This window comes from Misgurnus anguillicaudatus, chromosome 2 (genome assembly GCF_027580225.2).
Source record: "Misgurnus anguillicaudatus chromosome 2, ASM2758022v2, whole genome shotgun sequence".
Lineage (NCBI taxonomy): Eukaryota > Metazoa > Chordata > Actinopteri > Cypriniformes > Cobitidae > Misgurnus > Misgurnus anguillicaudatus.
Genome location: NC_073338.2, coordinates 36,498,655 through 37,047,989, shown reverse-complemented (window position 1 = coordinate 37,047,989; position 549,335 = coordinate 36,498,655). Strand labels below are relative to the sequence as shown.

At 36.9% G+C, this 549,335-nt stretch overlaps 19 protein-coding genes and 2 long non-coding RNA genes across 29 annotated transcripts; 13 read left to right on the top strand and 8 right to left on the bottom strand.

The window, feature by feature from the left end:
- The first annotated feature begins 85,625 nt into the window (after positions 1-85,625).
- aqp1a.1 (aquaporin 1a (Colton blood group), tandem duplicate 1) lies at positions 85,626-88,652 on the top strand. The gene is made up of 4 exons (XM_055203051.2): positions 85,626-86,053; positions 86,760-86,924; positions 87,173-87,253; positions 88,066-88,652. The coding sequence occupies exons 1-4, from the start codon at positions 85,697-85,699 to the stop codon at positions 88,243-88,245; spliced, it is 783 nt and encodes a 260-aa protein (XP_055059026.2). The 5' UTR covers positions 85,626-85,696; the 3' UTR covers positions 88,246-88,652.
- A 6,640-nt stretch (positions 88,653-95,292) lies between these two features.
- Positions 95,293-104,263, top strand: aqp1a.2 (aquaporin 1a (Colton blood group), tandem duplicate 2). Of its 2 annotated transcripts, none has more exons than XM_055203050.2 (5): positions 95,293-95,803; positions 98,151-98,315; positions 98,501-98,581; positions 99,035-99,212; positions 104,076-104,263. In XM_055203050.2, exons 1-5 carry the CDS (start codon positions 95,438-95,440, stop codon positions 104,093-104,095), a joined length of 810 nt encoding a protein of 269 aa, XP_055059025.1. In that variant the 5' UTR covers positions 95,293-95,437; the 3' UTR covers positions 104,096-104,263. The 2 variants fall into 2 exon arrangements, with proteins under 2 accessions (XP_055059025.1, XP_055059024.1); XM_055203049.2 differs by having other exon boundaries at positions 95,294-95,803; positions 99,035-99,247.
- Positions 104,264-105,821: 1,558 nt separating this feature from the next.
- On the top strand, positions 105,822-113,669 carry thoc1 (THO complex 1). The gene is made up of 21 exons (XM_073854778.1): positions 105,822-105,973; positions 106,294-106,367; positions 106,778-106,838; positions 106,979-107,048; positions 107,189-107,307; positions 107,412-107,460; positions 108,686-108,781; positions 108,858-108,940; positions 109,038-109,111; positions 109,197-109,309; positions 109,397-109,527; positions 110,325-110,425; positions 110,522-110,588; positions 110,674-110,724; positions 110,907-110,977; positions 111,052-111,147; positions 112,520-112,585; positions 112,670-112,753; positions 112,840-112,987; positions 113,070-113,154; positions 113,268-113,669. The coding sequence occupies exons 1-21, from the start codon at positions 105,923-105,925 to the stop codon at positions 113,543-113,545; spliced, it is 1,968 nt and encodes a 655-aa protein (XP_073710879.1). The 5' UTR covers positions 105,822-105,922; the 3' UTR covers positions 113,546-113,669.
- Positions 113,670-113,709: 40 nt separating this feature from the next.
- On the bottom strand, positions 113,710-126,785 carry usp14 (ubiquitin specific peptidase 14 (tRNA-guanine transglycosylase)). The gene is made up of 16 exons (XM_073854784.1): positions 126,613-126,785; positions 125,098-125,243; positions 124,987-125,019; positions 122,489-122,593; positions 122,231-122,334; positions 122,074-122,132; positions 121,758-121,888; positions 119,642-119,722; positions 119,454-119,536; positions 119,216-119,330; positions 119,058-119,123; positions 118,884-118,970; positions 118,630-118,767; positions 116,838-116,898; positions 116,648-116,755; positions 113,710-114,522 (listed from the first exon to the last, which is right to left on the bottom strand). The coding sequence occupies exons 1-16, from the start codon at positions 126,626-126,628 to the stop codon at positions 114,386-114,388; spliced, it is 1,470 nt and encodes a 489-aa protein (XP_073710885.1). The 5' UTR covers positions 126,629-126,785; the 3' UTR covers positions 113,710-114,385.
- A 603-nt stretch (positions 126,786-127,388) lies between these two features.
- rock1 (Rho-associated, coiled-coil containing protein kinase 1) lies at positions 127,389-197,582 on the top strand. Of its 4 annotated transcripts, none has more exons than XM_073854768.1 (34): positions 127,389-128,260; positions 161,915-162,001; positions 166,170-166,265; positions 166,538-166,675; positions 166,770-166,945; positions 167,038-167,122; positions 167,200-167,344; positions 169,360-169,498; positions 170,099-170,190; positions 170,286-170,445; positions 171,984-172,050; positions 172,147-172,235; positions 172,504-172,552; positions 172,711-172,846; positions 175,059-175,138; positions 175,438-175,684; positions 175,900-176,006; positions 178,537-178,687; positions 181,671-181,831; positions 181,980-182,164; positions 183,779-183,848; positions 186,230-186,333; positions 186,481-186,646; positions 186,770-186,863; positions 186,954-187,042; positions 187,255-187,446; positions 187,662-187,827; positions 190,564-190,634; positions 190,715-190,803; positions 190,999-191,077; positions 191,297-191,558; positions 193,829-194,036; positions 194,453-194,534; positions 196,195-197,582. In XM_073854768.1, the coding sequence occupies exons 1-33, from the start codon at positions 128,168-128,170 to the stop codon at positions 194,502-194,504; spliced, it is 4,125 nt and encodes a 1,374-aa protein (XP_073710869.1). In that variant the 5' UTR covers positions 127,389-128,167; the 3' UTR covers positions 194,505-194,534; positions 196,195-197,582. The 4 variants fall into 4 exon arrangements, with proteins under 4 accessions (XP_073710869.1, XP_073710867.1, XP_073710866.1 ...); XM_073854766.1 differs by having other exon boundaries at positions 194,453-194,537; XM_073854765.1 differs by having other exon boundaries at positions 194,453-194,543.
- A 4,729-nt stretch (positions 197,583-202,311) lies between these two features.
- LOC129442774 (tripartite motif-containing protein 16-like) lies at positions 202,312-210,739 on the top strand. Of its 2 annotated transcripts, XM_055203048.2 has the most exons (7): positions 202,312-202,929; positions 203,008-203,103; positions 203,253-203,486; positions 203,707-203,866; positions 205,766-205,822; positions 206,841-210,577; positions 210,681-210,739. In XM_055203048.2, exons 1-6 carry the CDS (start codon positions 202,342-202,344, stop codon positions 207,398-207,400), a joined length of 1,695 nt encoding a protein of 564 aa, XP_055059023.2. In that variant the 5' UTR covers positions 202,312-202,341; the 3' UTR covers positions 207,401-210,577; positions 210,681-210,739. The 2 variants fall into 2 exon arrangements, with proteins under 2 accessions (XP_055059023.2, XP_073710859.1); XM_073854758.1 differs by lacking the exons at positions 206,841-210,577; positions 210,681-210,739 and adding an exon at positions 206,255-206,333 and having other exon boundaries at positions 202,335-202,929.
- A 1,828-nt stretch (positions 210,740-212,567) lies between these two features.
- On the top strand, positions 212,568-231,337 carry LOC129442771 (tripartite motif-containing protein 16). 3 transcript variants are annotated; one of them, XM_073854753.1, is made up of 6 exons: positions 212,568-213,398; positions 216,168-216,263; positions 216,401-216,634; positions 218,113-218,263; positions 218,356-218,412; positions 230,376-231,292. In XM_073854753.1, exons 1-6 carry the CDS (start codon positions 212,808-212,810, stop codon positions 230,894-230,896), a joined length of 1,650 nt encoding a protein of 549 aa, XP_073710854.1. In that variant the 5' UTR covers positions 212,568-212,807; the 3' UTR covers positions 230,897-231,292. The 3 variants fall into 3 exon arrangements, with proteins under 3 accessions (XP_073710854.1, XP_055059019.2, XP_073710843.1); XM_055203044.2 differs by lacking the exon at positions 230,376-231,292 and adding an exon at positions 220,005-221,040 and having other exon boundaries at positions 212,569-213,398; XM_073854742.1 differs by lacking the exons at positions 212,568-213,398; positions 216,168-216,263; positions 216,401-216,634; positions 218,113-218,263; positions 218,356-218,412 and adding exons at positions 226,683-227,438; positions 227,630-227,725; positions 227,861-228,094; positions 229,839-229,989; positions 230,081-230,137 and having other exon boundaries at positions 230,376-231,337.
- A 4,065-nt stretch (positions 231,338-235,402) lies between these two features.
- On the top strand, positions 235,403-243,587 carry LOC129442770 (tripartite motif-containing protein 16-like). Its single transcript, XM_073854737.1, has 6 exons — positions 235,403-236,139; positions 239,046-239,141; positions 239,276-239,509; positions 242,025-242,175; positions 242,272-242,328; positions 242,555-243,587. Exons 1-6 carry the CDS (start codon positions 235,534-235,536, stop codon positions 243,073-243,075), a joined length of 1,665 nt encoding a protein of 554 aa, XP_073710838.1. The 5' UTR covers positions 235,403-235,533; the 3' UTR covers positions 243,076-243,587.
- Positions 243,588-253,340: 9,753 nt separating this feature from the next.
- LOC129443406 (tripartite motif-containing protein 16-like) lies at positions 253,341-274,626 on the top strand. Its single transcript, XM_073858293.1, has 7 exons — positions 253,341-253,436; positions 253,536-253,715; positions 253,874-253,969; positions 254,099-254,332; positions 270,036-270,195; positions 272,270-272,329; positions 273,354-274,626. The coding sequence occupies exons 1-7, from the start codon at positions 253,341-253,343 to the stop codon at positions 274,004-274,006; spliced, it is 1,479 nt and encodes a 492-aa protein (XP_073714394.1). The 3' UTR covers positions 274,007-274,626.
- A 4,767-nt stretch (positions 274,627-279,393) lies between these two features.
- Positions 279,394-286,561, top strand: LOC129442766 (tripartite motif-containing protein 16). Its single transcript, XM_055203037.2, has 6 exons — positions 279,394-279,838; positions 279,995-280,090; positions 280,202-280,435; positions 283,424-283,583; positions 283,693-283,752; positions 284,848-286,561. Exons 1-6 carry the CDS (start codon positions 279,509-279,511, stop codon positions 285,531-285,533), a joined length of 1,566 nt encoding a protein of 521 aa, XP_055059012.2. The 5' UTR covers positions 279,394-279,508; the 3' UTR covers positions 285,534-286,561.
- Positions 286,562-288,499: 1,938 nt separating this feature from the next.
- greb1l (GREB1 like retinoic acid receptor coactivator) lies at positions 288,500-349,745 on the top strand. 2 transcript variants are annotated; one of them, XM_055203036.2, is made up of 34 exons: positions 288,500-288,708; positions 317,981-318,095; positions 319,553-319,712; positions 319,901-320,077; positions 320,287-320,463; positions 322,263-322,439; positions 323,473-323,595; positions 324,256-324,372; positions 326,993-327,133; positions 327,218-327,343; positions 327,872-328,012; positions 328,582-328,767; positions 329,385-329,687; positions 330,009-330,137; positions 331,025-331,159; positions 331,643-331,840; positions 331,964-332,144; positions 332,307-332,496; positions 334,640-334,776; positions 335,000-335,339; positions 335,431-335,546; positions 336,303-336,553; positions 337,917-338,449; positions 339,671-339,773; positions 340,258-340,413; positions 340,512-340,657; positions 341,055-341,216; positions 342,695-342,899; positions 343,925-344,093; positions 344,179-344,385; positions 344,490-344,631; positions 346,481-346,681; positions 347,594-347,732; positions 347,820-349,745. In XM_055203036.2, exons 3-34 carry the CDS (start codon positions 319,556-319,558, stop codon positions 347,981-347,983), a joined length of 5,829 nt encoding a protein of 1,942 aa, XP_055059011.2. In that variant the 5' UTR covers positions 288,500-288,708; positions 317,981-318,095; positions 319,553-319,555; the 3' UTR covers positions 347,984-349,745. The 2 variants fall into 2 exon arrangements, with proteins under 2 accessions (XP_055059011.2, XP_055059010.2); XM_055203035.2 differs by lacking the exon at positions 288,500-288,708 and adding an exon at positions 314,511-314,797.
- A 6,364-nt stretch (positions 349,746-356,109) lies between these two features.
- Positions 356,110-379,278, bottom strand: abhd3 (abhydrolase domain containing 3, phospholipase). Its single transcript, XM_073854729.1, has 9 exons — positions 378,748-379,278; positions 377,659-377,822; positions 371,323-371,505; positions 365,928-365,973; positions 365,019-365,131; positions 361,295-361,467; positions 360,377-360,426; positions 360,125-360,290; positions 356,110-359,852 (listed from the first exon to the last, which is right to left on the bottom strand). The coding sequence occupies exons 1-9, from the start codon at positions 378,907-378,909 to the stop codon at positions 359,671-359,673; spliced, it is 1,239 nt and encodes a 412-aa protein (XP_073710830.1). The 5' UTR covers positions 378,910-379,278; the 3' UTR covers positions 356,110-359,670.
- A 3,707-nt stretch (positions 379,279-382,985) lies between these two features.
- ro60 (Ro60, Y RNA binding protein) lies at positions 382,986-390,004 on the top strand. The gene is made up of 9 exons (XM_055203032.2): positions 382,986-383,264; positions 384,311-384,897; positions 385,180-385,400; positions 385,820-385,966; positions 387,935-388,072; positions 388,157-388,273; positions 388,621-388,737; positions 388,829-388,972; positions 389,583-390,004. Exons 2-9 carry the CDS (start codon positions 384,330-384,332, stop codon positions 389,733-389,735), a joined length of 1,605 nt encoding a protein of 534 aa, XP_055059007.2. The 5' UTR covers positions 382,986-383,264; positions 384,311-384,329; the 3' UTR covers positions 389,736-390,004.
- Positions 390,005-392,302: 2,298 nt separating this feature from the next.
- On the top strand, positions 392,303-418,543 carry cdc73 (cell division cycle 73, Paf1/RNA polymerase II complex component, homolog (S. cerevisiae)). The gene is made up of 17 exons (XM_055203030.2): positions 392,303-392,464; positions 393,096-393,201; positions 393,317-393,386; positions 393,487-393,549; positions 393,793-393,845; positions 393,979-394,067; positions 395,803-396,016; positions 400,085-400,183; positions 401,209-401,287; positions 401,651-401,715; positions 412,470-412,527; positions 413,340-413,375; positions 413,511-413,598; positions 416,486-416,647; positions 416,807-416,907; positions 416,996-417,137; positions 418,130-418,543. Exons 1-17 carry the CDS (start codon positions 392,334-392,336, stop codon positions 418,164-418,166), a joined length of 1,593 nt encoding a protein of 530 aa, XP_055059005.1. The 5' UTR covers positions 392,303-392,333; the 3' UTR covers positions 418,167-418,543.
- Positions 403,336-408,704, bottom strand: LOC129442761 (beta-1,3-galactosyltransferase 2). Its single transcript, XM_055203031.2, has 2 exons — positions 408,251-408,704; positions 403,336-404,994 (listed from the first exon to the last, which is right to left on the bottom strand). Exon 2 carries the CDS (start codon positions 404,761-404,763, stop codon positions 403,513-403,515), a length of 1,251 nt encoding a protein of 416 aa, XP_055059006.2. The 5' UTR covers positions 404,764-404,994; positions 408,251-408,704; the 3' UTR covers positions 403,336-403,512.
- A 4,806-nt stretch (positions 418,544-423,349) lies between the features above and the next one.
- Positions 423,350-542,847, top strand: LOC129442755 (uncharacterized). The gene is made up of 6 exons (XR_012358149.1): positions 423,350-423,600; positions 423,680-423,786; positions 499,878-499,967; positions 522,970-523,083; positions 531,267-531,393; positions 541,839-542,847. It is a non-coding gene; the product is annotated as an uncharacterized lncRNA (long non-coding RNA).
- Positions 447,838-450,340, bottom strand: LOC129442758 (macrophage mannose receptor 1-like). The gene is made up of 4 exons (XM_055203029.2): positions 449,809-450,340; positions 449,396-449,719; positions 449,165-449,256; positions 447,838-448,848 (listed from the first exon to the last, which is right to left on the bottom strand). Exons 1-4 carry the CDS (start codon positions 450,185-450,187, stop codon positions 448,783-448,785), a joined length of 861 nt encoding a protein of 286 aa, XP_055059004.2. The 5' UTR covers positions 450,188-450,340; the 3' UTR covers positions 447,838-448,782.
- Positions 460,468-463,931, bottom strand: LOC129442756 (macrophage mannose receptor 1-like). Its single transcript, XM_073854702.1, has 5 exons — positions 463,821-463,931; positions 463,382-463,744; positions 462,971-463,294; positions 462,789-462,880; positions 460,468-460,646 (listed from the first exon to the last, which is right to left on the bottom strand). The coding sequence occupies exons 1-5, from the start codon at positions 463,891-463,893 to the stop codon at positions 460,581-460,583; spliced, it is 918 nt and encodes a 305-aa protein (XP_073710803.1). The 5' UTR covers positions 463,894-463,931; the 3' UTR covers positions 460,468-460,580.
- On the bottom strand, positions 471,600-475,777 carry LOC129442757 (snaclec purpureotin subunit beta-like; the record flags this gene model as incomplete). Its single annotated transcript, XM_055203028.2, has 3 exons — positions 471,600-473,963; positions 475,217-475,308; positions 475,447-475,777. Coding segments are annotated over 3 exons (489 nt in total), but the record flags the coding sequence as incomplete, so codon positions are not given.
- LOC141350166 (uncharacterized) lies at positions 475,855-482,512 on the bottom strand. Its single transcript, XR_012358145.1, has 3 exons — positions 482,396-482,512; positions 477,558-477,649; positions 475,855-476,211 (listed from the first exon to the last, which is right to left on the bottom strand). It is a non-coding gene; the product is annotated as an uncharacterized lncRNA (long non-coding RNA).
- On the bottom strand, positions 513,171-547,740 carry kcnt2a (potassium channel, subfamily T, member 2a). The gene is made up of 29 exons (XM_055203023.2): positions 547,396-547,740; positions 546,078-546,157; positions 545,509-545,605; positions 545,328-545,372; positions 545,182-545,230; positions 542,439-542,498; positions 542,122-542,196; positions 541,824-541,907; positions 541,563-541,657; positions 537,718-537,898; positions 536,279-536,443; positions 534,852-534,988; positions 533,750-533,813; positions 533,468-533,576; positions 533,273-533,381; positions 532,605-532,754; positions 532,187-532,386; positions 531,280-531,490; positions 530,784-530,889; positions 530,390-530,574; positions 528,399-528,470; positions 525,690-525,824; positions 524,938-525,049; positions 523,024-523,125; positions 522,679-522,762; positions 522,454-522,582; positions 520,188-520,428; positions 518,401-518,485; positions 513,171-518,205 (listed from the first exon to the last, which is right to left on the bottom strand). The coding sequence occupies exons 1-29, from the start codon at positions 547,488-547,490 to the stop codon at positions 518,061-518,063; spliced, it is 3,402 nt and encodes a 1,133-aa protein (XP_055058998.2). The 5' UTR covers positions 547,491-547,740; the 3' UTR covers positions 513,171-518,060.
- Positions 547,741-549,335: the final 1,595 nt, after the last annotated feature.

The window sequence follows — 549,335 nt, the reverse complement described above, 5'->3', positions numbered from 1 at the left end:
TTCTGTTTATTTTTTATTTTTCATTATCAGTTTAATTAGTTAATTAGTAATTAATCTGTTTATTAGTTAACAATTATGTTCACCTATTTCTCATTTAGTTACCTTGTTAACACTCATGTTCAAATATCTTGGTTTTGTTCAGGTTGTCAGTCCTAATTGTGATGCGTTTTACATTTTGTAATGTTTTGGAGTTCTTGTTATTAAAAATAAATAAAAAATATAAAAAAAGTTTACCTTCTTTGGGCGTCTCACGACCCATGAAAATATGTTAGATATGTCCATTCAAGAGCAAAAGAGGAATAAAACTAAACATATATCCTGTTAACTGTATATACTGTATGATCACTGAAAAAATGATTCATTCAATTTACTAAATTTTTTTAAGGTAAGTGGTTGCAATCATTTTATTTATTTAAACAAAAGTTTTTTGTTTTGTTTTGCTTTTCTATTTGTTTTGTTTGTTTGTTTAAATGTAGCTTAAATAAAGTGATTGCAACCACTTACCTTAAAAAATGGAGTAAATTGAATGAATCATTTTTTTCAGTGTTGGGTAAAAAGCACTTTATCCTATTATTGGAATGTGGTAATTTTTAGACTTGGATATTTGGACTTAAATGAGTGAAATTAAGCATTCTGTTAAATATTTACCACATGTACATCCTTGTACTTCCTGGTCCCGTATAGCTCAGTAGTAGCTCAGTGAATAAGCAGTGTGAAAGGACATAGGTTCAAACCCAGGGAACACACACATGCTGATAAAAATACATTTAAGTCGCTTTGGAATAAAGCATACATTTTAAAATAAAGCATTAATAATAAGAATTAACAAAAAGTAATAATACATGTTCATAATATCCTTAAAGGAATACTCCACTTTCATAAAAATAATATCCCAATAATTTACTCACCCCCATGTCATCCAAGTTATTGGTCACCCAAACGAGGCATAAGGGTCTTATCTAGCGAAACGATTGTCATTTTCAGCAAGAAAAAAATAAAAAATAATCACTTTTAAACTACAATTTCTTGTCTTGACACGCCAGCGCAACCTTACATATTTGCGTAAGCATTTCGAAAGGTCACGCTCACATATTCAATTCAATTCAATTTTATTTATATAGCGCTTTTCACAATACTCAATTGTTTCAAAGCAGCTTTACATTAATAGAAGCAGTAAAAGCACAGAAAAACGACAGAAAGCATAACATAATACACAATAGCATAAGCAGTCAAATTTGCTGCGGCTATGACGCAACATTATGAGCGAGCATATTACTAATGTAACGTCTAGAAGAAGAAGCTAAGTTAAGCCAAAGCAGGCTACCTTCCCCGGGGTAAAAAACCCCCTAGGAGAAAAAAAACAAAAACCCCGGGTTGTTTAGCCGAGGAAATAAAAATAAAAGTCCTAGGAGGGAAAAACCCTTGAGAGATATACATGTATATACACACATATAAACGGATAAGGAGCTTAAGCGGAGATTAAGCCGAGATTAAGCGGATATTAAGCGGGTCCTGCCGGTGGTCGTTGGTCAGGCATCAGCTGGGCATCACATTGAAGGACGACCAGTAGATCAGAGGTGTGCCGACTTTCACATCTACCGGAACTGGGTCTGTTTGTCCCATTGTCCTCAGGGTCAATGGGACCCAGGGTCGAGACAGGGAGAGAAAAACAAAATCATATTAGCGTAGGGGCCGTTCACATGTAATGCAAGTGTCACACAGTGATGTGGTTTAATCAGCTTAGTTTCAGACAGACTAACTATTGAGGCATAATTGTTTTATCCACAGTTGAGGATTTTGCAAATAAGGGGCCCACTGCGACGGTATATATGGTAACTAAGGGTCACCTTCCGATTTTTAAGAGAAAATGAAACCTGTCAACCCGTTTGACTAAGGCCTGTAACCCCACTGTCGTCGTTAATGCAGGTTCAGTGGCAAACGGGTCTATATTGCATACTATTTACAAGAACACGAGAAAACGCCAACATCGCAACCTGAACATACGTGTCAACCCGTTTGACTAAGGCTGGAGGCCCCACTGTCGTCGTTAATGCAGGTTCAGTGGCAAACGGGTCTGTATGGCATACTATTCACAAGACACAAGAAAGCGCCAAAATCGCAACCCGACCATACGTGCCAACCCGTTTGACTAAGGCTGGAGGCCCCACTGTCGTCGTTAATGCAGGTTCAGTGGCAAACGGGTCTGTATGGCATACTATTCACAAGACACAAGAAAGCGCCAAAATCGCAACCCGACCATACGTGCCAACCCGTTTGACTAAGGCCGGAAGCCCCACTGTCGTCGTTAATGCAGGTTCAGTGGCAAACGGGTATGTATGGCATACTATTCACAAGAACACGAAAGTTCCAAAATCGCAATCCGACTATAGGTTAAGATAAGGTTTTTATTTATTTATTTGGTTGGTCTGTGTTATGACCACGAGTGTTTTGTTCCGTACAGATAACTATTTCGAGTTAAGTACTTTTACTAGACAAATTATGCGAATGCTTTGTTGAAGAGAAAAGTTTTAAGTCTAGATTTAAAATTATCGACTGTGTCTGATTCTCGGACATCGGTTGGTAAATCATTCCAGAGCTTAGGGGCTAAGTAGGAAGATGACCTTCCACTTTTAGACACTTTTGATAGTCTAGGGATAATCAAGAGACCAGAATTTTGCGACCGTAGTGTGCGTGTTGGATTGTATTCTGATAGTAATTCTCTAAGATATGAGGGTGCTAGGCCATTTAAAGCTTTGTAGGTGATTAGTGATATTTTAAATTGTATGCGATATTTAACTGGTAGCCAGTGTAAAGATGCCAGAATTGGGCTTATGTGGTCATACTTTTTAGATCGAGTAAGTACCCTTGCGGAAGCGTTTTGAACTAGCTGAAGCTTGTTTACTTGATTTGCATGGCATCCCCCGAGTAGCGAGTTACAATAGTCTATTCTAGAGGTCATAAAAGCATGGATAAGCTTCTCTGCGTCAGATGTAGACAGTATATGGCGTATTTTCGAGATATTTCTAAGATGGAAGAATGCTGTGCGGCAGACGTTAGCGATATGACTATGTGAAATGCAAATTTGCAGACCATTTTAAACAATAACTGGCACTGAGACAAAGACATTAAGTACGGAATAATTGACGACAGGCCATTGAATTATAAGAAAATAGTGCACACCCAAGGTGATTATGCAGCCGTTACATCGTGGGTGTCTATTTTTTTCAAATAATTCAAAGGACCGGAGACAATTATTCCGCTTATACCACGGTTAGCACAAACATTGCTCTGGTGCCTATTTTTAGGACATTTGAAAAGTTAGGTGTACGGTTATTGAAAAATAATGCACACCCATGGACCATTTCTCAACCAATCAGAATACAGCATTCAACAGACCCGTGGTATAATTAGTATTATTTCACATACAACCACATCTGAACAGTCCTCTTTCTCCACACTTGTAAACACTGGAATGGTAGTTTCGCATACATCATGCGTGACCTTTTAACGTGCTTATGCAACATGTAAGGTCGCGTTGGCGCGTAACACGGCTAGTGCAAGACAAAAAGTTGTGGTTTAAAAATATTTTTTATTTTTCTGGCCGAAAATGAAAATTGCTTTGCTAGATAAGACCCTTATCCAACCGTGTTTTGGGCGTCAAAATCGCGTCTACCGCGCCTAGTTTGCCGCTTGAACACTTTCGCGCGTGTAGAGCGGAGTAGACGCGCGGCAAAAGCACGCATTTGACGCGCGTCAGACTTGCAAGCGAGGTCCTTTTTATTCCTGTCTCCTCTATAGAAATAAAAACTTGTGTCATATAGCTCCGGCGCGTTGGTTGAATGAGAGACTCCGGGCGGGGCTGCTACCACAGTGGCAAGCAGGCTCCTGATTGGTTAACGCGGCGCAAAATTCCGCCAAAGTTCAAATTTTTCAACTCGGCGTCAATTCGTGTGAACCGCAAAATGCACAAAAAGCACATTCGCACGTACCGCGCACAAAGCTCAATTTGCGCCTTTCGCGTGAGCTTTATGCGCGAAAGAAGCGGAAACGCACCTTCCGCGCCGCGGGACCTCCTGACGCGCATCAACGCGCCTTCACATTGACTTAACATTGAAATCACTCGCGATTCACGCCTCTACCGCGGTTGGTGTAAATGCAGCATTAAAGACCCCTTTGAAGCTGTGTTGAAACTGCCATGTTAAACTGCATTGAAAGTGTAAACTGTTGAGGTCCAATAAAGTCTAATAAACTGGGAAAAATCCTGAAATATTTTTCTCAAAAAAAAAAAAAAAAAATCGACTGAACAAAGAAAGACATCAACATATTGGATGACATGGGGTGAGTAAATTATTGGGATTTCTTTTTTATAAAAGTGGAGTATTCCTTTAAGTAAATTTGTGTAACACTCAATATGTGTAATTTGCTTTTTTTAGCGGCTTACACATTTTCTTATATTTTTTATATTACAAAATATGAAAATCTATTGTTATTATATTATACTTCTCACTTAAATTCAGGACTTAATTTATTATGTGAGTTGCTTATTTAACTTTGAAAGGCAGAATGCATAAATACACTTTCGATTTAAAAATAAATCAGAAATCCTAAACTTTAATTTCTAGATTTAAATGTTTCATTGGTAAAGCCATTTCTAAGTAATTATTATGATACTTAGACTTTTTGCCTCAATCCAATTGGGATAAATCCAAGTTGGGATAAAAATATTTATTTAAAAAAATGTTCAAGCATTGGACTGGGAATAATTAAATAAAGCACTTCTGTTCTGCATGAGTCATGTGAGACCGTTTTCCGTTCTCTTTACACAACCTGGACTAGATGAATCCAGACTGATATTAGTCCTTACATCTGTCAATGTGCCAAGGGATCATGTTTAGACACCATTATATAACAATTGGGCATCGGAGACCCTCCTAACTCGAGAAAATCATAAGACTTTAACATTATTAAAAGTTCTCCTTGTCCTTGATGATTTATCAACTAATAAATCTGACAAAGATACTCACTGTGAACAAAACCACACTCATTTTAAACCAGCATCTTATGATTTTAACTATAGATCGTTTTCTCTTTTGTTAATTTTATTTTATGTTATCTCATCAAGTCATTTTTTAGGCATGATCATTTTCGAGTCAGATGACTCAGAGATTTTCCCTGTCTCAGTAGGTGGAAGTTGCATCACAGACCATTAGTTGAAGGTCTGGTTATGTGCCACTATCCAAAGAGAGGTGGGCGAGGCAGAAACAGAGCCAAAGATGCAAACAGTAATGCTGTCTGCATGTTGAAAGGCTGTGGCATTGACCTGTTGAGGTCATTGCCGGTAACACTGTTGGTGTGGGCTGTGTCCTGCCGTGCAGATGTTGGTTAATGAACAGACACTTAGGCACATTTGGCTTACTGAATGCACATTATGGGAATGGGAACTTGCCGATAGTGTGAAAAATTGCTTTTATTAACCAATTATTGGCCGATATTTTAGTGCATCTTTTAGTATATTATTCTGTTGGCCTATCAGCCACCATTGGTTAGTAGTGATGATACTGCATGTCAAAATATAACATTCGCCCATATGAAGTTTATGTGTAACAAAGTTCATGGTTGAGAGAGCTTAGCTGAAGAGAACATAGACTTCCAGATAATGATTAAGCTGGTTATCTGTAAGCCACAGCTATCTGTCATACGATCAGTGTTCTTAGTTATCACCTGGAGTCACCATCTATTTTAGACCACACAGCTCTGTTTGCATCATTCCTCAGAAATCACTTGCCTTTCTGGAAAATTGGTGTTTGCTCGAAGATGTGTTTTCTGCACCAGGCAGGTAGCATCAATAGAAATTGTGTTAGTCATCTTTACTTTACCTAAGGAATAATTGACAAATAATTCTAAGGACCAGAGTCAATAATTCTTCTTATACCACAGTTACCACAGGCAATGGATAGACATTTCTCTGGTGGTTATTTTAAAGAGCACCTATTTCATTGCTAAAAAATTACGTTATTTTGTGTATTTGGTATAATGCAATGTGTTTGCGTGGTTTATGGTTAAAAAAACACATTATTTTCCACATACCGTACATTTTTTAAGCTCCAGATTTCACTCTCCTCCTGAAACGCATGGATTTTGTACAAAACTCATCGATTTGAAAAGCATCATTGTTAACCCGTTTAATCCCACCGGTCAAAATTGTGACCGTGTCTTTTTTCTTATTTCTAAAAGCTCTAAAAGTGATGATGTTGGCTCTGGGCAAGAAATTAAACTTTTAAATGAAAAAATAGATTGTCTTGATTAAAATGTATCATTGTCATGTGACTAGGGTGAAAGGTCACATGACCAGATCAGTTTACTTCCTGCTTGCACATCTAGAAGAAGATGTCTACCTCAGACTACTACAAAAAGAAGTAACATCTTAATTAACAAATATAACTATCAAATTTTGTAGGTGGGGTCAACTACAGATATATTTTGAGGATTTGTGACCGGTAGTATAACACACTATTTCTAATGTAAATATGCATGTCTCATTTAATTAGAATGAAGTCCGACTAGGATGTTTCCCACCGGTCACTATTGTGACCGAGTATAAAACCTAATATTTCACTAACTTAACCAACATAAAATCAAAGAAGGCATAAAGTTTGTGTGTTAGGGAGGTCTAAGGAGTAAATTGCATGTATTGAAATTCCAAGAAAAAATTTGGGATTAATCGGGTTAACTTTGGGGTGTGTACTTTTTGCATATCGTTGACATATACTCATGGGGTCGGAAGCCAACAAAAAGTGGGTGGGTCCCCTCGTAGTCAGTCAACGTCATTTTTTTTGCACGGATGTTTAAAGTAGTTTGGTAAAAAAATAGCCCACAGTACTTAATTTGTCCGCCGTACACTCTCAGAAATAAGGGTACAAAAGTTGTCACTGGGGCGGTAACCTTTCAAAAAGGTACACCTTTGTACCCAAAGAGTACATATTAGTACTTTGAACTGCCAAAATGTACCTTTAAAGGTACATATTTGTACCTAAATGGTACATATTTGGACCTTTTTTAAAGGGTACTGCCCCAGTGACAGCTTCGTACCTTTATTTTTGACAGTGTATATAGCAAGTAGGCCTATATGGTTTTCGTGTAGCCCCTTATGGAACGGCTGAAATTCCACAAGGGGGCGTATTTGTTCCTCAGAAGTTGCACAATAAACGTGACATCCGAATATATTAATTATAAATCGTGAATGAAAAGTGAGATTCGAACGAATGTCCGTTAGTGAACTAATTGTATACACTATTTATATCGTAATTCGGTCAGAAACGTCAAGACTGTGAGATGAACAAATCGTTTTGGGTTAAAAGGCTTGGATATTCCATTTCCTTGGACTTTTGGGGATTTATGAACAATTTGTTTTGGACAATTTCACCGAAGCGGATTAGGGGAAGATTTTGAAGGTAAGTAAATATCCTAAATCGGCGCCGCCTGGTTCAGTTAACTAACAAGTAGATTACAGTTTTATGACTGCTAAAAATCATATTATGCTTTGTGTGTGCGCTTAATGGAATCCCAAAAGTCTAAGATTTACAACGATGTGCCGCATGACCGTTTATTTTGAAGATTTAATGCTTCAAAGTTACAATGACGTAATGCAGCCTCACGTGCAAGAGAGGGGGTGTAACGTGTACGGCACAGTGTTACTTATCAGGTTAAGAATATATTAGATAGAATTTTTACTGATATGACCAATTTAATAAATCTTTCTCCGTTACATCAATGTATCAGTATGTTTTAAAAAACTTCTGCCCGGAGAGCAAGATGTCCTATCATGGTGTTGCCACGATGCACCTTAAAGAGAAAGATTCTAGAAACGAGATCCATTTATTTAATGGTATTTGTCAGGTCGGGAAAAAATCATTAGATAGGGGAACACAGAGTGATGAGATATTTTAAGCGTGAGCGGGTGGTTGCGAAATAGAAAAACAGTCCCCCGCAGACCTCTAGTGCAGCATGGTAAAAAAAAGTCAAAACACAATTTTTTTATATTTGTGTTTTATGTAATTTTTATGAGTTTAATTTATATTGACTCTAAAGCAGAGTCCTGCACGGGTCCATTTTTGGAGACACACTTCCGCCCGTACCCGCAAAGTTCAGCACCAGATCCGACCCGTCACCCGTGATAATATCAAAATTAAATACGCACCCGCCTGGACCCGTTAATATTTTGGACCGTTATCCGGCGCGTACCCGCACACCGTTGCAGGACTCTAAAGTGAGCCAAGTGGGATGGATTTGAGGAAGCAGCAGCGTGGAAGGTCAAGGTTTTAGCTGAAACGTGTAACTGAGTTTAATTTATTAGAGCATTCCTCTAGTTGAATGGATTTGATTGATGGCGCTCTGACAAGTGAACATACATATGCACTTAATTAGAGAAAAAGTGGGTGGGTCCATTACCATTGATCTTAAAAAATGGGTGGGTCTTGTCCCACCCACATATAATGGTTCCGACGCCCATGCATATACTAATACACACTTACACACCAAAGGATGTGTAAAATCATGAATCGGATAATAGGTGCTCTTTAAGACATTTGACAGGTCAGGTGTGCGTATATATCAAAAAATAATGTGGAACATTACACAACCAATCAGAATAAAGCATTCAACTGATAATACTTATCTTAAAAATAAAGGTGCTTAAAATGTTCTTCACAGCGACGCCATCGAATGAACTATTGGTTCCTCAAAGAACCATTCATTCAAAGGTAAACCTAAAAAACCCTATCTCGCTATAAAGAACCATTTGTGAAACAGAAAGGTTCTTCAGATGAAAAGGGTTCTTTATTGAACCATTCAGCTAGAATTGGGTATGGCAATGTGAATCACATTTATTTTTAAGGCTATGTCCACACAAAGCCGGTGCATTCCCTATCCGATTTTTTTTCCTTGCTCTAAAAAATAATCCGTAAACACAAAACCACTGAAACCGACTGAAAGCGGTGTAGTATATATGCCGGACCAGTATGGGGCGCTTTAATTCTGCCACAGATATACACTATACATGGAGAAGAAGACTTTGAGCATGCGCATAACCAACGTATGGTGTTGTCCATTATCGCTTGTTGGTCACCACAATTGCATAGAAGCAATAGATTTTGCTGTAATAAAGCTAGTAGGCTTTAGTAGCTTCTGTAGCACGAACACAATCACGTAGTCCGCCGTTATTGTTGCTGTTACGTGTGACGCTTCCTACACATGACGTGATGACGTTTTCGCTTCACAAAATATACGGATTGGCTGTACAGACGAAACCGCAAGGGTGTCGGTTTCAGATTTATCCACTATAGGACCCGGTTTCAAAAAATAGTTGATTCAGTCTCCCAAAACGGCGGATCCGTGTGGATGAAACGCCCATAAGATATCAAATTTATACGTATACGTAGATACGCGTCTCCGTGTGGACAGCCCCTAAGAGTGTACAGCTGTGTAAGTGTTTTACTAATTCATATAAGCTAAATCCGGATGGATCAGATGTATCAAAGTGTACTAAATAGTGAAACTATGGACAAAAACCCAAGGTCCAAAACTGTTATGGAAACGAGTTTTTCCTGGCAAACTGCAAAACAGTAGATTTGTTTGTTAATTCTTGTTTATTCATGGAGGTTCTCATTACTGTTATTTATTATTTTTAATGTAATTTATAATGTAATTCATCGTCATTCTGTACTACTTAATCAAAAAGAATTAGATTTCTGTTCATAACAATAATAAATTATCATAATTGTTGAAGAGAGGTTTTATGAAACATTACTGTATGCAAATAAACTTCATAAAGGTCGTAAAAATGGGCTCTGTTTTATCTATGTTCTGTTTATTTCTTCTAGTTTCAAAATTTTCTCTTGATTTGTAATGTTCTTGACAGGTGCGATTCACCCTCAGATATGAGGGCACTTCTGACGTCTTGTTTTAGATCAGATCATGAAAACCACTGCTTTTTTCCTTTAAACTTAAAAGGAAATCTGAGTTGAGGAAATAGTACTGCAAACCGGGAGCAGAATCCAGGAACATTTCTCTTCATTACGCCACATGTTTCTGCTCATGTTCGAGTTTAATCAAAAATATTGGACATTAAATGGACATATTCCAGCACCTGTCACTCATAATTTTCAAAAAGCCCCCCAAACGAAAAAAACATTAATTTTCTCTGTTTGACCTTTATTTTTGCTTTCCTGAAAGTTTGAAGACACAGTGTATGCAAGAGAACTATTTACTGGTACTGTCATGACCTTAAAAACATTACATTTTCCACAGGGCTTGTCAGAACGCAATGACATTTCCATGTGATGCGCTCAATTCTTCTTCTTCAACACGCTTTTGTGAATAATCATTTGTTATAAGCTACTTCAGCATCTATTTATGTAGGTCTGTGGACACTTTTTATAGCAGTAGTATACTTATACAAGGAAAGTAATATGAGACCAAAGCAAAGGCATTGTGAAGAATAATGTATGCAAATATAAAACAAATGTCCTCTGGTCTTAATGTACATCAAATTGTTTTTAAAATCTGTTCTTCTGCAGTTTCAACATCATGCAGATAGCTTTTTAATGGATAAATGATTTCATATCTAATATCAAATGCTTCCAATGAACCTGGTACATATAGCCTTTAGACATAGAAATCAGTCGACCCTAGCTTGCAACTAATCTGAAAATACACAGTTATTTCTATACCTCGTCTCTCTGTGCCTCACTGTGCAAATGTTATTAATCTCTGAAATTTACTCAGTGGTTATTTCTTGGAAACCCCAGTATATACAGTACTGTTCAAAAGTCTTAGGCCACCATCACCAGCTTTGTTGTTTTAGCAAAGTTTTAATGTTCATCCATATTTATTTTTCACTCTTTTTTAAGATACAAACAGAAAATAGAAGAAATGTACACAAAATTAAAAATAAAACAAATTTCAGAACTAAATGTCTTCTTCAGGCATCAGTCAGTATTTAGTGTGACCTCTCTTGGCACAAAACACATCTTGAGCTTATTTGAGGAGACTAAAGTCGTGAAGCCTAATTAGAATTAGGATTTAATTTGTTTTAGGTTTAAAGGGGCCATGTCACAAGACTTTTTTAAGATGTCAAATAAATCTTTGGCGTCCGCAGAGCACATAAGTGAAGTTTTAGCTCAAAATACCATATAAAAAAATTTATTATAGCGTGTTAAAATTGCCACTTTGTAGCTGTGTGCAAAAATGTGCCGTTTTGGGTGTGCCCTTTAAAATGCAAATGAGCTGATGAAATGCAAACACTGATCACAATGATGGTGGTTTGTTGCAATTTAAACTCAATTATGCTTTTCTCTGCACTAAATGGCAGTGCTGTGGTTGGATAGTGCAGATTAAGGGATATTATTATAATAAGATCTCCTTATGACATCATAAGGAGAGCCAAATTTCAACGACCTATTTTTTCATGTGCTTGTAGAGAATGGTTTACCAAAACTAAGTTACTGGGTTGATCTTTCTCACATTTTCTAGGTTGATAGAAGCACTGGGGACCCAATCATAGCACTTAAACATGGAAAAAGTAAATTTTTCATGCCATGGCCCCTTTAAGAGATCCTGCAGCTGCCTACTATTGTTCAAGTGGAAGGGGAGTTTACCCTAAATACTTGACACTTCTGCTTATATTTTTAATACTGATTTAAATACTACATACACATTTTCTGTATTTTCTGGTTGTATTCTAATGAAGAGACTGGGGAACAATTACATATGATCACTATACAACTGCAAAAATAACAAATCTAATGGTAGCATGGTGGCCTAAGACTTTTGCAGAGTACTGTATAAGGCATAATATTTACTGTATCCCAAATCCATATTTGTTTTATTGAAGCTTTTGAAGAAACAAGCTTTCAAAATGTTACGTAAAAATGTAATCTCTAAAAAATGGAGATTTAATCTTTAAAATATGAATCTCTAGGGTAGTTGGTATATTTATTTTAAGTTGGAAAATGAAAGTGCTCCAAATGCTAAACAGATTGATTTCAGGAGACTTATGAAAGCTTGACTTATAAAGTGGAATTAATGTTTTTGGTTTAGCATTTAGAGACAGCTGATTTATCTGCCTAAAAGAGCAGTTTTTTTATTTGCCTTATACAAACAATAAATAAATTGAATACATGCAAATGTCATTGTCACAATGGGTGTGTTGTGGGTAGATGCAAGTAGTTGCAAGTCTCTATGATGTTCTGGTCCCTTGAAACAGCTTCATTTGCACCTCACTGCACCACATAAAAATGTTTTTGCCTGTTTTATTGTCCCCAAGGACACAAATCTAATTGTAAATCGTATCACTTCATAAAGTAATAACACCTCTCCTAAACAAACTGCCTGATTTGTTAAAATGCCCCTTTGTGTGAGCAACAGTATGCATTAGCACCAAATACCCCAACATTAACAATTCAATTCTATTTATACAGTATAGTGCTTTTTACAATTGTTAATTGTTTCAAAGCAGCTTTACATTAATAGATGTAGGAAAAGCATAGAAAAGCGAGTGTAGTAATGATGCAACGTAAACAGTAAAGTATTAAGTTAAGCCAATGGTGGCGGACTCTCCAGGGGTTGAAAAAACCCCTAGACGAAAAACCCTCCTAGCTGTAGTCCAGTGGGAAAACTCCTAGGAGGAGAAAAACCCATGAGAGAGATACATATATATATATATATACTATCGAGGTATTTGAACGGGTAAGCGGATTAACACAGGACTTTGGTCCTACAAAATTTTCATAACATTTCATAAAAAGGATGCACATGTCATCACTCTTTGACACAGGGATTTAAACCCAGATCAACATTCATGTTCAGAAATGTCAGCAATATGGACTAAAACAAAGATCAAGGAGCACGTCACTATCTGCGCTGAAGCCAAGATCATTCACCAGCATGACAGAACAGTGCATCACGCACTCTTGACATAAACTATACGTACTTGTGTGGTTCCTCGAGACAAAAATCACAGATAATTAGCAAACTTTAGACCCTGTGGAAATAATACATCACAAGTCTTTACAGGATCGTAACGACATATATTGCAGAGTGGTGGCTATGTAGCGCAAACTTATTTTTCCAAGTCAAACCACTAAATGTTATATTTGGTTCATGTCAGTTGAATTTGGAGGCCAAGGCATAAACAGAAATTTACCAACATGTTCTTTGAACAACTTCAGTGTGGCATTCATGGCGCATTATGCTGTTGGTAATGGCCACCTCTGGCAGGTATTACAGTTGCCATGAATGGGTGCACTTGATCCACAACGATGTTCAGATATCTGACAGCTGTCAGGGATGGTGCGATTGTGAGAACGGTGCCTGAAGTGTCCCAAGAAAACATTGCCCATGTGTCTGTCCAACAGTTCATTCAGGTGCCATGTCCTCTGTTAAGTAAAAATAAGTCCTGAACACACACACATCCGGAGCAATGGGCAGCTATCTAGTAAGACTCGAACTTGGGTTAACTCTCGGGTTACAATTCAGACTCTCTAACCACTAGGCTACAACTGCCCCCATTACCTGTTATCAGCGTATCTGCACTCGACCATCAACGTGATGCTCCAGGATTCTTAAGTCGTCAGACAAGGCCACTTTCCTCCAACTTTTCACGTCCATATAGTTTCAACAACAAATTTTAAATGAAATGTGTAAAATCGTTTGCCAGAAATATCATTGCAGCACGTTAGAGAAAAAAGTGTTCATATTTAATATTTGAATGTACAGCTACAAGGGAAGGAAAAGATAAACATCACATTCCATACAGTATTACAGAAATGACATTTTATTCGGCACATTTGCAGTAACAAGGTTTTACGATTTAGCCAATTTGTTTGAATTGGTAGAAAGTGAAATGTAAAAACACATGGGATTATCATTAACAAAAACAATAATGAAATCCCACCCCAAAACCCAACATCACAGAGAAAAAGCAAATCGTACAAAAACATCTACATTGCCAAGAACTTGATCAAATGACATAAGACATAAAGCCTCACATTTAGGATCTGCAAATGTAGGGCAAATTTAGCAGCTTAATCTTTAAGCTTATCAAGACAAACAGCAGGATGATTGTGCTGGGAATTAAGGGTAAAACCATCATGAAGGGAAAAACTAGTGTGCAAAAAAACTAAACTTTTACTGACCAATATTATGCGGCACCAGACTAATGCATTCTCTGTTGGATACAATAACCTGAGGTGTTTGTGGCACAGAGATTTGGCAGTATTTATGAAGATTAAAATAGTTTAAGATTAAAACAGAAAGCTTTATACATACTGTGGGCATTTTCTTTTTCGAAATGTATGTCGTATTGGTTCACTGTTCAACATTAAATTGCTCTGCAAAAGCAGACGTTTGCTTGACAGCAAATTTCTCTCCTCATTGGCAGCAATATAAAACAAGAGTCGTTTTTGCGAGCTGTTTTGCATATAATCACTGACTGTCAGACGTGATTAAGTGTCGAGTTTTTCCACAGTCACCTTTCAGCCAAATACAGATTTTCAAACACAGCTAGCTCTGCTGCTCAATGGCATTTAGGAAAGTAACATAAAAAAGTATTGGAATTATACTATCACAGGAATTATGCAAGGGTGATAAACTGGGATTGTTAAAACACGTACGTGAAAGAACTTTAGAGAGGGTTTAGAGACACTGTAAAACAAAAATACAACATAAAGTTAAACAACTTAGTTTTCAACCTACTATTTTAAGTTTGGCTTGTCAAATCAAATCAAGACCTCTTAATTTTTTAAGTAAAAAAGGGTTAAAGTTACAATTTCTTTCTTTGTGTAATACATTTGGGTGTTGTTTGGCAAATCTTTGCACACAGGACCATGGTTTCAATGAGGCGTTTTAGGAAGGTGTGGATGAGCCTTCGCTTTTAGAAAGAATATCTCTTTTGGTGAGACTTTAAAGTACACCTATTTCATTGCTAAAAAACAACATCATTTTGTATATTTGGTAAAGCTAATACAATGTGTTCGCGAGGTTTATGGTTAAAAAACACATTATTTTCCACTTACTGTACATTTTTGCAGCTTCGGATATCCTACCTTCTTCAAACGCTTTGATTTTGTACAAAACTCATAGATCTGAAAAGCGCTGCCCCTTATTGGCCAGCTAATCTGTACGTTCTGATTGGTCTCAATACCTCTGACGTCAGCCAGTTGCACTCCTTATCATGTTTGAAAGATTCGCTCACAATGCAATGCTGAAAGGAGTTAACTTACAGGCTGGAGAAATTATGATAATGTCGGTCTTGTCTACATCACCAATCCCAGCCGGTAAATTGTTGCCTACAATTCGTGTGTTTGTTGTAATCCAAGAAAAGAGATTTATGTTGGAAACGATAACTCGCGTCATCATTTACTTTGAGGTTTGTACCTTTCGCATATTGTTAACATGTACAAATACACACATACACACCAAAGGAAATGAAAAATCGTGAATTGGACCATAGTTGCTTTTTAGTCTTTGCGACCTTACGGATCTTCTATATTTTAACACAACAAAGACAATGAAACACATGAAATTGCATCATATGACCCCTTTAACTCTTTCGCCGCCATTGACGAGATATCTCGTCAATCAAGAGAAAACGCTTCCCCGCCAATGACGAGTATTTCCGTCTTTCCGCAATACCGCTATTATCCTCCAGGTGGCCCCCTTCCACAACTTTTTAAACCCGGAAGTATTGCCCTATGGCAAGCAGCTGCATGTCCGTGTCTGTTTTAAAGATCGCTCTGAATGGGATCTCTATGAAAAGTCCATCACAAAAACGGAATTATCTCTGCTTTTTGCTCAAAATGTGGTGTTTTTGCAGAAACCTACCCATATTCAAAAGCTGATTACAAAAGAACTACTGAAGGTAGGATGAAACTTTTTTTTTTTTGAAAGCAGAGGGTCTGTTCTTTCATTTGATATATTGTATGTTTATAAAGAAGAACATTTTCTGGAAGGCATTAAACTTTTGTGAAAATCATGAAAAACGCTGGCGCTGACTGGCAACTTTTTTTAAAAAACGCTGGCGGTGAAAGAGTTAAAATATTTGGCTTTTCCACATGGACATGGTGATGCTTGATGGAGAAGAATATTTTATAAAAAAAACTTATTTTCCTTATGATTTTACATTTCTTTTGGTGTGTAAGTGTGTGTTAATACGTTAACGATCTGCAAAGTTTCTCATCCCAAAGTGTACAATGACGCGAGTCATTGTCTCCAATTGAAATCTCTTTTCTTGGACTTGAATGAACACAAGGATTGTATGCAAGTTGATGTGAACACGACGGACATTATCATAATTCTGCTCGCTTCTGACTCACAGACAGTAAGTACCCTATGTTTTCATGTTTTACCCTATGTTTTAATCTGTTTCTATGACTATGGATAATAATGTTATCAAACTGTGTTTTGATAACACAAGCATCAATATAAAGTCCTTAAATTTAGTGATTTAAACAAACCTTAAACCAGTATTGAAGCTAGGCAATGGGAAAGGTGTGTATTGCTTTTCTATTTGATAGCAACCGTAAAGCAATATCCTGTTTTGGTACCAAGTTCTTTTTTATTAGAACTCAAAATCTATCCGAATGTACTGTTAGATACAGAGATTCATTAAAGCTCAGGCCTTCAGAAGTACAGATACTGCAGGAGAGCATGATGCTAAAAAAACAAGCCACAGCGGACAACATGTACAAACACAACGAGATGGCACATTTGTACGAACGACCTAGAGGATTAATAAACAAATATGTATCAGAGAGGTCTCAGAGGTCTTCAAAAATAGCTCTGAGGACCACCGCTGTCAAAATGACATTAATATGTCCCTGTTTTCAAAGAACGCACAAAAGCAAAGCATCTCTTAGCCAGAGAATCATGTACTTAGTACGTAGAAATGTCAAAACTATATCATATTAGCAGACAATGGGCTCAGAGCCATTTTCACATAAAAAATAAACTAGATTACAATACTTTTATATCTAGTTGTGCACAACTGGATACAGAATATTTTTAATATTTTAAAAGCCCATACGAGTTGATCTTGAATGCTTTTACACAAAGGATTAGTGACTGTGGACAGAGCCGCTCCAACACTACAACTGGATTCTGGCCATTTTAGGAGCAGCGCAAAGCATTGCTTTTACTAAAACTCACAATCACAATGACATTGTATTATTTAATATGCACGCTACATACAGAGCTGGTGTCAATAGGGCGTAATGCTCAGACGGCACACCCACAGACCACCCACAATCTGTTCGAAAACTGATATTAAAGACAGAACTAACTTTCTGGTGAGCAACTTCTGCAAATAAAGTGCATACAGGTTTTATAATGCAACTGTGCGCTATCTTAAACTACATGTGTGACAGAGTGTACATGATAATATTTTTAAAACAACACTTTGAGATTTTGTAAAGACACTGGGATGTTCACGGTTAAATTTCGTCTTGGCATGAACGCAAGTGAAAAGAGTGAACTCGACCTTTGTCAATAAAAATTCATTACTCTTCTGGGAAGATGGTCAAAATGTTCTTTGAGACGGCTATTTTTGCAACTCGTGAGCGATAGTTAAGGAAACACAGACAGTCAGACTGAACAATAATGCCACTGCTAAAGAAAACAACTCAACAGCTAAAGAAAATAAAACTGTTTGCTGTGGACTCACTACAAAATATCTAGAGAGATCTTTGTAAAAAAACTGTGGCAGACCTTCAACAAAACCACACTATTTTTTTAAGTAATAGTAAACCTGAGAGCCCAGTCCATGTCTTTAAGATGATCTGGTGCTGCAATACAACACTTTCTCATACTGGTGAAAAGAGAAAACTTATGTCTGTGATGTTGTTGTTCCTATAGATGTCTCAGGCCCTCAAGAGCCTCTGAAGCTCCAAAGAATGGACCAGGACAAAAGATGCCACTTACATTATATGGTGACATAGATTCGATATCTGAACACTCTTTGGGAATTTTTTACAATTTTGGTAATATTTATATTTGGTACCACTATTAACCTCTAAGGTATAAACTTTTAAGCAAAAAGGTGTAATTTTTGAACGGGTCCCGTTTGCAGTAAAAGCTATAGGGGCCATTTTTGACCATATTTTATTTGTATACCACTGTGTCATGGAAAAATCAATTTGATATTCAGGTGTAGAAAGAGATAATCAAACATTTGCTCACAAAACAATATATAGCTAAATATTGCATTAAGCATCCTTAAAAGTGCCCTTTAATTTAACCAAATATTTAACATTGTTTATTAATATTCATGCAATGTTTCGCTAATTGATATGTCCTTGACTGATATCACTGATAATTGAAATGAGATTAATTTTAAGGAGCTGCAAGATCTTCATTAAACTGGTAATTAAAATTCTTCTGCTTGAAAGATTGCCCAGTGAATAAAAAAGAGAGATCTGTTTCCCGATTGTCCTTTCTGAGGTTGACTTGTTTTGTTTTTGACTCGTACTGTTTTTGCTGACTGCATTCACTTTGAGAGATGACTCCTATGTTATTAAACTTTTTATTAAATGCCTGATGTCATACAGAACAACATATTCTACAAAACAACAAAATAAATTTACATAGCAAAATTTGTTATGTATTATGTATTGTAAAAGTATTGCATATAATTGTGAACAAACAATATTTGAATAGTTTGGTTCCAAAACACAGTAAATAAATTTTGACTAATTTGGGTAAAAATGTGTTTTCTATAGCAAGAAAGTGACCAGATGACACCACTATTTTCTTTTACAAACTTTCACATAGCATCTTTAGGTTATAAAAACATAAAACATTCAAATCTATAATTTGATTTTCAAAGATTTATTATAAAAATTGATATTTTTTCCGCAAAATGCAATAAATCCATGACAAGTTTTTTTAATGCTATAAATCCATTGAATCAATCTATAAATGTGCATTCATCTTTGCCATGTTATATTCATTTACTTGAGAAGTGGTATAGAGACAGAGCGCAGCGCGTCATAACCTGAAAACCACGCCCACCAAGGGGGGAAAGTGATCCAACCGTCTCCATTGACTTTGTATTGCAAGAGGCAGCCTCCTTGTCATTTCTGGCTTATAACAAAAAACTGAATAATGCCTAAAAGCTGCTGTGTGACAATATGTACAGCTAACATATTGTCACACAGCAGCTTTTAGGCATTATTCAGTTTTTTGTTATAAACCAGAAATTACAAGAAGGTGGCCTCTCGCAATACAAAGTCAATGGAGACGGTTGGATTGTTTTCCCCCCGGTGGGCGTGTTTTTCAAATTTGCATAACTGCGCTCTGTCTACCGATTAAAAAAATAAACATTAATGACATTAATCAAAACACTTACTTTGTCATATTAAGAACACTGTCATTGCTGCTGTCATCCTTGGGAGGTCGTCGCTGAACTTTATTGACAGCGATCAGCTGTAAAATGTTTTGGTCCTGATCAATTTTCGTTGACTTTGAGTAAAATAATGGAAAGTTTTTCATAAGATCCTCTGGGGTCAATGTGTTAGCATGACAGAAGCTTGATGCTGTCGTGTGAGAACAAGCAACAGCCGGCATTTTTCCTTTCGCGTAAATTATTCAATTTTGATGGCTTACATTTCTTCGCCGTCACAGAAAACCACCACAGGTTTATCAGTGCCATCAAAAGTATTATTTTGTTTGTTTGCTGATCGCGAAGTACAAAGTAGATGAGGAAAACTAGGATTCTGTGTGTATTCAACACGCCACCATTATTGTTTACAATGCGTAGAATGGTGCGCTGGGATTTGTTGAGCGGATTTATTGCATTCTGCAGAGAAGGAGGACTGCCGTTTATCGCGGTTTGAAAAAAGGGAGAAAAGATGACAGAATAACACAGTGAATATCAGATTTTGCATAAAATTAAGAATTTATTTTTAATACTGACCAATACTGATGGTTACAATAAAAAATGGCATTTATCGCGTTTTGGAACCAACCTCCTCATTTGTTATTTATTATTTAAAAGCATTGCACATAATTGTGAACATGAGGCACTCATGATTCAATGGAAAAAATAAACATTTAAATGCACAAGCTTCGTGACAAATCTTTTTATTGACTGATGCCTTTGAAATCTGAATCGTGCATCTAGTATGCAAAGCAGGAGATCGGGTCAGAGAAGCGAATTAAGACCTAATATGCCACACACTAATTAAAGTATACAATAACAGCTGGATATTTAGTACATACACTCTCTCTGCCCTTCAGCAACAACGTGTCAGTTTTTCTAAGAACAGAAGGTTGAATATCTGATCCGACCCTCGAAAAATTCAATAGCTGTGAGCACTTTTCTTAAGCGTAGTCAAAGATGATTAAAAAGAAAATTACAGAAAGAAGTTAGATAAGAGGATAAAAGAAAGATTAAATGTGGAGGTTTTAGATTTTTCTTAATTATTTTTTATAATACCCCCAATTGGGCTGTTTAGACCTACAGGTTGTAAGGGCTGTGAGCTTGTTTATTTTGAATGTGTTGCATAAGACCGCCTACTCTTTGCCTATTATGTAATGTGTAATGTATCAAGCACAATGTTTTAACATCGGTCATGATTTCTAGCGCGAGCACACAGTGTACCATGTTATCCTTATAGACTTTCATCGATCAAGGTAAAGTGGCTGCTCTCCGCCTTTTTGCATTTTTGTTTCATTTTGCGAGTGTTTGAAAGTTGCGCAAGCTTATTTCATCAATTGCTCTGAAATATCAGAGAATATTCTTGCATATCTACATGAAAGAAACTCTGTGCAACATGTTTACTAACAACCAGTGGCGAACCGTGAGTACTTCAGCTGGGCCTTCAAAATATGCAATGAAGTGCAAATGCCTCTCCATGCGCAATTACGCATGGCGCAATAAATGAAAGTCACAAATTTAATGGATAGGTTCTACTTACTACACCGTTTTAATTCTTAAAAAAAGGAAAATGGAGACAAGTGAGCATGGGGGAAAAAACACCAAAATAAATTGAGAGTAGTTTGTTTTTCATAAATTTTAAAATTCAGAATATAATACTAGGCTATTCGTATTTCGTTAAATCATACAGTGAACATGTAAAAATTCTGAGCACGCAAAGTTAAATTACAGAATAGGCATCGTTTGCCTCTAAATGCAGTTTTAAAGTTTAAAATTACTTTAATCTAACTGATAAACACAAATACAGACTCTGCTGCTCTGCATATTTGCATTTAACAAGCTTAAATTATGTTCTTTAATTTTTTGTTTTTTGTAAATATATATTTAGCTGTAGGATAGCTTGTTAATCTTTTTTCATAAGGGGAAATATAGCACCCTGCGTTCTCAGTGCACCTCCTTGTGGCTTATAACTGTTATAATATAACCAGGGCTCGCAAAATCCCTAGCCCGAGCCCCGGTGAATGTTTTTGCATTCTCTGAGATTTAGTTAGGTAATTATATTGTATGTAATTCGGCGTCGCCTGTCAGTCATTACTATCCTCAAGTGAAACTGTCAGGAAGTGAAAGTATAATTAAACTCATTATTTTTCTCGTGTTCACGTCTGATATGCGCAGCGCAGCTGCACGCGCATCTCTCGGCTGTGCTCTTCACGAGTACCCGCTTAAGTAATTTTGTTTTTACCTCAGCCCTATCAAACTAGCCACAACGTCAATCACGTTTTCTGCCATTTACCTCAACCACTCTCACCGCAGAGATTCGGGCCATTAGACGGTCTATGATTAGGACTTCTTCTTCTTTGGTGTTTTACGGCAGCTCGCATCCAGCTTGTTGCATGATTAGGACTTCATGAAGGCTTACAATGCTTTGTTTTTTACCCGCCCACTTGAAATCAAAGCGCAATTGGTCGATTTGCCCGTCACTCTCCACACCAAAACACATAGCTTGGCCTTCCTTGGGATTCTTGAAGTCCTAACCAATGAATGAGCCAGTTTACCGGGCCTTAATAGAGACAGACGATTCTGATTGGATATGAACCTGACAGTAAGCTTAACGTTAGAACATAGATGAGAGAAAATATATTACATGTATTAAATTAAATTAAATATAAATTTAAACATGTAAAAAAATATTTTTATTGAATACTTTATTATTTATTAGTATTATTATAAAAAATATTTTTATTAATTTTTTTAGGCCTTCTCTGAAGGCGTAGAAGGCCCTGAAGGTTCCCCACTGCTAACAACACAAGCAGCAGACTCTGACATAGGCTGCGTCCGAAAACTCTAAATTGCTGCCTTCTGAGGCAGCTTTCCAAGGCAGGCAGGCATCAAGGCATGTCCGAATGTTTGGTTTACTTCCTGTCTCCTGAGATACCTATGTGTGCAAAGGCGCTCTCTGTTTATATTTCAAACCCGCTGCCTTTGAAGTGTGTCCGAAAGTCTTTCTCTGAGCTGCCTTCATGTCTCCGAAGTCATTCCCTCATGAGGCAGCGAGGCAACGAGTCACTGCCTTGAGTTTTCGGACCCAGCGATAATATTAGTTCGCATCACGTTTAAACGAATGCAGGGGGACTAAACCACAGACCACCCCCTCAGTAATCAGGACAGAAACGATTGAAAGTGGACAAAAGAGACGGCTTAAAACACCAGGTGTAAACGTGAATGTCCACTTGTGATCCGATCGACCAAAACGCATCTTAATACCAGGAATAAACAGCACCTTGATAAAGATTTCTTATAGAACAGTGTGGCTCTGATTAAATCATTAAAAGCAGAGTAAAACAGATAAAGTCAACTTTGCTTTTTTGCTGTGCATAGTGTGTGCTGATGGTACTGTTAACACGTATTTGCCTGCCTGCCAAAGAGAGATGCCTTCCAGCAACAGAGCTAAAGACAATTTCAGGCAAGGAAAATCTCTGCTAAATCTGTGCCACATTTGAATTATGTTAAAAATAAAGACTTTGAAAATGCAATACACACCATGTTAATCCATTTCCACGCATCATTTTCACTGAATTGTCAAATTAGGGCAAAAACAGAGTTATGAGAATCGGTATGTTCTACTTCAGACTTATTGGCCACATCATGATGCATCCAAAATCTGTTTGCTGGTTTCGACTCATTTTATGTTACATTTATATCTTCCTCAGTTGTTTTTGTCTCTTCACAAATTGGATGTCTGCGCTTCATCTCACAAAAGGAAGTCTATATTTTATCTGTCGGATAATGATCTCTATTTTCCAGCAGTGACAGCTTCTGCTTTGATGGGTCTGATCGATGGCATATCCTGAGGGTCCTGTATAGCTGTGAAGAAATGAGCCTATAGTCAAATTCTGAAGATAGACTTTTGTATATTATGAAACGCTGTTGTCCTGCTGGCGCTGTGCTTTAAAGGGATACAATAAAGCAAAATTGTGTGTTCAATATCAATGCTAATAAAAGCTATTCACAACTGAAAACTAAAAAAGTTGGATCACTTGAATTAAATGTTTCCTTATGAAAAAGATTTAGATTTTTTGAGCTGAAAGATTTTCTTTTTGAAGAAGTTTTTTAATAAAGATTAAAAGTATTAAATTAGTTTTGTAGACAAACATATAAGTGTGACAATATAATATTAGTTTTCATTAAAAATAACAAACAAAATGCATTTAAATCAGGAATAACAAAATGTATAGCAAAGTCATTTATAGGGGAGGGCAGGGGTGAACGTACCATTTTTCAGAAAAAAAAATGTAATTTTTTTTTTCTTTTTTTTTGCTTGTCGTGATATAAATTCTTTGTTTTTCCATCAAGGCTAAATCAGGCCACTGAAAACATGATGAGGTCTGCAAACCCCATACTATTAATATCAAATATTCAAAATCCCTGATAAAATTCAGAGTAGTGGATAAGTTTTTTGAAAGAAATAAACTCTGGTGTGTCAGATCACTGGAGATATTTCACTACACTCACCTAAATCACTGACACATAAAAGACAAAAGAAGAATAGGGATCAAACGAAAAAGAAAAAAAATCTAAAGATCAAAAGCCTTTAAGAGTAAAGACCCTTTGTACCAGCAATTTTTGTAACAAAAAGTACATTCATGTATTAAGTATATGTGCAATTTAATCATTTTTATTTTAATCAGACCGATAGAATAGCCTACTTTTATTCAGTAATCATCATCTTTCCAGCTCTCTTCAACTGATGCCACACATCCATGTGTTAGAAGTCTGTGCCCGAGAGAAGTGTAAAAATGAAACAATGCTGGCAGCTCGTGGCACACCTGGTGCTTCTTGAACCATGCCACAGCTGGCATACCATTGTAATTTCTGCACTGAACTCAATTCAGTGAATGCATGCACAAAATGTCCTCGTCGTGTTATGCATTGGCAAGTTGTGTTTAAACAATAAATGTTTGCAACTAAATCTCTGAACATATTTGTGATATTTTACAGATATGTGTCTACTTTGTCAAAAGATAATAGCTGGAAACAGACAGTTTTTTATTTGTTTTGCCCTGTTAGATAAATGTTTAAAAGATTCTCTACAGACTTGGTTACATTACATAAGCTTTCTCTGGTAAACCTTCAAATTACTGTACGCTCTTCTTATTCTAATTATCATTTACCTTTAAAGATGAATGTGACAAAACATGCTAGAGGAAAAACAAAATACCTTAAATTGAAAGCTTTTATTATTGAACAAACTCACTGATAAGCGAAGCGCTAGGGTGTATAGCAGAGGGAGAGATTTTTATTTTCCTAAGAGAAGATGGATTCTTTAAAAAAAAAAAATCATTTTAGTAGTATAAGAGGCAAAATAAATAATTAAAACCTCTGCCATTCACAAACCGTATTCATACTTTTCTAACTGGTGATGCCTAGATCACATTGTGCCTCAACGTACGCTATATAAACTACCGTAAAACTTCAAATAATAGCCGAGTCCCAAATAGACGCCTGTCTCTTTTAGACGCCTGGTGTGACGACAGGTTTGGGTAAATAAACGCCTGTCTCAAATAAAGGCCTGGTCTGTTTTTTAGTTTCGGGTTGTATTTAATCTTCTAAAACCCGTCAGATAGTCTGTTTAAGACAGTTCTATGGTGCAGATTGAACACGCTAAAGTTTTTTTTGCTTACCGGTAGATGTCACGTGGCAGACGCAGTCGTTCCTTTACTCATCACTATGACAACACAACAAGCTTAGTCGCCAGGATTGAGGTGATGATGACAGTAGCGAAGTGGCAATCGGGAGAGTCGGGACTTTTCCGGGTGGGCTGGTAGTGTTTTGGGGCCGCTGATAATAGCCGGGCTTTCAGTCTTTTGTCATGCATGCACTCCCGCCACACATTGTATTTCTCACGCGAAAACACTATTTATCATATTTAATATGCTGCAGCGCCTAAAATGTATCTGGCCGCACTGCTCTCTCTCTCTATCAAGCCCGTCTTTCCTAGAGTTCTAGTCGAGCGAGCCGATACAAAAAAAAAGAAAGAGGCTACACAATAGCCAATCAGAAAATAGCACTGTTGTATCTGGGTAAGATTTCACGCAACAACCAATAAAAAAACATATCATTGTTTGCTTTATTTATACTGCCAATAATTTAAGACTGTTGTTATTACACGAACTAATTTGTTAAACACATTCAAATTAAAAATAAAACGTAATATGTGGTAACCTCCTGCTGTCATGCTGGAACAATTAAATTAAAAGCCTATCTCTTTTAGACACCTGGTGTGATGATAGGTTTGGGAAAATAAAATTATTTGAAGTTTTACGGTAATTCATTCAGCCCTGCCAAACTGCTGCTCTTGGGCAGATAGAGAAAATGGCTCTTATCCCAGTCAAATTCCCCTCAAGATGTTCAGACCACTGTTAACTCCAGCTTTCTGATGAGAAATGTTCTGTGCTTGAGTAAAACAGGAGATAAAAACTGCTTTTCATCAAGGGATGCAACGTATAGGGAAAAATAGCTTTGTACATGTAATCTAGTCTTGAATAAAGTTAAATCAAATATGTCTTAAAATAAATATAATAATTGCAATACTTATGCTATTATGAAAATATAATATATTTATGCAAATTCAGTCACAACTAAATAGGATTATTGGGTGCCACACACTGCAATTTGATTAAGTGCCGTCCTTATGCTATAAAATATATATTTTCTTAATAGCATTAATGTGACCTTTTGTGTGTGATAACCCAGCTAAAGACATTTTTGTGATTTATGGATTTTCTACATAAAGTCATCCTACACTGATAGACTTTTTATTGTATACATGTGGTCTCTCACTAGCAACGTGTAACTGCCCCATTACAGTACCATAACTGTACATGTTTTTTACAGTATGATACCTTTACCGCAGTTCCATTTTACAGTATAATACCCTTACTGTAACCTAGTTTAAAAAAAATATTGTCTTGAAGGGGATTCGAACCCGGGGTCACCCGTGTCAAAGGTCTGTCACAGTGCCACAGAGTCACTTGATGAAAGTTAATTTCTACACTCCCCAAAATCGAAAAAAAAGCGAAATCTTGGCGTCACTGGTGTTTTGAAGTCTTGAGATTAAATTCAAATCTGACGGTCAAGCATTTATCCATAATCCCTTTCTTCACTGTAAAAAAATTCTGTAGAAATTACAATGTTATTGCAGCTGGGTTGCCGGTAATTTACCGTAGATTTACATTTATTTTATTTACTGGCAAGAGTTTGTTCAAAGTTAAATAAATTTTTAATATTAACAAGTCTTTATCCTTACAAAATAAAACTATACAATAACAGCCTCATGCAAAGCATTCTGGGAACCAGAAATCATCATCAACCTTTTTCTGATTTTTGCTTCTGATTTTGTTTCCCAGAATGTTTTGCTTGATGCTGTTTTTTTAGTTTTACTCTGTAAAGACAAAGACTTGTAAATGTTTAATCTTAATTTAACTTTGAACAAAATGTTGCCAGTAAAAAACATATATTTAAATCTACGGTAAGTTACCGGCAACCCAGCTGCAATTTCTACGGAATTTTTTTTACAGTGAATTGTTTCTATCTACAATTCTCAATAAATTATTTACACTGCTGAAAAACAATTCACATTTTGAAATTTGCTTCACTGCTAAAAGCATAACAAATAAAATGTATTTCATTTCATAGATATATTAAATTTTTCCATTTTATATGCTTTTATAACACTATTTTATTCAATTACAGTAGAACTACTGCTGTTGTTTTACAGCAGTCTACCGCAAATTCAAAACATACAGTAAATCACTGTAAATTAAATGTTAATACCCATTATGCAATGCATATTACAGTAATGAACTGGAAAAGAAAATGATGGTATTTTACTGGGCATTTTGTGGTAAGTAACTGTAGAAATTACAGTTAAGTCTAACAGGGTACATAATATTTATTTATTTATCTTCTATCTATCAAATATTTACTATTACTATTGTCATATTGATACTATTGTCATGACGACTTCTATAGGAAACACCATATCTATCTGGTCCACAAGAGACAGCGGAGAGAAATCTAAAGTTAACATAAAGATTTCAATCAAAATCCAAAGCTGCTGTGAACAGCCTCTTTTGATAGACCCGCAACCCAGGTAACGATGTCGGTGAGCAGACACGGCCCTTAATGCTGATTGGCTACAAGTGTGTTTTGGTACTCGGCCCGACTCCCTTTTCCAAAGTGTTTTTTTTTTTATTATGCACCCCGCCTTTAAGCATAAAATGTCATACATTCAGTCATATATGATGTTCTGATGTTGTCTATTTTGACAAAATGGCCACATCAGGGTACTTACAAGCCTTCCGTATGAGGGCATTCTTCTTGCTCAATAATGCAACATCCCGTTACACATTAAACCTGCCAACATATAAAGATAGAAGTCTTTGATCATATTTTGAGTGTCTCTTTTTTCATAAACAGTGTGCAGCAGGCAAAACACGTGATGCACATGGTTTACATGACGCAACAAACACATATTTTAAAAACACAAACAACACACATGACACTCCGAACACTTATTTTGAATTAGCGCCCCTCGGATGAGCAATCACGAGCCGCCACTGATGCTATCACATTCACAACGCGCTTTACAAAAATTAAGTGCACACATTGATAAAAGATAGGTATGTATTAATTTGTCTAAGCTGAGGTAAGAACATAGTAAAATATTGAAAAACTGTGGTGTTTTCCTTTAAGTCAATTGTAATTTCGGCACTTCTAGTGGCACAAAAATGATATGCTACACCGTTTTAAAGATAACAACAACAACAATAATATTGTATAAATCAAAAATAAAGCAGTGGTAGAGGCAGAGATAAAAGATTGTAGGCCTAAACATAATATTAAAGACAGGAAGAATATATGAGTGAGGAAGGAAAGATGAGACAAAACAATGACAACAGACATGTTATTGGAAGAGAAGCTGAGAATTTGTAACACAGTGCTCTGAATGAATATGATTTAAAACATAAATATCACTGTAAAAAATTGCTGTAATTATGCAGCTGGTTGCCAGTAACTTACTGTAGAAGATAAAGATTGAAAATGTTTCATGTTCATTTAACTTTGAACAAACTGTTGCTAGTAAATAACATGAATGTAAAATCTACAGTAAGTTACTGGCAGCTAGTTGCCAGTGATACCCAGTAATACTGTAATTTCTACAGAATTTTTTTTACAGTGAATGTAAAAACAAACAAATTTGTAGATTTTCAGCCCTTTCTATCGTTCTAACAAACTGTGCATAGGTCTGTGGTCAGTGACTGTAGGAGTGAGAGGACAATAATGCTTCCTAGACACCTACAGGGAAGTGTGGGATGTACAGAGTTTCTTTAATATATATATCAAGGTCAAGGTCAAGGTCAAGGTATCTTTATTGGTACCCGAAGGTAAATTTGTTGCGCAGACCAGACATTCAGCAATCCAAACTTAAAAAACAATTCATAAAACAAAGACGTAATAACATACAATAACAATAAAATATTACAATATGTAAAAAGGTCATGACAATTTGCTTCTGCACACACCCTCAGTACCCAACTAAAATATATAAAATAACCATACATATCATCTCCTGCTTTTTTCGTTCAATAGTTTTATAGCAGCAGGTACAAAAGTGTTCCTATATCGTTTAGTTCTCCACCTAGGGGCCACGAACCGACATCCAGAGGGGAGTAGCTGGAACTCATCATGTAAAGGGTGGGACCAATCTTTAATTATAAAACTCGCCTTGCGCTTTAAAAAATTAGAATAAAGGTCTGCTAAATTAAGCTGTGGCTCACCTATGATCTTACTTGCCCACCTAATAATTTGATTTAAAGAGTTTTTGTTCTTCAAAGACAAATTTCCAAACCACGCTACAAGGGAGAACGACAAGATTGATTCAATAAATGCCCTATAAAAAAGGGTCATCATAGTTTTATCAATATGAAATCTGGACAGTTTTCTGAGGCAAAACAGACGCTGATGGCCCTTTTTACATACCATCTCACAGTTCTTTTCAAAAGTCAGTTTAGAATCAATTACTGTGCCCAGATATTTGTAGCTTTCTACACAATCCACAACCTGATCTTTAATAATTGTGGTGTCATGGCGTGAAGCACAAGTTCTAAAATCTATGATCATGTCCTTTGTTTTAGTAATATTTAACTCCAAATAGGATTCATCACACCAGGTGACGAACTCCTCAATAACAGGACCATGGCCAGACTCATTTTCATGTAACAAACTAACAACCACAGTGTCATCAGCAAATTTCAATATTGTCCTGTTTACATGATTACTTTGACACATATTAGTATACAAGATATAAAATAATGGAGAAAGAACACAGCCCTGGGGTGAACCAGTGGACGAACATAATAAATCTGATAAAATGCCATTTACTTTTACCCTCTGGGTTCTATTTGTCAAGAAATCCAGTATCCAACCTACTAAATTCTTTGTCAGCTTAAAATGCTCAATAAGTCTCATAGCTAAAATGTGAGGTTGGATAGTATTAAAAGCTGAGGAAAAGTCAATAAACAAAAGTCTAGCATGAGTATTTTTTCCTTCCAAATGTTTAGACAAAAGATTAAGTAAAGTAATTGTGGCATCCTCGACTCCTCTATGTGCCCTATAGGCAAACTGCATAGGGTCAAGAGCTTGCTCAGTTTGCCTCACAATCTCTGTTTTTACAAGCTTTTCAAATGACTTCATTACAAGAGAAGTGAGGGCAATTGGCCTCAAGTCATTTAAAGCCTTAGGACAGTTATTTTTAGGAGCCGGGATAATGTCAGCCAGCTTCCACATGTTAGGTACATGTTGTAGGTTTAATGACATATTAAAAATATCACAGAAGATATAACTTAATTGCCCTGCACAATATTTCAATACTTTGCCACATATATTGTCTGGACCAGGACTCTTATTTAACTTTAGAGAAAGAAAAGATTTTTCAACTGCTCTCTGGTCTAGGACGAGATGATGATTATCTTTAAATTTACATCTCAATTCCTCAATTTCATTCTCAAAATTAAACTGATCAAATCTCAAGTAAAAATTATTTAGTGCATTAGCGAGTTCACTATTTGACCCATAACCATCTATGGCAATATCAGTTCTATTCACACTTTGCTGTATGCCTATTATAGTTTTCATACCAGACCATGCAGAAGCAATGTTCTTCTCAGCCAATTTATTCTCTACTTTAGTTTTATAAATTTGTTTCGCTTTTAAAATTTCTACTTTAACCTCCTTTTTTGCTGCTTCTCTTTCTAAAATCCCTCCTAGACTATAGGACAGCTTTTTCTTCTGTAAACTACCTTTAACTGCTTTTGACATCCAAGGTTTATTATTAGGGTAAACTTTGATCTTTTTAGTAGTAATAATCATGCTCTCACAGAAAGTAACATAAGAACAGACTACATCAGTGAGTTCATCAATGTCCTTGCTAGAGTCTTTAAACATCTCCCAATCGGTACAATCAAAGCATCCCTGAAGGCAAGCAATGGATTCTTCCGACCAGATTTTAACCTCTTTTGTCTGAATTTTTTCTCTCTTAAGGACAGATTTATACGTAGGAAGAAGCAGAACACAGTTATGATCAGCTGAACCTAAAGCAGGCAAGGGTACTGACTTATATGCTCCCTTGATAGTCCCATAACAGAAATCCAAGGTCTTGTTCTGCCTGGTTGGGCAAGTTACATATTGATAAAAATTTGTCAATGACTTTTTTAGTGACACATGATTAAAATCTCCAAGAATGAGATTGGGTGCTTCAGGTGAAATGTTCTGAAGTTTTTGGACCACATCAAATAAAGTGCTCGTTGCAGAAACATGATTTGCTTTTGGATGTATATACACAGTTGTTATAAATATTTGCGGGAATTCGCGAGGTAGATAAAATGGACGTAGCGACACTGATAACAATTCAATATCAGGCGTACATAGTCTTTCTCTAACAGTCACAGAGGAACAGTAGCGCTTGTTGACATAGAGACACACGCCCCCTCCACGTGATTTACCTGTTACCTCAGCTCTCCGGTCCTGGCGAAATGGAGTACCAAATCCATCGATAAACAGATCGCTGTCCAAATCCTGCTCGGTAAGCCAAGACTCTGTAAATGCCATGACACAACTGTCTCTATATTCTCGAAGGTAACGAACGTTCCCTTGCAGCTCATCAAGTTTATTTCGTAAGGACTGAACATTTCCCATAACCAAGGAGGGCAAGGGAATACGGGAAAGTTGTTGTTTCCTTAGTCGCAGTCTAACTCCTCCTCTTTTCCCACGCTTCCTTTTCTTGACTTTGCCGGGATTTCCTTCAATCGTAGTTTTATTAGAATCCTTTCGTTGAATACACTCGGGATACTGGCGATCCATCTGTAGTCCGATGATAGGAGAGTACGTGCTCCATTGTAACAGCTGATCTCTAGTATATTGTATCCTCGGAGATTGAAGCGTAATCCCGTGACAAACGAAAATTAAGCTGGCCAAGGTCCACAGGGCAGTGATAATTAAAAGCTCCATTGGTTTAGAAAGATGGTGCAATATCTAAAAGCACTTGTTCATGACAATCGTACACAGTTTAACATAAAAACAACGGAGAAACTCGCTAAAAACATAACACACAGGACGCTGAAAATCCAACTGCCGGTCGCCGCACGAGCATGCGCCCAAGTATATATATATATATATATATATAAAGAAACTATATATATACAAGTTCTCTATAATAACAGAAAAAATCAGGATAATATTGATTTTTGTATGAAGCACTCATGTGTCACTTTGCTAAAAGCTGATATGGCGCAGGTTAGCCTTGTAGCGCAAGTTACTTGGCACAAACTAACCCTGAACTTACCTGGCTAGCATACTAGCCAACTAAACCAGCTTCATGATACAGGCCTCTGTCTACGCATATTCAAATGCAGCTTTGTTTTTAACTCCTGACAGCAACATGCAAATGTGACCAATTAGTAAGGTAAGACGCAGTCAAGGTTAAACACAGCTAGATTTCCACTTGACAGGTATTTTTTTTTAACCCTGAGCGCAAGCAGCAAATCTCGTCGATCAGATGACTTGATTCATTTATAACGTCACACTCGTAACCCAATAAAATGTCAACAGATATTCCACGGAACGTAAATGAGTGGGCGTGGCTAACCCACGTGTCCCTTGAGGTTTAAGATATCAGTGAGTACCTGCAGGTCAAATTTTTCTCAGTTTCTATGAAAATTATTAGTTTTTTACAGAATGTTTAATTTGAAGAATCTACAAATGAATAGGCCTATATAAAAACAAAATTGTTGTTTAATTGTTAACCCAATTTGATCATATTTTAAATGTAAACATTAAAATATTAAAGTACTAATACTATGATGATGTAATCAGAATTAAGTTACTAATTCTTAGTGTTTTACCCCATTTAATTTTAGAGGCTGACCTCAAAGTTGCCATTCTCAGTTTTCCCATTGAGCTTAGCATATTTATGTGCTTTTGTATAGTTTTGTATATGTTTGAACCTATAGGACTTCTGTATGTAGTTTATAATAAACCATTTTAGTCTTGTGCCAAAATCCAGTGTTTTAATTGAGGTGAGAGCTTTTGACAGACAAATATCAAAACAAAGTCTGTCCTTAAGAACCTTATTAAATTTAACAGTCCACAGAGATAACCTAAGCAAACACTCATTGTTGCCTGAATTTAATTCTCTTTATTTAGCTATCAAAGGACCAACTACTTCTTGTGTATGTCTCTCTGGACCTAAGGGAATAAACCGAGATGTTGAGAATGAATGTTACTACCATCTGTAAGATCTTTCTTTCTTTGGTAAGTCACTGAAACATCATACAGTACACAAGCTTGTTAGAATGAAACAATTTGTGAAGCTACACTTACAGCATTAAAGAGGGATGAAGCGGTATTTGGTGAAAAATATCAGTGAAAACATTATGAATATGCTACTAGCAATTGTTGTGTTTTGGATGCTGGTCTTGTAAGCTAAATCAGCAACATTTCTTTGGTCACGTGTAGTAGAATAAACATATAGGCTACATGATTTGCAATTTAACAGAATACATTTAGCAATTTGAATAATAGCCCTTCATTCTTTGATATGCGTAAGAGATTTCTTTCATATTTTGGAAACAACTTTTTGGAAACAAATTGTACAAAGTAGGAATCATCTAACAATCATCGATAAACAAGTGTCTTTTTCTTTGTAAAGTAAACTTGAGTGTAGATGAAATTATTTAATTGATATAATTGAATGGGAATTTTAAATTATTTACACTTATTGTTTCTCTTCATTTTCCTTAAAGGGCACTTATGGTCCGATTCACGATTTTACAATTCCTTTGGTGTGTAAGTGTGTATTAGTACATGGTAACAATATGCAAAAGGTACAAACCCCAAAGTAAACAATGACATGAGTTATCGTCTCCAATGTAAATCTCTTTTCTTGGACTACAACAAACACACAGATTGTAGGCAACAGTTTACTTCCTGGGATTGATGATGTAGTAAAGACCGATAATTATAATAATTCCTCCTGCTTCAGACTCAGCCTGTAAGTTAACTCCTGTTAAAGCCAGGATAGGCAGGAATTATCTAAAAAACTTTTTTACTAATTTGTTTAAACTGTCTTTATATACCAATATATAATTAAAATGTAAGTACTCTGAAAAAGAGAGTATAAAACTCGAGTGTCTGTAGACTTCTCACGACTGTTTTAAACACAGCTCATTATTTCCATTCGGGATGAAACAAATGATTGGCTTGCGTGACTATCACTCTCTCTCGCGACCATCCACCCCTGTTGCTATGGGATCTGCCCACACATCCACACACCCGATTGATTTAAACGTGCACGAGGCACTCTAGGAAGAGCAAAAGTATGGCAGAGAAAGAGCATTCAGAACTCACAGTACCTGCATATCCAGTCAGCGAAGGGAAACGAGGCAAAAAAAGGAATAAATGAAGAAATCAAACGAGAGTAAATATTTTTCCTCGAGTCAACGATGCCGTAGCGGTATTGTCTCCGGAGTGTAGTCCTCATCAGAGTCAACAATGCTTTCATCACGGAAACTCTTACATGCAAAACATCGTATATGTTATGAATCTTCCACGAAATTCACCTTCATCACAGTGTAACTGATGGTAATAAAAAAACTTTTATCAATGCAATCTGTTTTTAGCTTTGTCTTATAAATATAACTAGCTCGTTTGTTACCGAATCAAACATAATATATTTTAAACTTTACCAGTATCGATATGCTAGCTTAATAGTGAGTACTAAAAGCCATCCTATTTGTTTATATTCATAGTGATAAAGTTAGGTGTATTATTACATGTGATTGTGACATGATGTTACTACATGCACCGTGATCTTTCCTCTCCGCTCGTCTGAGGTAAATGCTTCTCCCAGCAGAGAGCCAGTCATGTGTTTTAGGGGCGTGGCTTTAGAAGAAACCCAGAAGGAAGGGATGGAGTGAATGGAGGTCGTGAGAGGTCTACAGACACTCGATTTTTATACTCTCTTTTTCAGAGTACTTACATTTTACTTATGTATTGATATATAAAGACAGTTTAAACAAAATTGTAAAAAAGTGTTTTTAGATAATTCCTGCCTTTCCTGCCTTTAACATTGCGACCAAATCTTTCAAACATGGTAAGGAGTGTCACATTTCCGGCTGACATCAGAGGTATTCAGGCCAATCACAACGTACAGATTAGCTGGCCAATCAGCGACTCAGCACTTATCAGATCGATGACTTTTGCACAAAATCAGTGTGTTTCAGGAAGAGAGGGAAAACTGGAGCTACAAAAATTTATGGTATGTGGAAAATAATGTGTTTTTGAACGATTAACCACACGATTACATTGTATTATACCAAATGCACAAAATAACGTTGTTTTTTGGCAATGAAATAGGTGCCCTTTAAATTTGACTAATGTTAACCAGAAAGTTTATCACATTATATTCAACCATGCTTAGAATAGTGTGGAATTTCACTCACATACAGTCTTGTTCAAAATAATAGCAGTACAATGTGACTAACCAGAATAATCAAGGTTTTTAGTATATTTTTTATTGCTACGTGGCAAACAAGTTACCAGTAGGTTCAGTAGATTTTCAGAAAACAAATGAGACCCAGCATTCATGATATGCACGCTCTTAAGGCTGTGCAATTGGGCAATTATTTGAATTAGTTGAAAGGGGTGTGTTCAAAAAAATAGCAGTGTGGCATTCAATCACTGAGGTCAATCACATTTGAAAGCTGAGGAAAATGGGTCGTTCAAGACATTGTTCAGAAGAACAGCGTACTTCGATTAAAAAGTTGATTGGATAGGGGAAAACCTATAAAGAGGTGCAAAAAATGATAGGCTGTTCAGCTAAAATGATCTCCAATGCCTTAAAATGGAGAGCAAAACCAGAGAGACGTGGAAGAAAACGGAAGACAACCATCAAAATGGATAGAAGAATAACCAGAATGGCAAAGGCTCAGCCAATGATCACCTCCAGGATGATCAAAGACAGTCTGGAGTTACCTGTAAGTACTGTGACAGTTAAAAGACGTCTGTGTGAAGCTAATCTATTTTCAAGAATCCCCCGCAAAGTCCCTCTGTTAAAAAAAGGCATGTGCAGAAGAGGTTACAATTTGCCAAAGAACACATCAACTGGCCTAAAGAGAAATGGAGGAACATTTTGTGGACTGATGAGAGTAAAATTGTTCTTTTTGGGTCCAAGGGCCACAGGCAGTTTGTGAGAAGACCCCCAAACTATGAATTCAATCCACACAACACAGTGAAGACAGTGAAGCATGGAGGTGCAAGCAACATGATATGCGCATGTTTCTCCTACTATGGTGTTGGGCCTATTTATCGCCTACCAGGGATCATGGATCAGTTTGCATATGTTAAAATATTTGAAGAGGTCATGTTGCCCTATGCTGAAGAGGACATGCCCTTAAAATGGTTGTTTCAACAAGACAATGACCCAAAACACACTAGTAAATGGGCAAAGTCTTGGTTCCAAACCAACAAAACTAATGTTATGGAGTGGCCAGCCCAATCTCCAGACCTTATTCCAATTGAGAACTTGTGGGGTGATATCAAAAATGCTGTTTCTATAGCAAAACCAAGAAATGTGAATGAATTGTGGAATGTTGTTAAAGAATCATGGAGTGGAATAACAGCTGAGAGGTGCCAGAAGTTGGTTGACTCCATGCCACACAGATGTCAAGCAGTTTTAAAAAACTGTGGTCATACAACTACATATTAGTTTAGTGATTCACAGGATTGCTAAATCCCAGAAAAAAAAAATGTTTGTACAAAATAGTTTTGAGTTTGTGCAGTCAAAGGTAGACAATGCTATTTTTTTGAACACATCCCTTTCAACTAATTGCCCAATTGCACAGCCTTAAGACCGTGCATATCATGAATGCTGGGTCTTGTTTGTTTTCTGAGAATCTACTGAACCTACTGGTAACTTGTTTGCCACGTAGCAAAAAAAAAAATACTAGAAACCTTGATTATTCTGGTTAGTCACATTGTACTGCTATTATTTTGAACAAGACTGTATAAAGGGTACAAAAGCTGTCACTGAAGCACTACCTTTCTAAAAAGCACTGATTTGTACCCAAAGAGTCCATAGTACCTCGAAGACACATAATGGTACCTCGAATATCTGTTCCTAAATGGTACAAATTAGGACCTAATTAAAGGCTACAGTCCCAGTGACAGATTTTGTACATTTTTTCAGAATGTATACATGACACATGACAGATGTGCATGAAGATGTGATGACCGAATAGATTTGAAAGATCAAACCTTTAAAAGCAGCTCATCACTGCCCTCTACTGAATGTTTAACTTAGTTCACCCAAAAATCAATATTCTGTCATGATTTACTCACTCTTAAGTTATTACAAACCTTTTTTATTCTTTTGAAAACTAAGAAATTTGAAGCAATGTTTGTAACCAAACCGATCCAAACAGAAGCCTCAATGACTTCCATAGGAAAAAAGGAAGTCAAATGGGATTCTGATCAGTTTGGTTGCCAACATTCTTAAAAATATCTTCCTTTGTGTTCATCAGAACAAAGAAACGTATACAGGTTTGTAACAATATGAGAGTGAGTAAATGATGAAAGTTTCAAATGATGACAAAAATTTAAATTTTGGGGTATATCCCCCTAACTTATAAGTTGTTGCTTTAGAAGTATTTGCAAAATATAAAATAGCTCAAGAAAGTAAATTATTTGATATTCTCTTTATATAGTTTGGCATGTAGAGTGCATCACAAATCTACATATGTAAAATGTGTGCCATATTTAAATGTTTCAGTAATTTGATTTAGGTTTCTCCACAAGGCTGCACTATAGTGTAGCTTATGGCCCCTACCAGCTTCCTTTTTTGTCTCTATGACCCCTATTGCTGTTCATGAGGGTGCATCTCCTACAGTCATATATAGCACAAGCACGTTATCCTAGAATGTCCGGCAAAGTTTGTTAGGACAGTGGTTTTCAAACTGGGGGCCGCAAGTCGCCAGATGGTGCCAGGGGGGCCCCAGTTTTATGGTATTTTATGAAATACATTAATTTATCATGAATTCTGTGTAATTAAACCTAAAAAAAAATAAGGCTACTAACCAAAAGCACTACTTTTTTGTATAATTAAATTTTCTTGAGTTTTAGGACAGTTTTTTGTCACAAATTTTCTTTGGGGGGCCGCGAAGGAATGCATCGTACACAAGGGGGGCCGCACGCTGAAACATTTTGGGAACCACTGTTAGGATACTATTTAAAAAAAAGAAAAACAGCTCATCATTTTGACAAAAAGTGTTTGGAGAAGGTGTGTTATCCACCACTAGTGGACCATGTTAGCAGTTATTGTGATAAAATACACTAGTCGTTAATTTGCTAGGAGATCTGAAAAATCAGCCTGGCAACAGTCAATGCAGAAAATGCTCAGATAAGTTATTTCTGCAAAAAAAAAAAGGTTTAACATATATTCAGATGTTGCTTGGTTGATGTTTTAGATTCAATTAAGGACATATCCTCCGTTTTAAAGTGTGATATAAGTGTTTAAATGCTTTTTGGGTCTCTATGCAAAGTATTCTGTTGCATTTTGATTTATTAAATGTATCATATAATTAAAAATATTAGTAGCGGAAAGGACTCATTTCTATGGTGAAGCCACCTGCAGTTTAATCATAATCATGATATTTAATCTATTTGCTAATTCATCCCTCCCTAGATGAACAGCTGAACCTCTCCTTCGGAATTCAAAACACTTCTCAGTTTGGAATTCTGATAGATGAATAATGTTTAAATTATTTGTGTTGCTCATTCGGTTCAAAATAAGTGGGACATGTCTCAGTATGATCCATGAACTTAACCGGTTATCTGTTCGTAAAGAGACTTTGATTGAATGAGTGCAGATTTCACAGCATGCAATCAAAGACATTCTCCACTTATGGCGTTGCTCTGTGAATTGTTTTGCTTTAAATCTGGTGAATTTTTCTATCCTCCTTCTGTCTCATGCACTCTAAAAAAACAAACGGTGCTATATAGCACCAAAACTGTTGCTTTGGATCGTAACGATAGAAGAACCATTTTTAGTGCCATATAGCACCGGTGAAGCACCAGTGAAGCACCTGTGTAGAACCATAGGGGCCATATAGCACCACTATAGCACCACATATGGTTCTACATAGCACTATATGGTTCTACACAGGTGCTTCACTGGTGCTTCACTGGTGCTTCACCGGTGCTATATGGCACTAAAAATGGTTCTTCTATCGTTACGATCCAAAGCAACTGTTTTGGTGCTATATAGCACCGTTTGTTTTTTAGATGGGAAGATGGAGCTGGGGTGGAAACATCTTCTTTAGTTAGATAACAATCAGACCTGGTCCGCTCTCCGCTTTGAAATACTATTGGATAGTGCAGAGGACACTGGAGTTAAACTCAGCTATTTCCACTGTGTAGATGTAGTGCTGTGGTAAAAATGCCCCTATTGTCTTTAAACTAAAAAGTCAGACATGGAAGGATTTTGAAGTGTTGACAATTGTAGATGGGACGCAGGGCCTTCTCAATATTTTCACAGCTTTAACAGGGAAGCATTAGCTCTGTTTGTTCACATTAACAGCACGGCCTTCTGACAGTACGTAAACGCTTAGGTTACTCACGTAACCCCGGTTCCCTGAAATAACGGGAACGAAGCATTGCGTCAGTTGCTGACGCTATGGGGGAAAAACTCCCCCATAGCCTCAGCAACTGACGCAATGCGAAGTGAACCATATTGAAAGGGAACGCTTAGGTTACTCACGTAACCCCGGTTCCCTGAAATTACGGGAACGAAGCATTGCGTCAGTTGCTGACGCTATGGGGGAGTTTCCGCCCATAGCAAACTGACGCAATGCGAAGTGAACCATATTGAAAGGGAACATATTATATACATTAATCTAATTGTTTTCTTTACAAGTGTGTCTGAGTGTATCCCATTATCTTCTGGGAAAACAATGAATTTTTTGCTGTCTTTTATTCTTTTCATTCTACTCGTGAAGTGTCAACACTGTTTACATTTTTTTTAATTTAATGAGCAGACGAACGTATCCTAATGATTTTTAAATGAGAATAATGGATGCATAAGTGATTCATCTAAACATCACAGCTGTCATAAATACTACACTACATGTCACACCTAATATTTACTCACTGGATTTATTAAAAGTATTAATATTTGCATTATACAAACGCTAGTATATTTAACCGAAAAAGGAAAATTCAGTCTTGAACTTCTTGCAAGTGTATACCTGTATCATCTATATCACCTGTATACCACATTTATACTCAAGTGTATGGGGACTTGGGTTGTCAACCCCTTTTCGTTTACTCATCGAGTGGTCAGGGGTGTTCACTGATATGCTCACACAAAAATCGCTGCAAAAGATTTAGCATTCGTTGTAAACTTGTGGAACTATTTTTCCAAACGCCTCACACCCGTATATTCTTCCGCTGAGAGCTTGAATAATAGACACTCCAGCCCAGGTGGTGGCGATAACCCACCTCTGCCAATTGCAAGAATACAAACAAGGTTCCCGGCACGGAGTAATACCGTACCTCACAGCACATCTAATACAAGTCAATGGAGTTGGTAAAAACTATGATAAAACCTGTTGGAATGGGTATTTTGCAGCGATTTTTGTGTGAGCATATCAGTGAACACCCCTGACCACTCGGTGAGTTTCACGTCTTTGTAAACAAAAGTTTAATGCATTTTAGGAAGGATTGTTTCAGTGCACCTATGCAGCCATTGTAGAGGTGAGAGGTGAAACAACAAACACCCGAAAATTCTCGGGGCGGCCGCAGATGTCGAGATTTCGGTCAGGGCCGTTCTATTTCATCGTGAACGGTCTGAAAACAGGGCTTTGGGTGTGGAGTACCGAACTTGTCCTTTAAGTTAGTGTCTTGCGAGTATTTTGTGAACGTGAGCGTTTCTTTTATCATTAACAGTTTCGACATATGTTCAGCAGGCACTTATTTTGACAAGACATGTGATGCACATGGTTCACATTACACAACAAAGACATATTTTGAAAACACGAGCAACACACATGACACTCCGAACACATATTTAAGGGTGTTTTCACACCTAGTTCGTTTGAGCCCTCCAAACGCTCTCAGAGCAGTTCAGGGTGTATATGTAAACAAACCAAGTGATCTCAGACCCCCCTAAACGAACCCAAAAGCGAACCGAACTCAGACCACTTCTGGAGGTGGTCTGAGTACGGTTCGCTTTTGGGTTCTTTTGTGGTTCGATTTCTTTTTGATATGTGAAATCAATGAGGTCCCAGTCCGTTTCGTGTGTGGTTTTGACATTGTATCAAAATAAACTGCTGCACAAAAAGCTGGGGTCTGAGTTCTTATGAAGTTGTGATTTGAACAAGAAAGGGTCTGAGATCACTTCAGTTCTGAAGAGGACCAAAAAAAGAACTGGGTCCTCTTTTGAATTCACTATATTGTGAACACCAAAAGGACTGAGGTCACATTCGGCTAGTCCCTTTTCTGGTTCACTTTAAGTGAACTGGGTTTGGTTCTTTTAAAATGAACTATATGTGAAAACACCCTAATAGATTCTCCATTAAATGAAACGTATGGAATGTTAGCAAATGGAAATATGAGCTGTACTCTAAGAGATTCTTAGTATCTTAAAAGCATATATACTTCAAGCTGCTCTCATAATCAGCTGATAAGATATGATATATATTTTCATCTAATTGCCGGTGAGACCCTATATGCAGAATTTTAAGAGGCCCACGTGTCCTCGTGGTGAAAGCTAAGAGGTCATAGAGACAATCACTTATCAGGTGGTGAACAGAAGCATTTCTTTAGCACTATGCTCAGCTCTTGAAAATCCCATTAAAGCCATAAATATCTCACATATTTGGATAAGTGGGCAGCAGCTTGATGGTCCCTGCCCGTGGTTTCATTCTTACAATGCCAGGATATGGGGTTAGGGCAACATCCATGTTTTCTACACCTCCCCTCAACCTTTTTTTAGTAATGCTAAAAGCATCACTGATTTCTGTGGCTGAAATGTGGTCAATACAACATTTCCTTTTCTTCAAGACCATTTCCTGTTTTATTAAATTATGCCAAGTTTTGAAGCTACATTTGGGTCTGTATAAATTATTTAGTCTGTAATGATGTAACATTGTTTTGTGAAGGCCATTTCTGCTATATTAAGTAATGAGGTATATACAAATGAATGAGGCTGTGATAGACATATGACTTCACTAAGAGATAGCAATAATGGCAGGTGTGTTTACTGGTGCTTTATGGATGTTAAGTTTCACAAAAGCTTTTCTTAATTGAAACCATTTTGTTTCAAATTGTTTGCAGCAGAAGATAGACATAATGCATTCTGCTGATTACAATAAAGACAATGTGCTAAATCACAAGTGTAAAACTCGAAACAGGCCTTGAAACGGCCTCCTACTTTAAACTTGAAAGGCTCGTTGATGACTATTGATGAGCAAAACACCTCTATAAAACGTCATAGCAAAATAAACAAGTTTTATAGAAAGCATGATTGCTGGGGATGACAGACTCAGAAACCTGCATGTTTTCCAAAGTCCTCTATATTTCTAAATCTTAACTATACTACATTTTCAAACACTGACAATGAATATTGCTAAAACATTGGCCTGAATGATGGCAAAGTGTTCGGTATTCAAATCACAATAATAAATAAATTAGACAAACATAGGACTAAACAAAAAATAGGTTTGAATGCAGTTATATTATTTGAAAGAATTAGCTTTTACAAAAAATAAATTTTTCTAAACACTTTTCCTCCCCTGCACACCTTTTCTTTATATGTTATTTATAGAGCTTGCATGCAGCAAATTGAGACTTTCTTACTTGTACCGCCTACAAAAAATCCACAACTGTTTCCTGTCTGGCCCTGTACTCAAGCGCTGTTGCTTTACCCTGCAGAGTCAGATTTGTTAAAAAACAGTACTATTGATTCTGGTATTATTTATCAGGTCTATATCTGGAAAACTAGTTTTAGTGTCAAACTTTTGGGCCCATCAATTCCACCCAAAAACACTAGTGATGCGTGGGTCGGGATTTTTTCCAATTCGCGGGTCCAGCTTTTATGAAAAATTTGGCCCGCCCCAATACGCTCCGTATCCATGGCCGTAGTCAGGGTTTGAAAATGAGAGAGGTCCAGGGTTAACATATGCTATCCCAGGAGAAAAAAAGTGCACTAAAATACACTTTTAGTAAATGTACTATTTTGTGCACCAATTTTGTAGTTAATATACTAAAATTGTATTTTTACCAAGATCTTATGTATTCTGTCTGAACCTTTTTGCCATTTTACACTTTGGATACACACTCTATCTATATGTTTTTGGGGTGGGCATTGTTATTTATATTTATATTATTTATTAGATAACAATTTGTTATTACTTTATTGTTAGGGTGGATAATTTCTATATAAATCATTTTAATATAAACAAGAACTTTGTTTAGTGCTCATATGTTTTAGCATGACTTTGTTAAATGCTAACTCCTAATCTGAATGAAATAACTTAGCCGTCTTCACGGCCATTGTTTAAATATTTGGCATATTTCATTTAAACCCAACTGTTGGACATCTTTCTGTGTTATTTTCTGATTTGTAGTGTTGAAAGCATTTCTTAGATACATAATCATGATGATTATTGCGTGTGTCTTACCTAAAGTTTCGTCTCAGCAATAACCTGCATGATGCGCCATTTGATTACTGTTTAAGTGCTGGTCACCCCATGTTGCCAGATATTAGTACGAAAACAAACAAAATAGGCCATAAAGAAAGAAATAAGTTAAGGCCTTGTCTTTCAGATATATTTTTACTTCATAAATTTCCCAAAGTGTCACATTAATTGCTAAAACATTAAACACAACGTCTAAAGAGGATTTTTCACAATGGGATCTGGCAACACTGCAAATCCTGCAGCCACCAGCGTCTCATAGCTGCTTAAACCAATCTCCATCATTTTACACAAAACAAAACAGTCCAAACTTAATTATATACGAGGATAATGTGAGTCGTCTAAAAGTATTATTCAGAAAAATTTGAAATTCATTTTTTTATATGAAAACATACTGAGGTCTGGACCTCGGTGACCTCATAGCTGGCTGCAGGCATGCCCGCACCACTGTTTCTATTTTTGCAACCCGCCCATCACCCGTGACCATTAAAATAGACATAGGCATTTGTAATGTAAATAAAAAGAGACGTTATTTCAGCCTAAAAGTGCTTGGAAACAACCATTAGATTACATCGCCCTGTAAACTGGCCACAACATACGCTTATGAACCAGCATGGTCATATTAATATAGATATAGGATAATGATTACATTTTTTACTATTTACAAAGCAGCATTTGTATTATATATTCACAAATTCCTGACCTTAATTTCTCCCGCACCTCGTCTTTCATCTTCTTTTATTTCTTCGTTTGGTTTGTTTTGGTGTTGTGGCTGGCATTGCTAGCTGCTTGGTTGCTTTCTTGACGTGAGGCCAAAGGCCTTGGGAGACACAACATTTAAAAGATTTAAAAATTGCATCAAATTGCAACAAAATGTTTTATTCATGTTACTTAGGGATAAATACAGGAAACATGCACATTTAACAAGTGTTATATACATTATTTTCACTGTGCAATAAAAAATGAAAATTACTTTTACCACAGCATGGTAAAATGTAAAAAGTGTAAAAAAAAAGATGATGCTACATGGTGCTAATATAAATGGTATATTAATTTTTTATAACTGCTTATGAGAAAAAAATGTTTTTAAAGCTCTTAAAGGAATTTATGGCGTAATAGCACTTTTGGGAGTACTTCGACTCGGCGCAGTAACACCCTTCCTCTCCCATTATGAGAGTGAGAAGGGGAGCGGACTTTTCAGGCGAGTCGAAGTACTCCCAAAAGTGCTATTACGTCATAAAATATAGTTCCTCTTTTAAATCCGCTTAGAAAAGCGCTACGTTTTATTTTGTACCACCAAACTTGCTCGTATAACTACTCGTCTTAAATTGGAAAAACGTTGATGTGTTTGGTCACTTCTAACTTTATCTCTAAATGGTACCATTGAATGAATGGGGCTAAGCTAAATGCTATCGAAGCGTCGCAGCGCGCTCCAGCGCTTACGTGCACACACACAGATGATAGAGGGATGTATCAACAATTCTTAGTTAAGGTAATAACATATTTTAATATTGAAAATGAGTAGAGTATTCCTTTAATAACTGACACATGCACTCTAAAAAATGGTGAGTTGTTAAACTCGTGGTTTGGGTCAAATGTGGACAAATCCAATCATTTGGTTATAAATAAACCTTGTTGTTACCCAACCATGATTTGAAACAAGCCAGCATTTGAGTTGAAACAATCCAGCATTTATAACCCAACAGTTGTGTTTGTCCATATTTGACCCGACCATGGGTTAAAACAACAAGTCATAATTGCCTAAAGTGAAGGTATGTGTTTTTCACTCCGTAATGACAATACATCCAATGTATATGGACGCAACGGGGTGGTTCCTCTACTTTCTAATGACGCAGTCACATGTGAAGGGTACAATGGTTCACAGACAGATGAGGAACATGTTAGTTAAATGCTAGGAATCTGCTTGCATCCTACATCCAGTATCCTTTATGTCAGGAAGCTTCCAGCAGTGGCTCCCGAGAGGATTAATTCAGATTTCTCCTCCACACAATGTGCTCTTAAACAGGATGATGTATAATGTCCTTGGTTCAAACAAAGCTCAGTAAAGAAATAATGTGAGAACAAATGCTATTGTAAAATTAATTAAAAAATCAATAAGTGCAGTTGTTTTTCTGATGTTTTCAGTTGCCCAGGGCTTCTGAATGTTGGGCTTGTTTGTATCTGAGATGCTGGATGTGATTGTTCAGTCGTTGAGATGCATTGATTTCCTTCTGCAGGGGGCCGACCGTGTGCCCCTCACTAAAAGGGATTAAACTCATGGTAGCCTTTTTCAACACGTTCACTCTCACAGTAGCTCTTGTTGTAGAGTAAAAGTGCTATCTGAACACTTACAATAATGTGATACCACTTAGAGGTGTGTCTTTAGACAGCTTACATCCTGCAAAAAAACACTTGGAATGCAAATTAGTTTTTAAAGGGGACAATTTACAAGACTTTTTTAAGATGTAAAATAAATCTTTGGTGTCCCCAGAGTACGTATGTGAAGTTCTATCTCAAAATACCATATAGATAATTTATTATAGCATGTTAAAATTGCCACTTTGTAGGTGTGAGCAAAAATGTGCCGTTTTGGGTGTGTCCTTTTAAATGCAAATGAGAAGATCTTTGCACTAAATGTCAGTGCCGTGATCGGATAGTGCAAATTAAGGGGCGGTATTATCCCCTTCTGACATCACAATGGGAGCCAAATTTCAATGACTTATTTTTACATGCTTGCAGAAATGGTTTACCAAGTTACTGGGTTGATCTTTTTTACATTTTTTATATTGATAGAAGTACTGGTGACCCAATTATAACACTTAAACATGGAAAAAGTCAGATTTTCATAATATGTCCCAAGGGAGTTGAAGCTTACCAACAATACCAATTTAGACATAGGGCCTTCTAGCATTGATTGCTGTATTGTGTTTTAAAATTTTGAGAGGTCTTCAATAGTGACATTGAAATTTTAATTAATATTTTAGTTGATAAGTTTTTCATTGTTTGTAAGGCATAACAATAAGTCGACTTTGTAAATCTTAAAAACTTTAAAGCAATAGGCTTTATTTTAGAGTAGCTACAGTATCTGTAGACCTGAAAACACATATCAAATCACATTTACTGTTATACTCTAACACCATCAGCACTTGTGTAATGCGTGCCTCAGACAGTGCAAAATACAAATAACACATACTAAACAAGAAACATTACACATTATGCACAATATATAAAGAGCTGTGATGCAAAAGCTGCTAAAACCCACCCCCGTCAATAATGAGATAATAATATTGACTGAATGCTCTCGGCATGTAGGCCTATTATATGTTCATCAAATAATTTCGCTTCAAATCCACTCAGGCCATTTAGAAATACCGGTGTGTTGACAGAATCCAACGGCACGTGGATTTTTTTTTGCACGGAAGACAAAGTAGGTGAATGACGGCGAGCGTACGACTGCTTTCAATTATCGAGCTGCAGGAGTTATTTTTTACCTGGTCAAAGAAGATTTAGTGGATATTTAGCCTTTCATGCACTTAGAGGGTTTTGCAGTGAAAGACGAAATGATGTCTGAGAAAATACTGTAGCCTAAAGCATTTCAGTTACTGACTAACTCTTTCCCAACCCGCATTTTTCATGATTTTCACAAAAGTTTAATGCCTCCCAGAAAATGTTCTTAAAATATATAAACATACAATATATCAAATGAAAGAACAGACCCTTTGCTTTAAAAAAAAAAAGGTTCATCCTACCTTCATCAGTTCTCTTTTATTACCCCTCAAATATGGGTAGGTTTCTTCAAAAACATCAAATTTTGAGCAAAAAGCTGAGTAATTCCATTTTAGTAAAGGACTTTTGATATAGATCAGATGCACAGTGATCCTTAAAACTTAGACGGACATAGTTTGCCCTAGGGCGATACTTCCGGGTTTTATAAGTTGCGGAAGTGCAGATTGCCAAGAGAACTCGTTAATGGCGGGGAAAGAGCTAATAACCTTTTCGTTGCTATTGAAGTAAAAATACTAGACCTAAATGTAAGAGCCTGATAAAAAAGGCTACCTGAGATAATGTAGTTAAATTAATGGTTTTCGGCACGTATTATACTTTCATTAAATACTTTCACTTCAAATTAGAGGTCTTCTCGGGTCCAAAGAAATGTCCCCGAACCGAAATGACCCGAATCACTTTATATCCGAAAGGTGCAAAAAAAAAAAATTTTAAAGAAAGACCCGACCCGAGACAAACCAGAGAAAATTAGACCGAGTCCGACCCGAACTAGTGGCAATTTTTTTTTAACCCGACTGGACCCGAATGTAAACGCCACTGATGTGTGTTCATTCTGCAGACTCACACGCAGCAGTCAGACGGACAGAAAGAAACTCCGGTGGCCTCGCAACCAATTTGGCGAGCTGCTTCATTTGTTTTACTTTGTTATCTGACGACGACACCAGGGAAACCGCTAAAATGTACATTTAAAATTGATTGACATGTCTGTCTCAACGAAAATGAACCTACCGCCAGCCACACAATGTCGCAAACATTGACGCACACATGCGAGAGAGTACCGGTCTTCTTGGTCCATTCAGCAAAAACACATTCATTTTAAATTACCCGAGACCTGATGCTGCTATTATTATTACCAGACCCGTGTCCTTGGCCCATGTGAAACTTTTTAGTTTTCGGATCTAAGTGGACTCGTGAAGACCTCTACTTCAAATCTGCTTAATCCTGGCCCCAGGCCATTCAGAAATAATGGTTTGATGGCAGAATCCATTAAGAGAGTTATCAAAATTGCTCATTGACAAGAAAACACATCACACGCACTTTGCTACCATATCTCACAGTAAGTCGTGTTATAGTCACAGAATATTTGATTAATGTTTTCTGGTTATTGACACAATTTTCTGCTGTTTTTCGCGCCACTGGAGCACGAATGTCTTTTTCATGGCGCTCAGCACGAATATCTATAAATAATTTTTTGTGTCTGTGGCACGACTTTGTTTATTGTGTAATTTTATATTTTCTTCCTCATTGTTTTTTCCCATTTTTAAATCATTCTTGTTTGGAGTTGCAGTTAGAGTTAGAGTTTGGGTTAGGATGTCACAGAAAGTAAATCTAACCCCAACCCCAAGCGACAATGGAAAAAATGGCAAAAAACACTGAGAAAACAAAATATAAAATGACACAATAAAGAAAGTCGTGCCACAGACACGAAAAACTATTTATAGAAATTCGTGCTGACTGACACGAAAAAGGCATTTGTGCTCCAGTGGCACGAAAAACAACAGAAAATTGTGTCAATAACACGAAAACATCAATTAAATATTTTGTGACTAACACGAATTTCCGTGAGATTGGGTTGCACTTAGAGGATAGTACAGGTAGACTAGTTGAAGTGATTTTTATAAAATGTTTAAATGTCTTTGCATTAGATTACAAAATATAAAGCTTTTATTTTAGACATTTTAGAAAGCATAAACAAAAAATTTAAGCTAAACAACAAAACGTTCAAAATAGTACAATAATACATTTTCTCTCGATGTTGACATTTTTGTTGGATACGTTGTCTTTTGACTGTATAAAATTTTGGCACTATTCCTACTTTAGATTAGCGTAAATAAATCTTAACTTTTAACATCAATTTGCAGTTGACTGTTACAGTATAGCGGTCATAAAACATATAATGTATATACTGTAAATATCAGCACCTGTATTACATAACATTGAATGGTTTAAATGATGAAAAGGCTGCTTTATAGTTGCAGACCGATGACATTTCAGTGGCTGATGATGGCAAACAGCCTTGGCTTTTATTCGTGCTATGAAAGGCTGTGGTTTGTTGTATCGTGAAAAGCCTGTTAAAAAGCCTGGAGTGCATTCAAAGGTGTTTACTACAAGGTTTCACTGAAAACAACGTCACTGACGCTTCACAGCAACGTGCTTTGACCAGTTCTTCAACTGAAATGAATTTTTACCCCATCCGCTGTCTGCATCTGAGGCACGCTGGGTTTTCCTTTGTGATTTAAGTGTGTAATTCCTGCAAAGACAAGTGCATTTTAAAGACGCATCTCTTTGAAGTTTTGACAAATGGCAGGCAACTGGTCAGTTAACGTCAAGACTGGTTTCCATGTTGATTTGGCACTTCCTGTCTCTGTCTGTTGCCAAGATGAATTGAATAGGCTGAATTTCACTCGTGAGACAATGTCCCATTTATGGCTGTCCATGAACCTGAGATCACCAACACTCCTGAATTTTATTTCACACACAGACAAAAAACAAAAAAGTTAGATTTTATTAAACACATAGTCAGTAATGTTTAAAATACTGAATTTATGCATGGAAGTATTCTGCTTTATTTAAAATTACTTTAAAATAATCAAATAATAGAGATTTAAAATAAAGATACACTTTTAGAAAGGATGTGTTAATTTTTTACACATATTTGTGCATTAAGCTTTTAACACATTGTGTAATTTTAACACATTGTGTCATTTTGTGTTAAAATATAACACAAGTTGTGTTTAAAGTAACACAAAATGTGTTGTTTCAATAATAACACATAGATGGGTGGAATCTGGGACAACGCATTTAGTGTGTTGCCCTAGAATCAACACTAACGTGTTGTTTTTAACACATTCGTTCTAAGTGTAGAATAAAAGTCAATTAAAAATAATTAATTATTAAAGCTCAAGGTCAAGTTTTTCTTTTAACCTCAAGACTTTCTGGTTCTTTTAAACATAAATGTCAGTCATTTTTCTTTCAGATTTTGAGAAGAAAAATTGAGCAATTCTGATTCTTTGAAGAAGTTTTATGTTTATTTTATGTAGCACCTTTCCACAAGCTCAGGGTCACCATTTAGGAAAAGATTGGAAAAATACATGCATAGTGAAAAAACATGGTACAAACAGTAAAATTTTTGGCAATAGATTTCAAAATGTGTGAAAATCGTGCAATAGATATGATACGCCAGTCCTCCCCATTCACTTAAACGGCACATCTTTTTTTGTCGTTTTATTTATTGGTTTCTCAATTTTTTTGCTTTTTTTACCATTGTCGCTTGGGTTTAGGGTTAGAACAACTTTTTGTTACATAAAAATGACATCCTAACCCAAACCCCAATTCTGACCAGGGCTTTGAACCAGAATTTTTTCCCAGTTGGTTCATTCTGAACAGAAACAGTATTTTAACGTTTCCGGTTTTCGGTTTAACCCTGAAGTTGACGTTCCTGAACCGTTTAGAACAAAAAATAAAGTTTCCGAACTGGTTAATAACGTTCCATGTCAGCTGTGGGACATACAAATAAGTAGGCTGATCATTAGGACATTAAACTTAAATTATTAGTCTACATAATTTTCCTTAAGTCTCTATCTTGTCATCAAACATTAAAAAAGGTTACATTATGTAAGCGGCATAACTGTAATTATGACATATCATTTGTTGAATGCACTTAAACACGCACACACACACAGAGACGGAGGATGAATTCCAAACAGCGATTCGGGAAGAAAATGCAGCATAAACAGTCACTCCACATAAAGTGAAAATTACATTGTTTTTCAGTGCTTTATTCGCCCAATTGTATTTTATTCATCAAGAGTTCTGGTGAGTTTGTGCCTCTGTGCGTACAGAAAATTGTTCACTTTATCTCCTTTTTTGCGGTTAAATTGTTTAAAATCACTTAAGTGTTAACATTTGCAAGCCTTTGAAACACGTGCAAATGATCAACTTTCACCCTATTTAAAGCTCCCGTTCTGTCTGTGATTTTGAAGCTTTGATTGTGTTTACAGTGGGCAATATAACATGTGTTCATGTTTCACGTGTAAAAAAACGGTATTTTTCACACAATTTACTTATCTGTATAGCGCTGTTTTTACTGTCCTCAAAACAGGCTGATGTCTTCCTTGTTATGTGAAGTCCCTCCTTCAGAAATACGTATCGAGTTCTGATTGTGTAGTTTGTTTAGTGTGCTGTGATTTGATAACAGCATAGCTTAGCAGAGCCGTTTGAGCCAAAGCTGGTGACTGACATATTCCTGTGGGCGGAGTTTTGTCAACGAACAGTTTTACTGACGTCATTAAAGCAGGAAATAGAGGGTTGTAGTCCAAACCGGCCGCTCGTTGGCTTTTAAAGCAAGACTAAAGAACTCTGGCTCTTTGCTCCCCCTACAGGTTAGAAGCGTAATTGTTCATTACCACTGTCGTAAATACTGCAGCATAGCTGGCTCTGATTGGATTGTAGGTCTGCCGTAAAGCAAGTTTTTGTAGTTTTCACTCGAACTACAGGACCGCTACCCGACGGTTGGAAACTTCTTTAGTGGGGTTTTGTCCAATAGAGGGCTGCAAAGCTAATGTGAAAGTGCCATTCACCCTGTTTTGTGTAGATGAACCACTGAAACTTTTTTGGAAACGTTATTTTAAGGTAAAAAAAACCTCTTTGGTGTTGCTTTAAAGAGGAATTCTGGCAGTGAACTTTGAGCTTTATCATTTTACAGGTATTGTTTATGCTATTATAGCAACATTACACACTAACTAGGGTTTAAAAAATGGTATCCGGAAGAACGTGACCTTTAAATTTGGGTATTAAAGTGAGCCGAACCGTGGGTAGTTATCTGTACGGATCACGGATCAACTGCGATCCGTTACACCACTAATTAGTAAAAAAACAAACATCTTGAGATACTTGGTAACCTACAATATTTACCTCTTATTTGAGCATTAGAGACTTGGGCTTGAGTTGGCTACTTGCTGGTGGCAAGCTTCTCATTTCTTCGATGAGTCAACGATAACCGGGAGTGAACTTCACCGAGTCATATTGCACAGAAATCTTGTCAAAGAATGAAAAAAATAATGGTATTAAACGGTTACCATTATTTTAAATAATCGATTCTGTTCCGGAACATATATTTTTTGAAAGTTTCTTGTTTCGTTACTGTTCCTTGCAAAACATCAAAAGTTTCTGTTTTTCGTTCGTTCCGTGAACCAGTTCAAAGCCTTGATTCTAACCCCCGACTTAAAGCACCCATGGCTTAAAAATAGACAAAAACATGGAGAAACCTGTAAATTAAATAACATCCTTGAGCAAATCTCAAATCTAACCCTAAACCCAAGCGAAAATGGTTAAAAAAAGAAAAAATTGAGAAACCAATAAATAAAACAACAAAAAAAAGAAGAAAGATATTGGAATTTGGTGTATGTATTGCACAATTTTCACACTTCGTGCTATTTATACGCATCTACATGAGACTGGGTAGCGCATAGACAACATAGACTAAACATTACAATCAATTGAAAATACATATCAAACTATATTTTCTAATGTGACTTGAAAATGGATAGTAAAGATATATTACATAGAAAGAATGGTATGATTTCCATTATTTTGGGGGGAAATTCCACCAATGGACAGTCGAAATCTTGGAAATGTATCTTCTTTTCATGACAATTAAATGTTTTCACTGTAAAACAGAATAAAATATGATTGAATATAATATGAATGTTTTATTGATGAAACGAAAAAATTAAGAAAATAATTTTGCGGTGCTCAGTTGATTTGGCTGTAAGTATAATATTAATGGTGCAGTTGAAAAACCTGTAAACTCAAATACGGACTTTTTATCTTTGCCCTTGGCAGAACTTTGGCTTGGCTCTTACTCTTCGCTGCATCTTCTGTTTGCTGAAGAAGAAATATACAATAGAGGGAAGTAGCTTCCAGATTGCTTCCTTCCCATGAAAGCCCTTGATGGCCGCAAAGCAGGAGTATTCACTCTCCCCATGCAGCGAGGGTCTTTGTGAGTGTCTCCTGCTCTTTTTTCAGTTGTCACATCATTGATTCCTCTTCTCACCGAATGAATCGTCTCACCGGTAGTTTCAGAATACTACTGTCTGTTGAATTTATGAACCTTAGGCTGCCATCCAACTGAGACTGACTGAGACGTTCAGGTGGATTGTGTGAATAACACAGTTTTAGAGACTTACTGTACAGAGACCATAATTTTCATGTATTGCAGCAACTATTGGTGGTGGGTCGAAGTTATGTTGAAAGTATAGGCGACAAGAAGACGGTAAGCATTCTTGTTAATCCTCAATTTAACATACAAGATGAATAAAGTAATTATTTAAAACCCCATAAAATCTCGGTTTCCTATCCTTTGTTGACATATTTCCTGTTGAAACAGGTGTTTTGCCAGGGTGGGCTTGTCTCTTTTTTTAATGTCCAGTAGATTTAGGTAGGAAACATGATCTGAAAAGGACCATTCTCAATAGAGAGCGTTTTCAATAATATAGTGCAACATGGGTCATCAGACTTTTTTCACATTTCTGGCAGGATTACTTTAGTAATGTCAGGGGTTTGCAGGAGAGCAGAACCCAAATGCAGACGATGTCAGAGGTGAACAGAAAACACTTTATTAACAGACACAAAACAAAAGACTAAACATTGAACTTCACTAAGACTTTAGACATGAAACTAGACTAACTGGATCTTTACTTGACTAGAACAGTTAACACAAGAACAATACAAAATGAACCTGCACAGAACTAGGACACAATGACATTAAATAAGCAATCCAAATAAGATATTGAGGAGGGAACAGGGGATGGGAATAAGTAATGATTAACAATAAGCAGGAGAACGAGGGGGCGGGAACAAGAGACAAGATACCGGAGGCACATGACCCAATAACCAAGGCCATGAGCCTCTACATAAAGCCTGGGACTGCCAGAACCCTGCCATCATGATTAGATACAAATACAAAACAAAACTTCTTGGCAGGATCCTGACAAGTAAATGATTATTACACCTGAGACTTATTTTACACATCTTTACACAAAATGGACACAACAATTCTGTTATTCTGGGGCTTTTTCTGAAGTTTTTTTAATCTTGTTGTGCTCGGGCTGCTGCAATAAGTTCTTCAGGAACTTCTTATCTAGATGTATTATGTTCTGCTGTATCTGATTCATATAAAGTGACTGATCTGTGTTTTTTCCTGTGGTGCACCTTTATGTTCTGCAGAAAATCGTGAAAAGCGGGTGGGGGTGTCGCTATTGATATTTACGCCACACTTCCTACTTTCACATTTTGCTGAGAGATGTTTTATAGACCTGGCACACCGCAGGGGGTGGTGCAGGCATGGGAAGGGAAGCTATCAGAGACTCTCATCGATTGGTGGCCTCCTATCTTTTTGGACAAGTTCTCTGAGAAATATCCAGAGTCTGTTTGTTCCTTTGAACTTTCTGTTTAGTCTGTCAACACTTGGGAACTGAGCCCTGGCATGGCCATAATGTTCGAATCTTACCGTATAAAATGATGTAATAATTTCTCATATTGCTTTTATATTGGCTTTAATATTTTTTCTAGCATAAAGGTGTGTCATTTCTGCACATATGTATAATTAAATTTTTATTTATATGAATAGTATGTATTTGTATTTGGCCACAAACGTGATTTTGACTGATTGTTTTGAACTAAAAACACACCCAATGAACTTCCTCTGGTCAACATTTATCAAACTTCATGTTTTAATCTGTTAACCTAAGGAAATACTTGAAGTGTGAGATCAGCCTTTGTAAGATCAAAGTTTTACCCCAAAACGATAATAAATCTATTGCATTCCATCATTTTTGTTGTACTGTTTGCTGTTATCGTGTCACATTGTGTTAACAGTGATGAATACCAGGAGAGACATTTTGAGGTGGGTGGTCTGAGGTGAAGTGACGTACAGGCTTACTTTGTCAAAAATGTTCAGTTGTTTGTTGTGGGTGGTTGCAGCTCAACAGTACACATTTCTGGCAAAAATGGCCAAACCACACAGATGTGATTGATGTGTAAGTATGAAGGAGGAATCCAAGAGCCCGATCAGGGATTTTAATGGGATTCTGGGTCAAATGTTCCTTGTTTATGCCCGCTTGTTAAGCATTGAGATTTTCATAACATAAGTGCATAACAAAAACCTTCCTTACATTTTCTGAGAAAAACTCACAACCACAATGCTGAGATGTTGTGGGTGGTTGCTATGCACTTACTCAGATTTGAATGATTTTAACTCATTCCCTGTCAGCATTTTTGTGATTCTCACAAAAGTTTCACAAAATGCCTTCCAGGAAAAAAAAATTCTAAAAATATATAAACATGCAAATATATAAAATGAAAGAACAGACCATCTGCTTTAAAACAAACAATAAACAAACAAACAAACAAACAAAGAAAACATGAAAAAACTTTCATCCTATCTATATTTTTCTCTGCTTATAGAAACTTAAATATAAGCTGAAATAATTGCATTTTTGTGAAGGAATTTTGTTAGAGATCCGATTCAGACGATTATGAAAATATACACTGTAAAAAATAATGCAGCATTTTTGTCAAGTCAACATATATTGTTATGTTACTTTAACTTAACAAGTTTAAAGGGATAGTTCGGCCAAAAACGATATTAAACCCATGATTTACTCACCCCCAAGCTGTCCGAGTTGCATATGTCCATCGTTTTTCAGACAAACACATTTTCGGATATTTTAGAAAATATTTTAGATCTTTCTGTTCATTAAATGTAATGTTACGGGGTCCAGCAATAGTCCACGACCTTCAAGTCCAAAAAAGTGCGTCCATCCTTCACAAATTAAATCCAAACGGCTCCAGGATGATAAACAAAGGTCTTCTGTGGGTAATCCGTGCGGTGTTGTTGTAGAAATATCCATATTTAAAATAATATTAACGTTATAAACTACCTTCCGGTAGCGCCGCCATTTTGGAGTGATGCGCATTCAGGATGAGAGCTTACGCACCGTACAGAGTTTCTCTTCTGCTGCTCTGTGCCCCCGCCCTCCGAATTTGTCATACGTCACTAAGAAAAGTGCGTACACTACGCTAATACTCGCTCCTGAGTCTAAGATGGCGGCGCTACCGGAAGGTAGTTTATAACGTTAATAACATTTTAAATATGGATATTTCTACCACAACACCGCACGGGTTACCCACAGAAGACCTTTGTTTATCATCCTGGAGCCGTTTGGATTTAATTGGTGAAGGATGGACGCACTTTTTTGGACTTGAAGGTCGTGGACTATTGCTGGACCCTGTAACATTACATTTAATGAACAGAAAGATCTAAAATATTTTCTAAAATATCCGAAAATGTGTTTGTCTGAAAAACGATGGACATATGCAACTCGGACAATTGGGGGTGAGTAAATCATGGGTTTAATATCGTTTTTGGCCGAACTATCCTTTTAAGTTAAACAATTTCAACTTGTTTTAATCAATTATGTCAACTTATCACAGGTCAAAACTAAAATAGTAAGTTAAATTGACTTGTAAAACCAATTTGTTTTAACTTCATGCTGCATTTTTTTACAGTGTACACATAGTTTAAAATTAGTAAATAACAGTTTTGCTTCAGTTTTGTAATAAATTGGGTAAGTGCTATCTAGTGGATAATCGCGGTATTGCAGATTAACACATAAATTCATCAGGAACACGTTTTTTTTATGTAAATGTTTTCTCTTAATTGACAAGATAATGCATTTTACCATTTACCATAGTATACCTGTAAAGATACAAAACAGAACCTCAGTGTACTACCTCAGCGACGGAAAAGGTGCAGTTTTGTACCTTTTTTCTAACAGTGTAGATTAATGACTCCATGTGATAGAAAGCATATATGAGATAGAGATGAGAGCTGAGTTTTAGGTGGATAGCATAAAGCAGGCCTTTAAGATTTCAGGGCTTATTTTGGATCCTTCTCAATCGATTATTTCCTGATTGTGAGGATCAACTTCGCTCCTGTCATGTTTCATGCCCTGAGAACTCATTTGACTCATCATGCTTAGCAGACTCATGCAGCAGCAATGACTTTCCCTCAGCTGGCTGGAAAATGTCCACTCACTCTCCCTGACCTCAGGAGAGAGATAAGAATGTGCAGATTGGTGTTTATAAAACACTTTTCTATTGTATTCCTGCTGATATCTGTCATGCTCAAGTTATATAAGCACATTGTTACACGGTCGTCACGCACAGCGGGACACACTGTTAACATCGGGGCATGTGACATGGCTGGTGCTTACACATCCGTACAATCAAGTGTGGTATTGTTTCTGGACCCATAATCTTACACTAGCCTCTTTCACACAGTAATTTTGGTAAATTACCATTCACTTAGCAGAATGACTTTAACACAAAAATGTGCTGTGCACAGACGCAATAACATTACGCCATTTTACCAGTAAGATATCATTCACACATCAGTACCAAAATACAGGTAAACTCTGTCAGAGAGCTAAAGTTTCCTCTAAACCGCCACGTGGTTTATTTTAAAAATACTAGCCTAAACTCACCAGAATTTGTACATATTTTACGAGTTGGCTAATTCGTATAAATTCGTATAAAGTTAATCAGGCAAAACGTACTGTTATCATAAAAAACAATAATGAAACCCCACCCCTAACTCCAACATTACAGGGGTCAAGGCAAATCATACAAAAATGCTATAGATTTGATTTAAAAGTGTTTGATGATTTAAATAACATTGTTTGTCATTTAGTGTTTTTAATTCATTAAAGGGCACCTATTTCATTGTTAAAAAATTACGTTATTTTGTGTATTTGGTATAATTCAATGTGTTCGCGTGGTTTATGGTCAAAAACACATTATTTTCCACATACCAAACATTTTTGTAGCTCCAGATTTCACTCTCTTAATGATAAAATTTGCATCCTAAACTATGACAGCATCACACAAACCCTTGACAGACGTGACAAATATCACATTATTTACTCATCATTTTGCGCGTGTAGATCCAGAAAGGTGTTTTCAACCATGATTAGTAAATTCTTAAAGCGGCTGTTTTTATCTTATAAGGCGCTGTGTTTTTTGTTTCATGTGTTAAGGTTATTTAGTGACTTAACACATACTAAAATTTATATTATTCTAATCTGATTTAATTTCATTTTCATAGTGTTCAAACTGTTGAAATTTTTGTTTTATTCTGAACAATTGAAGTTTGTACTGTTGGTTGCTTTTGAAACATTTGATAAAATTGAAATTTAAAATGAAAATGTAATTTATTTATTTTTTACAAAGATAAATTACAAAATATGTTTCCAGTAACATATTTACGAGGTCATAGTCATATATATTTAATAAAAACAAGTGTAACACAAAAATCTATCTTGTTTTGTTGTATTACTTTTGATCCACCTATGTTACTTTCGTCCCTGCAGGTGGGGTCGAAAGTAACAATTCACTAAAGTGAAATTGTACTGAAGTCGTTTTACTTTTTTTTTATTCCACCTGGTATTGATACATTTGTAAATTACTGACCACAGCAAAAATATATCTCTGTCTATGACATTATCTTTTAAAATTAAGTTTTTCTGAAAAATTGTACTTTCGCCCCCGCTCTCCCCTACTAATACACACATACACACCAGAGGAAATCGGACAATAGGTGCTCTTTAATAAGGCTTTTAATGACATCAGTTTCTAAATCTGATTTAACTATGATTTTAACTAAGGTACTTGTTTATCTACTTGTAATCTGACTTTGTTGTCATTGATTCTTTGCCGTTTTTTTATGTTGTTACTGCTAAAACCGTCTATTCCCTTTCCAAATCACAGATGTGGTGGTGGTGTGGATTTAAAATAAATAAAATATAAGTAAAATATTTTCATTAATATTGTTGTAATATTAAAATGTGTTATATGGATATGTAAGGGTGAGTGTACTTTGTCTTAAATCGTTCTTTAATTTTTTTTTTCCTAAATCTTACAAAGCGTGCATAAAACATAAAAAACTATTTGGCAAAAAAAATATTTATATTTTTACTACACTTGAAAATTTCTCTCTGATTGTGTTGTGTACAAAAATATTGCATTCTTGTGTTTTGCAGGAAACTGAAACTGAAACAGTTAAATCGTGCCATAAAGCCTGGCTCATCAGAAGGTACAGACTCTAAAGCTATTTTTAGTCTGGGAATGTCTCCTGTTTCAATTAAGAGTCCTGTAAACCTGACTGGAGTTCAATGTGGAAAACAGATACACTGTAAGAAAAATATTAAGAACTTGTCAGCAGCTGTATGCACAACACTTCCATCCATTGTGTCCTAATGTATAGCGCCTGAAATAAAAGCTATGTACTTGAGCTATGTACGTAAGACAAAGTTCCAGGATCCAAACACGCATTAGCACATCTACAGTGGTTCACATGCCAGACAGTTGCTCTCCTGGGAGGGTCTGGCATTTGTTTTAGTTGGCTCCTAAATGAAGCATCCTCTTTGGCACGGTGTCAAAATCATGAAGAAAAAAATCTATACAATGAATGAGTGGCTTTAAAATCATTTTTAAAAGACATAAAAATTACCAATAGCAACAATTAAAAACAAAAACATTGGTCTGGGGCTGTAGTACAGAAACACAGAACTCACAGTCTTTTCTGTTTGGTATCCAGAACTTTTTTAACAAACCCTATAGTGTATAGGTTAATAAGCAATTGTTCATAACTTTATGTAAAATAACACAATAAATATTATACTATAGAAAATTACTACAGTCATTTCATCAAAAATGTCATATTTACAAAAGCCTTAGGGCTAGTCAACTGGCGGCCCGCGGGCCAAGTGCGGCCCGCCAATCATCTTTATCCGGCCCGCCGGTCACCTTTGGCCGTTTCTCAATCGGAAGGCTGCAGCCTCCGGAGGTCGCATATGCAGACTGCATACGTCATCAAGATTAAGTTAACTGAGCATTACATTCACAAATCATAAGCATATTACAACAATTTACGATTAACTAAGAATAATAGTCAACTTTATAATTGTTAAAATTCTGAAATAAGACTTAATGACGTATGCCGCCTGGAAATGCGACCTCCGGAGGCTGCAGCCTTATTGAGAAACGACTATAGTCTGATTTAAATTCAGCGTGGTTACTTTTACCTTACCACTGTACAAGACAACACAGAAAGGGGCTGTGTGTGGTGCCAACCATCTGCGGGTGCGTAATTATCTGATCCAATTCGAGCTTTGGATGCATTCAAGAAAATAAACTTATGCGACTACACGCATGTGACGCGGCGACCGGAAGTGATGTATTTCAGTGTGTTCCAATCAAAACTGTGTGCAAAGTTAAAATTATTAATTATTGTTTCTTTTACTTTATAAGTAACACTTAAATACTTTAATTACTGGTAAGTAAATTATTAACTATACATATTTTCGTAGATTAAAGGTTCTCTCCCATGACAGATTTACGATTAAACTGCAATTTCATTACGAACTCCCGACACTTATATCTGTATGTAATGTACAATGGAAAGGCTGTTTAGCATATATCTATAAAATATTAAAAAAGAAAACATGTAGTGCAATTTAGGCATTAGGAGAAGACTGGCTATATGTTGTGAGTAGTTGACATGTAACAATTAATGAAAGTAAACAGTTATAAACAAAATATGTTTAGGAGTGTTGATCTCTTACACTTTTACTATTAACATTTGGATCTTACATGTTAAACTGCAATTGTTTTTAAATATTAATAAAGAAAATATGAGTTTTCAGTAATTAAAAGGCTTTTAAATTAAAATTTTTTTGAAAATGCATGTTTTTAATATGTTTTTTTTTTTCAAATATACTACAACAAAAGTAACAAAAACGACAACACCACACACACATATATGGTAAAAGTAAAAAATATATCAAAAGTAAAAATAGGGTTAAAAGTTTGGCCGCGTCATATTTACAATTTTAAAATCTGGCCCCCGAAGAAAAGTAGTTGAAGACCCCTGCCTTATACTGTTTACTTCAAATATCTGTGTATATATAAATATAGATTAAAAATACTAAATAGGCCTATATGTAAATATATTAATGTGAAACTTAAGCTCTTGAACATCAAACATTTTAAATTGGTATGTTTTAGTTTATTGTCCATTGTATGAACAATTTTTGTTGTTACATTTTAGCTTAACTGTGTCAGTTATCTATTTAAAGGCAATTTATTATGAACTCTCCCACATTTTTTTTCTTGCTTCATGGATTAATATCCACTAATCCTGCGGGTTGTTTTATTTCCAAATCACAGTGTTGTTCCTATTCTCGTAATGAGTAATAGGTGTGTATTGGGTGTAACGTGCAATAAACCAATGAGAGTCCCAGCTCTCATCCCTTTTAAAAGCCAGTTGCACTGGCACCATGCCATTATCTATTTAGATGGCGGAATTTGTAAACTGAAAAACTAGGAAGACCACCAGTTTAAAATTGATGTTAAAAATTGCGTTGATTTCTTTGTATTGAAATTTTAATTTTTTTTGTATTAAAAGTCGTTTTCTTTCAGTCATGAAAGTAAAATTAGCAGGCTTTTAACTGCTGTAAATGTATGGCATGGGCGCAAAATTGTGCACAAATGCATTTGCTATTTAAATAACGTGCTGCTAAACGTGAAAATGATAATTATGCCAGGTTGAAACTAGCAAGAGACAGTCACACATTGCACTGCATTGCGCCGGGTGCATGATAGGGCCCAGTGTTTTGATTAGAACACACTGAAATGCAGAATTTCCAGTCGGCGTGTCACATGCGGTGTAGTGGCCCTTTTTTTTAATGCATTCAAAGCTTAAACTGGATCGCAGATACGCAGCCCCTTTCCGACTCATCCGTTTTTTGTGCAGAATGGAAAAATAAAAGTAACCACGCTGATTTAAAATCGGACCAATGACCGGCGGGGCGGATAAAGATGATTGGCCACCAGTTGACTAGCCCTGTCCTAAAATGCTTTCAACCCATGTTTAAATCAAAAAGGGTCAAACCCAACCATTGGGTTATAAATGAACCTATGCTGGGTTGCTTCAAAAATGTTGGGTTGTTTTCAACCAATTGTTATGTCAAATATATATAAAAAAAATTGGATTCATTTACTCAATGAATGGGTTTGTCAATTTTTGAGCCAACCAAGGGTTAAACAACCCAGCATTTTCCGTGTATATACACGTCTTTGTCTCAGTTTTTGTTGTATTCATTGTAAAAAACTATTTTAAAGAGTTTGAAAGAACCTAGATTCTTTCTAAATCTACTAGGTTTCTTAAGTAAATGTGAATGGTGGTCACCAGCGCATTGCTGTACAGTAGCTGTGTTATCGCCCTTTGCTGTACAGCTGTGTTATGGGTCTTTTCAGGCCCTTACTTTATGGTTGCTAGGGTGTTTTTTGGTCTTTTCTAGTCCCTCCTTCAGTTTAAGTTTGCAACATTATTTGTAATGTGCACTAACTGTATTTTATTGTTTGCTGGGAGATAAAAACATCCCTCATGATTGAAATAGCATTCATGTCCATAGCACAAACAGTGTGTGTCTAGTTACCTGCAGTAGCTAATACTAAAGCTCAGAATATTCTTTAAATATTTATAATCTGCCTCATCCACAAAGCCCCCTTAATTGCACATGTGCTGCAGAAAGGCTTTTTATGATGTTTTACCGTGACGTTTTTCCTGCCTTAATGACCACAACAGCAAAGCCATATGAAATGTGTTCCCATATCAGAACGTAATTCAATGTGCCTAGCAACACGTTTTCCATCAAAGCTTTAGACTGTGAGTTAGCACCAGCATCAGAGGATTCAGATTACATCTTTCATTTTAGAGATGAGAACCTGTTCCTGTGCAAACACTCCTAAGGATTTATCATGCTGAGAGACTGAAACATTTTAAAGGGCACATATTATGCATATTTTTTTTAAATATGTAATATAAGTAATTTTTATAGCATGTCCAAAATGCCCCTATTTGGGTGGGAGCAAAAAAAACTCTCTTTTTATGTCTGTACCTTTAAATGCAAGTACAGCTCCTCGCTGCACTTTCAGTAAAAATAGATCTGATTCTTATGAATAAGACAATAATGTATTTTCCGGACTATAAGTCGCACTTTTTTCATAATTTGGGGGGTCCGGGAACTTCTAGTCAGGTGCGACTTATACGTTAAAATTATTTCATATGAATCAAGAGAAACCATTACCATCTACAGCCGCGAAAGTCCGCTCAATGCTGCTCCTGTATTTATGAAATTCAATGGATTCAGTGATGTGGAAAGACTTTGGGACCTTTTTTAACTTGATTTGGCTTGGTTAATTTAGCATACTCAGCCTCCCAGGCATGTTCTGTATATTGTGTATTGTGTAAATAACTGTTAATGTTACTTTAACATACTGACACCTATTTAGCCTGCTATTCTGTGCTATTGTTTAGTTGAAAAACTTGCCTTTCCAGATTAAATGTCTGTTCTTCGGCTTGGATTTTGTGAAATCATTTTCTAAACAAACTTGGCGTATAGTCCAGTGCCACTCTTCAAAACGCATTTTTGACTGATGCGACTTATATTCCGGAGCGACTTATAGTCTGGAAAACACGGTAGTATATTTAGCCGCATTAGCCCTACAACATGCTAACAAACACATTTAAAAAAGCTTTTGGCTAAAGTTAACCAGTCAGTCAGTAGCTGTGGGCGGGCTTTGTTTGTGTGATGTCACATTAACAAGAGAATCAAAATAGCATGTCTAATGAGACTGATTTGATTTAATGGGGATTAAAGGAGAGGGTGGACCCATACAGCAAAACAATACATTTCTCAGTCCAGATATATATTTTAAATATATTTTGTAGAAAGTAAAGCTCATTTGAATATATTTTAGGAATTTGGAAATATATTTATACATCAACATATATTTCAAAATGTATTTCAAGGGCAAGCAAATACATTTCTTATTTTACAACCTATATGGCAAAAAAATTATTTGCCAATATATGTTAATTTAATGTTAATCATTTATGTTAATAAGTTAATTTTATAAAGTATATTTTTTAAGTTGAAAATATATTTAATTTTATTCTTTTTAAAACCTTAAATCTTTTTTTAATGCTTTAAAATGTATTTATTTTTAAAATATATTTAAAAATATGCAAAAAATATAGGTGAAAAACGTATTTTGTAAACATACTCCAAAATATATTTTTTGGCCATTTTTGTATATATAAAAATACATTAAAAAATATATTAAAAATATATATATTTTTGCCGTATGGGGATTTTTTCATTGTAGGCTTGTTGTGTTCACACACTGCAAACACACTTTTGTGTCCAAACATAACATAAATTGAATAATATGTGCCCTTTAAACCCTGCCAATGTATTGCAACAACTTGAATGCCTGTTTTTTTCTTCAAAGAAATAATCAAGTCATGTTTATGAAGTCTACGGCGTTTGTTTGAGACACTGAGTAGCAAAGTAAACTAGATCATTACTTGGTTTCCCATGTAATATCTGTAAAAATAGTCAGTACTCATAGTCTTATTATTAGGCTATTATTATTATTATTTTTATTATTATTATTTTGATTGAGTCTACACACATTTTCTTTTTTCCCCACCATTTGCCGTCAGTGATATAATCTGGTAACTCTGCTTTCTTATTTAAAATACAATGAAATGTGCTTGGCCACATTGCATGTCAAACTCAAACTTTCTCTTCTTGTCTAAGTGGGCAGTTCTTGACCAGAAATAGCCATTTGGACCTGACCTTAAGAATATACAGACCAAATCAGTAGATAAACAAAGGGGTTGGGAATGAATGGGAATGATAATTCATTAGCTCTCCCTCTATACTATCAGACATTTTCCATAAACTATGCTTAATGATGAAGTACATGTCATGAATAAAGCAATGAGAGTTACGAAGAAACAAATTAAATTATAACTGTTATTTTGCAATTATTTTGTAAGTTTACTCAACACCAGATCTCTTAAATGCACATAGATGATTTATTATAACTGTATGAAGTCAAAACTGTTGCATGATTAATTAATCAAAGTTTCAATATAATTTTGCAGAGATTGCTGCAAAATGAAACCTATATTACTACTGATACCAGAATGTTCCACAACCATTATTTGTTAAGAACGGTAACAGGCGTCAGAGTTTGCCGGGAATTTTCCTCCTACAGAGATAACTCACTTGTTCCTGTAAACCCTTGATGTTGTGCCCCAAGAACATGACGCAATGCTGCTTGACCTGGGTCATGAAAGTCAGTGAGTATAGAGATACGAGAGCATTCAGTCCAGTTGAAAAGACACAAGTTGTCTTAACAGTATGTTTTAAAAAGAGTAAAGAGAAGTTAGTCACCCATAAAACAAAAAAAAATCTACATATTTTCTATCTCACTACATAGATAATGCCAAAATGAACCGCAGGGTTTTAATGCCACTGTTTAATATCAAACTAATATCTACGCATACAAAATTTACTTAGCTAAAAGTTTGGTTTGATAGAGTAAACATTTTCTCAAATGATATAACATGAAAGTCCTTTTTAACAGAATAGTCCTATTTGAATTTTTTTCGTAGAAGTCCTTGCAACTTTCCTATTATAAAGTCTTGTATCTGGAATTATTACACTGCTCTCTTGAATACTTAAATTTGATCGGTCAACTTTATTCTGATTGTTTGAGAAATGTTTCACAGGTATGCACACCTGACCTGTCTCAAAAATAACCACCAGAGAGCAATGTCTTAGCAATGTCTGGTAACAGTAATATAAACGGAATAATTGACTCCAGTTCTTTGAATTATTTGACAATAATACAAAAATAACACGTCATGGCGTTGTGTATTATTATCGAACAATTCAACGACCCATCATCCGTCCATTATTCCTGACATAAACCCCTGCATGCTAATACAAGACTCCAGGCCCGGCGACACGAGGGGGCAAAAGGGGGCAATGCCCCCTCAGATCTGATTTGTGCCCCCTCTGTTTCATTTTTGTATTCATGGTTACAAATAAAATGTTCAACTTTTTGAGTTTAATAATAATTTAACCTTATCCCAATATGGGATTTAGAATGTTCAGTGTCGTGACATTACTGCCAGATTCAAACGTCTTTCGCGTTGGCTGACGCTGAGCCAGACGGACGAGCTCAGCGCTGTCATATATCAACAGTGTTTTCAACCTCATAATGTTTATTTTAAATTTCAGACATTTAAATACACATATGCACTGGTAAAACAATAGCCTACATAATATAATAATCATTTGACGACGTGTGTTTTTATATCAGACAAACACAGTGGAAACAACTATAAAGTTTACTCTATTGTTATCAAGGTTTTAATGATACCTGTTTGAAAAACGAGAACGTGCTCTAAAACAGGAATTAATATATGGAATAATTTGTGCATCTTTGAATAACTGTAATTTCCTTTAAATATAATTTTTGTCATATAAAGTTTTAAGAGATAATAATGTTTTATCCACTTTTATTGCTTATTTAAATTTGCTTATTTAAACAGCGTGTTGTCGCATTTATCCTACCTCAGAGTTTATTTCAGTAATATTGCTGTTTTTCCGGTAATAATAATACAATTTACATGTCAATCCTGCTTCCTTGTCTGTTTATTAATTTCATTATGCTGTTATGTTAAGTTATACGTGGATATTTATTGCCATGTGAGACGTTATATGAATACTCTAATATTCAAATCATATGCAGAATAATGTGTGCATCTTTGGATAAATGTAAGAATACAGTTGCTTTGAAATAATTTTTATCTAAGTTTTGAGAAATAATGTAGTTAGGATATTTATTGCAGACGTTTATTGCTGTTGAATACTCTCGTCTATAATATGGAAATCACATAGAAAATATATAATGTGGTATACTGCACAGTTTCCCGCTAATTTTAATTTATATGTGGAGATAAATAAACCTTTGCAAATCTGCTGATTTAATCCATTCATGTCCTGACCACAGGCTAGAGATTTTAAACATCCTTAATCCACACTTACTAGTCTATCAAATAATATCTCATGATCTATCATCATTTGCTAGTGAGTTTCTGTCTGTGCTGTGCAGTTGCACATGGAGTGTTTTATGGAGCGCTGCATTTAAAAATATGTCTTTCCAAAGCAAGATCTCAGTGTATCATTGATGGTATAAAGTTAAGCCCCCTCAACAATTTCACATGCCCCCTCAGTCATTTCATCCTGCAGCCAGGCCTGCAAGACTCCTTAACTTTATGTTGAGAACTTGATCACTTTGTTAGGGTTTATTTTGCGCTAATGACCTACGTTATCACTTATATATGAAGAGTTTAGTTCTGAAATGCAAAAAATCCATTTTGACTAATTTGGGTAAAAATGTGTTTTCTATAGCAAGAAAGTGACAAGATGAAAACCACTATTTTCTGTTACAAACTTTCACATAGCATATTTAGGTTATAAAAAACATAAAAAACTGAAATCCATATTTTGATTTTCAAAGATTTATTATAAAAACTGATTATTTTTTCAAAATGCTATAAATCTATTGAATCAATATATAAATGTGCATTCATCTTTGTCATGTTATATTTATTTAGTTGACTAGTGGTATACACTGATTAAAAAATAACATTAATGGCATTAATCAAAACACTTACTTTGTCATATTAAGAACACTATCACTGCTGCTATCATCCTTGGGACGTCGTCGCTGAACCTTTTTGACAGCAATCAGCTGTAAAATGATTTGGTCCTTCTCAATTTTCATTGACTTTGAGTAAAATATGGAAAGTTTTTCATAAAATCCCCTGGCCAATGTGTTTGCATGACAGAAGCTTGATGCTGTTGTGAGAAGCAGCAACATCCGACATTTGTTTGTTGATCACAAAGTACAAAGAAAATGAGGAAAACTAGGATTCCGTGTGTATTCAGCACCGCCCTTATTGTTTACAATGCATGGAATGATGCGCTGGGATTTGTTGAGTGGATTTATTGCATTCTGAAGAGAAGGAAGAGTGGCGCTCTTTGCGTTTTGAGAACAAAAGGAGAAAAGATGACAGAATAACATGGTGGATATCGGAATATAAATATATCTACTTGACATCTTCAGATCATTGTGTTTTCATTGTATTTTCTCTCAGAAAATGATGTATACAGACCAACATGATCTCACGAATTTCCGTGGTATAGTCACAGAATATTTTGCTCATTTATCCGTGGCATTGTCTTAACATTGTCGCTTCGGTTTAGGGTTAGATTTACATAAAATGACATCCCTACCCAAACCCAACTCCAACCCTAACGCCAGGCGACAATGGTTAAATAAATCAGAAAAAAAATATTATAAACCAGTTCTTAAAGTGACATCCTAACACAAACACCAAATCTAACCCCAAACTGAAGCGACAATGGTTTAAAAATATAGGAAAAAGCAGTTGAGTAACCAATCTGTGACAATGACACGGAAAAGAAAGTCCGTGGTACGTCCACGGAAAAATTTGCTAAATATTTTGTGACTATACCACAGAACTTTGTGAGTTCATGTTGATACAGACCCAGGCTGGTTCCTCTCAACAGAAAGAAGATTATATACAGTGTTTACACGTGTAACACATTTTACTACGTTGTTTGTTAAGACATTAAGTGACAACCACCCCCCTAAAAACGCTATCTCCTGTTTGTTGGCTAGAGATAGTGCCCATGGCAACAAACTGAGCAAACGAAATACAAAGCAAGGCAATGAGTGACGAAAATAGTAAAAGTACGTCTAATTAATCTTTTTGATTAATCAAATTTTTAACATGTTTCCAGAAGATGGTGCGTTTCCTTTTGTGATGGTATGTTTTCAAACACAGATAACTGGGATGACAGCAGCTGTTCAGTATTTTGTAAATGATACAATATCAGCACAAATATTGCTGAGGAGCAAGTAAGACCGCCCACTACATATAAAAATAGCTCATCAAAGGAGAATCAAAGGATATCCTACTGTAGTGATTACATAAGATAAACAGCGTACAGTAAAGAGGACTAATTACATTAGTGGAAACACATCATTAAAAGAAAGTTTTTTGTGTGTTTCCTGCAGTGTACGACACTAATCTTTTGATCTGTAATATATCAAGGACCTTTCAAATGTGACGTGATGTCTGTTTTGTTTGTTGACCAAAAGAATGCACAGTGAACCATACACAGTACCCTCAAATATAACCAACGCAATCTCATGTTAAAACATTACTTTTAGTAGGTGATGATTTTGTGTGAATCTGTATGATGTGAATCATATAAAACCACATGATTTTTAGGGAAAAATAAAAGAATGAAATTCCCACTCTTACCAAAACATACACATGATATCATACAAATTTATATGCATTAGCTTTAACTTTAACCTGATGCAGTAAGATTTTTAAGTTGCCTCGACAATTGTTTTAACGTGTAGCCAATGTAAATTTATTCATTGTTGCAATGCTTGTTTTTTTTTTTCATTTTGCTAATCAAGTTGATAAGTTCACCCAGTTAAAAATAACAAAAAATATGTTAATAATGTTAATATTTTGTTTAACTTTATGTTATTGGATCATAAAGAAACAGTTTCTAATATTGACAAGATGCATCACTGGTATTAATATGAATGGGAGAAATGCAAAGGTCAGAATGGCCGCTCTAGTCCAGCCTCCCATAAAAAGTTTAAATCACCAACCTTTAATCTTTTTGTCTTGTTTGTAGAGGCGTTGCAAATATGACAGCGCAGTGATACAACTTCCTTTAAATGACTTTGTGTATGCAATTCCACACCAGCAGTATTATTTGACAATCATCAAATATAATTTATTAAAAAACAACTGTACACTGTACATTGAATTAAGTTTTATTAAAATGAATTTTTTTTTAAATATTTGGCATCTCAATAATGGACTTAATTAATGTTAATTTACATTTTAAGAAACCTAATTTAATCATGTGGAAGCGGAATTTTTTTATTGTAAATACAACAGAAAATTAACGGAGGAAACACCAACTACATAAATAAGGCAAAAAAAAACACTGATCTTTTTTTTAATCCTTAATGTAAAATTGTCCAGTGAACCAAAAAAAAATTGTTAGCAACATGTTTAGGCTAATTTTATTCAAACAAAATAATAATTTATTTAAACAAAATAATAAATTGATTCCTTTAAAATAAAAATATTTTTTCAAGATACTTTACTTTTTTTGTTGGGAAAACATTGTGAGATCTGATTTCTGATTTACAGTGTATGAGTTTATGGGGTTTAATCTGTGACAATCTGTGATTCCACCTGTAGCTTAAATTTGATTATTCTGGTTGAGAAATGTCACGGGGATGCATTATTTTTCAATAAACACACACCTAACTTCAAATGTCTTAAATAACCACCAGAGCAATGTCTTAGCAATGTCTGTGGTAACCAAGGCATAAGTGGAATAATTAACCACGGGCCGTTGAATTATAAAAAATAATGCACACCCAAGGTGGTAATGTGGCATGCCGGCGATGTCGCAATATACAGTATAATTGACTTATTGGTGAATTTATACAATAAATACCTATGACTACTTATACTTGCGTGTTGTGCTCTATATACTCTAAAATGGCTGGGTTATTTTTGACCCATAGGTAAATATTGGACAGAACGCATGCTGGGTTAAAAATTACCCCATGCTGGGTTAAAAAAAGACCCAATGTTGGGTTGTTGTTATGCAACCATGGAGTATAATAACCCTGCAGTTGGGTTAAAACAAACCAGCATTAAATACATTTTAACCCAGCAGTGTGTTCTGTCCAATATTTACCCAACATGACTTAAAAGTAACCCAGCCATTTTTTGAGTGTATTGGTATATGGAAGGGGTGGGGTTAAAAATATCTTGAAAACCATAAATGATTATTAAACCATTTCTACTTTTACAAATGCAGATTAATGCATCTAATCTGACACATAAGATGTTACAACCTTAAAACGTAACCACAGGTCGTAATAAAATCCTAGTCGCTAGAGGGCGCTTATCTCTAAAACATAACTGTACGTCATAACAAGCTAAATGGGGCCGTAATTTTTGGAGGATGGCCTAAAAATTTTACATTATTGGCAGAAACAGTATTGCTGAAGCAGACCATAGGAGGTAAGCTGAAAAAACTTTGCTACTACTAACCAACTTTATAATTTTGACTACATCCTAAAAAGCAACACAACAAAACAGTGAAGATAGGTTAGTGGATTAAAACTGAAGCTTTATAATTTCTATAATGCTCTGTGGCATCTGTGACACGCTGTCAGTTTAGGTTACTTTTTCATTTGTGCAATCCGAACGTGTTTGATTTATGCAGAATGAATCTGGCAGTGAGGGTTGCTCCTGGGGTGAGCCAAGTTCAGTGCTCATTAGAGACAGCCATCATGACAGCTATTTGGACTTTAATGCAACCATCATTCTGGCCTGAATGGTACCCTTTGAGAGAGCCGGGGCCCCTGGAGAGACAGGGCCAGCATATTTATTAACACAACAGGTTTCAAGTTGTGGTGAGCCCATTAAAGCATCCAGACATAAAACAATAAGGGGATGAGATTGGTTGGTTGGTTATTTATGGATTGTGTACAGTATACTATATTTTTTGCCAGGAGTGTTTGATTGTCAACTGATTGAATTTAGCCTAACATCAGGCCACATTTACACTACATTTTTGAAGTGACTCAATTCCTATTGTTTTCTCTCATGTGGTCGAATCAGATATGATCCACGAACGTGTAAGCAGGAATAAAGCGCATAGATTTCAATATTCTCATATCGGTTTCAGGCCTCATTCATATGTGGAAATAAATTGCATATAAATTGGATACATGCATGTCTGCAATGTAAGCCAACGGATATTCGTCATATGTCATTGATAAATCGATGTTGGCAAATGACGTCAACTCAGGTTGACACCACCAGCGATCACAAGACTCTTCTTAGCAGTGCAATGGAGGACGGCTCCGCTTAGTGGAATAATGCAAGTTTCATGTCTTGTTACAGAAATAAAGTGGGATAATCTTGTTTTTAATATTGTATAATTATTTTGTCCATTGCAAAGTGCGCCGCAAGTACCTGTGGATATGGTGAGATGAGAACTGTTTTTAAGTAATTATTTTCAAAACACTCACGGTGCTGTCCGAGTCCTGAAAAGTTTTTTGTAAATTCTTTATCTCCTGTGTGTTACAAATAAAGTATTTTTAGAGTACAAACCTTTTCTTCATATTTGTAAATTATTCTTTGAGATAACACTGATTATGTAGGCTATCAATACATTTACAGGAATTAAAAGCCTGCTAATTTTTCTTCCATGACTGAAAGAAGACGACTTTTAAAGAGAACCAAAATAACAATTTCAATGAAAATAAAAAATGCAATTTTTTTAATATCAATCTTAAACTGGCGGTCTTCTTTCTCCGCTTAGTTTTTCAGTTTGCAAAATCCGTCATCTAAATAGGGAATCGGCATGGCACAAGCCCAACTGGCTTTTAAAGGAGATGAGAGATGAGAGTCTCATTGGTTTATTGCACGTTATGCCCAAAATGTCCATTACTTATTACGAGAATAGGAACAACCCTTTTAGACTGTGTGCTAGGCGCACAAACCATTTTTCCATCGTTAGCAAAAGTGGATTCGGACACACTCTTTTAGACTCCACCATGCGCTTTAGACCACACATAGATTATTAAAATAGTGCCCGATGTAAGCGGGTTGTCAAAAAAATTGGGCATCAAGATCTGCAGTGTAAATCCAGCCATAGAGACTTTAGAGTGAGCTGTCGTGACCTGAGCGACAAGAAAACCACATAGATAGACTCTGGTAATCACATAGAACATCCCATATTGTAGTGCATGTATTACATTAGCAAGTACCAATATTTCAATCTTCTTCATTTGATGTTTTTTCATCAAGTCACTTTTTCTCTATGTTTGTCTTGTAATGAAGCATGTGACTGGTGGAAATGTATCAAGCGCTACTGCATCCTCATTTCTCAGATCTGTCCTTTGAAATGCACAAGTTTATTTTTCTCACCCCCTGCTTTCCTCTGGAACCTCCTCTTTTGAAGCTCTCAATAGATTCTTAATTTCCCATGGAAACAATAGCTGTCGTCTTTGTTTGGGCATTCCTCTCTGCCTAGCGCCAATATGAAGCAATTAGCTGCATGTGAGCAATTAGTGAACCGAGTTCTTGTCTGTCACACAGAGTTTTGTGGCTGGTTGGCTCTAAAAAGTCCCATTATTTAGTCTATAGTATTAACAAGAGGCTACATATACAGTACAGAGTGCAGTGATACAAGATCACATTTTAACACTTAAAATTATGAATCTGTTTACATTATATTATATTCTAAAGTTCATACACTCTTAGAAGAGATTGAAGCTTTTCTTCTTCGAGTGTAACACAGGAATCTGAATTTGAGCAGATTATTTATACAGCTAAGCACCTTCTTTATTGCTCATCTTTTGCACTTATCTCATCTGCTACACTGTGTCTTATAGTATCTGTAGGTTTGGTACCAGCTGGTACGTACAGGCTCTATCTTCTATCACTCGCTGAGCTTACATTTGTGGTAGCTTGTGTTGTATGTCAGCATTCCACAGATGGTGTGTGATCCCCACATCACTTGGCACCTGCATTTACGTTTGCATAGTAAGCCCCTTATGATTTTCTCCTGTACGTTCCCTTGTGGTACTTTTCTTATCTTTAAAAAATTCAATTTAACACATACACCATACACGGATAAATAAATATGACAAATAGTTTGTTAAGACCAATATCATGGTAATTTGTAACTATTGCACAAGGTGGCCGAATTCATATGAATTTAGACAATCTCATTCATACACTCTAAAAATGGCTAAAAATAGTTATTTTAACCCATGCTGGGTAAACATTGGACAAAGTACATGCTGGGTTAAAATTACCCAATGTTGGGTTGTTGTAATGCAACAATGGGTTATAACGCAGTTGCGTTAAAATAGCCAAGCATTGGGTCAATTTTAACCCAGCGGTTTGTTCTGTCCAATATTTACTCAGTTTAACCTTATGGGTGGGACTTTAGTAATGTTTACGTATATAATTGTGCGTATTTGTGTGATTAATTTAGCAAGAATTCATATAAAAAATAGCCACAGATTAACGTGAGATCAGGCTGGTTAAAACTTAAGTAAAACAGTAAACTTAAAGAGTTATTAAACCCTAAACCAAATTTTTTAGTTAATGATCTGTAAAGGGTCGACGCGGCGGCGTAGGTTCCGCATCGGTTTTCATTTATACTTTTGCGTCGTCATCTGCGTCGACGTGCAAACACACGCGGAGCAGACTACTGGTAGACAGTATCCACGCGTGTAACCACAGTAGCAGTGCAACCGTCAATGAAGAAGCAGCTTCTTGTTGTGTATGATTTGAGAATACCAGCAGTGGTGTTCACAGTGATTGCCGTCCGCATAGAAATTTTGCGAGGTGCACGTCAGACAACGCAGAGCTACGCACAGGCTACGGATAACCTACGGCTTAGAGCTTACGCACGACTATAAATCGGGCTTAAGAGTTGGGCTTTATTTGTGCTGTTCATTGATTTGAGCAACTTTTTTGACATTTGGGCATTGAGTTTTTCAATGCTACAATATATGGTGTAAAAATGTCTGAATGCTGCCCTCTTCGGGTTAAACAGTGGCTACTGCAGCTGAATTTGGACGTTGTGGTACTACGTGACGTAAGCGGTACGACATGACGTAAGCACGTTCAAGCTTACCACGCCCTTGTTACAATCTCACCACACCCTTGGTACGAGTTCAGTTCGTCCCCTCTATCTCCATTGGGGTCTGCCCACTTTTCTTGCATTTTTCAAATATTGAAAGTGGGTGGAGTCAGGCTCTGACCAGGGGTTTAGTTACTCTTTAAAGTGGTTGAAAAAGTAAATTACATAAAATATATACATAACAAAGTGTGGAATTTCGGTGTCACTAACCTCATAAAATGGTATAACACCTTCCTTATCTATCTTTGGTTGATAAACTAAGTAGTTTCACACTGCTGCCATTAGTTGATTCAATGTTGTTGTGCCAGGCTGGTTGGCATGATCCAAAGCTCTTCACATGCAGATTCCAAAAAATACATGGATAATGTGTCCTAGTGTTTGTCCTGGGATCGTTTGATATTTGGTCAATTCACATTTTCTATACAACAAACAATTCCCGCACACTATCTGCTTGCTGAAAAATTTTATTATAGTTGCGTTGCAATGTTTCGATCAATTGATCTTCATCAGGCAACTTCACATTTTCTGAAATGCGTCTGGAATAAAAAATCCTGTAAAGACACGTGACGTGTATTGTATTTGTAATCATTCACCATATTTTCCGCAGTGTCTTAAAGGGGGGGGTTCAATGGTATTTCATGCTTTCTGACTTATTAACACAGTTATAGAGTTGTTTCCTCATGCTAAACAAATGCAAAGTGTCAAAAAAGCAGTTGGGCATGTTACAGAGTATTTTTGTGCCGAATGCACTTCGCCAGGGTTTGTACAAGTCTCTGAAAGTTTTTTTCGAATACGAGTCCAGCTGACGTTTTAGGAGGAAGCTATAATTATCAGAACCGAGGATGTTTTACAGACATCACTTCATGCGACAGCTTTGTTTTATATCAAGATTCAACAATGACACGAAAGAAGAAGTGTGTTTTTGGATGTAAGGAGAAGAAAGCCAGCATTAAGGAAACAATGGATATAGTTTGTTATCCGGGGTAGCAGCGGAGTTTTGCGTGTGTGCTTATTTAACGCTGCACTGTAAAAAATATTATGCCCCATCTACTCAATAAAATTGTGGCAACAGATTACAAGCAATATCATTAATTACATTCAACAAATAAAAATTTAGTTAGATTTACTCAATAAACTCCTTAATATTAACCTATTTAAAAAGTCAAACTGCAATTTGCAATTAAAACATTTATTAAAATTTAAACAAAAATATTGGGTATACTAGACAAAGAACTAGCACTATACAATAAAAAATATTATGCCATATCTACTCAATAAAAGTGTGGCAATAGATTACAAGCAATATCATTATTTAAATTCAACAAATAAACATTGAGTTAGAATTACTCCATAAACTCCTTAATAGAAACCCATTCATAAAGGTTAACTGTAATTTGCAATTAGAAATTAATTTAAATTAAAACAAAATATTGGGTATACAGGACCAAAATAAAGACCTAGCACTATACAATAAATACTATTCAATTATACTACTTTAATTTAACATCATGATTTAAAATGTATCCATTAATATTATTATTAGTAATGAGTATTATATCTGATTTCAGAATGACAGACAAAGATGAATCAATTTTTATTTTATTGCAGTCAAAAGAGCAGGAAAGCATCTCATTTTTAATAGTGTATTTGTAACAGTGTAAACTTCAAATAGTATTTTACAGTCTTTAAAGAAAACCGTCCACATTTCCCGACTACAAAAGGTTCCATGTTTGTGTTCTGCTACATTGATTCACACCCAGAACATCAGACAGCAGTTTAGACTGTAATCTATTTATAAACTTTGAAGAATCCAGCTCCAAGAAAAGTTTCTGAAACACCTGAAAAGATGCCTGGGATACTTGAGATTCAATGCATAGATCCAATCCAAGGAGGATAAAGCATGCCCTGGGAACACCTTTAAGGCCTCGATAACAATTCCAGCATCCCTTGAGCTGCCACTCCTACAAGATCCATTCTTTACAATTACAGCCATCACAAGCTGCTCAAGTCCCGCCTCTTCATCATTATCCTGCAACATTAAACAGCAATTATGTCTTAAAACCTTTATAAATGTATACAGCTTGAACACATTAAACTTGTATATTAAAATGTTTTAAAGAAAACTGATAATAAATTCTCATTCGAATTACAAATAATATCAAAAAATGTTTGAAAAGATATATAATCTATATAATTAGGGCAAATCTTTTCCCTACATTTTTTCTGTCATATCATAGGATACAGTCACATATTTATTTGTTAACCAAGTTACTCACATGTGTTTCACGTTGTCTGCAGGAAACTGCAGTACAGGCCTTCATGAGCACACAATTTAGATAATAGGTCGCGGAATTAATAATGTTAATTTTACATTATGTAGAAAGCTTAAACATTTTAAAAAGATAACATATACATTTAATATCTTCCTCACCTTTTGTGGAATTAAATGAATAACGTTACATTTCCCTTCAGTTTTGCTTCAAGTTTCGGAGGGCAGCAGACAACTCCAGTAAGACGCCTTTGTCAAACCATTCAGTCAGCCACGCAGGGCTTCGCAATTGAACACACAATTAATTCACAGTGGAGAACAGTTTTACATTAACATTTTAATAGACTACTTTGTGTATATAATTAACACAAAACTAAATAAACCGAAAAAGACTGCAGTAAAGTCACACTTTAAAACACGAACCTCGGAGCGAGCGAGTGGATTAAGAGAACCCACCCATTCAGATGAACAATATGATGGGTCAGTTTTTCTGTCACTTAAAATGAGTTACAACTGGACCACCAATCGCAGGCCGTTTCTTAGTCCGAAGGGTGCAGACTGCGGAGGTCACATACAGACTGCATACGCCATTAAGCCTGGTTTGTTTAAGTTAACTAAGTATTACATTCGCAAGTCATACGCATATTACAACAATTTACGATTAACTAAGAATAAAAGTCAACTTGTTAATATGCTGAAATAAGACAGTCTTAATGACGAATGGATCCTAGAAATGCGACCTCCTAAGGTCCTAAAACTGAAGTTACGTCCAAACCCAGTTCATATTAATCCTTGTTGTAATTAATATTTACGAATTACAAACAAATTATACAAAGAAACACTGCGTATAGACTTATAAGACCAAAAATTGCCCGTTAAATTTACCCTAAATGAATTTTATCCACAGTTTATAAACACTACATTGATGTCTCAGCCAGCGGTGATTTTCAGCAAGACTGGCCGAGGTGAGGCGCCGTTGTCCGGTATATATAAGCGCGGAGCGGCCGCTGATTATCTGGAGCTCCCATCGCCAAAAATTTGAAGGAAATGTTTAAATAGACGATATCTTTATGAACCTACTGCAGATTCATACATTCTCAACTGAAATGCTTTCAAAACTTTGAATTGTGGCACAGTATAATTATTTTTCCTAAATCCGTCTGCTCAGCGCTCACGACCTGCATATCAACCTGAAATGGTTTTTAATTTAAAACAGCTCATTTGTATTACGTTGGATTTATTCGGTATTCGCTATTTTTGCAGATACACCATAAGAATAGTTAAATCCTTCACAAAAACAATAAGTAGTTTTTATTCCAGTAATTTTTAATTTTAACACAAAAAAATACCAAACTATATGAAATCAATTGTATTAAATAAAGTTAACATATTCAATTTCATCAAATCTACAAGCCTACAGAATGACTTTTTACAGTGTGGATTTCATTGAAAAGTCCCAAACGGGTCATGAGTTGCATGCAGTAAGTAAGACTTCTGTGTTATGTTGGAAATAGGCTCATAAGTGCATATTATATAAACGACATGAACATGTAGTGAATCAAAAGTTATCCAGTCAGTGTTGACCATAGACCGTAAAAAAATATGGACGTAGTGTCTGTGACGTCACCCAATGGTTTGTGAAGATCACTTTTGAAGCTTAAAGTAGGCGGTGCCTGCCGTCGCCATCTTGGCCGCGCGTCCCCGCGAATTACTCGTGGAAAACCGAAAATGGGTAAAGAGGCGGGATATGGGTGAAGCTGAGGTGAAACCACGCCCACCTAGCACGAGTCTAGTGACAGCAGTGGCTGTTCATCTGACACTCAAGCGGCAACGCCCTTAATTATGCAGAAGTTTAAGGCTAATTCACCCCCCTCACAGTTGTCATGAATGGCAAAATTAGCTATATAGGCCAAAAACACTTTTTGTACCAGGCTGTAAACATATTATTTTCTACGGTAAAGTTGGCCATTTTTAACATGGGAGTCTATGGGAATTGACTCCCTTTTGGAGCCATCCTCAAGCGGCCAGTCGATGAATTGTAGTTTAAGTCACTTCCGTGTTGGCTTCATTAGAGAGATCGGAAGGTTGCCCCTCGGTGTTGACTCATGACTCGTGACTTGCTCCTCCCACAGTTCGTAACTCCACCTTCTGAATTTTTGTGTACGTTATCGGAAGAATCTGTAAAGCTAATATGTCTTTTATAAATCTGTTAAAACTAAAGACTCTTCGGAAATATAAAGGATGTAATACTACTCCAGATTAACATCAGAAATGCAGAAACAGCGTGTGTTATGGACGCTTTAAGTCTGCTTAAAAGTGATGTCTTTGTGCATTCTTTTTCATAATAGCCCATCGTGTGCCATTCCATTAAGCTGGTGAACCCTCTCAGCTTTTTCACAGATAGTGAGGAGTTTCATTCTAGTTTGCAGATATTCCTTGTCCTAAATATTGACCTGCATTTAACATGACCTGAGTTTAACAGAGCAACGCCCTGATAGAGCCACAGTGTTTACAGTCTTTCTAGGTGCTGTAATCTATTATTGACTTCATCATATTATGTGTAATGCATATCTTCAGTTTCATATTTAAGTGAATAAAAATGTATTGGGTTTGTCTCATATTATTGGAATTCAGTGTACAGGATAATTTAAGTGGATCTGATCAAATAAAGCCCCAGAACATCTTACACTAAGCTTACACTGTTGTGTTCCTGCATGCTTCACATCATAAGAGAGATAAATTGTGTGTTTATTGTGATCTGACAGGCAAAGTGTCTATGTTAATGGAACACAGCCAAGAGGCTCAAGTGTGCCTGATTGCTGGACGAGAGATTTATTAAGAGTAATTTGACTTCTGCCCTGTACAGACCATTATAAACACAACTCCACACCCTATACATCTTTTAGGAGTAAGAACTTAATACATTTGTTCTTTTTAAAGGTGCAATGTGTAATTTTTAGAAGGATCTCTTGACAGAAATGCAAAATAATATACAAAACTATATTATTAGGGGTGTAAAGACCTTTCATAATGAACTGTTATGTTTTTATTAACTTAGAATGAGACGTTTTTATCTACATAACGAGGGTCCCCTTACATGGAAGTCGCCATTTTGTGCCGCCATGTTTCTACAGAAGCCCTTAACAGACACATTTTTTTTACGAAGCTGTCTCCGAAGATGACATGTTTGTCTGGTGGTGACTACCGTAGCTTCTCTATGCGTTTTAAAAGCAAGGGGTGAGCAGTTAACTGAGCCATTGGTTGCAATTCCCAACCTCACCACTAGATGCCACTAAAATTTACACACTGCACCTTTAACTAATTTTACTGATAGGTCTAAAATTATCGTAATTGCCTCTCATCACAGCAATAAGGCATAGTAGATAACTTAATTGAAATGTTTGTTTAAGCTACCTACTTCACACATTCTTCACCTATGAGACCCTATAATCTCACATGTTTCATGAAGTTTCAGATAAGATCTCAAACCTTGTTCCTGGGTTACACAAAAGCAACTTCTTAGCATTTTCCATTGGGATACTTTTGAATATCAAAAAATAAAGCAAATGCTATTATTTCAAATAAAATTATTACTACAAAGCAGTTTTCTGTTCAAGAATTTTGGTTTTGAACATTTAAGTTGACTTTATATAAACCAACAGGTAAGATTTTTGGAATATTTTTCAGTGGTGGCCGGTGACTTCTTTTTTCGAGGGCACTCGATGCGAAGTTCGTCACAACATGTATGTAGCCCGTCATGTGTGTGGTTCCTTTTTTAAAAATTTGTGCGCATCGAGCGATCCTATGTGCATCACATGACTTGTTAAAATAAGTACCTGCTAAAGGGTTTATGTTAAAAGAGACGCTCGCGTTTGCCAGATACTCGCATAATCTTATGCGTAATCAGTGTTTACTGTTAAGGGAGTGTCTTGCGTGTATCTTGTGAACACAAGTGTCTCTTTTATCATAAACGGTTTTGACACGTGTGCAGCAGGCACTTATTTTGACAAAACACGTGATGCACATGGTTCACATGACGCAACAATTACATATTTTGAAAACGCAAGCAACACACATGACACTCCGAAAACATATTTTGAATTAGTGCCCCTCGGATGAGCAGTCACGAGCCGCCACTGATATGTATAATCTGTACTTGACTTCACAAGTTTTTGCTTTAATGATAAACTCTGCTAATGCACTTCATTTCTCAATGTCATGGATTTACTTTAAAAATGGTTAATAAGTGTTGATTGTTTAATGGTGATGTACGCTCCTAGGATAATAACACATGACACCAATGAAATAAGACAGCTTGCTATACACAAAATGCTGTGAGAACTGTGGTGCAAACAGAAAGTTGGCCACGTCATCATATTCAAACACTGCTAAAATGAAGACTTTTATCAGAATGAAAGGCAAAAATGTAAGTTTCGCAGTGTATGAATGTTTGGGTTTAGATAGGAATAGTCCAGCAAATCTCTTATCTGTACCAATAAAACTAACGTTAAACAAATGTCTCTAGTTATTTTATCTCCTATCAGTCTATTGAATCACATGATACTACAGCTTCACCTTAAGCTTCATGTACCTCAAAGAGTGAGTAACATTATCTGCTCCATGTACGTTATCAAAGTTTAATATTTGCTGTTTGATTATCATGATTATTTATTACACGCTAAAATTAGGTCACAATTCATTTTTTATTTAATTCAGCTGTTTTCATACGATTCATAATTATTTAATTTGGGGTTTTGAAAAAAAAAAATGAAAATAGGTCAACAATTGTATTTTGCATAAGACGTTAATCCATAAAACACTGAGTTTAAACACTTTTTAAACTGTTGATTTATAAAAAATATTTTTATTGTCAGATTAAAAGATTGAGAGACATGTAGTTGTCAGTTATATTACTAAAGAAGACCTGATGGCATTGTTTGAGGTTATACGCTGCATTTACAGGTGTTTAATGTGTTTAACTTCAGTTAAAAATGTTTCTTTACATTTAATTTCCTTCTCTGTATCTAAGAAACAAATTGACCATGACTTTGGCTTTGATTCAAAATTGCTCATCTTGTTTTTTGAAATTTATGATGCAATAAAGTGAATTTAATTGGCAATAAAACCACCTATGGACAAGAAGTGCAAGCATCAGGAATAAGCCGAGAAAAGTCCTTAAAAATTATAACGTATATAAGTGCATGTCACTTCATCTTTCTATAGCTATAAATTTATTTACAGCAGATAAAAGTACGTTTGGGATTATCATAATCTGAGGAAGACTATCTATGAATGTATAATACTTTGTGTAGGTGGTTTACTTTGAGATTGCTCACTGCAAAACTGATTTGCAGCCTTAATTTTTTTGTTGAATCAACTCAGATTTACAAGTCATTTCAACTTACTATTATTTATCTTGGCTAGAGATGAGCTGTTATAACTATAGATGAGTTGTTATAACATATTTTATAAGTTATAACAACTCATCTCTTGAAAAGATAAATAATAGTAAGTTGACATGACTTGTAAATCTTGTTTTGTTGATTCAACAAAAAAATTAAGGTAGCAACTTTTTACAGTGTGCAAATATAAATCAATATAAAATATTGATTATTAAATTATACAAAAGTATGGTAAATATGTGGGCCCAAAAAAAGTTTAACAAATCTAAACTTTTTTATAATATAATAGGTCAATAACAAAACAAAGTCCAAAAAAGTATTTTAAAAAAATCTTAATTTAATTTGTTTATTTTAATTTTAATTTTTGTTACAATATTTTTATATCCCCCCAATATTTTTAAATTGTAAAATCATATAAGTTGTACCACCTGATCTATTTACCAGATTAGGTTTAATGCCCTCCCTTCTGATTCTTTGTTTATTTGATAATGCCATTTAAAATTATAATTTTGAATATAGTTTGAAAACAACTTTATCATAAGACATTTGAGAACAATCATTAATTTAAAATTGAATAAAAGTTATAGACAACCTTAGCTTGCTTTTATTAAAACTAAATTATTAGCTAAATTATTAACTTTATTTTAGCTCAAATTAATAATAAAATTATTTAGCTTAATGTTTTTTTTTTTATTTCTAAGGGGCATTTTAACAGTTAACAGTTAATTTACATTTAACAGATTTCTGCTTGGATGCTGGTAAGCTTTTGCCTCTGATATCAAATTCATAAATATACTTTATAAAAACATTTAAAATGTGTTTAATAAAATAGCATTTTTTTTCTTGTTTTACATTGGTTGTACCACCTGACACAGAAAGAGTACCAGTCTACTCATTACATTAATGTGGCAAATTTTTCAGTATTTGAGAGAAATCTACACATTTTTCATTTAGCCATAAAGACACCTGGGGTCGATATCATGTTTACTGTTCATACCTGTTAACTTCTTAATAAAAGGGCCATGATTGTGGTTGTGTTGACATGTGAGAACATATAAATTGTTGGACAAAAGTTTTTCAATTATCTTAGCATCCCAACATTTACTGATATCCATGAAATTTGTTTATATAGAAGATTTTGGACATAAAATAATGTCAAATTATCATATTTTGAATACAGTTGCCTAAAAATTTGCCCCACCTGCCATTTTACAAGTTTGAGATAGCAAAACAAAAATGAGTATTTATTATTAAACAATAATGAAAATGTACCAAATAGGTTTTATAGCATAAAGTGACACATGTCATAAATGTATTTAAGTTATTTACATAGTACATAATGTCCCCAGACACAAAATATGCATGCAAGCCTAGATAACAGTTCTGCGTTGATTAAGCTCATGTGAAACATAAATGGAATGCGTCTAAACATTTGACATGCAGTATAGCGACATGAACAGAGAGACTTTGACTTTGTTTGACTTTGTTCTATTGTCTCAGGAAGGAGGTGGGGGCTTTAGGATACTGTGATTGTTTATGTGTGTGTGTAAATCAGAGAGAAGCTATAGATTTTAAGCTCGCATTTACTGTTATTGTAAAACTTGTGAATTATTTCCTTAACACCCTTGTATGTTTTTTTGTCTTTGTATTGTTTTTCTTTCTTTACTTTTTAACTTTTTTCACCTAAACTGTCATTTAAAAGTTTAGACTACACTGTAAAAAAAATCCGTAGAAATTGCAGCTGGGTTGCCGGTAATTTACCGTAGATTTACATTTATGTTATTTACTGGCAAGAGTTTGCCCAAAGTTAAATGAACATTAAACATTCACAAGTCTTTGTCTTTACAGAGCAAAACCAAAAAAAACAGCATCAAGCAAAACATTCTGGGAAACAAAATCTGAAGCAAAAAACAAAAAAAGGTTGATGATGATTTCTAATTCCCAGAATGCTTTGCATGAGGCTGTTATTGTACAGTTTTATTCTGTAAAGATAAAGACTTGTTAATATTTAAAATGTATTTAACTTTGAACAAACTCTTGCCAGTAAATAACATAAATGTAAATCTACGGTAAATTACCGGCAACCCAGCTGCAATAACATTGAAATTTCTACGGATTTTTTTACAGTGTAGATTTAGATTTATTATGATCTTGAAAATGACTGATGCGTATAATACATTTTTGTAGACAAATGTCACTTCTAATTAATTAATTATTAATATCATTTTTTATGAATGTGTGAATGTGATAGATAAGTCCTTAATCCACCACACAAAGTTGGGTGAGTGAATGCCCAGAGTATACAAATCTATTGAATAACATTTCAAATATAAGATGAACATTTTTGTTTGCTACACATCAAATATTATAGTTTTGAAGACTTTGCTTTTATTTTACACTGAAAAATAGTAATAATAAAGAATGAGAAAGTGTCCACTCTGGATTTAAAATCAGTTGAAGTTATTCACATCTTTAAAATATGTAAAACTGTGGTTGAAATCATAACAAGATGAAAAGGAAAAACTCCACAGGATCTCTGTTTTTACATTCTTCTCACACACTCCCTATTTCTGCCCCCGTCACTTAAACCCGCCCCCTCTTTCATTAGCAGGACCTACCCTATAAATGCTCTCTTTTGGCAGAGAAACATATTTAGTGCCCACAGAAATCTCCACATTACCAGCTGAGAGTGCCCCGAACTGGCAGTCATGAAGGAACTGAAGAGCAAGGCATTCTGGAGGGCCGTTTTGGCCGAGCTGGTGGGCATGACCCTCTTCATCTTCCTTAGCATTACAGCTGCCGTTGGAAACTCCAACAATGACAAACCAGATCAGGAGGTCAAAGTGGCACTGGCTTTCGGCTTGTCCATCGCCACTCTCGCCCAGAGTCTCGGGCACATCAGCGGAGCCCATCTGAACCCGGCCGTGACGTTGGGCTTGCTGGCCAGCTGTCAGATCAGCTTGCTGAAGGCAGTGATGTACATCGTTGCCCAGATGTTGGGTGCAGCGATGGCCAGTGGCATCGTCTATGGCTGCACAAAAGGGGACACCCTGGGACTAAACACTGTAAGTAACTTAATTTAACTTTTTACTAGAAAGTTTTAAGAGGTGTAAAAATTCAATGATTATAATATTTCTTAGAAAATGTACATATTAGTATTTATTTTAATTATATATAATTAAAAAATGGCTCCTGCTATTATGACCTTTCAAAGCATTTGCTGTGCATCAAGATGTTTTTAACAATTATAGCTAAATAAAAAGTGTAAATAAAATAAAGAGGAATAGCATTAAATATATACATCATCTCATATATATCTTTATTAAGTGTATATTGATAAACAGAGTAACTCAGTGTGTCACAGTCGGTGTGAATGGGTGTGTGGTGAGGCACAGGCTGATAATAAACTTATCTGACATGCTCAGAGGTTGTATTTCTCACTATAGTTTATTTAGTTAGGGGCTTACCCTATAAAGTAGGTAGTGCACTTGTAAACAATGCATTAACTTTGCTTTGACTCACTGAGAAATCACATTAAAATTTACTGTACATTATTTTTATTTTTTTGTACTTACTGTACAACAGTGATGCAATTATTTTTCCTGAATAGATGTTTTCTACTCATAGGTTTTAAAAACAACTGTGATCTCTGTGCATGCAAAGAAATTTAGTTTTAACCTCAGTTTTGCAGTCAGTAAAATGTTGTATTATTTAGTTAAGTTGCTCAACCATAACCATATTGCTTTCTTGTAACATCTTGTTTTTCTTTAGATCAACAGCAATATTTCTCCAGGTCAAGGTGTTGGCATTGAACTCCTTGCTACCTTCCAGCTGGTTCTGTGTGTCATAGCAGTCACAGATAAAAGAAGGCGTGACGTGACAGGCTCCGCCCCCTTGGCCATCGGGCTCAGTGTTTGCCTGGGCCACTTGACAGCCGTGAGTAATCAGCCTTTAAAACGTTTCCCTGCTGTCCAGCTATATATACAATTCTTGTTATAGTTATAAATATTACCAGGGTTAGACATTCATATATAGAAATCATGCTAATTAGTTTTGCTTTATTCAACCGAATAAATAAGCCGAACCAAATAAGTGATATTAGTGTTATTATTGTTCAGAAGATGGGCAGCTTATTGCTTTTGCCCGCGGCATTCACACTTCTCTCTATCTCTTTGTATATGTAGATCAGCTTCACTGGATGTGGCATCAATCCTGCCCGATCCTTCGGTCCAGCAGTGATTCTCAAAGACTTTACCAATCACTGGGTAATCTTCACTTTTTGTTTTCTATTTGCAAATTAGTACCTGATATCTGTATGTATGCTCAGCGTCACACACTTGTTAATTTTAAACTCTTCAGAATCTTATCAGAAGACAGAATAAACTAATGTCAAACTTTGATGGTTAATAAATAACAAGGATATTGTTTTAGATGAATGCCTACTGCAGAATAATCTATAGTAAACATATGCTCACGTAGCATTTATTAGTGGGATTGCTAGGGCATGTTTTACCATTACTATTGCTCATACTTTTTCGAAACCTGCAAGTCTTTGTGTTAATCTATGGTGTAGTATAGACAAGTAGGAACATACCAAACACTGACGGTCAAATAATGTCCCAAGCTGTCATTGCACTGAAAAAAATTATTGATTTAATATCCTCAATTTTTAAGGTAAGTGCTTGCAATCAATTTATTTAAGCTACATTAAGCTAAATTTTTTTGTTTAAATGTAGTTTAAATACATTTATTGCGACCACTTGCCTTAAAAATGGAGTAAATTGAATGAATTCATTTTTTTCAGTGTGGGGCAGTATCCTTTAAAAAAGTCCTAATATGTACCATTTAGGTACAGATATGTATACATTTGGTGCAACTTTGAGACACTAACATGAACTCTTCAGGTGCAAAGGTGTACAGGGATCATTTTTTTGACTGTATGGACCCCCTAAAATAATTTCCCCCAAATAAGAGCACTAACCCAAATCTATGTTTTTAAATGGTTTTAATATTGATCCTAAGGACTATTTGTAATTATTATAATAAAACTTATGTTATATTTGTCATTTATTGTTAGGTTTACTGGGTAGGCCCGATGTGTGGGGGTGTGGCAGCCGCCCTGGTCTATGACTTCCTTCTCTACCCGAAATTGGATGACTTCCCTGACCGCATGAGAGTGCTGGTCTCTGGTCCGCCCACTGACTATGATGTCAATGGAACAGACGACCCCCCTGCTGTAGAGATGTCATCAAAGTGATGAAATTATCTGCAAATTTAGTGTATCATACTCTTTAAGAATACAACATATCTGTAAATATATCTTTTGTCCCCACGGGGAAATGACATTGTTTTTAAATGTATTATATGACAGTGTTAAAATTGCAATTGTGAATCTATTTAGCAGGCGTTTTTTGTCTCAGTTCACGTAAGCTTTTTGTTATTTCGTCTCTTTTGTTTAGTGAATCAGTATGTACCTCAGGAAAATTATACAATGTTTTCAAAAATGTCACATATCAGTATTCAAAATGTAGATTCACTTGTTTTTGTAAACATTATTTTTTAAATGAAAGTGTGTTTTATGTCACGTTGTATTGTATTATGTGTACACTATAATATTTGTTTTCTTGACTTTTGTAAGTAAACTTCAGAATGCAAAATCTTAAATCTGTACGTCTGCTGCTTTTCTCTTTACGTTACAAATGAAAACAATACAGATATAGCATATAGTTAGACCTGGAAAAAAAGTTAATTCTGATTATACAGTCCAGTCTCACGAAATTATGTATAGGCATGTAATTTCTTGATTCTTTTTCGTGATACTGTCACAAATTTCCAAGTTTTTTCATGATCGTATCACAAATTTCTGTTTACGTGTCATTGTCACGTATTGGTATTGGAAATGTACTGTTTTTCCATTTCAATGTTTTTGTCTTGTCTGTTATCACTGTGCCTAGCCTGATTCTGTGTCCTGCATTGTTATTGGTTAGTTACTATAGCTTAGAGGTAGGGTGTTGTATTAGCGGTGCGAAAGGTTGTGGGTTTGATCCCAGGGAACACACATAAGGACGGTTTCCCGGACAGGGCTTACCCAATTCCCAGATTAAAATGCATGTTTGAGCTAACTTAATTTAAAAACACCTTGCACTGACATATTATAACCGAGGGGCAACCTTCCGATCTCTCTAATGAAGCCAACACGGAAGTGACTTAAACTGCAATTCATCGACTGGCCGCTTGAGGCTGGCTTCAAAAGGGAGTCAATTCCCATAGACTCCCATGTTAAAAATGGCCAACTTCACAGTAGAAAATAATATGTTTACAGCCTGGTACAAAAAGTGTTTTTGGCCTATATAGCTAATTTTGCCCTTCATGACAACTGTGAGGGGGGTGAATTTTTTTGTAACTCACCCGTTTAGATTATATTAAGCCTTAAACTTCTGCATAATTAAGGGCGTGGCCGCTTGAGTGTCGGTTGAACAGCCATTGCTGTCACTAGACTCGCGCTAGGCGGGCGTGGTTTCACCTCAGCTTCACCCATGTCCCGCCTTTTTTACCCATTTTCGGTTTTCCGCGAGTAATTCGCGGGGACGCGCGGCCAAGATGGCGACGGCAGGCAACGCCTACTTTAAGCTTCAAAAGCGATCTTCACAAACCAATGGGTGACGTCACGGACACTACGTCCATATTTTTTTACGGTCTATGATTATAACATATAGTAATGCCATGTTTTGTCTCAAGATGCACATCAGTATTGTTTTTTTGAAGGTTAGTTTGTAAAAAATACTTAAATATCCTAATATAACCCTTAAGGCCTAGTACTAGATTAACCTTATTCAACCCAGTATCACAAAATTACGCGTGACTCTGACACATTTTTCGGCCTTTTTGCGTGAACATGTCACGCATTTCTGTTTACATGTCACTGTCACGTATTTGTTACTCAACTGTTTTGTCCTATTTTCTTACCATTGTCACCAATCCCAGGCGCGTTTGACCCCCAAAGCCTGGTTTGACTATCTGGGAAACTGCCCCATAGTGTTAAAAAGAATAGGCTACCTTGTAAATAATGCACCGCATGTCACTTTGGATAAAGCATCTGAAGGATACATAAATGCAAATGCTATTCATCTGTTTAGGTTTTATTATTTAGTTTAGTTAACTCGTTTCCTCATCTATAGACTGTATGGCACTTCTGGTTCTTGGATTGCTTTATGTTAGTTCTCAACAAGCTGTTTAGAAGTGTCACACATCCCATAGCCTTATCGTTGGCTAGGCCTGTTTTGTGGTTTGAGTTTTGAGTACTTTATGAAGTTTACACAGGTCAAATCAACTCTTTAAACAGCCAGATAAATGCTGAGCACAATTGTGATGCAAATAGAAAATCCTGCTGTAGGAGAGATAACATAAGCTGTTAAGAGAAATGTTTGACAATGGCGTCTGAAAGCAGGCACATCAGATTATTCAGACAAGTTGATATTTTGAATTCCTGGAGATTTTTTTTACAAGATCGAAGAGATTGTATCTTTAATATTAAATATTTAATATCACAATATCAATATTGTACTAAATAGGTCAATGTTTATCATTGAAGTGCTAACTTTTAAGTTTCATGTCCTAGTTTCACAGTCTGTGATATTGTTTGCTGTTGGTAATGATTTACCATGATGTTCTTTTATATTATTGACTCTGAGATGAGAAAATGAAATATTTTTAACATTTCACGCTCAAAATATTGACTGAAATATGACATGGAGGTGAACAGGCCATGATGCACCTCTGCGAGTGTTTTTTAATGATGTTTAATAGACCGGTAGCTAGAACCCCATGGATAAAGGCATGAAGCCCACCTCCCTCCTTTTGTGCATCTGTATCCTGTTCCACACCCAAGGAATGTTGCATCTTTTCTTATTGTTTTAGAGTTGTGTAGTAATCCAGTGTTCATGAATGACTAGCTCAAAGTAAGAAAATATGTGCATTGACTAATTCCCCTGGTTGCAAAGCATGCTGCATACTACAATACATGCATGATATGTCTACAAAGTTATCAGCAGTTAGATCAGCAGCTTTCTATTCTCAAGACAATCACATTTTAATAAGAAAAGAATCATATTTGGCAGATTTAAATTAAATAATTCCTGTAAATATGTTCCAGATTTTTGCAGGCCGTTTTAGTTGTCTCTTCAGCTGGTATCACATCTTATCAGTGTTATGATGTCAGCAGCTCTGTTTCATTCACCGCCAGTTGATCTGCAGGTCAGTAAAATTACCAGGTGTGCATGAAAGTTGACTTTCTCACCAAATCTTGCATGTTTTTATGGTGTGTGAAAATTGACACCAGACGTTCTAAAAATGCTGGGATGTTTCAACCCATGATTGGGTAAATATGGAGAAACCCAACCATTGGTTTAAATTAAACCACAAGTAAAAAAACAACAAATCATAGGTTTCAGGGCGAACCGTTTTTTCCTTTTACACAACAACGGGCCTGAAATCAAGTTTGGCATTTCAGTTGTTGCATTATCATTCCCACAAGTCTCATGCTTATCATGTGGTATATGCATATTCTTCCCAGTCTAACGGGGTTTCGTGATATAGTCACGTAATTTTTTTATTCTTTTTTCGAGATATTATCACGAATTTCAGCGTTTTTTCATGATCGTATAATGAATTCCTGTTTTCGTGTGATTATCACGTATTGGTTACTCGGCTGCTTTTTCCTATTTTTAAACCATTGTCACTTCGGTTTAGGGTTAGATTTGGTGCTTGCATTAGAAAGTCACTTTATATATTGGTTTATACTATTTTTTCTAATTTATTTTTTTATATGTCGCCTGGCATTAGGGTTAGAGTTGGGTTTGGGTAGGGATGTCCACCAAAGCGACAATGGTAGGAAAATAGGACAAACAGTTGAGTAACCAATAACTGATTATCACACGAAAACAGGAATTTGTTAAACGATCACGAAAAAGCGTGGAAATTCGTGATAAAAAAATAAAAAAAGATGTGACTATATAACGACATTTCGTGAGACTGGGCTATTATATAAGCAAGCTGCAGAATACTGTTAAATTTTCACTGTATTGAAAGAAAATCAGTAAATGGCACTCAACACCAAAGTGCATTAGAACCTGTATGCAAGGCTTTGAACCAGATTTTTTCCCAATTGGTCCGTTCTGAACAGAAACAGTATTTTAACATTTCCGGTTTTTGGTTCAACCCTAAAATTGACGTTCCTGAACCTGTTAGAACAAAAATAAAGTTCCCGAACGGTTAATAACGTTCCATGTCAGCTGTGGGATATACAAATAAGTAGGCTGATCATTAGGACATTAAACTTAAATTATTAGTCCACATAATTTTCCTTAAGTCTATATCTTGTCATCAAACATAAAAAAGGCTACATTACGTAAGCGGCAAAACTGTAATTCTGACATGCCTACATTTGTTGAGTGTACTTAAACACACGCACACACACAGATGGAGAACGAATTCTAAATGTCGCTTCAGGAAGAAGATGCAGCATAAACAGTCCCTCCACATAAAGTGAAAATTACGTTGTTTTTCAGTGCTTTATTCGCCAAATGTATTTTAATGTACAACAGTTTGGGACACAGTAGCGCAACTCTCTCTCAAGTTTATATATCAAGATTTCTGATCTTTGAAGTGCATAGGGATAATCACGTTTGATTGGAGTTGGACCGGACACATTCACACCTCATGTGCATCTGTGCGTATAGAAAATTGCTCACTTTAGCGCCTTTTTGTGGTTAAATTGTTTAAGATCACTTAAGTATTAACATTTGCAAGCCTTTGAAACACATGCAAATGATCAACTTTCACCCTATTTAAATTTGCGTATTAATCCGTGAATCGCATGCGAGCCGAACTGTGAGTCGTGATCTGTACGGATCATGGATCAACTGCGATCCGTTACACCACTAATTAGTATTAAAAAACAAACATCTTAAGATACTTGGTAGCCTATAATTTTTACCTCTTTTGATTGAGCATTAGAGACTTGAGGCTTCAGTAGGCTACTTGCTGGTGGCAAGTTTCTCATTTCTCAGATGAGTCAACGACGACCGGAAGTGAACTTCACATTGCACAGAAATCTTGTCAAAGAACGAAAAAAATAACGGTATTAACCGGTTACTATTATTTAAAAAAAAAAAAGTTCATTTCTGGTTTCGTTTCTGCTTCTTGCAAAACATCAAAAGTTTCTGTTTTTCATTTTGGTTCCATGAACCGGTTCAAAGCCTTGCCTTTATGCTTTATTTGCCCTATTTCTGCATGCTGTCAATCCTACAATCCACCTTGAGCGTATGGTGTTCCTTTTAATAGAAATACATTTTAAAAAGTGCCAAAAACATTTTGAATCGCGTGTGCCACTGTAGCTGTGTAGTTTTAAAACGTCATTGCTCATATTAAAGCATTATGCATGTCAAGGATATCATATTGCATCTCTACCTATACATCTGTGATATACATTTTGATTTCAGTCTGCACCTTTATAGTGTATACATACTGTCTCTCTTTTTATGTATACTTTATGCATATAAAGTATCCTAAAAAAACAAATATTTGAGAAACAATTATCTTTGTATCAGGACTTCATTGCATTGTCTCCTATATGCTGCTTTTACACAATCTCTGGGAAAGCTGGATGGCAAAGGATGCTTCTTTTGTCAACTGCTCTTATCGGTGTCACAATTTGTTTTTTTCCTTTCTCAGGACTATTGAATTGGTTATTTTGTGTGGTAGTCCCTTTATCCTGTCTTCTAAATGTGGAAATTTTCCTGGCCGACTCATGTCCTGGCTTTAAAATCTGACACTTTCACACAACCTTTCTTTAAGTGTGCATGAGGAATTCAGGGAGGCGAACAATGATGAAGAAAAATACTGCCGAGGAAATGTGACGTAACACGGCACGCGTGGCTTTTGCTAGGTAAATAAACAGTTTACGGTTTCCCCTACCAGGGGGTGCACAGCAGATGCAGATCTTTGTATGCAACCTATAAAAACAATTACGGCAACCTGTGTAGCTGATGGTGACAAGCCAATGTAAACTAAGCGTGTAATAAAGTACTTACATTTTTCTTACTTTTAGTTAAATGAAACCAATATCCTGAAACTTGTTACCTAACATTGTTACAATTTCCCAAATCTCATTTTATAGTAAGCAATTTTGAAAAAGTGAAAATTACTTCAATGGGTAGGGTTAGGGTTAGGTGTTAGGGTTAGGGTTAGGTTAGGTTAGGGGTTTTTAAGTGTTAGCCTACCTATTGAAGCAATTTTGAAAAAGTTAAAATTACTTCAATGGGTAGGCTAACACTTAAAAAAATTTTTGTCAACTTACATTTTCTCACCTTAAGTGAGACGTTTTCAACTAACACGCCCGCAACTCGGGCCGCAAAAAATAAAAAATAAATATTGTACTCGACCCATTCTCTGGCCCGCATTTTTTAAAAGTAGTAATTGTTTAAAATAGTTAATTGGCATCTTTATTTGAAACGACCCGAACTCGTAACCGCGGGTGACGTAGGCACCCACTCATTTCGGATCAACCTGCGCATCATCGATGCAAACCATTAAAAATAACTTTTAGTCTTTGTTTCTTAATGCTAAATATTAAATATTTTGTTTGAAATATCTACTAGTTAGCTTCACTGTAAAAAATACTGTATTTATGCAGCAGTTTGCCAGTAACTTACTGTAGATTTATATTTATCTGCAACAGTTTTGTTTATTGGCAACAGTTTGTTCAAAGAAAAATTTATATTAAAGATTAAAAAGTCTTTGTCTTTACAGAATAAAATTACAAAAAAGCCGTCTGAGCCGATGGTGTTGTGGGCAGCGCTCTGACATGTGCTTTCGCACTTCCGGCGACCCAAGTTCGATTCCCGGCTCGTGGTCATTTGCAGGTCCCCTACCCCTGTACTTTCCTGTCCTCTCCGCTATCACTGTTTAAAGGCAAAAATGCCCAAAAAATTATAAAAAGGCCTCTTTCAAAGCATTCTAGGAACCAGAACTCCTCATCAACCTTTTTTAGTTTTTTTTCTGATTTTGGTTTCTATAAATGCTTTGGGTAGTGTTGTACTTTTTGTAGTTTTTTTCTGTAAAGATAAAATGTTGTTAATGTTTATTTATCTTTGAACTAACTGTTGCCTTGCCAGTGAATAATATTAAATTAAATCTACAGTAAGTTATTGGCAAACTACTGCTTTTGTCTACAGAAAATTTAAACAGTTTTGCATTTGTTAGGTTTGTTATGTTACAGCAGCAGTTGTGACATTTAACCACCTCTAGTTAAATGCTGTTGTCTGGTCTAAATTTGTGGTCACTGTGTTAAAACCAGTTTCCTGACGGCCTCCGTTCAAGTGTTTAAAAGTGCTAGCTTACCCAGCATTTTCATTAACTAGCTAAAAAACCTAAAAGAAAGTATTCTCGTAATGGCACGGGAGTTTAAGAGTTGGTCTTTTTGGCGGGCAGTATTGGCCGAGTTTGTCGGGATGACCCTTTTTATTTTCATCGGTATCGCCTCCGCTATCGGTAACAAGCATAACAAATTTCCTGACCAAGAGGTTAAAGTAGCTTTAGCGTTTGGTCTGGCCATAGCAACACTGGCTCAGAGTTTGGGGCACATCAGTGGAGCCCACCTGAACCCAGCTGTTACCGTTGGACTGTTAGTTAGCTGTCAGATCAGCTTCTTCAGGGCCATCATGTATATTGTTGCTCAGATGTTAGGGGCTGTTGTGGCAAGTGGCATCATGTTCAAAGTTAGCCCGGACCCTGAATCAACACTGGGGCTCAATATGGTAAGTTGCTTCATACAGAATGTTGACTTAAAGTCGCTGTAACATTGATTTGTATTACAGGTCAAAAAAGACAGTGAATTGTTTCAGTAAGAGAACATCAGTCAATGTCACTGAAATTATTTCAGTATAAGTGGTCAAAGGGTCAATTACACAAATTCTTATATTCATAAATTGCACTCTAAAAAATGCTGAGCGTTGGGTTAAAAATGGATTAACACGATCCATTGAGTTGTAATTTAACCTATGCTAGTTTCAACATTTTCTGGGTCAATTTAACCAAGCGGGTTGGATTTTGTCAATTTTTTTACCCAATTATTATATTGTAATTAATTAATTACAATATAATAATTAATTAAATAATTAAAAGAATTCTGCCCCCAATTAAAATGACAGTTTTATCACATTTCTTTAATAGCTGAGCACTTGGTTAAAGCTGTCACATGTAGTTTATAGGTTTTGCTGCACTGTGCTTAGCAAAAAAAACGTTGTTTGCTATTTCGCTATGTTACCCTGGCCATTTTTTGCTACAAACTATTAAACTATGGAGAACGAAAAATATATATAAATAAAAAGTGAATAAATACATAAATGAATAAATAAATAAATGTATTTCAAAAAATTCTAAATGTATTTATTAATTAATTCGTTTATTTATTGATTAAATTTTTTATTTTGTAATTTATTCATTTCGGAATTTAATTAATTACTTATTAATTTCTGAACGCATGTATTTATTCATTTATTTATTTCTGTATTTCTACATTTATTCATTTATGTATGTATTTATATACATGTAAGTCATTTTTCGTCCTCCACATAAGTGTCATTTACACTGGGGACGCTGGGGACATGGCCCCACCACTTTTTGAAATGGCTGATTTTGTCCCAACCACTTTTTGAAAGCATTTTGTTAAAATGTTCTGAAAAATCAAACAATACCTGTGCCACTTACACTGCAAAAACTTTCTTACTTAATTTTGTCTTGTTTTTCAGTAGAAATATCTAAAAATTCTTAAATTATGATGCTTTTTCTTGATAAGCAAAAATCTAGTTTTTAGACAAAAACTAGACAATTTACGTGAATTTGTGATTAAAACAAACAAAAATATCTGCCAATGGGGTGAGACAAAAATCTAAAAATAAGATTTCTTTTTTCTTAAACACTTAATTTGAGCAAAATTTTCTCACCCCATTGGCAGATATTTTTGCTTGTTTTAAGCACAAATTCACTTAAATTGTATAGTTTTTGTCTAAAAACTAGACTTATTTTCTTACATCATTTTGCTCATCTTGATAAAAGAATTTTTAGATATTTCTACTGAAAACAAGACAAAAATATTAAGTAAGAAAGTCAGATTTTCAAGAAAAAAATTCTTAGTATTTTGGTCTTGTTTTCAGTAAAAATATCTAAAAATTCTTAAATTAAGATGATTTTTCTTGATAAGCAAACATTTTGTTTTTAGACAAAAAATATAAAATTTAAGTGATTTTGTGCATAAAACAAAAATCTGCCAATGGGTTAAGCGATTTTTTTCTTGAATTTAGTGTTTAAGAAAAATTTTCAAGATTTTTTGCTTACCCCATTGGCAGATTTTTGTGCTTGTTTTATGCACAAAATCAGTTACTAAATTTATTTTCGAAGGCCCTTTTGTTCATCAAGAAAAAGCATCTTAATTTAAAAAAAATTAGATATTTTTACTAAAAACAAGACGAAAATACTAAGACATTTTTTTCTTGAAAATAATTTTTTGCAGTGTACGACTGGTTTTGTGGTCCAGGATCACATATGTTGTGTTTCTTTTACATATGTTATGAATTTCATTGTTATCATTGACTTAACATGCTGCTGATTTCTACAGGTGCTTTGGCACTGTTCGACTGAGCTGGTGTTGCAGGGACTGTTACATGTGTGCAGTCGACATTGTTGAGGGTTTTATGCTGAGTATTTTTTTGTTTGTTGGCCGGCCTACAATATTCCCATTTTGATGCGTCGTTATTCAATATTTTTCCCGTCCTGCTGTAATGGTTTTTCATCTGATCTTTTGTCCCACCACTTGTCAACACAAAGTGATCCTCAATATTAAAGATATGAAGATATATGTAAAAAATTTAATGTTGTGTTTGAGTGTGCCAACTTACCATATAGTGCCGTCTGGGTTAACCATGTGTAAGAAGATGAATGTAACATGTCACAGTTTAATTGTGATTCAGGAAATGATGAATACAATATTAAATGATCCACTCTTTCTATTATAATTTAACCATAATGTTATTAAATCATTTTACTGTTAAATCGTGTTTCTTTCGAATCTGCAAATGATTTTCCTTCTTTCTTTCATTCTTATAGGTGAGTCACGGCGTAAAAACAGGTCAGGCGTTTGCCATTGAGCTTTTTGCAACATTTCAGCTGGTCCTCTGTGTGTTGGCCACAACAGATAAGCGTCGAACCGATGTTATGGGCTCTGCACCTCTTGCCATCGGGCTATCGGTTGGTTTGGGACACCTGGTAGCTGTAAGTACATCATATATGCCTTTCACATCCATATCCATATTTGCCTAAATCTAATATTAACGTGAAAGTAAATAAAAGCAATGATGTGGGAAATTAGATCAGTAAACTTCTAAGAAAGCTCAACTGAGGCTCTATCCTACTTTATGGTTGCTTGCTCACCATAAACTCATTTCCATTACATGTAGATCAGTTACACCGGGTGCGGTATCAATCCTGCTCGATCTTTCGGACCAGCTGTTGTTCTTGAAGCATTCAAAAACCAGTGGGTAAGTGATTTCCATATTTTGATATGTCAAGCAACCTTAAACCAACTTTTACGCTATACGGAAACAGTCAGAATTGTTTTAAAATAACAAACATCATGGCACATTGTTGCACTTCCTCTAAAGCAGCGGTCGCACAGTGGGATAAAGTGGGGCGCGCAAAGTTGCTTTGCTGTTGTGGTGAATGACACAAAATGTGTTTAATCCAATTAATGTCAATAAAAAGTACTCAGTTATAAAAGAGATAAAATGTGTGTATTTCTCATATTTCCATTTAAAAATATGTTGGTGGGTCCCTTTAAATTATACCTATTTGAGTGGGTTGCAAAATGAAAAGTTTGGGAACCACTGCTTTTACAGAAAGGAAAATCGTTTGTTATTTAATTTAAGGGATTCCTTTTAGAGCAGGTAGATTTGATGTGTAAACTGACAAAATGTTCTAATTATTTCCTGTAGATATACTGGATTGCGCCCCTGACCGGAGGGGTGGCCGCTGCCCTTGTATACGACTTCTTGCTGTACCCAAAGAAGGAAGGGTTTGGCAGGCGCATGAATGTTCTGAAAAGTGGCGAAGAACCGGAAACCTCTGCGACTGAACCCCTAATCGAACCAAGAACCCCCAGATCTGGTTCTGGTCAGTGGCCCAGGCCATGAGATGTGATGAGTCTTGTAAATTCTCATACACTTCTTTAATATTTGTCACATTTTTTTATGTTATGTACATATTGATAACTATAGAGAAGCAATAAAGGAGCAATAGCATTTAATACATCCTTTACCCAAAGCATTTTTTGTCCGCTATTGTATTTCACCATCTGATGTTTTAGCAATATTACTCATATTGGTTCAGTTATAATTTTAAGTATGAGCAGCTTGTAGCTACAGTACTGTACAAATCTGTAAAATATCGTTAACACTTCTGCAAGACAGTTAACAAGTACCACCAAAGCGAGCTGATGTCAACTTCTGTATCACCTCCAGACTCGAACTGCTACTAAAACTGTCACTTAAGTCAGCACTTGTTGCTTGTCACAAATTTAACAGACAATTCAACAAAGCTGGCTTCTAGCCAGTGTCATGACCCGAATGTTAGCTTTGTAGTATAGGTAAACATATATGAAAATAATGTATCCACTGGCACATTTTGAAAGGAAGGATTTTGTTTCCTTTTTGGCACCATCAAAGGCATTGTATACATGAATCCGCTTGCGTAGATGTTTATCACTTTTAATAGATGCTACTCCAAGTCCCATTAGGTATCCTTTTTGGGGGAGAGCTTTTGCCTCTACAGACATGATCATCATTATATTTAATATCTCTAAAATATTGTGACCCTCCCCAAACATGTCAGAGCATGGGGGTGTAAAGAGTTGAAAGTGCATGCCTAAAATGTTTGGCAAGCATACAAATGATAAAAATGAAACATTTTGGTTCGGCTCCATTAGAATGATGTTCAGTGCATTTATCCTTTTTAATTTGTCTGGTTGAAGTAACAGCGTAGGAGATAAAGATGGCGATTTATTTTAAATGTTAAAACAAATTTCTGATAATAATAATTAGGGAAATACTTAAGTTTACTTTAGAGGAACACATCTGATGGATGTGTGGTTAAAAGCAACCAAATGCAGTTCAGTCCGATTATTTAACCAGCACTGTAAGCAATGACTCCTTTTAAGTACAGGAGTCGGAATTCAATATTGACAGGGCGTTTGATATGTAATATATGAAAACCAGTTGTCTGCGCTCTCAGAAAAAATCATGTACAAAAGCTGTCAATAGGACGGTACCTGCAGACGACTCTGGGCAGGATCCGGCCTTGAGTCATATGCTCTCTTGATAAAAATGTCCTAATCTGTACCATTTAGCTACAGATATTTATACATCAGTGGCGGCTCGTGACTGCTCTTCTGAGGGGCACAAATTTTACACAAATTAAAATAAGTGTTTGGAGTGTCATGTGTTTTGCTTGCATTTTCAAAATATGTGTTTGTTGCATCATGTGAACCATGTGCATTACGTGTTTTGTCAAAATAAGTGCCTGCTGCACAAGTGTTAAAACCGTTGATGATTAAAGAGACGCTCAAGTTCACGAAATACACGCAAGACACTCCCTTAACAGTAAACTCTGATTACGCATGAGATTATGCAAGTATCTGGCAAACGCGGGCGATTTTTTATCATAAACCCTTTTAGACGCCTCTGCAAAAGAGACTTATTTTGACAAGACACGTGATGCACATAGGTTCACTCGACGCGCCAGACAAATATTTTAAAATTATGAACTACACACATGACGGGCTACATGCATGTTGTGACAAACTTTGCATCGTGCACCCTCGAAAAAAGAAGTCAACGGCCGCCAGGTATACATTTTGTCTCAATATGTACCATTGAGGTACTAAAATGCAATCTTTAATTGAAAAGGTGTACTTTTTTGAAAGGGTACACCACCCTAGTGACAACTTTTGTATCATTTTCCTGAGAGAGTGTGTTTCTGGTTATTCTTCGCTGCCAACTATTTATGGTTATCAACCTCAAATTATGCTAAATTATGCTATTATTGATATTGTGTGGGTAGAGAGACAAAACTGTTGAGCGGCAAAGGCAATGCTTAAATAAAATGAATGGGAGAGTTTTGCACCAAAAAGCAGTGGGAGTTCCCCGAATGCTTATATATACTGTAAAAAAAACTTTGCTGCCTTAAAATTTTTTGTTAAATCAACTCAGATTTACAAGTCATGTCAACAGAGATGAGTTGTCACAACTTATAAAATATAGATGAGAAAAGTCAACTTAATTTTATTAGTTATAACAACTCACCTGTAGTTAAAACAACTCATCTATAGTCAAGATAAATAATAGTAAGTTGAAATGACTTGTAAATCCGAGTTAATTCAACAAAAAATTTTAAGGCAGCAACTTATTTTTTACAATGTAGTTTAAAGTACAAAATAAACCCTGTTTGCAATATGGTCTTGATAATGTCATGTATTCAAAGTTATCAAGGGTTAGAGAAACATACAATTTCTAATGCAACTTGATTTGAATTAGAACTCCCAGTTTCAAATATTAAAGGGGCCATGGCATGAAAATCTGACTTTTTCCATGTTTAATTGGGTCCCTATTGCTTTTATCAACCTAGAAAATGTGAAAAGATCAACCCAGTAACTTATTTTTAGTAAACCATTCTCTACAAGCACATGAAAAAATAGGTTGTTGAAATTTGTCTCTCCTTATGATGTCATTAGGAGCTCTTATTATAATAATACCACCCCTTAATCTGCACTATCCAACCACAGCACTGCCATTTAGTGAAGAGAAAAGCCCAATTGAGTTTTAATTGCAACAAACCACCATCATTGTGATCAGTGTTTGAATTTCATCAGCTCATTTGCATTTTAAATGACACGCCCAAAACGGCACATTTTTGCACACACCTACAAAGTGGCACTTTTAGCATGCTATAATTAATTATATATATGGTATTTTGAGCCAAAGATTTATTTGACATCATAAAAAAAGTCTTGTGCCATGGCCCCTTTAAAGGGAACATATAATGAAAATCTGACTTAATCCATGTTTAAGTGCTATAATTTAGTCCCCAGTGCTTTTATCAACCTAGAAAATGTGAAAAAGATAAATCCAGTAACTTAGTTTTGGTAAACCATTCTCTGCAAGTATGTGAAAAAATAGATAATTGAAATTTTACTCCCCCTGTGATGTCAGAAGGGGATAATACCGCACTGCGATTTAGTGCAGAGAACAGCTCATTTGCATTTAAAAGGACACGCCCAAAACCATATTTTTCACAAAGTGGCAATTTTAACATGCTATAATAAATTATCTATATGATATTCTGGGCTAGAACTTTACATAAATACTCTGGGGACACCAAAGATTTATTTGACATCTTAAAAAAACACCTCTGAACACTTCCCCAAGCCTCACGTCTGGGGTTTTAAATGGCAAAGCACTGTTCAAATTTTGAAGTGTATGAATTTCTTTTAAAGTGCTGCTTTGATTATTCTTTATTAGTTATTTTTCCTTGAACTTAATTAATTTCCTCCCATTTATAAATGTATTCATTTGGCAGACTCTTTTATTCAAAGCAAATTACAGCACATACATTTTATCAGTATGCGTGGTCACTGGGAATAGAACCCACAACCTTTGCGCTGCTAACGCAATCCTCTTCCAGTTGAGCTACAGAAACAATTCCCCCATGTAATGCAAAGGAAACCGTCTGAATATGAAGCTGTGTGCAATTTTCCTAATATTCACTATATGATGAGTGATTTAGCGCTCTTATCTGTCTTTCCACCATGACACTTTCACTCCCACTCTGCTTTGCATCACTTCTCAACAGGGATTCAGGTGCCATGATAGTGATGACGGGTATTGCTATGACCGTTTTGAAACTGCTTAAAACTATAACCTATTAGTGAACCAATGTGCACAAGAATGCAAAACAAACACATAAAGAAAAACTTGCTGGCTTAAGAGCTCTTGACTTCCCCTGGCCGTACCGCGCTAACCACACGTAAAGGGAACAGAGCTCGTCTTGATGGCTTTACTGTGGGTGGGGTGACACTTTTGACAGACATTTATCGAGTGACAGAACTGTAACACCCAAAACTTCAGTTATCAGTTTCCTCACATTGTGCTGATGAGGTCAAAACAAACATGCAGATCCTTTTGTAACCTGCATTGCTTCACAGAAACTATTTACAAACCAAATTTAAGGAGCTGGCATTGATAGAACAAGAAAAGACTGCACCACTTAACATTCAACAAACAGTTTCTATATGATAGTCCTATCCTAAGAAATTTGGTTGTATATCATGTTGTAGCTATGGCATGGGAGATGTTAAAATTCATAATGATGAATATTAACTGCCTTTATTTTTTTGTATAATCAAACTGGCTTGATAAAATTAAGTTTTTTAAGCAATTTGAACTTGTTTTTAAAAGAAAAATGCTAACACTTTACTATAAGGTTGTGTTTTTTTTACATATTAAATGCATTAGCTAACATGCACTAACAATGAGCAATATCGTTTTAAAGCATTTATTAATTTTTGTTAATGCTAATACAATTGCTCATGTTAATTCGTTATGCATTAACTAATGTTAACAGTTATATCTTTTGATTTTAAATATGTATTAGTAAATGCTGACATTTACTATGAAGAATCAATGCTGTAGAAGTAATAGTAATACTTCATTTTTAGATTAACTAATATATTAATTAATGTCAACAAATACAACGTCATTGTAAAATGTTACCAAAGGAATAGCACATTTAAAAAATGACTTGTAAAGCCAATTTTAACGTAAACTTTTGAGACAGCTAATAATATTTACAGTGCTAACATGTTCAGTATTTTAGTATTTTACTTTAAAATAAGTTATATTTTGCTTATATAATTATAAAATGTAGCCTGTTTAAGGACATTAAGGCATGTACTGACTGTGTTTGTCTTTTTCTGTGTTGCAGGAGGTCTAGGAGATGAGTGACACATTAATCACAATAATTTGCTCTTAAAATTGGATGTTTAAAGGTAATTGTCATTAAGTCTGTTGTAAGGTAAACATCAGGCCATTGTCTTACAACAAACAAACAAATAAAGGAAGGAAAGGAATTCCAGCTGTGATTTTATCGCACTTACCTGACCTTCAAGCTCATGACTGGATATGCGTCATCCTTTGACAGTCAGGATTTTATGTTATTTTGCCACTCTTGTGACGTTTGCAAGACGTAAGAAGACCACATTTGTAAAATTTAAACACAATCCCAAAAGCAGATGGTGATGCTGAAAACATCTGCTGGCTTTGACATATACAGGCAGCTCATAAATACATCCCAGCACAAAGGTTCATTTCATATATTGATCAAACTGAAATAACTGATGGTCTACATATACAAAAAAGGAAGATTTAAAAAGATTTTTGTATTATTTTGACATTTTGTTTTTATTTTTGTGATTTTAAAGAGTGGGTTTAGACTTTAAATGTGCTTCTGACTTGATTGACCTTGATCTATGTGTGATAACAACCAAATAAATAAATAAATAAATATCAGAAACATGAAGGTCTGGTTCTTTTAGAATTCACTTAATAAGATGCTGCACATACTCTTGTGTATATTTGGTGTGTTTTAACAGTCTTGTCTTTCTTATTTAGTGAACTTAACCTAAATGTGTACACTCTAAAAAAGCTGGGTTATTTTAATTAACCCACATAATGTTTAGATTTGACCCAACAATGAGTTAAAACAACCTAACATTTTGGGTTGAAACAACCAAGCCAAGGTTAAAGTTAAATTACACCCCAACAAGCGGGGCCCGTCCCTTTTGGGGTTGAAAATAAACCCTGATTTACCCCTTGCCCTGCTGAAAAAAAACAGCATGGACCAGCATGGGAATTATGCTGGTCTGCTGGTTTGATCCTGGTTTAGCTGGTGGTCACCAGCATACCAGCACCAAAACACAACATATGCTCGTCTTGCTGGTATGACCAGCATGGGATGCTGGTGCTAATGCTGGTTTAGTGCTGGTTTAGCTGGTGCTAAAGCTGGTTTGGTGCTGGTTTAGCTGGTGCTAATGCTAATGCCAGCACCAAAACACAACATATGCTGGTCTTGCTGGTATGCTTTTTTTTCAGCAGGGTGGTTGGGTAAAATATGGACAACCCTGTTGATTTAAATTAGCATAGAAAATGCCCTTATAAAAATTGTAAAAAAAAAAATGCTGGGATATTTTCGATGTAAACATTTTCTGGGATAGTTTAACCCAACGGCTGGGTTCGTCCCTTTTTGACCAAAAACTTCGTTTAACTCAACCCAGCTTTTTTAAAGTGTTACTAAACCCACTGTAAAAGTCTCATCCAAAACACCTGTTAGACTACTTCTTTTATTGTGAAATTATAAACTTCATTTATACGCAAATAATGAATGTTTTTTTGCTTATTTTACCTGTTTATTTTCTACTTGGCAACACCAAATTATCATAATATGTTGTAACTTCACTGTAGTAATGTCAGTAGTAAGACGATATGGTATTTTGTGGGGAAACTGGGGTTACCATGGTAAAAATATTTTCTTATGTTTATAAAATAAAATAATATTTATAAAAATATATATAATGCATTTTATATATTACAATACATTATTAAATGATCCATTCAATTATCCTTAAAACGGTAAACTGGCGTGTTATTTGATGTTTTGAAACTGAAAAGGCACGTGACTGCCATCTGCTGGCCATTTCGTACAAATGTCACTGACGTTAATGTGAACCGGAAGTAGAAACGATCAGGGGTCAGACGGACAAAGCGCCAGTAAAGATGTCGCCGCCGACACTGTTCAATTTTACTGAAGCTAGAGATAAATTTACGGTAAGCCATTAACTTTAAGTGAAACCGTTAAATTACCAATAGATGTGCTTTGACGTTGACAAAGATTGATGCATGTTTTTAAAGGTAGTTCACTAGTAGTTTATCATATGTCAAGTACTATGTTGGTTTACCTACACACAATGTTGTTATCAAATGGTAATACTATGTAAATATATATATCAAGATACTGAAAGATTACAGTATATGTACAATGGTATATAGTATTTAATGTACAAGTATCTAGTCCAAACGAAAACATGTTCATATGACTTTTTATTGGTGTAGTCTGGATCATAAATGAACCCCTCTCTTTTCTGCAGGGTGCCACCAAAAGTGCTGTGGATATCAAGAATTGTAAACCTCTGACCACAGCTTTTAGTCATCTGCCTGGAAAGTAAGTACTTTGGTTTCTTTTTTCAGTTTTGTAGCATAATATAGATTGTAAAACATTGTTATGTATGCAAGCCATATTGGTTAGGTTTGAATCTACAGCTGTTGAGGTCTGTGTGCTGCGCTATATTTAAGAAAATCTGATAATGCTTATAAAGTTTGTAAAAGTTTTATATATATATATAAAGAGAGAGAGATTTTTATACTTAAAATTATATAACCAAGAAACATATTTCACATTATTTCTGGGAAAAGGAAAGCATCACTTGTCTCGCAGTCCTAAAACTTTGCCTATTTGTAACTTTTTGAAGTATTGAAATCATTGTCTATGGCGGTATGCACTTTTGTGATATTTCAATGATTTTGCTATATACGGCTGCCCTACTTACTGTGATGTCATTTGATTGTTTACAGTGAAACAGAGAAGAAAAGCACTCTGGATCAGGCTCTACGTGGAGTCCTTGAAGAGCAGATAGTGAGTCCACAGCATTCATATCTCATCAAGAATTATTTGTTTCTCTAGATCAACTGGTGGACTATGGCACTTGCAATGCCAAGGTCGGAGATTCAATTTTGTAAAAAAAAACAAAAAAAACTTTTTACATTATTTTCCAGGTGACGCAGAAAGTGAATGTTGAGGATTTCCTTTCTCTGATCTACATAAGTATTGATTGTGTGACTGAAGGTATGTAGACATAAACTGCTACCTCTCATCTGGGATGAAAGTTTACGTCCTGTTTGTGTACTTGTTGTGTGCATAAGAAACCATTTGAAGATCACTCATCATCTGCATTAATTCTCTTCATCATGCTAATATTCATGCAGGCATCTGCTCGGCTACCTCTCCATTTCTTCTGCTGGGAGATGTTCTGGACTGTCTTCCTTTGGATCAGTGTGAAAAGATATTCTCCTTTGTTGAAGAAAATGTTGCTACATGGAAGTCTGTGAGTTTGCAACAGTTTTTAACTTGATGGTTGTTTAACAAATGTAGGTTTGATGGAGTTATAAGGAATACTATTAATAGTCGTTTGCTCTTTCATATTTACAGAATACATTTTACTCTGCTGGAAAAAACTACTTGTTAAGAATGTGCAATGGTAAGTTATGTTTTTATATGCTTAACATTGATGGGATAAGATAGCACTTAAATAAATATTTTGGGCTGTTGTATATCTATACTATGTTTGTCTGTTTGCAACAAAAATGTATTTACACCAGACATCTTATCTATTATCAATTCAGGCATTCAAACATTATTATGTACATTATAAAACAAATAGTTCAGGTACTGGATGCTGATTGGTCAGTCCATCTGTTCAGAAATCTGTTTTAGTGGCATCATCGGTGAGATTGTAAGTTCCACTCCAGTTTTAGACACACACTCGCGAACTTCCCTAAGCACTTCCCCTCGGGGGAATCCCTGTCGCCATTTTGAAGTGCGTTCCACTTCGTCAAGTGGACGAGGGAAGTTTGTATGGACAGACCCTCGCTCCCTCGATTTTGACCGAGGGAGCGAGTCTGCTTCATATGTACACTTCATGCAGCTTCATATCCCACAATGCAACACGATTGTGACGTCACTTCAGCAACTCGCGCTTTGCACATGGAGGGGGCGGTCTCCACTTTCCATGCGATCAAGGGCTTAATGCAATCCATTTGAACCCACTTCAAGTGTTCTAGCAGTAGTGGGCACTCGTACAACGTAAGCAATGACGTACATCCGAGTGAACGAGACTGAGGGAAGTTAGCGAGGGAAGTTCATAAAAAAACGAACTGGAACGCAGGAGGGTCAGTCCACAGCTCAACCTCCCTTTCTAAATGCATAGTGAAGCTATGGTAGCCTCCACAGGACAAACACGTCATCGCCTATGGCAACTTGGTGACAAAACGCGCTCTATAGAACGGTTATATAGCCTGTAGTGTGTGCGGCTCGTCGTGTCAAAATATATGTTCAGCGTGTCATGTGAACAATGTGCATCATGCTTTAAAAAATACGTGCCTGCTGCGGACGTTTCAAAGGGGATTATGATAAAAGAGATGCTCACATTTTCCAGATACTAGCTTAATCTCATGTGTAATTAGAGTTTAGTGTGAATTTGCGCCCCTCAGAAGAGAAGTAAATGTCACACAATGTTCTCTGGGCATTTTAATATTCAAAATGTACCTTATTTCTTTGGCATAAAAGATGAGTTCCATCTGTTGAAATTAGAAACTTATGGGTTCATATTAATAACTACCATATCTCCCTAATGATTAATATTCCTATATTTTCATCATAACATTGAATTATAGTAGCCTGACATATGTACCATCGCCCTACAGATCTCCTCAGAAGGCTCTCTAAAACTCAGAATACAGTGTTTTGTGGACGGATTCAGCTGTTTTTAGCACGTCTCTTTCCTTTGTCAGAAAAATCAGGTACGTTCTTTGAAAATTGTTTTTCCCCACTGCATTGGTATTTCTTTATAACTAAGACGTTATTGTCTGTCATCAGGACTGAACTTACAAAGTCAGTTTAACCTGGATAACATCACAGTGTTCAACAAAAATGAACAGGAGAGCACACTTGGACTGCAGGTAAATATACTGATCAACACACGTAAATTAACCAGGTGAAGACTTGGGTGAACTTAGTCTATAAAAAGCTAAATGGTGCTTGTTTTTGTTCGTCTAGCACTCTGAAGTAAAGGAGGATGGGATGGAGGTAGAGGAAGGGGAGATGGGTGAGGAAGATGCACCTGCACCCTGGTGAGAAATTATACATTATAATTATAGCCATTTTGAATCAAATGTGTAAACAAAGCCATAGTGTTAAAGTTATATATTTTTATAGTACCATTCCCATCGACTACAACCTGTACAGAAAGTTTTGGACACTACAGGACTACTTTAGAAACCCTCTACAATGCTACGACAAATTCTTATGGATGACATTCCTTAAGTATTTATCAGCTTACTGCATTTTGTTATTTATCTTCCCCTTAAAAATCTAACCAACATGAATGTGACTTCTCGATATGTTTTTGCAGTATTCAGATGAGACACTCGCCGTGTTTAAGAGCTATAAACTAGACGACATGCAGGCGTCTAAGAGAAAGCTGGAGGAGATGAGGACCGCTGCAGGAGATCACGTTTACTTCGCCAAGTTTCTCACTAGTGAGAAGGTCGGTGCTTCCAGTCCTTTAAAGAAAAACACCAACGTTTTTTTAATATTTTACTATGTTCTTACCTCAACTTAGACAAATTAATACATGCCTATCTTTTTTCAATGCGTGCAATCTTTGTACAGCGCGTCGTGAATGTGTTAGCATTTAGCCTAGCCCCATTCATTCCTTAGGACCCAAACAGGGATGAATTTTGAAGCCACCAAACACTTTCATGTTTTCCCTTTTTAAAGACTGCTTCATGAGTATTTACAGGAGTAAGTATGGTGGCACAAAAAACGTGGCGGTGACGATTTTTTAATTTCCAGCACTTCGACATCGGGCGCAGTAATATTAACGGAAGTTTAAGCGTGAGGGGTGATGATGTTACTACGCGCCAAGGTCAACATGCTGCAAACTAAGTGCTCTTCCCCCATACAATATAGTTCCCTTAAAATAATCCACTTAAAAATCGCCACATTTTATTTTGTGCCACCGTACTTACTCGTATAACTACTCATGTAACAGTCTTTAAATAGGAAAAACATGGAAGTGTCTGGCGGCTTCCAAACCCATCCCCGCTTGGATCCCAAGGAATGAATGGGGCTAGGCTAAATGCTAACACATTCACAACACGCTGTACAAAGATTAAGTGCACGCTTTGAAAAAAAGATAGGTATGTATTAATTTGTCTAAGTAGAGGTGAAAACATAGTAAAGTATTGAAAAACGGTGGTGTTTTACTTTAATAAAACAAGTTTGTGTAGATTTAATTCGTGTGTGGTTTATGACGACAACACATTCTCATTCTTTGAACAGTTGATGGATCTTCAGTTGAGCGACAGCAACTTCAGACGACACATTCTGCTTCAGTACCTCATTCTCTTCCAGTACCTCAAGGGCCAGGTCAAATTCAAGAGGTCAGATAGGCAGTAAAGGTTTATTCGCTTAATCTTGTGCTGTGAGACTTTAATCCTTTACTAATATTTGTTTTTCTTTCTTTTCAACTCTCACAGTTCCAGTTGTGTTTTGAATGATGATCAGTCTTTGTGGATTGAGGACACAACCAAACTTGTCTATCAGGTTTGTGTCTAAAGCATCATCAGTGTATAGTAGGTGTGTAGGCAAAACTTTGATCACAACTCACCTGTCTCTCTTTCCATTGAAGCTACTAAGAGAAACTCCTCCAGACGGTGACAAGTTTGCATCTATGGTTGAGGTAAATATTCCAATTTGTTTTCTATACACAATATTTAGGTAGTCCAATGTAATAGTTATAAGTGTTTCAAAACAAAACATGCAGTGCACTTTAAATTATTAAAGTCTTGTGACACATTTGTGTCTGAATGTTTGTTGTACCACTTCTGTAGTTCCAATCATTTATGCTTTTATCACCAACAGCACATTCTGAACACAGAAGAAAACTGGAACTCTTGGAAGAATGAGGGCTGCCCAAGTTTTGTTAAAGAAAGGTATTGCCTTTAAAAAAAAAAGCTATTCTTGCTGTTATGACTGTGATATGCAAATATCTGTTTATTTTCCTCAGACCCGCAGAGACCAAACCCATCCGGCCTACCAAAAAGAGACCAGCACCAGAGGACTTCCTGGGAAAAGGCCCTGATCGCAAGATCTTCATGGGAAAGTAAGATATTAACAGTGGCTGCCGTTGACTTTTCTTCTGAGGGGCCCAAATTTAAAATATGTGTTCGGAATGTCGTGTGTTGCTCGTCATGTCAAAATATATGTTAGTTGCATCATGTGAACCTATGTGCATCATGCTTCATGTCCAAATACGTGCCTGTTGAAATGCATCAAAAGGGTTTATGATAAAAGAGACGTTCACAAAATACTCGCAAGACACTAACTTAACCCTTAAAAGATTAGTCCATTTCCTTAAAAAAAATCCAGATAATTTACTTGCCACCATGTCGTCCGGAATGTTGGTGTCTTTCTTTGTTCATTCGAGAAGAAATTGTGTTCTTTGAGGAAAACATTCCAGGATTTTTTTTATTTTAATGGACCCCAACACTTAACAGTTTTAATGCAGTTTAAAATTGCAGTTTTAAAGGACTCTAAACGATCTGAAATGAGGCATAAGGGTCTTATCTAGCGAAACGATTGTCACTGTTGGCAAGAAAAATTAAAAATATGCACTTTTAAACCACAACTTATCATCTTCCTCCGGTCGTGTGATGCGCCAGCGTGACCTCACGTAATACGTCATCACGTCACGGATATAGTATGCGAAACTATGCCCAAGTGTGGAGAAAGACGACCATTCCGATGTTGTTGTATGTCAAATGATAACTAATTAATGTCTTTGTGTCAGTTTATTGTTTAGAATGGTCCGCAAATGTGCGTTTCATATATGTAACACGTGACCTTTAGACATCATTACGCAATTATGTGAGGTTGCGCTGGCGCATACACGGCCGGAGAGGGAGGAGGAGTTGTGGTTTAAGAGTGCATATTTTTCTTGTCAAAAATTACAAACGTTTTGCTAGATAAGACCCTTATGCCTCGTTTGGTATTTTTGGAGTCCTTTGAAGCTGCGTTGAAACTACAATTTTAAACTGCATTAAAACTGTTAAGTGTTGGGGTCCATTAAAATGAGAAAAATCCTGGAATGTTTTCCTCAAAAAACAATTTCTTCTCAACTAAACAAAGACAGACATCAACATTTTGGATAACATTGGTGGTAAGTAATTTAACTTTTTTTTTTTTTTTTAGATTGAGTGAGTATCTGGCAAACGGGAGCGTTTGTTTTATAATAAACCCATTAGAAGTGTCTGGAGCAGTCACGTATTCTGACATGTTCACATGACGCGCCGAACACATATTTTGACATGACATGCCATACACATGACAGGCTAAATACATGTTATGACGAACTTCGTATCGTGCGCCGCCGAAAAAGTCACCGATCGCCACTGGATATTAATATTATTTTTATACCTGAACTATTTTAAACTTCATTTGTTACTGCATACAAATTTGACACTCGCTTTTCACAGTGACGAACTCACAAGGCTTTGGAATCTAAATTCAGACAACATGGAGGCCTGCAAGTCAGACAGCAGGTTTGCCTTTTATAAACACTCGAATTACAGTTTATTCATTTAGTCAGAGCAGTTTTGCATTACTTTTCTTCGTCTTGATTAAAGGGAGTTCATGCCGTCACTGGAGGATTTTTTTGAAGAAGCCATCGTACAGGCCGATCCGACAAACATGGTGGAGGATGCGTACAAGTAAGGACTTTTACAAATCCACAATAAGAACGTCACATTAGACACGAGACCCCAGAATAAATCAACTCTTCCCTGTCTTATCTCAGAGTGGTGCGAAACTCAAACTACGGCTGGCGAGCCCTGCGGCTGCTTTCCAGGAGGAGTCCTCACTTTTTCCAGCCCACCAACCAGCAGTTCAAAAGTCTGGCAGAATATCTGGAAAACATGGTTATTAAACTGGCCAAAGAGCTACCTGTGAGTGGACATCAACCTTATTTTTATAAAATAAAGAGTTGATACATGCTAATATGGCTGTGCTTTTTCCTCTAATTTACAGAAGGACATTCCATCTGAGGAGATAAAAACTGGAGAGGAAGATGATGATGAGAATGGGGATAACTTATTGAAAGAGAGCAATGACAGTGAGTACATGACTCCCGTGACACGTACATGCATGTGCATACATCACTTATGTTGGTAAAAAGTAGTTAATATAAGTATGAATGAATTTAGCTTAATTATGTTCTCCAACCAGGTCCCAGCATTCAGAGCAAGGGAGTGACCAATAGTCAGATGGATGAGATTGCTGCCAAGCTCGGAGACCAGTGGAAGATACTGGGGGACCATCTGGAAATGAGCGAGAAGGAGATTCGCGTGATAGAGTCTGATAGTGAGGATGTGGAGCTGCAGGCGAAGATGCTGCTGGTGGCCTGGCAAGACCGAGAAGGCCCTCAAGCTACGATGGAGAGCCTGGTCACAGCCCTCAACGCAGCTGGCTTCAGCAATATCGCAGATGCCCTCAATGAAACGTAACTCTCTGCTTTTTTTCCCAGCATCTCCTTTGTGTTTTGCAACTTATTGGTCGGTTTTAGTCATTTTTGATGGTATTTGTATGTTTTTGCTGTACCTTTTGAAATAAATGTCAATACCAAATAAATCCAATCTTTTTATGTTTTTTAATCAAACACACATGAGTATTGATTCATTGGCATGTTTATTTTTCACTGTTTATGAAAAGCCAGCAGTCAATAACTTATTACAGAGATGTGTTGAAGTCCTCTTACATGATTGTATTTGGGTATTTTTAGGGCATAGGAGTTTACAGTGGCATTTGTTGCATGGTAGATAGGAGAGCGGTATTTGAACATGAAGACCCATCCTCTCAAAGTGCTTCAAAGTAACAAAATCCACCTTTGATATTCAAACAGGCCTACCATCATACAACGTATCAATGTAAACTTTGTTCTCTTTGGGGTGAGAAACCCAAAATCATACACCCTCATCCTAATGTAAAATAACTACATGGAACAACTTATTTTCAACATATTTCCAGTAAAAACTGCAATGGGTACTGTATAGTGAGCATGAACACCTTTTACAGGCTTAAAAATATACAATGCATATAGAAAACATTTAGAAAAGAACTGCTCCAGGTCCAAACGAGGATCAGGTCCGACAATCGCTTCAAATTTACCATCCGCGGAGGTGGAGCAAACACCCTCATATGACGTGCCGCTTGTGTTGATGCATGAACAGTTCAGAAAATATTAAGGTCAGGTTTTTAAAGACACCAGGATTTATTGCACATCTAATACAGACAGTGCTGTGAAATGGCAATTATGTATGGTTTTGATTTTTATAAGCGAACCGTTGTTACTCAAGTATTTCCAGACGCCGTGGGCCGTACAGGAGGACGTATGCTATATGCCAGTCGCCACCTCCAGATAGCTTCAGGATGTCTTCAGGGGCCACCACACTGACCTTATCATCATCAAACTTCACCCATTCATCTGTTCAGAGATGGCAGAGAATCAATACCAGCTATAAGTTTTCTATAACATTAAAGAGATACTCCAGCCAAATAAAGAGTTTTAGCATTGTGAGTGTTGGTTGCGTACGTTGGGCAGTGAATAGGGTGAGTCAAAAATGGCACCATTAGCAAAAGCTAGTTACTATAGTTTTTACCCACAAAGAGCTTTTTTTAACCCCTTGGAGCTATGTGGATTACTTCTATGAAGGATGAATGCACTCTTTGGGGTTTATAGTCAAAAGTTTTTCCCTGTTTTCTGCCATTATAAAGCTTGGAATAGCAAGGACATTAACTAAAATAACTTGTGTTAAAAATGTGTTTGTCTGAAAGATGATGGACGTATGAACAGGGCTCCCATACCTTAGTTAACTTCAAATTTAAGGACTTTCCAGGTCCAATACCCTCAAATTCAAGGACTAAATGTGGGAAAACATTTCAAGTGAGAGCAAGGTTACATCGTGTTACCTTTAAAGATAAATTGTTACAGTTCCCTTTCGAGGGAACTTGCGCTGCGTCACTGCGATGACACTTTGGGGACGCCTCCAAGGGTAAGTGCGTCTGAATGTGTATATCAAATTCAAGGACATTTAGTCCTTGAATTTAAAGGGTTTTGGACCTGGAAAGTCCTTGAAAGGTTCTTGAATTTGAAGTTAAAGGAATATTCCATTTTCTTGGGGGAAAAATCCAGGTGGTTTGCTCACCACCATGTCATCCGGAGTGTTGATGTCTTTCTTTGTTCAGTCCAGAAGAAATTGTGTTTTTTGAGGAAAACATTGCAGGATTTTTCTAGTTTTGATGGACTTTAATAGAGCCCAACATTTAATACTTAACTCGACACTTGGCGGTTTTTTTTCAGCGGAGTTTCAAAGGACTGTAAACAATCCCAAACGAGGCATAAGGGTCTTATCTAGCAAAACGATTGTCATTTTTGACAAGAAAAAAAAATATATACTTTTAAACCACAACTTTTCGTCAAGGTCCGGTCCAGCGCGAATCGTTTCGCTAGATAAGACCCTTATGCCTTGTTTGGGATTGTTTATAGTCCTTTGAAACTCCGTTGAAAAAACTGTTAAGTGTTGAGTTAAGTATTAAATGTTGGGCTCTATTAAAGTCCATTAAAATTAGAAAAATCCTGCAATGTTTTCCTCAAAAAACATAATTTCTTCTGGACTGAACAAAGAAAGACATCAACATTTTGGATGACATGGTGGTGAGTAAATTATCTGGATTTTTCTTTTAAGAAAATGAACTAATCCTTTAACTAAGGTGTGGGAACCATAGATATGTATATAAAGGCTAGATGGCTCGTCCGCGCTGCTGGCCAATTGAGTGCAACATCCGCATTTTGGCGGCCATCTTACGACAGGACGCTCGCTCACTCGTAGCATTGAGTTTTAATGATGCAGGTACTTTTAAATGACCATAACTTGCTTAATTTTTTACCGATTTTCAAACGGTTTGGTTTGTTATAAACGTCAAAGATGTACCTATGACACTGCATACCTATACTAAAAATAAAAAATAAATTCATGAAACATGTTAAAGCATCCAGAATTATAGCCACGTTAGTAACGTTTGTAAAAACCCAAACCGTTTGAAAATCGGTAGAAAATTGAGCAAGTTATGGTCATTTAAAAGTACCTGCACCATTAAACTTAATGCTACGAGTGAGCGAGCGCCCTGTCGTAAGATGGCCACCAGGTGATGCCGTTAGGGACTCCCCCTTGAGCCATCTAGCCTTTATATACATATCTATGGTGGGAACCCTGTATGTATCTTGGATTGCTTGAGGGCGAGTAAATCAGAGTAATTTTGATATTTGGCTGGAGTATCCCTTTAAAACACTCCATAAATATGTATCGAAAACAATCTATTCACACAAGCAAAACTTTGAAGAGTCTTGCTGAGCAAGTCAGTTAAACTGTTGACACGTTTTATAGCAAGTTTGTTACCAGTTTGGAGAACAACTTCATGCAGTATTTTTCTCCATTGACACCCATTAAAAATAGTTACATGGTGACAAACTAAAAGTAACAAATGCAAACATATTGCTAGGGACTGCTTTTTTGAAGGCCACTAATTAGTGAAAAGAAATTATTTTATACCTTCTTTCCTTTTAACCCAGGCGACATAGTGGCCAGATGAACTGGATCGACCCTGATGTGTCAGAACCGCCTGCAGGTCATAGTAACCGCTGTTGTTGGAGCCCAAGTCTGCAGACAATAAAAAGTAGTCATATAAACCCACTTGAAGAGTAAATGGTGCTGTTAATGTACACAAATCTGGAGTACTTACCGTCGGGAAAGCAGAAAGGATCATATTTTGTTTCTTTTGGTGTCACAGCCTTTTGATTCACCTGATAATACAAAAAGACAAATAATATCAGTAAATTTGCAAATGGGGACCTTTTAAAGGGCACCCATTTAATTGCTAAAAAAACAATGTTATTTTGTGTATTTGGTATGATACAATGTGTTCCAAATGGGTTTATGGTTTAAAAAACATTATTTTCCACATACTGTACATTTTTGTAGCTCCAGATTTCCCTCTCTTCCTGAAACGCACTATTTCATGTACAAAATCCATCGAGTTAAAAAGCGCTGTGTCCCTGATTGGCCAGCTAATCTGTAAGTTGTGATTGGCCTGAATATCTCTCACATCAGCTGGAAATGTGACGTTCCTTACCATATTTAAAAGATTCGGTCACAATGCAATGATAACAGGTGTTAACATACAGTCAAAGCGGGAGGAATTATGATAATGTCGGTCTTGTCTACATCACCAATCCCAGGAAGTAAATTGTTGCCTACAATCCGTGTGTTTGTTGTAGTCCAAGAAAAGAGATTTACGTTGGAGACGATAACTCGTGTCATTGTTTACTTTGGATTTGCATATTGTTAGCACACTAATACACGCTTACTAGGGCTGTCACTTTTGTGAAAAAATCATTTTCGATTTTTAATATATAAGTGTTCATTGAATCGATTGTAAAATCGATTTTCCATGTCTAAAAAAGATGTTTCCATTTAACGCCAAATAACAGACAAATGTAAAGAGAGCGCCTGAAACGCACAAGTCAGCAATATTTCTTATTCATTGTCATTAAGTTTCGTGCAGAATAAAAAACAGCAACAGTAGTGCAACATTCTCTAAAAAAATATGCAGAGTGGACTGCTGCCATAAATGAAAAATATTACTGCAGGTTCAACCGGCTGCTTTTATGATTTAGGCAATTCACAAATTATTTTAAATAATGATTCGATCCATTTCTAACAACTGTTAAAAATGAAACTTTAAATAGACTTACTTGAAGTTGAGAACATGCTGTGTATTTTTTTTATTAAACGTAACCGACACTTAGGCGGCACTAGGCAGGCATAATGAAATGCGCAAAAGACTAGGGCCATTACAAATTATTGGTCAGGAAAACAAGTCGATCAACATTTAAGGGGTCAAGAGCAGAGCGCTTTTCATTCACTATATGTCCATCTGTTGAGAAGACGCACTCCGACCGCACTGATGTCCCAGGGAAACTCGGGTACTTTGTTGCCAGCTGCGTATTTCGTACTGCCAATCTTCCATCTCAAAAGCGGGTCGCTGTCAGCTCGCAAGGGTGGCTCCTTGTCATAACTCATCATCTCCTGTAAGGTCACAATTTCGATGCTGTCTTGTGTTGCACAGGTTTATTGACGTTGTCCTCCATTTTCTTTGCAAAACACTAGATGCAGCGATTGAAAGCGTGAAACTATAGGTGCGTAAAATTGCTGGGTATTTTCTGTCTAGCTTTCGCACACCTACTGCACTTTCGAAATTCTTTATATTCTTTTTCTGCTTGTTTGTGAGTTTTGTTACATCTATATTTTTAACTGTTTAATTCTTTTAAAATTAATAGTGTACATATTTGGTTAAAATCGATTGCCTATTTTCGTTTTCGAAACGTTTTTTGGTTGGTCCGATCGATTGTGCAATCGATTTTCGAACGAAAAGTGACAGCCCTAACGCTTACACACCAAATGAAATGTAAAGTCGTGAATCAGATAATTGGTGCTCTTTAAATGTTTTCATGGTGACATTATAGGACACTTGCTTTTGGCTGCTGCTGCATCTCCAGTTTCTTGTCCTCGACCTCTTTGAACTTGGACCTCACGGAAACCATTTTCTCTTGAAGTTCGGCAGTGCATAATTCATAGACATCTAGCATGAGAGGAAATTTGACATCTTTAAGAGAGCAAAGCAGATATGCAGACATCACAATAAAATTCGAGACATTTTCAGGACAACGTGATTTCGCTTAAAAATGCATATAACATGCAAGACATCTCACACCAGACTCACTTTAAGGACTTTGGCATTAACAGACTCTTTCTCTTTGTAGTAGAACCGGACCATCTGAACTGTCAGGTACGCTGGGAGACGGCTTATTTTAGACTAAAATGGAGAAACATACAAAGTGACTGTTCATTTCACTGTTTGTCTGTTTGACATTCTTCACATCCAGTCAAAATATAATCATACCGATTTGATATAGTGCGCATTTCTTTGTAAAGAAGAGGAGAACTTTGTGATGTCCTCCTGTAGCCTCTAAAAAAAGAATGACAGAAAGGTCAAGCTTAACATGGAGTGTAAGTGTGGGTAGTACTTCCTGTGAGCATTATTGACTGATCTCCACTCACCAATCTGAGTCCAGTGGCGAGATATTTGACTTCCTGGTTGATAAAGCAACTGAGTTGCAGTTGGCTCTCTGTGCCTTTGGTCGGTTCTTCATCCTCGGACTCAGTGCACTTCATACTGCACACATACATGTTAAGGACTTTAACGCACGTTTATATCTACATGACTGACTGGCTAGAATATTATCATCATAAACTGAAGTTTGTAACTAATAGTCTGGATCTAATGAAAAAAGGATACGTGGTGTCAAATTCAACACCAAAATACTGATCAATGAAGTTTTTCAGTTTTGTTGAAGCAGCAGCTGCACTACCACTGTCACTCTGTAAAAGACAAAAGTAGTATAGAAATTGTCATATAATGCCATTGCTTTGGAAATTACGTTAAAAAATCACAAATTATTTGAACGTATAACAAAGCATACTTGCCTCCATTGGGGTTTCTGGTTCTTCAGGTTCTAGTTTCTGCTGAAGGACCCGCATTACCTGGAGCCAGCACTCATTGGCATCCTAGGAAATAAACAGTAATTGAAATATTAATAATAGTAACATTTTTGCAAAACCATCATTGAAGCTATCTAGCATGGTAATATCCTGTTGATCTATCCATATCGCTAAAAATCCTCAGCCTTGGTCTGTCTATATATGCCGCGTTTCCATTGCATAGTACCCCATGTGTTGGGTCAGCTTACTTTGGAGGCTTTTCCACTTGGTGCAATACATAGTACCAGATACTTTTTTAGTACCACCTCAGTTGAGGTTCCAAGCGAGCTAAACCGATTCTAAAATGTGACTGAGAATCGCCACTACCAGTGTCATTCTAACCGCAAGATTAGCTTTTCCTTCATGCTTGTGCTGTCTCAAGCAAACGTGTTGTCGTCTGTGTTTTGTTGTGAGTTCCCCAACTCCCTTTAAGCTGTGAACAACATCCACAGGTTGAGAATCAGGAACACCATACCAGTGTTTTCCAGACTTGTGGTTTGTGGCAGCACATTCGCAACACGACATGCACAGCATTTTTGCAACTTGGCTCAACAGAGCGCGTCGACTTGTACAAAAACTGTCATGTGAGACAGAGGTACAGTGATAAACCCGATGTGCAAACATTTATTTGTGGTGGTCAATTTTGATTTTGTGAGACATAAATGAATGTATGGTGTTGTACAGCATTCCAACGACGCTCTTACTTGTATGATGTCACAGCAGTAGGCAGCACAAATATAACGACATGCCTATAATCCCCCAATTTGCATTAAGCCAGTAATGTTTCTGAATGGTTGTGCATCATTCCCTCAGTTTCCCCTGAGACGGGAGAACTACAGATTTCAGTGTTGCAGTGTTGTAAAAATCGTCAAGTGCTATATCTTTGTCGAGGTTGTTAGACTACAAACACAAATTCCTCTCCAAGGTGGGGGCTATGGGTGGGACCCACTTACGCTACAGACCTATTACAGATCAGTGGGTAAGACTTACGAAAATATACAAATACAGACGGGGAAAAAACAATCAGCCGCCATCTTTATGCTAAGCTAAGCTAACAAACGTTGTGGAGCGAGCCAGACTTCATGTCACAATAATAGCGGAAGGTAATCGATATGATATGGAAGAGGGTGATTTCGCAAGCGTGATGCTCTAATCCGCTGTTCATGGCACCTTTATGAGCCACAATCCAGCAAAGAACTGAGGCAGATGGAGGAACAGAAGCCAGAGGAGTAGGCCGGAGCCCGGGGAAGACGCCGCAACCCTCGGCCTCTGCTGCGTAGAGAAGCCCTGACTGGCTCGAGCTTGGACGGACTAGTAGTGCTGTACTCTCGCTGTGTGCTTTTTGTATATCATTTCTGCATCAGATCAGGATATGGACGTTTGTTTGGTGAATGGTCCCGGGCAAGAGAGGTGTTTATTTCACAGACGTGTTTCGGCTTACGAGCACAAGCTCTGAGCCAACACGTCTGTGGATTATACATATTGTGTGGTGGACGCGTTTGTGTGCAGGATGCGTCATTTTCTTCTTTGGGAATATAGATGTTTGGCCAAGCACTCTCAAAAATAAATCAGAAACTGAATGAAGCTTGCTCCTACCCAAGCTTCGTACCGTATATGGACAGAGGCGTCCTGGATACATATTTTAGAATCCTAAACTGAAAGCTACAGCCAAAGCCTGCAGGGATAAACGGACGTCTGACTATAAAGTGAGTGTTTCTATTTTCTTTGTTATACTAACGTGGCATTTATGTAGACAATAGCATATCTAAGCTGTGTTCTGATTAATGGGAGTGGCTTACAGAGCTGTGCATTGTGGGAGTTGTAATTTTCTATACAAATACGCCCTAAAGTCACGTTCTGTCTTTTCTCGGTCAAATGGGCACAAAATTCTAAATTTATGTTACATTTCGACTACAAATACGACCCACTTTCAATAAAGATTAATGTTTCTACAGGTGAAATGGCTCTTTAAACTCAATGGATAGCTAACTGAGCCAAAGTGACACGACCTGACCTGTGGGGTACTATGCAATGAAAAAGCGCAGTAAGTTTGCACCCTGACCTGCTGGAGGTACTGGCCCTGGTCTCCTTTCTCTGCAAACTGTGGGAAGGCCATGTGCAGGAACTGCAGCAAAATGATGGGTGGAATGCTTGAGGAGGTCTTGTCCATGGACTCGTACAAATCACGCAGAGCTGAACAAAAAATAATTGATCAAATGTATGCAACATGCTGTGTACATTTAGCATGGCTACCTCACTAGATTTGATTCTGTATTAGTCTTGAACAGTTTTGCTTGGAAGGAACTATCACCAAATGTCCGGCAGGGTAAATATTAAAAGATTCAACCATTTGATAATCTCTTAAAGTAATATCTCACCTGCTGTGATGTACTGAGACGGTGCATTAGCACCAGAAGACCGCAAGGCACCAGAGTACCTACAGGTGGAGGCAGAATACCACAAGACAATTGGTACACCAAAAACAATTTTATACTAGATACTAAACTTGATATAAAGGGAGTGTTTGAAACATACCTCCTGAGAGCATTTTTGAGCTCAGGCACTGAACGCAGACACTGCACTGTAGCATTCATGTAACACGTGTTACCCAAATTTGTCAATCCACATGGCAACTCCATCTGAACATTAACAGAAATTAGAGAATTTTTAACAGCTGAATTTCACTTTAAGTTTGAACATGTGGGCTTTCAGGTCCCCTGGTTCTTGAAAACTTAGTGAGCAGATCATTCTGAACCAAGACCTGAGTGCTTATTTAAGTAAAAAAAAACTCACAGCAGATGCAAGCTGCTCCTCTGTCATGTCCTCCACAAACATGGGCCGTACTGCAGGCTCCTCAGGCAGGGCATCAGCAGAGCCCATCATAAGAAGGGTCATCCCCTAAATAAATGAAAAAAGATCCAACTCAAAATCAATTAAAATAATTATGAAACATTACCCACAATCAATTTCATTCAAGTTTACATGTATGCATTACAAGGTAGAAAAAAATTCATAGATACTGTTAGCCTGATATTGGTTATATTACCTTGCATTAACTTCTAAAGATAATATTATTTACTCATATAATAACCGTTTATATTGAACATTAAACAAGCAATGTTTCTTTACATTTTCTATACACAGAGCTCAAATTCATTGCATTTTCCTGTTCTCTTTTGATTGACAGGATTTATCGGTCATGACTATCGGCCGAAAGTGTAGGGCTGTCACGATTATGAAATTTGGCTGACAGTTAATTGCCTAATAAATTGTGATGATTATTGTCTGTTTTATTGCTTTGACATTTAATGAAATAATTTCACACATTGTTGTGATTTTTTTAATTAAATATTTTGCAAGGTTTACCTAGAAGTGAATATTAATACACATAACAGATATTTAAAATTAATTATTTAATGATAATAGTTCATACTGCTTATCAAAGTTTTGCAGCATTTCTTTTAATGCAGTTTTTCCCACTGTATTAAATGGCTTTGCAATGTATCGCATTACACTGTCAGTTAAGGTACACCATCTGATCCTGTCTCGTTTATACAGGCGCTACAGCTCCCCCTTGTGTTTTTTAGAGAGATGTGCAATCATTACGGTGATCTGAAATCATCACAATGAGGTCAAACAATCGTGATGAGACGATAATTTAATCATTGTGACAGCCCTACTAAAGTGTTAAAATTGCTTTTATTAACAGATTATTGGCTGATATATTATTGGTGCATTTTCAGGGCTCGAAATTGCGACCATTTTGGTCGCATATGCGACCGAAATTTAATCTGTGCGACCTTAAAATATATTTGGGAGCATTTGTGCGACTGCCCATTTTGTTCTGACGCGAGTTGATTGTGATCCTGCGTGCTGCCTGGCGCTGTCCCAGGTTCAGTGTTCTCTCCAACGATACATAACCAATCAAATTTTACCATTAAGTTCTTGTGTTTAATGAAGACCGCAGATTGGCTAATATGAGCGTCAGTCATTCCTTGTTGCCGTGAAGCGCGGAAATGTGAAAAGATGAACGCGTCGCGAGCATGACGAGAGCGAGCCGATTACTGCCAAGGTTATTACTGTATTTTTTGACGACGATCCGGATTCAAATGTAACTCCACCACCGGAAAATACGAGTTGACGTTAAACCTTTCAGAGAGAGTTGCTTAAAGATTTCGAGTGTCTCCTCTATGAAAATGTAACTTACTGTGTTTACTGTAAATCCTGTAAAACGGCGTTAATGGCGGAATCAAAACATTTTAAGCGCCAGACGTACCTTGCTTAAACATGGCGAAAGTGCCAAAAACACAAGACGTGTCATGACAAATGTGTTTATTATTGATGGAGACACCGACCTGTCTGTCAAAGTGTGTTTGATGGTGTATGTGCGCATGCGCTGGTGAATGGACATCGTTGTGGTCCATGTTGCTGTGGAATACGACAATGGTGATGGTATGTTTTTGTTGTATTTTTTAAAACATTGCCTATTTAGTAGTAAAAGCATCTTGGTAATGCAGTTATCAATACCAATATATATTAGCCTTCTATATTAGGGTCATTTTTGTAATGTCACAATTAATCAGTGTTTTACGTGTTTGCTAGATTTTCTATGTAATCTTAATCATGTTACCTGTAATTGTTAAATTATTATTGCTGCTTTACTATTTCAACAGCATTTGGGTATTAATTTAGGAATCTATGCAGCAAAAAATAAAATAAAATAAAATAGAAGACCAACTTTTAAATGCTGGCCATAGGATGTGTAAAGCTCGGTGGTGGTGTTTTATTTTTAATAAAATAAATCTATTAACATTTACATTGTAGTTGTGGTGCTTTTTAATTTTTGGATGGATGCGCCTAAATTTTTGCTGGTGCTCCTAAGTCTTTAAAGTTGGGAGCACCAGTGCTACCAAATAAAAAAGTTAATTTTGAGCCCTGATTTTACAGCGCATGTTCCTAGGATCGAACCCATAACCTTTTGAACGGCTTACAAAATTAGCTACATCTGAGCCACAATTAATAATGTGATATAACTGAATAAAATATGGCATTATTTGCTATTTTTATTAATTATTTCTATGATCAACTATTATTTATGCCATTGATTATTGATATATTTGTAGAATGGCTACATTACTTACAACAGTGGCCTTAAACAATATCTAAATAACCATTTGACTATTGAGGAGCATTCATGGATAGCTTGCACAGCCTAAACTTCAGACCAGAAAGTTTCTAAACATCACTGAAATCCCCATAATTGAAAAAGAAACAGATTTAGTTTAACTTACATTTTTCAACTTGATATTTCCCCACTCGTCATCCTGGTAAATGAAAATAAAACAAGTCACACATCTGAAATTACACTGAAAACAACAAACAGAAACCTTCTTGATGATTACCTTCAGCGTTCCTCCTTTCACCATGACTTTCTGTCTGTCTGGCTGAACCCCTGTCAGAGCAAACAGCTGGGCTTTGAACACCATGGGCGGCTCTTCTGTGTTCAACTCCACCGCGTCGAACTTCTCCTTTCCCCATTTCACATTTACTGTAAAGATCGCAACAACAAATAAACACGCAACAATGACATGACAAAATGACTGAATCAATTTCTGAATGCTACTGATACCTACTAACAGAAATGTATCGTTTAAAGTGATAATTCAGCTAGAAGGGACAAGCTGATCAAGATCTAATCATCTCTATGGGACAGTTTCCCAGTTTATTTTAGGACTGGGCCTTAGATACATTAGGACAATTTAAGACGTTTTTACAAACTAACCTTCCAAAAAACAATACTGGTGTGCTCTTGGGACAAAACAATAGTATCATGTTTTTAAAATTAAGGCACCTTAAACATCCATTTTTGCCTCGGAGTCAAATCCGGTCCAGGAAAATTGTCTATCAAGTCTGTATAATTTTCTCTTCTTCTATAACTCAATCTAGCAGAATATCCTTATACTAACATTACATACAAACTTTATGTTTTTTAGTGTGCATGGTAACAAATCATTAAAATGTTTGGAAATTTAAGGTCAAGGATGGAAGGCAATGTCTTTCGGTCCTCTCAAAATCATATAATTTTGCAAGACTTAAATTCAGGACTTGTATCATACAGTGATGCACACTATAATGCACACAAGCCAGGCAAAACACAAGTGACTAAATTTCTGCAATATTTTTTTTTAAATAAAATATTTCAATGTTTTTATCAAATATTGTATAGCTTTGAAAGATCTGTAAACTGTAATTAAATACAATGAAAGTTCTCACACACCTGCTATTTAGCAAGTTAGCTAAAATCATCAGCTGTTTTTCCAAAACAAAACTCAGTGTGTAAGCAAGTTATATAGATCATTATTCTCCACTGTAAACAAGCTCACCTTGAACTTTTAATTCACTTAAATATTCTGTTTGATTCATAAACAAAGTTAATTTGACAGGTTTAGCATGATAGGCTAAACTGCATTTCCTAACTCCTCTGATAATTTTGTAGTTAATATTTGCATCATATATTGTAAAATAATAAACTACTTAACATAAATGGGTTGTGTTAAATTGAATTAAAAGTATCTGGTGATTAAAAACCCTAACGTTATAGTTTTAAAAGACAGTTTAACAAAAGTGCAAGCTTATTAGCCGATGCTAACATGCTGCATCACTGGACTGACACTTAAGAATTCACATTTTAAACGTTCACATTAAAAACATTTATCTCCTAAATAAACGACATGACTAAATATTGCTATAGGATTTCTGTCACTTGTTTAGCAGCTCTTTAATGTATCGTTGTTGTTTTTTTAAATTAACCATTGAGGCCTCGAGCTACTGTCTCGTGCTAACTGCGCAGGCTCTTTTCACACATCTCTTAACTTTTTTTAGACTGTGATTTGGATAAAAATAAATCGTAAACAAACCTGTAAATACGGGCATCTTTCTGTTAGCTTGTCCTTTACAAAGCTCGGCAGTTTCAAAGGCCGGGTGTAAGTCGGGATTTAGAAGATTTGTGTGTCTAACTTCATTCAAACGGTGGCCCACAATGACGCTGCAACTGCATGCTGAACGGATCAACGCGCTCGGTGAGCGACTATGTAAACCTGAGGCGAAGTTACTATGAGGAAGGCTTGGGTCATGAATATTAATGAGGACTTCCAAACGTTGCCTGGTCACCCTCGTACACCAAATCCTTATTTATGAACAAAATTGCGCAGTACAGACGTTTTGTTGACATCAAATATAAAGATCACAGTAAAATGTGTGATGTTAGAATCATGTTACTCCTCTGCTTACATTACGTCCAGACCCCATGAGATATTTATTAGTATTTATGTGTAAAGACATTTTTCCGAGGTCTTGGTTAAGCAGGTACACTCTTGTGAATTGGCATGCGTTCCTTTGTAGATTTGAATTTACGATTCATACTATAATACAGGCGTACCTCATGAATATTAATTAGGTACAATGTCACGTGCATGGGTAAGATCCACTTGATTGGCTATATTTTTTCCGAATTAACGAAACATAGTAATACAGTAAATGGTTGACTTCTGATTATCGAATGCATATTATGTTACAGTACTGAATGCTGCAGGAAAATAAAAATATTGTAGTTACAGTCTGGTTAATATTTATTAGCTCAAGACGTCCCATCGTGATTTTGAATTGCCGTAAGCTCTACGTACGGATGTTTGCGCATGCGCAGTCGGGGACGTTTCGAAGTTGATTCTCCGGGGTGTTTCTACAGGAAGGCGGACATGTTGGTCAGGCTGTGAGAGAATATCGAGCACTCTTTTTTGAAAAATAGCATCGATTAAAGTCTGATTTGTCTTTATTGTTAGAGCCTTGTGGATTACATGCATGTGGAGAAACGTAAAGCCGGCCAGTGGACCAAGAGAGATCAATCGCGGAAGTGCTTATTAAGGATCGTTTTAACCTGGATCGTCTTTTAACTTAATCGAAATTTGAAAGGCGAAGTTTTTTCGCCAGTTCTACTTTGCAGCTGTCAGACTTGTTTGGCCTCACACTCATTTGGACACATATCTGGATAAACTAAGTTAATGTGACCGCATGTTAACTTCGCAACTCTTATTTTATCACTTCTTTTGAGTGAATGTAATGTTTGTGTGTGTTTTTTTTAAAATAGTCGGTTCCACTCGTTTCTCATGAAGCTAAATTAGCTTAGCGCAGTATAATCTGTTGCTGCTACTTTTGTGTTTGTTTGCCAAGTTGTCATGGACTAATTCGTGCGTCCCGTCTTGTTTTTCTTTTCTGAAAATGTGGCTTTTCGTCATTTCTCCGTCTTTCATGGGTTTCAGCGAACGTGATAATAGGGGAGTAAGACATAAAACGTCGCTTTGATCAAACTGCTGCTTATTGTATTGTGAGGGCAGGGGAAGTTAGCGAGCTAACTCGCTAATCTTAGCCAGATAAACTCATATCTCCTGGATTAAACTCATTTGATCGCTTGCAAACATGTCTATTGGAGAAAGTTTGACAGCTCGTTTCGAGAAGATCGATGCCATGCTGAAGGATCCCAAATCAGAGGTCAACACAGACTGCCTGCTGGTAAGTTTATGAGCTTTATTAGTTGATATGACTGCTTTAACGATCATTGTGATTTGGTAAATTGCTGGCAACATTAATACATCCATATGTAAAATAATAAATAATCTTAACACGGTGCACACACATGTCAAAACTGTGATGTGCTGCGATGTATACAAAACAATACAGTAGCAGGGTCATGCTTTTGCTTCATTGATCATGCAATAAATGTCAACATGTAGTCATTATTATTTACTTTAAAGTGCTTTTGGTTACTTTGTCTAGTTTTCTGTATATAAATATATTTGAAGCCGTAACTAAGTTACCCTTTAACATGCTCAGATTTTTGCCATGAACTGATTACCAATGCAAAGTTATCTACATCAGTTTACTGCACACACTATGATCAAGTTAAATGTCTTGTTCATAGACACTAAATGACAGTTTGTGGATTATCCCTTGGAGGGTTTAAACCAGTAACCTTTCAGTAATCAGCTCAGATCTTTAACCACTAGGCCACACCACCACCCAAAACCCAGTGCAATTTTGAAATGCATTCTGTTAATTCTCATTATTTACCTGCTTGAATACTCTGCAATAGTATCTCAATTGACCTTAAATCTTATGTTGCTGTGCTATGATCATTAAATAACAATGTATGTCATCTATGTACTGTCAGACTTTGAGGTTTTCTCACCCAAAGCCTGTGAGTTGGCTGTGTGCAAATATATTTTGTTCACTTTAAATATAAAGTTGCATTAAGAAGATAGAGTATCAAATCATGACATGAAATGCACACTCTTGAACAAAGTATCAAATCATGACATGAAATGCACACTCTTGAACAAAGCTTGAGTTTGACACTGGAAGTGATGCCACTATTAATATGTATTTGTGTCACAGTTTTGACAACCAGAACTATTATTGTGCTAAAGGTCATAGGATTCCTAATTCAGTAAACAACAATGCTTTTATTAAACAGTTGAAGGATGAATCTGACAAGCCTGTCAGGAGCATGTCTGGTTTATATTTTACTCAAAAGATGGATTTTATGAAGCGTTTTTGAGGAACCATGTGATTTTTTTTCTCCAATTGTGACATTATTTGCGTGTGAATGTAACCACATTTGGTCACCTAAAATTCTGATTACCCTAATGCAAAATATGCTGTAATGGTAAAACGTGATATATTGTTAATGAATCAAAAACAGCCAGAGGAAGAAACTTGCTACTTAATAATCTGGTTTCATTTCTTTTTGTTTTATTTTTGGGCTAAAATGTAACCTGGTCATGCTTTTTGTATTCATTGACTAAGGTCTTCATGATGTTTTTGACCGGGAAAGGTTCTACACACTGGTCATTGACCTTTTTTTATTGGGATTTTTTATTAGATGCATTTGACTAGCTGATGTTTTATTCAAATGCTATGTATATCTCATACAAATAATTTTTAATGCATCTCTTGTCTTCTGCTTTCATCTCGCACTTTTGCTGAAATTAATTCGGTTGAAAAGTTTAACTTATTACCAGGAATGGAGAACGTGTCTCTCCAAACATGAACTGAAAGATTATTTAATGATTCAGTCCATACTCCTGGGAATCATGTGACACAAGCGATTATGATACATTTAGTAACCTCACAGTCTTTGTATGCACTGCGCTCAAGAGGAAGGAGTAGAGGTACTTTTGTTTTATTCATCTGAAGCCTCCTCTCACCTCTGGCCTGTTCTTACCTGTTTTTTAAATTTGTATCTGCTCACCTGTCCCTGAATCTGCCTCTGATACTTCCTGTTACTGAGGTAGCTCGAGATATGACTTGTCCATTGAAACTACAGCGTGCAGACTCCAGAACTGCATGTTCCTGAGGGCAAAGGGCCGATCAGATCCACTGTATGCTTGAAAAGCTTGTGACAGTTTCTCGCGGTACAGCGGGGATGACTTTTTCCCCTGGCTGCCTCTGCCACGGGACTGAATCGGACAACCTGCATCAGTATTTCCAGTCTTGTTATATTTTCCTTAGACTTTACGTTCCTGGAGAAATGTGTCAGAAAAGACGATTTTCACACGAATAGTTCTTTCCACACGCTGACCTAATTTGAATTTGGTGACTTGGTGAGAGGAATTTCATTTGAAAGTGTGAAGAAATTAAATGTGCATCTAAGAATTCTCTCTTAGATAAAAGGTATAAAAGCGGTCACTGGTGCGATACCCTTTTAAATAGTACACCTTTGTACCTAAAAAGTGCATCTTAAGATTTATATTGGTACCAAATGTATACATATCTGTACCTAAATGGTTTTGTACAATATATTTTCTGTATTGAGTGTAGAAACATATGTGCTTTAGAAGTACTTTATGTGAAAATGGTAATGCAAACTGCCGGTTCAGGTAGGAAAATGCTTCATTTTATTTGTAGATGAAAGCATATTTTTATGAGTGGTTCAAAAGCCTGTGTTTACACATCAGCTGGATGGTTGGATCAAATCTTATTTAAAGTAATGGATGTGATCCAGACTTTTAAATGACAGCAGAAATAAGTAAATTTGTCTTCTTATTTTAATTTGAGATGGTAAGAAAATAGTTTTATTATAACATAGTAAAATAGGGCTACATAATAGACAGGGTTCCCACGGGTCCTTGAAAGTTTGTGAATCTGGGGGAAATAATTTAAGGCCCTTGGAAGTTGTTGAAAATATACATACGTAGATACAGGTCATTGAAAGTCCTTGAAGCACACTAAACTGTTGGCCTTAAATGCTTATATCTTCTGTATGCGAATGTTGATTCATATCAAAATGCGTTTTTGCATAGTTGTGTTTGACACATGAAAACGTCTCTGGTTACGTATGTAACTGTTGTTCCCTGAGAAGGGAACGAGACGCTGCGTCTCCCTTGCCATACTTCCTACGTCCTTGTAACGCCTTCTTTGGGAATATTTCAAATAGCAATATACTTCCTTAATCCTGCGTCACCCTGTCTTTGTCGTTAAGCCTCATCATTGGTTGAATTTGATATACACATTCAGACGCCTTTACCTCTGGAGGCGTCCCTAAAGTTTCACCGCAGTGATGCAGCACGAGTTCCCTTAAAAGGTAACTCGATGTAACCTTGCTCTCACTTGAAATGTGTCCCCACATTTAGTCCTTGAATTTGAGGGTATTGCATCTGGAAAGTCCTTAAAAGGTCCTTGAATTTGAAGTTAACTAAGGTGTGGGAACCTTGAATAAAGCTGGGCAAAAATCGACTGCGATTCTCATGTGTGTCTCATTAGTAAAGCGATTTTGGTGATTAGTAGTAAATTGCCATCACCTGCTTTCAGATGGAGCGGCATTTACTACACAGAGCCATATTTCACAGAGAAAATCGCATTCATAATCGTGGGAAATCGCAGATTTTGTTTGCGATTTTTCTCTGTGAAATATGGCTCTGTGTAGTAAATGCCGCTTCATCTGAAAGCAGGTGATGGTGATTTACTACTAATCACCGAACTGGCTTTAATGCATAACAATTAATCGCAACTAATCGTTTGCGAAAGAAAAATGTTTTGTTTACATCATATATGTGTGTGTACTGTGTATAATAATTATGTGTTTATACAAATACACACACATGCATGTATATATTTAAAGGGACACCATGAAACTTTTTGGCCACTAGGGGGTGCTAGACATGTATTTTTCACGCCTAGCGCCCCTAGAGGCCACAAGTGCCGCAGCACTGTCGCAAAGGAAAGGAACTGGCCAACCTTAAAACTAAACATTTAAAACGTTAAACGATCAACATTTTGAGACAACAGGGAGAAACGCAGTCATGTTACAACTTTCTGATGAGGAACTCGTCGTGGCAGAAGCCATTTCTCAATCTGAAGGTTGCAGCCTCAGAATGTCGTATTTCTAAGCTGCATACGTCATCAAGACGTCTTATTTCACAATATTAACAATTATAAAGTTGACTATTGTACTTAGTTAATCGTAAATTGTTGCAGTATGCTTATGACTTGCGAATGTAATGCTCAGTTTACCTTAATAAACGAGGCTTGATGACGTATGCAGCCTGCATATTTGACCTCCGGAGGCTGCAGCCTTCCAATTGACAAACGACCTTGCCTTTTTCCAAACAAATATTGTTGCATCGTCTCTCTCTCCCTCGCCACCAGGATTTTCCGCAATGGCGCTCGTTTTTTCTCTCTTTTGTGTGAAAATTGTCGCTCCAAATCCAAGTAAACCGATGTGATCCAAGCAGACTTAAAGTCTGCCGCTTTGTAATACTTCACGCGAGTGACAGCGGAACGCAGCAAATGAGGAAGAGAGAAGAGAGAAACGCTCGGATCTGATTGGTGAATGAGTAGGGTTTGGTTTTACACTGTGAGCAAGTTTGACTGCTGTAGCATCCTGGATTGTAATGTAAATAAATACCATAGACACAGTAAAAGAAAGGTAAATACGTGAACACAGCATCTGAATACAGCGAACGATAAGCAAGATAATCGCCGTCATTTATAAAGAAGATCGCATTTATGTATGAATCAAGATCGTGAGTTTTTATAAAAAATTGCCTTAAAGGGGAATCGAACCCGGGTCGCCCGTGTTATAGGTCCGTGACACTAAAACTGTGCTACGGAGTCACTTGCTGTAAGCTGCTCTCTACACTCCTTAAGTAATCTCCATCAGAATTCACGTTAAAAACAAATTGTGTGGAGGAAGTGACGTATGCCGTAAAGCAGTCGAATTTTGTAGTTTTTTTTGGTGCTCTGGTTACTACCAGAAACCCTAAGTTTTAAAATACGAGTAAAAGTGATACAGACCCCGTCAGGCTATGGTAGACATGTCATTCAACCTATTTAAAGTCGATGTACTACCACAAGGGTCTTGAAAATTTATTATGAAGGTTGAAAAATTACATGGTGTCACTTTAAGAAATATTTACATGTGTATTTATTTTATATTATATATAAATTTGAATACTTAATATTTACAAACATTTTTTCCTTAAAATTATACATGCATGTGTGCATATTAATATATACATGATTATTATACACAGTACACACCCCTATATGATGTACACCAACATTTTTATTCTGCAAACGATTAGTTGTTATGCAGCCCTATGGTAAAGTATTAGAAATAAAATTTTAAATATCTATCAATGTACTTGAGGTCCCAAATGTTGTGGCACTTGCCATTTGATTTGAGTTCTGATAAGTATCTCAGGGTAGGGGGACTTTATTCAAACAGGTTTGTTCAGGAATATAGTAAATAGAAGTCTCTGTTACAGGCTTAATTTCAGAGGTAATGTGAAACACCTGAAAAAAATCTTATTTGAGCAAAAAAGAAGAACTGAGCACATTTGTTTTGTGGTTTGACGGTGTTTGTTGGTTTTCACCTAACAGGCTTATATCTTTTTCCCAGCCCATAAAAATTACATTTGATATCTGCAACGAAATAAATGCACAAATAAGAGTTGTTTTTAAATGCCCATGGTCAAGCTGGTAACCCAGCCCCAAACCCTCACTATTGGTTGACAGGTCAGAAGTTGACAGGTGAGGCCAATCAAATGAACAGAGCAATGTTTTGAAAGTGCCTCAGTGTTTATACTCTTGTGGAAGTCAGACTGCAAATGGCTTATACATTTTTCCTTTGAGTATTTTAATAACAAAGAACTTTTGTTTAATATAAAGCATGAATAAGTGACACACAGGCCTGGAAAGATGACTGATTCATACCTCACTATTCAGGAAATCGCACATCTTTGGAGCTTACCATATAATCGTTTATTTCTAATATAACCACTATACATTCCTGAAGTATACTTCGTACTAAGATGATATATGCCTCCCAGCAGCTTTGTGTCGATGCCACAAAATTAGCACCATAATGTTCCAAAGCTGTTTTGTCTGCTAAGTGTGCTGAACATGGCCCTTACCTAACACGAGCGCTCACGTTGAGGCTGAATAGTAATGATCTGTGGGGACGGGCTACCAGGCCTCTAAACACAAGAGTGTTGTTTTTGCCCTTCAGAAGTCGTCGTTGATCAATGAATGGAGGCCTTTGCTCACTCTTCCCTCCAGCACCCCATGGCCACCCCACCCACCGCTTAATAAAATTCCATGCTAATCAAATAACCTCTTGTCTCGGGCCCACAGGGCGGGGTCAAAGCATGTATATGTTTGTTCCAGTGCCATGCTTAACGGCCCATTTATATTTTGCTGTTTGAGGTACAGATTTACAGTTCAGAACATGAGTGTGAATCACGTAGTTTGGTTCATGAGCACTTGACCCAGATTTTTTTCAGATGTTTTAGCAACTGTTGAGTTTGTTTTACAGTGTGTTACACTAATTAAAACACACCATTAGATGAACCAAACTCCATTTTTGCTTGGACCCGTGATGTTTTGTGAATCCCTAGTTTTGTCATGCTATATAATTTATGTCTAAAAAATTTAAGGACTGTATATTAGTTTGTGGTAAGCATCACCGTTTATCTTTCTCTGATACTTCGGGTTAAGGATTTGAACAAACTTTGCTGTGGAACTCTTTGTACCATTCGCTATTACTTTCTTTTACTAGATTTACATTGAACGTGGGACTCGACTTTACAACATTGGCTCAGTAACCATGTAAAGAAGGCTTTTGGTTTGAGATCAACTTGGATAGCTATGTGTAGCTCAACAAGTGTCTCTCATCACGTTCTAATCCAGATCTGTTGTGATGTGTATACCTGGACTGTGTTAGTGTCCCCATATGTCACCTGTTGAAAAAAGTATGTCTGAGCCTAAAAGCATTATTACTGAACAAATGTAAATAAATAATTAGTTTTTGATATTTAGTTGTATTTGTGAATATTTAAACACTGTACTGAAGCATTAGTACACTATCAGAAAAAAGTAAACATGGACCCTATCTGTCACTGGGGTGATACCATTTCAAAAAGTGCACCTTTGCACAGTTCATCAATTGGTACCAAATAGTGTTAATTTAAAAACAAACAGTGCTAAATGGCACTAAAAGTGAATCACTGACTCGTAATCATAGGAAAACCATTTTAAGTGCCATATAGCACCTATGTAGCACCTGTGTGGAACCATATAGACCTGACCTTTCGCGAGTAGACGTCACAGTAACGTGCACGTGCAATGTGGTGGCAGAAAAACAGGGGAAGTTAATTATACACGAGTGAAACGGGCAATTTATCTAAAAAACAAACGCAACCTGATGAAAACGCTTTAGAAACATTACATAGGAAATATAGGAAAACCAGAGTTTGACAGAACACGGATTTATAAAAATCACAGTTTAACGGTAAAACACTTCACACCGCTATTGCAGAGCTGTCACTTTCTGCCACCAGTTTGGCTCTGCCACAAAAACAAAATGGGCCTCATTTATAAAATGCTGTGTAAAAACTATCCTACATTTGATCTTACGATCATTTATCAAAAATACGTACATGTGATTCATAAACCGAACGTTCGTACAAACGCGCGTACCCCTTTCAAATCTATAAATCGTAAGTGAACTTCAACTTATGCGCAGCCGAGCAGTTTCAAATCTTAATTAATGTCATAGACATATAAAAGAGCAGCAATGTTTAAATCTTTTATGAGCAGCAAGAATGGCTTTTATTTCCAAAAACCTGGAGCAATTGGATAAGCAAAAGTGCGTATGTCTGCTCAGACCCTGACATGGCGCTAAGCACTTTTCCACGTCAAAAACAGTTTTTATAAATATGGACTTTGCCGTGGATTTTTGCGTACGCACACTTTACGATCAAATCTGTGCGTACGCACGCTTTATAAATGAGGCCCAATCTCTGTTTGCAAACACGCAAAAGGTCTATTGTGCCCTGAAGAACCGTAAGTGGTGCTACAGTGGTGATATACCACCCCATATGGTTCTTCATAGGTGCTATAAAGCACTAAAAATGGTTCCCCTATGATTATGAGCTTTTAGTGCTATTTAGTACCATATATACACTCTAAAAAAACAAACGGTGCTATATAGCACCAAAACTGTTGATTTGAATCGTAACCATAGAAGAACCGTTTTTAGTGCCATATAGAACCGGTGAAGCACCGGTGAAGAACCGGTGAAGCACCTGTGTAGAACCATATAGGTGCCATATAGCACCACTATAGCACCACATTTGGTTCTACATAGCACTATATGGTTCTACACAGGTGCTTCACCGTTGCTTCACCAGTGCTATATGGCACTAAAAACGGTTCTTCTATGATTACGAGCAAAGAACCACTTTTGGTGCTATATAGCACCGTTTGTTTTTAGAGTGTATATTAGTGTCTTAAAGGTAGGACTGTAACAATTCCTCGAGTAATTAGAATAAAAAACAAAATCATTGAGGTAAATTATTAGGCTTCGAGGATTCGTTTTGTTTCCCCACAGGACATTATTACTGATGCACCCTTTATCACACACGCAATGCACTGCAGGCGCGTGAGACAAGAGCCATTTTGTTCTCATGTGTGAGAGAGAAGTTATGTTAATCAATGGATCAGCACTATTTCACTTTGTTTTGCTTTTGAATCTTGTTTCCTCACTGCATTGAGTTCATATAATTAAAACATTATCATATTTCCGCAGCGAAATTAAGGCATAAGTCGTTGAAATATGGATTAAAGTCTGCAATGTGTCATCTGCTCGTGCTGCGTGTCTCCTCAGTGTATACGTTTTGTGGTTTATTATACTACACATGTGACACTTGTTGATTTATCATATGGAATGGAAAAGCAGAATGGAAAAACACTATTATTTACTAAATTAAACTATTAAAATCTAGTGTTAAGTAATTGCATACTACTAAATTAAAGAGTTTAAATATTTACATAAATGTAAGTATATTTTAAATAAATAATTAGATTTGAATATGAATTTTATATAATAATAATTTAAATAAGTACTGTATAATATAAATATACTTTATAATATAACACAACACAATACTATAGGAATTTTGTTTAAAAAGTTGTACTATTTTGAACAAAAAAGGTAAACTGATAAAAAAATAAACTGATTTCATAAGGCCATAATATTTTCAACCATATATTACATTGATGTCCTTTGTCAGTTACATGACTCGTCTATTGTAGTACCAGTTCAGTGATTTCTATTAGAGGTCGACCGATTTATCGGCCGGCCGATTAATTGGCCGATTTTTGGCATATTTAAAAAAAATCGGCTTTGGCCGATTACTCAAAACAAAACTGACTCGATGGCCAAAGGTCGGAAGACCAAATCATATCCACCGAGGAAATTTTTTACGTGTTGTTACAGTAACACTTTGTTTACAGTTTTGCGCTGCTCAGCCTGGATTAGAACATAACGCCTCTGATTCGCGAACTAACTCCTTTGAACAGATTCATTTGAGTGAACGGTTGAAACAACAGATCTGTTCCAACACTAAACTCACAAGACGTCACTGTCAGCACAATCAGTCACTTATAGCGCCTCAGAAATGAGAATGTAAATGTGTTTAGAAAGATTTGCCCTAAATAACAGTCTCAACTAAAAACCATAGACATTTACTGTTAACTTAATGATGAATAAATAATTTATCAGGTCTACCAAATAAGGATTTTATCCTACAAAGCAATAAAAGCCATGGTAAAAAACGGATCAAAGATGATGACAGCAGAGTGTCGGGTAATATCTGTGTCTGATAAATGCATGGTGCAGAGGAGGTTGTAAAACTCTTCAGAAAGACCAGTCATAATTTTTTTAAAATACTTTGACTTAAATAGTGACATTTTTACATTTAAAATATCTGCTAATGATGAGAACATTTTGATTATTATGTACATATAGAAAATCAGCCAAACATATCGGCCATCGGCTGCCCTGATTTCTAAATATCGGCATCGGCCAGAGAAAAAGCCATATCGGTCGACCTCTAATTTCTATAGTAAAATGTCTATTAACTGAAAAGATTGGGGTTGTGCTTAACAGTTTAGCAGTCTGTATGCATGACATTTTAGCAATAAAATGTTAATTGTTTAAAAGAATGAAACAAATTGGTTCATTTTAAGTTTTTCCCTCTTGTATATTGAGGATAGTTCTTTATTAAAGGTGCTCTAAGCGAATTCACGCGTTTTAGACCATAAAACATTTTTTGTTACATACAGCAAACATCTCCTCACTATCTGCTTGCTGCCTGTCCGCTGATCAAACTGTAAAAAAACCTGATCTCTGCAGACAGCCCAGGCTCTACAAACTGCAATAAAAACACAGTGGTCAAACCTAGCACCACGAAACAAAACAAAGTGTTCCAGCCAATAAACGACAAGAAGGATTTGGGGGTGGGGGTTGGGTGCGTTCATGAAAGCACGGAAGGGAGGGGGAGGAGTTAGCTACGCTCCATTTGTTTGAAAACAGTTCAAACGTCAACAAAAAGTGACGTCTCACAGATTCGCTTAGAGCGCCTTTAAAGAAATAGTATTTTTATCCGATTATTCGATGGAAAATCAGTAGAATACTCAATTACTAAAATAATTGATAGCTGCAGCCCTTCTTAAAGGTAGATATTAGTACCTCTGAGATATAAAGGTAACAAATGTATACATATCTGTTTGTCAGAAATGGTCCCTAGCTGTTACTGGTGCGATACCCTTTTAAAAAGTTCACCTTTTCACCTCAAAACAAAGTTCATATTCGTACAATAGAGGTACATATTGGTACCAAAGAGTTCGTATTCATACCTCAAAGGTACATATTAGTACCTCAGAGGTGCATATTGTTAACACATAGATACATATCTGTGTGTATTCAATATAAAGTGATAGATATTTTTATTAAAAAAAAAACTTGATGCCATTAAGATAACAAATATAGTACTTTTATTTTTCGATCATCTAATCTTTTAAGTAATGAAATCATTGTTTCAGATTGAAATCAGTAATGTTGGCCCATGGTGTAGCTTCCTTTTACGTCTTTGGTTGGCAGATTAGTTTTCTCACCCTGAGGTTGTGTGTAAACGGAATAAAGACTTCCGGGCTTTCTTATGCTTCATGTCACGTAATTAGAAGAGAAACGCCCTTTTGTGGTTTTGTTGGTTCTTGCTCATATAGCATCTCAGCTGTGATGATCTCAGTAGTACTTGTAAGGGGAACCACTGCTAACATTTAGCTGTGATTTTGTGAATGGATAGATAGATTAAGCATGGTGGTCTTAATCATTACATGTTCTGCCTAATGACTTTCATCTTTTTTGTGAATAAGTTTAATGCTGCACAGGCAGTGAAAATAAGAGCTAATCCCAGCCTATCAAAGCCTATATGATAGCAATCTAGTCCCGATTAGATAACATCCTGTCCTCCTGCATTATTTCACACTGAATAATGTCATTTCATGTTGATCAAAGTAAAGGCTTCTTGCTTTCTAGCTTGGGGATGTAGGATCTCATCTGACATACTATCACAACAATGTTCAGCTTACTTCAACCTTAAACTCCTCTCAGTCTGACTGAATCTCTTTCATTGTGATTCTATGCCTGACTAAAGTTAGATGGTCTTAACATATAACCGCGTTCAGCCTATTTTTATACACCGTTCCTTTCCATCCCAGTGCTTGTGTTCTTATCAAGAGGTTTTGTGAATCGGAGTGCAAACTGTTCCTGACGATTTCTGGAGTTCAGCAGCAAGATTCAAAAGTATTACAGGTGCAACAACGTGACAGGAAAATCAACACGATCAGCCCGAGTGTCATTGTTTGTTTAATAGCATGCCTTGAGCAAAATATGCTGAGAAATATGTTGTTGAAACTTTATCATGTTTGTAATTTCGGTATAGACTATACAGTATAGTAGAGTAGTGCTGTCTATCCCTACATAGAAAACAGCTGCCCACGGGTGTTGTGAAGGTGGCAGCTGAGTGAGCCAACTTGCCTTAAACGTACTTTGGGTGTGGCTTTGTTGTACTTTGTTGTAGTGGGCCTATTATATTATTGTTTTGCTGATCGTGGCTCACCCCTGTCAAACAATGACATGACGTGACTTATTTAGTAGCCTGACGTTTTGTACTCGCATTTACATCTTTTGTAAACTTTGATGAAGATGCGTTAAGAAGCATGTCTGACATATCTGTTAGTGGAAAATGCAATGAGCAATCCATCCAAAGCAGAAGTTGTCACTATGCTTCTGTGATGGACTATTTTGTCAAATTTTTTGACTTATTTTGTTAACCATTGCTATGCACATTGTTGTTCTTAATAAGATTTTCTATACGCTGTCCAGTTTATAATAGGTTATATTTTAAAGTTGCGGTTTCCTGGACAGGACTAGACTAGTCCTAGACTAAAAAAATTAAGAGCTGTCCAAACTGAAAACAACTTGCGCTGACATATCTTAAAATACATCAGTAACCTTTGTTTTGCCCCAAAATGCACACAAGTAATGATTTTAGTGAGGCATGTTTGTTAAAACAGTTATATTTCCTCATCAAACTAAGACCTTGTCCTGGTTTAAGATAATCCTTGTCCTGGAAACTGCCCCATAATGTTTAAGGTATAGATCTAGAACTGTAAAGGTGCCATAGAATAAAAAAAATTATTTACCTAGGCATAGATGAATAATAAGAGCTCTGTACATGGTAATGACATATCAAGAGCCTCAAAGTAACGCAGCTGCTTCCTCATTTTTATGTAAACCTTGTGCATGCAAAAGACAGGCCAATCTCAACATAATACCAACTGTGTACGCTAGAGCTGCACGATTAATCCTTAAAAGATCGTGATCTCGATTCAACCCCCCAAGCGATCTTAATTCAGCATTTCGACGATTCGGGTAATTATATTTTTAAGGAGGAAAGACTCGACAACACACAATCACAGCGGCCGCAATGACGTCTTGACATCTCATTTATTATTGCGCAAGCCAGATGTGCTCGTGCTCGTGTTCGCTCCACTGGTACAGCGGATGCTTTCGCCGAGAAGTTAGATAGAAAGAAACAAAAACTAAAAAGAATGAGTGAGGCAAAGCAATCCGCAGGTACGTCCGACAAGAACCTTGACGTTGTTTTAGTACCAAAAAGAGCATCTTATCCCTTCCGAAAGGGTTTTTAGCACAGGGGGAAACATTAGCTGCATCCGTCCAAATAACCACACTTGCTGTCTTTGCACTTGACTTGACTGCTTAAATTACGTTTTCTTGTATTTGGCCCAAGTGTAGTGGGCGTGAAGATTAAGCGTGCATGTAGATTTATTCACCCGATGGACGCGAGAGCATCAAAAAAACGCTCAAATGCATTCTCTGGAAATCTCTCAAGCGGAGGTTTCCACTAGGGATGCACCGAATATTCGGCCACCGAAAATTTTCGGCCGAAAATGGTCCAAAAGTGGATTTTCGGTTTTCGGCCGAAAGACTTTTATCACCGAAAAAATACGGCCGAAATAATGTGATGACGCAAACAGAAACCGCGACCTGCACGTGCTTGTCTGAAGTAACATATCTGCGGTGTGGACTAGATTTCTCTCAAACCCGAGTCCGACGAATTTCTGACCAGGACCTCCGCAACCTGTGAGTTCCACTCCCGCCCACGACCGTAATGTTTGTGTCCGAACCCGCGGAGTTTCTCTGGGCATTTGTGTACTGTTTTCACAAGCTCCGACTAAACATTCGTTCAGATTAACATCCAGAATAACAGACATTTAACATGATTACTTATAAAATTAGGGATGTGCACGAATGGTCAAATATTCGATCTGCAATAATAATTAGAATGGGGGAAAATGATATTCAAATGTTTTTAATCCGCCACCGCAGCATTACGGCTACTGCTTATTTAATCCTTTTTCACTTCACCTGTACGGTCTTCTACAGACTTTAATATAAAATATACATGAAAATTAATATGTATGTATTTCTGGTTGTTTTGGTAATTCAGATTGCAGACTCATTTAAGTGTTTAGAGTTTTAATGCCGAGTGTTAGACGTGCTTCTCCGCCGCCGCATCAGCGTGCATCATGAGAGATTTGTTAGCTTCCTCGACACGAGACACACATGTAAAGCGAAACGGAGAACATTTATTTTATCTGTGGATATGGTTATAACGAACCCGATAACTGCAAATGCCGTAACAGCAAACAATAGCTCCGTTTTGTGAAGTGTTGTTAAATTAAGCTCGTAACTTTGCACCCTCAGCAATAATGTATCAAGCCAGCTTGCGTTATTTGTAACATAATATTAAATTCAGATATATTTGTTAGATCCGTTTGTTGTTCTCACTGGATAACAACAGAGCAGAGTTTTTTCTGCAGCTGGCATTAATGAGAAAAACGGGTTTCACCGGAGAAAGTAGGCTAAATATGATTTTCTTTCTAAACAAAAACATGTCAGACTAAATAAATAAGATATTCATTTTTGACTGAGCCTTTGATCCATTCGGGGTTTTAACGTGCATTAAAATGCCATCATTTTTTTTATCAGCATTTTGTAACATTAACGTTAAAACAAAACCACAACTAGCACATCTCAGTTTTTAAATGTATACTGCATGGCAAACAAGCACCAAAGGATTAATTAAACAAACAGTTTAACTTTTAACAACCTGATGTGTCACTAGTAGCCTACTCACCAGTTTTTCCAGATGTGAGGCAGATAGCCTAATATAACTGAAGTTGGGTTTATTTATGCCACATGCTGTTTGGCTTAATTTTCTTCTCAAATTGTGTGTGTTGACTCCATTTCTATTACACACAAAAATACCATAAGTGCAATGGTAGTAGTAATAATTGGCATAATTTCTTTCGGTGTTTCGGCTTTCGGTTTTCGGCCTTGGTTTCCTCTTTTTCGGTTTCGGCCAAGAATTTTCATTTCGGTGCATCCCTAGTTTCCACCTTGCGATTGGTTGGCGCCGAATGTTTCCGCCTTGCGAATGGTTGGCACCGAACCGCGTCATAGCTCATTGCCATAAAGTAATGTTAATCCATCTCTACATAAAATGTATATTTTAATTTTTTTCTTTAAATAAAATGAATTCATAATAACTCTACAATTAACATTAACTGAATTTAAAGATTATGTACACTTATCTGAAACTTTCAGAAGCATAATTCTTTGCACCTGTAAAAACTTATGTTCAGGGGTTGTACATCTTTAACATTATCAAAGTTCTTGAGAATCGTGATCTTAATTTTAGGCAAAAGAATCGGGATTCTCATTTTATACAGAATCGTGCAGCTCTAGTGTACGCCCCAACATTAAATTATACATTTCATTGTGTTTGCTTTTTAATACCTGTTATGAACAACTCAGACTTATAATAATTTTAGATTGATAAGGACTTCCTACTGACCAAAACGGCATAGTCACGCACGAGCTGCAATCAAAGGGGCGGGGCGTACTCGTCATGATGAAAATGAAAATATTTGTATTTAAAACACTCAAATAAACATTTTGAAGAAACTACAGAAAATGAAGACATACTAGATTATTAATGAATTAAATGTTTTTAACAGATTCCTCTAACGTGAATAGCTGCGTGATGAAGTGAAACTAAAGGGTTAATAAACACAAACTGAAGCAGATGTTGTAGAACGTCTGGCGAACGATGATAGATAGTGCGAAGATTGTAAAAACAGATTATTTCCCACTATTAACTTGTAGCCAATCAGCATTAAGGGGCATGTCTACTAACCGACATCGTTGCCTGGGTTGCGTATGTGTGGGGCGGGTCTATCAAAAGAAAGTCCAGATTCTTTTGGGGTAGGGGCGTGTTTGTTCAGGTGATTTTAAATATTATCATTGACTTTCAGAGATCGTGTACCCCGCCTTTAATTACTAACTTTCACACGGTTTGCATTTAAACTTATGATAATGTAACGCGCAAACTACTGATTTATTGTTATAGTTGTATTAAAGTAATTATATTTCCTATCTGTGCAAACGATTATCAGCGGGGTTTGTAGATTGATGAGCCATTAAAGGCGTTCTAAGCGAATCGGTGTGTTGTTTTTTGAAATGTGTTTTCAAACAAACTGAGCGTAGTTAACTCCTCCCCCTCCCTTCCGTGCTTTCATGAACGCGCCCAAACCCAACCCCCAAATCCCTCTTGGCGTTTATTGGCTGGAACACTTTGTTTTGTTTTGTGGTGCAGGTTTGGCCACTGTGTTTATTTTGAAGTTTGTAGAGCCTGGGCTGTCTACAGAGATCCATTTTACAGTTTGATCAGCGGACAGGCAGCAAGCAGATAGTGAGGAGATGTTTTCTGTATGTAACAAAAAATGTTTTATGGTCTAAAACGCGTGAATTCGCATAGAGAGCCTTTAAAAGTATTTTCGTTACCAAGGTGTCACACAAGAAACATCTCATGATGGGTAAAAGCAAAGAGCACTCCCAAAACCTTCGCAACCTTGTTGTTGCAAAACATATTGATGGAATTGGATACAGATGTATTTCAAAATTCCAAATCTTCCTGTAAGCACCATTGGGGTGGAAGCAATATCACTCTATCATCAACTGCCATGCACAGGAGCTCCTTGCTAGATTTCTGACCAGGAAGTTAGAAGAATATCCCAATATCATGGACTCTATTCACACTCATTATTGAAGAAAAGTAATGTCAAAGCTCGTTTAAAGTTTGCTACAACTCATTTGGACAAGCCTATGAAATACTGGGAGGATGTAGTCCGTTCAGATAGGAGCAAAATTCAACTTTTTGGCTGTCATGCTACACCCCATGTTTGGAGACGAAATGGCACTGCACATCACCCTATAAACACTATACCAACAGTGAAGTTTGGAGGTGGAAGCATCACGGCATTATTTTTCTTGCATGGTCCTGGCAGACTTAATAACGATGAATGAAGCCCTTTAACAAGAAATTCTTGAAGAATCTGCTTCCATCCACCAGGATGATGAAGATGAGATAATGTGGACCTTCCAGCAGGACAATGATCCAAAGCATACAGCAAAGGAAACTCTCAATTGGTTTCAGAGAAAGAAAATCAAGGTGTTAGAATGGCCCAGATAATTACCTGACTTGAATCCAATTGATCATTTGTATACATTTTATAGCTCATCAATTTACTAACCCAGCTGATAATAATTTGCACAGATAGGTAATATAATTACTTTCTAAATACTTATGAATTTCAGATGGTTTCTTGCCTTGGTGACTAGCTTTTTCTTTTCTGCTGTTGAGCTCTCAAAGTGCTGGATCCGCATTATATGGATCACAGTGCACTGGATTCTGCAAAATATGTTCTTAATTGTTCTATTAATGAAAAATAAACTTGAAGTTAGTTAACGTGTTCTTTTACAGATTACAGTTTTTCTGTAATCTTGTAAGTCTTTTATTTAAATAGCCTACCCTTTGCCATGTCAGTAATTGGGTCAGTGACGCAAACGGTTTGGCAAGATGAGAAATTCAAAAATCTTTTTAAAAAACTTGTTTTGAAAGCATGGATTAGGTTTATTTCAATGCACATAATGTATTTATGTTAATTTATGCAATAAATATGCAATAAAAAATTACATTTGCACCATTTTTATGAAAGTTGAGACTGAATGGACCTCATGGTGGAACCACAGATTGCGACAAAGAATGAGAAATATTAAATATTTAATGCACCTTGATGGCATGCAAGCGTAATCATCAAAACAAACAAAACCTAATTTTAAACTATAATTTTATTAGTTATTTCTAAATAAAAAAAATTATGCGTTTTTGTAATATTTGTCCTGATGCTGAAAACAGCTGTTTTCTAAATAATCTTGGAGAAATTGTGTAAAAATGTATGTAACAAAATCATATTACACTAAACTAGATGATTATATTTTATTCCACATTTTTTTATGAATATATTTATATTTTCATTAAAAAAAATACTAGTTACAACAATTGACACAGACCGGTTACACCACATTGACAGTTTTTGCAATTATCCCCCAAATATTCTTTACAAATGAAATAAAACTAGAAATTCTAGACTTGGTCCTCAAAAAAGAGAATGTATAAAATGCAAGTAATCTGCAAATTAATTTTGAAATGTTAACCCTTTTACATTTAAAGGTGCAATTTGTAAGATATTTGCAGTAAAATCTCCAAAAACCACTAGGCCAGTGTTATATATTTTGTCCAGCTGATTACTATCAATATCTGTAATGTTTTCTACTACTTGTAAATCATGAGAAAATTTCCATTCAAAACATTGACACGGGGCAGTGCAGTCTCCTGTCAATGACGTTAATATCCATGTGACCCTTTGTCACCGCCTTTACTGACGTAACCCACATGAGAACAGTGGTCGAGCTCGAAAAAATAAAATGGCGGCCAAGGAAGCGGCTGGAGCACAAATTTAGTGAAAATAAACGTATATTTTCACTTTTTAAGCATTTTAATTTAATTTCTAGCGAGAAATTAGTATTGTAGTTTTCAAATATGTGATTAGTTATCACAAAGGCGCTCTCTGTTTTTATTTCAAACACGCTGCCTTTGAAGTGCGTCGGAAAGCCTTTCTCTGAGCGGCCTTCAGGCCTCCGAGTCCAAAGTCATGTCCTCATGAGGCAGCGAGGCCACAAGTCCTCACAGTCCTCAATGCCTTGAGTTTTCGGACGCAGCCAGTGTTGTGGACAAATGCGGAACTATGCGCTTGCTTATGGACTTATGGATATCTCTGTACCGTCTGCCGCTGGTTGTGTCAGCTCCTGTAAGCGTACGGGCCAACCAAACGACCCAAGAAGAGTTTGGAACAAAACGAGGGAGGATCAATTTGGTGTTGCATTATATGGATAGAGAGAGCTTCACGACAACATTTAACTAGACCGAGATTCTGATCCTGCTTGTGTTTTACGCGATGGGTGAGTTGTTTTGATTCGTAACCCTTCAAAAAACGTATGCTATTATATTGATGACAACATTACTGTAATCAGCGCGTCTTCCCGCGGACGATATGCACATCAAAGGTATTGTGAGATTCTGATCCTGCTTGTGTTTTACGCGACGGGGTGAGTTGTTTTGATTCGTAACCCTTCAAAAAACATATTCTATTATATTGATCACAACATTAGTGTGTAGACTGTAATCAGCGCGTCTTCCCGCGGACGATATGCACATCAAAAGGTATTGTACAGCAATATAAACGGTCATTTTAAGACACTTCACAATAAGATTTGTACTGTCAATACATTATGTGAAAAATCATTGTAGATTGTAAGTTGAAAACTTAATTCTGAGCTGTGTTTACCATCGAATTTGGACTAATACTGTAATATCAATATGACTAACAATTTCGTTTTGAACATCACATATAAACTTACATAATGAAAAAAACGATGTCATCAAACGCAACATTTATAAGACTTGATTACCTTATCCATCAACGTGATTTCTCGTTCTCGTCTGATTAATGGCTAAAGTTAAAGACTACAAATCCCATAATTCCACGCTGCTTCAGAGCGTCAGTAAACAACATCATTGTTTTTGTTTGATCTGGCGCCATCTTTCGGCACATAAATACAAATTGTATCTTTAATTAAACCATATGGACACCAAATAATTAACGTCATGTCATTGACCCAATTACCAGGCTGCTAGTTTCTGATTTGGGAGTGTTTGTTTTAGAAAATTTTTTAGGCTAACGTAACCTTATTGAAAGTATTGCTCTTAACAGACCTGTGTGTTTTTTATCACTAGTGTGAGGTGCAGCTACTGAAGCTTCGAAGCTTAAAAATGGTATTCGGACCAGCCCTATTGAATTGTTTAAGATAACAGTTTTAATATAACAGTGCAGTCTGTAAGGTTGCTTACCAGACCTTAGATGCTATGGTTTCTCATAGTTGCATAACACTGATCAGATCACTGAACACTGTGTATTTTTTCTCAATATTTCATTGAAATGTTTTGTCAGCACAGGAAGCTCATCGATAGAGATTGGACTTCTGTTTCTCACAGACAGGCCTGTTTGAGAGTTGAAACTCGCATGATTTGCTCAGCAAAGACATATTCACAGGGAAAGAAGTGCTTCATTGTGCCTGGGAGGAGGTATGGGGTGCGTTTGCATCAGGCTTCGACGGCAGCGCCTAAATTTGGTTGCTCTTGAGTGTGAGGTGGTGATAGGAAATGAGAGGCGCTACCCTTAGGGTGCTGGCACTCTGCTGAAAAGACATGATGTGGTTCTGCCTGTGGAAACTTTAATGTTTAGATGGCTGGAAAGTGCTTCCACAGATTTTTCCCTCAAGGTTTAAAAAAATATAATTACCGTGTCAGAAGCTGAAATAAGTGTTTCTGTTCATATCTGAATAGCACAATCCGTGAGCCAATGAGTATGGGAAATGTAAGTTTGCACATCTGCCCTGTGTCAGCAAAAACTTCAGGGTTTCTCATCTAATACATGCATGTTTTATTTTTATAAACTGCTCGCAACACCTGGATAACTTGTGGTAGAGTTAATAGACACGCCAGTAGACTCTCTGGCTCAAAGGTTCATTTAGATCAGTTTAAACCAGGTGACTTAATGCATTTATTCATTACACGTAGAGTGTTACTCTGTATAAGGCTTGTGGGGGATGTTAGTTCATTTACAGATTAAGCTGAACATGTGCAAAGCTAAATTTGGCTTTAGGCTTTGCAATATTGATGTAGCCTAATGAATCTTCCACTGTCTATTATCATAAACTGCTTTCACACATACAGTGTCAGGTAGGGCTGGGCGATAAAACGATTTTGATATGTGCCGTCAAAGCACCTATATCGATAACGATGGGGGGAAACGGTTGATATGATGCCTGTTAATGCATTGCGAAAACTACATTGGACGCACGCGTCAGCGCAGCTTTCAAAGTATACTCACTGCGGCTATGCTCGGATGGCCGTGTTCGACACATACACAATACAAATGATTTCATATTCAAGTTATTACTCTACCAAGCCGTACTGATTTGGCCACATTTACAGTACATTAAAAAATGTATGTGAAGAAAAGTAGCCGATCCACCATTGCAAACAAAGTTTAGAACAAACAACAAGAAACAAAATACAGGAATTGAACATTATGGTGACGAAAATGCTCCAGAGAGGGCATTAATAGAATTTATTTAACACCAATTTAATCTTTATGTAAGATATATATACATTTTTAGCTAAATGAAAATTGTTAATTGTTTGCCTTAATAAAGTGTGTAAATAAAATATACAGTGGTTAAATTAAAACTTGTTTCTACTTGTCATTTTTTAAAAAGCTTAATAAATTGTATCAATAATTATCGCTATCGAATGATATAACACATTATATCAATGATAAACATTTTAGCCCTGGTGTCAGGGCTAGCAAAATCGCTAGACCGACGTCCCGGGGCTATTGTGCCTTCCAGTTGGGCTCCTAAAATATATCTCTGCCCTGCCTGTCGGGCTATTTTATAGGGAGGAAAAATATATTTTAATGCATTTTAGAGCCCGACTGATATGACCGATGGGAGGGGCTGATAAGTGCGCGTCAGATAAAATGAGCCATTTATCCACACACATTTTAACCATTTGCATGTGGACAAATATGAAGAAAGCAATGTAATATAAGGCCGATGTTTCAAATATATGTCGTTATAGTAACTGTCTTTGTAAAACAATGCAAAAACACGACAATTACACAGCCTAAATTTGCTTAGTTATAGGGATGTAGCATCAAAACAGATTCATGTCTTGTCCTCTTCACACAACGCTTTCTTGCTGGGCATCTAGTGACACTAGTTAATGAATAAATAAGTTACTAACAGCAACGCACATATCTGAGAAAGAGCCAGTCATGAGATTTGTCACTGTGTGTGAGGTCAATATGTTTTAAGTTTGTTGTCGCAAGTTACCGCTGGACTGCAGATGTGACACCTAACGTAACTGTTTGAGTGAGACTTTGCTGACTCAGAGTGTTACACACAACACTATGTCATGTCCTTTAGACGCTGGCTGAGTTTTTGACTTTGCACAACGCTGCATGAGCCGGTTGGCGTGTAGCACATGGCTGCTGCGGGAGAGATGTAAAAGCATATGAAGCAGTTCAGGGCTCAAAATGTACTTTTTTATTTGGTAGCACTGGTGCTCCCAACTTTAAAGAGTTAGGAGCACCAGCAAAAATTTAGGCGCATCCATCCAAAAATTAAAAACCACCACAACTACAATGTAAATGTTAATAGATTTATTTTATTAAAAATAAAACAACACCTCCGGGCTTTACACATCCTATGGCCAGCATTTAAAAGTTGGTCTTCTATTTTATTTTATGCTGCATAAATTCCTAAATTAATACCCAAATGCTGTTGAAATAGTATAGCAGCAATAATAATTTAACAATTACAGGTAACATGATTAAGATTACATAGAAAATCTAGCAAACACGTAAAACACTGATTAATTGTGACATTACAAAAGTGACCCTAATATAGAAGGCTAATATATATTGGTATTGATAACTGCATTACCAGGATGCTTTTACTACTAAATAGGCAATGTTTTAAAAAAAACAACAAAAACATACCATCAGCATTGTCGTATTCCACAGCAACATGGACCACAAGGATGTTTGTCGAATGTCCATTCACCAGCGCATGCGCACATACACTATCAAACACTCTTTGACAGACAGGTCGGTGTCTCCATCAATAATAAACACATTTGTCATGGCACGTCTTGTGTTTTTGGCACTTTCGCCATGTTTAAGCAAGGTACGTCTGGCGCTTAAAATGTTTTGATTCCGCCATTAACGCCGTTTTACAGGATTTACAATAAACACAGCAAGTTACATTTTCATAGCGGAGACACTCGAAATCTTTAAGCCACTCTCTCTGAAAGGTTTAACGTCAACTCGTATTTTCCGATGGTGGAGTTACATTTGAATCCGGATCGTCGTCAAAAAATACAGTAATAACCTTGGCTGTAATCGGCTCGCTCTCGTCATGCTCGCGACGCGTTCGTCTTTTCACATTTCCGCGCTTCACAGCAACAAGGAATGACTGACGCTCATATTAGCCAATCTGCGGTCTTCATTAAACGCAAGAACTTAATGGTGACATTTGATTGGTTATGTATCGTTGGAGAGAACACTGAACCTGGGACAGCGCCAGCACGCAGGATCACAATCAACTCGCGTCACAACAAAATGGGCAGTCGCACAAATGCTCCCAAATATATTTTAAGGTCGCACAGATTAAATTTCGGACGCATATGCGATCAAAATGGTCGCAATTTCGAGCCCTGCAGTTGCTCTTGGGTTGGTCTCACGGTGCTTTGGTGTCGTGCACCAATCGGTCTGTGGGTTGCTGGGCTCCATTGTATTTTTTTTAAACACAATGCTAATGCGCTAATGTGACCCAACTGGAGAATCTGTCGGCCAAACGGAAAGATTTATCGGCTGATGTCGATAATAAAAATATTAGCCGATAAATTGGCTTTGGCAATATCGGTTGACCACTACAAACAAATACTTACTTAATTTACAAGCATTTTATCTGTGTTCTTTTATATCAGATTCAGCAGCATATCTGCTGCATCAAGAAATCTATGACAGGCTCATATCGGCCGATAAAATTGGCAAAACGATAAATCAGTCGGGCCCTAATGCTTTTGCATTCTCTCACAGATTTGGGTGGGTAATTATTTTGTATGTAATTCAGGCATCGGGAACACTCTCAGAAATAAAGGTACAAAAGTTATCCCTGGGACAGGTCCCTTTTAAAAAGGTACACCTTTGTACCCAAAAAGTGCATACCGTAGTAGTACTTCAAATGTACATATTGGCAGTTCAAAGATACATGTTTGTACCTAAATGGTACATATTAGGACCTTTTTTAAAGGGTTCTGCCCCAGTGACAGCTTTGTACCTTTATTTTTGACAGTGTATTAAAATTTAGTTTTATAATAGGCACAACTTAACAAAACCAAAATTAATCAAAGTGATGTAACTGTTAACTGATGAGTTTGGCATTATGTATTGTCAGACCTGCATTGTTATGCTGACTTTGAGGCTGATGTCATCACTCATCACTTTTGCCTAATCTTTGAGCCTATATGTGGCTCACTGTGTACTTGATAATACTGTCTTTACCAGCACTCCCACGTAGACCTTCTTGGAAGGTCTTCATATTTGTTTCTGTTGTTGCTATGGCTTATTTAGACCTTTCATCCCCTAAAGGGAACTTAAGGTATGTGTGAAGTCTGTCAAAAATTGCTGAACAATTATTCAAAGTGACTAAAAAAGTTAGTCAGGATCTCCACTAGATGTAGTAAATAAAGTAAAATAGCATTAACTGTTTTGCATTGCAGTCTCTGTCTAAACTCAAAACTGGATGGACTTTCAGGTTCAGGTTATTTGCACAAGTAAGACATGTTTTTAGATCAGCATCCATTGCTGTTCCCAGAACAGCATTTTAATCAATCTATTAGTCCCCTCATTGACTTTGAGTTACTAGTGAAGTTAATAATGTGAGTGTTTAATAATAATGACATTCAAACACTAATAAAGAATGTTAATTCAGGAGCAAGTTCTCTCAGGGAGTCAAGTTCATTGACACAGTTGCTTTCATTTACGTGTAATTTCCTTCACATACCATGTGATCATTGTACACATGACTTCATTTAGCTAATTAAGAAAATGTTGACGTTAGCAGTGTTTACGCTATTTTGTGATTTTTAGCCATTCACAATAACACAGTTATTCGTACGTAATTATTGTTTCACACTGCAGCGGCTGAAGATTGTTTAGTCAAGTTCCAGATGGTATGTTTTTCCAGAGCCTCTCCCACTGATTATGCAGTAGCTGAGGGAAGTTTGAGATCTAAATGAAGGCCCTTGGCTCAAGGTTCTGCTCGGGAGACAGTGTTGTCTGCTTTTATGCCGGAGACAGTCTACGCTTTAAATCGACCCTGATTTCGGTCACATTATTTACGAAGTGCAAATAGTCTCTTACGGAATTGTAGCTTTACCACTGATGTTTTAGTTATTCCTTTGGATGCTTCCCTTTTTATTTTACTTTCACTTTTGTTGATAATTGCAATACATTTAGATTTATGCATTTGGCACGAGTGGCAACCTTCCGATCTCTCAGATTAAGCCAATACGGAAGTGATTTAAACTGCAATTCATCGACTGGCCGCTAGAGGCTGGCTCCAAATCCAATTCCCATAGACCTCCATGTTAAAATGGCCAACATAACAGTAGAAAATAATATGTTTAAGCCTGGTACAAATTTTTTTTTTGGTCTGTATAGCTAATTTTGCCCTTCGTGATAACTGTGACCGTGAGCTTCAACCACGTCCTGCCTCTTTACCCATTTTCGGATATCCGCTAGTGATATGCGGTGATGCGTGGCCAAGATAACTGTAGTGTCCTCCGTTTGGCCAGATAACCTGTACGTTGTGATTAAATACCTGAATACTTCTCACGTCAGCCGGAAATGTGGTGCTCTTTACTGTATTTTGAAGATTAGCTTCCAATGCAATGCTATCAGGAGTTAATATCGCCTTTACTACCTTATCGATACGAGCCGAATCTGATCAAAAAAAATGCAGATGACCAAGCTGATCGATCGAGCAAAACGTAACATATTGGTAAGGTAAGGGTTACTAAAACATTAAAGCCATGTCTGCATTTGTGATCGTAGAAACGACGAACAACAAGTGCTACTCTACATTGCTCAAAACTTGTGTTTGAATCATGGTTTATTCAGTAGTAAATTTTTTAAATATGAAAACATAGACTACTCACAGGCTGTGATACAAAAGCAGGCAGAATTATGATAATGACTGTCATGTCCACGTCAACAGACAGGAAGTAAACAGTTGCCTACAATCCGTGTGTTTGTTGTAGTCCAAGAAAGGAGATTTAAGTTGGAGATGATAACTTGCGTCATTGTTTACTTTGGGTACCTTTTGCATATCGTTAACATCAAGGGCGTAGGTTTGATCCTGGCATTGGTGGGGACATAAATAAAATGGTTGCATTGCAAAAACTGTTTATCACCGTTTACTTGACATAAACAACAGACAACTCAGTATGCACTTTTCTCAGTGACATCTGACTCGCCACCCCCGGTGCCATCCCAAATTGAATGTACTATAATAAACAATTCGTTATGTTCTAGAGCCTAATAAACAGTAACTGTTTAAGTCTTTGTAAAAAAAAAAGAAAATCACTTTGTAACATATATGAATCTATATTTACTTTATAACATTGAAGAATATGCAATTAATATTTAATTCTTAATTTAATTTTGCCAAAAAATCCCAGTGTTGAAGGAGGTATGTATATCATGCTGTTTCCTGAACAACGTTTATTAACGTTTCTGTAGTTCACATTATATCTTCTTTTCACTAACAGACAGTTAATCAGTGTGAAAAAGTTTAAAATGCAACCTTACATTATGTCTACATCTGTGCAAGTAATGACCACAGTGCAGTAATTTAAGTATTCAGCAATCATGACATGAATTCATGTTTTTACCATGTTGGGGTTATTTTCTTTCATGGATTAGGGACCCCCTAAATAACCTTGCCACCCCATAAAAGGTTGACACAAGTTTGCAACTCCTCAGGTTAACATGGGATTGGCGTGTATTGGTGAAAACACTGTCCTTGAATCATTATGTGACACAACTTTTTTTGTGCATGAAACAGTTACAGTGGGTATAATAATACTTTCTTCCTCACTTACCTGTAGCCCGAATAATCATGCGCGTCTTGTTGAGTGAACTTTGGCGCTTTGTACAAAGTGAAACCATCCTATCACACGTAGCGAGTAAAGACAAGCCTTCATAAAGTGAGTTATAGAGGCGGGACTTAAAGAAATGCTAATCCAATCATATTAGCAATGTGAGTTAGAGAGGCGGGACTAAAGAAATGCAAAGCCAATCATATTAGCGATGTGAGTTACGGGGGCGGGCATTGTAGAGAACGAAAGCTGTTAACCGTTTGTGTACCACATAGAGCGTTATTTTTACAGAACGGGATTGCAAAAGATTTCTAAACTCATTTAAATGATTCCTGAAAAAAATATATAATAAGTAAAAAATAGAAAACACAAGAATAAGACGGACATCAGTGGTTATATATAAATACAGATTAATTGTTTGGTCGAAATTATTGCTAGGGACAATTCAGTCTTCCCTGAATATTGCTAAGGACATGTCCCTAGCGTCCCACCCTAAATCTACGCCCATGGTTAACATGTACTAATACACACTTACACACCAAAGGAAATTTAAAATTGTGAATCGGATAATACGTGCTCTTTAAAAGAACTTTGTAATGTAAGTCAATTCAACCTAATATTTTATTATTTTTTTATAGTTGACATTAGGGATGTCAATTTATGCAATTTCCCATATTCGATGATTGTTTAAAGTAACGATCAATAAATAAATCGAATAACCGTTAACTGTAATAGTGCAATAAGCATTTACAGCAGTGGCATATACCCAATGACATAAAAGTGTGTTTAAAAACGCCAGCTTCCTCACGCGAATTAAATATTTTATTTTGTCTAAATAACATGCTAGTGGGATTGTAAAATGACTCAATGTAGTTGGTGTTTTGAGTGTCTTTGCTTTCAGTATCCCAGTATTTGCATTATCTGTATCGGACCCTATCAGATCCACTGCTGATGCCATTTCGTTGCGTTAGCAGCCAGCCTTGACTCGCATGATGTTAAAAAGCCCAGGTGTGTGTTTGGCATCGAGGATCATTGTGATCGTGGCCAGTTTAACTTCTGCGCGCTTCTTTCACTTTTTCACCGGCTGTATGTGCTTGCTTTTCGACAATCGTTAAGTTTTATCGATTTAATTCAATTAATTTTTAACATTCCTAGTTGACATAACTTAAAAAACAAGTTGAAATTGTTTAACATCATTTGTTAAGTTAAAGTAACATAAAAAGATGTGTTAATTTGATATAATTTTTACAGTGAGCTACAGAAACACTTTTATAACTTTTCCTCTTAAAGTTCCAGTATCTTTATTTGCACTTTTGCTTTAACTATTAAGTCACTTGTTTATGAGACCTGATTTAACCAAGAACTAGACTTAGTGGCCACATTTGTGGAGATGTTTGTACATAATTAACGTCAAAGCTGTAATTGCTGAGGTTACTACAGAGGTTAAAAACCGAATGGGAGCCGGGTCTGTTTGCATTCACTCTTTGTTATGTTCTTGGCTTTTGGCCTGTTTTACAAACCGTTCCCAGTCTCCATGCTTCTCTGCTGATATGCTCGTACAAGACAAGAGAACCCTACATGATCCAAACATTTCCGTCCTGTCCCCTTCTCTGACGTTCACAGTTGTGGAGTCTTTACTCAAGGGTGTTAATTACCACAAGGCTCACTTTTTGACTGTGGACTTGGCCGTCTTTTCCCCCCACTTTGTTGAGAGCCTGTTTGGCCACATTCTTAAAATAGCTCTCTGACGTGTACCGTCCTGCTGCGGAATGCGACTGTGGCCGTCCAGAGTTCTCTGTGGCAGGATGTTATGCAAACGTGCATTGCTGAATGGAGAGCTGTGTTATTACCAGCACAAGCTTATGGGATTGGAGCAGAGACTTTGTTGTGAATTGTTTTTATGCAAGACCTGAAGTGATTGCTTGAGTTATTTCACCTTGCAGTATATAAAGTATTCCAGTAGTTTACTATTAAAGCAATGAAAACATGTCATGTACTTACACTTACACTTAGACTATGCTGTCATACCAATAAAATTCATCTGTGCAGTAGTACGTGAAAAAATGCATCCGGGATTCGCTTGATGTTGGAAGATAAGCTTTCACTATTGTTGTTGACTATGCTGAAATTGTTTGTCTATTGTTGTTGCTGATATACTATATCTGTATCATTGTTTGTAGTTTTAGCTTGCAGATATCTGATAAGCCTGATATACTTCAGCCTTACTTGGGAATTGTAAAGAAAACAGTGTTAGGATTGCAAAAACAGATACATGCTCAATTTAGTAAGCAATGTTAGAATTACGTTTCTTGAAACAATCGATTATCTAAATAGTATTTTAGGCCAATGCAAATAAGGTAACTTGGTAATGTATATTGGGATACATTGGACAAAGTAAATGATGATAATAGCTTGTGTACTCCAAACAGAGTCGCAATTAGCTGTTTTATGAAGTGTACAAGTCATCAAAGTAGCAATATGAAGTGTGTTGTGGTTACATTTTGGGAAGTGTTATGCTCAACTTGAAACTTTGTTTCTCATAGTCCTGAGGTAGCTGGATAGACCCAGTCCTACTGTTTAATGTTCATACTTCATTTATTTACAAGAGCCTGAAAAAGTCACATTTGAAAAGAAATACAGAAAACAGCTTTGATTAAAGTAACAAAATAAGCCAAATTGCTATTAAGGTCCCCTTGTGGTGAAAATCAAGTTTTTATTATTGTTTATTATGTGTATGTGGTGTTTTTACTATGCTTTAAGAGTATATTCTCCATATAACTAAAACAACAATGTTGCCCTTCAGAACTGTGTTTGTGCTGCTCAAAATATTGAGTTTATCACTTCTCAAACAAGTTTACAAAATTGTGTCGCTTTATATTCCAGGGTTGCTTTATAGATGGTTTTCAGCAGCAACAACATAAACAAACGGCTTATGTGCACTAAACCAGTTCCGGTAGACTTCCACATTGAATCAATAACAACAAAGTCCTTTAAGAGTAGTTGAATTTATGTTTTTTGAGGAAAAATTGACCTTTTAATGGACCCCAACACTTATTTTAATGCAGTTTAAAATTGCAGTTTCATTGGACTCTAAACGATCCCAAATGAGGCATAAGTGTCTTATCTAGTGAAACGATTGTCATTTTTGACAAGAAAAATAAAAAATATGCACTTTTAAAACACAACTTCTCGTCTATCTCTGGTCATGTGACGCGCCAGCGCGACCTCACGCAATACGTCATCACATTAAGAGGTCACGGAGGACGTATGCGAAACTACACCCCAGTGTTGAAAGTGTGGAGAAAGAGGACCATTCCGACGTTGTTTTATGTCGAATGATACTAATTAATGATGACTTTGTGTCAGTTTATTGTTTAAAATGGTCCGCAAATGTGCATTTCATATATGTAACACGTGACCTTTCCACGGCATTACGCAATTACGTGAGGTCGCGCTGGCGCGTCACAGGACCGGAAATAGACGAGAAATTGTGGTTTAAAAGTGCATATTTTTTATTTTTCTTGTCAAAATGACAATTGTTTCACTAGATAAGACCCTTATGCCTCCTTTGGGATCGTTTAGAGTCCTTTGAAACTGCCATTTTAAAATGCATTAAAACTGTAAAGTGTTGCGGTCCTTTAAAGTCCATTAAAATGAGAAAAATCCTGGAATGTTTTGCTCAAAAAACATAATTTCTTCTCGACTGAACAAAGAAAGACATCAACATTTTGGATGACATGGTGCAAATTATCTGGATTTTTTTTTAAAGAAAATTGACTAATCCTTTAACTATTACACTAAGCTAACATTACTGTATAAAATTAATGTATACAATGTAGGGATGGGCGATAATTTGCATGCGATATCATGCACATCTCGTCAGTGAAGCCGGTTCCTTGATTAGAAGTAAATCGCCATTAGCTGATTTCAGATGGAGCGGCATTTACTACACAAAGCCATAGTTCACTGACGAGCTGGGCCGTATCGCAGTCGATACGTCCCCGATAATAAATGCGAAATTGCTCAGATTGTACGTGAACTATGGCCAAACGACTTAATACCAGGTGTAAAAAAGTCGTGAATACACCGCTTGACTTATCTGTGACAAGCTCATATCGGCCAATAAAATCGGCAAATCGATAAATCTGTGGGGCTCTAAAAAAATACAGACCGTAAGTTGACCTCGGTTCAGGCATGTAACCGCAACACAGCGCGTGTGTCCAATGAAACTGTCTCTAGTCATGTAAAATCTCTACCTGATCGTGTGTCTAAACAAAACTGTTCAATGCGTTTGCGACTTTGAATGTTTGTATTTATCTCTCTGTAGAAAAATGCATATGTGCATGTATTGTTTCTTTACAAAGTCACATTGGCAACTGCTAGCCTGGCACGCATAATGCAGCATTTTTAGTCGTTTCGCAGATCTGTGAAAATGCTGATCTTTTTGACCTCATTGTATGTGAAAATTAAAAAAAAATGCAAAGATAAAACGTTTTTTTGTTTGTTCCTGCATCGTTGTCGTGTAAATGTAGCCTAAATATGACTTGCAGCCCTACCTGATTTTCATTCGACCAGCATATTCTGTTTGTGGTTTGTTAATAAGATCCGTTGTGAGAAACCACTTTGACCATATGTTCTCCTCTGTCTTTTACTGCATGGGGTGCGAGACACTCGTGACTCACACTATAAGGTATTGAGTCATCAAAAGGGTCTTTTGTACTAAGTCAGACCACAGTTTCACTGGGGTCTTCTGCTAACTGAACCTTTTCAGTATTACTAAAGCAGTTTTAAATGCACATATAACAACCTATGTGAAGAACTAACACATGCTAACACACAAGATACTTGATAGGCTTAGTAACTCGCCATACGTTGTTTATGCTACGTTATAAATTATTCAACTTCAAGTCATTCTTTTTGAGTGGTGTGTCACTTTACTAAGTAGTTGTATTATTAAAAGATATTTGATTGGTCAAAATATATTTTGTTTCTATTGGCATTAATATAAGGTATTGATCAGAACTGTATGTTGTTGTCTTATTCTCATTATTCTCTCTCACTTCTCAAGCAGTATTGGCAAATATATATTTTTTTCTTTAGGAACATTATTGGATGTCATAGCTCCAGAAAGTCACACGGAAACGTTCCTTTTGTGTGTTGGGCCTGTCCTACATCTTCAAACAAATTAGATCACATGATTTAGACACTACACTATACATGAGGCCAAGCCTCATTTGAGTGACCACACAGCACGCTTGAACTGCTTCTCAGGAGTGACTGACACATCCAGGATTACAGTAGATTAAGATTTATCCCATTGATGTCACTGCTAACCTGGCTAAATTGTCATTGGTCTTTAAATAGTCCTGTATGCAGATTCATAAGAGTGAATAATTGAGGGGGATGTGTAGATGTAAAGTATATTATTTGTACAATTTTAGAACTCTATTATTATTTATTTATTATAATCATTATTATATTTATTGACCTTTTTATCACCTCTGCTATAATTGGCTAAGCCCTGTGTCATGTAAAATTAGTGATTTTAGATTTTATTTTTCTGTCTGTGCTGACTGTGTATGGACAAAGACTCATGTTCAAGGGATTGACTGTGGGCAAATCCAACCTCTTTGAACTGGAAACATTTCACACCACATTTACACCTGTAATTAGCATCGTCCACTTGTGATTCGGTCGACCAAAACGCATCATAATACCAGGTGTAAACAACATGGCCCGTGTGAGATTGAATTTGTTGCTTTGTAATAAAATAAGAGACCAAAGTAGTAAAAGTTGGAACAACTTAGAAAATGACTTAAATTGGTAACACCTTTTAAATTTTAATTTTATAAACATAAATATTCTCATTTAAAGTTAAAAAGTTAAAAATTACTTTTATTGGTAACACCTTAAATATTTAAACATTTCCAACTAAAATTTGTACTTTTTAAGTTACTTATTAAAGTAATTTTTTTAATTAATCCAACTTTAACTTTTTACAGTAAGTTAGCCATTATCATGTTACATAGATTACTGTTTTTTTCTGTTTCTGGCTGAATGTCAAAGAAATGTTTAATCCGAGCTTGAGAGATGTGACTTAAGACTTTAAAGTCGTTTTTCTAAACATGCCTGACAGGCAGAACACAAATGCCAACAAATGGTAGCTTTTGGTAAAAGGCTCTTTGAGAAAATGACCTTAAAGGTTGGGTGCATGATCTCTGAAAGCCAATGTTGATATTTGAAATCACCTAAACGAACACGCCCCTTACCCAATAGAATCTGAACCGTCTTTTGATAGACCCCAACCCAGGCAACGATTTCGGTTAGTAGACACGCCCCTAACTGGCTAGAAGTTTGTTTTGGTACTCGGCCCGACATCCATTTCCAAAGTGATTTTCAAAAATCACACACCCCGCCTTTATAATAGTTTATCAAAGCGATCAAGACAAGCCAGAGATTTTAGCAAGCCATTGTGGTTACCCAGAGTTCCAGCATAAATCTGATTTGTTTTCGGATAAAAATTGCATTGCTTTACTATTGAAATGTTCAGTGTACTTTTGTCATAAACTTTCTTTACATTTTGTCTGTAGCTCTTGTTTTTTCTCCACTATTGTATTTTTCTCTGGTAATGTAGAATTTGCTAGGGTTTGCTTGTGCATGGATTTTTTAAATATTGCTGTTAACGTCACTTTGAAGTCAAATTATGAATTGCTTGAGTTATGAATTTTTGCACAAAATTGTTTTAACATTAGTTTTGAACATGCCATATTTCCTGAAATCTCAGTTTTATTTATTTATTTCCATACAGGCTGCAGAGCAGCAATTTTTGCCAATTTTTTAAAACTAAATTCCTTGTCTTGCCAGATTTACTAAAAAGTTAAATAAAGCTTCAAAGGTTTTGAATAAACAAGCCAGATCATGACCCGACCTCTGTGCAACAGTGTTAAAATGATCACAGTGCAGTTAGACCATCATAACACACAAAATTAACTAACTAATATTGTCGTCTAACATATATTTATATTTTCTTGTTTTCTAGGACAGTTTGGATGCTCTGGTCTACGACCTTGATTTTCCAGCCTTGAGGAAAAACAAAAGCATTGATAACTTCTTAAACAGATATAAGTATTTTGTCTAGAGTTTTGTCTGGATCTCTCCCGTCTGAAAGTGTCTTTCATGTTCATCAGTTCAGTGATATATCAAAACACTTTCGGCCTGCTTTATTGTGGGTGGAGGTTGTTTTTGGGTCAGTACCCTCAGTCAGGCACCATTTTGTCAGTCCTGGTATTCGCTCAACAAAAGGGCTTTCAGGACTGCATGGTGACCCGCATGTTATATTCCACATGACCCCCCCCCCCTCTCTCCCTCTTTCTCTCTCTTTCTCTGATAGTAATGTTACGTCAGAAGGTGGGAGGGCATTATGTTGTGTGGTTTTGTTTGATTTTCATGCCGTCTATCAGACTTTTTAACTATCTACCACCATTTGTGCATGGGACAGGAATAATACCTCTAATTGTACAGTCTATGAAGAAAGGTGTGCTTTTGTGTGTGTGTGTGATAAAAATGAGCAAATTATTTAAATTGCTTTAATTTGATGAAGGAACGCAAGGTCCCCCTGAAAAAACAAAAAACAAAATAGACTTAAGACTTGTAAAGCCCGGAATACACTGCACGATTTTTGTTCTCTTATAAGATCATTACCTTATCACACTGTGCGACATGGATCGTTTAAACTCGTGTACTAGAGGCATGTAGACTGTACGACGATGACACGGAAGCTTTGGCAGCAGCGTCACACGTTGCGCAACGTCACCAGCATGCGCTCGTGGTAAACAAATACTGGCGCGCAGGTCGTAGCAGCAAACACACTGTGTGGTGATCATGCCGAATTTCTGACACTGTCAGAAAACTATCGTAGGCTATCTTTGCACGCAAGACCTGGAAAACGGCCGTCTTTGAACCTCTCTAACTGTACGACATAGGACCACCGATGGAGAGCCACGATCACAGAAATCGCGACGATAGTTTCACGATGGCAATCTTTCGTCTGGGACAGCCAATAATCGTGCAGTGTATCCCGGGCTTAAGTTAGGTTCTTTTGATTTGGACCAGTATATAAGGAGTTTGGTTCCAAAACGTGATAAACAGTAACGGTGATAAATTTAGTTACAGTACTACAGTATTAAAAAGTAAATTCTTCATTTTGCGCAAAATCCGATATCCGCCGTGTTATTCTGTCATCTTTTCTCCCTTTTTCCCCAAAACACCATTAACGCCAGTCTTCCTACTCTGCAGAATTCAATAAATATGCATAGATGAATGCACATTTATATATTGATTCAATAGATTTATAGCATTAAAAAATATAACTTGTCATGAATTTATTGCATTTTGCAGAACAAAATTATTAATTTTTATAATAAATCTTTGAAAATCAAATTATGGATTTTAATTTTTAATGTTGTTATTATAACGAAAGATGCTATGTGAGAGTTTGTAACAGAAAATAGTGGTTTTCATCTTGTCACTTTCTTGGTATAGAAAACACAAAATTAGTCAAAATTAATTGATTGCGTTTTGGAACCAAACTCTTCATATCTACCACTCAGTACACCTTAGGAAAAGCCTAGCAGACCTTGGCAGCTATATAACTACATAAAATAGACTTTGCATCATGTGTTACAGGGTCTATACTGCATCAATACCTGTTACAAGCTCCTTTTTGTCAGAAAATGCAAAATCTACTTAACCTTGTGTTAAAGATTTTAACCTTCGTTTAATAATAGATGGCTTTGTTTGGGTATCTTTTATGTTTAATGTGTCTATTCTACCACAACTTCACAGTTTATACACATTTGTTGTTTTTTCTGTTTTTTTTATATCGGCACAACCCTAACTGATATTGAATATTGGCACAAAAAGGCTTGAACATTTTTTTTTAACTATATCTTATTTTTATCAAAACTTACCAGCAGTGCCGTTCTCTACCACATTTAATATGACTAAAAGTTTCCATTCCCCCTGAAATGTTTATGTAAATGTAATGTTTTCTCCAAATACCGTTAGAGATCTTTACAGTCTTAGCATCTGAGGTTCTGTTCAGTTATTATCTTCGCTTTATTAATGTAATACTCGGATATTCGTGTTTTAATGATTTCTCCACTGTATTTTTAAATCTGTTGATCTTGGATTTCTCCTATCGCATACATACACACACTTGTGCCAAATTCAACCCATACAAAGAAAAAATACCTATTGCTCAGCAATGACCAAATTTGACTGAATGTTATCCATCCCTGGGGGAAGCTGAGTTGTTATGTTCGATAAAGCCATGAGAGTCCTCTGTGGGTTTTAACAGAGTTTAGCTAAATATATTCTCACAATGTTCTCACTCTCACTCTCTCTATCTTTCTCATTCTCTATCTCTCTCACTCTCTCTATCTTTCACTCTCTCTCATCTATTATGTTTTTAAATGAGATGCAGATGCTTAACTACAGATCTCCCCAGAATTTAATGAAATTTAAACCTTTATCAGAAAATCTTTCAGGTTAATCACAGCTTGTGAGCTAAAAGTTTGATAAAAATGTGCTAAACCAGTGTTCCATTTATGTACTTCACATAGTGTTCTTTTTTTTCTTGATATGAAAATCTTTTGTAATTTATAATTTGTAATTATAATGCCTCTCAAAAATCACCAGAAACACAACGCGTAGGAATTTACTTATCATGGTTGAAAACAGCTTTCCCAACCTAGCAAAACCCTTTTCCTTTTTCCAGCAAAACGGTGAGGAAATAACGTGATATTTGTCAGCTCTGTCAAGGGTTGCATGCTAAAGAAAATCACTTTGTTACTTGCGTCCCGCTTTATTTTCGCCCCAGTTCTCCTCTACTTAAAGAGACACACAAGTTCTGTGTGATGTGCCATTGCACTTTAATGAATCTCCACTCAAGTTCAAGTCCACCTCTGAAATTCAACGGACTATCAAATATAGTTTGTCAGTAACTGATGATGAAGTGCACAGGTGCGTAACTCGCGCTGTACAGACATGGTGCAGGTGCTGATGTCACTGAAGCCCATTTTAAGCTTGTTGACATAACCAGAACAGAGGCTCAGTGTCTTGCCTGTTGTTTTCATCAAAATGATTGTGTATCTTAATTTAACGTAGTATTAACAAGGCTGCTGAGTTGCTGCATTACTATTGTTTTGCATATAATAGTTTTAAATAATTTAGATAAAAATCTGGTAAATTTAATTCTGTTGCATATAAAAAAATGAAGAATATTTATTTTTTAGTTTTATTTATATTTAATTTTGGTGTGTTACTTTCAAAATAAGTTTGTTTATTTTATTGGTTTGTAGTTGTTAGTTTGTCGACCGACTCAGATTCATTAAATTAATTAAATTAAAAAGTCTAATATTAAAGGAACAGTATATAAAAAAAATATATCGATGAATCATAAAATGGCCCTGATATTTCACTAGACATTAAGAAATCATTTTCATTTCAAATATTTATATCACTCACAACAGTGGTCTGGCCAGAATATTGTCATTTAAAAAGTGGAGTTGCAGCCCCCAACTGATGTATGTTGTCATTTTGTGTATTGGCCACCAGTTTGTGATTGCAGTACCAGTTTTAGCCACAAGTTTTGTGATTGCAATACCAGTTTTGGCCACAATCCTACATACTGTTCCTTTAATACAATTATACAAAAACTTTATATTTTTCCGGTTTTGGTTTTCGGCCAAGTGCATCCAGAATTTTCGTTTCTGTTTCGACCCAGAATTTTGGTGCATCACTAATATTTAATTATGAAATACTTATTTAAAATATAAACTGTTTGTGAAGACGAGGTATGCTTAAATTCTTTTTTAAAGGGGACATATCATAAAAATCTGAATTTTTCAATGTTTAAGTGCTGTAATTGGGTCACGTATGTACACATATGTACTCTGGCTACACCAAATATTTATTTTACGTCTTAAAAAATCCCCTTTAAACAAAAATAGTGTTTTAACATATTGTTTTTTTTCTCCTTTAATATTGTTTTCTCCTTTAATAAAAGCATCCCAGGGTGAGACTTCAGTAAATTGGCCCCAAAAGTACATTTTAAACAAGGTTTATTTATAATTGTTAAGGTTGATATGCGTGGGGAAAATATTGTTTTTAGCGATAATGCCATTGTTTTTTTTTGTTTTTTTATCAAAACATGCTCACATTCAGTGAATAAGTGAATTTACCCTCATTCAATGCAGTTGATCACTTTGAATGTGTACTTGCCTTTAGATAAGGACACAATCAGCAAAATTCGACAGCTTCGTATGAAAGCAGATGATTATGAAGTGGTAAAGGTCATAGGCAGAGGGGCATTTGGGGAAGTACAACTGGTGAGTGCTTGTATATTTTATTTAACGTTCTTGTTTTCCGCAATTTTTGGCTTGTTTTTAACGCTTGTTTTCTATCATATCCTACAATTTTTGATGAAAAAATGAAAAAAAGTATGGCTGTTACTGTGAAATAAACAAAGGTGATTCAAGAGGTAGTGAGCGGGATTCGTTGGCACGGATGACCAGATGACTCTATAATCCCTTTAATATTTGCTTTTGTTTACTAATGCTAAGCTTGGCCTAAAGGTCTTCTCTCTTTTTGTGTTTTATAGGTGAGGCACAAAGCCACAAAGAAAGTATACGCCATGAAGCTGCTCAGCAAGTTTGAGATGATCAAGAGGTCGGACTCCGCTTTCTTCTGGGAAGAGAGAGATATTATGGCCTTTGCCAATAGTAATTGGGTAGTACAGGTATGAATACCAGCCACCATCTGTGTTGTCAATGTTGTACCCTATTTGTCTAATTATTATTAATTTATCCATTAATTGTTTTGTGTTTTCCCAGCTGTTTTATGCATTCCAAGATAACCGCTACCTCTACATGGTGATGGAGTATATGCCGGGCGGTGACCTGGTCAACCTCATGAGCAATTATGACGTGCCAGAGAAGTGGGCACGTTTTTACACTGCTGAGGTGGTGCTGGCACTGGACGGCATCCATTCTATGGGCTTTATTCACAGGTCTCCTTCACACATTAACCGTCCCTACATTTCACTTGAAATGATAAAGAAATTGCTTGAAATAAAATATTGCATGCTTATGTTTGTCACAGGGATGTAAAGCCTGACAACATGTTATTAGACAAATCAGGCCACCTGAAGCTGGCTGACTTTGGGACCTGCATGAAAATGAACAAGGTAAGTCAGATTGTACAGTCCGTCGGTTCTGGTTCGCATTCCATTCTGGAGCTGAACTTCTCGTTGTCTCCTTTCAGGATGGTATGGTACGATGTGACACGGCAGTAGGAACTCCAGACTACATTTCTCCAGAGGTACTGAAGTCACAGGGAGGAGATGGTTTATATGGCCGAGAGTGTGACTGGTGGTCTGTGGGGGTTTTCCTGTATGAGATGCTAGTTGGTGAGTTTTTACGTCAGCACCCATTGAAGTTGGAGCAATCCTTTGTATATAATTAGTTTTACTATTATGTTTTGGGGCGGCTCCCTGGCTAGGTCAGGAGGTCTTTCTGTGTTGAATTTGCATGTTCTTCCGTAGGTTTACTTTGGGGTATGCAGGTTTTTTCCCCACAGTCCAAAAACATGCAGGTTAGGTGAATTGGACATGTCAAATTGATTATATAGATTAACCAGTTATTGCCATGAATATGGCCATAGATGCTGAAATGGCGTTAAAAGTAAATAAATAAATAAATATTATTATGTTGATTTAAAGCCAAATTCAGACTGCACGATTTTAGCCCTGATTTTGACTCGCCAACAGGTTTTGAGAAATCACAGACAAGTCCCCGAAATCACAGGCAGATCGGTGCTCGTGCACGCAAGTGACAATCACACAGTGTGAATTATCAAAAACGCGATCTGAGAGAATCACACCCTTGAGATATTTGGCATGCTAGATATCTGGACCTGTCGGCAAATCGAAATCCTGCCGTGTGAAATGTGTGTTGACTGAAAATAACATCGGCGATGACCTACATCCTATGAGAGAGCAACATATAGGGCAGCTGGAAGTTTGGGGATGAGTCTCCCCAACCATTTCCTCCTTCATAATCGTTTTTCTTTTCGCTGTAAATGAGCGCACATGCAATTTGTATGGCAAGCTTCTTGCGGGCTATCATTTTTAATAATAATCCCATTCTCAGGTGAGAACTCCAGTCTTGCACGCGTGACCTCGCGTTGTTTCCTTGTCACATCTCACGTGCGTTTGTATGTGAGACGTAGTTTGCGAACCGGGACAAAGTTTTCAGCGATTCTTTCTATCGTAAAGCAGCAGCGACTAAACGCTATCCCAGATAGTCATGCAGTTTTAACAGATCTGTGACCCAACTACTTTGAAAATCGTCTGAACTCGACATAACTTTGAAACAATTAACTATTGTGAAAAGCGCTATATAAATAAAATTGAACTGAATTTAATTGAATTGAATAACTTAAGCATAACACAGAGCATGGCCCCACTCCCAATACGTTCGCGAGCATTCTTACCGTGGGTTCACACCAGGCGCATTTGAGCCTTCAAATTCGCGTCTAACGCGTCTAGTTTGCCGCTTGAACATTTTGAGTTTACTCGCTTCATTCGTGCGTGAAAGCCGCGCGTGAAATTCTAGTCATCAAGACATTCACAACGAAATTCGCGTCATGGGAGGGGCTTCTGCGACTCCGCTTGCTTCCTGTAATCACGTCACTACTAGAGCAAGCTCCCGATTGGTTAACGCGGCGAGTTTTTCCGCCAAAGTTCAAATGTTTCAACTCAAGCTAGACGCGCGAATGAGGCGGAATCGCATTTACCGCGCTGCGTTAAACGCGTCTTCACATTGACTTAACATTGAAATCCCTCGCGCTTGACGCCTCTACCGCGGCTGGTGTGAACGCAGCATTATAGATTGTAGCAGTATTTGAAAGTTGAGAAAGACGGCAGCTTTTTTGCGTGTGGGCGTGGTTTCAGTGCTGACAATGGACACGCCCCCTGTGTTTGTTTTTCCAAGATTTTGATCTTATTTTATGTATTTGGCTTTTTTATCATTCAAATTTGGCTGAGTGGTTAATAACACGTTTCACAAACTGAGAACACATTTAATTTCGGACTTTAACAAAGAAATATTGCACACTTTTAACCTTTATTTCAAAAGGAAGGCTCACCTTTTCTAGTTGGTGCATATTTTAGCAATGTTTCTTGGTGTAGGAAGTTCTCCAAAAAGTTGACTATTAAAAGCTCACTTCAGTTCCTTATGACCAGGAGAGATTTCCTGGCAGAGGCACAAGAGTAACTGAACATTTAGGTTTTTGATTTAAATTCCTGCACTAAACAAACAGCATGAAGTGGATGAAATTCCTTAGTATGGCTGACTCCTCAATACAGGGAAGAGAGGAAACGTTCAAAAGAATGAACCTTTGTCTTGTTTTATGTGTCCTTAGGTGACACACCGTTCTATGCTGACTCGCTAGTGGGCACCTACAGCAAGATCATGAACCACAAGAACGCCCTGACCTTCCCCGATGACAGCGACATCTCAAAAGATGCAAAGAGCCTTATATGTGCTTTCCTCACAGACAGGTTTGAACTTTTTCAATTGTATTTCTGATTTCAATTTACAAATTGAATTGTACACTTTAAATAATGCTGGGCTATTTTCAACCCAGCGTTGGGTCAAAAAGCGACGAGCCCAGCAACTGGGTTTAAATTTACTCAGAAAATGTTTATATTTGACCCAACAATGGGTTAAAACAAGCCAGCATTTTGTGTTAAAAAACAGGCATGGGTTAAATTATAACCCAGCGGTTCTGGATCGTCCCTTTTTGACCCAATGCTGAGTTAAAAGCCACACTATTTTTCAATTTCTTAACTCCCCATTTAATTCGTTTTAAAGAAGATTAGGCTAATAGCGGCAAAGCTTTGAACTGCTATTACTCGAGAAAATTTATGTTTTTTTGTTCAAAGATATTTTATCCATCTTAATCATTGAGTAACCTGATAAGTTGTTGATTCATCGCATTTCTTTTACTGTAATCTCTCATGAGATTAACGGTTAAAATTGCCCTGGATCAGCTCACAGGACTACATGTTTTCAGTGCTTTTCATTTGCATGAAGGTTTTAACTTCTAGCTCACAGTCTTGTGTTGATTTACCATCATTTTGCTCATCTCCTCTTATAAGGGATGTGCGACTAGGACGCAATGGAGTCGATGAGATCAAGCGACATTCTTTTTTCAAGAACGACCAATGGGCATGGGAGAACATCAGAGAGAGTTAGTTGAACCTGGCCCCTTTTTCGCATTTTCTTTTTTATATATATAATATATTATGATCCCATTTATATAATATCTGCAATTGTTGTGTGCAGCCGCTGCCCCAGTTGTCCCGGAGTTGAGCAGTGACACTGACACAAGTAACTTCGATGACATTGAGGAGGATCGAGGGGAGGAGGAGACATTCCCCATACCTAAAGCATTTGTAGGCAACCAGCTTCCATTTGTAGGGTTCACCTACTACAGCAATAACCAGTAAGTATGGTTACCAAACAGACCCTTCATACTTTAAGCCTATTCGGAGAGTAATTGTTTCTCATTAGGATGTCTGTAAAAATAAATTTGCATGGTTCCTTAGTGATAAAACTTTGGATGAAGATAAATTTACGGTGGATATGTGAGTTTGTAGTTCTAAATATTTTCTTAATTTTAGTTATGAAGTTGTCGATCTTTAAAACGCATGCAAAGAATACAGCTTCTCTGATGCAAATAATTTAAAGCCCGACCGTTACCATAAAGTGCTTCAAACTTAGTCTTAGCGACTCTCCTCCAAAAACTTTTTTAGAGTCTCTCCAAATATAAATGTCTAATTCAACTGATCAGCCCTCTTTTATAAAAGGCTTGCTTGACTTCATGCTGAGCCGCGCAGAATGATCAGCACGTGGCGTCACCGTACTGCAAGAGTGATTTGAAAGCTTACGTAACCCTTAACTCTCAAATCGGTTTTGCGCGCCTGTGATGTCACTCGGCAGTCACACTGCGCAGCGCCGCTGAAGTCGAACAAACCTTTTCCCCTAATTTACACACCGCAAAAAATTACTTTATTACTTAGTATTTTTTGTCTTGTTTTTAGTGCAAATATCAAAAAATTCTTAAATCAAGATGCATTTGACCAAATGACCTAAGAAAATAAGTTTAGTTTTAGACCAAAAATATACAATTTGAGTGAATTTGTGCTTTAAACAAACAAAAAAAATCTGTCAGTGGGGTAAAAACATCACTGCAAAAAATGATTTTCAAGAAAAATATTTCTTAGTATTTTTGTTTTGTTTTCAGTAAAAATATCTAAAAAAAAATTAAATTAAGATGCTTTTTCTTGATGAGGAAAACAACCCAAGAAAACAAGTCTTTTTTTATACCAAAAATGTAAAATTTTAAGTGATTTTGTGCGTAAAACAAGCAAAAAATCTGCAGAGTTGAAAAATGTGAACTTTGGCGGAAAAATGAGCCGCGTTAACCAATCAGGAGCTTGCTCCAGTAGTGACGTGATTACAGAAAGCGAGCGGAGTCGCAGAAGCCCCTCCCATGACGCGAATTTCCGTGTAAATGTATCGATGACTAGAATTTCACGCGTGGCTTTCACACGCGAATGAGGCTAGTAAACTCAAACTGTTCAAGCGGCAAACTAGGCGCGGTAGAAGCGATTTTGACGCCTCAAACGTGGCTGGTGTGAACCCACGGTAAAGGGATGAAGAAATTATTTTTGTTAATTATTTTAGATAATTTTTATTAAACTCCTTTTATACACTCAAATATGTGGATTTGGGTGGCACATAAATTACCACTCAACGTTGGTGTTGGTCAAAAACAGTAGATCCTTCGTCTGGGCAGGAACACACTGACATTCTGGATTCAGATCTATAAATCACTTACTAATACCTGTAAATGTTAAAAAATGCCTTGGGTCCCCATGAGAAACAATTACCGTCTGATTGAGGCTTTAGAGTCCAGACGTTTCTGTTCATTTGGTAAAAAAATGTGACAAAGCTAAGCTTCTTATGGTTCTCTGTCAGGTTTTCTCGGGGAGTAGCCAAAGAGACAAGTAACACACGCAGCTCGATTAAAGAAGATAAGAGTCAAGTAAGAACCTCCAAACAGAGACTTTAATAAAGAGCATCATATTGTTATTACTTGTAGTCTGTGTGAGTATGAGTGACTGTGTTTCTGGTCCCTCAGCTGGAGAATCTTCAGAAGAGGATCTTTCAGCTAGAAGAAAACCTTCACAGCGAGATGCAGCTGAGGGATGAGATGGAGCAGAAGTCCAGGTGTTTATTTATCCAAACACCTTCATAACCACCTTCAACTATCCAGACCAATCAAACACCTTGTCTGTCAAACATGAATCTAATCCAATCAAAGCCTTGTCCATCCATTTCAACCCAATCTCTTCTTTCCATTCCAAATCATCTTCTTCATTCATCCAGTCTTGTATTGATCTTGACCATCTAAAATAATTATTTCTATACAGACACCAAATTTTTCTCATTAAGATCAAGCTTTTGAAATTTGTTCTTTGATTCATTTTCCCCTCAGGGCGTCCAACACAAAACTAGACAAGATAATGAAAGAGTTAGATGAGGAGGTGAGTAAATGATTTCACCTCCAAACCATGAATCTAAATAATTACAGAGACATGTGTTTTGCTCACAAAGCTTCAATAAATATCTGTTCAAAGCGTGACTTATTTTTAGTATTTTAATTCCCTGTTACTTAGCATTTCTTTGTCCTGACATGTTTCAGACTAACCTGAGGAAGAGCGTGGAGGCTAACGTGTCTTTACTGGAGAAAGACAAGCTCATGATCCAGCACAGAGCAACAGAACACCAGAGAAGAGCTGACCAGGAGGCAGAAAAGAGACGAAATCTGGAAAATGAGGGTGAGAATTGGAAATCGGTCTTGTTGTAACATTCGTATTATATTTAAATGCTTAAAGGAACACGCTGACTTTTTGGGACATTAGGTTATTCACCGTATCCCCCAGAGTTAGATAGTCCATTCCATCTCTGTGCATCCCTTAACTCTTTCCCTGCCATTGATGAGTTATCTCGTCAATCTGCAATACCGCTATTATCTCTTCCACAACTTATAAAAACCGGAAGTATTGCCCTAGGGCAAACAGCTGTATGTCCGTGTATGTTTTAAAGATCGCTCTGCATCTGATCTGTATGAAAAGTCCTTCTCAAAAATGGAATTATCTCTGCTTTTTGCTCAAAATTTGGTGTTTTTGATGAAACCTACACATATTTGAGAGGTGGGATGAAGGTAGGATGAAACTGATTTTTTTGTTTGAAAGCAGAGGGTCAGTTCTTTTATTTAATATATTGTATGTTTATATATTTAAAAAGGAGCATTTTCTGGAAGGCATTAAACTTTTGTGAAAATCATGAAAAATGCTGGTGGGGAAAGAGTTAATTCTGTCTGACAGACCCACCGCTAGCCTAGCTTAGTGCTTCGCCTTCTGAGAATCTAGTTCCCATACAGTTCAAAGATTGCTGTGCCTCATATGACCTTGTTATTTGTACAAGCTGTGACTATACAAATCACAACATATAAATACGAAAATGTTGGCGTTATTTTGTCATTTATTGGGAGCAGTATGCTAGCTGGAACCATTTACTTCTTTTCTTAAAGGAATACGAAATTTTCATTAAAAAAATCTAATAATTTACTCGCCCCCATGTCATCAAATATGTTTATGTCATTCTTTGTTCAGTCGAGAATTGAAGATAAGAGCAGGCTTCACTGAATGTGTCTGAAATTAAACTTTAAGAGTGCTGGCCTAAATCATTTAAATACATAAGATATTCAGTCGAGAAGAAATTATTATGGTTTTTAAAGAAAACATTCCAGGATTTTTCTTCATATAGTTGACTTTAGTGGACCTTAACAGTTTACAGTTTCAATGCAGCTTTAAAGAGCTCTAAACGATCCCAACCGGGTTAAAAGTACATATTTTTTGGCAATAATGACTATCTGTCACTGCATAAGACCCTTATGCCTTAGTTGAAATCGTTTGTGTGACGTATGCAAAACTACCACTTCAGTGTTTACATGTGTGGAGAAAGAGGACCGTTCCCGACCGTTGTTGTATATGGAATGATACTAATTAATGTCTTTGTGTCAGTTTATTGTTTAAAATGGTCTGCAAGTGTACAGTTCACTTCTTTGTCAGTAAGGGCGCACTCACACTATCCAAACCGCGCTCGGGTGCGTTTGACCCCCAATGCCTGGTTTGTTTGACTAGTGTGATCGCTCTGTTCAGTGCCCGGGCGCGGATTGGTTAATCGCCCCGCGGCCGGGTTGCAGAGGTGGGCCGGAGCGCCGTTCACTTGGCCTCAGGCGCGGAAGGATGTGGTGTGAAGACATCAGTTGCGCGAACCCATACCCTCATCTGCCTCCGTAAAATCCTTTTGATAAGTGCAGCGGGGTTACGTGCATGTCAGAGCTGCACACGTGACAGATCAACTAAGCAATATGATGATATGTAAGAAGGCTGTCTGTAATCGCGCACCAAACGACTCCGAATAAAAAACATAGACTTATCATTACGGTGGGTTCCAGTGTTAAGAGAGAGCTTTACTTCCTGCTTTTTTCAAAACAATCACATCTTAGTGACGAAAGCGCGCCCAGACTCGGATCCATAAAAAGTACAGTGTAAGTGCGTGCACCTGGGGGAGTAGGGAGGGGTGAAAATCCCGCTGGGGCATGGTTTGGTTTGGTTTCGATGAGTGCGCCCTATCACTGTTGATGTTTGCGCAAAAAAGAAAGTATACGGAGGAACGGACAGTAAAGCACCACCACCTTTTCAATGTCATGTGAGAGAGAGACGCGCGCTGCCGAAGCACTGCACGCAACACGAGAGGGGGGGTGGCGCTGAGCGCTCGCGACATGAATTAAACCGTTTTAAACAGTAAAATATACATGGAAATGGGAATCATGAAAAATCTATTTGTTGCGACCAGTGTTGATTCAAGTTAAGTAAATCAATGTATGGGAAACACTTGTTTATAATATGCCTTTTACTTCAAAGTAAACCCTTTTTAGTGGAAGTTAAATGTTTTGTTCTTTATTGTGACTTTTTTTTCTAGTGTCAACTTTGAAGGAGCAGCTAGAAGACTTAAGGAAAATCAGCCAAAACAATGAGAAGCTCTCCCAGTTGCAGAACCAGGTGAGCTTATGAAGAAGAGCATCACCTGTGGAGTGATGAATTAGAAAAAATATATATTTTAAAGATTATTTTGGCTATTTATTATAACATTTGAAAGTGCACTTTCATTTAAATTCTTTTGTATTTTTGACAAACTTGATTCCACTTTAAAGGATGTCTGTATAAAGCTCAAGATTGTAAAATTACGATTTATGAAAAATGTATGTCTCTGGCCCACATCCTTTCCTCATAGGAATTGTTTACACAAGATAGAAAAAAATATGACTTTTTAACATCTTTCCCATTACTGTGATTGACAGCTGGGGGAGGCCAATGACCTCCTGCGGGCCGAGTCGGACACGGTGGCGCGTCTGAGGAAGAGTCACACGGAGATGGTGAAGTCCATGAGTCAGCTGGAAGATGTGAACCGTGAGCTGCAGGAGAAGAGCCGTGCGGCAGAGAGCGCCAGACAACAGCTGGAGAAAGAGCTGCTGCAGCTTCAGACCACGCTGGACACTGAGAGGAGAATCAGCAGCCAGGGCTCAGAGGAGACCCGAGAACTGCAGGGTAAGAACTGCCCGGTACCTCACCGCATTCGGCTTCTCAATTATTTTGCACAGGATAATTTTAAATACATCAATTATGTTCCTAACTTCACTTGGACACGAAGTGTGTAGCGGAGGGTAAGTTATGTATGGAAATAACATTCACCAGACAAATGAAAGAGATACAAAATGCTTTGTTTGTGTACACAAATACACACGAGTCGTCTTCTGTTGCAGCTCGTATCACGGGTCTGCAGGAGGACAATAAGAACTTGAAGCAGAGCGTTTCTAAAGTGGAGTTGGAGAGGAAACAAATCCAGGAGAGATGTAACGCCCTTGAAAAGGTTTCTTATTATTTTTTTGATCTACTTCACAGTCCTTTTACATTCCCTGTCATCAACAGTAAATCTGTGTGTGTGTTTCTCTTAAACTTAGTTTGTTTATCAAAGGAATGTTCCTGGTTAAAGTTAAGCATCTCAGACAAAATGATGTTTAGAACAGAAAAAAAAACTTTTTGGCTCATCCCTAATATTAGTGTAATAGTTTTATCTATTCTTGTATATAAAAGGTTAATTATGTACAGTACTGCTATTCTCATCAGTAAACCTGGTAACACATGTTGGAAAACGTTGTAAAACTTTTTACATCCAGCTAAAAAAGCTGTTACACAAAAGCATACCTGTCAAGTTTTGGATTTGAAAATAAGGGAAATTTTCCGGCACCCACTGCGAACAGTCCCACCACCAACCCAAACAAGCTCCAGTATTCCTTACATTTTAAGACTGGTGAGGGACGGATAATATTTTTTAAACCAGTGCTGCTGATAATTGTGTTAAAATGAACTAAACAAACTAATTCATTAGCAAGAAAACTAGTGAAACACACAGCTCTGTGAAAACTACATTTCATAAGTCACACTCAAACTGTACATACTATACACACAAATTTGCATCTGTACAAAACCCACTGGCCTTATGTTGAAAAGCCTTATTTTAACTTCTTTTGCATTATACCTTAATGCCAAAATTATTTATAAACCATTCACTTTTCTTTGTAATGAGAACTGTCATTTAGAAAATGAAAATGCTAGATGGGGCAGTGTCCCAAACCAAAAAGGGCACTACGGGGGGTGGTACTATTATTATGGTTTTAATAAAGTATTATAAATAAATGATGTGTTACTATATTATTAGCATCGACATAGACAAGTGATTACAAGTGATTATAATGGGAAAATATAATAACAAGAATTAAAGTGTGACAATAGATATTCAATATGATTTACCTGCTGGCTTGATGGAGCTTTGAATCCATGTTTGCAATGTTGAACTGCCTTTACCAGCCTCCCTTTCCGTTCTCTGTCTTTATTTTGTGAAGCCATTGGTGTTTTTTGCATTTTTTGTCTACAAAGTGTGCCAACAATAGCAAATTTAGTGTTTATGTTAACTTAGATCTGACCGGGAACATTTAATTCATTAGACAAGCATTGTAACAATAATAATGTGGATATTTTGTTGCTGTTTGCTTGCTAACTTGTAAGCACTTTTAGAACACCGACAGCAAATCATTAATCGAAGAAATACATAAACAAACTTACAAATGAGTAATTCTGCGGTTTAACAACTGATATAATGTAATAAATCTACCTGTTGATGCAACAAACTTCAGACAGAAACTGTCGTCTTCGCTCTCCAGGCAGAGAGTGCACACAGAGATGCTGCGGGCGGGTGGGAAAACACGAAGTGGATTAGCGGAATCAGTGGACCTTTAGCGATCTGGGATTGGGAATGTTTTTTTATTACTCCGCCCGGGCATTATTATTTTTGTAATAACGCAGGTTAAAATACGGGAGATTTACGGGAAAATACTAATACGGGAGGACGGCGGGAAAGAAGGGTAAAATACGGGACTTTCCCGGCCAAAACGGGATACTTGACAGGTATGCACAAAAGTATGCCTATTTAATAGGTATGTGCATCTCTATAGTACTGAGTCCAATGCTATTCGCTTCTCGATGCATAGCCTAAGGTACAATACATCAAAGATACATACGAAGCAGTTACCGATGTGATACCATGCACTGCGGTCTGATGTTGATTCGGTTCAACACAATGTCATTCAATGCAGTATGATCCAATGGAAAATATAATGCTATGAAATTTAATATGGTACAGATTGGATTTGTGCATGAGTGTCAGAACCATTATAACATTTTAAGACTACACTGTAAAAAAAAAATGTTTTTGTTATATCAACTCCGAAGTCATTTCAACTAACTATTATTTATCCTGACTAGCGATGAGTTGTTATAAATTATAAAATATATTTAAAAATATGTCAGCTTGATTATAATCATGTGCGCAGACCTACGAGCTTCAAGACCCTGGATAATCCCTGGGAGAAGTAACGTAAGAGGGAACTTGCGCATGAATGAAATCTCTATAAATAAAACAACAGAGAACTAAAACACAATAACAAAATCAGTCTTGTTGTTGGAAACGCACCCCAGGCCGATAATCGGTCGACCCCCATAACAAGAAGGTTCGAATAAGAGGATGACTTAACCTGCTTTAACAAAATATGTTTTTCACGGCATGGTCAATATTATACATCAGTTCAGTTGTCAATTGAACTTAACTAGTCATTTTTTTGTGCAAAAGCTGTAGGACACATAAAATCATTTGTAGATGTTTAAAGTTCCTGTGTTTTATTTTAAACTGCATATTGCCTGCAGCAAGCTCTGCACTATACATCACCCCTGCATCTTATGAAGATATTCAGACTTGCTTTGAACAGTTTCACAGCTGAAGTAACATGTGTTTTAAAGTGACTGTGTATCTTTAACCAGCGTTTTTCTCTGTTCTTTGTCTTCAGGAGAAGAACAGTCTGGAAATCGACTTGAACTACAAGCTGAAGACCCTACAGCAGCGGCTGGATCAGGAACTGACTGAACACCGCGTCACCAGAGCTCAGCTCACCGACAAATACGAATCCATCGAGGAGGCCAAGTCAGCTGCTATGCATGGTATGCTATGTGTGCCAGACGCTCCGCACCCACCCATGCCACCTGCGCCAGTTCCCGCTCTAGGGCGCTTCATTCAGACAGCGTGTTCAGACACCGTACAGCGTCTCATTGAGCTACGTGCCCAGACACTGCCTCAGAGATTTCACACGCACACATGTAGAAGAGCAAAATTCCTCATTATTAACAACAAAGAGTAGCTTTGTTTTCTTTCCCTCTTTTGATTGCTGTACAATTGCTATCAAATGTTTTTTATCCCCAAATAAGCGCACAAAATTTCCCTACGGTGCATTTAGACAATTACAGCTGAGAACTGTGGATAATATCTCTTCAGTAGGATATAATAGGAATCATATGCATGCTCTTAATTTGAAATTTATCAAAGTCTTAAGCATTTTAAATTATGAGCAGTTTTTTTGCAATAAATGTAGATGCTGATTTGATGTTATCAGTTTTAGGAATGCACTGATATTAGATTTTCACCAGTACAGGAATACTATGATTTTTTTTAAGGCTGATGAGTGTGATGGGGTGTTTATTATTATTATTATTATTATTATTATAATTATTATTATTATCATCGTCATTATTATTATTATTATTATAAAGGTATCAATTTAGGGGGAAAATATATATTTCATTTCAAAAGAAGAAAAACAAGTGTTTTCACTAAAACTAGAATTTATGTGCACTATTTTATTAGCAACAATTTAAAGTAAGGTTGTATTTGTTTACATGAGTTCAATCTTTATAAGTAGAAGTATTGTTTATTGTTAATTTGTGAGCTAATGCGTTAACTAATTTTAACAAACATAACCTTATTGTAAAGTGTTACCATTTATTCAATTAAAAATTATGGCTTGACCAATATAAAATGCTTTACTTAAAGGTAGGTACCATATTTTCCGGACTATAAGCCGCACTGGAGTATAAGCCGCATCATTCAAAAATGCATCATTAAGACGAAATAACATGTATAAGCCGAAGAACAGACATTTAATTTGGAAAGGCAAGTTATTCAACTAATCAATAGCACACAGAACAGCAGGCTGAATGATAAAGTAATATTATCAGTTATTTAAATGATAAACCATAGCATACAGAACTTACCTGGAAGGTTGAACAGGCTAAATTAACCGAACAAGCCAACTAGTGTGAAGTTCGCATACTCTTCAGTCCACATTACTGAATCCATTGAATTACATAAATACAGAAGCAGCATATCTCGCGGCTGTAGACGGTAATGGTACAAGGCGCACCTGACTGTAAGATGCAGCACCAGCCAAGTTATGAAAAAAAAACGCGGCTTATAGACTGAAAAATACGGTACATGAAACCAAATAGTCCGTTTGTAATCGTTTGTAATCGTATTGATGGCTCAATCGGATTGAAAATCCGGCATGTAAATGCCTTAATCAATACAATTGAGGTATATCGGATGCAAATTTCGATCTTATTGAAAGGGGGGGTGGGGGGTGGTTGTAGTCCGATCTGTAAGCCAATCATCAGGAGAAAAGTATGCATGTAAACGCTTGAATCATAGTATTTTCTATATCGGATGCAAAATACCTTGTGCACATGTGCAGATGAATTGTGCTTAAATTCACGACAATATTTACCTCTCATTTTCGTATCACATGATTCTCGTCACAGAAACATCCAATGGCAAAGCAAAGGTAGCATGCATTTTTAAGGTAATGGGGTCATGTGCTGTACATTCTGCAGCATTAAGGTCTTTCATAGCATTGCATAAAGTAATAAAATAGCGTTGGCCTTTTAAAAAGCGTGGATTTTTTGCCTATATCTTAACAACTTTCTCCAACTCAACTTTGACTTTGTACATTTATCCAGAGATAAAGCGTGAACTCAACAAGAGATGCTGTGTGATGCGTTGCCAAGTCCTCTGCTTTTTTGCTGACCGTAGTTTGGTGTACTGTTTCAGCGAGTTGATTTTATTCTGCGTGTTAAAGATGAAAGGATTTTGTTTATTAGTTATTGGTATTTGGGCTGTGAATGTGGGATGCTTTTAGCTAGTTTTGGATGTCCATTGGGCTGCTTTTACGCGAATCTGGCAACCCTGGCTGTGCACTTGCGCAGACACTTGGTTCGGATTATAAAGAATGTGCATGTAAACGAACATTTTAATCAGATTGCAATGTTTAGGGTGCATGTAAACTGTACTGTCGTAACCTGCAATCGGATAAAATTCAGTCGGATTGACAAAATTTTGTGGATGTAAACATAGTCACTTTGTAATACACCAAAATGATGCATAATTTTTTATGACTTAAAAACTTGTTTTGGGGAAGAGTGTGTGGCTTGCCCTGATATTCTAATATTCACTAAAAATCTATATAATCAGTGATCCGTTTTATTCATAGATTGTAAAAAATATGGACATAGTGTCAATGACGTCGCCCATTGGTTTGTGAAGAGCTTTTTTGAAGCCTAAGAGGAGGCGCTGCCTGCCATCGCCATCTTGGCTGCGGATCACAGCAGATAACCAAAAATGAGTAAAGAGGCGGGACATGGGTGAAGCTGAGGTGGCTGGTTGTTGAAACCACACCCGCCTAGCTCGACTCTAGTGGCAGCAGTGGCGGTTCACACGTCACTCAAGTGGCCACACCCTTAATTATGCAGAACTTTAAGGTTTAATATAATTTAAACGGATGAGTTACAAAAAAATTCACCCCCCTCACAGTTGTCATGAAGTGCAAAATTGGGTATATAGACCAAAAACACTTTTTGTAAACATATTATTTTCAATGTAAAGTTGGGCATTTTAATATGGGGGCCTATGGGAATTGACTTCCTTCTGGAGCCAGCCGCTAGCAGCAAATTGATGAATTATAGTTTGAATCACTTCCATATTGGCTTCATCAGAGAGATCGGAAGGTTGCCCCTCGTTTTTACCACTCTTTCCTTTTTTTATCAAATGTTCAAATTTGTCCAAAACAATAAAGCGTAAATTTTATTATTTCTCCAGCGGTGGAGCAGAAGGTATCAGATGAGAACTCACAGCGGATGCGGGCAGAGAGCCGGGTGGTGGAGGTGGAGAAGCAGTGCTCCATGTTGGAGTTTGACCTCAAGCAGTCTGTGCAGAAGATGGAACAGCTGATGAAGCAGAAGGAGCGCTTGGAGGAGGAGGTGAGCGTCACTTGCCATGGATCCAACACACCATCTTTTGAGTTCCCAAAATTTCTCCATATTCAAAGCACTTGGCTGCTTGACATGATCAAAAGTTTGTTATGTAACTTCACTTCATTAAAACTCACATCTTCGCTATCTGCTCCAGGTGAAGGTCTTGCGGGTGCAGCTTGAGCAGGAGTCCGGGAAACGCTCTCTTGCCCAGAACGATCTGAAAAGCTGGACGATGGAGGCCGAGCGTCTGAAGGGATCAGAGAAGCAACTCAAACAGGAGATCAACTCTGCTCTTGAAAACAAGCGCTCCCTTGAGTTCCAGCTGGCACAGCTTACCAAGTATGACTTTTGTTTTTTACTGTGCTCATAGGGACTCATAAATAGGGTAGAAGTTGTGGTGTCCTATAATGCTATACAAGTCTAACTTCGGGTCTAATATTTTGTTGAATCAAACCATTTTTAAAGACTGAGCGCTTCATTTAACTGTTCTTTTGTTACATAAGCAGGACTTCATGTTACATATTTTTAAGCCCTGTTTTGTACCCTTTTTACAGTGCACTCATTATAAACCGCAACATGTTAACAGTTCCTGGCCCAGTCTATTGTCTTTGTGAGAAAACAGGATATTACTAGGAATGAGGGTACATACTTTCGTCCAAGACTAGTTCAGCATATTTACTGTTTTTAAAGTAGTAAATATCCTCGGCTGTTGATTTATCACCGTGTTTCTTTTCACGAGCATTTCTAATGGTTATGATAGTTTCAGTTTTCAAAACCAAATAGCTACGTCCTTTGCCACAGACTTTTACTACCAACAGCTACTACATTAATGCTCTGAGTGGTCTATTAAGAGGGCATTAACGTGGAAAGGCTATTATTGCAGCTTATTTTCAAAGCTGTTTGTTGTCAATATTTACACTGGTGGATTAAGGATTACTCTTTGCCTGACTCCACCCACTGCCTGTTAATCCTCCACTTTTCCTTCTGTCGACACTGAGGTGAAACTTCCTTGGGCTTGGAGGTTATTAATAGTTAACCCATTTCAACAGGACATTGAATGCTTAGCTTTATAATACACTGTTGTTCTTAAGTAAACATAAATTCAGAATTGACCCTATTTACTTTATTAATACAAGTTCCTGGTCTTATTGTGTACAGATTATTAGTGCAAAAAGTCTTTCATCAAATTGTAACAACTTGCCCCACCTAAGATGCGATTCACCTTTTCATGCAGCAATGACAGAATGTTCACCTATGCTCGTTCTTAGAAATGCGGCTTTTCTGTCTTGTCAATAGTTTTCACCATGTCATTTATTTCCAAAATTTAATTTGTTTCAATAATAAATGTAACAGCTGTAATGTGTTTCCAAGTGTTACCATCAAGATACATTGAGATGCTTTTAAGAGTAAACTCTATAAGGCAGAAAATAGCACCTGTTTATTTACATTTGTGACCCTGGACCACAAAACCAGTCATAAAGTACTTTTTTTTTTATTTGACCTGAAAGCTGGTTAAAAAGCTTTCCATTGATGTATGGTTTGTTAGAAAATATTGAAAAAATGACCTTTTAAAGTTGTCTAAATTATGTCCTTAGCAATACACATTTCTAATGATAAATAAATTGTCATATATTTATGGTAGGAAATTGACAAAATATCTTCAAGGAACATGATAGTTACATTTTCTAATGATCATTTTAAACCATACAGTGTATTGTTGGCTATTGCTGCGAATATATCTGTGCTACTTAAGTTAGGACTGGTTTTGTGGTCCAGGGACACATATTACTGGCATGTTAAATGAATCTATACTGCATTTTGTTACACTGTTGAATCCTCAGCCTGGAGCTGCAGGATTCACTGATACTTTATCATGCTTATGTATAATAAAATTTAAATAATTAACTGTTTGAAGCTGAAGTGATTTGAACTGACTAAAACGCATCTCCACAGGCAGTACAGAGGAAATGAAGGTCAGATGAGGGAACTTCAGGACCAGCTGGAAGCTGAGCAGTATTTCTCTGTAAGTAACTTTACCTTTCAGGCCCTGTTTATATTACAGCATTTGCGTTTTAAAACGGACTTTTAAAATGAAAACAATCCTCGTTTATACTGGCATTTTAAAAAGAATCTTCATCCACACTATACACCACCATAAACGCATGAAACATGACCAATCACGTAACTGGGCATGAGCATAAAAGTGTAAAATAACTTATTACCTTAATAATAGCTTACATTTGCGCATTTATGCAGCCTAGGGGTGTGCGATATTGACAAAAAATCATACCTGGGTCCTTTGCTGGCAACTACAACAGACACTATTTTTGAACCTATGTGTTTGGGAAAGTCTTATACTGTTCTAGCTCCCCCCTACAACATATTAATATGATTAATAGGTTAATTTTGATTTTATAACTAAACAGAAAGGTCTTTATGATTTAAAAAGAAAGCATTCAAGTGAACAGTACTAAACGAACTTGAAGCAAAAATAAATTTAAGCAAATGCAAACTTCAATCAAACATAGTAAGAGGTGAAGTATAGCTTTAGCCTACAGAAATGCTTAGTGCATTAATTTAAGTGTGCGAGGTCCGGCACGTCCTGCGCTAGCTTTATTGCTAGAGTTTATTGTTTTTATTAATTTATATTCACAAAACTTATCAACAAAACATCGATTAAAATTAAGAGACAAATTATATGAAACAAAATTCATTTTAAAGTAGAAAACAAAACTTAAATTAAACTCGAAAATAATGTCTGACCCATTACAATTCTCCCTTCATGTTGGCCTTTACAACGCCCTATATGGCGTGTAAATTACAGTCTATCTTTCGTAAGCTAACTAAATTTAAACAAAACATAAAAACATTACAACAATATTCAAACCCAACAATACTCAAACATTAATATAAAACAGACATTATCTATAAGGATACATGTTAAAACAATCCAATATAGCGTGTATAATAGCTGGTTGGTAGATGTTTACTATTTTTGGCAAAACCTCCATTGCAAACCTCCGTTTACCTGAATAAAAATAATTTTTACTTTAAAAATGATGCGCTGTCACGTTAAAATCAGCTGTTCGTTTACATAAGACTCCGTCTACGAACAACGTCTGAGTTCTCAAACTAAAACAGAGTCTGCAGCGTTTAAGAACAAATCCGTTTATGAGGGTCGAAAATGGTGGTGTAGTGTAGATGAAAGGTGTAAACGTAGCAAAAGTAACGCGTTTTAAAGGATAAACGGATTAATGTAAACATAGCCTTAGATCCATTCCTTGTCACACCGGTGGTCCTGTCCTGGGTAACCTCTGTCCAATGTCTAACCTCTTAACGGTACATTCACACAGTGTGAAAGTGTTAATGCTTCTCATTTACTTTTAATGGGTCACGCCATGCATTGCCGAACTGAATTGTGGATCCGTCAACGTCGCGTCACTGCCGTTGCGCGTGGCAAAGTAGAACATTTCTCAATCTGCCTTAAGCAAATAACCTAGTGCGAGTCAGCCAATTACGTTTATGCAAAACCAGAGCATGTGTTGCGGCCACTGTGATTGGCTGTTGACCATGCTTCAGACAAGCCTTCTGTCAAGCGTTAAAGCTTTTCCCCCCAAGTGAATGTACTGTAAGTGGTTTGTATAGGTGAATTATGTAAAGATGGTTAATGTAAGAAATAGCACTTTAAATAGAATTTAATTGATACATATTGTGTATTTGAATGACCTAGGAGTGGGGTTGTCATGGTACAATTTTAGTTAATCTCAATACCAGTTGAAATGTAATCTTTAAAGGTCCAGTGTGGGTTATTTAGCGGCATCTATTGGTAAGATTGTAAATTTTAACCAACAGCTCAGTCCACAGCTCACTCCTCTTTTATACATAAAGCTACGAGCGTTTTTGTTTATTTGCGTCTTTTCCGACCATCTTCCGGGTGACGTGCTTTCATTTGGGAGGAGTTATGCGCTGACATATGTGGTTTCATCAACCAAATATATTTACACTTGTCCCGTTTCTACTAAAATGTGTCCCAGACCACCTCCTGAAGTGGTTTGAGCGATCAGATTTAAATCCGTCTCAGTGCTTTAGAGGGCATTTACACCTAAATAAAAAAACATTCAGTATAATTTGCTAGTATAAAAAACTGACAAAAACAAAATATATGTTGATTTTTTGTATCATGTTATGCATTTAAGTACACATTTCGGTATTGAAATTTGAAATAAAACTATTAAAATAAATGGCATGGCCAACATTATTTCCATTAGTCTGTTTATTTGCAGTTATTGGAGTAACACAGATGTGTGCATGTAACCTTTTACCATGTACAATCTTACATCATTGCATCACTCTGTATGTATGAATCTCTGATTAAGTCTTAAACCCTTTTTCACTTTATTTTAGACGCTGTATAAAACTCAGGTGAAAGAGTTGAAAGAGGATGTTGAAGAGAAGAACCGTCAAATCCAGGATGCTCAGAGAAAAGTTCAGGAGCTGCACTCTGAGAAGTACAAATCTTCCTAAAAAATTTTTATTTGCATTAATGAACCTTAACCGTGCACTGTGACACTGAAACATCCTTAAGTCTGAATTTAATGTATGCAAACCACTTCCATTAGTGCTATCTAGAATAATGCATTTTAATTTTTTTGTAGGGAGTCACTCTCTGCGCAGTTGGATCTTACCGTGACTAAGGCCGAGTCGGAGCAGTTGGCCCGGGTGTTGTTAGAGGAGCAGTATTTTGAGCTCACTCAGGAGAACAAAAAAGCTGCCTCTCGATACAAACAGGAAATCGCGGAAAAGGACTCGATCATCACACGGGTTTGTGTGGCACAAATGCTGTTCAAATGCAAATACTAAGAATATTCTGAGAATGTTGAATGTAGTTGAATGTCACTGTCATATTTAAAATAATGTCAGTGGTTATAATAAACATTTTTGCAGCTTGAGGAATCCAATACAACCCTTACCAAAGATGTGGAGATCCTCAGCAAGGAGAAGACGGAGTTGAGCGAGCAACTCCGAGTTCAAGAAGAGGGTAATTTTCTCAACCAGCAGTTACCTTAGGATTTACCTTGTAATCGCATAACCTTTTTGATTGGTTTGTTATCTTCTCTATGTATTATAGCGTTTGAAGCAGAGAAGGAAGAGGTGGCAAACTCTGCCAAGGCAACCTATGAGAAGGCCCTTAACATAGAAAAAACCTTGAAGACACAGGTATGACCATAGAGACAAAAATGATAACGGACCTGCGAATGTAATAATCGCAATATGTATATAAATATATAACGCTGAAAACTCTATGCCAGTGTAAAGGAAGTACTAAATGGGAACTGAAATATTTAGTATGATTGTTTGACTGATAGCACGGGAACAAAGGGAACCTTTTTAGTGTCATATGTTATACTTTTCCTAACATTGAACTGCAGGCGGTGAATAAGCTGGCTGAGATCATGAACCGTAAAGACATGAGGCTGGGTCAGAAGAAGAGAGACAGCACAACTGACTTGCGCAAGAAGGAGAAGGAGAATCGCAAACTGCAGCTGGAGCTGAACCAGGAGAAGGAGAAGTTCAACCAAATGGCCATCAAATGCCAGAGAGAGCTCAGTGAGATGCAAGCAGTAAGTCTTGTAAACAAGATGTTAGAAAATACTCTAATAGCGTTTTGTTAAGGGATGCACTAAATCTTGTAATCAGTGTTTAACAGTGTTACTGGCCGACACTAATAAGATCACTTGTATTTTTAAAGGGCTCCTTATAGTAACATGATAATAGAACGAATCTTGTATTCTCTCCAAGATTTGTAATTTGGTAATAATATCATCTGTACTTGCAGCAACTGGTAGAGGAGTGCACGTATCGTAATGAGCTGCAAATGCAACTGGACAGTAAAGAGAGCGATATCGAGCAGCTCAGAGAGAAACTGAATGATCTTCAGCTCCGCATGGACAACTCCAGTGTCACCAGCCTACAGCCAGACGATACCGATGGAAACATTGCAGGTAAGGGCCTTTGTGACACGCTTTATGAATGCTTTGTTGAATAATGGTAGTCTACCCACATTCACAAACATACAAAAAGTGCTAAACATGCTAAACAACTCAGTATCATAGAAATTCCTCTTTTTGAAATGTCAGCCAGAAAACAGCCCAATCTGAAAAACTGATGCTTATGACATCACAGGCATCTAACTGCCCCTCCAGTTTAAAATAATTGGCTACATTTTTTGAGTGGCAGCAAAGTCAGCCAGTCAGTAATGAGATTGCAAGTTAAGCCAGTAGGGGGAGCCAAATATGTACAAAACCACTTGTTTAAAATCCCTCACCCTAATAGAGCTATCTGAGAGAGGTTTTTAGGAAGCTTTTAAGGCATTACAGACCCAAACAAAAAAAATTTGTCTACATGTCACATCACAAAACAAGGATAAATACTCTGTTCAATCATTCTATGTCACCTTTAACATTTATAACAATAGATATGCCATTACATAATAGACTTCACATAATAACGTTATATATTTTAATGTGCATTGGTGTTGTATTGTTAGATGTTAAATTAATATTAAACTAGGTTAAAAAGCACTGTTTTCTTACCTTATCCAGATTTGCAATGGTAAGCTTAGAAAAATGATTGACGAGCTGTTGGGTCAGATTTTTTAACTTTGCAATTTAATGTTTCAAACAGAGATGGCGATAGAGATGCGAAAATTATGGAACGCAGCTTTAGGCTGATTTTCACATCTAAAGAAAAGCAAAAAGCACTATTTTTCTTGACTGTATCACTCATTTTATCAAGTGGACTGGTGGTTTATTTATCAAGTTTTTCTCATCTCTTGTTCTCCTCATGTCTAGTCGGTTCTCCTTGCTCTCCTTATCTTTGTATCTTCTATTCTTTTCCTCTGTGAGTAACTTGGCATCCCATCTTGCCTGGAATGTGCTCCTGGGTGGCTTTTTCTTTTAACATCATTTAGTTTCATTGCTTTTCATTTTTTTCCTTTGTGTGAATGCATCTTGTTTTGGTGATACCTCAGAAAGAAACTACTCGGAGTGTTTATGACTGGAAGGAACATTGGGTTTCATTCACTAATAATTGCGTTCGGTCATTCATGAACTTCTCACGAAAACTTGCCACCTAATTTACAACACGTGCATGCGTACACGAATTTGTTCTTATACTTGGAGTGTTCTACATGAGCGGCCGTGTGCACAAAGTAGGTCATTTGCATAAAACACGCCCAAACCAGCTTAGCGCAGCGCTGGTCCACAGAAAATTTTATAGCAGTTTGTCATTAAAGCAAAAGAGCTTGAAAACAAATCATTGATCGTATTTATTATCTTGAGGTTTTGCTGTCGGGAGGAGGCCAGTGCTGTCTACCGACCGGAGTAACATTAAATAAGTACTGGGTCCGTTAACAAATATGACATTGTATATAAAATAAAACGGAGAGGAGATCAAGTGATTAACGTTCTCATTAAATTTACATCACCTTTACATTAAGCTATACATTTATGCTAGTTATAGATGGTTTCAGCAGTAACAACGTAAACAAGCGGCTGTCATGGTCTGCCCGTAACTTCCGGTAAACTCCGCTAAGAATAAATAACAACGAAGTTCTTTAAACGTAATTTATTTATATAAAAAGCAAAAAAAACCACACATAGATTACCTAGGAAACCAAAACATTTGTTATTTTCGACTAGGGGATGCACCGAATCCAGATTTTTTGGGTTCGGCCGAATACCGAATCCACTGTTTAAGATTCGTCCGAAACTGAATCCTACTGTTTCCTGTATTCCATTAACACAGTAAAACACATTAATGAAGTAAACAACGTCCACAGCAGTGTATTTTTCATTTTATTAAATTTTAACTGTAAAAAAAGGATAGGCAACATTATGCCAGGATGACAAGTTGGAAAAACTATTGTGACAATTACCATAAGCCTATGCATAATGAAAGCGATGCTTGCGACACGCTCGTTTTTCCAGGTGCGTCCGCGAAATGTGAACCGCCCCTAAGGCTTACCGAAAGAGAAAGCTCATCTCCATGTCAGCACCCGATGTGTGTAATCAACAGCCGCGTGACGTCGACCAGCGTAGCGCAAGCCTAGGGGTCGGTTCGGTGGAAAAAAATCTAGGATTCGGCCGAACCCCGTCAAAAGCCCAGTATTCGATGCATCCCTATTTTCGACATGGCATTTGTTCAAGAGATCCATTTAGCAACTAGTCAGACCATTAAAAAAAACGAAACCGGAAGTAAAGTTCGGATCCAAACGTGTATCGCGTCAGCGCACGTGCGTCCGATGAAACCGTCTATAGACAACGCAGCCTTTTTGATGTCTTGCCTATAATGCAATAAGTCACTTAATAAAGATTATTAGTTATAAGTAGACCATTACAATCCATTGCAAACTCTTTCAGTGTAGGTCATCTTATCATCCAGACACCTCCTGATTCATTATCCATCCCTATTTTCCCCTTCTTATATATTGTTTCTATGAAAAAAACTTTTATGGGAGTAAAATTTTATATCGACTTAAAAGCAGCAGCATGTGCTGTTATATCTACAAAGTTTTGATGTGAGGCAGTTGGTTTACCTTGGTCTGCATGTTCAAATAAGCTATTTTATTTTTATGCATTGTGTCAAAATCTTGGCCCCTGTTCCCAGAGTTTTTCTGCATGTGTACTTTGAGATTGTTTTATCCGGCTTGGTTTTTAATGCATTTTCTTTGTCTTCAGAATCGAGACTTGAAGGTTGGCTATCGATACCGAAAAGGTCCAATATAAGACGATATGGCTGGAAGAAGCAGGTGAGATTTTTATCAAGGATTTTGAATAAATCTGTACTGTTATACACGTTTTGAAATTTCTTTTCTTTCGTTGCTCGCAGTATGTTGTGGTGAGTAGTAAGAAAATACTCTTTTACAACGATGAGCAAGACAAGGAGCAGTCCAACCCTTCTATGGTACTAGACATTGAGTAAGTATTCAGATTTAAATGTTAAATATCGTTTTGTGTGTGTGTGTGTGTGTGTGTGTGTGTGTGTGTGTGTGTGTGTGTGTGTGTGTGTGTGTGTGTGTGTGTGTGTGTGTTTTTTTATTTGGAATAAGAAATGCTTTTTTGTTAAGCCATGTGAAGTTCAATGATTTCTGCTTCCCATTTTTTTCACAACAGCAAACTATTCCATGTACGGCCTGTGACACAAGGCGACGTATATCGAGCTGAGACTGATGAAATTCCCAGAATTTTCCAGGTCAGTTATTTTCGGACTGCACATAGTCACGCTATTTAAAGAGTTATAATGTCCAGTATCAATGATGCTTTTATAGACTGCCTTAAAGTTATAATAAATAAAAAAATATATATATTTCAAAATAATGTTTTTTTTATGACCATCAGAATCTTTAATCCTATTATAGCTTTACTTTATATAGCTATTGCACAGAATGAGCAATATGTTTTTGTTCTTCAGATCCTTTATGCCAATGAAGGTGAGTGTAGGAGGGAAGCGGATATGGAAAACGTTCCTCAAGGGGAGAAGTCCAACTGCTTGGCACACAAAGGCCACGAGTTCATTCCCACCCTCTACCATTTTCCGACTAATTGTGAGGCTTGCTCCAAACCGCTGTGGCACATGTTTAAGCCCCCACCGGCCCTGGAATGCCGCCGTTGCCATGTCAAGTGCCACAAAGACCATCTGGACAGGGGAGGGGACGTTATCGCCCCTTGCAAAGGTTGAGACACTAGTAGACATTTGGTCTGACTCACTTTTATAAATTGTAGATGAAATCTGAAATCAAATTTGTGTGACTATAACCACTTTCACACATGAGATTTGTTAAACTGCTGTAAAACTGCCAGATTTGCTTTTCCAGACAAATCTGTTATTCACAAAGAAACACGCTTTTACATGTACGTTATAGAAGGTTGTATTGTTTTGTTTTTTTATATTATTTTAGTTTTGCAGATTCACTTGAATTGATATTTTGTTATTTAATACGATACAATTCACAAATTCACAAGTGTCCAAATATTTCTTAGGCCACTGTATTGATACTGCCTTCACTTCACCACCAAAATTTTATTAAAGTCATCACTTTTATTCATCATTTACTTACCCTCATGTTGTCCTAAACCTCTATGAGCTTCATTTTGAGCCCAAAAAGAAGATGTTTTAATGGTTGATGGCAGGCGCACAGTTGATTTGTGCCCACTGAGTTACATAGTATTTGTCTTTCATACTATGAAAGTCAATGGGCACCGTCAACTGTGTGCTTACCATCAATTACAAAATATCTTCTTTTGTGCTCAGCCAAAGAAACTCATACAGGAGGGCAAGTAAATGATTTTTGGGTGAACTATTCTTTAAAGTCATCTTATTTTTACCAGCTACACTGGAAATTAGATCAAGTCTCATATATATATTTTTTTTAGATTGGAGGGACATTCCACTTTTTTTGAATATAAATTTTCCAGCTCCCCTAGAGTTAAACGTTTGCTTCTTGCCGTCTTGGAATCCATTCGGCTGATCTCCGTGTCTGGTGGTGGCACTTTTAGCATAGTTTAGCATAGTCCGTTGAATCTGATTAGACCATTAGCATCACGCTCAAAAATAACCAAAGATTTTGGATATTTTTTCCTATTTAAAACTTGTCTCTTCTGTAGTTACATTGTGTACTAAGACCGACGGAAAATTGTTGTTGAAAAAGTTGTAATTGTCTAGACCGATATGTCTAGGACTATACTTTCATTCTGGCGTAATAATCAAGGACTTTGCAGCTGTAACATGGCTGCAGCAGCCGTAGTGATATTACGGCGCAGCAGAAAATAGTCCCCTTAGTAACTTTCAATGGCAGGGGACTATTTTCGGGCAGTGCGTAGTATCACTGCGCCTGCTGCGGCCGTGTTGCATCAGCAGAGTCCTTGATTGTTGCGCCGGAATGAGAGTGTAGTACCTGGCCATATCTGCCTAGAAAATCACAACTTTTAATTTTCTGTTGGTCTTAGTACTAGGGATGCACCGAATCCAGATTTTTTAGGTTCGGCCGAATCCACCGTTTAAGATTCGGCCGAAACCGAATACCGAATCCTACTCGCATCCTTATTCCAACACAGTAAAACACATTAATGAAGTAAAAAACGTCCACAGCAGTGTATTTTTCATTTTATTTAATTTTAACTGTACATTATGCCAGGATGACAAGTTGGAAAAACTATTTTGACAATTACCATAAGCCTATGCATAATGAAAGCGATGCGTTGCGACACGCTCGTTTTTCCAATAAGCAAGCAGCTCCGCGCTGAAAACTATATTTAACTTTGAGTGAGAAGCTCCGCTCGTCAATGTCAGTCTTCACACGGCCGTCCAATTACAGTGGAGGAGGGGCGGGACATTACCACAGCAACCAACCGGCTCACAGCTGAAGCATCACAGCTACCAAGCGCTCGGCTGAAAAACAGCTGGCATTTGGGGTCCTCAAGGCGTTTTCAGGGGTGTTTAAAAGTTTTGGTGTGTCCAGCTGACCGAAAGAAAAAGCTCATCTCCACGTCAGCACCCGATGTGTGTAATCAACGGCTGCGTGACGTCGACCAGCGTAGCGCAAGCCTAGGGTTCGGTTCGGTGGAAAAAAAATCTAGGATTCGGCCGAACCCGAACCCCGCCAAAAAGCCCAGTATTCGGCCGAATCCGAAACCGAATTCTGGATTCGGTGCATCCCTACTTAGTACACAATGTAACTACAGAAGAGTCAAGTTTTAAATAGGAAATATCAAAACTCTTTTTTGGCGCGATGCTAGTGGTCTAATCGGATTCAGTTGATTGTGCTGGGCTATGCTGGGGGTGTTGGCGCCAGACCTGGAGATCGGCTGGATGGATTCGAAGGCGTTGAGAATCAGATGTTTGGCTCTGGGGGTGCTGGAAAATGAGCATATTTATTTAAAAAAAGTGGAGTGTCCCTTTAAAAGTTATTTGACTGTAAATGTAAAACTTTTGTTGTGTTCTCAGTGAATTACGATGTGACGTCAGCTCGAGACATGCTACTTCTGGCCTTGTCCCAAGATGAGCAGAAGAAATGGATCGGTCATCTCGGCAAGAAGATTCCCAAGACCCCACCGTCTACCTTCTCAAGGGCTTCCCCACGCAACGTGTCCACTCGCTCCACAGTAAACCAGTCCTTCCGCAGGAATCCATCAAAAAACCCAAGGCAGCTGAGGTAACTGCAACTATACAGGACCACACTAATCTAAATTTACATGAAGAGGCGACGGTAAGATTTGCATTGCGGTGTAGCATAAATGCCTGGGGTGACCAGCACACATTTATTTTTAGTAAAATTCACAAAACCTGTGATGTACATAACTGGGTCATATTTCACCCTGATATGAAAAGAATTGTTTTTAGGACAATTAAGATTTTGCATTATTTTCAATTATATTTTTTAATAATTGAATAATGTCCCAAAACAAATCTTAACAGTCCTAGAAATTAATTTATAAGATTCCCTTTATCTGTATTATAGCCCTCTATACTGTATGTGTGAGTGTTATTGTTGGCCGTGATCGTGCCGGCTGTAAGGGCAGGGTAGTGTCGTGACTCGTGACTGGCTGTTTATCTCCTGTTGTCTTGTAGCAGGGCGCAGTCCAGTCTCCAAGCGGCAGACACAACATCCAGCACATGCTGACAGCAACGCACAGCTGCTCCAGACCTTAATGTTGTAATGGTGTAGTGAACTCCTCCATGTTTGTTTAGCACATTTATTAGCAGTGTTTAAGGTGGTGCGTTGTCCTCTGGAGGGGTCTCCTGTTCTGTTTACTGTGGGGTTTTGTGCACCACAATGGCAAATATTTTACTTAAGAACCTCAGCTGTACAAATTGTTTTTTAGCTTGTATTGGGCCTTTTTTAACCTTTCACTAAACTTACTCTTGTGCGCCATCTAGTGGCCAATTGGCATTCAGCGCTACCTCTCAGAGATATGATGAGGAAAAGCAAAAGATCAGAGAAGCTTCACTGTTTTCATTTGCCATTGTGGAGCTCACGGTTTGCTTGAATAATGTTGCATTCAGAGTCTTAAACTATTGTTGTCAGAAGGCAAAACGTGACTGAAGAACTTACTGAAGTGCAAATCAAGACGTGTGTTCTTGTCTGTCTGGTGTTTCTACAGTGGTAACTAACAAACACATGGGTGAATTTCATGAATTTTTTTAGGAAGACATCCAATTTTACCCCAAAATCAATGGGCATTATGCCCAGCTGCACTACTTCCTTCGGCGGGCTCCTTGTTTCCTGTCTGCCATTGTTGGACGGGCTGATTGATCCAGATGTGTCTGATTATTGTTGTTGTGACTACTGAGGTCAGGCACACCTGGATTAATCAGTTTGTTTGTGACTACTGAGGTCAGGCACACCTGGATTGATCAGTTTGTCCGGTGATGGCGGACAGGAAGCGGGGAGCTGGCTGAAGTTCAGGAAGAGGTGCAGCTGGGCATAAAGCCTATTGAAAGAAAAAGCCTACAGTGCTATGCAGTCACCAATTTTTTGTTGTGTAGATGTTTGGATAGATAGACAGACTGTGCTTGAATGAACTGCAAAACACGGTATGGCCTAGATCGACATCTAATCATGAAAATACATAAAACGCAGCAAATAATGTAAGATTGCAAAAATAGATTTTTTATTTTAAAGGAAAACACCACTCTTTTTCAATGTTTTGCTGTGTTCTTGCCTCAACTTGGATGAATTGGTGCATACCTATCTTTTTTCGATGCGTGCACTTTCGGTCTTTGTGCAGCGCTTATTGAGTGTGTTGGCATTTGGCCTGGCCCCATTTATTCCTATGGATCCAAACAAAAGTTTTATTTTGTGCCACCATACTTACTCGTGTAACTACTCATGTAACAGTCTTTAAATAGGGAAAACATGAAAATGTTTGGTGGCTTCTAAATTCATCCCTGTTTGGAGCCATAGGAATGAATGGGGCTGGGCTAAATGCTGGCACATTCACAGGGTGCTGTGCGGGGATTGGGGGTGCACGGATTGAAAAAGGATAGAGATGTGCTTGTTTGTCTGGGTTGAGGTAAGAACAAAGTAAAATATTAAAGGAGTGGTCCACTTTAAAAATGGGGCCCATTGACTTACCATAGTATTTTTTTCTTACTATACAAAGTCAATGGACCCCATCTTTAAAGTGGACTACTCCGTTTAGTTATAAACTTGATTTTGGGGTGGCATGTGACGTGGATGTCTTTTCATGAGATTTGCCCAGATAATCTAACTTGAGATGTGTTGAATTTTGGATCATTTAATACGGTCTGTAAGAAACATGATCCTAAATTCTTCATAAAAGTTCTTTTCTTTGTCTTCTTTTTTCTAGCTAACCATCTGAACCATGGGATTGAATTGGGACATTGTTTTTTCTTCTCCAAAATCTGCAAAAAAAAAAACATAACCGGGAAAAGTGAAACAAAAAAGCAAAACTTGGAATTAATGTTGTTACATTTCGCAAGTGAATTGAAATATAGACAGTCATTGGTGCCGAAATTCAGGATTTGCCCATCGTGAGGCATCATAGACATTAAAGGACTCCTTTTGAGCCCTCCAACCCTGCGATTTCCTCAACGTTCGCCTATTACACACCATGACTCCTACCATCTTTCCAGAGGAAAACTTGGACAGCGTTTTGGGTCTTGGGAATGAAAACTATAAGCTGTTCACATGTCTTGCTATTGAAACCTCTGGGATTGGGACTATAGCTTGTTATCATGGGTGCATTTTGGGGAATAAACTGTTAGGGGTTTTGGGGACCTTCATTCTGATTTGCAAACTATTTCCATCTAGATCGTCTTCGATGCCTTTTCTGACGAACTCTGGTTGCCTTATTCTATCCCTCAAAGTCTGGAAGATTAATGGGTTTGGGTGAAGTTTTGGGTACTGAGAGTTCGATTTTGGGGGGGTTGTTTGTTTGTTTTGAGGAGCATGCAGGATAATTCCAGTCTATGCATAATATTTTCATCATTATCATTATTGTTTGTGGAAGCTCCAAGCCATTGGAACGTCATCGTTATGGCATCAGGAGATATAAATTGTCATAGAAACCATTTTTGTGTGTTTATTGGGTACATTGTTTCTGTATTTTTTGTTTATCTTTTTGTAATGTATTGCCTTACATTTGATTAATAGATAAATGGTTCAAAAAGGAAAACATTAAGTTAACAAATGTAAAACTGCACTGTTTGAATTGTAAGTTATTTGTAGAAGACTAAACAGGTGTAGCATTTGGCTCACCTAGTGCCTTTTGGATAACGATTTTACTGCCATATCTGTTTGCGTTTCTCTCCAAAACAAGACAAATCTTTCTTTTTTTTCTTTAAAAAGCATAACCGCATTGTGATTTTATCAGAACATAAATGGTTTGAATCAGAACGATCCTCTTTATTGGATATATTAAACGTTCTCAACCAAAGTTTATTATTAAGCGTTCTGCGTGACGGCGGCAAGATATTCTGCTGTTTCTGAATATGTTGATGTATTAAAACCAGAAATGTCTTCATTTTCCCCTTAAAATAGTCTCTTTCAGTGTACATAACTAAATGAAACAAGATCATGAATACCTCCTCAATTATCCAACATGGTTTTTTACACATGTGTTCAGTAAAGTAAGCACTGGAACTACGATCTGTTTTGTCTTGGATGAATTTGCATGATAAACTGCATTGGAGGCCGCACTGATGGATATGTGTCAATAAACATATCTTTATCACCTATGTGCTCAATTTGTGTGTTTCTTTTACTTTTACTTACATGGACAATAACTACCCACACACACACAGAGAGAAAGACAAAGTACATATGTACATATACATACATATATATACACACACATACATATACATATATATATGATAAAGCAATTAGGCTACATATTTGACCTAATGTATATGATTTAAGAAGTCTTACTAAAACCTACTAATTATACATAAACTTAATTTTGAGAAAACTTCATTATTATGAGAAAGTGTCTTATAAATATGAAATATCAAGTCAATATTATGATTTGGGCTGGGTATCGATTAAGATGTTCCAGATCGATTCGATTTCGATTCACAAGCTATCGATTCTATTTTAATTCTCGGTTCAATTTTCGATTCCAGTTCTCGGGTTGGTTTTTATACTCGATTCTCGATTCAACTCAATGAATATAGATTTAATACAAATACTATATTAATAAAAATGAATGTTGAATAGCAGTTTACAAGTGGGTAATTAATAAAAAGAAATTAAAAGGCTTGCATCTCGCTCCTTGGCAACATAGCGCAAGGCAAAAAAGAGGGTGACATCTATAGTGAAGAAGATTATTGTTTACCTTACGTTCAATGTTTGCGGAAATAAATATGAAAGAAAAAAATCGATTCTGCTCCTTGAGAATTGATTTTGAATCGACCACGTTTTAAAAAACGATTAATCGAAAAATAGTTTTTTATTTCCCCAGCCCTAATTATGATAAGGTTTCACATAGTGCTGCCTCACGATTAGTCGCGACTAATCGTTTGCAGAATAAAAGTTTTTGTATACATAATATATGTGTGTGTACTGTGTATAATAATTATGTATAAATACACATACAGACACGCATGTATTTTATTAAGAAATATTTGCATGTGTATATACATGTTTATATTTATATATAATTTATATTATATATAAATATAAATATTTATTATATTAATTTTTTTTTCTTAAAATTCTACATCTATGTGTGTGTGTTTATATATACATAATTATTATACACAGTACACACACATATATTATGTAAACAAAAACTTTTATTCTGCAAACGATTAGTCGCGACTAATCGTGAGGCAGCACTAGTTTCACATTGCAATGACATGTTGACTGTTTGTTAAGGGTGTTAAAGGAACAGTATGTAAGAAATTTATATCAATTAATCATAAAATGGCCCTGATATGTCACTAGACATTGAGAAATCATTTTCATTTCAAATACTTACATCACTGACAACAGTGGTCTGGCCAGGATATTGTCATTTAAAAAGTGGAGTTGCAGCCCTCAACTGATGTTTATGTTGTCATTTTGTGTATTGGCCACCAGAGGGCTATTTCATAAAACTCGCTTGGAAAAGCGAGGATTAAAGTTACAAACTCGACTTGAATTAACATAACAAATGAGGCGAGGCTAAAGCGGTTTCAAAAAAGGCAAATGAAGCTTACGCAATCCAACTAATGTGATCCAGATTTCCCTAGTCAAGAAAATTGCGCGTGCACGCTATTCTTGAGCAGCCCTAGAGGTCGAGCGTGGATCAAATCGATCAAAGTTAAAGAGAAAGCGGTAATTTTTGATAAAAATGTATGAAAATGTACTTCTGACTGAAAATTATAATACTGCTGCAATAAACAAACCCATAAAATAGTTGGAAAGTCCTTATGGATTAAATCCTTGCATGCAGAAACTAAATTTAAATATATTGTCTTATTTTAAAGTGATCACATGTAAGCGTGAAACACTGTTAGAAATGATGGCCTAGTGGTTAGTGCTCTCAGCAGCGCATGCGGGGATCCGGTGTCGATCCCCGTCAATGCTTATGTGGCTATGCTTTGCTAATTTTTATATACTGTACTTTTTAAAAATAACACAAATCTTAACTTTTAAAAGACAATTTGTAGTTTACTAAGTTACCTATATAATACATATTTAGCAGATGAATGATTTTAATACATTTACAGTAACTTTAAATGTAACTTTAATTTATTTTTTATTTTTTTAAGGGTACATTTCAAAAGCAGCAACTTGAGCGGACAATAAAGTAACAGGTGAAAAAATAAAATATAAATATATTGTTCATAAGAAGTGTAGTTGATATATGCTAGAAGAAGTGTCTAATCTTATTATGTTAGCTGCCAAAGATGTTGACTGGCAATGAGGACAGCACTGGCATCTATCAGCAGCACAGCTTTACCCCTGCAGATGAACTGTGCTTGAAAGAAAAAAATGGGGTCACTGAGAGCATGGTGTGTGAACAGCATGTGCATTTCTGAATTTACAGTAGTACAAGAAATGATTGTGTAAAATCATATATGTTACACATATTCTTGACCAATCATTATTACTTGACATGTTACTCAAAACATTTTTGATGGCAAATTATGTGTGCGTTATAGAGCCACAAGTCATCATGTTAAACCCTGGGAGTATGAGAGATTTTAAACCACTGTTTTAATATCACACTGTTAAAAAAATTAGCTGTAGTTATGCATCTGTTTGCCAGCAACTTATGCAGATCTAAAGGTTTATTATTCACTGGCAACAGCCTGCTCAAAGCCAAATCAACATCAAACATCAACAAGTCTATGACTTCACAGCATAAAACCATAAAACAACAGCCTCATGCAAAGCACTTTGTGAACCAGAAATCCTCATGAACCTTTTTCTGTTGTTTCCTTCATGCTTTGCATGAGGCTGTTATTTGATGGTTTTATTCTGTAAATAAAAAGACTTGTTAATGTTTAATGTTCATTTAACTTTGAACAAACTGTTGCCAGTAAATAACATACATATAAATCTACAGTAAGTTACTGGCAAACAGCTGACAGTAATACTGTAAGTTCTACATAATTTTTTAACATTGTAGTGTTAGGTGTTGATAGATAAACAGAGTTTTATGAATGGTTACAGGGTGAGGATCAGTTGAAGAAAAGCCTGAGGTATAAGCACATTATACTGTATACAGTACAAGCCTTGTGAGCTGAAAAATTATTGTATGCAGGACACTAACAATCTTCTCTGTGATAAAAAAATAATTTTAACTCATTACAACAAAATGCCAAGAGCATACCATCACATAATTATATAGTATTCCTTCATTGTATTCCATGCAGACACCATAATTTTTTTTAATTCAAGAAAAATGTAACAACTAGAGAAAGATACAAATACTGTAGATCTTTAAAATAATGTTCATTTTTATGCACACCATGCATAAAAAAATTAAATGACTGTACTTGACTTTTGTGTGTTGTATATTTAAATTAAATTTACTCTTTGTGTGACAGACAAGCTGAATAAAAAAATATGTATAATACATTTAATAAAATATATATATATAGCAATTATATGAATTTAGATACATCTTAAATTTGTTAATAAACTATTATCCTTATATTGAGGTAGTTAAGATTATAATTTATATTCAACATTTGATAGGCCTATATACCATATTATGAAACACATGTCTATATTTTATTAATTATTATTGTAACAAAATTTATCAAATTTAATATATAAGTTGATTTTCTTTAATTGTTAGATTAATAGTGGTTAATAAAGTCAAATAAAATGTCAAAGAGTCAGCTGTAATATCATTGCATTTACATTTCAGTGTTAGTGGAAGTCTAGTTAAGCAACAACTGAGGCTTGGACCAGGCTAGTTTGCAAGCATAAGTTTCCATAGTAACCGGGGTTGAGCTAGTTCAAGTTTGTTTTATGAAACGAAATCCACCGGCAATAAGCCAGACTTAACTAAATAAGCCTGGCTTATTCTGTAATCTAGTTTTATGAAATAGCCCTCAGTTGTGTGATTGCAGTACCCGTTTTAGCCACAAGTTTTGTGATTGCAATACCAGTTTTAGCCACAAGTTTTGTGATTGTAATACAAGTTTTGGCCACAAACCTACATACTGTTCCTTTAAGGACTTTGTCAATCAATATTCTACTCATTTTGCCACACGGAAAGTGGAAATTTAAATATTATTAGCATTAGTTTTCTTAGGATTTGAAGCTAATGGTGTAGTTGAGATATTAAGTGGTAAACAAGTACAACAGTACTTAATATCTCCAAAAACACAGCATTCATGTATATATATATATTGTTTACTTCCCATCTATACATGAATGCTGTGTTTTTGGAGATATTAATATATATATTATTTGTATCATTAAAAAGTATATTTTTTTGTAATGGGGGCTTATGAGGGTTAAAATATGCTACTTTATGTGATAAACATACCAGACCCCACATCAGTAACATTTTGTTACTGTTGTCAGTGATGTTTCATTTCTGTTTGTGTGGCACTGCGAGACTGTGACCTGGTGGACTTAATTATCTGTGTGCATAAGGTGAGTCACACCTCACAATAAAACCTGTTTTTCACACTAATCTATAGTTGTAGCCTAGTGGTAAGAGCGTTGGGCTTATAACTTGAGAGTTGCCGGTTTAAGGCTTATGGCTGGCGGGTTGCAACTGTGGTGCCCATGAGCAAGGCACTATACCCGAATTACTCCCCGGGTGCTGGGATGGCTCCCCACTGCTCCGGGTGTGTGTGTTCACGATTTGCAGGGCGTTTGTGTTCACTACTCCCTAAGGATAGGATAAATGCAAAGGTCACATTACGAGTATGCGTTGTATACTTGACAAGCTGGTCACTTTCCCTTTCACTTCACCACAAAACGAAACTGAAAGTCTTTGTGACTTGTTTATCTCTCTCCGTCTGTGTGTACATACACTAAAATGGCAGAAGGCAATTTTTCTCAAGACAAGTTCAGCTGTTCGGTGTGTTTGGATCTATTGAATGATCCAGTGACCATTCCCTGCGGACACAGTTACTGTATGAGCTGTATTACAGACTGCTGGAATCAGGATGATCAGATGGGAGTCTACAGATGTCCTCAGTGCCGACAAACCTTCACTCCAAGACCTGCTTTATATAAGAATGTGATGTTTGCTGAAGTGGTGGAGGAACTGAAGAAGAAAAAACTCCAGACCTCTCATCCTGATCACTGTTATGCTGGACCTGGAGATGTGGAGTGTGACATCTGTACTGGGAACAAAAAATACAAAGCTGTCAAGTCCTGTCTGGAGTGTCTGAACTCTTACTGTCAAAATCATCTTGATCAACACGAAACATTCTTTCATGTTAAGAAGCACGATCTGATGGATCCAACTGGACGACTCCATGAGATGATCTGCCCAAAACATAAAAAACATCTGGAAATTTTCTGCCGTACCGACCAGCAGTACATTTGTTATCTGTGTACGATGGACGAACATAAAAACCATGAAATTGTAACAGCAGTAGCAGAGAGGACTGAGAAACAGGTAATGACATATATTAGTATTAGCAAGTTACTAAACAATGTGTTCACATAATCAGATTCACAATTTGTTTTCCTACAGAACATTTTAGGAGAGACACAGAGAAAAGTTCAACAGAGAATCCAGGAAAGACAGAAAGAGATTCGGGATCTGAGAGAGGCTGTGAGGTCTCATAAGGTGAGTTTTAAACACATGAACATCTGCTGACAGCTGAAAGAGCAGTTTGAGATTCAGATAGGTCTGTCCTCCAGTAATTGAGATCTTTCTGTGGATCACAGGCTGTATTATGTATCAGTAAGAGCTGGTTGTAATGTGTGTCCTAACAGAGATCTGCACAGACAGCAGTGGAGGACAGTGAGAAGATCTTTACTGAGCTGATCTGCTCCATTGAGAGACATCGCTCTGAGGTGACACAGCTGATCAGAGATCAGGAAAAGACTGCAGTGAGTCGAGCTGAAGGACTCTTAAAGGAACTGGAGCAGGAGATGTCTGATCTGAAGAGGAGAGACGCTGAGCTGGAGCAGCTTTCACAAACAGACAATCACATCCATTTCCTGCAGGTAAAAGAACTCTGAAATCCAATTCTCCTTTTCTGCATATTATGTTAGTTGTGATTACTAAAACAGCTTGTTAAAATGTTGAAATTAAACCAGAAGTACAGAAAAACTACAAAATGCAGAACAGCTTCTGTACTGTTAAAGTGACACAGTAGGGCAGTCAGTTATAATCTGGTAAAGAAATATGGAGATAATGAAGATCTTTGTATGTTTTCTTCTGTAGAGTTTTCAGTCTCTCTCTGCAGCTCCTGAATCTAAAGTCTCACACAACATTTTTGTCAGTTCTCTCCTCTCTTTTGATGATGTGAGAAAATCTCTTTCTCAACTGAAAGACAAACTGGAGGATGTTTGTAGAGATGAGATAGAAAAGATATCTGATAGAGGTAAAGAAGAAGATACTCATTCAAACTCTCTCAAAAATAATCTTATATTACACTATATTTACAGTGGTGTGAAAAAGTGTTGGCCCCCTTCCTGATATTTTATGTTTTTGCACGTTTGTAACACTTTAATGTTTCAGATCATGAAACAAATTTAAATATTACTTAAAGATAACACAAGTAAACACAGCATGCAGTTTTTAAATAAAGGCTTTTATTATGAAGGCTCTATGTGAAGTACCCCCCCCATAAACATAACTTAACTGTGGTTTATCACACCTGAGGTCAGTTTATCTAAGCCATTTCTTAATATGCGTTCTTGTCTGTACTTGCGTTCTTGTGGACTTTTGAAACGGCATCAGTCGCGGCCCAAGTACTGTTCCAATTCAAAAGCCGTTTCTCAATATGCGTTCTTGTCTGTACTTGCGTTCTTGTGGACTTGTGAAACGTCATCAGTCGCGGCCCAAGTACTGTTCCAATTCAAAGTTCTCATCCAGCCCAAGTTCACATAAAATCCCCGGATGTGTTCTTGATCCACCCATTTTATCGAGGATGCATCAGAGGAGACTTGTGTGGACTTATGACAGCGAAGTTTCCCAGAATGCATTTTGCGTCAGGGGTTCGTTCTTCAGAGTTTGAACTTGCAAGTTCGAACTACGAAAGGACACAAATCCGAGTTGGACGTACTTGGTATTGAGAAACGGCTTTGGTCACACCCAGGCCTGATTATTGCCACACCTGTTTGCAATCAAGAAACAATTTAAAAAGGGGCTGCTGACAAAGTGAAGTAGACCAAAAGATCCTCAAAAGGTACACATCATGAGATCCAAAGAAATTCAGGAAGAAGTGAGGAGAAAGGAAGTAATTGAGTCTGGAAAAGGTTAAAAGACATTTCTAAAGCTTTGGGACCCCAGCTAACCACAGTGACAGCCATTATACACATATGACGAAAAAATGAAACAGTGGTGAACCTTCCCAGGAGTGGCCAAAATACTCATCTAAGAGGTCACAAAAGACCCCCACAACAAGTCCAAAGAACTGCAGGCCTCACTTGCCTCAGTTAAGGTCAGTGTTCATGACTTCACCATAAGTAATAGACTGGGCAAAAATGGCCAAGACGATCTCCAAGACTCTGTGGACTGACGAGACAAAAGTTGAACTTTTTGGATGGTGTGTGTCCCATTACGTCTGGGGTAAAAGTAACACCGCATTTCATAAAAAGAACATCATACCAACAGTAAAATATGGCGGTGGTACTGTAATGGTCTGGGGCTGTTTTGCTGCTTCATGACCTGAACACTTGCTGTGATAAATGGAACCATGAATTCTGCTGTCTACCAGAAAATCCCTGAAGGAGAATGTCCGGCCATCTGTTCGTGACCTCAAGCTAAAGTGAACTTTGGTTCTGCAGCAGGATAATGATCCAAAACACACAAGCAAGTCCACCTCTGAATGGCAGAAGAAAGACAAAATGAAGACTTTGGAGTGGCTAAGTTAAAATCCTGACATCAATCCTGTGGCATGACCTTAAAAGGCGGTACATGTTAAAAACCCTCCAATTTGGCTGAATTTCAACAATTCTGCAAAAATGAGTGGACCAAAATTCATCCACGGCGCTATAACTCATTGCAAGTTATCGCAAATGCTTGATTGCAGTTGTTGCTGCTAAGGGGGGCAGAATAAGTTATTATTAGGTTTAGGGGCAAGCAGCTTTTCACACATGGCCATGTGGGTTTGGATTTTGTTTTCCATTCATAATATTAACCTTCGTTTAAAACAGCATGTTGTGTTTACTTAAATTTGTTTCATTATCTGAAACATTAAATTGTGACATAAATCAGGAAGGGGGGCGAACACTGCATATGAGATTTTTTTTGTTATTATGTCTGTTTATGTCCTTAGTTACATCTATTAGAATTATTTCTGATGAACCCAAAACCAGGAAGGAGTTCTTGCAATGTAAGACACTTTGACTTTTTAAAAAATATATATTTATGTAATTACAATTGTACCCAAAGAATATGAACAAGGCCACAAATAGTTCAGATGCTACATGTTTTAAGAAATCTTTCAGGCCGTACATGTCAGTATCAGTGATACAGAGGTGAATGAATTAATGAGAAAATCAGCAGTAAGCTGTGTTCAGTGTTGTGTTCTCATTCACATTAATTCACTTCACATTCAATGCTCAAATTTTTGTTTTTGGGTGAATTATCTCTTTAAATGAATAAGTATATTAAACATAGCCAGTGCCAAACCTAGTAATACTATAAAGTGGAGTAACAAATTAAAAATGAAAGTGAAAATATGCATATAGAATTGTTTACAGTTTAGGATATTCTGCAATTATGACTTTTATACAAATTTTGCATTTGTTTTTTTCCCTATTAGATTCCAGTCAGTTCACAATGGATTTAAACACAACATATAAACACCAACACAACATATAAACACAAAATTAATTCACTTCACATTCAATGCTCAAATTTTTGTTTTTGGGTGAACTATCTCTTTAAATGAATAAGTATATTAAACATAGCCAGTGCCAAACCTAGTAATACTATAAAGTGGAGTAACAAATTAAAAATGAAAGTGAAAATATGAATATAGAATTGTTTACAGTTTAGGATATTCTGCAATTATGACTTTTATACAAATTTTGCATTTGTTTTTTTCCCTATTAGATTCCAGTCAGTTCACAATGGATTTAAACACAACATATAAACACCAACACAACATATAAACACAAAATTAATTCACTTCACATTCAATGCTCAAATTTTTGTTTTTGGGTGAACTATCTCTTTAAATGAATAAGTATATTAAACATAGCCAGTGCCAAACCTAGTAATACTATAAAGTGGAGTAACAAATTAAAAATGAAAGTGAAAATATGAATATAGAATTGTTTACAGTTTAGGATATTCTGCAATTATGACTTTTATACAAATTTTGCATTTGTTTTTTTCCCTATTAGATTCCAGTCAGTTCACAATGGATTTAAACACAACATATAAACACCTCCATCTGTCTGATGGGAACAGAGAGGCTACTGACACTAATACAGACCAGCAGTATCCTGATCATCCAGACAGATTTGATTACTGGCAGCAGGTGTTGTGTAAAGAGAGTGTGACTGGACGCTGTTACTGGGAGGTTGAATGGAGTGGAAGTGCCGGTGTGTCAATTTCAGTGTCATATAAGAGCATCAGCAGGAAGGGAAAAGATCATGTGTGTGTGTTTGGGTGGAATAATCAGTCCTGGAGTTTACTCTGCTCTCCCTCCAAATATTCATTTGAGCACAATCATAAATTGACTGAACTCTCTGTGTCCTCCATTTGTTCTAGAATAGGAGTGTATGTGGATCACAGTGCCGGATCTCTGTCCTTCTACAGCGTCTCTGACACAATGACCCTCATCCACAGAGTCCAAACCACATTTACTCAACCTCTCTATCCTGGGTTTTATGTTAATAAAGGAGCTACAGTGAAACTATGTCGTCTGAAAAAACAAATCCTACATAAATTTCATAAATAATACTAAATTCAGCATTACAGTATTGCTAAATATATTACAATCTGAAATCAAAGAAAACATGGGCATTGAAAATGAGTAGTGTTAGATTTACTCACTGTTTTACTTATTTTAAAAGACATATAGTAAGTTTTTAAAGGCAGGGCGCACGATTTTTGAAAAACGGAGTTGGGCCGAGTACCAAAACACACTTGTATACTATTCGACATCATTGCCTTGGTTGCGTATGTGTGGGGCGGGTCTATCAAAAGAAGGTCCAGATTCTATTGGGGTAGTGGTGTGTTCGTTTAGGTGATTTCAAATGTCAACATTGGCTTTCAGAGATCGTGCACCACATTTTTAATCTTCGCTTTGTCACAGCAGGTTTATTGGACATTTTGCAGGTCTATAAAAACATTTAGTTTTTCCCACTTCATTTGATTCACATAATAAATGCTAATATTTTTCTTGAGAAGGATGTGTAAGGGGTCAAACTCAAGAATTAGGCATCTCGCAACAAAAAGAGTTTGCGGCAGTTCGTAAGCTGACCCGTCCCTGTCCACATCATTCACTGTAAACCCGAACATAACAATCTACTCATTTAAAAAGAGTGAACTAAACTCAAACGTGTGAAAAAAGTTCATTCAACTTAAAAGTTTTATGTGTTTTCAACAAGTTCACCATTTTAAGTTCCACAAACTCAAAATTTTTTATTTATTACTTCCAAACGGACTCATTTTAATACCACAGCCTGTAAAAAACACTGCAAATAATGACAACTTTTGGGGGTTGTGATGAGTGTGATTAAATTTGCCAGGTAAGCTATGAAAGAGTCTGGCACTGCAAATTTACTTCAGTTTAAAGTTAAATCAACACGAATGGTTGGGGAGGTTCCAGTTCCCAGCATGCTTTGCATGAGCATTTTTTAAATTAAGTGATATTTTATGTAGTTTTCAGTAAATGGAAAGACTCAATAGTGTTAAGCATTCATTTATGTTGGAGACCCTACTGAATAATCCAGCTAAACCCAGCATAAGCTGGTGAGCTGGTTTTAGCTGGTCTCCCAGCTTGAATTTAGCTGGTTTTGATGGTGTAGCAAGCTGGTCTAGCTGTGTTTTGGTCACTTTTTAAGCTGGTCTACCTGGATGACCAGCTGATCCACCAGCATGACCAGCTTTGTCAGGCTGGGAGGACCAGCGTAAACCAGTTACTACCACCTTAACCAGCCAAAACCAGCTACCAGCTTATGCTGGTCTTGGTTGGATTTTTCAGTAGGGGATTTAGAAGAGTTTGCTATTTTTTTAGTTTTGTGCCATTGTTCAGAAGTAGTGTAGATTGGATATGTGTTGCTTTATCATGTCTATGACTGTGTGAAAGTCAGAACTGAGCTCAGTCTCAACACACTTTCACTGGTCTTAAATTTTCAGGACTCACATGATCTGTTTCAGTGACTTTTGAAAAAAATTAAATGATAAAAAGAAGTTTTAAGTACTGTATACAAATAATATTGTATTGTGTAGATTTATGTAGAGTGTACTTAAATATTAAACAAAATAAAACATAAAATTGAAGTTTGGGTTAACTGAATTTTTTAAGTTTTCTTTACTTGAAATTTTTGATTTAAAAAAGTTTGTTTCAAAAAATGTATGTAATTACTTTCTACAACATTTTTGAGTACTCTGAACTTCTTACAGTGTTTTACAGTGTTGATTTCACAGTACAGGAAATACTGCAGTCATGTAAGGGTGAAGATCTCCAGGTTGACAGGGTAACAGTGCTGCCACCCAAATACACTGTGAGCATTGCACTTATCCACACTGTGACTAAAACAGAGAAACTTCGATGTGTCCAGGATCAGACTAAAATCAAAAAGAGAGGAATCAGATGCTTTCGTGAAATGCTGTAAAGTGGACTTTCAATCCACCTTAACTGATTTCTCCATCATAATGCTATGCATCTGTGCATTAAAGTTTAAATTTGTGTAAACATAATAAAAATAATACTGAAAATAAAACCAAACTTGAGCATGTGTCTAATACATGTTCCTAATACATGCTGCCAGCAAAAAGCCTGTAAAAATGCAGAAGAACCTGTAAAGCATTTATGTTGCTGAGTCTTCCACACAGACAAATATTTAGGTTTACGGTTGTAGCTAAACTCGACAGTCGATATTTGCAGACACTAAAGTAATGAATGGATCATTTTACAGAAAATGTGGAATTCGGGTGATGGAAATCTGCTTAAATGAACTTCTTTCAATATACCCAAAACTTCTATAATACCATTTATTAACTTAAACTATGAATCCGCAAAACGAGGAGCTTAATCTATGTTTAATTTTTAATACATTTTAATAAAGAATCCAATACGTTGTATCTTCAATACCTGACAAAATGAGAATATAATAATAGATAATGAATATGATAAAACTTATAAACTTAAACATTTTTCCATCTTGTTTTGTTTGTATGCTTTTATGTTGGTCAGCAGGGCTCCAGACTAACTGTTTTCACTAGGAGCACAGTGGCCCCCAACTGAAAATTTTAGGGGCACAACCAGAAAATTTAGGGGCACATACGGTAAATCAGCATGCTAACCAAATATTCACATTTCTACTAAGTAATTCACTGTATTACTAATAAATACTTTGATGATATATGCAGAAAGTACAATGTGCTGTTTTAAATTCACTGTCACATAACAACAAAAGGTCAAATTTACTGGTCGCACATGTGCAACTGGACTTAAAATTCAGTGGCACACCCTTAAATTTTGGTGGCAAAATGCCACCATTTGGTGACAGTCTGGAGCCCTGGTCGGTTAAAGGAATAGTGCTTAGGAAGTACTCATTAGAGAAGACAGTAACACCAATGACGGTAACACTCATGACAATTTACAGAAAAAAACAAACATTTTAACAAAATGGCTGCCATTAGCCATGTGCTATTCCATCAGAGATGTAACAATCACATACTTATTCAGTATATAATGTATTTAAGACTTAAAACCTTAATGAGATTTTTGTATGTTTTCTTCTGTAGAGTTTTCAGTCTCTCTCTTCAGATCCTGAATCTAAAGTCTCATACAACATTTTTGTCAGCTCTCTCCTCTCTTTTGATGATGTGAGAAAATCTCTCTCTCAACTGAAAGACAAACTGGAGGATTTATGTAGAGATGAGATAAAAAAGATATCTGACAGAGGTAAAGCAGAAGATACTCATTCACTCTCAAAAATAAAATAACATTACCTTTTTCTATAATTTGAGAATTACACTAATTAGTTTATGTCTGTTTATGTTCTTAGTTACATCTATCAAAATTAATTCTGGTGAACCCAAAACCAGGCTGGAGTTTTTGCAATGTAAGACACTTTGAAAACATTTATTTATTAAGTACTATCAGAGATGTTTACATAACATAATTTGTAATTCTGGCTTTTTTGGAAACGAAAGGTTAATTTTTAATTTTCTTTAAAAGCAAAGAAGGAGCTAAGGGGACGTGCACATGTATAAAAGCTTATACATAGGATGGGATGGGTTCGGTGCAGCAACTAATGCCAAACTTTAATGATGGTGCAATAACAAATAATGTACGCATGAAACAAAGAAGCTAATAATGTACTGTATGTATTACAATGCATTTTATCTTCACCAGATTCCCGTCAGTCCATGCTGGATTCATACACAATGAATAAATACCTCTGGCTCTCTGATGGGGACAGAGCGGCTACTAACACTACAAAAATCCATCAGTATCTTGATCATCCAGACAGATTTGATTATTGGCAGCAGGTGTTGTGTAAAGAGAGTGTGACTGGTCGCTGTTACTGGGAGGTTGAGTGGAGTGGGAATGATGGTGTGCATATATCAGTCTCGTATAAGAGCATCAGCGGGAAGGGAAAGGCTTATGAGAGTGTGTTTGGATGCAATAATCAGTCTTGGAGTTTACTCTGCTCAACCTTCAGATACTCATTTGAGCACAATAATATCTGGACTGATCTCTCTGTGTCCTCCAGTTGCTCTAGAATAGGAGTGTATGTGGATCACAGTGCCGGATCTCTGTCCTTCTACAGCATCTCTGACACAATGACCCTCATCCACAGAGTCCAAACTAAATTCACTCAACCTCTCTATCCTGGGTTTTATGTTAATAAAGGATCCACAGTGAAAATGTCTTTGAGATTGCCTTACTTAGTAAATATTAAAGATATCAATGTATCATTTTCACAGAATGTTCTTTATGGATGATAAGACAACCAAAAATGGGATTTTTACAGACCGGGTCACATTTATCAGAATAGAGAACTAATAGCCAAAATTGTAGCTCTCCAGTTTAGGAGGGAAAACAAAAAAATGTTATCATCTGCTCTGACTGACTTTGAGCATTATTAGGTATCTTACATGGAGATAATCCTGATGGTTTTACCATGTAATATATACATGCACTGTAAAAATTTGGATCAACATAAAAATACTTCAATTGGTAACAATAATAACATTATTATTTCAACTTCAATTTTTAATTTGAAGAGTTTTTTACTTTTTAATATAAGGTAAAACTACTTTTTTGGTGTTACCAATTGAAGTCATTTTTAAGTTGATCTAACTTTTACTTTTTTTACAGTGTGGTAAACTGGCTATAAGAAAAACTTGATGGATTTGGAAAGCAAGCAGTTGATCGATCACGTGTTATACAAATACAAATAAGGATGAGTAGGGATGAAATAAAAGGAATAATAAAAATCTCAGTAAGTTAGAAATGATCTCCAAAACCAAGTTTAACAAAAATTGTAACAATAGGAAAGAAGAATCCATGTTCACTTAGGAATTGACACTCTGGTTTAAATAATTTTGAAAATGAAACAAGTTTGTGTACATTCGGGGATCAAGTATGGGCAACTGAACATTTAATGTTGGTATATAAAGAAGAACAAGAACATTTTCTACAGAAATGACCTGCCTTACTTTAAAAAATCTAATTTGTTCACCAGAACATAGAAGAATAAACGATGTATCATTTAACTAACTTAAAACATCTAGTTTAACTGGAAGAATTTAAATTATATTTGATAAATAATATTCAAATTAGATGTTTTGCCTCTGTTAACGCTTCACACTATCTTTCCATTAGGTGGCGGTAATGAACCTTATAGCTGGTTAGTCAATCGCCAGTGCGCACTAAAAGAAGAAGAAGAAGAAGGAGAAGAAGAAGTAGTAGTTATAAGGCGGAACTTTCTTAACTAGAGCGGCGGTATCGAGCGTCATAAGTTAACTTTTCTTAACACTTGGTAATATCTACTTGGTTTCAGCACGATTCTCGACTAATAAAGCTGGTGCAGATCGATCAATACCGACCTCACAGCAAGCGTTGTTTGACGTGAAGTGCTGTTCTTCGTTGATTTCCATCTCTGTGTAACGTCACATGCAGTAAAATGGCACACGCAAGTTTCTTTCAAGACAAATTTAGTTGTCCCGTGTGTCTGGATTTACTGAAAGACGCAGTGACTATTCCCTGTGGTCATAGTTATTGTATGGGGTGCATTACAGACTGCTGGAATAAGGAGGATGAGGCGGGAGTCTACAGCTGCCCTCAGTGCAGGCACACATTTAATCCAAGACCTACTTTATATAAGAATGTGATGTTTGCTGAAGTTGTGGAGGAGCTCAAGAACACAAAACGTAAAATAATTGCTGGTCCTTCTGATAGCTGTTCTGCTGGCCCTGAAGATGTGAAACAGTGTGACATATGTACTGAGAGAAAAGACAAAGCTGAAAAGTTCTGTCTATTCTGTCGTGAACACTACTGTCAAACTCACTTTAAACTGCACAATGAGTTTCACTCAAGTAAACGTCACAAGGTAACTGACGCGAGTGGACGACTGAGGATGATCTGCCCTCAACATGACCGAGTATTAGAGGTTTTCTGCCGTACTGACCAGCAGTGTATTTGTTTGCTCTGTGTTGTGGACGACCATAAAAACCACGATAGTGTATCGGCTACAGCGGAGAGGACTGAGAAACAGGTATTGCAATTTCTTTACAAAACTATAAATGTTTATGCATGATCTAACTTTACTTTGCAGCACAAAGTTTTTTTTTTTTTTAAGGAAGTCCCGTCACTGCGCCGCCATGTTTGCAACTCCTCGGGTACTGCGCATGCCACATCCATGAGAACGTCATTATTTAAAGCTCACATAACACACGCTGTTTTTGCTTTTCTCGTGTTAATCTTGAGTACATACCTACCTATAGAGTAGTATTACATCATTCATACATCCAAAAATCTTTAGTTTTATCAAATTTATAAATGAGAGATTAGCTATACCGATTGTTTTTTCGAATAAATCCGAGCTCCTGGAGGTGTACTGTGCACGAGCAAGCAACACACACAAAACATTATCCCACTCTGGATTACTACATGTTCGTTTTGTTTACATTATATGCGCTTGCGCACCAATTGCCAACACACACAGACATTTGATGCAGTTTTGCTTACCGCTTGCGATGGTTTGGACCGCCCCGTTTCAACGAAATTCAGCTTTAAACAAACAAACACGCTCAACTCCGCTGCTACCCCGGATAAACAAACTATATCCATTGTTTCCATAACGTGGCTTCGTTAGGGAGCAGAACAAGCTTTTTTTAGCAGAACAAGCTTAACAACAACAACACACTTCTTCAATGACGTTGATTTTGTGTCAGCTCTTTGTTGATGTGTTTTGTTGATGTGTGTGCACGTTATTTCGGTTGTGTCCATATAAGAACTTCCACTGTACGTCCTGTACTGAAACTGCCCATAAAAGAAACTAGGGCTGTGCGAAAAATCGGCTGCGATTCTCATGCATGTTTCATCAGTAAAGCCGGTTCTGTGATTAGAAGTATATCGCCATCAGCTGCTTTCAGATGGAGCGGCATTTACTACACAGAGCCATAGTTTTCATTTAAATGATGCCCAATTGGCACTAAGGGGCCTAAAGTGTGCCAAGAAAACATCCCCCACACAATTACACCACCACCAGCCTGCATAGTGGTTAAAAGGCATGATGGATCCATGTTCTCATTCTGTTTACCCCAAGTTCTGACTTTACCATCTGAATGTCTCAACAGAAGTTGAGACTCATCAGACCAGGGGCCGGATTCACGAAAACATTCTTAAGACAAAAAATAAGAAAGTTCTTAAGATAAATTATAAGAAGTGCGTAAAAATGTTCCTAAGTGCAATTCTCAAACATTTCTTAAGAAGTACTCAATTTATTTCTTAAGAATATCTTAAATTTGTGTCTTAAGAATAAAATGACAAGCTTTTAAATGAATGAAGATACCCTGCTAATGCTAATGAGGTAACAATACACTTTAATCTTTTGACTACCTTGCGATCATTAACGCAATACAAACGAGTGATGCATTAAGACTATTACAGGATGTTATTCGCTGTTGTAACAGAGGCCAGCTAGTTTTAAGGCAGTGCGGTGCGTAAATACAATTCCATAATGTCCCAATTCGGTCCATCATGCGGGTCGAGCGCTCTGGGTGTGCATGCTTCACTCTCCGTGGCCACGGCTTCGTCTCCCGCGACGAATTTCACAATGAATGTAGGCTATTACAGAGGAAGTTAAATGTTTGCTAATATTATCACTAATACCTATTTGTGTTTCATGACATATTACTGAGTAAGCCATTAAACTTCATTATATGAGAATTCCTCTTTAAACTAATCTTTGTGAAGTAAACTGATTAAATTGCCATTTCAGACTACAAAATACAACATGTCACATTTAAAACAATCACATTAACTTATAAAACATCTTACATTTTGAGATTTAAGACTACTGTAAGGTTATCCTAACTTTAAGATGTTATTTAAGACTTATATTTTTCGAGATTTGGAATTCTTCTAAAGTTTTTTTTTAAGAACGTACTTAAGGAAAAAAATAAGAACTTTCTTAAGAAGCTTTTTTGAGAATACAAAATATTCTTTACTTTTTTCTTAAGCTTGAATTTAAGATAAAAATGGCAGTTAAGATGATTTTTCTTCTTAAGAATGTTTTGTGAAGGCAACATTTTTCCAGTCTTCAACTGTCCAATTTTGGTGAGCTCGTGCAAATTCTATTTGTAGTGGAGATGAGTGGTACCCGGTGGGGTCTTCTGGTGTTGTAGCCCATCCACCTCAAGGATGTTCGTGTTGTGGCTTCACAAATGCTTTGCTGCATACCTCGGTTGTAACGAGTGGTTATTTCAGTCAAAATTGCTCTTCTATCAGCTTGAATCAGTCGGCCCATTCTCCTCTGACCTCTAGCATCAACAAGGCATTTTCGCCCACAGGACTGCCATATACTGGATGTTTTTCCCTTTATACACCATTCTTTGTAAACCCTAGAAATGGTTGTGCGTGAAAATCCCAGTAACTGAGTAGATTGTGAAATACTCAGACCGGCCCGTCTGGCACCAACAACCATGCCACGCTCAAAATTGCTTAAATCACCTTTCTTTCCCATTCTGACATTCAGTTTGAAGTTCAGCAGATTGTTTTGACCAGGACCACACCCCTAAATGCATTGAAGCAACTGCCATGTGATTGGTTGATTAGATAATTGCAATAATGAGAAATTGAACAGGTGTTCCTAATAATAATTATGTAATGTAAATGTAAAAATGTGTATATATATTTAAGTATTTCTTAAATGCATATACTTGCATCTGTGTGTATTTATTAATGCATAATTATTATACACAGTACACGCACATATATGATGTAAACAAAAACTTTTAAATCCATGCTTACGTATTTACAGACACTTTTGGGAGACACACAGAGAAAAGTTCAACAGAGCATCCAGGAGAGAGAGGAGGAGATTCAGGATCTGAGAGAGGCTGTGAGGTCTCATAAGGTGAGTTTTAAACGGAGAGATATCTGCTGATGGCAGTTTCAAATTCAGTTCGGTTTCTACTTCAGTGATGTAGATCTTAAAGTCTCGATGTGGATCACAGTCTGTATGATGTACCAGTAAAATGTGTGTCTTAACAGAGATCTGCACAGACAGTAGTGGAGGAAAGTGAGGGGATCTTCACTGAGCTGATCCACTCCATTGAGAGACTTCGCTCGGAGGCAACACAGCTGATCAGAGATCAGGAAGAGACTGCCGTGAGCCGAGCTGAAGGACTCTTAAAGCAACTGGAGCAGGAGATGTCTGATCTGAGAAAGAAGGACGCTGAGCTGAAGCAGCTATCATACATAGATGACCACATTCAATTCTTGCAGGTAACCAAAGTCTGGAATCCCACTTCTGTTCTTAACAGTTATTGCATATTATGTGCTAGTTAGTTGGTTAAAAAAGCTCCAGAAAAACACAAAGAAAATGATGCAAAAGTGACACAAAATGATTGCATATAACACAGATACTCTTATGCTGCGTTTACACCAACCGCGGTAGAAGACGCGTTGACGTCTGCTGGAGGTCTCGCGATGTGGATGTGGCGTTTTAGCACGCGTCTAGTTCGCGCGAATTGAGCGCCTGGCGCGGTACGCATGAATGGTGCTTTTTGTGCATTTTGTGTTTGACGCGAATTGCCGGCTGACGCCCGAGTTACACAATTTGAACTTTGCCGGAATTTCACGCCACGTTAACCAATCACGTTAACCAATCAGCAGCCCGCCCGGAGTCACTCATTCAACCTGAAGGAACGCTTGAAATTGTCTGAAGCAGTCACCCGGGGCTATACAACACAAGTTCTTATTTCTATAGAGACAGGAATAAAAAGGACCTCGCTTGGAAGAGTGTCAGTGAGGACATTGGGAAATGTGGTAAATTGTAATACACATTTCACTTTTGAGTCACGTGACGTTTATCGACCCGCGCTGTTTATTTTCCCCCTATAATAAGGTTACCACATACAAACCGTTAACTCTCTCGATAAATGCACAATCAACATCAGTCATCTTGCAAACGGACAACCGCATAGCACTTGCCCCTCCCACAAGAAGCAGATTTTGCCTCTAACACGCGTCAAATGCTTGCTTGCATTCAAACTGTTCAAGTGGCAAACTAGGCATGGTAGACGCGATTTTGACGCCTCAAATGCGGTTGGTGTAAACGCACCATTAAAATGCTACTGTAGATCAATTAAAGGTCCCGTTCTTTCTGTGTTTTTGAAGCTTTGATTGTGTTTACAGTGTGCAATATAACATGTGTCCATGTTTCACATAAAAAAAGCTATATTTTTCACACAATTTTATTTATCTGTATAGCGCTGTTTTCACTGTCCTAAAAACAGGCTGATGTCTTCCTTGTTCTATAAAGTCCCTCATTCAGAAATACTTAATGAGTTCTGATTGTGTCGTTTGTTTAATGTGTTGTGATTTGATAGCAGCTTAGCTTGCCGTTAGCTTAGCTTGCCGTTAGCTTAGCTGGCGTATGATGCATTTCTGTAGGCGGAGTTTAGTCAAAAAACTATTCTAGTGACGTCATTAAAGCAGGAAGCAGAGGGCTGCAGTCGAAACTGGCCGTTCGCTGTAGGCTTTGAAAGGCGAATTCTGTTCAAGAAAATATATCGCCTGGCAGTGAACCTTGAGCTTTATCATTTTATGGGTATTATTTATGCTATTATAGCAACATTACACACTAACTAGGGTTTAATAAATGGGATCAGAAAGAACGTGACCTTTAAGTCTGATTGTAGTTCAGTCCAGTTAAGTTCAGTTTGGAGATAATAAAGATATTTGTGTCTTTGCTTTTGCAGAGTTTTCAGTCTCTCTCTGCAGCTCCTGAATCGAAAGTCTCATGCAACATTTCTCTCCTCTCATTTGATGATGTGAGAAAATCTGTCTCTCAACTGAAAGACAAAGTGGAGAATTTCTGTAGAGACGAGATAGAAAAAATGTCTGATAGAGGTAAAGTAGCAGAGACTTAGTTACTATAAGAAATAAATATTTGTCAGAATTATATTGTTACTTATATTTGTTATATCTCTTTATGCCCTTAGTTACACATAAAACAAATTTTTCTGATGAACCCAAGACCAGAAAGGAGTTTTTGAAATGTAAGACATTTTACATTTTTTTTTACTGTATATCCACAAATACATAAGAATACAAATGTCTATTTTGATAGTTAAAATTGGATCAGTCAATTCCACTGAATTTCATTTATTTAAAAACTAGGGATGGGCACGGATATTCGAATATTCGATCGGCAATAATAATTCGAATTTAAAAAATGCTATTCGAATGTTTGTTTGTTTTTATTGTGCCACCTTATTTAATGCTTTTTCACTTCATCTATACTCTTTTACAGACTTAAATGTAAGATATACATGAACATTAATTCGTATATATTTCTGATTGTTTGGCAATGCAGATTGCAGACGAATTTAAGTTTTTTTCTTTTATCTCCGGGTTTGGCCGCGCCACGCCATATTTGGCAACTGGCTCAGTGAGGGCTCACGTGTTATTAAACGTGCTTCTCCGCCGCCCGCATCAACACATCATGAGCTTTCTGTTATAAAGTCTACTTTATTTTGTTAATAACGAGACATACACGGAGAACGAAATGAAACGGAGAACATGTATTATATGCGGTGCTCTTTCACAAATGAACCGGATAACTGCACATGGCTGTTTAAAAGCAAAGCTCCGTCTTTGTGAAATCTTGTTAAATTAAGCTAACGTTAGTAACTTTGCACAGTCAACAATAATCTATCGAGCCAGCTTACGTTATTTGTAAAATAATGTTAAATACAGATATTCAATCTTGTTCAATCCGTCTGTTGTTATTATCCGATAACCATCATCACGTGCAACACGAGGAAGAGTTTTCTCCGCAGCACCGGCATTATTGTATCTAGTCAGAAGAACGGGCTTTCACCGAGGCAGGTAGGGTAAAGATGGTTTCTTTATTCACAAATACATGTCAAACTAAACTGAGAAGATATTTATATGTTGACTGAGCAGTCGGTTATGTAGATGCGTTTTTTCGTTTGCTCCGGGCTCTTATTTGGAGTCTGTTTAAGGGTTTAAATGATGATAGCCTTTGTCAAGTCTTCAAACTTTAAACTTCGCAAGTCCTCAAACTTCGCTTAGATTTGGGGTTAATATATAATATTTGGTATAATATAATGTATGTAAGATCCAACAGTAATGAATTCATACTAACGACGACTTGAAACTAAGGGTTTGACTGACTCAGACTTCGCTCCGCATGGGGTTTTAACGCCTTTTTTTCTGTAGGATATTTTTTAAGAAGAATTTAAAATATATATATACAATTTACAATGTTTTCAACTTAAAAATACATGCATACATATACATACAGAATATAAGTTTAGCTTGTTGTGGATATTTCCTAATTATAAGCCTTCTGTGAAATTATGACAAAATGAAAAATACAAAAGACGCATGTCTTAATTAACATAATTTAAATAAACGAATATTCGAATATTCGTTCTTTATGAGCTTAAATATTCGAATAGTAAATTACTGGAAAATGCCCATCCCTATTAAAAACTATAAATAAGTTAATATCTTAAACAAACCTAACTACTTAACCTATCAACAAAATATTCATATATGAAAATGTATAGTTTTTTATAAAGTTTTTTTTAACTGCTGCAATTGTTTGTTTTATCTCTACTAGATTCCAGTCAGTTCACACTGGATTCAAACACGGTGTATAAACACCTCCGTCTGTCTGATTGGAACAAAACAGCAACTTGTACCGATGCGGACCAACCGTATCCCGACCATCCAGACAGATTTGATCCCTTGCAGCAGGTGTTGTGTAAAGAGAGTGTGATTGGTCGCTGTTACTGGGAGGTTGAGTTGAGTGGAAGTGCCGGTGTGTCAATTTCAGTGTCATATAAGAGCATCAGCAGGAAGGGAAATGGTGTTGAGTGTGTATTTGGAGGAAATGGTCAATCCTGGAGTTTGTTTTGCTTACCAACCAGTTACTTTTTTGTGCACAATGGTAAGCGGACCAAACTCCCTGTGTCCATCAGTTGCTCTAGAATAGGAGTGTTTCTGGATCACAGGGCAGGCACTCTGGCCTACTACAAAGTCTCCGACACGATGACCCTCATCCACAAAGTCCAAACTACTTTTAGTCAGCCTCTCTATCCTGGGTTTTTTGTTAAAAATGGATCTAAAATAAAATTGTAGAATTGCACAAAACGGATGTGCAAAGATTGAAGTTATTTTAAAGGTTAGGAGAATTACATTCCACACTATTGTATATAGTGCTGTTACAGAGCCAAGAGTAAAAATTACTTTTATTTCAAAAATAATATAATCACTTCAAGTTCAGAAGATGTTTATTTGGCATTGCTTTATTGAGCATTTAACAAATACTGTGATATTGGCTAAATTGCAAACAAATAGTTTAAAAAATATATTTGTTATTTTTACATGGTGAAATTCTTTTAAAGTCATGGTCTCGATAAGTCCACTTTTCAACTGCTTCTGTTGAATCTTAAAATCGTTCATGTTATAGAACTGATTATTGTTTTTTTTTCACACAGTGGACAAAATGAAAATGCAATGTTGTCAGGATGGTTGTATGTTGAACACAGAAATGTATCTGCCATTATCATATCACAGAGTTAATACAGTTCTTTTGTAAAGACAAAAATTAAAAATCTAGTTTGTTGCTCTATCTATCTGTCTGTTTATCTGTATGATGCCTTTAAGTCCCCACTTATTTCTTACACTTAGGACACTTCTAGTGTTACCACCTTTTTCTTAATAATTATAGGAACTATTTGAAAATGAACATAACAAAATACTGTTTTTGCATACTTGCTATAGATATACATTGCTAAATTGCAATAAACCACAAAAAGTATATTTTATTATATATTACAACAATGTTACATAAAAGGCTACATATTTCCTTGAGATTATGGTATAAGTGCTCCATTTTAATAAGGGGGGGGTTAAACCTTTTGTTGTTCAGAAAATGCATTATTTGTCATGATGCACCATAGTATTTACATTGTTTTCTTAAGCACTGATACGCCCCAGTGTGTCTTTGTGAATGATACCCTGGAGCGGGGCTGTTCAGGTCTTACCCTTGAGGGCCGGAGCACTGAATGGTTTGGCTCCAACCCAGATCAAACACACCTGAGCAAGCTAATCAATGTCTTCATGATCACTAGACAATCAAAGGTGGTTAAGTTTGATTAGGGTTGGGGCTAAACTATGGAGTGCTTCGGCCCTCCAGGATAAGATTTGAATAGCCCTGCCCTAGAGAGCAGTGTTTCCCAATCCAAGTCCTCAAGTACCCCTTTCCAGAATGTTTCAAATGTCTCCTTATTTAAAACAATTTATTTAACTCATTCACTTGTTAAGCCTGGTATACACTGCACTGTTTTTGGCTGTCCCAGACATACAGTGAGGAAAATAAGTATTTGAACACCCTGCTATTTTACAAGTTCTCCCACTTAGAAATCATGGAGGGGTCTGAAATTGTCATCATAGGTGCATGTCCACTGTGAGAGATATAATCTAAAAAAAATCCAGAAATCACAATGTATTAATTTTTAACTATTTATTCAAATAAGAAAACACACACAAGCTCAAGATCCTGCTATGTCACGTCAAATTGTGATGGTGTAGGGCACACTGTTAGAAACAAATGTCAAAAGATGGTCTCAAGCTCAGGGTTTCCTGCAGCACTTTGCAGTTCAGGCGGCCCGCCTAAGCTACCGCCTTAACTAGGTTGTTCCCAAAAAAAAATTGCTGCACAAAAGGCCAGCAAGTGCATCTCGGAGAATAGCGTGGACCCGCCTCACACCACAAGCGGGCACGCACGCCACACGCCAAAATGAGAGGAAGACATGGTGGTCGGTCCACTGTTGGAGCAATCATTAGAAAATGGAAGAAGCTAAACATGACTGTAAATCCCCTCAGACTGGGGCTCCATGCAAGATCTCACCTCGTGGGGTCTCAATGATCCTAATAAAGGTGAGAAATCAGCCCAGATCTACACGGGAGAAGATCTGTGTGGAGGAGTGGGCCAAAATCCCTCCTGCAGTGTGTGCAAACCTGGTGAAAAACTAAAGAAAACGTTTGACCTCTGTAATTGCAAACAAAGGCTACTGTACCAAATATTAACATTGACTTTCTCAGGTGTTCAAATACTTATCTGCAGCTGTATCATACAAATAAATAGTTAAAAAATCAAACATTGTGATTTCTGGATTTTTTTTATGTCTCTCACAGTAGACATGCAGCTACGATGACAATTTCAGACCACTCCATGATTTCTAAGTGGAAAACTTGCAAAATAGCAGGGTGTGCAAATACTTATTTTCCACATTGCCATTGTGAAACAATAGTAATGATTTCTGTGATCGTGGCTCTTTAATTAGTGGTCCTTTGTCACAGTTTTCCCGGCACAGTGTGTTTGCTGCTTTGTCCTGCGTACCGGTATTGGGACATGCTGTTGACGTTGCGCTTACATGTGTTGCACCTTAAAATTTAATAGGTGTCCTCATCGTACAATCAACATCAGGGTTCCCCAAATCTTACCCTGGAGGGCCGGAGCACTACAGAGTTTAGGTCCAACACTAATCAAACTTACCCACCTGTGATTGTCTAGTGATCATGAAGACCTTGATTAGCTTGCTCAGGTGTGTTTGATCAGGGTTGGAGCTAAACTCTGCAGTGCTCCGGCCCTCCACCTCCAGGGTAAGATTTGGGGAACCTTGGTCTACATTGTGTTAGAAGTCAAGGCCGATGTAAAAACATTGTTCGTTTCTCAGTTCGTTTCCCAAGGTCATATTTGTAGGCTGCACACATCAAATAAGCTGGTAGCTGGTTTTAGCTGGTTTAAGGTGGTTTACGCTGGTCCTCCAGCCTGACAAAGCTGGTCATGCTGGTGGGTAGGGATGCACCGATCCGATATTCTGGATCGGTATCGGGGCCGATCCGGCATTTTTTGCTGGATCGGATATCGGACTAACAGGACCGATCCAATTCCGATCCTGCGCATTACCCATGGTTGTCACTGACAAGCGATTAAAACGTCAAAGTATTATAAAAGCACCATAAACGTTTTTATGCACTATAATCAAAGTCATCTTACACTCAATAGCTTCATGTGAAGGAACAAACGCACATTTAAAAATATTCATGTTCACAGAAACACTGTAACTTACTTGCAAACTGAGTTAATCCACTGATGAGAAGCGGACGGATAAAAACGCGTCATTCAACACAGGCACACACACAATAACACACACAATAACTGTAACGTTAGGCTTTATTAAAGATCTGATTTCATAAAGTCTCAGTAAGCTGTTGGATGGATGCAATTCACTATGTGCTGAGGATTCACAGGTGAAGCGGACGGATAAAACGCGTCATTCAACACACGAACCCTCAATAACTGTAGGCCGTTTTAAAGATCTGATTTTATAAAGTCTCAGTAAGTTGTTGGATGGATGCAATTCAGTATGTGCTGAGCACACGATGCATCAAATCTTTTTGTGTTTTAATAGTTATGAACTTAGCTTTCCATTGCGGAGCGAGGATTCCCATGCGAGTGTGAGGACGCTTCTAGAGCATCAATGCTGCACAGTATTGCGCAGAATGCGCACTCAATATGATTTAGGCGCATCAATTCTGCACCCGAAATGTGCATAAAAGGTCCGGTTAAGTGCATAATTCCCAAAATAACCATCTGCACATTAAAGCTTTTTTACTGTGACTTTTTGCGCAATTAAGGAAAATATATTTAGCATACTTATTTGATCAAACGTGCCTATTTTATTTTCTCCTAAACACTGCCATGGTTAATAATTACTAATGTTCTTGTAACTTGTAAATCATTTTAAATTATTTAAAAGTATAATTATATATAATATAATTATATTATGCTAGATTTAGACATTTATATAGTGTGTGTGTGTGTGTGTGTCTGTGTGTGTCTGTGTCTGTGTGTGTCTGTGTCTGTGTGTGTCTGTGTCTGTGTGTGTCTGTGTCTGTGTGTGTCTGTGTCTGTGTGTGTGTCTGTGTGTAATTTAAATTGTTCAAGAAAAATACAGTAGTATCGGATCGGCAGGTATCGGAATCGGCCGATACTCAGAATTCGGGTATCGGAATCGGATCGGAGATGGAAAAAGTGGTATCGGTGCATCCCTACTGGTGGGCCAGCTGGTATTCCAGCATGACCAGCTAGACCAGCTTAAAATGTGACCAAAACATAGCTAGACCAGCTTGCTACACCAGCAAAACCAGCTTCCTACACCAGCAAAACCAGCTTATGCTGGTCTTAGCTGGATTTTTCAGTAGGGTTGAACTATGTGATGTTTTCCATCCAATGTCCTGTTGAAATTGGTATTGAAATATAAAACTCTGGATGTCTAGTTTATAAATATTGTACAGTATGTTTACTTGATAGGCAAAGAAACAGTGTGATACATTTTGTTTTGGCCTGTAACAACACAACACAACTGTTTGTAAAATGGGTTTCGATTCATGCTAATATTAAAAGGATGAAAATATTTTTTTAAAAAGCTTGTACATTTAAACAAATAAATATGACCAGTTTCATTGGTGAATTTGGTATAAGCAAACTTAGCAAAATTTATACATTCAATTATAATGATGCTGGGGCTTTGCTAGGTTTAACAATAGGGGCTGAAAACGACACTACACAGAGAAAGATTTTTATTATTGTGGTTTTATTGCAAATAAAACCTAAGATACTATGGTATTAATTTTTGTATTCCTGCATTTAGTGGAAATACTGTAAATGCGAACATAGGAAACAAATGTGTTAAAAAGCATTCAACATTTTGTTTAGGCCTTATAGTCGGGCTGATACACCTGCAAGTAGTGTTTGTAGTGTACTCTCTTTAAGTGAGAGATTTTTATTAGCTGTGAATGTGCACAAAACACAGATAAGCCACACCTCACAGACACACCTGTTTTGCACACGTCTCTCCAACAAATAACCATGAGACTGGAATGATGGTGTGCATATATCAGTCATCAGCAGGAAGGGAAATGGTTATGAGAGTGTGTTTGGATGCAATACTAAGTCCTGGAGTTTACTCTGCTCTCCCTCCAGATACTCATTTGAGCACAATAATATCTGGACTGATCTCTCTGTGTCCTCCAGTTGCTCTAGAATAGGAGTGTATGTGGATCACAGTGCAGGAACTCTATCCTTCTACAGCGTCGCTGACACAATGATCCTCATCCACAAAGTCCAAACTAAGTTCACTCAACCTCTCTATCCTGGGTTTTATGTTAATAAAGGATCCACAGTGAAAATCTCTTTGAGATTGCTTTACTTAGTAAATATTAAAGATATCAATGTATCATTTTCACAGAATGTTCTTTACGGATGATAAGACAACCGAAAAATTGGATTTTTACAGACAGGTTCACATTTATCAGAATTCACTCGACTTGAGAACTAATGGCCAAAATTGTAGCTCTCCAGTGGGTTTAGAAGGGAAAACAAACAAATGTTATAATCTGCTCTGACTGACTTTGAGCATTATCTTACATGGGGATAATCCTGATGGTTTTACCATATAATATATACATGCACTGTAAAAATTTGGATCAACATAAAAATACTTCAATTGGTAACAATAATAAAATTATTATTTCAACTTAAATTTTTTATTTAAAGTGTTTTTTACTTTATAATATAAGGTAAAACTACTTTTTTGGTGTTACCAATTGAAGTCTTTTTAAGTTGATCTAACTTTTACTTTTTACAGTGTGGTAAACTGGCTATAAGAAAAACTTGATGGATTTGGAAAGCAAGCAGTTGATCGATCACGTGTTATACAAATACAAATAAGGATGAGTAAGGATGATATAAAAGGAATAATAAAAACCTCAGTAAGTTAGAAATGATCTCCAAAACCAAGTTTAACAAAAATTGTAACAATAAGAAAAGAAGAATCCATGTTCACTTAGGAATTGACACTCTGGTTTAAATAATGTTGAAAATCAAACAGGTTTGTGTACATTCGGGGATCAAGTATGGGCAATTGAACATTTAATGTTGCATTGCAAGGTATATAAAGAAGAACATAAACATTTTCTACAGAAATTACCTGCCTTACTTTAAAAAAAATCTAATTTGTTCACCAGGACATAGAAGAATAAACAATGTATCATTTAACTAACTTAAAACATCTAGTTTAACTGGAAGAATTCAAATTATATTTGATAAATAATATTCAAATTAGATGTTTTGCCTCTGTTAACGCTTCACGCTCTCTTTCCTTAAGGTGGCGGTAATGCGCCTTATAGCTGGTTAGTCAATCGCCAGTGCACACTAAAAGAAGAAGAAGAATTTAAGGCGGAACTTCCTAAACTAGAGCGGCGGTTTGGAGATTCTCGACTAATGAAGCTGGTGCAGATCGATCAATACCGACCTCACAGCAAGCGTTAATTGACATGAAGTGCTGTTCTTCGTGGATTTCCATCTCTGTGTAACAGTAAAATGGCACACGCAAGTTTCTTTCAAGACAAATTTAGTTGTCCCGTGTGTCTGGAATTACTAAAAGACGCAGTGACTATTCCCTGTGGTCATAGTTATTGTATGGGGTGTATTACAGACTGCTGGAATAAGGAGGATGGGGTGGGATTCTACAGCTGCCCTCAGTGCAGGCACACATTTAATCCAAGACCTACTTTATATAAGAATGTGATGTTTGCTGAAGTGGTGGACGAGCTCAAAAACACAAAACGTAAAATACGTAAAATAATTGCTGGTCCTTCTGATAGCTGTTCTGCTGGCCCTGAAGATGTAAAACAGTGTGACATATGTACTGGGAGAAAAGACAAAGCTGTAAAGTTTTGTCTAATCTGTCGTGAATATTACTGTCAAACTCACTTAAAACTGCACAATGAGTTTCACTCAAGTAAACGTCACAAGGTAACTGATGCCAGTGGACGACTGAGGATGTTCTGCCCTCAACACGACCGAGTATTAGAGGTTTACTGCCGTACTGACCAGCAGTGTATTTGTTTGCTCTGTGTTGTGGACGACCATAAAAACCACGATAGTGTATCAGCTGCAGCAGAGAGGACTGAGAAACAGGTATTGCAATTTCTTTACTAAGCCACACATATATATATGCACATATGCATGTAAATATTTCTCTCTCACACACGCGCGCACACACACACACACACACACACTTTTATAAATGCATAATTATTATACACTGTAGTACATGCACATATATGATGTAAACAAAAACTTTTAAATCCATGCTTATGTATTTACAGACACTTTTGGGAACAACACAGAGAAAAGTTCAGCAGAGCATCCAGGAGAGAGAGGAGGAGATTCAGGATCTGAGAGAGGCTGTGAGGTCTCATAAGGTGAGTTTTAAACAGATAAATATCTGCTGACGGCAGTTTCAAATTCAGTTCGGTTTCTACTTCAGTGATTTAGATCTTAAAGTCTCACCGTTGATCAAAGTCTGTGTGATGTACTAGTCATGTGTGTCTTAACAGAGATCTGCACAGACAGTAGTGGAGGAAAGTGAGGGGATCTTCACTGAGCTGATCCACTCCATTGATAGACTTCGCTCGCAGGTGACACAGCTGATCAGAGATCAGGAAGAGACTGCAGTGAGCCGAGCTGAAGGACTCTTAAAGCAACTGGAGCAGGAGATGTCTGATCTGAGAAAGAAGGACGCTGAGCTGAAGCAGCTGTCATACATAGATGACCACATTCAATTCTTGCAGGTAACCAAAGTCTGGAATCCCACTTTAATTCTAAACAGTTATTGCATATTATGTGCTAGTTAGTTGGTTAAAAAAGCTCCAGAAAAGCACAAAGAAAATGATGCAAAAGTGACACAAAATGATTGCATATAACACAGATACTCTTAAAGTGCTACTTTAGATCAATTAATGGTCCCGTTCTTTCTGTGTTTTTGAAGCTTTGATTGTGTTTACAGTGTGCAATATAACATGTGTCCATGTTTCACGCGATAAAAACACAATATTTTTTCACACAATTTTATTTATCTGTATAGCGCTGTTTTCACTGTCCTAAAAACGGGCTGATGTCTTCCTTGTTCTATGAAGTCCCTCATTCAGAAATACATAAGGAGTTCTGATTGTGTCGTTTGTTTAGTGCTTTGTGATTCGATAGCAGCTAAGCTTGCCGTTAGCTTAGCTTGCTGTTAGCTTAGCTGTAGGCGGAGTTTAGTCAAAAACTGTTCTACTGATGTCATTAATGCAGGAAGTAGCGATAACTCTTTATATTTGGGGGCCGATAACCGATATATATAGGCCGATATATATTCGTATTATTTTCACAATGAAAAACTCCCAGACCGCGGACATCTTGTCTTTGCGCTAGACTAGCATACTCTTCTTAAGCCCGCAACACGCGGTGTCATCTTCGTGCTAGGTCACAGAAAGCACCAATCAAAACTTCACATGGCCAGCAATGATCAAGTGAAGTGGTTCAACAAACAAAAATAATCCATCATTTATCGTCTTTCATTTATCGGCCTAATTTTGCTATCAGACCGATAACTGATAATATTAAAAATAAGCAGTTATCGGCCGATAACGATATGTCGGCCGATATATCGTGCATCCCTAATTTTGATTGTTGGGTAAAGATAAGGGTTAGGCATGTTGTCATGAATGTTCAAACACTTGTAAATAGTAATTATTTGAGGTATATTACGTTATTTAAAATTATTTATTCTACCCCAAGGGGTGCTATGCAGTGTTGGGGGTAACGCATTACAAGTAACTTGAGTTACGTAATAATATTACTTTTCTGGAGTAACGAGTAAAGTAACGCATTACTTTTTAAATGTACACATTAATATTTGAGTTACTTTTTCAAAAAAGTAACTCCATTTACTTTTTTAGTTTAATTAATTTGATTAAAAAATATGTACTGAATTAAACTAAACGTATGCACTCTCTGCGCCTGTGTGGAAACAGTTTGAGTCAGAAACTGAGATGGCAGGCCAGAGCTAAACATTTTTGTGATGAAATATGCAATTTCTGAATGCAGAACTTTTCAGTCATAAAAACACCTGCAAGGCCTGAAAGAGATCAAGCTTTAGCCACGAAAAAGTAACGCAAAAGTAACTAAAAGTAACGTAAGCATTACTTTCCATGAAAAGTAACTAAGTAATGCAATTAGTTACTTTTTTTGGGAGTAACTTAATATTGTAATGCATTACTTTTAAAAGTAACTTTCCCCAACACTGGTGCTATGTAGGTATTAAATTTCATTTGAAGTGGTATTAGAAAGGTCTTAAAAAGCCTTGAATTTAGGTTTGACAATCCTGGGGGTACCCTGATTATAGCAACATTTCACACTAACTAATTGGGATCAGAAAGAACGTGACCATTAGGTCTAATTATAGTTCAGTCCAGTTAAGAAAGTTTGGAGATAATAAAGATATTTGTGTGTTTGCTTTTGGAAACACACAAATTTGTGTGTTTGCTTTTGCAGAGTTTTCAGTCTCTCTCTGCTGCTCCTGAATCGAAAGTCTCACGCAACTTTTCTCTCCTCTCATTTGATGATGTGAGAAAATCTGTCTCTCAACTGAAAGACAAAGTGGAGAATTTCTGTAGAGACGAGATAGAAAAAATGGCTGATAGAGGTAAAGTAGCATAGACTTAGTTTCTATAAGAAATAAATATTTGTCATAATTATGTAGTACTTATATTTATGTTATCTCTTTATGCCCATAGTTACATATATCACAAATTTTTCTGATGAACCCAAGACCAGGAAGGAGTTTTTGGAATGTAAGTCATTTAAAAAAAATTTTTTTTACTGTATATCCACAAATACATGAGAATACAAATGTCTTGTTTTGATAGTTAAAAATGGATGTCATTTCCACTGAATTTCATAAAAAAATTATAAATAAGTATATATTAAACAAACCTAACCTATCAATAAAATATTCATATATAAAAAATGTATAGTTTTTAATTGAAGTTTTTTTTAAACCGCTGCAATTGTTTGTTTTATCTCTACTAGATTCTAGTCAGTTCACACTGGATTCAAACACGGTGTATAAACACCTCCGTCTGTCTGATTGGAACAAAACGGCTACTTACACCGATACGGACCAACCGTATCCTGATCATCCAGACAGATTTAACTACTGGTGGCAGGTGTTGTGTAAAGAGAGTGTGACTGGACGCTGTTACTGGGAGGTTGAGTGGAGTGGGAATGATGGTGTTCATGTATCAGTCTCATATAAGAGCATCAGCAGAAAGGGAAATGGTTATGAGTGTGTATTTGGAGGAAATAGTCAGTCCTGGAGTTTGTTCTGCTTACCAACCAGCTACTTTTTTGTGCACAATGGTAAGCGGACCAAACTCCCTGTGTCCATCAGTTGCTCTAGAATAGGAGTGTTTCTGGATCACAGGGCAGGCACTCTGACCTTTTACGGAGTCTCCGACACGATGACCCTCATCCACAAAGTCCAGACTACTTTTACGCAGCCTCTCTATCCTGGGTTTCTTGTTAAAAATGGATCTACAATAAAATTGTAGAATTGCACAAAAAAAAGATGTGCAAAGATTGAAGTTATTTTGAAGGTTAGGAAAATTACATTCCAAACTATTGTGTATATAGTGCTGTTACAGAGCCAAGAGTAAAAATTACTTTTATTTCAAAAATAATTTAATCACTTCAAGTTCAGAAGATGTTTATTTGGCACTGCTTTATTGAGCATTTAACAAATACTGTGATATTGGCTAAATTACAAATTAATAGTTCAAACAAATAATATATTGGTTATGTAAGTGGTTAAGTCCACTTTTCAACTGCTTCTACTGAATCTTAAAATCATTCATGTTATAGAACTGATTATTGTTTTTTTTTCACACAGTGGACAAAATTTAAATGCAATGTTGTCATGATGGTTGTATGCGAACACAAATTTATCTGCCATGATCATATCACAGGGTTGTTGTTTTTTTAAGATAAAAATTAAAAATCTATTTTGTTGCTCGATCTATCTGTCTGTTTATCTGTATGATGCATTTAAGTCCCCCATAATTTCTGACACTTAAGACACTTCTTGATAATTATTTGATAATTATTTGAGAACTATTTTAACCCTTTAACTGGCGCAGCCCTTTTTGAGTGGGGGGTTGGTGAAAAGGTGATATACACCTTTAAATTAGTATAACTCTGGCCTTTTTTTTGGTCTAGAAGCCTAATTTTGGTTTTAATTTTGGTAATTTTTGGTTTTAAAGAAGACACTTCAACGTTTTTTAGGGAAGTGTCTGGAGGTGAAAATATTAATTTTTTTAAAGCAGTTTACATTTATTTGTAATAAATAAAAATGCAATAAAGTATAATTTTTAATACATAAAATTGTCAAAAAACTGAGGCTTGTGTAAGGTTTGCTGCATACTTGTGTCACAAATTAATAAATTACAGTTACTGCATTATTATTACTGCTAAAAGGTTTTGAAATATGAAAACTACATTCTTAGACCTTTCCAACAATATATAGTTTGTCGTGATAGATTAACATTTACATAGAAAATATTGAAATAAATGTAGGTGTCCCGCTCACGGGACAGCGCTAATTAACGGGTTAAAAGGCTGTTTTTGCATACTTGCTATAGATAAACATTGCTAAATTGCAATAAATAAACTACAAAAAGTACATTTTTTTATATCTTACAACAATGTTACAGAAAATGCTACATATTTTTTTGAGATTATGCTATAAGTGGTCGTATTTAATAAGAGGGGGTTAAACCTTTTGTTGTTCAGAAAATGCATAATTTGTCATGATGCACCATATTTACATTGGGGTTTTTTTAAGCACTGATAGGTCCCAGTGTGTCTTTGTGAATGATACCCTAGAGAGCAGTGTTTCCCAATCCAAGTTCTCAAGTACCCCTTTCCAGAATGTTTCAAACGTCTCCTTATTTAAAACAACTGATTTAACTCATTCATTTGTTAAGCACGGGATACACTGCACGATTTTTTGATGTCCCAGACATAACATTGCCATTGTGAAACAATCATTGTGATTTCTGTGACCACGGCTAGTCTTATGTCATACAGTGAGAGTGGTTCAAATACGGCCGTTTTCCCAGTCTTGCGACCAAACATAGCCTATGATTTATCATGATCAACGCACAGTGTGTTTGCTGCTATTACCTGCAGACTGGTATTTGTTTAGGCTACTACTAGGACATGCTGTTGATGTCTGGGAGGTGGTACTCGAGGACCAGGTTTGGGAAACACTGCCCTGGAGCTTACAGGGGAAAAAAATTTCAAAGGACCTCCCTAAAATTCTTACAATTCCAATTCTTACAGGTTTAAATTGATGCCCACTAATATTATTAGTGTAATAATACTGTATGTAATAGCGCTGCTTGTGTTGTTAGTAAACATAGTGCACAATGTTTTGTATACCGTTAGCCTCATAGCAAGTCATTTTTTTTTTTTGCCAAATTGTGATATCTGTCAACTTTTACTGTCCTTCCACTGCATCATCATTAACTATAACCAAACCCTAAAATCAGAGGGACATGATAAATGAAAAACAATGGTCTAGAAACAGCTAATCCTGGTTGTAAGCTTAAACTTAAAACAAACTGTAAACTTATTTCTGAAATCTGATTGGTTGATTAAAATGTTGTCCCAGGATCAACATGATGTTGCCCTGAGGACATCAACCACTTGGCAAAATCAGGAGAGCCGCATCATCCTGCTTTTCTGCCTATATCCTTAGCCAAGCACAACACTTATTAGAATCCAAAAACACTATCTGCCTTACCATAACAATGTGTTAAAATTTCTAATTTTAAATTGTGTTTTTTCGTGTTTTCCAAAAACATTAAAATATGACTTAGGCAGTTATGTTATGAGGATAATGATATGTAAGGGCTTTCCTTGGATATTTCAGAGCAATTGATGAAAAGGGCAGTTCGCGCTGTCTTCTGTTTATGTCCATAGTTATCTCTATCACAATTATTTCTGGTGAACCCAAGACCAGGCTGGAGTTTTTGCAATGTAAGACACTTAGAAAACATTTATAATGATATGAATAATATAAAAAGGGAACAAATTCAGATGCTGATGTTTACAAAAAATATTCACATTTACTATCAGAGATGTTTACATAACATACTTTGGAATTGCGGCTTTTGTGGAAACTCTAAGCTTTTTATACCAAATGGGTCAGCTTAGTTCAAGATGTGACACGGATAAAACACCAGGCAGACGTTTAGTGCAGCAAAACATTGTCTTTATTTTATACAGATTTGATCACTGGCAGCAGGTGTTGTGTAAAGAGAGAGTGACTGGTCGCTGTTACTGGGAAGTTGAGTGGAGTGGGGATGATGGTTTGCATATATCAGTCTCATATAAGAGCATCAGCAGGAAGGGAAAGGGTTATGAGAGTGTGTTTGGATGCAATAATCAGTCCTGGAGTTTACTCTGCTCAACCTCCAGATACTCATTTGAGCACAATAATATCTGGACTGATATCTCTGTGTCCTCCAGTTGCTCTAAAATAGGAGTGTATGTGGATCACAGTGCCGGATCTCTGTCCTTCTACAGCGTCAGATTATGTTGTGCACTTTAGATTTTGTTTTTTTTTGCACGTATTTATTTCTGAATGTTAAATAGTGTGAAAGGGTGTTATTCTTTAGTTCAATTTAAATAAAAAATTTTGCACGGGCCTGTTGAATGCTTTATTCTGATTGGTGGAGAAATGTTTCACGGGTGTCAATTATTTTTCTGCAAAACGCTGCTAAACTTTTTGTTTTTTCATTATAAGCATAATTATACTAAGGTCTTCACAGTCTTTGTGAAGTGATCACAGAAATAGTTCAGATTGATGGCCCATGATCTCTATTTGGAGCTGTCACTCACCCAGCAAACTGCTCCAAACCATAAGCTTTATCATCAGAATTTACATATATAAATACCTACAGTGTCAGTACATATTGCACATATTGTTTTGCTAATGGAATCAAAACAGAAAGTATGAACATCATAATAGAAGTGTCAAGAGTTTTAGATGGACAGCAAATAAAGGTGCACAAACAGTGGGAATTACAGAAATATGAACTCCACTGCTGTATTGCTGAATATAGCACTGATATAGAGTCGATCTCAATCTTAAAGACTATTTTAAAAAAGGCATATATGTAGCAAATATACAGTAGAATTACAGATGGTTAAAGGATCCTATTTGTGGTTAAACAGCCTTAAGCAGAAAGAAAAGAATGATATTTGTGACCCTGCCTGTTGAATCCAGGCTAAAGTCTCATAATCTAATTTTAAGTTTGATTTCACTTTAATTTAAAATTTTGACATGGCCTTACTTTTTACATTTTTACAGAATGTTCTTTACATTTTGTAGGATGATAAGACAACCAAAAATGGGATTTTCACAGACAGGTTCACATTTATCAGAGTTCATTACAGATTAATAGCCAACATTTTTGCTCTCCAGTGGGTTTAGGAGGGAACACAAATAAATGTTATCATATGCTCTGATTGACTTTGAGCATTATTAAGTATTTTACATGGAGATAAAACTGATAGTTTACCATGAAATAGATGCACTGTAAAAAGTAAAAGTTTAACAAAAATTGTAACAATAGAAAAGAAGATTCCATGTTCACTTAGGGATCGGACACTCTGGTTTAAATCATTGTGAAAATGAAACAAGTTTGTGTACATTCTGGGATCATTTACAGGCAATTGAACATTCAATGTTGCATTACAAGGTATATAAAAAGCCTACCTTACTTTTAAAAAAATCTTTTCACCTGGAATTTGTTCACCTGGACAGAAGAATAAATAATGTATAATTTTTTACTAACTTAAAACATCTGGTTTAACTGTAAGAATTTAAATTATATTTGAAATAATAATATTCAAAATATATCTTTTGCCTCTGTTAAAGCTTCACACTCTCTTTCCATAAGGTGGCGGTAATGCACCTTGTAGCTGGTAAGCCAACCGCCATTGAACATTAAAAGAAGAAGAAAACTAATTTAAGGCGGAACCTATGGGCGGAACTTCCTAAACTAGAGCGGCGGTTTCAAGCGTCACAACTCTACTAATGAAGCTGGTACAGATCGATCAATACCGACCTCACATCAAGCGTTATTTGACATGAAGTGCTGTTCTTTGTGGATTTACATCTATGTGTAACAGTAAAATGGCACACGCAAGTTTCTTTCAAGACAAATTTAGTTGTCCCGTATGTCTGGATTTACTGAAAGACGCAGTGACTATTCCATGTGGTCATAGTTATTGTATGGGGTGTATTAAAGACTGCTGGAATAAGGAGGATGAGGAGGGAGTCTACAGCTGCCCTCAGTGCAGGCACATTTTTAATCCAAGACCTGCTTTATATAAGAATGTGATGTTTGCTGAAGTTGTGGAGGAGCTCAAGAACACAAAACGTAAAATAATTGCTGGTCCTTCTGATAGCTGTTCTGCTGACCCTGAAGATGTGAAACAGTGTGACATATGTACTGGGAGAAAAGACAAAGCTGTAAAGTTCTGTCTATTCTGTCGTGAACACTACTGTCAAACTCACTTTAAACTACACAACGAGTTTCACTCAAGTAAACGTCACAAGGTAACTGATGCCAGTGGACGACTGAGGATGATCTGCCCTCAACATGACCGAGTGTTAGAGGTTTTCTGCCGTACTGACCAGCAGTGCATTTGTTTGCTCTGTGTTGTGGACGACCATAAAAACCACGATAGTGTATCGGCTGCAGCAGAGAGGACTGAGAAACAGGTATTGCAATTTCTTTACGAAACCACACATTTTTATTCATGATCTAACTTTACTTTGCAGGACATTTTTTTTTTTAAGGAAGTCGCGTCACTGCGCCGCCATGTTTGCAACTCCTTGGGTACTGCGCATGCCCCATCCATGATTTGATTAAAGATAATGAGCATACACAAATTTTTTAAAAATAATGAAGCTCACAGATAAGTCATTTGTTAATAATACCACAATATTAAAAAAATATATAGTTTTTCATTTCAATTTCATTGCGACTTTAAAGCTCACATAACACATGCTGTTTTTGCTTTTCACATGTTAATCTTGAGTACCTAACCTATAGAGTTAGTATTACATCCTTTATATATCCAAAAAATCTTTAGTTTTATCAAATTTATAAAGTAGAGATCAGCTTTACTGATTTTTTTTTCGAATAAATCCGAGCTCCTGGGGGTGTACCGTGGAAGAGCAAGCAACACACAAAACGTTATCCCACTCTGGATTACTACATGTTCGTTTTGTTTACATGCACTTGCGCACCATTTGCCAACACACACAGACATTTGATGCAGTTTAGCTTACCGCTTGCGATGGTTGGGGCCGCCCCATTTCAACGAAACCCAGCTTTAAACAAACAAACAAACACGCTCAACTCCGCTGCTACCCCGGATAAACAAAGTATCTTTCCATAATGCTGGCTTCTTTAGGAAGCAGAACAAGCTTAAATTTCCCTCACAAACAATTTCCCTGATGTTGATTTCGTGTCAGTTCTTGGTTGATGTGTGTGCACGTTATACCGGTTGCGGTTTGTGTCTATATAAGGACTTCCACTGTACGTCCTGTCCTGTACTAAAACTGCCCATAAAAGAAACAAGGGCTGTGCGAAAAAGCGGCTGCGATTCTCATGCATGTTTCATCAGTAAAGCCGATTCCTTGATTGGTATTAAATCGCCATCAGCTGCTTTCAGGTGGAGCGGCATTTACTACACAGAGCCGCAGCCCACAGAGAAGCCAGGCAAAACCGCATAGACCATCGAAGTCTATTTTCCTCGACTATGAACGCAACTTTGCCTATCTTCTCTGTGAACTACGGCTCTGTGTAGTAAATGCCACTCCACCTGAAAGCAGCTGATGGCGATTTAATACCAATCAAGGAATTGTCTTTACTGATGAGACACGCATGAGCACCGCAGGTGTCTTTTGTTTTTTTTGATAAGTGACAACCGGAAAAGTGCCCTTCGTGTGCTGCTTGGATATAATTACAACAGCAAGCGGTATATCAATGACTCGGAAAGCGAGGTGAATAACTAGAAAAATAACACTTGATAATGAAATTTTTTCATGGACGCACAGACTTTTATCCGACTGTGCGGGATGCCCGTTATGAGGCGGAGTTACTGTGTCTATTAGTCACATTTCATTACAAGATTAAATTGATGATTTTTATCAAAACACAAACTACATGACTCATTTTACAATCCCACTAGCATGTTATTTAAACAAAATAAAATCTTTTAATTTCAGTGTGTAAGCTGGCATTTTTATGCACACTTTTATGTCATTGGCTATATGCCACTGCTGTAAAGGCTTATTGCACTATTACTGTTAACAATTATTCAGTTGATTGATTGTAAATTTAAACGATCATCGAATATGGAAATTGCATAATTTGACATCCCTGGACTAATTGTTTGCAGACTAAAAGTTTTTCTTTACGTCATACACTCACCTAAAGGATTATTAGGAACACTATACTAATACTGTGTTTGACCCCCTTTCGCCTTCAGAACTGCCTTGATTCTATGTGGCATTGATTCAACAAGGTGCTGAAAGCATTCTTTAGAAATGTTGGCCCATATTGATAGGATAGCATCTTGCAGTTGGAGATTTGTGGGATACACATCCAGGGCACGAAGCTCCCGTTCCACCACATCCCAAAGATGCTCTATTGGGTAGAGATCTGGTGACTGTGGGGGCCATTTTAGTATACAAGGCACGATGGATCCATGTTCTCATTCTGTTTACGCCAAATTCTGACTCTAGCATCTAAATGTCTCAACAGAATTCGAGACTCATCAGACCAGGCAACATTTTTCCAGACTTCAACTGTCCAATTTTGGTGAGCTCATGGAAATTCTATTTGTAGTGGAGATGAATGGTACCCGGTGGGGTCTTCTGCTGTTGTAGCCCATCCGCCTCAAGGTTGTGCGTGTTGTGGCTTTACAAATGCTTTGCTGCATACTTCGGTTGTAATGTGTGGTTATTTCAGTCAAAGTTGCTCTTCTACCAGCTTGAATCAGTCGGCCCATTCTCCTCTGACCTCTAGCATCAACAAGGCATTTTCGCCCACAGGACTGCCGCATACTGGATGTTTTTCCCATTTCACACCATTCTTTGTAAACCCTAGAAATGGCTGTGTGTGAAAATCTCAGTAACTGAGCAGATTGTGAAATACTCAGACCGCCCTGTCTGGCACCAACACCCATGCCACGCTCAAAATTGCTCAAATCACCTTTCTTTCCCATTCTGACATTCAGTTTGGAGTTCAGGAGATTGTCTTGACCAGGACCACACCCCTAAATGCATTAAAGCAACTGCCATCTGATTGGTTGATTAGATAATTCCATTAATGAGAAATTGAACGGGTGTTCCTAATAATCCTTTAGGTGAGTGTGTGTGTGTGTACTGTGTATAATGCATATGTGTGTTATATTCACACACATGCATGTATAATTAAATAATTATAATTATGTATAATATAAATTATAAATATAAAAATGTGTATATGTACATATATTTCTTAAATGCATATACTTGCATCTGTGTGTATTTATAAATGTATAATTATTATACACAGTACACGCACATATATGATGTAAACAAAAACTTTTAAATCCATGCTTGCGTATTTACAGACACTTTTGGGAGACACACAGAGAAAAGTTCAACAGAGCATCCAGGAGAGAGAGGAGGAGATTCAGGATCTGAGAGAGGCTGTGAGGTCTCATAAGGTGAGTTTTAAACGGATAAATATCTGCTGACGGCTGGCAGCTTCAAATACAGTTTAGTTTCTTCTTCAGTGATTTAGATCTTAAAGTCTCGATGTGGATCACAGTCTGTATCAGTAAAATGTGTGTCTTAACAGAGATCTGCACAGACAGTAGTGGAGGAAAGTGAGGGGATCTTCACTGAGCTGATCCACTCTATTGAGAGACTTCGCTCGGAGGTGACACAGCTGATAAGAGATCAGGAAGAGACTGCAGTGAGCCGAGCTGAAGGACTCTTAAAGCAACTGGAGCAGGAGATGTCTGATGTGAGGAAAAAAGACGCTGAGCTGAAGCAGCTATCATGCATAGATGACCACATTCAATTCTTGCAGGTAACCAAAGTCTGGAATCTCACTTCTGTTCTTAACAGTTATTGCATATTATGTGCTAGTTAGTAGCTCCAGAAAAACACCAAGAAAAGGATGCATAAAAGACATAAAATGATTGCATATAACACAGATACATTTAAAATGCTACTGTAGATCAATTAAGTCTGATTGTATTTCAGTCCAGTTAAGAAAGTTTTTAGATAATAAAGATTAGAGCCTGACCGATACATCTGTCCCAGATATAACTGTATCGGCGTATAAGCCGCAGATATACAGCCAAAATATGAAGTCAAAATGTTCAATAAATAACCTTAACAACTAATACTTTCCTCTTCACTTAATTCGTTTAAAATCACAAAGATAACAACAAATGCCCTTTCAATAGAAAAAAATATCCCACCTTTAATATCTGAGCAAATTTAAAATACAAACCTTGCCAACGAACTATGAGGCAAAAAAAAATCGATCATTATTAGTAACCGATGTAAAATGTTAAATTAACCGAGGTTTTGATTTTAGGTCAAATCGTTCAGCCCTAGCATGTCGTAGTGAGGACGCGTGCATCATCACAACAAAAGTTATGGTTCAGCTCTTTAAAGAGCCACACAGATCCAAAATCGAAACTAACCTTTATTGCAGTGTGTCATGTAGCTGTTCATCAATGTAAACAACGTGTAAAGTAGTTTAACCAAAATGTGCACGATTAATAAAGTTATTGACTTCTAAAGCAGGGAGTTGACTCTGAATCGCTGAAACGAGTCTTCCACGTCACACGAACGCATCCACGTCACATGAGATACTAATCTCCACCTACAGCCTTGCCTGCGGGAGAAACGAAAACTGTGACCCACCCACAGCTAGTTAGTGTGTGTAAACATCAGCTCACGCTGTGTTTTCAGTTTGTGTTGTTTTCACTACCAAATGAGACTTTTTCAAGGAGGGATATACTAAACGTGTTTGGCTGTGAAGAATCAGTGGTTAAAGTTTATTTTTAACTGAGGGATTTAGACGTTTGGCAATGAAAGATGGTTCAGTACCCACTTTATTTAGAACAACATGTGTCTCGTAACCACAACCTGTAAGTATGATTATAGCTACATACTTGCTTAAATGAGTGTAAAATGTCTATCATCATTTTTATTGCTTGGATTAATGATGAATGATGTCATTGTCAGTCAGAGAGTCACGTTAGCAAACTTACGGTTTGCTATGACCCGGTTAGCTTACATGAATGCTTAAATGAGTGTAAATTTGTTAGTTTCGATCATCGTTTCTATTGCTTGGATTAATGTTGAATGATGTCGTTGTTTAAACTGTTAATTTACTCTCAGAGAGTCATGTTAGCAAACGGCTAACGCATGCTTATTTACGGTTTTGCTATGACCCGGTTAGTTTAGATAAATGCTTAAATGAGTGTAAAATTGTTAGTTTCAATCGTCGTTTGTATTGTTTGGGTTAATGATGAATGATGTTGTGTGTTTAAACTGTTCATTTACTGTCAGAGAGTCATGTTAGCAAACGGCTAACGCATGCTTACTTGCGGTTTTGCTATGACCTGGTTAGTTTACATAAATGCTTAAATGAGTGTAAAATGTTAGTTTCAATCATCATTGTTATTGCCTGGATTAATGATGAATGATGTGTGTTGATGTTGACAATGTCTTCTCAGTAAATCATGTTAGCACGAGGTCAATACATGTTGCACTATTGTTGGTCTGTGCCACTGATCTGTGATGTGTGCGACTGATCTGTGATGTGTGCAAATACACTCTGTCAGTTGACCAATCAGAGCAGAGTAGGCTACTGAAAGGTGGGGTTTAGGCAGACTGAGTCGTTTAACGCCTTCACACGAATCGTTTGGGGATCTCTGAGAAATGGGGTAATTTTAAATGTATATTTTGAGAAAATTACAGTGTTTTTTGACCTTGCATGCATTTAAACCTGTTGTCCCGGACTTATAAACAGTGATAGGATGCTTAAAATTGTCATCTTACTGGCTCTTTAAAACGAGAGATTTACATGCATATCAACATTCACGACGAGAAGTGTTGCAAACTAGATAAAAACATTGTGCAGTACATTACACATTAGCCTACATCAGTATGTTGTCAGTCAAGTATTGCCTTCTTAATGGTAAGTTGTGGTAACTTATTTGTGAAGTACATAACTTACTGTAAAGTTAATAACAATTACTCCATAAGTTTCATTTTCAATACAAGTCTAATATAAAGTTATTCTCTTCAAAACTGCCAATGATTGAAGTTATATATATTGTTCTGTTTGTGTTTTGTCAAGTTTACTGTTTTGTGCACCTATATAGTGTATTCTATGTACAGTACTGTAGTGTGTATATACTGTAGTATTTGTGTACTGTACTATAATATACACATAGAATATCGGCAGATATATCGTTATCGGGCTTTTTACCCACTAATACCTGTTTCGGTATGCCCCCCCCCCAAAAAAAAAGCATATCGGTTGGGCTCTAATAAAGATATTTGTGTGTTTGCTTTTGCAGAGTTGTCGGTCTCTTTCTGCAGCTTCTGAATCTAAAGTCTCACGCAACTTTTCTCTCCTTTCGTTTGATGATGTAAGAAAATCTGTCTCTCAATTGAAAGACAAAGTGGAGAATTTCTGTAGAGACGAGATAGAAAAGATGTCTGATAGAGGTAAAGTAGCAGACTTAGTTACTATAAGAAATATTTGTCATAATTATATAGTTACCTTGTTATTTATATTTATGTTATATCTCTTTATGCTCTTAGTTACACACATCACAATTTTATCTGATGAACCCAAGACCAGGAAGGAGTTTTTGAAATGTAAGACATTTTAAAAACATTTTTTACTGTATATCCACAAATACATAAGAATAAAAAAATTTATTTTGATAGATCAGTAATTTCCACTGAATTTCATTCATTTAAAAATTATAAATAATATATTAAACAAACCTATCAACAAAATATTTATATATGAAAATGTATAGTTTTTAATTAAAGTTTTTTTTTTTTTAACTGCTGCAATTGTTTGTTTTATCTCTACTAGATTCTAGTCAGTTCACACTGGATTCAAACACTGTGAATAAACGCCTTTGTCTGTCTGATTGGAACAAAACGGTTACTCACACCAATACGGACCAACCTTATCCTGATCATCCAGACAGATTTAATTACTGGTGGCAGGTGTTGTGTAAAGAGAGTGTGACTGGACGCTGTTACTGGGAGGTTGAGTGGAGTGGGAATGATGGTGTTCATGTATCAGTCTCATATAAGAGCATCAGCAGGAAGGGAAATGGTTATGAGTGTGTATTTGGAGGAAATAGTCCGTCCTGGTGTTTGTTCTGCTTACCAACCAGCTACTTTTTTATGCAGAATGGTAAACGGACCAAACTCCCTGTGTCCATCAGTTGCTCTAGAATAGGAGTGTTTCTGGATCACACGGCAGGCACTCTGGCCTACTACGGAGTCTCCGACACGATGACCCTCATCCACAAAGTCCAAACTACTTTTACGCAGCCTCTCTATCCTGGGTTTTTTGTTAAAAATGGATCTAAAATAAAGTTGTAGAATTGCACAAAACGGATGTGCAAAGATTGAAGTTATTTTGAATGTTAAGAAAATTACATTCCACACTATTGTATATAGTGCTGTTACAGAGCCAAGAGTAAAAATTACTTTTATTTCAAAAATAATTTAATCACTTCAAGTTCAGAAGATGTTTATTTGGCATTGCTTTATTGAGCATTTAACAAATACCGTGATATTGCCTTAATTACAAATTAATAGTTAAAACAAATATATTGGTTATTTTGACATAGTGAAATTATTTTGAAGTCATGGTCTCGATAAGTCCACTTTTCAACTGTTCTGCTGAATCTTAAAATTGTTCATGTTATAGAACTGATGATTGTTTTATTTTCACACAGTGGACAAAATTAAAATGCAATGTTGTCAGGATGGTTGTATGTTGAATACAGAAATGTATCTGCCATGATCATATCACATACATATCACATACATAATGATCATACATTTCTTTTGTAAAGACAAAAATTAAAAATCTATTTTGTTGCTCAATCTATCAGTCTGTTAATGTGTATGAGGCATTTAAGTCCCCCATAATTTCTGACCCTGACACTTAAGACACTTCTAGTGTTACCACCTTATTCTTGATAATTATAGGAACTTTTTGAAAATTAACATAACATAAAAGCAATTTTGCAATGCATAAAATGGCTAGCTACAAAAAGTATATTTTATTATATATTACAACAATGTTACAGAAACTTTTTCGGCGTGCGGCCCCCTTGTGTATACGGTGCATCCCTTCATGCCCCCAAAGAAAATTTATGACATAAAACATTCAAAAACGTAAAATTTGAATTAAACAAAACATATCAAATTATACATTGTTTTTTTAGGTTTAATTACACAGAATGTATGATAAATGTATGTATTTTATAATATAATGTGATTGACCTGGGCCCCCAGTTTGAGAATTACTGCCCTAGGGCTTACAGGGGAGAAAAATTTCAAAGGACCCCCTTAAAATTCTTACAGTTCCTAAGTAGGGTTGCATAACGATTAATCGTGATGAATCTATTGCAGAATAAAGGTTTTTGTTTACACCATTTATTTGTTTGAACTGTGAATTATAATTATGTATATATAAATATAGACACATTCATGTATCATTTTAAGAAAAAAAATATTTATATATTAAGGATTTATATTTATATATAATATAAATTATACATAAATATACAAATGTATATACCCATGTAAACATATCTTAAATGTATACATGCATGTGTGTGTGTATTTATTTATACAAAGTTATTATACACAGTACACGCACATATATGAACAAAAACCTTTATTCTGCAATAGATTAATTGTGATTAATCGTTATGCAACCCTTTTACTTAGCATATTCTTACCTTAATAAAATGAGAAAGAGAAAATTGATGCACACTAATATTATGTCACAGCTGTGTGAAATACCGCTGCTTGTGTTGTTAGTAAACATAATGCACAATGATTTGTATATGTAAGGGCTTTCTTGGATATGTCAGTACAATTGATGAAATAAGCTCACGCAACTTTCATTTAAAAAAAATGAAAAGGGCTGAAAGACACCACGCTGAACACTATGGGTTTGCGCTAGAAGTCAGGGACGATGTAAAAACATTGTCCGTTTCTCAACTGAAAGTCTTGCAAGCTCCCGAGGCCGCATTAGTAGGCTCACACATCAAAGTCTTATAACAGAATATTAACAATTATAAAGTTGACACTTATAAATTTAGGTGTGGTTTCTCGGACAGGGATTAGACTAGTCCTAAATTAAAATGAATGTAAGAGCTTTCCAAGCTGAAAACCACTTGCACTGAGATATCTTAAAATACATCAGTGCCCTTTGTTTTGCCTCAAAATGGACACAGGTAATGTTTAGTAAGGCATGTTTGTTAAAACTAGTTATATTTTCTTATTAAACTAAGGTCTAGTCCTGGTTTAAGATAATCCCTGTAAGTGAAACCACCCCTCTGGTAGAATGCGTTTTCGACTAAAAGACAAGCACAAACGTTTTGCATCCTGTTTACTCCTGTATTTAGCATCATTACCCTAACCTGATCTGATTGACCAAAACGCATCTTACCAAGTGTAAACAGAGCCTAAAACAATCCTGCTTAACCAGTTAAAAACAGACATCATGTTTAGGCTGGTTGTAGGTGTTTTGTTCAGCAAGTATGCATTTGAACCATGTGATGTTTTCCATCCGATGTCCTGTCGAAATTGGTATTGAAATATAAACCTCTGGATGTCTAGTTTATAAATATTGTACAGTATGTTTACTTGATAGGCAAAGAAACGGTCTGATACATTTTGTTTTAGCCTGTAACATCATAACACAACTGTTTGTAAAATGGGTTTAGATTCATGCTAATATTTAAAGGATTCATATAAATATGACCAGTTTTCATTGGTGAATTTGGTAAAAATATACATTACATTATAATAATGATGGGGTTTTGCTAGGGTTAACGATAGGGGCTGAGAATGATTTATATTATTCTGGTTTTACTGCAGATAAAACCTAAAATACTATGGTATTAATTTTTATATTCCTGCATTTAGTGGATATTCTGTAAATGCCAAAATAGGACATGTGTTAAAAAGCATTCAACATCATGTTTACCCAAATGACAAAATACTATAGTATATTATAGTAAAATTACCATAGAAATATGTGGTAAAATTACTCTAGTAAATACTATAGTGTTTTTGAACCATGCTATCGTAAATATACTACAGTAAACCGTATTAAAAGTACTTTAGTAATTTATAGTAATCTAACTAAATGAAGTAAAATTATTACTCTAGCAAATACTATACTATCCTATAGTATACAATACACTATAGTTTACTGTAGTAAGAACTAAAGTATACTATGGTACTTACTAGAGTTTATCAGTTTACTATAGTTCATACTATGGTATGTGTAGTAAATACTATAGTTTACAACAGTATTTTTTCATGTGGGTAGGCATTATAGTTGGGCTGATACACTTGCAGTAGTGTTTGTAGTGTACTCTAAGTGAAAGGCTTTTATTAGCTGTGAATGTGCACAAAACACAGGTAAGCCACACCTCACAGACACACCTGTTTTGCACACGTCTCTCCAACAAATTTCCATGAGACTGTGTTGGCAGTTTAGTTGAGAGGAAACAAAACGTAGATGTTATTGAGCTGTTGTGTTTCTGTCAATCTGTACATACAGCAAAATGGCATATGTTACCAGTCGGAGTGAACCACTAACTTCCCTCCCTAAGTTCCACCTCGAGGAGGTCCCCAAAAGTACCCCAATGACCAAGCACACGAGGACAGGGTAAAATTAAGACAATCTTTATTAGATTAATTAAAAATATAGTTGGGAAGGGAAAGGGGAATTTAAAATAACGTCTTGTTCCTTTTTCTTGCAGGGGAGGAGAGGGCCAGGTGCCAGGGGTAAGGACACCCACAGAGAGGGGAAAGGGGGACGGAGCTCCTTCATCCAATGGTCGGTATGTATTTCCTCCTGGGGGTCCCTTGGTCCTCTGCCTTGTTTATCGTTGACACGTGGCACCCTCCTTTTCACCTGGAGGCAGAAATGAAACACACAATAAGCGGATGGAAGGTCAAGAGCAACTACCTGCACCCCGTCAAGGGGTATGCTCCGTGATTCCAAGTGGGGCGTCCTTGTCTCACTTCTGCTTTCTACCGGACACTGAGTCCGTAACTCCCTCCCGGTAGACTGGGGGTGAATGTCTCGCGGGCCACGGCGCGGGCCCCTGAGAACACAAGTGATCTACCCAGGTAAGTATTGCCGTTAGTTCTGTCGTGAGAATAACTTGTTCCTCTGTTTGCCTCTTTCCACAGGGTACTGGAATGACGTCCTTCCGTCCGCGGACCCACGGTCTTCACAACTCGACCCGGAGGCCCCTACAGTCACAGGTAAGAGACAGGGCTGACGGAGTAGGGATAACTCTGCATGTCGATTCGGGGTGCTCTAGGCCGTAGTGGAGGCACGCTGGGCTGGACTGACAAAGGTGCAAGGTAAATATAACTTTTGGCTCAATTTGGGTAATACTCCGTGGTTCACTGGGCGGACGGCTCTGAACTTGCAAGGCTTTCAAGGTAAGTATAGCTTTTAGCTCGATTCTAATAATGCGCTGGCTCACTGGGCGTGCTGTTCTGGACTTGCAAGACTTTTGAGGCAAGTATAGCTTTTAGCTCGATTCTGGTAATGCTCTGTGGTTCACTGGGCGTGCGGTTCTGAACTTGCAAGGCTTTTTTCAGGCAAGTATGACTCTTAGCTCGATTCTGGTAATACTCTGTGATTCACTGGGCATGCTGTTCTGGATTTACAAGACTTTTAAGATAAGTATAGCTTTTAGCTCGATTCTAATCACACTCAGAGGCTTCACATTCAGGTATTTCAACAGGGGCAAAAGAAACCATATGTCCCCTAGGCTTGGGTCAAGGACTAGGAAGGGCGGTCATTACCCACTTCCAACTGCTACTCGTCGGACCGAGCACGGCCAGTGTCTTCCTGGAAGAAGGGTGTAGATGTAACCACAATGCTGCATCCTTGCAGTCAGCTGGACACGTTCGCTTCCCATTCCTTTCCAGGGCCAGGGAGGCACCTAAATCAGTGAGGCAGATGGCTGGACTTTCTCCCCAGTACCAGACATGCACACAACAGTTAGACTGGTTTGCAACAGTTTCTCCACTCCCCTTATCACAGTATGGTCTTTCCACAATACCTCTCTCGCTGTACTCACTCACTTCTTTCGAGCCGGGGCACACCGGCGGGGGTTGTAGAATGATAAATACTCGATGGTAGTTGCACCACAGCAGTACACGGAACACCCACAGTGATTTTCTTGACCTAGAAGCGGGTATAGGCAACAGGAGACACGGCACAGCACTGCAATACTTCAGGTGCACACACGTCAATAAAGCACACTCACTCACTGCAATCCACACTATTAGTGATTGGTAAGGCCAATACTTCCACACAAGGTCAAGTTCCACATTGAGGGAAACGTTGAGATCACTGCCACGGGCAGTGGTATAGGTGTCGCGGGTCCCCACACAATGGTATGCGTGCCCTGCAATCCTCTGGCTCACCCACCGGCTTCGTCCTCCACGGTGGGGCCACTGAACAATAACAACACTCCACACAAGAATTTAATCTCCGTTTTCTGATGTCTCAGTGAAAGTAAACAAACCTCTTGTACTCAGTCTTCGTAACGTTTGTCTCCCTTCCTCCGTGTCGTACTTTCTCTTTCAACAGCTCTCCAGAAAGCCCACAACACTGCAGTATTTCCGCCCAGAGATCGTCTCTCTTTGCAGCCTTCAAGATAACATGCACACACAGGTAAATCCTTCAAATGTAGCTTTCTTCAAACCTGTTTTGACAAATCGTCTCCAAATCCTTCATCCGCTTCAGTGTATCCTCTCCGTTGTTTCTGCCCGTTTGCCTTGTCTCTGTAACATATACGCAACTTCGCCGCAGCGCCTCTTTCCAACCATCCACAAGCACCCTTCCTGTGTTTCACACGCTTCCTTTATACTCCTCACAGCGTATGAATTGCCCAGTCAACATTAGCCACCTCATCACACACACCTGATGCGTATTACTCCTGATCTCGTTGCCCGGGGTTACCCGGAAGTGACGGGTGTTTGCGTAAATCGGTCCGGGTGGAACTTTTCCTCCCAGCTTTAGTTCCGCCCTAAATCTCACTCGTGACATAGGGCAGTTTTTCTCAGGAACAGTTCAGATGTTCAGTGTGTCTGGATCTAAAGAAGGATCTGATGACCTTTGCCTGTGGACACCACTACTGTGAGAACTGTTTTACAGGCTACTGCTATCAGGATGAGAAGAGAGTCTACATATGTCCTCAGTGCATCCACGCTTTCTCTCCAAGACCTGCTCACTGTTATCCTGGACATGATTGTGTGCATTGTGACGCATGTACTGAATACAAAGCTGTCAAGTCCTATCTGGAGTGTCTGAAATCTTACTGTCAGAATCACCTTGAACAACACGAGTATCTTTTTAAAGACAGGAGACACAATCTGATAAATCCGACTAGATGTCTTTGTAAAATGATCTGCCCAACCAATCTCATGCTATAGTCAGGAGCCAGTCCAACACAGAACCCTTGACATCCTCAGCTGTGAACAACAGTTTAATGACTAAACTCCCTGTGTCCTCCAGTTGCTCTAGAATAGGAGTGTTTGTGGATCACAGTGCAGGAACTGTGTCCTTTTACAACGTCTCTCACAAAATGGACCTCATCCACAGAGTCCAAATTAAATTCACTCAACCTCTCTATCCTGTGTTTACTGTTTTTAAAGGAACCACAGTGATGCTGGGTCATCACACAGAATAGATCAGCTCTCGCAACTGGACAACACGCACTCACTTGATCAAGATGACTTTTGGGCAGGATAATGATCACCTGTAATTGGTTGTTTGATTTAATCAGTGACACGCATAATCTTTTGTTCCAAAATCTGTGTCCAGTCAATTTAGGTAGAGAAGACTAATTTTATTATGACCATTATATCAGAGCAGGTAATTTATGTTAAAACATTGTTTGATCCATGCAATAAGCTGCAAACCAAACAATAACACCAATTTTTAAGGAATTAATTTTGTTTTGTAATTTGACTTTTTTGACTGTGTTTTGACCCACCATCTAGTGCCGAAATATTTTTGTCCCAATGCCAAACTTACTTGCCGACCTGTAATCTAGATGAAACATCACTAAAATCACTTATTATAAAATGTCCAGTTCTGGTTTTTCATTCTGATTGTTCGAAACGCGTTCTAAGCCGTGATAAAATACCCGGTAACCCCACGGTTCCGACCGCATTTACAGAAGCATCACTGCGCCACTGTTGCTACGTACTGATTTATGAAAATAAACACAATAGTCTTTAATCATTTTTTATTTTTCTACAATTGCACAATTATGGCGACATACAGATAAATGTCAATAAATATTGTTAATAAAGAGAAACACTTTCCTAAGGAGTTCTTTAAGCTCAAATTCATATTTCCGCTATTATCCACTAGGTGGTGATCTTACCCGACTTAAACACTGACGCATTCACTCAACACTAAAAACACAGTGTAAGTTTTGATGATGGCTCTGATGTCCTACAAAAGTTCTTCACAAAAATGGAATTATCTCAGCTTTCAGCTCAAAATTTAAGAGGTGATAAGAGAACAAATGAGGGTAGGATGAAACTTTTTTTTTAAGCTGAGTGTCTGTTCTTTCATTTGATGTTTTATGTTTATTTAAATAAATCATTTTTCTGGAAGCCATTAAACCTAAAACTTTTTTAAAAAAGACTGCTGACGGGGAAAGAGTTAAGCATGCTTCCAAGCATATTTAATCATCACTTCAACAGTTTGCACAATAAAAAAGTTAATGTATATTTTAGATGAATGATGATTTCTATACATAAACACCACAGTCTTAAATCATATTTTTCAATGTGTCTTTGCTGCGTCTGTGTTGGTTGGGAACAGAGTATGTGAGCAGGGTAGAGCGAGGAGTGGAGGAGGAGCGGATTTTGCCAGGAGCGCGGAGCGGATTTTTTGAATGTCGGAGCGTCGTGATTTTCTCTCGCTCCGAAAAAGCTCCACTATCGCTGAGTCACGAGCAAGAACCAAAAACACTGTGAGACAAGGGAGGGGCACTGAAAATGTTTCTAAACATATATTTTGGCCCCAGTTGCATTTGTTTTGTATTGTTTAACTACACAAACATTAACTCTTTCCCCGCCACCATTTTTTTAAAAAAGTTGCCAGCCAGCGCCAGGGTTTTTCATGATTTTCACAAAAGTTTAATGCCTTCCATAAAATTTTCTTCTTCAAATATATTAAAATAAAATATACAAAATTAAAAAAAAGACCCTCTCCTTACAAAAAAAAAAAAAAAACGTTTCATCCTACCTTTAGTAGTTCTCTTGTAATCAGCCTTTGAATATGGGTAGGTTTCTGCAAAAACACCACATTTTGAGCAAAAAGCTGAGATAATTCCATTTTTGTGACAGACTTTTCATCGAGATCCCATTCAGAGCGATCTTTAAAACAGACACAGACATGCAGAAGCTTGCCATAGGACAATACTTCCAGTTTTAAAAAGTTGCGGATAATAGCGGTATTGCGGAAAGACGGAAATACTTGTCATCGGCGGGGAAGCGTTTTCTCTTGATTGACGAGATATCTCGTCAATGGCGGGGAAAGAGTTAATATAATATCATGTTATTTATTATGTTTTTAATTCTATTTTACTGACCCCCTCGCGATTTCTGCCTTTGCATTATATGATGGACGAATTCATAAGTTATTAATACGCACAGTTAAAGAAAGACAGAAATAAAGAGTTTCTGAAATACTACAGTGTAAGGGGGGAAAATACAAATGGATTTTAAAAGTTAATGATGACAAAGAAGAACGCGAGTGCAGGGAGGTGATTACAACATCAAAAGATTACTTAAAAGGCACATGTCAAGAAAACACAAGTTTTCTGCTTACATTTGGAAAGAAAATCTAAAGGTCAGTATTAATACAGCTATAACAACCTAAACCACCAACACAGAAATAAAAAAGCCATTTAAATTTGTAAATAATTTGAGTCATTTACCTTGAAACACTTATGCCATATGCTTTATTAGAGTTGAACAATACATTGCGCATTCTGCTACAGAACTGCAATGGACTCTTTTAACAAGCCAACGAGGTTGATGTTGTTTTAAAAGAGAATTAAAATTTACAATGGAGCAAACGCGGAGCGAGGCGTTTATAAGGAGGGTGTGGGGAGGGAGCGAGGAGCAGAATATTGTACACCCAGAGCAGAGCTTGAGCAGAGATATTATGAAATGCTTTGAGCACGGAGCGCAAATTCTTTTCACTCCACTCCGCTCACATACTCTGGTTGGGAACTGCGCTCTGTTGCAGACACACTTGAGTCTGAGGAACTACTTTGTTTGGCGGAAGAGTAATATTTGTACTAATATTATTAGCACTTATTTGTGTTTTATTTTATTAAATCCTGCTATACATATGAAGTAACAGTTTTATAAAAGCAATAAGCCCTGCGAAGCAGTGGGGTTACAGTGCATTTTATAACAGCTAAGGAGGGTAACAACGCTCCTTAGCTGTTATAAAATGCACTGGTAACCTACTTCTTCTTGGGGCTTATTGCTTTTCCTGTTATAATGTATCCATAATTAACTATGGTGAAAAATTAAAAACAATGAATTCATTCATTTAAAAAAATTTCATGTTGTAAGTTAAAGTATTTTATATTGAATTCTTGCTTTTCTGTCATTTACAGCTGTAATCACAAATTACATATTTTTGTCATTTTTTATGGTCATGACTAGTCTGGCTAACACCAGATCAGTCTCATACAGAATGACTTGCAGTGTGAATAAATTTGCATGCAAGGCAGCATGGGGAAACCTAGGCTAGGTCATGGCTACTTTGACGCTCTTTAGATGCATTGTGTTTTTTAGAAGGATCTGAAAGGACAGAAATGCAATATAATTTACATAACAATAGTATCAGTGGTGTATAAAGACCTGACATAATGAACTGTATTGTTTTTATTAGCTCAGAATGAGCCGTTTTTATTTACATACATCAGTACAGTTTAGGGCTGTTTTTATGACAACATGTTTGTCCTGTTGTCACAGTCTAAAGCCAGGCTCACACTACAGGATTTTTGATCCTAGGTGGGTGTATGTCAGTGGTTCCCAAACTTCAACTCTGTAGGGTGTATCTCTTCGTTGAGACTGACACTAGCAGTGGTGTTTGTAGTATAGCTTGTTTGTGTGCCATTAAGTGAGAAACTTTATCATCTGTGAATATGCGCAAAACACAGATGAGTCACATCTTACAGAGACATGTTTTGTATATGTCTCTTAAAGACCCAGGAAACTATTTTAGCTGTTAATTTAAGGGAAAACGAAACTTAAATGTTGTCAGTACAGCAGGTAAGCCACACCTTACAGACACACCCGTTTTGCACATCTCAATCAAAGAACCAGGAACCTATTTCCGCTGGTTAGTTGAGAGAAAACAAACCTAAGTTGTTGTGTCTCTGTCTGGACCTATACTGAATGATCCAGTGACTATTCCCTGTGGACACAGTTACTGTATGAGCTGTATTACAGACTGCTGGAATCAGGAGGGTCAGACAGGAATCTACAGCTGCCCTCAGTGCAGACACTTATTCACTCCAAGACCTGCTTTATATAAGAAAGTGATGTTTGCTGAATTGATGGAGGAACTGAATGAAATGAGTCTCCAACCTTTTCGTCCTGCTCAACGTTACTCTGGACCTGGAGATGTGGAGTGTGACGTCTGTATTGGGAGAAAATGCAAAGCTGTTAAGTCCTGTCTGGAGTGTCTGAACTCTTACTGTCAAAATCACCTTGATCAACATGAATTTTTTTTCCAGGTTAATAGGTACAATCTGATGGATCCAACTAGAGTCAATGAGATGATCTGCCCAAGACATCTACAAACTCTGGAAGTTTACTGCCGTACAGACCAGAAGTGCATTTGTTATCCATGTATGATGGACGAACATAGAAATCATGAAATTGTAACCGTTGCAGCAGAGAGGACTGAGAAGCAGGTATGAACTGAAACAATACACTGGTATCCTATACTAAATGCAAAAAATTATGCTCAATAATAAATGCTGCATAATTGCATTTCATCTTTAAGAAAGGTGGTAAGAAATACAGAGTGGTTCATATCTAATGAATTCACATACGTTTTGTTATCTTACAGAGGCATTTGAGAGAGACGCAAAGAAATTTCCAGCAAAGAATCCAGGAGAGAGAAGATGAGCTTCAGGATCTGAAAGAGACTGTGAGATCTCACCAGGTGGGTTTTAAACAGATCAATCTCCTGACAGTTAAAAGAGCAGTTTGACATTCAGTAAGGTTTTTCCTCCAGTGATAAAGATCTGTGTGATGTATCAGTAAGAGCTGATTTTAATGTGTGTCCTAACAGAGATCAGCACAGACAGCAATAAAGGACAATGAGAGTTTCTTTAATGAACTGATCCGCTCCATTAAGAAAACCCGCTCTGAAGTGACACGGCTGATCAGAGATCAGGAAAAGACTGCAGTGAGTCAAGCTGAAGAACTCTTAAAGCAACTGGAGCAGGAGATTGATGATCTGAAGAGGAGAGATGCTGAACTTGAGCAGCTTTCACATACAGACGATCTCATCCAATTCCTGCAGGTAACAAAACGCAGAAAAACAGTTACCATAATTTCACATTAAACAGATGAAACTACGTTTAACTTAATAGTAATAATAGTTAATCATAATTAAGAATAAATATACACTCAAAAAATAGCAATTTAATTTAATTCTGACACCCATTTTCACACAATTGAATTGATTTATCTGAACATATGCCAAGGGATTGTACTTACAAGTAAAAATGAAATTCATGTTCAAAATTCAATTTGTGTTGAACCAACTAACTTTACTTGCTTTTGTTGGACAGTTTAAAAAAAATAAAAATGTCTTTTTTCTCTACCATGTGTAATGAATGGTGCTGACTGAAAGCATGAGTAACTGCTTGAGTATTGCACACGATAAAGTAAAGGTAAAAGCTGAGTAAAGCTGCATATGTAACCGAGAGGCACTCTTACATCCGACTACGCCACCGGGCTTATCCCTGGAAATCGTTAGACACAGAACCTCAAGTTCAATAATCAATGAAGACAAGAACAGAGACGTGACCTTCAAGTTCAACAATTTTATTGATTATCATTAATAAAATTTCACTAAAATAGATCAGGATTTTTCTGCTTTATTCACAATAATTTTAAAATAAACATTCAATTTAAAATGGGTAAATGTCAGTTCAAATATTAAAATATAACCCACCAGTTATAGTTCCAGGTTAACCAGGCCTGCGCGAAGGAGAAAAGGGCATCAAGGGACAGGAACCCACCGCCTCGAGCACACACACGTGATGCAAATCACACGTTTAAATAAACGTGCAGTGAACAATGCAAATAATTCTACACACTAAACTCAACATCCATGCAGTGCAGAACACCTCATACCACAGGCAGTGGGGAAAACCCAGATGACCCCAAAGAAAAAGAACTCCACGCAGGCTGGCTCCTAAAACACAGAAAAATTGATTAAATTCTCCCCGAGTCACAGTGCTTGAGGTCTTGGCGGTTGGTACAATAAATACAAAATCAAAATAATAAACTAATAGAATGAGTAATTTCCAAAACAATCAATATATAATCAACTTAAATAACACAATTTAATCCTGAGCAAAACAGCAGGGCCTAAGAATCAGAGGTCAAGTTCCACAATGGAAAATCTGTTAAACAAAACAGAAAACAAACCACATTTAATCAATTACATTAACGTTAAATATAAATTACCATAAAATAAAAACAATCATAATATCAAACCCACAATATCATACACATACATTTCCATAACCAATTCATTAAACCACACAATGGTTTCATGAATTACTATACTCGACCTACCCCTTTAACCTACACATACCTCTACGGTAATCCGCAAGTGGAATGAAAGCTTTGCAACTAAATCGCGTCGTACTCAAGTCAGTCAAAATGCTACGTAATGCAGCTCGTTGTTTGCACTTAGCCACAGCCCACAAGCTCTTTCAAATTGGAACCTAACTTCCTGCAATTTACACAAAATAGAGCAGGTAAAGAACCAAAATATCCATACAGCCATTTATAGCCTTAATATCAATGCCATACTCCTACCTTGTTTTAGCGCTTCAGGATCATAACACTGAAATACGACATCCGTGCCTTGCACTTAACAGCTCATGCGCTCGCACAGCAGCTCCCGTTCTGCAATTAATGCAACAAACTACATAGAGCCTAAACATCTCTATACAGATGCTTACAGCATTAATCCGAATATTGTGTTCCTACCTCACTATGGCGCTTCAGGAACACAAACACCGACCGGAAGAAACAGAACGGTCAACACAGCAGGAAGTGACGTACCCTAACAGCCTTTACGCTATTTATAGAGAACACGGAACACGTATACCCCGCCCCATCATTATCACTCGCCCTGCGTTCCAGTTCGTTTTTTTATGAACTTCCCTCGCTAACTTCCCTCAGTCTCGTTCACTCGGATGTACGTCATTGCTTACGTTGTGCAAGTGCCCACTACTGCTAGAACACTTGAAGTGGGTTCAAATGGATCGCCCTAAGCCCTTGATCACATGGAAAGTGGAGACCGCCCCCCTCCATGTGCAAAGCGCGAGTTGCTGAAGTGACGTCACAATCGTGTTGCATTGTGGGATATGAAGCTGCATGGAGGGTACATATGAAGCAGACTCGCTCCCTCGGTCAAAATCGAGGGAGCGAGGGTCTGTCCATACAAACTTCCCTCGTCCACTTGACAAAGTGGAACGCACTTCAAAATGGTGACAGGGATTCCCCCGAGGGGAAGTGCTTAGGGAAGTTTAATAATACCTTACATTTATATAGCGCTGTTCTCAGTACTCAAAGCGCTTTACATATGAACGGGGGAATCTCCTCAACCAACACCAATGTGCAGCATCCACCTGGATGATGCAACAGCAGCCATATTGCGCCAGACCGCTCACCACACACCAGCTTATTAATGGAGAGGAGACCGAGTGATATAGCCAATTAGTATGAGGGATGATTAGTAGGCCAATGGGCAAGTTTGGCCAGGATGCCAGGCACACCCCTACTCTTTTCGAAGGACATCCTGGGATTTTTAATGACCACAGAGAGTCAGGACCTCGGTTTAACGTCTCATCCGAAGGACGGTGCTTTTTTGACAGTATAGTGTCCCCATCACTATACTGGGGTGTTAGGACCCACACAGACCACAGGGTGAGCACCCCCTGTTTGCGAGTGTGTGTCTAAAACTGGAGTGGAACGCACCCCTGGTCACACATACATGCCAGAATGGTGTGAACATACTCATCCTGAACCTATGTGAGACACACTTCACCACTATGGTAACAGAAAACTTCTGAATTTCAACATTACAAAACAATAACCAATAACATGTCCTCATAACTTTCATCTTGCTCAAAAACACACACTTTAGAACTTAATATTTACATTAACTGTCTGTCGTCTTTTGTCATGAGAGCAAAGCATGCTGGAAACTTAGTCATCTTCATAGTTTCATTGAGCGGGCGAAAGGCGCGCGTAAAATTCTAGTCATTCGAGACATTTACGCGTCATGGAAGGGGCTTCTGCGACTCCGCTCACTCCCTGTAATCACGTCCCTACTAGAGCAAGCTCCTGATTTGTTAACGCGGCATGAATATCCGCAGTGCAGATGCCGCGTTCTGTGCGAATTGAGCACTGCCGCAGGAAACGCGAGTGCAGATATCCGTGCCATTGGCACTGCGCCATTTGCACATACCATGCCACAGGATGCCTATTCACGTCTTTGCGTTGACTTAACATGTAAATCACTCACTCTTGCTGCCTCTTCTGCGTCAGGTGTGAATGCCACATTAGAGATCAGATCAGTTTTTGTGGATACCTCAGTGTTTAAGTTGTGTAAGAGCGCCACCAAGTGGATAATAGATGAAATATGGAAATATGGATTTGAGGTAAAAACTCCTCAGGGAAGCCTTTTCTCTTAATTGACAAGACAACTCAACAATGTTTATTGACATGTATCTGGATATCGCCATTAATTGTGCAATTGTTGAACAATTTAAAATATGATTAAAGACTGGTGTTTATTTTCATAAATCAGTACGTAGCAATGGTGGCGCAGTTATACTTAAGCTATGTAATGCGGTCTGAACCGTGGGGTTACCCGGGTATATTATTACAGCTTTGATGCGTTTCAACCAATCAGAATGAAGGAACAGAACTGCCCGTTTTATAACAAACATTTAACTACATTATAATCATCAGAAATATTGACACAATGATGGAAAACGTAGCACAGATAGTGTTAGCGTTACAGTACAACAATTGAGGTCTGTCTCAATTGTAGTGCAATAAAAAAGTGTAGAGATAATAAATCTCTTTTTGCCTTTTCTTATAGCGTTTCCAGTTTCTCTCTGCAGCTCCTGAATCTACAGTCTCATACAACATTGCTGACAGTTCTCTCCTCTCTTTTGTTGATGTGGGAAAATCCTTCTCTCAGCTTAAAGAAACAATAGAGAATTTATGTACAGAAGAGATAGAACGTATTACTGGCAGAGGTAAAGTAGCAGATATTCATCTATTTATGTATATGAATATTTACTCATTGGGAACTTATATTAATTATGTCTGTTTATGTTCTTAGTTTCAAATATTACAATAGTTCGCCCCAATAAACCCAAGACCAGGAAGGAGTTCTTACAATGTAAGATTTATTTGTTGATGGTGACTTTCCTTTATTCCGAGCTCATCTAATTTTCTCCCACATTTCTCCCAAAAAGGGACAAACCCAACCCACTGGGTTGTAACTGAACATATGCTGAGTTATTTCAATGTTTTAACCCATTGTTGGGTCAAATATAAGAAAATGGGGGGTTTAACCCAATGGCTGGGTTCGTCCCTTTTTGAGTTTAATTCTTCATTCAGAGCAGAAGGAAAGTGTACAGTGCCATGCACCCAGTACATTTCATCTTACATTTATTACCCTGTTCATCTGAGTTGACCACATATAAATAAATCTGAGTTATCAAACTGCTCACTAAACTGAAAAAAAATTTATTTGGAAATGTTTGCCTTTGATATTGAAAGGCAAAATATATTTAACCTGCACAGTCTGGTACAAATGTACAAATACAGCATTATAAATAATGAAAAGCATGCAAAACTTCATAACAATTATGCTCTAAACAATATAAATACAGTTGATGAAATTTTTTTTAAACTGCAGCAGTTTCTTATTATCTCCATTAGATTTCCATCAGTTCACACTGGATTTTAACACAGCAAATAAACACATCTATCTGTCTGATGACGACAGAGGGGCTACTTACACTGATGCAGGCCAGCAGTATCCTGATCATCCAGACAGATTTAAATACTGGAGGCAGGTGTTGTGTAAAGAGAGTGTGACTGGACGCTGTTACTGGGAGGTTGGGTGGAGTGGAAGTAATGGTGTGTTAATAACAGTTTCATATAAGACCATCACCAAAGGGAGTAAAGAAAGTGAGTCTTTATTTGGGCATAATAATCAGTCATGGAGTGTGAATTGCTTTCCCTCAAATTACTCCACCTTTTCATCCAGCCATCATCCCCCAATAATGAATTCTTATTTAAGAGCAAGCTATGCAAGTGCTGGAGCATTTTCCAACCAATCCCATGCTATAGTCAGGAGCCAGTCCAACACAGAACCCTTGACATCCTCAGCTGTAAACAACAGTTTAATGACTAAACTCCCTGTGTCCTCCAGTTGCCCTAGAATAGGAGTGTTTGTGGATCACAGGGCAGGAACTCTGTCCTTCTACAGCGTCTCTCACAAAATGGACCTCATCCACAGAGTCCACACCACATTCACTCAACCTCTCTATCCTGGGTTTACTCTTTTTAAAGGAGCCACGGTGATGCTGGTGGGTCATCACACAGAATAGATCAAACAATTTTTTTTAAATGCTGTTATATTTAGGACTATTAGAAATGATTTTACACTTTGTAAAAAAAACATTAACATTGTAAATGAGTAGTGTAAGTCAGTGGCAAAGCTACGGGTGGGCCTGGGCGCACTTTGAGTTGTGGCCACTGATCTATATAAATGACTGGATTGCGCATAGAACGCTTGACGTAACTGCATGAGGTGAAGCCAGCGCAGAGTTCGAGCCGCCCTCTTGGTATACCCTACCGGCAGAGAGCGTCAATAGGTGTGTTCGAGATCATCTGGCGCTGCGCAGACCGATCGGCGAGGTTTGCCGCTTGCAGTCGAGGGAGGAACTGAAGACGGAGCCGTCAAGCCGGACACCTGCTGCTTGCCGTAGTGACGTGTGCGCCGTGTTTCCTTGTTTGTAATCGCAAATGAAGTGACTTAGATGCTGAATTTGACAAAAACAAACCTTTTAATAAAAAGTTGCAACCAGAAACATTTTATATCGAATATTTTAATTGCTGCTTATACTGTATACCCGAAAATAACGGGAAACAAGCATATATTATTAAAATACCAATAGAGTTTGTTATTTTCATTTTTATTTTATTACACGACACAATATAACATATTTAAGGATATGAAAGTGTTTTTCCTGTTTTAAAACATGAATTTATAATGTTTATTAGTGAAACTAAAGGTTGGATTAAACTTGAAACGCACGTGATCGTTGTCATCAATGAGGCGACCAATCAAGTAAAGCTGTTACGTCATCACAACTCCGGGCAGCCGCTCTGGAGGAGCTGCACCGGCTGAGCTAGCCGGCTACTCTCGAAACGCTCTCGCGGTACTTAAAAACCATATGACACAGTCACGTGCCTGCAGCGCCAGCTGAAGTCGGACAAAAGTACTAACCAAAATGCACTGCTTCAAGTCAGCCGCCGATCGGTCTGCGCAGCGCCGCATGAAGTCGAACACACCTATTGACTTCCATTCAAAATCATGATCAAAATTTACCCCCTTTACAGCGTATCAGTTACACAAGGTTAATGTTTAGGATATGTGTACGTTAATTATTTGTTAATTCTGGTGTTATTTGCAATGTTTATGTTTTAATCGGGCAGGATAATGGATTTACAAAAAACCGTTAAGGTGAGTGTGTCTGTTGCATTTGTTAATGACACGGGTATAAATAAAGTTTTTTTGACATTCAGCTACACGGTGACGGTCAGCGTTATTTCTCTAAATAAGTTTAGGTAACTTGTAAGTTTAGATAACATAATTACAAAACCAGCAAATTATTGCATGCACATACGGTACAAAGCATGGTTATTTATTTTGATTTCAGAATGAGCACGTTTATTGTCATTAATACTAAATATGCTGCGGTCTGTCTGCTGATTTGATACTGTAATAAAGATGAATATATAATAACTGATTAAAACGCAAAATGTACAACTTTCAGTAAATAACTATTTACATGCTTTGGATGTTTGTGTTGCAATAATGTACAGGGTAACTTCACATATAAAAACGAAGACGAGTAAAGTGATGTTTTATCATAAAAATCTGACATCGTCCATTGATTTAATAGAACGTTTGGGTATACCAACATGGCGGCGCGGTGGCTTCACAAGTGTGACGTCATGCGCAATCCAGTCATTTATATAGATCAGTGGTTGTGGCCCATCCAATCAGAAGGCCATTTTCCAGACAAATGTGTAAATAATTTAACAAAAATAAATAATAGTACTACGAATAGACGTCTTATCACACTATAATTTCATATATGTAATAAAATTATAAATATAATTAAAATATAAAATATAAGTGCAAGTTTGCATGTTTAGGAAGTTTCGCAGTTTTCTTTTACCCTATTGGTGCACACCCTTGTCAACATGAAACGTTGAATATGATTCGTCAGTCATTGTTAGTTCCGCCTACGCACAATTGAACTAAATTTGAAAATAGCGAGTCGCAAATCATCACGTTTAACACCTTTCCACGATGACATCTGCTGTTGTCTGTTTACTTTTGGAGACAGAGAGTATACATCACTAATGGAAATGTTGGATTACTGAGGACATCTTTTCAAACGTCGTCAAAATGAAACGAACACTTATTACTTGGATAATGACTTCATGCTGTGTCAAAGACTGTTCTTCACCACATACTGTATAAAAAACATATAACGTTACGCTCATCGATGATAAATGCTCGTCTGAGAAATGTATTTCTGCTTTTCTTTGCGCGAAGGGACATATTATGATCAAAGATATTGGACTTTGTTATTATGATCAAGACTTTCTCCATCTTTAACCAGAAGCCCCGTCTCAGACTAATACAGTAGGACATCTAAAGGTGAGTTCGGACATTTTCGTAATGTTTATAGTGGTGTCATTACTATTTACAGTTTATAGTCAGGAGTATTACTCCAGTCAACTATAGGGAATGTTTATGTACGTCACCGCAGTGTTGCATTATGGGACGTGGGCGCCATGTTTAGAGTCCCCGCCGACCGCTATGACATTTGATTGTGCGTGTGTTCAGTTAAAAACTAGGTAAAATTGAAGAACGGAAGAAATCGAGAAGTTGAAAGAAAAAGAGAAGGGACCCTATCGGGAGAAACTAAATGCTATTGCCAAAAAACTTTATTTGGACAAATAAACAACATAGATCCATGATTTAGCAGCCCAAGACTGGATTACGGATCCAGACGCACTACCTCCGCTTACATCTGGCCAATTACCTTGTTTTTGCAGGACTTTATTAACACTTTGCAGGAGTTTAAGAGCCATAAATCCCTTCAAACTTATAGTAAGATGACACTTCTTCTTTTGAAGTCTTATGACGGTTGGCAAACCAGCTATTTACTGACAATGTGTTAATACCTACGTATCTTAATGATTCTATAAAAGACTTTCTCCGTTGTATTCTGTGCGATGAATCAACACATGTTCATAAGATAGCACTTCTGTTTTGGCCAAGTTATTAAAACAAACAAAATGCTAAATATTTAGCTAACTTTATGTTATTTAAAGAGTCACAAGCAGTGGGTTTGAGCAGTTGCATTTAATAAAAAATATTTGTTACAATCGTCAAAATGGTCTAAATATTAACTTTTATTACTCATGTGGTTAGGGTGATCAGAAATGAATGAATGAATCAATCAATCAATAACTTACATTTACAAGTTAGTTTGACAGTGTTAGCATAAAAACAAGACAAGTTAAGTAGTTCTGCTTTTATTAATCACAAATTACTGAATGACTGAAAATGCAGCGAACACACTCTCGCTGATGTAGGGATTTTTTTGAAAAGTAGACGTTGTTCTCCTAATTGCAGCAGGCAAACCACGCGATCCGGGGTCTTTTCGTCAGCTCCTGCACCGGCTTCCCTTGTTTTTTCCACGAATAAAAGCTGAAAAAACGTATTCCGTTGTCCAGTTTCCTCCCTGAACGATCGCGTGACCTGCTTGATCGAGCAGTACTGACCAAACATATCGAAGTTTATTAAAATCTCGACAGAAAATACAAAAACAACCTCCAACACGTGAACTCAAATACAGCGGGATAGGATGCGATCCTGCAAATATGGCGGATTACCCATAATGCAACAGCGCGTGACGTCGTCTTCTTCTTCTTCTCTTGATTTTATTGGCGGTTGGCAAACAACTTTCGGGTGCATTTACCGCCACCCACTGATCTGGAGTGTGGACTAAAGATCTATACTAACATTAACTGTTTTAGAGAAAAAAACAAAAAAAACAAAACAATAATAATAATATACATACTATAATTACACATCATTCTTTTTAATTCCTCAGACTCTATTAATTAATCTTGTTTTTCCTAAATATTTGTATAGGAGATCCCAACTCTTGCCCCAGGAGACTTTACCAAAATATTACTAATGTCTTGTTCTCCATTTTGCCTTACACCATTTTTTAACTCTTCTCTCTCTAAATCATACTTCTTGCAAGCGCGTGACGTCAACTCCACATTCCCTATTTAGGGGGGCAGATTCTGTGTTGTGTCATAGGCTGTATTATTTACTGTTGTTGGAATAAAATGTACACTTAAATGACAACACATGCAATTTTGTATTGCGCCATGTTGTTTGATGGCCATTTTCTCATTAAATAACAATCTCTCAAACGAGTTCTTTAGTAAAATCAAATCACCAACGTTACCTGTTGAATCTGTCGTATGACGCTTTCACGTCATGCTGTTGAGGAATGACATCATTGTTCGGAACTATGTTCACGTAACGTAAATAACGTAAAAATTTATTCCTTTACTAATTCAGTTTATATTGAGTTCTGTGTTTTCAAGTGGATTAATAATTTGGTGTGGCACTGCCCATAGACTGTATAAAACAGGCACAACCCCACCTGCCCATATACTGTAGACAAGCTACTGTTGGTTATTTATAAGTTGTTTATAATTTTGGCTTAGATAGCGTGCACACCAAACTTTTATTATATTTATTTTTTCCAAAGTTAGTTTTTTAGGTTACGAGCACACATGTTTATTTAATTGTTTATTTCTTTAAATGTAATAATGCACTTATTTTGTTCAAATGTTACAAATGATTATAAAATATTTGTTTATGAACATTTTGTGAGATTTAAAAAAAATCTGGTTTAAATAAAAAATTTTGTATGAAGTTTATTGCTTATTGATCTCGTTACATAGATTTCTCTCGATGTAACGTTACGATGTAATGTGACCACTCATCATGTTGTGTAACCAATTAAAGCAACTGTTAAATTAAAATTTAAGTTATTAATTTCTGTGGTTGAAATATGAATATTCTGATAGGGTATGCTTTAGTGAATGGTAGTTTTAAAACATTTTTATAAGTTGCATGTGACTTAAATTAGCATGGTTAAAATTAGCATGGTTATACTATACAGTTAAAAACAAAAAAACGTGGTTACTGTAGTAAAACCATGGTTTTGCTGATAGCAATTAATGCACCAAACAACCATGGTTATTACACTTTAAAGGGCCATTTCATTGATAGAAACATTCATCTTTATTAAAAAAGTGGGTAATATTTCTATTCGAAATGTAACATAAATTTAGAATTGTGTGCCTATTTGACAGAGAAAAGACAGATCATGACTTTAGGGCACATTGTATGAAAAACTACAACTCCCACAAGCACCACTATGCACAGCTCTGCAAGCCATTGCCATTAATCGGAACACCACTCAGATATGCTATTGTGTACTGTACATAAATGCCACGTTAGTATAACAAAGAAAATAGCCGCCACTGTGTCTGACAGACACCAATCATGACTTACTTTTAAACGTGATGTTACATTGTGTTACACACAATAACACTCTGGCCTGGTGTGTAGCAAAGTCTTATTCAAACAGTAACGTGCGGTTTCAGATCCGCAGTACAAATGCCTTTTCAAGTACTTAAAAAAGGTTATGCATATTAACTGTATATTTAGTTTTACCAATGTTCTTTTTGTCTCTTGTTTACTGTTATTAAATCTGTGTTATATCGGGCTCATTGCTTTCACAATATAGACATGAAAAACACGGCTCAGATATGCTATTGTGTACATAAATGCCACCTTAGTATAACAAAGAAAATAGAAACACTCACTTTATAGTCAGACGTATGTTTATCCCTGCATCCTGCACACAAACGCGTCCACCGCATAATATCTCCACAGACGCGCTGGCTCAGCGCTTGTGCTCGTAAGCCGAAACACATCTCTGAAATAAACGCCCAAACACGCGCAAAGTAGCTCTCTTGCCCGGAAACATTCACCAAACAAACGTCCATATCCTGATATGATGCGGAAATGTTATACAGAAAACACACAGCAAGAGTACAGCCACTATTAGTCCGTCCAAACTATAGCCAGTCCGGGCTTCTCTACGCAGCAGAGGCTGAGGGTTGCGGCGTCTTTCCTGGGCTTCTTTACGCAGCCGAAGCCCAGGCTTTTTTTAAGCCCAGGCTCCGGCCTACTCCTTGGGCTTTTGTTCCTCCATCTGGCTCAGTTCTTTGTTGTATTGTGGCTCATAAAGGTGCAATGAACAGCTGATTAGAGCATCACGCTTGCGAAATCACCCTCTTCTATATCATATCGATTACCTTCCGCTATTATTGTAACATGAAAGTCTGGCTCGCTCCACAACGTCTGTTTAGCTTAGCTTAGCATGTTTAGCTTAGCTTAGCGGCTGATTTTTTCCCCCGTCTGTGTTCGTATATTTTTGTAAGTCCCACCCACTGATCTGTAATAGGTCTGTAGCGTGAGTGGGTCCCACCCATAGCCCCCACCTTGGAAAAATGAGGAATGAGTGTCTGTAGATTTTCACCGTCAACCAAGATACAGCAGTTCCTTCTTTCAATGATGCAAAATGATGATTTTTACATCATTTAAAGGAAGACCATTCAAAAACATGACTGGGGTTGTAACTGTACAAAGCTTAATGCAAATCGGTGAAGTGTCCCTTTAACCACAAAGAAAAACATGGTTAAATTCGTAAGGGCAAAATAAGTCTGTTACTACAAAAATGAAGACAACTCTGAAATTATACAAATAGGTGAGATGATTTCTTAAAAATTCAAAAGAAATGCAAATGTTTTGTTTCTAACCAATTAATTGCAGAGAACTTGTGATCAGTGGTTGACAACAGGCAGCCCACAGGCCTAAAATGGCCCCCCAGCAATAATATCTGGCCCGCAGCCAGATGAAAAGGTGATTTTCAATGCTATATGAGCTACATGAGCACATAGCTAAAGTCAACACTTTTACTGAGGAAACTGCAGTTTACCAACGCCTTCTGGTTCAAAAGAGCCTGTTTACTCACAAACTTAACCAATCGTGTCAACGTATAGGGCGGGACTTTTCCTGTTATACTATATTCATATAATTAACTATGATGAAAAAAAAATTAAAACAATTAAGTCATTCATTTAAAAAATTTTCATAAGTTAAAGTATTTTATATTGAATGCTTAGTTTATCTGTCATTTACTGCCATAATCACAAATTACATTTTTGTCATTTTTTATGGTTATGACTACTTTGACGCTCTTAAGGTGCATTGTGTAATTTTTATGTGTAATTTTTAGAAAGATTTCTTTGACAGAAATGCAATATTATATACATAACTATATTATCAGTATAAAAACCACATAATGAACTGTAATGTTTTTATTAGAAGAGTCGTTTTTTTATTTAAATACACTGCAAGAACTACAGTACAGTTTAGGGCTACTGTTTCTTTTACATGTTTGTCCTGTGCCGGTGTCATGAGCAATTCGGTCCGGTCCCCCCTGGCAATTCGGTCTCCCCTAGGACCTCGATTGGTACCTAGCACTAATGCCTGTTCAAATATCTCGTCTGCGTTAGCAGTTTAGCAAGCTAATTACGTTGTACAAAATAGAAGCATACAATTTAAAAAAAATAAAAGTTAACAAAAAATTATATAATAAACTTATATTCATGTTGCAGACACGTCAGTACTTTTGTGTCATCATCTGGTTTACAAAAACAATACTTTTATTTTTGTAAATTATAAACATACCTTACGAAATGTATTTTTTTAAATAGTAAAAGTGTAGTAAACATGGCTTATAAATTATGATTTTATTGTGTGATTTAGTTATGTAGTAATCATGTTTTTTTAAGTAATTTATTAACTTTACACAGTACAAAAGTAGAAAGGGTACAGTATAATAATCTAAATAATAAAATGACACAAGAAATGTGTAGATCTCCCACCTATAGCCTCATTAATTATATACTACATGAAACATATCATTTAAAAGACATCAATTGTAATTTTAACAATGATCTACATAAATCATAACGCGATTTTGTAGGAATTGTAGTAAGGTGCTAAAAAACTACACATAAGGAGATTTTTCAGCCAGTGGAATCACGCGGGGGTCCTAAGGGGGCAGAATTGCCAGGGGGACCGAATTGCTCATGACACCGGCATTTTAAAAATTGAGGAGTGGGCTGTTGGCAATCTCACTAGATGACGCTAAAATTTACACACACCACCTTTAATCTAAAAATTTGATTATGCGACTTTAGTCTGGATTTTACATGCGGGATCACACATTATGATTTGAAAAATGTAAATATAAATTATTAATATAAATTATAAATTAAAAAGTATTGGGCAAATATTGTGTTTAAGGGAATATAGCTAAAAACGTATTGTTTGTGTGCCATTAAGTGAGAAACTTTATATTCTGTGAATATGCACAAAACATAGATGAGCCACACCTAACAGAGACATGTTTTGTATATGTATCTTAAACAAAGAGCCATGAAACTATTCTTGCTGTACATTTACGAGAAATGGAAACTTAGGTGTTGTCAGCAAGTAAGCCACACCTTACAGACACAGCTGTTTTGCACACGTATCATGCAGAAAAACCATAAACCTATTTCAGCTGGTTAGTTGAGAGAAAACAAACCTTAAGTGTTGCCAAGTTGTTGTGTCTCTGTTTGGACCTATACTGAATCATCCAGTGACTATTCCCTGTGGAAACTGTATTACAAACTGCTGGAATCAGGAGGATCAGACGGGAGTCTACAGCAGCCCTCAGTGCAGACACATCTTCACTCCAAGACCTGCTTTATATAAGAAAGTGATGTTTGCCGAATTAGTGGAGGAACTGAATGAAATGAGTCTCCAACCTATTCGTCCTGCTCAACATTACTCTGGGCCTGGAGATGTGGAGTGTGACGTCTGTACTAGAAGAAAATACAAAGCTGTCAAATCCTGTCTAGAGTGTCTGAACTCTTACTGTCAATATCACCTTGATCATCATGAATTCTTTTTCCAGGTTAATAGGCACAATCTGATGGAGCCAACGAGACGACTCCACGAGATGATCTGCCCAAAACATAAAAAATATCTGGAAATCTACTGCCGTACAGACCAGAAGTGCATTTGTTATCCATGTATGATGGACGAACATAGAAATCATGAAATTGTAACAGTTGCAGCAGCGAGGACTGAGAAGCAGGTATGAAATAAAACCATACATGCTAATATACTAAAGATTATGCTAAATAATAAATGCTGCATAATTGCATTTTACTTTTTTATCAAGGTCTTGTTAAAATTAACTCACTGCACGCATTTAACTTACTGTTTTTGTTATCTTACAGAGGCATTTGAGAGAGACACAATGGACTGTTCAGCAGAAACTCCATGAGAGGGAGAATGAGCTTCTGGAGCTGAGAGGGGCTATAAGCTCTCATAAGGTGAGTTTTAAACAGATTAGTGATGCACCGATGTATCGGCCACCGATATTTATCGGCCGATTTTTGATGAATTTGAAACCATCGGCATATCGGCAATAGCACGAGAAAGGCCGATACCGATTGTTTATTAATTAACTGCATAAAGAAATTCATTATATGTAAAAAAAAATGAGTTGATGTTGTTAATAAAATAAATGCTGAATAGCAAAAACCACCTTTGAAGATTGTCATGCTGTCTTATTATATTTGTTTTAGCTTAATTTGTGCCTCTCTTATTATGTTGGTCAGTTGAATGTTAATTAGATCCAATCCATGTTCAGTAAAAATAATTTGATGCAGAAATAAACTAGCTAATAGACCAACTGTATAGTATTGTATACAAGTGTTTAATATCGGTATCGGCATCGGTATCGGCCAGAAGTCGTCTGTTTAAATCGGAATCGGTATCGGCCCAAAAAAATCCTATCGGTGCATCCCTAAAACAGATCAAAATCTGCTGACAGCTGGAGGAGCAGTCATTCAGTTAGGGTGCTCTTCACAGGCTGTGTGATGTACCAGTAAGAGCTGATTATAATGTGTGTCCTAACAGAGATCTGCACAGACAGCAGTGGAAAACAGTGCAAGGTTCTTTAATGAGCTGATCCGCTCCATTGAGAGACGTCGCTCTGAGGTGACACAGCTGATCAGAGATCAGGAAAACACTGCAGTGAATCAAGCTGAAGGACTTATTAAGCAACTAGAGGACGAGATTTCTAATCTGAGGAGGAGAAATGATGAGCTTCAGCAGCTTTCATACACAAGAAATATCCAATTTCTGCAGGTAACAGAACTCTGAAATACTGGACAGTGACCATAATTACACATTCATAGTTAACCAAGAGCTGAAATAAAAGTATGTTTCTATTTAATAAAATATAAAAAAATGTTTATGCATAGGTAAATGACAATTACTAGAACAGCTGTTTGCAAAAGTCCTGAGGTTAGGTCCAGAAAAACCATTATTGCAAATATTGCAAGAGTGACATAATAAGCTGATTGTAATGCAATATAGTGAACAAAGTATAAAAATAATGAAGATCTTTGTATGTTTTCTTCTGTAGAGTTTCCAGTCTCTGTCTGCAGCTCCTGAATCTAAAGTCTCACACAACATTGCTGACAGCTCTCGGCTCTCTTTTGTTGATGAGGGAAAATCTTTCTCTGAGCTGAAAGAAAAAATTGAGGTTTTATGTATAGAAGAGATAGAAAAGATATCTGATAGAGGTAAAGTAGAAGATATTCAACAATTTTTAAAAGTAAGCTTAAATATATATATATATATCCCAGACAGCAGACGACTCTGGGCCGGATCCGCTCCGGATCTGTGCCAAAGTCAACAGCTCTGGCGCTGATCCGGTGCAGATCCGGCCCAGGGTCTACAGTGTATATATAGTGTATATATAGACCCCTTAAAAGTTTGTAAACATTGTAACGTCTCCAGGTGGGCGGGGCTTAGCTGGAGGCAAAAAGAGCCGCGGACACAATGTTGAAAGCTTTGTTTAATGTCTAAGCTAGCACGTTATAGGAGGGATTTATTAAACATGGATGCAGAAGAAGGTTAGGACCTGTCCGAATATGTACAGTCACTGATTTTGCGGGAGAGTGACAGGTTTTGGATATTTCCTAGACTAGACAACATTTGAATTACTTTTGGGTGGTTTGGGGAATTTTGTCCAGGCTTATTGTCCAATGTAACCTATTGCTGGGCTAACTATGGATTAGCAATGTGGATTATTGTGTAGACCATTCAAAGGATGGCACATACATGTATGTTTGTTTAACATTTAAGCTAAACAATAGCCCTGCAGGTTGGCGACTTTTCACCTATAAAACAGAAACTTGCTGATTTGTACTAAATAAAACCAACACACCAGTACATATGCATAGATTATTTTACCTAATATGAAGTGTGCATTGCAAACACGAGCATTATTTATGATCGTCTCCGTCCAGTCTGTACGCCGTATTGCATTGAAGCACAATTGTCTTCTTGTTTCTTTGAAGCATCTGCCGGGATCCTCTGAATGTCTCTGAATGTCTGCCGGGATCCGGTAAAACTTTAGTTTTAAACCAAAAGTGCTGTTCCTTCTATTCTGGCAGCCAAAACACAACAAGATGACATTTTAAAGTCAAAACCTTTTAGCGCGGCTGCTATGAGTTCCAACTTATCGTCGCTGTCCGATGAAACTCACGTATGTTCATTTTGCCGATTTTGAGATTTTTCGACAGATTGAATGTCCAGGTTAATTTCCATATACAGTATGCGTCACATACCTAAATAGCCAATGAAAACTTGTGAAATTATGTCATCTGATTTTCACGTACCCGTTTGGTGTCAAAGCTGTCAATCACGCCGCATATCTTCCGCCTGTGAAGCATCTCGCCGGTCTCGTAAAGTTTCATCGAAGCTCAGCACTGGACATAGCCGAATAAACATGACAATGACTTTCCTTCGAGGTAAACGTTTCCCCCGGATGCCAGACTAACATCTAGGAGTTACTTAATTACGGTAGGACTGTGCAAACAAAGTATCTGTCTAGCATTGGTGTTATACGCTGGGGATTTCCCCACCACTTTGTGAAAGCATTTGGTTAAAATGTTCTGAAAAATCAAGCGATGCTTAAGACTGGTTTTGTGGTCCAGGGTCACATATGTTGCGTTGTATGCTGATGGTGTGTTTTCTTGTACATATGTAATGAAATTCATTGTAATCATTTATTAAACGCGCTGCTGTTTTCTACGTTGTGGTGCTTTGGCATTGTTCGGTTGAGCTGGTGTTGCAGGGACTTTGTCAGTGTATTGATTCATTGTCCCTTCAAAGCTTGCAAGAGACATTTAATACACTTATAATTAATATTAAATAAAGTAAGCGTATTTAACTAAGACGTAGGCTATTTAATAAACTGAGCGTATTCATCTGTCAATACGAAACGCGATTTTGGCCATTCTAATTAATGATCGGAAGAACGCGTATCGATCACAGTTACTGTAAAATATGCACGCATGTCCATTTAAACTCAATTTTGGTCAAATGTGGATTATATCATTACACTGGCAAGAATATGGTTACATGTAAATATGCCATACCAAGTATGACAACGCTACATTCAACTGCTTTTGATATACGGTGTTTTTTTCACTTCCTGAAAAGTAACCGTTTTGGACATACGTGAGTTTCATCGGGCAGCGACGTTATGTTTTGCCTTCAGCTAGAGTGGTGACGTCACAGCGACATAGGCGATTAAGAGGTCTATACACTTATGTAATTTATATTAATTATGTCTGTTTATGTTCTTAGTTTCAAATATATCAATTGTTCGCCCCAATGTACCCAGGACCAGGAAGGAGTTCTTACAATGTAAGGGTCTATAACACACACACACACACACTCAAAAAAATAAAAAGTTGGATTTACTTAAAAAAACTTCGTCAAGTGGGTTCCACATAGCTTTGTTAAGTAATGTCAACAAATAAAATGTAAGTTGTATTTACTAAAAAAGTTTGTGTAAAATTGACAATTTAAATGTTGCATGGACTGAAGAAATCCTAGTAAAGTCATTATTATGAAACATTTAATTAATGATGTTCTAAAATATATCAGAACAAGTTCATTGACTCATACTTGGTCACTTATTACTCATGTACCTAACTAATGGTGCTACACTTTTGCAAGAGGGTGCCAGAACAACAATTTACCCATAATACAGTGCAGCATCATCAGCCAATGAGATGCAAGTCTGTATTGGTTTTATTAATCTGTTACTTTTACGCAACAATGTTATATTGGCTGAACAAATAATTTTGAAATAAAGCTGACAAGACACAGTCTTTTGTTGAAATTACTAGTTAAAGTAATTATATGCAGTTACTTGTGTTTGTTAAGTAAAGTGAACAAGAAATTATTTAGTAAAACTGTCTCCAACCAAGTTCATACACACACATGTTTGTTGTTGTTTCACTGATACTGTCTTTTATCATTTTATTTTCATACTTTATAAATGATCAATTTATAATTTTTAACTATTACATTAATAAATCATACATTATTTACAAACCAGTTATTTGGGAGTTTATAAGATGATTTAGAAAGTGTAAGTAAATGATTAATAATATATTTAAATGTAGCACATCATATTATTTAGACATAGTAATACTTGGTGTGTTAATAAATGCTTTATTAACTGTATTCCTATTGTAATTCATGATTAATTCAGGTAGTTATAAAACATTTAGTAGATGTCAGTTAACTTTTTTGGTGAGTTTTAAAATGTAATACTAAACACAATGCCAAACTTAATAACAATGATGCATTAACAGATAAACAAAGGGAAATTGATTATAATTTCTGTTTAACTACAGCAATTTGTTTTTTATTCCCACAGATTCCAGTCAGTTCACGCTGGATTCAAACACAGTAAATCATAACCTCCATCTGTCTGATGAGAACAGAGCGGCTACTTACACTAATACAAACCAACAGTATCCTGATCATCCAGAAAGATTTGATTACTGTCCTCAGGTGTTGTGTAAAGAGAGTGTGACTGGGCGCTGTTACTGGGAGGTTGAGTGGAATGGGAGTAATGGTGTGTTAATATCAATGTCATATAAGACCATCAGCAGGAAGAATCGTGAAAATGAGTCTTTACTTGGACATAATAATCTGTCCTGTGGAGTGTACTGCTGCCCCTTCAGTCACTCCACAATCCCCATAGCTGATTTTAAAGCGGGCACTATGAGTGCAGAAGTCTATCCCAATCAATATCAGGCTATAGCTAAAAATACAGATTTGACAGTGGGCAGGTCAATGGGAAACCCACCTGTGCACAGTAGTCAAACAAAGAAAGTCCCTGTGGCTTCCAGTTGCCCTAGAATAGGAGTGTATGTGGATCACAGTGCAGGAACTCTGTCCTTCTACAGCGTCTCTGACACAATGATCCTTATCGACAGAGTTCAGGCCACATTTACTCAGCCTCTCTATCCTGGGTTTTATGTTTTTAAAGGATCCACAGTGAAGCTGCGTCATCACACAGAATAGATCATACAGAGATCATACAGATAATACTGTTATATTCAAGGTTAAAGTAACGATTGAAAATTATTTTACACTTCTTAATTAATTGTATTAATCCCAGGTTGATTTATTAACTATAAGACGACGTAGACAGTTAGTTTACATTATTTTTATGGTTTAAAGGTGCAGTGTGTACATTTTAGCGGCATCTAGTGGTGAGGTTGCAAATTGCAACCAACAGCTCAGTTCACAGCTCACCCCTTGCTTTTGAAACGCATAGAGAAGCTACGGTAGCCGCCAAAGGACAAACATGTCTTTATTTGAGACAACTTAGTAAAAAAAGATTTCCGTTAAGAGCTTCTGTAGAAACATGGCGGCACAAAATGGCAACTTCCATGTAAGGGGACCCTCAGTGTATGTAGGTAAAAACATCTCATTCTAAGGTAATAACAACAATACAGTTAATTATGAAAGGTCTTTATACACCACTGATAATATAGTTTTGTATATTACAGGCATGAAAATCCCTCACCTTTCGGCGAAATTCGCCGTTTTGAAGCCAAAAAAGGTGACCCACGTGAATCATCTAGATTCGATGAGAAAACATTTTTTTTGGGGGGGGGGGGGGGTGCGCGCGTTGTTTTTAGACGCGCCCTTCGCTGTCATCCAAAAATTATCCCACCCAATAGATTTTTTTTAGTTCATGCTGCGTTTCAAAACCCGAGAGGCAGGCAGGTGACATCAAAGTATCACGAGAGTGAATCGAGAAGCCATAAGGAAGTCTGCTTTCGAACGGCTCTCGCGCTACTGTGATGTCATCCGCATTTCTGTGTTCTTCGTCATACAAGCTTGTTGAAGATGCGTAGAGCGACTGCCTTCGGGACTTAAAGTCAACACAAAACGCTGTAAAACTATCATTGTGGAATTGTAAGGCATCAACCAATTAAAACAACATATCTACACAGACTGACACTGCAAAGTGACCTAAAATATTTTTGTTGGAATGGATTGGAACGAATTATGGACGTACCCCTCGCTTGTAAGTCATTGGTCTACGGCTGTAAGTACTATGGTGAAACTGCAAAATATTGCATGAAATGCTGTAATAAGAACATACTATTATTAATACTGCTAATAAGAAAGTTTACAGTAACATTTAAGCGATTTTAGACTATTTGAGCGACAAAGATGCTAAAGTGAACTGTTTTCAGTGCGCATACGCGCACAAACTCAAAAGCCCACGCCCAACGCGCGTTTCAAAAATCAAGCAAAGCAAACGCATATTTTTTTGGGCTTGACAGGAGATATACGCACAAACTATATTGTAATAGCACAGTCTCTGCAAGTATTCTCATAAAAGCAGTCGTTTATAAGTGAGCAGTTGATCGTGTGTCAGTGATCGCTTCTCCGTTGTTAAAGGGACAGTTCGTCTCGTTTGAGTCATTATGTTTATCAAACTACAAAAGACAAAAGGAAAATCACTTTTATAGCTTTAAAAAGATTAATTATATTTAATTTATAGAATAAAAACAGTGTTATGTTAATTTGATACTGTTTTTTCAACCTAATCAATACTGTTAGATCTTACTTTATTTGTAACTTTGTTCTTTTCTATTTTATATGCTTGTAATGTCTTGATTTGTTCTTATTTTATTTTCCCACATCACTTTTTTTGCTTATCTGAAAATAATTCAACCCATGACTCAAAAAACATAATTTAATTCATTTAACCAGTACTATATTGTAAAATTAATTCATTTTAAATTAGATGTAGGCCTTCAGGTCCACCCTATTGCAAGGCCAACTTAAAATTGTATGGCCTTGCGACTGATGGTCAGATTATGGCAAAATAAAATTATTGCAGATTTAAAATAGTAAGGGAGTGCTACTTGTTACAGCTTTCCACATTTATCAGCCCATTTAATTAAACATGGTTTCTGTCACTAGTTAAATGTTTACATTTTAAATTTGAAAGAATTAAATAATTGAAATAATGGTCATAATGTATTTTTTGCGTATGTTATGGTGTGCAATTTGTTTCTGCGCACATGGAGGGATGTTGCATTCCTTCCTTCTTTTTTGTCCTTGGCCAATCACATGCCTGAAGAATAAATAAGTTAAGTTACAGCATGTTCCCTAATGAGGCCATAATATTTATTCTGGGGGGGGTCCTCCCACCTCGCGGCCCCATCAGAGGCCACATCGCCCCTCGAGCGCCCTTCTCACCTTTTTCACCCCTGACCCGTTTTCATGCCTGATATTATTTTGCATTTCTGTCAAGAGATTCTCCTAAAAATTACACACTGCACCTTTAATTGTATAGTAGGTGTGTCGAAGTATATATTCCTTGCACATTGATAAAAATTTGGGGTGAGCAACCTTTAGCTACTTACATTACAAGTTAAACTCTTAAAACTATATTTAAAGTAATCTTTTTAGTTATTTTAACATTACGATTATTTTCCATTACGATTACTTTATATGAAGAAATCCATAAATGCAACGCAAACAGTCAGATCTCATTCAAATATAAACCGGAACATGATGCAGAGCATGATGCAGTCGGTCACGTCAGCCAATAGCACTTCACATTCTTAGCCAACATAATGATGCAACAAGACACACAAGAGCCAATGGTATTTCACAATCAAAGTTAACGTATCATCGCTTTTCTGGTGGCAGTTTTTGAATTAGTGTACACCAGATCTAATATCTACAGGGAAATGTGATCACTTTTGCTCTTTTCTTCATAAAAAAACGATAGTTTTACCTCGGTAAACTTGAAATATTTGAAGTACTTTTTAAAAAATAGTTGTGACTGCTTTGTAAGCTGGGTTTTATACTGTATCATATATAAATAAATGGGTACGTTATTTGCCATAAATGCCTGAATAGTCTTATGTGTAGTATAAATACAATTAATCATGGCAGTTTAAATTGAAAATCATATCCCAAATTCAAAGCATGTCATCATAGCAAAATTATACCCCAAAATATAATTTCATATCCTAATATATTAAGTTTCACCTGTTGCCTGTAGAGGCGCTAATTTAGTAAACGCCTCTGTTGGTCGTATTTGATGAAAGGTGCAGACGACCACATTGGTCGTATGAGTTGTACTTGTTGCGCAAAACAGTCTGATTGTGATGAACTTTAAAAAAGTTATTATACAGAAAGAGAATAAAAGAAGATTTAGGTAAACCCTTAATGGCCCCCTCAAAGTCTGGACCTCAAACCGATCAAGCAAATTTGGTGCGATTGAAGAAAAAGGAAATAATTTGGCTTGAGTTGCAGAATGCATGGAATAGCATTATTGATGAAGTTCAGAGGATATATAGTGACACTTTGCCAAAGAGATGTACTGCTGTAATTGCTGCAAAAGGTGGACAAACGAAATATTAAAGTTCAAAGTGGGTAAAAACAGTATGACTCAATTCATCTAATATTTGTTGTGCTCAAAGTAAACATCATTACAAAATAAAATCATGTTTTGAAGGCGTAAAGACTGTTTTGTTTGTTCTTAGTACTTTAAAGCGAACAGGTTGTGTTTTGATCAGGTACATTTCACATTAGGGATGTCTGCACAATTATTAAGCAAAAAATGCCAGACAAACGCTTGACAAGCATGAGTTTTAACAAATCCGTATGACAGTAAACACATTTTCAAGTCTAACCATTATGTTTCAAAAATGTTTCGGTACTACGATTTCTGAGTAAATAAAAAAAGTCAACGTTAATTCGTCAACGTGTTTTTATCCAGAAAAACAGGAGCTCCACCATGTAGTTGTATGTATTTATCTGTTTTATGTACATCTGTTGATGTACACTCCAACGGCCAGTGAGCGGTCTAACCTAAGCTGTGTCTGAAACTGCTCCCTTTCTCAACTCTATCTCACAAGAATTTGTACATATTTTTTGAGTTGGCTAATTCGTATTAATTCATTCCACATTCATAAGTTTTGGTACAATTTGCCTTGACCCCTGTGACGTTGGGGTTAGGTGCAGGGTTAGGGGTTCGGTTTCATTGTTGTAGTTTTTTCATGAGAATCGTATGATTTTGCACAATTAACTTCGTATGAATTTATATCAACTCGTAAAATATGTACGATTTCATGTGAGATCAGGCTGCCTATATAGTGCACTATATCGCGCGTCTGGTATTTTGTAGTGGTGTCCGAAACCTGAGTGAACAACTAATTCCCTACATTCATTCACTACTTTTTACCCATAATGCACTCTGATTCTGAGTGTACATTGAGTGTAGAAAATGTGAAAAAGAACAACCCAGTAACTTCGTTTTGCATTCTCTGCAAGCATGTGAAAAAATAGGTAATTGAAATTTGGCTCCCCCTGTGATGTCAGAAGGGGATAATAACGCCCCTTAATCCAACTGCGGCACTACCATTTAGTGCATAGATCAGCTCATTTGCATTTAAATGGACATAAACGGCACATTTTTTGCTCACACCTACAAAGTGGCAATTTTAACATGTTATAATAAATTATCTATATGGTATTTTGAACATCAAAGACTTATTAGTCTTGTGAAATGTCCCCTTTAAAAAAAATGTTGATATGTCCCCTTTAAAAAATTCTCAATCCATAAAAATCTATTACAATATGTGGTTGTACAGTGTTAAACACTTATAAATCCATAAAAATATTTGATCTAAATGGTGCTTGACTTTATTTAGTAAAGTCAGGGAGGCATCCACCGTGCCCCGAATGGGCTTATAGGCAAATTGTATTAGATCTAGAGTCTTTAGTTTGTGCTTCTCTGCACAATAATGAGCTCCATAACTTGCACAGGATCAATGTTTGTGCAACTGGGTGAAAGTCTACTATATTCAAAAAACATAAAACATGCAGACAGATAATATTACAGCAACATCTTCTTCAACTTTTTCAGGCAGCATATCATAATCTTATGCATTATGATATGGATGATGAGTGACATGAGTGAGGTTGATTTTTGCTCCAGCGCTCTTTTAACAGATTCTATCAGATTACACAAAGAAATAAATAAAATGCTTCATGCAAACCTACAATATATGTGCACAAATCACATGTGACCCACACCTTACAGAGAGATGTTTTACACCTGTTTACCTGTATAGCTCTTCAGGTGAGAGAAAATTAAACTTAAATGTGCTCAACAGGTGTGCCACACCTTGCAGATACATTTTTTACACCTGCTTATAGCTCTTCAGTTCAGAGAAAACGTATGTATTTCTCATCTGAGCCACACCTTACAGAGACACATTTTACATCTGTTTATAGGTCATCAGTTGAAAGAAACGAAACTTAAATGTGTTCAACAGGTGAGCCACACCTTACAGACACCTGTTTTGCACACGTATCTCAAACAAAGAGGCACGAAAGTTCAGCTTGTGGAAACGAAACCTGTGTTGTCAAGCTATTGTCTCTTAAGCGGTTTGTACATTGAGTGAAAGGCAGGAGCATTTTTTCGAAGGACAAGTTAAGCTGCTTAGTGTATGAGCTGCTTTACAAACTGCTGGAATCACGATGATCAGACAAGAGTCTACACATGAACAAGAAGATGTGGATTGTGGGGTCTGCACTGAGACAAAATGCAAAGCTGTCAAGTCCTGTCTGGAGTGTCTGAACTCTTACTGTCAGATCCACCTTGAATACCACGAGAATCTCTTTAAAGACAGGACACACAGTCTGATAAATCCGACTAGACGACTCCATGAGATGGTCTGCCAAAAACATAGAAGATATCTGGAAATCTACTGTCGCACCGACCAGCAGTGCATTTGTTATACGTGTACGATGGACGATCATAAAAATCATGAAACTGTAACGGTTGCGGAAGAGAAGATTGAAAAACAGGTATGAACTGAAACTAGACACTGGTTTGCTAAAACGAAGTGCTAACAGTGATGCTAAATAATATTTGCTTTATAATTTGTATCTGCAATTATAAAAATAGATAAAACAGAGTTGTAAAATGTAATGAATTCACTAACAGCTTTTGTTTTCTTACAGAGGCAGTTGAGAGAGACACAATGGAAATTTCAACAGAGGATCCAGAAGAGAGAGAAAGAGCTTCGGGAGGTGAGAGAGGCTGTGCAGTTTCATCAGGTGAGGTTTTAAACAGATAAACATCTGCTGACCACTAAAAGAGCAGTTTGACGTTAGCTTTTTTCTTTCACTGTGCATATCAGTAACTGATTGCATTGTGCATCCTAACAGAGATCTGTACAGACGGCAGTAAAGGACAATGAGAGAATTTTTAATGAGCTGATGACCTCCATCAAGAAAACCCGCTCTGAAGTGACACGGCTGATCAGAGATCAGGAAAAGGCTGCTTTGAGTCAAGCTGAAAGACTTATGAAGCAACTAGAGGATGAGATTTTTGATTTGAAGGAGAGAAATGATCATCTTGAGCAGCTTTCACATAAAGACGATCTCATTCAGTTCATGCAGGTAACAGACCTCATTACATCTAAGAGATATTTTACTCTAGGATGAAATTTTTGCCATTAATTACTCACACTGATGTCGTTGCACATCTTTAAGACCATTTTTGTATCATTCACTCACCCTACAGTCACATTAGCTACAAAAGTGAGCGACACCGAGCGACACGCACTCGCTTGATGGGCGTTCCTTGGCTAGTATCTAAAAGTGGTATCAAAAGTTACTTCAGAGGTGTTGTTTAGTTAGAAGAACAATGTTTTTGGATTTTAACGTATTTATTTCTCGATAAAAGTAACAAAATATATGAGATACAATCCCAAACTTACTGTATCAGATATATACAGAAATACGCATTTCCGCCATCTTGAATTATTTTCTTTGACTCAAGCCACTGACCTACGTCACACTGCCCCTTCGCTCCGATTGGCAGTCGCTTTGTTGCATCGTTCTGCATTTGCATAAAATAGCCTTCTTGTCTATTATGGCCCCACCTTGCTTGGCGCAGCGGCGAGCTCATCGCTTGTCGCTGGCAAACGGCCACTCCCATTGAAAATGAATGGTAGCCTGTCGCTCTGTCGCTTGTAGCAAATATGACCAGGGAGTAAGCATGTGTACTAGGGATGCTCCGATCAGGATTTTTGCAGGCCGATACCGATCACCGATTTGTTGTCTTCGTGATCGGCCGATACCGATTTTTCAAGCTGATATGCAAGCTCTTTGATGACTGTAACTTTTAACATTTTTTCTAGATAAAGTAATACCACAGATGTTGCCTTTGTTATATTACTTGCAGTAATTAGGTATTTTATAGTTTTAATAGAGAATCAAATAAATTAGAACAACAAATATTTCTTCTGCAAAGAGAAATTTAATATGCCTTTTAAAAAGGCTTATGTCTGTAAAAACTAATGAAAACAAAACACTTCACAGTCTTTACTGTATGAATTAAATATACACGCATTCGTATGCAGTACAACAGTTCTTCACTGATGAGCAGAGAGTGATTTTATTGAGAGATGAATTAGGTTACTGCAGCTTTAAGACGTGAGAGAGAGATCGCTCGGTTCACATGCACTGATGACCGGCTGCTGTGTGTGCGTGCGGCGGGTGTATGCAGACGAGAGCAGCTGTGAAGAAAATTAAAGTTTAAACGCTCAAAACTTTAAAACGCATGCAAATAATAAACTTTTGACATGAGGATGCAATTGTCCGCGATAGATATGTGTTGTATACGCTGTTTGATGGGGATGTGAAGACGGGTCGCGCTGTTAGGACCGGACCACTTCCTCATAGAAAATACACATATCTCTGTAAAGGCAAAGAGAGAAATGCATATCTCCACGTCGCTCATGAGCCACGAATTATACAAATCCTCTCACTGCGTAAAAATGGTCTCTAACTGCACCCGCATTGAGGAGCCATATGATGACAAAAGTAAACAGAAAGATCGGTTCACGAGATCGGCAAATTTAATGAGGACCGATCGAGTCATTTAATGCTGTTATCGGCCGATAACGATCTGCGGCCGATCGATCGGAGCATCCCTAATGTGTATGTACTAATTTGTTCGTGAAATGTACGTTCAGACATTTTAACTAACAAATCATGAATCAACAAAAACTTTCATATACTGAAATTTCCTCTAGATGTTTGCAAGGTTGTGTGTACAACTTAGACCACACGTAGGTACGGAGCCCCTAAGGTGACATTGGAGTAAAAAAATGTAAAGTTTAGTTTCGCACTCGCACATGAATCTATCGTGTGCGCACATGAAATCTTCACATGCGCACGCAATAGATTCACGTGCGCGCACAGAACTAAACTTTATTTAATTTTTGCTCCATGTCCCCTTAGGGGCTCCGTACATACGCAATAATCATGAAGAAGGAAAATGTATGTGTGGTCTAAGTTGTTCTTACGTTAATGCATACATTTAAAATAAATTTTAGTATGAACGTTTTTGTTGAATAATGATTTGTTAGTTAAAACATCCGTACACTCTTAGAAAGGATGTGTTAATCTTTTTGTGTTAAGCTTTTAACACATTACGTGTAATTTTCTGATGATTTTGTGTTCAAGTAAAACACAAGTTGTGTTAAAAGTAACACAAAATGTGTTGTTTCAATAATAACACAGGGATGGGTGGTTGTCCCAGAATCAACACCAATGTGTTGTTTTTACACATCCGCACTAAGAGTGTACGCACATTTCTTAAACAAATTTGTGCGTATGCATGCTTAGTGAATGAGACCCATTGTTCGTATTCAGAACACAAATTAAGATATTTTAATGAAATCTGAGAGCTATGAAATGAAGATTGAAAGTGAAAGTGACATGTTTGTCAAGTACGTATACTCGAAATGTGATCTCTGCACATCCCAGTAAGTAAACACATGCACTTTAAGTTGTGCACACAAACACCCGGAGCAGTTGGCAGCTATCCTTACAGCAACCGAGAAGAAATTTGGGTTAAGGCGCCTTGCTCAAGTTACAACCCACACATGGGGCCGTTCAATGTGTACTTGTCCAATGCATCACATGGACTATTTAAAGAATGTCTTTACAGTTTTTTGAGCCTTGAATATAATAGTTGCGTTACTATTGAGTATCATTCAATATATCTTAATTTGTGTTTAAAAGATGAATGAAGGTTTTACGGGTGTGGAAATTCTGGAGTGAACTATCCCTTTAAACAGATTTAATTGATTTTAAAAACCTCATTTAACTCAATAGTAAACCATTAGTATGAATACATAAAAAAGTACATAAATCATATAAAGCAGTGAACATTTTTATGCACAATTAATAGAACAGATGATTTTAAAGATATTAAAATTAAATCTACTGTGCTGAAAAACTCATAGAAAATATTACAAGAACACAATAATTGAAAAGACCGCACAAATGCAGTAAGTGTTACAGTCAAGCAATTAAAGTCTGATTGTAGTAGTACAGAGTACTAATGGTCTTTTATCTCACTTAATTTTTTTGTAGCAATTCCAGATTTACTCTGCCGCTCCTGAACCTACAGTTTCACACAACATTACTCACAGTTCCCTCCTCTCTTTTGATGATGTGAAAAAATCTCTCTCTCAACTGAAAGAAAAATTAGAGGATTTCTGCAAAGAGGAGATAGAAGAGATATCTGATGGAGGTAAAGTAGCAGATATTCATCTATTCCCAGAAATGAGCTTATGTATATTTTATATTATAATATTTACTTATGTGAGACTTATAATAATTATGTCTGTTTATGTTCTTAGTTTCATATATAACAATTGTTCGCCCTAATATACCCAGGACCAGGAAGGAGTTCTTACAATGTAAGACTTTATGACACACACACACACACACACACACACACACACACACACACACACACACACACACACAGGCTGACACGTTTCACAGCTGTTGACTTTTCGTGTTGGTATATAAGAAAAAGTAACACATTTATTACTAGGGTTGTCAAAAGATTCATCGCGATTAATCGCATACACAATAAAAGTTTGTTTTTGCATAATATATATGTATGCACTGTGTGTAATTATTTTGTACATGCGTATTTGTATTTATTAAACATTTACATGTATATAAATATTTATTTAGATTTTAATATATTTTATATTATATATAAATAAAATATATATACATAAACAACATTTTGCTTAAATGTATACATATGTGTGATTATATATAAATGATAATAACACACAATACACACACAAATATATTTGGCGCAAACAAACTTGTATTTTGTATGCGATTAATCGCAATTAATCTTTTGACAGCCCTATTTATTACACAACAATATGCCCAAAAATAAACACAAATGAACATAGCATGGGCATAAAGGGTCAGATACATCAGGAAATATGATCATCTTTACATAAAAATCTTTACAAAAAAATACTACACACACATCTTTACATAATCACTGCACACACTCCACCAAAGCACACTGTAATTAATAGTCTGAGACTTATTGCATGTTGCCCAATAGTATATCTGCATGTAATAATAATTAAAAAAACACATTACAAAATATGAAGATCTCTTTGCCACCCAACCTCACAACGCACTTGCTAGGTGATTCACGTGAGAGTTTCTTTGTTTGGCTGAACACAAGGGAAGATATTTTGAAGAATGTTTGTAACTAAACCAATCAGAGGCCCCACTGACTTACATAGTAGGATAAAAGAATATATGGAAGTCAATGGGGCCCCTGATCGTTTGGTTACAAACATTACTTAAAATGTCTTCCTTTGTGTTCATCAGAGCAAAGAAATGTAACAACATGAGAGTGAGTAAATGATGACAGAATTTTCATTTTGGGGTGAAGAGTATCCCTTTAATAACAATAACAAAGTATAGCAGAAGAAAAAATAGAAAGTTGATGAAATTTTACAATTCTACAGATTTCAGGCAGTTCACACTGGATTCAAACACAGCGAATAATAGCATCGGTCTGATTGATGGAGACAGAACTGCTATTGACTGCGATACAACCCAGCAATATCCTTATGATCCAGAGAGATTTGATTACTGTCCTCAGGTGTTGTGTAAAGAGAGTGTGAGCGGACGCTGTTACTGGGAGGTTGAGTGGAGTGGGAGTAATGGTGTATATATATCAGTGTCATATAAGACCATCAGCAAAAAAAGTTTGGAAAATGAGTCTCTATTTGGGAATAATAATCAGTCCTGGAGTTTGTACTGCTGTTCCTCCAGAAACTTCCCCTCTTCATCCAGCCATCAGTTATCTCTGATGGAGCCCCCCAGGGTGGGCGATGCAAGTGGTGGTGTCTATCCAAACCAATCTCAGGCTATAGCCAGAAAAACACAGTGGACAAGGGTCCAGTTTAATTCAATGCCCTTAAAATACTCAGTTGTACACAATAGTCAAATAACTGAACTCCCTGTGTCCTCCGGTTGCTCTAGAATAGGAGTGTTTGTGGATCACAGTGCAGGAACTCTGTCCTTCTACAGCATCTCTGACACAATGACCCTCATCCACAGATTTCAAACCACATTCACTCAACCTCTCTATCCTGGGTTTACTGTTTTTAAAGGATCCACAGTGAAATTGTGTCATCACACAGAATAAATCTTAACGATATTTTACAGGTAATATTGTTATATTCATAATTATAAAAAACTTTAGAAACTATTTTATACTTTGTAAATTAATAGTGTAAGATTTATTGACTATTTTTATTAAATTTTTCCAAAATTAGATTTTTGGTAAACAAATGACTGTAACAAGGAGTGGATAAATACAGTTGGTGTGTTTGGATATTATTGTTTAGTGATAGCTCCATCAAAGTAGATATTCTTTGGGCATTAAATTACAGTTTGGGGAAGTGACCTTTACCTTTTGTGATATTACTTACATTACAAGTTGAAAACTTTTTAAGTTGCATTTAAACTGCGATCTTTTTTAGTCACACTGTCAATGTGAAGCTCATCAGTGACATCTGAAATACCTGTCATTAGTAGTACACTGCAGATTTATTGGTGCTTTTCTGTGATCAGGTTTATTTTAATGCACATAGTGTATTATGTTAATTTTAAGCAATAAAAAAATACATTTGCACCATTTTTATAAAAGTTAATATTTTTATTTTTTAATATTTATATTTTATCTTTAAAATAAAAATATTGTTACATTATTTTTGAGGACCAAGTCTAACATTTCTGGTTTTATCTCATTTTGAAAAAATGGGGGATAATTGCAAAAATGTCAATGTGGTGTAACCAGTCTGTGTCAGTTGGTGTAACTAGTATTTTTTAAATAAAAATATAAATATATTCATTAAAAAGATTATTTAGAAAACATATGTCGGGACAAATATTACAAAAACGCATTAAAATTTACATTTAATAAAATGATATTTTAAAATGGCTTTTTAATGATTACGCTTACATGCCATCAAGGTGGATAAAATATTTAATACTTCACATTCTTTGGCGCAATTGGGACATTTTCAGGTCCATTCAGTCTTAACTTTTATAAAAATGGTGCACATGTGGTTTTTTGTTGCATAGAATTGACATAAGTATACTGTGTGCATTGAAATAAACTTTTTAAAGCAAAGTTTTAAAACAATTTTGCTTTTTAAAACAATTTTTTTTTCTCATCTTGCCAAACCGTTTTGTCACTGACCCAGAGACAAGATTTTGGTTCTGCTCGTAGGGGTTCAGCAAGAGAGGGAAAATTGCCCCATGATTTACTTACCCTCAAGTCATCCGAGATATGTATGTAAATTTTTATACAAACTCAATTAAAGTTATTTTAGTGAATGTCCTTGCTCTGTCAAGATTTATAATGAAAACACGGCCCATGATTTTAAGTGCATCCATCCTTCACAGAAGTAATCCTCATGGCTCCATGGGGAGTGTAATTGATGACATTTTGTGAGAAAAATATCCATATTTAAAACTTTATAAACTATAATAGCTACCGCCCTTCAAATGTGTTCAAATTTACGTAACCTTACTTTTTTATGATGTCAAATAAATCTTTGGTGTCCCCAGAGTACGTATGTGAAGTTTTAGCTCAAAATACCCCACAGATCATTTATTGTAACATGTTAAAATTGCCACTACTTAGGTGCGAGCAAAAATGTGTCATTTTTGAGTGTCCTTTGAAATGCAAATGAGCACAAAATGCCAGTGCAGTGGTTGGATACTAGTGCAGATTAAGGGGCTGTATTATCCCCTTCTGACATCACAAGGGGAGCCAAATTTCAATGAGCTATTTTTCAAATGCTTGCAGAGAATGGTTTACCAAAACTAAGTTACTGGGTTGATCTTTTTCACATTTTCTAGGTTGATAGATACATTTCTAGCTGATTTACACGATATGTCCCCTTTAAAATTATGTGTATTCTCCTAAACGTTTGTTCTGTCCCTCTAATATCCATAACATTTTACTTATAGTGCCATCTAGTGGCTTTACTTGAATTACGTACAGAATCATCATCATCATTACATTAGGTAGGATTATCATTACTTTAGCTGATCAGAGATCAGGATAAGACTGCAGTGAGTTGAGATCAGCTGCGAAAGATTTATTTGAGCAACCGGAGCACGAGCTTTATCTGAGGAGGAGACACTGAGCTTGAGCAATTTCAAATACAGACAATCTCATCCATTTAAGTAACAGAACTCTGAAATATTTTTTTCCCTAGTGAAATTGGTGTCATCTACAAGCCTGTCTATTTTAATCTCTCTTGTATGTATCATAAATGCCCAGCTGCACTACTTCTTGAACTTCAGGCAGCTCCTTGTTTTATGTCTGCCATTATTGGACAAACTGATTAATCCAGGTGTGCCTGACCTCAGTACACAACAACAATAATCAGACACACCTGGATTAATCAGTTTGTCCAATAATGGCAGACAGGAAACAAGAAGCTGGCTGAAGTTCGGGAAGTAGTGCAGCTGGGCATAAAGCCTATTATTGTTACAGTCTGTATGTGAACACACATAGGCTACACATAATATGTGTCAGAGGAGGCTGATCATGAAATCTCCAGTAGTGGGCGCTATAAGTCTATAAAAAGAATTTTAGAAACCATATCTACACGTTTGTTAGATAACGTTACATCACATGATAATTTAAAAACGAAAAACCACTTAACCCATGGGATTTTATGGTGGATTAAACCATATAATCCAAAGTTTGTGTAAAGCATTCACAAGCAGAGGCTAGGCTCAGTGCTCGATAAACACGGTAACAATGTATATCATCAAGAGCTCTGTACTACACAAATGTTATGACACTTAATAACTTTTATCTGTATTGTGAGTGCTCATAACAGAACGAGAGCTGCACGGTTAACGTTATTGAATGATTGTTTACGATAAGTTACGCACCAATTTTATTGTCTCTGCTGAAAACAACTGCAGAAACGTAACAAAATTGCAATGCTGTTTAACTATTACATTATTGTATTATGACTATTATATATTGCTTTAAAACTTTTACTTTGACATTTTAATAGGTTCTGTGGGTTTCTTATTTGAACGCCTTTCTTTTTTTATTGGAACAAACAGAACCTCAGATCGTCATTTTCAGTTTTACGAAGCTGAATGTTTTTAGCAGATGCACACACAAAACCAAACGGTACGTAACGTGACTGAACGTACAGTCAGTTCTCCTGACGTCACAGCGGCTGCCGGTTAGTCAGTCAACGAGAGCGAGAATGAAGTCAGAAGAGAAAGCTGAGATCTTGCATCTGGACCAAACGCTTCATTATCTGCACACATTTTATCCGGTAAGTTATTACACACATACTCTTTATTTGAAATGTTACGTTATTTGGAAACTGTGGTAAACTATAATGCTTCTGTAGGCTATATATTTACATGTGAGGTTCAAGGTTAAGTCGTTATTGATGCTAAAAAAATGCGATGTGGTCAACAGATGTTTTCCGATTGATGTCGAAATTGTTATTGAAATTTAGAGCTCGGGTTGTCTATTTTTTATATTCACAGCTTGTTCACTTGACAGGCAATGAAATGGCGTGATAACTGCACTACTTTGTAGAAGTTAATTTACAAATGTTTGAATCACAGAAAACTGGGTATTCAGCGTTATATATGCCCAAACTATGTATTGCTATCTAACATAAACTAGCAATAACAACTCCTTTACTGCATTTATTAGCTCATCTTGATTTGGTTAATGTTAATGTCACTATTTCGGTATTCAGTGTTATATATGCCCAAACTATGTATTGCTATCTAACATAAACTAGCAATAACAACTCCTTTACTGCATTTATTAGCTCATCTTGATTTGGTTAATGTTAATGTCACTATTTCATTTTACTTTTAATCAAAAGTTGTAACTGTTAAGATTAGTTAATTCACAATGAACTCACATGAGCAATTGTATTGGCATTAACTATTACCATAATAAATGCTGAAAACTAAATTGCTCACTAGTTCATGTTAGCTAATGCATTCAATAATGTTCACAAATACAACCTTATTATGTTCCCAAAACAATAGTTTAGATAATTGCAAAGATCACGATCGATTAACAAACTTTCTGCCATTACTTTTTAAATGGCTCATACATGAACTTGGTATTATCGAGCAAACCAGCAAAATAAATACATTAAATTATAGTAATTATATTTATATTTAAGAAATAATTGTTTTATATAAAAATAAATTATTACAATAACCAAAAAGAAATAATGAAAAAATAACATAGAAAATCCCTTAGTATTGTGTTATGATAAATGTGTGTAAAAGAGATGAGAAGGATTTAATTCCGTTTTAAGTTTGCTTTATTACTCTAAATAAGTGTCTTTTTAGGCTGCCAAATTTTTTAGGGTGCTTGATAGGGTGATGAATTTAATGATTTTTCCATAAATGGTTTATCAATCAGCTCGGTGCTCATCTGTCAGTCTTGGGTTGCGTTCTTGCATTTATAATTCTGTCTGTCTTGACCGCTTTCCCATCTAAACTGGACATTCATCTGATGTCCTTCAAGGTCCCGTGACCTGGAGGTTTTAAAGGCAATGTTTTGGTCACATTCCTGTGTCCGCATGGTCTCATTCTTTCCCACCCCCTGAACATTTCTGCTCAGTGGCCTTAGAGGTCACAGACACCTCGGAGCCAAAAAAAAACAGCTATGAGAGAGCTAGACCAGTCTAAAACATGCATTTGGTAATGAAACTGAAAGAAACAAAAGCAACAGTCAGCTGTCGATCTATCAGTTGTACTACTATACAATAGTGTGCAATGTAATAATTTCACTTTCTAGACGTTTTTATAATGGTTAGGTTGACATTTGAAAAAACTACGACTGTAATGCAGCAAAAATAACTACTGTGATAAAAACACAAGAGACCACAAAATGGCATACAAGTATTTTAACAGAGAAAACGTTAAAATAGCCCAGTTCATTGTGAAAAGTGGCCTGTAAATGACAGGTGGTTGGAGTGCATGAGCTGAAAAATAAGAGGGATTTGTGATGTCAGCAAAAAAGAAAGGGCATTGCAGAAAAGCAAGTTATCATCTTTGGATAAAATATTATGAGTGCAAACACTCTTATTCGTAAGGAATAATTGATGATGGGCCGTTGAGTTATCCACCTGTTTCTTGACGTAAATGTGGGCGCCGCCATCTTTGAGCTTTCCTGTTTATGACTTCCGGTGAGCCACTAAACTAATGGTAGTCTATTGCGAAGGACACAAGTGTGCCGTTTTGACTGGCTGTTTAATGTTTATTATCAAATCCATGAAGACCGACATAATTTGTGCAGTTAGAAGTTCCTAATAATAGCTAATAAAAATGCAGTAAATCTCTACAAAAAATTTGTTTTAACCATAATACATGCACAAGAACTGAATGTGTATGTGCCGCACATGCACTCATGATCTGTATTTACAAATCCATTTAGTAAAACCTTTTATAGAAACTGTCAGTAAACAATAAATACAGTAATTGTTTAAAAGCAACTAATATTATGCTGATAAAAATACGCTGATTTAGCTGATTTATTTATTCTGCTACTTTATATTATTACAAAAATGCGATTACAGTACAGTATACATACGACATAATCTGCTTACAGTAGTAAATGTTTATAATAGTTCGTAATGTGTTTGCGCGTACTTTTGTTATGTTTTAAATGAAAAAGCAAATCATTTCATAACCTCATGTCTCCACCTAGTCCTAGTGCGTAAGCGATGTAATAATATTTTCATAAAACGAAAACAATACTCAATACATGTAACGTTAGTAGTTTAATATGTTTATAATGGTTTGCTCAAATAAATTACAATGAATGAGAAAGATACTGTTGACTGTGTCGGACTGCGTAAAGCTTGACGTGTCGCCATAAACAAGTCCATTAAAAATTGCCATTTAAAAAAACCTCACACCAAAGGGACAGTTGTGACATTTTAAACCAGCCCCTGAAAAGTTAAAAACACAAAGACTTGGTAAATTCCATGTACAAACACTTGACTGACTTTCCCATTGTATAGATACTGGGATGTTTCTGTGCTTTTATATTTGCGCATTGAAGACCCGTCACCTCCGATCAACAACACGAAATTATTAAATATATCGAGCCACTTCTTAATTTCATCCTCACACTGGTTCATACATGGCAGGTGTAGTAAATATTGACTGTTTAAATCATGTTTCATGCGTGCTCCCACAACACTGATTTCTACCGGCTGGCTATTGAACCGGAAGTCTCGTACCGAAAAGGAAATACGTCACATCACTTACTTTCGCGCTCAAGAAAAAGGTGAATATGATAATAATGCACACCCAAGGTGGTAATGCAGCACGATTTTCAAATAATTCAAAGGACCGGAGTCAATTGTTCCACTTATACCACCAAAAATATTGCTCTGGTGCCTATTTCTAAGACATTTTATTTGTTTATCATTTGTTGTTATTTCTTCCACTTTCACCTCCTTTTGTAACCAAAGCATGGGTTTGTGCCTTTCAGATGTATCAATATAAATTGTTCCCTAGCACCTTTACAAAGAATAGTCCAACAAACAAGCCATGCCAAGGAAATACTCCCTTAGATTTAGAGCAGGAACCCTTGGGAGAACGTAAGTCTATCAAGCGAGGTTGGGTTTTAATCAAGATGGCAGTGGTCAGGTATTAAGTTATACGCTCTCTATACAATCATGCTTTAGTGGTAATTCAATCTGGTTCCTCTTGCTTCTAATTTGCCACTCCAGGGTGATTAGGCCACCAGACCAACTGGCTAGGCCAGCACTTTATCAGCACGAGCTTAGAGCTTATGAAAGTGTGACCAGGGTCCTTGTTTGATTGGCTGAGACGACAAAGTTTGCTGGGTGGCCTTTCAGTGCTAGAGGCATGTGCAGTTTTGTCCCTCGGCGGAGCCTTTAGGTCAGGGGTCTTGGACGGTGACCATCTGGACCTTTAGGGGGTGGCTTCCTAAGATGCAGCTTTTGTTTGCTCAAAACAATTGGAAGTTAATCTGGAGATAAGAATAGCCTCTGTTACGTTGCCGCCATCAGCCGGTCTTCACATAGCATGTAAAAAGACATCTCTTTCTCTGTCTTGAAAGAGGCTTTGACTGACTATCTTTCCTTTTTTAGCGGGGGTGGAACGAAATAGTTTTACTTTCTAGGAGTCAAGGTTCTGATCTGGTGTTGTTGCCCATCGGAGGAGGGTTTGGCTACCAATTTGGGTTTAGTGGTATAGCAACGAAATTAAATCTTGATATTTTTCATACTATATACCATATTTATTCATATTCAATAATATTAATTCTAAAAATGCGGTGTTGATACAAGGTTGTTGGGTAAAATATGGACAAACACTTATGTTCGGTTTAAATTAATCTATGCTGGGTTGTTTCATCCTAAAATGCTGTGTTCTTTTGGTCAAATTTATGTTCATTTAAACCAGTGATTGTCCGTATTTTACCCAACCATGAGTTGAAACAATGCAACATTTATTATAATGTCTAAGTTTAAATGTATATATTTGCTCTAAATTGTTTCTCTTTTAAATATTTCTACCAAACACAGCCATTGAATACTGAAATAAAAAAAGTAAAATAAAAATCTAACACTGTAAAAAATGGCTGGGTTGCATAACAACAACCCAACATTGGGTCATTTTTAACCCAGTATTGGGTAACTTTTACACATGTATCCAATATGGATCAAAAATAATAACCCAGCCATTTTAAGAGTGTACTTTAAAATAATAGGTTTTCATACAATTACTCAAAAATGTAATTTCCATTAATATGCACCAATGCATGATAACAAACAAGGACAATTAGATACACATATTTTTACTTGAATCAGTTTTTATTTGATTAGTACAAAAATCCTTTTAACCATGAGTTAAAACAATGCAACATTTATTATAATGCATACGTTAAAATGTACATATTTGCTCAAAATTGTTTATTAAAGAATAATTTCTATCAAACACAGCCATTGAAGATTGAAATAAAATAAAGTAAAAATCGACACTGTAAAAATGGGCTGGGTTTTTTTGGCCCATGTTTGGTAAATATTGGACAGAACACTCCGCTTGGTTAAAAATGACCCAATGCTGAGTTGTTTTACCCATGGTTGTATAACAACAACCCCACATTGGGTCATTTTTATTTTTTAACCCAGCAATGGGTAACTTTTACACATCTGTTTTGTCCAATATAGATCAAAAATAACCCAGCAATTTTTAGAGTGTACTTTAAAATAATAGGTTTTCATTGAATTACTCAAAAATTTAATTTTCATTAATATGCACCAATACATGATAACAAACAGGGATAATTATATACAAATATTTTTGAATCAGTTTTTATTTGTTTAGTACAAAAATCATTGGGTTATTAAAAAGGCTTCAGTTATTCAAAACAAAATGGAACAATTGCTTAATATTTCATCTTTATTTCAAGCCAAAAATCTTAAGTTGAATTGTGATCTCTCCTCCCAGCTTGGTAACATTTACTCTTGGCAGTATCTTAAAAAAAAAAACATTAGAACGTTGGTTTGGCAAATCAGCTTATCCTTAGGTTCACTTTTGCCTGTCAACTATTAAGATACCTGTCACTTTTCTTTCTGAACTTCATTCAGTTTAAATGCAACATTGGCTCCTGTTTCCAGGGAATGTATTAAATCAAGAGCCAAGGTTTGTTTGCTGTTTGTTAGCTGAGAATGCACTTCTTCACCCTTAAGCTCTTCTTCACGGTTATACATGAAACACTATTGTCTGTGTGGGCAAGGAACCTGCAGTGAGGACACAAAGGTTCTGCTGAAAGCTGCTTGACATCTCCTACACAGATAACACAGCTGAATGTGACTTAGACCCTCTATTGTTGATTGATTTCTTATTTTTAGCTTTCCTGTTACCAGGGTAGCCGTTTTACAAGAACTCCTACTTGCCAATTGTTTATTCATGCGATTAGTATGTATTTTTTACTTCAGCTATACTTTTTTATGGCCATGAGATAAACAGTACACATATGTTTCTCTGTGTTTCCTGATGATTAGTGATTTATCAATATAATATCCTCTATTTTGACATTGCATGTATGTGGTGGTGCATCCATCTGTCATAACAAGGAAAGAGAAGTGGGCTGATGGAAAATCTAATATAAACTGTATTGGATATCAATAAAGTCAAGAGGAGCTGGCTTTCAGTATGCAGTATTGATCTGTGTAACACGATGATCAATCACTGAACAAAGAAAAGCAGACCAATCAGCTAAATCAGCATACAATTAAGTTGTTTTATTTACCATTAAAATTATAGATGCCGTTTCATTACTTCTCTTCTAGTGTTGATTCATAGTGGTACCTTTTGACCAATAAATAATTTGATGTCAAACGTATAATGCTTTTATTTTTGTGAACATGTAAAAAGAACATATATTTCATTTCAAAATCAAAGGAAAAAATAAGAGCACATATTTTATATAAAGAGAATATAGCAAGGCCTGCAAGATAATTAATAACTAATGTTAAATGTTTTAAAGATCAAAAACATTGCTTTGTGGCATTAAAGCATTTTAAATATAACATTTTTGTTATATTTACACAAAATTTAAAGGGATAGTTCACCCAAAAATGAAAATTCTTTCATCATGTACTCACTCTTTAGCAGTGCTACAATAATGGGTTAAATCCCCCTGATAAAATGTGTAATTTGAATGCACTGTAAAAGTAGTGTAGTCCCATTTTTACGCATATGCAAGGGTCCACATACAGTGCATGACGCAAATGTTGTCATCAGTATAGATTTTTGTATCTGCACGTACTTTGTACGCATAGGTTGCGCATGCGTGTATAGGAGAATGTAATATTTAACCCAGAAAATGCATTGTATTTTGTCACAATGCGCATGCATTGAATATCTGTGTATAAGTACGAGTCAAATGAAATACGCTTTGGAAGGTCGTGCGTTCATATACACGTAAAAAACACACACTATAGACGGTTTCAGCAGTAACAACATAAACACGTGGCTTTCGTGGTCATCACGTAACTTCCGGTAAACTCAGCTTAGAATAAATAACAACAAAGTCCTTTAAAAGTAGTTTATTTATATAACGAGCAAAATAAACAACGTGTAGAAACCCAAAACATTTGTTATTTTCGACAAGGTATTTATTTAAGAGTTCAGTTTCAGCAACAAGTCAGACCATTAAACAAACAGAAACCGGAAGTAAAGTTCGTACCAGATGCTTATCGCGTCACCGCACGAGCGCCCGATGAAACGGTCTATACTTCGAGCTTAAGTCGGTTTGGATAAAAGTGTCCTCCAAACACATAAATGTGTATGTAAGGCTGTTGGGAAAGGGCAAAAATATTGGTGTGTCATATTTTAGCACTAAAAGGAACACTGAAAAATTTTTATGTTGAAGTTACAGATATATTTTTAAGTTGGTTGTACTTATATTTTTTAAGTTATTTCAGATTAATTACATTCATAATTTCAGCTAAACTATTTTGAGTAGAATTTACCATTTTTTTATTAATTATTAAATTAATTATGTGCAACCAGATCAATTTAATGGTTTAATTTCTACATACTAAAATTAAGTTTAATCCAATTGTTTTTTAATCTCTTATACTATCTTAACTTTCAATAATATTCAGAAAAATAAAGCAAACACTTTTTACTTTTTTTGCTTTTTACTTTTTTTTAATAGAATATACAAAAATGTTTAAGTTACATTTACTAAGGCACATAATAATTTTTTTCAGTGAAATAATATGATGATATAATATATACACTAATAGTTAATAATAGTAATAAAGTTAATAAAACTTTAATAGTTAAATAAAACATATTATATTTATGTGTATCTTGGCAGTGCTGCAGAAAAACACAAGGCTCTTTTGGCCAATAATGACGACTGCAGATGGGGAGATAAAGAGTTGCCCAGCTAGCTTTTAAAATCCCTCCTATTGTTTTACATTTACCACAACTCAAGCAGCAGGTGCTTTTTCTATAGGCGAACATCTTTATTAAGCAGCCTGTTCCACTGCATTTTAGCTACTGTGCTTTAGTCTAGATGAGATAATATTTTGTCCCAGAGACCTACGGTTGATGGGATCATTCACCTAAAAATAAGGCCGTTTACACACTGGCAGTTATGCATGAAACTGGGCACGGTTCGCATGAAAAACTGTGAAATGTGAAAGCTGCATGCGGAGCCAGGACTACCTGGAGGAGGTGGTCTGAGCTCGGTTGCAATAGAACTGTGGCGCGGTTCGTGTAAATGCACCTTGGACCTGGACATCAAAGTAACCTGCGCATGCGTTTTAGCCAATGACATTGATCATTTGTTTCCACAATGCACTATTACCATGACAACAGGTGAATTTCAAAGCACATATGCGCAGATGTCGCTCTCTCTGCTGTGCATGACAACACCAACATATTAAACAACAAACAAATATGCTGAGTCACATTGTGTTTTGCATCCTCTTAGTGATGATGTGAGATTACGCAACTGAACCAGGGTTTGATAGAATCAAGTGAGTGTGAAACCAGACCAATGTTACCTACCATTATGTCATTGCAAACCTATATGACTTTATTCAGTGGACTATGAACAATATATTTGAATATTGATTCATTTTTTATTGTATGAACTAAAACAGTTGAAACATTTCTGCAGAAGTCATTCAGTTTTAAATGAAATATCCATGTCATGCACATATTGGCAAAAGTTTGACCAAAAACTGAGCGGTTTTGAGTCCAAGGCCTGAACCTCTTTTTGGAATGTAAAAATGCTCTCCTGTGATCAGTGAGAAAAACTAGCACCTCTAGTTGAGTACAAATGAATATTTCCTCCTCTCCTTGTCCTTGTGGCTATGGTTACCTGATGAAGGTCATTGATAGATGTTCAGTCGTGAAGCTGTACTATCCTTCATTTAAAAGGATTTAATTCTAGAAAAGGTTATCAAATTTACTAGTGAAAGTTATTTACAACAGACTTAATGGTTTTATTAAAATCTGTTCGGTTAAAAGTCACCGCTTATCCAGCTTTTCATTGCAAAAAAATGCTAATAGTGAGAGGTTGTAAGTAGAACATGAGTGGGGTTTAGTGTGTTGGTTTTTGGCAGACAGAATATTTGGCAATCTGTTTGGCATGTGATTTTATGAACCATTCAGGACGTGCTGTTCAGTTCTTTCTTATACAATGCCTATAAAAATGATTTAAACTGCACGTTTTCATGGTGTGTAATTGTGTATTTGCTCAATTATTTTGTCTCCCAGAAACAAAATAGCGTTAGGAGTACATTGACAGCAATTGTAGGATCAAATAACAGTTTCTTGATACTGTAATTTTTTTGTATACTCTTGGCAGTTTCTTAAGAATTTTTAGATCTTAAAGCCCCCCTAACGTAAAAAATGCACTATTAAACATGTTTCTAGCAGAAACATACTGTTATTATACAAATCCATCTATTCTTCTTTGTGTAATCTCCTTTAAACCCCAACAGTCACACAAAACAGCTTGTTGGGGATCCCATATTAATGTGATGTCACATTGATTACACCCCAACCATAACCGCTCACAGACTCCACCTTATGAGCGTGTAGTTCAACCTTTTGCCGGAGACACATGTTTTGATGTAGTCCAAAGCACATGTGTAAGCCCTCAACCCCCTACTTTGCATATGGGAGGGGAACAAAAGCTTTCTTTGCATTTAAAGAAACACACAAAAAACAGAGCGTTTTTAATTGCACCCATAAATGGCTATGTTCAACATGGTATAATGAAAGATCTGTGGTGTATTTTGAGATGAAGCTTTACAAACACATTCTGGGGATACCAGATACTATTTTTATATTGCTGAAAACACCTAGGTTAGGGGGCCTTTAAGGTTGTCATTTGGATGGATGCTTGACATGGACAATCACTATTAGGGCCGTATCTTTTGGTCATTACCTATGTTTCCATCCCCCTGCTTTTATGCTCATTTTGGAAAAATCGCATCAGAAATTAGTAAAGGAAATGCCAAATTTTGAATAAAAATAAAAAAGTTTTTGCACTCGCTTGAGGTGTTTTTTTAGCCTGGCTCCGCCCTCTTACGTGCTTCCGCTTAAATTTAATTTCGCTTCAGCACAACGTCTGAGACTGCTGTGTAGAGTTTGTTTTCTCCGGCAAAAATCTGCAGGTCCAATCAGCGAACAGAGGGGGGTAGCTAAGAATGACGACGTTGAGGTCGTGTGCCAAACTGAGTGACATACGTCACGACCAAACATTAGCGATTGGTTATGGCAGATTCAGAGTGACTCTGGGCAGATCCAATAGTTTTAAGGACCCTCCTTAACGGAAGTAACGCTTTGCAATGGAGCGTGGCCAGACTATCTGTACAAATGAAATTAATGTAGGAGAGCCTGGTTGGACCAGGCTAGTGTTTTTTGTTTTGTGCGAAAAACAGTTCATGCTAATAATTGAAGAGGGTATCGCATATGCCAAATAAATTCTGACATAGCGAACATTACAAACCTACATGACCAATCTGATACTTCAACTGATGGATTTGACAAGACCAGCAATGTTTTACAAAGCATCTGCAAAAGTTTAAAGCAATGGGTACATGGACGTGAAACGGCACGGCAGCTGTCCAGAAGCATTTTTTGAGGGGAAAACACAAAATTCAAGTTTACTGGCGAAATGCACAGGATCCTCGGCCACAGACCTATCGTTACGACTCTGCCTTCTGTCATTAACGGTTCAGGGTATTGCTTTGTTTGGTTTACTGCTGGTTACTAGGTTACCAAAACCACCATTATTCACTCAAAGAACTGGATGGAAACGCACCTAATTTTATGTTTTTGCAAACTTCAAAAAGATTTGCTTCATGTTTGGATGGAAACCCAGCTATTGTCATGTCTTTTATGACCATTTCATTGGTTCCAAGCTGTTGCACAAAAAAGTCCTATCTAGTGATCGAGTGGTGGCGCTGTACAACCTGACCACGGTTATTCATTTACCACAGATATGCCATAAATATTCCTGGTCATATTAACAGACCATCTGTCCATGTTCCTTAAAGACCTCCTTGATCATCTTCACTGATTTGAAGCATCCTCCGTTACAGCCTACATGCTTGATTTGAAGCAGTTAAGTTTGCCCCCACCTTGAAGTTAGCTAAGCGGTCAGTGGCCTATTGCCCCCCTTCCACCTGACGGCTCTGAGAACCAGCGATGACCCCTGTCCTCAACCATGAGTCTCAACAGTTGCAGTAGAGACCTGGATGTCTTGTAAACTTTTAACCTGTCCACTACTTTTACGACAGGGCAAGAATTTCTGGAACTCCTCTTGCATTGTTTTCCCCTCCCCTGCGTAAAACCAGAGGGAATGTGGCAATGTTGATTGGTTTAATAAGAGCCAAATAAAGCCGTTTCACAATGTCTTTCCTCGTTACTATTGCTGCGTACACACCAAACGTGTTCCCTCTCGGGATTTAAATTCGTGTCTTGTGAATTTTCTGCTTGAGTTAAATATTTTCAACTTGAGTGGAAGACTCGTTTGAGGTGAATAGTGGGTGTTTGTGGCAATCGCGCCGCCCAATTCACGTCATTTGCATTTCACCACGTGAGTTTACGGTAATTCGTGTTTTTGCATGTTATCTACTTGTACAAATACTTAAATTCGCTACTGGTGTGTGTGCCCATTATTAATAATCTCACTGTTGGGGAAGTTAAGTTACAAAGTCGTTCAAGTGGGGTGTCTTTACTGAATTGAGTCCAGTGATCACATTGGACATTTTATTTAGATATTTAGATTGATGCATTTGACAGATGCTTTTATTTAACGTGACATACAGTGCGTTATTCATTTATCGCTTTGTGTTTTCCCCAGGAATCAAACTCATGACCTTTGAGCTGCTAACGCAATGCTCTACCAATTTAGCTACAGGAACCACTTATTTAAAATATAACAAATACTTATTATACGTATTTTAAAATATAATAAATGCTTATATTCAAAATAATTAAGCAATAGTGGTAATATCAAAAGTTTTCAGATTAAAGAGATTTGCCCTGACAGAAACAAATTTCAAAGAAGCGTCTGCCACACAGTCTGGGGTTGGATTCGACAATATCACACAATTGGATCAATGTAGCTAATTTTACAAAAGATCATGTCCCCTCCCCCCTCTGAATGGAGATGTCAAAGGTTGCTGACCTCTTGCTTTCATGTGCATTGATCGTTTCACAGGAGGTGGCCTCCTCTCCTCCAAAGCCCTTTACATCAGCTAATATATCTTTGTTTGGACCTGAAAGCTGTTGTCACTCTTTTTTTTTACATGAAGAGATAAATTTTACTGGAAGAGATAAAGACTACTAAAACTAGAGTAAGATGTGTTCGAGACCTAATAATAAGTTGTAGTTAAAATGTAGAAAAAAAAACATTTTCTACAGAAGCATGGAGATCAAATCTTAGTCAAACATTTTTTTTACTTATAGCCCTGTGATTTGATGAAACAAAGTTGTAAAAACAAAACTTTTTAAAGCACCTTGGCATCAGTTTGTTGGTGTACTGTTAGTTAGTGAAGTAGGAAGTACACAGACGTTTGTGTTGTTGTGTTGGTTTTTTGGGACGTGCCGCAGATGGACGTGCATCTCCTCATCCTGTCATGGTTATCCTGATTGCTGACAGGTCGGTCGGCTCTTATCTGGAGCAGATGGGTTGTGGACCTCCTCTGCTTCAAAAGCTTTATATCTCCACCAGCTTCGGCGTACCCAGCTTATCTAGTCCGGCCTCCAGTCATTTGTCAGGAAACATGTCTGGAAACAATGCCAGGGGGTTGCCAGCAGCTCAGTTTTTGAAGGAAGACATGTCGCAGTGAAGAATGAGAGGCTGTGTTGAGCAGTGTGGAGGTCGGTGTCCCGCATAGCTGGAGTTTAACACATGATTACCAAAACTGATTCAAGCATTTATGCCAGAGGCTTCCTAATATGTCCTAAAATATATTAGTTGTGTAAACTAAAAAAAGCAGTATATACAGAGTCCTGTAGCTCAATTGGTAGATCATTGTGCTAGCAATGGGTTGTGGGTTTGATTCCTGTGGAACATACTGATAAAACAATGCATAGATAAAGGCCAAAGTATTGTCCATTTTTATGCATATGGTTCATTTTTCAATGCGTGTGATAAAATTTTCATCATCAGAAGAGTGCAATACTGCACACTGCCTAATTTTCGAAAATCGCTATTTTTACAACACTAAGAAGGCTCGACACAACATGATACTTTGCTCGAAGTATCACCTGTGTCTCTACACGTGAACTCGAGCATTGAGAACATTGTTTGTGTACACAGAGTTTACTAAAAAGAAGGTTTTGAACAACTGACTGTGGCTGTTGTGGTGTCCGCTCATCGCCATCTTGCCGGTCAGGATGTATCGATCTCCGAATGCGACGTAAGGAGGGAGGAGAGTAAAGATGGATAGCTCCTAAAGCATAGTTCCATATAAATGCACAGATAATTTGTTGTTTTGTCGCAAGTGAAAAACAATATTGACCTTCTAGTCGAAAAAGGAGCCTCATATAAGATTCATTCATTCGCATTCGGAAATCGATTCTTTATGTCTGGCAAAGATGGTGAGCAGATACCATAACAGCCACAGTCAGTTGTTCAAAACCTTTCTTTTTAGTAAACTCTGTGCACACAAACTATGTTCTCAATGCTCGCGTTTAGTGTTGTAAAAATAGTGGTAGTTCGGTAGCAGCAGACAGCGCATCAGGGATCGAGTTAGCATCACACCCTAACAAAGATTTTTTTTAAGTAATGTTTCTTTTCATGACAGTCGAGGTGCGAAATGTTGTCTTTCGTAGCCATTTCCCGTATCCGTAAAAATCATAGACAGTAAAAGATAAGAAATCCGTAAAACGTAGCAAGCTAGCCAATGCTTGTCAGTAGCCTTCTGGTACTCGGTAGGTACTCAAGATGGCGGCATGCAACTGGAAGGACGTAAAAGGTCACTGACTGATATTCATGAATTGGTGTTTTCTTTTTAACTTAAGCTATTAAACAACCACTAGCAGCACACTAAAAGCACATCAGCAGTCGTTTACAATACCCTAGCATTGTGCTAGTGGGTTTGCACAGTCAACTAACACTCACATTTTCTTATTTGTGTAATTTGTTCTTCATGTAGGAGTCTTTATACTTTATCACAGATGAGTTCTTTTGGTTTATATTCAAAATGATTCATTCCTACTTTCTTTCTCTCTCTCTCTCTAGCTGTTACCTAAATTGGCCTTTTTCTTTGGCTTGTCTACTTATGTACATGTTGTTCACCCAATGTGAAAGGTTGCAGACAAGATCTACTTGATTTACTTGCCACGGTACAGAATGTATTCTGCATGCACAGTGCGATTTCTTTTAAACATCTGTGCGAGGGTGAAATAAATCACCTTTTCATGTCATACAATTCAAACAGGTTTTAGTTTTTTGAGGTTTTGCTTTCCAGATTTGCCAAACATTTTAATCTAAAGCAATATGCAGCGCAATCAGGATTTATGTTTTATTATTCCTTCCATTCCGTGGGAATCTAACTCATCGTGAGCTTAGAACTGCTAGTGTCATACCAAATGAGCAACAGGAACACTTTCTTCATGCACTTGAACGGAGCAGATCCCTGGAGTAAGTAACATATACGCATGCATGATTTATTAAATCTCCGCACTAGACTTTCCAGGACAGCAGGGTAATGTATTCCAGCACATGGCCTGCGATGATACTCCCAAATGCACAGATGCCCCACCTCATTGCATTTTTTGCATTATTTGGAAATGCTGGATGGACCTGACAAAATGGGAGATTTCTTCACCACAATGTAATGAACCTCATAAAAGGGTGTTCTGTAATCGTTTCTGTTTTTGTTTTCTGTACAGAGCTCACACACTCTGCTAAGCCCAAGGTCACTCATGCTGGCTCAAGGGAGGGTCATAGCATGTGGGCTGGGGAGTGAAAGCCAATGGGGGCGGTCTGGTCTGGCCAAAGTCACGGTGACCAAGACCCACATAGGACTCCACATTCTAGCTGAGAGAGAGAGAAAGTCATTGTCTCTAGATTCTGGGCTGATTTAAGATAAAATACTGGCTCTACCACATGCATTAATGCATCAACCAATTATTTTTACCAGTTTGTTCAATCCAACAGCTTTTCCCAGATTCCCACTAAAATGTGAAAGATTTAAAAAATAGCTACTGAAAGTGTGTTCGCTGCTAAAATACTAAATTAAAGTCTCACTCCTCACTCGATACCTCAAATTAAACAGTGAATATTTCAGCAATCAAAAAATACTAAGGGAACCAGAACTGAGAAATATCTAAAACATATCGCCATAATGAAAGGATCAAGTCTTAAAGTAAAGAGTCTTAGAGTTGCTGTATTTTGGCTAAAGCTCATCTGTCCTCAGGAAGCATTTAGACTCATGGCCCTGTTGCTTATGATAAGACCGAGTGTAAATATTTGCCTGTAAAGAGACATGCTGAGGTCTTGGACTCTCTTCAGATAAACTCTCTTTATTCAACATTAACAGACTTCTCTAGAGCAACTATAGTGTCAGATTAGTGCTCACACCTTTGGGTTGAAGGTGTACAAAAAATCAGTTTGTCTAAATAGGATAAGATTACATAAAGTATAAGTCAGTAATCTTACAGGAAGATTATTGGAAATCAACAAATATTTTGAAAATGTTTCAACACCATACTATGCAAATCAATATTATTTGCAATGTACGTTATACATATTTGTTAAAAAGACGTCTCATACTGCCACACAAAATGCTGGTAGCAGCCCTTGACCCAAATTTGTCCATGGTAACTGAAGTTTCTAGGGCTGTGTAATCTGGCGATATGATACGTATGTGGATACATTGCGATTTTGTACACAAGGCAATATATTGGGGTATTTCTTATTTTTGGAAGAAAATCACTGTATGCGAACTTAGCAAGTACTTCCTGTCACTTTTGAAGTTTGGAGATAAGATGACTGCTATTTAGCGGGATATAAACTCAAAACGTCTGAAAAAATGGATATTGCGTTGTTTGTTTTTTAATGTTGGGTTCACACCAGCAGCGTTTGAGGCGTTAAATTCGCGTCTACCGCGTCTAGTTTGCCGCTTGAACATTTTAAGTTTACTCGCTTCTTTGAGCGTGAAACCCGCGCGTGAAATTCTAGTCATCGAGACATTCACACGAAAAAATTGCCGTCTTGGGAGGGCCTTCCATAGGCTTCTGTGAATCCACTCGCTTCCTGTAATCACGTCACTACTAGAACAAGCTTCTGATTGGTTAACGCTACGCGTTTTTCCATCAAAGTTAAAATTTTTCAACTCGCGCATTTCCCGTAGCAAAGCTCCATTCGCGTGAACTACATGCACGAATGAGGTGGAATTGTGTTTACCGTGCCGCGCTAAACGCCTCATTTGCGCCGCGAGACCTCCATACGCACGTCAACGTGTCTTTACATTGACTTAACATTGAAATCACTTGCGCTTGATGCCTCTACCGCGGCCGGTCTGAACGCAGCAAAAGAATTGATGTATTACTAGCAATCAAATTATCTACGTCGTATCAATATTTTCTCACAAGAAGTTGCCACCAGTAATAGTAAATATTATAGTATTACAGTAAAACTGTGGTAATAAAGATTATAGACGTTTCTTACAGTTTAAAGAGCTTCCCGTTTGCATTGTGATTTTAAAGTAGTAACAATAATTGTATTTATTTCGTTTTAATGTTTTGGCTAAATTTGTGTTTACTATGGTACATGTTTTATGGTGAGGTGCTTAAAACTTAATAGGTCTTTCTATTATAGTACATTAGTTTACAGCAGTGGTTCCCAACCTTTTTCACTTTAAGACCCCCTAGTTGCCCACAACAATATTTGAAGGCGCTCCACATCAAATTAAATAGAACGTGAAATGACTAGATGTATATTCGTTACTAAAATGGACAAAAAAAGAAACATCTTGATTTTTGCTTGTTTTAGCTTATTTTAATGCTTGTTTGTCCAATTTTTAAGTCATTTTGAGGCCCCCTTGGAAGTCTGCTGAGGCCCTCCCCGTTGTCCCCCCGTCCCCCTGTTTGGGAACCACTGGTTTACAGTATTAGGTTACAATGATGCAAAATTTTTGTTCAGCATGATGCAAATCTGATCTGTGACTAGTCAGGTGGTTCCCAGGCAGCACAATTTTGCTTGATTTGTATTGGACAGGGTTTGTGTCAGCACAGGACAATAGATTGAACCTGTCTTTGTTACATCGCAACAACAAAAAAGGAGCAAGAGGATTTAAATTGTCAACCCTATTACCGTGGGCAACTCACCCAGCTTTATCAGCATGACACTAATGTTACCCACCACACGCACACCAGGCCTGATGCAGAAGAGGCTGCCTGGGGTCAGGAAGAGGAGCATGGTGGATACAGTTGAGTGCTCCACAAGGAAATGTGGAGGGGTTGAGGACAGGGGTCTTTCCTGAGAACATTATAGACCTTCATTGTTCATACGTCACTCACTTATTTCAGATGGCTTTGTCACTTTGAGGAAGAGAAAGCTCTTTTTCTTTTCTCTTTGAGTCTAGATGTAATTTTGTTTATTAAATCTATTCAATCTTAGTATTGTATTTTGTAGAAAAGCTGGATTGTTATTTTTGAAAGTGACTAGGGTTAAAGTAAAAAATGCATACCAGACGCTGCTCTTAAAGGTGCTTTTGCGTACCAACGTTGCTGGAATTTTGTTACATATTTACCTAATTTACTGCAAGGGATTTCTCGTTGCATCATTGGTAAGATAATTATTACAAATGTGTTAAAAGTAATGTGTGTTTTTAGCAGCGATGCAACAGTCGCTGGCCCTAGATTCAATACTTTACTTGCATGTTGTTTAATAAGTTTTGTTTGCGCGCACATCTAAAGCACAATCCGCATCTGAAAGCTTCGGACAGCTTGTTAGTACAAGCAATAGTAAAGACAGTGCACAAATACGAATTTCTTTTCTTGCACTTGAGTGGACATTTTAAAACAAAATTATCTCAAAATGCCCTTATTATAGTCTTTTACGCATTAAATGAATACAAGCAGTTAAGAAATAAAATGCGTGTGTAACAATATATTGGATTCGTGCATTTAAAGTGACAGTTCACCCAGCTTTTTTTGAGTATAAACCTGATGCTGTTTTTAATGTTGATCAAACCATAGTAAAAGAAATCATAATTTCCTTGTCTTGACTGAATAACTTTTGTTACTTTAATAAGGATTAATCCAATTCACACATAAAGTAAGTATTATCTGATGACTTTATTCAGTTTCTTTACTGTACCTGAAAACTACAGGCCAACCTGAAATCATAATCAGCACTATTTATTTTATTTGTAGGTTTGTTATATTGTATTTGTTTGTACTCATAATTTGATTATGTTTTATAACGTATTTACTTGTCTTTAACAATAGTTGAAATTTATATGCGTTAGGCTAATAGTTTTATAAAGGTCACATGGGTGAAAAACAATAACCAATTTTATTTTATGTACATTATTATCTACCATGTTTAAACCAAACAGATATGGTTGAGTAGTCATGTAAGATGTCTGTGCCATGAATAGTGAGTACCAAACAACATCTCCGGGTGCTTCTTTAAGACCAGGCCAAAAAAGTTATGTGCACCCTTGCCCATTACTCTCACACTGCAAAAAAATGATTTTAAAGAAAAACATTCTTAGTATTTTTGTCTTGTTTTCAGTAAAAATATCTAAAAATTCTTAAATTAAAATGCCTTTTCTTGATGAGCAAAACGAACCAAGAAAATAAGTCTATTTTTTAGACCAAAAATATCAAATTTAAGTGATTTTGTGCATAAAACAAAAATCTGCCAATGGGGTAAGCTAATTTTTCTTGAATTTAGTGTTTAAGAAAAATGCTCAAGATTTTTTTGCTTACCCCATTGGCAGATTCCTTTGCTTGTATTATTCCCAAAATCACTTAAATTTGATATTTCTTGTCTAAAAACTAGACTTATTTTCTTGGGTCATTTTGCTCATCAAGAAAAAACATCTTAATTACGAATAATGCAAATTTGTAGATATTTTTACAGAAAACAAGACAAAAATACTAAGAAAAGTTTTTTCTTGAGAATCATTTTTGCAGTGCAGTATTAACTCTCAGTAATAATCCTAATTATTTATATTTTTTACATATTAGTGGTCTTCTCCCCTAATACTACTTCTGGCTGCATTTGTGTTATATTTTTTGTTTATTTATTCATTTTATGAACTATTGTAATTGAGATTTTGCACTGAACTGTTCACACATTTGTTTAGAATCGCATGTAGTGCCAAAATAGATTTATGTGAGGTGTTGTTGTAGATAACAGCAAAGTAATAAATTGCTTCATTATTTAACTTAGCTCTTGCAAAATTGTGACTGTCTGTGTAATCCAGGCTGACGTCTCATAATCTAAAAATGAGATCAAGAAAATCAAAGTTTGATTTCACTTTGATTTCAATCTTTGCCATGACCTTACAGAGTCAAACCTTAAAGACATCAAGGTTATATGTGACCCTGGACCACAAAACAAGTCATGAGGGTCAGTTTTTTAACATTTATTTGAAGAAATTTCTCTGAAAATTTTCTCTGAATACATAAGATTTCCATTGATTTATGGTTTGTTGAGAGAGGACCATATGTGGCCGAGATACAGCTGTTTGAAAATCTAATCTGGAGGGTGCAAAACATCTTAATATTGAGAAAATAACTTTAAAGTTGTCCAAATGAAGTCCTTAGGAGCAAATATTACTAATGATACATTATTTTTTATGTATATTTACAGTAGGAAATTTACAAAATGTCTTTATGGAACTGGATCTTAATATCTTAAAAATGTATGAAAATCGAAAATTTGGACCTACATAGTGTATTTGTTGGCTATTGCTACATATATATCTATCCAATATGGCTGGTTTTGTGGCAGAGGGTCACATATTTCAGAGAATGGTTTTTTTTTACATTATGTATGATGATTTTATGTACAAAACAGTAAATAACAGAAAAATTACTTGTATTACTCATATTTCTTTAATAGGAAAGCACATGTGGTAACACTGGCTATTATTATTTTAAATCAATATGACAATATCAAATTATATAACAGAAATATGTCTAAAAATGTCTACCTACATTTATCTGTTGTGGCTGCTTAAATGAGCGTTTAGTGAAGGTATGAATTCAGCATCAACATATGGTATCAACATACTGGGCTTAAGAAAAAGGTGTAAAACTGTAGTTGACCTTTTCCAGTTAACCAGATGTGCAAGATAAAGAAGCCTTGTATTATCATGTTTTTCCCCCTTTTGGTTTGTGATGGCTCGCCTGGCTTCATGTGTTTTATTGCATCTGTTTGAGATACATTGGCCACCACACTTGTAATCCTCTACTAAATAATGATGGATGAAGCGTCAAAGCAGGGGGAATCGTGTCAGGAAGCACATCTGACCTCTCTTTGCCCCTTGTCACCTGATAAGGCTTGTCTGTTTTGATAATATGTGCTTCATGTGACACAGGGCCATTAAACAAGACCCCTTTTACACTGTAACAAAAATGTCTGTCCATTTAATCCTGAGAACAAGAGCAGAACAAACAAACCATTAGGAACCGTGAGGGAAATGTGTGAATTTACCAAATGTTTAAGCCAAAATGCATTAGGAAAATAAACGCTTACGTTTGCCAATATCCAAATGTGTGCTGGTCGTCAGAGCATAACAGTGAATGAGTTACAAATCATACAGGTAAAAGAAATGTATTTGACCCATTAGTCAGACTATTATTGTCCCTAGTAAATAATAGCGTTCAGCTGTGGTCTGCGTTGTAAAATGCAGAGTTGGGTTCATCCGCAGGTCTCTGGTTTATTGGCCTAAGCAGCTTTGCTGTTTTTCACCCAAAGACTTCTTTGTATGTCGTCATGGTATCGTGGCACTTGAATTTCCCATGGATACCACCATATATTGTATTTTTATGCATTTGGCAGAGCTTTTCATACAAAGTGACTTTACCTATACATTTTTGTGTGTGTCTTCCCTGGTATCGAACCCCTGATCTTTGAGCTGAAGACGCAAAGCTCTTCCAGCTGAGTTACATTTTTAAATAAAGCATTTACATTATATCCTCTACTAGTATTGATATCATCATTGGTTGTTTGAGCATGTGGCACCAATCTTTTGGCTTTGAGGTGTAAAACTGTAGTTGACCTTTCCCAGATTTGTTGGCGAACTCAAAACAAGTAGGCTACACAATCACACAATTATTTATTCTTGTGTTGATCACTTTGCACTCTTCCTAAATCAGGCCACCTCTTCTACGTTGGTTTTAAAATTGCCCTGCTTGTTTTCTTGAATAGCACTAATAGTGTTAAAGGGGACTTACTGACATAAACCGTTTGTCTAAATTGAGAATTTAGTTGAAGGTTAAATTAAACCCATGTACTCAACCTTTGCGTATGGCAAGGTCAGCGCTCTAATCGGTACTTTGGTAACACAAAGGACAGTTTTTCACTCTACTAAATGAGCTCAGCATTCCCACAGTCCTACCCGCGGCAGTCTACTGACCGTATCTCAGAGTTGCCCTCTTGCCCTTTTCATTTTCCAGTCACTTTTATAACTGGACAGTAAACTTCCAGTGGCTTAATGATGATGACTTCTTCATCTGCCCAAATACTCCTTTTGTTGATCCTCTCAGGCCTCCACCCCTTTAAACCCTGGCTAACCTTGGCCCACCACTGCTACCCCCGACCACCGCTGAACTAATCCTCTCCCCGGGCTGTCACCCCCCTAGACCCAATCCCATGCTGACCAGTCAGAGTTTTTTCCCCTCTGCCGATTTCAGCTTTGGCTTTCAGCTTGTAGTGTCGCCTTCCCCCCAGCCCTCCCTTCCCCCATTGGTCGTGTGGCCCAGCAGAAATGGTTATCTCCGCTACCTTGGCTCATATGCTGGCCTCACTGGAAAAGCCTCGATTTGCACTTCAGGACCCCAGCGGGAAGTCCGTGAGAGGGCTTTAATAAGCAAATGAGCGCAGGGTTTAGGGACAACAAACTTGTCGGCGGCGTGAGACCCCACGCCTCATGCCTGGAATAGACCTTATGTGGTCAGGGTAGCAGAACGTGCCATGGCAGCACCGGCTTTCACGTGGTGGTGGCATTGTTTGTGGCCCGTGTTAGGGTGGATTTGTTTTTTCTGACACTGCGTAGATAGCTCCTGAAGACGTAGATGAGCTGTGGCAATTGCCACCTTAATATTTCCCTCCTACCCACCTGATGCTCATTTGTCACATCACGTTTTGATCTCACCCCATCTATGTAATTCTTAGTTGTTTTAACCCAACAGCAATGCAAGGGCAAGGATTTTGTCACACTTCAGACTTGTGTTATGTACATAATACATTTGTTCTAGTTTAATCCAGCCTGGTCCCAGTTTAGATTTAATTGACATTCTAGATTACATTTTTCACATTCGAATTTAAACAATGTTGGCCTGGCTGGAATTTGCTGTGGAGAATCAAGTTTTATCACATGCATTTCTTTCTTAATAATTTTAACTTGGTTTACCCCAACCTTGACACCAACCTTGTGCAATTGGATTTGGATCAGAAAGAAGCCAAAAGATAAGTCATGCTTCTCCTGTGCATTACTCGTGACCTAGTTTTGCTGGTCCAGAGATTGACCTAGTTGTGTTTTCCCATTAGCTCCAAACAATGTTGTTGTTTGGCAGCGATTTCTTCTGTACCTAAAGAGAATGGGACACTTCTGAAAAGGAAGCCAAAAACAAGACAAAGCAGAACTCCAGAAGATGTTGAAAGAGCCACCACCACATGAATCATCTATTCTCCGATGGCGGTGGAAAAGATACTTCCCTTTGTCAGTGCCCAGGGCCAGAGACTCAAAGCAGTGCTGAAGGATGGCCAAGAGGAGGGACACTTCACTCACTGGCTCTTTTGTTTCACCCACAAGCTCAATTGAGCAAAGGAAACCTCTGCTTTGCTCTCTTTCTCCTTTTCCAATGACCCATTAAGGTCTGTCAGTGTTAAAGTCGGAGGCTTAAAATTGACACCTCGGTTATTCTAATGACTGAACTTGTGCTGTATTTTTATGTTTGTGTTTTATTGTCTCAACAAAGATATAAAAGTCTAACGAATGTTTTCCCACAAATAAAATGTCGACTGTGTCTTATATTATATATCCAGCATTTGTCACTCAAGGTCTTTGCACATTCATGGACACTGTGTGGTCCAAATGGCATTAACTAGAAACCTTGCCATTAAAATAAACAATGTTTGGACAAAGCCTCCAGATTAGCTGGAATGACAGCATTAATGACTCTGGAGGGCTAATAAAGCCCTCTGAGGGCGGGCAGTCATTGTTTAAAGCTTACTTCCATACTGCTTAAGCCCCTATCTACTAATTCTTATTAAGGTGAGAAAAAGTATATAGCTCGATTTGAACCAACTCTTGTATATTGCTGCAACAACAGTTGTAAAGGAAGCACTGATGGCGGACGTAATAAACTTAGCGTACTGTACTGTACAATCTAGAAATTGTAAAGCTGTTAATTTTCTGTAAAATATGTTGTGTGGTCAGAAAAATGCAAATGGGGTGATTCTCACGAAATCCAGATTTAGGAGTTGTCCAGCATCAGAATTTTTAAAAAGCCCTTGAAACCATTTTTTTCACATAATATTAAGGTCTGAACTTACTATAACCATTATTTTTAGAGGATTTAAAAAATATTTCCTATAGAATTATTTACATTTTTTAGAAAAATTATCATTACCGCAACATGATATAACATTAAATATATGCATTTACAAATTCATGTTTCGGTAATGAGAAATAAAAAGTTGTCTAGGTACTATGACAAACAAAAATTCTACTTTTATCTGGAGAGAAAAAATAAGAACTGCTTACCTGGTAGCCATCTTGAGTGTCACAGTCAATTATGTCCCTTCCAACATTTTTTTTTTAAATGTTAGTTCCTTGAGGGCTTAAACAATGATTGAAAATTGTTGCGGAGGATGAAAAAATTGGTCATGGACACATTTATATTCCTTATTATTGTCTCTACATTTACCAATGATCACCAAATACCACGTTTATTTACTGTAAATGTAGTATAACATGCACTGAAGCTTTTTATTTATTCTATTTATTAGTATTTGTCTCTTTTATAGCACCAAAAGCATACTTTTAATGTGTCTAATGCATTGGTTTGTTGACATTGCTGTTTTCTTGTTTGATTGAGAAATTCTTTGCGTCTATAACTTTGACAAATGTGTTTCAGTGCTTGGGTTCCACTGCCTGTAAGACAGCACAATCTTTGAACCATTGCGTCAAGTCACCTTTTTGTTTCACGGACAAGGCTGTTATCAATTATTAACAAATCCTACTATTTGGCTGTAGACAAAACATGTTCCCGGGTGTGTTGATTAAATCTACAGTGAATATTTACTTTCTGAAGTCATGTAAGAAGGTCGACCTGATGTAACTTCAGGTAACACTTGCCTTGATGGAGTGAGTTAAATTTTAAATGTATTTGGAGAGATGACTTATTTTGGGTGATTCTCGCGAAGTCCAGATTTAGAAGGTGTCCAGCATAAGATTTTTTAAAAAGCCCTTGAAGCCAATTTTTATTTTGCACATATAAGATTAAGGTCTGAACTTACTATAGCTATTATTTTAAGAGGATTTAAAAAATAGAGAATTATTTACATTTTTTAGATTATCATTATGAAAAATGATCATTACCGCAACATGATATCACATTAAATATATGCATTTACAAACTCATGTTTCGGTAATAAGAACTAAAAAGTTGTCTAGGTACTATGACAAACAAAATTTCAATTTTTATCTGGAGAGAAAAAAATAAGAACTTAAGGGCTTAAACAATGATTGAAATTTGTTTGCGGAGGATGAGAAAAATTTTCTTGGACACATTTATATTCCTTATTATTGTCTCTACATTTACCAATGATCACCAAATACCATAATGTTAATGAAAATTTCCCCTTAAATTTGGAAAAAACAACAAAATTGGTTTGTATGATGTCATTTGAAATCATGTGCAAAGTAGTACGTGAAGAGATGTTTGTAACTATATGCTTCTTATTTTGATACTCTGCATTTACATTTTATCAAAATGTTTCATGACACCTCACAAGTCTAATTTCGTGAGATTCACCCATTCGATTTATAATGAGCTCTCACATTCACAAACAGAGCAGCATTATTTTGACTGAAAGCCCTAAATGAGATGAGTTAACGAATGAATCACAATATTTTGTCATTAGTGTACGAGATGAAGCAAGATGGAGTCATTTTTACAGAGAGCCTGAAGCACCAGAGAAACCCGATCATCCTGTATTTGCAATTTAAACCTCTCTATCTCCTCCACTTCCTCTGAGCCAATTTTCTGGGGCACGCAATAGGAAATGATCAACCCAGGTTATCAATCTCCTATCATGTGCCTTGACATACTCCAGTTATTTTTACCAGATGAGTCTCCACTAGGACTATTTACAACGAGGTTAAATTCTCAGTTGATTGTCAATCTCAGGCAAGAGGGGAGGGATGTGTGTGCAAGGCCAAAATGTGGACTGACCCCACATTCTTTAGCAAGAGTCCCCAGTTTGCCATTGGTTTGCCCTATCATTAAAATTGACCCAATAAAACAGGGAGTGGCAGAGGAAAGGCCGGGACCCCAGAAAATGATCCTTACCCCCATCTGCAAGGGTGGTACTTAGCGGTCACCAAAAGTGTCCAGTGTCATGTCAAGAAAGTGGCATCTGCGCATCATGCGTGGCAAATGCAGCACGCGTGTGGCGTGCGGAGGCACATTGTGCCGCGCTCGACAGTATGTCCCTCTCCACAACAGCATCTGTCACCTTAGGGGGTCAGCTAGGGCCAAGATGAATGAGTCCTAAGTGAATGCCCCTCTCGCCCCACAGAGCAAATGGCCAAAAAGAGGGAGGGGGCTTGTGAGATGGGGGAGGGCCTGGTGTTTGTGTATGCGAGTGTGTGTGAGTTTGTGTATCCACTAGAGCCACTGAGCCCTGAACAGAGGTTGGTTTTACAGGAGTTCCTGGAATCAGGCTTTGCTGCCCCATCTCAGGACTATCATGACCAGGGAGCTTATAGCACGGGAACAATGAAAGGGGAATACTGTCACGTTCTACTTGCTGTTGACGTTGGATATTTGATGGACATTACTTTCACTATGGAAATAGGCTTTCGGTGCTTGAATGATCTGCTTTGAGGTCTACAGTGGAAGTTGTTGAGGCACACTCCACACCCTGGCCGCTTATGAAAGGTACAGAAGCGTCATGTTAGATTCTTTGACACTCACCGGCTCCTGGTAACATGGTGTCAATGGCCATGGCTTTTAGCACCCCATTTATTTAAAGATATTAACATTTTTTGCATTGGCTACCATCCCCCTGCTTAAGGTCTTGCTCTTTTAACTCTCTTTCATGCTCTCTTTCATTTAGTCAATGTTCTTGAATACAAAAAACTAAGTGTGAATTGGTCAGTGAATTGGTAGCTGAGTTGATCTTAAAATGCATTACTTTTTACGTTTGGATTAAGGTGAGAACCCAACAGTGTGTAGCATTCAGAGCTTGTTTTTTACTGATTGTATTTTGTATGCGATTGTTTGTAATTTTAAACCAGCCATTTTTGTGCATTAAAAATGAAAATTTGTTAGAAATTAGAAATTGTTAATTCAGTGGAGGTTCATTGAAAGCTAGTTCTCATTTCCCATTGTCAGCCAATTTAATGTAATTATGCAGATAAGCAAGGAAACAAAAGAGGGAGTGGACTTACAGAGAGAGAAAGAGGTCTTTGGTGTGGGAAAGCACTGTTACCACATTTACTACATTTACTACCACACTTGAACTCCACCATATACTGGCACGCAGTGTTTAAAGGCTTTTCATTTTGTCTTCACAAATAAACTACACGAAGGTGTGTGTGTGATTCAGAAATGTTCCCTAAATGTTGCGTCTGTTGGAGAACGTTGTTGCAAAATTTGTTAATCGAAGACAAAACAAACACTGCCGCAAAGTACGCTAACATTTAGCCTTGCATAATTATGTCTTTGGATTGTTTTGTTTTGTCTATCTGAAGTGTCATGTTTCCCCTTGCTCGTTCAAGATGTTGGACTTTATTTGTAGAGCTTTTCATGTTTTTAGTTAACCCTAGGTTATACTGGTCATTGTTTGTTTTGGTTGGCTAAGAGAAAGCTGGTAACACTTTACAATAAGGTTGTATTTCTTAAGATAGTTAATGCATTGGCTAATATGAACTAACAATGAACAAAAGTTTTCATTGATGCACCATTAACTAATATAAATAACTGTATTGGCATTAATAAATACTGAAAAACTATTGCTTATTGTTATTTCAGCTAATGCATATTTAGTAATGTAAACAAATATAACCTTATTGTAAAGTGATAGCAAAATATTATATATAATACACTTATATATATAAATGTATCTTTTATTTTTTGTATGTATATATGTATGTATGTATGTATGTATGTACACTGTAAAAAATACTTTGCTGCCTTAAAATGTTTTGTTGAATAAACTCAGATTTACAAGTCATTTCAACTTACTGTTATTTATCTTGACTAGAGATGAGTTGTTATAACTACAGCTGAGTTGTTATAACTAATAAATTTAAGTTGACTTTTCTCAGCTATATTTTATATTTTATCTCTGTTGACATGACTTGTAAATCTGAGTTGATTTAACAAAAATATTTAAGGCAGCAAAGTATTTTTTACAGTGTATATATATATACATTTTATTTATTTATATATTTTCAGAATGCCACTTAGATAAAAATATCTTTGCTGCCTTAAATTGTTTAGTTTAATCAACTCAGATTTACAAATTATTCTAACTTACTATTATTTATTTGGAATTTAGGACTGTGATGAGTTGTTATGACTTATAAAATATAGTTGAAATTAGTCAACTTCATTTTATAAGTTGTAGCAACTCATCTTTTGTCAAGATATCTAATAGTAAGTAAAAATGACTTGATTAAACAAATAAATTTATAGTAGCAAATGTTTTTTACAATGTGAGTGTTTGACTTTAGTCTACAATATTTTTGCATTAATTCTTGTAAGTGGGACAATTGTGTGTTTTAGTGGCTTTTTTACAGATTTGATATGCATCATGATACATTTCTGTAATTTTTCAAATTTAAGAACTCTAGGACAGATAGAAGCAAAGCGACTGGAAAAGCTACATGGAGGCAGCAAGGACAACAGGACAGTTGTGTAGATGAAACCGCTCATGGCCTGAAGGCAGAGCTCTCTGCTGGCATGTCCACATTAGCATTTAACACCCCTTAAATGTCATTACCAGTCTAACAGGACCACGAGCTGCCCGAGGCGGTATTGAACTATGTTCAGGGGCTGCTATCTGTTTACCGTAATACCATAATGAAACTTGGCTAAACAGGCTTCTAGCTGGCTTCGGGCTGTCCTAGATTATTATTTCATTGTTCATGGTCCGTGCTTCAGAATCAGTACACATTCTTGATCTAGTATTAAGATGTCATTTCTTTAATGCCATTCTTGTAAGCCTGTAATCCTGAACTGATATGTGAATCAGAATCCATTGAAAGTGCTATAGGTTTGTATGTATGTGGATCTGATGGTACCCAGTGCCTTTTTGGACTGCAGTCTATTTAAATTAGATCTAGTTTACTTGGTAATCATTCACAGAGAGAACAAAGAAATGCAGACCTTAAATGGGTATGTTATATATTTATGAAATAAAATACAATATATTGTATTTATTGTAATGGTAGTAGCTATTTAAGCTAATCATATTGTACTTTAGTAATATTGATATTTGTGCTTAAGCTTTAAAGACTTTTTTTAATATGTACAATTATTTATTTTAAAAATGTTTGTATTTAGATACAAACAGTAAAGCCTTCATGGCATAAGTATTTATTGATTGATTAATGGTTTTACAGCATTTCACTCTTGTTTTAACCAGGCCAAAAGAACAAAACCTGTCTCATCAGTCTTAGTGTAGGGCTTGAAGTAAAAGACGTGAAGTTCTTTTCCCTGATACTTTACAAACATTCCCTTGAGGTCATAGTGTCATATAACTCATCCCTCACCGTTATCAGTTAACAGCTACATATGTCGAGTAACATTGCAATCTGTTCTACTTTACAAACAACTGTCTGATCTCAGATAACACCAGGATTAATCTTCACCACATTTTCATGCAGTAAATGCTGTATTCAGTGTTTTTAACCCTAAATAAACTCAATACTGATCTGTAATGTATCATACTTAAGGTCACAAAGTAAGCACTGCTGTAGGTACAAATGTGCAGTAATTTGCAACACCGTCTATATTTTTACTTTCTCTTGTGCTGCACACAAATCAAAAGTGTTCATTATTTTGTACCGCTGTTTTTGTCTGTATCATAAATCTTTTCCCAAACTTTTTCTGTAGGTGTGGGGATTACTTTACCACAATGAGCATATTGCAAATCTCTGCCACTCAACATTGATATACCATGGAGAAGAGATGATCCTGTCTATCTGCAGATAAACAAATATAATCAAAGGTACGGCAGTTCCCCTATAGTATCAGCAGAATAATCATAATTACATTTTTTGTATATATTTTTACTGTTGATTTTTATATATACAGTACTGTGCAAAAGTCTTAGGCCACCACCACCAGGTTCTTTTAGAAGTGTTAATGTCCATCCATATTTATTTTTTTAATCTATTGTATTTAGATACAAACAGAAATACAGGAAATATGTACAAAAGAAATAAAAAAAAATGTATGACTAAATGTCTTCTTTAGGCATCGTCAGTGTTTAGTGTGACGTCTCTTTGCACTTAACACATCTTGAGCGTTTTTGAGCAGAATGAAGTAAAAAGACTAATATCTATAAAATTAGAAATTAGGATTTAATTGTATTTAGGTTTAAGAGATCCTGCAGTTTCCTGGTATTGCTCAAGTGAAAGGGGAATTTACCCCCAAAACCTGACACATCAGTTTACATTTGTATACAGTTTTTAATACTATATACACATTTCCTGTATTTTCTTGATTATATATGATCACTATAACATTGTAAAAAACACAAATGTAATTATGGCATGGTGGCCATATATATATAGTTAATCAATTAATTTGGAAGTGTACCTGTTTGTCTCAGATATTTTTAAGGTTTTGTGGTGAATCTTACACAAAGGGAACTTGCTCAAATAAGTTTGTAAATTGTAAAAGTTGGATCAACTTTAAAAATTACTTTAATTGGTAACCCTAAACATGTTTTTTCCACTTAAATATGCTTACTTTAGCTGAAAGTTGAAAATGTTTACATTTTTAGGTGTTACAAATTGACTACTGCAGCTTTCACTTGTTAGCTCCCCTTGTATTTGTATTGGCCAAATGGATTACATGGTTGTATTGTGAAAGACAATGTTTAATTTATGGATACAATTTTGAACTGTATGTATGGATCCAGTTGATCAGCTTGAATCAAGGCTTTGGAATCACTTCAAACGTTCACCATCTCAGTTACCCGCAGCACATGCCCAACCAGATGTTCCTGTATTGTGTGTGTGCCTGTAATACGACAGTCACTCGATTCATCTCATTATATAGAGGAAGATAGCCTTGTTCATGGTGAAATTGAAATCTTATCTGAGTAGACCAAAAGTAAAATACAAGGTTATCTCTCATTTAGTTTTGTTATGGATTGAAAACTTCAACTTAAGCAGGTTTCTGCCAGGTTAGACATATGTGACCCTGCCTGTGAAAACCTAGCTAAAGTCTTTCAGTGTTTGCTACAAAAAATCATCCTACATAATGCAAAAGATCAATTTGTGAAAATATATTTCATATTGAGTGAGTAAAGCCATGTCAAAGATTCAAATCAAAGTAAAATAAGTTGAAATCAAACTTTGATGCTTTAAATCTCATAATTAGATTTGGATACCGTAGCCTGGATTTCACAGACAGGGTGACAAATAGCAGAAATTGACTATGTATGTTGTGTTTTAGATCATGGGGAATTCGTACGCAGGGCAGCTGAAGTCTGCCCGCTTCGAAGAAGCTCTGCATAACTCTATAGAGGCCTCACTGAGATCGAGCAGCGGCGACCCACAGCCCGTATTCACCCAGCTATATCTCGAGCCAGATCAGTATCCTAGCAACCTGGAAGGTAAGCGAGGTCGTCGCCTTATTTGTCTTCTCAGAAAATGAACTTGATACTCATCGCTCATCTCGTAGAAATAGGATTTTTACTAACTCGAGAAGCTTAATGTCATCTGTCCGAATCATCTATTCCAAAAGCCACGGAGATTAGTTGAAAAATGCAATGTCACATCTGTTCCTGGTTCTGGTTTTCAGATATTAAACCCACAATGGACCTGAGCCTCAGGTCTGACCCTTCCAGCCATGTGCTGGTGAACTGCCAGTCCTCTAATTGCATTGATGAGATGGATGACGAGGATGATTCGGACACCAGCAGTCCACCCCTGCCTTTCCTACAGGGGCCGGCTCCTGATGGCTGCTGCACTATTGATGGTATGAATAATGTACTTTATCAAATGCACAGCATCTTAGATAAAACAATTTCACTGTTTTAAGAACAAAATTTTACTAGACTTTACAAGATAACTTGAACATATAGATATATGCATCAAATGTCAGTGTGCAAATGATATGTAGTGAATCATCACATGTTCCTTACCTCAGCGTTTTAAGTGTTTCTGACTCAACTCATTTGTCTCCAGGATTTTGTCAAGCAGGAAAGGATCTTCGCCTGGTTTCCATGGCAACAGAATCCATCGAGGTTCCCGTAGGGTTCGAGCTGGTCGGTGCCAAATCGCCCAGCATCCCAGAGCACATCCTTGTCTGTGCAGTCGACAAGCGCTTCCTGCCAGATGAGAATGGGAAAAATGCACTTTTAGGTTGGTGTTTCAATTTAATCCCAGGTTACGCTTAAAGGATTAGTCCATTTTCTTAAAAGAAAAATCCAGATAATTTACTCACCACCATGTCATCCAAAATGTTGATGTCTTACTTTGTTCAGTCGAGAAGAAATTATGTTTTTTGAGGAAAACATTGCGGGATTTTTCTAATTTTAATGGACTTTAATGGACACCAACACTTAATACTTAAATCAACACTTAACAGTTTTTTTCAACAGAGTTTTAAAGGACTATAAACAATCCCAAACGAGACATAAGGGTCTTATCTAGCAAAACGGTTGTCATTTTTGACAATAAAAAAATATATATATACTTTTAAACCACAACTTTTCGTCTAGGTCCGGTCCAGCGGTACATACGTGGTGACGTAGGGAGGTCTCGTGTTACATATATGAAACGCACTTTTGCGGACCATTTTAAACAATAAACTGACACGAAGACATTAATTAGTATCATTCCACATACAACAACGTCGGAACGGTCCTCTTTCAACACACTTGTAAACACTGGGGCGGAGTTTCGCGTTCGTCCTCTGTGACCTCTTGACGTCATGACGTATTGCGTGAGGTCGCGCTGGCGCTTTCAGGACCGGACCTAGACGAGAAGTTGTGGTTTAAAGGTGCATATTTTTTATTTTTTTTTTGTCAAAAATGACAATTTTCGCTAGATAAGACCCTTATGCCTCGTTTGGGAGTCCTTTGAAACTCCGTTGAAAAAAACTGTTAAGTGTTGAGTTAAGTATTAAGTGTTGGTGTCTATTAAAGTCCATTAAAATGAGAAAAATCCTGCAATGTTTTCCTCAAAAAACATAATTTCTTATCAATTGAACAAAGAAAGACATCAACATTTTGGATGACATGGTGGTGAGTAAATTTTTAAGGAAATGGACTAATCCTTTAAAGGGGCGATTTCCCAGACAGTGTTTAGGGTAATCCAGGACTAGGCCTTATTAATATTAGGTAATTTAAGAAGTTTTTACAAGCATACTTTACAAAATACACTACAGGTGTGCATTTTGAGACAAAACAATGTCAACGAAATATGTTAAAATTAAACAGGACAAGGTGTTTTTAAATTAAAGCAGCTCAAACATGCCTTTTAGTCTGGGAATAGGATAAACCCTATCCGGAAAACCACCCCGAAATGTACTGCAAATCTTATTATTCCTTCAGCAAATCCTCTTCAGTGAACATCATGTGGTTTATTGTCACATGATCTCTGTCTTTAATTTAAGCAAAATCTGATCATATTTGCTACTGAATATACAGCATGTATTTTAAACCAATAAGATTCCACTATGGGCTGGGCCGGCACCATGAAAATAAGGCCAGAAACACTACACAGATATGAATTTTGTACAGTATACCTCTTCCTTGAAATATCTGTTTCATTAAGCCAGGTGGGTTGTTGTCTATGCATGCACATTACAATATTTGTAATAATTGATGACAGGCCATTAAATTATTGAAAATAATGCACACCCCATGTGGTAATGCGCACAACGCAAAGCAGAGTTCCGGAGTCAATTATTCAGCTTATACCACGGTTACCACAGACATTGCTAAGAAATTGCTCTCGTTGTTTTTTTAAGATATTTAACAGGTAAGGTGTGTGTTTATTGAAAAATAATGCAAACCTGTGAAACATTTCTTAACCAATCAGGATAAAGCATTGAACAGCCCAGTGGTATAAACATAAAATAACCTTTAATACAGTTTTAAAGTCTATGTGGAGCATTTTCACAGCACTTAGTAATGTGTCACAATGTATTTGTAAAGGATTTTCAGGTAACTGTGTGGGCTGTGGTGAAAAAGGGTTTCGATATTTCACCGAGTTCTCCAACCATATCAACCTGAAGTTATCCACTCAGCCGAAGAAGCAGAAGCACTTAAAGTACTACCTGGTGAAAAACACTCAGGGTGCTCTGTGCAAGGGAGCTCTCATCTGCTGGAAAGGTACTGCACATACGACAGGCTACACATATACCAAATATACTGATATACAAAAGATAGCAACACTCGCCCAATATCAACACCCGCGTGTCAGAGTCAAGTGTCTTTGTTGCATCCCAGGAGTAATAAAAAATAGTGTATTTTAGTTTGCACTTACAGTAAAACTTTACAATGTGGTCCCATTCACTGATATTAGTTAAAGGAAAACACCACCATTTTTCAATATTTTACTATGTTCTTAACTCAACTTAGATAAATTAATACATAGCTATCTATTTTCAATGCATGCACTTTTAATCTTTGTTCAGCGCGTTGTGAAGGTGTTAGCATTTAGCCTAGCCCCATTCATTCCTATGGATCCAAACAGGGATGAATTTAGAAGCCACCAAACACTTCCATGTTTTCCCTATTTAAAGACTGTTACATGAGTAGTTACACTAGTAAGTATGGTGGCACAAAATAAAACTTTTGTTTGGAGCCATAGGAATGAATGGGCTAGGCTAAATGCTAACACATTCAAGAAGCTCTGTACAAACATTAAAAGTGCATGCATTGAAAAAAGATGGGTATGTATTAATTAATCTAAGTTGAGGTAAGAACATAGTAAAATATTGAAAACGGTGGTGTTTTCCTTTAACAAATTTGCATTACATTTGATATTTAACTATATATTTAATATTGAATAAAATAAATAATAAATATATATATATATATATAGTGAAACAAAATGTATTCTTTATATTTATGTGTACTATTTTTTTTTTTATTTTATATATTTTTTATTTTAAAATTTTTAAATGAATAAATTGTTTATAATTTCTTCATTTTTTTTAGGTTGCACTCCTAGTTCATAGAAAGCATGAAATCATTATAATTTACAAGCATTATTATCAGACTCCATCCTAATGATAGAAAGCTTATAGTGGCCAAAATATCTTACACCCTTACCTATAAAACTGTTCCTTGAATCTCTTTGATTAGACAGAGACAGATTGCTTCGCTAACATTAATCATCTAATTTTCTTAAAATTTGCAGATTGTAAGACAAGGCCGTTCTCAAGCAGTGCTTCTTCATCCAAACCAAGTTCCTCATCCTCACTAAGCAGCAAAGAAAATGGGGACACAAATGGCCATAGCCCTTCTCCATTCCCTCTCTCAGGTGTGTGTATGTGTGTGGATAAAATAACGTCCCCTAATAAATATTTATAAAAGTCCTGCTCAAACCTCTTTAGGTTAAGAGTTTACATGTTAACTTATCTTTCTCATGCAGTTTAAATCATCTTCATTTATTAAGCTCTGGACCGTATAATTGATCTGTATAAACATATGTATAGTTTCACACATGCTGTTTATATTCATCTTCTCTTATTTCTGGTCAGCCCTGCAATGCACAGAGGTCATGTGCTATTCTGGGGGAGGGTTATATGGGGGTAGGGTGTAAAATCTGGGGTTAAAGAGGGGGGAAAGGCTACTCAGCATTTGGTGACATCTGGCTGGAGGCCACAGTGTGTTTACCCAACAGTGTTTGGTGAAAGAAAGCAAGTCATTGTCTCATTTATCCTCACAGCACCGTTCAGCGAGCAAGGCAGCTGGCCGTTAGTGACCATAACAGTCTTACAATGCAAAAAGTCATTCGTTTTTTAAATGAGGGCTTATTATTGCCATTTAATCTCTTGCATTAAATATGCAATAGTATGATACACCTAAAACAGCATGAAAGTCAAATAAAGCTGCATTCATAAGAATCTTATATTTATATCAACATTGCAACTTATAAAACAAAACAGCATTTGTAACCGGTTTTGTTTTTAATCCACAGACTCTCCTCCAGCTCGCATTCCATCCAGTTCATCCTCAGGGATTTTTGGAACACCAGATCTGGGCTTCCTCAAACCACTGAACACACCGACCCACGGGACCAAAACTTTACCGATTGGTAGGGATATGTGTGTTTTTTAGCAGCATTGATTGCCTATAATACTACGGCTTACATGGCGTATATAATTGTGTATTGAAGCCATCTACTTGTTTTGCATGTACATGCATTTTGCCTGTAGTTTAAAAATGGATAAATTCATAGAATCTTGTGCTTTAGTGTGGTGTTTGCTACAGCATTCATCACTATTATGATTTTTCTTACATATGTTGTGTAACCTGTCCTGCACCATTTGGGCTCTGAGATTTTTTATCTGGTAGATGAAAATTAGCAAAAAAAAAATAGAATTCAGGGATGCATATAAAATGATTCTATTACTTACCGTGAGTTCACACCACCCGCGTTTGAAGCGTCAAATTCGCGTCTAACGCATCTAGTTTGGCGCTTGAACATTTTGAGTTTACTTACTTCATTAATCTAGTCATCGAGACATTCACACGGAAATTCGCATCATGGGAGGGGCTTCTGCGACTCAGCTCGCCTTCTGTAATCACGTCACTACTAGAGCAAGCTCCTGATTGGTTAACGCGGTGCGCTTTTCCGCCAAAGTTAAAATTTTTCAACTCGCATGTTTGCCGCGGCAACGTTTTATTCGCGCCATACGTGCAAATGAGGCGGAAACACGTCTACCACGTTGTGCTAAATGCCTCATTTGCGCCGCGAGATCTGCAGACGCGCATCAACGCATCTTTACATTGACTTACCATTAAAAATCACTCGTGCTTGACGCCTCTACCGCGGGTGGTCTGAACGCAGCATTAGAATGACATCTGTAGTTTTGTTTTTTACTTCTTGTTTCAAATTACTATGTTGTGAAATCCTAGAAATTTCTGTCGTTTTTCAATTCAAAATTATCACACTGCTTGAATTCTGATGGGCTGTTTATTTCTCGCACTTTTTAATTGCCAGGATATAATTTGCCCTGATCATATGCAGTTTTTAAACAATTAGACAACGTTCAAAAATTATCTGCTAAGACGATTATAGGCAGATGCATCGGTGCATCCCTAAAAAGAATCATAAAGGAGGAACTGAGTCATATATTAAAGAGACACTTTTTTTGAAAGTATGCTCATTTTCCAGCTCCCTTAGAGTTAAACATTTGATTTTTACAGTTTTGGAATCCATTCAGACGATCTCGGGCGCTGCGTAATATCATTACGCCTGCTGCAGCCATTGTACGGCAGCAAAGTCATTGATTATTACGCCGGAATGAGAGTATAGTTCCTAGCAATTTCGGCCTAAAAAAAATCGCAACTTTTAATTTTTCGACGGTCTTAGTAACACATTGTAACTACATATGAGTCAAGTTTTAAATAGGAAAAATATTGAATCTCTTTGATTATTTTTGAGTGCGATGCTAATGGTCTAATCAGATTCAATGGATTATGCTAAGCTATGCTAAAAGTGGTACCACCAGACCCGGAGATCAGCTGAATTGATTACAAAACGGTAAAAATCAAATGTTTAACTCTAGGGGAGCTGGAAAATGAGCATATTTTCAAAAAAAGTGGAAGAATAAGACCAGAATATTAAAAATGCTTAGATGGGTTTTAAGATTAGGTAACTAAATAGAAACCACATAGGGTGGCCATTCATGCCAGTATAAATTGAACCTGAAATATTAAACCTTGATGACCTATGCGGTCAACCAACGCGACTTCAGAGAACGCACCCAAAAACATGTTCGGGACGTCTCTGGCGGAACTGGCACGAATGGCCACCCTAGAACCATAGCAACCTAAAAGTTAAATGCTTAAAACCATCATAAGGATTTTCATCAACAGGCACCAATTCATAGCTAGTATATTTGGCTAGTAAGTTTCCGTGTTCAACAGCTACCCAAATATGGTCACGTGACGGCTGAGATATTGCTTAGTTGCTTTTGTTGTTGATTTTTCTCCAGCCAAAGCACAGAACGAATCTCTTCTCTGAAGGTCATTTAGAATGGCAGCGTACATATCACAACCCCTGTACACACTTCTGCAAACAAACACATGTTCGTTTACTCAAATGCTTACTCGGAGTCATCAGTATAAGAGAAGAGATCCTGTATTAAGGGTTTTATGGTCACCCCACACATTTGTAATTTGCGAGTGATTGATGTGTAACACGTACGTGTTCTATTTATGTATGCATCAGGAATATTAGATGTGAAAGTGGCCCAGCAGTTCATTATCAATGCGCCATCAGTTAAAGGAAATCAATAAGCTTTGCTCCACGGACCCTATTCTCCTTTAGAAATGAGAGCGAATGCATGCCTTCCTATTGAATTTGTGTGTGTTTGTGTGTAAACCTTTGCGTGGTTTGATACAAGAAAGTGGACATTAGCCATTGATGTGCAAAACATGACACCCCTCAGGGCAAATTTGTAAATACATTTTAGTCTGAAACAGTATCAATACATATACACATGTAACATATTTATTAATAAGGATGTGGAAATTGTTTTTAAAATGGTTTAATATTTTGCATTTCTAGTATCAAGAATATTTGTGCTGTTTAAGCAAGAATCAGCTATTTATATTGCTCATACTTTGGTCTGGGAAATAATCAGAACTTTAGGAAACGAACAAATGATAAAACGGGAAAAAGTTTTTTATGTTTGTTTGTTTTTTAGTTCCCACAGCCCTCCGAGTTAACGGTTTGACTAACGGTTTAAGTTTGGATGGACGGTCCAGTCTACTGAGCCCCCCTCATACAAACCCACTTGGCACACCTAGTCATGGTTATCGGACCACAGAACCAGGGGACAGCCCAGGTAAGCATTAAACTGACCAGTCACAGTGTGTATATAAAATATAAATATAAAATGAAATGTTTCTTCTTGCACTTTCTCTTTTAGCATCCTCTGCTATGACATCAGGTCCACCCAAAAAGCGTCACCGCAGCTGGCACCCCACCACTCTAGTGCCCGTCCCAGCCACGGCTGTCCCTGTGCCAGCCATTCGGCCGCTAACGTTACCCTCAGGTGGGTGTGATGTCATCGTGCTCAGTCTGTTATTTGATCACTGTTCATTTTGTGGCCTGCTGTTTGTCCATGCATTGACTTTATCTGGACGGTGGTCTGTTTATGCGTGTCCCTGAGCAGAAGAGCATGAATTTGATTATCTGCACTTTTGTGTTTAACAAGGACAAGGGGACATGTCATATTGCATCAGCAAGGATGATTTATTCATTGTTTCTATAGAAATGGGGGTGAGAGGTCATGTCTTAATTTGTTTGGTGTCAGATTGAAGGGTTTATGCTGTAAAAAGAGATAAAGGATTAGGGATCCTTGGAGATTCATTTGTTATCCTGTAGCTTAGTTACCTTTTATTAAGGATTAATTAAGGTATCAGGTTAACAAAGGCAGAGAATATGAGAGACTGCAGGGATCCATTTAAACTACTGTACAGTACAAATGGATTTTCGCATAAGCTTGATAGCGGTATGTGTTTTAACCTATTCGTTTCCAGTATTAATGTCAATAAATTAAAAATGTGCATTTTCCTTTTAGGTTCTTTGTTGGCCCTGTCCAGTCAACAGCCTCCGACAGTGTCAGGGGTCATACAGCCCCAGCCAATCACAGCAGGAGAAACTGTCATCATCCCTGACAACCTTCTGAACACCTCTGGGGTCCGGCCAGTTCTTCTTATTGGTCAGTAATTCATTTCCATAACATCCGTTCAACTGTAAAACCATGCATAAAGGTTGGTAACTTGATACATGTATATGTAATGTATGATAGGGCTGATTTTTAAAATAAGATAACCATTTGATAATGGAACAATTGAGGAGCTCAGAGGCAAAAGTCGCTAAACGGCACCTCCGTCAAAAAATTGCATAATGATATTAACCAAATGTTCTCGACATTCATCAAATACTTTCACTTTAAATTGTCTTAATCCATTCAGAAATAACGTTTGAGGCAGAATCCAATAAGAGTCTAATAAACGCACTTAGTGGGTTTTGCATCAGAGCTCTTCAGTTATGTATGCATAGGGCTAGATGACTATTTTTTATGGTTTGTAATCTAGCGGTTCACAGCAAAAGAAAAGTCCAGTGGTCTGTATAATTTGATTTTTCACATCCAGGTCAAACTCACAACAACAAGCTCATCAGTACAGGATATAAACTCATCTCACATGTCACACCATTTTTAACCTTGATAAGTGTTAGCATGTGCGTGAACTCAACAGTCTCCTCTTGTTTGAACTTCCTCTCCAGGTCAAGGCACTTTACCGTACTTCTTTGGCAATGTGGGCGATCTGGTCGTGAGCCCCCTGCTGGTGAGCTGCTATAAGGGCAGGGAGCTGAATGAGAAGACACTCGCCAGTCTGGGCATGTCAGCCAGCCAGTTACTCACAACTGAGACTATGATACTTCTTACACTGCAGTACCTTGCTCGATTGGGTAAATTATACCAGTATATGCTTTTGGATCTTGAATTGCACGGACCTGTCTAATGTTTATCTAATAATATTCATGTTGATGGTAAGTATTGCAGAGTACAAATTATGTTTTTTATTGACAATAACAGTTGCAGGTTTGCTCTTGAATGCATACAGTGGTTTTAATAGTTTTTATTAAGGCTGTTAATTGCTTATGCCATTGTATGTATGAGTTTGTTGTACATTTACATTTATTTTCATTTCATTTTTGAAAACTTTCACATACAGACCACAGCACTGTCAAAACGATTCTTGTTTACACTCATTTGTGAAAATAATTAAAAAAGCGCTGCATTGTGCATGCAAGGCGTGTAGTTGGTGATGTCACATAGTGCATGCGAATGGCATTACCTTTTTCCACAAATTTGGGTTTTTGAAGTTTGCACAGGGACAATAACAATATTGTTTTTAAAAACTTTTCAAAAGTTAGCATTTTCAGGCCCCAAAAATTACGTTGTGCATATAAACTGTGCCGTGCACCCACTAAGTCAAACTTTTAAAAAGAGATCGAGCAAATGATTTTTGCCGTCAGCTAAAAAGACCACAGACATTTAAACCACCATTTTGTCTTTGTTTTAGGTACAGAACAGATCCCACTTCGGGAGGAATTCGAGCAGATTGTTTTGAAGGCCATGCTGTGTGGGCCGATAGGGCCGCCCGTGTCTCCCGCACAGCTGCCCTGGTTGGCTCGAATGGAGGCCAGTGTTTCGGGGGGCAGCGTTCAGGTGCTGGTTACCCACGGCTCTCTCGGGGAGGGCATCTCCGAGTCCCTGCGCTCGCTGAGTGAAACTCCACCACAGCAGCAACAGTGTCTGCCCAACTACGTACTCATTATCTGCACCTCCAAAAGCGGAGTTAATGAGTTCTGTGTGCTTGTGCTGGGTAAGGGCTCGTACTCACAGAGGTGTTTCTGTTTAGGGGCCGTCTTCAAATGTTCTGCTGCTTATCAGACTGAGAAAAGAGATTTTGTTTGCCATCAGCCAAAAGTGATTTTAAAGGACTTTTTAGTAGTGGGAAAATATTTTTTTAAGTAACAATAACAAGGTTTGCATGTACAACAAATCATATAGTAGTATATAAAAAGGTTAACAAATCAAACCGTTTGCGCACTAAAAAAGATGAAACGCCTACAGATTACACTAATTGTGGATGTGTGTTTAATGGGCAAAAATATAGGTGTATGAACCTGTGCTTTTTTTTAAGGTAAATATCAATCCCGAGCCCTGGCTGAAAGCATGCTTACCACCAATGAGTTTCTGAAGGAGATCAGTTATGAGCTCATCACAGGGAAAGTCAATGCTCTCGCCTCTCACTTCCAAAGCACCTCATTAGGTGAGTCTCAACATAACCGTCCATTTGTGACCCTAGACCACAAAACCAGGCAATTTTTTAAAAACTGAATAAAGATGCTTTCTATCAATGTATGGTTTGTTAGAAAATTACACTTTTTGGCTTCAAAACAACTATTTGAAAATCTGGAATCTGAGGGTGCAAAAAATTTAAATATTAAGAATATCACCTTTAAAGGGACTCAATATGCTCATTTTCCAGCTCCCCTAGAGATAAATATTTGATTTTTACCGTTTTGAAATCCATTCAGCTGATCTCCGGGTCTGGGGGTACCACTTTTAGCATAGCTTAGCATAATCCATTGAATCTGATTAGACCATTAGCATCACGCTCAAAAATAACCAAAGAGTTTTGATATTTTTCCTATTTAAAACTTGACTCTTCTGTAGCTGAAAAATGAGTATATTTTCAAAAGAAGTGGAGTGTCTCTTTAAAGTTTTCCAAATAAAGTCATTAGCAACACATATTACTAATGATAATACATTTTTATATATTTACTATAGAAAATATCTGCCTAGAAAATCGCAACTTTAAATTTTCCAAAAAAAAGTGAAGTGTCCCTTTAATATTATTTAATATATTGCTACAATTATACACATGCTACTTATGACTGGTTTTGTGGTCAAGGGTCACATTTATTTTTTACATTATTCTTTAAGATGTTTATATCATACTTCTTGTTTAATATGTATGTTTTGTCAGAGTAATTCTAATCCATCATTATCTTGTATGTTCCTTTCCCTTTATATTAAACTGGGTACAGTTTTATAAATACCTTATTTATTTCCTTGATTATTTGATTCAAATAAAAAATTACTGGGGACAGATACAGTTGATGTCAGCTTTTTAAATTGATTGTAATGCTGCAGGTGACAACTTGGACAAACAGCTTGTCCGGTATCAGCGTAAACGCAAAGACCGGGTGGTTCAGCCTTTTCAGGGACATCTCACTGAGTACATCCACTCCCAAGAAGCTGCTGCTATGATACCAGAATCAGGTCCAGGTGAGCATATGTCTTTGATGAAGGTTTGGACATAATTGTGTGTTGGCAGTGTGTGAACACTCATCCCACTCCTCCTTTTTTAATCCCTATTAAACCAAAGCGCTCTCATTAGACATGCTGTTTTGATTCTCTTGTTAATGTGATGTCACACTAATCAAGCCCTGCCCACAGCCACTTGCTGACTGGTTAACTTTACTCAAAAGCTTTTCTAAATGTGTTTGTTAGCATGTTGTAGCACTAACACTGCTGAAGATACTATTGATACTACGAAAGCAGTACCTCACTTGCATTTAAAGGTACACACATGACAACAGCACTGCCCAAATAGGGGCATTTTGGACATGCTATAACAAATGATCTGTGGAGTATTTTGAGCTAAAACTTCACAGACACATTCTAGGCACAACTGAGACTCAAATTACATCTTGTAAAAATGGGCAAAATCATTCTCAAGTAATTCTGATCTGTGTGTGTGTGTTACAGATGTACTCAGCGATAGCTTTCAGATATACCCTCCACAGCTGAGCGTGGCACGCAGCCTTCTGTCACAGGTGTGCGCTATTGCCGATTCGGGCAGCCAGAGCTTGGATCTGGGCCGCTTTTGCAAAGTAGACTTTCTGATCTTGGTCCCACCTTCCCATGTCCTGGTGCACCAAACAGTCCAGCGCATACGACAATCAGGTAAAAATAAAACACTTCAGTGGATTTTTAAGATAAATTCATTGATTTGACCAAAGCTGTTCATTTAAACATCTTGTTTATAGTAATGATGTTATTCATGTTCCCGTTCGTCCCCTTTGGTAGGTGTCTTGATAGATCTCGGGATAGAGGACGCGCCATTAGCCCAGCAGAAATCTGATAAATACGTTGTGCGTCTGGATGCGGAGGTTCACTCAAAAATGGAGGCCTTTATGAGGAAAGTCAAGCAGAACCCTTACACACTCTTCGTCCTTATTCACGACAACTCGCACGTCGACCTGACCAGGTAACACAGTTGCAAGCTTACAAGAACAAAATTAAATGCACTGATTTACAAAAATTATTTCACATTAGATTAGAAAATGTGCATGTTTAAATGGAACTACATATAAAAAACATCACTAGTAGCCGACACTAGTAGACTTCTAATGCTCACTTTTTCGTTTAGTGCCCTGTCAGGGTCCGTCTGTCACGGGGAACTGCAGGGATTGGCAGACCGGGTGGTGAACTGTCCGGAGGTCCTGGAAGCAATAAACCTGCTGGTCCTGCAGGTCAGCTGTTTTCCCTTCACCCTGCAGAGCCGGCAGTCGCGCATCAGTACCCAGAACGAAGTGCACTGGCCCGACACTCAGACCCTGGTGAGTTTCACTGACCCACCAAGATATAAGTTACAGGCATTTATGGAGGGAGATAAGACTTAACAACCGGAGCAAGCAGGAGGTATAGATACTGTATGTACACAAACATTCAATGTCATAAACAGTTATAACCAAACAATCAAACAACACATGCGTTTTGTTTGTTTAATTAATATAATTTTTCAAGTTATTTTGGCTGAATATGTTGTTGTGTTTATAAAGGGTCTGAACAGTTGCACCTTTCAAAGCACCTGAAAATATAATTAGATATAAATATAAATATATAAAGGGTCAATGACGTGACGTTAATTATTTTGTGTCCGTATGGATAAATTAAATGTAAAAGGGTTAAAATTTCAAAATAAATTTAAAAAAAAAAAATTTGAGCACCAAATCATTTTGAAAGAATAATTGCAAAAATGTCAATGTGGTGTAACCGGTCTGTGTCAAATGGTGTAACTAGTATTTTTTTATTAAAATATAAATATATTCATTAAAAAATGTGGAATAAAATATAATCATCTAGTTTAGTGTAATATGATTTTTTACATACATTTTTACATTATTTGAGATGTTTTCAGCATGTGTCAGGACAATTACAAAAACACATTAAAATTTACATTTGGAAATAACTAATAAAATGATTTTAAAAAATGTTTTTTTATATAATTACGCTTATATACCATCAAGGTGGATAAAATATTTAATATTTCTCCTTCTTTGGCGCAATTTTCGGTTACACCATTTGACATTTTTAGGTCCATTCAGTCTTAACTTTCATAAAAATGGTGCAAATGTAATTTTTTATTGCATACAATTAAGATAAATACACTGTGCATTGAAATAAACCTGATGCGTGCTTGCCAAACCATTTTTGTCACTGACCCATAAATGTGCTTGTCCACACAGATACCTGTCATCTATGACATGGGTCTTCAGCAGGGGGTCCGGGCCCCTTGGGAGATACAACAGGGGTTCTTCAAATATTATTTGTTAAATAATTAGTTAAATTAGGCATCAAACTAAAATTCATAAATAGGCTAATAATAAACCAAAACATGATTAAAATGAAGAGCATAAAGTTCAGACATAAAAATGTATTCAGTTATGTAGTATGTTACCAATTTGTGACTGTATATAAATTATTTTAAAATCTTTGTAATGTAACCATAATAACAAAGTATGTAAATCCAGTCTTAATTTGATTAATTTACTGGGGGTCCCTACTTCTCTCTATCCATTAAAGGGACACTGCACTTTTTTGAAAATATGCTCATTTTCCATCTCCCCTAGAGTTAAACATTTGATTCTTACCGTTTTTGAATCCATTCAGCTGATCTCCGGGTCTGGCGCTAGGACTTTTAGCATAGCTTAGCACAATCCATTAAATCTTATTAGACCATTAGCATTGCGCTAAAATATTAAACAAAGAGTGTGGATCATTTTCCTATTTAAAACTTGACTCTTCTGTAATTATATTGTGTACTAAGACCAACAGAAAATTTTAAGTTGCGATTTTCTAGGCAGATATGGCTAGGTACTGTACTCTCATTCTGGCATAATAATCAAAGACTTTGCTGCCGTAACATGGCTGCAAGAGGTACAATGATATTATGCACTGCCGGAAAATAATCCCATGCTATTGAAAGTTACCACGGGGACTATTTTCAGGCGCTGCGTAATATCATTGCACCTCCTGCAGCCATGTTACAGCAGCAAAGTCCTTGATTATTACGCCAGAATGAGAATAAAGACCTCGGATTTATGATATTAATTGACGAAATTAAAATATATAAACCGTTTTAGTAGATAACATTTTTATGAGGACAATAAAACTTGCCACGTGTTTTGTTCTGTATGTATTTTATATATGTAATAATGTTCCTGTTTTCTTTTCATCTAAAGCTTCTTTGAAACAATGCAACATTGTAAAACAAGTGCTAAATGCAAATAAATATGAAATTTACTGAATGTTGTGCTTTTGTGCTTTGGTTTACGTTCTAATAAGTGTTTGAGTTACATACAGCAGTGTTAAAATATTTTTCCAAGAGATTTCATTGGAATTCAAAGCATCAGGGAGGCGATCTTGCATTAAATTATTGTTTCTTACATTAAAGTTTGTCTTTCCATGTTTTAACTTCAGCAGGGTGAGGCGTCTCCTAAAGATCTGGTCTACTTTGGGTTGAAGGATTACAGTCAGTCACTGCAGTGGGGGGTTGCCAGTCCAATTCTCCGATGTGATGACGCCTTTGAGCGGATGGTCAAAACCCTTCTGGAGAGGTCAGTCCATCATTTATGCTCACATTGCAATGCTTACATACTGAATGTATTGTATGCACTCCATACAATATATTAAATTGGCTTTCTTTACACTTTCTGGCACTTAGTAACCCTCTAGCATATCTTTGGTTGCTTAGTGTCTAAATTAGGAGTTCCTAGCCAAAATAATGCTGGTAGTCAAATAAGCACCTATCTCTCATTGACTCTTTCTTGTTAATTTCAGGCACCCACACCTACACAGTATGGTGATCCGCAGCTACCTGCTCATCCAGCAGTACACCGAGGCTCTGATGGCCCTCACGGCAGCCCCCTCACTGCGGGACCACGTGACCCCTCAGACCCTCGCCATGGTGGAAGATCTGCTGAGCGTGCCCGGTCGCAGCAGGCACGGGTGCGGCCACATGCTGCTGGTGCGCGTACCCTCGCTGCAGCTGGCGCGTCTGGCACAGGAGCGGCTCGAGGAGGCCCGGGACAAGCTGGGACTGCAGTACCGATTTGCTGTGCTGCTGGGCAGCCCCGCTGCTGAAATCAGCCTGCCTGTCCACTTCTGTGCCCGCCTGCGGGTAAGAGCAACCTCACTGGAGAGCTGTCAGAGGTTTATTGTGTAACATGCCCATTATATTAAGCACTGCGGTACATCTGTCTGAATTTTAGGCTTGGCGGGGCTGTAAAAATGAAGAGTGGGTCCCACACACATATGAAGATCTGGAAGGACTTCCGTGCATTGTCATCCTCACTGGAAAAGATCCTTTAGGAGAGAGCTTCCCAAGGTACTGCGTGCTTACTGTGTCATCTTATGCTTTGATACACCTAACCCTGAAATTGCTTACTGTCTTTTTTTCTCTCAAAATTGTGTAGAAATAAAATAAAATTTAATTGCAAAATGATTCATATAGAATATTTAAAGGGATAATTCACCCAAAAAATGAAAATTCTGTCATCATTTTCTCATCCACCTGTATGAATTTCTTTTTTTCTGATGAACACCAAAGAAGATATTTTGATAAATGATGGTAAGCACACAGCTGATGGTAACCATTGACTTCCATAGTAGGAAAAACAAATACGATGAAATTCAATGAATATTGTCAACTATGTGCTTACCATCATTTATCAAAATATCTCCATTATGTATCAGAATATGTATCACAATACTTTCATAATATTTGTTTTCATACTATGGTAGTCAATAGTCACTATCTGCTGTGAGTTTACTATCATTTCTCAAAATATCTTTTGTGTTATCAAAATATAAAAAAAACAAGAGGGTACGTAAATGATAACAGAATTTTCATTTTTGGGTGAACTATCTGTTAATGTTAAATATTGAATATAAAACTTGTTTACGGGTCAAAAAAATTGGGATAAAATTAGAAATTAGATTTTTGATTGAATCCTGAATGATTTGGAAGTTTCATTCTCTTTGATGGAGCGCCACCTTGTGGTAACTCATATTATTTTACTAGGTCACCTACTGTAGTTTATCAGTGGTATTACCACCATTTGTTTGTGTATGATTTATTTAGGTCTTTGAAGTACTGTGACCTGAGGTTGATTGACTCCAGCTACCTGACCCGTACGGCACTGGAGCAGGAGGTGGGTCTGGCCTGCTCGTACATCACACGCAGTGTGATACCCGAGACCAAAACTATGGGAGGTAGGGAGGAGAGACAGAGAGAGCATGAGAGGAGCTCAGGAGAAATACCAGAACATGACGAACTTCAGATGGAGCTGGAGAGACCACCGAGTAATGCCAGTGCTGCTACCAGAACCTCTGGTAAATGACATCTCGTATTATAGCGATCCTTGGATCAGATATGATATAAATTATAAGATGTAGCTTTTGGTAAAGGATTAGTCCATTTTCTTAAAAAAAATCCAGATAATTTACTCACCACCATGTCATCCAAAATGTTGATGTCTTTCTTTGTTCAGTCAAGAAGAAATTATGTTTTTTGAGGTAAACATTCCAGGATTTTTCTCACTTTAATGGACCCCAACACTTAACAGTTTTAATGCAGTTTAAAATTGCATCTTCAAAGGACTCTAAACGATCTCAAACGAGGCATAAGGGTCTTATCTAGCGAAACAATGATTGTCATTTTCGGCAAGAAAAATAAAAAATATGCACTTTTGAACCACAACTTCTCGTCTTCCTCCGGTCGTGTGACGCACCAGCGCGACCTCACGTAATACGTCATCACGTCAAGAGGTCACATTTGCGGACCATTTTAAACAATAAACTGACAAAAAGACATTAATTTGTATCATTCGACATACAACAACGTCAGAATGGTCCTCTTTCTTCACACTTGTAAACATTTGGGCGTAGTTTCGCATACGTCATCCGTGACCTGTTGAGGCTCACGCTGAGGCATCACAAGATCCCGAAGTTGTGGTTTAAAAGTGCATATTTTTTATTTTTCTTGCCAAAAATGACAATCGTTTCGCTAGATAAGACCCTTATGCCTCGTTTGAGATCATTTAGAGTCCTTTGAAACTGCAATTTTAAACTGCATTAAAACTGTTACGTGTTGGGGTCCATTAAAGTCCATTAAAATTAGAAAAATCCTGGAATGTTTCCCTCAGAAAACATAATTTCTTCTCGACTGAAGAAAGAAAGACATCAACATTTTGGATGACATGGTGGTGAGTAAATTATCTGGATTTTTTAAAGAAAATTGACTAAACCTTTAAAAAACACTTTGGAAAAGGGAGTCGGGCCGACTACCAAAACACACTTGTTGCCAATCAGCAGTAAGAGATGTGTCTACTAACCGACATCGTTGCCTGGGTTGCGTATGTGTGGGGTGGGTCTATCAAAAAAAGGTCCAGATTCTTTTGGGGTATGGGCATGTTTGTTTAGATGATTTCAAATGTAACCATTGGCTTTCAGAGATCATGTACCCCGCCTTTAATAAAATCTTACAAAAAGAAACAAAATGTGATATTGAGATTTTGATATTTTTGGAAAATGTACTATTTTTTTCTGAGAAAATCCCAGCATTATTCATCACATGATTGGAACATAAAAAGTACTGCACTTAATGGGAGTCATATTCTTGTTTGTTTTAATGTGTATATATATACTGTAATATATTAATTTCTCTCTCTCTGCCCGTTTTGTTTTTCTCCTTCAGGCTCCACTACTGAAAATGGCGTCAGTTCCTCAAGTGTGCTCGACAAACCCTCCTCCCACAGTGACCCGACCAATAGCAGCAGAGGGTTACTGGACTCATGCACTTCTCCCACTCGCTTCAAGCAGGAGTGTGACTCTCAAGCGGCCGGCTCTTCAGCCACACCCTCTTTCTCATCCGCTTCCTCGTCCTCTTCTTCTTCCTCCTCTCCGGCGGCGCAAAGACCGAGTCAGTCCACCCAAGCACCGCGTGAAGGGAGCAAGACACATGTCTTTCCCAGGACGGCTGTGCTCTCCCGTGCGGCCTATGCCCTGCTGGCTCCTGAAGCATTGGGTCAGCCCAGTTCAGCGTCTCTGTTACCCCATGCTGACGTGGCTTGGAGCAGCCCTCTCAGACCGCCTGTTCCTCACGGCCTAGGCGGAGCAGAGCAGTCCCTGTATTATCGGCAGTGGACCACAGCTAGGCAGCACCATGCAGACTATGAAGGGCCTGCCGTGCTGCATCCCAGACGACTGCTGCTGAGCGGACCACCACAGGTAAGGAATAGTGTCACCCTTAAAGGATTAGTCCACTTTTTTAGAAAAAATCTAGATAATTTACTCATCACCATGTCATCCAAAATGTTGATGTCTTTCCTTGTTCAGTCGAGAAGAAATTATGTTTTTTTAAGGAAAACATTCCAGGATTTTTCTCATTTTAATGGACCCCAACACATAACTGTTTTAAAGCAGTTTAAAATTGCAGTTTTAAAGGACTCTAAACGATCCCAAACGAGGCATAAGGATCTTGTCTAGCCAAAACGATTGACATTTTTGGCAAGAAAATAAAAATATGCACTTTTAAATCACAACTTATCGTCTTCCTCCGTTCGTGTGACGAGCCAGCACAACCTCACATAATTGCGTAATGCTGTGGAAAGGTCACGTGTAACATATATGAAACGCACGTTTTTGGACCATTTTTAACAATAAACTGACACAAAGACATTAATTAGTATCATTCGACAATACAACAACGTCGGAACGGTCCTCTGTTTCCACACTTGTAAACACTGGGGCGTAGTTTTGCATATGTCATCCGTGACCTCTTGACGTGAAGACGTATTACGTGAGGTCACGCTGGCGTGTCACATGACTGGAGGAAGACGAGCAGTTGTGGTTTAAAAGTGCATATTTTTTATTTTTCTTGCCAAAAATGACAATAATTTCGCTAGAAATTAGAGTCCTTTGTAACTGCATTAAAACTGTTAAGTGTTGGGGTTCATTAAAGTCCATTAAAATGAGAAAAATCCTGGAATGTTTTTCTCAAAAAACATAATTTCTTCTCGAATGAACAAAGAAAGACATCAACATTTTGGATGATATTGTGGTGAGATTTTTTTTAAGAAAATGGAATAATCCTTTAAATGTTGAATAATAAAATTTGTAGTTGTTTGTAATTATAGCTAAAACTGCATGGTTTGCTTAGAATATATGTGATTTTATGAACTTACAGTAAGGGTGACTGAGTACCACTGTCTGGCAAAAATTACTGGCCAATAAGGGAAAAATGACTGTGATTGGTCCTTCCAGAGCAGCACGGTGGAAAGTAGCATAAACCATGTGACCACACTTATTACTTTTAACTTTGCTAAGAAACATTGCAATGCAAAGTAAAGTTTAAATAGCCCCACCCATTATCAGAAATCCATGTTTAACACTACCTGCCATTTTATCTGCTTATATTTGTGCTTTGTGTCTCATTGGCCTCTGTTACAGGTGGGAAAAACTGGCGCGTATCTGCAGTTTCTGCGGATTTTGTTTCGCATGCTGATCCGTCTGCTGGAGGTGGATGTGTATGATGAAGAAGAGCTGGATGAGGGTGAGGAAGAGTGGACAGTTTTAAAGGCATAGTTTGCCAAAAAATGAAAATTCTGTCATCATCTCATTTATTCCTCATGTTGTTTTAAACCTGTATGGATTTCTTTTTTCTGATGAACACAAAAGAAGATATTTTGATAAATGATGGTAGGCACACAGCTAACCATTGACTTCCATAGTAGGAAAACAAATATTATGGAAGTATTGTGATAGACAATGATGAAAATATTTTAATAAATGATGGTAAGCACACAGTTGACAGTACCCACTGAATTCCATGGTATTTGTTTTTCCTACTATGGAAGTCAGTGGTTACCATCAGATGTGTGCTTACCATCATTTATCAAAATATCTTCTTTTGTGTTTATCAGAATAAAGGTTTAGAACAACATGAGGATGAGAAAAAGATTTTTTGTGTGAACTATCCCTTTTATTAAATGCTTTATTGTATGCTTTTATTAATTACCTCATATTTTATTCTTTAGATGTGCCTGATACCTCAAAAGATCCTCCTGCCAGTGGACCGCAGTGGCCCGATGTTGAGGACATCCGTAAAATGCGATTCGACCTTTATCCTCGTGACTATAAGTTCAGTCATGCAAGCCCTGTGTATACAGAGAGGACACCAAAGACACTGAATGGTAATATCTGGTTATTTGTCATCAATATTAGATTGTAAAAGGCTATTTGTTGTATAACTATGTATGTGTTTGTTTGCATCTGTGCGTGATACACACAGGAGTGAAAATAGAGAGGTTAGAGACAGAAGAGGAGACACCGAAGAGAAACACAGTGTCGGTCAGGCTTAGCATGTTTGCGGCCCATAATGCATTTCATCACTGTGAGCAGTGTCATCATTACAGTGAGCCACCTCCTGCTACTCAGGTGAGGACATTTGTGGATCGATCATGTTATGGTACAGGACATTTCTCAGCAAATAATACATTCTGACTACAGAAATGGATGATCTGAAAACATTAGCTTAGCCTTTCTACATTTACCATAAAGTGACAAATCAATCGTTTGGTAAACCACGTTTTTGAAAAATTATTAAAAACATACTAAAGTGTTTTCATGGCACCAAGTAACATCATTTTGTAAAGTTAAGGCTCTTACAGTGTAATTTGTCAAAGCATATTTATGACTTCAAATTCTATACATTTTTACAAGCATCATCTGAATTAGTAGCACACATCTAAAGATGCAATCCAAAGGCTGTGTGTGTAAATATCAAAAGTATGCTGCTGTTGTAAGTTGTTTTTTTGTGTGTTTTTGGGTGTAGCTGTCTGAATGTACCTTCCATGCCTTCACGTTCTGCTCATCCATGCTGGGAGAGGAAGTCCAGCTGCACTTTATCATCCCCAAAACCAAAGAGCATCATTTTGTCTTCAGTCAGCAGGGCAGTCACCTGGAGAGCATGCGACTCCCATTGCTCTCTGATAAGGTGAGCCACCAAAGTTTGCTTCACCTCAATCAACTGTATAGGATTTAGATTAGGATCTGTCATAGGATCATACACATTGAGAGCTGGTTCATGTGATTGCTTTAGCTGTGTTACATTTTGCCCAGTACTGTGTGCGAGATTAAAAAGATTACAAATGTTGAATGGGATAGTTTTTTTTTTTTTTGAAAATATGCTCATTTTCCAGCTCCCCTAAAGTTAAACATTTGATTTTTACCATTTTGGAATCCATTCAGCTGATCTCCAGGTCTGGCGATACCACTTCTAGCATAGCTTAGCATAATCTATTGAATGTGATTATAAATCCAATGATATCACGCAGTGCACGAAAGTAGTCCCCTGCTATTGAAAGTAACCAAGGGGACTATTTTTGGCTGCTGCGTAATATCATTGCGCCTCCTGCAGCCATGGTACGGCAGTAAAGTCCTTGATTATTACTCCAGAATGAGAGTATAGTTCCTAGCCATATCTGCCTAGAAAATCGCAACTTTTAATTTTCTGTCGGTCTTACCCCGCGTTCAGACAGCCTCTTTCAATGAGGCGTGTTTAAATCTGGTTGTCATAAACAAATGGGTACTTCCCACTTCAGTAAATGACGATAGATGGATGACGTGAACTCCACTGCTTCATTCTTATTGGTAGTCGCTCCCGAAATTTGCATAAAGTTAAACTTTTCTTAACTTTCTCGCGTCGCTGGACACGCCCATACTGTCGCCAACGGTCACTTTCGCTCGTGTCGCCGGAAGTCGCCAGGTTTCTATTGAAATGAATGAGATCGCGTCGCTCTGCTACTGCTGGTCGCTGGCTGTCTGAATGGGGCGTTAGTACACAATGTAACTACAGAAGAGTCAAGTTTTAAATAGGAAAAATAATGAAACACTTTGGTTATATTTGAGTGCGATGCTAATGGTCTAATCAGATTCAATGGATTATGCTAAGCTATGCTAAAAGTGGTAGGACCAGACCCGGAGATCAGCTGAGTGGATTCCAAAACAGTAAAAATCAAATGTTTAACTCTAGGGGAGCTGGAAAATTAGCATATTTTCAAAAAAAGTAGAATGTCCCTTTAAAGGTGCACTGTGTAACTTTTAGACAGATCTCTTGACAGAAATGCAAAATACTATACATAACTAAATTATCAGTGGTGTATAAAGACCTTAAAAAATTAACTGTTTTTATTACCTTAGAATGAGCCGTTTTTTCTACATACACCCTTACATGGAAGTCGCTATTTCGTGTCGCCATGTTTTTACAGTAACCCTAAACAGACAAACTGCTCTATAGAGCGCGTTTCGTCACTACGTTGTGTCAGACGATGACACGTTTGTCTTGTGGTCACATATTTTTTCTACAAATAGGGCAAAATAAATAGGGTTATAAAGTCTCCTTCTGAATATCATTATCACAAATATTGAAAAAAAGGTTAAAAATTGACCATGTTGCTCTGTTTATTAACCCAGGAGTCTGGCATGTTGAAAAGTCCCATCTTCACCCCCACCACGGGTCGTCAAGAGCACGGTCTTCTCAACATCTACCACGCCATGGAGGGAGCCGAGCATCTGCACATCCTGGTAGTTAAGCAGTATGAATTGCCTCTCTACAGGAAATACTGGCCCAACCACATCCTTCTGGTGCTGCCTGCTATGTTCAACAACTCGGGTGTTGGTGAGTTATGGCAGAAAATCAAAATCAACTTTATTTGACAAGTGTGCACACATGTAAAGAATTAGTTGTGGTTTTAGGTGTAGTTTAGTGTACTTACATAACATATAATATGTACATTAATACAAGAAATAGAAGAATTTAAATAAGTAGAATTAATAATAGATATTAAACTGTGCATGTTGTACATTTACAACTGTAAAAAAGGTTGGAGGCATTATAGTTTTTTTTTTTTATATGCAATTTGGAATATTGAGACAGGGATGTAGACATTATATTGTGATGACACAAAAGTCAAGTCCATTCAGAGCATAATAAAATAATAAAATAACTACAAAACCAATTTATTCAGGAATTCTCGTTTTACCTGTCTATTATACTGTATATCTAAATATAACTAGATATTCAGCACTATATAGTATAAACCATTAAAAAAAACATATTGATTAACCACTATTCTAAATATTAAGGGTTAAATAGCCCCACATTGTTTTTGGTTGCTTTATCCCTGCTTTTTAGGGATTTCCCAAGCAATTTTTTATTTCAGTTGGACTGAAACAGGGTTCATGTTTCCTTATAAATGTCTGTTTTAAAGGTGCAGTGTGTAAATTTTAGTGGCATCTAGTGGTGAGGTTGCGAACTGCAACCAACAGCTAAGTCCACTGCTCATCTATCGCTTTTGAAACATATAGAAAAGCTACGGTAGCCGCCACCGGACAAACATGTCATCTTTGGAGACAACTTAGTAAAAAAGTTTGTCAATTAAGGGCTTCTGTATGAACATGGCGGCACAAAATGGTGGCTTCCATGTAAGGGGACCCCCGTGTATGTAGATAAAACGTCTCATTCTAAGGTAATAAACACATACTGTTCATTATGAAAGGTCTTTATACACCACTGATAATATAGTTTTGTATATTATTTTGCATTTCTGTCAAGAGATCCTTCTAAAAATTACACACTGCACCTTTAATAAATCAAAAAGAAAATAGTTCCTTGATGGCTTATTTTTACGCGTTGCATTTTAGGGGCGGCTCGCTTCATGATCAAGGAGCTGTCCTACCACAACCTGGAGCTGGAGAGGAACCGGCAGGAGGAGCAGGGTGTCAAACGCCAGGACGTCTGGCCCTTTATCATCATGATGGATGATTCATGCGTCCTATGGAACGCCCATCAACCTGGACCTGAAGGCATGAGGTAGGTGATAAAGGATGGCATTGATTTGGTCTTTTGCATAATCGAAATGTCTTTATTCGCTAACATCCATCTCTCTGTTTCTCAGTGAGATGATGAATGTGTCACTGAAGAGCGTCTTACAGCATTTGGAGGCCACTCCAAAGATCTCGCTGTATGCCATGTGCGGCCTGCAGAAGTGGAGCAGTAGTTTGGTTTCTCGACCTCACGGGACGTCTTTCTCTCGTTGTCACCTCCATGACCTCATCATGCTGAATGTTGACCTCACCCAGAATGTTCAGTATGACCTAAACCGGTGAGAAGAAAACCCTAGTTTGTGTCTGTTACCATGTAACAAAGTGTTTGATGAGTTTGTCATTATCAAGGAAAAGTTATTTATTATGTGTGTGTGTGTGTTAGGTTCACGTGTGAAGAGGTGGACTTTAACCTGAGGGCAAACAGCAGTGGTCTTCTGTTGTGTCGTTTCAATCACTTCAGCATCATGAAGAAACACATCCCCATAGGAGGACATAGAAACTTCCATATCAAGCCCAAACTTATGGTGAGCTTCATAGCAAGTGCAGTTACACTGTGTATTCACTAGTAGGAGCTACTGGACCAGTCATTTCAATTAAATGCAGAAAAGCGGCAACAACATAAACAAACTGCTTTTTCAGGTAGACTTGAGCAAAGAATCAATAACAACAGAGTCGTTCAGATTAGTTTATTTCTGATAACAAGCAAAATAAATAATAAGTAGATTACTTTAGTTCAAATCATAACTACAGTGTATTAACTACTACACTGAGCTAACGTTACTGTATAAAGTTAATGTATACAATGTGTGTTCTTGCCCGACTGCCAAGCATTGGATACAGTGATGATTCATTCTCGCCAACTTCCCTCGTCTTTAGGAAACTAATTTTTATTTTCGACATACTCTGTATTTGTTCCAGAGGTCAGTTTAGCCACTACCAGACCGATAAACAAACTCAGACCGGACGTTAACCGTGTAACCGTGGCTAGGTGTATGCCTCCAATGAAATTATCTATAGCTGCAACCTTGAGATCTTCATAATGGGGGAGGAAACTCCAAAATGGGGGAGTACTTCCTCCCACTGACAGATAGACACACCTCAATTGTAACCTTAAACGGCCCCTTTGGGGGTACCGCACACTTTTGGAGATAAAGATAATGCTGCATTTTGGGTCCGAAACTTGAACATTTTTAAAGGGGACACGTCACAAGACATTTCTAAGATGTCAAATAAATGTTTTGTTGTCCTCAGAGTACATATGTGAAGTTCTAGCTCTAAATTTCATATAGATCATTTATTTTAACATGTTAAAATTGTCACTTTGTAGGTGTGAGCAAAAATGTGCCATTAAAATGCAACATAGCTGATCTCTGATCTTAATGGCAGTGCGATTGCTGGATAGTACAGAATAAGGGCCGGTATTATCCCCTTCTGACATCACAGGGGAGCCAAATTACCTATTTTTTCCACATGCTTGCAGAGAATTGTTTACCAAAACTGTCACTGGGTTGATCTTATTACATTTTTTTAGGTTGATAGTAGCACTGGGGACCCAATTATAGCACTTAAACATGGAAAAAGTCTGATTTTATGATATGTCCCCTCAAAGACAATGCGCTTAGGATACTGACTTAAATGAACAAAAAAAATCAATGTTTGTAAAAGTGGTGAATTAAAAATAAATATAATGTTGGAAATTACTTTATTTTATTATAATAAGCATAACTTAACATAATGAACAAACAACATAGGCCTTAAAAAATCATACTCTACATTCTTATTAGCTTAATAGCATTTGACTCAAGGGTAAATTTTTTTGAAATTGAGATTTATATATAATCTGAAAGCTGAGATGCAACTATCTGAGATGCATAGGCTTTGGCTGAGATGCAACTATCTGAACATCTGTACTCTTGAGAGTACAAAAAATCTAAGAAAATTGCCTTTAACTCTTTCCCCGGCAGCAGCTTTTAAAAAAAGTTGCCAGCCAGCGCCTGCATTTTTTATGCTTTTCACAAAAGTTTAATGCCTTTCAGAATTTTTTTTTCTTTAGGCTAAATATATAAACACACACGTGCTTATTATGACTGGTCCAGGATCACATATGTCCATACTGTATAAAAAAATATATGAAGTACATATCAAACTTTTTAATAACAATGCAACCATAAATAATTAAGATACAACTAATAATTTCTATAAATGCCATATTCCTGCCACATTTTAAATTCTGAAACAGAAATTTAGAGAGACGTTGCATTGGGGAAAATGTTAGATGCACTGTAGTCTGTGTACAGTTTTTGTTATCTGCATAATGCGACTCTGAATCTTGCATTGTTTATAAACACTCATTCCCTTGTTCTTGTTCCACAGAGGATTGAGACCCCTGTGCACGTAAGTGCATCTCAGTACGTCTGCGCTCCGGACAGTGAACAGACGCTACTGTCTGCTCCTGCTCAACTCCTGCTGGAGAAGTTTTTGCAGAACTGCAGCCATCGTCTCTTTCCTCTGGCTCTCTGTAACAGCTCAAACCCAGTGTTGTCTATCGACAGCTATCTCAGTCTCGGCCCAGAGGTAATTCCCACTCTTTATTGAGGAATAAAAGAAATTTTCACCAAAAAAATCTGTCAAAGGGCGGTACCCTTTTAACTCATTCCCTGCCAGCCTTTTTTTGAAAAGTTGCACGCCAACATGGAAATGCCTTCCAGGAAAATTTTCTTCTAAAAATATATAAACATACAAATATTTTAAATGAAAGAACAGACCCTCTGCTTACAAACAAACAATAAACAAACAAGCAAAACAGGAAAAAAAAACATTTCATCCTATGTATATTTTTTTCTCTTATAAACTCTTAAATATGTGTATTTTTCTTCAAAAATACAAATTCTTTTGGGAAAAAAAAAAGAAATAATTGCATTTTTGTATAGGAATTTTGTTAGAGATCAGATTTAGAACCATTACAAAAACATACACAAAGTATAAAAAGTAATAAATCATTTTTCCTTCAGTTTTGTTATAAATTGGGTAAGTGCGCAATCTAGTGGATAAGCACGGTATTACAGATAACTATAAAAACTTATCAGAAACACGTTTTTGCAAATATTCTCTCTTAATTGACGAGATAACTCATCAATGGCGGGGGAAGACTTAAAATTGACATTTTTGTACCTAAAGGGTGCATATTGGTACCTCAAAAGTCCCAAATCTATACATGTCTGTCTCTAAATGCTAGATATTACCCTTTTCAAAGGGTACCATCCTAGTGACAGCTTTTGAACCTTTCTTTCTGGGAGTGTATGGTAGAAAGATTTTAAGATGCGGTCAGTATTAATTTACATTTATGATCTGGGTTTTATCCAAAATAACTTACTTAGTATCTGTGTTCCTTGGAATTGAACCTATGAGCTTTGCCGTGAATGCAATGCTGTACCTATGTATGTAAATGTATTTGTGTGTTAATCACTGTTGTTTATGTGTTTATAGATTCAGGTATGTTACGTCAGCTCTCGGCCTCACTCGGTGAATGTGGATCATCAGGGACTTGTCTTCAGCGGGTTATTGCTTTACTTGTGTGACTCCTTTGTAGTTTCAAACCTCCTAAAAAAGTTCAACTTTCTGAAAGGTGAGGCCACTTATAATTGTATAGTAACACTTTTATGAATTGATTCAATGTAAATATAACATTTTCTCTCTGCTTTCGATCTTGCAGGCGCCACATTGTGCGTCATCTGTCAGGACCGGAGCTCTTTGCGTCAGACAATTGTTCGTTTGGAGCTAGAGGACGAATGGCAGTTTCGACTGCGAGATGAATTTCAGACGGCCAACTGCAGTGAGGATCGGCCACTTTACTTTCTTACTGGACGCCACATTTAGTCATCTACATCCGAATTCACATCTCCATTTCCCTCGACTGTCATTTAATTGAAGAAACAATGTTTTCCTGACATCAAGATTAGGATGCGAGAATTTACTGGGACTGAGCTTTTCGCCACTCGCAACATGGCCTCGCCACTCGGCTCTACCTCGGATGTTGGACACATGCCTTGTGTGTTCGCCTTTTTTACATTTTTGGAAAATCTTTGATGACTTTGTTGGAGATTTACGCAAGGACGACTTCTGAATGATTGTAAATGTTCCTATATGTTCTTACGGACATATATATAATCTCAGGGTTTTTTGTCGTAAGACAAAAAAGGACTATTGCTATTCCTTCTCTATCGCCTACTTTATGTATAATTGTTTTCTTTTTGCCCTCCACCAAAGACTTTAAATTCAAGGGCGAAGATCTTCTGTATTCTTTTATCTTGCCAAAGATATCAACCGACGTAATCAAAAATACTCATTACGTTCTCTTGAGAGTCGTCAGCTCATCCGTTTCAAAGTTCGATTGCTGATTACTACATCCTCACATGAAACAAGAGTCATTTTATGACCTTCTCATTCCCAGACGTGTGCTTATGTTGATTGTAATGCTCATTGGTACTACTGATGGCCTAAAAACCTCTCTGGTTTGATTTGAATCTGATTGCTGGTCTCCCAGCTTGAAAAGCCCATCAAAACCACTGTAAAATACCAAACCAGACCACTGGTACACTGGTTTAAGCTGTTTCTAACAGCAGGGATGTGGCTGATGGTTTTATTTACAGTGTTTTTACCCATTTATTCAACATCTACTCATCATTATATTTTGCTAAAACATTCCTTATTTTGAAGTAGCTGGGAATGTTTGGAGTTGCACACCATAAATGCCTTAAGTTGTATGACCCTGATGACATCACAATCCCAGACTCCACTCCATCAGTGTTAGATGAAAGCCAAATGCTCGATTTATCAGACTTTCAAAGAAACTATAAATGTTTGGGGTTGGTTTATGAAAGGGAATATCTTTAGGTGTTAAGAACTTTATGGATGTTTAAAGAAAAGCTTTGTTTACATTTTAAGAAATCCCGATATTAATATATTTCACAGATATTTTTGTCACTTTGGATTCTGGCTAGTTTTACAGAAAAGTCACTTTGAGCCATACGTGTCACGGATAACCTGTGTCCTTTTCTTTATTCCACGGCACAAAGAATCTACCTAAGATTTTGGATTTTAAGGACGCTTTAGTTTCAGGTGATTTATTTAAAGTGAGAAAAAAATGCATCCCTTTTTTGAGGGAGTTTTCTTATTTATTGAAGATTAGCTTCACGGGCCGATAATCATTTAAACAATCTTGAATGCTTAGCTAGGTGAGTCTTTAAAAGCTTTGCACACGACCATTAAATCTATAGATGTTGTATTACAAATGTAGTAATGCAAATACAAAAAATCTTAACAGCTATGTGGTTTATATATGGCAGTATTGTTTTAAATAAAATGCGGCCCTATATTGATATTGATTGTAATGAAGAAAGCCAAATGCCCACTTGACAACCTTAAGAATGTGTCTCATTTGTAGATAAATTATGCAATTTGCTTCTCACAATCTTTGCCTCTTTTCTGTCAGCTGTGAATAGTCTCGATGTATGTAGCACCGAAGCATTTGAAAACGTCTACCTCATGATCTACTGGCTTTGGTTTAGTAAACATGAAAACATGTTCTTCTTGTTATGGAGATAAATGAATGTAATAAAAAGTGTTATCAACAACTGAATTTGTGACTCTCAGACACATAACTTACTAACATTTCAGAAATTTCCATATGACGTTTGAAATGCATTGTATAAATATTACTGATCACCAGATTAAACATGCACTGTAAAAAATTGCTGCAATTATGCAGCTTGTTGCCAGTAACTTACTGTAGAAGATAAAGACTGAAAATGTTTCATGATGTTCATTTAACTTTGAACAAACTGTTGCCGATAAATAACATAAATGTAAAATCTACAGTAAGTTACTGGCAGCTAGTTGCCAGTAATACCCAGTAATATTGTAATTTCTACAAATTTCTACTTTTTGCAGAGGCGGGCGGTGACTACTTTTTTCGAGGGCGTTCGATGCGAAGTTCGTCACAACATGTATGTAGCCCATCATGCGTGTGGTTCCTTTTTTCAAAATATGTGTTCTGTGCATCTAGAGATCGTGTGTGTATCACGTGTCATGTCAAAAAAAGGGCCTGCTGCAGACGCATCTAAAGGGTTTATGATGAAAGAGACGCTAGCGTTTGCCAGATACTCGCATAATCTCATGCGTAATCAGAGTTTACTTTAAAGGGAGTGTCTTGCGTGTTTTCTGAATGTGAGCGTTTCTCATAAATGGGTTTAAAGCGTGTGCAGCAGGCACTTATTTTGACAAAGCACGTGATGCACACAGGATCTCTCGACGCACAGAACACATAGGCTATTTTGAAAAAAATGAACCACACACACAACACTCCGAACACTTATTTTGAATTAGCGCCCCTCGGATGAGCAGTCACGAGCCGCCACTGACTTTTTGAGAACTATAGCTAAAAAGTAGGCTACAGAATCTGATGCTTTGGTGCATCGCTCACAATCAAAATAGAAAATAAACTCGCTAACATTTTTGTGCAAGCCAGATAAAAATGATGCATGCAAAGCATTGTTTACTACTAATAAAGTCAAACTACATCTATATTACATCCATAATAGTAGCGCTGCTCCCTATACGCAGAGTACGCAGTCTGCGTAGGGCACCAACTTCCTGCTAGAGGCACCATCTCGGTTGCTCAGAAAATAAAAACATTTCATTCTCTATAAACGGTTTCAGCAAAACACTCTAAAAACAAACAGTGCTATATAGCACCAAAAGTGGTTCTTTGCTCATAATCATAGAAGAACCATTTTTAGTGCCATATGCGGGCCATATAGCACCACATATGGTTCTAGATAGCACTATGTGGTTCTACACAGGTGCTTCACCGGTGCTATATGTGACACTAAAAACGGTTGTTCTATGATTAGGGGCAAAGAACCACAAACAAGGCTTTCGTGGAAAACCATAACTTCCGGTGAACTCCGCTAAGAATAAATAACAACAAAGTCATTTTAAAGTAGTTTATTATATAACAAGCAAAATAAACAACACATAGATTAGCCTACCTAGGAAACCAAAACATTTGTTATTTTTGACAGGGTATTTGTTCAACGGTTCAGTTAAGCAACTAGTCAGACCATTAAACAAACAGAAACAGGAAGTAAAATTCCAACAGACCCATAATCGCGTTTCAAAAATCCGATGGTTCACCACTAGGGGGAGTTGATCACAAATGACCAGTGTCTATGGGTGAACTCGGGTCAGTTGTATTATGCAAGTTCAAAAACATTCATCCTTCTGACTTATAACACTACAATTTTGTCTACTTTTTTGCTTATAGACAGATTTAATGACAATCTTTAATATGCATCTTTAAAAGGGGAGGTAGTTTTAATGATTTGTTTGCCCTAAATAAAACTAAAACTTTTAATTATGTCTTAATTAAGTTAAATTATTTTTTAACATATTTTAAAACAAATCTCGCTATTATTTTGTAAAAAAAAAGTGTGAAATGTTCAAGTACACCTTTGGACAGATCTGCTTTTACACTATTTTGACCAGCAGGTATCGCCAGCGTGTGTGGTGTTTTGAACGCTTTGAAAAACTGAATTAATTTTCCAAGCAATTGGTTCAATTGATTCGAAGCTTCGAAAAGTTTCGTTTCTCCCATGACGCGACGCGTCAAACACCTGTATTATTGAGAACATAACCATACATACCAACTTTTGCTTTTATTAAAAGACATATTATGTTTTCCTAAAGCTGACTTTTAATTTACTTACAAGAAAGACATTTAGTAATTCTCCAAAATTGCTTGAATTTATAATGACATGTAAGATTAGCTTTGTCACATTAGCTAAAGTCTATTAGCTACACAGGTACAAATGCAGAAATATAGACTTAGGCTATAATATATAATTGCATATTTGTATGATTTAGTTTCTGTTGCTGTCAAAATACAATTATAAATGATAACAATAGCATTTTAATAATGTTTTATTTTCACACATTCTAGTTGTGTGTGATTTTGTTGTTGTTTTAAAGGGGGCAGTACAGTAAAAGTCAACTTAGGGCACCCATTTGGCCAGCAGCGGCCCTGCGCACATGTGTGACCCTGCCTGTGAAAACCCAGCTAAAGTCATTATTTTGTGAATGACAATTTTTGATAAAATCATCCCAATACTACATAATGTGAAGAACATTCTGTGAAAATTTACTCTTGATATATTTACGATTTTCTGAGTAAGGTCAGGTCAAAGATTGAAATTAATGTGAAATCAGTGTCTGAAATTTTTGAAGACTTTGATGCTAATTTCAAAATGAATTACATTTTTAATTAAAACAAAATTGTACATATAACAAATTGTACAAATTGTGTTATCTAAAAATGGACTTCAACATTTTAACAAAAATAATAACCTTAAAATATCACAATACACTTTAATAGTTAATAATAATACAAATCCAGATTGTGTGACATTTATCAACAATGTCACTGTGAACTGTTAGACTGTCAGGATGTTTTATAATGTTTGGTGTTTTGTAAACCCTCACTTATCAAAGTTTAAACTTTATACACAGTCACCTATGTCCTGTTTTATTTGACTCTGTATAAAATCACACCACAGAATTGTAATGCACTTTAACCCTAGTAAACCAGTCTGACACACAGCCAGGTTATTAAGTTAGTTTATTGAGATAACCTCACGAGTTTTACCTTCCATGGAGTGTCTTATACTTTTTGGATGGAGCTGCTGAAAAATGTGATAGTCAGTGTTTGATGCATTTATAGATCCTATTACAGTCAGAAGAGCACAAATTTATACAGTTAAGTACATATAATAGGGGCGGTTTACCGGACAGGGATTAGCTTAAGCCAGGCTAGGCCTTAGTTTCATTAGGAAATTTAACTAGTTTTAACAAACATGCCTTACTAAAAACATAACTTGTGGGCATTTTAAGGCAAAACAAAGGGCACTGATGTATTTTAAGATATGTTTTCATTTTTACAATAACGGTAGGAAAACGGTAGGAAAAAACATCAAAAAAGTATAGGATAGTGATATATATTGAAGCACAATGGGGCATCATTTATAAAACATGTGCATGCACAAATTTGATCGTAGTGTGCGACTGTGCATGCGCAAAAATCCACGGCAACATTCATATAAAAACGTCTTTGATGTTGTGCTTAGTGTCAGGGTCTGAGCAGACGTACGCACTTTTGCTTGTCTGAGTGCTGCAGGTAAGCCATTCTTGCCGCTCGGAAAGGATTTGGACATTGACAGGTGCTCTTTAATATGTCAATCTGATTAATTAGGCATCGTTTAAATGCAGAAATCTGACAGTGTTTAACTGCGCACAATTTCAAGATCCTTTGCGATTTATAGGCTACATTGCACATCTGAAAGAGAGGCTATGAATACACATACACGCTTTTAAAAAATGATCGTAAGATTAAATTTAGGATGGTTCCTAGTACACAGCATTTTATAAATGAGGCCCATGATATTACTATTTGATACTAGGGCTACGCATCATCACAATATTGATGTACCATTAAGGGTTTTTTACATAGAGAAAAGTCTAATAAGATATGGTAAAATCACCTGACCTGTACGGTAGCACTATGATACATTTTGGTAATTTTTGATAGTACTACAATGTATAAAATCACACTGAGGTTAACCAACCTTGAAAGACTGCACAAACATAATCTCATTTTTACTTTGATGTGAGAATGTTACACTAATTTCTTTGATAACTTCATCTCCATTCCATCTGGTTTCTGATTTATAATGAGATAATAATGATGCAGATTGCTAGATGTGCTACAATCTGGATGAATTTTTTTAGAAAAAAGACAAACTATGGAAGGATAGACAAATTCTGCCAAATAAATCAACAAATGTTTGTGTTTGCAGCTTTTGGAGCTGAGCCTGTTAATGACTATATCAGGGTGAAGTCCAATTTCATCAGCATTTATCTAAATAGGTGTTATCTAGATTTTATACTTAAATGCAGTAGTTCATGTTAAATAGCAGTAATATAATTCGTATCTTGGTTATTGTTCATCTCTAGATATACTAATTTATTTATTACATAATTGTCATATATCTACTTTAACTATCACTTCTATGACATCACTTATCATAAGATTCCTAATGATGGAGCCCATTCGTCATTCCTTATTTTTACAATATATCTGGAATCTTCATCAGCTCGCTGAGTACTGTGGATTGTTTCTGAGTTTGTTTTTTTTTCCATTTTGCCCTCTTGGGATATTTTTTGTTGTTTTCAGCCCTGCTGGCTGCTTTTTGTGTTGGTATCATAACTTGATGTTTTGGCTTATTTGGAATATATTTATTATTTCAAACTGGCCAAATTATTATTGCATGGTTCTCTTTCAAAATCTGTTACCCCTGATAACAACCAATAATATTGCTAAGAAGATGAGGATATTGTCACTTAGTGTGAATGGAAAATATCTCTGTTTTTACTACAACTATTGGCACTAGGGTAAATAGTAGGCTATCTATTGCTATTTGCACTTAATGTAAATAGACCATTTGCGCGTTTGCAAACAGATATGACGTATGTTGTGGGCCCAACTGGTGGCAGAAAGTGACAGCTCTGCAGTAGTAGTGTTTTAGCATTAAATTGTGTTGTTATTGATCCGGTGTTTCCCTTTATGTAATGTTTCTTAGCGTTTTCATCACCCTATGTTTATTTTTTAGATAAACGCAATACTCTCATGTATTCTATATAATACCATTTATTACATATTTCATAATTTTCCTGTTTTCTATTGTTTCTTCCTTATATATTAATAGCATATATGTATTTGTTCTATAAGTATTTAAAAACTATTATGTTTACATACAAATGAATATGCATAGGCATGTTTATATATTAATAACACTTTACATCATGTGTGTATGTGTTATATTTATATATTTATTAAGTATGTTAACATAATAACTTTAGAACAAACAAGTAGAAGACATAAGATATATAAAAAAAGAAATAATAGAAAACGGAAATATAATTTTTTTAAAAATGGGATAAACCCATTCAAATCTTTAAAGGGGACATTTCACAAGACTTTTTTAAGATGTCAATTAAATCTTTGGTGTCCCCATAGTAGGTATGTGAATTTTTAGCTCATGCCACTTTGTAAGTGTGAGCAAAAATTTTGTGTCCTTTACAAATGAGCTGATCTCTGCACTAAATGGCAGTGCTGTGGTTGGATAGTGAAGATTAAGTGTCTGTATTATCCCCTTCTGACATCAGAGGGGGAGCCAAATTTCAATGACCTATTTTTTCACATGCTTGCAGAGAATGGTTTACCAAAACTAAGTTAATTCGATGTTCTTTTACACTGGGGACCCAATTATGGAAAAAATTCAGATTTTAATGATATGTCCCCTTTAATCTTTTTTAATGAATTATAAACGTAGCGTGATGAAGGCGCTATAAGAAACACATAAAGGGATCAGACTTTGACAGAGACATCTTCTCTATTTATTTTCTATTCTAATTATTAATTTCATCGCTCCAGTCTGTCCGTTTAAGGGCTTGCAAGCCTAAATGCCTACGTTTACCGTCTTCGACGACGGTATTTTATAAAAAATGAACGCCATCTTTTTTTGGCATTCTCATTCTGACACTCAACAGCACAAAAAGACATTTTCTCGTGGGTTATCTTGACCGTTTCCCTCACCACATTGCGCGTGTAGCTTGCAGTGACATAACTGTGAGTTCTACTCGCAAAAGGTCTATAGCGGGCCACTGCCTTATACTTGCGTGGCAAGTGGTCATGGAATAACTGGGATATTTACATACACCCATTTGTTATTGCAAAACATCCTGATCACCCTGTTTGTTTATTTTTTCAAAATCACTTACATAACATTTTGTTTATAAACCTGTCTATACTGTATAAGCAATATCACAATTATGCCATTAACCAGGTCATGCTGATATTCAACATCACAAACATTTACAAAGTGAAACGGTGCTGTTAAATTCCATAATTTATTTAAGACCACAAATGCACTTATAATCCATACAAGTACATGTGCATATAATTCTTCTACATCCAGTAGACTATCTTGTATTAAAATCTTATTGCTGCACATGTTAAGTACACGATCCTTTTATAAATTTATAAAAGGAAAGACATTTTCATGGAAAAATATGTCTGTTGTGCTACAGGTTATGCTATGCATGTTTGTACAGTTACTCAAGACACTTAGAACAGTGACACATGCTACTGAGAAACAGGATAGGCAGGGAGCAGAGAGGAAAGGCAAATCCACAGGAGCTCTTGCGCTCCTCAAAGCATGACAGTTAGAAGCATGAAGCAGCACCTTCATTAGGACAGACAAAGGTCAATACAACACATGGCAGGGTTTTTTTTTTAAAGGGTGGAGGGGGTTCAACAACTATCTGTCTATCATAACATTCATCCATGAAAATTCCTATGTACAGATCATTTTTTACAACAGCATACATCCTGCACATTCTCACATAAATAATGACTGCTCCTGTTATATTCATTTTCTTTTCATATATGTATAATTTAAGGAGCAGTTGGGTTTTATGGCACTATCGCATAAAGAGCCATTTTTAAAGCAATTTGAAGCAAGCGGAGGTTTGTTTAGCGCTCAACATTGTAGACAAGCAGTAGCTCAAGTCATTTTCACATATTCACAAAATCCTTGAAGCCACATTCGTCCAGTTTATGGGGCTACATGGGATAAACTAAAATAGTGCAATTTTCACATTCCTAGCCTGTGAATCATTTTCAACTATTGAACTAGTGTCGAATGTGACAGTAGCGATGACAAAAAAGTGCATGCGGTACATTCTTAACAAAATAAAAAAAACACTGAGATGCGGCAGATACGATCTTTCCTTGCCTTAAAATAACAACTTACAGGAAACGCAAACACAAAACAGAGGAAGTGAGGTGAGCTGTTTAAACTTTGAGGCCTAACATAATGTACACAAAATGTGTCATTAAGTTAATACAGAAGGGTGAATTCATGTTAAAATGGCCTTACCCACTTAAAAGACAAAAATAGATAAACCTTCCTTTATAACACTGTAAGGTGCATACAGATAAGGCCATAATGCAACAAAAATAAATGACTGAAGATAACCGCTCACTGACATAGTTTGATATACTGTGAATATATTGAGGTAAATGTGCGGAGAACACAACACAATCTCACAGGAATTCATACAGATTTTCCGAGGCAACTAATTCGTATTAAATGGTACAACCACATTCGTAAGTTTTCGTACGATTTGCTTTCGCCCTGTTGCTTTGTTTTGTTTTTATTGTTTGTTTTTTACGATTTGCTTACACAAATATATACAGATTAGCCAACTTATGCACAAATTCCCGTGAGATCAGGCTGGATTTCACTGCATGGATGAGAATTATTATTATTTGCCCAAATGCATGAATGTCCTCCTGCCTACAATCATCTGAAAGAAAGAAAATGTTCAAGGCAGATTTCATCCAAAAATCGACGTTATTTATAATATTTATAATATTTTTTAAAACACTAATGTGGCCTGGTTTTAGGACCATTATATATATATACATATTTTTTGCATTATTTACTTAAAATATTACAATGCTTGAAGCAGTGGTATCATTTTAACTACATATATTGTTATGTGCAAAACAACAAATCTCAATTTGTATAATATTAAGTGCTATTTTATGTAACATTTACAGTTTTACAGTTACAGTTTTAATTGTTTTATTTTTACATTATGGTAATGTGAATTTGGGGTCTCATAATTGCAATGCAATAGGCTGCATTTTTATTATGAAAAAATTGATGTTTGGTTTTTATTTTGGCCTGACTCTGACATCCTTCTTTGTGAGATTCACCTGATTCATAAGTTCATTGGCTATACAGGTGCTGGTCATATAATTAGAACATCATCAAAAAGTTGATTTACTTCACTAGTTCCATTCAAAAAGTTAAACTTGTATATTATATTCATTCATTACACACAGACTGATATATTTTAAATGTTTACTTCTTTTACTTTTGATGATTATAACTGACATCTAAGGAAAATCCCTAATTCATTATCTCAGAAAATTTGAATATTGTCAAAAGGATCAATATTGAAGAACCCTGGTGCCACACTCTAATCAGCTAATTAACTCAAAACACCCACAAAGGCCTTTAAATGGTCTCTCAGTCTAGTTCTGTAGGCTACACAATCATGGGGAAGACTGCTGACTTGACAGTTGTCCAAAAGACGACCATTGACACCTTGCACAAGGAGGGCAAGACACAAAAGTTAATTGCAAAAGAGACTCTGTGTCCAAGCACATTAATAGAGAGGCGAAGGGAAGGAAAAGATGTGGTCGAAAAAAGTGTACAAGCAATAGGGATAATCGCACCCTGGAGAGGATTGTGAAACAAAACCCATTCAAAAATGTGGGGGAGATTCACAAAGAGTTGACTGCAGCTGGAGTCAGTGCTTCAAGAACCACTACGCATAGATGTATGCAAGACCTGGGTTTCAGCTGTCGCATTCCTTCTGTCAAGCCACTCTTGAACAACAGACAGCGTCTCGCCTGGGCTAAAGACAAAAAGGACTGGACTGCTGCTGAGTGGTCCAAAGTTATGTTCTCTGATAAAAGTAAATTTTGCAATCAGGGTCCCAGAGTCTTGTGTGTAGAGGCACACAATCCACGTTGCTTGAGGTCCAGTGTAAAGTTTCCACATTCAGTGATGGTTTGCGGTGCCATTTCATCTGCTGGTGTTGGTCCACTGTGTTTTCTGAGGTCCAAGGTCAACACAGCCGTATACCAGGAAGTTTTAGAGCACTTTGTGCTTCCTGCTGCTGACCAACTTTATGGGGATGCAGATTTAATTTTCTAACAGGACTTGGCACCAGCACACAGTGCCAAAGCTACCAGTACCTGGATTAAGGACCATGGTATCCCTGTTCTTAATTGGCCAGCAAACTTGCCTGACCTTAACCCCTGACCTTATAACTGTGTGTAATGAATGAATATAATATAATATTCAAGTTTCACTTTTTGAATGGAACCAGTGAAACAAATCAAGTCTCCGACGATATTCCAATTATATGACCAGCACCTGTATACCACTATTTGTTGTTGTTGTCACCCTCAAATAGATATTTTATATGAAAGGTGTTGTCTAGTCATATCTGATGCTGAATTGTATAATTCAGTGTTTCAGACTAATTATTATCATGCACTCAATAATAAAGCCTCTATATAATACAATATAAAATATTCAAACATAAATATTAGTCAATACACACGCATAAACTCAAATATGAATGTAAATTAAGAAACAAGTAAGTGCACCAGTGGATGGATGGAACAGGTGAAAGCCAAAGAAGCTTTTCTATTCCATGAATGTAAAATCAAAGAGATGTGCTTACTAATATAAAACCAAATGACAAAAAAACAAACAATCCTGGCCTTTAAGTGAACCTGTGTCCTTCATTTCGGAAAGAATCAGGAATTTTTTGCTCATGGCTGTAGAGGGAATGGTTGGAGAGCGTCAGTAGAGATCATTTAGACTGCTGCTGTTTTCAAAGACGGCCTTGGTGAACTGCCGGAAAACTCGATCCATGTAGGTGCTCTGCCGAGGCCACAGGCCCTCCAGAAAACCAATATGACCGCCGTGGCAGGTGATGAGGAGAGCAAGATTGGGGTTCTGCTTCACAGCCTCCACTGGAAAGGCTAAAAAACACAAACTGTTATTGGCTGAAAAAGAAAGATTGTTATTGGCTAAAAAAAGGGAAGACTGTTATTGGCCGAAGAGACATTTCACATTAAGTTTATTACTGTACCTGTAGGAGGTAACTTGTAAAGCACTACGTTAGCAACACATCTCCAGGTACAGATATACTATTAAACAAATCTGCACTGTAAGGAAAATATATCCTGCGAAATGCATAAATGTAAACACTGTGGGATTCTTAAATTGGCGCAAAATGAATGTCAAAACTCACCGTGATTGGGTGAAAAGACGTCGTCAGCCGCATTGAGGCATAGCATTGGCACCTGGACGGACTTGAGCTTGTGAATGGGGCTGGCGTCTAGATAGTAGTCGTCGTTGGAAGGATAACCGAACATAATGGATGTGAAACGTTCATCAAACTCACGGATCGTTTTAGCCTGTGAAAAGGATAATGCATATGCAGCGATGAATAATAACAATAACAGAAGACTGTATATGGTGTAACTCAGATTGAATGACACACCTTCATCACATGGTCTATGTCGTATTTCTTTTCAAGAATAGGTCTGTGACTGCAAAAAGTAAAGAAAAGATAAGGCTTGAAATGTAATTTAAATTGCAATTTAGGCTTGATTCAATATTCATTTTTGTGTATTTATTATTGTAACCAGCCAATATGTCATAATTATTTAAGCAAGGCATTAATAATAAAAACATACTACCACAAAGTATTTTAAAGTACTTTGGAGTATTGTATCATGCCAACATGATGAATTTGTTATTTATTAGCTACAGCAGGGAAAATAAGTATTTGACACATCAGTATTTTTATCAGTAAGGGAATTTCTAAGTGGCATATTGACACAAATGTTTCACCAGATGTAACTATCAAGCCAAATATTGAATTCATACAAAGAAATCAGAAAATTTAAGTTTACAAGTTGAGTCATAATAAATAAAGTGAAATGACAGGGAATATGGTTAAACATATAAACTAAGTTACTAGGTTGCCTTAAAATTGTGAGTTAATTAAACCTACAGTATGTTTTTTAGTTACCTAATATTTTTTTAAATTGAATTAAAATGTATGACAACCAGGTAACTTACTTTTTAAGTTGAACCAACACATCTTTTTACAGTATCGAATACAAACCTATTGAAAACTATGCAGTCCTTTAAGAGTTAATTACAATAGAAGCAAAATAAATCAATATACTTGAATACAAACTGTATTCAAGGGCTTCCTGTCCTGTGTCCTGAAACACTCTGCACTTCAGCAAAAAATGTAACATACAGCAACTGACACCGTAATCTTACTTAGCATTTTTTGTAACAAATCCGAAAATAGGGGCAGGCGGGGACAAAGTCCTGTGCCGTGCTGCTACACACACTAAACTATTGCAAATTAAGCTGGGCTTATCCCCCCATGACCCCCACTGACGGTCCACAGAAGCCTGCAGGCAGCTGGTGAGGTAGGAGTTAAAGAGGAAACGGTCCAGGGGTTTCTCCAGAGAAGCTGTGCACTCAAACACATCCCAGCCAGCCGAAAAAACCACCACGCCCTTCAGACGCGTCTCATCTCCTTTCCGCCCCAGGTAGTTTGCCAGCATCATCCTGCAGGGTGACGCATGAGTAACAAGTTTAATTACTAAATATTTTCAAACATGCATGTTATATATTGAAACACCTATGGGTAGCGCATTTTGGGGCATAAGCTGTTTGAAGCTGACCCTGTTTTTCCATCTGCGACTGAGAGGATTAAAGCAGCAAGTTGCTGACTCAAGATTTATCTTGACAGAGGTAAAGAAGTAGGGTAGAACTTTCAACTTTAATGAAGCGTTTGAGCTGAAGTTTCTCGTTTGTATCACATGATAAGGAGATAAGATCAAGAACAAAGCATATACAATTATAAAAAATACAGTAAATGAACAAACATTTTCACATGATATAATTATGTTATATAATAATGTAATTCTTATTATGAAAATTGCAATGCTTCATCCTTCATCTGGAATTGAATCCTGTTAGTGGCTCAATGGATAGAGCATTCGGTTAGCAACACAGAGGTCATAGGTTTGATCAAACATCATGATAAAACAAATGTATAAATTGAATGTACTGTAAGTGGCTTTGTATGCCAAATTCATGATTGTAAATTAATCGGATAGAAATATACAAGATTAAATATGTTCACCTGTAACAAGGATAAACATAGTTTAGGGAGACTTAAGTGTATTGTATTGTCTCTTGATATTCATTTGTGACCTTGGACCACAAAACCAGTCATAAGGGTCAATATTTGGAAATTGAGAGATATGCATCACACGAAAGCTGAATAAATAAGCATTCTATTTGTGTATAATTTGTTAGGATAGGACCATATATGACCGAGATACAACTATTTGAAAATCTGGAATTTGAGGGTGCAAAAAAACCTGAATATTAAAGAGCCAGTAAGATGCCAATTTTAAGGGTCCTATCACGGTTTATAAGTCCGGGACAACAGGTTTAAATGCGTGCAAGGTCAAAAAACACTGTCATTTTCTCAAAATTTTAATTTAAAATTACCCCATTTCTCAGAGATCCCCAAACGATTCGTGTGAAGCCGTTCAACAACTCAGTCTGCCTAAACCCCACCTTTCAGTAGCCTACTCTGCTGTAATTGGTCAACTGATAGAGTCTCCACACAGACCACAGATCAGTGGCACAGACCAACAAAAGCGCAACATGTATTGACCTAGTGCTAACCTGATTTACTGAGAAGACATTATCGATATCAATAAACATCATTCATCATTAATCCAAGCAATAAAAACGATGATAGAAACTAACATTTTTACACTCATTTAAGCAAGTATGTAAGCTAACCGGGTCATAGCAAAACCGTAAGTGCAGCATGCGTTAGCCGCTTGCTAACATGACTCTCTGACAGTTTATTAAGAGTTTAAAAAACAACATCAAATCACATGATTCATCATTAGTCCAGGTTATAAAAACAACGACAGACATTAAAATTTTTACACTTATTTAAGCAAGTATGTAGCTATAATCATACTTACAGGTTGTGGTTAGGAGACGCATGTTGTTACAAATAAAGTGGATACTGAACCATCTTTCATTGCCAAACGTCTAGTAAATCCCTCCGTGAAAAAGTAATTTTAACCACTGATTCTTCATAGCCAAACGTTAAGTATATCCCTCCTTGAAAAACTAATTTTAACCACTGATTCTTCATATATCTTCATCCTTTGGTAGTGAAAACAACACAAACTGAAAACGCAGCATGACATGATGTTTACACACTAACTAGCTGAAGTGTTGTTGGCAGGTCATAGTTTTCGTTTCTCCCGCAGGCAAGGTTGTAGGCGGATATTATTATGCAAAGTGTTGGTATTATGTGGATAAAGTCAGGCAGGAGATTTAATCCATATGTCGACTCGTTTCAGCGATTCAGAGTTGACTCCCTACTTTAGAAGCCAATAACTTTATTAATTGTGCACTTTTGGTTCAACTACTTTGCACATTGTTTAAATTGATGGACAGCTACATGACACACTGCAATACAGGTCATTTTTGATTTTGGATCTGTGTGGCTCTTTAAGAAAATCGCCTTTAAAGGTGCGCAAACGCAATCCTAAGCAGCTGCGTCTACTCACAAAAATAAAAGTTTTGATATATTTACAGTAGGAAATCTACAAAATATCTTCAAAGAACCTGAACTTTACGTAATATCCTAATGATTTTTGGCAACAAAAAATCAATAACTTTGTTCAACATAATGTATTTTTTGCTTTTGCTACAAATATAGACTGCTTTTGTGGTCCAGGGTTACATGGTATTGCATTGGGGGATCCATACTAAATCAATGAACTCTAACTCTTACATTCATTAAACAGATTTGTACTGGTATAGTGAAAAATGGAGCTTGAGTAAGTGATTATAGCAGCTTAACTCCTTTTTAAAGGTGCAGTGTGTAATTTTTAGAAGAATCTCTTGACATAAATGCTAAATATTATACAAAACTAAATTATCAGGGGTGTATAAAGACCTTTTCAATGCATCGTTATGTTTTTATTACCTTAAAATGAGTTTTTATTTACATACACTGAGGGTCCCCTTACATGGAAGTCACTATTTTGTGCCGCCATATTTCAACAGAAGCCCTTAACGGACAAACTTTTTTACTGAGTTGTCTCCGACGATGACATGTTTGTCCGTTGGCGGCTAACGTACACTCTAAAAAAACAAACGGTGCTATATAGAACCAAAACTGTTGATTTGAATCGTAACCATAGAAGAACCGTTTTTAGTGCCATATAGCATCGGTGAAGCACCGGTGAGGCGCCTGTGTGGAGCCATATAGGGGCCATATAGAACCACTATAGCACCACATTTGGTTCTGCGTGGCACTATGTGGTTCTGCACGGGTGCTTCACCGGTGCTGTATGGCACTAAAAATGGTTCTTCTATGATTACGAGCAAAGAACCACTTTTGGTCCTATATAGCACCGTTTGTTTTTAGAGCTCCTCTATCCGTTTCAAAAGCGAGGGGTGAGCAGTGGACTGAACCGTTGGTTGCAATGCGCAACCTCACCTTTAAAGGGTGTAAAAACTTATTGTGTGTGTGTGTGTTTATGTGGTTTACAGGGGCATGGATAATGTATAATGACATGTTTAGTATGCTATAAACATGGTTTAAAGGCAGGTTGCATGATTTTTGAAAAATACTTTGGAAAAGGGAGTCGGGGCGAGTACCAAAACACACTTGTAGCCAATCAGCGGTAAGGGGCGTGTCTACTAACCAACATCGTTGCCCAGGTTGCGTATGTGTGGGGCGGGTCTATCAAAAGAAGGTCCAGATTCTATTGGGGTAGGGGCGTGTTTGTTTAGGTGATTTCTAATGTCAACATTGGCTTTCAGAGATCATGAACCCAGCCTTAAATGTACCCATAAACTGAACGGCTTAAAAAACTTTACTAAATGGAACTTTTTGATAAATTAAAGACTGCCAACAGGTTTTTGTGATGGTTGGGGTCATGGACTGGGGTAGGTTACGGGATTAAAATATACAGTTTGTACAGTATAAAATGCATTGTGTTTATGGAATTGTCCCTGTAAACCACATATGCCAACATGCGTGTGTGCATGTGCATGCATGCTCTTACCCGCCCATAGAAACCCCAGCTGCCATGAGCGGAGCTGTGTCAATAGTCCGGTGGACGTGTTCAATCACCATCTCCAGATCCTCTGTGTTAGCTGCACAATAAGTCCTAGGCGTCTATAGTACAGTGAAAATAAAATGTAAATACAATTTATATAAAAATGCATAGATGTGATAGTAATTAAATATTGATTATTCTTAACTTTTTTGATTGGTTATTCTGTATTAGTTCTTATTTCAGAGCAGTGAACTCAATTTCAAATAAACATTAATTTGCCACAAGGTAATATCAAAGGTTACATGATTGTAGAGCATTAAAAACATGTTGTCTGAATAGTGCCTAATCATATTTTCTTAGAACACAACACATTTTTGCTGCCAAAGAGAGCGAGTCAGGAATAAAATTGCTTAATATGTACCTTTAAATACAAAAATACAATTGACCTTGAAATTCTATATTGGCAAGGTAATTGGCAGAAGGTCCAGATCAGAATAAATCCTCATCTACCAAATTTTCAATGACACATTCACAGGTTATTCAGGTTTTACCAATGTATGAATACCCTGATATTAGAATGGTAACAAAAGACTTTAAACCTCTGTATAGGAAAACACCATCATCTGAATTTCAAAGAAGTTCATGACTCGGGGAAGCAAAACGTTTTTCATCTACAGGCACTAGTGTACAGGGTGTTTTGCATAACAAATATTACATAACTACTAGAACAATGATTCATGCATTTGTTAATATTCATGCTGACAGCGGTGTGTGGCACCTGTGTCGAAGTCTTGAGTTAAGTATAAAAGCTCAAACTGAGGTCAAACCTCACAGAGTACTGTGAAATGTAAATTTATGAAAATGCAATTATTTCTAGAGATTAACACATAGAAAGGATGAAAAGATTATCCTTACCAATAACTTTTCACCAGATACACCTCGGTTGTTGAATACAACACATCTGAAATGCAGAGTACACGACATTCAGAGAATTCAGAGGAACGACACAGTATGCGTGTACATTGTTGCATTTTAATTGGTTAAAGGAACAGTTTGACTAAAAAATGAGAATTTGCATCGAGTTTTAAATTCAAACATTGTGGCATGTCAACTAAGTGGTCATTGGTTTTTGGATGCTTCGTGAAAAAATATGAAATAACAAAAACTGCCCCCACAGCAAACCAATGACATGCCGCCATTTTAATTTAGTACTAGTATTTGTTTGAGTTTCACTAAATAAGCTCAAAATATTAATAGCTTTTTTCTCACAAACCTATTGTTTCGCTTCAGAAGACATAAAATAACCCACTGGAGTCCTTTGGCTCACTTTAATGATGGATTTATGTGCTTTGGGAGGTTCAACAGTCTCACATAAGAGAATAAAATCACAGCATTTTATTTTTAAATTATTTGTGTTCAGCTGAAGAAAGGAAGTCACATACATATGGAACGACATTAATCCAGCATATTTGCATGATTGTGACTTGACAAAAAAAAATGATGCAGGGTTGTCCCAGCTTTTGACCGATGACTTTCCAGTCATTTGTAATTATTATAAGGATTTTCATTGAACATTTGAACAAAAAACTAAAAATTTGAACAAACAAAAAGTTAATACTTTTCCTGTTAGTCCTCCGTGATATTTGAGGGTCTCTATGTAAATTCTGACGACCTCGATTCTACCTAAATATTTCCACTGGCTGGATTTGTTTTGAGTTCATGCTGCGAGGTCAGCTTCAGTTTTTGACAGAAAACCTTTCATTAGTTTCTGGTATAATATGGAAATCATTGTTTAGTCTGGTACGGTCACACAGCTGTAGCTTTTTCTTTTCCATTATCACCACATAATATCAGATCTACACCTGGTGATAGTCTGGCTGTTGACGCATGCACTTTCAATTTACTCAGCTCCAAATTATATTTCATACTACTATTGTAACTCTAAAATCTGACAGGATGGAGCCATATCTGAAGCTTTTATGAAATGGCTGTTAAATGCCGCTTGACTTTCTGTAGCATTTTTAATTGAACTAAATAAATAATAAATACAATTCGAAAAAGTTAAACGTGTTTAACGTATAAGGTCTTCCTATTCCTTCCCCCGTGTGTGATGCTAAAGTCGCAGTTACAAAACTTACAAAATGCGCGACTGTCCCCCACCCTGCTTCTCTTCAAAAAAGTAAATTCATGGTCTCATTGATCGCTGAGGGGTTTTTTTGTAAGGAGAGCCTTCTGTCTCTGTCTTAGCGTCCATCCGTCTGTTTCTCCCGTTGTCATCATCTTCCTCAGACACCCCGCCACAGTTATCGCGAGGCTAGTGACAGAGCTCAGATTGGGAATGTATTTTTTTCTCCGAATGTCTGTTTTTTCAGGAAAATAATAATATGGGAGGTCGGCGGAAAAGAAGGGTAAAATACGGGACTTTCCCGGCCAAAACGTGATACTTGACAGGTATGCAGTTGATAAGAACAAAACCAGCGCTATGTACACTGCATGTAGCATTAAGGGCCATATAAGTACAGTCAAACTGCATTCCTGGAGGACCAGTAGATCTTGAAACCCTGGCTGGCTTATCTGTCAACTTTAAGTGCCTTTTCTGCTCTTAAAATGGTCATCCTTTCAGGAAGTAACTCTACACAAATAAAAACGTATTTAGTAATGTATCTTCTCATAATGTGTTATGTTTTTCTGTAAGCAGTAAACTTAAAGAAACAGTTAAACCAAATTGTTATCATTTAATGACCCTTATGTCGTTCTCCTCCGCGGAAGTTTGGCTTTTTCATGTCACATGAGCAATCATGAAAAAAGCTAATTTTGATCTGTTACTGGCAGATAGCTGTTTATGCATAAATCACACCTGGTCTCATATCCATTTCTTTTCTGTTGCATGGAAATTAGAAGTTGGAAGTTTGTGTACAGGGTTAGAGCAACAGGAGAGTAAATTATAATCAATAAGTGAACTGCCATGTTATCACGAGTTTGAATAGCACAAAATTATTATTGAATAATATCAGCACTAAACTGCCTTTTTAATAACCCTGTTAACCGTCTTACTAAACATCTCTAGATTTAAACTCATATCCAAATTGTGCACTTTAAGAAAAATGGAATTTTACAGAATTTTACAGTTTTATTTGACTTTTTTTTAAATAGTTAAAAATGGTAAAATTACAGATCCACTGCAAAATTACATGAAAAACACGTCAATGTGCATATTAATTATGTATTAATTTAGCTTAAAGGTATCACGAAGGATTTTCTTTTTCCAGGTGGATCATCAAGACTATTGGTCCTCCTAGTTTCTAAAATTCAAGAAAATCCACCGCTACACCTTTAAGATAGAGTTTTTGAACACTTATAAGCATTATTTTCTAAAGTTATGTGTAAAACCCTTTAAACTTAAACGTAAAGGAGCTGTATGAAGGTTTTGGACTGATTTAAAAAGATACTAATTTAAAAAATACTATAAAATACCATATTTGAAGATGTTTAGGAAACATGCTAAGTTCACATATCTATTTCTCTGAAAAACAATGCTGTAGCTAGTTAATCTCTTTTTGAAATGTGCCTCTGTTAGAATGTCTGTTAGAATGTTAAAATTGCCACTTTGTAGGTGTTAAGCAAAAATTTGCGGTTTTGGGGTGTGTCCTTTAAATGCAAATGAGTTGATATCTACACTAAATGTATTATCCCCTTCTGACATCACAAGGGGAGCCAGATTTCAATGGCCTATTTTTCACATGCTTGCAGAGAATGGTTTACTAAAACTTAGTTACTGGGTTGATCTTTTTCATATTTTCTAGGTTGATAGAAGCACTGGGCACCCAATTATACTTAAAAAAGTCAGATTTTCATGAAATGTCCCCTTTAAAATATTTTTTAAATAAAATAAATAAAACAATTATATCATAAAATATATAAAAATAAAAAAGGTTGCAAACGTAAAAATAAGCAGATAAACATATGCTTTCCATCGTCAGTTGCGCTCCTGTATGTGTCTGCGGAGTTCAACTGCTAGAGGTCAATATTACATACAGCTCCTTTAAAGTTATAGTTCACCCTAAAATGAAAATTCTGTCATCATTTACCCAACCTCATGTTGTAACAAACCTGTATTATTTTCTTTGCTCTGCTGAAGATATTTGTAATAAAGCAGGAAACGAAACACCATTTATGTCCATAGTAGGCAAAAATACTACTATGGAAGTCAATGGTGCTTAAAAATTGTTTGGTTACAAACATTGTTCAAAATATTTTCCTTTGTGTTCAGCAGAATAAAGAAATTTAGATCTGTAAATAAGTTTGTAACAACATGAGGGTGAATAAATGAAGACCAAATTTTCATTTTTGGGTGAACTATTCCTTTAAGAATCACCACTTTCAGAGACATGTAAGGTAGCGTAAACCCTGAATCAGTGTACAAATGGTTTTCAAATGGTTTAAAAATACAAAGCGTACACATTTAGTAGCAAAACAGAGATTATATCCACTAACAGACGTCATTGTTACTTCAGCAGCCGGGTGGCCTTTTTTGCTGCGGCACGGAAAGTTGGTCTTAGGTAAGCTGCAAAGCTGCAATTAATTAAGCAGAGGACACGGGCCAGAGCAAAAAGATGCTGAGCGAGCTATTGTGGCCTCACGCCTCTTAAGTTTTAGAAGAATGACTTCCTGACAGTGGCCTTAAAAGTGCCCGTCTCTGCATCCCTCTGGGGTTTAATACAGAGCTCAGCTCTTTATTGAAGAGTCTCTCAGTCCATATAGAGTGACAGCATCTAATTTCACACCTGGCAGAATGTGGTGTTACAGAGGTTTTGTGAGGCATACTTTAAACTTTGATCTATACATAACTATGTGGGTTCCTCTGATGCAGGTGTGCTGTACAGCTTACAGCATCAGTTTAACCCTTAATAAATCTTACAGAATCAAATGTGCACAGTCAATGGAAAATATATTGGTTTTGAATGTGACTACAGATGCAGTAGACTTTAATACATGCCTTTAATACATCTTTTTTCAGTGCGTGCACTTTTAATCTTTGTACAGCGCTTCTTGAATGTGTTAGCATTTACCCTAGCCCCATTCATTCCTATGGCTAGGGTGGCCATTCGTGCCAGTTCCGCCGGTCACATCCCGATCATGTTTTCGGGTTCGTTCTCCGCAAGTCGCGTTGCTCGACCGCATACGTCATCACATTTCAGTTAAAATACATTATAGAAAATTAAGATTTATTTCTTTTAAGACATGTTCGGAAAACACTTTCGAAAACATGTTCGGGACGTGTCCGGCGGAACTGGCACGAATGGCCACCCTACCTATGGCTCCAAACAAAAGTTTTATTTTGTGCCACCATACTTACTCGTGTAACTACTTATGTAATGTCTTGAAATAGGAAACACATGGAAGTGTTTGGTGGCTTCTAAATTCATCCCTGTTTGGAATCCTAAGGAATGAATGGGGCTAGGCTAAATGCTAACACATTCAAGAGGCGCTGTACAAAGATTAAAAGTGCATGCATTGAAAAAAGATAGGGATGTATTCATTCATCTAAGTTGAGGTTAGAGCATAGTGAAATATTGAAAAACGGTAGTGTTTGCCTTTAACAAAAAAAAAATGAAAATTCTGTTAATATTTACTTACCCTCAAGTTGTTACAAACCTGTATAAAATTATTTGCTTTGCTGAACACAAAGGAAGATATTAATAATCAAGCAGGAAACAGGAGCCCCATTAACTTCCATAGTAGGAAAGAAAAATACAATAATGCTGAAACACGGTTTGGTTACAAACATTGCTTAAAATATCTTCCTTTGTGTTCAGCAGAACAAAGAAATATATAGAGGTTTGTAACAACTTGTGAGTAAACAATGACAGACTTTTAATTTTGGGGTGACCTATCCCTTCAAATTGAAGGTCAATATTTAATATAGCTGATAATAGCTAAACTTGTACCAAAAAAGGTAACACTTTACCATAGACATAGTTCATGTTCATTTCAGCATTTACTAATACATTTTTAAAATTAAAAGTTATAACTGTTAACATTAGTTAATGCACAATTAAATAATATGCACAATTGTATTATTGGCATTAACAAAAATTTATAAATGCTGAAAAACTATATTGCCCAAAGTTAGTTCATGGTAGCAAAGGCATTTAATGATGTTAACAAATACAAGCTTATAGTAAAGTGTTACACGGGAAATATTAACCCTTATTGGACAAATTAAAAATGTTGATCATCTCCTGACCCGGGCAAATCCATTTACTTCCCATTAACAGGAAAGTGTTACAATTTGGATAAGGCTGCTCACCTGAAGCCCAGATCCCGACTCTGCTGTACCATATGTAGAATGTAGGATTCACGGCTTGTGCCTGTTAGTCCCGGGAGCAGCAGCACGGTGGGCCGGGTGGACGGGTCCGGGTGGGACACGCTGTCATCATTGTCAAACCAATCCAGAGAGATCTGGCCTCCATCTGGTGCTCTAATGAGCTCACTGCCGGACACACACACATACACCGAACCCAGAACAGAGAGAAACAGCTTAATTTAGCAAAAGGAACATTTAGTGAGGGAACTGTGTTTGTTAATACAAGATTAAGTACTTATACATTCCACAAAGACAGAAATTACAGGGCTCTAACTACAAGAACAAAAACTATCAAGGTATTTGAACATACAGTATGTGTCATATTACATGTTAAAGTACCATGTAAATACCACGTGTGTGTGTGTGTGTGTGTGTGTGTGTGTGTGTGTGTGTGTGTGTGTGTACCTGGTAATTATCATGTTGTGAGGACCAATTGTCCCCACAAAGATAGGAATACCAGTATTTTTGTGACCTTGTGGGGACATTTTGATGTCCCCATGAAGAAACAAGCTTATAAATAAAACAGAATGATGTTTATTAAAAATCCAAGGTATCAGGAAGTTTCCTGTGATGGTTGGGGTTAGGGAATGGGGTAGGTAAGGGGAATAGAATATACAGTTTGTACGGTATAAAATGCATTACGTCTATGGACGTTTAAACATTACATTTGATGACCAGAAATTGTCACAATACTTTTTGTTTTTCTTTTAAACAATCTATCTTTTGTTTAATTTAAATCTAATTTTTATAACATATTGGCCTGGTTTCACAAACACGGCTTATCTGATCTTTAAGCATTTTTTATAAACATGCCATAAAGAATATATTACTGGTGTGTATCTTGAGACTAAAACAATGGCAATGGCTTATTTTAAGATAAGTGCAAGTTATTTTTTATATAGCTTAAACATGTGTTTTAGTCTAGTAGGCTACTAGTTTCATGACATGTCTGTGAAACTTTCATCTTAAGCTGTTTTTCACTTTGGGTAATCTGTATTCAGAATGCCACTTGATTTTCTTATCTAATGCAAAGACATTCATACATTTTTTAATGCATCACTACACCATGGTACCACCACAGTACTTTTGAGTGGATGTCAATTTACACTTAATGCGTACAATGCCTCCTGCATTATATTAATGCAAAAGCCACTAAATGCCAGCTTCGTCAATAATGAGATAATGATTTTAACTAATACTGTAACGTTGAGAATGAGGCAGGCAGAGGCAGCGAATCCATATGCAAGCAAACTTTAAATGCGGGGTGCATGATTTTTTGAAAAGCACTTTGGAAAAGGGAGTCGGGCCAACACACTTGTAGCCATTCAGCAGTCAGGGGCGTGTCTACTAACCAACATCGTTGCCTGGGTTGCGTATGTGTGGGGCGGGTCTATCAAAAGAAGGTCCAGATTCTATTGTGGTAGGGGTATGTTTGTTTAGGTGATTTCAAATCTCAACATGGGCTTTCAGAGATTATGCACCCCACCTTTAAAGTCGCCATGAAACGGAAGTAGCGATTGCCTTATTTTCCCCGTGGTGACACATATCCGAGTGAAACAGGCTTCTGAAATGAAATAAGGCAGGGCTGGATTTAAATTTGTCCCACGAGATCTGATAGGATCGTTTAGAGTTGGGTCGTGTTGCTAACTGCTAATTGCAGCGATCTTCTCCTGGACCCGCCCACCTGCCATACCATATGAGCAGAAGTAAAGAGAGATCCTTTTGCGGAGGGGTGGACATTTGTTTTTTCATTAAATATTTTGAGGAAACTTTTTTTTTTAAAAAAAATAATGAAGCTCACAGAAAAATCATTTGTAAAACAAAATACCACAATATTTCAAAACAAATTACAGTCTTTCATTTTATTTTCATGGCGACTTTAACATACATAAAACTATGTACAGCGAATCCAAGGAACACAAATAAATTACAGTTACTAAACCAACTGTACACCAACAACAACCACAAAGGACAACTGATAACTGAAACACTAGGGCTATTTATACACAAGGAAACGAAACACAACTGGGAAACAATCAACACTAGCTCCAATGAAATGAAAGAACTACAAAGGACTACAAAACATGGCAGAAAGAACAGAATTTCAAAATAAAAGTACAGGACTGGGAAACACAGAACAAGATCATGATAGATATTATCTAAATGCTCTCTGCACGTATTATAATACATTTATCAAGTGCTTTCGCTTAAGATCCACTTTATCCTACCCTTATGCCATTTAGAAATACCGGTTTGTTGGCAAAATCAGTTAAGAGTAATAGAGATAAAAGTGATAAAAAAATTCTCATTTACAAGAAAACATGACTTTTGGATCTGAGCTCCTCAAATGTAACCATTTAATAAACATTTGTGTATTTCAGTGACGGCTGGTGACTTCTTCTTTTTCGAGGACGCACGAAGTTCGTCACAGCATGTACGTAATCTGTCATGTGTGGTTCGTCATTTCAAAATATGTGTTCGGCGGGTTGAGTGAACCTATGTGCATCACGTCTCATGTCAAAATAAGTGCCTGCTGCAGACGCGTCTAAAGGGTTTATGATAAAAGAGACACTCGCGCTTGCCAGATACTCGCATAATCTCATGCGTAATTGGAGTTTACTGTTAAGGGAATGTCTTGCGAGTATTTTGTGAACATGTGCGCCTCTTTTATCATAAACGGTTTTGACCCGTGTGCAGCAGGCACTTATTTTGACAAAACACATGATGCACATGGTTCACATGGCGCAACAAACACATATTTTGAAAACACAAGCAACACACATGACACTCCAAACACATATTTTCATTTTGCGCCCTTTGGAAGAGCAGTCACCAACCACAACCGGTGTATTTTATCATAGTGCTGTTCACATTTCTTCTTCATATAAAATCAATGTGTCATGATTAAGTATATTTGACATTAAATGTCATAATTGGATTATTGACTTGACAGATTTCACAAGCATCTAAAACATTCAGATTCTCATCTAATGTTTTATTTGGCCTCACCAGGACTCTGCTGGAAACAGCGGATTCCTCCAGATAGATTCCATCTTGTGTTATCTCACGCCTGAAACTGAGATCTTTACCCCAAACCCGTTTTCTCAGGATCTTCCATGCAAAGCTACATGTGTGGTATGTAATTTCAGTCGAGCCATTAAAAATGCACTCTAGATCGAATCTGTCTGCTGTCTGTACCATCAAGACTGGCCTCTGAATGTGGGCAGGTTTTTTATAGACATGCAAATACCGTCTTGCAATAGCAGACAGTGACAGACTGGCACAACACATAGCTACACCAATCTATTTCACAAATACATCAGCAGCATGTCTTGCGTCACACAGAGAAGTTCAACTGGGTTTGAACAAGTTAACCTCTACTGACAACATCTGTGACAATAATCCTGTGTTTGTAAAAACAAGCTCACACTACAGTAATGCCCTTGCTTACAATGAAAGTCATTGGAGCAATGCATTCCGGGTGGGCGTGTGGGGGGTTACAGTGAAATTGAAGCATTTGTTTTAAATCTTTTAGTCTCGTGGTAACACATGCTATGCTTGGCCTAAGTCTTTGTTATACTTTCGAAAAAGTATCCATCTCTCTATTCTATTGTAAGTGAACTACTTATTATGTAATGAATGCAGTTTCTGATACAACATCAGAACATCACACGTTCTTGTATTTGAAAATGCTCAAATATTTTTGCACTTTGATTGTAGGGTTTTCCGTTTGGTATCTGCATTCCCAGGAGGTTCTGTTTCCAAAACAGATGCTTCAATTTCACACCAGACTACTTGGCATTGAAGCTCACCGGCGATGTCAGAGACGCCATTGGGCTCTAGTGGATGACATCATACACAAAAGCATTCAGTGTGTCCCAGTATGCATCACACCCTTTCTTCCTAATGGGAATGCGCAGCTGCTGGGACGGTCAAAGACGCCCTTGACTTAAAACGCTCTGTCCTTTATCATTCCGTGCAGAACGCCCAGGATCCGTAAGCAGATTTACCACTCCACCACGTGCACGTCTCTCGCTCCGCGTATAGAGACGGAGGCAAAGGATTAGGTATTGATTCCAATCTCATTAAAAGCAATTCAGGTGATGAGTTTGACACAATGTGAACGCTGTTGTTGATCTGCATCATCGTCTCTGCACAGTGAAATGCACAGTGGCCAGTTTCTCTAAATTGGTCTAATGAGGCATATACTGCAACATTAAATCTATTTAAACCTACAGGCAAGGACTGTATTGAATACACAAAACTATTTCATTGTAAAAACTGGTCGTTTCTCTCAAGAATGTTTTTAGTATAAAAATATATATTTTGTGATGAAGGAAATATAAGGGCATGTTGAAGACCATATTTGTTTGCAGCCTACCCTAATGCAAAATAATAATAACTAGTTGTTGTCATACTTTCCCTTAGTGAACTGGTATATTTCATATGTGCAATACACATAGAATATCTAGCAAGGTTTTCCAACAACTATACAAAATACTAGAGGTAGACCGATTAATCGGTTTGGGCAATAATCGGCACCGATAGTTAAGTGGTGGAATAGTCGGCCATCTGCAAAATATGCATGCCGATAGTTTTTCCGAGCTGTGTCCATTGCTTTATATCATTATAAAGTAATTAATTTGCTGAATAGAAGCTGCATTTGCAGAGAAACAACAAGTCATCAAGGCTGACAGGACACAAATATTAGCGGTACCTCAAATGGTTACACAAAAATACATATATAATGTTTAATTTCATGATTATTGCTATTGATTTGCACAGTGTTGGGGGTAACCCATTTAAAGTAAAGTGCATTACGTAATAATATTACTTTTCTGAAGTAAAGAGTAAAGTAACGCATTATGTACACATTAATATTTGAGTTACTTTAAAAAAATGCAAGTTACTTTTTTAGTTTAAATAATTTGATAAAAAAATATGTACTGAATTAAACTAAACGTAGTCATTTATACACGTATTATAAAGCGTACAAGCTTGTGTGTGGACAGTTTGAGGCCAGAGCTTGACATTTTTGTGATGAAATATTCAAATTTCTGAATGCAGAACTTTTCCGTCATAAAAACACCTGCAAGGCCTGAAAGAGATCAAGCCTCATCCAAGAAAAAGAATGCAAAAGTAACTAAAAAGTAATGTAACCATTAGTTTCCATAAAAAGTAACTAAGTAACGCAATTAGTTACATTTTTTGGGGGTTACTTAATATTGTAATGCATTACTTTTAAAAGTAACTTTTTTCAACACTGGATTAGCATTAGTTTATATCCAGCTGGTTACTTTTATCCATGATTTATCCATATTTTTAGTTAATAATGAGAGAACGTGAACTATAGCTGTCGGCTACGTTAACATATCCAACTAATCAAAATCTGAAATCAGTTTTTTTTTATCATCACTGCACTACATATTTTGTTATTTTGATTAGATAATCATTAAATGTAAAAACACAAGCAAATAAAATACAAGACTGCAATATAATATACATTTATGTAATTTCAATGTTACCAGTGGGAGTATTCATAAACTATCGGTCGATTAATCGTTATCGGCAAGCAGGGACCAACGTAGTTATCGGTATCAGTAAAATCAACTGTCAACCTCTACAAAATACTTTATAATAAACACTTAATAGGTTTAGCCCTTGATATAGACATAGTCCTTGCAATATATAATGACCCAGACATTAATTTGTGAGATTCACCCTTACGTAAATAAGGTTCAACTAAAACCAGCACTATTACTCATCGTATTGATTATAATAATGTGCAGTCATCATCAAAACAGGGAAGATGATATAGGCAGCACTATTTTTCTCCTATTATGCTGAGAACAAGCATCCTCTTAAGATAAAAGTACTATCTAAGTACATCAGCCAATCAATGAAATAGATGCTGAAAAAAGCGCTCTAATCATTTACCAAGGGCGCTTCTATATGTAGATGAAGCCAAAGCATAGCTTAAGGTGAAGGGACATGGCAACTTCAACATGAATGTAAAATCCGCATTTATTTGAAATGCTGATTCAAGTAGGTACAATTTAAAGAATTGTTGCTGAAATGTAAACTATGTGCATGATCTGACACTCTTCCTCAACCACTTCCTCTGACATTGAGCTTTTTAAACAGCTTGATTCTGACTGCAGAGCCATTATCAGCCACTATCAATAACCATCCATTTCCCTGAAAGCATTTATTGAGTATAGGAGGTTAAACAATCATCACATTCAAAGCACTTTTACAGTAAAGGAAATGTGCTCTCACTTTCTGTAGCTGACCCACGGTTTAGCAGTCACAAATGGTCTGAGCAACGTTTGGATTCGGCTTTCCCAGCACCAGAACGTGGGGAAGTAAGTCTCTGACACCACAGGACAATTGTCCCTCAGGAACTGATGAAACTTGTTTCCTCCAGCTATGAGTATTGGCTTCTGTAAAACATAGAGCAGGGGATTGATTTTTATCTTGGAAAGCAAAATTATAACCTAGACCAGGGGTTCTTAATTCCGGTCTTTGGAAACCAGCTTGCAAATTTTAAAAATCTGCCTTATATAGCACATCTAATTCCCAAAACATCTACAGAACAGAGCGTGTCAGATACGGGCAATATATGTGCAGTGTCTTAACCCTAATTCTGACCTATTTAAAAGCTGTGCAAAACAGAAAAAACTCATATTGTCATTGCAGAACTAAATGTGTTATATAATTTTGATAGACTAAAATATTAAGGAAAAACTAAAATAAATAACATTGATACAATGTAATAAAATTATAACAATTTATTATACCAAAATAATTGTATGTAATATAACAAAGTTTTGGCATATTTAATTAAATAAAATCTTAGTTCTAATTCCAATGTATTTTAATCAAAAAAAAGCATTTGGTTTCATATAGTTGCTTGCATGCTTCCTTGGTCTTTGACAGTTAAGAATAAGTACACTTTTTAAACAGTCGTATCCATCCATTATTAATCATTAATTCTCTTCTCAAATTGATCTAAAATGCTGAGATGCATTTAATAATCAATCACTGTGGTAGTTTGACTTTGATATTAAAACCCCGATGTCCTAATTCATTGCTCAGATCATGGATTTCATGTACTTTATTTTAAATAAAAAAAGACAGCACTGCTCACACCACTGCATTTACGTCAATGTGTTTTTATTAAAGCTTTAATGCATATTCTAGAGCGCATTATATTTAAATCATATGAACAAAAATGACGTAATAATATCCGCTTGCATTATGACATCATTAGCCGGCAGTTGTCGGGCGCTGATTGGAGCTGTCAACCGCTGCAAGTATGACACGCGATTATTTCTGATCATAAACGCCGCTAAACTGTCACCTTACCTTGGCCACAGACATCAAGTAGTAGCAGGCATAGGCGGCGCTGAAACCTAGCACTACAGATAGTCCAACCCCAGAGCCGAATAGCCCGACTTTGACTTGGTTTTTGAGGTAAAGTGAAAGGTCACCGGTAAATAAATTAAGATTAAGATCCAGTGAAATCATTGCCTAGTCCCTGTAAGCCCCACGGTTCCGGCTGCTGAAACGCTCGGACTGCTGCGGTGCTGATGGACGGATGCGAGTCCAATTTCTAAATGTAAAGGTGTCGGCGAATCGAGACACGAGTTTAAATAGGAGGAGATGGGTGGCGCTCTTTGTAGGATAAGAGGCGAAGCGCAGAGGTGCACAGCAATGCTGCCCAAATGCAACTCGCTAGAGGAGAACACAGGATGAGGCCAAATGGGCGGAGCATACCGGCTCAGCATTTCTGCTTTCTTGATGTGATAGGATTGCACCGACGTCAATTTAAACGCGCACAGTGCACGTAACTTTGCGAATAAACGACACCTGCATATAAATGTATTGTTAGTATTATTTTGTTTCGGTGTGATTATTATTATAGCTTGCTCTATGGTTCCGTGCAAATGCTTACGGGAATATATATTGCATTGTCACGTGGTACGCGATGTTTTTCTCAACACATACGTAAACGAACCAATCAAACTCATTTTTATTAGCGCACATGAACTTGAACATATTTTCATTGGGGCAACAAGGTTATTTATTTGTACAGAATATATGCACAATTCCTACATACATGTACAACTCACAACAAATACAAAAACAAGTAACGTTAACTAAACAAAGTAACAGCATAAGGATATATGAAGGAAAAACATTTATGCTAAAGGTTAAATTACACTTTAAATTAAACAAATTAAAGTAGTGCCTGATATGTTTTTTTGCAATATCGTTTAAAGTAATGTGATATTTTCTAATTTATACATAGTTTAGCTTTACACAAAAAAAGGTTATATAAAGTTTGCTAGTTAGACATCGTCCCTATTTTTGAATGCGGCTCAATGGTGCATTCGGCATTCTGAGCCAAATTAAATCCTATGTTGCGGGATTGGTGATGAATAATAATTAGGTTTCGTGACTGGATGCTCAATTGGTAACCAAGTAACATCAACCACCATACAATTCGACGTTTGACCGCAGCATTTTTGACCACAGACCACGATTAAGTGATAAAAGCATTTCAACAGCATAAGCCTTTATAGCCTTTTGACTTTAGTATTTGGTTGGCGGGATAACAGGACATGGTTGGTTTGAAAGTGGATGGTCCATAGTAGCACTTTAAGTTCACCCATAGGAATCAATAAAGAAATTAATAAATGGGGCCTAATTCTAACCCACTGTAAGTGGGCCCCATAAGGGTGGTGTTTAGGCCACCTTTAACCTGTTGTTAGTGCCAATTTAAGATGCAATAAACATGGTAAATAAATCAGCTCTACTGTACTTGGCAGCACCCACTTAGGACTAACATTCATGGGGCCCATGCAGAGCCACACAAATTTCTCTGGTCTTCACTTCAAATTGATCGTATAAGTAATTTTTTCCTTATTAAATCTTGACAAAAATACTGAAGTTATTATTTTGATGCGTTAAATTAATATAAAACGTACAGTATGTTGGCTGGGTTACTTTAACTGTAAACTAAACTGACTAAGCATGATCCAACACACATAGAGGAGTATATGTGTCAAGAAATACCTGGATGGCCTACTGCTAAGGTCCAGTTCTGCCAAGGTTCTTTATTAAATGTCAGATGGACACTTTTCACATAAGATAGAGGTTTTGGGCCTGAGCTGCAGCCAATTTCTAAAACTTAAAAAAAACTGAGAAACTGTGAACTCCACCTATTGTAAGTGATATAGTTACTGGGAAATGTATTCCTTGTGGTTAAAATGTACACTCTTAAAATTAATGTGTTAAATTAACACATCTTGTGTCTAGTTAAGGACAACACACCTAGTGTGTTGTCCTTAAATTAACACATCTCTGTGTTATTTTTAGAACAACACACTTTGTGTTGTTTTAAAACATCTTGTGTTGTCCCTTTTATTTATATGAACTCTAAATCAGCACGAAATGACACATAATGTGTTAAAATTAACACATAATGTGTTAAAATTAACACATAATGTGTTAAATAGTTTAACACAAAGCAATGTGTTAAAATTAACACACCCTGGATGTGTTAATTTTAACACATTGCTTTGTGTTAAACTATTTAACACATTATGTGTTGTTTTTAACACATTAAGTGTCATTTAAGTTCATAAAAAATAAAAGGGACAACACAAGATGTGTTAAAACAACACAAAGTGTGTTGTTCCAAAAATAACACAGAGATGTGTTAAATTAAGGACAACAGACTAGATGTGTTGTCCTTAACTAGACACAAGATGTGTTAATTTAACACATTCATTTAAATGTTTGTTACAAGCAAATTACAACTCAAAGAAACAAACTACAAACTCAAATCAATGTGCCCTTATGAAAATTAACCATGGTTTTATTGTTGTATAAGGTGTATGACCATGTTTTTTGGTGTATTGATGACTATCAGCCAAAAACATGGTTTCACTATACGTTTTTTTGTAGTAACCATGGTTTTACTACAGTAACCATGTTTTTTGGTTTTAATTAAAACCATGGTTAATTTTCGCAAGGGTGTGTTGACTGTGTTCTGGAATGGGTTTAATGCAGAGGTCACATTTCGAGTATGCGCAAGAGACTTGGCAAGCATGTCACACTTTCACAAAATTTAACTCAAATATGGTAATCTGCTCTCTATAGGTCGTAAATCAGTATATTATGTACACAGGTTTGCTCACTGCCTTACTGCATATTAGACTATTGAACATCATGACTTATATGAAGTAAAAAAAAGTTTACATTTTGTATGCTTTCAAAGTATAAATATTTGTTTATTCTATATCCAAATGACGTATCTGTCTCATACATTGTAAATCCCGTAAGCAAATATGGCAAATTTCTCAGAACTTTCAAACTGGTTACCTTCCACAATGCGACAATCTGAACGTTATTGCCCTCTAGTGACCACTTGTAAGCAGTTGCAATTTTCACTCTTTATTTGACTTTCTCTTCTACACCCTTCCGTCTCTTCTATGATATCACTAAAGCATTCGTGGGTTTTACTTGAAAGCAGACAGTAGTTTCCGGAACAAAGTAACAGATAGAGGCAAGACATGTAAAAGATATACAAGCATGAAATAATTCTATAAATGTATGTTCTTATGTTTGAAGTACAAACAATGAACAGTAGCCTACTATAGGAAAGAATAGGCAAAAAAATGAGAATAGAAAGAGGAAAATAGCTACAGAAATAAATGATATACAGAAGGCTTTATGGTATGACGAGTACGAATACTTCAAAGTCCAATTGTTTTTTTTTTTAGTAATTTAAAGTAGTTTATATGTTTTTTCTTTTTATGCCAGAAACTTGGAGTCACAGAATTTACTTGATTTATTTACTGTGGGCCATATTCCATAATATTACACCCATAATTAAATGCTAAATAGAAATTAAATCTCAAGCAAAATGGAAATATTCTGCCATATTTTATACATTAACATAATAAATTCAGATTTTTTTTATTTAAAAGTGAATAATTTATTAGTCAATTCCCAGTTTGCTCACCTGCAAAGACAATGATCTAGTCTATTTATATTATTGCATAAGACTTTATTCAGAGCATAATTTATCCACAAATGGGATGATTGTTGTGTAACTAAAATTAACAGATATAAAAAGTTATAACAGTTAACAGTTATAAAAGTAGACCTGTGCAAGAACTGGAAAAGAATTAAAAAAAGCATTTAATAAAAGGTAGCCTACATTAAAAAAAAAGAAAAAAGAAACAAAAACTCAATAAATATTGTCCTAATAACGTATAACAGGAAACTTTTATATATTTTGAGAATGTATAGATTTTCCTGTCATTGCCTCGATTTTGGGGTTCAATGACAAATCCACTGAATATAATTTACAAATCTCTTTGTCTTTTAAACATTCTTCATGCATGAATTTACATAGATTATTGTATGCTAATGTGTTTTAGACATTAAATTATATCTTAGCTCTTACATTAGAATTGAATTCTATTTAGTCACATACAAAGGAACTAACGTGCTTTTCCTAGAACGGTCACTCTGTGGCTGCGTCTCAAAGCCTAGTGAGCTGCCTAGGTAGTCAGCAACTTGACGTATATTAGGGATGTTCTGATATCCATTTTACCTAAAAAATAAACGCTACAATTGACAAAGGTGAAGACAAACCGTAAAAAATACATCTCCTTCAGAATAGGCCTGTGATGCTCAAAACTGCCTTCCAGCTAGGCAGCACAGTAGGTTTTGAGAGACGCAGCCCGTCGTGTCGCTCACAGCCGGGAATCTTTTTCGCTCTCCTCCTCTGGCTCGAGTCTGATTTTCAGGGAGGAGCTGCAACTCTTGGGAAGATAAGGAGACTCTGATAAACACGAAAACGACAGGTAGATGATTTATTTTGAATTTACAGAAGCATCTAAATAAACTTTAAACCGACATTTATTCATACAGAAAGAGTTTAATGTGCGATCAGAGGAAATTAGCATCCGGCTAGCCCATCATGTCCATATGCGCTCTTCAAGTGTTTTTACTGATCTTGATGCTGTTCATAAGTGATGTAGTGTTTGGTTTGATCGAGCCTTGTGAACTGAATAAGTTTAATTAATGTATTTTTAGGACGCTTTCTTCCTCGCGTATGTACTAACAGGTTTAAAAAGCGGCTAGTCTAGCCTGACGATACAAAATGATGGGCATTATCTAATGCTAGTAGTTACGCCCACAGAATTGAACTTGAATTTATTAATTTTTTATTGAAAATTTGATTTTCTGAAGGAATAAATCTACGAAAAATGACACATATAAGTTAATCATTAAAACTATACTTGAATTGTGTGTAATTATTACTACTTAACCTGAGAAATATCACAGATGAGATCTCTTTAAAGGGGACATATGATGAAAATCTGACTTTTTCCATGTTTAAGTGCTATAATTGGGTCCCCAGTGCTTCTATCAAGCTAGAAAATGTGACAAAAACAATCCAGTAAACCATTTTCTGCAAACAAAAATAAGCCCCCCTGTGATGTCAGAAGGGGATAATAGCACCCCTTAATCTGCCATATCCAACCACGACATTGCCATTTAGTGCAGAGATCAGCTCATTTGCATTTTAAATGGCACATTTTTGCTCACCCCTACAAATTATAAAACGTGCTATAATAAATTATCTATATAATATTTTGAGCTAAAACTTCACATACGTACTCTGGGGTCACCAAAGATTTATTTGACATTTTAAAAAGTTTCTTGTGAAATGTCCCCTTTAATATCTCAGTTATTTCTCCTAGACATCATTGAGATTAAACGGAGATCAAATGGAAACTTTGCTCAAGTTACACGAGTCTTAGATATTTCTCCTGAGAAAATGGCTCAAACATATGATGGTTCTGTGTTTGTAGTCTGATATTAACCACATGCAATCTGTTTTTAGGACTGAAGGAGAGTTAATTATGGATCCAGCATCTCCCCCAGAACAGCTGTCACTTGTTCATGAACAGGTGCAGAACTCATTGGACAGATCAGTGACTGCAGCTGTATGTCTACGCCGCTTCCTCTGTTACGGGTCGGAGGGACCCACGTACACCACTAAAGAGCGCGCTCTGGGTATTGAGAACGCCCTGTGCCTCATGCAGTTTATCGAGGGTGGTCGGGGCTGTGAGGTGGTAGAAGAGGTCAGACGCTTGAATTTGGAGGGTCACGTCCTCTGCTCCAATCCCAGCCTCTTTGCTCTTGCCGTGTGCTCACAGCATGCAGACTGCAAGACCAAGCAGGCTTCCTTACGGGTGCTGAAGGAGCTGTGTCGATCACCGGCGCAGCTCTTCGCATTTGTGCAGTATAAGAAGGAACTCAAAGAGGGATCTGGGATGTGGGGTCGGGCTCTGCGCAGGGCCGTGACGGATTGGTACAATAGTCAGGATGGGATGAGCTTGGCGCAGGCTGTGACAAAGTGCAAGCACAGGGTGGGCTGGTCACACAGGGACCTTCTCAGACTGTCCCACATGAAGCCAACCAATGACAGTGAGTGGAAGTATAAAATGCAAAATGTTCAAAAAATTATTAAACTTTACTCGCATGAATGCTGTTTCAAACTCGCTTTTTATTGTTCTGAGGAGATATTTTAAAGAATGTCAAGAATCTTAAAATTATTTTGCAGTGTTTGTTCATTAGCTTTACATCTCGCTGTTTATGGTTGCTAAACATCATAGCAACCCAACATCAGTATTATTTACAGTCATCAAGTATGTAGAAGCATAGTATGTCACATGATGAACACAGAGAATGTATTCTTGATCTTCTCAGGTGTTGGTCTTGTTTGTAAATACATCACGAAAGGCTGGAAAGCAGTTCAGGAGGCATATGGCGATAAAGAAAACTCTGAGGATCTTCAGAGGGTTTATGCATATCTAGAGGCTGTGGAGAAAGCCAAGCACTCTACTGATGAACTGGAGATCATTCATCTTATCGAGACACACCGGCTGGAGAAAGAGCAGATACTTACCAACCATCTCAAGTCCAAAGAGGTATGAACCAGACACAGATTTTACTGCTTTGATGCTTCGGTTATCAGACTGCATGCTCATCGTGTGGGGCCAGACTTCAGAATTAACTTAGACCATTTTTTGGGTTAACTAAGGTGTGCACCACTCAAAATGTCCTTACTAAGCAGAACACCTAAGCAACCACATAGCAATGCCCTGTTAACAACCATACACAAGCATTGTGGTCGTGTCTTTGAATGGGCAAGTATTGATGTGCTATTGGGAGGTTGTGTAGTAACAAAGTAGATATGATGTCATTGTCCGTGTGATGTTATTATAAACTTAGAGATCCCATTGTTTCCAACAAGAGAATCAAAGCCATTGCAGTGTTAAATGAAGGTCTGAAGCTAGGCTTTCTTGTTTTATGATGTCTTATAATCGTGCATCATGGTCATTTTCAGGTATGGAAAGTTTTGCTGAAAGAGATGCCAGTGGTTGTTTTAATGAAGAATTTGGGAAAGTTAACGGCAGACAAATTTCTGGCACCAGGAAGTCCAGAAGTTGCGGCTGTTTGTGAAAGGATTCAAGATGAGGAGGCTTTGAAGAAGGTCAGGCTCCAACAACATTTTGAAGACAATACAAAGATTATAGTAACACCCTACAAGATGACAATAGTAACATCTAGCAACACCCTTTACTTTCATCCCATGTAAATTTAACTAAATGTATTCAGTTATGTTAGCCTTGCGAACACCAGACCAGTCTCATAGAGAATGAGACGTGGTCTGGGAATCATATGCTCATTTTCTCTATTTGAGGCGTGGTTTACAAATTCCCACAGCCGTTTATTGGGCGCTACGAATGTCTATCAAATGCATCTGTACGTAGCTCATAGCGTATGTAGAGCGACATCAATTCAAACGTAAACAACTTTTATCGGTTCGTGTTCACACAGCTGAAAGCTATGCAACTAAACCGGTAGCTGTGTATATTGTATCGAAAGCAACACATTTTAGTGGCACTTTGACAACCACAGTACAGGCATAATGACAATGATATTAATAAATACCACTTACCATTTTTAAGTTAATTGTACTTCGTCGATGACAATGCCTAGCAGGTTGGTCCTATAAAGCTTTGTGGTTATCATGTCTTGCCATATCCAAACATCCTTCTTGGATATGAAATTGTTTAACACCAAAAGTTGCTCTTTTAAAAAAAAACTTGCGTTCAAAACTATTTGGAAGACTATCTAAGGCTGCATTGAAAAGTAACTTCGCGTCTGTTGCCGTGTTATAACAAATAACAAAACTGCTTCGGTGTGTCGCATACACGTCGTCATCGTCTTGCTGCCCCCTCCCCATTTTGTGATTGGTTCCCTATTTCAGGGGCAAAAAAGGGTCATAGTTTCCATGCTAGACTTGCAGCGTGAATAAATGTGCGCGCAAGGAAGCATGGGGAAACCCAGGTTACAATTATGTAATATATGGCTTTTTTATTTAAGAGTAAATAATATAAACTTTTAAGGGTGGTTTCCATGACCGGGCTATTCCTAGCCCCAGACAAAAATGCCTTTTTCAACTGCCTTAACTCCTTCCCTGCCATTGACGAGATATCTCGTCATTTAAGAGAAAACATTTGCATAAAAAAGTGTTACTGATGAGGTTTGTTACTGCGATTATCCATTAGATGGCCCACGTCCCTAATTTATAACATTTTTATAAAAAACTGAAGCAAAAATTTTAATATAAATTTTTAAAAATTTAGAAATATTTATTAATTTTACATTGCGTTTATGTTTTGAAAATCGTTCTGAATCTGATTTCTAAAAAAAAATCCTTTACAAAAATGCAATTATTTCAGCTTTTTTTGCAATTGTAAGAAAAATACCCATATCTAAGAGGTATAAGCAGAGAAAAAATATAGATAGGAAGAAAGTTTTTTTTTTTTTCGTTTTGTTTGTTTGAAAGCAGAGGGTCTGTTCTTTCATTTGAAATATTTGTTTGTTTATATATTTTTAGAAGAAAATTTTCCTGGAAGTTTTTTTTAAACTTCTGTGAAAATTAAAAAAAAAATGCTGGCGGTGAATGAGTTATTTTAAAGGCGGGGTGCATGATCTCTGAAAGCCAATGTTGACATTTGAAATCACCTAAACAAACACGCCCCTACCCCAGGAGAATCTAAACCTTCTTTTGATAGACCCGCCCCACACATACGCAACTCAGGCAACGATGTCGGTAAGTAGTCATTCCCCTTACTGTTGATTGGCTACAAGTGTGTTTTGGTACTTGGCCCGACTCCCTTTTCCAAAGCATCTCTCAAAAATCGTGCACCCCACCTTAAATTATATCAGTGACCATTGTTTTGTCACAAGATGCACACTGTATTTTTTTTACTGATATTTGAAATGTCCTAATTAATATAACTAAGGCCTAGATCTGGATTAATCTAAACCCTGTCCAGGAAACTGCCCCTTAGGGATAAGTTTTTGTTTTAAATGAAATGTGAAAGGTTATTGAATGCCAGAACTACAGTAAGCATTGATGTTTTCCATGTTTTGTTGTTATTTCTTTCAGGCAAAAACTCACCCATTTAACGTTCTCGTGGCATCTGAAAACTATAAACGGGGTCATGGGAAGCGTGGCAAACTGAAATGGGAGCCAGAAAGAGACATTGTTGAATCCATGGAGTGTGCCTTCTGCAAAAGTATTTCAGTGAGTCGCACTATGAACATGCATCCACAGAGTAAATTAAGACACCAAATTCTGATGTTAACCTGTGACTGTTTTTGTCCCAAGACTGTGGAGCCCACAGGCAAGCGGTTTTTGTTGGCTGTCGATATAAGTTCCTCTCTGAGCAGTGTGGCCCATGGCAGCTCCATCAATACTGTGGCAATAGCAACAGCAATGTGCATGGTAAGAATAAACAACTACTGTACATACTGTGCCAAATCCTTGTGTTACACTTTCTCTAAACCAGTTCAGTAACAATGAAGTCAGTGCTACTCTAAAGAAGCTAATGCTGTTGTCTTGGGAGGAAGTCTGTGTGGCTGTTGGAGTTCGCCAACGACATATTTTACATTCCTGTTACATTCTTTTTCTAATGCGATGCTCTGGACTTGTAAACATACTGCGATAAAGAGACACATAGTTGCAGTATGAAAAAGACGCCAGCAAAAGTGATGTAAATACAGTAAATGCTTACTTTTTTTTTTTAAAGATTTTGGTGGGACAAGCAAAAATAAAACAGATGTTTATTTCAGGTATTATCGCAGACAGAAGCAGACACACAGGTTGTGAACTTCTCTGATGGGTCTTTGGTTCCCTGTGTTATATCATCTGATTTGACACTAATGCAGGTTGCAACACAGTTCATTAAGGTAAGATCTTCAATCACATTCCCACAATCAGATTATTGTTATCTAACCTTGTCCATAAATGATTCAGTTATTTGATTTTGCTTTTCTCTAGACACCTGGTGGTAGCACAGACTGTGCATTACCCATCACCTGGGCCTCAGAACATGAAAAAACTGTGGATGTTTTTATCATTTTTACCAATAATCAAATCTGTGGGAGGGAAAATCCAGCAGAGACACTTAAGGCATATAGACAAGTAGGTGCTCCTTTAGAGATAGCAGGAATGATGGGTTTTCTCAAGGGTTAATGTGTTTTACATTTACTGTAGATCAGAGCTTCCCAAACTTCAGAGTGGTAAGGCCCCCCCAAAACATAGCAAAACGACCACCACCCCTCCTCCCCCCGTTTCACTGTTCTGGTGAAAGATGAGATGAACATTCATTATAAATCCATAACAATACATACTTTCTGCATACTAATTACAATTATAATGCAAAGTGGGTAGCAGAAGCTATATAGTTCACAAATCTATTGCAATGAATTACATAACTATGTTTAAAAAAAATACAAGCAATGTATCTCACCTCACTGTAATAGAACAATTTTATATGGTTTATGTTTATGTAATAGGGAGGGGAAAATCACATTTCAGAACAATTAGAATATATTAATTATTTTAATATTTTGATTTACCCTAGCCAAGGCCCCCCTGCAGTACTGCGACAACCCAATGGGGGGCCGTGGCCCACAGTTTGGGAAGCACTGCTAGATTATTAGTTAGTACCGTAATGATATTATAGAGATTACTTTCTACACTTTGAAGACAATGTCTCAAAATGGTCACTGTGCTTTATCTTTTTTTTTAGAAAAGTGGTGTATTTTCCAAACTTATTGTGTGTGGAATGATAGCCAAAAGCCTGTCCATTGCTGACCCTGAAGATCGTGGCATGTTGGACGTCTGTGGGTTTGACTCTCGAGCTGTTGATGTCATCCGTAACTTTGTACTTGACGTCATGTAAAGGGATTCATTTGTAGCAGACAATACATTTTAGGAAGAAATAAGAAGGCATCGAAAGACCCCAATCAATGGAAGAACATGCAAAAAGACCATTTTTTATTTAAAGTTATATTTTAGGAGCTTTTTTGCCTTTATTTGGATAGTTCAGTAGAGGGATGACTGTGCGTTCACACCAGACGCAAAAGAGTCGGCAAAAACGCGCTATTTGCGGGTAGTTGGACGCTTGAACATTTTGAGTTTATTCGCTTCACGCGCGTGAAATTCTAGTCATTCTAGTCTAGAATCCTCACTCACTTTCTTTCAAACAAGATCCCTTTAATACCTGTAAAAGTACAAAGATGTCTTGTGTAGCGATGATGATTGTCCTTCATTGTTGTTTTGTTTATCTGCTTCCGCTCGCTTCCTGTAATCACATCACTGCTAGAGCAAGCTCCTGATTGGTTAACGTGGCGCGAAAACCCGGCAAAGTTCAGATTTTTCAACTCGCGTGGATCACACGGCAACGTGCAATTCATGCCACGCCATTCGCTGCGAAGTACTCAAGTATTTTACTTTATTAAAGTAAATTTTTTTAAGTATCTGCACTTTATCAGGGTGTTTTTCTTTTACTTTAATACATTTTAAAGCATAATATCAAACTTTTTATTCCACTACATTTCACAATAAATATCTTTTAATACTAAGTTACATAAAAAATCTAGTACTTGAGTATTTTACTCAAGTAAATATAAAATTATACACAAGTTAGTACTAGATTTTAATGTATTTAACTTGATAGTCGAGTAAAAAGTATAAAGTTATGCATCAGAATGAAGTGAAGTAAAAGACAAAAAAACACACTGATAAAGTACACATACTTGAAAAAACATTTCTTTGAGTAAAGTAAAACCTCGTCGCAGGATGCCTATTCACGTCCTTGCATTGACTTAAAGGGATTGTTCACCCAGAAATGAAAATTCTGTCACCATTTCATGGACACTATGATGTGTGTTTACCATCATTTCTTAAAATATCTTATTTTGTGTTCATCAGAAAAAATAAATTCATACAGATTTAAAACAACATGAGGATGAGTAAAGATGACAGAATTTTCATTTTTGGGTGAACTATCCCTTTAACGTCTAAATCACTCGTGCTTGCCGCCTCTTCCGCGTCTGGTATGAACGCACCATGAGAGGAAAGTGTTGGGTGGGGATGTGAGCAAATTAGTGGATTACAATTGGTTTTACCTGTCTTACTTTTTTTAACCTTGTCCAATGAAGTATTTGTTTTTTCCGAAAAAAAAAATATATATATATATAGATTAAGCTTTTACAAGTCTAGTTTTACAAGTCAAGTCATGTGCTATATCATAAGAGGCCTTTCTCATTATGTATGATTTCTTTATATGTAACTACACACTGAACTGAAAGTGCACCTGTAGTCTTCCACAGTGAAATGTAATGCAAAAAATTCAATGATGTGGAAATCAGGAGAAAACTGATATTCCTAAAAACCCATGTAGTCTAAATTACTAGACTTGTCTGTAATTCTTTGATGTTGAAATACCTCAATTGTTTTATCAAGGCTAATTATAACCTTGGATTTTGATTGAAGAAAGACTTGACACTAATTTATTTTGCTTTTTGCATTTCCTGCATTTCATAATGGTAAATCAAGCTTATAGCTAAAGCTGGGATAATTTTTATGTAAAGAAAATGTAGGCAAAACACCAACAAACACTAAAGCGTCTTTAGACAGTTACTACTAATTGCTTTGAAATACAACACTGAATGTACTTTAAATATTTGTGTAAAATTAGAGATATAATTGAAATTTAAATACATTTATAAATAATTAATGCTGTGCTTTTTAAATAAAATGAATGGAAAATTTGTCATTCCTTAAGTTATCTTCTGTTTTTAAAATAATTTTGATTTTATCTTTTATTTTGGTTTGATTTTATAGGAGATGTTTCATTACAGCCCATTTAGGTTTTGGTTGTTGTTTGTATTTCTTGTTTTCCGATTTAATAGATTTAAAACATTAACACGGGCTGCGTCAATTTGTGTTTATGTATGAACAAAATATATCTGATAACAAAGATCTATATTGTACGTTTTCATTTTAAACTGCAGCATATAACTCGAGCTCGCATCTTGTCACTTTCACCCCTGATGAGTTTGCATTGCATCCATGTTAATAGTTAGGTTTCGTTTTCTCGCAGCTGGTTATACTGGTTGTATAGTGGACTTATTTAACCAGTCACTTGGTAGAGGAATAGTTTTAAAAATTATTTTAATAACAATAGTTAAACTGTTGACATATTGAGAGTTTACGGGGATACCTGTGGCTTTTCAGTTTAGATGCTTCGAAATTGCCTGATAATAGTTATACAACCGATTCGTAAATACTTTAAAATACATAAACCTTTCTTTTCCCATTAACAAACCCTTTACGGAACATACTTAAATTATATATTTCTGGATTGTAACTCAACAAATAACATTGAAAACTATTTTAAAATATCCACAATTTTAAACAGGCACCGCTCGCAGCAGCCCGCTACTGAGAAGTTGCGGGGTCTTAAATAAAACACTCGTAATGAGGAGGCGCGATCATGGCGGACGTGTTGAGTGTTCTTCGCCTGTACAACATCCAGAAAAAGGAGATTGTGGCGAAAGGGGATGAAGTTATTTTTGGGGAATTCTCCTGGCCTAAAAACGTCAAGACTAACTATGTTATTTGGGGGTATGTGCACAATGCTGAATGTCACTTCTTTGTATTGTTTTGGTTGAGCTTGTTTAGCTGCTAATGTGCTACTGGTGGACTCGTGCTGAGAGTGTTGTATTTAAGTATTTCTGAGATTATTAAATCTCCATGGTATTTGTTAGACAGCACAGGCCTAGCGTAGTAGATCTAATGAGATTACGACTATTACAAATGTTTGGGTCTTATCATCTAGTGAGTTACCCAGCAAGACAGTATACTGGGGCATCGCAGTCTTTGCGCAACACTGTTAATATATGATCACATTTAGTGCATTAAAGTTTGTATTGAAATGGAGACAATTATAGTCATGTTCTTTGAGCTGTCTTGGGTATAGTAAAGTGGTTGTCGCACAGCACCGTGTTCAGTGTCTATCAAAGTACTATGTTACTGGCATTTGCTGTTATGCATCTTAGTACAAAGAAGTACAGTAAAATGTTGGGCAATGTACTCTGACATTTTATGGGAGTGATCCCTGGTTGAAGTGTCAAACATTGATGATTTTACTTTTCAACTTTTTATTCATTGTTCATAAATAACTGGTTTGCTAGCACAATTTTGTTTTTGACCTATGGTCATGCTTATGTTCGTATTTGATCAAATCTCATTACAGTACTGGAAAGGAGGGACAACCGAAAGAGTACTACACTCTTGACTCCATTCTTTTTCTGCTCAACAATGTGCATCTTCCTCACCCTTCATATGTGCGCAGAGCAGCAGTAAGTACCTTGGATATAAATAATTTATTGTGGTTAACTAAGAATTCATTGCTAAACTCTGTAATGCTGATATTTGTGGAGATAAAAATGTAAACCTTGTGTTTTCTGAATACAGACAGAGAACATTCCTGTTGTAAGAAGACCGGACAGAAAAGACTTACTGTCTTATCTCAATGGAGAAAGTTGTAAGTGTAATGAAGTGACCAATGTTAAAAAATTACTAAAGCTACATACTGTATGTGTTTACCTGTTTGTGGTTTATGTATCGTATAATTCCTTTAACAGCCTCGTCAACGAGTATCGACAGAAGTGCGCCCATTGAGATTGGGCTCCAAAGACCTACCCAAGGTGTGTGTGCAAGTTTTGAAATATTTTTTTATATTTACAAATAACTGTGCATATTTAATGTGTTTTCTGTTTCTGAAAGAATGAGTAAATGTCCAAAATATATTGCTCATAATGTACACCCTTCAGCATAACATTTGGACACTTACTTATTCTTAATGATTAACATTTAAGTCATGGGGTGTATGTACTGGAATTAAATTTGATATTTAAGAATAAGCAAGGTCATTGCAATTGTCTTAACAGTTAAAAGGGCTGCAGATGACGTGTCCTCGGAGGCAAAAAAGCCACGGGTTGAGGTAAAACCTTTAAGACTTTGTCAACATGGATTTGCATTTATAATTTCTCTCAGTAGAGTTTTCTAGAGGAAGTTTGTGCAAAGCCTGTGCTGTTTTACATGTGTCGTCTTTTGGCTTATGTGTGATTTCTCAGGATGCGGAGTGTGTGCGTCTGGATAAGGAGCGTCTGGCCGCTCGTCTGGAAGGTCATAAGGAAGGCATTGTGCAGACAGATCAGATCAGGTATAATTAGGCTGTCTTAACTGTACAGTTTACTTACAGTTCTTATAACCAGGCCCAATCTGAATCCGCGCCCGCAGATTTCAGTGGAAAATTCCAGGGAATTCTGTGGATTTAATACCCGTCATTGACAAGGACACATACCTCGCGTGTGTTTGAGAGCCGTCAATGGCAACAAGCACACATACATAGACTATCCTGCATGTGCTTGTGAGCCGTCATTGACAAGCAGAACAACTACCCTGCGCGTGCTGTTTGCTATGATCGTTTTTAATGAAAGGGTTTGATGTTTGACAAACCGCTTGATGTTTGAGATTAAGTAAAACTTTCACTTGACTTTGTTATCTATGTGAGATGACAGTCAGCACTCAGCGCTTGATCATTTCAGATCCTTTTACAAGGCGAATGCTCTTGTTATTTACAATATAAAGTTTACATTTTATTGAAAAAATAATGACATTCGTATAAATTCATAATGAGAATGTATTAACACAAGATTTATTCTGCTATAATATATAAACAATATTATATGTAATTTTATATACAAAATATAATTATATCTTGACATGCATATTATCTGGTTCATGTTGGACTTAATGGTTTGGTGTATCATTTTTATTGTAAGCCTTTAAAAAAGTAATTATTTTAGATGAATTTTTAATAGTTACAGGTTTAATTTTCTAATATCTTTAAAAAAAATTCACGGAAAAAGCAAAAAAGTCTGCCGAGTTCACTTTAATTTCAGTATTTATTTATACACATTTAAAATCAAAACTTGTAATTATTTACATTAGTTCATACACAATGAACTAACTCATGAATAATTGTATTGGCATTAACTAATATTAACCAAGATTAATAAATGCTAAAAACTATATTGCTCATCGTTAATGTAAGCTAATATTGGTTATGTTAAAAGGATATTTCACTCCAAAATGAATTTTTCATAAACCACTTACCTTTGTGTCGCTCTAAGCCTGTAAGTGATTGTCTTCATCAAAAATATCTAAAAATGTCTTCTGTAAAAGGGAGGCTTGTGACTGGCCTGTAGACCAGATTATTCATTAGTCACTATTCAAGCCCAGAAAAGAATGAAATACATCAATCAGAATACTTTGAAATAACTAACAACTTCATTTAACAATTTGTTGGAGCGTTCACAAGCAAATTGTTAAATAAAGTCTTTATTTTGGTTTTCTTTGCACACCAAACATTCTTGTTGTTTCATAATATTCATATTGAACCTCTGATGGCACATGGACTTTTTTTTAGCGATGTCTACTACTTGAATAGTGACTATGGAATGCAGTGTACGGGACAGTCACAAGCCTCCTGGTTTTCTTAAAAATATCAAAAACTTAATTCCGAAGATGATCGAATGACTTGCAGGTTTATTGACATGTGAACAATTACAAGTGTTTACAAGAAAATATGCAATATTAGTTAATGCCATTAAGAGTAAATGATTTGCGTGTGTACTGTGCCTTGTGAGTGAATTAGCATAAAGATATTGTTATCGTCCGGTGGTGTGGATGGTAAAATAGTTATTATAGTTATCGTTAATGTGAACAGCCCTTTACTCGTTAATTTCATCAGTTTGGCCAACTTTTAACTTCATTGTTTATATCAGGAATTTCTGCTAATGGAAGACGATTTTAGCAATGTGACACTCAGCCTGTGTTTTATTATGTTTTTAGGGGTGCAAGGGAAAAGCTAACTGTTTTCTTACTGGTTTCAGGTCACTGTCAGAGGCCATGTCGGTGGAGAAGATCGCTGCTATTAAAGCTAAGATCATGGCAAAGAAGCGTTCCACCATTAAGACTGACCTGGATGATGACATCACCATGAAACAGAGAAGCTTCGTGGATGCAGAAGTGGATGTGACCAGAGACATTGTGAGCAGAGAGAGAGTGTGGCGGACGAGAACAACGATTTTACAGAGTACTGGCAAGGTGAGAGGAATCACTTTTATACTAATGTGTGTTCAGTCAGAGCATTTTGCTTTAATGTCAGATCTCTAAACAAAAATAAAGAAACTAGAAAGAGATTGCTAGTCAAGAAACATCACTTTTATTACTTTTAAAATGATTTTTAATCATTAATTGCCCCAACACTGTCTAATTCCATTTCTATTTACCAATATCTGGTGCAGATGATGTTATTAGATGCATTTCTTTGCATTCACATTAGGCCAACAAGTTTGATGTTTTATCACAGTGGAATTAGAAAGTAAAGGGCTGTTCACATTATAACGATAACTATATTGGCATCCACATCATAGCGATAACTTTATGCTAATTCGCCTACTCGTGCAAAGCACTTACCTAATCATCAACACTTTCCTCAAATCCGAAATATCCAAACAATGGAGTACATGACGCTTTTCGGGGAACTAACGTACGTATTTCTGCACTTTCTTCTTGTTGCTCTGCCATTATGTTTGTTCAAGATGAAGGACTGTAAATCTCGTGATGCCAACTTAATTCTACCGTAACACAGACCGCGCTTGCAAATATCCACTCCGTTTACTCTGACTCCACCCATATCAAGCAAACACATTGCTTGATTCTAGACCGTCTGCTTTGTGCTTGGTCTTTACACATTAATTGCGACGATTGTCTTTTACTAATCGTGGGGCGCACATATCGTTATCATGATGAAAAAATATGATTAATCGTGCAGCCTTACCTCAACATCATGCGTTTCCCTAACTCTAAACAGTGAAACAACTAGTAGTTTACGTAATCTAATATCTTACCTTTTGGCGTAGTCCGTGTGGTAGGAATAAAACATTATAGTGAATTTCACAGCAACTGCATCAGCACTGGATACCTGAGGAAACTTTTATGTTATAGACCTCAGCAATGAGCTTCTCCACCATGTTATCTGTCATTTCAAATGTGCATGCACTTGAAGTTCAAATAGATTTTAATTAGAGGTCGACCGATTTATCGGCCGGCCGATTAATTGGCCGATTTTTGGCATATTTTTAAAAATCGGCTTTGGCCGATTTTGCTGCAAAATTAGGCCGATTAATAGGCAGGCGCATCTGCGGGCACCTAAGCGCTGTTGTAGAACTCGTGACGCTGCCTCTTGCTGCAAGCAGATCGCTCCCGTCTCGTGTGTGTGCAGCCATGCCTTGTTCACAAACAGCTTTACTAAATGATGGCGGATCGCGCGAATTAAGCAGCCAGTACAACAGCGCGACGGGCTTATGTCTCGCGGTGCACTGTCCGTGCAAAGATTAGGCTCATTTCATGTGATTTAATGAGTGATGATGAGTTTTGTTTGCGTGACAGAGAGAGAAGACCCGCGCGTGCACGCTTTCTGTCTCCCTGCTTTTATTACTCAAAACAAAACTGACTCGATGGCGAAAGGTCGGAAGACCAAATCATATCCACAAAGGAAATGTTTTTCGTGTTGTTACAGTAAGACTTTGTTTACAGTTTTGCGCTGCTCAGCCTGGATTACAACACAGCGCGTCCGATTCGCAAACTGACTCCTTTGAACGGATTCGTTTGAATGAACGGTTGAAACAACAGATCTGCCCCAACACCAAACTCACAAGACGTCACTGTCAGCACAATCAGTCACTTATAGCGTCTCAGAAATGAGAATGTAAATGTGTTTAGAAAGATTTGCCCTAAATAACAGTCGCAACTAAAAACCATAGACATTTACTATGTTAACTTTATGATGAATAAATATTTTATCAGGTCTACCAAATAAGGATTTTATCCTACAAAGCAATAAAAGCCATGGTAAAAAACTGATCAAAGATGATGACAGCAGAGTGTCAGGTAATATCTGTGTCTGATAAATGCATGCTGCAGAGGAGGTTGTAAAACTCTTCAGAAAGACCAGTCATATATTTTTAAATACTTTGACTTAAATAGTGACATTTTTGCATTTAAAATATCTGCTAATAATTATGAGAACATTTTGATTATTATGTACATATAGAAAATCGGCCAAACATATCGGCCATCGGCTGCCCTGATTTCTAAAAAATCGGCATCGGCCAGAGAAAAAGCATATCGGTCGACCTCTAATTTTAATTGCTGTCAATGGTTTATCGTTCATCAAGTGGGGAAAAAACGCTCAAAGTAATCCCAACTATGTCTTCATTGTGTCTTTATCGTTATAGTTCTGGTGTGAACTCTGCTTATCGTTTTAAAATAAATCTATTTTCAAAACTATATTTTTTTATAGTTCTAGTTATCGTTATATTGTATTTTTTAAATGCTTTATTAAAGGCACACCATGGAACTTTTTGGCCACTAGGGGGTGCTAGACATGTATTTTTCACGCCTAGCGCCCCTTGAGGCCACAAGCGCCGCAGCACTGTCGCAAAGGAAAGGAACTGGCCAACCTTAAAACTAAACTAAAAACTAAACATTTAAAACGCTAAACGATCAACATTTTGAGACAACAGGGAGAAACGCAGTCATGTTACAACTTTCTGATGAGGAACTCGTCTTGGCAGAAGCCATTTCTCAATCTGAAGGTTGCAGCCTCCGGATGTCGTATTTCTAAGCTGCATACGTCATCAAGACTGTCTTATTTCAGAATATTTACAATTATAAAGTTGACTATTATACTTATTTAATCGTAAATTGTTGCAGTATGCTTATGACTTGGGAATGTAATGCTCAGTTTACCTTAATAAACCAGGCTTGATGACGTATGCAGCCTGCATATTTGACCTCCGGAGGCTGCAGCCTTCCAATTGAGAAACGACCAGAAGTATTTCCTTGCCTTTTTCGAAACGACCAGAAGTATTTCCTTGCCTTTTTCAAAACAAATATTGTTGCATCGTCTCTCTCTCCCTCGCCACCAGGATTTTCCACAATGGCGCTCGTTTTTCCTCTCTTTTGTGTGAAAATTGTCGCTCCAAATCCAATAAACCGATGTGTTTAGGCAAAGAGTTTAGGTCTGCCGCTTTGTAATACGTCACGCGAGTGACAGCGGAACGCAGCAAATGAGGAAGAGAGAAACGCTCAGATCTGATTGGTGAATGAATAGGGTTTGGTTTTACACTGTGTGAGTTTGAGCAAGTTTGACTGCTATAGCATCCTGGATTGTAATGTAAATACCATAGACCAGGGGTGCCCAACCCTGTTCCTGGAGGGCTACCCTCCTGCAGGTTTTAGCTCCAACCCCAATTAAACACAGCTGAAGCAGCTAATCAAGGTGTTCAGGGTTGCTTGATAATTACATACAGGTGTGTTGGAGCTGGGTTGGAACTGAAGTCTGCAGGATGGTAGCCCTCCAGGAGCAGAGTTGGGCACCCCTGCCATAGACAGTAAAAGAAAGGTAAATGTGTGAACACAGCATCTGAATACAGGGAACTATATGCAAGATAATCGCCGTCATGTATAAAGAAGATCGCATTTATGTATGAATCAAGATTGTGAGTTTATATTAAAAAATTGCCTTAAAGGGGATTCAAACCCGGGTCGCCCGTGTCATAGGTCCGTGACACTAACACGGTGCCACAAAGTCATATAATAGAAATTGCTCTCTACACTCCTTAAGTATGTAAGTTCACATTAAAAACAAATTGTGTGGAGGAAGTGACGTATGCCGTAAAGCAGTCGAATTTTGTAGTTTTTTTTGTGCTCTGGTTACTACCAGAAACCCTAAGTTTTAAAATACGAGTAAAAGTGATACAGACCCCGTCAGGCTATGGTAGACATGCCATTCAACCTATTTAAAGTCGATGTACTATCACAAGGGTCTTGAAAATGTATTATGAAGGTTGAAAAATTACATGGTGTCACTTTAATAACAACAGGTAGCATGTACAGTGTCATGTCATATAACAGAAATAATTCAGTGTCTTTATATATGTGACCCTGGACCACAAATTCAGTCATAAGGGTCCGTTTTTTTTAAATGCAACTATTTGAAAATTTGAAATCTGAGGTAGCAAAAATATATATATTTATATATTTGATCACAAGAAGATATACACATACAATGTTTGTTTAAAGAATGCTAACTTTTTTTTCTTCTAGAACTTCTCCAAAAGTATATTTGCCATACTGCAGTCGGTGAAGGCTCGAGAAGAGGGTCGAGCACCTGAACAGAGACAAACGCAGAACCAAACTCAGGTGGTGAGTACACAAGTGTGCATGTGGTTTCCATTGCTTCAGTCTTCTCAAAATGAATATAGTTTTTTGAAAGCAAATGTTAAGTGGATTTTATATTTTTGGCGGTTTCACAAATTAACTCGTTAATATTAAAACATTGCATGTACATTTCAAATGATTGCATGTTGTTAAAATAAGAAATCAAATTTCAAATTCATGCGAGTGTAAATTAGCTACTAAGCATTATATTATTTCTGATGAATGTGTTTTGCCACATTTTTTTTATGATTGTAAATGTTGAAATGTCACTTCAGAAATACACCTCTAAACATGTATTGAAAGTGAGGTCATCTGGACAATAAGCCAGTTTCACAAGTTGGTTTGTTTAACTGTGAGGAAATCCCAGTAATTTGGCATAATAGCATCATTTGTCAAGTAAATGGAACTCCATGTGTCTAATGAAAAGTGTTGTGAACCATTAAAGGGCAAAGTTTAGGAACCCTCGCTATTACTCCCAGTTGCCGCTGTTCTCAGTAGATGTCTTTGCCCATGATAAATGCAGCAATGCAATACATCATTTTCGTTTTAAATGGTTATTAGAAATCAATTGAATGGTTGTACTGTTTAAGTATCAATGGGGAGTTATTAGGCTCATTTTTACAAGATGTTATATCATTTTTAGGTGTGCTCAAAAATATGTCTGGGAAGTTTCAGCTCAAAACAAACCACTAATTTATTATAGCATGTTCAAAATGCCCCTATTTGGGTGGAAGCAAAAAGCGCTGTTTTCATGTCTGTAACATTAAATACAAATGCCACGGGCGGGGCTTTATCAGTGTGACGTCACATCAAAACAGCATGTCTATTTAGACTGCTTTGGTTTAATAGGGATTGAAAAGAAGTGTGGAAATTTTTTTCTTTGTAGGGTGGTTGTTCACACACTGCCAACACACATTTATGTTGTGAAAGTGGATTTTGCAAAGTTGCCCTTAGATGATTTTAAACAAATAAATAGTCTTTCTATGGATTGATGAATATTTTCCCCCTAGGATGCAGCAATAAGAAATAAACAGCCAGTCCCAGCTGCCTACAACAGATACGATCAGGAGCGATTCAAAGGGAAAGAGGGTGAGTTGGCTCATGTGTTCTTTGAATATTTCAGTCACAATCTATTTCTAAGGGAGGTAGCTTGTGCCCATGTATCAAGGCAAAGCACCAGTATATTCTATCAAAATATTAAAACTAAACAAATAATAAGACAAATTACTGTTTACATGTACTACTATTATAATGGGAACTGAAACACAAGATTTCATGAAATATGTATTGATTTAAAAAAAATCTGGTTAACAGTTTTTAAAGTTATATGGCATATTTCTGTTAAATATTAAAGTTGCATGTCTATTATTCAGACTGGCTAATCTTTTATTCTCAACTCTAAATACAATGTTTCAAATAAACCTAAATATTACTACTTTTTTTTTTTAATAGAAACGGAGGGATTCAAAATTGACACTATGGGAACCTATCACGGAATGACCCTTAAGTCTGTGACGGTAAGTAAATGGTTTATGTGTTGTTTTTGAAGGCCCTTTTTAACTCTGCCATAAATACTTTTTATCAGCTTTAAAAAAAATTTTTTTTAGTTTGTTTTTCCTATATCGAATGAATCTAATTCGCTAAATTAACAGTTTAAATACCGCACACATGAGCAGCGCATGGTCGCGTAGCTGGAGCGTTGCTGAAGCAGCAGTGCTGCAATCGTTTCGGCTGCGATGCGTACCCTCAATTAAAGTGACAGTGCATTGTTTATGGTTTAAATGCTTGTGGATTGATGTGAAAAGTGTCATTTTACCATAAAATCATGAATGTGATGTTTTCAACAGTCATGACTTTGAGCTAGGGATGCTACTATCGATCGTCCGCCAATCGGCATCGACCGATAATGGCATTAAATGACTCGATCGTTATTTACCGATCTCATGAACCGATCTTTCCGATCTCATGAACCGATCTTTTGTCAACATAGTGTTCCTGAATGCGGCTGCAATTAGAGACAATTTTTTACGTAGTGCAAGCAGTTTTATAACCTGTTGTTCAGGTGCGACATGCAGATTTGTATTTGTATCTCTTTGCCTTTACAGAGATATGTGTATTTTCTATGAGGACGCGCTCAGGTCAACAGCGCAACGCGTCTTCACATCCCCATCAAACAGCGTATACAACACATATCTATCGTGGACAATTGCATCCTCTTGCCGAAAGTTTATTATTTACATGCGTTTTAAAGTTGATAGTTTCAATTTTCATTTTCCTCACAACTCCTCGTGTCCGCATACACACGACTCGCACACACAGCTGCCTGTCATCAGTGCACGCGAACAACGGGATCTCTCTCACGTCTTAAAGCTACAGTAACCTAATTTATCTTTCAATAAAATCACTTTCTGCTCTTCACTAAGAAACTGTTATAATTCATAAGAATGCGTGTATATTTAATTCATATAGTAAAGACTTTAGTGTTTTATTTGTATCACTTAAAAGACACACACCTTTTACCAGAGGTATTAAATATCTCTATGCAAAAGAAATATTTGTTGAGCTTATTTATTTGATTCTCTATTAAAACAATAATATACCTAATCACTGCAAGTAATATTACAAAGGCAACATCTGTGGATTACTTTATCTAGAAAAAAATGTTAACCGTTACAGTCATCAAAGAGCTTGCATATCAGCTTGAAAAAATCAGTATCGGCAGATAACGAAGATAAAAAATCAGTCATTAGTATCGTCTGAAAAAATCCTGATCGGAGGATACCTTCTTTAAGCTATTTAAAGCTTTCCGCTATGCATACGTTCTGCTCAAGCTTGCGATGTGAAATCGGAATTATTTTGTATTTGTATGTATATTGAAAATACCCAGCATTTTTTTTACAGTGTATCGTGCAGTGGGTGGGTCAATAAGATGGTGTTGTGTTTCCACTTGTGAAATGATTAATGTATACAAAATACTTTCATTGCTCTCTATTAGAAAGCAAATGCAACACCTGCAATATTTTAATTTGTTGATTACCATAAAGCAAATTTAGGTCCATTTAGTCTGAAGCCATTGATTATTTTAAAAAATTTTTCCTGTTGCCATACATTTTCACTTATAATTAGGCATTTGGTGTTTTTATTTATCATTTTCAAACCATTTAAATTTGATCAAACAGATTAAACCACAACTTCATACTCAATACTGATTTTAATTAGCTGTAGGTAGATTTATATTCATAACCCATAATCAAGATGAAAACGATCAAAAAATAAAACATGTGCTTTATGTTTGGAAAAGCAGTTTGGATTTGTTATGGTTCACCCAAAAGTCCCAACTGTGTAGTGGAAAGCAGTTTTCTCTGAAGTTTGTTCATCTTGTCCTTAACCTTCCATGGCATGTTGATGCAGGCATTGTGCTTGTTGCTCTGAAGATGCTGCCAGTACTTGATCAATTCATTGGGATGAAACTGATGGGAGGTGATCAGATGACTGTACTTACAGCTGGAATAAGACACTCGCCAGTGATTGAACAGAAATTCATTCGGTGGTGGCATCGGATCTATCCTCAGCTTTGCTAGGCAAATACCCACGTAAACATCCTCTAAATGCAGCCTATGTATGCTCAGAGATGCCCCATAGATCCTTTGGGCCATGTCACCTGAGAACACGTATCCTGTCCCGGAACAAAATGTAGGGTATCGCTCGCTCGGGTACAGTTCTGGTGACATGTACCATTTGCTACGCTTGTTTCGGATTGGGCCGTGGCCTCTCATTAGATGCCCCGTGAAGTACTTTCGTCTTGGTAGCCCCTTGGGCTTCAGGAGTTTATGTATGAGGTATTCAGTGTTGACAAACACGTCGCTGTCCGTCTTCATAACGTAGTTTGCCTTAGGACAGTACGTTGCCACCCAGTACATCCCCATCAGAGTTTTGATTGTAAGGTTCTGGTAAGTGTCCATGTATTCTTGCTGGATTATGTCATGGTACTGATTACTTTCAGCTTCAATTGTGCGCTGCACTTTGTCTTCCTGTAAACCCATCAGAAAAAGACGCACAAAACCTAAGCCGTCAGCCACGCTCTCATTGCCCCACGTTTTCCTGATAGCGTTCCTGGCGTCCTCTCGCTTGGGTTCGACTGCAATCAGAAGCACTAAGAATGGATCTTGCTGTAGACATGCATTTGGCTCATTACGGACGTACTTGTACGGCTCGACTTTAAGTGTTTTTTCCATTCTCATCTCCCCGCTTAAACTGATGTCCAAACCCAAGGAGTTTGCCAAGCCCTGCTGCGATCCTTCATCTGAAGATGAACTGAAATTTACCTCCGACATCAAGCGTACATGGGGCGTCTCAACTTCTTTCCACTTTTTAAGTTTTGTTGCGCTCGAATTGGAGCCTGTTTTTAGGATGTGCACCCCTCGAGCAGCCAACATAACCGGTTTCACCCTGTGGTTCGTCTGGCAAGGCCACCAGTAGCCCAGAACGACGAGCCCTCCTATACACACGAGCAAAATGAAGAGAAAGGTGACATGCGTGCAGCAACGTCTGTGATTCAACCGCATGGTTTTATTCGGTGCTGCCCAGCATTCGCACTCTTAATGAAGCAGCAGATGTGAAGCTGTAGCATGACCAGCGAAACCAACGAAATGCCTGTGGGCAACCTTATCAATTCTGCATTGCAGATTTTTCAAGTTTTGCTTGGTGGACTGTGTAAATCTCTCGGTTCTTCGCCGTCGATCATGAGGGGCTGCTGACAGATCCAGAGTAAACAAGAAAAGCAGAGGTAGTGAAACCTGCAGGGACAGAAGAGAGATTTATTTAGTTACTTCCTTTGATTTGTCTTTGATTTGTTGAGTACTGATTTAAGCTTATTCCAGTTAAAGGGATAGTTCACCCAAAAATTCTGTCATCATTTATTCACCCTCACTATTTCTTTAACATGCCGGATATTCAAGTGTCAACCAAAACAAGTGTTGATGATGTCACACTCTCTTGCAGTTTCTAAACCTTTTCATTCTCACTTTTAATTATGGTTTGACTGCTGTAGGGTTTCACAGTTGTCGGTTTCACACTTATCTGTATGTGTATCTGTTGTTTGACTAAATATATCTTAGTTGCTGTAATAAGAAAGCAAAACTAAAGGATGTCCAAGTATCACTTGGGTGCTTGATATTTTTGCTTGTACTTAAGTTATTTAAGCTTATATCACCAGTCTTGTCATTGATTTTAATAAATTGTTTTAGTATACCGCAGTGTTGTTTTTTTTTTTTTTTCATTTTATTTTGCCATCAGCTACTAATAAGCATGTAATACACTCTTTAATACATTGAACGCAGCTCCATTTAATGCATTACCTTATTTAAAGTGCATCAATTTCATTGCTAAAAAACGTTATTTTGCGTATTTGGTATAATACAATGTGTTAGTGTGGTTTATGGTTAAAAAACACATTATTTTCCACATACATTAAATTTTTGTAGCTACAGATATCCCTGTCTTCCTGAAAAGCACAGATTTTGTACCCGATTTAAAAAGCTCTGTGTTCCTGATTGGCCAGCTAATCTGTATGTTGTGATTGGCCTGAATATCTCTGACATCAGGCGGAAATGTGACACTCCTTACCATGTTTGAAAGATTCGGTTGCTAACAGGAGTTAAGGGCTCGTTATAGTTGTGCGTAGGTCCTACGGTTAGCCACGACGGCGTAGGTTCCGCGTCGGTTTTCATTCATACTTTTGCGTCGATGTGCAAACACATGCGCAGACGGCTGGTAGGCAGTATCCCCGCGTGTAACCACAGTAGCAGCGCGAGCGTCAATGAAGAAGAAGCTTGGCAAGTTAACCCACAAACGAAGAAAAAACAGCAACTTGTTGTGTATGATTTGAGATGACCAGCAGTGATGGAAGTAAATAAACAGCGACTTTTGTTGCAGTTTGTGTTAAATCACTCCTCAACTTGGCTCATCTTTGTTTTCCCCGTCGCAAACAGAAATACCTATGATGCAGGTTTTTTACCTGGCGGGAGGGGTTCTGGTGGACCAATCACAGCACTTGCGGTCCGCGTAGATCTGACGCGCTGTTAAAAATATTGCGAGGTGCACATCAGGCTACGGATCGCCTACGCCGTAGAACTTATGCACGACTATAAATCGGGCTTTAACTTTCAAGCTGGGTGTGAAGCAGTAGGAATTATGATAATGTCCGTCTTTTCTACATCACCAATTCCAGGAAGAAAACTGTTGCTCACAGTTCGTGTGTTTGTTGTAGTCCAAGAAAAGAGTTTTACTTTGGAGACGTTAAGTTGGGTTATCGTTTACTTTGGGGTATGTATTTTTGGCATATCGTTAACATGTACTAATACACACTTATAAACAAAAGGAAATTTAAAATCGTGAATCGGATAATTGGTGCTCTTTAAAGTTTTTGTAAGGCAGTGCAATATTAAAGGAAAATGTCAGATGGGATAACATGCTGAATAATGCAATATTCAATGTGCAATACAAAATGTATTTTTCTCAACTCCATTTAAATTATAAAAATTCAGGAGAGAGTTTTAGCGTAGTGAGCGTTGGTTGCCATAGGTAGGCGTGAGTCCAAGATGGCGTCGTTACAGAAAGCTAGTTATTATAGCTTATACATATCGAAATATGGATGTTGTTCTTACTGAATCGCATTGATTACCTGCAGAAGACCTTTATTAACCCCTTGGAGCCGTGTGGATTACTTCTGATAAGGATGGATGTACTTTTTGGTGGTTTGAAGTCAGAAGTTGTTCCCTGAATCCTGTTTTCTACTGTTGTAAAGTGTGGAAGAGCAAGGACTTAACTAAAATAACTCCAAATCTGTTCGTCTGAAAGATGATGGACACGCATCTTGGATTGCTTGATATTGAGTAAATCATGGGGTAATTTTCATATTTGGCTGGTTTATCCCTTTAATTATTAAAATTAAATCTACTATTAGTATTGCGATATGCACGTTTGAGATTACTGGATATTTTCCACAGCTCTACTTTTTTGGATTTCATTCCCTATAAAATATGGGGGAAATTTGCCTATTGTCTTTTCTATTTATAAAAAAATATATATCATATTAATATCCAAATCTCTATTTGTTAAAGAAATGTGAAACGAGTTGGCCAGAGATCTAAACAAGCTAAGATTAAAGTCTGGTATTTTGAAATGTGCAACTTTTATTAATTGCATATTATTTATTTGTTGCGTAGCATCTATGTACATTTTTGTTTTTGATGGATAAGGCTGAAATAAACTGCATGCATCTCAAAGCACAATGTGACGCGACAGGCTTCCATTTGTAGATGCTTCCAGTGTAGACGGTTTTATTGATTTGATGTAGTTTCGACATGGTATTTGCATCTGGTGTAGACCGTATCAATAATACACAATAATACGGCATTGCTTGACACTGTGAGGATGTATCGATGTTTAGTTTACTTGTATAGCTGACTTACACAAAAACTTGTGTGTGTTCTGTGTTGGTTCTCCAGGTCATTTTGACTTTAATCTCTTCTGTTCCTTTGTTCTCAACAGTAACTTCATTCAGCTGATGCAAGCTAACATAATTAAATTTTGAAATATTGATTATTCAGCAGTCTGAAAATATACTGAATGCAACTGCACAGCTGGTCCAGAAACAGTTAGTCCATTGTTTGGGTAGCTTGCTAAAAGTAGCTCACGAGATTCACATGTTGTTGTGGTGGGGGTTTTTTTTTTGCTTCCCTTTTCACTACTACTTATAGGTTTTGTTTTCCAAGTGCATTTTGTCTGTACATAAACATGCTTTCTATTGTTAAGGCATAAATCCGAGTCGATCCTTTTCATTCAAGTTCACCACTACTTCAGATTAGCTGTGTAGTCATCACAATAGCTTAGCCAAAAGCCCTGAATCGAGGGATTCTTTCATATGTCAGATTTGACATACCTTTCCTTGGGGTGTTGCTGTTCGCAATGCTTTCGCTAACTGTGGTCTTGTTTATGCACTGCTCCATTCGAGCCCGTCGGTGATGGATGTTGTATGCTTTGTCGTCTTACCTTTAATGGCTCCTTTCTTTCTGGTCCGTGATTTGTAGCCAGACTTCCTTCATAGAAATCACGGTTGATGTCTGCTTATTCCAGTCGCTTTAGGTGTGTCCTCATTTATAATTGTGATCAAAGCAGCTTCTCTTGTGACCGGGATGGATGGTAGGATGCAGAACAGATGAAACTGGTTTATGGCTTCCTCGCGTTGCTAGGCAAAAAATCCCCTCCTCCTTGTTCTCTTGCAGCTTTTCATTCTCTATGCCACACAGCGATGATGTTTTGCATTCGCTGTGCAATGCTTCCTTCTCTTTTGTGCTGTGCAGCATCTCAGTCCTTGATTAGGAGGAGAAGAGAGGAGTGGGGGAAGGGAGGTGAAGCATTGCTGACATCCTTCGCTGCACACCCCTTGCACGTGACCTCCATCCTTTATGACAAGCTCAATCTCATGGTCTGTCATGACCATGGTTAAGTCAAGCACCTTGGTGTGGGTGGGATTAAATATTTTGTTAGCTTTGCAGTATAAAACATTGGTGATGCATAATAATTTTTTCATGCATATGCATTTTTCCAGCTGTTTTGGTAGCTGTTGCAACTGGAACAGGTGTGAGTCGCTTTCACGTCAACATCCGTTTGCAGGTTTTTACTACTATTCCTTTAAATTCTAGATTTTTTTTACTTAACACTAATATATATATATATATATATATATATATATATATATATATATATATATATATATATATATATATATATATATATATAGTCTTGTTCAAAATAATAGCAGTACAATGTGACTAAAAAACTGTGGTCATACAACTAAATATTAGTTTAGTGATTCACAGGATTGCTAAATCCCAGAAGAAAAAAAAAGTTTGTACAAAATAGTTTTGAGTTTGTACAGTCAAAGGTAGACACTGCTATTTTTTTGAACACACCCCTTTCAACTAATTGCCCAATTGCACAGCCTTAAGAGCGTGCATATCATGAATGCTGGGTCTCATTTGTTTTCTGAGAATCTACTGAACCTACTGGTAACTTGTTTGCCACGTTGCAATAAAAAAATATACTAAAAACCTTGATTATTCTGGGTAGTCACATTGTACTGCTATTATTTTGAACAAGACTGTATATTCTATTTTAAATTATTTTAAGTCGTCTTGAGGGCCCCATAGTGGTCTACATGATTGTCCAATGTTTGTGCGATTGTGATATTCTGGACTGAAACCTCATATTCTTATTTTTTATTAGTACAATAAAAAACATTTAATTCAAAAAATCATTCAGAAGTTGTCACTGGGGCGATATTCTTTAAAAAGGTCTTTTTAATATGTGCCATTTAGGTATAGATGACCTTTGAATTACCAATATTTACCCTTAAGATTCCTAATATGCACCCATTAGGTAGAAAATGCGACAGTTTTGTACTTTTTCTGACGGTATATGTTCAGTCTCTTAATATAGAGTGCTTGAAAGATTAGTCTGCACCCCAGGACCTCCGATTTTCAGTAGAAATAGGGAAGTGTTTATTTCCCTGATTTGTGAACATCAAGTTTCTCATTTTCAGGGGAAGTGCATCATTCTTATGAATTTTAAAGATGCTAGATTTGCCTCACGTTCTAGAGATCGAGTTTTTGTTGAGATGTTGGTGCTGTTGTTCATGACTCTATCAGAGAAATTATATAGGCAAGAATAATGTAAAATGCTTGCCTATTTAGGAAAACGCACAAACACATACAACTGTCTATTCATCTTTCATTCACACATTCTCCAGTGGATCAACTTGCCTTTTTGCAATGACACAGTTTACCACTAATCTCATCTCATGTCATCAGTAAACTTTAGATTAAAGGATGAACCTGTAAATTTGGTTTAGTGTAGGCTTGCTCATATTGACCGGTAAAGACATGATTAAGACTAGGGGTGCACCGAAATTTCGGTTGCCGAAAAATTTCGGCCGAAAATGGCATTATCGGTTTCGGGCCTAAATAAAAAAATCCAGCCGAAAATGTAAACCGAAAATGAATGTCAACCGCGCCCCTCTCATCTGTGCGCTAGCGCTTGGGTTTCACTCACGATGATCAGTCGTCTCCCACCCCTCCCCTTCGTGCTCAAAAGTGCTGCAACGACGCGTCAACGTCATCGATTACGTCGACTACGCGACGCGTCACGCTGTTTACATTAATCTCGCGTAATGGCGGCTTCGGCTCCTGGCAGTGTTATCCATACATTTATTTGTTTGTGTGCGCCACAAAGTCAACAATGGTCGCAACATTTACATTTTTATTTTCATTTAAAACGGCTTCATTTATTGTTGTGAGCGCTCGGTGGTGCCTCTCTTGTGCACGCTCTCTCTCTCTCTCTGTGCGTGAAGCCCCTAGACAGCGTCTCTCATACATGACACTGAGTGAAAGAATTAAAAGTTGGATGTGTTTTCCATGCGGATTCCTCTGTGTACTTGCATTTTCACGTAAACGTCAGATGTTACTGACAGAGAAGACGACTGATTCGAGTTTATCATAAAAGGTTAGCAATGTTTTCCCACACATACTGGTTCTCTATGTGCTTGTGCACGAGCTCTCTCTCTCCTATGCCCGCGCATGCCTTCTGTAGTAACTCTGTGTAATGGCAATTTTGTAATTTGCGCCGAATTGTCTGCGATGTCTCGTTTATAAATCAAGTTTTTTGTAACTTAGTAGTTAAAGTAACAGCTGGTTGGATTAAACACAAGGTTATTGGGTCATGTTTAGTCACTATTTTAGTCTTTGGGGTGGTTTCCTGGACAGAGATTAGCTTAGCCAGAACTAGACCTTAGTTTAATTAGGAAATGTAATTAGTTTAAACAAACATGCCTTACTAAAAACATTACTTGTGTGCAATTTGAGGACAAACTAAAGGCACTGATGTATTTAAAGATATGTCAGTGCAAGATGTTTTCAGTTTGGACAGCTCTTATATTTATTTTAGTCTAGGACTAGTCTAATCCCTGTCTGGGAAAACGCCACAATATGTCTGACAACAGAACAGATAATATGTGAAAATAGCATTCAGTTGTGTTAAAATGCTAATTTCAGACCTAATTAATGTACAACTTTGTTCTTTTTTATAAATGTTTGCAATTTCTTTATTGTTTATTAGATTTTTCCCACCTTTTTGCTGATCGAAAAATAATCTGATCTGTGCCTCAAAAACTGTAATGTGATCCGAACTGTGAGTTTTTTTTATTCGTCACACACCCCTAGTAAAGTTAGTACACAGTGATAGCCATAAATGCAATTGTACTAATAATTGGCATAATAATATTTCGGTGTTTCGGTTTCGGTTTTTCGGCCTTGGTTTCCTTTTTTCGGTTTTCGGTTTCGGCCAAGAATTTTCATTTCGGTGCATCCCTAATTAAGACTTTAAAGAGTAACTAAACCCTAAACCAACTTTTTTTAGTTAATGATCTGTAAAAATAATGCTTTATTAATGCTGTTCGTTGATTTTAGTAAGTTTTTTGACATTTGGATAAAAAGTGTTTTAATACTGCAATATATGGTGTAAAAACGTCTGAGTGCTGCCCTCTTAAGGTTGAACGGTGGCTACTGCAGTTGAATTTTCCTATTGGATGTTGGGTCCAAAAAATGACTCGTGACGTAAGCAGGTTCAAACTCACCACGCCCCTGTTACGATCTGACCACACACTTGGTACGAGCTTAGTTCGTCCCCTCTATCTCCGTTGGGACCTGCCCACTTTTCTTGCTTTTTTGAAATGTTGCCAGCGGGTGGAGTCAGGCTCTGACCAGGGGTTTAGTTACGCTTTAAAGAAAAATATATTTTGTTAGTGCACGTGCATGTTGACACGTGCCTATAGACATTTTGCCACTTTGCACGTTCAAATTAAATAAAATTTGTATTGTTTTACTGGGTCACAGACAACCATCAGCTGTATTTTTACTCAATGGCAATATTAATGAAGGTTAATGTTCGGTTACCAAGCTGCAATTGTCAGTTTGGGAAACTAAAATGAGCATCCCTTGTTTGGTGTATTTTGTTTTATCCTCATTGTCCTTTTTCCTTGTCAATGCTGATCTCCACTCTTCTAATCAGGGTATTCAAAAAGTGTAGATTTAAGCACTTTAATATATTTTTATCACTATCTTTTTAAAATTGAAAAATTACACGGCACATTTTTATCATCATCAAGAATAGAATACTTCTCATACATCGCTCGCTTTCTCTCCTGTTTGTTTAGGAAGGGGCATCTGCTAGAAAGGCCCAGACGCCAGCCATGCAACCTGTACCCAGGCCAGGTATATTATTTAAAACTATTTAAACCTTCAAGAAATATTTTGTGTTCATTTAACATTATTTTCAACCTGATGTCATTATTTTTTGCTGTTTGTTCAGTGATTCTTATGATGGAGATCACACATTTAAATCTTCGAATGATTTTTATATTAAACAATTAATGATAAATTTAAAATTTAAACTAAACCTCTAATACAGCTACGTGTAATGCTCTATAGACAGCTGCCACTATGCAGGGACATACGCCAGCCTTTTATACACCCTGTCTATCATGGTGACAATGAAGTATGATCATACAGTGTCTTGTGACACCTACTGCTGTGACTCTGATTTAGATAAATGAGTCAGTATACGCTAATGGACTGGGGTGTGTTTCCCAAAAGCATCGTTGCTAACCTGTTAGCAACTTAGTTAGTTAGCAACGTCGCTTTTGGGAAACGCACCCCTGAGAGATGAAATTGTTTAGCCCTGCTTTACTGAATCATTCAAAATATTAAAATACGGAAAAACAAAAGTTAGTTTAGTGTTACTGTCCCTTTTAAAGCTCCCTTCATAAAAATAGGATGTATGAAGACCTTTTCCTGTGTGCATTTATGCATTAAATTTGAAGTTTAAAAGAGAAAAATAAAAAATACATTTTCATATGTACTGCATTGCATCTTTAGTTTACACATAAAAAATCTTTAGTTTGCACATTTATTTAAGCGCTGCAAATGTTACCCTGATGTGATAAATGTCTACCCACTCATATATAGTATGTATACCTAAATTATATTTCGTATGCTATGTATTAATTTCTTTTTTTGTGTTTTAGTGTCTCAAGCGAGACCTCCGCCCAATCAAAAGAAAGGTACTTATCTATGCATTTTTGTATTTAAAATGCGTATTATCAAATGTTGCTTAGCAAAAAATAAATAACTAAAATGTAAATACATTTAGCTGATTTCCATCATTTTTCCTTACTTGTCATCTGTGTGTTTTCTAGGTTCAAGAACTCCCATTATTATCATCCCTGCAGCTACAACATCTTTAATCACAATGCTCAATGCCAAGGACCTCTTACAAGACCTTAAGTAAGAAAGAATGTTTGCTTTATTTACCTTTTAATTTGTTTTATCATATTCATGTTGCTCATGAAATGGCTTTATGTGCTTTTGAAGAGCAATTTACTTTATAACTATTAAAGTGTTAACTATAATGATAACTATATTAATGTCCAGAGTCAGACCACCGGATGATAATGTATAATGGTTTGCTTACGCGCTGCAGTGTTCTTGCAAATCATTTACATTTAATTGTATTAACTAATTTTGTAGATTTTCTTGAATTAAAAACTTTCAATCATTTTAGGTGTCATTAAACATGTAAATATGCTGTTGTTTCACTATAACCAGCAGATGTCCTCAGCACGCTGTGTTTTGTGTATCTCTAAACATCTTATCTATTGGTGTAGTAGACAATGTAGTAAGGGTGTCACGATTTCGATTTTAAATCGAAATCGACCGAAATTAAGTCACAGCTCCGAACTTCGAAATAAAAAATGGGATCGTCGATGCTGCCACGCCCCCATTTCACGTCTGGTCGGCTTGGCAAGCGAGGAAAAAAAACTCTCAGAGATGCCTTTAAAAACATCTGTCCACCAGAAAGCGATCATATTTTAAACACGAGGGATGTAAGTTATTGCTACAACTCCTTGAAATGCATATCATAAACAGGATTACGTGATCTGACTTTGGACAGAGCGCAGCTCTCTGCACGTGCGCGATAGTGAGGGAGGCGCAAAGATGCAGCGGGTTATATTTTAAACAAAAGGATAGTTTGCCTCAGCTTGCATGAAACGCATAAAACTGAACAAATACATAAGGATTACTACTTTAGTTTATGCTCAGACTTCGGACAGATGCGAGAGCGCATGCACACGTGAGACAGAGAGAAGCGCAGCTGCTTATGATGCTGGATTTATTTCAGATGCTATGAGTCCAAGACACGCGCATTAAGTCCATGTGCATTAAGTCCATGTTAGAGATGCGCGGATGGACTATTATTTCATCCGCAACCGCATAACAAAACTCATCATCCGTCCACCATCCATCCGCACCGTTTCTGACCAGTTTTCAAAACAGCACCCGCCCGCCATCCGCTGACTGGGCGATGCAAGACGCTGCTGATGACAGCCGCGAGACTAGAAAGCTCTAGAATATCAGCAGTGAACTCCGTCTCCGATCGGTGCACATGGGACAAAAACAAATAAATAAATAGCCTAAATTAAACGCACAAATTACATAGCCTGCACTGGTGTCATCCTGATTTACCACTTTGTAAAACTTATTCCAGGCAACCCTTTCTGACATTCTATTTCCTTTGTTTTTAATTCTCATTTTTTGAGTTTGCCACGTACCTCCTTCGCTGGCGTTGATAAGAGCTGTGTCAAAATGCATCCTCAACGAATGGATCCTTAACAGCCGAGGATATCCCAAACAATTAAAAGCTTTATTAAATAAAAGTGTGTATTTATTAGAAAACTTTTTCTTGTCACTGTTTTAGTATTATAAGTTATGTTTTGTGTTAATATTATTCTGTTTATGTTGCGTATATTTCTAGGTTGATTATTTGATATGCTGTTGAATAGATTAATCTACATCAATGTGTCATATGTTCTAAAATAAATTAATATTTTTCTGATTACATATTTATTTTAATAAGTCAGAAATGTCTCCGCAGTTTTCTGCTGACAGGCGCGGTGGGCGCTACTGGGGGCGTGTGCAACAGGTGACGCAAATTGTGGGTCCTCAGAAGGCTAGACCGTCTCATTTCAGTTCTCTTCTTGAACTTCTGTGGCTGCCACTATGAAAGGCAGAGAGGTCGCATGCTTAGAAGGACACAGCTAATAACAAGCAGTCGACCGAATTTAATAAAAAAAAAAAAAATTGTCACGTCATCCGCCCGATCTGTGTGTGCAAGAAGCAATCCTCTCTCTACAAGCTCTCGCGTTAAGTGAAGCCCACAAACCCCCATGCGAGTTGTGCAATGTGCATGTTAATGTTAAAGTATTATAATAATAATAATAATAAATAATGGCATATCATTTTTGTCTAAATTATATGCCATATAAAAAATATGTAAAAATCGAGAATCGGATCGAATCGTGTCCTTAGAATCGAAAATGTAATCGAATCGAGGATTTGGAGAATCGTGACACCCCTACAATGTAGTAGAAAAGAAACATTACATGGTCAATTTCACTGCAACAAACTGATACATGAGGTCATTTAATGTTACACCAGCAGCCTGATATTGATATAGCTTTAAATGATCTTATCTCCAAAAATACTCACCATGCATTCCAAAGGTAAAACCATTTGTTTTCCAGACATTCTTTTTCTTTAAACCATCTTTAAAAAAGTTTGTTTTAACATGCTGGGTTTTTCTGGACCTCTGTGATGAGCTTCTCCAAAGTGTCATTTTAAATATGCAATGAATAGATTTGATTAGCTGTCAATGGTTTATTGTTCATCAGTTGGAAAAAATCAGTCTGAAATGGTGTGAACGGCCCTTAAATCTCTTTAATGATTGATAATGGACCTTTTTAACTTTTGAGATGGGCAGATAAACAATAACAAAATTTGGCCCAATGTCTTTTAACTTTTACAGATTTGAGCACAATGTTTATTTTGGTGCATTACTAATTTAACTGTATGTAAATGCAAAATTATTTCAAAACATTGAATTTCTAGTTGGACATTTATGTTTATACATTTACAGTATGTGTATTCCTTGGGGTTCGAACCCATGACTTTTTGTGCTGCTAATGTAATGCTCTACCACTGAGCTATACAGGAGCTATACTTCTCTTTAGTATTGCTAAATAGATGGTTTGTTTTTAATTTTATTAAGGGCAGTTATGAATTTATTGTTGATAATTATTTTCCCATCACTGATATAATTGCCTCTGTTTGAAAGGTTTGTTACACCAGAGGAGAAGAAGAAGCTGGGAATTCAGAGAGACAATGAGGTTCTGCTGCAGAGACGGAAAGATCAGGTGCAGCCAGGTGGAGCCACGCTCACCGTCACCGTTCCCTACAGAGTCATCGACCAACCACTCAAACTGGCTCCACAGGATTGGTAATTTGAACAAATTATATACACACAAACCCCTCAATTTAAATGATATTGGGACAGTTTATCTTTTGGCATATGTTGCATGCATCTTTAAAGTGGTGATGTTTTTCTCTTAAAGTATAGTTATGTCTCTTTAATACTAAAGTCATGGTTCATTTACAGGGATCGTGTAGTTGCCGTCTTTGTCCAGGGTCCTGCCTGGCAGTTCAAGGGCTGGCCGTGGCTTCTGCCCGATGGATCCCCTGTCGATATTTTTGCCAAAAGTGAGTTTATTCTTTATAGCTACTGAATTGTAAACATGTTTGTTATGTATAGAAAAGAGCGTTTCATTTCATGTTAATATTTGTGTAGTCCGAGCCTTTCACCTGAAGTATGATGAGGCACGGATGGACCCAAATGTCCAGAAGTGGGACGTGACTGTGCTGGAGCTGAGCCATCACAAAAGGCATCTGGACAGACCGGTCTTCCTCCGCTTCTGGGAAACACTGGACAGGTCAGTCTCACAACTGGGTGTCCACCAGTATTATTGCAAAAACTTGGTTATTGTCCTAAAGTTTTGAAGCATTAAAGGGACACTCCACTTTTTATGAAAATTTGCTCATTTTCCAGCTTCCCTAGAGTTAAACATTTGATTCTTACAGTTTTGGAATCCATTCAGCTGATCTCCGGGTCTGGCGCTACCACTTTTAGCATAGCTGAGCGTAATCCATTGAATCTGATTAGCCTATTAGCTTTGCCCCTAAAAAATAACCAAAGAGTTTTTCCTATTTACAACTTGACTCTTCTGTAATTACATCGTGTACTAAGACCGACGGAAAATTTAGTTGAGATTTTTCTAGGCAGATATGGCTAGGAACTATACTCTCTTTCTGCCGTAATAATCAAGGATTTTGCTGTCGTAACATGGCTGAAGGAGGTGCAATGACATTACACAGCAGCCGAAAATAGTCCCCTTAGTATCTTTCAATAGCAGGGAATTATTTTTGGGCCCTACGTAATATCATTGCACCTCCTGCAGCCATGTTACAGCAGCAAAGTCCTTGATTATTACGCCAGACTGAGAGTATAGTTCCTCTCTGCCTAGAAAATCCCAACTTTTAATTTTCTGTCGGTCTTAGTACACTATTTAACTACAGAAGATTCAAGTTTTAAATGGGAAAAATATTGAAACTCTTTGGTTATTTTTTTCGACACAATGCTAATGGTCTAATCAGATTCAATGGATTGTGCTAAGCTATGCTAAAAGTGCTAGCGCCAGACCTGGTAAAAATCAAATGTTTCACTCTAGGGAGCTGGAAAATTATCATATTTTTAAAAAAGTGGATCGTAGTACTAATGAAATGCATGCAATATAAAATGCCTTTCGATTTAATATAAAGAACCGAAATTAAGCATTAGATTACATCCAATTTAAAAGTGATACTAGGTCGTACATGGGTGAACTTAATTGGATTTTGGTCCTTATTGTCCCTCTCTCTCCAACAGATATATGGTCAAACACAAGTCCCATCTGAGGTTCTGAGATCGCTTGCTGTACAGCTGTCAGCTTGTCAAGACCGTCAAGTCTCCCTCTAAAAACCTGCCAAGAATGGACTATTACGGACCCCAATTCTCTCAGTCCCCCTGAAAGCACTTTGAATATCCATCTGCTTCACCTTCTGCTGATTCTTTCTTACACCCATAGATTAATGCGAGTGTCTACAGGTTGTGGTCAAGAGGACATTTAAAAGTTTGGGTTGGCCCTTTCATGGTTTCTAAGTAGGAGAATCCTGTTTTCTATTTGATATGCTTTCTTGTTTTTTTGTTTGTTTTTTACAATCCGCTGTAAAACACGACTTGGGTAAAAGAAAACCATTATAAATGGTTTGCTGATATGAATAAACTAAGGAAAATATCAAAGTTCTTTAATAGTTTTGTCTTTTCCTCTTTGTTGTCTTAATTCTGCCTTCTGTTCTATGAAGTGTAGAGTGTAAGGTGCATTGACTGTCAATGCACAAATACCAATGGTAAAGATTAGAGGAAAGCACATGGTTTAGTATGAGAGACGTCCATTAAAACTTTTGATTATTAATATGCGGTTGTTCTATCTAAAGCATATTGGATTTTGTCGTTTAAAAAAATACAAAATACTGCTTGTAAAGGTTCATTATAATTAAAATGGAAAAAAAGCTGTTGCTTCCATATGGCAAAGTTAATGATCTGAAAGGGTACAAGCATTTTTTTTTTTTTTTGGATGGTTGGTTTTTGTATAAATCAGTTTGGAAGTAATGTTTGTTTTAAACATATTGAATGTGGATTATTAAAAAATAATTATAAAATATACGTGTTCAGTGATTTTGTAAATACTAAAATGTTCAAGCATTTGCCAGTGCATGTGCCAGCATTTTCTAGTGTACTACTAAAATAAGTATTTTATTGTACTATTGTTTCATTGCCAGTATTAACAAAAATCAAGGCATATTACTAGTCTGAAGTTTAGATTTGTTATCTCTTGAAGGTGCACCATATAATAGTTTGTTTCTTTTTAAGAGTTTAGACACAAGCTGTTGTAAGCAAACCATTGGTATAGATTTAAACTTAAATCTTATTGATGCTCAAAACAAGAAGCACTCTAAAAAAAACAAACGGTGCTATATAGCACCAAAACCGTTGATTTGAATCGTAACCACAGAAGAACCATTTCTAGTGCCATATAGCACCGGTGAAGCACCCGTGCAGAACCATATAGGTGCCATATAGCACCACTATAGCACCACATTTGGTTCTACACAGGTGCTTCACCGGTGCTATATGGCACTAAAAACGGTTCTTCTATGATTACGAGCAAAGAACCACTTTTGGTGCTATATAGCACCGTTTGTTTTTAGAGTGTGGGTCTAGATAGTATATCTAGTATATAGATCGTTTTTAGCACAGCCCCTGATTTAAATGTAGGACAGAATACACGTTTGGCTAACCTTACCAGGTAAATTGTCTTGTTTTACAACCCGATTGCTAATTTATTTTAAGTATACTAGTCTTTCTCTTGTCTATCTCTCTTTTTGTAAGACAGGTTTTCTAAGATATATCATGAGAGAGTATGTGCAGATCATGTTAATATATTCTGTTCCCACAACATTCTGTGGATTACAGAGTTTACAACTTTTATTTTTGCTGTTGTGTTTGACGTCACTTTCAGAGGCAGCAATTATTTAGAGGGTAACACTTTACAATAAGGTTCATAAGTTGGCATTAGTTAATGTATTAACTAACACGAACAAACCATGAGCATTTACATTTAGTCATTTAGCAGACGCTTTTGTCCAAAGCGACTTACAAATGAGGTAAACAATAGAAGCAATTATAGCAACACAAGAACAGCAATACATAAGTGCACTGGAAAAAGTCTCATCAAGTTTAACACAGTATACATAGACAAGTTTTTTTTTAAAGAAATGTACAGATAAAGAGAAAGATAGTAAGTCCTATATTAGGAATTGTGGTAATTGCGAAAGAGATGGGTTTTTAGTTTCAGTCTTAAAGACGGCTACAGATACCGTGGGATCATCAGGGTGGAACGACAAGTGGAGTTGAGTGTCGTCCGCATAGCAGTGGTAGGAAAAGCCATGTTTTCGAATGACAGAGCCTAGGGATGTCATGTGTATTGAAAAGAGCAGTGGTCCAAGCACAGAGCCTTGAGGCACCCCGGTTCTGAGACGTTGGGGTTCAGAGACATCACCAATACATTTGTTATTTATTAATCTTTGTTAGTGTAAATAGAAATAAAACTTTTAATTGTTTGTTCATGTTAGTTCACAGTGCATTAACTAACTAACGTTAACAAGATTTTAATAAAGTATTAGTAATTGTTGAAATGAACATTAACAAAGATGAATAAATGCTGTATAAGTGCAGTTCATTATTAGTTCATGTTAACTGATAAACCTTATTGTAAAGTGTTACCGTTTAGAGTTCATCTTTATAATGGCTTTACGTTTATAGTGATTTGTATGTGTGCCCAGATGGTAATAGGTCATTTCAGAAAACAAAAGGTTTTGCAAATTGCATTGCAAAACAAGTCATTATAGGGCTCTTGTTTTGTGTAATGGTTGGTGTTGTGTAGGTTTGTCCATTGTGAGATACAGAGGAAAATGTTTTTGGGTGTATCACAAAACTTATACTTTATGTTAGATAGTGTGATGCTGAATCTACTTGGCCTACAACCACAGCCCTACTGACTCATTGTGTCAATGCATTGATAAAACGAACAGTCGGATATTGTTTGTCAAAACAAAGACAAAACTGGAGTCGTTGTATTTAGAAACAAAGATATAAAACTCAAGGTAAACACATATCTTCACAAAGGGGCCTTGAGAGACATAAAATAAAGTCAGGAATCTGGGTGTAATGTTGGGGGGTTATGCCAAAGCACCATCTCCAGAATTAGCCAAGACTAGTGAGGACAATTGAAAAGATTGTACACCACATGCTGCATATTGTATTGTGTATAACCCTAACACCCCTCACATCAGCTTTTTACTCTCTTGTCATCTGGCAAAAGACACAGAAGCATGTACCTCATGGCCAGACTGCGCAACAGTTTCTTCCCCCAAGCCATCAGATAATTAAATTCCCTGGGACTGGGTTGACAACAAACTACACTCAAAAAATACAATCACATATATTAAATCAATATTGCATGTAAACCTGCAATCTTGCACTCTGCAAATTCAAGTGATACCTCCTGTTACTGTCTCTTGTCTTGCCTTAATAAAGCCTCTATGACTTAAAGACATTTGTTGATGCTTTTATTTCCAGCTGGCTGGTTTACTGCAGTGGATTCCCTACTGGCCTTTCCAAAAAGACCTTACGCAGCTGCAAGCAGCTCATGCCAAGCATTATCATTCCATTCATCAGTTACTTAGTTAACCATTTATAAACCACTCAATGGCCTAAACCTCAAATCATTAGGATCAACTTAGTTAAAAATATCATAGGTTCACAGGTTTTGATTACTCTTAAATCAGATAAACTCTCAAACTAAAAAAAAACAACGCTCATTTAGCCGTATATTTTTACTCAAAAAAATAAATAAATAAATAAATAAATAAATAAATAAATATATATATATATATATATATATATATATATATATATATATATATATATATATATATATATATATATATATATATATATATATATATATATATATATATATATATATGTATGAAGAGTTTGGTTCCAAAACGCGATAAACGCCATTTTTGAAAAAAATGAGTTACTGCCAAAATCAGTATTATATCAGGTCAGTATAGTTAAAAGTAAATTCTTAATTTTACGCAAAATCCAATATCCGCTGTGTTATTCTGTCATCTTTTCTCCCTTTTTTCCCAAAATGAGATAAACGCCACTGCTCCTTTTTTACAGAACGCAATAAATCCATTTCTGATATTACAGCCCACCAGTCACGCAATGTAAACAAACAATGGCGGACGCGCTGAGTCCACGGAGTCCTAGTTTTCCTCATCTACTTTGTACTTCGTGATCAACAAACAAAACAAAATAATACTTTAATTGCATCGCTAAACCTGTGATGGTTTTCTGTGATGGGAAAGAAACGTAAGCCATCAGCATCTAATAATTTCCCTGAGAGGCACTCGGGAGACGGGTGCTTGTTCTCCCGACAGCAAGCTTCTCATGCTAACACATTGACCCCAGAGGATCTTATGAAAAACTTTCCATAATTTTACTCAAAGTCAACGAAAATCGAGCAGGACCAAAAACATTTTACCTCTGATCTCTGTGAAAGACGTTAAGCGAGGATGTCAAGTAACCGCAATGACAGTGATCTTAATATGACAAAGTAAGTGTTTTGATTAATAACATTAATGTTTATATTTTTAATTAGTGTGTACAACTAGTCAACTAAATGAATATAACATGGCAAAGATGAATGCACATTTATATAGGCTATTGATTCAATAGATTTATAGCATTTTGAATAAAAACTTGTCATGGATTTATTGCATTTTGTGGAAAAAATTATCCGTTTTTATAATAAATCTTTGAAAATCAACTTATGGATTTGAATTTTTTATGTTTTTATAACCTAAAGATGCTATGTGAAAGTTTGTAACAGAAAATAGTTGTTTTCATCTTGTCACTTTCTTGGTATAGAAAACACGTTTTTACCAAAATTTGTCAAAATGGATTTATTGCGTTTTGGACCCAAACTCTTCATATATATTTGTTTGTTTGTTTCGCGCATGCGCGGTAGCAAGTGCGTCGTCAGTCAGCCTTGCTTCGGCAGTGCTGCACGTGATCTGAAGGCGGCAAACGCTAGATTATTGATGTGTAAAATATCCAGCATAGAAGCTCATATTAGTTATATTCTCTGATGTTTTGATTTATTTGCTAGCCGGAAAAGTGAGTTAAATATCTGCAATATTTAATAACATTTTTCGCCTATAAAAATAGTCGTCACGTAAGAGTGCTTGCTTGCTTGCTTTGCGGAGTGCAGTGGCGGTTTTACAATGACAAGGTCTATATTTTTTTTATTTTTCTAGCTAACAGTAATACTGGCTAATATAAATGATAATACGACATTGTTTGCTTTATAGTAGATGGATGCAATGCAAAACGCTGGACGACAGGGAAAACAAACTGGTTCAGAAAGAGTAACGAGACTTTGTTTCGCGCATGCGCGGTAGCAAGTGCGTCGTCAGTCAGCCTTGCTTCGGCAGTGCTGCACGTGATCTGAAGGCGGCAAACGCTAGATTATTGATGTGTAAAATATCCAGCATAGAAGCTCATATTAGTTATATTCTCTGATGTTTTGATTTATTTGCTAGCCGGAAAAGTGAGTTAAATATCTGCAATATCTAAGAACATTTTTCGCCTATAAAAATAGTCGTCACGTAAGAGTGCTTGCTTGCTTGCTTTGCGGAGTGCAGTGGCGGTTTTACAATGACAAGGTCTATATTTTTTTTATTTTTCTAGCTAACAGTAATACTGGCTAATATAAATGATAATACGACATTGTTTGCTTTATAGTAGATGGATGCAATGCAAAACGCTGGACGACAGGGAAAACAAACTGGTTCAGAAAGAGTAACGAGACTGAAGGAGTAACGGCAGTCAGATGTTAGATCGAGAGGCAGGTAAGAGATGAAGAATGATGAACTTCTGTTCTGAGGGAACACTGATAGTGTTTTTAAAATTAGTAAGGGTACTCACTGCCTGCTTACTATGAAAATAAATTTAGACAATGGCTTCTACTCTTCCTCTGTCTGAAAATAGTTACCACACATGGTATTATGCACTGGGAAATGCATTTATTTTACTTAGTAACTGAACCCTAAACCAACTTTTTTAAATTAAAGATCTGTAAGAATGGGGCTTTATTAGTGCTGTTCATTGATTTTAGTAACTTTTTTGACATTTGGATATGAAGTGTTTCAATACAGGGCTCAAAATTAACTTTTTTATTTGGTAGCACTGGTGCTCCCAACTTTAAAGGAGCACCAGCAAAAATTTAGGTGCATCCATCCAAAAATTATAAAACACCACAACTACAATGTAAATGTTAATAAACTTATTCTTTACACATCCAGGCTTTACGCATCCTATGGCCAAGCATTTAAAATTTGGTCTTCTATTTTATTTTTATTTTTTTGCTGCATAGATTCCTAAATTAATACCCAAATGCTATTGAAATAGTATAGCAGCAATAATAATTTAACAATTACAGGTAACATGATTAAGATAACAATAGAAAATCTAGCAAACACGTAAAACACTGATTAATTGTGACATTACAAAAGTGACCTTAATATAGAAGGCTAATATATATTGGTATTGATACAAACCAGAATGCTATTACTACTAAATAGGCAATGTTTTAAAAATACTACAAAAACATACCATCAGCATTTTCTTGTTCCACATCAACATGGGCCACAAGGATGTTTGTCGGATGTCCATTCACCAGCGCATGCGCACATACACTATCAAACACTCTTTGACAGACAGGTCGGTGTCTCCATTAATAATGAACACATTTGTCACGACACGTCTTGTGTTTTTGGCACTTTCGGCATGTTTAAGCAAGGTCTGGCGCTTAAAATATTTTGATTCCGCCACCAACACCGTTTTACAGGATTTACAATAAAACACGGTAAGTACAACAAGCCATTTTCATAGCGGGGCCACTCGTAATCTTTAAGCCACTCTCTCCAAAAGGTTTAACGTCAAGTCTTATCTTCCGGTGGTGGAGTCGCATTTGAATCTGGATCGTCGTCATTAATTACAGTAGTAACATTGGCTGTAATCGGCTCGTTCTCGTCATGCTCGCGGTTCGTCTTTTCATATTTCCACGCTTCACATAACAACGTAGCACGGCAACTAGGAATGACTGACGCTCATATTAGCCAATCTGCGGTCTTCTTTAAAAGCAAGAACTTAATGGTGAAATTTGATTGGTTATGTAACGTTGGAGAGAACACTGAACCTGGGACAGCACCAGCGCAGCATCTCAATCTAAGTCAAGTCGCACCACAACAAAATGGGCAGTCGCACAAATGCTCCCAAATATATTTTAAGGTCGCACAGATTCAATTTCCATTCCAAAATGGTCGCAATTTCGAGCCCTGTAATACTACAAAATGTGGTGTAAAAACGTCTGAGTGCTGCCCTCTTCAGGTTGAACGATGGCTACTGCAGTTGAATTTTCCTATTGGATGTTGGGTCCAAAAAATACCTTGTGACGTAAGCAGGTTCAAGCCCACCACGCCCTTGTTACGATCTCACCACACACTTGGTGCGAGCTTAGTTCGTCCCCTCTCTCTCTATTGGGATCTGCCCACTTTTCTTGCATTTTTCAAATATTGCCAGTGGGTGGAGTCAGGCTCTGACTCTTATTGCTGCTACTATTACTACTATTAACGTTAACTGGTTTTTGGATTTTATGCACGGGGTGGCAAAGTTTTGGGGGGGGGTTGAAGAGCTAAGTCTAAACCACACAAATAAATACATTTATGTAGTTGCATAGTCAGGGTAAACCACAATAATCAGGCACCTGCTCTTGATGGGCCTCGGCTGTGTCAAGCAGTGAAAGTAAACTTAGAGTGTATTTTTGTATGTGGAAAGTCCGCTAGTTCACTTATAAATATATATTTTTTCTTTGGTGTGGTTTGATTTCACAATGCCCTCTTTGCAAGTGAACCAAAATTTGTAAACAAAGCCACTTGTGGACTTCCTCAGAGTGCACACTTTGATGACATCACGTCTGACTGGTCTGATAACCCTTTCCGAAGGACTTCTGGGTTGGTAAAGTGCGTGAAGCCTGCAGCAGTGCACGCTTCGTCGAAGACCGCATCAAGGGTGCAAAGGGGGCGCAATAGGTTTTAATAGTTAAATGTTACACATGATTGATAATTTCAGACTTCTAAGAGAAATTGACTGTGCTGGCTCAAAATTAAGTTTAAAAACGTGAAATCAATTAGACGTTCCTCACTCCTGTTTAAAATGGTGGATCCTTTCCAAAATTCGATGGAAGGTCTTTGAGACAAATAAACAGGTAGTCTAATAATAACAATAATAATTTATTATGATTATTAGGAAATATAGTCAGACCTTTAAAATAGTCTAGAATTTTATATTTATACATCATTATACTATTAAGGTTGTTTCTGTACATCACATTAAAATATGTTAAATAGTCGGTTTTAAAAGTTTACTTTAAAGAAGTACATTCTAGATGCCCACAACGATATAAAGTAACAATTAACTTTTGCAAAACATGACATAATCAGGAAGAATGATTACTTGTGGATTTAAAACTAATAATGAATTTTATGACATAGAATAATAATTATTCAAAATTATATATCTGCAGTACATTTGATCTCCAGATGAAACATCTCTTAACCTTCAGTTTTCCGCCAGTTTATACGGATGCCATTTCCTAGTCCCATGCTCTTAAGCTTTTCACCTATCTGAAAAGCCAGCAAGATAACAATCACCCATGCACATTAACACACATCAGTCTTAGCTGTAAATAACGATGAAAATGTTGTTAAGAATGTAATAATCCAAATTTAAGTAGGGATGTCCCAAACCGATCACAAAGATTGGAATTGAGTCGATTGAGGCATTTTTAAACAAATTGGAATTGGCTGCATGTATCGGATCATGGTTAGTAGCATGAAGATGATCAAACTCATGGTTATCAACTTTCTGTGTCAACTTCCCAATGCCAAGATTAATCCATTTAAGCATGCACATAAAGCAGTGACTTTGGCACCGGACAACCAGTTACGTTTAACATGGATAGAATGAGTTTCATAGATTTCTTCGGAAGAGAGAACTGTTGGAGAAAGTTTAACAAGGCTCAAAGTGGGAACCTTAGTTTTACCATGATATTTTTCTAGTAAAACTATATGCTAATGGAGTTGATAATCAATCTACCAAAAGCAAGATTACTACTTTTTTATTATACCAAGTTAATTTTTCTAAGGGCTTGCGCATAAAGGGACACAGGCTAAGGAAGAAAAGCAACATGCAGTCATATTTAGTTGTAAAGCTTATTCATTAGGTTGATATTAAAGGCGGGGTGCACGATCTCTAAAAGACAATGCTAACATTCAAAATCACCTAAACAAACACGCCCTTACCCCAATAGAATCTGGACCTTCTTTAGACCCGCCCCACACATATGCAACCCAGGCAACGATGTTGTAAATGAGTGAAAGCAATGTGAAAGCTACGGTAATCCAGCTCGAATGTGCTTTGATAGTACTGCATGTTTTAACATGTGAATCTTTTTTTTCCGTTTCACACGGAAGGCGACGTTAAATGCCCGGCTTAAAGCCAATTTATACTTTTGCGTCGGGGTTATGCCGTAGGGTACCCCAGACGCTATGCACGTAGGCAACGCCGTCATGAGCATTTATACTTCTGCGTTTGTGTTGCTCTGCAGTTACACCGCCGAAATGCGTAGGAGGAAACACAATGCATTCACGCCGACCAATCACAGATCTTGTGGTCCGCGTCGTTTCGACGTGTAGTTACATTTTTGAGGAGGTGCACGTCAGGTACTGCGAAGGCTACGGCGACAGGGTTCGCGTCTATGCGTATGTTACGGCGTACCTATAACGCGCACCTAACGCAAAAGTATAAATTGGCCTTTAAGAGTAAGAGGCGGAGTCTGCCTGACTCTCTTTTCGAAAGTGATTTTCATGTAAGTACTTTAAGTGTCCACCTAGAACCAGGAAAATACAAGTATAACATTTGGACTCGATGTCAGCCGATACTCAAAATAAATGAACTTGGATCAGTTTGGGGGCACAAAACATGATTGGGACATCCCTAAATTTAAGACAGAGACATACCTTATTCAAAATGAGCGTCTGTAATGAAGGATCATCCAAATTGCATTTTCCATCACAGGATAAGTTTAATCTGAGAAGTTGTTTTTGATATCCTATTTCAAGAGAAACATAGGGTAAAAGTTGCATACAAAATAGAAACAAATACATAAATATGGGGCACAGTTTGTAAAGCCTTATAAAATACTTCTTTAAGTATTTTATTCTGTTAACTGGGTAAACTCACCATCATAACAGATAAAAGGAAGTGATTGGTCACAGCTGTAAGTTGCCCATTTCCCAGAGTCAGTTGTTGACATGGCAACACAGTCACCAGTTGTTGGTTGTCCTGCTGTCCAGTATCTAAAGTAGAAACTCCTCTGGTCAGACCACTGCCAAGAGTCCAAAAACAGACCGATCCAGACCCATTGCCCACTTCCAGCAAGAGATACCTGGTTCTGCTCCACAGAGTTGTGGATGGTGGCCAGGTCAGTGTGATACTGTCGGCAGTAACTCTGAGCGTCTACCCAAGTTTTTGGAGTTGTTATCAAGATGTTTCCGACACTTTCTATTGAGATATGCAAAACTATTATCATGTTTTAGCACTTCTTTTCAGATAAACAGAATATTTTCAAAAATAAACAACTAATTACCATTGTAGCACACAAAGTTTAAAACATCAGAACATGAAAGATCGTTCCAGTGTCCACTGTGCAAATCAACACATGATCCATCACCAGAAGGTTCTCCTGGATTCCAGTCCTTGTACTGTGAAAGAGTGTCTTCTCCTGTAGACCAAACCCATTGACTCACCGTCACCCTCTTCAGTCCAATCCACGCTGATCCACTGTACCCAGGATCCACAGTATTTATCAGCTTGTTCACATCATTCATAGAGTCTATAGTAGCCAGATCAATGTGCTTCTGTCTGCAGTAACTCTGAGCTGCTGCCCATGTCATACTCTGATTTATGTAGTAGTAGGTTTGCAGAAAACCAAATGTGCTGCCCAAAAGTCCTGTTAAAATGAAGATGTTTAAATATATGCATATTCACGTTTACTTGTAAGAAAAGATTTGAATGACCACACCAACCTGACGGCATAATCAGCATAAACAAACTCATGTCCATCACTGTTATTGTAGCTCCCCTTTGTTGTTTCATCATCACTGTATAGACAATTTTGCAATTTTTGAGGGCTGCAACTCCACTTTTTAAATGACAATATCCGGACATACCACTGTTGTCAGTGATATAAGTATTTGAAATGAAAATGATTTCTTAATGTCTAGTGACATATCAGTGCCATTTTATGATTAATTGATATACATTTCTTACATACTGTTCCTTTAATATTTTGTTCATTGTTAATAAACGGAAACAGGAAGTGTTTCTGGACCAGTGTTGTTTGCAAAATGGTCTATATGCTGCTGTATTCTAAAAAGAGCAACAGTAAGATCAACAAAAAAACTATTTAGTTTATGTAGCACAGTTTTCAAAGTATGCATTACCGTAAATACATTGCCATGTTCCACTGCAAATTTACAGTACTGTGGCAACAAACTTAACACATAGATCTCAATTTTTCAAAGTTGCATTTAAATTTTCCTTTGTTAAAATACAAAGAACAAACTCTTAAAATTATTTTTTATTAATTACTTGTACTTTTAACAATTTACTTTGTCTTAAATCTCCCCCATTGTCTTTATTTCCTAATTGCATTTTTTTATGTTTGTGAAGGGATTATTTAGAAAATTACTGGACTAAAAACTGTTCCGTGCAATCTTCAAAACCATGGTTTTACAAATGGTAATCAATACACACACAAAAAACCATGGTTACTATTATGCTGCGTTTACAACAACCATGGTAGAGGCGTGAAGCGCAAGTGATTTCAATGTTAAGTCAATGTGAAGACGCGTTGACGCGCGTCTGGAGGTCTCGCGGATGAGGCATTTGGTGCGGCGCGGAAGACGCGTTTGTTCCTCATTTGCGCGTCTAGTTTGAATGGTGCTTTTTGTGCATTTTGCGTTTGACGCGAATTTGCGGCAGACGCCTAAGTTGAAAATTTTGCGCCGTGTTAACCAATCAGGAGCCTGCTTCCTGCTGTGGCGGCTCATTCACTCATTCAACCTGAAGGAACGCTTGATATTGTCCGTAAGCAGTCACCCGGAGCTATACAACAGCAGTTCTTATTTCTACAGAGACAGGAATAAAAAGGACCTCGCTTGGAAGAGTGTCAGTGAGGACATCAGGCAACCTGGTAAGTTGTAAATACACATTTCACTTTTGAGTTACGTGACGTTTATCGACCCGCGTTGTTTATTTTTCCCCCTATAGTAAGGTTACCAAATACAAACCGGTAACTCTCGATAAATGCACAATCAGTCATCTTGCAAACAGACATCCGCATAGCACTTGCCCCTCCCACAAGAAGTGGATTTTGCCTCTGACTTTGTCTTCTTCGCTCTACACGCGCGAATGCATTCAAACTGTTTAAGCTGCAAACTAGGCGTGGTAGACGCGATTTTGACAACTGAAAGGCGGTTGGTGTAGACGCAACATTAGGGCTGGGCCGATACCACTTTTTAATGTCTGAAACTGATGTCGATACCACAACCTTGAGTATCTGTCGATAGCGATCCAATACAATCTCTATCGCCCTTTTATTCAATTAAGCTGCAAATAACACATTTGTTAGCCCTTCAAAAAGGATCATGCTTAAACAGAGCAACAGAACTCAAACGTTTTTCTCTGCAACAAATGACTGTGCAAATTCAACACTCAATGAAACATTGTGCAATACTGATTCATTTTTATTCAAATATTTTAAACAGACTAGTAGCAACATTTTTAGTTAGTCAGCAGCACAAAAATGTATAATGCAATTTAAAGTGCAACTTTGTGCAAATTCGTGTTGCTCAGCAAGGTTGCCATGACAAGGTCCGTGTTGGTATCGGACTTCTCCCCAACTTATACAATATTCGATCCGGCCATTTTTGCCAATATCGAACTAATATCTATACTGAATACCGGATCGGCCCACCCCTAGTTACTATGCTTTTACTATAAAAAAATGGTTAATGTTTGTTAGGAGAGGGATATCTGTCTGTCAACCTCACTGAGGTTTACACAACATTTTAAAAATACTGTATTAACTTTTGTTTGAGACACTGATCCAAGTTTAAATATAAATATATTTCAGTTTTTTGAAGTTTTATTTTCTGTAAAATTGATGGAATAAAATTTGATGATGTTTAGTGAATTGTCTGGCTATAAGCTTAACATATTCCCTGCCCCTTGTATGTAAATTTATTAGATGTTTTGGCAAATGAGTTAATGTGTTTAGGTAACAGGGAGGGTGTGGTAGTCTCTGCCTCATTTAACAGGTAAAGTACACAGATTATATGAGAGACATAATGTATGCAGCTCACAACATTCTTTGTATTAGCTTGTAACTCAAAACTGAACTACTAGAAACAACTGTTATGAAGCTAAACCACCTGGACACAATTTTGGCGTGCAAAAGTTTAAAAATATTAAACTAAAAACTTTTACAAGCCTCCTAGCATTAAATTGAACTCAAATAACCAATTGCCACTAAAGATCATTTTGCACATTTACATTATTGTGTTTTTGTCACAATATTGTGTCCCCCTTGTTTTTTTAGCAGTAGGTCACAACACATACAGAAATCACATCATCTAAAAAAGTGAATGATGATAACAACTAGGGGTGACCCCGAATAGTCGAAGATTCGATGCATCGATAGGAGAAGCCTGATTCGACTACCAATCTCACAGTCGAATCGTCGCAGATGTGTTATGAAATGAGGATCCTTTAATTTTGGCCGTATATGGTGCACTGTGCACAACTCTGATTTCACATATAACAGCTTTCTCCCAATATATTAATATACAGCATATTATTATAATTCTGCAAATAATATGTGAAGTATCAGCTTTCAATAAATATTTAAAATGCGTTAATAAATCCAGCAACCCCTGTGACCGGGCTACACATCCAAGAGATTTGTTAATAAGCCATTGCCTCTTTGTTTCTACATTTAAAAGCAAAAGCTGGCAATTTTGGCTATATGTTCATTCTTTTAATAATTTCTTTATTTTATTTTATTTTATTTTATTTATAAATCACTCAGGGTTATCTGATGTATCTATTTGGCTTCTGTTTTGTTTTCGTGCATGCACATATTTGTTCTGCACTTTGTTACTTCTGACCTTATTTTATTAAAAAAAATTATTTATTATAAACGTAAATTCTAATCTAATTTAAGTCTGTACATTTTGGATTGCTTTTCGTTGTATAGATTTTGCGCTATTGCGTGCTGGCCATGCTTGCGCATGCAATTTAGCCGAACGTGCTAGGTGCGCTTCGTCTCATATTTAGAAGTTCATCAAACTAAACCGTTAAAAAACGGATGTTTTCGACGGGTATAAGTTTTTAAAATGTATTTAGAACATAGTGGTTATCTTGTCAAAAGTTAAACTACAAAGTAGGTAAGCCGTTTCTTTAAATTTCGGTGATGAAACGGAAAATATCTGCACCTATATTTATGCCTGACACGACGGTCTTTCTTGTGATTTAATATTCTCGTCGGGGTTCACTTTCAAATGATAGAAAAGAGATTCCTGAAATAAATAATATAATCAGTTGTTTCTGTATCTAAAGTGAATGGAGATGATCAAAGTGAAAGCAAGCAGGTATTTCTGTGTTAAATAATAACGCGTAGTGTCTATAAAATCATTAATTTCAGTGTTTTTATGAATTGTATATAAAGCTTATAGTTTTTATAATTTGCAGTAACAATCACAAATTATTTGTCATTTCTCATTTGTCGTTTTTTTAGTCATGACTGCTTTGACGCGCTTAATCTCCAAATTAAATAAAAACACTGAATTAGCAGAGGTTTCCAAGGCAGGATCACCTTTGTTATATTTTTAGGTTTAGTTGTCAAAATGTTTTTTGTGTGATGTTCTGTAGATCGTGGCTTTAAAATATTATGAGGAATAATTAAACAAATGTTGCCTTAAATTTTACATTAAAAATATATAAATGCATCGTCAGTTTTGTCTTCGTTCATCATTTGAAAGACAGTTTTGGTCACTTAATCAGAAACTTGTTTATGTGTGCTGCTTGTGAAAGAAAATAAAAGTTATCAATTTGTACCTGGTCTGACCTCCTCCCAACCCATGCACCCACCCAGATGATTCTACTATCGGTCGACTATGAAAAGATTCGACAATTCTGATTCGAATATGTAAATCCTTAGTCGAGGACAGCCCTAATAACAACAATAATAATATTCATTGCACAGATCATAATTTCTCAAGTTAAATACTCCTGCAACTTTAAAAAGCTATTGCTATTAGACAATGTAATATTACCAAACCAAATTACAATACAAAATGAAAAAACCTACTGCATAAAAGACTTTTTACTATTTTAGTAAAGTCATCATCTTGGTGGATACATTAAATGTTTTCGTCTTCCTTAAGAAAAATATAATTTGCTTAAGATTTCTTGCACAAACTTCTTGCACAAACATTTGCTTCCAGACTTAGTTCGTCATCAAAACTATTCAAATATATTTATGATTTTCAGTAATTTCAATATCCACTCCATTTATGTTTGTCAACCTGTGACTTAATGTTGATCTGCCAAAATGAATTATCATATACTTAGTTTATTTTCCACCCGTGTCTCTAAAAAGACAAGACACGCTATTTGAGTTAAACACAGGAGCACTAGAAACTAGGGATGCACCGATAGGATTTTTTGGGCCGATACCGATTCCGATTCAAACAGACAACTTCTGGCCGATACCGATATTAAACACTTGTATACAATACTATACAGTTGGTCTATTAGCTAGTTTATTTCTGCATCAAATTATTTTTACTGAACATGGATTGGATCTAATTAACATTCAACTGACCAACATAATAAGAGGCGCACAAATTAAAACAAATATAATAAGACAGCATGACAACCTTCAAAGGTGGTTTTTGCTATTCAGCATTTATTTTATTAACAACATAAACTCATTTTTTACATATAATGGATTTCTTTATGCAGTTAATTTATAAACAATCGGTATCGGCCTTTCTCGTGCTATTGCCGATATGCCGATGGTTTCAAATTCATCAAAAATCGGCCGATAAATATCGGTGGCCGATACATCGGTGCATCACTACTAGAAACAGTCATTTTGTTTTGTCTCATTTTGTTTTGCATGTATAAAATAAAAGCATATGAGTCTGGAACAACGCAGAGGTGAGAAAATAATGGTATACATTTTAATCCTTTATTATAATCATTTACTATAATATATTTTAAATAATGTATACATAGAGTTTGTAAATTATTCTGAATTTAGTGATAAAGTACAACTCATTTTTTTTTGTATTTTGAAAGGTAGTGTTACAGTTCTGACATTTAACATTTCATTAACATGATCACAAATGAAATAATAAAACAAAATTTGAATTTCTTACCTCAGATTTTATGTCCTGTAAATTCGTTACAGTATATTATTACACAAAGACTTACAGTGGCAGTAAAAGTCACCCCATGTATTATAATGATTTTACCCCTGTTGTTAAATTCTAATTAGTTACACTGATGGTGTTACAACACTCCCCAGTTTACCCTTATAATTTCACAAATGAAACTGGGTTTGCCTAGCTACTCTCTGTCTCTTTCTCTCTAAGGGGCTGGTTCTTGGTCAGAAATGATCAGATCAGACCTTTTGCTGTTTAGTCAAATTTCTGACTAGACAAGACTAACACAATGCTCAATGCATGCTTTGCCCAATGTGTTCATGATCTTTGCCAGCAAAATCAGGGCAACACTTAAAGTGCTATTTCACACATTTTGAAAAAAAAAGCTTTAAAAACTGTTTCATCCTACCTTTATTAGTTCTTTTTTTTATCACCTATCAAATATGGGTAATTTTTCTAAAACACCAAATTTTGAGTAAAAATCTAAGATAATTCCATTTTTGTGAAGGACTTTTGATAGAGATCAAATCCGGAGTGATCCTTAAAACTTACACGGACTTATAGCTGTTTGCCCTAGGGAAATACTTCCAGGTTTTATAAGTTGCTGAAGAGCGCCACCTGGTGGATAATAGCGGTATTGTGGATTGACAAGATAACTAGTCAATGGCAGGGAAACAGTTAATAATATTTTTCCAATTATTAATGAAAAAAAAACAAAGCAACTTTATGCACTTTATTGTAATGAAACATTTATTTGACAAAATATGACACATGACATTAAGTCTACATTCAACATTGCACTCTTTGAAAATCAGTGTAACAGTGTGCATGTTACAAAAACTAAGAAAAAGTGAACTCTGTCTCTGCTTGTGAGTAAGCTGTATTTCAAATTTACAGCATATAACCATTACCTCTTCTTGAACACAGACAGGTGGATCAACAGCAACCTGCACAACATTATTTAAATGATCTATGATCTTGTTTTAATCTTGTTGTACTGACCTATCCCAATTGCGCAAGGCTTACGGTGCAGAGCGGGTGAGAGAATAAAAGTAAACAAGGCTTGACGTGGCTCGCTTTTAGCGAGAGAGAACCAGCATTGTTTAAATTAAGCGCATTTTGCAAATAAATATATCAGATTATATATGCACACCAACAATATGAATTTACAAGAAAGACAAAGATCTGAAAGTAAGGAATACATTTGCTTATATGCTATATAAAGTTTTTACATAGTCCATAAATTATCTCAAATCTCAAAAGCATTTCTAGCATGGCAGAAACCCCCAATGATCTCTTGTACTTTATTAAATAACAACAATATAAACAACAATAATAATAATCATTAGTGAAATGAAAGGATGAAATGTAGTGAACCCTTCAAAATAGCCTGCAATTTTATAATTATACATCAACATACTATTAAAAGGTTAAATGTTTTAAAATACATTATATTAAGGATTAGTCACCATTATGATACTTTTCACATTTATTTTGAAAATCTGCATTACAGTTGCTCTTCAGATGAAACGCCTCTTAACCTTTAGTTTTTCCCCCAGTTTATGTGGATGTAATTTCCCAGTCCTACGATTTTTAACTTTTTAGTTATCTGGAAAACCAGCAAGAAAAAAAAACTTAAAGAATTATGGCACAATAAAACATTTTATTATGGAGCGTACACACCAAAAGCAATTTTAAAGGGGACATTTCACAAGACTTTTTTTGAGATTTCAAATAAATCTTTGTTGTCCCCAGAGTATGTATGTGAAGTTTTAGCTCAAAATACCATATAGATAATTAATTATAGCATGTTAAAATTGCCACTTTGCAGGTCTGAGCAAAAACGTGCCATTTTGGGTGTGTCCTCTTAAATGCAAATGAGCTGATCTCTGCACTAAATGGCAGTGCTGTGGTTGAATAGTGCAGATTAAGGGACAGTATTATAATAAGATCCCCTTTTGACATCACAAGGGGAGCCAAATTTCAATAAACTATTTTTTATATGCTTGCAGAGAATGGTTTACCAAAACAAAGTTACTGGGTTGTTCTTTTTAAAGTTTTTTAGGTTGATAGGATTTAACTATTTGCGCAAGTAGGTTACATACAAAGTCAATGCAAAGACGCAAATTTGCGCGGGGTGATGCAAATGACGTGAATTGGACGGCGCGGTTGCCGCAAACATGCGGCATTCGCATCGTGTCTTTCTTGCAAGTTTAAATCCCACGAGTAATCTAGAGCGAGGAATGCAATGTTTTGCGTTTGGTGTGTATTCAGCATAATAACAGCAAGAACAATAATTATAATAAGATTATAATAAAAAATTTTGTGTACTATTTAACACACTATGTGCCATTTAATAAAATAAAAGTTACAACACAAGTTGTGTTAAAAATAACATAAAATGTGTTTTTCCAAAAATAACACAAAGATGTGTCTGTTTTGGGACAACACATTTAGTGTGTTGTGCCAAAACTAATACTGATTGTGTTGTTTTTAACAAATTCATTCTTTGAGTATAATGAAAATATGAGTGTGCTTTCCCAGGCAAAACACAACTTCATTGCAATGATGTTCAAATCAAACAAGCAGTCCACCTCTCTATCAAGTCTTATTTATAATGTATGTCTCTGGCCCCTTAAATATTTTAAAGGTAGGGTAACACATTTTGAAAAATGCTAATGGTAGCCGCCTAGCAATGAAATCCCGATCCCACCCTCAAGTCAAATCGCCATCCAAAGTCACGCCTCTTTCAAAACACATGAACACGCACAGATCAGACGGTCACATCTCATGTCTCTTTCACCAGTGAGAAAACTTTGCAGTACACAGTGAATAACACTTCCAAAATAACCAAACAACTGGTTTACATCAGAATTAGTATAAGCACACTTTCGGTTGTGTAGACGTAGTAGCCTAACTGTTACGCTAATCCGCAAACGAACACAAATTTCATAAGCAACATGTTTCATCAAAGTAAAATATCTGAATCCATCTCAATACAAGCATATCGCGTACCTATCTTACCTACCTAAACAGTGCAACGACCCATCAGACCCTTTGCCTCCTGCAGATGTTTGCATCTCGTGGTAAAGCAGAAAATTAACCGATGTTCATTTGGTTTTTGCTCTTGCTGATCAAGGCAGTTTTTGCTGTTGTTGTTATAAAAGATGCCTTTAGTTTTGTAACTCCTGTACAGGTTGTCAATTCAGCAGAAAAGTTTGCTGTTCTCACTGTTTACAGACAGGAGGTGAGCGCACGTGAACGCGCCGATGACGTATGGTGTCTGCGTGGACTAGCTTGCGCGGTGGGCATTCAAATTACGCTTACGTATGAGGGACAAAAAAGGAAACGTCCGTTCAGACCGAAATCTATGATTGGTTGAACATTTCTTGGTCCTATGCCTTTCACAGATGACATACATTTCTACAAATACATTTAAACAACTTAACACAATGATTGCTATCAGGATGTGAAGAGACTTTTAACCAGCATAACTAAAAATGTTTCAGGATCAAATCAGTTAACCTACCTTTAATGTCCATCTTGGGAAAGGCAGAGAGTTCATGGTTGGTCATATTGGGCAGGACAATGAATTCAGAGTCGGTCATGTTAGATAGGGCAAAGAGTCTATGGAGCGTCATAAGTGACTATATTTGCTGACATACAGGACACAGGAAATTCAGGAGTAACCATCTCGGCCTCTACAGGAAACTCAGGACACTTAGAAACAGGCTTTATGGTCATGACAGGAAATTCAAGAAGCTTAGGTTCAGCAGACTTGGTCTAAACGGACAGCTCAGGGACTCAGATTCAAACTTTTCAGCCATAAAAGAAAGTGCAGTGTATTCGGATGAATCTGGTGAACCAGGCGATTCATGTAAGCCAAGCGATTCACTTTTGACAGAATGTGCAGGAGGCTCAGGTTCGGACCTTCTAGTTGTGGTAGCAAGTGCAGGAGACACAGGTTCGAACTTTCTAGCCGTGACAGGAGGTGTATCAGATGATTCAGGTTCAGGGGCTTGAGAAACACAGGAAACAGAAGACCAGAAACAGGGCCATGGCAAATACAGGAAGCACGGAATTCAAAGGACATACCTCCATTACCATAGGGACCATGGAACAGGACATAATTCGGGTCTTGGCATGAACTGGAGAGGTTGGTGAGACAGCCATTTTGTGAAGAGTCTTGGGTGTAAGCACGGTGGCCATCTTGATAGCAGGGGCAGGGATGATAGTGGCCCTCTGGAAGACAGGCGTGGTCGTGGTGACGGCTCTTTGGACAACAGGTGCAGGTATGGCGGTAGCCATCTTAAAAACAGGTGCTGGCATAGTGACAGCCATTTTGGGCCATTTTGGGAACAGAGACAGGCATGGTGGTGCCATCTTGGTAACAGAGACAGGCATGGCTTGAACTGGCTGTGGCAAAACAGGTATGACTTTAGCAGGTTGTGGTAATACAGGCATTACTTGAGCTCGATCTGGTGAGATGGTTCTTGTGGGACTGTGGAGCTCCTCATTCTTAGCTCCCACAGTGAAGGAAGACCCACTCCATATTAAAGCCAAGTCTGTGTACTTTTCTAACTTCCAATGAGAAGTATTACCTGGCTTCAGGCGGGATATATCATGATCCAAACCACAACAAAATAGGTCCATGAGAGCCACATCATTATAATCCACCAGATAATAAGTCCAAAAAATCTCGAACATAATCTTTGATGGGGCGGTTGCCCTGGCGAAGATGTAACAAACTTATTGCTGGGTTCATTGTTGCCGGCTGGAATAAAAAATCCTCCGCTGGATTCTGGTAAGGCGAAGTATTCTGTAACAAAGGGGCTGCTTACACAAAGTGAAAGAGATTAATCCATATGCAGAGGGTTTATTAAAACATCCCAAAAGGGCAGGCAAACAAATCCAAATAGGGTAATCCAAAAGTGTAATCCAAATAAACAGGCAAGGGGTCAAAACCACGAACAAGAACAAGAAACAAAACATGAACAAGAAACAAGGCAATGAACAGAAACACTTGGTAATGCAGTTTTACACATACTTCGCAAGGTGATTTTGAGATTGAACCGGTTATATAGTGACAAACAGGAAGTGGAATGTGAAATGTGACATGACATGATATCAAAATAAAAGACCAAACCAAACAGAACACAAGACAAAACCCTTTCAAGTAGGCTACTTGCTGGTGGCAAGTTTCTCATTTCTCAGATGAGTTAACTATGCCCGGAAGTGAACTTTGCCGAGTCATATTGCACAGAAATCTTGTCATAGAACGAAAAAAAATAACTGTATTAACCGGTTACCATTATTTTAAATAAACAATTCTTCTCCGGAACATATATTTTTTGAAAGTTTCTGGTTTTGTTTCTGTTCCTCACAAAACATCAAAAGTTTTTGGTTTTCGATTTCGTTCCGTGAACCTGTTCAAAGCTTTGGTTAAAAGTAACACAAAATGTGTTGTTTCACTACTTACACAGAGATGTGTGGATTCTGGGACAACGCATGTAGTGTGTTGACCCAGAATCAACACTAATGTGTTGTTTTTGACGCATTCATTTTAAGAGTGTACATACTTTGGATCTGTTTTAATGTACCAGAAATAAACCAAATAAAATATTTAAGAGACAGACATACCTCGTTTAGAATGACAACCTGTAGTGAAGGATCATCCATATTGCATTTTCTATCACAGGACAAATTTAATCTGATAACCTGTTTTTGATATACTATTTAAAAATAAATAAAGAATAAAGTTAAATATTTAAAGAAGGAACATTACCTTGAAGTATTTTATTCTGTTAACTGGGTAAACTCACCATCATAGCAGATAAAAGGACGTGATTGGACACAGCTGTAAGTAGCCCATTTCCCAGAGTCAGTTGTTGACATGGCAACACAGTAACCAGATGTTGGTTGTCCTGCTGCCCAGTCTCTAAAGTAGAAACTCCTCTGGTCAGACCACTGCCAAGTGTCGATAAACAGACCAATCCAGGCCCACGGTCCACTTCCAGAAACATTATTTAGCTGGTTCTGCTCCACAGAGCTGCGAGCAGTGGCCAGATCAGTGTGATACTGTCTGCAGTAACTCAGAGCATCATTCCAGTTTTTTTGAGTTGTTATCAGGACGTTTCCGTTGAGAGATGCCAACAAAATCAGTTCTTCTTTTTTTAATAAATTGTATATTTGCACAAATAAACAACTGACTACTCACCATTGTAGCACACAAAATTCAAAGCAATATAGCAGGGACAATCATTCCAAACTCCTTTGGAAGAATCAACACATGATCCATCACCAGAAGGTTCTCCTGCCAACCAGCTACTATACTGTGAAAGAGTGTCATCTCCTGTAGACCAAACCCATCGACCCTGTGTTGCCCTGTTCAGTCCAATCCACACTGATCCACTGTACCCAGGATCCACAGTATGTATCAGCTTGTTTACATCATTCATACATCATTCGAGTCTACAGTTGCCAGATCAATGTGCTTCTGTCTGCAGTAACTCTGAGCTGCTGCCCATGTCATACTCTGATTTATGTAGTAGTACTTTCGCATGAAATCAGTTGTGCTGCTTAAAATGCCTGTTAAAATTAACATGTTTAAATATGCATATATGCACATATACTTGTAAAAACAGATTTTATATGATAACCCCAACCTGACGGCATAAGCAGCATAATCAAACTCATCTCCATCAATGATTTCACAGCTCCTTTCCTTTCCTTTTCGCGCTTTCAGACTACACTATGCTGGCCGCATCTCAACTGAAGCTGAAGCCTCCCGAGGTTGCATGTGTATGCGGTATACGTCATCAAGACAGTCTTATTTCAGAATATTAACAATTATAAAGCTGACAATTATTCTTAGTTAATTGAAAATTGATGTAATATGCTTATGACTTGCGAATGTAATGCTCAGTTAACTTAAATAAACCAGGCTTGATGACGTATGGAGCCTGCATATGCGGCCTGCGTAGGCTGAAAGCCTTCGGATTTAGAAACAGCCACACACCGTGAGCAACCCGCAATCTAATGCTTTGATTTGAGGCAGATTTGAAAGCCTGTTGAAGACCTATTCTCGAGGACATTGCCGTACCTCTGCCCATTTATATAATCTGAGGTACTGTTTTACATCTTTTCTGACCTCTAGCAAGAACACACGGTGTACAGCACTATTTTTTAGCTTTTCATTGATAAAACTAAAGTAGCTGATCTCTGCGTCTTTCATTAGTTTCATTATACAAGCGTGTGGAAGTTGCGTGATCTTATTTCAGCAATTGCGCTGACATATCACAAAAAGCTCTTACATATACACGGACAAAACATTGTGTAGCATGTTTACTACACAAGCAGTGGACTTAATATTACAGTGACATAATATTAGTTCGCGCCCATTGAAACCCATCATTTCTCCCACTCATGTTTAAATGAAAGGAGAGGGACTCGTCCACAGACTACCTTCTCTGTAATCTGGAGAGAAGCGGTTGAAAGTGGACAAAAGAGATGGATTTAAATACCAGGTGTAAAGTGATGTGTCTCTCTCGTCCACTTGTGATCCGGTCAATGAAAACACATCTTAATACCAAGTGTAACAGCCCCTAGGATATTGGGGGGCTAGAAAGTAATATTCAGTTGGTTGTCATATAGAATTTCACCACTAGATGGGAGTTGATCTTACACAGTGTAGCTTTAAAGTGAAAATCAATGATTAAAAATCAAACTTTGATGCTCCTAATCTCTAAATTTGATTATAAGACTTTATGCACATGAAACACTTTCAAATTTAATTTACATTAATATGCCCCATGCAAATTAATATGTTAGATGTTTACAGAGTTCAATGATAAGGATTTTGACTGGTCCTGTCAAAAGTAAACAGTCAGTAATAAAATAATAAGAAATAATCAAATTGTGAGCAATAGCACAAATACAACAAACACAAATTCCTTGATTATTACTCCGGAATGAGAGTATAGTTCCTAGTCATATCTGCCTAGAAAATCGCAACTTTTTCCGTTGGTCTTAGTACACAATGTAAATACAGAAAAGTCAGCTGAATGGATTCTAAGGGCCAATCTCACTTCTCCGTCCCACCCCTTCCCCTTTGCCCTCGTCTTCCCCTTGCCCCTCGAAACCGAGTAAAGGGGAAAGGGGTAAGACAGAACGTTCGTCTAAAAAATGAGACACCACTCGATTACCGTTTGCGTCACTTTCCCTTGCCGCTAACCGGCTGCTACGTAAACAGACAAGCGTTGACAAACAAAGAAGATGCCGTTGTCTCAGGTTGTGGTATCGATTGCTTGAGCGGAGCTCAACAAATAGCGCATAACTTAGCTGCTAGCTAGCGCCTTAACTAGAGATTCAAAACAAAAACATTACAATTAAAGCCGCTTGAACATTTTATTAAAAGTATCATAAAACATGATGTGTGTCATAATATAATCTCAATTAAACTGCAGAAAATAACGTTACTTTCATTTTAGCGACTCCTTGACAGTTCGACGTTCATCAATAAAACGTCTTGATGCCGGCTCTCATGAGAAATTCTTACGTTAATGTTTACCCCTCTCTTTCAAGTGTGGTCATTATCACACTTCGTTTCAAGGGCTATGTATCCCTACGCCTTGGCCCTAGCCCTTGATCAAACTGAGAATTGAGACACCACTTCGCCTTACATGAACGCGCAAAACCGAGGTGAAGGGGTCAGACATAGAAATGAGATGCACCCTTAAGGTCTTTACACACCGGGACGTTTTTCGTGCGCGTTTATCGTCGACGTTTCTGCTTTCACACCCAAACGATTTTTACTGCCGCTGAGCCGAGTGAGGTGCAATTTCACTCCCTGGACACTAGATGGCGCCTAATACAAAACAGATATATGCCGGTACACAGGGTGGCGCTGCGAGACGTTATGCGTCTGTTCTGACACTCACTTGTCACACAGAAGAAGAGAGCCACTCGCGTGTAGTCAATAACCATTCATATACGATTTTTGGTTAACGGGCAAACAAACAAACATGGCTCTTGAATATATATATAATCTTTGTACAAACAATATCTCCGTGATCTTGAATACATTTTTAAATGAAATCTATTTGATTTGATTCTTTTATCATTAGTTAATATATCAGCATCTCCAGATAAAATTAACTATTTTTGATAGAACACGTTATATCAAAATTAAAACTCTTTCACAAAATATAAGGTAATGGGTGATCCGATGTGTGTACTTTTAACAAATCTTTTACAAGCATTTTCTCTGTTAACAATTTTCTCAAATTTCCTGCCAAATGTATTGTATTTTGTGATTTGGCTAAAGATTTAAGTTATCATTTTAACCAATATACTCGTTTTATAGAGGTTGGGTGGGTAGAACAAGGAACCACCATTTTTGTTGTGCCCCAAAATGTTAATACTCCTGCAAATTGGTAAGTGTTGCCTATAAATATAATGATGCAATAATTAGGTATGTAGTTATTACAATAAAAGGTCAACAATACTAATGTACAAGCATAGTGCCAAAATGTCACGTTATTTACAATTAGTTTTTTTAATCAAACATTTATTTTTGTGAATGAACTGCATGCAATAACAATCAGAGACATGACAGTTTAAATTAAATAAAACAGGATTCAGAAATGTTGGTCCACTCCAGAAAAGTCACAATGACTGTAGTGCAACTGAACAGTAGTGCAAATCAACATTTAGAAATTAGGCATTTTCAAATGTATTTCTTAAATGTATAAACACTTAAAATACATAAGTAAAATGGTATATAAACATTAATTTGTCTGAACAAGAACTGGCAGAGCTGTAGAGCAAATAAGTCACAATGATAAAAGTCTAAGTGAACTGTAGTGCAAATAAACATATCTATGAAATGTACATGTTCAACTGTATTTCTTGAATGTATAAACATAAAAAAATAACTAAATAAAATGGTATATAATAAACATCTATAGGTGTGACCCAAAATTGGCAGAGCGCTCCTTCTGTGCTCCTCTTTCTCTCTTCTGTGCTTCGCTTTAAATTTTTTCCCTGTAGCATCTTTTGATAAGAAGTACATCTCCAGAGGTTCGTCTCGGACTGTTTTCTTTTGTTTAGATTGGACCTTGTCACGGCTGGTGCTGGATGATCCTGAAGACGTGCTTGCTGGGGCCTCCTCACTTGTGCTCACATCATTTTAGCAGAAATATTGCTGTGAACACTGTAAAGATAAATTTAGTTTTCATCAGAAACAATCTTTCACACTGAGGGCCATGCCACGATATCCATGAGGTCAATATTTGATTACAAATGTAATTTAGATTCATGGTATTTTATCTGGCTGAACAAATGCAGCAGATGTTACCTATACACAGAACACAAATTAACCTCCTAAAACCCCACCTTTGGTTTGGCTTGCATTTTAGATTTCTCCAAGCTATTTGGGGTTAGGAAGAAGCAATGAATATAATAACCAAATATTTTTCTTTGAACATGAAGCAGTGTAATTGTCCACGTTTGTGTACAACAGGTTCCAGTTACACACAATGAAATACTAGGCTATGGTGCAAACAACAAAACATGTGATATCACAGTGTACCGGGAACATGCCATGGTATGAAGTGTTCAATGTCAGTGCATTACATATCGTAATGTAATGCACCAATAATAATAGTTTTTATTACTTGCACAGTTAACATGTAGATTTGCACTACTGGTCTGTTCAATACACTACTGGACTGTCTATTTCATACTCCCTGTTCATTTGCACTGCTGGACTACTTGAATTGCATCGTTTGCACCCCTGTGTACTGAATATTAGAATAACTATTCACAATAACTTAAGCCATTGCACTCTTAACTGACTACAATACAAATTCATTCATGCACTACTTAAATATTAATTTCACTACTGTTCTGTTTAGTTTATTATGTACATATCCATTTGTACATTTCTGTATATTATGTTCATAGTACCACCCATACATAGTAAGTGTTTACATCGTATTACATAATCCTGCACCTATGCAATTATTATTGATATCCTGCACTTTTTATACTGCTTTATATATATATATATATATATATATATATATATATATATATAAACTGTGTTTATTTTGTTTTACACTAATTAAAATAACATTAAAATAAGTTTGGTATGACAAAAATCCTTGGTTTAAAAAATGTTTCACGCCCCTCTCAGATATATCTTTTGCTTGCAAATGTCTTATAGGATGTATTAAACAATGTAATTAATACTGCAACTTCAGTGTCTGACATCTTACTAAAAAACATTATGATTCAGACTGATCTAACAAACTGAACTAACAAACAAACACCAGCAAACAACATTGTAAGTTGGTTATTGCTTGGATTTATGGATAGGAATCACATAATCACATGCATAGACTAGACATACACTAACAATGAGATTTTAATGACAATGATGAGATACAGAATATGATTTATGTATTTTCTATGTGATTTAAACCTCTGCGTGGTGTCTTTACAAGCAAGCGTGGAACAAAAGATGCGTGTCCCAAAGTCTTTAAAGTAAACTTGACAATCGAGTGAATGTTGTGCAGTTACAAGAGCACAGAGTGAGTCGAGCGAGTGCTCATTCCAGCACTTGTGTGGCTGCATTTGTGCTCGCTGAGCAGAGGTGCGCTTTCCCGTAGAGTTTCGCTCATAGCCTATTTGTGCCCTCGCGAGGATGCGCGCAAATATCTGCGTGTGTGAATGTGCAATCGGGTTCTTACCACAAATTTGCCACAATTTAGGTGTGCCCTAAATTTTCAGCTTGTGCTCCTAAAATTTTCAGTCAGCGGGAGCGGGTACAGTGCTCATAATAACAAAAAAGTTAGTCTGGAGCCCTGAATTACTAGACTTAAAAAAGTTTTTTATTTTATACTTTTTTTAGGAAACTTGCCGTATACAGTAAACTAAAATGTGTGCTTTGATTTCAGTTGAAGTCAAAATGTTCAATAAATAACCTTAACAACTAATACTTTCCTCTTCACTTAATTCTTTTAAAATCACAAAGATAACAACAAATGCCCTTTCAATAGAAAAATATATACCACCTTTAATATCTGAGCATATTTAAAATACAAACCTTGCCAGTGAACTATGAGGCAAAAAAAAAAATCGCTCATTAATCGTAACCGATGTCAAATGTTAAATTAACAGAGGTTTTGATTTTAGGTCAAATTGTTCAGCCCTACTTCGTAATGTTTTTCAGCAATACATTTCTAACATCTATAATGTGTACGGATAGGGCTGTCACTGAAATTTGGCTGACGGTTAATTGTCTAATAAATTTTGTCGATTACGACGATTAATTGCCTGTTTTAGGAATTTGATGACAAATAATTGTCTGTTTTATTGCTTTGATATTTAATTCTCATATGTTTGTTCATTAAATAATTTTTACGCGTTGTGATTATTTAATAAATCTTATGCACGGTGTACCTGGCATTAAATATTAACACACATAACACAGTAATTATTAAGTAATTATTTAATGAATATCTTTCAAAAATTAAAAATTCTTCATAAGAAATGAACACAATCAGACTATACCAGAACAGGCCTTAAATAGCCAATCCTACTAACGTCATATTAGTTCTGGACCACATGTCTGTAGTGGCTGCAAAAAAAGTATTTTTTTACAGATCCTTAAGAATGACATCCTTAAGAATGACAATGATAAAACATATTTATCTACTCAAAACGTTTTTGTTTTAATTGTTGATTCTATTTAATTTCACTTGTTGATATGTTTTATCATTGTTTAAAATGTTAACATACATAAAAGAAACCAAGCTATTATAAAAAATATGCTATAAATAAATATTACAATTGAGACTATTAATAGAATGTGCTTTGGCGGGCACCTCACAGACGCCATGCGGGCAACCTGGTGCCCATGGGCACCATTTTGGAGACCACTGGTCTAAACAGGGTGTTAGGTATTAAAAGGGCTGGTGTCAACACATCCCAAATGACTCTAAATAATAAGACAGAAAATGAATATTTATGATGGATTATATTGTTCTGATAGAGCGCTTCCTATTTTCTTTAAAACAGTCACATTCTAATAAAGAAAGCATGCCTGGGCCTGGATAAAAAATAGAAGCTGCGTCCGAATTCGGCTACTTATACTATGCCCTAATAGTATACTGTTTTAATGTTGGAAAGTACATACTGTTGAGTGCAGAGCCAAAGAGTATGCGCACACTGGGATATACTAACTAAAACGGAAGTGACAAAGCAAAATGCTGTAATCCTTAAGAAAATCAAACGTCAGAATACAACTCATCTTTGCAATAATTACTTTTCATGTAATTTTTACTCTGTAGTTTAATTTATGGATTCAGTGATTCATCTTTTTTATTTCTTAATGTAGCGCATCTAAACTCCGCCCTCTCGCGGTGGTTTGTGGGTAATATCAGCCGTTTGAGTGTCCTTGGATCGACACTTAGAAAAAAACACCCGGGAACTTTATGGATACTCATTTTAACATACTATGATTTGGGACATGCTAATTCTAATTTCAAATACTATTTAGGATGGATAGTATGGAGATTAGGACGCAGGGATTGTGTGAGTGCAAGCCTGTGGTGGAGTGGGGACAGTTGTACTCCTCCGGCACGGTTCAAGGCAACTGTGCCTAATGTTAGTACATCCTTTGATTTATTGATTAACAATACTATTATTCATGATGATTAACAATGTTATTCAAGCTTTCAAAATAGTCTAGAAATCATGATACTTTTAAGGTTGATTTCATACATTAAAATATGTTAAATATTCTTTGAGTCTGTTTTAAAGTTTTCTTCGTGTAGTTTACATTGTAGATGCCCACAACAATAAAAACTAATAAACTTTCATAACATGACATTAAGTGCTTAAGAATTATTGCTTATTGATTTAAATTAAGATGATTATTAGGACATTTAGGGGCGGTTTCCCAGACAGGGTTAGACTAAAAATAAAAGTAAGAACTTGCACTGACATATCTTAAAATACACCAGTGCCATTTGTTTTGCCTCAAAATGCACACAAGTAATGTTAAAGTAAGGCATGTTTGTTTAAACTATTTTATTTCCTAATTAAACTAAGGCCTAGTCCTGGTTTAAGATAACCCCTGTCTGGGAAACCATCCTTTTCAGTATACAAATGAAGTCTATTAAGGATTAGTCACAGTTTTGAAGGTTTCATATTTATTGCATTTGCAGCAGAGTTCCTCTCTTCAGATGAAACAACTCTTAACCTTTATCCTTTCCCCCAGTTTATACGGATGTAATTGGCCAGTCCTATGCTCTTTAGCTTTGTACCAATCTGAAAAACCAGCAAGAAAAAATCAGACCACTTGAAAATGTATTGCACACTAACAAATATTAGGCTGAGGTCAACAACAATAACGATAATTATAACAAGGTTTGACATTGTCTAATGAAAATACAAGTGTGCATGCTTAACATGAAAAATGCAAAACATTACTTCAAGTGTTCAAATTAAGTCCACCTTATTGATATGACCGCCTCCCTTATTTTAAAATAAATAGACATTACAGCCAGTACATACTTGGCAATCTGTGTTAATGTACATGAATGTGTTAATAAACTAAATTCAAGTATTTAAAACAGAAACATACCTTGTTTAAAATGACAGCCTGTAGTGAAGGATCATTCATGTTGCATTTTCCCCGACAGGACAAGTTTAATCTGATAACCTGTTTTTGATAAACTATTTCAAGAGAAATATATAGTGCAATTTATCCTCAAAATAAAAACACAAACACATGAATATGTTTCTCAGTTGTTTGTAAAGACAGTTAAATTATAATTTTCATGAAGTATTTTATTCTGTTAACTTGTTAACTCACCATCATAGCAGATAAAAGGACGTGATTGGTCACAGCTGTAAGTTGCCCATTTCCCAGAGTCAGTTGTTGACATCACAACACAATCACCAGTTGTTGGTTGTCCTGCTGCCCAGTCTCTAAAGTAGAACTTCCTTAGGTCAGACCACTGCCAAGAGTCTGCGAACAGACCGATCCAGACCCATGGTCCACTTCCAGAAACATTATTTAGCAGGTTCCGCTCCACAGAGCTGCGGGCGGTGGCCAGATCAGTGTGATACTGTCTGCAGTAACTCAGAGCATCATTCCAGTTTTTTGGAGTCGTTATCAGGACGTTTCCGACACTTTCTATTGAGAGATACCAACATAATCAGGTTCCGGGACTTTCATTTTTTTAATAAATTGTATATTTCCATAAATAACTACTGACTACTCACCATTGTAGCACACAAAATTTAAAGCAATATAGCAGGGACAATCATTCCAAACTCCTTTGGAAGAATCAACACATGATCCATCACCAGAAGGTTCTCCTGCCAACCAGCTACTGTACTGTGAAAGAGTGTCATCTCCTGTAGACCAAACCCATCGACTCAATGTCGCCCTCTTCAGTCCAATCCACACTGATCCACTGTACCCAGGATCCACAGTATTTATCAGCTTGTTCACATCATTCATAGAGTCTATAGTAGCCAGATCAATGTGCTTCTGTCTGCAGTAACTCTGAGCTGCTGCCCATGTCATATTCTGATTTATGTAGTAGTACTTTCGCTGAAAACCAGACGTGCTGCTTAAAAGTCCTGTTAAAATGAACATGTTTAAATATGCATATGCACATATACTTGTAAAAACAGATTTAAATGATAACCCCAACCTGACGGCATAAGCAGCATAATCAAACTCATCTCCATCAATGATTTTACAGCTCCTCTTTGCTGTTTCATCATCACTGTATGCTGCTGTATTCTAATGAGAAGAGAAACAAACAAATCATTCAGTGTCTGTAGCACAGTTCTCAAAGTAAAGTGCAGTGAATGCAACATACTGTAAATAAAAATGTGCATTTTACATTTTGCTAAACCATTACAAATAATTTGTATTAATTACTTAAAGGGGACATATCATAAAAATCTGACTTTTTTCATTAAGTGATATAATTGGGTCCCCAGTGCTTCTATCAACCTAGAAAATGTGAATAAGAATGTTGTGTCTGTAAAGACATTGTGTAACCACTAGATGATAGTGTATGATAAGGGAAGGGAAGAAGAACAGTAAAGAGAAGAAGTAAAGAATAATACATGCACTGTCTGTGCCTGCTTTATTATTTTATTTAATACGAAATACAAACATTACATTTGGTGATGAGGATGTCGATTACAGTCCCTGTCTCCGTTCCTGTCATGCCCTGGTGAGCCTTTACTTACTTTCACCATCTGGCTCAAAATGTTTGACGCTGTATAAACTCTGTAGCTCGCTCGGTATTGCTCGTCGTCCATGTTATATTCATCACGGTAGAAGAGGGCCGAATCTTATCTATGGACATGATGCGATCATTCCATCTACATACACGCCCGATCGTTGTAGGTGACCCCAGCGTAAAGAACAGGGGAATTTACTATGAAAATCTCCATCACCCCTCCAGACTGTCTGCTTCTACGTCAGAACTTTAATATTGCCCACCTAAATGTGCGATCAATCACAAACAAAATGTCCCTAATAAATGATCTTATCCTTGACAAAAAATTGGAATTTGTTTTGTATTTCAAAGACTTGGCAGCCACCGGCAATTATATTAATTTAAATAAGCTGACTCCTCCTGGCTACTGTTACATATCCAAACCCAGATCAGTAGGGAGAGGAGGTGGGTTGGCAGTAGTATACCGCTCTGATCTGTCTATTAAATAACTCAGGCCATTCGAAGTGATATCTTTTGATTACATTGCTATAAAAGTTGTTTCTACTGCTCCTCTGGCATGAATGACATTTCTGTTTCTGGTTCCATCTCTGGTGTATCTGACCATAAGTTAATTGAATGCTGTTTTCATTAGAGCCCGACCGATATGCATTTTTTGGGGCCGATGCCGATACAGATATTAGAGAGTAAAAAAAGACCGATAACGATATATCGGCCGATATTCATTATGTGCATATTATAGTACAGTACACATATACTACAGTATATTATACTACTACAGTACTGTACATAGAATACACTATATACATTAACAGAATATACTATATATAAATACTTTTTGCAATGATCACTCTATGATCACACCACAAATGTGGTGATCAAACACTTAAAATGACGTAACAAAGACATGTAATATAGGCAGGTGTGTTTTACAAGTTAACAATAAACTTTATTATCCAAAATGATTCTGATATAAGTGCACAAAACAGTAAATTTGACTTATTATAAATAACTTTAAAACACAAACAAAACAAAATACATATAACTTAAACCATTGTCAGTTTTAACGAGAATAATGTTATATTGGGCTTATTTTAAAAAATGGAAACTTATAAAGTCATTGTTTATTAGCTTTAGAGTAAGTTATGGACTTCACAAATTAATTAAAAACTTACCGTTAAGACGACAATGCTTGAATTACTGACAACATACTGATGTAGGCTAATGTTTAATGTACTGCACAACTTTTTTATAACACGAACCCACAGTGTTCTGCCGGGACTTTAAACTTTTATAAAACTAAAGCGTCTGCTCTCCGCCTCTTTTATTTAAGAAAGGGTGTAAAGTTGCGCGAGCTTATTTAATCAATTGCTTTGAAATGAGCATGTAACAGCACAAGCAGCTGTACTCCCACAGACTGCGCGTCAGTTTAAGCGCGTCCTTTCTCCGCCTCGCGTCATTTCTTCCGCTTGCGTTTGAAACAACTCGCAAGTGGACAAAAAAGACTGATTAAAACCACCAAATGTAAACAGGAATGTGTCTCTCTCGTCCACTTATAATCCAATCGACCAAAGCGCGTCTTAATACCAGGTGTAAAATGTTTTGAAGAAACCGCGTGACTGCCGCGGCCGCCACCTGAACTGAGAGACTGACTGAAGTGAAGGGGGTGGGGGATTGGCTGATGTCACTACAGTGAGTGAACTGAGTCGCCATAAGCAACCAATAGGGCGCACTCTGCTGGACAAACAAGTACTTACATCTTTCAAAAGCATTTAATGTGTTCTGTAAGCAACGTTCATATCGGCTTCATATCTGCGGCTAATATGCCGATACAGATATATCTGCGACATGCTCATATCGGCCGATAAAATCGGCAAAACGATAAATCGGTCGGGCTCTAGTTTTCATACAGCCACAACTCCCTCATCTCCTGAGAAAACAACTATCACAGGTCGAACTATTAGGTCATTTGACCACAGCATGCTTGCTGCCTCTATACAGGCTTCACCGTTATCTGATCTGGATGAGAACGCATCCCTGGATAACCTGGTTGCCATGTACAATGACTCCCTGAACAGCCTGCTTGATAGCTTAGCCCCTGTCAAGACTAGACTCGTACCAGCAAACCATAGATGTCCCTTGTTTACCCCTGAACTCAGGCAACTAAAGGCAGCTAACCGTCGCCTTGAACGACTATATAAAAAACTGGCCTTACAATACATTCTTTGCTCTGCACCAAACATACTCCGACATATAGGGACACCCTCAATGCTGCTCACTCAAACTACTACTCATCACCTCCTCCATGTCCAGGCCAAAAACCTTATTCCGGACTGTAGACAAACTCCTCAAACCCCCTGTCATTGCCTGCCCTAAGACCCCTGAACAGTTCTAGACCTTCTTACACTTTTTCGATGCCAAAATTACCCAAATTTACAACACCCATGTTAGCTCACTATCTACTTCTCCCCCCTTTGCTTCCGCAGCTCTCCCAATTTTACACTATTGACTCTATCACTGACATCTTTACTAAGTCTAACTCTTCATCATGACAGCTCGACCCTGTCCCCACCCCTCTACTTAAGACCTGTGTCATGTCCTTATCTGAACCCATTAAGCTGATTGTAAATGCCTGTCTCAACTCTGGTGGTGTGCCGGCTGCACTCAAAACTAATTCCGACCCAACATCACTGTTAAATTATCATCCTATCTCTAACCTTCCCTTTCTGGCTATAAGGTATTGGAAAAAGTGGTGACCTCACAACTACACATCCTGTACAAGCCTTTTCAATTTGGCTTCCGCCCGTATCATAGTACAGAGACTGCCCTATTACGCATAGTTAACGACCTCCTTTTGTCTGTGGACTCTGGCTCACTTAACATTCTCATCCTTCTCGATCTTAGTGCTGCTTTTGACACTATCAATCACAATGTATTAATCTTTAGTCTGTCTGCTATTGGTGTTTCTGGCATAGCCCTAAATTGGTTTCTATCTTACCTCACCAACAGAAAGCAGTTTGTCGCACCTGGTTCACATTAGTCTTCCAAGTCCTCAGTCACTTGTGGTGTCCCTCAGGGTTCGGTTCTTGGGCCACTACTCTTTCTAATATACATCCTCCCTATTGGTCAGATAATTTGCATCCACAGTCTAAGTTTCCACTAGGGATGCGCAATAATTTGCATGCGATACTCATTGCGCATCTCGTCAGTGAACCCGGTTCCTTGAGTAGTAGTAAATCACCATCACCTGCTTTCAGATGGAGCCGCATTTACTGCACAAAGCCGTAGTTCACTGACAAGCTGAGCATAGATTATCACAGGGCCTATTATAAGAAGAACTGTAGGAATCTGTGGCCAGATCTTCATAATATGCAAGGATGAGAACCAGGAACGCCATACCAGTGTTTTTTCCAGACTCGCAGTTTGGAAATGCACGCACGTGCGCATTATATGTGTATATGAAGAGTTTGGTTCCAAAATGCGATAAACGCCATTTTTGAAAAAAAATTAGTTACTGCCAAAAAATCAGTGCTAACACATTGACCCCAGGGGATCTTATGAAAAACTAAAGTTAACGAAAATCTGTGTGTGGCAAATTTACAGTTGGCCACACACAGTAAAATGAATGGGTCTCTATGGGCATCTGCTGGTCAAAATGATTTATTTCCTAAACTGTTACCATAAAACTGTTTTTTTTCTAAACACCAAATGGCTAAATTCAACACATAACATCTAGATCAATATCTAAAAACAGTTTAAATTTAGATCATAATTTATGTGAATTTCTCATAAAAAATGTATATTTTTCAGGCAAGCTAATGGTGTAGTTGAGGATTTGAGTGGTAAACAGATACAAAAGTACTTCATATCTCCCAAAAAACAGCTTTAATGTATAGATGGGAAGTAAACAAAAAAAGATATATTATTTGTATCATTTAAAATGTATATATTTTTTGTAATCACTCTTTTAATCTCTGGGGTAATTTTTACCCCCAGGGAACTGTAACGTATACAGGAAAATAGGGGCTTATGAGGGTTAAAGATAATTTTGCACATTGTTTATTCTAACCCAGTGTTGCAAGATCTTTCTAGAAAAAAAACCCCAAGTAAAATCTTGTTTGAGTCGGCGCTGATATCCCTGTGGTTAGTGTGCTGATATAGCGCCAGTGCGCTCACGGCGACCCGAGTTGGATTCCCGTCTCTGTGGTCCTTTGCCGATCCTGCTCCCCTATCTTTACATAACACTTTCCTGTCAACTCTCTACTACAACACTATCCAAATAAAGGCATAAAATGCCCTAAAAAAATAATATATATATATATAAATCTTGTTTGAAATGAACAAAGTTACTATGGACCCTATTTTAACGATCTGAAACGCAAGTGCGAAGGGCAAAGCGCAAGTGACTTTGTAGGCGGATCTTGGGCGCTGTTGCTATTTTCCCGGCGGGAGAAATAACTCTTGCGGCAGGCGCAAATCAATAAGGGGTTGGTCTGAAGTAGGTTAATTATTCATAGGTGTGGTTTGGGCGTAACGGCAAATAAACCAATCAGAACATCATCCAACATTCCGTTTAAACACAAGTGCGCAACTTCCATGGTGGGTTGCTATTATTATGACGGATTTACCAGGCACACGCCAGGAGCGGTTCACAGCCGAGGAGACCCACGTTCTTGTAAGAGCAGTCAAAGACAGAGAAGTTGTTTTGTATGGGGATGGGAGAATATCGCCCAAATCAGCGTCGGTTAAACAGGCGTGGGAGGAAATAGCCACAATTGTCTCATCAGCTGGCATCCCCAGGTTGTTGCGCCGCAAGCGCTACAATGATGTCAGGAGACGGGGGAATCCCAAGCTTGCCACCATAAATCGGGCACGCCGTGTAACGGGAGGTGGATCTGCCTCTACACATGACCTGACGCCAGCAGAGGACATCGCTGCTTCCACCCTCACCGCTGAAAGTGTTGAAGGGTTTGTGGGCTTTGAAATCGGCACCCAAGAAACGCAAGCAGTCCAACTCCAAAGTACACTTACAAATCAAGTTCACATACATTAAGGTTTCTTATGAAAACATATTAATCTTTATTTGCATGATAATTTTTTAACGCAGCCACACAATAAATAAAAACTATCACCACAATGCTCACCACTATGATTTCCCTTATCTCATGTGTTAAAATTTTTTATTGTAACAATTTATGATTTGCAAAAAATAACTGTTGCATCTGTGTAGATAAGATGTGTGTGTGCGCGTTGTGCACGATATACATTATGGTCAAGCATGCGCCCTTAAAATAGCATAATGAACAACACGCAATGCGCCACTGACTTTAGACAATTTTTTTCTGGTCAGTGGCGCAATTGTTTTTTGAAACGGCAAAATAGCATCAGGGATGGTTTGCGCCGGAACACGCCTCCTTTTTTGCGCTGAACCGCCCAGGGAGCGCAAGTTCATTCCCTAGTTTGCCGACGAAATACGAATGATACATGCGTTACTGACAAAGTCAATTGCGCTGGGTGCAAGATAGGGCCCTAAATATGATTATTGTGTAAAGATTCTTTAAAATTCTAATTTTGTTTTTCAGTAAAACATATAACAGCCTTATGATATAAGAGTTTAAATTGGGAATTCCGAGTTATTATGTGTTTATTGATACAGCAAAACACATTCATTTAAAAAATGAATTCAAAACAACTGAACACAAAAATATCAAAATGCAAAAACAGACAAACAATACTAAAAACACAATAGGCAATGTTTATGTGGTGTTAAATCTGTTTTGTGTGCAAAAAATTATTTTTAAAAAGTTACATTGTTTTACAAAGCACCTATCTGTGAAAAGATAACATCTTGTTTGTATTTTATTCAGGTGAAGACAGTTCTGTCATTTAACATTCATTAACATGATTACAAAATAAAAACAATTTGAATTTCTTACCTCATAATAAAAACATGAATGAAACTGTGGTTGGACGTAATGTAGTGTTTCTATGTTGGCAGTTCTTGGTTTAAAAGATGCCGTATTGACTAGAATCCGACGTTTTGCTGAGCAGTCAAATATCTGACTTCGCAAACTAACACACCCCAACACTCCAACATCATATTTGTTTGTTAGATGCTTTGGAAAGTTGTTAATTTTCCTAGAGAGCAAAACAGTTCGGTAGTTTTGGAGCATTTCACACTTTGTACTGCATTTAAATCCATTCAGCTTCATAGATTTTCTCACAAAGCCTAGAAAGGTCATACTTTATATTGGCCTGAGGTGCATAATATGCAAGCTAAACCTCCTGGGAACAAACACATTTACATGTCAAAAGCAGAATCAAAATTGCTATTTAGTTTAACTGATTGACCTATTTATACGCAGAACCTTTTTACATAAACACTTGAGAAAAAATATAGTTAGTTTTTTGACATTAATTCACAATTCTTTTGTAAGAAGAAACCGGTAGTTTCCCTATTTAAATAGTTCATTTTCATTCAATTTTTATTTTATTTGCATGGCACAGGTCACTGCAGGGCACTTGTTTTGTGTATTGAAATTGTTAGTCAAAAGAGCATTTCATTTGCTCTCAATAGTCCCTTTCACACATAAACTCTTTACTGGTGAATTGCAGTTAACAGATTATATGTGAACAAAACCTTTCTGATAAATCAATGCTGCCAATTTACCAGACCGGCATGAAAACGGATGACATCAACACGACAGCTTTGGGTCAATCATAACATTTTGATACAGGTGACGCATTTACCATACTGTCACGAATGTGACACCTGCTCCGCTTCCTGATCACCACCAGAGGGAGACATCGGCTGTTTCTCAATTCCAAGAACGCAAAGAACGGACTTGCGTCCTCGTGGAGATCGGTCTTGCCAGGCGACCTTGGAAGAACGAACTCGGAAGTTTTGCCGCAATGACTTCTGGGGCGTAAAGCGATTTCAGCAAGTCTGCACTCGATGCATCCTCGATATCAAGAACACATCCGGGTATTTTCATGCGTCCTCTGTCCTTGCGTTCTTGAGAATTGGAATGAACTTCGACCGTTAATGATGACGTAGAGCGAGGACACGAGGACGCAAGATCGCTGAAGAACGCATATTGAGAAACAGCCATCACCTGAGTACTAACTTTAACAAACTGCATTTCCCATCTACCCACATACCATGACTGATTACTTTGCCAGCTGATCATCATTACATTAACTATATATTCTGCTTCACCCCTCACTTCCTTGCGGAATCTTGATTTGCCATTTGATCATTACTGAGCGTTTACTTTGTTATGGTATATTCGTGTTTGATTTGTGTCTGTTCTTTCATTCTGATTGTCTGCTGCCTGCCCTGATCTCTGCCTGTCTCACGTTTATGATTACTGCACTCTGCTGTTGTGTTTGCTGGTGTATGACCCTGCCTGTTTGACTACGATTTACCAAATAAACTTGCAAATGGATCCTCTGCCTACAGGAGCTTCATTACACATACACATTAGGGGTGTAATGATTCAAATTACTCACGGTTCGGTGCGTATCACGGTTTTGGGGTCACGGTTTCGATACGTTTTGGTACACTTTGGTCACAACAGGCTTCTTTTCAAAAATAAAAACATAAGCAGTTTTTAACCTTTGTCAAAACATTTTCACTTAACCCTAATAAGTCCCTTGGGGTCAATCTTACCCCCAAGCCACTTTTCGTTAGTTAAAAACAAGGTTTCCTTCATCACAGTGGACTACAATTTTGAGACTTTTTCAGGTTATCTGTCAAGATTCATATAAAAAAACTGGGCTTGATTCGGTCGTTCTTAAGAGGTGTAAAAAATTCGCCAAAAAATGCCCTTTGGGGGTAAAAATGACCCCAATTAAAATGAATGGGAAATGCAAAAAAATCATTTTTTTCCCTTTTATTTGTCAAAAAAATCTATGCATCCAGAATAAATCTGAAAATTGTAACACAGAAAGGTAGCCCTGGTACTAGAGCACAAATGCAATATAGAAAAGACATGCTCAATCACACACACAAACACACAAAGGTATGACTGCCACAGAGAGTATTTTTACAGAATTTGGCAAAAAACAGCCACAGGTGCAAAACAAAGATGTAAAATGCTCACACAGGTGTGCGCGCCCAAACACACACACACACACACACACACACACACACACACACACACACACACACACAAAGACACAGTAAAACTTATAACACATACAGTAAAGAAACAGACACACACACACACACACACACACACACAGAAAGACAAAGTCACAAACACACACACACACACACACACACACACACACACACACACACACACACACACACACACAAATACGGAGACACACACACACACACAAATATGGACACACAGATGCAGTAAAATGAATGGGTCTCTGTGGGCATCTGCTGATTGAAATGATTTATTTCCTAAACTGTAATTATTTTGTTTTTTTCTAAACACCAAATGGCTAAATTCAACACATAACATCAAGATCAATATCTTAATCAAATTTAGATCATAATTTATGTGAATTTTTCATAAAAAATTGATATTTTTCAGGCAAGCTAATGGTGTAGTTGAGGAATTTAGTGATAAATAAGTACAAAAGTACTTCAGATCTCCCAAAACACAGCATTAATGTATAGATGGGAAGTAAACAAAAAAAGATATATTATTTGTATCATAAAAATGTATATATTTTTTGTAATCACTCTTTTAATCTCTGGGGTCATTTTTACCCCCAAGGTACTCTAACGTATACAGGAAAATAGGGGCTTAAGAGCATAAACAACATAAACACATGGCTTTTGTGTCCCAAACCTGTAGACTTCCGCAAAAGATCAATAACAGCTAGAGTAGGTTATTTCTAGAAACAGACAAAGTAAATAAACCGTGAAATTATCTTAGTTCAAATTATAGCCTAAGTGCAGGGGCGCCACTAGCAATTTTGGATCCTATGAAAGAATATGAAGTTTGGTTCCCCTACCACACCTATTTCACACCAAACATACAAGGCAACCTTGCTATCCAAAATCTTTGTCTGCAATTTTATAACACAGACCTATTACTTTTGCTGTTGCTTTTCACCACAATTATAAGTATATAGTAGGACTGCAATAGGTGCTCTGTTAAAATTTGTAAATGCATTATCTAACGTGAATTATCAATAAACAAGACATCAATAACATTAGTTAATGCATCATTGTCACAGAATGTGCACGTAAAGACGAGGATGATGACAAGTAACAATAAACATATAACTTTTTCCCCGCCCAAATTTTTCATGATTTTCACAAAATTTTTATGCCTCCCAGAAAATGATCTTCTTTTCTTTAAATATATAAACATCAAAATTTTGAGCAAAAAGCACATAATATAGAGTTATTAATGGAGCAAAAAAGAGTAAGTTTTAACAATATATATGCACAACAACAATATATGAATTAACAAGAAAGACAAAGATCTGGAAGAAAGCAATACATTTTATTACAGTATATACTACATAAAGTTTTCACATGTCAAATCTGATCTCAATTCTCAAAAGCATTTCTAGAATGGCCGAAACCCACAATGATCTTTTGTACTTTATTAAATAGAAGTTATTAACAACAATAATAATCATTAGTGAAATGAAAATGAAATGTATTGAACCTTTCAAAAAATTTATACATCAACATACTATTTTAAGATTAATTTGATAAAATACATAATTATTAAGGATTAGTCACCATTATGATACTTTTCAGATTTATTTTGAAAATCTGCATTACAGTTGCTCTCCAGATGAAATGGCTCTTAACCTTTAGTTTTTCCCCCAGTTTATGCGGATGTAATTTCCAAGTCCTACGCTTTTTAACTTTTTACTTATCTGAAAAACCAGCGAGACAAAAATCTTAAAGGATTATGGCACAATAACACGTTTTATTATGGGGCTTACACACCAAAAGCGGGACATTTCACAATACTTTTTTTAAGATTTCAAATAAATGTTTGGTGTCCCCAGAGTATGTATGTGAAGTTTTAGCTCAAATTACCATATAGATAATTTATTATAGCATGTTTAAATTGCCACTTTGTAGGTTTGAGCAAAAATGTCCCATTGTGGGTGTGTCCTTTTAAATGCAAATGAGTTGATCTCTGCACTAAATGGCAGTGCGGTTTTTGGATATTGCAGATTAAGTATTATTATAAAAAGATCCCCTTCTGACATCACAAGGGGAGCCACATATTTAATTACCTATTTTTTACATGCTTGCAGTGAATGATTTAAACAAAACAAAGTTACTGGGTTGAAATTTTTCACATTTTCTAGGTTGATAGAAGCACTAGGGACCTAATTATAGCACTTAAACATGCAAAAAGTCATATTTTTATGATTTGCCCGGCCCGCTTTAACTATTTGCGCAAGTAGGTTACATACAAAGTCAATGGAAAGATGCAAACTTGCGCGGGGTGATGCGAATGACACGAATTGGACGGTGCGGTTGTCGCGAACATGGGCCATTCGCATCAAGCGCGTCTTCCTTGCAAGTTTAAAATATAGGTTAAATACCATGAGTAATCTAGAGCGAGGAATGAAATGTTTTGCTTTGGTGTGAACGCAGCATAATAACAGCAAGAACAATAATTATAATAAGACTTTTGTCTTTTTCTAATTGTCAAATTTTGTAAAAAATTTTTTACAGCTAGTACACTCTTAGAAAGGATGTGTCAATTTTTAACACACATTTTTGTGTCAAGCTTTTAACACATTATGTGTAATTTTAACACATTTTGTGTTAAAATAAAACACAAGTTGTGTTTGAACAAGGTATAACTTTGAACCAAATGGTTCGTTTCGAACAGAAAAAGTATTTTAATGTTTCCGGCTTTCGATTCAACCCTAAAATTGACGTTTCTGAACCAGTTAGAACAAAAAATTAAGTTCCCGAACCGGTTAATAATGTTCCATGTCAGCTGTGGGACATACAAATAAGTAGGCTGATCATTAGGACATTAAACTTAAATTATTAGTCTACATAATTTTTCTTAAGTCTATATCTTGTCATCAAACATTAAAAAAGGCTACATTATGTAAGCGGCATAACTGCAATTCTGACATGCCTACATTTGTCAGCATTTTAACATGCGCACACACACAGACGAAGGACGAATTCCAAACGGCGCTTCGGGAAAAAGTTGCAGCATAAACAGTCGCTCCTCATAAAGTGAAAATTACGTAGTTTTTCAGTGCTTTATTCCCCAAATTTATTTTAAGGGAAATGTATTTTTAGGGATAATCACGTTTGATTGGAGGTGAACTGTACATATTCAACCGCATGTGCATCTGTGCGTACAGAAAATTGCTCACTTTAGTGCCTTTTTGTGGTTAAATTGTTTAAAATCACTTAAGTGTTAACATTTGCAATCCTTTGAAACACGTGCAAATGATCAACTTTCAACCTATTTAAATTTGCGTGTTAATCCATGAATCGTATGCAAGGCGAATTGTGGGTGGTGATCTGTACTGACACGGATCAACTGCGATACATTACACCACTAATTAGTATTAAAAAAACAAACATCTTGAGATACCTGGTAGCCTACAATATTTACCTCTTATGATTGAGCATTAGAGACTTGGGCTTGAGTAGGGTACTTGATCTGGTGGCAAGCTTCTCATTTCTCCAATGAGTCAACCATGACCGGAAGTAAACTTCACCAAGTCATGTTGCACAGAAATCTTGTCAAATAACGAAAAATAATAACGTTATTAACCGGTTACCATTATTTTAAATAAACGATTCTGTTCCGGAACATGTATTGTTTGAAAGTTTCTTGTTTCGTTTCTGTTCCTTGCAAAATATCAAAGATTTGCTTTTCGTTTTCGTTCCGTGAACCGGTTCAAAGCCTTGGTTGTCCCAGAATCAACACTAATGTGTTGTTTTTAACACATTCGTTCTAAGAGTGTGTACTTTGGAACTGTTTTAATGTACCAGAAATAAACAAAATATTCAAGAGACAGACATACCTCGTTCAGAATGACAGCCTGTAGTGAAGGATCATCCATATTGCATTTTCTATCACAGGACAAGTTTAATCTGATAACCTGTTTTTGATATACTATTTAAAAATAAATAAAAAATAAAGTTAAATATTTAAAGAAGGAACATTACCTTGAAGTATTTTATTCTGTTAACTGGGTAAACTCACCATCATAGCAGATAAAAGGACGCGATTGGTCACAGCTGTAAGTTGCCCATTTCCCAGAGTCAGTTGTTGACATGGCAACACAGTCACCAGATGTTGGTTGTCCTGCTGCCCAGTATCTAAAGTAGAACTTCCTTAGGTCAGACCACTGCCAAGAGTCAAAGAACAGTCCGATCCAGGCCCACGGTCCATTTCCAGAAACATTACTTAGCTGGTTCTGCTCCACAGAGCTGCGAGCAGCGCCCAGATCAGTGTGATACTGTCTGCAGTAACTCAGAGCATCATTCCAGTTTTTTGGAGTCGTTATCAGGACGTTTCCGACACTTTCTGTTAAGAGATGCCAACAAAATCAGGTCTCTGGACTTCTTTTTTTAATAAATTGTATATTTGAACAAATAACTACTGACTACTCACCATTGTAACACACAAAATTCCAAGCATAATAGCAGGGACAATCATTCCAAAGTCCTTTGGAAACATCAATACAAGGTCCATCACCATTAGGTTCTCCTGCCATCCAGTTACTGTACTGTGAAACAGTGTCATCTCCCGTAGACCAAACCCATCGACCCTGTGTTGCCCTGTTCAGTCCAATCCACACTGATCCTCTGTACCCAGGATCCACAGTATTTATTAGCTTGTTCACATCATTCATAGAGTCTACAGTAGCCAGATCAATGTGCTTCTGTTTGCAGTAACTCTGAGCTGCTGCCCATGTCATACTCTGATTTATGTAGTAGTACTTTCGCATGATATCAGACGTGCTGCTTAAAATTCCTGTCAAAATTAACATGTTTAAATATATGCATGTGCACATATACTTGTAAAAGCAAATTTAAATGATAACCCCAACCTGACGGCATAAGCAGCATAATCAAACTCATCTCCATCAATGATTTCACAGCTCCTCTTTGCTTTTTCATCATCACTGTATGATGCTGTATTCTAATACAGGAAGAGCAACAGGAAGATCAACAAACAATTATTTAGTTTCTTTAAGATATTTTTCAAAGTATGGAGTGGAGTGAATACATGTGGTACATCCCATGTTTGCTGTTTGCGCAACATACTCATATAAATAAGTGCATTACTTTTTTTATTAAAAAACAAAGAACAAACTTTTCCAATTTTCCAATTTGTTTGACCGAAAATCCAGCTTATGTCATGTTTTGTGATTAAATGTTTTCTAGATAAAATCATCCTACGTAATGTACAGTAAAGAACATTCTGCGAAAATATAACCTTGATACCTTTACTGGGTTAAAGATTGAACTTAAAGGGACAATAACCCCATCTAGTGGTGAAATTGTATTTTGCATTCAAACGAATAATTCTTTCTAGCGCCTCGCTTTTCCTAATGCGTGTTGCAACTACGGTAGCTGGTATGTACTCACTGATTTCCTTGTCCATTTCAGCTAGTTCACGTGTTCTGAATGAAAACGTGTGATGCTTTGGCAGGCTATAGTGCTTTTTGACACTCTCTGCTATTATAGTTTATCAATACGGCGGAACGACATGGAAGCCTCCTTGAATTTACCCGTTCAATGTAAGTAAAGAGAAGAAATTCTAAGCTAACAAAGAAAAGTCAGATCACTGGCAGAGATCATTTGACACCAAAAAGGATATATTTATGAATAAAGACATTGATTAAACACTTAAAATCCTACTTACAGTCCCTTTAAAGTGAAAATTTTGAAAAAAAATATGAAACTTTGATGCTCCTAATCTCAGAATTTGATTATAAGACTTTATGGGGCGGTTTCCCAGACAGGGATTACACTAGTCCTAGACTAAAATGTATGTAAGAGCTGTCCGAACTGAAAACAACTTGCACTGCCATTTCTTAAAATACATCAGTGCCCTTTGTTTTGCCTCAAAATGCACATAAGTAATGTTTTTAGTACGGTATGTTTCTTAAAACTAGTTATATTTCCCAATTAAACTCAGGTCTAGTCCTGGCTTAAGCTAATCCCTGTCCGGGAAACCGCTCCTATGTACATGAAACACTTTCAAATTTAATGTATATCATATGCCCCATGCATATTAATATATTTGATGTTTACAGAGTTCAGCGCTAAGGATTTTGAGTGGTCCTGTCAGTAATAAAATATGAAGAAATATTCAAATTATGAGCAATAGCACAAATACAACTAACACAAATTCCTTGATTATTACTCCGGTTGTATAATTTGCCTGTTGTATTAGTTTACTCCAGTGTTGCAAGATATAAACAAACCCATTCTCATGACGCACGTAAAAATAGCACATGAAAAGTTGTGTAATACATACGGCAAACTTCAATTTTGCGTGCATATGATACACCTGTTTTTCCCGTTCACTACGTACGATGCAAATTTTCGTGTCGTTTCATGTATTGGTTTCTCAATTGTTTTCAGTTTTGTCTCTTGAGGTTGGGATTAGAAAAACCTTTTGTTAAAGGGGGGTTTAATGGTATTTCACGCATTCTGACTTATTAACACAGTTATAGAGTTGTTTCCTCATGCTAAACGTAGGCAAAGTGTCAAAAATGCAGTTGGGCGTGTTTCAGAGTATTTCTGTGCCGAATGCACTTCGCCAGGGTTCGTACAAGTTTCGGCCAATTTTTTCCGATTACGGTTCTAACTGACGTTTCAGGGGTTTTCGATACGTATCACTTCTTTATATGGGCTTCCGCCGGAAAACTTCCCCCGGAAAACCCCGCCCTGCCGGCAGTCAGCGGGAGACGCTAGAGCTTGCTAACAGCTTATCACACCACTCAGCTTTGTTTAATTTCAAAAGTCAACAATGGCACAAGAAGAAGTGTGTTTTTGGATGTAAGGAGAAGACATCCAGCCTTATGGAAACAATGGATATAGTTTATTATCCGGATTAGCAGCGGAGTTTTGCGTGTGTGTTTGATGCGGTGGATTTTCAGAACCGGGTCATGACGAGTTACACGTGGTAAGTAAGACTTCTGTCTTATGTTGGAAATAGGCGCGTGTATATTATATAAATGACACGAACATGTAGTGAATCATAAGTTACAACAGTGTTGTATAGTGTTGCATGACTCGTACTCGCTCCTCCCGTGTTATAACTCCTCCTTCTTCATTTTTTCGTACGTTATCGGAAAGATTCAGTAAAGCTAATCTTTCTTTTATAAATCTGATTCAACTAAAGACTCTTCAGAGATATAAAGGATGTCATACTACTCTATAGGTACTCCAGATTAATATCAGAAATGCAGAAACAGCGTGTGTTACGTGAGCTTTAAATAGAATTACATTCAAACCCCAATTTAAACCCCAACTCCAAGTGACCATGGTTTAAAACATAGAGAAACATATTAAATGACATCCTAGCCCAAATCCCAAATCTTATCCAAAACCCAACAGATTTAGAATTTCTTACCTCAAAATGAGTTTTTGTCCTATAAATCCTTTATATTACCACAGATACTAAAAGCTTTTACTGTCACCTTTTGTATGATTTTTACGCCTGTAGTTAATTTTCTAATTTGGTGTTACAATCCTACAAATGAAATTGTGGTTGGTCATGTTACTGTATGTCTTCCTCTCGAAGTGTCTGGTTTTTGGTCGGAAATGATGAGATCAGACTTTTTGTTGTTAGCCAAACACACCCCGACTCCTAGCACATTTGTTTATTAAATGCTTTGGGAAGTTCTTAATGTTCCTCTAATTTACTTTACAGAAGATAAAAGAGACACATTCTGTCTCTTGTATTTCCTGTTAAAGTTGATAAAATGTATTTTAGAGGGCAGACCTTTTGCATCATTGTATTAAAAAGATAGGTCTCACTCAGAATGATTTGATTGTACATTTAATGATGACACCGATCACTGTATGGTCTTGTTTTGTGTATTGAAATTGTTAGTCAAAAGAGCACTGCTGTTGCTATGTGTTTTTACTTAGATACAAACTGGAAACCTAGAAAATAAGTGTGATATACTAACTCATAAGTCACTATTCTTAAATATGATTATTACACTTTAACTCCCTAAAAACTTTTAACTTAAAAACAATTACGTTTTTATAACATACAAATATATCAAAGAAATAGAATTTGAACGTTTGACCAATTATGGATTGCAGCATGCATAAATTAACTGCTATTAGTGTTGTTTTGCTGTTTGTTGTCTTTATTTATACTACTGCAGTTGTTTTTGTTATCATTATTGCCTGTTATTTTTGCGGTGAAGTTAAGAGCTCATCTTTCACTTAATGAGATTTGATTACTGTCACCATTATTGAGACTTGTGTGTTGAGTGTTGGGGTCTCTGTGTCACAAAAGAGGCCACAAAGCTCATCTATCTGAGAAGTGCTGTGTCCCTGATTGACCTGCTAATTTGTACGTTGTGATTGGCCTGAATACCTCTGACATCAGCTGGAAATGTGATGTTCTTGTTTGAAAGATTCGCTCACAATGCAATGCTAACAGGAGTTAACTTACAAGCTATGAGTCAAAGCGGGGGAATTATGATAATGTCGGTCTTGTCCACATCAACAGGCTCAGGAAGTAAACTGTTGCCTACAATCCGTGTGTTTATAGTCCAAGAAAAGAGATTTACATTGGAAACAATAACTCGCTTTATTGTTTACTTTGGGATTTGTACCTTTTGCATATCGTTAACATGTACTAATACACACTTACACACCAATTACAACTGGTTTGTAATGTTTTGAATGATTTACTTTGTTGCATTCAGTGTTTTGCACAAATTAAATTTGTAATTCTAGTAGGAGTGATAACTTCTTTTATTTTGAATATGTGTCTTTAGTGCAGATAATGTGGAAGTGGAAGTAATTGCATGAAGTGTTAGATTAAATCGAGATGTTTAAACAATCCCTTAACTTAAAGTAATGCTTTGTTGCTTTGTCATGCATTGTTTATTGTGTGAAGTAATGCATGTTTATTTTCTGGTTATCTTTGAGATGTTTAAACAAAATCTTAAAATCGGAAAATAGTTGCTATTTAACAAGGCAAAATCAATATTTTTAGAGCAGCGAGTTACCCCATGTTTTGTAAGTTAAATCAACTTGTCGGGGCTTACAGTGTGCCAAACCTGATGTTGTTTTTTCTTCTGTATAATCAAATTGATCATCATCTCCTTGAACACATTTTTGCATATGCTCTTATGTGGTCACAGGTCTCTGTAGAGCTCTATATCAACACCAAGCATCTAGCCTAGTTTGCCTATTAAAAATAGGCAGTGGTGCGATATTACTTAAGCAATATCGCACAAGCAAGCGCCGCAAAAAATCTAAGTTTGATATTGTTTTTATGCAACACTTTCACATACAGTGGAAGATATGCTAAAAGTAAACTTCAAGTGTCCCAAAATGATTGTATTTAATGTGAAGCTACTATCTCACGCAACAGATTAAGAATTTGTGTTTGCTAGTTCTAAACATTTACATATGTTCTGTCACTGTTTCTTTGAAATACTCTGACTCAGCATGTGTGGTTACCTGCATTTAACATCAATGTCTGCCGAGGAAATTCATACACACAGAAAATACTGAGTTGTTTACAATCCATGGTTATGCAAAATATGGACAGTAGCCTACCAACCATGAGTGTTTTGTCAAAAGAGAGAATATACTTAGAATGAGCAGAAGTGCATTAACCTAATGATTTAGCCAGCGGTCCTGGAGGGACTGCTTTTACCTGCGCACCTGCCAGATAAGCATGGGTATAAAATGTTTGTGGTTAGCTTAGCCACCATTCCTCAACCTGAAAACATGAAACACACAGCTCATTGTTCAACACTAAAGACGCAACTGGTATGTAATGTAGTGCTGGGAGAAACAAAGCTTTTCAAAACTTTGAATCAATTAAACCGATTGCTTCGTAAATTGATTCAGTTTTTCGAAGGGTTCAAAACACCATACATGCTGGCGACACCTGCTGGTCAAAATAGTGTAAAAGCAGAAAGATCTGTACAAACATTTGATACTTTTTACAAAATAATAGCAAGATTGTTCTAAAAATATGTTTTTAAGAAAAATAAATTATTTAATTAAGACATAATTAAAAGGGGTTTCTGTGTTTTTAGTTTTATTTATGGCAAACAAATCATTAAAACGAACTCCCTTTTTAACTATGCAAATTTTTGTCATTAAATCTGTCTATAAATAAAAAATAGACAAAATGGTAGTGTTATTAGTCAGAAGGATGAATGTTTTATGAACTTTTATAATAAAACTGACCCGAGTTCACCTACACTGGTATTTGTGACCAACTCCCCCTTGTGGTGAATCATCAGATTTTCGAAACGTTTCGAAACAGTTATGATGTAAGGAAGCCTCGTTTGCTAAAATCACGTGACTTTGGTCAGTTCGAAATAAGCTCCGAGCCAATTATTCGAAACAAAAGATTTGTAAATGTTTCGAAGCCTTATGTAGCGTGCTTCGAAATCGCCCATCACTAATGTAATGTTTTGAATGATTTACAATGTTGCATTCAGTGTTTTGCACAAATTAAATGTGTAATTCTAGTAGGAGTGATGACTCCTTTTATTTTGAATATGTGTCTTTAGTGCAAATAATGTGGCAGTGGAAGTAATTGCATGAAGTGTTAGGCCCTGTCCCAATTGCGCATGCTCGCTTAGTCTATGAGTCCGTAGGGTGTCCCATCTGTCATTTTTGTGCTTCGAAGTGTGCTCATCAGCCCCCCTTGATGCGGTCTTCAGCAAAGCCCGCACTGCAGCAGGCTTCACGCACTTTACCAACCCAGAAGTCCTTGCGAAAGAGTAATCAGACCAATCAGACAATGGAAGGGAGGAGTTCACACTGACCGGCAACTTCTGTTTGTCATGAATAAGGATGACAGAACCCAAGTGCAGACAGCAGTTTCACAAAATACACTTTTATAAAAAAAACAGGAAAACAAAAACCCACGAGGGGGGAAACAACATAAACAAGATACTTAACACTAGACAGACCAAACCCTAAACTTGAATATAAACTGGACAATAAACTTCACTTGACAAGAGAGCAAACTTCTCACATTAAAGATAAAAACGAACGAACACAGGACAACAAACACAAGGGCATCAAATAAAGGAACAAATCAAGAGGGGAACAGGTGACAATGATCAAACAATGACAGGATGATTAACGAGGAGACGAGGGGGTGGGGTCAGGAGACGAGACACGCAAGCACACAGCCCAAAGAAAAGGCCATGTGCTAGCACACAAAACATGGGTCTGTCATGATCCTGCCTCAAAACTAGAGTAGAACAAGGACAAGAGGGCAGAATCATGACAGAACCCCCCCCCCCCCCCCAAGGAGCGGCTACCAGACACTCCTCAGGGGACAACATTACAGACTGAAACACAGACACAAACCAACAACACATGGCAAATAAACACAAAGGCAGACAAAAATATACCACAACAGGATTGGGGTTACATAACAAAAACAACATCCATGGGAGGGGGCATAAGAAAGTTCTGGGGGGGCAGTCCAGGCAGGGACGTACTAGGTGTGGAAGGAGTATTTGAGTTGGGGGGTGAGGGAGAGGCACGAGGGCGAGGAGTCCGGGCAGGTTTAGTAGGGGATGTGGAAGTGGCAGACTTGGCAGCAGATACCCAAGGAGCAGTTCCAGGGGGGACAGGTCCGGGCACGATGGGGGGAGCAGAGGGGAACAAACCAGGACTTCCGGGCTCAGAAGAGGCAGGAATGAGCACAGGGGAAGACAAACCAGGGCTGCTGTGGCTGCGGGAACGATGTCCCCTTCTTCCTCCTCTGTTTCTTAGACCGGCCCACAGAGCTTGTTACCGGGTAAGGGAATACAGCAGAGGCTGTAAAAGAGTCCAGAGGGGCTGCCGCTGGCATGGCTGGTTCCGCAGAGGAGGTGTCAGACCCCGTATCCCATGACGTCCTCCTCAGCCGTTTCCCACCAAGGCTAACTGGTGGAGCCGGACCTTCAGGTGTCGAGGTTTGCAGGGCAGGGTCCTCCAAAGATGCAATGGCCAGGAGGCAATCCTCTGGAATTGAGGACAATGGGGCTGGGGCCTCAGCTGAGGCCTTGGGCAGGTTACTAAGGTAATGTACCATGTCCTGGAAGCCCAGGGATCTCAGCATCCTCTGCTCGCTTTGCTTGAGGGGCTCGTCGAGCCAGCTGTTAAAAATAGTCTTTAGCTCTGCCTCGTTAAAGCCTGAGCCCTTCGCTTCCTGCATGAAGTGAAGAGCAAAGCACTTTACATTGGCCTCCTTCTGGCAGAGACCGGAACAGAATGTGAGCTTGGTGTGCTCGCCGGGTTGTGTCCATGCTGTCTGCTGGGTTCTAAACTGGCTCGTTCGTTCTGTCAGGAATAAGAATGACAGAACCCAAGTGCAGACAGCGGTTTCACAAAATACACTTTTATTAACAAACAAAAACAGGAAAACAAAAACCCACGAGGAGGCAAACAACATAAACAAGATACTTAACACTAGACAGATCAAACCCTAAACTTGAATATAAACTAGATAATAAACATGACATGGGTCTGTCATGATCCTGTCTCAAAACTAGAGTAGAACAAGGACAAAAGGGCAGAATTATGACTGTTCATATTTCACGCTGATTTACGGTAATAGTCTAAGACAGGTCAACTCGATTTGTAAGCACAATTGAGGCCAGCAAGAATTTATCAATATTCTACCTTAAAAAATTTATTTTTTATTTGGGCTACTTATATTACAGTTTTTTTCAGTCGCTAACAAGCATTTGTCCAAACAGTTGTCACATTTTCAAAACTCTAAACACAATAGGCACAGCATCAGTTTTTTGTGGCCATACCATTCACACATTTCATGTCGTTTTCACACAATGTGCAGTCAGCGAACACATTTCCACAATGCTAACATTTTCTTAACAGACAAGCTTTACCTCCCAACAAAATTATGGATTGTTTTTGTAGTATTTACGAATGTTAACACACAACATCCCACAATAGCAAAAACAATATTCCAAACCTTAGATACAGTATAAAACCTCTGCTTCTGCAATGAGATCAGTTCCGCCCAAAAAATCCTGAACTCAGAAGTAGTGATAAACTGTTTAATGGTGTACCCACAATTCAGTACTACATAGTTGACAGTCTTCATAATGTTTTTCAGCAATACATTTCTAACATCTATAATGTGTACAGAAAAAAATCTCTGAAAGGTCTTTAACTCTTTCCCAGCCAGCGTTTTAAAAAAAGTTGCCAGCCAGCGCCAGCATTTTTCATGATTTTCACCAAAGTTTAATGCCTTCCAGAAAATGTTCTTCTTTAAATATATAAACAAACAATATATCAGATGAAAGAACAGACCCTCTGCTTTCAAAAATAAAAAAAGTTTTATCCTACCTTCATTAGTTCTCTTGTAATCACCTCTCAAACATGGGTAGGTTTCTTCAAAAACACCCTATTTTGAGCAAAAAGCTGAGATAATTCCATTTTTACAAAGGACTTTTCATAGAGATCAGATGCAGAGCGATCTTTAAAACATACACAGAGTTCTTTCTCTTTCACGTGAGGCGCTACTTCCAGGTTGTATAAGTTGCGTATAATGGTGGATAATAGCGGTATTGCTGAAAGACGGAAAATCTCGTCATTGGCGGGGAAGGTTTTCTCTTAATGGCGGCGAAAGAGTTAAATATCCTATAAATGTCTGAACAGCATAAGCAATAGATAGTCTAAACCAGGGGTCTCCAACCTTTTTGTGAGCAAGGGTTACCACAATGGATAAAACAATCTGGAGGGCTACTTTTTGATATTTATCTACTCAAAACGTTTTTGTTTCACTTGTTGATTCTATTTAATTTCACTTGTTGATATGTTGTATCATTGTTTAAAATGTTACCATACATAAGCCAAGCTATTATAAAAAATATGCTACAAATAAATATTACAATTGAGACTATTAATAGAATGTGCTTTGGCGGGCACCTTACAGACGCCGTGCGGGCAACCTTGGAGACCACTGGTCTAAACAAGGTTTTAGGTATTAAAAGCGCTGGTTTCAACGCATCCCAAATGACTCTAAATAATAAGACAGAAAATAAATATTTATGATGAGTTATATTGTTCTGATAGAGCGCTTAACTTCCTCTTTTCTTTAAAACAGTCACATTCTAATATCGAAAGCATGCCTGGGCCTGGATAAAATAAATAGAAGCTGCATCTGAAATCACCTACTTATACTATGCCCTAATAGTATGTTGGAAAAGTACATACTGTTGAGTGCAGAGCCAAAGAGTATGCACACACTGGGATATACTAACCAAAACGGAAGTGACAAAGCACAATGCTGTAATTCTTAAGAAATTCAAACATCAGAATACAAGTCATCTTTGCAATGATTACTTTTCATGTAATGTTTACTCTGTAGTTTAATTTATGGATTCAGTTATTCATCTTTTTTTATTTCTTAATTCTGTGTAGCCCAGCTAAACTCTGCCCTTTGCGGTGGTTTGTGGGTAATATCAGCCGTTTGAATGTCCTTGGATCCACACTTAGAAAAAAAACATGGCAACTTTATGGATACTCATTTTAACATACTATGATTTGCGACATGATAATTTCAAATACTATTTAGGATGGATAGTATGGAGATTAGGACGCAGGGATTGTGTGAGTGCAAGCCTGTGGTGGAGTGGGGACAGTACTCCGGCACGGTTCAAGGCATCAAAGTACATCTTTTGATTTATTGATTAACAATACTATTATTCATGCTGATTAACAATGTTATTCAAGCTTTCAAAATAGTCTAGAAATCATGATACTTTTAAGGTTGATTTTATACAATATGCTTATTGATTCAAATTTAGATGATTATTAGGACAGTAACAGTATACAAATTAGGTGTATTTAGTATTAGTCACAATTTTGAAAGTTTTCATATTTATTACATTTGCAATAGAGTTGCTCTCTTCAGATGAAACAACTCTTAACCTTTATCTTTTTCCCCAGTTTATGCGGATGTAATTGGCCAGTCCTATGCTCTTTAGCTTTGTACCAATCTGGAAAAACCAGCAAGAAAAAAATCAGACCACTTGAAAATTTATCGCACACTAACAAATATTACGCTTAGGTCTAAATAACAACAATAACTATAATTATAACAATATTTGACATTGTCTAATGAAAATACAAGTGTGCATGCTTAACATGAAAAATGGAAAAACATTACTTCGAGTGTTTAAATTAAAAGTCCACCTTATTGATATGACCGCCTCCCTTATTTTAAAACAAATAGGCATTACAGCTAGCCTGGGTGCCAGCCGATCTTAGACCCGCCCACAACATTTTGAGAACGGGAAGATCGGTCTGGGGTTTCTGCGTTGAGGAGCTACTATGCTAGACCCAAAGCTGGTCGAACTAATCAAATTGTCAGGACGGGCTTCATACGATGATGGACAGATAATCAACAGTAACGTAATGAACCACGTCACCAAAGAGCGCGTGTGTTGAATCTGTTTACAACGAAATGGCTGCCGCTGTAGAATTCAGATGTGTGGATTCTGACATTGAGTCTGTTCTAAAAGATATCGACAGAGCATTGATTTAAAAAGAGGAACAGAGAAACGCGAGCAAGGCATTTGTTGATGTTTTTGCCGTCCTTCCTACGGGATTCGGCAAAAGTTGGTTGCAACTGAAATGGGTATCATGTCGATGCAACTCGGCGTGCATGACGAGATGGATATAATTAGCGGTCGTTGCCAGCTTTTTTCGGAAGCCCGGAATCGTGGTTGCAGAATAAGTGGAGGGACATGCTAGGCTCCAATATTTTCAAGCGAACGTAATGGGTATCGTCGTGGATGAAGTTCACCTAACGTACAAATGGTAAGAGATAGTCTTCCTGTATGACTTAGTAAATACTTAATGTTGTGATATAAATGAAATGTTGTAAACATAGTAGGTGTTGATGTACATTCGCTAACTCAGTATAATCACAATGTTAGTGTCATTTTAGAGAAATAACTAGCAGTTCGGTCAGGCTGCAAAGACGTAATTTCAACATACGTCACACACTCCGTTGCTCTGATTGGTCGTAGATCTATCCAATTAAGTGCAGAGGCATTTTTTGGTTGAGACACGCCTCATAATTATAGCTCAATGGAGCGGTATCAGACTCAAATTCTGACTAGAATTGAGTATGACAACGTCAGGCTACATTACAGCCAGTACATAGTTGGCAATCTGTGTTAATGTACATGAATGGGTTGATAAACTAAATAAAAAGTTAAGTTTTTAAAACAGAGACATATAGTACCTTATTCAGAATGACAGCCTGTAGTGAAGGATCATTCATATCGCATTTTCCACGACAGGACAAGTTTAATCTGATAACCTGTTTTTGAAAAGCTATTTCAAGAGAAATATAGAATAAAGATTATCCTCAAAATAAAAACACAAACACATGAATAAGTTTCACAGTTGTTTGTAAAGACTTGAATCATAATTTTCTTAAAGTATTTTATTCTGTTAACTGAGTAAACTCACCATCATAACAGATAAAAGGAAGTGATTGGTCACAGCTGTAACTTGCCCATTTCCCAGAGTCAGTTGTTGACATGGCAACACAATCCCCAGTTGTTGGTTGTCCTGCTGCCCAGTATCTAAAGTAGAACTTTCTTAGGTCAGACCACTGCCAAGAGTCTGCGACCAGACCGAGCCAGGCCCACCATCCACTTGGAAAAAGACTATATACCTGTTTCTGCTCCACAGAGTTGTGGATGGTGGCCAGGTCAGTGTGATACTGTCTGCAGTAACTCTGAGCATCTCTCCAGTTTTTTCCAGTTGTTATCAGAATGTTTCCAATGCTTTCATTGAGAGATGCAAGACAGTTTTAGCATTTCTTTTCATACATATACTGAATATTTGCACAAATAAACAACTAATTACCATTGTAGCACACGAAAGATAAACCACTATAACATGGATAATCGTTCCAAATTCCACTATGAGTTTCAACACATGGTCCATCACCAGAAGGTTCTCCTGCCAACCAGCTACTATACTGTGAAAGAGTGTCTTCTCCTGTAGACCAAACCCATCGACTCACTGTCGCCCTCTTCAGTCCAGTCCACACTGATCCACTGTACCCAGGATCCACAGTTCTTATCAGCTTGTTCACATCATTCACAGAGTCTATAGTAGCCAGATCAATGTGCTTCTGTCTGCAGTAACTCTGAGCTGCTGCCCATGTCATACTCTGATTTATGTAGTAGTACTTTCGTGGAAAATCAGATGTGCTGCACAAAAGTCCTGTTAAAATGAACATGTTTAAATATATGCATGTGCACATGTAGGGGAGACCGGGGCTGATTGTCTCACGGGTTGGTTGTCACACTGCTTATTCCAGACATACTACCATTTTGATATCAATTTGTTAGCCTTTAATAGCTTACTCATTTGCACTTGCAATTTTGCTGAGCAGACACAAAACATTGAGGTTAGGAGACAATTTTTAATTTTTATGGGTCAGAGTGAATTTTCAGGTTGGTGTTGTTTTTGTGTTGAGATCTTGTAGGATATTAGTCATTCAAAAACAAATTACTCATTAAAAAGCCAAAAGTAGTAGCTTTATTTTGAGTCATCTTTTAGCTATTAAGTTAAAACCGTGTGGCAGCTAGCTTAGCATGTTTGTCAATAAGTCATTTGGGGATGGTTGTCTCATAGCTTGCGGGGTTGGTTGTCACATGTGAGTATTGGACATGTAGACCTTTTAAGACTGTTGGTCTGTTTGTTTGTTTTTGTTTGCTGTTAAAATAAAATAAATAAAGCATTAAATAAAGAGGTTTTAACACAAAAAATTATTTCATTTTATTTCTCAACACAGTAGACAATTCAAGTAACTGATCACCCACTTTAGTCCCATTGTTTAAACAAAATGGGCATTGATGACAACTATCATAGGGGTGGATTCATATTAAAACTTATTTGCAGTTTCTAGCTTAAAAAACTAAAAAGTTACACATTATCTTTTCAGGTCCCAATTTATCACTGAAATCCTATTGAACCACTATAGGGACAACCACTGATCTATATAAATGACTGGATTGCTCATGACGTCACAACTGTGAAGCCACCGCGTCGCCATTATAATAATTCAATGGACATTATCAGATTTTAATGATAAAACATCACTTTACTAGTCTCTGTTTTTATATCTGAAGTATGTACATTATTACAACGCAAACGTCCTAAGCATGTACATATTTTTGAAAGTCAATGACGACCTCTGCCGGTTGGGTATACCAAGATGGCCGCTCGAACTCTGCGCTGGCTTCACCTTACGCTGTTACGTTAAGCATTCTATGTGCAATCCAGTCATTTATATAGATCAGTGGGGACAACCAACCCCATACCCTGATGGGGTTGGTTGTCACATTGTGTCAGAGCGTCCTTGATGGTTAATTACTTCCTGTTACAATACATTCTAAAAGCAAAAAGTATACACATTTAAAGCCATGACCCCAAGTTTTCATTTCATGTAGGAATTACTGCTGAAAGATTTTTTGAAGATGTGCAATTCATGCATGAGTAAAAATTGTGACAACCAACCCCGGTCTCCCCTACTTGTGAAAACAGATTTGAATGAAGACACCAACCTGATGGCATAAGCAGCATAATCAAACTCATCTCCATCAATGATTTTACAGCTCCTCTTTGCTGTTTCATCATCACTGTATGCTGCTGTATTCTAATGCGAAGAGCAACAAACAAATCATTCAGTGTCTGTTTTCAAAGTGGAGTGCAGTGAATGCAGCATACTGTGAATAAAAAGTGCATTTCACATTTTGCTAAACCATTACAAATAATTTGTTGTAATTACTTAAAGTGGGCATATTATGAAAATCTGACTTTTTTCATGTTTAAGTGCTATAATTGGGTCCCCAGTGCTTCTATCAACCTAGAAAATGTGAATAGGAACAACCCAGTAACTTAGTTTTGGTAAACCATTTTATGCAAGCCAATTTAAAAAATAGGTCATTTAAATTTGGCTCCCCTTGTGATGTCAGAAGGGGATAATACCGCCCCTAATCTGCACTTTCCAACCATGGCACTGCGATTTAGTGCGGAGATCAGCTTATTTGCATTCAAAAGGACACACTTAGTCATTCAAAGCAGCTACAGTATGGTTCCCAGACTAGTGATGTGCGGGTCATCTCATAACCCATAAGCTCCGCATGTAGCCTGCGGATTGGGCAGGTAAAGAAATTGTCACTTTATTGTGGGGCGGGTCATTAAAAACAATATTAAAATCATGTATGTTGCATGCAACTCCCTACAGCCTATATTAAATATTTGGGAGTATATTTTATATAAAGGTCAGGAATTTATGAATAGATAACACAAACACTGCTTTGTAGATGTTTAAAATGTTTATCATTATCCAATCTTGTTATTAATGTAAGTTTGATCAAGGTGGTTTCTATGGTTCATAAGCGAATGTGTTTATTTTTACTGTAAAGTCGTGTTTGACCACAAGAGACATTGCAAGATTTCCTGTGTTCTCCATTGAGACTTGCATTGTTTGTGAACTTATGTGAAGATGTGTGATGTGCTGTGATAGCCTGGCTCCACCCTCCTACGTGCTTCCACTTAACTTTCATTTCGCTTCAGTACAACGTCTGGGACTGCTGTGTAGAGTTTCATTTTCTCCTGCAAAAATCTGCAGGTCCAATCAGCGAACAGAGGGGGGTGGCTAAGAACGATGGCGTTGAGGTTGTTGCGTCAGTTTGAGTTGTAGTTCAGTAATGGCAGCGGAGAAAGACGTGAGAAAAGATTCGGTCCGTTGTTGCAAAACTGCCGAATATACAGAAGTTAAAGCCGGAGCAAGAACAATGTTTGCTAAGTTTTGTTGGTCTGATCATTCGGACTTGTTGTTTCCGGCCGGTTTCGGCGCACAACTTTGTTATATCGAGATAACGAATTAATAAGTCGTTATTACAAGATAACAGTGCTTAAAAAAAATAAATCCATACAAAATTAAAATAAAAGTCCATGGCCGTTCTCGGCTTCCGTACCGCCTTAACGGAAGTAACGCTTTGCAATGGAGCGTGGGCAGACTCTCTGTACAAATGAAATGAATGTACGAGAGTCTGGTTGGACCAGACTAGTAATGTGATGATTGTCTCTCACATTTTGAAAATCTGAAGAGATTTAAAAAATCTTGTGCTTCCGAACACACTGTGCACCACAAGCAAATCTGATAAGATAATCAGTTCAACCACGATGACGATCGGGACATTACCTACACTGCAAAAAATGACTTTCTTACTTAGTATTTTTGTCTTGTTTTCAGTAGAAATATCTAAAAATTCTTAAATTAAGATGCTTTTTCTTGATGAGCAAATTACCTAAGTAAATAAGTCTAGTTTTAAGACAAATAATATACAATTTAAGTGAAATTGTCCTTAAAATTATCTGCCAGTTCTTGATTTAAGAATTTTTAGATATTTCTACTGAAAACAAGACAAAAATACTAAGTAAGAAAGTCCTTTTTTGCAGTGTAGGATTAGAAAATCAGCCCACATTTAGCCTGATTATCTTATGGTGTGTTAACAAACAAACAAACCAGGAGAACTCTCAGAATTGAAATGTTACTTTTACAAGACTTCGCAATCACATAGAACAGAGTTTAAATAAGCAGAATCAATGAGATAAACAAGAGTAATAGGCTAAATGTGATTGTAATAGTCCTGATCAGTCTGGGCAATGGATTATAGGAAATATAGTTAGATGACAGTCTGGGAGATGTGGGAAGTGCCCTCTGGTGGAGTACAAGAGCACTTCAGTTGACAGATTACAGTTATTATTATCATGTGAATGTATTATAAGCAGCACAAGACTTTGCTGTTTAATGTTAATTATTAAAGGAGAAAAATATTCCACTCTTTCAATAGCTAATTATGACAATTACTGATAACTAACAAATGTTGGTAAATAAAACTTTCATGTACCATTTAAGACTTTAATGGGTTTAAATTTGATGCAAATGCAACATATTTTAAGACTGTCAAGACCCTCAGAAATCTGTTGGCTATTGTAAGCTAGTTTAGGTTACACAGTAACAACCAACATAACAGAGAGTTCCTAAATAGGTCATGATGGTTTAAAAACACATTATTTTGTGTATTTATTGTAGTATAATGTGTTTACATGGTCAGAAGTGCCAGAATGTCCTACACTCTTAAAACGGTTGTGTTAAAACAACACACATTGTGTCTTTTTAAGGACAACTAGACACATCTCTGTGTTATTATTGGAATAACACTTGGGTAGTCCCTTTTATTTATTTAATCATTTGAACACAAAACTAAAAATGACACATAATGTGTAATATAGCATAACACAAAACAATGTGTAAAAATGAACACATCCTTTCTTAGAGTGTAGTAAAGTAAACTTTTTAGAAACAGCACACACTCAATTATTTGGGTTGTACTATTCTGAAACGGTGTTATACACATCTAATGTGTTGTTCTTAACTTAACACATCTCTGTGTTATTTTTGGAACAATACACTTTGTGTTGTTTTAAGACATCTTGTGTTGTCCCTTTTATTTATTTGAACACAAAATCAACACAAAATGTGTTAAAATAACACATAATCCGGTTTTGTTGTAGAAATATCCATATTTAAAACTTCATAAACTAAAATAACTAGCTTCCGGTTACTCCATCTTAGTCATGTCTGCATTCAAGATGAGAGTGAACGCATTTCACGGAGGGTTCTGTGCTGCTGATCTGTGTCCCTGCCATCCGAATTTGTCATATGTCACTAAGAAAAGTGCGTACACTACGCTAATACTCTCTCCTGAATACAGAGGAGTCTAAGATGGTGGCGTTACCGGAAGCTAGTTATTTTCGTTTACAAAGTTTTAAATATGGATATTTCTACAACAAAACCGTCCAGATTACCCTCAGAAGGCCTTTGTTTATCAGCTGTTTGGATTTGTTTTTTGAAGGATGGATGCACATTTTTTGGACTTGAAGTTGTGGACCCTGTAACTTTACATTTGATTAACTGAAAGATCAAAGACATTTTCTAAAATAACTGAAAATGTGTTCATCTGAAAAATGGACATATGCATCTCGGACAGCTTGGGGGTGAGTAAATCATGGGTTTAATATTGATAGAAATGTTGAGTAACCAACAGTATTATCCAATGATGCAAACAACAAATCACAGTATTAGATGGAAAATATGTCATTTTCGTGATTCATGTAATGTTATTCACAAGAAACAGTAAAGGTCCTTTTAAAGCTTATAAAGTAACCAGAAAACCCTAAACAACATTTGTTACCTGTGCTGGCAAATTGAGTCAGAATGAGAAAATTTTCAAAAATGAGGTTTTTGTTTATATTAATTTATATTTTAAAATTCTCTATTTAAATCAAACTTCAAAACAATGATTTGTTGGAATCTGACAAAAATTCCCAGTGTTAATAGAGTGAGTCAGTAAGGTCAGTTTAGAGAAACATCGAGTTAAAGAGATTCAAAAAACAAAATCACTGCATCCATACCCTAAAATTACTGGTAAAACTAATAGATTTGGCACACACAAAGTCAAAAACAATATCTATTGGAAAAATAAATGCACAACTTTTTTCTTTTATTGTTTGATTTGACATTGAGACAGACAACTTTAGGATCTACTGTAAAGCAAGGATCTAATAAAGTGTTACACATCAGATATTTTCCCCTCCAGTTAACCAATCATTCACTTAAGACATAACAGATTATACCTGTGTGAATTCTTGTCAAAACAGATATTTTTAAAACAGTAATTTGGTATATATGTGTATATATTGGGATTGCGCACTTGCACGTCTGTGCACGCATCAGATCTGTCAGTCAGCATGAGGAAGAACGTTTTTAAGTTTTGTCGCTCTTAAAACTCTTTTAACATCAATCAGGTCCTGAACTTTATCTTTCTTCATAACTCTTTTAATACCAAGCGAGTCCTGCACTTTCTTTTTTATTTCTGCATGTTTTATGACAAAATGTCAGAAATGTTCTTGTTTGAAATAAATGATTATTGTGTGAAGATTCTTTAAATTCTAATTTTGTTTTTCAGTGAAACACATATGCTATATATGGTATAAGATATTAGACTAAATTTCTGTCTTTATTAATGCAGCAAAACATTAATTTTAAAAATCAATTCAAAACAGCTGGACACAAATATCAAAATACAAAAACTACAAAAACAGACTAACAATACCAAAAACATAATAGGCAATGTTTATGTGTGACTGTCAGAGCTGTGCTGAATTTATGTTTTATGTGCAAAGGGTGCAGTAAATAAGTTATATTGTTACAAAGCACCCATCTGTGAAAAGATAACATCTTGTTTGTATTTTAATCAGATGAAGACAGCTCTGTCATTTAACATTCATTAACATGATTACAAAATAAAAAACAATTTGAATTTCTTACCTCATAATAAAAACATGAATGAAACTGTGGTTGGTCGTAATGTAGTGTTTCTAGGTTGGCAGTTCTGATGCCGTATTGACCAGAATCCGACCTTTTGCTGTGCAGTCAAATATCTGACTACACAAACTAACACACCCCAACACTCCAACATCATATTTGTTTGTTTGATGCTTTGGAAAGTTGTTATTTTTCCTAGAGAGTAAAAACATTTTAGTAGTTTAGAGCATTTCACACTTTTGCATTTAAATCCATTCAGCTTCATAGATTTGTGTGGGTCATACTTTATATTGGCCTGAGGTGCATAACCTCCTGAGAACACACTAAACACATTTGCATGTCAAAAGCAGAATCAGTAAAACTGATTGGCCTATTTACATGCAGGTTTCATAAACACTTAAGAAAAAAATATATAGTTCGTTTTTGGCATTAATTCACAATTCTTTTGTAAGAAGAAACCAGTAGTTTCCATATTTAAATAGTTCATTTTCATTCAATTTTTATTTTATTTGCATGGCACTGGTCACTGCTGGCCACTTGTTTTGTGTATTGAAATTGTTAGTCAAAAGAGCATTTCATTTGCTCTCAGTAGTCCCTTTCACACGTACCGTCTTTCCTGGTAAATTGCAGTTAACAGATCATGTGTAAACAGAACCTTTCTGATAAATCAGTGCTGCCGATTTACCAGTAAGAGAGGTTGTAAGATTACCAGTAATTTACTGCGCTGTGTGTGAACAGAGAATAAGGATTACCGGCATTAGGACGGATGACGTCAGAACACGACAGCTTTGGGCCAATCATAACGTTTTGATACAGATGACGTGTTTACCATACGCGTGCATGCTGCTTAAAGGCGAGCACACCTAAAATTTATGTCCACGTTTTATCACCAAAGTTGTTTAAAACAGCATACTGTCTGTTTGCCGAATTGCCTACATCTTTAGCACATTATCTGTGAAGCCTAATATGTTTGAAGTCACCTAATGCATTTATGCTGTTGAATGATCTCAGCTTCAGAGTGGATATTTGAAAAGCTCCCTGATCTCTGCTTTAATCCATTTTGCAGACATTTCTCATTGTGATTATTAATGTGCATTTAAAATCCCTGTTTTGAGGAGCTGAACAATATATCTTGTTGGGATGACGCACGGGCATTTTTTGTTTATTATAAGCTCCAATGAGCATGTGACGCGATATTCTTTTATGCTGCTGAATGATTTCCCTTCTAGCGCGTAAGTGACAAGCTAACTTACCTGATATCTGCTTCCGTCCAGTTTGCTGATATTTCTCGTCGTGAATGTTGATCTGCATGTAAATCCCTCATTTTAAAGAGTTGAACCATAACTTCATGTTGCCATGACACGCTACTGCTACTGTAGCCACCACCAGACAAACAGGTCATCATCGGAGACAACTTAGTAAAAAAGTTTGTCCGTTAAGGGCTTCTGTAGAAACATGGCGGCTCAAAATGACGACTTCCATGTAAGGGGACCCTCTATGTATGTAGATAAAAACATCTCATTCTAAGGTAATAAACGCATAACGGTTCATTATGAAAGGTCTTTATACACCCTTGGTAATAGTTTTATATATTATTTTTCATTTTTGTCAAGAGATCCTTCTTCATTTTTGTCCTTCTATAAATTACACACTGCACCTTTAAAGAGCTGAACCACAACTTAATTGTTGTAAAGACACACGTGTCCTCACTACAACACGCCCATTACGGCATTGTTTCAGCTTCTTTTTCACACAGAGGGTTTTCTGGGTATCTTACTAGGTCCTCTTTCCGGGAGCGACCCCAGAAAATGTACGGGACGTGTTTGCGTTCAGAGGTAGGGCTGTGCAAAAAATTGCCTGCGATTCCTAGCTTCTCTGTGAACTACAGCTCTGTATAGCAAATGCAGCTCCATCTGAAAGCAGTTGATTAAAGTATATAGTTATACTTTAATAAAAAAGGTTAAAATAAATTAAGCTAATTCAACTTAAGTAACAAAAACTAGTCAAGATAAATCTAAGTTGAAATGACTTGTAAAACCAAGTTGATTATACTTAAAAATTAAAATGCAAAAAAATTACAGTGGAAAAATTTAATAAACCCCCTTTTTAAATTTTGTAAACATCATATATTATTTGTTGACTTGCCTTCCATTTTCCAATTCATTATTGAATTAGCCAGTTCTAGCACTGTTGGTATTAAATCAGCATGTCCATTATGAAACACATGACACCTACATTTGTCATGTTTTATATGATGCTCCATCATGATGCAAATCTGAAATGATGCAAATCTGAAACGATGCAAATGTTGTGTTCGGTATGATGTGCAGGTCACGTAGTGTGTGATTCTCATTCAGTTAGTGTGATGCCCAGTTTATTTTTGATTTACAAAGCAAGCAAGTGTGTGGTGACAAGTATTTTAAAACCTGTTCAGAAAGTAAATCTTTAATGTAAACTAGCCACATACTATAAATCACTGAGTACGTAATACTTTCTATATTGATTTCTTTCTATACTGAAGTCACTTTTTTGGATGATCTATAACTAACCACAGATTACTGCCAGATTTTTTATGTTTCAAAGAATTTTCTTCTTGTCAGTAAATATGTGCATCGGACCAGACCTGATGCTGTTTTTGTATTCAAACTGCTAATTTCCTTGAAATACGTTTTTGCAAATGTTGTCATGTGGGTTGGCCACATTCAGAGGCTTTGTCCGTGCAGGTTCTTGTTCAATTTAAGAAGAATCAGCTCGGACATACTGTATTGGAGAAACAGGAAGAGGCTCAGCATGACTTGACTGAACATGTATTATAACCTGGTGAACATCAACTTTTTACTTTCTTGGCGTCTCTCAAAGACTGTCTGCTCCAAACTGATTTGAGAGTCAGGTGCTTTCTCTTTTTTATTTTTTGCTAAGAAAAAAACGATACACAGATAGCAGACATCTAATGGTAAATAGTGCTAAAAGGTGCACTGTAAAAAAATTCTGTAGAAATTACAGTATTACTGGGTATTACTGGCAACTAGCTGCCAGTAAGTTATTGTAGATTTTACATTTATATTATTTACTGGCAACAGTTTGTTCAAAGTTAAATGAACATGAAAATGTTTTATTCTTTATCTTCTACAGTAAGTTACTGGCAACCAGCTGCATAATTACAGCAATTTTTTTACAGTGTGTGTTGTTTGCACTGTAAAAAGTTTCTGTAGAAATTACAGTATTACTGGGTATTACTGACAACTTGCTGGCAGTAATTTTCTGTAGATTTTACATGTATGTTATTTACTGGCAACAGTTTGTTTAAAATTAAATTAACATTAAACATTTTCAGTCTATATCTTCTATAGTTACTGGCAACCAGCTGCATAATTACAGCAAATATTTTGTAAAGTAAGGTAAGATAAGGTAAATAATCTGCTCTAACAAAATAATTTGTTGTACTGTATTTATTTGTAAATGAAAATGAATCACAAAACATTTTGTGTTTGTAGTTCATATGCTTAATTCTTTGGCAATATGTTTTTAATAAGGCTTATGGTTTTGTGCACATGCTAAAAAACATCTTTCCATTTAAAGCAAAATTATATAAATCTTATATCAATGCATATGTGAAAGACACAACTGACAGTTGCAGAAATGTGTTTATTTCCGAAGGGTCCTGAAACCCCAAAATTTTGTGTCTTTGTGTGAGGTTTACTGAGACAGTGTGGGTCTATAAGTCAACATTGACAATTGTGATTGACATGCAACAAAAATGTCAGGGAACTTAAAAATCACTGGATTGTTTAAAATAATGAGCAGCATAAAATATGATTTTCACGTTTTATAATTTGACATTAAATTTAAAAGTGACCTTAAAGGGTATGTTGGCTTAATGGGTACACTTTAACTTTGTTGTTGTGTCGTTTTAGTAATGCTATATACAAGTTGCACCACTAGGCGGCCATGTTTGCAATGCTTCATGTCATGCAAGACTAAAGTCCTATCTATTTGAATAAGGGAAAGACAGATATCTAAACTTGCATGCAAAAATCACAATTAAACAATATATTTCCACAAAATAAACCTGACATCAGCTGTACCAAAACCTTTGTTTCTTAAAATTTGTTTCTTTTGAAGTCACACCTATAGTTTTACCATCAGTTGGGCACTTAACCATTGATTTCTTGATTTTATTACGACCAAAGAACCCATAATTTTGTTTGCTTGATGCTGATATTCATATCATGATGTAATCATGGTGTATTTGGTCATTTTTAGACTTTATTTTCAACCAAATACAGCATTGTATTGCAGTGTGATGGTTTCTGTGAAGAATACAAATAAATTCACTCATTTAGTTTTAATTTATAACACTCTGGGTGTGGATTATAGCAGTGTTAACACTGAAGGTTTTGCTGTGATGTATTACAGTAAAAATCTTTGTCTGCAATTTAATAACACAGACCTATTCCTTTTGCTATTGCTTTTCACCACTATTATCAGTATTTAGCCAGAAACATTCCATGTCTTTAGCTATAAGATTATTTATTGTGCAAATGCAAATTTAATAGAATAATACAGTACAGTAATCAAATATTCAGAGAAAATGCAACATTCTTAAACAAAGATTAAACATACATTTATATGATGTGTATGAAAGTCTTTAGCTTCATAAATAAAATAATTGTGACCCTGCTTGTGAAAACCCATCTGAAGGATTTATTAGTGGGTTACTGTTTTCTACATAAAATCATAATGTAAAGAGCATTCTGTGAAAAATAAACTTCATATGTTTAATATTGAATGTTTAATATTGTTAGTTTATGTCAGCAATTGAAATCAAGGTGAAAATAAAATTATTTTAAAGGAGAATATTAGGCTATAAAGTATGTGTACGCACATAGTTACAAGTAATTTTTTTTTGTATTACTTGTTTTCCCTTCGAAAATTGCTTTGAAGAAAATTTTAGTTTTTTGTAGTTTTTGTTTTTCTCAGCTTGTCTGTTGCCGAGTTCTTATCAGTGGCGACTTGTGATTGCTCTTCCGAGGGGCGCAAATTCAAAATAAGTGTTCGGAGTGTGATGTGTGTTGCTCGTGCTTTCAAATTATGTGTTTGTTGCATCATGTGAACCATGTGCATCACGTGTTTAGTCAAAATAAGTGCCTGCTGCACACGCGTCAAAACCGTTTATGATAAAAGAGACGATCACATTCACAAAATACACTCCCTTAACAGTAAACTCTGATTACGCATGAGATTATGCGAGTATCTGACAAACACAAGCGTCTCTTTTATAATAAACGCTTTAGACGCATCTCTGCAGCAGTCACTTATTTTGACAAGACACATGATGCACACAGGATCACTCAGCGCGCAGAACACATATTTTAAAATTACGAACCACACAGATGACAGGCTACATGTTGTGACGAACTTCGCATCGAGTGCCCTCGAAAAAAGAAGTCACCGGCTGCCACTGGTTCTTTATATGTTCCTTCAGTAGCTGAATCCTGTGCCTGCCAATTCAAGTATTTTTTTAGTTTAAAAAAACATCCCCACAATTTTTATCACAACATTTAAGTGAAGCCAACACATCAGGGATTTTTTGGGCCACAGAAAAGCTTCAAAATCCTGTTGGGACTGATTAATGCTAAAAAGAGTTAAAAATAGATATACAGTACTTCAACAGAGAATTGGAAATAAGTATTAAATATCCTCTTCTCTGGAAGCACATCTAAATTTTTGAACTTTTTGAATGCAATTATGGCCAAACCAAAACCTCTAATCACCTCTCAGATATACATCGTACTTGATTAAGAAGATTTAGGGTGAACCTATCCAAACTGAACTGCATTTAACCCTCCAAAGCCAAGTTAGTTTTACTAGTGTCACTATACCGGCCCGCTGGCAGATGTGTGCTCGGGCGTGGTTTGCTTGGGTTCAGGTAATCAATGCAAATCACGTCGGAGTGTGGATTGGAAGGCGAGAGGTCAGTTGTGTGACAATATCAAGATCAGTTTAACATTATAATTTAAATCCTGCTGATGCGAACAGCATTGTTACCTAAAATGTCTGAACAGCATAAGTGATAGATAGTCTAAGCAGTGTGTTAGGCATGTAAGTGCTTAACAATTATTGCCTATTGATTACAATGAAGACATTTACAGTATACAACTTACAGTATAAAGTGTATTAAGGATTAGTCACAATTATGAAACATTTCATATTTATCAAAGTTGCTCTCTTCAGATGAAACAACTCTTAACATTTATATTTTCCCCCAGTTTATACGGATGTAATTGTCCAGTCCTATGCTCTTTAGCTTTGTACCAATCTGAAAAACCAGCAAGAAAAAATTAGACCACCTGAAAATTTATGGCACACTAACACGTATCAGGCTTAGCTTAAAATAACAATGACAACAAGATTTTTATATTTATGTAATAAAAATACAAGTGTGCATGCTTAACTTGAAAAATGCAAAACATTATTTTAAGGGGTGGTTTCCCAGACAGGGCATGAGGCTAGTCCCAGACTAACATAAATGTTAGTGTTGTCTTGATTGAAAACAACTTGCACTGACATATCTTAAAATATATAAGTGCGAGTGTTGTGTCTCAAGATGCACACCAGTAATGTTTATTAATAAATAATGCTTTTAAAATGACTTAAATATCCTCATTTAACCAAGACCTAGTCCTGGCTTAAAGGGGGGGTTTAATGGTATTTCAAGCATTCTGACTTATTAACACAGTTATAGAGTTGTTTCCTCATGCTAAACGTAGGCAAAGTGTCAAAAATGCAGTTGGGCGTGTTTCAGAGTATTTCTGTGCCGAATGCACTTCGCCAGGGTTCGTACAAGTTTCGGCAAGTTTTTTTCGATTACAGTTCTAACTGACGTTTCAGGGGTTTTCCATACGTATCACTTCTTTATATGGGCTTCCGCCGGAAAACTTCCCCCGGAAAACCCCGCCCAGCCGTTAGTCAGCGGGAAACGCTAGAGCTTGCTAACAGCTTATCACGCCACTCAGCTTTGTTTAATTTCAAAAGTCAACAATGGCACAAGAAGAAGTGTGTTTTTGGATGTAAGGAGAAGACTTATGGAAACAATGGATATAGTTTATTATCCGGATTAGCAGCGGAGTTTTGCGTGTGTGTTTGATGCGGTGGATTTTCAGAACCGGGTCATGACGAGTTGCACGCGTTAAGTAAGACTTCTGTCTTATGTTGGAAATAGGCGCGTGTATATTATATAAATGACACGAACATGTAGTGAATCATAAGTTAAAACAGTGTTGTATAGTGTTGCATGACTCGTACTCGCTCCCCCTGCGGTAGTAACTCCTCCTCCTTAATTTTTTCGTACGTTATCGGAAAGATTCTGTAAAGCTAATCTTTCTTTTATAAATCTGATTAAACTAAAGACTCTTCAGAGATATAAAGGATGTCATACTACTCTATAGGTACTCCAGATTAGCATCAGAAATGCAGAAACAGCGTGTGTTACGTGAGCTTTAAGTTAATCCCTGATCGGGAAATTGACACAAAGAGTTCAAATTAGAAGTCCACCTTATTGATACAGTATGACTGCCTCCCTTATTTTAAGTTTAAAAGATTTTTATCGCCTATTTTTGTCAGTCAACTGTAGATTTTAATTCAAACCTCACACCCCTCATAACTTCAAATGATGCTTTAGAGGTTTTAATGGGCAATCCTACACAAAAACTTTATAAACATTTCAATACTAATACTTTAGATATTAGAGTGTTGACTGTTTTTGCAATGAGCTGGTTTTCAGATAAATAGACATTACAGTACATAATTGACAATCTGTGTTAATGTACTAAATTGTGGTGATAAACTAAATTCAAGTATTTAAAACAGAAACATACCTTATTCAGAATGAAAGCCTGTAGTGAAGGATCATTCATATCGCATTTTCCACGACAGGACAAGTTTAATCTGATAACCTGTTTTTGATAAACTATTTTAAGAGAAATATAAAATAAAAGTTATCCTCAAAATAAAAACACAAACACATAAATACGTTTCACAGTTGTTTGTAAAGACAACATACTTAAAGTATTTTATTCTGTTAACTGGGTAAACTCACCATCATAGCAGATAAAAGGACGTGATTGGACACAGCTGTAAGTAGCCCATTTCCCAGAGTCAGTTGTTGACATGGCAACACAATCACCAGTTGTTGGTTGTCCTGCTGCCCAGTATCTAAAGTAGAAACTCCTTTGGTCAGACCACTGCCAAGAGTCCAAAAACAGACCGATCCAGACCCACGGTCCACTTCCAGCAAGAGTATATACCTGGTTCTGCTCCAGAGAGTTGTGGATGGTGGCCAGGTCAGTGTGATACTGTCTGCAGTAACTCTGAGCATCTCTCCAGTTTTTTCCAGTTGTTATCAGGACATTTCCAACACTTTCTGTTTAGAGATGCAAAAAAGTCTCAGCATTTCATTTCAAATGAAGTGAATATTTTTACAAGTAAACAATTAATTACCATTGTAGCACACAAACTTTAAAACAGTATTGCATGGAAAATCGTTCCAAATTCCATTGTGAGTTTCAACACATGGTCCATCTCCATAAGGTTCTCCTGTATTCCAGGCTTTGTACTGTGAAAGAGTGTCTTCTCCCATAGACCAAACCCATCGACTCACTGTCGCCCTCTTTAGTCCAGTCCACACTGATCCAATGTACCCAGGATCCACAGTATTTATCAGCTTGTTCACATCATTCATAGAGTCTATAGTAGCCAGATCAATGTGCTTCTGTCTGCAGTAACTTTGAGCTGCTGCCCATGTCATACTCTGATTTATGTAGTAGTACTTTCGCATGAAATCAAATGTGCTGCACAAAAAACCTGTTAAAATGAACGATTTAATGTATGCATGTATACCTGTAAAAACAGATTTAAATGATGACACCAACCTGACGGCAGAAGCAGCATAATCAAACTAACGTCCATCACTGCATTCACAGCTCCTATTTGCTGTTTCATCATCACCGAGGGTTCAGCCTCTCACCGGTTTTCTCACCGCGCCACCGTTTCCACCGTTGTTTTGATTTTTTCTTGTAATTAAATCATTTAGTTTAGTTAGACAGAGCAAACACTAACCACTGAATGTGTGAATTCAGCGGAGCTGAACGCGCGTCACATCACAGAGCAGCAGGTGTCCGATTGGTGGTAAACTAATCCTTTAAAGATAATTTTGCACATTTTATTCCAACAGTGTTGTAAGATCTCTCTAAAAAAAAGTTAAATCTTGTATATATAAATGGTTGTTGTGGGAAGATTCTTCAAAATTCTAATTTTGTTTTCAGTGAAACATAACATCATGGTATAAAAGTTATAATAGTGAATTATGAATGTGAATTTCTCTGTTTATTTATACAGCAAATACAGCTGGACACAAAATCAAAATCAGACTTACTAAAAACACAACAAGTAATGTTTATGTGTCCCTGTGGTAAATATAATATTTTATGTGGAATAAAAGTCCAGTAAAAATATTTTGAAAAATGTTATTGTTAAAATGAACCCATCTGTTTAAAGTGAACATGTTGTGTATTTTGTTTATATGAAGATTATAGGTCATTTAACATACATTAACATGATTACAAAAAAAATGAATTTCTTACCTCAGAATTGCTTTATGTGCTGTAAATCCTTTACATTAATGTCACTGAAACTTACAACTTCGACTATCATCTTCTACTATATTATAATGATTTTACCAATGTAGTTAATTTCTTATTAGTAAACTGATACTGTTACAATCCCAGGTTTACCTGAATATTTTACCAATGAAACTGTGGTGTTACAGTCTTTCTAGGTTGGCAGATCTTTGCTCTGCAGTCAAATGTCTGACAAGACTTACACACGTCTGACACAAGACTAACACACGCCAACTTTTTGCATATTTGTTAGTAAGATCCTTTGGAATCTGCGGGCTGAGGCTCCTGCAAACACACCACATATTTACATGTCAAAAGCAGAATCACAATGGGTGAGAACTACTTCTTTATAACTATCCAGTATAGAATATTTTATATATTGGCCTATTTATCCACCTGCAGATGTTTTAATGAACATGTGAGGTGGCACGTGGTTAAAGGTATTTTTTCTATGTTACTCAGAGTGTGTTACCTAACCTATCCGCAAGCTTAAGGATTAGTCAATTTTCTTAAAAGAAATATCCAGACAATTTACTCACCACCATGTCATCCAAAATGTTGATGTCTTTCTTTGTTCAGTCGAGAAGAAATTGTGTTTTTTGAGAAAAACATTGCAGGATTTTTCTCAACAATTAATACTTAACTCAACACTTAACAGTTTTTTTCAGCGGAGTTTCAAAGGACTATAAACAATCCCAAACGAGGAGTAAGGGTCTTGTCTGGCGAAACGATTGTCATTTTTGATAGGAAAGGTGGAAAGTATCCACTTTTGGACCACAACTTCTCGTCTGGATCCGGTCCAGCACGACCTAACGTAAATGCGTAGTGACGTAGGGAGGTCACGTGTTACATATATAAAACCCAAATTTGCGGACCATTTTAATCAATAAACTGACACAAAGACATTAATTTGTATCAGTTGACATACAACAACGTCGGAACGGTCCTCTTTCAACACAATTGTAAACACTGGAGCGGAGTTTCGCGTTCGTCCTCTGTGACCTTTTGACGTCATGGCGTATTGCGTGGGGTCACACTGACGCATCACGACCGGATCTTGACGAGAACTTGTGGTTTAAAGGTGGATGTTTTTTGTTTTTCTTGTCAGGAATGACAATTGTTTCGCTAGATAAGACACTATTTATCCTTTATAGTCCTTTGAAACTCTGTTGAAAAAAACCTGTTAAGTGTTGAGTTAAGTACACTGTCAAAAATAAAGGTACCCTTTAAAAAAGGTTCTAATATGTACCATTTATGTACAAATATGTACATTTAAAGGCACATATTGACAGTACTAATATGCACTCTTTGGGTTCAAAGGTGTACTTTTTTGAAAGGGTACTGTGACAACTTTTGGACCTTTATTTCTGAGAGTGTATTAAATGTTGGGCTTTATTAAAGTCCATTAAAATTAGAAAAATCCTGCAATGTTTTCCTCAAAAAACATAATTTCTTCTCGACTGAACAAAGACAGACATCAACATTTTGGATGACATCGTGGTGGGTAAATTATCTGGATTTGTCTTTTAAGAAAATTGAATATTTCTTTAAGAAAGGAGATTTTTCCTGGGGTTATGGGGCCCTAGGCAAGACCTTGAAAACTGGTGTGAAAAAAATTCATAGCAATGCAATTTGACAAGTCAATTTAAAAGAGACAAAAATGAAAATGTATATATTGAAGTGTAGAAGTTTTTATTGAGTGCAACATATTAAGCAATGTTGTTAGTGCAACAAGTGTAACTATGTACCAATACAAATATCATGGATATTAATACAAAATAATTACAATAGGGTAATACAGTATTCTGTATACTGTTTTTGAACCCTACTATAGTATATTTTTAGTATCTAAGAATTTTACTATACAGTTTACTGCAGTAAATTATATAGTATAATAGTCTTTTTTCATGTGGGTTAATTTAGAAAGGGTGATGGACATTTTTCTAATGTTTTTAAATTAGCATAGGCATTAAACAATGTAAAGCAGAAAATACCTTTCCTTGTGATTGCTTTTCTTTCTCTGCTTTTCTCTTTTTCTCTTCAGCTCCTAAAAGGTATCGTTTTAATACCATAGTTTGCCAAACCACCGCAACCTCACTAAAATAAGTCTTGTTTTTATCTTTATTGAAAGATGTAATGTAAACATTGCTTTGTTACACGATACTATTACCTCTAATCCAAAACGTTTCATTTCCAAGCATGCGCAATGAGACACACCTCCTGATTCCAAAGACTCACCTGCCATTGCCATTTTTCTAAATCAAAGCAGTGAAGGCAGGGGGAGAGGGAAGAAAGAGGATAGCATAGCAGATTAACCAGCAGGGCGCGCACAGACTGGTGTGGAGGTGAATTACAGTGGGCCGATTGAGACGGGAGAAAAATAAATATGCGACTCCTCGACTAAAATAATTGCCGTCAACAAATTTTCATGGACGATTACATCGACTATGTCGACTAATCGCGGCAGCACTAAAACCACCCCTTTAATAGAAAAATACAGTACAGTATTTAAATATTCAGAGAAAATGCAACATTCTTTATATGGTGTGTATTAAAGCCTTTAGATTCAAACACTATTGTGACCCTGCTTGTGAAAACCCATCTGAAATATTTATTTATTGTTTACTGTTTTCTACATAAAATCATAATGTAAAGAACATTCTGTGAAAATATAAACTTGATATGTTTATTATTTACTGAGTAATGTCATGTCAGCAATTGAAATCACTGTGAAAAATTATTTTTTTCATTGGTGACTTGATTGTAAACAACTTAAACATTGACTTAAAAATTAGGCTATACAGTGTGTGTACACATATCTTTACAAGTACAATTTTGGCTGTGTTACTTGTTTTCCTTTTAAAATTTAAAGAAAATTTATGTTTTTAGTCCCCCCCACTACTGGCTGAAATTTATGCTAATGACCGCCCCTCGGTCTATGATACAGCATAGACATTTGTACCTTATTGCTTTTTTGTCTGTTGCCGAGTTTTTATTATCACCCCCTGTATCTTGTTTAGTTATGAGTTCCTTCAGTAGCTGAATCCTGTGCTTACAAATTCAAGTATTTTCTTTTTAGTTTTTCACAAAAAAAACATCCCCAAGTTTTTATCGCAACATTTAAGTGAAGTCGCCACAAAATCAGACATTTTTAGGCCACAAAAAAACTGCTAAATCCTGTGTGGACTAATAAATGGAGCCTGCTGTGTTTACTGTATCTTAAAAGGGTTTACATCAATCGAATCAAGAATCTCAGCTTGTGTTTTCTGTCAGATAACCCAAGCTGAGTTAGCGTTTAGCATTCATCCCACAGTACACTGGAACGCTAAGGGGTTAAATATCCTATTCCCTGGAAGCACATCTAAATATTTGAACTTTTTGAATGCATTTCTGGCCAAACCAATACCTCTAATCACCTCTCAGATATACATCTTATTTGATTAAGAAGATTTACGGTGAACCCTAACTATCCAAACTAAGCATGACCAGCTTTGTCAGGCTGGGAGGACCAGCATAAACCACCTTAAACCAGCTACCAGCTTATGCTGGTTTTAGCTGGATTTTTCAGTAGGGGGTAATCAACCCAAATCATACCGGGGTGTGTTGACAATGGTGTGTTGAGTTGTGTGATAATATCAACATCAGTTCAACATTATAATTAAAATCCTTCTGATATGAACAGCACAGTTACTTAAAATGTCTGAACAGCATAAGTGATAGATAGTCTAACAGTGTGTTAGGCATGCAAATACAATGAAGACATTTACAGTATACAACTCATAATGTGTATTAAGGATTAGTCACAATTATGGAATGTTTCATATTTATCACATTTGCAGTACAGTTGCTCTGTTCAGCTAAACCAACTCTGAACCTTTATCTTTTCCCCCAGTTTATACGGATGTAATTGTCCAGTCCTATGCTCTTTAGCTTTGTACCAATCTGGAAGAAAAAAATCAGACCACTTGAAAATTCATGGAACACTAACACACATCAGGCTTAGATTTAAATAACAATGACAACAAGATTTTTACATTTGTGTAATGAAAATACAAGTGTGCATGCTTAACTTGAAAAATGCTAAACATTACTTCAAAAGTTCAAATCAAAAGTCCACCTTATTGATATGACTGCCTCCCTTATTTTAAGTTTATGGGATTTTTATCGCCTATTTTTGTCAGTCAACTGTAGATTTTAATTCAAACCTCACACCTCCCATAACTTCAAATGATGCTTTACAGGTTTTAATGGATAATCCTACATGAAAACTTAAATGTTATATAAACATTGCATAAACATTTCAATACTAATATTTTAGATATAAGACGTGTTGACTGTTTTTGCAATGAGCTGGTTTTCAGATAAATAGACATTACAGTACATAATTGACAATCTGTGTTAATGTACCAGAATGTGTTGATAAACTAAATTCAAGTATTTAAAACAGAAACATACCTTATTAAGAATGACAGCCTGTAGTGAAGGATCATTCATGTCGCATCTTCCACGACAGGACAAGTTTAATCTAATAACCTGTTTTTGATAAACTATAAGAACAGCAGAAATATAGAATAAAAGTTATCCACAAAATAAAAACACAAACACATAAATATGTTTCACAGTTGTTTGTAAGGTTGAATCATCATTTGCTTAAAGTATTTTATTCTGTTAACTGGGTAAGCTCACCACCATAGCAGATAAAAGGAAGTGATTGGACACAGCTGTAAGTAGCCCATTTCCCAGAGTCAGTTGTTGACATGGCAACACAATCACCAATTGTTGGTTGTCCTGCTGCCCAGTCTCTAAAGTAGAAACTCCTCTGGTCAGACCACTGCCAAGAATCCGCGAACAGACCGATCCAGACCCTTTGCCCACTTCCAGCAAGAGTATATACCTGGTTCTGCTCCACAGAGTTGTGGATGGTGGCCAGATCAGTGTGATACTGTCTGCAGTAACTCTGAGCATCTCTCCAGATTTTTGTAGTTGTTATCAGGACGTTTCCAACACTTTCTATTGAGAGATGCAAAAAAGTCTCACCATTTCTTCAAACTGAATATGTGCACAAATAAACAAACAAATTACTCACCATTGTAGCACACAAACTTATAAACATAAGCACATGAAAGATCGTTCCAAATTCCATTGTAAGTTTCAGCACATGATCCATCACCAGAAGGTTCTCCTGGATACCAGGCTTTGTACTGTGAAAGAGTGTCTTCTCCTGTAGACCAAACCCATCGACTCACTGTCGCCCTTTTCAGTCCAATCCACATTGATCCACGGTACCCAGGATCCACAATATTTATCAGCTTGTTCACATCATTCATAGAGTCTATAGTAGCCAGATCAATGTGCTTCTGTCTGCAGTAACTCTGAGCTGATGCCCATGTCATACTCTGATTTACGTAGTAGTACTTTCGCATGAAATCAGACGTGCTGCACAAAAAACCTGTTAAAATTAACGTGTTTAAATATGCATGTTCACATACCTGTACAGGTGCTGGTCATATAATTATAATATCATCAAAAAGCTGTTTTATTTCACAAATTCCATTCAAAAAGTGAAACTTGTATATTATATTAATTAATTCATTACACAAAGACTGATATATTTCAAATGATTATTTCTTTTAATTTTGATGATTATAACTGAAGACACCTGGTGCCACACTAATCAGCTAATTAACTCAAAACACCTGCAAAGGCCTTTAAATGGTCTCACAGACAAGTTCTGTAGGCTACACAACCATGGGGAAGACTGCTGACTTGACAGTCGTCCAAAAGACGACCATTGACACCTTGCACAAGGAGGGCAAGACACAAAAGGTCATTGCACAAGAGGCTGGCTGTTGACAGATCTCTGTGTCCAAGCACATTGATAGATAGGTGAAGGGAAGGAAAAGATGTGGTAGAAAAAGTGTACAAGCAATAGGGATAACCGGACTCTGGAGAGTAGGGCTGCACGATTCATGATAAAATGTGAATCACGATTTTTCTCTATGGGAATAGGCTTTATGCCCAGCTACACTACTTCCCGAACCTCAGCCAGCCTCCCACTTCCTGTCTGCCATTATTGGACAAACTGATTAATCCAGGTGTGCCTGACCTCAGTAGTCACAAACAAACTGATTAATCCAGGTGTGCCTGACCTCAGTAGTACTAGTCACAACACCAATAATCGGACACACCTGGATTAATCAGTTTGTCCGGTGGTGGCAGACAGGAAACAAGGAGCTATCTGAAATTCAGGAAGTAGTGCAGCATAAAGCCTATTGAGATCCAGATTCTCTCACCTGATTCTTTTTTTACAAAAACATTTATATCACTTAACTTTAAAAAACAATGTGCTACAGTACTTTCAGTTATAATAACGTGTCTTAAAAGTCTCTTTTTCTTATTTTAGACCCCTTAAAATTTAGAGTAATTTAAAATTTCTTAGCTGTTAAATAGCACCTGTGCTTTCTGTACTATCAAACTGGCTAACCTTAAAACGTCAAAAACACGAAACCTTTAAAAGACTAAACAATCAACAGACTGTCTAGTTTCAGAATATTAACAATTAACGTTGACTACTATTTTTTAGTTAATCATAAATTGTTGTAGTATGTTTATGACTTGCGAATGTAATGCTACGTTAACTGAAATGAACCAGGCTTGATGACGTATGCAGCCTGCATATGCGACCTCCGGAGGCTGCAGCCTTCCGATTTAGAAACGTCCGGAGGTATCCCTGCCTTCTTTGGAAACCAATGTTGTTACGTCGTCACTTTCTCCATCGCCACCAGGATTTTCTACAATGATGCTCATTTATCCTATCTTTTTGTGAAAATTGCCGCTCAAAATCCACCAAGTAAACGACTGTGTTTAGGTTTGCCGTCTTGTGATTTACTTGTTAACTAAGTATTGAGTGCTGTACATGGTCATACTTTTCATGTTCATACTTTTCAACTGGCCAAGATTTCTAAAAATCCTTTCTTTGTATTGGTCTTAAGTAATATTCTAATTTTCTGAGATACTGAATTTGGGATTTTCCATAGTTGTCAGTTATAATCGTCAAAATTAAGACATAAACATTTGAAATATATCAGTTTGTGTTTAATAAATGAATATAATATAAAGTTTCACTTCCTGAATATAATTAGTGATATAAATTTACTTTTTGATGATATTAATTATATGACCAGCACCTGTACTTCCGAAAACAGATTTAAATGATGACACCAACCTGATGGCAAAAGCAGCATAATCAAACTCACGTCCATCACTACATTTACAGCTCCTCTTTGCTGTTTCATCATCACTGTATGCTGCTGTATTCTAATGAGAAGAGCAACAAACAAATCATTCAGTGTCCGTAGCACAGTTTTCAAAGTAGTGCAGTGTGAGTGCAGCATACTGTAAGTAAAAAAGTGCTTTTCACATTACAAATAATTTGTATTAATTACTTAAATCTCCCCCCTTGTCTTTAACATCCAAGTACAAATTGCATTATATTCATAAATGTATATGAAGGTACAATTCATCTGCAGGGTCAAATATGGCTTATGCAGTCTGTAAAAGACCTTAGGGTTACTAATCTTATCTAACAACCTCATTGGATTTGAAAGTTTTCACATTCTGATGACACTTAGAGAATTGCAGCGATGTAGTCTAGCTTTTGTAGTAAATATACTGTGTGTCCTTTTATCATACTCATAGACAGGCTCAGAGTGATAGCCCATAAAGCAGCTGCACACTCACTAATGCATACAGTATGCTTCTACATGTAATTGAGAGCATTCTAAAAGACTTAATATTTATTATTGTAGAGCACCACAAGGGAGCCAGCAGGGTCCTTTGAGAAGCTGATGGTGTGAGAGACCATGGTGAAGCCGGAGACCAGGAAGGCAAGGCCACAGGTGAGTCCAGGCCAGCCATTGTGGCCATGGCAGGGAACATAACAAAGTCAGAAGCAGCCATCAAGGCTGAGGTAGAGGGGCACAGGGAACTCAGGCTGGTCCAGTGCGCAGCCCAGGTGGTGAACACAGGTAGTGCAGATGACAGTGACAGGACCTCCGAAACCACTGAACTTAGGACCACTGCCACCGGTAACATCATCTTTGGGACCACTGGAGCAGGCAGCCAAGTTGTGGATGGGAGTTTGTCACAATATAAGGCCATAATAAGTACACCCAATACAATTCACTATTGTTAATGCTTGATTATTAACACACTATAGATCTTATATACAGTAACCATCAGCAGTTTTATTAGTTGGGAGCTTCCTAGTTTGTAGGAATATCTTTAAAAAACACATCTAAACAACAGTTCAGGAACATAAAAAGAGATACAGGTCAAGACTTTCACAATGGATTATATTTTTGTATGCCTTCAAAACATTCAAACCTATATATATATACGGCACTCCTTTTGAAACTTTATAAGGTGGTCACCATTCACTCCAGAAAACCTAAAAAACAACCCAGCAAAATTTAGAGTGAAGAAAGACATTGGGGGTTCAAAGACATAATGAGAAACAGTGGCGGCTGGTCGATAGGGGGCGCTGGGGCTACTTTAAAGCTACTTTAACATATAACCGAGAAGTTAAATATATAGTGCAAATTAATACAAAATAAAATAATTTAGCTATACTATTTCACTGTTAGCGACTTGAGGCTAAGCTCATATTGGCCCCAAACCCTCCCACTTATGTTTTAAGCAAATCTGTATTGTTTTTTTTTTTTTGGTTTTGACCTCATATGATTGGATCGTTCTTAAGCCCGATTTATAGTCATGCGTAAACTCTATGCCATAGCATAACAGCGCGTCAGTTATACGCGGACCGCCACCAGAACCCTTTCTGTCAGGTAAAAAAAAACTGCGGCATAGGTTTTTCGTTTGCGACGGTGAAAACAAATTGAGGAGTGATTTAACTCAAACTGCAACAAAAGTCACAAGTTGACGGTCGCGCTGCTACTGTGGTTACATGCATGGATACTCCCTAACAGCGGTCTGCGTGTGTGTTTGCACGGTGATGCGGACAAATATGCAAAAGTATAAATGAAAACCGACACGGAAACCTACGTCGTCGCGGCTATGCCATAGGACCTAAACAAAACTATAACAAGCCCTTAAGAGTCTCATAACCGCGATGCAAATTGTCACGTAACTGATAATTACAGTACTGATCAGTGGAAGCAAACAAAATATCTTGAGATGAAGGAAAATATGATTTTATGCTTACAAAATCACCCTTTACAAGGTAAGGTATTCAGTTGAAGAATAAATAAAGGATTGAGAGGCTTGGACCAGATTGACCAACGGAGTCAAATGATTGCAGTCTGTGTGCTTCCACCCCTTCTTATGGCAAATGGAGTTGGCTAGCTGGATACAATGTACTGTAAGTCATGACTTTTATTGTTTTACCTGTTTGCTGTTTTAAGGTCTAAATGCGTGATAGATTGCGTGAAATTTTGTGGCACGTTTGAGCTGGCTTTGCCAAAAAAAAAATTAAGCAGGAAAAAGAAAAAAAATAATGCCATTTTCACAGATTGCACTTACAACTTGTCTAAATGTAATTCCTATACATGTCCGTTTGGTTGCAGTGTGTTGCTCTAATGCCGCACTAGTTTCTAAACTCTCTGGCGATATTTTGATGTCTGATAGGTCTGCGCATCACTGCTGAAGTTATACACTGCAGTGCAATGTAGGAGCGCAAGATCATTCTCCAGAACAAAAGTAAAACTGCAACAAGACATCGTCTGTCTGAGGTAAAGACACAAAATGTAATCACAATAGAGTCTGTAATCACACGACGTGAAGTCGTAGTGACCGACTGAAAGGGAACCCACATTATGCTCAAATATACAGATTCATAGAACATTTATTTCAGGATTTAAAAGTTGACTTCAACAGTAACATTTACAGCATTTTAGCTAAGCAGTAATGATATTCTTCACCTGATAAATGGCTATTTACAGTCCTGCATTACTACAGTAAAAGTTTGATTTTCAGTTTGTTTGCGCCCCCCAATTTTTTTTAGCACCAGCCGCTACTAATGAGAAATGTTTGAACTATTCCTTTAAAGACAATTTTGCACATTTTTTTATTCTAACAGTCTTACAAGACAGTGGTTCTCAAACTGGGGTCTGGGGCCCCCAGGGGGGGGCGCGAGATAGTGCCAGGGGGGCCCCAGTTTTATGACATTTTATAAAATACACTCATTTAACGTGAATTCTGTGTAAATAAACCTAAAAAAAATGGCTACTAACCAACAGCACTACTTTGTATAACTTAATATGTTTTGTTTAATTAAAATGTTAAATTTTAGAACAGTTTTTGTCATAAATTTTCTTTTTAAAGATTTGTGCATTTAAAAGGTAAAGATGCAATAACACGTATTATTCTCAAAATATCCCCAAATAATATAAATGCACTATAAATTATCCACATACGTTTTATATAATTACACAATTAACTCATTGCATAACTGTAAATATTAACTGCATTAAACTGTAATTACTGTTAATATGACTATTTAACACATAAATTAAAATTATTTATCAAGTAACTGCATTTAGGCTCCTACACACATAACAGCATTTTAAATAGTGAATTATGAGTTATTAAAGTTTGTGAATTTAACAGCAAAACACCTCTATTTGTTTTAAAAATCAATTTTCAAAAATCATTTACTGTAACATTCATTAACATGATTATAAAAAAATTAATTTCTTACCTCAGAATTGTTTTATGTGCTGTAAATTGTTTACATTATTTCACTGAAACTTACAATTTCGACTATCACCCTACCACAGCAGTTAATTTCTAATTAGTTAAGCTGATGGTGTTACAACCCTCCGAGGTTTACCTGAATAATTTTGCCAATGAAACTGTGGTTGGTCGTGTTACGGTCTTAGGTAGGCAGATCTTGGTTAGAAAACGATGCAGTATTGACCAGAGTCCAAACTTTTGCTATGCAGTCAAATGTCTGACTAGACTACACAAGACTAACACACCCCAACTCCTTGTGTATTTGTTTGTTAGATTGCTTAGGAATCTGCGGGCTGAGGCTCCTGTAAACACACCAAACACATTTACATGTCAAAAGCAAAATCAGGATGGCTGAAAACTTTTTACCTATACAGTAACTATATATATTGGCCTATTTACCCACATGCAGAACCTGTTTTAATTATCATAGGCCTATAGTTAGTTATTAGTAATTGGTATCACATGTATTATTTCACAATTCTAATATTGTAAGAAGAAACCAGTAGTTTCCATATTTAAATAGTTCATTTCCATTACATTTTTATTTTGTTTGCACGGCACTGTACAGCTCATTTTGTGTAGTGAAATTGTTAGTCAAAAGAGAACTTAAAGAGTAACTAAACCCTAAACCTACTTTTTTTAGTTAATGATCTGTAAGAATGATGCTTTATTAGTGCTGTTCGTTGATTTTAGTAAGTTTTTTGACATTTGGATATAAAGTGTTTCAATACTGCAATATATGGTGTAAAAACGTCTGAGTGCTGCCCTCTTCAGGTTGAACGGTGGCTACTGCAGTTGAATTTTCCTATTGGATGTTGAGTCCAAAAAATGACTTGTGACGTAAGCAGATTCAAGCTCACCACGCCCTTGTTACGATCTCACCACACACTTGGTACGAGCTTAGTTCGTCCCCTCTATCTCCGTTGGGATCTGCCCACTTTTCTTGCGTTTTTCAAAAATTGCCAGTGGGCGGAGTCAGGCTCTGACCATGGGTTTAGTTGCGCTTTAAAGGATAATTCCGGTATTTAACACTTTGAGTCTCATTTCTGGTTTGTTTTGGATGAACTACAGTGATGGACACAGAAATTTTGACAATAGGTCGTGTCTTGACTTTTCGACTCATTTAGAAGCGTCTCTTGACTGCTTCAGAATGGAAGTCAATGGCCATGCACAAAATGTCATTAAAACAACACTTAACGTTCATTTTCAAAACTGTACTACTCACCGAGTGGTTCATGGTGTTCGTTGATGATTAAAAACAAATATATTGGCGCAATGTATGATTTCAATCCGTGTTATTTGCTATAGTGGAACTATTTTTTCAGATACCTCACAACCGCGTATATACTTCCGCTCTATATTTGAGTCTGAAGCATGAATGAACGTAGTCCAACAAACTGTAATAAAACGGTAGCATACTTTCAAAATCAAGTTTATTTATAACACTTGCACCATCCAATATGTTTTTTTCATCGGCAGAACAATAAAGAAGATATTTTGCAGAAACCCTAGTGCTCCGTCATGCAAGTCAACCGATCCGCACACTTTAAGAGCTAAAGCATATATATCCAATACAACAGTAATCCCATATAACTCTGTGTGACATATTGACGTCTTGTGAAGCAAATCAATCAGTTTTTGCAAGAAACTGAATGTTATTTACAACATTATTAGCGTGAATGTCAAAGCAGGAAGCGCGTTTTCCGTTTGAGGCGATCTCTTCCACTGGTGCCGTTTGGTGGCTGTTGGCTAAGGATGTTGGTCTCTCTGCGCCACCTATAGAGCGGGAGCGTGAAGCGCACTTCCTGCTTGGCAAAAGCTCTGCATTAACGCTGTAAAATATTTATATATATATATATTCGAATCCCAAAACTGAAATACGGAACGAATATTAAAATATTCTGGTCCAGCCCTACAAATATGGGAAAAATTTATTCTGAGAGAAAACGAGCGAAAAAACAACAACCACATGTAAACAGTCCCTTTTCCTTTTCCAGCGGTGGAGTGATATATCAACGAGCAATGAGTCTTCCAGAGAAGTCAATGGAATTTTACAAAATGCCAAATAAAACACGACAGAAACTGTATTTCGCTACACAACTTGTTTTCAATCATCAACGAACACCACGAACCACTCGGTGAGTAGCACAGTTTTGAAAATGAACGTTAAGTGTTGTTTTAATGACATGTTTGTGCATGGCCATTGACTTCCATTCTGAAGCAGTCAAGAGACGCTTCTAAACGAGTCAAAAACTCAAGACACGACCCATTGTCAAAATTTCTGTGTCCATCACTTTAGTTCATCCAAAACAAACCAGAAATGAGACTCAAAGTATTAAATACCGTAATTATCCTTTAAGTTGTTATCAATGCTTGAATTGCGTCTGAATTTTGTGTGCGCATTCGATAAGCGAAGCCTGTGATTTTACTTGAATTTACTGGCTTATCTTCTGGATATTATGTCAAGGCAACACCTTGTCCTAACTACACCTTGTCCTAACTACAAATGATGCAGTGCCACATGGTAAAAGGTATCTTTTCCATGATACTCAAGGGTTTTTGTCCTAACCAGCTGCTGGATTCTATTTTAGAAATGGTTCTGCCATGTCACTTTTGACAGCTCCGTCTACAGACGGTTTCATCGGACGCACACACATTGTTGTGGTTACGTGCCTGAACTGAAGTGAACTTCTGGTCTGTACAGTATTTGTTTATCAGTCTGGGCTGCCTTTTCCAAAAGCATCATAAGTAAATCGTAAAAACGATCATCTTAGACTTTCCCAAAAGCATCGTAACTTAAGTAGCACTTGAAAATCATGGTAGATCCAGGAGTGTAATCGAAAATCCCTAATGGCACTTTTCCATTTCATAGTACCCCACGGTACTTTTTTTCGAACCACCTCGTTGGGGTTCCAAGCGACCCGAGCTGATACCAAACGTGACGCGAAAACACTGTAGATCACTGATTGGTCTGACAGAATCGTCACTACAGCTTCATCGCTATAATGTAAAGATTAGCTTTACCTCAGTGCTGGCTTGCTCTGTCTCGAGCAAACTTGTTATCTTCTGTGCTCTGCTAAGTTCCCAAACTCCCTTTTAGCGATACAAAAAATCCACAGGTTGAGAATCAGGGACACCATAACAGTTTTTCCATTCTTGCCGTGTGTGGCGGAACAATCGTGACGTGCATGTTCGCATATATGCTTAAATGCAACTTAAATGAGGTTCAGCGGAGCGTCGTCGAATGACGCCACGGGTGTTTGAACAGAAATTGTCATGTGAGACAGACAGAGGTAGTGATAAACGTGATGTGCAAATATCTATTTGTGGTGGCCAATTTTAATTTTGTGGCAGACTGAGAAATAAAAAAATGTATGGGAATGTACAATGACGCTCTCACTTGTATGATGTCACAACAGTACGCAGCGCAAATATAACGGCACGCCTACCTTCCACTGCGAAGTGAAACTCGATGGAAAAGCTACCTCGCCAAAGTGAGGTGAGGTGAGCTGACCCGACCCAAACTAAACTAAACCGTGGGGTACTATGCAATGGAAAAGCGCCATAAGTGACAGGTCACCAGCAGAACAATTGTCAAATTGCACCTACACTCTTGTGCAATGACGATAATGTTATGTTTATTTATCTATTATGTTATGTATATTTTTTCATTTATTAGGTTCTTCTTTGTTTTTTTGTTTAATAAGTTCGTTATCGGGAAGCGCATTATTCTTTGTGGATTAACTTGGCCGTTATCGTAAGCTCATGGTTTCATGGATATAAACAGCAACATCTGAAATGCATTAAGGCTGGATTTGTTGTCATTCAAACTGTAATTTGACCTTAGATAGCAATAGACTCGCGTCTGCTGTAGCACACCCAGCTAACAAATTTTGGTTTTGGCTGGGACTTTCCCCTAATTTTTCTGAAGTAGAGAGTATTCAACGGCAATTGGCAATAAATATCCTCACAACATTATTATTTCTTTGTGACAAAATTATTTTCAAAGGAACTGTTTTCTTACAGTTATTCAAAGATGCCCACAGAGTATTCCTCATATGATTTGAATATTAGACGAGAGCAGTGAATGTCTCATATGGCAATAAATATCCTTGCATAACTTAACATGACAGCATAATGAAATGAATAAACAAACAAACAGGGAAGCAGGATTTGCATGTAAATTATTATTATTACCGAAAAAACTGCAATATTACTGAAATAAACTGAAAGGTAAATGCGCCAAACACGCTGTTAACCACACTAACAAGTCTAAATAAGCAATAACAGTGGGAAAACATTATTATCACTCAAAACTTATATGTGTTATGATCGGAGGAGAATAACAGGAAGCAAATGCAAGGTGAGATGAACAAAGGTTTATTTAAACAGATGACACAGATGATAATGCTGAAATGGTTGGACAGACAAAGGCTGCGGTAACAATTCCTGGTGAGCGTGGATGAAGTTTGGTTGACGGGTGAAACCGGATACACAAACGGGCAAAACTCCACACGAAGACGAGATCACAGGAACACACGAACACGAGAACACTGGTGAGACATGTAGCGTAATCATCTGGCAGTGAGAAGAGAGAATGGGTGAGTATATATGCCGTATGGGTAACTACCACCAGCTGGAGCAAAGCAATACGCACACCTGCACTCACTCAGATCATTAGCGATCAGACACGCACACACACACAGTTCAGTCATACAGACAAACACAACACAGAAAGTCACGATGGACTTATCCTACCGTGACAGTACCCCCTCCCCCACGAACGTCACCTGACGTTCCCGGGCTCCTTGACCTGCGATGGAAATCATCAATAAGGGAGTGATCCAATATGTCCCGAGCCGGAACCCAACTTCTCTCCTCCGGACCGTAACCTTCCCAATCCACCAAGTACTGAAATCCGCGTCCCCTCCGTCTAGAGTCCAGAATACGATTAATCGAATTGGTTGGTTCCCCATCTACGATACGAGGCGGGGGGGAACCGGGACAGGCGGATTAAGACGAGATTTAAACACGGGTTTGATTTTAGAAATGTGGAAAACCGGATGAATTCGTCTGTACACAGGAGGGAGATTAAGGCGGACTGTTACTGGATTAATGATTTTAGCAACAGCAAATGGGCCTATAAATTTGGGAGTCAACTTATTCGAGACGGAACGCATCGGAATATTCTGAGTAGAAAGCCACACTTTTTGACCCACGACGTAAACGGGAGGCTTCGACCGGTGGCGATCGGCCTTGGCCTTGGTGCGCTGTCTCACCTGGAGTATGACATCACGTGCCCTACTCCAAGTGCGACGACACCTCTGGACGAAAGCGTGTGCGGAGGGAACCGCGACCTCGGATTCCAGACTGGGAAATAATGGTGGTTGGTAACCTAAACTACACTTAAACGGAGACAGGCCCGTAGCTGACACTGGTAATGAATTGTGCGTGTACTCCACCATAGAGAGTTGTTGGCTCCAGGAGGAAGGATTCTTGGAGACCAAACATCGCAACACTCGGAGACCACGTCTGTCGGAAGGCCATGTAACCGGAATACGTGGTCAACGATAGCGACCGCTGTCTCCTTGGCTGAAGGCAATTTGGGCAAGGGAATAAAATGAGCCGCCTTCGAGAATCGGTCCACTATGGTTAAAATCACCGTATTACCCTGGGAGGGTGGGAGGGCGGTAATGAAATCGAGCGAAATATGGGACCAGGGTCTCGAAGGGACTGGCAGCGGTCTAAGTAACCCGTCAGGAGGACGATTAGATGCCTTACCCACAGCACAAACCGAACAAGCCAATACAAAATCGTGTGTGTCACGAGCCATCCCTGGCCACCAAAATCGTTGCTTAACCAAAAACTTGGTTCGACTGACCCCTGGATGGCAAGCTATACTGGAATTATGGCTCCATTTAAGTACCTCTGATCTCAGTCCCTCTGGCACAAATAACCGGTTCGGTGGGCAACGGGCCGGGGGTGTTACCCCTTCTAAGGCTTTGGTCACCTTCGATTCGATCTCCCATGAGAGCGCGGAGATGAATATGGTCTCCGGTAAAATGGGCTCGGGAGAGGAGGCACGATCGGAACGCTCAAAAATGCGGGACAAAGCATCAGGTTTGGTGTTTTTCGAACCTGGACGGTAGGACAAAGTGAAATCGAAACGACCGAAAAATAAAGCCCACCGAGCCTGCCTAGAGTTCAAACGTTTAGCAGATTTGATGTACTCGAGATTCTTGTGATCAGTGTAAACTATGAAAGGCACACCCGACCCCTCAAGCCAATGCCGCCATTCTTCCAGTGCTAGTTTAACAGCCAACAATTCCCGATTACCAATGTCGTAATTACGTTCGGCAGGCGATAAACGATGGGAATAAAACGCGCAGGGATGCACCTTTCCGTCTGAGGATGTGCGTTGAGATAACACGGCTCCTACCCCCACATCTGACGCATCGACCTCCACTATGAACTGACGCTTACGATCAGGGGCCACAAGAATTGGGGCTGAAACAAAGCAGCCTTTCAGTTTGGTAAAGGCAGTCTGGGCTGCCTCCGACCACCTGAACGCAGTACTAGCGGAGGTCAAGGCAGTCAGAGGTGCGGCTAGTTGGCTGAAATTGCGAATAAAACGCCGGTAAAAATTGGCGAACCCCAGAAATCTCTGCAGGGCCTTGCGAGACTCTGGGGATGGCCAATCAACCACAGCCTTAACCTTCTCCGGATCCATACGGACGCCCTCAGTCGAAATGATGTGCCCTAGGAAAGAAACAGACTGTGCATGAAATTCGCATTTCTCCGCCTTGACAAAAAGCCCATTCTCTAGCAACCTAAGAAGCACTCGTCGTACGTGTTGCACATGTTCCTGGAGAGACGAAGAAAAAATCAGTATGTCATCCAGGTAAACATACAGAAACTGATCTACCATGTCTTGCAACACGTCATTAACGAGTGCTTGGAAAACTGCCGGCGAGTTAGATAGACCGAAAGGCATAACGCAGTACTCAAAATGGCCACGAGGGGTGTTAAAAGCAGTTTTCCATTCGTCCCCCTCCCTTATGCGAACCAAATTATAAGCATTGCGTAAATCCAATTTTGTGAAAACGGATGCTCCTTGCAACCTCTCGAAAGCTGAAGACATTAACGGCAAAGGATAAGTATTCTTTACCGTAATGTTATTCAACCCTCGGTAATCAATACAAGGTCGCAAGGATCCATCCTTTTTACTAACAAAAAAGAACCCCGCCCCCGCTGGAGATGAGGAAGGACGGATGAACCCGGTTGCTAGAGAATCAGAAATGTATTTCTCCATGGCCTTCATCTCAGGAACAGATAGAGAGTAAAGCTTGCCCTTAGGCGGAGACGTACCTGGCAATAACTCTATGGCACAGTCATAAGGACGATGAGGAGGTAGAGAATTGGCCCGAGACTTACTGAACACTCCCTTCAGGTCCTGGTACTCCACGGGCACGTTAGTCAAGTCCACCGTCTCCTCAGGAAACACAGATGCAGAGACAGATACACAAGCAGAAACAAGACAAGACTTATGACAAGCTTCACTCCAACCGGTGATAGTCCCTAATCTCCAGTTGATAGATGGGTTATGTTTAAGCAGCCAAGGATGTCCAAGTACAATGGGAGCCAGAGGGGAAACGGTGACATAGAATTGCAAAGTCTCCGAGTGATTTCCAGAAATACAGATGGTGACCGGGTCCATGATGTGTGTAATGACAGATAGTTCACTACCATTGAGTGCGAAGGGTGAGATGGGTTTGGAGAGAACTGTCAATGGAACCTGGAGCTTACGTGCAAAGTGGTGATCGATTAAATTCCCCTCGGCTCCCGAGTCCAGTAGTGCGTCACAGGTGAGATGTGTATTGCGCCTCCGCAGCTTCACCGGGAGGAGGGTAGATGTTAATGGGGTCTTTGCTGAAGAGATTCCGCCCGAAAGTAACCCCAGCACTACTCTCGGGCGTTGCCTTTTACCGGACACCGATGGAGGGGGTGCCCGGCCTCTCCACAGTACATGCAAAGACCCAGTGATCGACGACGAATCCTCTCCTCCCGGGAAAGCCGAGCTCGACCCACCTGCATGGGCTCCGGATCGGAAAAGGATGAACCGGCCGCAGACTCTCTCGACGGGGGCATCTTCTCCCTGCCAGCCTGAGACCCGTCTTCATCGTCGTAAGCAGAAATAGTCCTTAATCGAATATCCGCACGGATGGCCACCTCAATCATACCATTCAGAGAAGCTGGAATCTCTCCGTGTTGGAGCTCACGTTGAATGCGGCCGGTTAACCCATGCAGGAAAATATCCCACTGCGCCTCTTCGTTCCAATGCGTGTCCGCTGCAAGCGTACGAAAGTCAATGGCGTAATCAGAAACCGACCGTGTACCCTGACGAAGATCAGCCAATTTCCTGGCAGCGTCTCTTCCCACAGCAGATCGATCGAACACCTTTCTCATCATCGTGGAAAGCGCCTCAAAATTCTGGGTACACGGATCGCGATTCTCCCACACCGCTGTTCCCCAACGCGCCGCCTTTCCCGTCAGCAGAGACAACACAAATCCAACTTTGCTTTCTTCGGAAACGTAGGTCTGGGGCTGAAGAAAGAAATGAAGAGAGCATTGAGATAGAAATGATCTACAACCTTCTGGATCACCTGCGTATTTATCCGGCGTGGAGAGTTCCTGACGGGAGGCGCTCACGGGTGGTGTGGTAGGAACAGACGGTGCGGGTGGCGCAGTGGGTAGCGTCAGCTGTTGGATCGCCTGGGTGAGCTCAGACACTTTGTCTGTCATGTCCTTCATTCCCCGGCTCAGTTCCTCGATACGACTATCCTGAGTGGTGAAGCGATGAATGGCAGCGGTGATGAATTCTTCGAACCGAGCCGGGGATCCTTTACCTGCTGCTTCCATGATGGCCAGATGATTCTGTTATGATAGGAGGAGAATAACAGGAAGCAAATGCAAGGTGAGATGAACAAAGGTTTATTTAAACAGATGACACAGATGATAATGCTGAAATGGTTGGACAGACAAAGGCTGCGGTAACAATTCCTGGTGAGCGTGGATGAAGTTTGGTTGTCGGGTGAAACCGGATACACAAACGGGCAAAACTCCACACGAAGACGAGATCACAGGAACACACGAACACGAGAACACTGGTGAGACATGTAGCGTAATCATCTGGCAGTGAGAAGAGAGAATGGGTGAGTATATATGCCGTATGGGTAACTACCACCAGCTGGAGCAAAGCAATCACGCACACCTGCACTCACTCAGATCATTAGCGATCAGACACGCACACACACACAGTTCAGTCATACAGACAAACACAACACAGAAAGTCACGATGGACTTATCCTACCGTGACAATATGACATATTTAAAGGAAATTTGTTTTAATGGCATAATATCTCGTTATAACAAGAAAAGATGTTGTTTTAACGACATAATATTTAAAAAACATTTTGTTTTAACGTCATTATCTCGTTATAACGACATAACTGAGTGAAAAAATAATATGCATCTGGCAGCAATGCACCACCGTAGCACGGGCATAAGATTTATAAAAACACATTTGAGAAACAGCAACTCAAAAAGACGTGCATGTTTCACAGTTATTGCCATTGCGATCGACTGGTCGTAATAGTTGATACGCGTTAGATAATGTATTTGAACGAAGGTAATTTTCTTATCATTTATGTCTCTTGTTATCAGAAATAAACTACTGTAAAAGGACTCATGTTATTGATTCTATGTTGAAGTATACCAGAAGTTGTGTTAAGTTCAGCGCCGCCGCTCCCAGCACCAAGTGCTGAGGGGGCACAAAAATAGCCTAATGAAAAAAATTATAATGCTGATATTATTTCATAAGCTTATAGAAATATTATAAGGGAATTTTTAGCCATGTATATGTAACAAAAAAGGGGAAATTAGATTATTTAATTGCTCTAGTCTAGAAAGTATGTTCCCTCCTCGCCTTGGATGGTCTGCGCCAAGTTTAACAGACAGTAGGCAACTTTTATGGAAATGACCCAGAAAAGACAACAGGAGTCAGGATCTGAGAAAAGAACTGCGAGATGATGCTCGTGCATCACTTGCAGGTAAGTCCATATTTAATCATTCTTAAATATAGGAAATGTGCATGTGGTGCTGCTAATCGTAATGTGACTCGAACTTGATAATTTATAACTTCGGTGCAAGCTAAATTGAGATTTTATTGTTTACTTATGCATATGCATTTTACAAATAACTGATGCCAGCTAGCTGTTACTTTCTTTACTGTCTTTCTTTAGATATTCAGCAGTAGTTTATGGTTTATTTTGACAACATTTGGTCTAAGAAGAATTTGCACTTTACATGAATGTGTGTTTTAGCTGTTCTACATAGGCTACTGTGTTTACAAAGTAAGATTGACTATTTTTGTTTGTACTTATTGATGATTATTTAATGTAATTTATTCAAAGTGACATTGAATTTGGGAAAAACATGTCTAGATTATTTTGATATTTTTTTATTTCGCTATTCTATTTACTAAAGAAAAGTTTGCACTTTCAAATTTGTAGTGTGTGTTGGCTATTTTACATATGTTTACAAAGTCAGCAAAACTGTGAAGATTTTACTTTCTCTTTTTAGTGTTTTAGGTTTTATACTGTGATGCTGCTATTGTGTTATTGGTATTGAGTTATATGTTTGGTAATTAAAAGTTAAACTAGCAAAAACAAATGTTTTTTTTCTCTGGATTGTGGGCATCATAAAGGAATTATGCTTAAAGGGACTGTAAGTAGGATTTTAAGTGTTTTATTAATCAAAATCAATGTCTTTACTCATAAATATGTCCTCGTTGGTCTCAAATAACCTCTGCCAGTGATCTGACTTTTCTTTGTAAGCTTAGCTTAGAATTTCTCCTATTTACTTACATTGAACGGGTAAGTCCAAGGAGGCATCCATATCGTTCCGCCGTATTGATAAACTATAATAGCAGAGAGGGACAAAAAGCACTTGCCTACCAACGCATTTCCACAATGCGTTTTCATTCAGAACACATGAACCAGCTGCAACGGACAAGGAGATCACCGATTACATAACGGCTACCGTAGTTGCAACACGCTATTGGAAAGGGGAGGCACTATAGACCAGGGGTCTCCAACACGTTGTTCGCTCGCGAGCTACTGGTAGCTCGTGTCTTAATTGCAGGTAGCTCGCTCGTGGGTTTATTTATTTATTTATTTTCTGTGGTTATGGCACATTTTGATGTCTGGTTAGTGTTACAAGCGCCTGTGGTAGTAAAGACTGGGTGCGTATTTGACGCCGCGTTGAGCTGTGTAGACCGGCATATCATATGACATCAGTAAAAAACAAACAGATAAGTGCGCGCACCCGTGCCGTGGCAATCGGCCGATCCGCGCAACGCTGTGAAGCCCATGGCAAAAATCACAGTGTCTATTAACTCACTAATTTAGGTATTACGTGACACAAGTAGCTCTCGACCACTTTATTTTTTAGAAAGTAGCTCTCCAATGAAAAAAGGTTGAGACCCCTGCTATAGACGGTTTCATCCGACGCACGTGATACACGTCTGGATCCGAACCTTACTTCGGTTTCGTTTTTTTAATGGTCTGACTAGTTGCTAAACTGATCTCTTGAACAAATGCCTTGTCGAAAATAACAAATGTTTTGGTTTCCTAGGTAATCTATGTGTTGTTGTTTTGCTTGTTATATAAATAAATTACGTTTAAAGTACTTTGTTGTTATTTATTATTAGCGGAGTTTACCGGAAGTTACGTGCGTACCGCGACAGCCGCTTGTTTATGTTGTTACTGCTGAAACTGTCTATAGAGAGCACTGTTCGTTTATATGCAAAATACAATTCCACCACCAGATGGGGGTAAATCCTACTTATTGCCCCTTTAAGGCACCAAAATGGCTAGCAGCGGCACTGGTTAGTTTACAAAAGCCGTTTGTTTATGTTGTTGCTGCTGAAACCGTCTATACAGAGATCTCGTTTAATCAAATGCCCATTATAAATATTCATTATGAAAAATGGACGAGGAGAGACTGATTAGATGTTTTAAAGCAGAAACATATAAAAATTCCCTTAAGTTGCACAAGAAAAGTCATAAAAAGTCTCTGTGTATGTGTGTGCGCTTTTCAACTGCAGTGAAAGGTGCACAAACAAACAAAAAAAGATAGATAAAAGGTGCAGAGGTAGGCTATTCAAATCTTGAAAATGTTATATGACCCTGCAAAATGATGCCCAAATTACAGAGATGCCAATTTGTAGGGCTTAAATTATTACAGGATCTCGGCATTTAGTGAAATATTGTAGGTCATTTGTGGCGGAATTTTTACTTTACCAATTACAGCATGGTTGATGGCACAGGATTCAGATTACAGACAACCTCCGCAATTATTACAAATGAGTACAAAATATTACAAATGTTTAAGCGTAAGCCTCCTGCAGCATGAGCATTAATTTACATTTCAAAAGAGGACAAGAAAAGACTAGTTTTCATATTCAAATGCTTTATGATTTGTCACTGGTCATTGTTTGTGTATTACAATTGTTTGTAGGCAAAAGAGCACTTCTGCTGTCTTTGTGAGAATAGCATGTCATGGGTTACAGATGAAAACAAAAGCTCTTGTACAAAAAGGCTCATCTTGATGGTATTTTAGTCAACCATATACTGACTTAAAAATAAGTATTATTATGTGGGTATGTAATACATAAATTATCATGGAGATTGTTGTGCAAGCAGAGTTCTGTAACATGTTTGTTCCATAACCGTTACCACACCTTAAACATTGTGTGGGACCAAAACATGTATTTTAAAGACATCAAATACTGTATTAAAGAGATAGCTCACCCAAAAATGAAAATTCGGTCATCATTCACTCTCATGTTGTTACAAACCTGTAGAAATGTATTTGTTTTGATGAACACATTGGAAGATATTTTGAGGAATGTTACCAAACCGTTCATGAGCCCTATTCCCTTCCATAGTATTCTTTTTCCTACTATGGAAGTTTCTGCTTTTTGAAAACAAAACACTTTATTCCGTTTAGTACAACTAGATGGCCAAAGCTTTATGTAATCCCACAACCCCACTGAACAGGGCAACGCTGTTTGATGTCCACTGACAATCTTTCAAACAAATTTCTTTAATACAATTCTACCCTATCGGGTTAATTTGTAAGTTACCACTCACGATGCTCACAACCTGAAGAATCAGTTGTACTTGTCACGCAGACTGATATGCACTTTGCTTACACGGAATGATATAGCATTATCTGGAACTACGTTTTCATAACATAAAAACTAAAGGGCAGATTCAAATCTGCCCATATGGCTCTCTATTAGGGCTCGCTGCATTACTATTTTTAACCACAAATTTGCATGCGAAAAATGCGTGGCGCCTCTGCCCCCTCATTTCAATCATTGCATATGGTAGCCATCCAAGCCATGCGCTCAATTTCCAAACATATCACTTTTGTTAAATATGAGTTAACAGTTTAGATTTAATTAAGTTTATAAACCGTTCTATATGAAGAATTTGGTTCCAAAATGCAATAAATCCATTTTGACTAATTTCTGTAAAAAACACTATTTTCTGTTACAAACTTTCACATAGCATCTTTAGGTAATAATAACATTAAAAATTCAAACCCATAATTTGATTTTCAAAGATTTATTATAAAAACTGATAATTTTTTAATTTTTCAACTGGCTCCCGAGTGCCTCTCACGTAAATTATTAGATGTTGATGGCTTATGTTTCCTACCCCACCACAGGTTTAGCAATGCCATATCCGTTTTATTTTGTTTTTGTTTGTTTGTTGATCACAAAGTACAAGATGAGGAAAACTAGGATTCCGTGTATTCAACGCGCCACCATCATTGTTTACAATGCGTGGAATGGTGCACTCTGATTTATTGCATTCTGTTGAAAAGGAGGACTGGCGTTTATTGCGTTTTGGGAAAAAATGGAGAAAAGATGACAGAATAACACAGCGGATATTGTATTTTGTGTAAAATTAAGAATTCACTTTTAAATACTGACCTGAAACAATACTGATTTTGGCAGTAACTCATTAAAAAAAAGGCATTTATCGCATTTTGGAACCAAACTCTTCATATTTTCAAGTGGATTCATGTTTTGGTAGGGCACTGCACCACTTGTCCATACAGACTGGGACATACTATTTATTTCTAGATATATTAAATATTTTAAATGCATTCATTGTATTACTTTGAAAACATTTAACACAGCCAACACAACATTTTAAATTTGCCATACAACACCACACAATAAATACTAGTATTAAGTATATATCCAGAAATTCTGTAAAAAAAAAATCTGTACTAGAAAACTGAGATTGCAACTTAGACATAATGTCAGCTCCAGAATTACTGGCAAACTTTATAAAATAGAGCAATAAAAACTGAATATGTAAAATACATGCGATATCACTTTGAGAGATGCTAGAACAAGAGATAAAACCAACTCCTTGCTCCACACACACACACACACATGTATATACATACATACATACAGTACATACATACATAGCCACATACAGAGATGTTTTGTGTGATTACACATTGAGCTGGGTAGAGATTTTAGGTAAAACCTACAATAAAGGTTTGTAAAAATACAAAAGTGGCATTCATGGTTATGTTAAGCACTGTGTTAAGCCCGATTTATAGTAGTGCGTAAGCTCCACGCCGTAGCTACGGTGTAGGCTATCCGTAGCTTGTGCGTAGCTGTGCATAGCCTGACGTGCACCTCGCAAAAATCTTAACAGCGCGTCAGTTCTACGCGGACCGCAAGCGCTGTGATTGGTTCACCAGAACCCCTCCCTTCAGGTAAAAAAACTGCGTCATAGGTATTTCCGTTTGCGACGATGAAAACAAAGATGAGTGATTTTACTGAAACTGCAACAAAAGTCGCTGTTTATTTACTTCCATCATTGCTTTTCAAATCATACACAACAAGTTACTGTTTCTTCTTCGTTTGTGGGTTACTTGCCAAGCTTCTTCTTCTTTGACGGTCGCGCTACTGTGGTTACACGCCTGGTTACTGCCTGCCACCGGTCTGCGCATGTGTTTGCACGTCGACGCGGACGACAACGCAAAAGAATAAATGAAAACCGACGCGAAACCTACGCCGTCACGGCTACGCCATAGGACCTACACACAACTATAACGAGCCCTTTAGCCTGCCTGTGCCTATATCACGGTGTAAAATGACTTGAATGAGTCTGATCATTATTTTGAGATGATTCTGTGGCTTTGTTTTCCTCTCCCATCTGTTTTTCAGACGTCTTGCTGCTGTTGACATTGAGCATTGAGGAGAGAGGATCTATGCTGATAATGTACCTGAAACAGAATGAAATTGCAATGTTTTGCTTTGTCAAGTCAAGTAGGCTAATTTTTCACCCAAATTTATAATACTGTAAAGTGCACAAGATAAAATGACCCAGACCCATGGAACACAAATTTCCTTATGAGATTCACCCAATAAAGATGTTGAAGTCTTTTACATTGATGATCAATAGACTACACTTTACTTACACGATATCATTTCGCTCCAGTCTTGTATCTGGTGATGGGTTGATTAGGACGTAAGAGTGGCTACTCTGATTGTCATTCTTTTCATCTACAGTAGATTAAGAAACAAACATGAATGTAATGTACATCTCATTGCAAAGCATTTATGCTGTTGAACTTAATGCTTAATGGCCCTGTTTTTAAAGACACACTATGCAGTTATTTTACCTTAATATAACAGCTTCAAAGTTATTTCAGTGGTAAACAAAGTCATAGTAGGGCGAATCATCCTCCTGTTGAAGCTCGGGGAGGACGCCGCTAGCAAAACCACCAATGCAAGCTTGAGAGAACCGCCCCTGACAAATCTCGCGAGAATCACGTCTTGCTTTACGGCTTCGTGTGGCGCTGCAGGAGCCGACCGTCAGATGACGTCAAAGTACCGCGAGAATGATCCGAGACGGCACTTTGACGTCGTCCGGCTGTCGGTTCTTGCAGCCCTGCATGAAGTCGATCAAGCCTATAAACAACTGCACGCGCGAATTTGAGACGTGAGGCTAAACGATTTAAAAGTTAAGAAAGTGCGTTCGGAAGAGAGTAGGAAAAGGAAAAGAGAATCTGACCGCGTTAGGAACCAGACAAGAGTCCCACTCTGTCAGGTTTTTACTCGTTGGCGTGAGCTAAAAGACAGCACTGGATGAGATGCTGATCTGGCGATCTTGTTGATGGACTAGTAAGTAAATCTCTCATTTGTAAACTTGTTTGCGGTCTATGTTGTATGTTGTTGCGCTTGCTTGTAGTATGTCATGCGATTATCATGACAACAGTTGTCAATATCTCACATAATTATCAGGACATAAATAAGCCTAGAGGTTGTAAATAGTGTAAACATGCACAATTTGCAAACTATTATGATAAATAGCAATAATCATGTATAGTGACATTATAACGAACGAACGTTATGAAATAATGCAACGTACACAATTAAATTTGTCATGGCATTTTGTAATGTTTACTTGTGATTTAGCTGCAATCATGTAAAAACGTTATAAGATAGCAAACGCGGTACTTTATTATTATATGCACTCGACACTGGGAATAAACTTGTTCTTATCCTATTACCATCATCTGTAGTTTAGTAGACTATGCAGTAGCCTAATATTTGTATGAAATTGTGAAACATTACCTGGTCATTATCTTCGGAGTACTAGAGTGGGAAATTACGACAGTTATAAGGATTTTCCAGCGACTCTAGGGGTCGCTGTTTGACAAAAACGCCGAAACTGCATAGAACGGCTTTAAAACATTATACTAAATTTAAAACATGCTACCAAAATATCTTCATAAATTACTAAATATTTTAAAGAATGCACTGAAACTCACTAGGTCATTCAGAGAAGCATTTTACCATAACATTTGGTATCTAAAATTGTAAATTTTTGGCTTTATACCAAGTTAGCAGGTCATCGAGGTTCATTACAATCCAATGATTACGTAACACTCCATTTTTAAAAGGCAGTACACTGAAAAAAAATGATTCATTCAATTTACTCAATTTTTTAAGGTAAGTGGTTGCAATCAATTTGTTTAGGCTACATTTAAACAAAAGTTTTTTGTTTTGTTTTGCCTTTCTAATTTTTTTTTGTTTAAATGTAGCCCAAACAAACTGATTGCAACCACCCACCCCAAAAAAATTGATTAAATTGAACGAACCATCCTCCTCAGTGTAGAGCTGTTTGTTACTGTATGCTTTATCCTTTACGTAGATGTAATAAAGCCTGGAACATTCTTTTTTTCATACACAGTGTCCTCACCAAATCCACTTGTACAGAGCCCCAAATTTTTCATACGCTTCTTGACCAGTTTGGTGAGCTCTTGTCTTTCTGTACACGAACGCAGGAGACCCTGCTGCTGGCAGCTTTTTTCAGCATCACGGTCAGCGTGCCACGGCCCCAGAAGCTGTGAAGCCCACCGAATGCTCCTTCTCCGCAGACCATGCTCCTCTGGGCCCTCCTCAAATTCTGATATACTCACTGACAGTGGGGTGCGTGGAGTCTAAAAGAGGAATAATAATAAAAATATGTAAACTTGTAATAAGGTTGAATAAAAAAATTGACATAAAATAGTAAATAAAGAATTTTTCGGAAATTGGCAAGTTAAAAAGACAGTACTGTAGCTAGACTTCCTCCCTTTTGCAAGCAAATAATACAAAATTAATAAAACATAATACAAAAAGTAGCTAGTTTCAGACTAATTGAAAATAATTCTTTTTATACAGTCTATAAAATTGTATTGTTGGCAATCATGTTACCCATCCTGACATTTTCTAAATAACAAACTTGTGTAAAATTTGTTTTGAAACTTTTCATACATGTCCCAATTTTGGTAAAGGGTTAAATTACAAATAAATAAATAAAATACACAGAAAGAAATGAAAGAAATTTACATAAATACGTGAATACATAGAAACTATAAGTGGACTACAGTATAATTATATTACTATTACTTATATATAATATATTAATTATATATTACTTACTATTATTAACAAAATAACATTAAGGACCCTGTAAAGTCAATCTTGAAAATTGTTTCTAAACACATAAATCTTAGAAATGTGACTGAAACATGCCACAAAGACTGTAAACTATGTAGTACTGAATTGCAGATCCAGTGGCGGCTGGTGCTAAAAAATTGGAGGGGGGGGGCGCAAACAAACTTTTCTTTACACTGTAGTGTTTAACTTCAGCAGTGCTGCGCAGACCTATCAGTGTATGACATCAAAGTATCGCGAGAGAGTTTAGAGAGCACTTGAGTATTTGCATTAAGAGAAGCAACAAAGTCGACCAAGTCACAGAATATACCGGATTACATTTACATTTAGTCATTTGTCCAAAGTGACTTACAAATGAGGTAACAATGGAAGCAATTACAGCAACAGAAGAACAGCAATACATAAGGGCACTAGAGCTAGTCTCATCAAATCTTAAACAGTACATACAGCCAAGGTTTAGTATTGTTTTTTTGTGACAGTGAATGTAAAAATAAGGATGAAAAAGGAGAGATATTAGTCTATCACGCAGAGTTTGAAACAGCAAACAGGGAAAACAATAAAAGGCATGACTTGCATTGCATCCAGCTAGCCAACTCTTGTGCTGGAACTGATTCCTTGACTCTTGTCAATCTGGTCCAAGCTCCTTAATCATTTATATATTCTTTAAACGTCGGCCTTGTAAAGGGAGATTTTGTAAGGATAAAATCATATTTTCTTTCATCTCAAGATATTTCACTTGCTTCCATGCAATTACATGGCAATCTGCAACGCGGTTATGAGACTCTGAGAACGATCCAATTACATGAGGTCAAAAACATGAAAAATAATATTGATTTGCTACCAACAAAAGTTGAGGGTTCGGGGCGCACAGTGCTGTGCCCCAAGGTGGATCTGAAACCAGCCAATTAGAGCAAAGCCTCAAGTTACATGCTTTTACCACATTTACTGATCTACATACACACTTGTTTGGGTGGCGCCCCAGACACACACCCTCGACACACACACAACAAACTCAGTTTAGATTTTTTTATGAATGATAACATGACAAATGGTGAAATAGTACAATTAAATGATTTAATTTTGTAATAATTTGCTTTTAAGTAGCTTTCCACTCTGGACAATTTTAGGGGGGCGGTGCCCCTATTGACTAGCTGCTATTGTTTAGATTGTTAAACAGTTTTTCCACCTATCGCGAGCATCCATTCAGGTTGTAGCGGTATTCGAAAGTTGACAGAGACTGCAGCTTTCCGCAAGTGGGCGTGGTTTCAGCACCGGCAGCGGACACGCCCCACTGCTTGAGAGCAGAGAATGCTGCCTATTTTTCTATTTAGTTTATTTTATTTACTTGCCGTTAATAATAATTTGGTTGGGTGGTTAATAACACATTTTTCTATGGTGTGACAAAATCAGAACACATTTAATATCTGACTTTACAGGGACTTTAATGAAGATCACCATATATAATAATAATAAGTATAAATTATTGATAAACAAGTAAACATCTGTTTTATTGATAGGAAGGAAACCTCAGGAGGTCCAGCTGTCTGAGACTCAGTCCTGTAGATGCCGATGGGAACGTGTCCTACTGTGGAGCACAACATCTGGTAGAGTCTGCCATATGTCTGCATGCATAAGTCTGCCTCTGTGATTTTCATCTGAAATTTAATGTGTCATATTTTATGATTGTTGAAAGTCTGGAGAAACTAGACATTTTAATGATGAATGTACTAAGTTGTATAAGTAATACTTACAGCACATAGGAAACCAGATTTTGGTGTAGTTTCCAGTCCAAGAAGGAGCCTAGTGATGGTTATCATGTAATCTTTGACAAATGACTACAGTGTGTTAAAAAGAGCCAAGGTTAAGAATAATTTAATAATTTCATTAGTGAAAACATGCATATCAAAGCTTCAGAAACACAAATATGATTACTGTCTATGATTGTGCGTATATGCTGCAGCCTATAATGTAATATTACACAGATTTCAGCAGCCGTAGTATTGCACCTCCTGATAATGCTGCCATCTATTGTTCATTAACAGGCAGATGTTCAAAACGGTTTCATGAAAGGCAGCACAATTTCAGAAGGGGATTACCTGGTACAAGAGTGTGTCCAGCATGCCAACACTGAACACCCTACCAGCTGCAAACGGCAGGTGAAAAATGAAGGATAAGTTTGTGCCTTTTTCTCTTTCTTTCTGCTCCCAAAAGCAATGCAGAGAGAAAAACACAGGACATCATTGGTATCAACCAGAACAATCCAGTCAAAATCATCATATATTTAAGCTACTGTACACTACAGACCATACCTGGCATGTGAAGAGGAAAACATAATGATCATTGTTAAAACAGATCTGACCCCTACCTGTGAAATCCAGGCTTTTAAAAAGTCTCATTGATTTCACTTTAAATTCAAACTTTGACATGACCTTACTCAGTCAATATTAATTTTACAAAATGTTCTTTACATTATCTGATATGATTTTATGTAGAAAACAGTAAATCACAAAAAATGACTTTACCAGGGTCACACAGGCTCACATTTTTAATCTACAGTCGGCTACACCTGGATGAGTGTCTAAAACAAATTTTTTTTATATATAAATACACTCTAAAAAAATCTGTAAAAAAACTGACAAGTACTGTGTAAATATGAAGGAATTTTCCGTATTTTTGTTTTACAGGCATTTGTCTGTTTTTTTTTTAATAACATGTTGCATTATGGGTACAATAACCCCTGCTGCAATCTTTCACTTTTGCCTCTCTATCACCATCTCTGTTTGAAACCTAAAATTACAACTTGCTTGCAGAGTTATTTTCTAATATGGATGATGTTTAACTTCTAAACAAATGCTGTCAGAACAAGATACAAGTGTTCAACTATTCCAGCATAGACAAATGTGATTTAGTAGACAAATCTTCTTTCTGACGTGACGTGTAAGTCAAATGGATATTTACCTCAACATTTATCACATTAAATCTACAGTTTGTGTTTGTTTTAGATTCATTTGAATTCACCACTATGGTGATTAGTGTTCCCTTTAGTGGCTTTTGTCTCTTGACCTTCACAGAAATGACGTTTCATAGGCAAATTGAAGTGTCCCTAAAGGCTACGGAAAATGTTCTGTAAATCTACGGAACGTTCAGTTTTTGAATAAACGGAAATTTTGTAAACATAACGGAAAAGGTGCCGGTAATTTTCTGCCAGGACATTATCCGTTTTTACGGATTATTTTTTTAGAGTGTATATGTTTTCATTATGATTGTATATAAGCAATATAAAAGATAATTGAACATTATATTGATTTCATGGGTATGGACATTAAGTAAGGAATAATTGACGATGGGTCATTGAATTATTAAAAAAAAATAATGCACACCCGAGGTGTGGCCGTTACACCTTGGGTGTGCATTATTTTTCAAATAATTCAACGACCCGGAGTCAATTATTCTGCTTATACTATGGTTACCACACCTCAAGACATAGATCACATGATATATTTAAAGGGATTCGTCCTGTTTTTGTACTTAACTTGCTATTGTGAGTAGGACTATTTCTTCTGTGTCTCATCCAACGGCTCTTTTACTTGTTCCAAAACGTCATTTTAAAGCTGGCAATGGAGGCTTGAGTGTTGATAGCATTCTAATGCAGTTATTAATGAAATTATTAGAAAAAGAGCAAGAGCGACAGAGACACAGAGAGAGAAAATAAGAAAGAAAAAGAGAGAGGGCGAGCAAGAGAGAGATTGTGTGAACGAGGCTACCTCTGTGCGTCTCTAAACAGCACTGTTATTGCCTCGGAAAATCGTCTGTCATGTTGTTTTTGTTAGTCCGTTATTACAGTGAACTATGCAAAGTGATATGGAACTGTTGTGCGGTCAAGAGAGCTGCCTGGAACTATGTTTGCCAATTTCCCAGAAAATAATTGCACACCTCAGAACGTTCATCAGATTCAAGCATTCAACGGACCCGTAGTATAAATGGAAATAGTTTTATAAATGCTCACTCACCTTTTGCAGTTTGGAGAATGCTTTTGAGTAACAGTCCTTTGCGCTGAACTGCATAAATCTCATGTTAGCAGGATGGGTGAGCTCAGTGATGAGGTTGAGGCCAGAGAATAATCTACAGAAACGCTGAGTGTTTATTTCAGTTTCTCCACAAAACATTTCATTTATTCAACAAGCTAACTAACCAATCCAGTGTTTTAATTTTATATTCATATATAATAATTGTATGGTTATCTAGACTGCAACAAACTGTTTTAAGTTTTAACTGTTTTAAAAACTAAATTAAATCATATTTTACTCACCCTTATGCACCCTATTGTAGATGTACACTAGATGCCTTCCTTTCTTTAGTTGAACAAATGTCATTATGCAATTTTTGCATACAGTACATCCATTATTAAAGTCCAAATGATTTTACTGGGTTAATAAATGTTTTCTGAAGTAATATGATACAATATGTTAGATATAAGACAAAATAAGATATGAGAGAAAATGATACAATGATTGTGAGCTTATTTTGTGTTTATCTAAAGAAAGGAAGACATCTGGGATTGCATGAGGCTGAATAAATGATGAAAGAATTTTCATGTTTGGGTGAACTATCCCTACTATAAATCAATTAAAGAGTATTGCAGCTAGAGTCCTATAGGCAATGTAATATAGTAACTAAATAAAGAGATCAAAATTTCTCGTACATTGTACATCAACTAAGGAAATGTTGATTTGTTTTGGGCAGATGAGATGAAGTTTCTTACCTGAAAAGAGTCTGAACATTAACAATGGTTTTTGCATCAGCCATATAATCTTCCTTAGCCCTCATGGTGCTCTCTTTGTCTACAACCACCATATTAGCAGCAAAAGAGACGCCACAGCGCAAAAGGTTATCCAGACTATCAAAGAGATAAATAGTAACCATTAAGAGAAACTCTTAGTAGGCAACTTTAAATAATATGTCTTCGTGTTATATTAAGGTTTAAATCAATGATATCTATTTACTTCTTTCTTAAAAAGATGTTCGATGTGAGCAAAATGCACTGTAAAAATGTTTGCACTTAAATGTTTAAATATGATGAACTTGGATTTACAAGTCATTTCAACTTAGATTTGTTTATCCTGACTAGTGATGAGTTGCTGTAACTTAAAAACATAGCTTTGAAATAATTTAAGCTAATTGAACATTCACAAGTTACAGAAACTCATCACTTGTCAAGATTAAAAAAATGTTTAAATGACCTGTAAATCCAAGTTAATTATACTTAAAATATACTTAAACATCTTGACCTTCGCGACTGAATTTATTTATTAAAAGCATCCAATAATTAATATATTTTAATTTGGTGTCAAACTAGCCAGCCCTTTTAGAGTAACAGCTCAGTTAAAGGGGACATTTTACAATACTTTTTTTAAGATGTCAAATAAATGTTTGGTGTCCCCAGAGTACATATGTAAAGCTTTAGCTCAAAATATTATATACAGCGGGAAAAATAAGTATTTGACACATCACCATTTTATTAGTTAGGGGTTTTGTAAGTGGGCTATTGACACAAAATTCCACCAGATGTAGCCATCAAGCCAAATATTGAATTCATACAAAGAAATCAGAACATTTAAGTATACAAGTTGAGTCATATTAAGTAAAGTGAAATGACAGGGAATATGTTGAACACATGAAGAGAACAAGGTGAAAAATGGCATAGAAAGCCCAGAGATCACTTGAAATCTGTCAGAATTGAGAGAGAAACCCTGCCCCCTATCAGTTCTAATTGATATCAGCGCTTTAGGCCTAATTGATGGAATATAAAGGCTTCTAATTACCCAGGAGGCACACAGGAAAGACTTCATGATGGGTAAAAGAAAGAACTCTCTCAAGATCTTCATAATAGGCGCATTTCCAGAATGCTGAATGTTCCTGTTAGCACTGTGGGGGCCATTATTCAGAAATGGAAAAAGCATCACTTCACTATAAACCGGCCACGATCAGGTGCTCCACGTAAGATCCCTGTTCGAGGAGTCCAAAGAATAATCAGGAGAGTTCTCCAAAGGCCAAGACTCACTCGGGCAGAACTTCAGGAAGACCTTGCATCAGCAGGTACTGTTGTTTCAAAGAAAACTATAAGCAATGCACTGAACCGCCATGGCATCCATGCACGCTCACCACGCACGACTCCATTGCTGAACAAAAAGCATGTTGAGGCTCGGTTAAAGTTTGCGAAAGAGCATTTGGCTGTGGATTATTGGGAGACTATAGTATGGTCAGATGAAAGCAAAATTTAACTTTTTGGCAGTCATTCTACACACCATGTTTGGAGAAGAAATGGCACTACCCACCACCCCAAGAACACCATACCAACAGTTCGGTTTGGGGCTGCTTTTCAGCAAGAGGTACTAGCCGACTTCATATTATTGAAGGCAGGATGAATGGAGAAATTTACCTGGACATTCTGGATATAAATCTGCTGCCATCTACCAGAAAGCTAAAAATGAAAAGAGGGTGGACATTTCAGCAAAACAATGATCCCAAACACAAGGCCAAGAAAACGATGAAGTGGTTTCAAAGAAAGAAAATCAAGTTGCTTGAATGGCCCAGTCAATCACCTGACCCAAATCCTATGGAAAATTTATGGAGAGAACTGAAGATCAAAGTTCATAAAAGAGGCCAAAGGAACCTTCAAGATTTAAAGACCATTTGTGTGGAAGAATGGGCCAGAATCACACCTTAGGCAAAGCAGACGACTGGTCTCTCCATACAAGAGCCATCTAGAAGCTGTAATCACCAACAAAGGCTTTTCTACAAATTATTAAATAAAGTGTGTTCAATACTTATTCCCTGTGTCACTTCACTTTATTTATTATGACTTAACTTGTATACTTTTAAATGTTCTGATTTCTTTGTATGAATTTAATATTTGCCTTGATGGCTACATCTGGTGGAAATTTTGTGTCAATAGCCCACTTAGAAAACCCCTTACTGATACAAATGCTGATGTGTCAAATACTTATCTTCCCCGCTGTAGATGTGCCGTTTTAAGTGTGCCCTTTAACATGCAAATGAGCTGATCTCTGTATTAAATGGCAGGGGCGTGGTTGGATAGTGCAAATTAGGGCAGTAGTATCCCATTCTGACATCACCAGAGGAGCCAAATTTCAATTACCTATTTTTTCCCATGCTTGTGGAGAATGGTTTACCAAAACTAAGTTACTGGGTTGATCTTATATACATTTCCTAGGTTGATAAAAGCACTGGGGACCAAATTATAGCACTTAAACATGGAAAAAGTCAAATTTTCATGGTATGTCCCTTTAAGGCTATAATAATGTTTATTGTGTGACACCAAATTACCCAGTAACACTGTAAAAAGTTAGATCTACTTAAAAAAAAAAAAACTTTAGTTGGTAACACAAAAAATACATTTTCACTTAAAGATGAAAAATTTTTTTAGGTGTTGTATGCTACTGTGTCATACTTGTCGATTGATCCAACCAAGTAATAGATCATAGGGAACCAACAGACAGTCTCTAGAAAATCTGCATCAGGCCTGCAAGATAGAAATTAAAATTAGGAACACACTGCACAAACATGACCTCTAAACGCAAAAATTAGCACAGCTATTAAGATAAAACAAAAAAAGTATCACATTATCAAATGTTTAAAGAAATGAATGGTAAAACTTTCTATGAAGCCCATCTTTATAATAAATTATGGCCCCCTTTATAATTGTTTATACTTAAAGCCATCAATAATGCTTTCATAGAGGTTAATAAATGTATTATGACTTAAAATAAGTAACCCACATCACGGCTATTAACAACAATATAAAAAAATTCAGTTATTTGACGAAGAACTAATTATGCATTACTAATAAGTAATTAATACTTATAAATCAGTGTATAGTGGATTATGAGCATCAGTGTTGGGGGTAACGCATTACAAGTAATGTGCATTATGTAATAATATTACTTTTCTGAAGTAACAAGTAACGGAATTCTGTTTGAAATATAAACAAAAGGCGCCTTTGTGATAACTAATCTCATTGCTTTTTAAATGTACACATTAATATTTGAGTTACTTTGTCAAAAAGTAATGCAAGTTACTTTTTTAGTTTAATTAATTTGGTAAAAAAAATTATATACTGAATTAAACTAAACTACTAAACTACTATTATGCGTACACGCCTGTGTGGGAACAGTTTGAGTCAGAAACTGAGATGGCAGGCCAGAGCTCGACATTCTTGTGATGAAATATGCAATTTCTGAATGCACAACTTTCCAGTCAAAAAAACACATGCAAGGCCTGAAACAGATCAAGCCTCAGACAAGAAAAAGTAACGCAAAAGTAACAAAAGCATTACTTTCCATGAAAAGTAACTAAGTAACGCAAATTAGTTACTTTTTTTGGTGAGTAACTTAATATTGTAATGCATTACTTTTAAAAGTAACTTTCCCCAACACTGATGAGCATGCACATTGAAAAAGCAAATGCATTACTTATAAGTTATAATAAAAATATTATAAATATTTCTATAACTGTTCTTATAATAGGGTTTAGGTGTTGTTTTGTCTTTATAAATATATTTATAAAATAGTAATAGTAATAATTACCTATAAACAATTATAAAGGGGGCTATAATTCATTATAAGCATGGGCTTCTAGTGTTACCTAATGAATGTTAAAGTAATATTCTACTCATTTTCAATATTAAAATATGTTATTACCTTAACTAAGAATTGTTGATACATCCCTCTATCATCTGTGTGCGTGCATGTAAGCGCTGGAGCGCGCTGCGACGCTTCGATAGCATTTAGCTTAGCCCCATTCAATCAATGGTACCATTTAGAGATAAAGTTAGAAGTGACCAAACACATCAACGTTTTTCCTATTTAAGACGAGTAGTTATACGAGCAAGTTTGGTGGTACAAAATAAAACGTAGCGCTTTTCTAAGCGGATTTAAAAGAGGAACTATATTGTATGGCGTGATAGCACTTTTGGGAGTACTTCGACTCGCCTGAAAAATCCGCTCCCCTTCTCACTCTCATAATGGGAGAGGGAGGGTGTTACTGCGCCGAGTCGAAGTGCTCCCAGGGGTGCTGTTGCGCCATAGAGTGTGGTTCCTCTTTTAAATCCGCTTAGAAAGGCGCTACGTTTTATTTTGTACCACCAAACTTGCTCGTATAACTACTCGTCTTAAATAGGAAAAACGTTGATGTGTTTGGTCACTTCTAACTTTATCTCTGATTGGTACCATTGAATGAATGAGGCTAAGCTAAATGCTATCGAAGCGTCGCAGCGCGCTCCAGTGCTTACTTGCACGCACACAGATGATAGAGGGATGTATCAACAATTCTTAGTTAAGGTAATAACATATTTTAATATTGAAAATGAGTAGACTATTCCTTTAAATAAACACAATAAATCACTGTGCTAAAAAGAGAATTACAGATGGGTAAAGTGTTTACTCTTGTTCCAGGAGAAGCACAATTGGGTAGATCTCATTCTGTGGTCTGTATGAGGCTCGTAATGGGAGAATGAAGTTGTACAAGCCATTTCCTGCTACCTCAGCAGACACTATGGTGAGCTTATTCATCAAACTGTATGCTTTGACATCATCATCGTCTTCGTGGTTGCAAGTCTTAGACAAAAACTGACAAGACATGATGGTAATGTGCAAAGCAATTTAAAATCAACATAAGTCAAACAAAATAAACCATTAAGCCTCAGATGCCCCCACTAAATATTTGAAGCTAAAGTTTTTGATGTTAACATACTTTTTCTGATCACAGATCACAGATTAATATGCAAAGATATTGTAATCTTGTAGCTGTCCTGAATGTATGTAAAGACTTACAATACCTTTACCAGCTGCATACAACATTTAGGCATTTTCTCTTTCCGTAAATGGCACAGTGTCTGGGAGTTTCCGATGTAGGGTGAATTTGGGGGATATCCCCTGACGTAACTGAAGACATAAAAGATACAGGAAAAGTTAAGACAATGGCTGCGTCTAAAAACTAAGGCAGTTGACGTGTTGCCTCAAGTGGTAATGACTTTGACGACAAGAAGGCAGCTCCGAGAAACGCATTTCGACAGCCTTCATAGGCAGCGTAACTCGATCAATCACGTTCCCCGGGCACGCCCACGCATACAGTAGAATTGTGGGACAAGACGGTGGAATTAAACCAAACGTTGGATTCGGACGTGCCTTGATGCCTCTGAAATATATAGGGGATTTCGGACATAGACAATATCTTGCCCATAGCAACAATCTGGAGATTATTTATTGTTTCATTGACATCGCTTTCATGATAATATAAAGCTGACGTTTTTCTTACTCAGACGAAGAACCAACCTTTCACTGCATTCATCTCCACTCACATGGATTCTTGGATACTCTGACCGATCACTGGACACGTCATCAGTCTGTAAGATGGGAGGAGCTGGGATTTGTAGAGCAGCAGATGTGGTAGGTTTTCTTTTCTCAGATGTTAAAGGTTCAGTTGAGAGTGAGGGACCTAAACTGGATGGACTGTCTATATCCTGAATGTCTATGGCCATGCTACCTTTAGGAAATTAAAATTAAATCATCAGAAAAAGAAATAAGATGATCTTGAAATATATCTTTCATAGATGCAGAAATGTTTTAATCTATTTTTTCATTTGGGGCATTAAATAGATATTTTGTACGTTACAGCATTTTTTGTTTGTAATACTATTTTTCTAGTAACAGTTTGTGGAGATGCAAACTGTTATTTTAGACAACATAAAATATATTTTTGTAATTAAATAATGAATTATTTATATTGGATAATATTCAAGATTGTAAAATTGCGCCCAAGGTCAAAGTGCTGCGAACTAAGTGCTCTTCTGTCATACAATATAGTTCTCTTTTTTTCTGCTCAAAAAATCTCCATGTTTCATTTTGTGCCACCATACTTACTACTCATGTAATAGTCTTTAAATAGGGAAAACATTGAAGTGTTTGGTTGCTTCTAAATTCATTCCTGTTTGGATCCTAAGGAGTGGTTGGGAGTGAATGGTGCTAGGCTAAATGCTAACACATTCACGAAGCGCTGTACAAAGATTAATTGCCGCATTGAAAAAAGATAGTTATGTATTAATTCGTCTAAGTTGAGGTAAAAACATAGTAAAATATTGAAAAACTGTGGTGTTTTCCTTTAAGCCTATGTGAGATTTAAGAAACAACTCTATTTTTAAAGCATGTTTTCAATTTTATGAAAGCTTTTTCTGGCACATACTTGCGACAATGCTACTCATCGGGACTTGATTCTTGGGGCTCTTTTTGCTTGATTTCTTGATTTTGAAGCATGAGTTCTCTTCCTTGGTAATATTAATATAGAAGCACATGTCTAAAGGTTTCATGGTGTGCTGAGGTCCAGGGTTCAGCAGAATGCTCTTGGAGTCCTCAGGACAGACTCCAAAAAGACAGATGCCATACCTAGAAATAATGAGAAGGAAACGTAAAATTAAAAGTCCAAAGTTTTAGCTCATTGAAAAACACTGATATATATGCCATATTTCTTCTAAATGTGGCATGAATCTATACATTCTGATCTCTTCATCAATAAACATCTTTATATCCCTTATTAAGAAGAGTTCATGAGTTCAAAGCGATCATTTCTACATTTTAACATCATGCTTTTTTAATATACTCACTTTTTATATGAGTGGAAGGAGGCACAAGGAAAACTCATTCCCTCGTACTCAGAAAAGAAGACGCTGTCTTTGAGAACAATGTTGTACACCTCATTACCTGAACATTTGTCATAAATTCTGTGCCAGTCTTCGGGAGAATATGTGCCCTCTCTGTAGTTGGAACATATATGAAATTAAGAGAAATCAAAATCAGAAATCGTAAAATATTCAAAGGCATTTCAAATTCTCCACATGAGGTTGCAAAACAAAGGTGTAGTTCAATGAAATTGTGAAGGAGCATGAAATTATAGGAGTTGTCATCTGGAAATCAGATGCAGAGCGATCTTTAAAACATACACGGGGTTCTATTCTCGTCATTGGCAAGGAAGAGTTTTCTCTTAATTGACGAGTTATCTCGTCAATGGCGGCGAAATAGTTCATTGTTTTTTATGATGTTATTTCACAGTGCATTAACAAACGTTAACAAGATTTTAATAAAGTATTAATAATTGTTGAAATTAACATTAACAAAGATTAATAAATGATGTATAAGTGCAGTTCAATATTAGTTTATATTAATCAATGTAGTTTACTAATGTTAACTAATGATCCTTATTGTAAAGTGTTACCTACAATTTTCATATTTGGGTGAACTATTCCTTTAAGTGTTACTGATATGTTGTACCCACAGGCCTTGTGAAGTGTGCACCAGCAGGGTGATGAGGGTGGACGTAGCAGGACAGATGCAGTTCAGGGCCAGCATGGCGTATTTAAACTCTTCCTCGCAAACTATGTGATCTGAAGAAGAAAAATCACATAATTTATTGTTCCTTTGCAATTATACATTGTTTGAGTTGTTTTGGAATCATGACATTTTTTGGTACCTGCAAATTTTACATGAAGTTTGTTTTCCGGTTTGAGAATCTGGACAAAAAGACGACAATCAGGAGCAAAGTCCTTCACTGCCCAAGCCCGCAGGATAGTCTGATGATCCTAAAAACACATCATTTCAATTATTAACAAAGTATCTTTTTTTAATAAAAAACATTAAACAGTATCAACTATTTGCATCCACTGACCATGTAAAGAGTAGATAATACATTGCTTTTACATTCATTCTGCAATTTGTCACTTTTTGATCAAGAATGAATGTTATGAGTACATACTGCTGCATTGCGGTCTGCCTGACAGCGACTGGTTAGAATGAAACAAGCTTCAGCCTTATCCAGCCTGTGAGGGAGGATGGGTTGGAGAGATTTTATTGCTCTTAAATGCATGAAGGTGGCGTCCCATTAAAACTCATTTACATAGTAAATCGCACTGGAAGCCAAGGGAGTTGATTTTGAAGTTAATGTTCTAATCGATCTTAAGATAAAATTTAGTTCACTCTAAATTCAGTTGGGTTATAAATAAACCTATGCTGGGTTGTTGTTAACCAAACCATGGGTTGAAACAACCCAGCATTGTATTGAAACAAACAAACAAACTAGCATACAGTAGGTTTATTTATTAACCCAACATGTGTTCTGTACAATATTTACCCAGCATTGGGTTAAAAACAACCCAGCAGTATTTAGTCGCTGCGGACCTTCAGGGTCGTGGCAGTGACCAAAGAGCTCCTTTTCAGACTGACAAATCATTGTCCAGATCTTTTTACTCAGCCAACACAAAACCACATGTTGCATGTGATTATGAATGTGTGTTTATGTATCTAGTATTTTTTTAGGAATCTACACTTAATCCTCCTTCTGCATGTTAACATAAAGCAACCGAGATGCTGCTTTAAATACAATACGCTTTAAGTCCAGCTGCACTACTTCCCGAACCTCAGCCAGCTCCCTGCTCCCTGTCCGCCACCACCGGACAAACTGAGCAATCCAGGTGTGTCCGATTATTGTTGTTGTGACTACTGAGGTCAGGCACTCCTGGATTAATCAGCTTTTTTTGTGACTACTGAGGTCAGGCGCACCTGGATTAATCAGTTTGTCCAATAATGGCAGACAGGAAACAAGGAGCTGGCTGAAGTTCAGGAAGTAGTGCAGCTGGGCATAAAGCCTATTCTGTAGTAGTTTTCAATTGACTGCTCCTATGGCTGTTATTACAGGAAATACTAGAATAGATATTGTTGTTTTTGTACAGGTACAGTATAGAGCAGGAGTTCAGTTAAATGTAAAAGCTCAGTGTTTTCCTCATACACTTATAATGCAAAGCATCCTTGAAAATTAAGTGTTAAAGGCCAGACAAACCATATATTGTATTTAAACTCACTTGGCCCTGACCAAATCTTCGTCTTTAAGAGCAGAGCCTTGTAAATATATGACCCTGTGTGACCACATCGGGATCTGCAGTATCTGTCTAACTTTTGTGTCCATCTCTGCTGGGCAAAGGATGATGACATAGTGGTCCTGAAGACACAGACACATTTTTTGGAATAACAGTTTGTTTTGACAGTACAGTAGAAAATACTGCTATTATCTTGAAAAATTACTTCAGTATAAGTATCAGTGCTGTCCATATAAACTCACTGACAACACCAGTACAGATACAGATCAGTTAACTCCAAGATATTTTTTTTACAAAGCTCACAGTTTTCTTTTGGCTTTTATTCAGCTGTCTGTACATCCATAACTCTTTCCCCGCCATTGACTAGTTTTCACATCAATTAACTCCCAGCCAGCGTTTTTAAACAAAGTTGCCAGGCAGCGCCAGCATTTTTTATGATTTTCACAAAAGTTCAATGCCTTCCAGAAAAATTTCTTCTATAAATGTATAAACATACAATATATCAAATAAAAGAACAGACTCCCTGGTTTTAAACCAAAAAATTAACAAACAAAAAAACTGTTTGAAAAAAGTTTCATCCTATCTTCATTTGATCTCTTTTATCACCTCTCAAATATGGGTAGGTTTCTTAAAAAATATAAAATTTGGAGCAAAAAGATAATCAAGGACTTTTGTTAGTGATCAGATTCAGAAACATGATTCAAAATATACACAGAAAGTGTTTTATAAGATGCCACTTATTGGATAATAGTGGAAATACAAATTGGCGTAAACCTCGTCAGGGAAGCATAATTGGCAGGGAAGGGTTTTCTCTTAATTGACGAGATTAACGCATCAATGGCGGGGAAGAGTTAAGAGAAAACACTTCCTCAATGACAAGTTTTTATGGCAATCCATATTTTCACTATTGTCCACTAGGTGGCGCTCTTACACAACTTCAAAAAAATCTAAAGTATACAGATCCAAAAACAGTAGAAACGTGCATGTTTTGGTCATCATTCTGAATTTGATTGCTAACAAAAATGCTATTATCTCAGATTATTGTTCAAAATTTGGTATTTTTGAAGAAACCTACCCATATTTGAGAGGTTATAGAAAGCAAACAAATGAAAATAGAAAATGTGTTTTGTTTAAAAGCAAAAGGGTCTGTTCTTTCATTTGATATATTGTATGTTTATATATTTTAAAAATAATAATTTTCTGCACTCTGAAAGAAAGGATGCGTTAACGGTCCTGTTCTTCCTGTGTTTTTGAATAAAAATACATACATCTTAACCTCTGCCTGCATTTCTGCATTCTTTGACCTTTGTGTGATCTAGTCATTTTTATTTTATTACAGTATATGGAAACGAGTTTCACCTTTTAGTGTAAAGACTCACACAGGTTTGAAATGATTGTTTTTGTGTGTGTACCTCAAGCCCGGGGTGGGCATAGAACTCATTTAGGAAATCCATAAGCCGATTGATTTTGAGTGAACTGACACATAGCACCACATGTTTTTCGGTTTCGGCTCTGTGCCTGCTGTAATTTCCTCCTGACTTCTGTCGTTCCATCCATAAGAAAGCCAGCTGCTCAAACTAGACAAACCACAGAAAAAAAAACACTTGTAGGTTATAATTGATCTGTCCCACATTTGGACTACTGTAAAGCTGCTTTAATACAATGCAATATTGTAAAAAGCACCAAAAATACATTTTAATTCAAATTAAAGGGACACTTTTTTTGAAAATATGCAGATTTTCTAGCTCCCCTGGAGATAAATATTTGATTTTTACAGTTTTGGAATCCATTCAGCTGATCTCCGGGTCTGGTGGTACCACTTTTAGCATAGCTTAGCACAATCCATCGAATCCGACTAGACCACCAGCATCGCGCAAAAAAATAACCAAAGTGCTTTCGGTCATAACATGGCTGCAGGAGGTGCAATGATATTACGCAGCCCCTGAAAATAGTCCCCTGCTATTGAAAGTTACCAAGGGGACTATTTTCAGATGCTGTGTAACATCATTGTGCCTCCTGCAGCTATGTTACAGCAGCAAAGTCCTTGATTATTACGCCAGAATGAGAGTATAGTTCCTAGACATATCTGCCTAGAAAATCACAACTTTTAATTGTCCATTGTTCTTAGTACACGATGTAACTACACAAGAGTCAAGTTTTAAATAGGAAAAATATTGAAACTCTTTGGTTTTTTTTTTAGCGCAATGCTAATGGACTAATCAGATTCAATTGATATGCCAAGCTAAGCTAAAGGTGGTACCACCAGACCTGGAGATCAGCTGAAGGGATTCCAAAACGGTAAAAATCAAATGTTTATCTCTAGGGGAGCTGGAAAATGAGCCTGTTTTCAAAAATGTGGAGTGTCCCTTTAATATTAAAATTCACTTGAAATACATTTTCATGATTCGTTGTTTTCTTGATTCGTTGTTTGATTTCAGTCATCACAATAACTTTGGCAGTTCTAAAATACCAAAATTAAAGTAGAAATAAAACCAAAAAGTACAGATGCACCAAAGTATCTGCAGATACAGATATTGATAGTTTGGTGGTTATATTAACTTGCATTAACTAAATTCTGAAGATTACATTTTCTGAATTTTATTCATTCATATAATGAATTTTAATAATGAACATTAAAATAGTGATGTTTCTTTACATTTTCTATACACAAAGCTCAAATTCATTGCATTTTGCTGTTCTCTTTTGATTGACAAGATATATCGCCCATGACGTTCGGCTGTTTTTAAACTCACAAACTAAACTACATCGCAGGGAAAATAAAAAACATAATGAACTGTACTAACCCTTTCTGGAGTATTTCTTGTATCAAAGGGAGATTTGTGGCAGTTACCTGGATAGGGAGGACCAATAAAGCAACAAAAATCATGATAACAACTAGAAGCTTGGAGGGCCAGATGTCAGGGATGACGTCTCCAAACCCCACTGTAGAGAAGGTCACGATGCAGAAGTAGAAGGAGTCAAAAAGATTAATCTTTCCTCCAGCTCGCTGTAAGTGTTCAACTCCACAAATACTGGAGTGATAAAAAGTCAAAAACACAAAGAGGATCATGTTTCAAAACATGTACTGTACTAAATGCAATAATATGTCTGGGAGGCTTATAATTAATATACGAGCCAGATTGAAATGTAATCATTCATTATATTATGAAATACACTTATGAATATTCATTACCATTCTATGGAAGAGCAAAAATATGCATTTAGAAAAATTTAAGAAGGTCTGCTAAAACTCTACATTTGCATAGATATTAAAGAGATCTATACAAAATAAGTGAGACGTGCATCTTCTTTTCAAGGGAAAATAAAGAACTTCACATTGACTTACTGTATGTGGAAAATGGCCATTAAGTGATGAATTCAGGAAATGTTAGATAATTTCTTTTGCTTTGACCCTCTTTTTGCATTAGCCCTTAAAATGACAAATTTATGAGCAAGCAGATTGTGAAAAAAATACTCTGAAAGCATAGAGATGCACTTTAGGGTAACATAATGGTGATCATTTAGTGTCTGCGGTATACTAATGATGAACACCAGACCACAAATCTATTATAATATTGGATAAGTCATGAGATAAAAGGAAAAGCTTTTGAGCCAATCAACCACAAAATATGATGATGGAAAGAAATAATGGAGAAAGTTAATATCGATGAGCTCAACACTTAACATTTCTGCTGCTTTTGACATATCCAACACAGAGTAATAAATATATTAATCATAATTAGTTCAAAGCATGTTCACCATTCTGTTGAAATATGTTTTACTTGGGTCATTGCAGAAATGGCACATATAAGGTTCAGGTGAAAAACATTTATGGGAGAAAATGAAATGGAGGATGAATTGCACTCCCTGGTAATGTTTATTTGCATGCACTAGAGAATGCAAACCATTATGTAAATCAGCCCAAATACAATTTGCATGTAGCACTTTGCATTTATTCGAATTGTCCTGTAGATCGGCTCTGAATGTTGTGAAGGAGGTTGTAGACTTTCACAATCTGATGTATTTGGAAGGGACTGTAACGCATCACTTCACCAATGCAATCCAAACAACTACAGTATAAACCACTATTCACATTCAAACTTGGGTCCCCTATGAGTACTTGAACCTATCCTAACCTAACCCATACGTGGCCCACACATGGATCATGTGATTCAGTTTTTTCATTATTTTGTGTATTGTTTCTAGTTGCATCTTTAGCAGGGGTGTAAAGTAACTAATCACAAATTCTCTCATTTCTGTAACAAGCTTTGTCCCAGGAATTATACGTTATCAAGCAGTTTAAATATAGTCTATGTTTACTTTACTTTAAAGAAAGAGCTGATTGGATTAATCAAGGAGTTACTGGGTGGTGGGTCGAAATAGTCTCATCAAATCCAACACAATATACATAGCCAATGGTTTGTTAGTACTTTTTTTTAAGAAATGTAGAGTTAAAGAGAAAGGTAAATAGAGAAAGAGATAAAGAGGAAGGTAAATAGATAAAGTGTAAGTAAGTCCGTTATTAGGAAGTGAGGTAATGGCGGAAGAGATGGGTTTTTAGCCGAGTCTTACAGACAGGTTCAGTGTCAACAGATCGTGTCACGACTGGCAGATCATTCCACGGTTGTGGAACAGCTCCTGAGAAGGTACGCGCTAGTGTTTTTTTCCCTTTTTGAGATGGCACAACAAGCAGTCGCTCGGTGGCAGAGCGCAAGGATCGAGAGGGTACATAAGGCTCTATAAGTAATTGAAGGTAAGGGGGTGCTGACCCAGTGGTGGTTTTAAAGGCCAGGAGCAGAGCTTTAAATTTAATGCGAGCTGCTATAGGAAGCCAGTGTTACTTGACAAAGAGAGGAGTGACATGTGCCCTCTTTGGCTCATTGAAGACCACTCTTGCCGCTGCGTTCTGAATCATCTGTAGGGGTTTGGTCGTGCAGGCTGGAAGCCCAGCCAGTAGCGCATTGCAGTAGTCCAGCCTGGACAGGACAAGAGCTTGGACTAGGACCTACTTAGCGTGCTCATTTAGGAAAGGTCTAATTTTCCTTATATTGTAGAGGATGAATCTACAAGAGCGAGCGGTGCTGGCAACATGTTTCGTGAAGCTAAGCTGATCATCAATGACCACTCCCAGGTTTTTGGCAATCCTGGAAGGCGTGATGGTCGAGGAACCTAGCTGAATGGAAAGGTTGTGCTAAATCTTTGGTTCAGATGATATGACAAGCAGTTCTTATTTCGCAAGGAAAAGCTGGAGATGATGATCCTTCATCCAGAGTGAGATGTCCCTCAGGCATGCCGAGATGCGGGCAGAGACCGTGGGATCATCAGGGTGGAACGACAAGTGGAGTTGAGTGTCTTCCGCAAAGTAGTGGTAGGAAAAGCCATGTTTTTGAATGACAGAGCCCAGGGGTGTCATAAAAGAGCAAAAAGAGCAGCGGTCCAAGCACAGAGCCTTGATGCACCCCGGTATCGAGACGTTGTGGTTTGGAGACAGGATACCCGAAATGACCTATCTGAGATACGACTTGAACTGATAGATCCAGTAAGATCAGCACGGATGATTTGGAGGCTGCCCTTGCCACTTCATGTGGACTTTCTGTCTCTGCCTTTAATTGCGCATGCTTGCTTAGTCTACGAGTCCGTAGGGTGTCCCATCTGTCACTTTTACGCTCCGAAGTGTGCTCATCAGTGCCCCCTTTGAACCCTTGATACGGACTTCGGCAAAGCCCACACTGCAGCAGGATTCGCACACTCTACCAACCCAAAAGTCCTTGCAAAAGATCAATCAGATCAATTGGACGACGTAAGGGAGGAGTTCACACTGATGGGCAACTTCTCTTCCTATTTCCAGCGTGACGCTCGATGTCATCAAAGTGTGGACTCTGAGGAGGTCCACAAGTCCAGAGTGTGCCATTTGGGACAGGGCCATTAGCGATAGTAACCGTTGACGACCGGATGGAGCATGTCTAGTTGCGCAACAAAGTTAAGACAAGTTTTACTTTATGCAAATGATAAGCGATTTTCTGAAGCGATTACACTATGCACTTTGATGGTTGCAGCTTAAGAGAGTCAACTTTGTTTAATACCAATAAAAGACTGCAGTTAGATTTGTGTAAATAAGGCATTTCAGTTAATGAGTGAAACATACATAAAATGCTCATTTACAAGAAACACTTCAGACGCACTTAGAGGGTTTGGCATCTGATCTCCATAAAGCAAGCAAGTTCATTAATAGTTTTGTTTTTGTTTGCAAATGTGTGTTAATATTGTCTGTCAAATAAATGTCCCGGGGTTTTTCATATTGTTATTTTTTAATGATTCATACAATAGTGTGTGTGTTCAATACTTTTGGGTGCACTGAATATTCAGGGGTATTTTCCCATTAAGGTAGCAACACACAAGGGACAAATAAGGATGTGAATATTTGTGGTGGCTAAGTGCTCCTCTCTCTCTAAAGCGGAAACCACAGACAATTAGCACAGACAATAAGTGTTTGAACCGAGAACTGCACAGCTAATGCTATAGTGTCAAATGAGACTGACAAAGACAAAATTTAACTCACCCACTCAGTGGCCTGCTTAACAAGCAGTTTATGGTTGAAATTCATCTTTGCAAAACACAATCTGACTGTTTATACCGTAAATGAGAATGTGCATGGGTGTCCACATGGGTATCAAAATAGATATTTTGGTGACTTACAATGTGAAAATGAGGCACATGATGGTGGAGATGAGAATGAGGACCTGGTTGAACATGGCTGTCTGTGTACGGTGAATGGCACGATGAAGGTCGTTCTAAAGGGAGAATCATATAAAATGTAGTTGATGTAAGTTTAAGTTTTATATCATATTTGTTTTAATTATGAATTTGTTTTTGATTATTTGAAATGTTTAGGGCAGTAATTACACTGTTAATTCTGCTCTCTGAATGACAAATAAAAAGTGACATAACTATACTCACGACTATGTTTTCCAGAGCGTGCTTTGCCAGCCAGCAGTTCAGAAACACTGGGATGAAGAGGTTCCGGAGTGGTCGATAAAAAATCTGTTATGGTGAAGAGCACTCAATTTAACCTTGACAAAATGCTTTTCTTAAGTTACTTAAACATGAGTCAGTCTAGACTTGAGTCACTCGAGAACTTTGCTGACTGTAAAAATTAACCATCTAAATTGGCAATTTGTTGAAGCAAATGTATTTGCATGGACTTTAAACCTTTTACAGTTACTGTACTACTGTATCTGTAAATGACAATACTTACTGAAATGAGAAATGGCACTGAGTCAATCATTTCCAGGATAAATGTTATTCGAAAAATCTGCTGCCTTATGTTCCCCTAAGATCAGTACATAAAAAACAGATATAGCACAGATGGTTACAGTAGTTGAGTGAAAATAACAATAAGTGCCTGAACACTGTACTCTTATCATTTATTTAATTCTTCACACTGAGAGTTGGTATTTTTTTTAGGGATCATATAGTTTGTTGCACCTGTTTTCATGTCACTATTGAATGATTATGCTAGTAAATTAAGCAGACAAAGGATATTGTATAGGATAATAGTATTAAAAATAATACCTTGTAGCTTAAATACATCACTAGGATTCTTGGGAACAGACATGCGATGGCAACAGACACCTAAAGGACAGAACGTCAAATTAAATTTCCATATGTACAACATATATTATTACTAATCACTTTAACAGTCAGATATTACATAGACCCTTTTACAGCCCACGTGATCAAATAGTTGCACGCACATTTTGGCAACGGGTGTGGCGTTGTTTCCCAGTGGTATTCATAAGCAAACATTGACTTTTTATAGCGCCTTTCCATGGCTCAAGGCCGCTTCACATAGTATAATACAGTACATTAACACCTTCACCTATACAATACAACACATAAGACCATATACACAATACAAATACATTAGATCAGATTCAACAACATTATCCATAATAACTATTGAAGAGATACGTTTTAAGTTGGGCCTTAAAGGAACACGCCCACATTTTGGGAATTTAGCTTATTCACCGTATCCCCCAGAGTTAGATAAGTCCATACATACCTCTCTCATCTCCGTGCGTGCTGTAACTCTGTCTGACGCAGCCCCCGCTAGCTTAGCTTAGCACAAAGACTGGAAGTGGGTGGCTATAGCTAGCATACTGCTCCCAATAAGTGACAAAATAACGCGATCATTTTCCTATTTATGTGTTGTGATTTGTATAGTCAAACCGTGTACAAATAACAAGGTGATATGAGACACAGCGATCTTTTAACAGTATACATACTGAGAACTATATTCTCAGAAGCACTGCCGCATGGGCGGAGTGATTTGCACAATTCTGACCGAACTCTCTGCTCCTCACCAGGGGCTTCTCGTGTGCTGCGAGCAGATCACTCCGCCCATGCGGCAGTGCTTCGTCTTCAGAGAATATAGTTCTCAGTATGTATACTGTTAAAAGATCGCTGTGTCTCATATCACCTTGTTATTTGTACACGGTTTGACTAAACAAATCACAACACATAAATAGGAAAATGATCGCGTTATTTTGTCACTTATTGGGAGCAGTATGCTAGCTATAGCCACCCACTTCCAGTCTTTGTGCTAAGCTAAGCTAGCGGGGGCTGCGTCAGACAGAGTTACAGCACGCACGGAGATGAGAGAGGTATGTATGGACTTATCTAACTCTGGGGGATACGGTGAATAAGCTAAATTCCCAAAATGTGGGCGTGTTCCTTTAAAGGTATACAAAGTTGGTATTGTACGAAGTGAAAGGGGTAGGGAATTCCATAGTTTGGGTGCATTGACACTAAAGGACCTACCACCTAGTGTGGACAGACGAAAACGGGGAATGGACAAAAGACCAAGCTCAGATGATCTGAGGGACCGGGCAGGAGAATAGGGGCAGAGAAGGTCAGACAGGTATGGAGGTGCAAGACCATGTAATGCCTTAAATGTGAGAAGCAATATCTTAAAGTGAATGCGTGACGCCACAGGTAGCCAGTGAAGATCATGCAGTAGTGGTGTAATGTGAGCAGAACGCCTGCTCTTATATGCTCTTAATTTCTCTCGGGTGTATATCTAGCCACTGTACATTTGAAGAGTTTGGTTCCAAAACGCAATAAATCCATTTTGACAAATTTTGGTAAAAACGTGTTTTCTATACCAAGAAAGTGACAAGATGAAAACAACTATTTTCTGTTACAAACTTTCACACAGCATCTTTAGGTTATAAAAACATAAAAAATTCAAATCCATAAGTTGATTTTCAAAGATTTATTATAAAAACGGATTATTTTTTCCACAAAATGCAATAAATCCATGACAAGTTTTTATTCAAAATGCTATAAATCTATTGAATCAATAGCCTATATAAATGTGCATTCATCTTTGCCATGTTATATTCATTTAGTTGACTAGTTGTACACACTAATTAAAAATATAAACATTAATGTTATTAATCAAAACACTTACTTTGTCATATTAAGAACCCTGTCCTTGCGGTTACTTGACGTCTTCGCTTAACGTCTTTCACAGCGATCGACTGTAAAATGTTTTTGGTCCTGCTCGATTTTCGTTGACTTTGAGTAAAATTATGTACAGTTTTTCATAAAATCCTCTGGGGTCAATGTGTTAGCATGAGAAGCTTGATGCTGTCGGGAGAACAAGCACCCGTCTCCCGAGTGCCTCTTAGGGAAAATATTAGATGCTGATGGCTTACGTTTCTTTCCCACCCACAGAAAACCATCACAGGTTTAGCAATGCAATTAAAGTATTATTTTGTTTTGTTTGTTGATCACGAAGTACAAAGTAGATGAGGAAAACCAGGACTCCGTGTACTACGCGCGTCCGCCATTGTTTGTTTACATTGCGTGAACGGTGGGCTGTAATATCAGAAATGGAGTTATTGCGTTCTGTAAAAAAGTGGGAGTGGCGTTTGTCGCGTTTTGGGAAAAAAGGGAGAAAAGATGACAGAATAACACGACGGATATTGGATTTTGCGTAAAATTAAGAATTTACTTTTAACTACTGACCTGATATAATGCTGATTTTGGCAGTAACTCATTTTTTTCAAAAATGGCGTTTATTGCGTTTTGGAACCAAACTCTTCATTTGTCCATCTGCTAACATCTTCTATCCACTCCACTAAAGTACACGGATCAGGTAGCCGGATACCATTTGATAAAGTCAACTTTCTCTGTCTGTGTTGCTTAATCTGCTCTGCTCATTCTCGCCATACTTCCGTTGCCAAAATGCACGTTGCTACATCATCAATTTGTACAAACAGTAAAAGGGTCTATAGCTCAATCTCTTTACCTGCATACACCAAATCTCTTTACTTCGTCTAACCCAAATAACCGAGGCCCTGACAGAAGCAGAAAAGGTTATTAAAATCATGCAAAAATGGAAATCTGATGTAATATTCATTTTTTGTCATTTTGTTGTGACTCAGAAATACACACCAGTTGATATTAAGGAGGGTATAATTTTTGTATTGGCAATCCAAGCTGTGATGGAAGAAATATGGAAGAAATACAGCATTTTGCAAAAATAATTTTTTGGAAATATTTTGGAGGCAAATATCTAAGCAATATCTAAGTTGAATAAAAAAATAAGAAATGGATGGAAATAATGAATATTTACCATGCATGGTCCGGTTCGTCGTCATCCAGCACTCGGGCCATGTACAAAATGCAGCTCAAAAGGTTGAGGGAAAAATAAAGCACTCGCACTTTGAGACCTGAGGAATTAAACAGATTTTATAAGTTACTTCAGACGTTGTTTTCTGATACACATTTTTTTATATAATATCTGTAATTTATGCATTTTACACAATACATATTTTAAATAATGTCAGTACATTTAAATCCAATGAAATTTATGTATTTTTTAAATTCATTTAGGGGTGGTTTCACGGACAGGGTTTAGTTTAATCCAGGATTATGCCTTATTAATATTAGGTCATTTAAGAAGTTTTTACAAACATACCTTACAAAAAACACTACAGGTGTGCAAGACAAAAAATGTACACGAAGTATGTTAAAATTAAACAAGGTAAGGTGTTTTTAAATTAAAGCAGCTCAAACATGCATTTTAGGATAAGCCCTGTCCGAGAAACCGCCCCATAATGAATTTAGTTGTTTTCATTGTGTTAAAGCAAAAATGTAATTTTTGAGTATATAACTGGATAAATAAAGTGCAAAGACACTTACTTGATTTTTGGTTTTTGATAAAGAACCACTGCAGACGTTCTTTGAGATTGTTCTCATTGGTGTACAATTCAACCTGCACCCTATGAGCCAAAGCAAATAGATGTTAATAACAGAATTAAATAAAATCAAAAACCGTCTTTAATACGTTTTTTTTTTATTATGATGACTTTTATTTGCACTAAGGTTTAATTTCGGCATGTTGTATATTTGGTTTAACCTTTGCAAACAATACACTTTTAGTAAAAATAGCATTTTTAGACCGGGTTCACATTCGGAAGTTGTCACAAGGGCTATTTTCAGTATTTTTGTTTTTGGTTGTTTTCACCTATAACTGTTCTAAGTGAACACAATTAAACTAACTACACTATAGCACAGTGGTTCCCAAACCTTTTCAGCATGTGGCCCCCCTTACGGTGCATTCCTTCGCGGCCCCCCAAAGAAAATTTGTGACAAAAAACTGTTCATCAAAATTCATTCAAAACTCAACATTTTAATAAAAAAAACATTATATTATACAAAAAAGTAGTGCTTTTGGTAAGTAGCCTTATTTTTTTTAGGTTTAATTACACAGAATTCATGATAAGTTAATTTATTTCATAAAATGTCATAAAACTGGGGCCCCCTGGCACCATCTCGCGGCCCCCCTGGGGGCCCCGGACCCCAGTTTGAAAACCACTGCTATAGCAGACATACAGGCAAATGTCAACTACAATGATGATTTGACACCAAAGGTTTTACTTTGTTTACACTGTAGGACAAAAGTATTTTTATGTTTGGTCTGGCCAGGGCATGTATTTTGTTGTAAGTATAAACAGTTCATTAATTACATTTTCTCAAATAGTTAAATATTTTTTGTGTAACTAAAAGTTTTGTGCTTCATTACTTGGTTTCATAACATATGAATATTGAATGTGGCCTACAGTAAATTGTTGCTAAAAGCAAATAGCCTTTTAGGTATTGTGTAAAAGCTTTTCTTAAATTGTTATGCATGACGTTATTAATGTAATGTTATGTATTATATTTGACCCCATATAGTGTGTTGGGCCATGTAGTTAAACAAAGTGACTTAAACGTGTGTTAAACGAATTAGTTTCAGCTTTAAGGCACATGCTTGTCAACGTAGGCTACTGTACCACTCCATTTACAGTATAGCACAGCTGCACACAACATTAAAAAATTATCAACATTAACATAGTAAAGCAATGTTAAAGATAATCAGGTTTACCGAAATATTTACTATGTAGGCTATGTGGTAATGTGACAACAACAGCATTAATTATTGCGTTTTAGCTAATGAGATAAATCGAGATGCACTTACTTGTTATCGTTTGGCCATATCTGGTCTCCAATTAATAAGTCCTTGAATCTCTGTTTAAGAGGCAAGTTTGCGCCGTTGTTTTCTGCACTAACCATTTTCTTCAAAGAGTAAATCAAACTCCAGAACGATACTTTTATATAATCCCAAACTTCTCTTTTCTGATGTATTGAATTCTTTATATTACCCTATACCCCATTTCATTATCCACATTAAGAATGACGTAAATCTTCAGCTTCAGTTTCCAAACTTGTTGTCCTTTTTCTGCAAAACAATTGTAAACGCTCATGTATAAAGACGAGTGAGTGAGTGAGTGAGTGAGTGGCGTAGTGCGCGATGTTAGTAGAGTCAGGATCACTACGTCACTGACATCCCATTAACATCAGCATCTTCTCACAGGTGCCGCACAAGAGGCGGGAACACAAAGCCACTTCTGTAACAAATTAAAAGTCACACTTTCCTAAAAAAAATTAACTAACTGACTTTACCGTAACTTTAATAAACAAGGTAATGTGTATGTTATTGTTTTTGCTGCAAATATTGATTTTATTAAAAAAGAGAAAGGTAGCTTTACCAATAAATGTCCAATAAACAGCTACATTTATTATAAATAATAATTAGAAATTAATTTAATACAAACAGACATCTTGGTAGTAAGACCATTTTCAAGATTGTTATGTGTAGCCTTTAATAAAAACGATTTTATTTGTTAATGTCATATTAGCCTACGCTTTGTACTGACCCAGCTCTTTTTTCATGCAAATCTCACTGTGTTGTTATAGACATGTTAATATTTGACCACAGGGAGGCAATGTTACTCAACTGATTTCCCTCACATCTCCCTCATATTAAATGCAATCTTCTGCTGAAAGATATTTACCTTATGCAGTATTTTTAATATTTCTTTAGCTGCAGTGTGGGTGTGTATGGGTACTTCCGGTGTATCGGAGAGCAGACACTGGTGGAGCTGTACTACGTTTTGTCGTCATTTATTTACCCTCATATTGTTCCCAAGATGATTGAAGTAGTTATTTTGGACGACATTTTTACAAACAATGCCCGTTAAATATGTAGATTTTCATTTATTTCATACCAAACTGGCATTTCAACTGCTTGATTACATAGTCGTTGAACTCACGCGCGCGCGATCAGGAACATGAGGCCACCCAGTCAAATCTGAACAATCTTTACATGAAATGTTTATTGATGCTTACAGATTGGAAGTATTGTATGTACATGCTATCACAAAGAAGCACATAAAATATACAGTAGAAATATCCCGAGGTGAAGTCATATTGAGCATAACTGCATAATACTAAAGTTAGGAATGTAATTCAATATTCACAATACTCCTAGTGATTAGGAATTGTATGAGCAGTAAAAAGACAGACGTACTTATTGACATGCAAGAGCCATTGTGACTGTTTAATAATGATGTTACAATCACCAGAAGGGAGATATTATCCGATACGTGTTAGGACAGTATCTGATATTACTACAAATCACAACAGAAAAGAATTTTAGGTCCTACAAAGTTGAAAAACAGTACCAACAACACTGCAAGAAATAAGTGTACACATGCAATGAAAAATTATTTTGAGCACTCCCACTTTTATCCATCAATATTCAGCAAAGACAAAGATAACTTGGTTTTACTTGCATTCATGCAGTTTACTGATGTAAACGTTTAATGGCGATTATTAATACTGGTTTGAATAATAAAAAATTGGTTGAAATTGTGGTAAATTGAAGTCTGCTGTGATATTGGGTATAGTGCTGCCTCACGATTAGTCGCGACCAATCGTTTGCAGAACAAAAGTTTTTGTTTACATAATATATGTGGGTGTATTGTGTATAATAATTATGTATAAATAAACATACACACATGCATGTATATAATTTGCATGTGTACATGTTTATATTTATATATAATATATATTGTA

Coding starts and splice junctions, on each gene's coding strand:
- aqp1a.2 (XM_055203050.2), top strand. CDS start 95,438: ATGGCACGGGAGTTTAAGAGTTGGTCTTTTTGGCGGGCAGTATTGGCC. Junction 98,316..98,500: donor GTTTGGGACACCTGGTAGCT/GTAAGTACATCA, acceptor CATTACATGTAG/ATCAGTTACACCGGGTGCGG. Junction 99,213..104,075: donor AACCCCCAGATCTGGTTCTG/GTCAGTGGCCCA, acceptor TCTGTGTTGCAG/GAGGTCTAGGAGATGAGTGA.
- ro60 (XM_055203032.2), top strand. CDS start 384,330: ATGGATCCAGCATCTCCCCCAGAACAGCTGTCACTTGTTCATGAACAG. Junction 384,898..385,179: donor CATGAAGCCAACCAATGACA/GTGAGTGGAAGT, acceptor TGATCTTCTCAG/GTGTTGGTCTTGTTTGTAAA. Junction 388,274..388,620: donor TAGCAACAGCAATGTGCATG/GTAAGAATAAAC, acceptor TGTTTATTTCAG/GTATTATCGCAGACAGAAGC.
- abhd3 (XM_073854729.1), bottom strand. CDS start 378,909: ATGATTTCACTGGATCTTAATCTTAATTTATTTACCGGTGACCTTTCA. Junction 371,506..377,658: donor CCGTGGGTCAGCTACAGAAA/GTGAGAGCACAT, acceptor TGTGTCCGGCAG/TGAGCTCATTAGAGCACCAG. Junction 360,427..361,294: donor CCTGCAGGCTTCTGTGGACC/GTCAGTGGGGGT, acceptor TTACTTTTTGCA/GTCACAGACCTATTCTTGAA.
- LOC129442758 (XM_055203029.2), bottom strand. CDS start 450,187: ATGTTCATTTTAACAGGACTTTTAAGCAGCACGTCTGGTTTTCAGCGA. Junction 449,257..449,395: donor TCCTTTTATCTGCTATGATG/GTGAGTTAACAA, acceptor CTCTTGAAATAG/TTTATCAAAAACAGGTTATC. Junction 448,849..449,164: donor AGGCTGTCATTTTAAACAAG/GTATGTTTCTGT, acceptor CTGGTTTTTCAG/ATTGGTACAAAGCTAAAGAG.
- kcnt2a (XM_055203023.2), bottom strand. CDS start 547,490: ATGGTTAGTGCAGAAAACAACGGCGCAAACTTGCCTCTTAAACAGAGA. Junction 545,231..545,327: donor ACCCTCCTTAATATCAACTG/GTGTGTATTTCT, acceptor TGCTTCTGTCAG/GGCCTCGGTTATTTGGGTTA. Junction 541,658..541,823: donor ACGCTCTGGAAAACATAGTC/GTGAGTATAGTT, acceptor TTCTCCCTTTAG/AACGACCTTCATCGTGCCAT.
- thoc1 (XM_073854778.1), top strand. CDS start 105,923: ATGTCGCCGCCGACACTGTTCAATTTTACTGAAGCTAGAGATAAATTT. Junction 112,754..112,839: donor ATGGTGGAGGATGCGTACAA/GTAAGGACTTTT, acceptor GTCTTATCTCAG/AGTGGTGCGAAACTCAAACT. Junction 113,155..113,267: donor ATTGAAAGAGAGCAATGACA/GTGAGTACATGA, acceptor TTCTCCAACCAG/GTCCCAGCATTCAGAGCAAG.
- LOC129443406 (XM_073858293.1), top strand. CDS start 253,341: ATGTTTGCTGAATTGATGGAGGAACTGAATGAAATGAGTCTCCAACCT. Junction 253,970..254,098: donor AGACTGTGAGATCTCACCAG/GTGGGTTTTAAA, acceptor GTGTCCTAACAG/AGATCAGCACAGACAGCAAT. Junction 254,333..270,035: donor ATCTCATCCAATTCCTGCAG/GTAACAAAACGC, acceptor TTTCTTCTGTAG/AGTTTCCAGTCTCTGTCTGC.
- LOC129442770 (XM_073854737.1), top strand. CDS start 235,534: ATGTGTAACAGTAAAATGGCACACGCAAGTTTCTTTCAAGACAAATTT. Junction 242,176..242,271: donor AGAAAAGATGTCTGATAGAG/GTAAAGTAGCAG, acceptor TTATGCTCTTAG/TTACACACATCACAATTTTA. Junction 242,329..242,554: donor CAGGAAGGAGTTTTTGAAAT/GTAAGACATTTT, acceptor TATCTCTACTAG/ATTCTAGTCAGTTCACACTG.
- LOC129442771 (XM_073854742.1), top strand. CDS start 226,839: ATGGCACACGCAAGTTTCTTTCAAGACAAATTTAGTTGTCCCGTGTGT. Junction 228,095..229,838: donor ACCACATTCAATTCTTGCAG/GTAACCAAAGTC, acceptor TTGCTTTTGCAG/AGTTTTCAGTCTCTCTCTGC. Junction 230,138..230,375: donor CAGGAAGGAGTTTTTGGAAT/GTAAGTCATTTA, acceptor TATCTCTACTAG/ATTCTAGTCAGTTCACACTG.
- usp14 (XM_073854784.1), bottom strand. Junction 121,889..122,073: donor GTCTCAGTACATCACAGCAG/GTGAGATATTAC, acceptor TTTTTTGTTCAG/CTCTGCGTGATTTGTACGAG. Junction 116,899..118,629: donor AGATGCAGCAGCAGCCAAAA/GCAAGTGTCCTA, acceptor TTGTATTATCAG/GTGAATCAAAAGGCTGTGAC.
- LOC129442766 (XM_055203037.2), top strand. CDS start 279,509: ATGATCAGACAAGAGTCTACACATGAACAAGAAGATGTGGATTGTGGG. Junction 280,091..280,201: donor AGGCTGTGCAGTTTCATCAG/GTGAGGTTTTAA, acceptor GCATCCTAACAG/AGATCTGTACAGACGGCAGT. Junction 283,753..284,847: donor CAGGAAGGAGTTCTTACAAT/GTAAGACTTTAT, acceptor ACAATTCTACAG/ATTTCAGGCAGTTCACACTG.
- cdc73 (XM_055203030.2), top strand. CDS start 392,334: ATGGCGGACGTGTTGAGTGTTCTTCGCCTGTACAACATCCAGAAAAAG. Junction 393,387..393,486: donor TTATCTCAATGGAGAAAGTT/GTAAGTGTAATG, acceptor TTCCTTTAACAG/CCTCGTCAACGAGTATCGAC. Junction 416,908..416,995: donor TGTCGATATTTTTGCCAAAA/GTGAGTTTATTC, acceptor ATATTTGTGTAG/TCCGAGCCTTTCACCTGAAG.
- LOC129442761 (XM_055203031.2), bottom strand. CDS start 404,763: ATGCGGTTGAATCACAGACGTTGCTGCACGCATGTCACCTTTCTCTTC.
- rock1 (XM_073854768.1), top strand. CDS start 128,168: ATGTCTATTGGAGAAAGTTTGACAGCTCGTTTCGAGAAGATCGATGCC. Junction 186,647..186,769: donor AGGACTCGATCATCACACGG/GTTTGTGTGGCA, acceptor ACATTTTTGCAG/CTTGAGGAATCCAATACAAC. Junction 190,635..190,714: donor GATATGGCTGGAAGAAGCAG/GTGAGATTTTTA, acceptor CGTTGCTCGCAG/TATGTTGTGGTGAGTAGTAA.
- aqp1a.1 (XM_055203051.2), top strand. CDS start 85,697: ATGAAGGAACTGAAGAGCAAGGCATTCTGGAGGGCCGTTTTGGCCGAG. Junction 86,054..86,759: donor ACACCCTGGGACTAAACACT/GTAAGTAACTTA, acceptor GTTTTTCTTTAG/ATCAACAGCAATATTTCTCC. Junction 86,925..87,172: donor GCCTGGGCCACTTGACAGCC/GTGAGTAATCAG, acceptor TTGTATATGTAG/ATCAGCTTCACTGGATGTGG.
- LOC129442774 (XM_055203048.2), top strand. CDS start 202,342: ATGGCAGAAGGCAATTTTTCTCAAGACAAGTTCAGCTGTTCGGTGTGT. Junction 203,487..203,706: donor ATCACATCCATTTCCTGCAG/GTAAAAGAACTC, acceptor TTTCTTCTGTAG/AGTTTTCAGTCTCTCTCTGC. Junction 205,823..206,840: donor CAGGAAGGAGTTCTTGCAAT/GTAAGACACTTT, acceptor TTTCCCTATTAG/ATTCCAGTCAGTTCACAATG.
- LOC129442756 (XM_073854702.1), bottom strand. CDS start 463,893: ATGATGAAAAAGCAAAGAGGAGCTGTGAAATCATTGATGGAGATGAGT. Junction 463,745..463,820: donor TATGCTGCTTATGCCGTCAG/GTTGGGGTTATC, acceptor TAATTTTGACAG/GAATTTTAAGCAGCACGTCT. Junction 462,881..462,970: donor TCCTTTTATCTGCTATGATG/GTGAGTTTACCC, acceptor ATTTTTAAATAG/TATATCAAAAACAGGTTATC.
- greb1l (XM_055203036.2), top strand. CDS start 319,556: ATGGGGAATTCGTACGCAGGGCAGCTGAAGTCTGCCCGCTTCGAAGAA. Junction 340,414..340,511: donor GACACCAAAGACACTGAATG/GTAATATCTGGT, acceptor TGATACACACAG/GAGTGAAAATAGAGAGGTTA. Junction 346,682..347,593: donor ATCTCAGTCTCGGCCCAGAG/GTAATTCCCACT, acceptor ATGTGTTTATAG/ATTCAGGTATGTTACGTCAG.